This window comes from Parasteatoda tepidariorum, chromosome 2, assembly GCF_982258835.1.
Source record: "Parasteatoda tepidariorum strain Cologne lab strain chromosome 2, Ptep-v5.0, whole genome shotgun sequence".
NCBI lineage: Eukaryota > Metazoa > Arthropoda > Arachnida > Araneae > Theridiidae > Parasteatoda > Parasteatoda tepidariorum.
Window position 1 is genome coordinate 78,002,706 of NC_141756.1, and position 576,716 is coordinate 78,579,421.

Consider the following 576,716-nt stretch of genomic DNA (forward strand, 5'->3'; position numbering starts at 1 on the left):
TCCCTTTAATGAAACTCATATGATGTATAATATAGTAAAAACTAAAAGCATAATTTGTTATTAAGCTAGGATAATATTCATCGTTCCAGGTCTGATATGGAATATAGAAAGGATATAAGAAAAATTTATAACACAAAAGAAAAGTATTTAACAATCAAATATTGATTGGATTTGTTTATTTTAAAAACTATATACATTGGACAAAAATGTTTATGAATGCATATGAAGCAATAAATCTTTTACTGATTTTAAAGTTCTATCGCTATTACAAATTTAACAATGCTTTGGATAGTTGTTTGATTTACAAAACGATATGTTTATTGAAAATCACAAGTCAAAATTCTTTCTATCAAGTAAATCTTTCTATCAAATCTATCTAAAATTTCTATCAAATCTATCAAGTAAATCTAATCACCACACGTATCAAAATTCAGATGAATTCTTAGTCTTGAAAACAAAAACATGCTAATATCAGAAATAAAACGTTTATGAATGATATCCATTGCTATAAACAGCATCAAGGCGATTCATCTACAGAATACATTTCCAATAATAATTATTATATTTCACCTTAATACAAGTAAATTTATTTCAAATGATAAAACAAGTTTTTATAACAAATTTATATTAAAATCCATTCAAAAATACAGCAAAATTATGACGATCTCAACAGCAGTATAATAAAGTTTGTAAACAAATAAGGGTAATGACGTCATGCGAACTGACCAAACCGACCAGAAACCTGGTGCACTTCGTGCGTAACTGGTGACACTGGTTTGAATATTGGAACGATCGGTGCAGTGCACTGGTGTAACTGGTTTTAATATTGGAACGGTCGGTGCGGCAAACCAGTGTAACCGGTTACACCGGTGCGAATATTGGAACGTGCCCATGTTTTGTTTACAGATAAATTTAAAATTCACTTTAGGATTGATAGTGAATGGCAGTGTTTAATTGTATAAGTTAAATAATTATTTAGTGAATGTCGCTATGATGTGTGAAATGTATTCTTCCGATTTAAGATTCTTTTTCTGTATAGTTAGTTGTGTACTTCTATTTGCTCTGCCTCAATGTTTAGCCGATTGTGGACTTATGAAACCTTTAAAGCCAAACGAAACTGCAAAAGAATTTGAACTTTTGAAAAAAATTAAGCCATTGATTGGAAAATCGTAAGACATATAGTATTATCCTTTTATTTTCGTGAAAAATGCATCGCAGAATATTTTTAAGCTGAAATCGTTATTTTATATGATTTATTAATATTTCATTTTGTATTCCATTAATTAATTTTTCAACTGCTATGGATCACAATTTACCCTAGATATTAAAATTTCTGTTGTTTATTAGTTGAACGAGGAAAAGTGATAATTCTTGAGCAATTAGAATTATCTGTATTTATGTAAACTTAGTTTTTAAATAATCAGGTTGTAATAGAATATTTCTGACATAATGATCATAATTTGTGTTCGGACATTAAAAAAAAAAATTCCATTAAAGTGGATGAAACATGAAAATTAGGAATATTGATTTTATATTTAATTTCCTATTCTATATGCATTTTACTTATAACATAAATATTAGATTTTTTTTTAAGTTAGCTAGTTGAATGATTATAAATGAAAGTTGTTAATAAACATGTAGGAAATTTATGTTATCTACTATTTTATGTTTCATCAAGTTGTATCTGAATGTTCTTTACAAATTAAATAACTTACTTTATGTAGAGACTTAAAAAAAGAAGTATATGGATGAAATTGGAAGTAAATTTTATCATGAATTATTATCTTGTCTAAATTATAGTGAATTATTATCTTGCTGTAAATTATTATTGTGAATTGTATACTTTTCACCTCATGAAACATTGTTTAAAAAAATATTGTCTTAAATTTGCAGTTTAAGGAATACTCTTCTTTATTGTTTTTAAAATTCATTGTTTTAACTTTTTATTACTTTCTATCCATCTTTTTTTTTATGCATTACTATCCCATATTTGCCTTTGTGTTAATACCTTGCGAAGTAAGTACAGTGGAACCCAGGTTTTATGCTGTTCTATTCTTATGTTATTCCTCTTCCTATGTCATTTTCTGTTTTTCCGTTCAAGCAGCCTATACTCATAGTGTTACATTTCCAGATTTTATGTTTCCGTTCTTAAAAAACCTGCATTCTACATTTTCTTGTGGATCAAAATTATTTTTTCTCTACAAGATTCGCAGAAACTTTTTCAGAGTTTTTATTTTCTTCTTTTTGTTAAAAGATCTTTCTATTCTGTCTCAGTGCCCTTTTGTCTGTGAGAAAGGAATTCTACTTTGAGTAAAAATTGGAAGAGTGATGGGGAGGATTAAGCATGGGAAGGGTAGTAGAAAGAAGTATGCGTGCTTAAATTGCAAAATTTGGTAGTGGAATTTTTCCAGCAAACTTAAACCTTTGCATCATGGAATGATCAAATCATTTAAAATACATTGCCTTGAACCACTGGTTAAGTAATCATTTTTTTCTTGATTCCAATGATCTGCAAGGTGCTTTTAGAGTAAAAAGAAATGTTCCTGAAGCTCTGAATTTGATTTCTGCAATGTTGGACAAAGTGAACTAAAATGCATTACAAATGGGTTTAATAAATCTTCTCAGGGTTAATTTTGTTTCTGATAGGAAATTTAGCTATATTCCGTAAAAAATTACATTGGTGAAGATCTTAAAAAGTCAATGATGTGTGTATTGTATTGACTGCAACACACATCCTCTTACTTATCAATTCCTTCAATATCTGATTTAGTGCCAGTTCCTGTTGATAGTGATAAAACTGATGAAGATAAGTGAAAAATATTGAACGATACATCCACAACTGATCAAGAGTTTGAAAGGATTTAAAACTCTGAAACATTTGTGGATGTAAAAGCCTTTTAAGGCTTAATTCCACAATTACATTGGAATTCGGTTTAAAAAGCAAATTCACAAACAATAGTAAGTATTGAGGGGGCTATTGTTATAATTTTATCTAAAAACAAAAAAAAAAAAAAAAAAAAAAAAACATGTAAAGATTACACATTTCTCTAGTAGTTCATCTCGTAACTGTCACTTTTTGAAATATATAGTACTTAATTTTTTTTTTTTACCCTAATTTTACGCTACCCTGCTTTGCATGTTTTTTAACAATGGTCTGACCAAAAACATAAAACTGGGATTCTGTTGTATATTATGCTTTTTAGTTTGAAATAATGTTAACCTGATGGGCTTTAAAAGATTTAGATTTGCCTGGTACTTAATATCATTTACCAAGAGTAGAAATTAAGAAAATATATTTATTTGTCTTAAGGACCAGTACCTAACTGAAAGATTTAGCTTGTTAGTTTATTTTCACTAGTACGTGCACTACTCCTAGTTTCTTTAATGCTTGCTAATTTTGGAAACAAAAATTTTTTTTTAAATATAATGTTTAAATTTTTTTAAACTGATAAAAAAATTTTTTAAATTAAGTTTTATCTAAATCAAAAATCTCTTTAAGTTTTTGTGAATTGGTATTAGAAGGGAAATTTTTTTCTCTTTCTTTCTAATATCTTTTTTCATTATTCTTTTTCTATTAAAAGTAAATTAGATAAAAAGAAGTTGCTAACAAAACTCAATGTTTTTTTTTTTTTTTTTAAATGGATGAAAAAATTTTGACCAAAGACTTTGTGACAGGATCACAGACTAAAAGGGAAGAGAAAAAAAAAAAAAAAAAAATTCAACATGCGCCTGATTATTATTTTATGGTTTTATGATTATTATTTTATGGTTTTTCAAGTCAGACTTCAGTAGTTTCGAACCAGCATAAACTTCAAGCCTTGCCTTTATTTTTTCTTAAATTAGTTATGTTAATGTTTTGTAAATCTTAAATAGGTTTGAAGTGAATGATCCTGTAGATCCTACCAAGTATACTTACAAAGTTAGTATCTGCGGAAAGATAGATGGTGTTAAGAAACCAAATGTTGGAGCACTACAAATTGAGGCAAATTCGACACACATTTTGGGACTTTATAATCAAACTGATATTATGGGAGGAAGTGAGTATGATTGATAAAGGAGACTTTTCTTTTTGCAATTAAATGTTCGAATTTAATTAATTCTTTGATTTCATTTCCTTAAGGTCATTATTCTCCTTTTTTTTAAATGAAAAACAAAATATTTGGATATCAATAATTTTTAAGAATTTTTTAAGGAATTTTAAATTTTTACACAATTTATCTTATAGCACAATTTCATTAGCTTGAAGTGATATCAGAAGCTAAAAAAAATTGACTAATTAAAGATTTAATGAATTATGTTTTTTATTCGAGCATATGAAATAAGTAAAAATGCTTTAATGTTTTTAATAAAGTACCATTTTTCAAAATTTTTGGAAATTTTTTGAGCACACTTCAAGTAAATAAATCAAGAAAAAAGGACTAATTTTAATAAGTAAAAAATATGAAATTTATAAAGTTAAAATTTTTTCTTGTAAAGAGGCTTTCACATTTTTGTTTCATGTTGTAAAAGAATATTTTTATCTTAGGAATTCTCCAAAAACCTTCCATAGATTCCTAGTAGTTGTAGTTACTGTAGAAATAAAGGAACTGAATCCTTTTGTACTGCTATTACCAGAGTTAGTTTCTATCATTGGAGTGTGATTTTTATGTTGTTAAGATTATGTATTTTGATATTTTTTTTATTATTAGAAATGAAAAAATAAACTTAAAATTTAGATTTGATGTTTGTAATTTTAATTTGAATAATTAAAAGAAATTTGAATTATCACACTGAATGAGCAAAAAAAAAGAAGAAATATTAAAGCATGTTTCTTGTTCTTGAAGTATTAAAATTAGCATTTATTTTTTTAGAAAAGTGATAAATTTTTGAGGTATAAGTTTCATGTAATAACTGACATGCCATAAATTTTCATTATTGGATGGGGAAATTGTGTATTAGTGAGAAACATTCTTCCAATTTTGTCCCTTTGCTGTGAAACCTAGGGTTAAATCAGCTTTGTTTCTAATTTTTATGTTTTAATTTTATGTAGTAACCTTAAGAACCACTAGGGCTCAGTGAGTCCAGCCAGCCCAGTTTCTTATCAACGCGTACAAGCTTATCTGGGAAGTAAAGGAAATTGGTACATGGTGCTGACTACTTTGCCATTATTATTTTATTGGTTACAACAATTGGTTATAAAATTGGTAATCTCCATGTTCCTCTCCCTTACTAATGAACTGCTGCAAGAATGCTTTACTTTTTATAGTCTCTTCAGAGAATTTTTTTCTTTCTTTTTTTGTGTTGAATAGGAATGCAAAAAAGATAAAGAAATGCACCACAATATTTATTTAAAATATCGTTTTAAACACATTCTCTCCTAGAAAAAAAAACTTTTTTTTTGGAAGCAAATTCTAACACAAAAATATTGTGGACCATAATCTCATGTCCTCCCCTCCCCCAAAACAAAGAAAAGTACTGTGGGTAAAATTAATAAAAGTTGTATCTTCTGTATTTTGTTTTCATGGGTTTTGTACTAAAGCCTGTTTGTGGTTAAACCAAAACGCATGATATGATATTAAGATATAAACAGTTTTTTTTATTTTTTATTTACAGTGTTCATTGTGAGTTTGCAGTGTTTGTTATAGATAATTATGATCTCTTTTTTAAAAACAGTTTATGCTATTTTCAGCTGATTGGATGCAATTAACTTACTATGGTGGTGAAAATTATAGACATAACTGCAACAAAACCGGAAGAATCGCAAAAATAATGATTATATGTGATCCAGATACTGAAGTGGTAAAAAGTTTTTTCATTCAAAATTAAATCAATGTTTATATGTTAATAATTAGAATATTTGTTCTTGAAAAAAATATTTCAAAATTACAAAAATTCATTTTTGAATGTTTTTAGTTCAGTTAATTTTGTACATTTTAGTGAATAAATTATTACTTAGCATAGAAAAAAGAATGATATTTAGTTCCTACTGGTTCTTTTACAATGCTGGAAAAGTGTTTTTCATAGATTTTCAATTTTTAACCTGTTCCCATTTTGACGTAATTTAAGTATTCATAAATTTTTTGAAAATATTAACAATATCAAGTATTTATTTAAAATAACAGTTTTGATTGTTTTTTAAAAATATTTTTGAAGTATTTTAAGAATATCAAGTAATTATTTAAAATTATTGTTTTGCTGTTAAACTTAATAATTTTATTGAAATCAGTCGATATGCATGATTTAGTGTTTGTAGATTATATTTTATATATATTTTTTTCTGTTATAGTTCTTAACACATTATTAGTAATTAGAAGAATTATTATTAGGAGAAATGCCGTAGTTATGTAGTAAAAATCTAAATAAACTGCATATTAATTGTAGTCAAAGTAAAAATTTTGTTTCAACTAATATTTTTATTATTTAAAAAAAATATGTAAATTCAGTAACTTTTAAAAACAATCTTGTTTGGAAATTTTATGTGTGGTATTTTATTACTATGTTAATATATTATTTATTACTAAACTTCATTCAAATTTTTTTATGTGTTCTTTTTTTGAAGATTTTCTGAATTTCAAGTTTTTAAAATAGTTAAGTTCGATGTGGGAGAGATTTGAAAGTTCATGATAAAAGATTACCTAGCCAGCTTTATTTTTATCGAATAAAATTCTAACTTAAAATTTTTAAACAAGTTCATTTTTCAATATTGAGAGTTTTTTTTTTTTTTTTAAAGAGTTATTTGAAGCCTCCTTACTAGAAAAATACGGATCAAATAAGTGCTGTATCAATGTGTGAGACCACTAAGAGGATAGTATAATAATTTTGTGATAGCACATTTCAATAATACAGAAACATATTGTAAAATTATGCTACTTTGAAAAAATGTTAGCTTTAACACAAAATGAGGTATTTTATTGAAAGTTATAATATTTTTGAAATTAAATCTATATATATATATATATATATATATATATATATATATATATATATATATATATATATATATATATATATATATATATATATATGTATAAAATTATCAGATGAATTTTTCATTTAAATAATTTTTTTTTTAATATTTTGACACAGTTTTAGTTTGTTTTGGTTTTATTTTTTATTTTATTTGCTAAGTGATCCAAGATAAATAGTAACATAAGTAGGAATGGTAGTTTGTTGGAAAGAATTAATTTGATATTTTACTTGACTGATTGATTATTTTAAGTGCTTTAATTATTTTATAGGGAAAATTTGAAGTGTTGGAAGAAAGAACTCATATATCTGATGACTGTTTTTATCTTTTTGAATTTGGCAGCAGATTTGCTTGCACAATTAAACCGAAACCAGGTCTTAGTTCTGGAAGTGTATTTTGTATATTGTAAGTTTTCTTCAATTTATATTCTGAAACTAAATAATCCTTTCCTTGGTTTATCCTTTGGTTTAATGTTAAAACTTTAATATATGTTACCATATTCTTTAGGTTAATTGATACCATATATCAATTTAAATGTTGGAAATTAAGAAAATATATTTTTTAAAAAGCTTTATATGTCAAATTAAGCTGTGTAGAACTGTAGGTCAAGTTAATATTTAGCTTTGCTAAACAATAATGCTTTTTCTCTACTTTTTAGCCATTCAAGTTCAAAACTCAAGGAAAAAGTTCCTGTTTTAAGTTTTTGTTTTAGATTTTTTTTCAGATTTACTTTGGTTTAATGTTAAAACTTTAATATCTGTTACCATATTCTTTAGGTTAATTGATGTTGACATTTATTGGTTTAATATCAAAGCTCTTATCTATGTTATCATGTTCTTTAGGTTAATTGATATTGACATTTATGCTTAAATAGATATGTATTTTAATATATTGAAATGCATTTAGTTTTAAAAAAAGAAACAGCAGATAATGCTATTAATAGTAAAAAAATATTATTAATAAGTAACACTTTCTTGTTTCAGTTAGTTCTACAATTCATTTTTTATAGTGGGTAATCCTAAAACCTAATGCATTAAAAATAGTTTTCTGAATATTAAATACTTTGTATATTAAACACTTTTACAAAAATACTTTGCCAATAAAGAATGAAATACTTTACAAAAAAGTATTTAAAATTTTGAATATTAAATACTTTCTTGAAAAACTTGTTTCTTCATGCTGGTGAATCTTTTACTCTTTATATCCTAAATTGATTAGATGTTAATACTTTTTTAAATGGGATAAAAATGTAAATCTCATAGGAAATATTGATGACCAAAAAATATTAAGTGTGAAATTAGTTTCTTAAGTTTCCCTTGTTATTTTAAATTTCAGTCTTGTTTTCAAAATATGAGAGTTTGAGTTTCGAACAAAACTAAATCTCAACTTTAAAGTGTGTCACATCATTTTTAAAAATGATACTAATAGGAAGCAGCATTGACAAAAGTTTTTTTTTTTATAAAATAATATGAATTATATTTTTTTATTTGAATTGAATTTTATTTAATTAAATTAGTTTTTTTTAAATGTACCTATCAAAGCTCTAGTAAAATATATTAATAATTCTTAGTCTTATTTTTAAACAGTATTATAATTTAAGTACTTAATAATTTTAACTAAAAGGATTGAAATTATTTTATGATTATTACAAACCATTCACTGAAGAAACAAAGTTGTAGTTCTCATCTAAGTTCAATATTTTCATGAACTTGTTAAGACAGAAAATAAATATGTCAGTTAGATATGAAATAAAGAACAAATTAATTTATATTTAAAAAAATAATAATAATATTAATAGTCAACTATTCTAAATTTGCAGAACAAGTTTTTTTATTCATTATTTATACACACATGCTACATATTTATTAAGTTTCCAAAGCATTTTTATTCAAATAAACATAAAACTAAATTGGGATAGTTGAAATATGTTTATTTAATCATTTTTTTTTTTCATGCAGCTAATGGAAAGTTATTACATAAAAGTTTCACATTACTTTAATCCATTCCACATTAAGTCTTTTATTATTATTTTTTAGTCTATTTTGAGCATCAAATAATTTACATACAACATTCCCTCATTATTTTTTTAGATAAAGCCTCTAATATCCTTGCGATTAAACTTTAAAAAAATCACAACCTTAAGAATTTACAAATTAATATATTTTTTTAAAATTAACCAATGATTTTTTATGAAAAAAATTGATTTTTTATGAAAAAAATTGATTTTTTAAATTGAGGATTCAAGTGATTTAATTTATGCCAACCCTGATGGAGAATATTGATTTCTAAAAAATAGTATAGTTTTCGCTAATATAGTTTTTCTGCTAATTTGGGATATTAATTTCGAAAGTGTCCATTGTAACTTTGAAATTTAGTGAAATTTTCACTTGAAATTGAGATTTTACGACAAAATTGCTGCTGAACTTCAAAGTGTATGGAACTATTTTATCAATCAATTGTTGTGAAAATATGTATGTACAAAAAAAAAAGAAGAAGTTTTTTGGGTAAAATTGTATTAAAGATATAAAATCTGAAGTGTCCTTTTTGGCCATAAGAATTCAATCATATATTTCACTAAAAACATTAGATTTTATCTTCTCTGTTTAAAGTTAAAGGTCAAGTTCTAAGTGTGCGACACCATTTCAAAGAATGAGTAAAAATTAATGTTAAAAAATGTACCTATTACATTTTGAAGTTTATTAAGCAAATATCCCTAAGATGAAATTTTTTTTTTACTTTGAGTCAAAACTATATTTAAAATCTAATCTAGCACATTTTTTTGTTCTTTTGCCTTCTTTCGAAGACTCATGCTTATGTGTTGCACTTTTCATGTTATTCATATTATATGAAATAAATAATGATGGAACTTACAGTAATTCTTTATTATGCTGTAATTTTTTCTGAATTTTTAAAATATTCATTATTTTAAAATCCCAAAGCTTAAATTGAAATAAAAAAAAAGATTTTATATTTTATTAAATTTTAATTAATGTTCACTTTAAAAATTTATTTTTGATCACTAAGAGGCAGCTTTGAACCCTGGTCTCCTGATCAGGGTCCAAAGCTGCCTCTTTTTATTAGTAATGTTTAATACAAAATGAACGCAGGTATTCGCAGATTCTCTATTTTAGACCCTTCCTCCATCTAATGGTTCATTTTCACTTTCAAAATAGAATTATTAGGCTGTTAAAAATTCTGAATATGATTTCATATGGTTTAAGATATCAAATACTTCAGTTATTAATTTTTTCTTTTCCTGTTATTATCTTAATAAATAGTTGTACCTTAACCATTGCATGTTTTTCACCGTTTGGTAATTTTAATAAAAATAATGGATCGTGTTTGATTTTTATTTTAGACTTGATTATTCTGCTTGAAATTTGTATAATTTAAAAATTACTAATAAATTTTTTGTATTATAAATATTTGTAATTAGGTTGAATTTATATAACTTGTTTCATTTTCAGATTTTTTACTGCAATTCTGAGTTATCTAGTCCTTGGTGTGTTGTATAAGAGAATTGTTTTAGGTGCTCAAGGATTAGACCAAATACCAAATTATGCATTTTGGAGAGACTTTGGAAATTTACAAGCTGTGAGTAAATTTTTAGTTGATTTTAGTACCCTCTGTGCATACCTGTAGGTTTACATAGCTTTTAATTGTAGCAAATCTACAATCTGTTGTTTCTATTTTAATTCTTCAAGTATGGAGTCCATGGTTAAAATTATAATGAAATTTCCCTTTTTCGTACTAATTTTTCATTAGGAAGAAGTGCACAGCAAGGTCTATAAGAAAGTGGGACTAATACTCAGAGGATGCATTGGTTGTTTATGTGTATTTTAAAATTTTCTAGGAAATTTTCATTTTTATTTTGGAAATTTTATTCCAAAATAAAATATTTATTTCCATTTCATTTTGGAAGTTTTTAATGTTTATAGTGAATAAATGTTTTTAAACATTGATTAATTTTTTAACGTTTACGTAAAGGCAGGCCTTAATAGTTTTCTGTCTGTATGCTTCGAGGTCTTGCATCTTTGTATGAAAGTGTATTTAAAAAATTTAGCAGCTCTTGTCAAATATTTTTATTGCAAAAATCTCTGCGATACAAATGTGTTTAGTTCAATTATTAATTAATAAAAATTGGGCTATTAAGTAGAAGTCTATATATTTTTTATTTGTTTTGTGCAAAATGAAAGTAATAAAATAGGTTTTAAAATTCCTTATTTCAAATACAAATATAAATAATTTTTATTAAAGATACAAGAAAAAAAACTTTGCAGTTAAAATATCCATCTTTTAAAAGCTTGTTTCAATTAAAATAATCATCTTATATGAAGCTATTTTAAAAATAGCTGTCTCAGAAGTGGGTCTAACTTATTTTTCTTTAATCGTACTTTTAGGAATAATTTGTTTTTTATTTGTTTGATAATGTTAAGTTAAAAATGATTTTAAATTTTCTATGTGAAAAATGTTTATTTATTTATTTTTCTTCTTTGTTTTGTTATTGCACTTATTTTACTGGATTCCGGTACCCATTTTTATAAGCCGGCATGTTAAGAAATAGAAAGTTGCTTAACTTTTTATTTATTTATTGAATTTTACTAAAATATTAGACACCAGGTACAATTTCTTTAGATGCTGTGGGGACTAGAATCTGTAGATCACTGGTTTTTATACATAGAATACTTTCAGCATTAATATTTTAATAAACCCTTAAGCTACATTTGTTTAATCACATTAACATATTCTGGTTAAATGAAAATTATATATATATAAAAAAACTTGTAGTGTAGTATGGTTTAAATCTTTTTAGTACCTTGAATTAGTACTTCTTTATAGATACAGGGTATCTGCACACCTGGAAAGTCATGAGAAATCATGGAAAGTCATGAATTTTGGTACTGAGCAAAATTTGTCATGCAATGTCCTGATTTTAACTATTTTTTAAAAAAAATAATGGAAAGTCATGGATTTAGGTTGCCAAAAAATCTAATTTTTAAAATGTTTTCATCTTGTTCTTTAAAAATTATGATGTTCTTTCAAAAAATGAAAGAAATATCTTTATAGCTTCTGTGATTTCAGAATTTTTGTTATTATTTATTTATTTTTTATTTTATCAACTTAAAATTCTATCTGAAGCAAGCCAATAATTGGCTAATTTTTTATATTCTGATATGAGAACAGAAAAATCAGGAGTATTTCTTTTCAATGAACAAGAAAAGTATCTTTAGAATATTATTCTACAGAAAAAAAGGGAAGAAAATTATTTGCTTTTGTATTTTTTTCAGCCATTTTATTGCTTCAACTCTTTCATTACTCTTTTTTAATTTTAAAATCTATAAATATGAAATTGCAGAGAGAGAATTGCAGAAACAGTTTCGGTTATACCTATCAACTCAATTAATGTTATTATAATGCTTTTTTAAATTTATTGTTGTGTATTTGTCGGAGAAAATAGTAACTTTGTTAAGTCATGAAAATTTCTTGGAATTAGTCGTGAAATGTCATGAATTTGAAAATCTGAAATGTAGCAGATATCCTGTAAATATTTAAATTTTAACGTTAACATACTTTTTTTTTTTTTAAAGTTTATTGAAATTGGTTAGAAGAACAGTTGCAAACTTTTTATGCCAGTTATGTAAATTTCACACATCGACTATTGATCATGTGCTGCATTTTGTCGCAAAGTTTCAGATTGTGTGTCCTTAAACCCTTTTTTTTATGTCAGTATACTTTACAAGTAAGACTTTCATATTGTAACATCACAATTTGTGTAGAATACTTTTCTGAATATCAAATGAAAAAATTGATTATATATTTGAGAATTAAGTGTTACTCTAGCTTAGATATAATTAACTTCTTATGACTTTATTTTTAAAATCAGTTTTAAATTATAAATCAGTGTAAGAATAATTTGTAATGATGACAATATTTTCTAGGATGGCTGTGATTTTATCTGTCGGTTTGGTAGTCGCCAAGAGTCCCAGGCCTACAGAGGTATTGATGACCATTTGAAAGATGAAGAAGAGAGAGATGACCAGTTATTAAATATGTGATATTTTTCTAATATGATGTGTTCATTGTGAATATTGCTTAAAAGCTTGCAGTATAAATAATCTCATAAACTGTTTACATTTCCAAAGGGAATAAGATTTTGTGAATGCAAGTCACTTCGAAATCAGGCATACCTCTGGGCATTCTAAAACCTTATCTAGTCATTTTGAAATTGATAAACAAATTTTGTAGTATTACGAAGAAATTATCATTCTTTGCATATCTGTCTTTAAAGAAAATTTTTTATTAGCATTTAGGTTGTGAAATAAGAATAAAGTTTATGAATATTTAGTTAAGATTTGCTTGGTTTTTCAGTGACTATTAATAAAGTTTTATCTTGCCTTTTTTAAGTATTTAAAACTATGCAAATGTTCTGTAAATTTGTATGGGATATCCTTGTTAAGCTTAAATTTAATAATTATGTGTTTGTTTAAAAGTTTTAATATTAATAATATTTCTTTTTTAAGTATTTAAAACTATGCAAATGTTCTGTAAATTTGTATGGGATATCCTTGTTAAGCTTAAATTTAATAATTATGTGTTTGTTTAAATGTTTTAATATTAATAATATTCCTTTTTGTTTTTGCTACTACTTTATTTAGTCAGCTCTCAAGTGGAAATTATACCATATAACTTTATTCAACTATTTATAAAGGTCATACTTGAATAGCAGTCTAACTCTACTCTTTGAAATATGCCTTACTTCAAAGTTTGTACATGTAAATCTTATCTCAAAACAAGTACACATCCAGCTTATTTTCACTTTTAAAAATGAGACAAGATAGTAAAAACAATACATTTGTTAAACTTTGAACACGAACTTTCATAAAGTACACAGTAATTTAACAGAAATTACTGTATTTAAATTAGAAAAATTAAATCTGTTTTAATATATGATCATATTAAAAGGAAAAAGCTTTAATAATTTTTTTTGTTTATGTATTTTTTTATACAAGGCTTAAATTATTTCTTTCAATAACTTTGTATATTTAAACTGAATGCAATAAAATAAAATGCTATATTTTTCATTAAAATTAATTATTTTAAGAATGTTCTTACCATTAACTATACATTTTTCTTAAACAAATAAAGTTTCAAATTTACTATATTTTCCTTAGTTGAAATTGATGAAACATCTTTGATAATGTGAAGTCTGAATATTATAAAAAAAGTTTTTTGAACAATTTTCAACATATTTGAAAACTAATATAAGATGTAAATTTTCTATTATTGAACTCACATTTTAACCAGTCTTAATCACTTTGGTTAATCTGAGACTTTAAATATGTTCAGTCTCTTGTTGGTAGGAACAACCCGCCCTTAAAAAGAGGGAAATCTTAAGCAAGTTTTGTCATTTGTTTAGTACTTACATATTTTTACATTTTTCAAAAATTGTTGTGGCATTAATTTATTTAAAATGCTATGGCAAATGTGATAAACACAACTATGCAAAACCAAAACATGGATGCATATTGGTAAAAATGTTTATAAAAACCAATGTTTGCACAGTTCATATATTTTTTATAGTTAGTAAAGTATTTTTTTAAGTTTTCGTGTAATTATATTCTGTTTTACATATTAAATTATGTTAAATAAAGCATTGCATTTTCTTATTGAATTTTGTGTTCTGTTATTTAAGGTTTATAAACTAGAATATTATTTTTTTTAACAAATTAAATTGCTTATTTAGCAGAAATTTTTAAAACTGTGTATTATTTATGCTTTTTGAAGCAGTTTGTAAAGGACTTACATTCCATTTAGTATTATAAACATTTATTTGCATTTTTTGGTTTGAGTCATTGCACATTTTTATAAATTTTCATATTTGTAGTTTCGAAGTTTATTTTTTACTTATACTATTCTTTTCCTAGTTTTTGAAACTTCATGTATCTTTAACCCCACCTCGATAGAGTGACAATGCTTAACAATATGTACCTGACTGCTGTAGTACTTTTAAAGTGCTTAATAATAATATGTAATATAGTAGTGCACTTAACTTTTAAACTAAAGTTTTATCTTGGTGTTCTAAACATATTTTTTTAATTAATCTCTTTTTATTAAAAATAAAAAATTTGTGCATTTAAAATGAGGAAAAGCTTTAATTATTTTTCAGTTTGCATTATTTTTTTTTTAATAGTTGCAATTAATAATACTATGCATTTGATGTATATAAATAATTCTGTTTCTATACTTTAAAAAAATGTTAATTTTTTTCATTGTAGAAATAAAAAGCATTTGAATTTATATATATATATAAAAAAATACCTTATGTTTGGATATTTCAGTTCATTTTGTCTGTTTTCTTGCTTATATATTACACTAGCTGAATACCCGTTCTTCGTACAGGGTGAAAAAAAAGGCATCAATTAACTGAGAAACACTACAAAATCGTATACAAACTTTTCAGATAAATATCAACACAAAGAATGAAGTTAAAATGATTTCAATGTTTATTTATTATTATTATTTGTTTACTTTCTCGGTTGCTTTACATTATTAGATTGAGCAAAGCAAATTTTCTGTTGTTCATCCCATGAAAATGAAGGCAAACTATATTCAGCATCATCTGGCATAATGCACTTGCTCAAGGCAACTCATGTTATTTAAAATTTGCCACAATCAAGCTACTGTCTCCTGTACATATTGATCTATGTAATAAATCTCATAAAAATGCACAGTATTGTTGCAGCTGTAAACGGCACTAATTTTACTCTAAAGTACGTTGTACCTATATAAGAGTATATTCGTTATCTATCAAAACTTCACCTATTGATGTACTGGTACCAATTACCATAATGCCTATTATTACCATATTGCTAATAGTTCCCAATACCAATATTAAGCATCATTGGTGTCAATAATACAGAGTTAACGATACCATGGTACCTAGCTTTTTATGGTACCCCGTAATGAATAAGTACATAAGTAAGTTCTCCATAATTATTTTTTTAAGCCTGTAGCATATTTTTATGTCATTAAGTATTTATTATCAAAATGAATTAAGCGTTAACATCAATAATAGTTTGCTGATTTTTACGTTCTCTTAAATGAAATTAGTAACATTTCTCCATTATTTTTGCTTTTTGGTACATAGCTTATAATTGTACTTTAATTAGTAATTTGCTAAAAATTAATTATCCTTGGGCTCAATAATAACTTGTGTTTCGGTGTTTTTTATACTTATTGGTGTTTTTTAAGCTATTTCTCAGTGAAATAGTTCCATTTTTCCTATAATTTTGTTTTTCATTACAAAACTTTTGTTTTTATTTCAATTACGGTCAGTTTTAAATTGTTTAGTTTTGTAAAATCTCGATTTAAAAGTATAACTATAAACAAAATAAACACATGGTTTCAGATAAACTTTTTAAATTTTTTATTTTATTTCCAATGGCAGGGAATACAAACAATAACACAGAGGAACAATAAAAATAGAAAATAACAAAAGACCAAAGTCATCCCAAAAAGCTCTCTCGCACGCCAATATATTTTTTTGGCGTTGAGATAAACTTAAGAATAATAATTTAGTGTTGTAGTTTGCTTATGCTACTATGGTCACGTTGATCATTCAGATAAGCTGGCGTAACATAAGAATAACAGGAAGGACAGTAAATAGCTTTTACGATTAGAGCTATAAGTTATTGTTAAAATATTTGAAAAAACTGAATCGTTCATAGCTTATTTTAAAACACTGACTGTCTCGGAATTTACAATAATTTAAAAATAAAATAAAAAATCGGGCTTTGTAATTTGATTATAATTTTACTTATTTAGATTAATTTTTGAAGTTATACTTCTTATGCGACTTCCAACTAGGTTGCGTTAAACGTTTAATGCTACATTTTCATTGTTCGGGAAATCACGTGGTAGGATCCAGTTTTCCCTCATTCATTTCCATATTGTTTTGGTTTTCACTAGCATAAAAATAATAAAAATCAAAAGTATTGTTTTTCTATAAATATTTTTTGTTTGTTTTGATACACATATAATTTTATAGGGTAGTATTTTTTATTTTCAAATTTAGAGGATAACAATTGTAAAAAATGAGTGAAAACAATGCTACGGATTTAAGGTTATGTCAAGGTACGTCTCTTGTGAATATCAATTGATTGTTAGGTTTTCTCTTCTGAAATTACATTATGACGCATTCACATACATTATTAATACAAATACTTTTTCCATGGCGAGACGATGAGGCAGCCACAAGCACTTCCACTGGTTCAAGAGGTCCACGAGGGAAAAATGCACAATATTACAGTGATTACAGAGCACGGAAGCGAGCGGAGCAGGAAAAAGAGTCATTGAATAGAACTAGTGATCCTTCTACGACTGCTGATTCTTCTACAATTAACGTCGCAGTTTGCGAAGTTTAACTTCTTCCGCGCGGAGGGACTCCACGCACTATTTTTTTTTAATCTTGTATTTTTAGAGCTTACGATATATCCGCAAAAATTATATTTTTATTATTTTTATTTATAGATATTTGATACCCTTCTTGTTGGCTTCAGCATATTAGATTAAACGAAACACATTTTTAGTTAGTAGCTCATTCCACCAAAATAATGACCAACTGCATTCAGTCTCATCTGGAATAATGCTGTTCTTCAAGAGAAATCGTGACATTTAAAATTTATCACAGTCAAGCTGCATTCTCCAGTACTTGTCTATCTTTATGATAAATCTATATTTAAAAAGTTTTTTGACCTTCTCGATGGATTTACGTTTTTAGTTTAATTAAAACACACTTTTGGCAAAATAAAGGCAAATATTCTGTATTATCTGGCATAAAGCTGTTTCTCAATGCAACTCCTGATATTGAAAATTTACCACAGTCAAGCTGCTTTCTCCTGTACTTATAAATTCGAAAGGGTAGAAATCTATTATATAAATGCACAGTGTTAGTTTCCATAATATTATGGCGATTGTATCCCGTGACAAATAAATACATTTTCTCCATCAATTTTGCTTTTTAGTACATAGCTTATTATTAGTTTTTTAAAATTTAAATTAGAATCTATTACCAAAAATAATTAAGGATCAATGACATTAACTTATCGATTTTTAATGCTCTCTTAAACGAATTACAGTACAGAACCCGTTATCCGGAAATCAGAAAACCGGAACGAAATTCGATAAATTTTCTCGCCATTTTTAAAAGAAATTTTTTTTTTTTCCTCATAAGATTTTACGATTTTTTTTCTTTTTTTAAAGATGTTTACCTTACCATCATTTTGGAAATAATCATTAGTGTATTACTTCATCGTTTTTTCTTATTTTTAAGATTATTTCAAAAATTTTTTTTTTTTTAGTTGGGTTCAACAATAAAAAAAACGACTTTTTGTAGCGATTCAGAAAACCGGAAAAATCAGTTATCCGGAATAGCGATGGTCCCGACCGTTCTGGATAATTGGTTCCAAACTGTAGTATCATTTTTCGATTAAGTTTTCCTTTTTAGTATATGACTTATTTTTTACTTCAAATTGTAACTATTACCAAAATTATCACTGCCATCAGTAATAAGATCGGCGTTTTATTAATTTTTCTTCCACGAGTTTGTACTATCTTCCCCTTGATTTTGCTTTTCAGTTCAAAGCTTTTTTTTTTTTAATTTGAATTACATATATATATATCTATAATTAATTAATTTCAGATAACCTTTAAAATATTAATCAGATGACGTAGTCTGCTTATGCCCGATCACATTAATATTTCAGATAACCTGGCATAACGAATAAAAAATAACTATTGCAGAACGCATGCTTCCTTCATTTTAATACCTGGATAGATTAACAAGATGTTATCAGAGATTTTATATGAGAAAATAATAGTTTATATCAAAACACAAAAGCATTGTTTTTAAAATTTTGATTTTATTTTCCAAGCATGTATATAAATCATTGAGTACTTCTCCAGCTCTCAATACAAAATTGTTCACCAAAAAAATCCATTAAGAATTAACTTGATTGTTTCAACTAAACATGAAATTTTGTCAAACACAGACATCATTTACATTCATAAGCAGGATAAAATTAATATTTGAGCAGACCTTAATATTTTCATAATTCCGACATCTGAACAAACAGTCTTAATCCAATCTCTAAAGTTCCAACATCTTTTCTATACTAAACTGCAATGTTTCTTGACAATGGAGAAATATGCTGAGGGCAAACGAAGAAAATAATTCCCGGCGCGATATCTGTATTTCGAGGTAAATTACGCATTTCACAATAGAAATATGATAAGTTATCTTAACCCACACATAGATAGCGTTAGTTTGCTATAATTTTCTTAAAATTTTATATATTTTCAAATTTACGAGCGGCGCATCGCGGAATGGTATCTTTATTTAGTTATATTTCTTCTATATAACGACTGAACTTATTTCTCCTTCTTCCTCCGCCAACCGTGACGTCATTGTCAAGAAACTTTGCATTCTAGTATAATCATATTTCTTCCTCTAGCACCAACGTCATGTCATTCTTTAATCTTTCACTGAGTGTCACGAGGTGTTATAATTTAATTGTTTTTTGTGCTGGCTCAAATTCCGGTGGCAACGTTGTTCACGATGCCATGGTTACGAGCGATTCTGTAACTAGAGAGAGTAGTTGAAAAATAATAAACAAAGTTCTTTTTTATAAAGATGCCTCAAGATTCCTAACTTGTTATTTATATAAGGACACAACATTTGGTGACCCGTCGACGTGATCCGTAGTTGACACAGGTTAGTGAAATATTTTATAGTGAGAGGAAAAACATTGAATTTTTGTATAATGGAGGACATAATCAGAAAACGTAAACCACTTAGAATGACTTTTACCAAAACCATAGGAAGTTTATTTGACGAATTAGAAAAACAAACGCCTGACAGTAAAAACATCAAACAGCAGTGTTTTACTTTAGATAGAGTTTTTAATAAAATGAAAGAATGTGACGAATTAATTTTGAACGATATAAAAACAGACGTTGAATTTGAAGCTGAGTATAATAAGATTGAAGAATATGATCAAAAAATGGATTTGGCAAGAGCAGAAAGTGAAATATTTTTCAGTAAACAAATTGTGTTGAATGGAGCGGCGAGTTCCGTCACTTTATCGCCAAATACAAAACGAAGAATGCGTCTTCCGAAGATTGAATTGTTACGTTTTGGAGGAGACGAAGAACGTTTACAACTGGCGAGATATGGATTTGATGGTGCTCGGACAAGGTTGAGGTCTAAGAAAGAGCAACACATCGACGAAGTCATTCCCACCGCCAGCACTCTGGTTTCTAGTGACATATCCCAGAGGCATCCATTTTGTGTGTTCTGTGACAAGACTCATGAAAGTAGAGATTGCTTCATTGCACAAAGTTGGTCTTTGGATAAGAAGAAAGAAGTCTTAAGCAATAAGAAAGCGTGTTATATTTGTTTCAAGGCTAACCATAGGGCTAAAGAGTGCAAAGCAAAACTCAAATGTATGATGTGTTCCAAGCGGCATCACGTAATTATGTGTTTCGAGTTACCAGTAAACAAAAGGGAGTTGACAGCTAAGGAAAGGGTAGATTCAAGTAATGTGTTGGTCGCCAAAGAGGGTAACGAAGTTCTTCTGCAGACTCTCTTAGTAAATATTGAAGCCAATGGGAAAAGAAAACTGGTTCGAGCTCTTATTGACAGTGGCTCCCAGAATTCTCACATATTGAAGAGAACTGTTAAAGAAATGGGCCTTAAACCTACGACAAGAAGAAGTTTAGCCCAATCATTGTTTGGCGGCGTTACGACGCAAGTGAAAGATCATGGACTTTACCAAATCACTCTTAAACCACAAAATAGAAATTTTTCTCTAGACATAAAAGTTTTTGATCAGCAGTCTATTTGTGGTACAATTCCTAGACTTAAAAGAGGACCGTGGAATAAGGAATTATATAAGAAAAAGATATGGATTGCTGATTACGGAGAAGGTTCACCTGATATAGAACTGTTAATTGGTGCCGACTTTTGCGGACAGATATTCACCGGAAACATGGAACGTCTTCAATGTGGGTTGATTGCCTGTGAAACTCATTTAGGCTGGCTTGTTATGGGCAGAACCACCAATGATTCTTACGACCCATTACGCACTAATGCTTCTGTGAGTATCACCATGTTAATTCATAGTGATAAAATAGAACACTTTTGGGACATGGAAGTTTTAGGAATCAAAGATCCTGTAGAAAAGGCCCCAAAAGAAGAAGTGATGAAATTTTTCAACGATACCTTGTCAACTGATATTGATGGGCGCTATATGGTTAAATTACCCTGGACAGACAATACTGATCTTCCGGATAACCGAATCATTGCCGAAAAAGGACTTCTTTCCACCACATCCAAGTTAATTTCTTCAGGAAGATATTTAGCCTATGAGTCGGTTTTCCAAGAATGGGAAAGGGATCAAATAATAGAGGTGGTTCCTGATGAAGTTCCGAAGGGTAGGTGTCATTTTCTTCCTAGAGGAGTTTTTAAGGAACATTCGACAACTAGAGTAAGACCAGTATTTGACGCCGCAAGTAAAGAAAGGGGCAAATTTTCTCTCAACGACTGTTTAGACAAGGGTTTGAATGTATTGGATACCATTCCATCGATATTGATGAGATTTAGAGAAAAGAATCTTGGCGTGATTTCCGACATAAAGAAAGCTTTTTTACAGATATCTATAAATCCAGAAGATCGAGATTTTTTAAGATTTTTTTGGTGGAGTGATTATGAAAAAAAGAAGATGAAGACGTACAGACACAGACGGTTGGTCTTTGGACTGAATTGTAGCCCATTTATACTTGGCGCTGTAATCAACAACCTTTTACACAGTTGCCCTCAAAAATATCGTGACGTTGCTGAAATTTTGGAGAAAAGTTTTTATGTGGACAATTGCGTCACGTCAGTTGATACCGTTCGAGAACTTTCTCATTTCGTGACCGGAGCAACCGAATTAATGCAACTTGGAAACTTTGAACTTAGAGACTGGGAAAGTACGACAAGTGACGCTGAATTGGAGCCTTCCCAAGTACGTGGTCTTCTCTGGGACCGAAATGAGGACGCACTTTTTTGTGATTCTGATCAATTCAATAGCAGCTGTGAATCTTTTACCAGAAGAAATGTGTTGTCCTCCATTCAAAAGGTTTTTGATCCCATAGGGTTTACTTGCCCGGTGACAATCATTCCTAAATTGTTGCTGCAAGAAACTTGGAAGAAAAAATTGTCTTGGGATGAACGACTCCCTGAGGAAGCAGAGAAGAAAATTATCAAATGGCTGTCCGACTTGACTAAACTGAAAACCATACGAATACCCCGATGTGTGATTCCTTTAGGATACCGACAGTCTTTCAGCTTGCACACCTTTTGTGATGCTAGCGCGTCGAGCTACGCTTGCGTAATTTATTTGAGATCAGAAGGAAAAAAGGGTGTTAATGTACAGCTACTACAGGCCAAGTCACGAGTCGCGCCGATACGACTCACAACCATACCTCGATTAGAGCTACTGGCATGCAGTATTGGCGCTCGACTAGCACAATCAATGCAGAGAGCTATGAGTTTAGAAGATGTACCTGCATTCTTTTGGTCGGATTCCACAACTGTTCTCCATTGGATTAAGAACAACGAAAATTGGGCTACATTTGTGAACAGAGTAAAGGAAATAGTTCATCTCTCTTCAAGAGAAATGTGGAGACACGTTCCTGGGCACAGCAACCCAGCCGATCTCCCTTCAAGAGGATGCTCTGTTCAAACTCTTAAAGAGTCTAAGTGGTGGGAGGGCCCACAGTGGCTGAAAGGGTCAAAGGAGGAATGGCCCGACTCAGCAGAACAAACCGATGAAGATGAGGTCTCAAGAGAGAGAGAGAAACCCGTAGTTGTAACCAATCTTCATACTCATGAGACTACTTGGTATTTGAAGCGGTTTTCAAAATACTCAACTATAGTACGAATGGTAGCATGGATCCTTCGATTCTGCACAAATTGTAGAAACCCAGGTAGTATAAGAAGAGGAGAGTTATCTGTTGAAGATATAAACTCGGCTGAGCAGAAACTTCTAAAAATTGTGCAGAAGGAAAGTTTTGGTGACACTGCCACGAAGAATAAATTGAAAGGCTTCAACACTTTCCGCGATGCCGACGATCTGATAAGAATAAAGACAAAAATTTTCAGAAGGGAAGATGAAGAAAACTTCAAATGTCCCATAGTTTTACCGTCTGATCACCCACTTGTGGAAAAGTTAATTTATGAAAAGCATCTGGTTTCTTGCCACAGTGGAACTCAAGTTGTCCTGTCAAATCTTCGACAAACTTTTTGGGTTCTCAGAGGTCGGAAGACTGTTCAAAGGATCTTGAAACGATGCATTCGATGTAAGAGATATTCTTCCAAGAAATTAGAAACCATGCCTGCCTCCCTTCCTGAAGACAGGGTTCGAGACGCGTTGGTTTTCGAGGTGACAGGGGTTGACTTGGCAGGGCCACTCTATTTGAAGAATGGAGATAAAGTTTGGATATTATTGTTTACCTGCGCCGTGTATCGGGCTATCCATTTAGAGCTGATACAGAGCCTCTCAACTGATGGATTCTTGCTTGGACTAAGAAGATTTATAGCAAGACGTGGGAGACCACGAACTATATATAGCGACAACGGAACAAATTTCGTTGGAGCGGTCAATTTAATGGCTTCTATCGACTGGAGCAAAATAATTCAAGAGAGTTCAATTTTGAGAATTCAATGGGTCTTTAGCCCTCCTACAGCCGCCTGGTGGGGTGGGTTTTGGGAGCGTATGGTCCAAATGGTGAAGAACCTTCTGAGAAGAGTTTTAGGAAAAGCATCCATAAATTTTGAAGAGTTGAGTACCGTTCTATGTGATGCAGAAGCAGTTATCAACTCCAGGCCACTCAACTATTTATCTGAAGATCCAGAGGACTTAACACCACTAACCCCAGCTATGTTCCTTCAGGACGTTCAAACGGTGGGAGTGCCTGACTTAGACAATTTAGATAGCGTCAACCTGGCCAAAAGGTGCAGATATCAACAGAAATTGAGAGAGGATCTCCGGAAGAGATTTCGGGAAGAGTACCTCAGTATGCTTATTCATAGGCAGGAAAGTAAAAAACCTATCAAGCGAATACAAATTGGAGATGTGGTCCTTATCGAGTGTGACAAAAGGAGACTGGACTGGCCAATGGGACGAGTAGTTGAAGTTTTCCCTGGGAAGGACAACTCGGTTAGAGTCGTAAAATTGAAAACTGGAAAAGGCGAACTAATTCGTCCTGTGCAACGATTGCATCCTTTGGAACTCGATTTCACAGATGAAATATTTAACCGTAAACCATTTAAACACGTAAAGATCAATAACTTTAAAGATAAAACTAAAGTTGATAGCCTCAAAGGTGAAACTGAATTTGGAGAGATTAGAGATGATGAACGATGCACAGACTTAATGAAAACTAAATGTGGTAGGGCTGTACGAAAACCAACTCGTTACAGTCAATTTAAGTTTCGTTAGACGTCAACTGTTGTAGCTTCTTCTACCTTTGAATGTCTAAGAGATTTGTGTTTGATTATTAAGAACAATCAAAGGTGGGAGTGTGTCACGAGGTGTTATAATTTAATTGTTTTTTGTGCTGGCTCAAATTCCGGTGGCAACGTTGTTCACGATGCCATGGTTACGAGCGATTCTGTAACTAGAGAGAGTAGTTGAAAAATAATAAACAAAGTTCTTTTTTATAAAGATGCCTCAAGATTCCTAACTTGTTATTTATATAAGGACACAACACTGAGGCCAACATCTGAACAATCTTAAACCTTTCTCTTTTGACAAAAGGATGTTAATCACAATCTAAGAAAAAGCGACTCAAGGCAAATGTAGAACCTTTACCTGATACATTTTCATTCGTTGAATCTTAAGATTATACTAGGAGAACTTTAGCAATAAATTAAAATTTAATCAATCCTTTTTTGAAAAATTATTTATTGATGCTGTTTTGTTTCGTAATTTTGGTTATTATTTTAAATCTCTCATTCATACTTCCATTCATACTTACATAAAAAAAAATTATGTACCTTAACCAGCCAATTTTTGTTGTTGTAGTTGTTAATTTACGTCGCACTAGAGCTGCACAATGGGCTATTGGCGACGGTCTGGGAAACATCCCGGAGGATGATTCGAAGACACGCCATCACAATTTTGATCCTCTGCGGAGGGGGTGGCACCCCCGCTTCGGTAGCCCGACGACCTGCGCATGAAGTCGAGCACTTTACGGTAGAACAGTTTAAAGAGGACCAATACCGCACACCCTCGGTCCCTACTCAGACTGATCCAAGTGGTCACCCACCTGCACACTGACCGTAGCCAGTGATGCTTGACTTCGGTGATCTGCTGGGAACCGTGTCTTAACGATCAGTCCACTGCGGGACGCCAATTTTTTGAAATTATACTTCTTATCCGACTTCCAACAAGGTTGCGTTAAACGTTTAACGCTACATTTTTATTGGCCAGGAAATCACGTGGTACGATCCAGTTTTCCCTCATTCATTTCCATATTGTTTTGGTTCTCACTAGCATAAAAACAATAAAAGTATTGTTTTTCTATAAATATTTCAATTTGATCTGATACACATATAATTTAATAGGGTAGTATTTTCTATTTTCAAACTTAGTGGATAACAATTGTAAAAAATGAGTGAAAACAATCCCACGGACAATGCGACGGATTTAAGGTTATGTCAAGGTACGTCTCTTGTGAATATCAATTAATTGTTAGGTTTTCTCTTTTGAAATTACATTATGACGCATTCACATACATTATTTATACTAGAGCACCTGAATTAGGCAGGCCGACTCATCATCTATTTTTGGAGCAAAGAGCTAACATAAGCACAATACTAACATAACGTTAACTTGCGAACTTGTTTGCTCCAATATTGCTTGATAGGTCAGCTCTGATAGTATAGGAGCCTTAATTAATACAAATACTTTTTCCATGGCGAGACGATGAGGCAGCCACAAGCACTTCCACTGGTTCAAGAGGTCCACGAGAGAAAAATGCACAATATTACAGTGATTACAGAGCACGGAAGCGAGCGGAGCAGGAAAAAGAGTCATTGAATAGAACTAGTGATCCTTCTACGACTGCTGATTCTTCTACAATTAACGTCGCAGGTTACGAAGATTAACTTCTTCCGCGCGGAGGGACTCCACGCACTATTTTTTTTAAAATATAATTTACACATTTTACATATATTTTATATGTTATTTCATGCAAGCAGACTTAATCCACTATGTAATGTAAATCCACTATGTACTTTTATATAGTAGATTAAATTTAAATTCTTTAATATTTTTTGTTGTTGTAAATTTGAAGAAATAAGTTGATGAAAACTTAAATTACTGCGATAGCGTAGCAGTTGATTGAAATACTTTTAAGGTCAGGTGTGCTATTTAAGAGTGATTTGGAATAAAAATGTAGTATTACTATTTTAGCCTATATTTTTTTTAAAAGGAAAATCCACTTTAATACTATTGTCCAGTTAAACATCTATCTGTCTTGAGTGAGCTTTTCTCTTACTTTCAATTTACTGTGATTTGGCTGATTTTTAACCAAATCATCATTCGATTTCAGTTCCTTTTATATCAGACGTATCCTTTCTTTAAGATAAATCAAATAAGTTCTAAAGTTTACAAACATTCCATTTCTTCTATAAATTTTCGCTCGCAGGTCGTCGGGCCGTTAAAGTAGGGGAGCCATTCCCTTTGCAGAGGATCCTCAGCGTTGTTTCCCAGACCGTCACCAATAGCCGATTGTACAGCTCTAGTGCCAGATTAATAAAGTACCTACCTCAGTAGTAGAAGGATTATGGGTTAGAGTCCCCTTGCCGTCAGCATAACCGTGGGAGGTTTTCGTGGTTTTCCTCTAAATGAAACGTAAATACGGGTTAGTTTCGTCAAAAAGCTTTCCACGCACGCAAATTTCTCCCAATACTCACTTGATCGAGGAGTTCCCTTGTCTTCTAGATTGGGTTCAAAATTACAAGGCTAAGGATTTGAACATTAGCAGTCGTAAACCGGAAAAATTGGATCGGCTGTTTAACGACGGTTATATATATATATATATATATATATATATATATATATATATATATATATATATATATATATATATATATATATATATATATATATATATATATAAGAAGAGAGTGGAATGATAACACATAGGCCAATCACAGAAGACTTCTGGTTAGTAACGCACAAAACAGCCAATCAAAATTGAGAACGCATGTATGTGAAAAGGTGATAATTTTTAATAGCGCTGTCAAAAAATACAAACTGACCTCAATTAAAACTCAGAGGACTTCGAATCAAATAATTAAGAAAACTCTACTATTACTTTTATAAAAAGAAAGATTTATTAACTCAACAACAAAATTATAACATCGTCATTCCAAAAAAAAAAAAAAAAAAAAAAAAAAGTGCTCACACTTGTTATATAAAGCTATAAAAAGACCGACCGATTATTTATGCAAACGATTATATATGATTATTATGAACTAAACTTTGTGCAAACGATTGTTTATCGTTATTTTGAGTGGCAATGTAAAAAGATAGTTGTTCTAAAATTTTATAATGAAATGTTTGTTTTGATAGAACGCAGTTATTTATTTCAGAATTCCAATATATTTTAATAGCTATGATAAATCGGGTAGAGTTATTGGAAGCACGAATCAACACTCTCTCAAAAAACTATTTATATTCCAAATTATCAAAATATATTGAACAGAGTTTACTTTAAAATACTTATATCTTTTATAAAAAATGGATCTTAGGCTAATCAACAGCGGCATGATTTAGCTGCACAAAATTAACTGGAAAATAATCGTAGTGCTATCAATACGCGACGAAGAAACGTTGAAAAGTCAAGATGTTTAAATGAAAACGAATACCTTGGTGTTCTTGCAAATACTTCTGATTGAAACTAAAATATTTTATCCGTTGACAGTATTGAAGTTAATTGAGCAATTACTTGCAATGGTATTTGCTTTTGAAATATTACTTAGAATCAACTTATTAATACTACATGTTTTAATTTGTTTGTAAAGTTTTTTTCCGTCAGGTTTTAATTGTTTTTAGTTTATAATTTAAATTACTGGAGGGGGGAGATAAAGCACCATATAGGATGCATCCGGCATCCTATAAGATCAACAATGATTTGAGTTAGGCTCTACCACGAGTGCTTCGGATACGGAGATTAATCTCCGGCTAATGCCCTATAGTAATGTGTTAAATAATATTGCTTCCTCGCTTTATATAAGTTTATAATGTTGATAATAAGTTCCTATATATATATATATATATATATATATATATATATATATATATATATATATATATATATATATATATATATATATATATATATATATATATATATATATATATATATATATATATATATATATATATATATACATATATATATATACATATATATATATATATATATATATATATATATATATATATATACATATATATACATATATATATATATATATATATATATATATATATATATATATATATATATATATATATATATATATATATATATATATATATATATATATATATATAGAGAGAGAGAGAGAGAGAGAGAGAGAGAGAGAAACAGGATGGCCTTTTTAAATTTTTTCAGCTCCTAAATGAAATTTTTTTGAAAATCTTCAGATTTATAAAATAATTCGGTTCATGATTTATCAAAAATTTCAATTAATTTTCACTAAATAATTGGAATTATTGAAAAACAGAAAAAATGGTTAAAAGATAGAAAAAAGGATTTTTTTTAATAATAATATTCGAAAGCTTATAGGTTGTTAGTGGCTGTATAGGGATTCTTATTCTCTTTGTTAAAAGTATTATTGTAAATAATTTGAATTAATTAACATAAAGTTTTAGCAACACAATTTTTTTTTGTGTACAATTTTGATCGATTTTATCATGCTAATTTCATGTTATACGTATAAGATTAAGCCTAATTGTTACATCAGCAATCTTTGTCTGAATAAGTTAGGGTCGCCGATAAGTTTGAATTGATAATTTTTTTTAAAATCCTGAATAAATAAACTTTTTCTATATTTCAATTATACCACCCTGTTACCAGGAAACATCTAGACATTTTTATTAAGTGCTCTAGCTTTTGAATGGTCTGAATACCGTCACTGTTTAATACGTTTTAACTAAGAGTAATATATTTTTCCTTCCAATTTTAGAATTCCCTCAGACATGTTCAAACTTTGGCAATTTACTGTCTAACAATGGGCCTACGAAAAAAATTCCTTCCAAAAAATCGAATTAGAATGACAATGGTATTTAGAATTATCTCATCATCGTGGCAATAATTGAAAACGTAAAACTGAATTTCTAATGTCTTATCTATATATTGCAGAGTGCGATGGAATAAAAGAGAAATTTCTAGTCATGGTATGGAAATTAATAATGGAAATGCTTTTAAGAAAATTAAATTTAGATCTTCTGAAAGTTTTTGAAGCAGAAAGAAATAGTGAAAAGGAAAAAAAAAATATTAGCTCAAGAAATTTATTATGCTTTAGATTTCGGTTTTTATATAGATAGACTACTTTAAGCTTTGGCTCAAACCAAATTATTCCTTTATTCTAAGAAGTATAATATTTTATTAGTACTAATTTAAACATTTTATGTATTGCAGTTACATCTGAAACAAAAATTGATCTTGCTACGATATTTTTGTTGCAATTTATTTTTATTCCAAACAATGGTTGGCAAAATTTATGGAATATTATTATGATAGCCTCCTTCACACAGAAATGGTTTTTAGTAGTTGTATGAAAAATACGTACAAATCTTTAAAGAAAGGTATGTGTCATTCTAAGATTTGTGGGAATGCGAAGGAGAAAGTATCCTTTTACTGATGAATACATTTAAACTCAAAGGATTTTAGCATTTTTGTACCCTTTTTTGGAAAAAAATACCATGTGTAAGTACCAGGGCTCGAAAAACAGCCCGTCCGCCCGTCCTCGACTGTCAAAAATTCTCCGCGGACAACTAATTTCTCGAATCCGACGTCCGCGCGGACGGCCATTTTCCCGTTAATGCTCGTGATACATTTTCAATTTTTGTTATCTTACAAGAGTCTTGTATGTTACAAGGCAGCAAAATGACCCACAATACAGCAACATACTGCGCATATATTGATGTTTTCTCTGTCTGGGCGTACTGCAGCGGTTAAAAGGGGCTTTGCAGCAATAAACTTTCAAAAAAACACAATACGTACTGGTCTTAAACAAGAAGCTTTAAAAGCAATTATGAACATCTACCTAAATGGAAAACCCCTTTCAGATTTCTATTCAGAAACCTCTGTAAATCATTGGCTTGATTGTGGAACTGGCAAACGTCATATTTGATTCATTTAAAAAACGCAGTACCTTCGAATAACTTGACATTCCAGATAACTTGACCCTTGTCATTTAAATTATTTCATAAAAGAAATACTAGGTTACTATTAGTAACCTAGTATTTCTTTTATTAGTGTATAATGTAATCCTAGTAACGACTAATTCATTGTGCAATTTATATAAATGTTTGTAATAAATGGAAGAAAATTATATTTTTATTTATTTAAAAGCGACGGATTAGTTTCAGCGGAGGACGGGTGCATTGTTGAACAAGCCGTCCTCGGGGACGGGTAAAATTTCTGAGTTTTTTCGAGCCCTGGTAAGTACAGTATGTCCTACTTAAATAAAGGCACTTTTTGATCTTTTGTCATAATTGGAAAACCACTATTGAAATAACAGTGGTGTGAACTAAACATGCATATTAAGGATTTCGATATCCAAACACATATTTACGAGGAGTAACACACTCCATGCTTTACCTGGTCAAAAAATAAATATTTTTTTCCAGTTTTCTACCATTTATCGATACTTGGAGGGCAGTTGCATCAATATTATGTCAGATTTTAATAATGGTAGCCTTCGATTCTGCCCCTGACTTAAATTGCCCTTTTTTGGTATATACAGCCCTACTGAGGATAGCTCCCCCCGTTTTCTTGGGGTATGAATTGATGGGATAGAATAGTTTATTCGTGACAAGCCCCTTGCTATCCAAATATCACCACTGTGGTGTATTTCGATGTAAATTGAGGTATTATTCTGCTGGAAAAACGGACGTAGTCAACCGATTCTGTCCAGAAACGGCAATAAATGAGTTTTTAGCATTTGGTAATTGGTAGCTTTCACGGGGCTTATGGAAAAGCCACATTAAGTTTACCACCATAGCTGAAACCTTCCGACGTCCTGAAAGCAGGGTTAAAGAGAATAGAAGGGCTAGTTCAGGGCTAGTTCACTCCACTCTTAGAGCTTTAGCTACGATTTTCCTCCTCATGACGTCACTGTGTCCACAGATCCTGGAGATCGCAAGTAAAGATATTATGATAACTTTGCATCTTTCTCTTTGTAAAAATAAGTTAGACTTTTTCTGGTTATTAGTTTTCAAACTTTACGTAATTAACACATTATTTCCGTTTATAAACATAGTTCAAAAAAACTTTCTCAGCCATTATATTAAAAAAAATACCATTTTAAACTTATAAAAATGTTTTACTAGTTGGCGAAAATGACACTATAAATACTTTATTTTAAAAAGTTCAGTTTTAACTTTAATTATTAAGAAAAATGAAAGCACATATCGACACTTTTTTTACCTACATATTTTTTTGTAACAATAAGTTAAGTTAAATTTAGAATCCCTGATTTTAAAATATGTCGTTAATAGCAATTTGTTCATACTTAATCATTAGGAAACATAAACCTTAAACGCTAATTACTGAAACAAAATAATAATTTAGGTTCATAATGATATTAGAAATTTTACAACTGTTTATAGATATTTAAATTTACGATGATATAATTTATAGATATTTAAATTTAAGAGAATATAATTTTTAAAAAAAGTCATAAATATTTAGAATAACTACATTAAAAAATATGTTATGAAATTAGGAGAATTTCAACTATATACTATATATTTTATTTATACTTTTTATTTACATTTTAATTTTATTTGACTTTATCCATTTTTTAATTTTTTTTTCACCTGCCTTTCTTTATGAAGCAACGAGGCGGTTTCTATTTAGATAATGTATTTTTATAAAAGTTCTTAACGACAGAATAAACGTATTGCTGGATTATATTAACTGTGTCATTTCAGAATCTATTCTTTACATAGTTATTTATTTACTTTAGGGAACACGCGGAAAATTATATTTTTTCCTTTCGTTTTTCTATCAGAATTTTTGCAAGTTGCAATCGCGCAAACTGGTATTTCGATAATAGTTTTAAATTCCTGTAAATTCACTGCAAAAACTGAGGAAAGTCATTATAGAAAATAACAAATGTCTTAGAATATCTCGCAAAAAGAAATGCTCAAATATTAGTTAGAGCTAGTAAGGCCGAACGCTCCGTTCTTAAAGTATATGTTCGAGTTTTGCGCCAAAGTGACGTCACTAGAGAAAATCGGAGGATTGGCTCGGCGAGAGTTTCTTCAACGGAGTGAACCAGCCCTTCTATTCTCTTTAGCCCTGTCCTGAAAGAGCCTCCACCATGCTGGCCATGGTAGAAGATTTACCCCTTCTTTGTCCTCATCTGCTGATTAATTTTGTATACAAATAATACGTGATATAAAAGTATTAAGCACTATCTGAAGTTGAAAGCTCTCTTCAAGTGTTGAAGAGTTGAAAAGAAATTTAGAGGATCCAGATGGTTTTGTGTGCAATCGGTATGTTATGAGAAAAAAAGGATTTCTTCTCCATTTGTGGCGGATGTGAAGGCTACAGTTACTGAAACCTGGCTTAACACATTGCTGACCGGTCACGAGTTAACTCGTGTTTTCGTGGCCAAGCGTTGGTGACCGGTTACGAGTCACAGCAATCATGTTAGCAGCGATCTCGTGGCGACTATTTTAAAAAGTGGGCGTAATTTTCCTTACTTTTTAAGTTTTACTACTTAATTTTCTACCAATTTATTATAACTTTACGAAACCTGATATATTTGCAAAACTTGCGGTGTACCATTCCCTGCATCTACAGCTCATTGCCTAGTTTCACTTGTGAAAGAACTGCAGGAGCTCCTCAAAAGACAAGAAGTGACAAGCCTACTTCAATCTCTACTTAATGGGGCCTCCCCATCCCAATGATGATCTTCACACCACAAGTCATGTCCTATTCCAATGATGAATCCTTTCATTTAATTTAACTCTCATTCCATTTTCAACCTCAAGGAATTACCTCATCGACCCACATCACACGATGAAGGGGTAAAGGGTCGTTCCGGCCTCAGGCACCCCGAACCACCGAATAGACTAGACTAGACTAGGTGTACTATTACACGTAGGTTATTGTTATACTTTTTATCATACGAAAAATAAATATTAAGAGTTGAATAATAAATAAAAATTTTCAAAGTTTATTTATATTGTTTTACTTCTACATCCGTTCCACAGTAAAGCTGCCGGTCAGCAATGTGTTTTAATATTGATGCCACTGACCTCCAGTTTTTAGTAAATGGTAAGCAACATGGTATATTTCAAGTCCCATGTAAATGTGGCGGGTATTTTGGCTATAATAAGACGTGAATTCATTTCAATGGGACACTTTCATCCCTTGGAGCAGAGAGTGAATTGCTCTTTATAAATATGTGTTTGGATATCGACTTTCTTAATATACATGCTTGATTCCCCTTGTTTTTTTTTTTTTTTTTGCTTCCAATTGGGTACTTGCACTTCAAGAAGAAGAAAATCTCCCATACCCACACATGTGACCTATGACGTCAGCGCCAACAAATCTTTATCAGCAAAATGGATTGGCAAGTGGACACACGAATAGTCTCTCGTACTTTAAAGGAAGAAAGATTTATGCATTCTGCTCCAAATGTGAAGCCCAGCAGGCCTCAGCCGAACATATCCTCGACTGCTTGGGCCTTTCCAAGGAGGACTTATATGCTTCTCCACTTCTTCTAATCGACTTTTTGAGGGTCAACAACCTACTGGATTAGAGGATAAGAAACAACAACAACAACAAAATGGCGTATTAAAGTTGAGCGAAGTTTCTCTACATAAGTTAGAATAGTAATTAACGATAAATTAATCAAATACAGAACCGTATCGCACATAGAATTAGTTGAAATATAATTCTTCTTTGTCTACTTCTTTTACGTAACTTGGATTTATTATTTGTTTATGTATTTCATTACAACCATGATATATTTTTGTTTTGTCAACTTCGATGCATAATTAGTTTGTTTATGTTCTATATGGCTTCGTGCCTGTCTTTGTGTTAAGTTTCTGTGTAAATATATAGTGAAAGAATTGAAATCTTTGTGTAAGAATATCGAATGTATCATTTAAGATAATTGATGCTTGACAGGCTTGGCTTATTCGAAATAGAATGGAAAGAACAGCTGCTAACGTAAACAAATGCCACGTTTTAACAAAAGATCAGAATCGAGATACCCACTCTGCGTCATTTGCAGGTATCTCATTATGGCACAAAATCAAGGAGCCTTTATTTTAGTGGGACACACTGCATTGTGAAAACTTTTTCTCTAATTCTCTACACTATAAACTAAGTTTAACGTAAGGTTTGAACTATTCAATTTAATTAAAATTAACGGTTTAATATAATATTAAATAAAAACACTGCTCTTATATGACACAAATACCATACATATAGTCACGACCAGTGTTATGGTATATGACAAAATATATGAAAATATTTTGTATAATTGTTAATTATGGATATTTTGAAAACATTATTTCATTGTTTTCTCTCAGTAGTATCTTCAGTTAAGAAAATTTCTAACGTACTAGTGGGCTACGCCCCCTTCTCGCAAACGCTTATCAACCCCCGAAAATTGCTACGCAATCTTATATGGTTTGCTTCGCAAACCAAGCTCGCTTCGCTCGCTATTAACTTAGGTACATTGCGAATGCACAAAATTCTAAGAATTCAAAACAATCATTCAAATCCATATAAAACTTTTTTTTAAAAAAAAATTACATGTTTTTAGTAAATACTAAGTCATTAAAATAAATTTGAACTCAAATAAATGACATGTAATTCGTTAAACCTATTAGAAATGTGCTATAGTATAATTCGCGATATAAATTGAAAATCGTCAAATAAATTCGTAATACATAAATTCGTGGAAAAAAGCGCTTTCGACAAAATACTAAAATAGAGATCTATCGACAAAGACTGCTCACTTCTGCCTAGCTTAATAGTATGAGATTGCCGCAGCTGATGCTCCCTGGTTATTTCCGTTTCCGTTTTTAAAAGCGCTATATGTTGAGCTACCTCAGCTAGATTTGGCATGTGACATTCTTAGCGGCAATCATTGGTCGATTCGCCGTGTAAGAGAAATAGTAACGTAAGCAAAACAAAGCAAACGTTGCCACCAGCGGAAAAGAAATACAGTCAAAATTTGGGAGCCACGTAAGAGAATTATATATTGTATTACATATCGAAATATGGTGAGAAAAATACATTGGTTTCTTAAGCAGAGCACAGCAAATCGTGCATTTTTATCTCTTTCCGTTCTTTAGTGACTTTTTAAAGTATTGGTCATTATTGAGACACTTGAAAGAAAATTTTTAACCTATATAGTTCAACTCCACAACAAAAGAAATTAAATACTTACTACCCTTTTCTCTTTCGAACTAGTGCATTATCCTTTATTCCCAGCAAAAGTAAACGTGAGCATATTTTTTCATCTGTCAAATATACACTTATCAGCACAGAGCAAAATACAGGGCGTTTTCATTTCAACCCATTACATACAATATAATTGTCTGCCCTAGTGTTATACACTTGACACTACTGTCACGTAAAACGACGGTCTTGGCATCTTTCTTGGCTCGATATATCATCAGTTTTATTTAAAGTTTCATGCTTCAAGTAAGGTGAATGGGCCATCACTCAAAGAAGTTGTTGTAGGTCACGCGGCTCAAATCCTTTATTTTTTTTCTTTCCTGTTTCGCGTGATTTGAATTTAATTGCATTCCGTCAGGAATAACGGAACTGAAAGTTGAATTTATTCAACCAACGAAGTAGAATAATAAACATTGTTGCATAATGTGAAATTGAAAGGGATCTTTCTTTTGAGAAAGAAGGGTTTGTCTTTAAATAAATTTCAAATATCGATGTTTCAAATATTAGGTTGGAAATGCTGAAGTGGCATATGTTATTGTTTCTATGCTTTATTATAATAAGGGAAATTAGGATGATTTAAAAGTTCCAGATATTGATTTCTGACTAAGGAGATGCCTTTCTATAGGATATTCTTGTATTTTAAAAATTTAAATAGGAAAGGGGGGGGAATTGATCCTTTTCAGATTTTTATAATTTGCAATACATTTAATAACTTTTCATTATTTATTAGTGAATGACTCGTAGCAAACAACGAAAATAATGACGAAAATCTATCAAGGTAAACAATTTCGATCTTTATAACTTTTCATTATTTATTAGTGAATGACTCGTAACAAGCAACGAAAATAATGACGAAACTCTATGAAGGGAAACAATTTTGATTTTTATAACTTTTCATTATTTATTAGTGAATGACTCGTAACAAACAACGAAAATAATGACGAAACTCTATCAAGGTAAGCAATTTTGATTTTTATAACTTTTCATTATTTATTAGTGAATGACTCGTAACAAACAACGAAAATAATGACGAAAATCTATCAAGGTAAACAATTTTGATTTTTATAACTTTTCATTATTTATTAGTGAATGACTCGTAACAAACAACGAAAATAATGACGAAAATCTATCAAGGTAAACAATTTTGATTTTTATAACTTTTCATTATTTATTAGTGAATGACTCGTAACAAACAACGAAAATAATGACGAAACTCTATCAAGGTAAGCAATTTTGATTTTTATAACTTTTCATTATTTATTAGTGAATGACTCGTAACAAACAACGAAAATAATGACGAAAATCTATCAAGGTAAACAATTTTGATTTTTATAACTTTTCATTATTTATTAGTGAATGACTCGTAACAAACAACGAAAATAATGACGAAAATCTATCAAGGTAAACAATTTTGATTTTTATAACTTTTCATTATTTATTAGTGAATGACTCGTAACAAACAACGAAAATAATGACGAAACTCTATGAAGGTAAACAATTTTGATTTTTATAACTTTTCATTATTTATTAGTGAATGACTCGTAACAAACAACGAAAATAATGACGAAACTCTATCAAGGTAAGCAATTTTGATTTTTATAACTTTTCATTATTTATTAGTGAATGACTCGTAACAAACAACGAAAATAATGACGAAAATCTATGAAGGTAAACAATTTTGATTTTTATAACTTTTCATTATTTATTAGTGAATGACTCGTAACAAACAACGAAAATAATGACGAAAATCTATCAAGGTAAACAATTTTGATTTTTATAACTTTTCATTACTTATTAGTCGAGGTCTCGTAATAAACAATTAAAATGATGATGAGAATTTATTAAGTTAAACAATTTTGATAGATTTTGTGATTTTTCGTTATTAGAAGTAAGCTTTCGTGTTGAAAACTTTTGAAACAAACAGAGTTTCGAGAAAAACTGAAGAAATAGCGATTAAATGAATTGAAATTTTGTATGAAAAACATCAGAGTATGACAAGAACAATTATAACAAGCAGGTAGTGGCACGAACTTATAATTAGGCATTAATTAGCATTGCAGCCAGATAGTTCTAAAATCATGTAGCAAAATGGCATTTTGGCAAGGTTTAATATGATATCCCATGCATGTCTTACATTGGACTCTCATTCTGTTTACAAAGTTGGCAAATGTTTTGGAACGATAGATCTGAGGGACAATAAAACCATCTCATCGCTTTTAGACTTGGGTGGCTTCTAGAAGGGAGTGACGAACTGCAATTGCTCCATGAGCATTCTAGACGTGCTGCATGGGATTCAGGATTCAAGATCTGGTCAATCATTCGATTTTCTGAATATCTCAGGGTTCAAGACATTCTTTGATCACTCCAATCCTGTGTGGCCTCTATCATTTATAAAAAAGTTGTATCCATAAATAATCAACGGGGGATCGGCAGCGCTTGAGGACAATCTTACATGAGGCTTTAAGATCTCAGAGAAGTCATAGTGCCTGTCTGAAAGACGTGCAGATCTGAAAGGATGTCCAACATCAAAGCAGCCCAGACCGTAATTCCTCGATCTTCATAGTGGTGGTCAACTTTCATGATGCTGGAGGAATGGTACCGACTGTCTGGCTCGTTCCATACGTGGACACGTCGAAAATTATTATTCAGACGGAATCGGGACTCATTAGTGAAAATTACATACGCCCCCATCGCACCTGAGTCCAAAATTGATGTTATCTACATCAATTTAGGCAGATTCTCCTATTGCTTGGTGTGCCCGGAACGTCATTCGACGGCTCTTCAGACGAATTTAATGGGACTATGGAATTAAAAAAGGAGACTGTTTCGGTAAAAAGGTATATATATATTCAGAGGGAAAACATTTTATGTGCTATAAAAACTGTATGACTTAAATTATAGTCCACATTAATTAATTAGATTATCTGAAGCGTACTCTTTGAATTATAAAGTGTGCATATATCTTAGTTCTTGATAGTTTGATCATTAAGTTAAAAGTTTTTTGGAATATTTTACTTACTTTACGGACTGTGCGTAATTTGGCAGTTGTTTTATTTATTTTTTGTTGCTAAAATCGGTGAATCAGGTAATCTAAGGTCTAATTTTAAGTCCCCCTTCAATACAAAATTTACACCAAATCTAAGTTTTATTTAACATCATTCGCATAACTATAAGAAATGTTAGTATTAAAACTGGTATTATTTATTGTTAAAATTAAAACAAACAATACTTACATAATCACTGTACTAAAGTTACAGTGCCGGACAAAGTTACACTTTTTTATATATATATTTGTCAGAAACAATTTTAAGCTGAGATGAATTTCAGTTACTATTTCGCGTCTTGGAAAGTTTTGTAATCTTTATGCCAATTAACTTTAATAGTTAGTTAAGCATTGAAAATTTGGAAATTTTATCTTTGTTGGGGTTGAAGTGTCATGGCCAGGAGATGCGCCTTTCGCACTGCCATGGTTCCCGTAAGATTGATTCAACAAATCAGAGATAGATTTCAGTATGAAGATACCATTGAGAATATCTTAATTTCGTAAGCACTCATTTTCAAATAGGATGATTCGAAGTACCAGTATAAATTAAGCCAATACTGGTTTCCTTCACCTCCATTTATTCTCTCCAAATCTCTTTGAATGGCTGAGCCAATCCGCAGATCTGAACATTACAGGGAGTTAGTCAAACTATAGCGTAGTATTGTAAGAAAAAATGGTAAGACACTGTGATAGGACGATGGATATAATGGTAGGACGATGTAAAAAAGCTTGCTACCAAATGTAACGTGTTTGTTCATATTTTCACTCATCTCGGTGATTTACACACGTTCGACTATTTTTAACTTGAAATTGATTTTCTTACGTTTAGAACGAAATAATAAATTCGTTAGTTTCAATCTTTTTTTTTGTTGATCTTTTCAATCTTCATTTTTTCTTCAATCTCTTTGAATAATTATTGGTTTTTGCGCCAAACAAATGCCTAAAACTAATATTGTGTGACAATTTTAGTAAAGAAAGCCTGCTTTTGCCCAAAAGATCAACCAATTAAAGCTAAGAATTTCACATATAATTTTTTTTTTGGTTCGATACTGTATTTTAACCCTAATTAGTTCAAATTTGACAAGACAATTGGGTATAATATAGCCCACGTCACAGGTTGTGTTGCTCCTACTAAATTTAACCCATGAACGGCATTTTCTGCGAGCCTAACTTCAAGCCACAAATAAACAAACGAAGTGTTCGATCGTTTAAATAGCTGCTCGCCAGATTTTATTGCATTATAAAGAAAAGTTATTGAAACTAAATAAACAACAACAACTAAAACAAATAACAACAACTACTAATATCAATAACTAAATAAACAACAACTAAATTCCATTCGTTTAGCATTGCGTCATATGTTGTTCCTACTAAATCGAAGTAGTTGTGTTTTTTTCATATTATACCCAATTAATAGAATTTTTTTATTAAAGAAAAACTTTTTTTTTTATCCTAAAGTTTCAAAAGCTACAGTGAAAAACCAGTTGTTCAATTGATTCTAAATCTCTGTATACATTGTATCTCTGAGTTCCATTCATAAAAATTCTTTCACGTATTCCATGATTTTTATTTTATGCAATTTCACTTTAACATAATAAAGAAATACTACTTCAACTTTCACATTTATTCTTACTTTTTCAAATGATAAATACATTGAATCTCTTCTTGAATGAATAATAAATATTTCATATCGAATATTTTATGATCTTTTTTATTTCCAATGCATTGGGTAACGAAATTACTTTTTCACCCATCATTTTATATTTTTCTCAGACATATGGTGACATTTTTATAATGTTGCATCCAATGTATTCAATTTTTTTCCTTTTAAAAACCAGAAAATAATACTTGCATCGATCCAGAAGAGAGAAAGAGAGTGCCATCGCGTGCTTTTTCGTGAATACGAAAAAGAAATGAACGAGCTGCTACCAGTGCTTGAGAACAGTATTGATTCTCAAGTGCACTGCATGACGTCATTCTAAAAATTCGAAATGCTTTGTTCTGGCATGTCCGTTTATTCTAAATGAAACAAAACTTCGTTAAGGAGGTCACGAAATTTTGCGTAGAGCAGATATGTATCTGTGACGTCAAAAGAATTTTTATATTCATTCCAAAACGATCATTCCAAAAGTGCAGACGACAGTTGATACAGAATTAAAAAAGTAAATAAATTCTTTTGTAGTTTTGAAGGAAATTTCTTTCACCGCCTGATACATTCTCAAAATTAACAGCCCGAATATTCTTTCGAACTATTAAACTTTAATTTCTCAACAAGTGACAACGAATTCTTTCCAGAAATATTTTATTTTAAATGGAAGTATGTTGCTTTATGTGAATATATTTTATTATTTTTCTTATCGAAATCGAATTAATAACATATACAACATTTTTTAAAAAATGTACTTTTTTAACTAAAAAAAAGCATGAAATAAAAACTTATTTTTTTGCCATTGGGAAGACAAATAATTGCATTATTTTTTTCATCGCTAAAATAGCAGAGAAGTATATGAAGAGTTTCTATTTTTATGCTAGAGTATGTAAAAAAGCGACGCATTTCTTTTTCAAGCAGAATAGCAAACTTTTCCAACCAAATGTGCTCTGCGCAGGGACATAGTGGTATTAATTTCGTGGTAATTAACTAAACTACTAACTTTTATCGTTTTCTTTTATGGTTTTTAAATGAATTTAAGAAATTCTCTTCTATCGTTTGGTTTTATGTTTTTTTTTAAAAATTCTATAAAACACTTGGATGCAAATAATTTAATGGTTGTTGAACGGTAATAAATACAAAGTATGTACATATTTTCTTAGCCTTTAAAGTAAGTTGTGATTTGATTCCATTGTTTTATTTTTTCCCCATTTTCTGGTTCTTAAGTTCCTTTCTGTGCTAAATTTAACACATACGTGCTTGACAATCACTTATTCCTTGGAATTTATCAATAGAATTTATTTAAAGAATAAATATGGAGAAGTATTTTTAGCCTATAATTCCGGTAGCAGAATTTGCTGAGTCAAGTTGCAGCACAATCTTCATAAATTTAAATTTGTCTGCTACTCTAACACCGTCAAACAGAGACTATTATGATAAAAATTAGATTAAATCTAACATGTGTATAACAGCATACAGAAAAATGTGTTATTCACAAATTTCTGTGTGATGTTATATGCATTAAAATGTTTTGTACACTTTATGTGAATGGAATAAAAGTTTAAATGGAATAATAAATGGAATAAAAGTTTAAATGGAATAATAAATTGAATAAAAGTTTAAATGGAATAATAAATGGAATAAAAGTTTAAATGGAATAATAAATGGAATAAAAGTTTACAAATGAGACAAATGCCTGTACATTCTTTAACTATTAAAAATACTAATAAGCAACTGGAGTTTCCGGAAATAAAGAGCTCATTTATTATTTTAATTATTTATTTTTTAAAATTCCCTGCTAATTCGAGAACATTATTTAGAATGTTTGAAAGTCATTACTTATCTTTTGCTAATATATTTGCAGATTTGCAAAATTTTGTTAGGGACCTAAGACAAACAGCAAATAGTGTACGTTTAGGAATTAAAAAATGATCTTTTTGTATCCCCTCTCAGGAAGATTTTAAGCTTGTTTTCTAAATCTTAGAGGAAACATAATCTTCAAGTATAGGATATTTTTTTTTCCAATTCTGCTCATTAAAAAATATCTGCAATTACTCTAATAATCTGCAGCACCCGTTGCCGTGCTGGAGGATTTCTGCTATATGGCTTTTAATTAATACGCGAATTTCTTTCGATAAATTACCAATATAGATTTTTATTTTTTGCTAACAGTGAAATTTATCGTTGAACAGAATTTGAGGAAATAAACGAAAATATGACAGAGACCCATAATTAAAATTGTAGAGTGTTTACAGCTTAGACTTACAGCGCGAACTAACCGTTTTCTTTAAGTGTTGCTCGATAACTTTACTGAGTGGGGTTAAAAAAATCTGTGAAAATGCATGGTAAAGACGTAACAGAGGATTGTTCTAAAATATTACTCATTCATGAATAAAATAAAGATCTTTTTTTTTTTTTTAATTTTTGTGTCTTGGCCACCCTGAAAGAATTATAAAATGCGCCCTATCTAAAACTTAACCCAAATTTTTTTAAATTAAGAATATGAGACAAGAACACTATAAAGAGACATTCGGGATAGTTGGGATGCCAAAATTGTTCGGATTTTTTAAACTTTGGAAATTTGTAGTGATAACCACCGAAAAAAGCGATCAAAAAACTACATTGATTTAGATTTGGCAAGTTCAAAAACTTAAATGCGCGATTCAAAATTTCTGATTTAAAAAAAAAGTAAATAAATAAATAAATAAAAATTGCAAAAATAAAGAAAAAAAAGAAAAAAAAAGTTTTTTTTTATTATTATGTTTAAGTGCTATCGAGGGCCGCAGATTGTGCATACCTACCTAAGTGTATTATTTCTAGATAGTGTGCCCCCTCCCCACGCCACGGGGCTTGCGAGGGTCTAATTTACGCCACTGTTTACTGAATCATTTCCCAGTGAATTAATTTGAAATTTCGATACACTGTTTGTTAAAGATTGACTTCAACAGCAATTAAAAGTTAATCTTCAACTCAAAGTCAATCTTTCACATTAGATTGACCTTGAGTTGAAGATTAACTTTTAATTGCTGTTGAAGTCAATCTTTAACGCTATTATTCTTAAAATATTGAATATGTCCCATCGAAGTATCTTTATACCCCAGTTCTCCTTTTCGTATGGTCCCGCAGTGGACTGATTCTAAAGACACGGTTCCCAGTAGAACACCGAAATCAACCATCTCTGGCTGCGGTCAGTAAACGGGTGGGTGATCACTATAATCAACTTACGTAGGGACCAAGGGTGCGCGGTATTAGTCCTCGTTAAGCTGTTCTACCATAAAGTGCCGGGCTTCGAGCGCTGGTCGTTGGGCTACCAAAAGGAGTCATCCCGTCTGCAGAGGATCAAAATTGTGATAGCAATATCTTCTTACCATCCTCAAGGATATTTCTCAGACCGGATAGCCTGTTGTGCAGCTCTAGTGCGACGTAAATAAAGTACCTACTTACCTTTTCGTATGACACGTAAAAGTAATTTAATTCATTTGATTTTATTCAAAATATCTTCTAGAACAACACTAGATGTTGCTACTTAAAAAATTATCATAAATGACACAGCTGTAAAATGCGTTAAGTGCACTGCAGCTCGGGTATCTCAATTTCAATTCGTCAAATTTTTCTGAATTATCATTATAGTAGTAATTGGATGCCTGCGAAAGACGACATCGTAGGTAAATCGTGGCATTTTTCGATTTCTAAGCCAATCAGGTTCGACACTCATGTGCGACGTCATTTACAGGTATCCAACTAAATCTAAATTAAATTGCATGTTAGGTATAATCACTGCACTTCTTTTCGAGTTGCAAATACTCAATTGAGAAATAGTATTTTCGAGGAAAACCTGAAAATAAATAAAAAACAATGATATAAATACAAAAACCATAATGTCAAGATCTGGTTACATAAAGTTTTTTCCTTTTTGGCGTAGTTCAAATTCAGCGTTCAACAAGTTCAGGTTAAAGTAACTGTTTAAGAAAATGGACATAGCTTGGCTTATAATGGGTATTTGAAAAAAAAAAAAAAATGGAATAAACTCAAAATATGCATTTATGAACTAAACTTTAAATATGCATTTGAAAAAGTGAACCAAGCTTGAAAGTCGAAATTAATATTTTTTTTTACATTGAAGAGGCATATTTTATGCTATGTCTAGTTAGATTAAAGGGAATTCAAAGCCATGTCCAACTTTCAAACATGAATTTTAAGTTTTACCTACTTTTGTAATGAAAATTTTTAGCTATGTCCATTTTTCGAAACATGAATTTTAAGCTATTTTATTTTATTTTATAACCAGCGTTGAACAGCAGACCCAATTCTGAGTTTATCAAGGTGATTTTTCGTAGCCTTTAGCATTTGAACCCAATCCAGGGTCAAGGATTGGGACAAACTAGCCTTTGTGGGGCACTTTTTGAAGGAACTAACCTGCATTTCAGTTACATGGTGAGGAAAACGACGAAAACCTCAAAGGAGATTCTAACCCTTGATTCGTCTACCACTGAGTATATTTTATGCTAGCTCTGTGGTCAGTGCAGGGGATATAGCGCCCGCCTCCAAATGATGTGATCTGGGATATATATATATATATATATATATATATATATATATATATATATATATATATATATATATATATATATATATATATATACAGTGTTTTCATTACAGAAAAAAAATGGGTGAGAGTTTCTCACCCTTTCTCAAAAACAGGGTGAGATTTCAAATAATTCCTCGAGATTTCTAAAAATTTGCAAAAAAAAAAAAAAAAAAAAAAAAAAAAAAAAAAAAAGACTTGGAAAAAAAATATTTCTTTAATTATAAAACATTTTTAACATCTTCTAATTTTTAAAGCATTAAATATTTTTGTGGAATAATCATATGGAATATGCGGTGATACCTGATTGCGCTAATGGTTTTTTGAAACATGGTGGACTGTGCTGCTAACATCTTATCCCCCTTTGTTAAAGGTTGGTGGACTGCGCTTAAGGCAACCCTTATGACCATCCCCTCTACTTCATTCATGCAGTAAAACAATTTCTGATAAAAGCATCGTCTCGCCAATATTGTTCGCCAGAAGCTAGTGTGCTGAGGGGGGAGGGGGATTTGTCAATAAGTTTTCCTTCCTCTTTTAGTAATTTTTATTTAAAAGGAATTTTTGTATAGGTCTGCAAATTTTAATACTTCTGTAATTTTAAAATACAAACTATATTTAAACTAAGAAAAAAAATGTCTAGTTCATTTTAAGGTGACATATGGCTTTCAAAGTTTCGAAAATCGGTCAAAATTTTAATTAGACCTATGCAATTCTTTCAAGAATATTGGTTAAAAAGTTTAAAAAAATATACATTTGTTGCCCACTTGTCGTCTTAAGTTGGTTAAAAAATAAAAGTTCATGGCGCAGTATCAAGTTTTAATTAGGTTGAAAAAACCTTACTTTAATATTTAATAATTTGAATTTATTTAATAATTTAAAATTTAAATAATGTTTTGCATGCAATTTTTGGATATATTTAATAATTTGAATTTTAAACCAGTTTTAACCAATCTATCTTAACCAAACTTCTGCATATTATTTTTAAAAAAGTATATGAACATAAAATGTTTGAATTTTTACCGTTCTTGTACTAAAAAGTTTATGACTACAACTCTGACCAGAAGCCATGGTTGGCCAATTTGTCAACTAGACATCTAATGAAAAGTAAATTAGCTTAGATGAGAAAAAATTACTGAAAAAAAATGACATCATTCTGGTTTGAAGAAGTCTTGATACACTCCAACTCTATATTCAATAAGATATAAAAGCATTGCATTTTAATTTGCAAAAAACTAAATGGATATAATTGAAATATATGCTTTTTGAAAATTATTTTAAACATATATCAATGGAAAATTGCTATTTAAAGGTTTCATATCACCTTATTTAAGTGTAGTCTATTTTGAAACATAATAATTTACATGAATATCCCTTTCGATATTTCTTAGTAAAAAAATTTTTCAATTCAAATCAAATTTCTTAGTAAAAAAATATTTTAAATTATTTTTTTTTCAATTCATATTTTTTAATCATTTTATTGAAATTATTGATTTATTTTTATAAAAAAAATAATCACTATTGATTTACATCAATGCATTTTATAATGAAAGGGATAATATAGTGATTTCAATGCATATGCCTTTTATTATTGCGTGGTAAAAAAAAATCGCTTCCTTAATAAACATACATTATCAATTAAATCAGACTTTTAAAAATTCACACATTTAAGAATGTATTAATTAATTGTACTGCATGAAAGTATTTAAAACTTAAATTGAAAATTTTTTAAAAATTTAATTCATAATTAATGTTATACAAATTATGTTTAAGTTAATGTTTTTTTTTTAAAATTAAACTGATTTAAATTAATGATCTCTGTTTATCAAATTTAAATGATTTAATCAGGATTTAATTCATGACTACAATGAAGTGATTTATGCCAACCCTGACAGAAGCAATCTGAAATTTAAAAATCTAGTATATTTTTTTAAAATTAAAACCTAAAACTTTAAAGAAAACCCTTAAAATAAAGTTGAATTATTTCGCAAATTTTTTCTCATTCGAAATGATTTTTTTTTATATATATATATATATATATATATGTATATTTATATATATATAAATATATATTTTTATATATATATATATATATATATATATATATATATATATATATATATATATATATATATATATATATATATATATATATATATATATATATATATATATATATATATATATATATATATAAGTTCAAAATGAAGAATAAAATAAAGAAAAATTATAGACATATGAAAAAAAGGGGGGTGGGAAATAATAAGTAAAAAAATAACAAACAACATATTATTTAAAAAAAAAAAAAAAAAAAAAAAAAAAAAAAATATGTGAAATTTTAATTAAAAAACCGGGAAAAAAAGCCGGAAAAAAAAGATATAATCTTTTCTTCAGCCCACACGATTATATCCGCAAAACAGAGTGCTTTCTGATATTGTATCAATAAAGCCAAAGCAAAATATATTAATACAATAGTGTGAGGAGCACTCAAAAATTTTTTTATAAGACAACAACATAAAATTAGATCATAAAAAGTAAAAATAACATGTAAAAACAGATAATAAAATAAAAGAAAAAGAAAAAACATTAAAAAGGGGGGACTATAAAGCGAGTAGCAAAATCATAACAACTTACATGGACAGAAATTTTTCAAGAATGATTTAAAAATGTTTTCGCAGAAAGATTGCCAGATTACAAAATATGAAAACAAAAGATGAAAGCAAAAGCGCAAATCAAGTGTAACAAGAGGGTTTTAAAGTGTCGTTCTTACTGCACTGCTGAAGTGATTTGTTATTCTGAGTTTTGATTTGTTAGTTACCAAGGATGGTCCCGAAATGGATGTGCGCAAGGTAATATTATACTGGATAATTTCAAAAATTGATCATAAATAGTTTTAGAAGATAGATGTTTATTTAAGAAAAAATATAAAATAGAAAAGAGAAACATAAATTGCCTTGCAAATAATTTTAGCCGCGGATTTGCACGATATGGATTAGCACATAGAAAAATTATTTAAATTATCAAAGAAAGAATTTTAATAGATAATTTTAACACGGATTTGCCCGAAATGGATTTGCACATGGAAAAATTAACAAAGAAAAAATTTTAGCAGATAATTTTAACCACGGATTTGCCCGAAATGGATTTGCACATGGAAAATTGTATAAATTAATAAAGAAATTTTTAGCAAACAATTTTATCCACGGATTTGCCCGAAATGGATTTGCACATGGAAAAACTGTATAGATTAACAAGGGAAATTATTTAGCAAAGGAATTTTTAGTAAATAATTCTAACCACGGATTTGCCCGAAATGGATTTGCACATGGAAAGATTAACAAAGAAAAAAATTTTTTAGTACATAATTTTAGTCACGGATTTGCCCGAAATGGATTTGCACATGGAAAATTGTATAAATTAATAAAGAAATTTTTAGCAAACAATTTTATCCACGGATTTGCCCGAAATGGATTTGCACATGGAAAAACTTTATAGATTAACAAAGGAAATTATTTAGTAAAGGAATTTTTGGTAAATAATTCTAACCACGGATTTGCCCGAAATGGATTTGCACATGGAAAATTATATAAATTAACAAAGAAATTATTTAGTAAATAATTTTGGCAATGAATTTTGGCCTGAAATGGATTTGCACATGGGAAAATCATAAAAATTAACAAACAAAAAAATGTTTAGAAAATATATCCACCAAAATATACGATTAATTCAATGATTTTATATAAAATTTTATTACATTAGTTGGGTATCCATTGTTTTTTATCAGATTTTGAAAGAGTTTATCGATAACTTTCTTAGTGTTTTCTTGTATTTTTTTTATTTATTATATATATATATATATATATTTATATATATATATATATATATATATATATATATATATATATATATATATATATATATATATATATATATATATATATATATATATATATATATATATATATATATATATATATATATATATATATATATATATATATTATTTTTATCTACTAAGTTCATAACTGAGTCAATCAGCAATATAAGCTTTATTTTTTATTTAATCATTTTTTTAAATATAACTTTTATCATAAAAGGCGTTGCAAGAATTTCTTATAAAAAATTAAAAAAAAAAATTGGTGACATATTCGATATTTTTATATTATTCGACTTTTTTTCTTAATTTTTAGAGTAAATAAGAAAATTTTGCAACAAATTTTAAGATAAAATTTAATAAAATGCCATAATATCAGAAAAATTAATGAATTTGACTTTTCCAAAATTAGAAAGTTACACTTAATATTCTAATTTTTTCTTCATCGAATAAAACTATAAAAGAGTTGCTTTGTAAAATTTTTAAAAATTATTTCATTCTTACTCTTAAGCTATCTCGTGATTGAAACTGTTTCTTAATTTTAACTACAAAATACTGAGTACTATATTTAAACAATATAATGCGTTTAAATGTGTCCTAATAAAATTTTTTATTCATAATAAATCAAAAGTTGAAAAGAGAATAACACAACGTTCTCAAATGCATAAGTTCACCCGTTCTTTAATTACATTTGTAAATTCACTTACCCATAAAGATAATAAAATTGTAATGATAAATGCAATACTATCAGTAAATGTATTACATTCTAATTGTAAATCGAATCCTGTTTGCAATATCTCGAATTTAGTAACTTGGCCTAATATATTTTGATATATTTCTTGGCAAGTAGAAGCTTATCGCCAAGTTAGTGCTTGATTTTTATAAATTGAACCCCTCGCATGTCAATGAGGAGAGAGATCTACCTACAAACGTTATCAACTAGCAGCGCAATCAGCATACTGTTAGGGGTGGGGGTTATAATTGAGGCAATTACTGAGCGCAGTCCACCATTGCCCGGAATATGCTCTATATCTACTTTTTCATCAGCTATTCTCATTTGGTTGGTCAAATGCTCATCAGTCAACCTGTTACGATATTTTGTCTTAATCCGGTTTTGGGTGATAAATTACCTTGCAAGAGATGCTGAATTATTCGAAAACACTAATTAAATTTGTAGCATTGTGCACACACTTTCCTATCGTCTACATCAGCCAGCATAGGCTTTTAAATTATTTCTGATATAAAATCGCGAAGCACGTTGAAGTTATTTCCAAGTTCATACTTCATGCTAGTATTTGATCCAAATCCATTAAATATCCGTATTTGTTTCGTTTTTACCTTTTCTACATTTGTCTTAACAATGTATTTGTCCATCTTACATTCAGGCACAAAAAATTTAATCGTTTTACATGAAGAAACCTTACCTACAGTGAACACGTGGTTGCAGAAAAATGTGTTCTGAAAGGGGTTTGAGGAGAACACAAGGGGTCTGAAAGGGGAAAGTGGTTGTTCTGGTTCTGAACAATACTGGTAAATAGAGACGCTAGATAACAAGGACCCGTATTGAAAATAATGAAAGAAGAAAAACGAAGCGGATTTCATTAGAAATGCGGAAGACGAAATCTTTTCCAAAATTCGCGAGATTCACGCATTTTGAAATTCATTAATAGGGTGCGCGAACTTCTCGCGTTATATATATATATATATATATATATATATATATATATATATATATATATATATATATATATATATATATATATATATATATATATATATATATATATATATATATATATATATATATATATATATATATATATATATATAAAGTATTATTTTAATTGTTCTGGTTTCTTCTTCGCCTTTTGCTGAAGATTATGAAATACTTATTTTGAATCCCATGACTAAAATAAAACGTTTGCCTATTTTTATCTATTGATTGAATTGAAATAATTATAATTGATTGCTGATCATTTCAACATACTTACAAAAAAATTCTCTTTAGTTTCTACTTTAATTAATCTAAATACATTAAAACGTTTCAATGGTTTTTGGCTAAAAACTTTGAAATTCAAGAAGAATATAGACACTATTTATTTCCAGATTCGAATTCCTTGACCAAACATTTACTAGAACCATTTTATTTTAGTTAAATTTTTCTTACTCTGCACTTTGTTAGCCATTTATTAATATTATTTAGCGTTTCAAATTAAGAATAGTTTTTAAAAAAATCGTTGTTTCGTAAATTTCATCGCTGAAAATGGAAAACCTGTGGGAATGAAAAGCTGAAACTATTTCCTTCTATTGATGATTAAGTAACTCTGTGCATAAATGGATTTGCTTGAAATATTAAAGTATATTTTAAAAATTTATTTTCATATCTTTGTTAACTCAATTTATCATTTTATAACCACTAAGAAATAACCATCTTTGGGTAAAACTGAACTAATCTTTATAAAAGTTTGGTGAGGAATGGTATAAAGTATTTAATAGGTATGAAGGGAATAAAAAATATATATAAAAAAAAAGTCTTCGTCACGCGATTCGGTGCTTAGAAGATAGTGAAACTATTTTTGCATTCGACATGGATATAAGAAAGCGAAATATAGTTTATAATGTTCTGAATATCATTTGCGAAAAAGGACGAATGAGAACGGGAATTTCGATTACATGCATGAAATTCTCCATTTCCTGTAAAAATTTGACTTTAATAAGGATAATATTACATAACCAATTTAATATAGATTAAAAGGTAAGAAATAGTTCCGAATTTTGTCACATGTCACATGTTGAATTTTGTCTTTATGTCACATCCCACATTTTATTGATCAGAACTTACGGTTTAATTTTTTTTTATGAACTGTTTTTTGTGAAAATTAGAAACAGTAAAGATTTACTTCTATTACATGGGTTTAACTTAGAATATGTATTAACGTACATTTAAGGTGTATTTTTTACTGAAATTTAATGCAGAATTAAGAAGTCGTGAGCCGATGTTTAACTTCCGCCATAATTTTCTTTGTATTCACAGTTGCATGATCTAAAACTTCCGTAGAAACAAGATCTATAATCTCAGTTGCAGAGCCGATAACAAAAACAGCAGGTCATAGAACCTGAATTGCAGAAGCATTTTTTACAACACAGATAAATTTAAATGCATCTAAAAAGGGCTTATTTATATTGAAAGATCATGTAAGATTAAAAACCGTGCTTAGAATTCCTATTAAAAATTTTTAGTTTCTTCCTTTTTTTAAAAATACAGATGCAGAAAAAGTAATTCCTTTAAACTATAAACTATTATAGTTAAAAAATAGGATAGATATTATAGTTAAAAAATATGGAATGTCCCAAAATTGACGCAGCATTTGAATTTGCATCATTTGTATTATAAAATATTTCTAAAGAATAGGGAATAACAGTTAGTAATTTAGTGCTATTGAAAAAGGAGTGATAAACCAAAAAACGACACGTTTTCATCGTTGACCAATATTGTGAACACTGTCATGTTAATGTCTGGTCGTGCTATTTGCCGTATTGGAGAGCAGAGCTGGCACTCAGTAATGCATTTTAAATCTGTCAGGCTTTTTTTCTTTGCTGCTTTTGAAGTTTAAAGCTTATGCCTACGAGCACATGCTTTGGAATCGCAGTTGCTCAGGGATAGAACGTTCGCCTCCAGTTGAGGTGTCTTGGTTCGAATCCCAGTGGACTGATAGTTGGTATGAATTATGCTTTCAGTTGGCACCGACCATAGTGAGGATGTAAAATATCCTCAGTGGTAGACGACGGATCAGAAGAAGGAATCTACCTGTCTCTGGTTAGTCACTTTAGGTATTCGTGATTCTCCTCTCCATGTTACGCAAACGCGGGTTCCATCAAAAAGTCTACCAAGAAGGTTAGCTTTCCTCAGTGTTTGATTTAGGAGTATCTTTGTTTTCTTGGTTGGGTTCCAAATTACAAGGTTATGGAGTTGATAGCCGTAAACTCAGAATCGTGTCGGCTGTTCAACGCCAGTTATAAAATGAAATAACAAAACCCCACACACATGCTTTAAAGGCTGAAGTTGAGTGTTGAATCAATGAAATTCCTTAAAACATTCCCTTAAAATTTCGAAATTTCTTTTTATGTGATCTAGAAACTCTCCTCCAATATGCTCTTTCATATACAACCCTATACTGTATATTTTATTTATCAATAGAAAATTTACAATTCACAATAAAAACGTGTCTTTTTCATCGCAATTACATTTTGGTAAAAATTTCAGACCCCTTGTACAACCCGCATTTACTCTTTATTTTATAACTGGTTATGATCAGTTAAAATAACTGGTGCTGATCAGCCGATCCATTTTTGACTTAACGATTATCAATGTTCTGCTTCGTAACTTAGTAATTCTGAATCAAATTCAGAAGACAAGATAATTAATGGATCAAAAATTAGGACAAACTAGCCTTCGTGGATGACTTTTTTTATTGGAAATAAACAGCATTTGAGTTACGAGGAAAGGAAAACTACGAAAATCCCCCACCGTTAGCCTGATGCCCAGGGGATTCTATACCATAATCCGTTATCGCTAATACCATTACGTTATCGCAGTGGTTGGTGCGAATAGGGAGCAGAATTCGAACCGACCAGTTTGACCAGATTCATATAAAATTCGTTTGAAGAAGTCCATTCGAACGTAGTTTTTATCTGTATTAAATCGGAATTTATTTGTTATGAATAATAACAAATAGGAAAAATGGTGAGATAGTCAATAATCACACAAATATTTCAGTTAAAACTCAATCTGAGTTGACTCATCCATGCATGAAACCGCAAATGGAGTTGTGAATGGAAAAAAAAGCAAATATGATTTCAATTTCTTTGGATTAAATCTTCATTTAAAATTCAAAAAAGCATTTTAAATTGCAAAGAGGATGGTAACATTGATCTTTCATTTTGCTTGGACTTCTTATAGTTTGAATTTTATGCAATCGTTAAAATAATTCATGCATTAAATTGCCGTCATGAAATCTTTTTGCCATTTTTATATCTCAGCGCGTATCACTTAATATTCTCAAACGCAGCGAATGATTAATAATAATAATAAAAAAGATATCTGCCATAATTCAATAAAATAGTAAGGGTAAATTACAGGAAGGAAAAAAAATAATATATTGTTAGTGGCAAAGAGCAAAATGCTGGTATTGTCCACAATGCCTGGTGTTTTTAGGTATGATATAAAATATGAGAAATAATATATATTTAGCCTAGGAGTTGTATACAATGACTCACGTTTTTTAGGCAAAATAAAAAGTATAAATAACATTAGGGAAAGAAATTAACGTATTAATTTTTTTCTCATTATTGTTTAACCTCTTAATGGTCGTATATTTTTGAAAAAGAAAGAAAAAAAGGCCACAAAAGAGCCTATTTCTAATGTAAGAGAACTATCTAAAACTAAGTGTAGATTCAATTTAGGTATTAATATTTAATTTTCGGGTAAATTGTTAGCTTGAAAGAATTTTTAAAATTTTTTTTAAAAGGAAAATGCGATCATTAAGGGGTTAATACACAGTCCAGTCACATTAATGTGACCACCACCTACTTTCGACGTCAATGTGAAATAACCACTCACAGAGTGCAGGTGGCAGCACATTACAGTGTAGTGTATATATTGGATGTCCTAGGGCATCGAAAAGCATTTCAGTCGTTGGCGCAATGCAGAAATGTAGCGATTTATCCGACGTCTAAAAGGGCATAATTATTGGCTTTCGGGCCAAGGGTGGAAGCATTTCGGAAACGACTGATTTTGTGAACTGTTTGCGTGCCGCCGTGATAAAAGTATACCGTGCATGGCAAAATGGCACTATAAAAAACAAACGGCGTGGCACATGTGGTGCACCACGGGCCAAAGATGGCAGAGGCAAACGAAGGCTGCGGAAATGCGTTCAGACGAATAGACGTGCAACTGTTGAGCAACTGACCGTCCAGATAAACCAAGGGGCTACCAAAAGTGTATCCTCAACAACTGTTCAGCGTACGTTGCTGCGCATGGGCCTCCGCAGCAGACGCCTGGTTAATGCACCTATGCTGACTGCTGTTCATCGGTGACAAAGGCTGGAATTTGCACGCCAGTACCGCAACTAGACGTCCACAGAGTGGCAACAGGTGGCTTTTTCCGATGAATCACATTTTATGCTCCATGGGACAGATGGACGTTGGCGTATACGGCGTAAAACGTCTGAAAGCAAACACCCTGCAACAATTGCCGGAAGGCTGCAGGTTGGAAGAGGGAGCGTTATGGTTTGGGGAATGTTTTCCTGGCATTCACTGGGTGCACTCATCATTGTAGAAGGCACGATGGATCAGTATAAGTACATATCTGTCCTTGCGGACCATGTCCACCCCTACATGCAAATGATTTTTCCTCAGAATGATGGCATCTACCACCAGGACAAAGCGAGGTGTCATACAGCTCGCAGTACACGTGCGTGGTTCGAAGAGCACCAGGATGAATTTACCGTACTCCCCTGGCCAGCAAACTCACCGGATTTGAACCCAATAGAGAATCTGTGGGACCACCTCGATCGGGTTGTTCGGGCCATAGATCCTCAACCGCGTAATCTAGCGCAGCTGGCCACGGCACTGGAGTCGGCATGGCTCAACATCCCAGTGAACACTTTCAGAAACCTAATTGACTTTCTTCCTGCACGTTTCGTAGCGGTCCGCTCAGCCAAAGGTGGCTATTCTGGCTTTTGACAGGTGGTCACATTAATGTGACTGGACTGTGTATATATATTTTTTTTTCACAGAACGCAACCCACATGCATTCACAAAGAGCTTAACTAAGTAACTGAGTTAAGATTTCAAGAAACATATCGCAAATATACGAGTTTGATGATTCTAACATTTAGTTTAAAATAAATTTATTATCTATACAAACAAAATAAATAGTCTAGCTCTGCCCTCCGGTATGTAAATTGATAAATAAACATGATACCAGGCATAAGAAATAGATTGCTTTAATATTTTGGCGTGTTGCTTTTGAACACTCCAGTCCAGGAATATAACGGGCACGAGAAATAGAGGAAACTTGATCCCGTCATTTTGACGGAAGCGAGTTAACGAACTCACAGAGTTGACAACCGAAGAAAAATATCATCTTCTTTATTTAATGAAACAAATTTTTTATGAAACACAAATTTTTAAGAAACACAAATTTTACTTTAACTTGCTGCTTTGGTGATTAATAATACCTTGTTGGGGATAAAAACATCAATGTGTAGAATAATGGACAATGACCCTTAAACTTAAAAGAAAATCTCTGTAAAGAGTACCGGGAAATGGCACTTAAGCATTTAAAAAAACAACAAACATCAACAACAAGAAAAACATCTGTGGCGGGAATACCAGTAAGTGTAGAACAGAAAACGGCTGTTTAACATCAGTGTAATCATCAACGGCTTAATCAGCTGTGTAAGGAATACCGGGTAGAATGCATTGTGCAATGTCGCTTTTCCTTACCCAGTAGTTGCTCGTACATTTCCGTCGGTTTGATATCTGGGCTAATTCTTTATATTATATATAATTATATATTATATATTCGTAATTATACGTAACAATACGTAATTATATATTATATATTTTATCTGGTTTTATTTCTTTAGCTTTTGGTTTACTGGTTTTAATATTTGCTTTTAGTATTTTACCTCGGCACTTACCGTTTCCTTGATTTTGTTCTCCCCTTGAACTGACATCTTCATTATACATAGGACATTCGAAATGAAATCTTGATCTTGGTGAACCTCAGCACCCTCTGTCTTACCTGGTGTCATCTTTGAGTGTTTATCCTTTTTAGAGAAACTTTGGTTTACCTTAGAACATTTTAAATCTTAGAGGCACTTAGCCTTGAATGGGGGACACTTGAACTTTTAGTCGACTATTTTAATTATTCTATTCTTATTTTAGTCTTATTTGTATTTAATGTGATTTTTCATACTTTTACCATTTGATGTTTTACCTGATCTTACTTTTATATGTTTTTACCTGTATTTTTGACACTTTTACTGTTGGTTGATTTTATTCACTTAGATGCTTTAAGCACTTTTAACTTTTATTCTGTTTTATTTTTATCATCTTTTCGATTTTGGAATTTTTCCTATGTGTATCAATCTTCTTAGTTTTGGTTTTACTTTTCTGTAGTTTTGTTATGTTTAGTTCACGTGACGACGTCCTTCGGGGGTACGTCGGTTGCTATTAGTCTTATATTATATATAATAGATAGCAATTCCGAAATAATATGCTTTTTTTATAAAGGAAAACAAAATAAAATAAGATACCGAAATTTTCTTTAAACTAATTCTAATTGAATAATAATGTTAATAAAAATAATGAAATTATCATGTTTCTTACTTTGCTGGTTTCTTATTTGGCATTGCATACAGCACTGCTCCTCAAATCTTTTTATCACTGCGAACCGGTCAACGTCTGATAATTTTACCGCGGCCCACTGAGGGTGGTGGTGGTACGTTGATTGTTTATATTTCAGATTGTTTTGATTCGATAATTTCAATTTAACTGTATTTAAACGTGTAATTAGATGCGCGTTATTGTCGCAGCTTTAGGCGACGTTTCTCTGCATGTTCTCTATGGAAAGTCGAACAAACCTGAGAAAAATACTCCTCAGTAAAAAAAAAATGGAAATAATGTCACGTTCCTTGGGCGGCCTGGTATTATTTGATTCATGGATCGGAACCGGTCCGTGTCCTGGGGGTTGGAAACTGCTGATATACAGTGTTTATGCAAAATGAGAAGTTTTCAGCTTTGTACTACTTGCCAGGTAACATATGCAATGTACTATTAACAAGCTATGCTGTTGATTTTTAAAACTTTATAAGCAAAATAACTCAAATATTATTCGTTTTTTTATGAGTAACCAGTAATATACTTTTAAAGCTTTGAATAAATTTGAAATAATAACAACAGTTTTTAGCTTTGTTGATCTGATATGCTTCACAAGAAACTGTAACTTCAGCATAAAAAATACATTCAATTATTTTGTTTACCATGCATTTTCCTTAAAAGTTTTTGATCTCAAAAATCTTAAATAGTGCATAACTTGATAAAATGTAAAAGAATGTTTAATGGGTTCTGATTTCTACTGTTTGCTTAATGCAACGCATACTTTTAAAGGAAGAAAAATATTTGTCAAAAGATGTGATCCGCATTCCGAAAATAAAACAAGAATAAAAGGTAAAAGAAAGATAAAAAAGACTTTCGCAAAACTCTTGAAAAAGTACTTCAAGGGAATCCATTTACAAAAAGCATGACACTTCAAAAAATAAAACACTTCAGAAAAATATCTCTGTAGTATCTGGTATCTCTCAACATTTGTTAAAACTTGAAGGAAAACGGAAATACAGGGAAATCGAAACTATACCTTTTTAAATGAAAAATTTTTGTCTGGAGAATAAATTTCAATTTGTATTATATTTTGTATAATCTTTATAACTCCGGTTGTTAAAGGAAACTAGGAAAATTCCTTTTTTGTGTTCTTTAATTTGGAAAACTACAAATTTCTTTTTTGGATGTCTTATGTTTTTCCTACAAATTGTTCCTCTTTTCGTAACAGGTTGCTCTAAAAATGACAGATTGTTAGAGAAATCAATACAAGTTAAACGGAAAGAGGTAGAGAAGTATGGTTTGTTAGGAAACAAGTTTACTGTTTTTCCCCAAGTCTTAAAGTTGGTTATAAAATTTGCAGACAGATGGGACGTTGACGCTAGTTTAAGATAACTACCATCGTAAATACAAAGAAGTGCAGTCTTTGCCTAAAATTAAAAGACTTCCGAGTAAATATATTTTAGTTTAAATGGCAGATCACATGCAGAAGAAAACATTATTTTATAGTTTTAGCATCAGAAGCGTCATCTGTTGACGAGCTTTGTAACTATGCAAACTGTACATTTTTATCTCCTGTTTCTCTTTGATTTTTAAACTATCGTTCTTTTCCAATTTCTTATAATTTAATTCAATTATATGATACAAGTTCTTATGCAATGTTCTATTCACATTGATGAATTTACATTTTAAACTGTACTTTCACTTGTTTAAATAGTAATGTTGAATGCGTGAAGAGATTTTGAATTCAAAACTGAAAATTTATTTTTATCGGAAACTCGAAGTGTAATGCCATTGACTTGACTTTAATTTTATCTAATTTAATGTAAATGTATATTTTAAACAATACCTCACTTGCCTAGATAGCAATGTTTAAGTTCTTAACTCCTTTTATCTTCTCTATTCCTATCTTCCTCTCCAGTCACGGGGTTCCAGGGATCTACTTTCACGTTTCCTTTTTTTATAAAGAAAGAGAAAAGGAATGAAATTATTCACTAAGTACGCAATGGCCGAAGAATAATGAAGACCCAGAATATAAATTACCAGTATTTAAAAATGTGAAATAAATCCATGCTTAATTCGACGAAATACTCATTATGATTTGATTATTATGACTATTATGTGCACACTCGCTCTCTTAAGTGTTCAAACATTTATATTTTAATTACCATGACTTTTTCACAAACTTTCTGGTCATAACTTTCTTGTGTGCTTAAGTACACTTCAAAGAAGTTGTAAAAAAGCTTCTAACATTTTCTTTTCGCAGGGCCTTTCCTTAATAGCCTAACACTTCAGCATTTTATGATCTCTCAAAGGTGTGTTGAAAGTTGTGTGGTTCCGGAGTTTCCAGAATTAAATAAATTACTCGCAACTCGAGTACCACAAGAAAAAAGAATAATATCACTATCTTAGAAAAGCATCTAGGACTAAATGTCACCACAGGGAAAGGATATACATTCCAGAAAAGACATTGGAAAACACTCTTCTTTTCTAGAGCCTTCAAACTATTTTTATAATTCACGTAGAGTTATATTGGATACTTATCTTCCTGGTAATATTCCATTTCTGCTGCCAACTGGTCATGTGATTTAGGTTATAAAAAATACACCATCCAGTCATAGATAAGCACCTAACCTTTGTTTTAGGGGTGCATCTTTTAACCATAGAGTAATAAATAGGAGGAGACGGCATACCCGTAAACTCGTGAAGCCTTAACCGCAACCGCGGCGCCATATTGGTACAACCAAAACAAATCGAACTTCGTTGAACTAGAGCTGTACGTGTTTAAACATTCTTCAAACTGAGTAATAGATTTTATTTCAGCAATTAGTCCATTGTTGAAAATGATATTAAATCAAATAGAAATTTAAATAATACAGTCTGAAAAGATCAATTTTTCAAATATAGTTGCATGCTTTAGATATTAATAAACAGGTTATAATTATTAATTCATACGTTTAAAAAAATTGAAAAGTAACAGTTTTTTTTTACTAAGTGATACATTAGCAAATTTAAACAGTTTTATTTTCTGACTTTAAATAAGTAAGCTAAAACTTTTTATTAGAGAACTTTTTAAAATTATTTATCTAAAAATGAAATCATTTTCTTTATCATTTTCTCTCTTCATTTATTTGAAAAAAAATGGGACAAGTACCTGATACTCTTTATAATTATACGTAATTTTAATTTAACTTTCTATTAATCTTACTATGAAAACATGGAAGACCATTAAATATTTATTTCAGTTTTTATTAAAGTCAAAAGTCAGATGAAATTTTAGTTTTTACTGATTATAAATATTTACAGATTATAATTTTATAATATATATATATGTTTAATAAATATAGTAAATAAATGTGTGTAAAAACAAAAAGATTCATAAACTTGTTCCTTTTATATTACTGCATTTATATTTTACAATGCTTGAGTTAAAAATTGTGAGACATTATGTACTTAACACTAAAGAATATTCAAACATATATTAGTGATAATGCGCTATTTAAACTTAACATAAAATACATATAACAAAATTAAAATAACTTTTTGGATTTATTTCTATTTTTAAGCTTATACGACACTTCTTAATAAATAAAAATATTTACACAGAAAAAACCCAATTTCCCCCGGGTTTTTTTAATAAAACCCAGGCGGGTTGGTTTTTTTCAAACCCTGCTAAAAAGCAGCAAGTAATTATATATTTACTCATTGTATTTTCAAAGTGTTGACATTTAAATCTAGTACTTCCCAGGATTTCTATGTGCCTTAAAAAGGCTTTAGTATTCATTTTATCTTTTAAAGTTCATTAAAAGCCTTAAAATTTGTTTCATCTGAGCCTCCACATTTCTCTACTAACGTTTCAATTGCTGTGTCAAAGCTATAATTTATTATAGAGCATTCATTATAGATAATAATGCCTGGGCATTTATTATAGAGCATTTATTTGCTCACCACTTCATGTATTTTGTGAATGAGATAGAACATTTCATGAGTGGAGTTTAAACCTCAATGGGAAAATAAATATTCCTATATATTAAATACTCTGGGTATTTACCTCTAAAAATAAATACACACTTATTTTACGTTGCTATTTGTAAATTACAGTTTTGTACACTTCGTATGATCAAGTGCTTTGCAAAAAAAAAAAAAAAAAAAAAAAAAAAAAGACTTCTCTGCTTAGTAATAAAAAGTATGTTATGGACTAGTTTTATTACCCAAGTGTTTACTCAAATGGCTTAATGTTGATTATTGCTATTCTTTTAGCACAAACCAATATTTTTCCCTTTAAATATTCTAATTTTAAAGAAAAGTGCGTTTCATATTATTTTGTTTATATTCAAGATAGTGTGGTTTTAATGTGATATTCTTTGAATAAATTTTTAATTGGAAAGCTGCCCCCTTAAATAACAATAATATATTACTTTTAATGCCTACATAAAATATAAAGGAACCTAAGTTCCCGAAAACTGCTGTAAAGTTCTTTTTTTAATTCAGTTGTAAAATAGAGCTATCTTAAAACGTTATTTTTTGGGAAGAAGAAAAGAAATTAATGTTGAAAAATTGAATGAAAAAAGGTGTTGTATATTAACAACAAAACTATTTCAATCTCGTTTTCGAAATTTTCCAATCATAAGAGAAAATATCAAAAACAACCTAACTCTTCCTCTTGAAACCTGAGCGGCTCCGCCAATAGGGAAGGAGAGGAATGCCCACTCCTTCTTATTTATAACTCTATGCTTTTAACGGCCAGAGTAGCCACGTTATATCAGACGGTCAGACAGTGACTTTATTTACTATAGGGCAAAATGAGCAGTCACTACCGGCCACAGGATAACTAAATGTAACAAAGGGAGATTAAAAAATGTTTGCTAGTCGCCATTTTCACTTCGAACATACCTTGCAATTCAAAATTTTTTCGACTACGATTTAATAAAACAATAGAAAATATAAATATTTACTAATAGATATTTTTTGAGTGGAATTTTCTACGGACAAACGAATTTTATAATTGTGCCCAAAAAATTTTCAATTCGCTTAAAACGTTCTTGAGATATACACAAAAAGTAAAACAAGCAATAAAGGGTCTAAATTTTGAACAGCTCTTTTGACCAAACTATATCGGGACCATATTTCCTAGATTGCGGCTAACCCCTATATTATGGGGGTTAAAAATGCGAATATGTCGGTAAAAAAGATGTGTTCATTCAGTACGTTTTTGTGTCTGATTTCGTAACTTAAAATATCGTCTGCACTAATTAAGTCGCATATTTGAAGTTACTCCCTCGAATCATTAAGAGTGAGTCCTAGAACGTGATGATCTGATCATTAGATCAAAAGTCATTAAAGGTGGTTCGTTTTTTATTCTGCGCACTGAACATATAAGTAACAGTAGAATTCAAAATTGGATGTAGTAACCATTATTTTTCCTACCTTTTGACAAGTGAACTCATAGCCCTGTTTTTAATGCCCTATCTTTGACAGCCGAGGTAGGAATGTCATATATTTCCACCCCTCTCAGACGACGTGGAAAGCGCCTGAGTTGGTACCCCTCTCTCCAAACTTCCACACCAGAGTCAACGAGAGGACTTTCAGCAGATTTAAAGTTCACTTTGCTTCATTTACATGACGGTTATTTTGACTGCCAGGAGGATCAAACTCACGACCCCAGCTTCCCACCAGCTGTGTGAGCGATGGCTTAACCGACTGCACCATGATCTAGGTTGATAAACTTGGATTAATTCTAAACTAATTTCATATTCAAAATATGTTTTACTTATGTGCAATAAATCCTAAATAAAAAAAAAAACTAATTGTTAAAATATCAAGGAGATGATGGTTTACAAAAATTTTCAGTTTTAGGAAAAATTAAATACTTGTATATTAGATAAAATATATTAGATAAAATGTAAAAAATTTATCTAATTTTTACTAAGGCTGCGACCTTTCAAATAGAATAAAGCCAACTATTCTACACATTAATTCTATATTTCCTCTTTTTATCAACTAACGCAAAAAACTGTAAATGAAACAAAGAAAAAAAATTATTTTTGTGACATTTTCATCAAGATTCCTGAAAATATAGCCCTTAAATGAATTGATAATATGTCCCTCACCTTTTCACAAATTAATAACTAGGATAATTTTAATTGTGCTGAAATATTTTTAAAACTATGCAACAAAGGTGCGAAAATACTATTAAAATTAGGCGAACAGGTTGCGGATGACCTAGAAAATAGCTAAGACAGAAAACACCCTCCCCCCATTTTTTTTAAAATTACAATTTTTTAATCATTATTGTGATAGCATTATAGACATTGCATATTTGCTAGATTTTAAAATTTCTTTAACTTCATAAATTTAATTTTTTTAAACCATTCTTAATCTAATTGTAATTAAATTATATCAATTATTTAATTTTTATCACATTTTATAAAAATCAAATATAAATACTTTTATTATTTTCTTAACAAACAACGTAGCGGTTAACTGATTGATTCAATATACACGTGTAACTCGTTAATTCACTGTCTCGACTAAATGGAATATCAAAATCGTTTTTCAACTTTAAGCTGCTTTATTTCTCCAACCACAAAAATGTTTCGGTTACAGGGTTATATTAATTTCTCCCAATCTTTTTGGCGATCAAGCTGTCTCCTAATTATATAAAATTGAATATTAATAACTCGTGGTTGGCTTTGTTTTTGGCTATTTTATGTACCGAAAAATCGCCAATTAATAATTTATATATTTTGAATATGTCTATCCTGAAATGTTGCATAGTAAGATAATATTAGAGGATTACTTTATAATTAAAAACAATATTTTTAATTTTATGCCATTACTTTGGAATAATAGTGAAAAAAGGAGATTTTTTTCAGAGGTTAATACCAAAAAAAGACGATAAATAAAATTCCACCTGTAAGCCGTAATATGAATGATGAAGATGCATTTTACAGGTAAAATAATACCTTTATAACTTTAATTAATTTTATGCTGACAGCTACTGAAAAAAATAGAAATGTTCTTTGTTAATTAAAGATTATATTACGAGATTTTTTTTGACCAATAAGAATGCGTCGACAACAATAAGGGACAGTTTCAGGACATTATTTTTTCCTTCCATATAGAGATACTTCTAGTTTCATCTTCCTATCATTAAAAATTCATAAAATAAACAAAATAAACTCATGATGTGAACTAGTTATGCATTGTGGTATTTACTAAATCTCCAAACGGCTTAAAAATTGGAAAAAAATTATCGTTAAATAAGCTCTTTTATTTCAACGAAAACTTACATACTTATTGATAAAATATTAACAATGCTAATACTCTCTGAAAATTTTCGCCAATACTTTTTAATAAAAATACTTCCATTCTTGAAAAAAAAGTTCTTGTTTGAGATATTCCTTCATAAAAGGGAGCTTTTATTTAAATAATTTAGAACTCTATGCATACACGTGAAATTCTTGAGTTTTTAAGTTCCTTGTTATCAGTAAATAGATGAAGATTTAATGTTTCGAGAATTATTTGAGCTGTTAAAGAATTTTGAACGAAGCGTTAGTAAATAAGGAAACAGCTCCTCATGTAATTAAATGTTTAAAAAAAGTTGAAAAATTATAAATAACCTTAATTTAATATTAATGAAAATTGACTTATTTTTTTCATGCACTGTTCCCCTTAAAAAATCTTATTGACTCACGAGGTTTTCAGTTAATTAAAATTTAGTTTTTAATTAACGATGAGAAATTTGTGCGTTCAAATGATTTTCATAATAATGTCTTGAATATTTATCTTTACAATATTAAAGTCAACATTTTTAAAATTTGCGTTTGATTGGGCATCTTTTAATAGTGAAAATAAATTAAATTCAGCACTATAACATGTAATCAGGTTCATTTCTGCATTCTGGTTTTTTTGTAACTTTAGAGTTGATTTTAATTATTTAATTTCGATTAAAAAACTGCTGGTAAAACCTAATTAAAAACCATGAAGAGATCATTAAAAATACGAAAAAAAGAGAAAATGATTCTGAGTTTTCGTTAACAGATAAAAAGAAAGATAAACATAGTAATAAAAGTTAAGTTTAATTTTAGTTTTAGTACTCTTTCAAAATTAGAGACCAGATTTTGGTACAACTTTTAATCAAGTTAAAATAAATTGATTTTTTTAAAGTAACATTGTTAAATTTAAGACTTGAATTTCATTTTTCTTTATTTCTTCTAAACCAAGCATTATCTGCAAAAGCAATTATTAATTTTAGCTTCCTTTTTTGTTTGCTCATTAATTTTTTATTTATAATTTTGTTTCTCGAATTTACATTTGAATTCAAGATAAAAAAATTCAATGAGCTTTCATATCACTTTCTCGAGTATAAATAAAATATTTAATTAACTTAAAACCTTTTTTAAAGGTCACATTGCAGAATTTAAGATGATCAGTTTCAAATTTTCCTAATTTCTACTAAACCCAGTGTAAGGTTTGCCACCACTAGATGGCACTACAAAATATGAACAAAACTTAAGGATTAATTAAAAAAGAGAATCTTTCTTCTTTTAGTGTGGTGTAAAAAGGATTAGTATGTGGGAGGAAGGAGCGAAGCGCTTTTTGACGATGTGATTTGTAAATATTTCTATATACTTAATTTTATGTTTGTGATGTGGCATAGTAGGTGTTTAAATAAATTTGTTTTATGCCAAGAAAAGTTTAGTGTGAAAATCATTTCACATTATGAAAATTTGAAAAAGAACCTGCAAAGTTTTAGTGGCGTAGTCGTGCTAGGATGGAATTCTAGATGAAATTAGCTAATTAATTAGCAATTAGCTGAAACCGAAATATGGTTTCCAATCAAGGAAATGAAGGATTCCATTAGAAACCAGGTAAGAGGAGTCCACACTCACTAGTAAAATTTTAGTTAAATTTAAAATAATGGTAAGAGTGCATTATTATTAGCCTTGATTACTTTTGGAACTGTGAATAATTGGTATTAATTGTATGAAAATAATAAGTTACAGTTTAACTTATTGGGTTGATTCATCAGAATCGTATAGTTTTGATTCATCAGAATCGTATTAAATATTCGTTGTAGAAGGAATAATTTTGGTTTTCTGCCATAGAAAACATATTTTCATTTAGGTTTTCTGCCATAGAAAACATATTTCCATTTAGGTTTTCTGCCATAGAAAACGCATTTTTGTTTTGGTTTGAAGAAAGAACGCTTTGTTCTAAATATATCATTGTTTCCAAAAGTTTTCAAAGGAGTATTTATGTTTCATCGAAAATATAAAGAATTTAATATTTAGTTCATAGTTTCTTTGACATCAGTTCAATTTATGTGGTGGAACTTTTGTTTTCAAAACAAAACAAAAAGAATAGATGCGTCAATCCAAGACGATAAGTAGTTTTTATATTTAGTTTACTAAATATAAATTTGATCAATCCTGATCATAAATAAATATAGATTTTAACCATCCCGGTTAAAACGTTTAATATTATCGTTCGTTCAGAGACCGTCCTGGTCATTTCAAAACCTTTTGATCAACCTGATCACTTTATTGTGTTTTAATGTGTAAAGATTATCCTAATCTTAAGAAAACTTATTTTTTTATCAACGAAAATATATATTTACTGTGTTTATATCTGTATAAAAGCATAAAGTTGCAGTTTATTCTAAAATCTATTGCTTTTTAAAGATTTTAAAAAAAAGAAAGTTAAGCATACAAAGTGAAACTTATTTTCCGAAAGCGGAAGTAATGGATTAATTCGTTTCTTAGTTGAAGAAATGTTTATACTTTATAAGAGTTATTTATGACTTTGGAATTAGTAATTCTGAAATATTGTATAACTGCTTTTAATGATGGTAGATGTTTAAATGAAATCTTCTCCTTATGGTTTATTGAATATTAAATTATATATCAGTAAAGTTTATATGTTTTCTGATTTGATATCTGGCATTCTGTTTTATGATTAATGAAAAAAAAAGAAGTCTAGTAAGTGAAATGCTGTTTTGTTTTGGTGAATTCTTATTCATTCTTTAAAAAAAAAGGAAAGTGATGACTCTGAAAAAGAATAATAAATATACGATTGAATGTTTATATTTAAAGTGATAGATTTTATTAGTTTGTTTTGAAAAGTAATTTGATGTGGTGATTAAGAGAAATATTTTGTCAAAAGTATTCACTTCATTCTGTTATTGATATAAGATATACATTTATTCTGTTGTTAGAAATATTATCTAGTGATTTATTACTATTACTGTGTTCTTGAGGTCTAATGCTTTTTGATTTTTTTTTTATGTTCTCATCAGTGATTTTGAATTGATTTTAAGAAGTAGTTTGCTATTATTTTACAAAGTGCTATGGTATTATTTTAACTTAAGAAGGTTGCGTTTTAATAAAATTTTGATTTATGTTTCGAGAATTTTGTAGTTCTGTTTTTAGGATTGTATTTTAAGAAGTTGTTTATATAAGTAGAATTCTATTTTAAAAAGATTTTTTTTTAATTGCATTTTAAGAATTTTCTCTTGTGGTATTACGTGTATACATTACAATAGGATATTGCTTTATTTTTTTTTCATAATAGCATTTGGTTGAATTTAAATTTAATCAGTAATATATGTAAATGAAGTTTAAAATATTTTAATTTTCTTTGCATATCAAACTCTTTGATTTTTTTTTACTAAGGTGAAGTAATTAGTTTAAGTTAATTATAATAAGGTGCGAGATGGCGTTTTTAGGAAAAGGCTTAAAAATAGACTTGCAATTCATGGCAATAGAAATGGGGGTTGAAAATGTTACTAATCTAAGAGTGTTTGAGTTGAAAGAGCTCATCTTGAAGAATGAAAATTTCGATGAAGATTTTTGTAAAGAACTGTTGAACACTATTATAGACGATCGTAAAGGAAAAGAAGCACTCGAAGTAAATGAACGCATAAGAAAAGAAGAACTTGAAATTGAAGAACGTAAAAGAAAAGAAGAATTTGAAATGGCGGAACGAAAGAGGCAAGATGAAGTTGAAGAAAAGAAAAGGAAGGATGAAATGGAATTCGAGCTTCGGAAGAAACAAATCGAGATGAAAACAGGAGATGAAAATGAGGTGAAAGAATCTGGACAATTCAAGATTGATTTACATAAGTTAATTCCAAAATTTGATTCAAAAAATGATGATATCAGTTTATTCTTAGTTTCGTTCGAACGTCAAGCAAAAATCTTAAATTTACCGAAGGAATGCTGGGTGACGCATCTTATGAGTATTATACCGTCAGATATCGTATGCCTTATTGCTCGTGAACCAGAAAAAGATGCGGCTGATTATGAATATGTGAAAAAATTATTACTTCAAAGATTTAAAATGAGCCCTGAAAAATTTCGCCAAATGTTTGTCACACATCAAAAGAACCCCGAAGGAACCTGGAAAGATTTCTTTTATGAAATTAGAAATTTTTGCGAGGAATGGCTTAATGGGTTAAATATTCAAACCTTTGATGAACTTAAAGATCTTATCATAACGGACCAAATGAAAAAGAAGGTGCCCACCGAGATGCGTGAACATTTTATAGATGACTGGTCTAAAATAAAAACTCCAAAGGTGCTTGTTGAAAAACTTGATGAATATGAGGACAGTCATCGGAAAACCAAGAAACCAGCTGTGCCATTAAACAGTAAAGAGAAATCGTTTCACAGGACCTTTCCTTCGAATAAATGGAATCAACCACGCCATAAAGAAGAAATGAATATAGGAAATAAAGATAATGTGACAAGTCACAAATACAATAATTTTTATTCTAATAACAGCCATGAAACTCAATATAATCGATCACGTTTTGTACCTACGTGTTTTTCTTGCGGCAAAGAAGGTCATTATTCGCGAGAATGCAGGGATAGGAACATAAGTAAACAGAGTTCTCAAAGAAACAAACCTCTACCTGTCAAAGCCCAAAGTAATGCAGTGCAGGCTGGGGATAATGCGAAAAATATTATGACAGTACAGATGTCTACTCCCAAATCCACCTGTAACTTCTTGGCACAGAATATTGATGAATTGAAGACTGCAAAAGTCAAATGTGGTGATGTTGTCTTCAAAGGAACTGTAGACTCTGGAGCACAAATCTCTGTTGTGCGAGCGGACTTAGTAAAAGACATTGAAAGTGCTGGAGAAGGACAAATCCAATTAGTATCAGCCTTTGGTGATAGTGAAATTGTTCCCTTGAGAATATTCAATATAAAAATGGATGATGGATGGCATGATTCAGTACCAATTACATTTGCCGTTTCCAAAAAGCTAGTGAGTGATATGCTAATTTGTCAAACTGCATATGAGGCTCTCTTAGAAAATGTACAGTTATACAGTATTAACGCAAGGCAAGGCATTAATGATGAATCCCAAATAATCAAAGTCGCAAATGTCGAGGCCAATGAAGATCAAACACCTGAATCCTGTTCAGAAAGAGAGTTGTTTGCAGAACCGGTCAACTTAGAAAACAAAGTTGATTCTAATCTTGACAGTGAGACGAGAAAGGAATTTATCAAACTTCAGAAAGAGGACATAACATTACAAGATGCATGGGAAAAAGCAACTAAGAAAGAAAGATCGTTCGAAATAGAAGATTGTCTGCTGATGCATAATGATGTTGTTTGTGGGGAGAAGGTAAAACAAGTTGTTCTGCCTAGTTGCAAAAGAAAGGAAGTTTTACAGATGGCTCATGAAATTCCTTTAGCTGGACACTTGGGAGAACAGAAAACTAAGCAACGCATTAAATATTCATTTTTCTGGCCTTCAATAAAAAGTGACGTGAAAACATTTTGTGAAGCATGCAAGCCATGTCAGTTACGAAGAACTACAACATATAGAGATAGAATTCCTATACAGCCAATTGTAAGGCCTAATAATCCATTTGAGGTTTGGAGCGTGGATTGTATTGGACCTTTAGAGCCCCGATCTAAAAGAGGATTCTCGTACATCATATGCGCTATTGATTTGTGTTCAAGATGGGCGGAAGCCATACCGGTCAAACATATTACTGCAAAGACTACCTGCGATGTGCTGATGAAGATTTTTTTGTCAGACTGGTTTCCCCAAGACTATATGTACGGACCAAGGTACAAATTTTACAGCACAGTTAACTCAAGCTTTTCATGACATACTGGGAGTCTCTCCTAGATTTTCCACTCCGGGTCATCCTGAGAGTACGGGAGCAGTTGAAAGATGGAACAGAACTTTGAAAAACATGTTGAACAAAAACATCCAAGAACATGGGAATGAATGGGACGCTCACCTTCCTTATTTACTTTTTGCATATAGGGAAATACCTCATGCAATCACTGGAGTGTCACCATATCAATTGGTTTATGGAAGATTACCAACTGGACCATTAGCCATTTTGAAAGAATTTTGGACTGGTGAAAGAGGAATTCCAACTAATGCTGCTCGTCCTGTTGAAGATTACTTGAAACAATTGCAAAGGAAACTGCAAGATGCCCACTTAATAGCATCTGAAAATAGTTCTAAAAATCAGGAACGTATGATTTCACACTACAATATGAGATCCCGAGAAAAGAGTTTTTCTGTTGGCGATGAAGTGCTGATTCTTATGCCTTCCTCAACTCATAAATTGCTTAATACCTGGATAGGACCAGCCAAAGTAGTAAAGCTCACTAGACCCCACTCCTGTTTAGTAGAAATGGAGGATGGTAGTACAAGAGAATTACATGTAAATAAATTGAGACCTTATATAGCTAGAGTTGAACAAGTTGGAATTATATTTGATCAAGATAGTGATTTTGGGGAATTATATTATGCTCCAACGGACAAAGAAGCCACATGGAATAAAAATAATGACATTGAATTAAAACGAATGACTAATACCTTGAATGACCAACAGGAATACCAGTTGAAAAGTCTACTACAACGATATAAAGATATATTTTGTAAACGTCCTGGAAAAGCCAAAGTGAGAGGACACTCTGTTAAAGTTACTGCAGATTGTTCACCGAAGCGATTACAACCATATAGAGTGCCGATTGCCCTCCAGAAAGAAGTTGATCGTCAGATTAAAGAGTTATTGGAAATGGACTTGATAGAACCGAGTGATAGTGATTGGGCGCATCCTCTCGTGTGTGTTGCGAAGAAAAAGTTTGATTGTTGGATCTTTGGATCTCAGATACAGGTTGTCTCTGACCACAACCCACTAACATTTTTGACTAAAGGATTACCTCATGGCACAAAATTGGCTAGATGGGCTCTAGCCTTACAACGTTATGATATACGCATTATATATCGAAAGGGAGCTCACCATGGTAATGCAGACGCCCTCTCTCGCTTACCTTTTGAAGATTAGTTAATTTTTTTAGTACTTATTTTCATTTCATATTTTAGTACATTTATGCATATGTATAGTAAAACTTTCTAGTTATAATAAATGTAATCATTAATAATCGTATATCATGTATTTTATCTGATTTGTTGTATTTGTTTCAATTTTGTGTGTATATGCTAAAGATCTTGGTTAGTCATTTATATTTACTATATCAAATAGTGCACTCTTCAACTAGAGATTAGATATTCATTTCAGGAATAGGACTCCGGTGAGTGTGTGACTAACCTCTTTCTTTCAGCACCTGGTCATTGAAGATGACGCATGTGCTTCCCTTGGTGGGAGGTGTAAGGTTTGCCACCACTAGATGGCACTACAAAATATGAACAAAACTTAAGGATTAATTAAAAAAGAGAATCTCTCTTCTATTAGTGTGGTGTAAAAAGGATTAGTATGTGGGAGGAAGGAGCGAAGCGCTTTTTGACGATGTGATTTGTAAATATTTCTATATACTTAATTTTATGTTTGTGATGTGGCATAGTAGGTGTTTAAATAAATTTGTTTTATGCCAAGAAAAGTTTAGTGTGAAAATCATTTCACATTATGAAAATTTGAAAAAGAACCTGCAAGTTTAAGTCCCAGTAATTCCTGCAAAAACAATAATTTATTTTAGTTTTATTATTTTTTTCTATTATATATATTTTCTCACAAATTTATATTAGTGTATTGTGTACTGAGAAAAACGTATGGACTAAACTACCAGACTTACCAGTCAGTAACTAGTCTAAACTAGTAAAATATAAAGTGTTTCTGGCTGAATTGGAACACCAAAATCTCCTTATTTTTAAAGTGCATTACCTAAGTAATGATTTTGGTAAATTTGACTATAAAATGCTTTTCTTAATTCTCTCCTCATTTATAAATGTTCTTTTTTAAACCATTTGTTTGGTAGTAAATAAGGTAAAATTTGATAATTTTATCATGATACCTTAGATCATGTCATAAAAATAATTTATTTCGGTTAAATTTACTTTCTCAGTCTTTTTAATTATATTTAAATGTACAATGGTAATGTGTCGTGGTGGTGCCACCTGTAGGAAGAGTAACAGAAGTAACTAAATTTGAATTAGATTGATTGATACTGATTTCTTTTTCTTTTCCTTCAAGAATTTAAAATGAAAATACAGGGTTGTAAATAAATCAATTGAAGTATGCACGATATATATTACTTTTTCGCTTTCATGTATTCTTTTAAGGGAGTAAATTATTGGCCCTGAGGAAAATTCGGAACTATAACTTTTGGTGTCTTGGGATATTCATCCACTTTTAGATGCACCTGGATAATTTTTTTAAAAAATTTTTTCCCGCACATGCGCTGTATAAAACAACTACTTCAATTACTCTTATCTGGCGCAGTTATTATTATTATTTTTTTAATTTTGAAGCAATAATTTCGTTATCAGTTTAAAATTGATTCAAACGTTTTGTCTAATTTTTCTTAAATATTTAAGCTATAGCAAAAGTGGCACTAGTCCTAGTATATGTTTCAGACATTTACCAAAGGTCTAGTCATACTAGGTCCGGTTAAGTGCCATTGCCCAGTATACATTTGCCCGGTATATCCTACGCTGATGTTTTTTTTTAAGATCAAGTGCCATTGCCCGGTATGCAATTGTCCGGTATACCATACACTGATGTTTTTTTAAGGTCAAGTGCCACTGCCCGGTATACCCTACACTGATGTTTTTTTAGGGTCAAGTGCCACTGCCCGGTATACCCTACACTGATGTTTTTTTAAGGTCAAGTGCCACTGCAGGGTATACATTTGCCCGGTATACCCTACACTGATGTTTTTTTAAGGTCAAGTGCCACTGCCCGGTATACTTTTGCCCGGTATACCCTACACTGATGTTTTTTTAAGGTCAAGTGCCATTGCCCGGTGTATGTTTGCCCGATACTCCAAACACTGATGTTTGTTCTAATCTATCGTCAGTAAGTATTAAAATATCGAATAAATGTAATTATATCCACGAATAAATTAATATCAAATCGGATGTAATAAATATTTCGGACATTCATCAAAACGACTAATTTGATTGTCAACATTCACCGGTGAAAGTCAACAACCACCGATTTCGGTCATTCACAGTAACATGCACATCATTTACATAATAACCTCATCAGGACGATTATTTCACACTTTGTGTAAATAGCATCCGGCATTTCAAAAAATAGAAATAATTGGTTTTGTTGGCATCGAAAGAAAAGTGGCTGAATACCCCAAGGAACCATAATTTTTAAACTTAAAATTTTCGGTTAAATGCTGCCATATTAACGGAAAAAAAAATTAGAAAATGAATGGTTTAAGTACCACACATTTTAGTTTCTTATTTAAAATTATGTACATATTTCTCCCTCCCCCCAGAACTGTCAATACCAAACAGTAAGGTAATTTTACTAAAATATTTTTCTCAGTAAAGGGAGTTTCCTAACCATTTTCTCCAAATTTATAAAACTTATTAAAAATTTAAAATAAACCGTTTCTTTTTGTTGAAAGTATCATTGCTTAGATTTAAATTTTTCTTTATTTCAACTAAACTCAATGACGTCTCTCAAAAACTACATTAATTTCAATTTTATATTTTATTTGCAGATTTATACCTCATGTTTTTCAAATTCTTATCAAAACCAAGAAAAAAGAAATTCCGGAAGCTTTTTATTTCTGTATTGATAAGCTTTTTCCTTCTTTTACCTTAAATTTTTATTATAGTTGTTGACAAAATTGACATTAAATTATGGTAGGAAAATTCATCTAATGGTTAATTTATTACAGATTTCATGATTATTTTAATGAAATTTCGTCTACTGAAACAAAATTGTAAATATATTAAGTTTCATTATCAAAAAATATTAAGTTTAATGCAATAATAAAGTAAATAAATAATAAAACATTAAGTTTAATTAATAATCATTTAGAATTTAGATTTTTATATTTAAAAAGAATTTTCGTTTTGATGTGTCAATATTCCTTTGTCTACTTATTTCTAAGGTGTATTATGTCTTTAATTACATATATTTTTTATGCAATTAAAGATAATTAAGTTATATTTTTTATTAAACAATTAAAAGAGTATATTTTATGAAGCTTTGTACTTCTTTAAAAAAATTAATGGTAGTGCATTTGAAACTTAAGAAGAAAATGTATTGTCTTGCCAAGATAATTATCGAAAATACTTTTTTTTTGTAAAAGATTCTCTTCTGAAGGAGAGCGTTTACTTATTCATTTTTTTCTCTAAAGCACGACAATTAATACACTACTCGTTGCTGCTTGAAGGAATAATAAACACCGACCAAAGAAAATAATCACAAAAACTATGTGTTTAAAGGTAAGCAAAAAATTTTCATCCAAATATCGAGTTTTTATGCATGAATTTGAATCCTGGTCACAAATATTCCTAATTTCGAAAAGTAATGTGGGAAGACTGTAAATAAATAAATGTCATAAATAAAATAAATAAATAAATAAGTTAATAAATCAATAAATAAATAAATAAATAAATAAATAAATAAATAAATGAAATAAATAAATAAATAAATAAATAAATAAATAAATAAATAAATAAATAAGTAAATAAATAAATAAATAAATAAATAAATAAATAAATAAATAAATAAGGCACTATCACAAAAGCCAGTATTCCTACAACATTGTCAACATTGCGCACCGATCGCTTTTATTTCCCAGACAGGATAAAAACCCATCAATTTGAAGTTAGGTGGGATTTAAGCCACCACGGATTACATATTCCTAGTTCTTTACTTTGAGAACTCAGTGCCATATCCACTGTTGCCATTGTAGCTTTTGTCAAAAATGAAGTGACTTTTTTTTATAGTGGCCAGGAAGTTCTTCGATCCTTTTTCTCATAAATCTGAGAGCAATGTGTTTACAAAGACTGTTAAAAATAGATTTCAGAACGAAAAAAGCGTTATCTTTCATTAATACAAATATGGTGTAGGGTTGAAAAAAATTTCAAAAGCTTGTGTAAACTATGTCAAAACGGTTAGATCAGAGATCGAATAAAATGTTCAGTAAGAACAAAGGTATTACAAATCAATAGTCGTTATCAAAAATACGTGCTTGATGAAATTAATACTTACACTACTGTATTTTAAAAAGGGATAAGAAATTTCACTTGAAAGTTCTGAAACCAATATATATATATATTTTGTGGTCATTCATTTGTATTACGTACGTCATTAAAGATTATTCAGCCTAAAAAATAAAAAAAAGTAATAATATTTTCGAAAGCTCTAACGTAATTCATTTCGATTAAAAAGGAGGGGGAGGAGAAGGGTGAAAACATGGACTTCAAAAATCTGCAAAAATTATCAATTCTTTTACGCTTGTAAGCAGTTCCCATTGTAGTTGATTTACATTTAACATATTTTTTAAAATGTTTGTATTCATTTAATTTAATTTCGTTTCAAATTCAAATTTACGTTAGATTTAGTTTAATTAAATTTGATCTTTACTTATTTCCCTATGTTTTAAACTTCGATGATCCACTATTATTACTTTTTCATTCTATTCTGTGAAGCTTTTTCTATGGAGTTAACAATAACCATATTTGATATTAAAATTAGATTTTGGGGATAATTTTCTTCAACAGAATTTTTTTAAAATTAATCACATTAAATTTGAGTTCTTAAAAATCTTATAGTAAGTTATTTTGATTTCAAAATAGATAGCAAAGTTTGTTAAATACATAAAATCAGTATGAAAGGTTCATTAAAAAGTTTTGAAAAGATATACATAGAAATATACGATTTTAATATGAAAATATGTAGCAAATCTACCTTCTTAAACCAGAAAATGTGCTTTAATATTTTTAATTTTAAAGTGAAGTAGAGTCTTTTCAAGTATTAAATTAAAATATTGAAAACGGCATACGTGCTTATCTTGTTATTAAAGCTGAGATTTGCCGTATGTTTGGCACGTTTCGTATGTTTACTGATTACTATATACGATGTTTAAATTATTATCATGTTTTAATATTTTATGATTGTAATGGTTGACCGACATACATAAAGTTGTGTTGAAGAGTTTTAATAAAGTGTCATGAACTCTGAAAAGTATTACGAGTAATAAAATGTCATGAATATTTTTAAAAGGCATGGTATAGCATTAAAACTCTTTTTTTTTTTTCAAATTTTAAATTTTACCTTAATTCATTGGAATTTTTCATCCAAATTTAGAGCTTTTAATTTGAACTGCATGTTATTTTTTCAGCCCTGCTTAAAAAAATAATCGAAATTGGCATTAGAACTTCATATATTAATTAAAATTAGATGTATCAAACACATCATAATACATATAGAATGACATAGAACATAACAGACGGCATAGAATTAAAATTAGAAATCATGTCTAAAAGTTACCAAAGTCAGGAATTGGCTAAAGGAAAAAAGCTTTAAATGTAATTATATTTATTAAAATATTATCTGAATACCAATAATAAATTAATACAAATTTCAGTGAACTTAATACGTTTCTTTTAAACATTGCAAAAATGAAAAAAAATCGAAAAAGACTGTTATCAACTGAACACTTGATATGTGCCACCACTGATATATGCTGCTACTGATTAATTCTGCTCTCTTAGAAAAATCGGTTCTCCAATAACTAACAAATATCGAAACAGATGCTACCAAACCAAAACTATGTTATTTAAGAAAATAGTGACGAACTTCAAGTATAGTTGTAGTTGTGAGAAAAATAAATCACAATTTTTTTTTACTAAAAGGCAATGGTTGAAGAATGATAACCGAACTGTTGTATGTCCATTCATTTCATTTTTGAAAGTAACCCACAATGAATCTCAAAAAACTACTCCTTGCTGATTCACCTAAACGAAGCTCAGAAAAGCAATCAAATTGACTATCACTGATTTTTTAATGAAGTGAATTTTTTCACGATACCAACAGACCACACCGTGATGGTTTAATGGTTAAAGTACAGAGCTGTTATTGTAAAGAACAGGGGTTCGATCCCCGATGGGCTGCTTGATGCCTACCCATCTTAAGATCGATGGTTATTGGATTGTCTGGGAAGCTAAGGCAGTCGCTGCGCAACGCCAACCACATTACCACCATCATGCCGTTGATCACAAAATTGTGCAGTCTTAACCACAATGACCACTTGGACCTCTCAGGCTATTGCGGGAATGCTTTATTTCACTTTTACTAGACCACATACAGCCAAAGCAACAAAAGAACTTCTGCAGACATTCAAATGAGAAGATCTATGCTACCTACTTTATAGCTCAGTCACTATGTAGCTTCCTCAATGTGTTAAAAAAAAAAAAAAAACAATTTGGGAATATTGATTTTGAATGAAATCACGAAGTGTGTGCGCAACCGGTCCTAAGCAAAGTCATCCTAAGCTAAGCATCTATAGATCTATAGTACAAATGAGAAAAATGCTTAGAAGTGATTTATAATAAATATGAAATGAGTTAAAAGTTAAGACTAAATATATGAATTGTTTTTGAAATTTTTTAAGTTTTCCAACCTTGAATGAAAAAAAAAAATGTTGTAGTCGATACGAAATTAATTTATTTATATAGAGGGAATTTTCGAATAGGATTCAAATTCTTTTTTATTCAGCGATTTTACAATATTGCTTAAGAAATATTTTCTTTTATTAGTTTACTGCAATTTCTAAATTCCTTAGCAAATTCGAAACAACCAATATGAAACTACTTTATTTTACTTTTAATTAGTAATTTCCTTCAGCTTAAAGATATATATATTCAGGAATAGATTAAATCTCAAATTTAAAAGTCTTTTACTAGAACTAGAATAATTAAAAAATGTGTTGCTGCGTGAAAATATCAGGTGATTCGATTGTAAACAGGATGTCGTTTTTCAAGCAAAATGTCAAGATACCTTTCTTTTTTTTAAATACATACTTAATATCTAATTTAATTCTGTCTAATAATTTCTTTTTTTAAAATACATACTTTACTTAAATGATTTCGAAATTGATTGCTTTTTTTAAACTTTTAGAGATTTTAACTATTTTTTTTAAACGAGTCATGCTGTCAATCATGTACTTATAACTCTAGAAGATGTGAAGTGATTATACCTAATCATTTGATTTAATTCAGATTTAATTGGATACCTACGTGTGTGTGGCGAAACTGATTGGCTTCTGAATCCACAAATGCCACGACCCGTCGTTGTGGACGTTACTTGCAGGTATGCAATTTCACGTATTATTGATCGGTATTCACAAAGCTACACATTAAATACACTGTAATATATTACGCAAAAATGCACCCCAATCAAAATATTTTTACGTGTTGTTTATTGACTTTTTTAATTGAATTCAAAGATTTAACTTAGTTTCCCAAATACTTTTTTGTGTAGTAAAAAAATAGTTAAAGACATGGTGATTTACTGACATTAACAAACCTATAGTTATCACGTTTTTAAAGATTTTTTTACAATTATCCAAAAATGTATAGTCTAAAAAAATATTTAAAAACATGATAACTGTGGGTTTGTTAATGGCAGTCAATCACCATGCTTTGAACTATTTATTTCACCATGTTTTTAACCATTCACCATGTTATTCTGTGTTGGCACTAACTTTAAACTTTCGTGATCTGACAACTGCACAAAAAAGTTTCTGTTTAGTTTTCTGTAACAAAGAGATCGAATTTAGCTTTTGTGTTCTATGAGAGATAACGTCAGCGATCTTTATCTATAGTTGTGTTCCAATATTTCCACGAATGTTATTTACTTGTTAAATTTTATATTAAAGTTAAGTTTTTACTGTTCGTATTTCATTTACTTAAAGCATTTTAACCGAAAAAGTATTTTGAAAATTCCATTGTGCCATTGAATTCAGTTTCAAAAAGACAATAAACTAAGGACAAATTTCTTTAAAAGAGGCATATTTTTCGTAATATATTACATTATTATTGCTTTGCTTTGAACGCAACTTATGTGTATTCGGCCAACGAATTTTATCTGCCAAGTTACGTGAAATATTTAATTCCTGAAACAAATTATTTGTAAGCTTATTTTTACTCTGCTCCGATAAGAGCAACTTGGATTTTATTTAAACTTCATATTGCTTTGCAAATTTGTAAGTGCATTAGAAGATATATAAACCAATGTAGGGTATTCATTGTAGTACAAATGTAGCAGTTTTACTGATAACAGTTCTACATAAATGTCGAAAACAAGAAAATTAAGCAAAAAGAAACTAATTTACTTTTACTAATTTTATTTATTAAGATGCCTGAATAAAAAATATATAACAATGCAGAAACTTTTTTTGCACATTAAAAAATGAAACGATATTCAAATTCTATTTTTTACTTTTCAATCGATATATTCGTCTACCCAGGCTTGCTTCCATGATAAACGAAAAATATACTAAAATATGCGGCTGTCATCAGCATGAAACTAAGGCAAGCGATCTTTGAGAATTTCCTTTTGTAAAATGTCTTATGACTGCAAACGATTTAATCTTCATATCTGTTTCTTTATTTAATGAATATTTGCAGCAAGTTCAGAACTCATGAATATATACTTATAAAAACTTATGTATTGAGTAATATTTTCTAATGTATGAAAGGTGTTTTAATGGACCTTACTATTTAGTTTTGTGACTTTTGTTTAAATCTTTGAACTTTTAGAACTGACTGTTACATAATGCTCAAGAACGTAATTTCTAAAAGAACATTTTCTAGTTAAAAAGGAGATGAAGAATGGTAAGAATATTTGTATTTGATTAATTCTTTAATTATTAGAATGAATTAGGATATTTGCAATTTAAATGAAAACATTGATTGAAATATTACTTGATCTTAGGGAATAACTTAAAAGTTTTAAAAGACAAATTTCATTAATTAGATCGATTCATTATATAGATTTCAATGGCAATATTGCTTTTTGGGAACATAGTATGTGTTTTTATAAAGACATTTCGTCTTATATACAAACAATAAAGTCAGCACATTTTAAAATATTAAAGCTTATGAATTTTGATTATTGCCATTAATTTTGAGTGCAAAGATAAACAATCTAAAATAATATTAATGGTCATTAGTAAGACAATAGAATAATAACAAAGTAAAGACAATTTAGCTGTAGTTGGGCGATTAACTCACTAGTAACCGACTACGCTTTTATAGATAAAAAAAAGAAGTCTTTGATTTACTAAAAAAATTATTTAGACAAATATTTATAACTATGTTGACGAAAAATTGCTCGAATAAGTATTAAAACAATTATTAAATTATAGCATACTTTGAAATTAATTTTTACATCCATTAAGAAAATTAAATTACAGAATTAGTTAATTTATCACAAAATTAATTACGTCTTTTATTTTTGTTGTTTCTAATGACACTCGGACAATCCGAGCTCCCCGGTTATTGGTCTTTTGCGAATTAACTCAGGAAGGCGCACCTTTCGTTTGACAAGAGAGCACCGCGCAAGAGTGAAGAGTAAAGTTTCATTATGCTCTAACTCAATACTAGTTCTGTGTAATAAGTGAAAAGAAAGAAAATGCTCAATAAATCAATACTGAACAATTCTATCAAATAAAGCATGAAACTCCAATTTTTTTATTATTATATTTTGTACTTGGTGGCTTTATGTTATTAGATTAAGCAAAGCAAGTTTCTGTTTATTTCATCAAAATAACGATAAACTGTATTCAGTATTATTTGGCACGATGCTGTTGCTCGAGGTCAACTCATGTTTCAAAATTTACCACAATCAAGTGATTTTTCTAGTACTTATTTTTTTCGATGGGCCGTAAAAAACCTCTCTCCACAGTATCTATATTAAAACTGCACCTAACTACATATTTTAGGTGCATAATAAATTGTATCTATGATAGTATATTTGCTACTTATTAAATCTGTGTCAATTACCATAGCACCAGTCGTGCCTATTACCAAAACTAATTCAGCATCATTCGCGTCAATAATTTTAAATTTTAACCTCAAAAAATTAAAATATAAATAAATATTTACTTGAATTTATTTTTCTGTAGAAACTATCGAATAGCTTCTAATAGCAATAGTAATTTAAAAATAAACCATTGCATTAAAATTTATATAAAAATTGTCACTTTTTTTCTGCCAAGAAAATCAAGCAATCAATTTTATTAATTAATAATTTAACTCTTTTAAAATTTTAACTTAAATCTTTTCCTTAAAAAAAACATTTGTCAAAAATAGCTTTTCATAAGCAATTCAGTATTTAATTATTATCATATTCCAAGGTACATTTGGGTAAAAAAATTCAAACTCTACCATTTTAAGAATCTTAATGAATTTTCCCTTTTAACATTTTTAAATTCCGAATTTAAAATGACAATAGAAGATATTTAATTTATATATTAAAATAATTTTTCACGATGTGAACCGTTTCAAATTCTACTATTTTAAATAAAACATATTATTTAGAAAAAAATGTACTGTTTTAATTACGAAATACGGTTTTTCTTTGAATGCTTTATAAGAAGTTAAATTTAAGAAATATTAAATCTGGAAATTACTTTTGAGAGCTTGCAAATATTTACGTTAATATATATATTTTTTTAGTGAAGATCATTTCAATATTAAAAATAAAAAAGAGTTTTATCTTAAATTACAAAATAGAAAGTCTCATGGAATTCTTTTCATTTATATAATTAGTTGTGACAAATGAAGGTGAAATTAGAACAAAAATATTTGCTCTTGAGTATAATATTAATTAGTTGTGACTCATTTGCATCTTATATTTTGCTTCGACTTTCGAAAACTTCTGAAAGAAGTTGTAGACTTGCAACTTTTGTCATTATACTTTACATTTTCTATTATTGAAAAGGGAATTATTTTTCTAGTTGGTATAATTAACTCAGTAATTTTAATTTCGGGAATATATGATCTTTTAGTATTTTATACTTAATGATAAGCCATTTTATTTCAAGGGAAGAAATTATTATAATAAATGATGCTTTAAAAGCATACCAGGCTTCAAAGCTTTGCGTAGTTTTATTTCATATAACCAAAAAGTGTGTGATTAGGAAGGTCCATTATGTGTGTGCTGATTATAATAATATAACTTTCTTATTGTCTTGAATTTAAATATAATACCTGATATGATAAATATTTATATAATAAATCGTCTAATTTATCCAATCATCGAATTTATATTATACATCGCCTAATTTAACTAATTGATACACGAACGTAAGCAAGTGTAAACTGGTTTCAGTAGCGTGAAAACAATAAAGCTGTATAATATCACCTGATAGTTTAGATTTTAACTAAAATCGAATAGTGCGTCTAATAATTTGACCAGGGACTGTGTATTTGAGTCCTAATTAAGAGATAAAATATTCTGTAAAATATTTATAAGTTTTATAATGCTCTAACTGAATACTTGTTCTTTGTAAGAAGCGAAAAGAAAGAAAATGTTATATAAATATTCCATTGTTCATCAGAAAATTATGATAGCAAAAAATCAGCCCACCATTAGGCTGGGAAAAGCTCGTGCTGAATCAAAACTTAGTTTAAATTTTCTGAGTGAGTACTTGATTGACAACTTTAACTGTATTTTTAGAGCAAGATAAATTTTGAGTAAATGTTTTTTGAATTATTGTAACTAATAACTATTTTTTGTTTGACCAGTTTTACAGGTAGGTTGATGTCTATTTAATAGATCTAACATAAGCGTATCAGCAATTGAAAATGTTATTTTTGGGAATAATATTTTAAACCATTATAGTTGCTAATAAAATATTGTGATAAATTTTGTAATTTTAGTTAAAATAACTTCTAGTCTTAAAGAATAAAAATTGAAACTATTTCGAATCCGGAGTTGGTAGAATTTTCGTACTCCCAATTACGAATTGGAAAAAAACTATGATGCTATTACGAAGAAAAGTTTGAGAGAGAAGAATATTTTCTAGATCATTTGGCCAAAGACTTTTAAAAGTGGAGTTACTAATTAACAAGATGATTATATTATAATGTCTGGAAACCTTATTTAGCGAAATGATAATAGATTTATTTTGTAACTCGGTAGTTTGAACTAATTAATGATTATATCTTAATGAGTAGGAATCTTATGGTTTTAAAGAGGAGTTTGTTTATTAAGGAATATGCTATAAGAGTTTTGGATCACATTATGGTAAAAACCCCCGGATACTCTGGATGCAGCATCCGTAAAATCCATTTTACAGTAGAATCCATTTTCACAGTAAGCTCTTACACAGTAAGCTTCAGGATTCTGGAAGAAAAATAATCTGACGCCAGTGATGAAACTTTTGGAACTCTAACTAGAATTAGAAAGAAAAAAATAAATTTGAGGAAAATAAATAAAAACATTGCTTTTTTAAACCTTCTTAAGCCCCTCGAACTGTTTCTTTGACAAATGAATCTCCATCTGTAACCAATAGGATAGTTCGATCCGAATTCAGCTTGATCTTTTCACAAGATAACATTCATTTGTCTCCCAACTGCTAATTAAATCATCTTCATTTACTGAAGGAGAATCGGTTTTCACTCATTGGTATGATTCTGTGAGCTTTCTCCCTTTTTTGCAATCTGTTTCTGAGGTGGAGTTAATTATATTAGATTCTGTAATGGATTCCGAATTCTATTTTTATTTCTGAGAATCAATAGTGTTTATTTCTGTAATGCTAGTTGGTAAACTCTCTTTTATGTAGAAAGTTTATCGTCAATGCATTTTGCATTTTTAAATCCTAATGAAAAGCAATTAAGTTGTTAGATACTGTCCTACTTTTTATGAAGTTTGCACTTAGTTAATAGTTAATTTTAAACGAGGATATTCAACTGATATTCCATTAGTATTTTTTAAGATTTCTTTATAAATTCTTAATTTGTTTCGTAAAGATGAAATAAAATGCAGAACTAAATTTAAATTACACAAATTATTCTTTTTTAAATAGTTAACTCTGAATAAGCTATTTAAAAAAAATGAAATAATAAATGTATTCGCGATAAATCAGTGTGAGTTAATAAAAATGCTGCAATATTGTTTTAAATTTTTTTAACAATAAAGGCTAACTTAGACTGACATTTAATGCATTTTAAATTATGTTTTTAAATAGTATGATTATTTATAAAGCCTTGGTACAGATTGAACCAGTTTTTTAAAAAAAGTGCTTATGATTTATCGTTAGTAACTTTAAAATTCCTTGTTTCTCTATGATTAATAAATGTTTCCACTCTTTTCTTAAGAGATTGATAAATTTATGACGTTATTGTATTTATTTACATTACGGAAATACATAAATATTTAATTATTTCATGGAAACTAATAGGGTAAACTAACCAGTGAAGGAACACTTAAGCTTCGCTTGCCTCTCAAAAAATCATACTAATTTCAAAATTCGTAATTTTAGTTAAATGACAGTGTCAACATATTTGTTACTAATTGCAAATTATGTAAAAAAATTGTAGAAAACTTACATAATATTGTTTTAAAGTTTTGGAGGTTCAAATAAAAAATAGTAAGAAGGCCCAGTGAAGGAACAGCTCTTACCAGTGAAGGAACACAAAATTGCCCAGTAAAGGAACACTTAATTTTGGTTATAGTTTAATGCTCTTTATGAATTCATTAGCCATACAAATATATAAAAACAAGACTATTTATGAAATTATAACATACAAGTGCTTCTAAAATGCTAACTTTATTCTGTAATCATGAACTAGAAATTAAAGTGATGTTAAATACAAAATAAATTTTAAAAAATCATTCTTTCTTATAATTTGTCAGTCAAATCTGAATCATTGTGTCATCCGATGCTGTTTATTATCATTATTATTTTATCACCTTTTCGTTTACTCTTTTTCCTCTTATTTCTTGAAGCATTTTTTCTTTTGTAAGTATTTTTTCTTTCTTTTTCTTCTCCATATTCTCTTGTTTTAACTTTTTTTTAGATCTTACAGCCTCTTGAAATTTTTGCCATTTCTCTGAAGTTAGTGCAAAAGGTAATTTATTCATTTTTCTTCTTATTTGACCTTTCTTTTTATCATCAATATTTGGCCAATGTAAGTGGCTCTTCCAAACTTCTTCTGATTTTTCGGCAACATTTCTACAATGCCTTTCTCAAAAATAGACGGGGGAAAGGTGTCTTGAAGTTTGAGGAAAATCCATCTCTTGTTGTCTTGTATCTAGAGGATCTTTAAAAGTACTGATTTTACTTATAGAATCATTTCTTTTTTCAACTAAGAGAGGATCAGCATGAGGACTCATTTCAAATTCGATATCTAAGATGCATTCATTATCAATACTAGCTTCAGTTCCTAAGTTTGACTTAACCAAGTAGTCTTCTTTTAATACGTACTTCTTCCGTATTGAAAAAAGTACAGGCGCTTGGACATTTTTGATATTAGACTCTTCAGTCAATGCTGCGTTAAAAATTTGCAACATATCTTGAGGGATTCCCCTCTCAAGCTTCTGAAGAAATTGAGTATCGTTTCTGTTTAACTTTGTTTTTTGTTGAGGAGCTTTGCTTCTAAAATCTAAAATAGTAAAGTAGTTTTTATAAATTATATAATCACGTTGCTATCCTATAATGATAACTTATTATCAGTTCCTGGTGCAAAAGCCAGCGAAAAAATGTTCTATTCAAATTTTTATGATTATATTTAATTAGTTTTCGATTTGTAAACATAGTTTATTAAGTTGCCTAACATTTGTAAGGAACCCAGTAAACATAACCCAGTAAAGGAACATTTGTTCCTTCACTGGTTTTTCATCGTTTGGTGATCCAGTGAATAAACACCCCCTTATCTCAGTACTTGATTATGCTATGGTGATTTAAAAAAATAAAACGTAACTTCAATAACTATATTTTGAATTCTCTTTTTCACAGTGAGAAAAATAAGACTAATACATGCAATTAATTCCACTTCAAACATATAAATACAAACACTCACCTTATAATTTTTTCAACGAAACAAGGTGTTGCAGAGATAATAACAAATTCAAAAATTTTTCCAGAGAAGTATATTTGACCAGGTAATCCAAAACATTGCTAGATGACTTCCTATTGTTTGGCAGTAAGCTATTGTTACCAATCAATCTAAAGAAAAACTTTCAAATTCTTATTTTTAATCAATATATATGAAATGTTCCTTCACTGGGTAGTGTTCCTTCACTGGTTGGTTTACCCTATTCAATAATATATATATAAAATTCAATAAGTATTTCTGCGCTAAAATGATCGAAATTTAAGAATAAATATTTTTGTGCAATTTTTTTTTTCACTTCACTTTTTCCTTCGTTCTTTATTCATTTTCCCCCATCTTTTGTTTAGAGTTTTGTTTCACCATTGCAATCCAACATAAAATGTATTCTCTTCGCACCACACTTTGGTGAATTATGTTTCATTTTTTTCCCTCTATAAGTGTAATTACTTTTGTTACAAAATCATAATGAACTATATTATTTGTCTTATTATTGATTAAAATAATATTTTAAGTTTTGAAAGGAAAAAAATATTCTGTGAAATATTTTTAATTTAAATTTATTAAATTTAGAGGATATTCATAAAGTTTCTTGTACAGCTAGTTTTGTTTTTCTTTCTTTAACTGTACCAAAAAAATAAATTTTTCTATTTCAATTATATAAAAGTAAAATTTATAAAGAGGATATTTTTAAAGTGGAAATATTTACTACTTGGATATTGTCAGTATATTTTTAGAGCATTTACTTTACTTGTCAATGATGCATGTAGTGCACGGGCTAATATGTATTTTCGGAACTTTCAATGCCTTTTTTTTTCAAAACTCTTTTTTTAAATGGCTTCTACTTATTTTTTTCAGTTTATATAAATCAATAAATTTTTCAACGAAAAATATTAACCGAAACAATAAATTAAACTAGAAAGATAAAGTCGTTTTTTCTGATTTCTTTGCTTGGTCAAATTGAAAAAAAAGCAGTTTACAATGTTAAAAAGTTATAATAAATGAGCTAAAATGTATGTTTCCAGTATTAGTTAAAGAACATGTTAGAGAATTTTATTCATCTTTTTGTGCGATTGATTGAAAGAGATCATGTTTCAAAATGTAATATGCCATGCTTTATCATTTACCTTTGACACTCCAAACTGTTTTCTATATCCTTCATTAAATGATTTCAAAAAATTGCCGAAATCAAATAATTGTTATAAATCTTTAAAACAAACATCAAATATGCGAAAAATTTAAGCCTAAATCTTAGAAACCTACTGAGAAATTTTAGGTAGACATGCATATGCTATCTCTAGAGAGTAGAAGTAAGTTATTCTGCAAATTATCTAGTTATTGTGCAAATTAAAAGGCAAAAAATAAACTGCAAAAAAGTGTTTCATTTCTCAGATTACCTAGGTAATCTGCAAACCTCCTAAGTAATCTGTAGATTACTTACTAGGCACTAGTTATAGTGAAAACAAGATGTTTACTATAACAAAAGCTGCGTTCAGTCCGCTTGAATTTACATAATGTTATTAGCTTGATTAAAAACTTCATTCTCTTCAAAAATATGCAGATTGAAAATAAATATCGACAAATTTCAAGCGCTCAAAAACAGGCAAAAATTTTCAAGACTTGCCAGACGTGAATAAGAAGAAGCAAAAGTGATTTGAATTATAAAACGTACAGTTGTCAAAGAAAAATTTAAAAATAAAGCTGAGAAACAAAACTAGATAAACCACAGTAGCCAAAAGAAAAAAAAAGAAAAAGAAAAAAAAAACGAACAAGAAAAACCACAGTGGCCAAGAGAGGCAAATTAGGGTGAAATGCATTTTCACGGGCCTTTTAGGGGTGGTGAGAAGCTAATGTTGTAAAAAAGGGAATCAGCATTCATATGAATATAGCAAGATTTCAGGGTATCAAGATGAGCTGATGCGAGAGGGGTAGAAATAATTTAAGGTTTTTTTTATATCACGGAATGAAGTTTTTAATCATGTAATATCTAATCGCTTCAGTTTCTTGGGATTATTTATTTAATTGTATCATTTATTAACTTTTGCTATCTCATGAAGAAATCATTTTACTACAGTAAATAAATCAACATATTACTTCATAAAATCAATCTGAATCACTTTAAAAACTATAATACAAAAAATCGAGGGATTTAAAATATTATAGCAATTAAGGAAATTACACGTCAATTTTTTCATTATTTAAAATGGAAGTCAATAAATCTAATTAATCGATCAACAAATTAGTTGATGGAATGGGAGAAACGAAACCAAATTTTGAACTTAACCAATATGGAAACCGTTAATTTGCGCCTTACCTAGATAAATTGCGGAAAACTCTTTATTCCGCACTTCAACATATTGCACTAGTCAAGCTGCAGATTAGCAAGGTAATGTGCATATTAATGGCTTAGAGTTTAACAGTATCACGTATGCATTTTGTGTACTTCATTTTAAACATTATTTTTGAGTTAATGGTAGTAAAAAAAGATGGAAAAAGGGATTTCTATCACGCAGAGTAACTTGGTAAATATTTTTAATGATTTTTGACACCTTTTCAATTCTAACCACAATGATTTATCGAATAAAGTTTTTCCATTAAATGTGGCGTGAAGAAAAAAAAAAACGGTTTCTTACATTTCTGTATGTAATGCAATCTTCTGATACCAGTTATCTTGTCATGATTTACGATCTGCAAGGAAGACATGTTAATTCTCCTTGATGGAATAAATATATTTATTATTTAAAGCTATCGTTTTTTTTCCTCCCGAATATCTTCTCGTTTGGAAGAATTAATGTGCTCATACGAAAGGAAATATTTTTTCTGAAAGAAAGAGATACATCTTAGGAAGAATACAAAATGTCAGAAGTTCCCTACCACGAAAAAAAAAATTATTTATTTTTATATAATATAGATTGGAATTTATTGTGAGAAACTAAACTCTCTTTTTGATTAATAAAACTAAAATTAATTTGAAAAATATTTATTATTGAGTTCAAATTATGTTAAAGCATGATGCACATATATAATAGAATAATGGATTTAATTTATTCTAATACATTATTAGATTAATTCCTATTGCCAAAATTAATAAGTAGCATTTTAAAATTAATAAACTGTGGGGATAGTATTGCTACAGACCATGTCAACCTTCATCTATGTACAGTTACCACATCATAGAATCGAGTTAACATGTCTTATATATTAGTGAATTGTAATTTTGTAGTGGTAGATACCCAACAGTACTCCACCACCAGAATTATATCTGTGATAGAATTCAATGAACGGATACCACTAGTTGATTCATTGCTGGTTTGTGAGAAGCCGGGAGAGCTGTATTAAGATCACCGTAGTTTTTTGAGTGCTGAATGTGAGAGGTGTATTAACTATACGGTCGTAGTCACTCCTGTGTTGCCGTTAGCAGTCGAGTGTATGCAAGCCGACGTTGTGCGTGATCGAGACGAAACTGAGTAGCAACAGTGCGAGGAGGGGGATAATGTCGCAGTCACAAGTAGCAAGTCAACTGCTTAATGTGGACCATCCATCGAAGTAGGCGTTTCGAGATCGAAGTGGGCGTTACTGCCAAGCTAGGTGTGCTCACATCACGTCCGAAAGTCACCAATGTGGGGATAGTGTTGTTTCAGACCATGTCAACCTTCATCTATGAAAAGGTACCCCATCATAGACTTGTCTTGTTGGTTGGCCGGGGTGCCTGAGGCCGGAACGGCCCTTTACCCCTTCATCGTGAGATGAGTTCCTGGAGGTGTTTCCTTCTGGTACTGTAAATCTAAAATTGAAAGTGGAAAATTAGTAATGAGGAAGTTGCTCATGTAGTATCACATAAAGTGATGCCATTTGTAGTTACATACATAAAAATACAGTGAAAAATAATACATAAAATACAGTTCAAAAGTAAAAATTAAACTTCTAATGTGAAGTTTGTCTAATATTGTACGCCCCTAGTACAATTATTCTCAGTCATCTCATTCATAATTCTCTAACATCTCTTCCATTCACACTAACCATACTGGTTCTCTTTCTCATTCTATTATTGCAAATCATAATGATTTTGTCAACGCTTATCAATCTTTTCCTATATTAGGATTGTCCAGTGTATTATAGTGCCATTATACTAGGTATAGGTCCATTGAGTTCTATGCCATACCCCGTCATAGAATCGAGTTAACATGTCTTATATACTAGTGAATTCTAATTGTAATTTTGTAGTGGTAGATACCCTACAAAATTACAAACTATCCATGTAAAACTATGCTTAAATAGTTCTATATTTTCTATAGTTTTTATAGTTTTTTTAAAAATGGTTTCTATCTGTACTTTTCTTTTCAATAAGAAAACAACTTTGAAAAAAAAGTATTTTTACTTTTAACGTATTTTTATATTTATTGTCAATATTCTTAATTTGTGTTTAAGAATACATTAATAAGAATATATACTCATTAAGGATATATATTTATATCAGAATATATGCTCATTAATTATATACTGTATATATTGTTATTGATTTATTCTTATACTTACTCTAAAAAGTGTTTTGTTGGGAATAAACAAACATTATTTACAAAAAAAGCTTAATATTGTCCTCTCCACACTAATGTGGTGGATTTATTTGTTCGTTTAAGCTGATTATCGGATAACTGAAAGAAGAGAAGCAAAAGCTAACGTTTAGAATAACATAATATCTAGTAGTGTTAAAAACTATAAATCGTAATTAAGTAACAAATTAAAAAATAGTTGAAAAAAATTAAGAATTTAACTTTACACTGCAGTTTTTAAAAAAAATTTGCTACCTAATAATCCAGTGTGTTGTCATGTATTTGCACATGAAACTTATGAAAATGTAAATTCGTAATTATTCAAGTTCGGAATTTGTTCAGTGAAATTTTGATTGATTAATTACAAAAATATTCCAGCCATCTACATTAGCCTTTTCTCCATAATAATTCTCTCTACTATATAAAAGATGAATGCGTGTGAAATGAAGTGTAGTGAATGAAATATTGGGACTGGTTTTCAACCAACTCAAAGAATAAGAATGATGCACGAAATCTACAAATAAATATGGAAACGTGTAAGAGATAAATGTGTATAATCAAATGCGGTACATACATACACTGCACCATGAAATGTTGTTCGAGTTTAAGTCGCTGTATAAGAAATTTAAATGTCAAACCTGAAAATTTAGAAGCTTATCAATATTTTCTTATTTAAAACTTGTTCAAAAGAGGAGAAATTTAAATCCTCAATACGTTTTAACTGCTTTTAATCATAACTTATGTTTTGTTTGTTTTCCACGAATACCCAAATACATGAAAGATAAATGTGCATAATGAAATACCGTTCATACATATTTCAAAGGTATTGCACCATAAAATTTTGTCCCTGTTATTTAACTAGGATAAGTTGTTTACTGGTGCAGAGTGGGATGTTTTGACTGCCAAAGGCTATCAAAGATGGTTTTCAGATTTTAATTAGAAGTTGTAGTGTTTATTTTCGTCGGAACAGAGCTCGCGTGGCTCTTTGATTTATGCTTATAGTTTAGTTTTAGAGTAAGGATAAGTCAATAGATAAGTTTATTTCACGAATTTTAAATAATATTATCGTGAATAAATATTCCAAGTGTATTGATATTCGAATTATACAGTTTCTGAACGAAGTAATTTTGAGACTCTATCATTTTATCTTGGTGAAACTTATCATTCATTAGGTAGCAAACTGTTATCTATTTCTTTCTCATTTGCATCTTGCTTAATTCTCAAGTCTTTTTTGAATTGTTCATATAGAAAAGGGTAAAATGTGTTTTATGTATGAAATTAAATCTTAAGACTTTCGTCAGGAGTTTGCTGTTATTATTTTGAGTTGAATCGATTGAAATACCTTATTTTAACATTTAATTTTTTTTAAAGTTTCACACACTCGAATGAAAATGAAATATAAATTTTTAGAATAGATAATAATATTTTAAAGTATCATTTTCGTTTTGTGTATACATTAAAAATTATTAATTAACACTATGCTTACACTAAAGATTCTGAATCAACATTATGTTTACACTAGAAATTATTGAATAATGTATAAGTTGATTTGCTACTCTTTTCTTCAATATCATTTCTCTTTCTTGGGATAATCATCCCATGAAAATAATTTAATTTTTAGAGATAATCTTTCAGAAAAGTATCAGAAAGTGCCAGGCATTTAAGGAAGAAAACCATTTTTAAATCAATTTAATAAATCAACGTTTAAATTAAGTATACACATATTAGAGTTATATATAGCTAAAACATACAGCTGTGTTCTACCTCTGATTCTTATGCGAATGGTAAACTGACTTTAAAATTGAAAGGTTTTAAAATTATTATTTAAGCAGTTCAGTTAGTTAATTAGTTAGTTAGATAATAAGGTAAATATATAAATATGTAGATAAATAGATGGCTGTATATATATATATATATATATATATATATATATATATATATATATATATATATATATATATATATATATATATATATATATATATATATATATATATATATATATATATATATATATATATATATATATATATATATATATATATATATATATATATATATATATATATATATATATGTGTGTGTGTGTGTGTGTGTGTGTGTGTGTGTGCCTGTTATTATGAATGACCGAAGTTGGTTGTTGTTGACTTCCACCGGTGAATGTTGACAATCACATAGTCGTTTCGGTATATGTCCGAAATATATACTAGGTCTAGTTAAGTGCCACTGTTCGGACCTTTACATCAATATTTTTTGAAGGTTCAGTGCCACTGCCCGGTATACATTTGCCCGGTATTCTCTACATCAATGTTCTTTAAAGATCAAGTGCCACTGCCCAATATGCATTTAACCGGCACTCCGAACACTGATGTTTCTCCTAATCTACCCTCAGCAGATATTAAAATATCGAATAAATATAATAATATCAACGAATAAATTAATATCAAATCAGATATATGAAATATTTCGGACATTCACCAATGTGACTATGTGATTGTTGACATTCACCAGTGAAAGTCATTCTCTTGATTTCGATCATTCACGGTAACATATATATCTTACTATGTATTAAAATCTAATGATGGTCTAACGCAGTTTTTCATTGTTCTCTGAGCATTTTTATTGGATGGAAAATCGCGTGGTAGGATCCAGTTTTTCCTCATTCATTTCCATATTGTTTTGATTGTCATCAGCATAAAATTAATAAAAGTCATAAAGATATTGTCTTGCTTTTCCATAAATGTTTTCTTATCCCTAATTTAATGTTATTTTCCTGTACTGCCATTATTACGCATTTAATTAAAGAGTTTAAAACTAAGAGAATTGTTTTGTTTTAAATTAATATTATAGCGTAATTCTGGGCTGCATTTTAAGATAGAGTTATTTAGGAAGGCAGTCTATTATTAAAATTTTTATAATTATTAGTTTTGTGCAAATAAAATGAATGTACTGTTATAAATTAGAGTTAAGAAGATTTGTTAAATGATTAAGAACTTAACGATCAGTTTCATGCACAATGAGATGCAAGCAAAAATAATATTTAATATATCCACCAGTTTGGTAAGCGGAAGTATTAAATTACGGTTCTGAACTCATCAAATATGTTCGAACAATATAATGTTATATAATGTTATAACAATATAATGTTATTTCAAGAATGATTATTTAGAAAAATTACTTCTGTTCACCAATAGATTTAAATGTTTACAATACTAATAGATAATACTATTTGGACATGGGAAGTGGAGGCACAGGAGCAAACAAATAGAATTCCATTTAGAAGATACACTGAAGAGTCATTACATTATGACCACCCTGCTAATAACATGTAGGAGCACCTTTAGCCCTCAAAACTGCTAGTACCCGCCGTGGCATTGATTCCACAAGGTGCTGATAGGTAGTCTGAGGATTCTGGTACCAAGCGCTCACCAACTGGTCCTGCAATTCCCTTACATTGCGAGGGGGTATCGTGGCAGCACGAATTTGATTTTCCAAGTAGGACCACAAATGCTTTATTGGATTAAGGTCAGGTGAATTTGGGGCCAAGACCTGACTTGAAAGTCACTGGAATGTTCCTCGACGATTCGACCCTTATAACATGGTGCATTATCATGTTGGTAAACACCATCCCCGCAGGAAAAACTGTTGCCATGAATGGGTGAACCTGGTTTGCAACTATGTTCAAGTAGCTTACAGACGTCAGGGATTGTGGGTCCTAATGTGCCCCATGAAAGCATTGTTCCTGGGCGAGAAACCAAAAAAATCTGGGCGAATCCATTGTTACAGATGGAGGGTGGTCATAATCTAATGGCTCTTCGTTGTATATGTTTAGTGAATAAATTTAACATTAGTAGAAAAACTGTTTTTCTGCCAAGAGACGACAATTATTGCTAAGAAATCATTGGGTTGGTGAGCGGTAGCGAGCAGGAGATAGATCCAATCTTTTTTCTATGTATTTTTAGTTTTCTTTTATCCAAAATTGAAAACATAGTTTTTGCAACAATTAGTTTTTTACTAGCTATTAATTACAATAAATAAAGATAAAATGTAAGCAGAGCACGTTTAGGTTGGAATTCTATAAGTTCAAATCACCTTATAGAAAATGGTTGAAATGGACCCCAATGTATACATTTTTTTAGTCTATTTCATTATCCAATTAACCATTAGAAAAACTTTTTCTCTTGTTAATGGTTGTCCATAGTCAGTAAATGTTTTTCTTTTCTTTTCTCCTATTTTCTCATTAGTTTTTCAGCTATTATAAGACGAGTGGCCATTGAAGTAAAAGGTGATGCTTCCTTATTAAAAGTCTATAAGAACTTAATTTTTAGATTACATCTACTGGATTTAAGGCTTAGAAAAAAGAATAATACTAAGCTGCTTTACTTTTTCTCATCGCTACGTGAAGTTTATACCATACGCAACGCAGTTTCCTTTTACTTAAATATGTATAATGAAAGAATTATTTTTTCTAATGACATTCTTTTGAAGATCTTTCGAATATGACAATGAGCTTTTGAAGTTTGAGCACAGAGTATTTTTCACATCAGTGATCGAGATAATTAATAAGAGTTTCTTGGGTGATGCCTGAAAATTCATTAACTTCAAGAAGTTGATTATACTTCAGTTTAAGTATGACATAAAATTATCTTTTTTTCCCATAATCTCATTAAATTAATGAAAGGAGAAACAAAACAATTATTTAATTCAGGGGATCTGAATAAAATGCACTTATTTTTTAAAAATTTTAATACTTCTTTTGAAAATAGTTTTTATGTGTTGTATAATGTAAGATAAAGAATATATGGGAAGTGAGATTCATGAACTGTGCTATCTTTTGTTCAAGGCAATAGTTTTTTATGCTACCAGATAATAAAGATAATAAAGTTATTGACAAGTAATAAATATATAGTAAGTCTACGATAAAAAAATTTGTTATAGGTATTTCCATTTATGTATTTATTTTTTATATATACCATACAAAAATATCAAATTTAAAAGATTTTTCTGTTAGAAAAAAACTTTGATAAAAAAATGACTATTTATAAGAATACATAAAAAGAGATAAGAGATTATATTTAGGATTATACATAAAGATTGATTATACATAAGAGAAAAGAAATATGAATAGCTAGGAGTCCTAGATCGCTAGCCTATCCAGTCCAATTTATAGCCCAGTTTGTTTCATCTTTTCGTTGCTAATGCAAGAAAACTCATTAGTTTTTGTGACATCATCATGAACCGAAGGAAATTACTTCAAATATCTATTTTCTTTACATTTCACTTCTTTCATTCCCTTTTCCTTTCATTTTCAACTTTTCATTTTATAAACAAGAGGAAATCTCTTTTTTTACATTTTTAAAATTCCCAATTTATAGGCAAGCATCTTCAAAACTTTAATTTTGTAAGTATTTGTATATTCTAATTTGTTATTTTATTAACAAGCACATTTAAATTTTAAAAATTTTCAAATATCACGTAATAATAAAATGTTAAGTTTTTTATTGTAAGTTTCATTCTTTTAAGTTTTCACAGCATATGCTTTCAATAACACATTTAATTTATTCAAGCATATTCGTATTAAAATGAAAAATAATTAAATGAGTACAGTTGAAAATATATTAATAATGTGGAAAAATATTGAAATTAATTACAACGTCAGGGAAGGTTTCAATATTTCTCCACATCAAATTTTCCAATTTCATATTCCAATTTCATTTTTTTAACCTTCAGTAATTTTATCATTAAAAATTAATTTTCTTCTCTTAGAATTTTATAACGGGGTTATTCATTCATTCAATGGAAAGGAAACCGTATTTGGATTCGTTTTATTTTTCAGCCACAAATGTAATTCAAGGATTTTATTGGTCTTTCGTGTTTCATTTATATTCATTATTTTACCTTTTTCGACTTTTCGAATGATTCAATGAGGATTATGAGTTTACAATGTATTCATATCAGAATATCTTTTTTAAAATTTGTTATGTATCTTTTCATAAACTTTTTTTTAAAAACTTATTTATTCTTATTCGATTGTACCGTGGGCGGTGTTTATTTGTTTTTCGTGTTTAAATAATATATGCTTCTTATTTTTATATTCATTTATGCTTCTGATAATTTATGCTTTTATTTTCTTGCATTCTTATTGTTCCCTAAAATGTATATAATTCTGCTAGAAAATTTAAATCCCTATCTACATATTTCTATATAAAGGGATATAAGGGATTAGAAATTTTTATATCTTTTATTATTAAGAGAAAATTTTATATCAAAAGGAATATGAACAAGGCATAGACTTTAGCCTGGTTGAAATGAAGGATAGAACATTTTCTTTTCAGACAATATTAATTTAATTTCATGTATAGTGTTCTAGTGCGTCACTACGAAATGTGTTCATTTTTGTACTCATAGTTTGAAACAGAAGTTTTACCATTAATTTTCTTGAGTTGCAAATTTCACATTCATATTTTTGATAATTTAGTAATACTTCAGAACTTTTAAAGGACTAAGTGTGATATTTGCAAAAATTAAAAAATCAATCTATAATTACGTTTTTGTATATATTGATTAGAAACAATTTTTGTTTATTTTCTGCGCAAGAGATTTTTTTTTACAGATTTTAGATACTTTTGTTTTGCTAATTTCAAATCTACTATCGGTTTCTGCATCTAAGCTACCGTTTTTCTTTTGAAAAATATTTTACGTCTATTTTTCGTCGAAATATATAAGTTTAAAAATGTTGTATATAACAGAAGGTCACGTTAATGTTGCAAAAGACTTCGAAAGAAGTTAAAGTGCATCATCAGGATTAAAATTGAATAGGAATCCATGCCGGAAAATGTCGTCATACGCCCCCCCACCCCCATAAGTTTGTCTCCAACATTTACGTGACCTCCAGTTATATATAACGTTTTAAATTTATTTAATTATACTAATTTATTATATTACCGTCGTTGAACAGCCGACTAAATTTTTTTGGGTTTACGACTACTAATGTTCAATTACGTAGCCTCGTAATTTTAAACCCAATCCAGAAGGAACGGTGGGGGAATTTTTGATGGAACTAGCCTGCATTTGCATTACGTGGAGAGGAGGGCCGCGAGAACCTCCCACGGTTAGCCTGACGGCAACGGGACAATAACCCATGATCCATCTACCACTGAGGGTATTTCACGCCAGCACAGTGGTCGGTGCAAGCCGGATGCGGAATTCGTATCGACAAGCCATTGCTGGGATTTGAACCCTGTTCACATCATTGGAAGGCGAATGCTCTATCCCCTGAGCCTTCGCGGCTCAACGTTTTAAACTTGTAAAACATCTTTTTTTTTGTCAAAACGTTTTAAAATTGTACATTTTGACAAAAAATAGACTAAACATAATAGACTAAACATAATAAAAAAAAATAGACAAAAAATAAACTAAATGTTATTGATAAGGTATGCAAATTAAATAGGAGAAAAAAAATGAACTCATAAAAAAACCTTCTAACGTTTATATTCATAACATGTAAGAGTTGTAAATATTTCGATGAGGTTTAGAGAAAGAAACGACAATCAAACTGTTACCCCAAGATAGAATAATATTGTTTAAAGGTTACGCTTTCAAGTTTGATGTATACATATCAATTTATAATTACGCTACAAAAACTTTGTTTTCAATTAATCAAACTTCTTTATTGCAAAAGTACTAATTTCTAAAACAAGTTCATATTATGTTGAAGCAAATTTATCGCAAACGAAGGTTATTATGCAAACCATGGAAGATAACTACTGAAATCATTTAAGACGACGCTGATGGTGTTGATTTTAACACAGTGTCATTCTAATACATTATCAGTTTTGAAAGTGATAGCAGGTGTTAGGGTCTTAGAAAAGAGCTTTTATCCAGCTTACCCTTCGCGCCAAACTAAATTTTGTGAATAATTTAAGGATGGAGAGATAATTAATGAATAACGTACGGAGAAGTGTTGTCGTCAATTTGAATTTCCCAATTACGTGATTAACTGGATTATCTATAGAAAATTATGAATTCGATGAGAGGAAAAAATCTAACGGAAAATGTTTGATAACATAGGATAACGATTAACTTGGTGCCAATGATTTATGAATTGATTTTGAATTTATCCATAATGTTGTTGATTTAAAATGTGTAAACGCATTCCCTACATTAGCTTTACTTTGAGGGATATAACGTTGTGAAGTAGTGAATTGTGATTTTTAGTGTCCCTTAAAAAAATTTATGTTTGCTTCCTGAAAATTTAAGATTGATTTCGCCCGCATTTTGGTGTTCTGACCTCAAATAAGAAAATTATTTCTAGTTTGCAAGAATTGTTCCTAAAATTTAGTTAAAATTATAAATTTGACAAACTTTGCTGCCGGTTCGGCACTGAATTGCTAAGGAATCAGAATAATTTTTTTTAATTTAGAATAGAAAAGAAAACTTCCCCAGACACCAATATTCTCCCATACATCAGTGAGGGTGATATTTTAACACAAATGTTGTCAAAATAAGATTAAAGATATTAGGCAGTAGGCACTTTAGTAAAATTGATATGTTCACATATTTTCCAATTTAGCGTGGTGAAGTTTTAAAAGCACAATTGATAGGTAAGAAAAATTGGTATTGAAATTTCCGGCATCATTCACAAAAAAATGTAAGCCTATGTTGGATATAATGATAAAAGAAAATGTCATCAAAGAAATAAATAGGCTACTGAGAATTTTGTAGACTTCTTTTAGGTGAAATTATTGATAAACACGATTGTAGATAAATAGATGTCTATAAAAAGAGCTAGAAAAGAAAACTGATTTTATATTTAGATTAAGTGCTCCAAATCTTATACTATAATACGAGGAATGGTTGCCAAGTCGAAAATCGCCCCAGAATTAATAAACTCCGGTAAACTTGGGGGTCTGGGGTTTTTGGCCACGAGGAATCGATTGGCGCCGGTTTTGAAGCGCTACGGTCGAGCAAATCGGAGTTACAGATAGGATATTTTCAAACTTTATTAGTTCGCCATAATGGCTATAGATACTTTTCTCCACTCTTATAAATGTATGCTAATGCGAACCTTACAATTGAAATATTAATTTTCGACAACTTAAACCAATAATATACGAAGGAATTAATAATTTAATTGTAAGGTTCGCATTAGTTTACATTTATCAAAGTGGAGAAAAGTTTAACTTTTGTGTTAAAATCACCGTCAACAAAGTCCGACATTTCAACATTCGTCAGATTTCAAGCTACATTTTCAACATGCAGAACGCACTTCTACATGAAATTCTTCAAGGAGCCGGAATTTTGGAACAACAAGTGATCAACTCAATTCTACCCGCAAGTGGACAACTAGAAGATACCGTCATTGTCAGAATGCTTCTCCATTACGCCGAACAAGCTTACCCGACCGTCAAAGTTGCCGTACTTCACCTTGAATTTGTCGCACGCTTCTACGTTACAACAGCGGATGGCGCTTATGAAGGAATGGCTCTTCTCAACGATATCAGTGACCAGAACAAGGCTTCCAACTATCTATACGGCGTTCAACAAGGATTCGACGTGCTACTCATTCCCATTCACAAGAGAGCTCAAATGGATAGAGGCGAGCACTGGATGCTAGGAATTTACGAAGCAAGCTATGGAGAACGTCAACTATTAGTCTGCGATCCAGTCGACAACCCGCTGCCCATCGATGCTGTTTTGAGAAAAATACTGCGACACGTTTTGAATACGGTTGTTACGAATGAAAAGCTGAAAGGATGCATCGTGAAACCTCGCAACGCTTACAACCACCAAGATGACGCGTCTTCCTGCGGAGTTTACATCGTCTTTTATGCTCGACAATACCGCTCTCATCGACGCCTTTTCCTGGACAAGAATTTTCAAGAAGCGGATGAACGGAAGCAAATTTACGAATTCGTTGTGAACAGTGTCTTTAATTGTATAATTTTTTGTTATCAATTACATTTTATTTCCTATGACTTTTCAAACTTTACCTTTGTATAGAATAGTTCCCTTTCCAAACTCTAACTTTGTTTAGATAGCTTACAATGGTGCACTTTAACCGGTTATCTTTTCACCAATGGTTTCACAAATTTTCTTATGGCATGTATTGTTTTGATAAATCACAATTGAAAATTTAAATCTTCGAGTTAGCTTCGATACCTGTTTTCTCCGAGCGGAGCTGGTCACCCGCTGGTATAACAAAAATCAGTTCCATTCCAAAGAGAGCAAGAAAGCAACGAAAAATGTTTTTGAAGGTCTGTGTAGTAACTGAAATAACAATTGCATCATGGAAACAGTTTAGATGTTCAGATACTGATAGCTTTCCATGTTATCAGATTATGCTAGCATTTTATATATTCATTTCGCTTGTGTAATTTTTTTGTCTAATAAAAGTACTTTTAATTACTGCAAAATATTTGAAGATAAATTTTTTGCAGTCTGAATATCAATGTATGATTAGAGCTCAGTGGAACCAGGCTCCAAGTGACTTTTGATAAGTTGAGATTTCCCGGGAGAAGATCTTAGTTTTAGATCATGAATTTAAATTTCTCAGATCTCAAAGGAAATCAATTGATCAATCATTTGATCTCAGGATATGATTGATCTCAGGATCCACTGAGAAGTGACAATTGAGTGTTTTTGGAGTGGAAGTTGATTTGATTTATAAGATATAGATAGATTACGACAATGACAGGTAATGAAAGAAAAGAAAAGCATTATCTTTATTTACCATTGCCACCATAACTTTAAAGCTAATTTACAATTTACTCGAATTTGTCAAAATTTCACTTCGAATCGTCATCCAATTAACTCGTTACAAATATATTAAATATTTTACCTAAATGTCAGATATTTGGTCATGTGCTCTTATCAAGAACATGGAAATGAATTGTATATTCGCTTTAAATGTTGAAGAAAAAACGTTATAGATGAACTAAAAATAGAGCTTTCTTCAGTTTTAAGATTTGGTTCATGCAGATTCAGAGTGGCATTTTCATATAGTAGTGGTAAATAAGATTTACTTCATTACTATATTCACGAAACTGTATTTGCTAAATGGGACGTAAAAAAACGGTTTATAACAGGTTGAAGTAATGTGGTTAAGAAGTTGTAGTAAACGGGAAACAAGACGTTAAATCTGTTTTAAAGTTTGGTTTTCGCAGATTCAGAGTTACGCATTCTTGTAGTACTAGAAAATCAGATTTAATTTATTGCTTTATTCAGCTATAAAATGAAGGAAAATTACTAAATGGAAAATAAATTGATTTGCTAAATGGAACGTAAAAATATGAATTACAACAGATAATGAAGTAATGTGGTAAAGGAGGAGGTGTAGTAAACGGACATCAAGTCGACAAATCCTTTTTAAATTTAACTTATCCATTTATTATTAATTCTTTCTTCTTTTATTAAGGATAAATACTAGAGCTTACAAAATGAAAAGCTTGCAGTTCTTTTCAATAAGATTCACCTAATTTTTAATTTTATAAAAATTTTCTTATTAGCTATTTCTTTTATTTTTAAAGATTTATTTCTTTTTATTTCACTTAAATGGTCAAGTGAAATAAAACGAAACGACACTTGAGAAAATAAACACAATCGCACTTCCTTTCAAAAATTTCCGGTCTCTTTAACTTCCTCCGTTTTGCGAACCATGTTATATTATCATAAAAAATTTTCAAAATTTTTCTTATTGAAAACTATATTTAATATACATATGAATTTTTTGTAATTCAATTTCAGAAGTTTAACAAAATATCATTTTTAAGTGCAAAGTAAATAATATAAACAGCTTTAACAATGAACAATTTCTCTTAACGATTAAATTCGACGGAAACTCTTATAACTCAAAAAGCTTTCTCAATGAAAACAAACAGTAGGTTTTAGATAGGTAGCAAGAAGAAATAATAATAAATGCCTATTTTTTCGTATATGCCAGCTGCGGAAGTGACAGGTTGATAGTGTGCGCCCCTGGTGCGCGCATCTCCGGGGCGCCGCCGCTCATTCGGCAACAGTCATCCGTTCTGAGCGGATCTTTACCTGTAAGCCCCGCGTAGAACAATACTAAAATGTGCATGCTTTTGTGTTATTGCTGGCTACGGTGAAAAATTAAGTGTGTGTTAAACCATGGCTTTAGTGTTGCATGTTCATTCGGCTCAGGGTTTTAAAACTCGTTCAGAAAGGCTTGTTAAAGCTAGTTTTAGGGGTAAGTTAGTTAATTTTTAAATTTATTTAAACGATTTTATTGTATTAATATATTTTTAAAGTGTGCATATTTGTATTTGGAAAGTGAAATCACACATGTTTTGCTGTACCTGTTTTTGTTATTAGATTATTGATGTAATTTCTTTCTCATTTGCTTGAAGTATAAATATTGGTGTAACTATTTCAAACTCTTATAAAAATTATTTTGTTTTAAAACATTTCATTAATGGAATTGTTTTTGAGCATGAGGATTTGAAATAAAACCTTTTTTTCTCGTTTTTTTTTGTTACTGGAAGCTTTTAGTATTGATTAAAAAATTACGAAAGTTATGCAACAGGTGGTGACTCTCTAATTGAAGAAAAAGAAGTTTGTCATTTATAATTAGTGAGTTGTGGTAAATAAGCTTTCACAAAATAAATATGCAATATGTATTTATAATTGAATATATTGTTGAGATATATATTTATATTGGAATATATTACTGTGATTTAAAAACAAAAATGCAAGGGAAGTTATATAGTAAGTTTCGAAAAATACCTTTAAAGTTTTGATTGAACAGATCCTTTTGATGATTAAAAAAGTATTTGTTTTAATTTTGATACTGTGACAAAAAACTTATTTTTTAAATTTATTATGTAAATGCACTATACTACTTAAACTAATGAACTGGTTCTTTCAAAGGTCTTATGCATCATTATGTTATAAACAACTGGGATGTGCTTTTGTTTATACCAATTAATTATTTTTATGATCTTGCAATTGACTTTTTCAAAATACAACATTTTACAAGTATGGGGGAAAAGGTTCAGTTAGTTTTCTCCAAAAATGCACTAAAAATCTTATCTTTTGGTAAAATTGTTAAGAAAAAGTTTAGGTAAGGGAGTATTGTAAGTTTGATCTCATGAACTGGAGATTATTGAAATAACTGGCACAATCCAGTTGAGGAATTTCGCATTCAGCGTGTGTAGTTAATGTATATAAACAACAGGTACCATCTGCCGTATTTTTGACGATTTCAAGTTTTCCATGCATATGCTTGAGAACTTTTAACTGAAAATAAAACTCTAAAATAATTCTGGATAGGGGAAAAATGAGACGTTTCTAAGATAAAATACCATTTTTTAAGAAAAATAATTTATTTTCGTTAGGTCAAACAAAACAGAAAAAAAAAATGAATGTGTATTGTACCTTAGACCAGTGTCTGTGTATTGCACCTTACACCAGCGTCTTCGTATTGTACCTTGAACCAGGGTCTCTGTATTGCATCATGAACCAGTGTCTCCGTATTGTACATTGGACCAGCGGCTCTGTATTATAACTTAAACCTATCCAAGGTGTGTGCAACAGGTCCAGTAAGCGCAGATATATTTCTATGTGGATAAGGCAACTCACAATATGCAAAATGATGCTATGATCCTTTTAGGCCATGAATATTCCAATAATCTTTGAGATTACGTTTGCGATTGACTCGATTTATCTTTGCTTATGCAGGATACATGGAAAATAATTGCATGAATAAATAGTGTCTATCACCTAATGAGATTAAAAGAGAAAAAAAAGACCATTATTCAAGGAGTAACATCAAATGGTCCAAGGTACTTGGAGAGATTTCCATATCCTTAAAAAATATTTTTTTTCTGAAGAAAGTGGCAAAATTTGCATGTAAAAATTTTATTAATAGTCAGACTTATAATGTATCTTTCATTAAATCAAGCGTGGATGAAAACGTGAATCTTATTTAATCAAATGTGATGACCATGTATCAAGATTAGTTCAGATTAATCAGAACGTAAAAACAAATCAGAACATATTTATTTTATGAGATTTACATAATGAATATATTTAGTTACACTTTAGCAACATTTCAATAATAGTAAAATTCAAAATATTGAAAAATAAACATATATAATCAGTTATATGCATAATTAATAATTATAACATTAATATATTTAAGCTCATGATTTTCAATGAATAAAAAACTTATTGCACATTATGAAATTCCAGCAAAAATTTCGACTCGTGAAATTGAATTCTACAGTATACATTGAACGCTCGTTACCATGGTAATTAATGTTCCTTAATCATATTTTAGAATTTTACTCACGAAAAATGCAGAAAGGAGAAATATAATAGATTGCGTGTATAAATGCTTTTGAAGCTTTTGTGAATTAACTAAATGCTACATTCTAAAAGTTATTGGGATACGCACTCTAAAATTAAAAATTTAATCCTCTATTCATAATTCAACTGCATCTTTATTCACAAAAATATGCATTATACGCTGCGTATTTTTGTGATCATGATGTGATAAAATAAGATTTCTGTAATTTTCTTTAAGTCAGATATTTTTCACTTGGTCTTTATAATCCTGATAAAAACTTATAGACTCTTTTCATTTGTAAGATCTAAATAATTGGTTTATTTAAATTTGAAATTACATTTGAATTTATTGAAACTTGTTATTAAGTCTGTGCTTATTTAAACATTTCTAAGACATTTTCTAAAGTTATTTACTGCTTTTTGAACATTAGATTATCTTTTTATTTTTTAGTATTTTAAATTTTAAAAATATTAATAAAAATCAGTTGAATGAATTTATGTAATGGCATGTAACTCACATAATGAACAGATTATATTCAAGTGTACACATTTGACAGTCAAAATCTATTTGCATGCAATAATCAAAATGTGGTAATTTTCAAAAATAGAACAGTAATGAAGCTATTTTTGTTAAATCCTGTTAAATACACTAGACCAGAGGTTTGGACCAGAGGTTGGACCTTTTTTGAGGCTTCAGAACCCTAAACGATCAACTGTTTTTGCAGAATTTCTGCACGGAGAAAAAATTCTGGTAAAAACACCGTACTGTATGGTGGGAATGACATTTCTCGTAAAAAAAAAATTATAATTCTGGAATTAAAATCCGAAATATACAGTATTCAAACCATTCACTTTGTAATTCAAAATTATAGTTCTTATTATGACACATTTGGCGAAAAATACAAAACTGAAAATTCAATTTATCAAAGATTTTTAAACCATGATCTAGATTAGAATATAAATTATATCCAGGTTCAAATTCCAGTGATGGCTGGTTTATACAAATTCCGCACTCGGCTCTTATCGACCACAGTGTTGACGTAAAATATCCTCAGTGGTAGACAGATCATGGGTTAGATTCCCTTCGGTGCCAGGCTAACCATGGGAGGGTTTCCTTCTCCATATAATGCAAATGCGGGTTAGTTTCATTAAAAAGTTCTCCACGAAGGGGTATTTTACCTAATATTTGATCCAGGAGTTCCCATGACTTCTGGATTAGGTTTACAATTACAAAGCTACGGAGTAGAACATTGGTAATCGCAAACTCAAAAAATTGGATCGGCTGTTCAACGATGATTATAAAATAAAAAATTATACAAATATTATAAAACCAGATTTTGTTGCTAATTTTACCAAAATCACTGTCAAAGGGTTTCGATAAAAATTACCAAACTTTCCCACCTAATAGAGCAAAAAAAAAGAAAAAAAAAAAAGGAAAAAAGAACATATTTTAACATGTTCTTGAAGTTTTGACCATACTTTTTTTCTCATTGTAGATTTAAATATTGTAATTGTTTAGTTTAAATAAGACGTCACTGTAAACATCCAAATATACCATTTGTTAAACGAATACTTAATACGACTGAAATTTCTTTCATAACGAGTCTCAATTACTTAAATAAAACTATAATAGTTTTAAGCTATTCTATCAATTTAAAGCCATCAGATTTTCGCTAATATATTTGTAAAATTTAGAATACAGAAAAAACTCATTACTTCATGTGGTTGATTTCTTTTTCTTTATATAGCTTTGATTCTTAATAGATTACTTAAGGTTTTACCCTTATAAATTATTCATGGAATTAAAACATAAGAACTTTTCGCCTCATAGAATAAAATTAGCATATACTTGTCTTCGGTAAGGAAATATTCCGAGTAATTTTTATCGGTATACATTACTTTATCATTTACTTAAATTATAAATTACAAGTTTACCAAGGCTTTCCATACTTTTCCATTTTTCTTCCAGATCTAATCGAATATCAACAACTGATTGTGACAAATCTAACGGGAATTAAATGTATTTTATTGTCAAGTTTAAGTAAAGTAAACCTATTGTCAGGTTAAGTAAACCTAAATCAGCAAGTTATTGCTGATTTAGGTTTTTATGAATCGGCTAAGAGCTAATTTATTACTAAAACAGTTATAGCACCGTAATAAGTAGCTGTTTTTTTGTACTTAGAAGTTTTGAACACGTGCTAATGTAGTAGGTATTGTTATATTTACTGGGGGAAAGAAGATTGTCCAACAAGTTGTATTAATGGAGATTAAAGCGCTATGCATCTCTAACTAAAAAATTACAAGATGATAGTGTGCAATGTAAAGAAAACATTTAAGGTCAAGATAAAGTGGTATAATCAATGCAACTAAGATTTAAATATTATAATTGAAATTTATTTCAATAACATTTAAAATAAAACTGAAAACAATCTAACTTTTCTTTAAAAAACAAAAACTGTTTATTTTCCCAAAAGTGAAAGCATTTTATCAGCGTTATAAATAGCTATTTTATTACTAATTGCAAATAATGATTTTTGTTATTTATTATTGTTGATTAAATGATTATTATGTTTACAATTCTGAGCGTTTGTTTGAATAAAATTGGTTTAGGAGAACTAGCGCGAGCAATTTTTATAAAGTGGCAAAAATAAATAAGTAAATATAGAACTAATTGTAATTTTGTACACGTTTTTTGTTTTTCATTTTTTTAAAATTTAATTTTTTTAAATTTAATTTTTTTTAAAATTTATTTTATTTTAATGATAAGCATGCTTATTTGGATGCATGTTTTTCGAATATTTTTTTAAATATTTTTTTTAAATATTTTTGTCCCATAAAAAGCGTAAATGAGGACTAGTCAAAAAATTTATTATTCTATATTGAGTTAATTATGAAATGCAAGTGAAATTAAAATGAAATAAAGTTCCTCTTTAAAATACTGTCTTGAATAATTCATCTTAACTAGGTGCATTTTGATTAATTTCAAAATCTAATAAAACATTAATTTCTAATTAGCAATTGATTCCTAATTAATGCTTCAACTATGTTAAAAATATTGTTTTAAAGAAAAGCTTTAACATTAGAAGTCTAATTTTAATGATTATTTAGAACGAAAAATATAATTTTATTAATTAACTCACAGTAGGTTTTTATTTCACACAGTGTTTTGACAAATAAATGTTAGGTATTGCAAAAAAATCAACAAATTATTAATAAACGTCAGTACTAATAGAGGTTTTAGGAGCACAAAGTCCAACTGCTTTAAGCAATGAAAATAACTATATATGTATCAAATATTTTAATAAATAAAAATTTAAGATGTGTTAAAGCATTAGTTTCTTTTAATTTTACTTTTTGCAAAAATTAATCGATTTTTATAGATAATAATCAAGGAAGCTGTAGAAAGAAACAGGGATGGAACTAATTAAATTTTAATTAAAATTCGATAAAAGGTTGAAAATGACGCAAACGATATGATAATCGATGAAAAAAATACTAAATGATAATTATACTTAAAAATATGCAAACGATAGTTTTCTGATGCGATATTTTACTGAGCATATTCAGCAATATGTCTTCAATGTTTATAGATGTCTTTATAGCAATATATCTTTGATTAATAAAAATAAACTAAAATGGCAATTAAAAAAAGTCACTTTTCTACTGTAAAAACATTTTTTTTACTTTACTATCCAATAATCAAGTGTGTTGACCTGCTATCGCTTATGGAACTGCAATTAGTTTTACTAATCTGAAAAAATTTCAAAAACTTTTTTGAGTGATAAATAATAGGATGAAACGCATGTACGCATTAGATTCTTGCCCACTTAAACCCTCTCACTTTTACTTGCTTACAACAGTTTTTGAAAGTAGTTAAATTTAATTTTCTTATATTTACAGCAACAAGAGAACCTAACTTATCATTTCTTTTTATATTTCACTTTTTATTGTTTGAAAAGGAAGCCATGTATAACTATTTTTCCACAAACTTTTTAAGTGCTAAATCAAACACATAACTTTTTATGACGATTGATTGTAAACTTTATAAGTAAAACTAAAAAAAAAAAAAAAAAATAGTGCGTGGAGTCCCTCCGCGCGGAAGAAGTTAAACTTCGTAACCTGCGGCGTTAATTGTAGAAGAATCAGCAGTCGTAGAAGGATCATTAGTTCTATTCAACGACTCTTTTTTCTGCTCCGCTCTCTTCCGTGCTCTGTAATCACGGTAAATTTGTACATTTTTCCCTCTTGAACCAGTGGAAGTGCTTGTGGTTGCCTCACCGCCTCGCCATGGAAAATGTATTTGTATTAATAATGTATGTGAATGTGTCATAATGTAATTTCAAAAGAGAAAACCTAACAATCAATTGATATTCACAAGAGACGTACCTTGACATAACCTTAAATCCGTCGCATTGTCCGTGGGATTATTTTCACTCATTTTTTACAATTGTTATCAACTAAATTTAAAAATAAAAAATACTATCCTATTAAATTATATGTGTATCAAATCAAACTAAAAAAATATTTATAGAAAAACAATACTTTTATGACTTTTATTATTTTTATGCTAGTGAGAACCAAAACAGTATGGAAATGAATGAGGGAAAACTGGATCCTACCACGTGATTTCCCGGTCAATAAAAATGTAGCGTTAAACGTTTAACGCAACCTTGTTGGAAGTCACATAAGAAGTATAACTTCAATTAAAAAAAAAAAAAAAAATCATCAAATAAACAATAAAATTCTAATCAAATTTTGGCTCTGTCTGAATATCCTAACTTGAAATATACAGAGCATAGTTTTTTGATCTCAATAAAGACTCAGAAAGACTTTTTGGACGTCACCCAAATCGGTTCTCTCTATCGCCTGTCCGATTCAATGAAGAGAATACAATAGCTTGTTGACAAGAATCATTAATATTCATTGGCAACAGATTCGACCAATATTTTGGTGAAGTTTCTCCCATCGCTAAACCGCTTTCTTGGGGGGGGGGGGAATTAATAATTCACGAAAAAAAGCCTTGTTCACTTGAGCGTAAAAGTTGGCAAACTTTCCACCAATTGTTGATTGGTTGTCTGAAGGGGAGAGTATACATGTTATTCTAAAGGACAGCTTGTTAAATATTCAGAGCGATAATTGGCCAGGTATGGTAAAATAGGTAATGCTTTGCAATTTGCTGAGATTTATTTGGATACTAATGAGGTTGGCTAATTTTAGCAAAAATGAATATTTATAAAGTAATTCAACGAACGTTAAAATAGTATAACTTAGACGTGAGAGGAAGCTTTCTCAATTGGATGCGAAAGAGGATGTATTTTTATTTATTTTGTAATTATGTGCTAAATAGTTTGGAAATTCATGGTCATTTGCGAAAATGTTTGGGGTTTTACAAAGAACAACTGTAATATTTCACTATTGCTTGAGGCAATATAACATAGAAGAGAGTTAGAAAATTCCAGACACGGTATTATTGACTAAACTACTGCTCTCATTAATCAGAAATTGCATGATACTAACTGCAGTTGGTCGCCATTCTCCTTGTAGATTCGTGAAAAACAGTGTATATTAGTTGTTTATCGAAGCCAGTCTTCTTATAAAATCATTTAGATGAGTTTTGCTCCTCCAATTTGATTCTACAGTTTCTAAAGATTGGGTGATTTTAGGCAAGTTCAACAACCAATTACAAAAATTTTACGAACTTTTTTAGTTATTTTTTTCCATTGTTGAGACATGGAACATGAACAGACATGAATGATCGGGTAGTTATATTCTGCAATATTCCGTGTCAAAATTTCTGGAAGGTTGGATTTAGTGGTTCAACTGTAAACGATGGGCAGTCGATAGCATTGTAAAAGAAATTTCTTCATTTGAAATTTCTGTTTTTAAATTTGATGTGCGGACTTAAATTAGAATAAGTTCCAGATCTACTCTTTATGTCCCCTGATTTTAATATTCCAGTATATTTCTTAGTGTGGGAGAGTCATAACTTTAATTTTTTGATATTAATAATTATTTCTATATAAAAAAAAGTATTTTTTCATTCTTCCTATGGTTTCTGTGCATTTCCAAAAAATATTTAATTTTCTTTTTACATGAAATAATTTTAATTTCTGGAAAGGTTTATTTTATTAGTCAAATAAAAATTAAAACAATTTTACTTTATTAAGAAAAAAAAGAAAATAATAAAAAATAATAATTCTCGTAATTTTCAAAAGGAACCTGTTTATAGAAACATTATAATTATATTTTTCAAGCATTTACTTTAAATGGCACATTCAAGAAACGTATTTCCAATAAACAATAAATTAAAATCAACATTTCATCAAATTAAAATTTTTATGAGATTAAACTGTATTTAAGTAAATACTTATGATGCAATAGACATGAAACCCTTTTGCAGACAGTATGATAACGATTTTAAATAATTCCCCGGAGTTATTATTTTTTTTAATTCTGCTATGATTCAAATCTTACCTTTCAAAATCAAAATATAATTTTCACGTGAATTATCAGAACCTAAAAAATCTTATTAATTAATTTTTTTATCCCTTTTTCATCCTTTATCCCTTTTTATCCTTTAGATAACGCTTACGTGAGTGACAATATCAAATAATAATCTAGAAAATGCATTTCAATTACGACTGGACAGAAATTATTTTTTGCACGTTTACTTCCCACATAATCAACGATATGTTATTCAATTTCTTGGCGTGAAAGGGGAAAGTTTTCTTATTAAACATTTTTTCGGAAAAAGCTTATCGAAATTCCGTGGCCAAACAATAGAAGGTGAGGTGCTCTATTCCTACATAATTTCATCAAGTCTTTAATATAATCAGCACTACCTAACTTAATCTAATAATGATTATCTTATTTTGGTAAAACAACCCAGATTCTTTATTAGAATATGTTGTTTAGCAGAAGTTTCAGTGGTTTAGGGCTTTTAATAATGAAGGACGATTTATTTCGTTTTGTCTCTTAGCTTGTATGCATCTTTTTATAACTAAGCATGCTAAAACTAATATTACTGAAATGAGAAAATAAACGGGAAATAATTTTAATAGAAATAGAAACAATTTTGTCCAAACTAGAAAATAAAAATAGTTATTAAAAGTAGTTTCATATTTTATTTCTGATAAAATTTCAGATAACGCATTCTTATTGAATTATAAACTGAAATAAAGACCACTGAAATTTTCGAAAAAAAGTAAAGCTCACAAATTTATTTCAATAACAATGCAGTGGAAAGTAAATTAGCGGTTCTGCAAACCTTAGGATTCCCTGGAGCCCTGAGAAAAAATAATGATCAAAACTATTAGAATATGGTAAAATTTACCGTGTTTCTGCCTTTTATGGGAAGACCAAAAGGCTTAGTAATGTTTACCGAAGCACTTTGGTAATGATTTTGGTAAAATTAACATTAAAATATGGTTTTATAATTTGTGACAAATTTGGTAAAAATTGGTAATTTTATTATGATATCTTAAAGCATGGCATAAAAACCCTTTATTCAGTGACATTTACTTTTCAGTTTTGTATTTTATATTAAATGTGTGGTAATAAGAACTATAATTTTGAAAACCCTAATTTCTGGTAAGCCATTACCATATGAACTGAAAAACTGCCAAATAAATGGCTTAAATATTGTATACTTTGGTTTTATTAACCAGTATTATGTTTTTTTTAAAATTTTTTCAATTTTTTTTTTACCAGAAATTTTATTACCATATACAACGATGATCGTACCAAAAATTCTTTCTTGGTGCAATAATTCAGCAAAAAAAGTTGACCATTAAGGGTTCTGCAGCCGCAAAAAATTGGAAATCACTGGTCTAGTATATTTTACAGACTTTTACAGAAACAGCTGCTTTATTACCGTTCGGCTTTTTTAAAACTACTGCATTTTTATTATTACAAGCAAATTGGTTTTAATTGTCAAAGGTGTACATTTGCGTTATCTGTTCTTTATGTGGGTTATATACCATTACACAAATTCTAAAAAGTATAAGAATAATAATTCTAATAAGAGTAATAATTCTAATAAGTATAAGTATGGGTTATATATCATTACACAAATTCTCATAACTAATACGTCTTATAGACGTAATTTTTCTATAAATATATTTAAACTAAAAAGTTCCAAGAAATTAAAAAAAAGATAATCTAATGTTTAAAAAAGTAGTAAATAACTTTGGAAAATGTAATAGAAATTTTTAAATAAACACAAACTTAATAACAAGTTTAAGTAAATTCAAAAGTAATTTCAGTTTCAAATAAATAAAATATCAAGATCTCATCAATAAAAAGAGTCTATAAGTCTCTATGAGGTTATTATAAAATAATTAATTCAGTTTAAATAACCAATTTCAAAATATCCGATTAAAAATCAGTTATTTTGAAAACTTTTGGGAAAAAAATCTTTGAATAATTATGTAGACGTGTAAATTTCAGAGATTCTCTAAGAAGAAAAGAGAATTTTGTGTGCTATAAAAATCTTTAAAAATAAAGAGCTAACTTAAATACAAGAATACGGAATCAGAGCATACAAATTTCATTATAATCTCCCTTTGAACTTTAAAATATAGTACTTTAACTGAAAAGACATTTCAATTTTTTCTTAACTAATCGAGATTACTATGGGACGTTTTGTAATTTTTTTCTATGCTGAGAAAAATTCTAATGTTACCCAAGTCATCAAGTTGATTATTTTTTGGTGGGGTGTATTTTCTCAACTTAAAGCTTCTTCTGATCATCTAGATAGAAAGAGAATTGTGAAATATTATTGGCCTAATGCGATTCTATTATTTATTACGTCATTTTGAAAACAATCTTTCTTTTGAAGCTTTTCAGGTTTGAGCATAACGCGGAAAAAAAAAATGTCTGCAATTGAGCCATTTGGGGTTTATTTCTTTTAATTAGCGGTGTTTTCACTGATGTGGATTTTGTTATCGTCATCACTTTCTATGAATTTTACCGAAGTCTGAAAATTGTTTAAGAAGAAAAGTAGATTATTTAAATTAAAGTAATCCTGGAATAATTAATAGGCTTGGTATCAAAGACTAAGAAAAAAACAAAATTATTTCAAGGGGTTATTAGATTAATGTAACACGCCAAACACAAATTTGTTAAATCTTTAATCGACATTTACCTATGGAGGTAAACTGCATTAAAGGTTTGATTGAAGATCACAAGAACAAATACTATGTACTTAGAAGAAAAGAACGAAACATTCATTACAGTTTCTAAAGCAATTAACACTAATTTATGACAGAAATCTTGTAATGTAAAAATAAAGAGATGAGAGCATAATACTAGAGAGCGGAACTCCATTCTTCGCTAGGGAATGAAGTTGATTTAATTAGCAATTAGCTATTTAGGAAGAAGAGAAACGTTACTTTCATCAAAAAGATACTCCAAACCCCTGAAATGTTTTCTGAATTATTCTCATGGATTCATTTATAGATGAAATTATAGGTCTCGATTCATATCTCATAAGGAGACATGGTAACTAAGTTGATTTAGAAATATATCCATAAGATTATCAGGTTATCTTTATAGATAAGATTATCTTTATTTTCATTTAAATTATATTTATGATAGAGGTAGATAAAACCATTTAAAAAAATTATTAAAAAAAGAATTGTATATTAAAGAGCACAGAGTCTTCAAATTACCGCCCTGTATGGTATTGACATTTTGGTAAATAAAAATCTTATTCTGATTAATAAATCTAAAATATGTGGTATTTCAGTCATTCATTAGATAATTTTTCCATTCATATTTTAACTGTTTATCGGTTAATCTGGTTTTTAAAATTATAGGTCTTATTGCTACACATTTAGTAAAAAATACCAATCTGAAAATTAAACTTAATCGAATTAATGGCTTTTATGCCATACTTTCAGGTATCATGATAAACTTGACAAATTTTACTTCATTTATCAAATTTTATCACATATTATAAAACCACATTTTATTGTTAATTATTTATATAATTTTAATGGTATTAATTTAAATACCAAAGATCTTCGGTTGAAATTACTGTACTTTTTAGATGTTCCCATATACCCAGAAATACGGTAAATTTTACCATATTCTGTTAGTTTTGACCATACATTTTTCTTATGTGCGTTAGCTTGGCTACTACTTCAAATATAAAAAGCAGCTGTAATATTTGCAAAGGGAAACGATATTAATATATTAATGTTTCCATATCAAATAAAACTTATTGAAGTTTATATTTTAAAATTTATCTTAAGTATTAAAGTATAATTGAACTGACTAAAACAAGACTAACGTTCTCAATGCGTAAAATGTTACATTTACTAATGAAAACTATTTGCTTCCAAATTATTTCACATGAACTAAAAGTCAGTTATTTTTAAAACTTTTGGAAAAGAATCTAAGAATAATTATGCCGAAGTATAAATTTCTAAGATTCTGTAGAGAAAAGAGAGTTTTTGTGCATTTTAAAACCCTTTAAAATAACGAGGTAATTAAAATATTGAAATACGGAATCTAAGCATACAATTTTTTTACGTTCTCCTTTTTAACTTCAAGAAATGGTATTTTAACGGAAAATACATTTAATTTTTTTTTCTTATGTAATCGAAATTACTATGATACTTTTCGTAACTTTTTCAAATGCAGAAAAAAATTCAAATGATATCTAAGTTATCAAGTTGATTATTTGTAGGTGGGGTACATTTTCTCTGCCAGATGGATCTGCTGATTATCTTGATGGAGGAAAAATTGTGAAATATTACGGGCCTAATGCAATTCTATTATTTATTACAGGAAATGTCATTTCTAATACAATCTTTTCTTTGACGCGTTCCGAACTTAACGTAGAAATAACATGTCTGGCCTTCAGCCATTTGTGCTTCGTTACTTTCTATCAATTTTAGTAAATTCTGAAAACTGTTTGGAAAGAAAAGGGTTTCAATTTTAAATAAAATAATTCTGAAATGAGGAAATCGATTAGTATCTTGAATTTGTTTTATATCTAAGACTGAAAACAAATCACAATTAGTTTAAGGGATTATTAGTTAATGTAACACGCCAAAAGCAAATTGGTTAAAATTTTGATTGACATTTACCTATGATGACTATTACCCATCTTAAGATCATAAGAGCAAATAATATGGATTGGAAGAAGGGAAACAAGCATCCATTACAGTTTCAAAAGCAATTACTGCTAATTTCTGACAGAAATCTTGCAAGGTAAAAATAAAATGAAGAGCTGAAGGCATAATACTAGCGAGCGAAACTCCACTCTTTTTCAGGGAAGGAAGTTGATTTAATTAGGAAAGAGAAAAACGTTACCGTCCTCAAAAAGATACTCGAAAGCTCTAAAATGTTTTCTGAATTACTTGCATTGGTGGACTTTTCGATAAAATACTATTAATAGGTCTCGATTCATATCTCATTAGGAGACGTAGAAAACAAAACTGATAGGCATAATCAATGGTATTTAATGAATGTTAGCTTTTTTTTTAAAAATAATTCTGGAATTGGGTTTCATTTTCTTTCGTTTTTTATCGTATATAATATCGTGAACAAATGCTTTACGATTTATATTGTGAATGAGATGATTATCAACAATGATAAAATCTTGATGATTATAGACAGCGTTAAATATTAAATGCTATAATATTGTATAGGATTATTGACAGTGATAACATCGTGTTAACTATTAATTACGATAATTTTTAAGAATGATAGTATCATGAATGTTGATTCTAACCCACTGAACAAATTTATTATATTTTGAAATTTACCAATTCATTTTTAAAAGCTTTAAAGGAAAAAGGGATAGCTATTGTGTTATGTAAAATTGTTGACTGAAAAATATCGCTATATATTGTAAAATATTAACATTCTCCGATCATATATTGGGGATAAGTAACAATTATTAAAAGAAAGGGAAAAATCTATATTATATAAAACGCTAATACGTATGTATCAATAAAACCGATGATATTTCTTTTCTCGCGTTGGCAACAGTTTTCATTTTTAATTGATAGGCTTCGATGCGCAAGAGCACGTAGTGAGCATCATATGGGTAATCTATATTATGTAAAACGCTAATACGTTTTAATTGATAGGCTTCGACGTGCAAGAGCACGTAGTGAGCATCATATGTCTAATTAAGTGAATTCTCACCAAATTATCAAAAAAATTCTTACAAAATTATCTTCATCGAAGCCGATGCTTTACATCCGGCGTTCAGTACTATTTTATATTGTTCTACAACACATGGTTTTAGCCCTCGGGTGGGAAAGACTTTAAAACAAAACTTACAACAGTTACTTTTCTCAACAATTGAAATTTAGAATAGTGGGATTACGAAAAATATGTGAACTGTTTGCGATTTCAAATTAATATTGAAATGCACAGGTTTAGAATTTTCTACAGTGAAAAGTTTTCGGAACTTCAGTGTTCAAAAAAGTATACAAAAGCTAGACGTTAAGAACGTATCCAATGAGCGAACAAAGCGAGCATCGGATTGCGAAGCAATCCGAAATGAACTGCGAAAGCAGTTCTGGGGGTTGGAGAGCGACAGCGAGCAGGGGGTGAAGCCTCCTAGTATTAATATATTTGAGCTACCTGCAAAATGCGTGCTCTATTTTCACACGTGACCAAAGATAGAGACTCATCCTTTAAGCTCTTATTAATATTCCTCTTATTAATTAACTTTTATTAATATTTTCTGCATTAAAGATTCTAGTAAACAGAGAACAAAAGTTATAGATTTGGAATAGTGCAAACAAATACTCTGATCCAATGTTGTTTCTAAGTCATATTAGCGCTATTTTGAGACCACAATAACGCTTAATCACGTGATAAAAAAGAACAAAAAGTTGAAAGTGAAATACTTGATGATTAAAAAGAAATTATAATAGTTATAAAGTCTGCTTGAAAAATAAGTTATCGCAATTGACGTGGTGTGAAATGTGATTAATGTTTTTCCAGTCCATTTCTCTCTTGATAAATTTAAAAGCGCTACACCGAAATCTCAACAAACAGCACAAGCTATATTGACTGGAAGTTGTGGTCTCACTTTCTACTCCACACAAATATTTTCCTTTCTTTCTCTTCTTCCCCAAGGTTTATTTTGGAGGCGATTCTGTTAAATTTTTCAATTCATTTGTGGAAGGGTATTCTGTATCGAAGAATATCTTTTGTATCTTTCTCGGTTTCTATCATCAAGTTGTTGTCTTATTCACATAATCTCAGGACGGGTCAATCATTTAATTGAGTAGTTTTAATATTTATGTAGTTTGCATAAAGAAAGTACTTTTGAAAAATTTGCTTGCTTCAGCACTATCAATACATTTCGGAATATTCATTTTGATAAAACAACATTCACATATACACATTATGGAGATAACCAACATCATGTCAAAGACTATTTTTGCCATTTTATGGACTCGAAATTTGAAATGAATTTCTTTTCCTTGAAAAGTAGCGTATTTTTTCGGGTTCATTGACCACTCATTGTGCGTTCCTTAAAATATATTGCATTTCTAAATAAATTTACCGCTGTCTGGTATATACTTGTCCGGTATTCCCTGCACTATTTTTTTGCAGTTAAGTGCTATTACCCAGTATTACATGCACTGATTTTTTTCAAAGTTAAATAACATTGCTTGTTATGTCCAGTTCATGAAGAAATTACGTTCAGCTTTGCTCGGAATAGTGCCTGCAAGTTAAGAAACTTTCGTCATTTTCTGGGATTTTTTTTAGTTTACAAAGCAATTACGCAATTTCGTATAAAATTACAATATTAATTGCCTTTATTAATAGATCAACTTATTTAGTCTTGTAAGGTATTATAGTCAAGACAATGTAATTAGTTCGGCTTTTGAAAATAATTATTTCGATCAAACCTTTAATATTTCTATTCATTTCTTTAAACCACAATGTATTCTGTTCTTTCTGTGATTCCTTTCAAATTAGCAATTTTTACCTAAGAGTGAGACTTTTTAGGGATTTTCCAGACCATGAGAATAATTCATTCCTATATTTTAACGTCTTATACAAAAATAAGGTTATCTTATGAAATTAGAAAAGCTATGAATTCAAAGATGAAGAATACGATATAAAGCTGTATGCAGCAATTTGTAGAAAATTTCGGATCATAATATGGTATAAAGTACCTTTTCTTGGGTACATCATCCGCAAAATCTATTTATCGTGAAATCCATTTCTATTGCAATTATACTAACATATTTACAGCAATATTTATTGAATTAGAGTGATTCAGTGTTTTTACGGTAATTATAATCGTAAAAATTTACCGTACATCAGTTTTTTTGTTCCGTAACATGTTCCCATAAAAATAGATTTAACTCTAAAAAGTACCGTCACCTTGAGTAAATTGAAGTAATTTAAAAAGCAATTTTATGTAATTTAAGTAATTTAAAGTGTAATTTGATTCGAAATTTTTTGTAGTGAAATGTTTTTTTCCAATGGAAGCAACAGGGAAAGAAACTCTGGATAGTAATCAACAGAATTAAAATAAAAAACAAGCTAAATTAAATATTTTAATTATCTAAAAATACAAGTAAAATGTATATTTATTATATGAAGCAGAAACCACATTATTATCTATACGCTGTTTACAATTTTAACTGAATCAAATTAAAACTGAACAAGCTATCAATCTCGCGTGTAAGAAAAAAGCATCACTGAAATTAGTGAAGATCTATTCCGCTCATATGCGCATCCGTAACAAATGCACTGTATTTTGCCCATTCATAAAAGCATTGCTTATTCTATTTAGAAAATAAATATGAATGTGCAAACTATTGAGATGAAGAAAAAAAATTACTGTAACAAATGGATTTTTGTTGGTCAGTTGAGTTTCCTCTGAAAAAAAATTTGTACTCATTTAATAAGTTGAGTTTCTTTGAGTTAGTTTCTCAGCTCCCGAAGATGACAAGATGAAAACGCTTCATCCTATTAAAAATTAAATAAAATTTATTTCCTCTTCAACCATCCCATCTCGTTTCTTATTTTGGAGTTCAAGGAATAAGCTCCTTCGAAGTTGATACGAAAAGACACTGTGGAACTCAAAAGAAAATCCAATTAAATTTCAGGAAACTTTTAAAATGATATCTATGGTTAAAGTTATTTTATGGGTATAGCTAATCTAAATAAAGTACATTTGAAGCAGAAACTTGAAATGCATTAGCTATGCTTAATTTTCAACTGTGTTTTTTTATTTTTCGATTTTTTATTCTACGTTAAAGACTAAATTTGGCAATTACTTGCTCGCACATTTTTTCTTTTCATTATTATTATTATTATTATTACTATATTTTGATTGAATCGTTTTTGTGCCTGTGACTATGGAATCTTGAAATCGAACTTTGTACACTTTGCAGCTACAATGTCAGAAATTACGGATTAAATTTAGGCACAAAATATAGCCACTTCGGGTGCATCATCCATAAAATCTATTTTTACCACAAAACATTATGCCGTGAAATACACTGAAGAGCCAAAAAAACTGGTACAGGCATGAGTATGCAAATAAGCCAATATATGGAGCCAATCAAAGTACAGCGCTGCGATCGGCAACGCGTATATAAGACAACGAGTGTCTAGCACAGTTCTAAGATCGGTTACTGCTGCTAGAATGCCAGGTTATACAGATTTAAGTGAGTTTGAAGGTGGTGTAATAGTCGGCGCACGGGAGATGGGACATGGCATCTCCGAGATAGCAATGAAATTTGGATTTTCACGTACAACCATTTCACGAGTATACCGTGAGTATCGGAAATCCACCAGACATGAACATTATTGAACATATTTGGGATGCCTTGTAACGTGATGTTCAGAAGATATCCCCACCCCCTCTTACTCCCACTGGTTTATGGACAGCCCTGCAGGATTCATGGTGTCAATTATCTCCAGCACTACTTCACACATTTATCGAATCCATGCCACGTCGTGTTGCGGCACTTCTGTGTGATCGCGGCGGCCCTACACGATATTAGGCAGGTATACCAGTTTTTTTGGCTCTTCAGTGTATATTCTTATCATAAAATATTATTATACCGTAATTTTGCAGTAATATTTATTTAATTGGAGTGATTCAGTGATTTTATGGTAATTATTACAGTAAAAATAACGGTATATCAGGTGTTTCGTTTCGTAACATGTTCCGGTAAAATGAATTTTTGTGATTGAAAGTACCAGCACCTTGAGTGCCGATGCTTTTTACCGTAATTTTTTACAGTGTAGCTATAGAGCACTCTTGCATTTTTCAAATATCGTATGATATTATTTACGAGTGAGAGTTTTAATTAATGTTTGATCACTACAAGAGGAGTTCATCACGATATTGCTAAAAAGAACTTATCACCAATCGAAATTTCGATTTATTTTGTCACATCTAAAACAAAAAACGTAAAGCACATCAGCTACGTAACAAATTTTTCTAACAGCCCCATGACTTTTATGAAATAATGCCCCTCCCCGTGTTTCTTGCTGTGTCACGAAAGGAAAATTAATTTCTTCTTTTTAGACCATTTGAAAAATGTACGTTTAATGATTTACTTTGTTTTATTATTAGTGTATTTTTTTATGATATTGTATAGTATAGTATTTTGTATTTCAATAGTAACACATTTTGGATTATGTACTATTCAAATATACTGTATAGAGTGTTAACCATTCAAATATACTGCATAGAATGTCAACTGTTCAAATATATTACATAGAGTGTCAACTATTCATATATAGTGCATGAAGTGTCAACTATTCATATATAGTGCTTTAAGTGTCATGTATTCAAATATAGTGCAAGGAGTCTCAACTATTCAAGTATACTGCATTAGAATGTCAACTGTTCAAATGTACGCGAGAGAGCATTACGGACAGTTAGGAGAAAAGAGACTTCGCTATATTAGAATGAAACATCTTTTCTTTTTCTAACTAAACTTATGAACATGACGTTATCTTCATTTTGTAAAAAATCATTTCAATTGGCAAATTCATCTTAGGAATTAATTTAAAATTCAACTGGCATACTAGCTAAAAAATTTTAAGCAACCAATGACAGTCGTGAGTTATGAGTGAGTTTACTAGATGAAATATTTTAAACAACTGGCTATAAAAATAAAACAAGTGTTTTAGTTTCCTTCATTATTTATCTTTTGTTATTTTAAGATACAAGAATTGGTGTTATGTAGTATAACTACTTTACTAAAAGAATTTAACGAAACTTATTTCTAAAAAGTTCAAATTACTAAGTGTAAATTTACTCTTGTAACAAATAAAAAGGAAAAAATGAACGGTCAAAATGCTATTTTATATTGCCATCAAACAATATAAGTCAAAATTTTAAAAGTATACATGCTGTTTAAGAGGTGTTTTATAATCTTCTCTAATTAGTTTTCCCAAAACTATATATTTTATTTTTCTAATTTCGTTTGCCATCTCTGTTGATAAAAGACAAAAACACATTGTCATTAATTATTCTTTTCGTAAAATGTTTCCCTCCTAAGATTTGTAAATCATTCTTTCTCTTTTTGATAAAACCTTTATTTCTAAAAATTCTAACTCTAGAATCTATTAGCGCTTTCCTTTCTTATTTTTTATTATGAAGCAAATAACTTTCGTTAATAGCGCGTAATATTTGATGGCTCTAAAAAAATTATGATTAATATTTGATAGCGTTATACTTTGATTGCAGGATACTATCTGAAAATAAATGAGTTTTGTTTAAAGTTATGCAATTTTTTAAATTTAATACTGTAAAAATTGTCTTGTCTACATCTCTTTTAGATTTTGAATGTTTATTTAAATGGGTGAATTATTTTTTTACTTCCTTTTATTTTGAAATTGTAATAATGATTTTTAAATGCTGATCTTTTAAAAAAATTAATGAATGAATTCAAGAGGATTTATTCATGCTTGATTTTAATAATAAATGATATGAAATATTTTTCATGATAAAATTTCGTATTTAATTATAATTGGAATTTTTAATCTCAGATGGTGAATTCTATTTCCGCTATTTCGGAGGAAAGTAGAGTCATTTTTCCATTGTATGTAATTTAGCCGTGTTTATTTTAAATCGAATAAAAATTTCTAAAACTCGAAATTAAGATATTTAGATATTCTTCAAATATTGATCAACTTATTTATTTAATGATTACATGGGGGAACGTTCATTTTGTTTCCTATTGCATAAGATTTTATTAAAAAATTTTCACATTGCTGATTTGAAATTTGCACTTGTTTCTTTCTCTCCAAGGAACAGTTTTTTTAAACGAATTTTTATTTCTATTTTTGGTCCAAATGCACAATTTTAAAAACGTTACGACAAGCTTCTAAGAATTGCATCGAAACTCATGACGAGAAATATCATCATACGCCGCTAGGGATGCTTTCCTATTATGATTTATTTCTTTGTGTGCTTCTGTACAGGTCATAATAAGGAAACGCCCGTAATTGCGTACGAGGAAATTTCCGGGCATGGGTTAACATACAGTTTTAATCCTACTGATGCTCTCTAACTTCCCTAGAAGTTTGTTGCAGCATTTGCTTCAACTGGGGAGTGCTTAAATATTACGACAGACTTCTAGGGGAGTTAGGGAACATCATCAAGATTGAAATAACCTAGTAATCATACGCCACTGGAGACACTTCTCTATTATGAACTGTTTATTCGTGTGCATTTGAACGGGGAGGCGTACCTAGTCACATACGATTACATTTTCGGGTATGGATTTCCCTATAATTTTAATCCTAATGGTGTGTAATAACTCCTCCGGAAGTTTGTCGCAACATTTGCGCTACTCCCTGTTTTATATAAATCTTTTGAACTTATACATTTTGACAAAAAGTAGACTATAAATGTCTTTAAAGAAATTTGTAGCTTTAAGAGCAAAACTAACTTCAGATTTGAAATTCTCATTCCCGATTCAGTATTTGTATAATATAATATAAAGTATTTGTATAAATGCAAAAACAAAAATTGCTTTAATTAGACTAAAATTAGTTGACGATAACCCAATATTTCTTGGATTAAAACTTTTAGAAAATTAATCGATTTAGATGTTTCTCAGTTATTGAAATAAGAAAGAAATGGTTGTAAAGGGACATAATTAGTGAGAGTTATCCCATATGTCATGGAAACGTGTTTTATATAAAATTTAGCTTGTGAAACTCTCAAATAGGTAAATTGCAATTATATTATGATAACTGACTTAAAAAGCTTAAGTTAATTTTTAAATTTGTTTTTAATTATTTTTTCTTCCGCCGAAGATAAATGTGATTCTAAAGCGCATTCATACTGTGCTACTAACAGTCAAATTGTTATCTGTAAGCTAAACAGTGTAAGTGCCGCTATTTAATAAATATTATAATTTGAAATACTTTTGCACATTCTAAAAAAATTACATAATATTGCATAAAATAGTATTGCAATAACATAATACTTTCTAAGAAATGTTGTATAAAATATTATTAGAATGAGAGTCTACGAAGCAGATGTAAAAAGTAATATACGTGGATATTGTTATTCTTTAAATCCTTCAACGATAGAGAAAATAATAAAAAGAAAGTGAACAAAATTTTAATATGCTACCTGAATTTCACTAGCATTTTGTTTTGTGGAAACAAATAAGATTGTCTAACCAGATATTATTACTTTTATCATACGCTTGCCGTGATTCTTTCGAAACATTTTCAGCTGACCTAATCTTGAATAAAATTTCGATCACGGTGCTTCGCATAGGGGCACCTTTTTATCAACTGTTTTCTTGAAATCAGATGGAAGGAAACAAAGTAAAAATTGCTCTATATGTTTGAGATTTTGAATTTATTTCAGCATTTTTGTAATCAAATAAATTGAATTGCGTGATGTAGCGTTATGCGGAAACAAACAAGAAGGTACGAAAGTTTCTCTTTTCTAGCCTTACGTAGGCAAAAGAAAATTACTAATAGGATACTTTTTTTTTAAAGTTATAGATATATTTGAAATATAAGCGTTCTGAACTTAAAGATACTTAATATCGAACATTAAATATTGGTCCTCAATTTATGCGTTGATGAGAGTAAGCGTATAGATTATTTGCACAATATTAGGAAACTTTAAGTGAAAACAGCAAAATGATAAATGTTCCTTCGTTATTAATGCTACTGCTATTTATGAAAGAACATGTTTTGGTGTTAGCTTACTGAATACGTGATTCTTTTTTTTATTGAAAGAAAATGAAAACACCTTGCATTCTATAAAGTGTTCAGAGTTCTAATAAAATAAAATGTTAAGGATAAAAAAATCATTTTATTTCATATCATTCTTTACATATTCCATACTATTTTATTCACAAAAACAAAGTAATGAAAAAAAATATTCACGAAAAATTTAATAAAAATCATGAAATAAAGAAGTAATTTTACTCAATGAAACAAATGATCTCAAGAAAACTAATGCAAAAAATATACTTCTAAATAAAAAAAAATATATGTTTTTGCTCATAGCTGAAATGGAAAACCTTTTAACAAAACATCCTTTCATCCCTTTTAACTATGGAGCATAAGAAGTTTATTTTCTATTTTCAAACATATTATTTTCAATTACACTCTACACTTGATATTGTTTAACATTGATTTTTAAATGTTTAAAAGTCACTCTTGCATTTTTCTTCATAAAAATGGATTTAAACAAGTGGAAAAAGCTTAAGTTTGTAAAAAGGAAGTAAGATGTATATTGGTATTAAATAATCAAAGATAAAATTTTAAGAAAAAAGAAGGAAAAGTTGTTGAATAGTGTCTGATGTATAGTAATACTAGAGCTATTTAATGCTTCTAACGGGTTGCGAAGCCGTAGTCATACTTCTTAACACTTCGAATTTCTCGCAATTCCATTATCCAAAGGTAATTTTTGATTCAAAAAAGAATTTTGAGAACCATATTTTTGATTGAGATTTAATTTTGAGAATGTCCTTTAGAGCTTGCATTGATTTTTTTAGCAGATGAGTGGTGCAGTTTGTCCCCGAAAAAGAAACAAAAATGGATCTTTAAAATATTGTCAAATAATAAGCTGTCAAGTTTCGCAACATAACTAATTACAAATTTTATGCTTCATCCTTGAAAATTAGAATTGTTTTTAAGAAATATATTCTCTCATTTCTCATTTCAAAACTCTCATTCTTATATGTCTGTTTAGTTTTTCACTTGCTTTTTTTTCTCTATTAAGCTTTTATCTCATATAGTAGTATGACATGTAATATATTTTCATTTCGACTCTTGGGAACCGTTAGTGTAATAAAATTGTATTTGAATATTAATGTTAATTGTGCGTTTTTTTACTTTAACTATTTCTTTTTAAGAAAGCAAATTTACTTTTTATTCACAAAAATTGTTTATTATAAACTATCATAAACTTTCTATCATAAAAATAATATTGTATTTGAAACATTAGTGATACTGCATTTTTATGGTTTACGGTTACAGAGACATTTTTCTATGGTTTCTGTTTATGATTTTATTTGTAAGCATTTTATTTGCTGATGTCCGGTAAGTATACGTACAGTAAACTGCAACTGCCATCAGGACTATTACATTCTTTTACATAAGTTATAATAAAATACAACGATTTAACAAAAAAAAAAAATTGCATACACACAAAAAATTTTGATTAATAAAAGAGTTTAAAAATTATACTACTAAATTTGTAACCTACCATGAATAATTTTACTTATTTAAATATGTTAAGGAGGCTATGATAGCATTGTTTGTAGGGTTTTTGGCCCATGTCCAGGAGGTTATAAGTTCGATCCCCGCCGGCCGAAAACTTACAGTGTAGTAAATGGTGATTTGAGGGCATTAAATCTGCCGAGTCACAAAGTCTTCCATATTTCCATAACAAATCATACATCTGGGGTACTGAATTGGAGATTGATCGTTCTCCGGTTCGGTACGATCTGTGGATGAATGAATGGGTCCGCCTTATAAACTAGCTGTGACGCGTGTGTGTGGGCTAAAATCGTATTCTTAACCATGGATGGCGCCACTGAAAAGTATAAAACATATCCTTTACCTTAAATACGTTTGGTTTCCCCAAACAGACTAGCTGGATTGGGAAGTGGCATTAGAAACAACAACAGCAACAAATATGTTAGGAATTGTTTGGTCATTTATGCTGCTCAATTGTGAGACATTTAAAAACTGTAGTTTAAACACGTCTGAAGTAAAGAACTTTTAGGGTTTTCTTTAGTATTTTTATTTTTTTGTAACTGTTTTTAACAAAAATAAAAAATCTACTTGTATGAAAATATAATTCCATACATAATTCTACATGTATAACAGACATGAATATAATTTGACATAAAAGTTCCTTTTGACACACAAATATATTACTCAAGTATAAGAAATACTATAAATACATATATCTATTTCTTTACATAGTCTCTTTCATACTTCATTTTATGATTTAAGAATTTCGTTTGCATGCACAAATATTATTTATGACATTTTACTTTAATAGCAAATGGCAAAAGTAAAATTACTTTTACTTTTTATTTAACAATATATATTGCAGTACACTATTACCATAAAAATTTGTTTGGATGTCTGAAAGCTACTTTTCTTTAATAAAATATTTTTATCTTTTTCTTCTTTTAAACATTTTTTAAATAATCCTTAAACTGTTTTTGAAGTTTGTGTGATTATTCTAATTGCAACTGTCTGAATTTTTTTTAATATAAACAGCGCGGAAACTCATTAAATTAAAAGGAAATAATACTAGTATTTTTATGTTAATTAGGAAAAGAGAAAATGGCAATTATAATTAATTTCCTTTTCCGAAAAGAATTTTTACGGTGTCTCTAAAAATATTTATTCACTGTTCTTTTGTTTTTTTGTTGATATTTAATACAGTCAACATAAATAGGTCTAATAAATTTTGATTATCATTGTTATCAGGAAATTTGCTTGTTAATAAAGGCTTTAATTAACATTTGAAATTGTTTATCTTTTTCATAAACATTGTGCACGATATTAATTTTCATTTCGTGAGTATTATTATTTTTAGTCTTTTCTTTTAAAACTGGTTGTTTTAGTTTTTGAGCACTTAATTACACTTACTAATAAGCTATTAGTTAGGTTAATTTAAATTTTTTTATACATTTTATTACAAGTTTATTTGAAATATTTTCTCTGTTAGCAAGGAATAAATTGAGAATTTCAGAAATTAAAATAAATGTGAAAATGCTACCGTTTTTGCGAAGAAAAGTTTTAGAAAGAAATCTGTATTTTCAGAAATAGCTGATGAATCATGTGAAAAATAAGTTTATATTGACAGAATCATGCAGTGAGCACTGTAGGGGAAAGGTTCATAATACCAAATACACTTTTTTTTACAAAGAAAGGTTGAAATGCAATAATTATTTTGATATTTAGTATTGTTTTATTTGATTAGTGTAAATCATTTGAGATCGTTTCAAATATGCAAAACTCAAAAGCACTTCAATGTTTTCTCAAAACGTAAAAATGATAGAAGATTTGCAAACCTAAAGAAAGGTGTCTTTTTATGGCATCGTGACAAGATACTACCAAAACATATCGCATACGTAAGTTAGATTTGTTAAAACCATAAATATGGTGTCTTGGGATATTCATCCACTTTTAGATGCACGTGGATAATTTTTTTAAAATTTTTTTTCCGCACATGCGCTATATAAAGCAACTACTTCAATAACTCTTATCTGGAGCAGTTTTTTTTATTATTTTTTTAATTTTAAAGCAATAATTTCGTTATCAGTTTAAAATTGATTTAAACGCTTTGTTTAATTTTTTTTTAAATATTTAAGCTATAGCAAAAGTGGCACTAGACCTAGTATATATTTCGGACATTTACCAAAGGTCTAGTCATACTAGGTCTGGTTTAGTGCCATTGCCCGGTACACATTTGCCCGGTATATCCTACACTGATGTTTTTTTAAGGTCAAGTGCCACTGCCTGGTATACATTTGCCTGGTATACCCTACACTGATGTTTTTTTAAGGTCAAGGGCCACTGCCCGGTATGCCCTACACTGATGTTTTTTTAAAGTCAAGTGCCATTGCCCGGTATATATTTGCCCGATACTCCAAACACTGATGTTTGTTCTAATCTGTCGTCGTAAGTATTAAAATATCGAATAAATGTAATTATATCCACGAACAAATTAATATAAAATCGGATGTAATAAATATTTCGGACATTCACCAAGGCGACTAATTTGATTGTCAACATTCACCGGTGAAAGTCAACAACCACCGATATCGATCATTCACACTAACATGCACATCATTTACATAATAACCTCATCAGGACGATAATTTCATACTTTGCCTAAATAGCATCCGAATTTCAAAAAATAAAAGTAATTGGTTTTGTTGGCGATGATCTCGTAAGGCGATAAGGAATCATACATAGTACAGGTAAGGAAGATATTAACCTCGAAGGAAAAGTGGATGAATAACCCAAGGAACCCATAAATATTAATCAAAATTCTGAAGCACATGTGACTAGTTCTTGCTTCTTTCTCTTCTCTTCTTAGTTTTTTCATTCACAGATCAGAAAACGTTCTTTAACCCCACAATTTTCAGGCAGCCGGACTAGCAAACTGATTTGATTTATACTGCCTATTTATATTAGGTGTATCTTCTTTAGCAGCAAGGAATAATATTACATTATAAGAAGAATATTTTTTCTTAATATGAAATAGCATTTCATATTAACTGAAATGTTAACAAGAACAAAAGAACTGAAAAACTTAACAAAGAAAATTTTTTAAGCACTTTTGACGATCACACTTCAGATAAAAGACTTTTTTCGCATTGTCTTCACAAAATCTTAATAGGGGTTTTAGATAGTATTTGGTTTAATTCTCTCTCTCCTTCTGCTGTTATTGGATCGGTGCATAATAAAGAATTATTGCATATTGGGCACGTTTCCTCTAACTGTAGATTTTAAAATTCGTTTAAGTATTTAATATTAGAAAAGTATTTACTGAAGCGAATCATTGTTGTAACCAGACTCTATAATTACATTAATTACTCTTTAGTAAAAATTTTATGATTTAATGGATATACATTAATATGTTAAATTTTATTTATTCATGTAGTATGCTATGTTATGATTATACGTACAATATGTATTTTAATTTATATATACATTCTATGTTTAATTCTATGATTAGGGAAAAAGGGGACATCATTGAATAAATTTTTGAAAAATTTATGTTTTTCAAATTTAAAAACTATTAGGTGTAAATTAAACAGTGTACATTTCTTTTATTTATGATCTTACAACTGAACATTTTCTAAGTAAATAAAAATGATGCTTTTAGAAAACTGTTTATTTCTGTTCATCTGTGGCCAACGGTAGGCTTACCTTTGTACGAAGCTGAGGCCCTTTTGAATAAATGAATAAATATTGACAGTTATTAAGCAATAAAATGTAATTAACATGACTGAAAAAACAGCAATAAATAGTTAAATTTTTAAAAATATTCATTCATAAATTTGTTCACTACGCAAAATAATTAAATTTATAATAATTTAACTAAGATTTAAAGCACTTAATGGAGCAGCTTGTCGTGTTCTTCCAGCTATGCTTGATTGAGGTAGTTTTTTCAACTTCTTCCTCCTAATTGAAAGGTAAGTAGTATTTTTCAACAAAACTGAAAAAATATAAAATAATTGATACGGGGGGGGGGATAACCACATAAAGCTAAGCAAATGTGACTCTAAGAGTTGAAATTCATCGTATAAATTTCGAGTTACTACTTTCGATCACCTAGGATTGAAAATGTGCGCCAACAAATATTATTATACTTGTAATATTTACAATGTAACGCGTTCTTTCAATTTAATGTTCAGCAAAACAAACAAATGAATTCGGAAGACTCCGAAAGCACGCTATATTGTTACCCAAAAAATAACAGACGGTAATATTTTACACAAATATCGCCAAATGAAGGATAGAACTAAAAGCATGACAAACCTTACGCTTTATTTATGATGTGATATTAATTATGTACGGCTCACGACCTTTTTAGAGTTCCTTAATTTCAGAAAACTTGAATGAATGGTAAAATTATGAGTAAATTTTAAGACAAATCACAATAACTAGAATATCAAGCCTGTACACATATCGCGTCATAAACATATCATAAGCTTAGAGATACGCTGGAAGATTTTATATTTCTTCCTGTTTTGGGAAGCTTGTTATTGTTTACATTCAGAGACAACCATCGTATGAAAAAATCGTTTCTTCTTCTTTTTTCTCGCTAATTATGTTTTTGTTTTGGTCTGTCATGAGCTTGAGTTCTAACTCTTTCGTTATTATTTCATTGAAAAAACCCTTTCATCCATTCAACCCCCTCTTTTTTTGTGACCAGTTATTTAGAACAAAGCGTTCAGTTACCTAATTAAGACAAAATTATTTTTATTATTAACATTTGACTAATTAAAAATGCGTTTCTCAAACAAATCTCTTTGCTCTGTGATAAAAATTTGGCAAAAATAATTAATTTTGCTTCTGTTGCATTTTATTATTATCATCTTATTATCTGTTATTGCTATCTTCTATTGTAATTCATTATTGTAACGATTTTAAGTTTTTATCATCTGATATGATTATGAAGTAAATGTTATTGTTTTTCTCATATCGTCTTTGATTAAATAACCATCTTCTACTTTTTTTATATAAGTTTTTCATTTAATTTTAATAAAAATAAGTTATCGTCTTTAAAACTAAAAATTTGATTAAAAATTTTGAATGAATTATATTTAAACTAATTCTGAGGTATTCACTTCATGGTTAGTTTTATACTTTATTATAGTTTCGTAAGAAAATGATTTTTATTTTCAGTTTCAATCTTTGCTTTCTTTCTTCTATATTAAAATTATTTTTATTTATAGTATTTTTTTTTGCATTCTAATTGTTAGCTTTAATTATTGATTTATTGAAAGAAACATATTATATATTCAAATGATACACTGTAAAAACTATAATATATCTCTGATGTTGAGCAACCCAAAAATTTGCCTGAAGGAACACTTAATTCCGGGTTAACATTAAATCGAGTGCTCATATACGATTTAAAGGGTGTAATTTAAATTTAATTATTTAAAATTGAATAATCTTACTTTAAACATTCATGCTTTTTCATCATACGAGAATTATTTTCCTCTTTCAAAACACCAATATTGTGGCTCTTTGAATACAAGAAACTGAAGAAACACTAAGTAGACTGTCGCGAGTAGTTTGTTTACAATCTGGAATAGGTTAAATTGGTTGTTATTTTCAACGCTGATATTCATCAACAGAAACAAAATTTCGCCATTAACTATGCTATGTACATTTTTAGTTGTGTAATAAGGATTAGTATATTTTAATTTTTAAATCTATGAGAACTGTGTAGAGACTAATTTTATGTATAATTTTTTATCTGTTTCCATTCTGTTAAGCCTAGTTTGAATTCGCATTAAGATTTTGTCTGTGGCATTTGGATGTTTGATTAGCAAAATAATTTAATTTTAAAAATTATTGTATGTATGCGCTCTACATTCAGGATTCTTACTTTATATTCGATCGAAAAATATCCTTATTGACTCTTATGTGTTTTATTTTACTGTTATTATAAGTTTTAACGTAATTGGATAACGAAAATGGTGGCGACTACTTTACACCAAGTAGTGTAAAAGAGCATTGGTGTAGTGAAACACTAGATCCAAGAGTTATATATGACGCTTTACTACGACACTATGGTGTAAAGTAGTTGCTGCATTTTTTGGCGTTGAGGTACACTCAATTTTTTAACAGTGTAAGATTATGCCGGCTATTGTGCTAAGGAAATAAATCATAATAAAAACTCTTTTTCATAATGTAAAGAATAATGGATTAATAATTAAAGTAATTTTAATAAATTTGAGCAAACATTAATCATATACTTACTCTTATTATTCCAGCAATTAATGTATTAGTAAAAACTTTGAGTTTTAGTTACCAGACTCACATGAAAAATTCCATTTTAAACAAAAGGTGTCAGAAAACAAATATCCTTACCTGACTAGACACAGTAAAAACACTGTTTCTTCTATTGAATGCAAATAATAAATACTCAGTATATATATATATATTGAGATACTTTTCACGTGACTTGCAAGATTTCGAGAAAAATCTATTCGACAGACAATTTTAAATCAAAAATTCAGCTAGCGTTCGATTAATGCACTGGTTGCACAAAAGAACTATTTTTTTATCGCAGTTTCTTTGAGCACGAACAGAAGAACAAATGCATTGATGTATTATTAATAAATTGTTTTTTTATCTGTTTGCTTTTAAAATTTCGACAGAAAATAAGGTTGTTAACAGAGATAGTTAATAGCAAAAGTATTTATTTCTTTTCAAGCGTCTTTTTTAAGAGAGTAGAATTGCTTAAATTAATTTTTTTTACTCAATTTAGATTTGTTAGAATTATGTAAAATATGGGAGAAATTTAATACGATTTCCATTTTACGGCTTGACAGCTGTATAATCTGTTACTATTTTATTCTCTAAGTGAAGTGTGATATTCTATGATATATTGTAATACATTAGTTTATCAACATCTGCACTAAAAACTATTCTGTGAAGAGAAAAATGTAAAAATACCGGTAATCCAATTAATGGATAAAGCTTAATAAATATAAATATTTTAAAATAGATTTTAATTCATTTAGCAGAAATATTATAACTGGAAATAGAACTAGCATAAGGAATTATTGGTGAGCTTGGAGAGAACACGAATTCTTTGTTTTATTAGACATAAACTACAAGTGAAATAAAATTTTTACAGCTACAATGAAAACGTGCGAATTAAAAATAAATAGAATTTAAACGAATTTAAATTTTATAATACAAAACTTTAAGACGAAAAATACTTTACTCAAAAAACTGTAAAACATACTGAACTCAAAATGTTTAAATATAGCAATAGAGAAAACGAAGGAAATAAAAATTAAAATATGACTACAGAAGCCGACGTCTTTAGGGGGTACCGCCTCGGAAGCTGTGGTGTGGCTAAATCAAAAAAGGGGGGTGACTAACATTAAGTCAAATTAAGATTAAATAAAATTTAGATACTAATTATGTAAAGGCCGAAAAAGTATAAATGGTGTACAGAGGAAGTGGGTGCAAACATTAAGGTAAGCGCAACAAAGGAGCATGCTGAAAAAAAGGAAGAGAAAACAACTTATACTGTAAAATTACTCACCTGACTCATAGTTAATGATGCAGAAAATCATAGTTTATTTATAAAATAACATTTAAAAACAGGTAAAAATGCTTGGCAAACATGCCAACACCAGAAATCTCGGCCTAAGCCGCAAAAACTAAACAAAACTACAATTGAGAAAAAAAACAACTGCTACTGACTATTTCTTCATTATGAAGATAGGGGAGAAAACTCTCGCCAAAAAATTAAACTTTTGCGAATAACCATTCGGTTGGCTGGAGAAGGATCAGAGGGGCAAATCACAGAGTTGCAAATATTGGCCAACTGGCGAAATTAATTGTTAAGCTCCATGCCAAACATGAAGCGGGGTTGTCTAAAGTGGTGATACACCTGGTAAAGAATTTTGTGGAATGTTCTGGAACATTCTTGGCGCCATCATAAGATCAAAAGGGGCGCTTTGCAATTGATGCAAGCCGAAACGTGGGAAAGAGGACTTGCTGACATTCCTTCTCCATCCAACAATAGGGGTTTGCTGACTGGACATACATCTTGCTGTCAGCAAGTAACAAAAGGAGGAATCTTCTTTTAAAGGAAGAACATACATGCAGAGAAAGATTACTTTCCCAAGGTTACAAAACAAATTGAGGCTTAAAACTTAAATATTACATGAAATATATTGCAAAGAATTATTGAATACTGATAACTAAATAACATTAATTACAAGTGTAAAAAGAAGAAATTAAAAAACATACAATTAAAAGTTTATCACAAATTTAACAGTTACAATTATTTAAGCGTTTAATACATTATTAACAAAATAACAATTAACAAATGATTATTAAATTAGATGAATGATGATGATTACATAAATTAAGATGATTAGATAATTAAATTAGAATTAACAATGATTAGATAATGAAATTAGATAATTAAATTAAAATTAACAATTGATTTTATTTAATATGTAGTATACCATACTACATATATTCCCCCCAGATACAGAAAAAAAGGTGAAGCCTTTTTGTACAAAAACTAAATTCAGGACAGCAGGATCTGAAAATAAACAAATGCCAAAACAATTAATATATCCAATGCAATAATGGGAAGACAAAAATCAGAAGCTGGGAAAAAGGTAAAAATTTGCATCCAACAAAAATTAAAAAAAAAACTTGAATAAATACTTAATTGACAACACACAAATACACTACACTGAAAAAAAAAAACTTGGTGAGATGTTAAGTTGTTTTCAATGAATAATGGCAACACAAAGTCTAAAAAAAAATATATATACACAAAAAAGGAAAAAGGTTTACAAAATTCATCTGAAAAGCAAAAGTATTAGTGCTTGAGAATGAAATTCGTGAAAAGTCACAATTTGGGAGGGAGTCCATGTCAAGAAGAACTAATCAAGTAAGACAGATAAAAATATGTACTGCTCCTGTAGCTGTGCACCTTGATCTCAAACAACACATCCAACCATTTAGCTGCTATTAATTTGACGAAATACCACAGTTCAGTGAATCCAGAAGTCAACCATATATGATGCACGGTGAACTATGAAACACCGACATTGAGTTGCCACTAATTTGACGAAAACACAGAGTTCAATGAAACCAGTAGGAGCACGATATGAGACTATGTGAACGAAGAAACATTGTCATTAAATAAGAGGCCAAGATTACCTCAGTATAAGACGGCAGGATCATGCCTCAGGAGCCGATAGTAGACAATACACACATCAGACATCTCCAGATACGGGATATAGACATCAGGGACGAAGACAGTTCGAGGTAGCAGATACACTGACCACTTCCAGATAAGGTCTGGCAAAAGACAACTGGCAGAAGTCCAGATGAGGGATAGCAACATCAGGGATGAAGACAGTACAAGGTAGCAGATACACTGACCACTTTCAGATAAAGTCTGGCAAAAGTCCAGATGAGGGATAGCAACATCAGGGATGAAGACAGTACAAGGTAGCAGATACACTGACCACTTTCAGATAAAGTCTGGCAACGACAACTAGCAAAAGTCCAGATGAGGGGTACAGACATCAGGGATGAAGACAGTTCAAGGTAGCACCAGAAGACAGAGCCGAGCAGTACAGTTTGTGTTGTTGTAGTAAGTTCTGACTCATATGTTCATACAAATATTGAAAACAATTTATATTAGCTCAAACAAAGATATATGCATAAAAACAATACTTATAGACAAGTAAGTATAAACAAAAAATGAGAATAATGTACACTAAAAAATTTAGACTTTGTGTTAGACCAACAAGGTTTAGAACGTGTCTCCAAAAAAGGTTGCATGAAAATGCATATAAAAATGACACATAGAAGATTGGGATAAAACCATTACTTAAAATTAAATGCAGTATTAAAATTGCATTAAAGGTTATTTGTATAGTACCACATTCCAAAATAAACAAGGAAAACCTAATTGTATTAGGAAAAATCCAAAGTAATAATTAAAGTCACTTAAGTTACAAAATGTTTACATGAATAGTTGAGTAAAAACAAACTAAGAAAATAGGTAAAAAGTATTGCCCTGAGTTGATAAAAAATTTAACAAGAAAGTGATTAATTAATTAATGATTCTGAAACAAACGTTTCGATCACAACATTCCCAAAAAAAATCTTGTCAGGCCTGATAAGATGTCACATGTACGCCAGCGTAGCAGAGACATCCCAAAATTTTATGGGGGTTAGCAAGCAAAACATTAGCAAAATCACACAAACAGTTATTTGAATTAAACATGTGAACGAAGAAAATATCTAGTATTTTGTTGAGGTAATTTATTACTGGTAGCACACAGAGATGTTTTTCTATGCGGGGCTAACCTTAGACGGTTTGCATGAATTTTAAACACAGGAGCATTAGGATTAGATAAAAATTGGATACTAAAATTAACATCATTATGTTTTGTAATGATGGTGTATGGACCATTGAATTTGGGATTAAAAGAATCTTTGGATTTCAAATATACAATATCATTTACTTCGAATTTACGAAGTTTAGCTTTCCTTTCAAACTTACTGTTTTGATCAGTCTGATTCTGCCTTAAAGAAGTATAAGCATTACTATAATAATTATTTAGATCATTTAAAACCTGAGAAACATAAGAAGCTTGGTCTAAACTTATAAGTTTATTGTTAGAATTTTGGTATGTGTCAAAGAAAATACTCATTTCACGACCAAAATGAAGCATGTTAGGGCTATATCCTGTGGCAGGATGAATAGCACTATTATAGATTTGTTGGTGAATTAAGAGGGCAGATTGAATAGAAATTCCTTGTTCTCGCAAGGCAATCAATGAGGATTTTAAGGAAGTGTTTATTCTTTCTGAAACTGAGTTCAGTTGAGGGTGCCCTGAAGTGGTATGTATTACCTTAATACCTAGTTCAGAATTTATAGTATGAAACACTTCACAATTAAATTGAGTTCCAAGATCACTTAAAATCATGGTAACTCTACCAAACAATGACATATAATTTAACAAATGTTGGACCATAGTATTAGCAGTTAAGTTCCTTAAATGATATAATACAGTAAACTTACTGAAGTGATCAATAACAGTTAACACATGCCCAGTATCTTTAATAGGTCCAACAATATCAATACTAATAAAATCCCCAGGGCGAGTAGGTATGTACACATTTTTTAAGGGGGCTGGTTTGACAGAATAATGCTTGATGCGAATACATGCATCACAAGATAACACATAGTTTAACGTGTCAGCATAGTAGCCTTTCCAATAAAATCTTTTCGACAATAACTCAAAAGTTTTCTTGACACCTGTATGAGATACATGAGTAATTTCCAAAACCCTAGGTCTGAGAGACTTGGGCACAACTATTAAATCAGCATAATCATTCTTATTATATTCTTTATGAAACATGAGTAGCTTAGTATCAGGGGATATAAAATATTTATCAATAATTTTAGTGTTTAAGTTATTATCATTTAATTTAGTAATGATATCATTAAGTTCTTGATCTTTGGTTTGATTGTCCTTAAAGGTTTCATTAGATATTTCAAATTTAGGGTCAGTTTGAGTAACACACACTAACTCATTATTTTTAGGATCAGAAAAAGGTACAATTAGGGATTCAGTATTATCAAAACCATTAAAATTACAGTCTTCTCTTAAATCAGGATTTTGGCATCGACTAAAATAGTCAGCTAGAACATTACAAGAACCGGGTACATATTTAAAATCAAAGGTGTACTCACTTAATAAAAGAAGCCAACGCGTTATAATGTCAGCAGGTGAAGTAGATTTTTTGTAGTATTTAAGGGGTTTAGAATCAGATAAAACTGTGAATGATTTGTTGTATAAATAGTACTTGAATGCTGTTATACCCTTAACAATGGCGAGCAACTCCAACTTTATAGCAGGATAATTTTTCTCACCCTTATTTAATGATTTGCTAAAATAACCTACTGGATGAAAACCATCCTCATATTCTTGTAATAACACAGCAGAAACTGCCATTTTACTTGCATCAGTGTTTAAAAAGAATTTCTTAGAAAAGTCAGGTAATTTGACAAACGGCTTGTTAAAAAAAATATCCTGTAAGGATTTAAATGCATCTTGATGCTGTTGGGTCCATTTAAATGAAATATTCTTCTTCGTAAGATCAGTTAAAACACCAGTTAATTCTGCAAAGTTGGGTATCAATGAGCGATAAAATCCGCATAAACCTAGAAATCGTTTAACTTGTTTTACTGTTTTTGGAGCAGCAAAATTAGTGATTTTAGCAATATTAAATTCAACAGGTGAAATTATGTTTTTTGCAATACGAAAACCTAAATAATCTATTTCTTGTTCAAAAAATCTACATTTAGAGGGAGTAAGAGTTACATTATATTTACTTAAAATGTTTAACACAGCTTTAACTTTAACCATCATGTCATCAAATTCATTGGCACAGATGATAAAATCATCTTGGTAGGCATAAATATGCTCAATACCATGTGCTTTTAACTCATCAATAATTTTGTCAACAAAAGCTTGAAAGGTACTGGCACTAGTTTTGAGACCAAAAGGTAGTCGTTTGTTAGAATATGTACCAAAGGGTGTAGTAAATGTTAACACCTCCTGAAGTTCATCAGGGACCATTATTTGAATATAAGCACTTTTAAAATCTACTTTTGAATAATATTGAAATTGAGAAATATTGTTAATTAGAGTCGAAATCTTGGGAAGAGGGTACGTTGAATTTTCTATTATGGAATTAAGTAACCTAAAGTCTAAAGCAAGTCTATATTTGTTTTGATTAGAGGAGTCAGTATCTTTTTTCTTTACTAAAACCATGGGCGAAGCCCAGCTAGAAACATTTCTTTCAATAATATTAGCATTCATTAACTCAGTGAGTTCATTTTTTACAATATCCTGTAAAGCTTGTGGTATATCATAAGGTAAGGTTTTAATAGGGTTATTGGATTTTAACTTAATACTAGGTTCAACTAAATCGGTACAGCCAAGTGTGGCAACAGATTTTGAAAAACAAGCATAATTATTTAATAATATATCAGCAATAACATGTTTTTGAGATTCATTTAAATTATCAAGGTAAAAATCATTAATAGACAACTCTAATTTTCGTCTTTCAAGCATTTCAGGTGAAGCTTGAATCAAATTTACATACTCATTATTGACATTTTGGTTATCAAGATTATTTTTAACATCAAAATCACTAGAAATTGATCCAATTTTGCAAGACTTATTTAAATGAATTGGTGATGCACTTTTGTTATATATTAATACATGAAATGAACTTTGGGTTAAATTATGAACACTTGGATGCATCAATAAATCATTATGATTAATAAGGGGAGTAAACAAAATGTCATTATTTAAAAATTTGTCATTATCAGTAGAGACATTGATGAAAACACTTTCATTAGGATCAATAACAACCTTATTAGTTAAATGAACATGTGATATTAGAAAGGTAATTTAAAAGAGTCAAAAATCAATTCATTATTCTTAGAATCTATAATTATGTTATATTTGGATATTATATCATATCCAATGATACCTTGAAAATGAGAAGTATTAAATTTAGATACAAAAAAATGATGCTTAAACTGACTATTACTGATTTTAAAAGAAATTTGAGCACACGATAAAAAATTAAGTTCAGAGTTTAATGTAGAAATTTTTACGTTTCTAGATAAATATTTAACTTTAGTTACTAATTTAATTTGGTCAAAAATATCTTTAGGCATTAATGAAATAGAAGCACCAGAATCAATTAAAAATGTGAACTTTTTATCACCAAACATTATATCAATAAGTGGTAAATTACATTTGTTTTCACTAAAAAATTAAACAAGGTTGTCTCATTAGACATTGGATTTAAGAATTCAGATATTTTTGTTTTACCATCACCCATAGTGTGATTTAAATACTCAGAAGGTTGATCAGACTGATCAGAAACAGGGGTTCGTTTAGTTTGAAAAGGGACCACAGTTTGCCTACAATGTGGTCCCGACACTAGTTTAAATTAGTACGACCTTGATTTTGTGGTCTTCGGTTATTACTTGAACCAGTATTTCTATTAGGATTTTGCCTAGAACCCTGCAAGCTCAAATATTGGTAACATCGAGCCATAATATGTCCATTTCTCCCACAAAAATGACATATAACTCGTTGTCTAGCATTGTTATTTTGGGTTCTCACATTAGATGTTGATGTTGTGAATTGAGGGCAATTTTTTAGACAATGGTCAGGAGATTTACATAAAGGACATAAATTGACTGCCTCTTGAACAATTGTAGTCAATTGTTTAATTTGATCCTGAAGCATTTCGATTTCAGAGCATTGGTCCATATTTTGGGTTTTATTTAGAACATTAACTGCAGCATTAGTATGTGGTGCAGAGCAGGAAGATATTATTTCTGCCTTATTTACAATTGCCATGAAATCTGAAGGATCCTCAAAGGCTAGTTGAGTCTTTATGCTAGGAGATATAGCATTTAAGAATTGAATTGACTTAATTTTGTTTAATGCAGCTGCATCATTAATAAAAGCATATGCCTGATGGGCTGCTGACTCAAGTCTATGGGCAAAATTTCTTATCGTTTCATTATGAAACATGTTTAGATCATTAAATTCAGCAATAGCTGAGGCTTCATTTTTTGTTGCACAAAAAAAATTTTGAAGGATTTTTACTGCTTCCTCAAAAGAATTGAGGCTTAGGCAACTAGGAGAAGTTGCAAAAAAGGTAAGTGCAGAACCCTTTAATTTGGACTTAAGGAAAATAAGGGCTGCCTGATTATTCCATTTGTTAAGTGCCTTAAGTTCCCTTACTTGGGACAAAAACCAGTTTAAAGTACTGGGATCCCCATAAAATGGGTCAATATTAAAGTGATATTCTCTTGAAGTTGGAATAACCTCACTCTGAGGGTCTGCTTGCCTAGTCCTTGGCATAATTAAAATATTCAAATACCAAAAATTAAAAAAATGCTTAGATAAAAAAAATTTCAATTATCTACCCCTAAAATAAATTTATGAAAAACATGAAATAAAAAATAAAAAAACACCATCATAAAAGTGCACACTTAAAACATAAAAAAATGGAGACATATTCTAAACTATTCAAGAATTTCCTTTTCACCAATGATGCATCTCAAATAAAAACATTTAAAATAAATATAAAATAAACATAAGTACAATGATCGAATGAAAAGAGGTGCATCATTGAGTTTTCAGCATGTCAACTGTTGCAAACGCGGCACCAAATATTATGTGGTGTGGCTAAATCAAAAAAGGGGGGTGACTAACATTAAGTCAAATTAAGATTAAATAAAATTTAGATACTAATTATGTAAAGGCCGAAAAAGTATAAATGGTGTACAGAGGAAGTGGGTGCAAACATTAAGGTAAGCGCAACAAAGGAGCATGCTGAAAAAAAGGAAGAGAAAACAACTTATACTGTAAAATTACTCACCTGACTCATAGTTAATGATGCAGAAAATCATAGTTTATTTATAAAATAACATTTAAAAACAGGTAAAAATGCTTGGCAAACATGCCAACACCAGAAATCTCGGCCTAAGCCGCAAAAACTAAACAAAACTACAATTGAGAAAAAAAACAACTGCTACTGACTATTTCTTCATTATGAAGATAGGGGAGAAAACTCTCGCCAAAAAATTAAACTTTTGCGAATAACCATTCGGTTGGCTGGAGAAGGATCAGAGGGGCAAATCACAGAGCTGCAAATATTGGCCAACTGGCGAAATTAATTGTTAAGCTCCATGCCAAACATGAAGCGGGGTTGTCTAAAGTGGTGATACACCTGGTAAAGAATTTTGTGGAATGTTCTGGAACATTCTTGGCGCCATCATAAGATCAAAAGGGGCGCTTTGCAATTGATGCAAGCCGAAACGTGGGAAAGAGGACTTGCTGACATTCCTTCTCCATCCAACAATAGGGGTTTGCTGACTGGACATACATCTTGCTGTCAGCAAGTAACAAAAGGAGGAATCTTCTTTTAAAGGAAGAACATACATGCAGAGAAAGATTACTTTCCCAAGGTTACAAAACAAATTGAGGCTTAAAACTTAAATATTACATGAAATATATTGCAAAGAATTATTGAATACTGATAACTAAATAACATTAATTACAAGTGTAAAAAGAAGAAATTAAAAAACATACAATTAAAAGTTTATCACAAATTTAACAGTTACAATTATTTAAGCGTTTAATACATTATTAACAAAATAACAATTAACAAATGATTATTAAATTAGATGAATGATGATGATTACATAAATTAAGATGATTAGATAATTAAATTAGAATTAACAATGATTAGATAATGAAATTAGATAATTAAATTAAAATTAACAATTGATTTTATTTAATATGTAGTATACCATACTACAGAAGCCATAAAACAAAACCTTTTCTATTGAGAGAGACGCCAGATTAAATGCCAAAATTAACTCTATCAGTATCCCGAAGGTTTTATACAAGTCCAGGACAAAATACATGAAATAAATACATAAAATGCATAAAACCAATTCAGAAAAGAAATTCAAACAAAAATTTGAAAACTAAAAACTCACATTAAACCGGTCAAACAGCGATTTGAATCTTGATTTCCGGTACCCCCTGAAGACGTCGTCTTCGATGGTCACATTTTTATTTTTATTTCCTTCGTTTTCTTTATTGCTATATTTATTCTTTTTTTTGAAAATTCTGCTGCTTTTAAGCGCGATTCAAAGATAGTTTTGTCAATTTAGAATTAAATATTTTATATTCTTCTACTACTCAAAATTTTTAAGTAATAATAAATTTTTAAATTATAGAATTATAAATTAAAGAAGCGGGCATGGCTCTCTTTGATTCAGTATGGAAAAAAAACCGTAGCTGATTTAGATGAAATCATACTAATGTATAAATATATTAATGATGCATTTATTTTTAACGATGTGCCACTATACCTTATAAAAATAATTTTTAAATAATTTGAGAAAAATGCCATAAACAAATGAGTCGAAAACGACATATAACAATTTTAACACTAAGTGAAAAAAAAAAGCGAACAACTTGAATAACTTTTAATTTATTTATTTAATTTTCACGGACTGATTTTTATGGTTCGAGGTCTTAAACATGTTAAGTAATTTGTGCAAATGATAGTTTAAATTACGAATCAGGCATAAAAAATTACTTTTTCTGAATAAATTTACCTTTTCTGCCTGCATAAAGTAACTTTTTCTTTTCAATAGACTCGGATTCTTGGCCTTAAAAACAATATGAATCACTGCTTGTCGAAATCTGAGAATATGGTTCTAGTAGCTTAAGAGAATGTCCAAAAATTTGAATCCCTCAGTGTTTGTTTTTAGAGAACTACAGAAGTGAACCAAAATATTTTGAGCATGATTATAATGAGCATGATTATATGTTTGAGCTTGCTTGATTGCTATTGTTAATTACATTAAAAAATACTGTAAATAAAAGCAATGATTAAAATTTTTTAAATTATGATTACATTTATCATTACATTATGACCACCCTCCATCTATAACAATGGGCTCGCCCAGGTTTTCATGGTTTCCCGCTCAGGAACAATGTTTCCATGGGGCACATTAGAACCCATCATCCTCATAGAACAATTCCTGACGTCTGTAAGCTACTTGAACATAGTTGCAGACCAGGTTCACCCATTCATGGCAACAGTTTTTCCTGCGGGGGATGGTGTTTACCAACAGGATAATGCAGCTTGTCATAAGGGTCGAATCGTCGAGGAACATTCCAGTGATTTTCAAGTTATGTCTTGGCCCCCAAATTTACCTGACCTTAATCCAATAGAGCATTTGTGGTCTGTCAGGGTCACGTGATGTAATAACACGCATTTTCTGATGTTGCGAGCTAAAAGCTTGATATTATAGATATGATTTTTTTTTTCTTGTTTTGGTTTTTTGAAGAATGGATGAAAAAAGAATAATAAAATGGTGAATTAGTTTTTGTAGAATTTTGCGTTATTTCTTTTGTAAAAGGTTACGACTGACAAATGTGCGGGGAAACCCCAATGGATTTCGAAATAAAAGATTGGTAGTTGTTGGTTCTATGAATTTCAAGTTGTTTGATGGAAGATAGTGAGTTATTTAGATTGTCTTGAAATTGGTTTAGGAAGTGGCATTTTTTTTTGTAAGAAGGTGCAGTTTAGAAAGTAGTAGGTGAAAAATGGCATTTTTAGGAAGAGCTTTAAAAGTAGATTTGAAGTGTTTGGCGGAAGAGTTAGGAGAAACGGCAACGGAAGACATGAGAGTTACCGAATTAAAGAAGATTATATTGGCAAGTACGGAGTACGAAGAGGAGTTTGTGAAGGAATTATTAAAAAGAATAGTTAGTGGAAGAGAAGAAATAAAGCGCCAACAAAAAGAAGATGAAATTAGGCGACAAGAATATGAAATTAAGCAACAGGAAAGGGAAGACGAATTAAAGCGGCGAGAACAGGAAAGGGAAGATGAATTAAAGAGGCGAGAACAGGAAAGGGAAGGTGAATTAAAGCGGCGAGAACAGGAAAGGGAAGATGAATTAAAGCGGCAAGAAAAGGAATATGAATTGGAGAGGTTGAAGATAGAAGCTTCATTGGTACATACTGGTACTATAGGAGAGACGAGCAGCTCTCGAAATGAAGAAACAAGAGAACATGTACCTGGTGGATTGCAAAAATTAATGCGTACTTTTGATCCAAAAGAAGGTGATATAAGTTTTTATCTAATATTGTTTGAAAGACAAGCACGAAGAGTCCATATAAAAGAAGAAGATTGGGTAACGCATCTTGTTGGATTATTGCCTCTAGAAATGGCGAATTTAATTGCAAGGGAGCCTGAAGAAAAAGCAAATGATTATAAACATGTAAAATGTATGTTATTGAAAAGGTTTAAATTGAGCCCAGAAGCATTTAAAATAAAGTTTAAGAGACATTGTAAAGCGGCTGAGAGCACTTGGCGAGATTTTGGATTTGAATTGGCGAACTATTTTAACGAATGGGTTTCGGGACTAAAAATTAATGATTTCGACAGCCTGAAACAACTTGTCATTGTCGAACAGATAAAAGAACGAGTACCTGGAGACATACAAAATCATTTTATTGATGAGTGGAGTAGAATTTGCTCAGTTGACACACTTGCTGAGAAGTTAGATGAGTACGAGAATGCAAGGAAATATAACCAAACTACTAAATTCATTGCTTCTCAACCATATAGGAACTTATACCGGGAAAAACCAAACATGGTTAGTAGAAGATATCATACATTTGGTGAAGGATATAAACATGAGCATAACAACCATGGCAGAATTGATAAGCGGAGTTCTTCCCAAAATCCAGTCACATGTTTTAATTGTGGACGAGTAGGACACTTGGCACGATTTTGTCGAGATAATAAAGAGAGGAGAAGAAACATTGAAGGCAAAGTGGCCGAGGTTCAAGTATCGGAAGGGCAAGTATCCGAAGTTAAGGTACTCAGAAATGGAAATATCGAAAGCAAAGTAGTCACTGCAAGATTTAACGGTGAAGTCATGATAGGAAACAAAAAATGTAAAGGCGTTCAACCAAAAATAGCTGCCCTTAAGAAAGTTAGAATTTCATATAATGGAAATGAATACGAAGCTGTAGTAGATTCTGGTGCACAAATAAGTGTATTTAAAAACGATATAGTGGGTAAGGAAGTGGATTACAAAGGACATATAATACTACAACCTGCGTTTGGCGAAAGTCAAAAAGCTGAATTAAAAGAAGTGGAAATCGCTTTGGTAACGGAAGGATATATTACGCCTATAATTAAAACGATGATAGCAGCCGTCAATGGGTTAAATGCTGACATTTTGTTGGATGCTGAAACTTATGAGGCATTATTAGAACAAAAAAGAGTATACAATCCCAGTTTTACTGCTGCTATGAAGCTAAGATCAGATTCCCGAAAGGAGCAGTTATATATGAGTGCAAGTGACGGAGAAGAGCAGCAGGAGCCAACAGTAGGTGAATGCGGTGATAAAAAGAATGGAAATGAAACCGAACGATTCAAGATACAACAACAAAGTTGCGATACTCTCCAAGAAGCATGGAAATTGGGGAAGCAAAATAAAGGAGGGTATGTGATACAAAATAATATACTATGCCATGAAGAGCTGTTGGACGGGAATAGAATACAACAATTAGTAATTCCCGAAATTAGAAAAGGTAAAATACTAGAAATTGCCCACGAGTCAGTATTCGGAGCACATCTAGGAGCTCGTAAAACAATTCAAAGAATTAAATTTTCCTTTTATTGGCCAGGGATGGTCAAGGAATTTAAAGCTTATTGTAGCTCATGTCATGGGTGCCAAGGTAGAAGAGTTGTTCGTTCAGTAGACAAAATTCCGATAACACCTGTGTCACGTCCTGAACTTCCATTCCAAGTGGTGAACGTAGATCTAATTGGTCCTCTAGATCCAGTATCAGCACAAGGACATAAATATATCCTTTGTTTGATGGACCAACATTCAAGATGGCCTGAAGCAGTCCCGCTCAAATCGTTAACGGCAAGGAATACATGTGAAGCACTGCTCGAAATATTCTGTAGGACAGGAATTCCAGAAGTAATCGTGGTGGATAATGCGACAAATTTTACGGCAAGTTTAACGCAAGAGTTTTTGAAGGTTTTAGGAGCTTGTCCGCGATTTTCAACGCCATACCATCCGGAAGGGAACGGATTGATTGAAAGATGGAACCAAACTTTCAAAAATATGCTACATCACATTATTAGAGAAGTAGGAAGAAATTGGCATCGACATATACCATTTGTACTATGGGCTTATCGAGAAGTTCCAAATGCAACTACAGGAGTACCACCTTTTCTGCTAATGTACGGGAGAGAACCGAAAGGCCCGTTATCTATATTGAAGTCAATTTGGGCCGGAGATATGTTTTTACCTTTGAATATGAAAGGATCAGCGGAGGAATATTTAAAAGAGTTAAAAGGAAAATTAGAAATAGCAACCGAAAAGGCAAGGTTAACAAGTGATGTGCAACAAAGTAATTATGCCAAATATTACAATAGAAGGAAAAAATACCGGGAATTTGCGCCAGGAGATCAAGTACTTGTGCTAATGCATGATTCATCCAATTCATTATATGCCAGATGGATAGGTCCAGTAAAGGTAATTAGAAGAGTGAAACCGAATTCGTATTATTTGCAAATGCCTGAAGGAAATTTAAGATTATTGCATGTTAACAAAATGAGAGAATACAAAGCGAGAATTCAAACAGTTGGAGTTGTCTATGATATTGATGATGAATTTGGTGAAATATACGAAACACCAACTCTTCCTACAGATGTGGAAAGCTATGAAGCATTGAAAGGATTAAATTTGGATTACTTACCCAAAATGCAACAAAATCAATTGAAAGATCTTTTACATAGACGCAAAACGTTGTTTTCGGGGAAGATAAGGATAGCTAAAGTTGGGAAACATGCGATAAAGCTGAAAGCTGAGGAGGATACGATGAAACCAAAAACGTATAAGATACCAGAAAACTTAAAGGGGAAAGTGGATGCACAGATCAATGAATTGCTAGCGTTAGGACTGATTGAACCGGTGGTAAGTGAGATAGCACACCCGGTAGTATGTGTTCATAAGAAAGACGGAACAATCAGGTTATGCATTGATTTCAGAAGTTTGAATGCTCTTACCGTTCCGGATGCATATCCAATGCAAAATATGATGGAGTTGAATTTCTTAGTAGGAAAGAAGAAATTCATTACTGTGCTAGATATGTTGAAGAGATATTGGGCTATACCGATGGAGAACGGCAGCAAACACCTCACAGCATTCCGAACTCACCGAGGCCAGTACCAATGGAATGTATTACCCTTTGGATTAAGAAATGCTGCTGCAACCTACCAAAGAGCTATGTCTAAAGTGGTTCAGTCCATGTCTGATTTCACTTGTGCTTATATCGATGATTTAGCAGTATTTTCTGATACGTGGGAGGAACATTTGATTCATCTTGAAGAAGTTTTTAAGAGATTGGAATATTTTAATTTCTCCGTGAACTTGAGAAAGTGCGAATTTGCTAGACAAAAGGTTAAATACTTAGGACATATTATTGGTTCAGGTAAACATGCTCCTGACAAAGAACGAATAAGAGTAATACAGAAATTAGAGGCACCCAAAACCAAAAAACAACTGAGAAGTGCTTTGGGATTATGCAACTTTTACAGGCAGTATATTCCAAACTTCGCAAAGATTGCTCTTCCACTAACAGAGCTTACTAAAAAGAAAGTTCCTAATGAGATTCCTTGGAGCGAAGAAGCTGAGAAGGCATTCAAGGAATTGAAGACGTCGCTATGTAAGATCGCAGAGTTACAAGTCCCAGACATAGAGAAACCATACTACTTGCATACGGATGCATCTCAAAATGCGGTCGGATGTTGTTTAGGTCAGTTAGATGAAGAAGGAAATATTCGTCCCATAGCTTTCGGTAGCCAGAAGCTGAATTCAACTCAACAGAAATGGTCTACAATTGAAAGGGAAGCTTATGCTATTATTTGGGCTTTGCAGAGATTTGAAACCTTACTCTGTGGTGTTAAGATTATTTTATTAACTGATCATAATCCCCTAGTATTTCTGACGAGTGCGACACCCCAAAGCCCGAGGTTGCAGAGATGGGCGTTAGCCATTCAACGCCATGATATTGAGGCAAGTCACATCAAAGGATCGAAACTTAGTAATGCAGATGCATTGTCCAGACTGTAAATATAAACTAAAATAAGACTCTGAACATTTTTTCCTATTATTATTATTAGGTGATTAAAGTAAATACCTAGTGTTAAGTTAAACCTAAGATTCAGTGAATATTTGGGTGAATGTGAAACATAGTTTGTTTATGTGTAAAGTGTGACCCTTAAATTATTTGCCATATTCGATCTTTGGATCTAATATGACTCTGGGGGGAAGGTGTCAGGGTCACGTGATGTAATAACACGCATTTTCTGATGTTGCGAGCTAAAAGCTTGATATTATAGATATGATTTTTTTTTTCTTGTTTTGGTTTTTTGAAGAATGGATGAAAAAAGAATAATAAAATGGTGAATTAGTTTTTGTAGAATTTTGCGTTATTTCTTTTGTAAAAGGTTACGACTGACATGGTCCTTCTTGGAAAACCTAATTCATGCTGCCACGCTATCCCCTCGCAATGTGAGGGAATTGCAGGACCAGTTGGTGAGCGCTTGGTACCAGATACCTCAGATTACCTATCAGCACCTTGTGGAATCAATGCCACGGCGGGTGCTAGCAGTTTTGAGGGCTAAAGATGGTGCTACATGCTATTAGCAGGGTGGTCATAATGTAATGGCTCTTCAGTGTATATAATGACGCTAGAATGTCTGGATAAGGAATATATGAAATGCATTGATTTCTGCTAAGTATAAAACAAGCTTAAAATTGCTTAATTTTTGGAAATTTTGATTTGCATAGTTGAAATAAGTAATAAATTCATTTACTTATGTTCATATTAAAAGGATTAATTAATGTCTCTAAACTTTGAGTCATATAACAATTATTCAAGTAAAGAAAATATTAAATTTTTGGTATAGCTATACAGTAAAACGATGTTAAAAGAAGATCAAATAAAATCTCATAGAGTACTATAGTTTCAGTTTATGTTAAAAAATTTCTTTAGTGTTAAAACAAAGAATGTGAAATAGAAAAATACAGGGATTTAGAAAATATTTCAAACAAGTTAAATAAAGGAGAAAAAAAAGGGATCACCAATAGGATAAGAGAAACAAGATCAAACAAGAAAAGCAAAATTAACTACTAATTCTACTCAGAATTAATTTAGAGATATAATAAAACTCCCACAATACTCAAAAAATTTATTCTACACTAGTTTTTCTAAATGTATAAACTTATTATTATGCATATTCGAGTAGCACGAGCATTAAATCACTAATTCATAATACTAAGAATTTCACTTGGATTCATTGCACTAAAAATTTGTACTAACATAGAGGTATTTTACTAATTCATATTATTATGAATTAGTAATTTCGTACTCGAGCTACATTCCGAGGTAGAAATATTTAAAAATATACTTCACCATAATTAAACGCCTCAGTTTTTAAAGAAAATTTAATTAAAAACTCAAATTTTCGCTTCAAATAACCGAAGGTCAAAAATTTGTTTTAAAACATCAAGGCTTTAATTTAATTTGTCTTCGGAAACGCTATTACATTCCAGAAGCGTGAAACAAAATGTAAACATTGTCATGATCAAATTACCCTTAACTCAATTTGCCGAGGAACGGATAAAGCTTTTAAGAAATATTTTTGAATGGCGTTTATCAAAACATGATTGGCAATTAATTTGAGGGATCGTAGAAGATAAGGTGCTTGCATCTTTAGCAGTTACTTCTTGTTGCAAAAAATATTAACCACAATCTAATCTTTTTTTATTTTTTCACTTTATTTTGCTTTTACACTATTGTTCCATTTAAATATGTATAATTCCGCTTGATAATGCGAAGATGTTCTGTTTCGTTATTTAAGTATGATATATATTAATATATATATATATATATATATATATATATATATATATATATATATATATATATATATATATATATATATATATATATATATATATATATATATATATATATATATATATATATATATATATATAAGATATATATTATATAAGATATATATATATGATATATAAGATTTTCCTAAGACTTAAACTTTCTTGCATGTTCTTTAAAAATTCTTTTCCCATAATTTTTAGAAGAAAGTTTTAAATCGAATTTAGAGCTGCTATTTACTTTCTAAAGTTCTGAACATTTGAATATTTATTTTTTATCTAAAAAAAGGTTATTTTTCTGTTCTTTCCCGAAAATGTTTTTCTTTATCGACTCTCGAGGCGTTTTGTTTTCGTACTTGGTTCTCTATTTCTTATGAATATCTTTTACCACAGTGAATTTTAATGACGCTTTCACATTAAAGAGAAAAAGGCCGGCAGAACATGCATTTTATTTTATATTTTAAAAAAATGTTTTTTTTTAATAACTAATAGTAAGTTTTATCCTGAAAGAATATATGAATTGATAGTATATACATATACATAGCATTTTTACGAAAAAAAAGATACTTATATTATGCAATAGAGCAAACAATAAAATGTATGTCTTTCATAAGAAAATTTGTAATAAACTATAGCAAAAATTTAGTAAAATCGTTACTTAATTATTTCACATAACAATATATCAATATTTGTTAAGGTTCGATAATATTTGATACGGGAACTGGTCAAGTAAACTAAAAAAATATCATTAATATATTTTGTCTCAATGTTCAGATCTTCACGAATTAAATGCCAATCTACATAGTTAAAAAATGGATTTCAAAGAGGTAAATTAACTTTTGCTAAACAAGTTGCGAAACCTTAAACGAAAACGCACTTTCTCCGAAAAATATACACATTTTGTGACTCATAAATATTTTTGATAATCGGTATCGTATTTTAAAGCTAACAACTTTTTTCCCATGAAAGGAAAGAAAAGTATTAAAAAAATGCATTTATTCTTCTTGAGATTTTCCTTAAAAGTTATAAATCCAAATGTTTTGTTATGAATATTAAATTCATATTTTTATACACATTTTAATAGCAAGATGTTTTTATTGTTTTTGGAAAAATGAAATATTCTTAATAGGGCCTAAAGTTTTACTCAGAATGACTACGTTTGAACAAATGTTTTTCTATTGACTGTACTAGTATATATATATATATATATATATATATATATATATATATATATATATATATATATATATATATATATATATATATATATATATATATATATATATATATATATATATATATATATATATATATATATATATATATATATATATATATATATATATATATATATATATATATATATATATATATATATATTACTGGCAAAGTATAAAATCAAATCTTCTGTGGCCATGATGAAATGGATATTTTGTGCAATATTTGTTTCAAAACTGAAAATAATTGTGACTTAAATGAGAATTTTTTATGCGAAAATTTTGATTCCCTTAATAAGAAAAGCATAAATTATGTTTTGTACAACTTTCATTTTTCTTTACACATTTTGAATAAATTTTTTTTTAATGGCACTCTCATTATTTTTCAGAATAACAATTTTATTTTTGAGAAATGCGCATCATTTACATAATAACTTGATCAGGACGTTTTTTTCATACTTTTCCTAAATAGCATTTGTCATTCTATAGAATGTCTAGGTATTATATACAATGCCTAGGGAAAGTATCTAATACTTCTCATATTTCATATCTTGCCTAACATCCAGCATTCTAGGCATTTTATGGAATGCCGGCGATTCATACTTTGCCGGTAACATATATATATATTTAACTATTCTCCTGAAGACACACACAATGTAAAAATTAGCATATATTCACGAAACATGAAGACGGAATAAATCTTCGTAAGAATTTTATTTTAAAAATTAACCATTCGTTTCACGAGCATGTTATGTTCTTATCCTCAGGGATGTTGCTCTGAGCGATAAAATATGATAATGAGGGTGACTGATGAGGGCTATCTTGTGAGGGCAGTGAGAAATTTTCACTTACCCAGCAATTTAGTTTATTACATTTGTTGAAGAGGAGAGATTTCTGGAAATATTAGTTAACGGTGTGTTAAAGCAGTCTGCTGGGATTCTTTGCCTTTATTACGAAATGGCTATATTTAAAAACAATTATAAACCTGGCAATGATAAAGAGATCAAAACGTGATTTAAAATGGGGGTCTTGAATTAAAAGCCATTGTTTGTATGTTAAAGGATTTTCATGCTTCATAAACATTTGGAAGCATTTGGAAGCACTGGTGCTATGAGAAATGTTATGAGAATACCGGGTTAAGATATTTTTTTTAAAATTAAAATTTGTTATAAATATATTTTTCAAAATTTAAACTGTGTTTATTTAAATTGATAAAAGTTAAAAGGAATGGTCTAAGATTTAATATTGTTATAAAATTTTAAATACTGTGTCAAAAACAATTAACTTTTTTGAATAAAAAAACAATAACTTAAAAACTAGTAGCCTATTTAATTTTAAGGCTCCACAGGCAATATTTTGTTAATCATTTTCAAGTTAAAAAAATATACTCAATGGCTCTAAGGTTAATCTCAAGTATACAAATTAATTAGCGCTGACCATTAAGTAAGTTTAGTTAAACAGATTTTAAATGTCTATGCATATTGAAAAATCGCAAGCGGTGCCTATGATTTCGGTGTTCAACATAATGCTGCATTTTTTAACTTTGCGTAAAAAATGCAGGACTTAGAAACTTGAAATTATAAAGATATGTAGGAAAATATACAGCATGTATAATAACAAATATACAGTAAAAATGGAGAAAATATACAGTAAAGATGTGTTAGAAATATACAGAAAGAAGTACGATGGAATTAAACAAAATTAATATTCGATAATTAGTTTGAGAATGATATACTGTTAAACTTGTAAAATCGGCGAACCGGTTTGCATTCTACAGAGTTGAAATTTGACGTGCTGAAAGATGAACTTTGAGCTTAACAAGAGCCTTATTTGAAATTACAATTTGGTTGTTTTTTCCTGATTTTTCACACACATTTTCGTTTTAAATTGAATAATTTTTTTCTGAACATAAAGTTTAAGACTTATAAACTTGAAATTTCGAATTTGTGTTTAAAAATGTACAAGGAGTAAAAAGAAATAAAATGATTTAAGATTTAGTTATTAGTTATATTAAAAAATACCATGCGGGTTAAACTATCGCCTATCAACTACAGCATCAAAATTTGACTCACTGAAATTTTAGTTTACAAATTTTACACGAATTTATTTCGATAATGTAATTTGTTCGAAAGTTATTGCAAATTTATTCTAATTTTAAATATTTTTTCTTCTTTTAAGTACAGATCATTTCGAATCCAAGCAATCGTTCATTTCCATAATATATATTTTTATAATTCTTTTCAAAAAGGAGAAAAAAAAGCACGTTAGGCATCACAAATTGAATAATTAAGTCAAATAAAGACATCATGTAAATATGACAAATCTTTCTTTCAGAAAAACGGAATTATAAATACCAAAAGCAGTTTAAATTGCCCGATGAAACTTAACGGAACTCTTATATTTCACCTTTAACCTTCTCTCACTCATCATTATCTACTCTTCAAACAAGTTGTTTTCAATCTATCCCCTTTCTTAAATGACTTGACATGATTTGGTAAAGTTTTTCAATCTCTTAAATATTGATTTTTGACCTCCATTGTGTAATTTTTTTAGACTTTGTTTTTGATACCGAGTTTTATTATGGATAATTTTAAGTAGATATTTTTTTGGTATGCAATTAATCTTTTAAAGCAGAATATTAAATATATTTTTCACATGTTTTTTCATTATTTTGTATTAATTTAGGTCAAAATCAGTGAAAAATACTATATTTAGCATTTTAATTATTTGTGGTTAGGAAATACCGGTGTCTTTATATGGGTTAAAGGTTAAATCTTCCAAACACGGCACACTTCTAAACCATAATTTTTAAAATTTGCTTTTATTTACAGTATTTTAAATCTAAGAGAAACGGTTATTCATTATTGAAATTTCTTTAATTTATAAAATAAATTATTGATAGATTTTTGAATATGAATTTTTTTTTAAAGCTACATGTTTTGATTTTATATTTCAATGCAAATACAATTCCGATAATCTAGCACATTTCTTAGTAACTATTATAATGTTTTTTATAATTAAAAATACCATAGTTTTTTTGCTTGTAATTAGAATGTTTGAATGAAATATACCGATTGGACGCCGCTGTCAGAGTTGAGTCAAAGAATTAACAAATTTACTCATAATACAAAATCTTTCTCATGGCAATCTCATGCATGTAAGATCTTTGATTTCGTAAGTATAAAAGTTAAACTCCTGAGACATCATCTTTTCAAGAGCGTATAGCCTGGAAATAAGTTAACGGAAGTTGCGAATTAACATATTTAGAACTTTATGTACTTATGAGTATAATGGCGGAAACTCACTCAGAGTGATGCTTGTCAAATTAGTACAATTTATTAAGGCGCAGTTTTACACGGCGTGCTTTACTTAGATATAATTTAATCATGTCTTCAAAGATATCATTAATCATACCTTACTTATTGAATTATACTAAAGCATTTCATGTTTATCAAAGCTTTTAGCATTTGTTGTGTAGGAAGGTTACTGAAGAAGGTATTTTTTACGGATCTTTATCATTTTAATTTTTATTAAATTAGGACATTTTTGTAAGTTTTCCTTACAATAAATTATTAATGCTTTTACTAGATTTTTGCTTAAATAGTTTAGTTTCAACTCAAATGTTAACGGAAATGAAAATAAATGGTTTTTCTCAAGCTATGAGTTAGTTAATAGTTTTGATAGCTGGGATTTCGAAACACGAAATCAGACATGAAAATGCACTTTCTGTAAATAAACTTACTTTTTTATTTATTGGTACTCTGTTAAAAAGAGTTTCTCAAAATTGAGTAAACATATACCAATATATAAATCATCATCGAACTTGTAAACCCTATGTATTCAAACTTTTTTGAGCTAAACGCTTAGTCTTCAAAGTGATGTGGAGGAAAAAATGTGTGAGTTCTTTAGCTGTCAGGGGGATTCGAATTAAGGACCTCAGGGTTTGTTGTAGGATGCTGTAACCATCACCGTTGAACAGTGTGAGCAAAATGAAAAAAAGGAACACTCTGAATAACTTTTGATGTAATGATCGGATCTTTACGTTCTAGGACTCAATCTTAATGGATCGGAGGAGTGACCTCTAATAAGTGCAGACGATATTTTAAGTTATGAAAGTAGACACAAAAACATACTTTTTTTGATTAAACATACTCTTTTTTTTTTGACTGATTCGGATTTGTGATCTCCGAAATTTAGGGGGTAGCCTCATATGGTTTCAATAGTTTGGTCAGGAGAACGGTGCAAAGTTTGGATCCCTTAAGGTTAGTTTAACCTTTTGTGTATTTCACCATATTTCGAAAGCTTTTTAAGCGACTTAAACAATACTTGTACATAATTATAAATTCATGTATCTAAAGATAATTCCATGCAAAAATTAACTTTTAGTAAACACTTATTTTTTTATTGATTTTGAATTGCAAAGGTATATTGTATACCTTATAATTTAAAATTTTTAACCATTATTAAATAAAATAGTAAAATTTTTCTGAAATTTATATTTCGTATGGAATTATCTTTGAATAAACAAATTTCATAATTGTGTGCAAAGTATTTAATTTGCTTAAACAGTTCTAGAGATATAGTGAAATACGTAAAAAGTAAAATTAACATTTAGATGTTCTATATATAGACAGCTCTCCTGACCAAGCTATTGGAACTATATTTCTCATATTGCTGCTGTCTCCTTAAATTTGTTGGTAAGAAATCAGAATTCATCAAAAAAGGTATATTTATTTAGCGAAAATGCGTTTTTGTGTTTGATTTTGTACCTTAAAAAATCGTATGCACTAATTAAATAGCATATTTAAGGTCAGCATTCGAGCTATTAAGACAGGTCCTAAAAAATGCAAAGTTAAGACAGTTTGATCAAAAGTTATCTATGGCGATCCGTTTATTTTTTTTTTTGCTCATCCCATATTTGGGAGAGTTAGAAAGTTTTTATATGGCTGCCGCTGCAAGGACACATCTTGACGTTATTGTTTCAATGGCTAAGATTTGGAAAATTTGATATCAAAGCTTAGCCAGAAGATCAGAAGAATTTAAATTTCCCTTTCTGCTTATTTCGCTAGATCTTAAAAAATTTTTAAGCGAGCGGAATGTATGTCATGATGTGTCACTGCTGTAGCCACTATTTGAAGTTTCCTAACTCTCCATGGCAGAGGGTGTACCCAACCCCGTTCAGCCGGCCATGGGAAAGCCCTAAACAGCTTTTAGTATCTAGTGTACCCAGCTCTATGGAACTAAGTGCCTTCATAAGATGTTCACCACACACTTCTCATTATAAAACTATTGGGAATTCATTGTTGTGTTAGGCATCCGATGATGGACGATAAAAATAAGAATTTTTAATTCTGCTGTTGCGTTGACAATTATAATACCATCTTTTCTTATAGTTATTTGACTGTTTTGGTTGTAAATGTAAAATAACATTTAATTAAACTGTTATTTAATATATTTTCCCTAAAAATTTCTAAGATTGTAGGTGATCATCAAAACAAGTAACAAACCACAACAGAAAAATTTAAGTTAAAGAAAAACACGTGGACACTTAATATTACAGCTGTATTTCTTTCCTGTTTTAAATGGTTTTAATATTAAGTTACAAGTCACAGACTTTAAAAATCATAAATAAAAGTTTTAGTCCTGTGAAGCTAGAAACAAACAAGACCGGGCGCCTCGTTTCTGGAAGGGTCTTTTTTTCTTGATGAAAGTAGTCCTGTTAAGGCAATGGATTTGCGGTCGATCTTTCCATTAAAATAAAAGACATTTTCTGCATTCCTCTTATTGAAGTGGTTGTATTTTATGACTCACCAAAGTAGAGCCACACACCATGTGACAGTTTCAGTTGTAAATGTGAATACCTCTTTGCTTGATTGAAACTTCCGAATCATTTTATTTCTCTATTTTGAAGTTAAGTGATTTTCTCGAGGGAGTTGAAAATAAAGCGTTACTTTGATAAATGAGACTTATTGATGCACTACTCTAACGTTGTTTAACTTATTCTATAATTTCGAGCCATATTATGTTTTAGGAATGTTTAATTCTCATAATGCAATTTCTTAATTATGCTCTTGATATATGCTTTATAATTACGATTAGTTGAAGAAAAATACGAAAGCACTCTTAAAGAGTGCTTTCGTATTTTTTTGCTTGTTTTAAATATTTTTATCTAGATATATCTAGACATATTTTTATCTAGATATATATTATCTAAACAACAAAAACCTTTTTCAATAAGCGTATTTTATTTTATTTTATTTTATTTTATTTTATTTTATTTTATTTTATTTTATTTTATTTCATTTTATTTTATTTTATTTTATTTTATTTTATTTTATTTTATTTTATTTTATTTTACTTTATTTTATTTTATAACCATCGTTGAACAGTCGACCCAATTATGGGCTTAGGACTATTAAAGTTCAACTCAGTAGCCTTGCAATTTTGAAACTAATCCAGAAGACAAGGGAAAGCCTGGATCAAGTATTGGGAGAAATGTGCCTTCGTGGAGGACTTTCTGATGGAGCTAACCCGCATTTGCGGTACATGGAGAGGGAAACCGCAAAAACCATCCACGGTTAGCCTGGTGGCAAGGAGTCTCTAACCCATGATCCATCTTCCACTGAGGATGTTTCACCTCAGCACTGTGGTCGGTGAAAGCCGGATGCGGAATTCGTATCCACTGGGATTCGAACCAGGTTCATTAGTTTTTGTGTAATCAATTGTAAGCTATTGGGATATACCTCTATGCAATATTTTAATTAAATATAGATTTCTTGGTAACAAGACATGGTAGATGATGCATGCAATTAAAAAAAATTTTTTTCTCTGAAGAGTTAACAGTACAATCATACCTAATGTGATGAGATAAAATCCTCCTTTTTTTTGGAGAAATCCTAAATAAACCTAGTTAGATCAGCATGTTTGTTGTTATCTTCATTTCAGATAAAAGAAAACGATTGATTGAGGAGAGCGAATAAAAGATAAAGCTTGTAGTAAAGATCTTAATGTGGATAGTCGTGCTTTTAAAGATCAAGAGATCACAGGATAATGATGATACGAAGAATTTAAGGATTGCGTTAAAGAGACTTCTTTAGTCTTGTTTTAGGAAAAAAAGGTGGTTTCATTAACAATTCAAATGAAAGAGAATGTCTCAAGTTAAAGAAGTATTTCGAAGTCTTTAAATATAGATTCTTATTTATTGATGTGTATTATTTTATCAAAATTTTCATTGAAAGAGAAAGATGATAACTTAAAAAAAATTTTCAAAAGAAAATTTTTTTTGCATCAATTACCTATCAATTACCAATTTAGATTTTCTTTTACATCAATTTGGTATTGAAAACTGATTTCATGCAGGAAATCACCTTTGCATGGGATTTTTTACCATTCTATCAATTTGAAAATGGTTTTGAATTTGATTTTCCTTATTCGATGATACTGCCGACTGATTTAAGAAGAAGGTACTGTTTTTGGTTTCTTCCATTAGATCAATATAGTACTCTCAATAGCTGATTTAACTACAAAGATCAGTTTTTTTTTATCCATGGTTTCTTCGAAAATTAATTTTTATAGCCAATGCATTGTCTAAGAAAAAGAATTGTCTCTTGCTTGTGGGGTTTTTCAGTATAAATTATTTTTATAACCAGCTGACCCATTCCTTAGATTACGATTAACAATGCTAAACTTTTCAGCCTTGCTATTTTGAACCCAACCCAGAAGACATAGGAAGACTTGGAACAAACATTGGGAAGAGCTAGCCTTTGTGTAGAACTTTTAATGGAACTAACCTGTATTTTGCTTTGTATACAAAGAGGAACAATGAAAACTTTCTGCGATTAGCCCAATGCGAAAGAGATTCTAACCCTGATCTACCAATGAGGATATTTTTGCCTCAGCACTGTGGTCGATGCGAAACGGGAATCGAATTCTTAGGAACCAGTCACCACTGGGCTTCAGACAAGGGTCACCTCATCGGGAGACCAATCAGGGCTAAAGAGAATAGAAGGGCTGGTTCACTCCTTTGAAGTATCTCTTGCCGCACCGATCCTCCGACGTCACTCTAGTGACGTCACTTTGGCGCAAAGCTCGCACTTTTACTTCAAGAACGGAGCGTTTGGCCTTACTAGCTCTAACTAATATTGGATCACTTCTTTTTGCGAGATATTCTAAGACATTTGTTATTTTCTATAATGACTTTCCTCAGTTTTTGCAGTGAATTTACAAGAATTTAAAACTATTATCGAAATGCCAGTTTGCGCGATTGCAACTTGCAAAAATTCTGATATAAAAACAAAAGGAAAAAGTATAATTTTTCGCGTGTTCCCTAAAGTAAATGAACAACTATGTAAAGAATGGATTCCGAAATGACACACTTAATATAAAACAGCAATACGTTTATTCTGTCGCAAAGAACTTTTATAAAAATTCATTATCTAAATCGAAACCGCCTCGTTACTTAATACAGAAAGGCAGGTGAAAAGAATTAAAAAATAGATAAAGTCAAAGAAAATTAAAATGTAAGTAAAAAGTATAAATAAAATATATAGTATATAGTTGAAATTCTCCTAATTTCATAACATATTTTTTAATATAGTTATTCTAAATATTTATGATTTTTTTTAAAAATTACATTCTCTTCAATTTAAATATCTATAAATTATATCATCGTAAATTTAAATGTCTATAAACAATTGTAAAATCTCTAATGTCATTATGAAACTAAATTATTATTTTGTTTCAGTAATTAGCGTTTAAGGTTGATGTTTCCTAATGATTAAGTATGAACAAATTGCTATTAACGACATATTTTAAAATCAGGGATTCTAAATTTAACTTATCTTTATAAAAGAATATGTTGATAAAAAAAGTGTCGATATATGCCTTCATTTTTCTTAATAGTTAAAGTTAAAACTGAACTTTTTAAAATAAAGTATTTATCGTGTCATTTTCACCAACTAGCAAAACATTTTTATAAGTTTAAAATGGTATTTTTTTAATCTAATAACCAAGAAAGTTTTTTTTGAATTATGTTTATGAACGGAAATAATGTGTTAATTACGTAAAGTTTGAAGGCTAATAACCAGAAAAAGTCTAACTTATTTTTACAAAGAGAAAGATGCAAAGTTATCATAATATCTTTGCTTGCGCTCTCCGAGATCTGTGGACACAGGGACGTCATGAGGAGGGAAATCGTAGCTTCAGCTCTAAGAGCGGAGTGAACTAGCCCTTGTATTCTCTTTAGCCCTGGAGACCAATGCTCTATTCCTGGAGCTACCATGGCTTCGCTTTGTTTTTCATTTAGATCCATTTGGTATTTGTAACTGGTTTATGAACAAACGCAAGTGTCTTTGTATATAATTTTCAATTACATTAATTTGGAATCACCAACTGATTTAAGAGCAAAAAAATTTGTTTATGTATAAGTTTCCTAAATAAATCAATTTGGTTTTGCCAATTGATTTAAGTGTAAAAGAATCAGGATTTTTTGTTGAAATTATGACTATTTTTTTATCCATATTATCTTTGGATAAGTAATACTTTTCCTGTAAGATGCTAGTGTTTTAAATATAAATTACCTATAATAATTTAATGTATTATCTGCAATGCTATAATACATTATCATGCATATCTGGCGCAGACTTGCTATTAACTATTCTATATTTTCCTAAAAGCCGAAACAAAACTTCAATAGCTTAAAGAAAATGATACACTAAATTTCAACTTATACGAAAAAAAGTATTTTTTTTAATTCAGTCATTGCATTTTTAACTGATTTTATTTCTTTAAAATCCCAAGTGTGCTAATCCTTAATTTCAAAATATTTTTTTGCTTTTCGTTTTCTTTGCATGAGCATAATAAGTTTTTCTTGCATTTTTTTTGTTGGAAACAAGAGATCTCAAGCCTTTAGTTTTTCTCGATCTAATTAGAGAAATGTTCTCTCTTTTGGCTTTTCAGGAAGACTAAGCAGAACTGGTTACCAGACAGAGATCCTATTTCGGAGCTCTGGGAATAAGATTAAGTTCGTTGCCAGCTTAGAAAGCAGAACAATTTCAGAATTACATATAAAGAAACTGATTATTTGAATTTTTTTTTTTTTTTTTTACATTTCAATGCTTTTATTTTCTGAGTAAGCTTCATAAAATTTGGCATCAAAATTTTAATTAACGATTTAATGCAGAAATTATAGAAACTTCATGATGCATTGCATTCTTCCCCCCCCCCTTCACTTTAGATAATACTTTCAGAAAAACTAATCAAAAGATTAATCATTATAAATAATTATAATTTCAAGAAAAATAAGGAGTAATTTTAAAAAGATAAATACCAAGTTATTGCAGAGGGAGTTTGACTAGACACACACGATTGTATTGTTCTCAATAACTATATATATAATATATTAACTTATTAATAATTCTGAATCAATAATTATATTATAACTATATATATTATAACTATATATAAAATATATAATTTTATTAAATATTTCTCGTTTGTAATCGTTACCATGATATTATCGAATTCTATGAATATCGTTGTCAATAATGATCACGATATTTTGGCTTGCTATAATTATCGGTCGATAATGATTGCGAGATTATAGATGATAATTGATATTTATCGTAAAGCATGATAGTCACGATATGTCATGGAAATAAACTATAAAGCATTTTAATCAAAATAATTACAAATATTAATATTTAGCGATATATCACTTAGCTATACATAAAAACATTAGTCGTATTTTTTTCTCTAAAATATATTAAAATTTTTTAAGCATTTTAAATTTTTACTTTAAATAATGATAGTTAAACTTACTAAAATATTCAATAATAATTTTATATTGTTAACAAGTAGGGGAGAGTGGGGTAGATTGTAACATTTTTTACTTAACTATTTTTAACTAAAAAAAATCCAATATATTATTAGTATTAATTGACAGACGAGTAAAGTAGACTATCCTCTACTAGAAAAAAAATACCTTATTTTAAATGTTATTATATTAGTTATTAACAATTTTTGACAGTCGTGCACTTGTTACAATTGTCCCCACTTACGGGGTCAATTGTAACAGTTCATAAATTCAACTAAAACATGGTTAATTATACATATTATCATAGTTGTGATATATTTTTTTATTGATCAAAATAGTAGTGATATTTTAGGAGTAAAAATAATAATGAGCTGAGACCTAAAGGGTTAAACTTTTAACTTTAAGGGATTAAAAATTTTAATTTATGCTGTGAAAGGTGACAAATAAAATAATGCACATGCAACATAATATAAATGATATAGGAAACTATTGGTGGTTCTCAAAGAGTTAAGTAATGGTTTGTAAACATAAGATTATTTATTTTCAGCTGTTACAATCGTCCCTTTACTTATTGTTACAATCGTCCCCAAAACGCCATTTCAGCTTCATTTGTTAAAAACAATGCTAGTTAATTAACAAAACTAATATTTTTTTTTGGAAATGTTAATTAAGGTGTCCACATACATATTCGGTTAATAATTTTTATTTGTTTAAGCAAAATTACTTTGTTACAATATAATATTCTAATACCGAAAAAAAAAGTACTTACGTAGCGTGAAAATATCTTTTGTGATGTAATTCTTTCAAAAGTACATAAAAATGGTTGCCAGCAGGAGTGTACATGTAGATTTATTAAATACACCTTGTGAGCCACCTAGGAACTAAATCTAAAACCCGACACTCGAAACTTTTGCTCTGTTACAATCGTACCCTGTTACAATTGACCCCACTCTCCACTACAACTTTAACCGTTCAACATCTGATTTTTTATGAGGAAGAAACGTTATTTTTTTAATGAAATAATATCATAAAATATACATTGGAAATTTTTTTTATTGGATTTATGCTCCCTTGTTTTTTCACCGTAGTTAATTTTTTCATTATTTTTTTTAATTTTTTCATTAATTGGCAAATTATTTCTTTTGTTGGATCGTCTTTGCTCCCTTTTGTCTTTTTTTTCCTAATAAACGAAAGCAAAAATTAAAAATTATTGATGTTCAGCTTGGGTTGCTAATTTTATTCGAAATGACTACTTCTAAAAAACTTTTTGTTAATTTAGCAAATGAGGAGAAAATGGAAATGAAAGAAATAATTAACAGAAATGAAGCATTACCACTTTAGAAAAAAAAGAAACCCTTAAATGGAGAATTAAATTCCAGCAAATTTGTGTTGCTTGGAAATAACATTAAGTGGGGAAAGTTCAAATTTTTGTATCAATATGTATTAAAGTACTTTGAAAAAGTGAACTACATTCTTCTGGACAAAATCCCTCGTACACTGAGAAAAAAAAACCGGAATATGATAAAATTTGCCTTGTTTTTGGTTCTAGGAACACCAAACAACTTGGTAATTTTTACTGGAGAGTTTTAGTAACAATAACATTAAAATATTGTTTTCATTGTCTCAGTTTTATAGCGTTTACTAAACGTGTGGTAGTAAGAACTGTAATTTTTCAAACCTGAATTTCCGGCAAACCATTATCATATGAAAGAAATCATTATGAAATGAATGGTCTAAATACCGTATATTATAATTTTATTAACCAGAATCTTGTTTTTTTTTATTTATTTTTTTTACCAGAAATGTCATTATCAGAGAGTAAAGTAATTTTCCTAGAAATCGTTTTCTCCGTATAAGTAACACTACATTTAATTTGAGATAAAGTAAAGTATTATGGTACTTTGACGATGGAGTTTATTTTTTAATTGCCATTCATTAATTTACCAGTCGAGGGAAGAAAATGAAACAGACATACAAAAATGTTATTATAATGTTTAGTAAGAGAAAACTGAAAATCACCATGAACTACCATGCTCGTTTAAATCAAAAATGAGAAATGGCAACTTAGTAGACAATTTTCGATTTAGTGAAATTTAATTTATCAGCAGTGGTATGAGTTAAATTCTTATATTTTTCTGTGATTTTACCACTTAATGGTGACGTAGGTAAAACAGGATGCTTCTATCACTTCAGATATCTGGTGTTTGTATCGAATAAAATGGTTTTCCGACTAATTCCTGAGAAAGAATTAAGAATTAATTAGTTTAAGTGTTTATTTTTAAGTAAAGGAACTGTTTCAATTGTAATTTTCTAAACCAGCAATCAAAATAACATTCCCTAGCATGCATCAAAACATGTTCTGCTCCACAAGAAATTGAAATTCTCGGGAAATAGAATTATATGCCATCTGACGTTTCTGAAACAGTAATTACAACAGCATTATTTAAAAATACCTTTTAGGATCTGACGCAAAGGTTCATTTAATTCTAAACAAATAAAAATATATTGTTTTTAAATTTTCTTTTTCAATCTAAATTATTCACGGAGTCATTGTAGCCACCGAAAGAAAAGACTTTCCCATTTAGCAACTAATAATTGAACCACTATTACGATTTTAATGAGTTTTCTTTTCGGTTACTGCTTTTATAATTTTTTTTTCTTAAAGAAGCGGATAGTTTAAAAGGAATTTATTCTCCGTATTTCTCAGGGTATTCACAAGTTTTTCTGTTATTTAATTCAACAGCTACTTAAAGAATTTAGGGAAGCATCACCATTCTATGTCATTTGCTTTTTAAAAGACAGCTAATTAAAAATAGAAATAAAGGTAGCGTCAACTGAAAAGTTACGTAATCGCAAGGAGTGTGATTTCAGTTTTATTTGCTTCGTTACTTTTGATTTTGATTGCTTTTCATGAAAGGAGTTCATTAAATGGTTTAAATTTTTTAAAGTTCAGTAATGATGAGATTTCATTTCTTTTATGGCATCCATTTGTGGATTTTTAATAATTGTTTAGATCCCATTGTTAGAAATTGTCTTTTCTTTGTTATGAACGTTGCCTATATTTAACTTTTGATTCTTTATCTAATTTTTGACAGTTATTTTTATGTAAATATGTAATATTTATAAATATGCAGTATTTTATTTTCAAAACTTTAAAAGAATATAATGTTAACTCGTTACGTTTTAAAAAGTTCCAAGCTCAATAGTGTGAAATTCTTCTAAGGTCGTGTGTATGTTAAATAGAGGGTTAGTTCTTCCACGCTTAACTCGAACAACCGATGATTTTTAACTAACGAATTATCATGAATAAACGAAACGAAATTCATAACGAGAAACAAACATTTTTTTTGAAATTGCTGCATTAGTATCAGAATAAGTCTGAAGTAAAGAAATCCAATTTCTAGTGCTTCGGAAATTCTTAAAAACCTAATATTTAATTCATTTTCCATGAACAATTATACTAAATTTAACGGACATTGGCAATATAATAATTGCGCTGTTTAATTGTAAATCTCGCCATCTCCTCCAAAGCGATTTTTTTAAAATTCCATATAAATTTTCCATCAAATGAATACAAGAAACCATAGTGAAATCGATTAAATTAGTCTTATATATTGTGCGCTGAAAAACAATAAATAAATAAATAAATAAATGAATAAATAAATAAATAAATAAATAAATAAGTAAATAAATAAATAAATAAATAAATAAATAAATAAATAAATAAGTAAATAAATAAATAAACGGTCCACTCTGAATAACTTTTGATCAAATGATCGGATTTCCACGTTCTAAGGTTCTTTCGTAATGGTTTAAGTGGTGACCTCAAATATGCTAATTAACTAATGATGACGCTATTTTAAGTTACGAAATCAGACGCAAAAACTTAAAACAAAAACTAAACTTTGTCTAAATAAAACATACTTTTTTTTTCAACGGATTCAAATTTCTGACCCCCAAAATATAGGATGCTGCCAAAATCATGGAAATATGGTCCCCATAGTTTTGTCAAGAGAGCAATCTAAAGTTTGGACCCCTTAATGTTAATTTTTTTTGCGTCTAGTTTTAAATTGAAAGACAAACTTATACAATACCCGTTAAAAACAAAATGGATTTTCAGAAAACTATATTTGACTCTTTTTCTGACCATTTGAAAGACAATTTTGATTTACTCCCGCAATTTTTTAAAAATATTTTTACAGAAATATACAAATTCTATATCATTCATCATATATTTCTGTCACTAATAAAAATAGTTCCTAGTGCAAAATTAACTTTTTTTTATAAATAAAACTACCCAAACTAAAAAATTTAATCTATTGCTGCTAATGATTTGGTACTTTTTTCATTTTTAAAACATTATATTCTTTTTGTTTTAAAAATACTACAACCTAGCATTGCCTCGGGTTAAATAATTTGATGAAAAGTAATATCAAATTTTACAAATGGCGAGTTTATTTTTTTAGTTTCCTAAATTTTGTCTTTGAGGAATTTACTTTTTTTTTAAAGAAAATTCCCTAGGAAATAATAATCTTCGAATGATAATAATTTTTTCTTCGTATTGGCGTTTTTCAGTTTATTTTAGCTTTAAATTTGTTATTTGATGGCTAACAAAAACAAACTAGTTTATTAAGCAGAGGGTGTATCATTTTTTTTTGTTTATAAAATATAAATTTGAATATGCAGAATGAAGATAACTTTAAATTGGAAGGATTTGCTCACAGCAGTCTTTTTTCTTCATATATTTACATCTGTGTTTATTTACATAAATTGTTCAAAAAATGCATCGAAAAATGTTTGGAGGTGAAATAATAATTTTTTACTTACTGAAATAATTAAAAAAGAAACTTCTCATTCGCTAAGTATTGAAATTTTTACCTAATTAAAATATATACTAAGAAACTACAAAATATTTTGCACTTTCCTTAATTATTTTTAACTAACTAATTACTCGTTTTTAATGTTTTGTTTTGTGATCCAATGCTTTTTGGAAGACTGTTAGATAAATCGTAGCATCTCTTATTCGCGATCGCAACGAACTATAGGGGGCGTTGTTGTATGAGACTAATACCTGCGATTTCTATATGAACAGTCATTCAGTTACTCTAGAGACGTCGTTAATGTAGCACGTAGCATTGCAACGTTCCTTCTTTAGTGTGGCTAATTAAATTTAAAAAAGAAAAATGCTTGATATTCTTTCTTATGCAAACGAAAACAAAATGGTATCTCTTTTTATTAGAGAAGGAATATCCAAAACACATCGGAAAAATATTTGTACATTAACTGAAAAAAAATATGTATATTCTTATAAGAGTTAAAACCTAATGCCCGAGAAATAGTATTACTAAATTTAATGATATAACATGAAAGGCCCTTTTAAACTTTACATTCTATAGTTTTAAGAATCATATTGCTTCAAAAATTAAAATGAACAAAAAGTATACATAAGCCTCATAATTTTATGAAATTTAATTTTGCAAACAAAGTTTTTTGACAACAATTTTTATCAAAAAATTTCAAGTTTCAATAAAATTCATTATTTAGAAACTAAGAAACGTAAAATAAAGAATGCTGACGAAACAAAAGCAAAAAAAACAATTATTTTTTGTCGCCATTTTTCGTGCTACGAAAATTCGTCTTTGGGATTTGCCAAAAACAAAACAAGATGCAATTTTATTTTTTCAGGAGGGAAATATTTTAACGAAAAAACGAAAATGTACCAATTCCCACAACATGAAACTTTATCTTGGTAAACGTACGTTTTGGAAATGTTATTTCATTTGGAATCTTATTTATCAGAGTTCATATGGCGATATGATTGTTTTGAATCTATGCTAAACTCTATATTGGCTCATTTTCCACCGAAATCCGATCGACTATTTTGATTTTAAATAAAGTGTTTTATTTTATGAATTGTCGCAAAAATTTTAAGTGTAGATTGGCGGCACTTAAAAACCGCCAAATCTGTAGCGGCGGTGGCGTTAATACGTAAGTACCGAATTTTTATTCCATACTTTTCTGAATCATATTACTTCAAACATTGGAATATACAAGAAGTATACATAAACACATAATGTTATACCATTTAATTTTTCAAAAAAAGTATTTTGAGAACAATTTTTATCAAAAAATTATGAACTAAAAAACGGAAAATAAAGAATTCTTAGGATAAAAAAACGATTTTAAGAATTCTTTACATTGAAATAAAAACTTTCATATTGTTTCTTTTTTTATTATTCTTATAGTTCTAAATAAGACGTAAAAAACCATTCTGTAGAGAACCATCATCAAATGAAAAAAAAATATTTACAGGCAAATTTTTTTTTATTGTAAAAATCATTGCACTTACCTGATTTATAATTCCCGGAGAATTCCAAAATGATAAGCGCCTTGTTTGAAAACTTTATTCTCGAATAATAGATACATAGTTTATCCCTTCATTACTTTTAGATAACATACTACACAGCAAAATTTTATAATTGATATGAATTTGAATATGTAGCTAAAAACAGAATAGCTGAATTCTAGTTGAACTTATTCTTTCAAAACTAAAAAATACTTACCAAGAAAACGATTAAAATTAATTAAGAATCAGCACAAATGGCACTATTTCAAGTAACTTGGATAATTTTTTATTGTTGTTTTCCGACTTATATGGATGCAGAAATATATACTATTCTATAACGAAGAAGAATATGTTATAACTATTACAATTCTGTATGTTCTGAATTCATATTTATTCACTGGAATGACGAAAGCAATGTTGACTTCACTTTAATTCGTAATGAATTGAAGACAGAAGAAATGCATTTTACCTTAATACACATATCTGTAACAGTATCTGAAATCGGAAGTCATCAGTTACAAGTTTGTTGATAATAGAAATTAAAAATTATTGAGGAATTTTTCTTCAAATGTTTGGCGTGTTCTGTTCCTGAAAGATTTACTAATATTCTGGAGATTTTTTTCAAGTTCTACGGCCTTTTCCTTAGGGAAATTTTGTTTCTTATTTGCTGCTAAAAAATGGCGTCTGATTCTGTCAATGATTTCGATGGAACTAAATGAAAACGTGCTAAATTAATGTCTGATATTTACAGGCTCCCGCTAGACGGCGTACTCGAGCGTTGCGATCGCGAATTAAGTTTTAGTAACTCAACAGATTGTAAATTAAAGATAAAAGCACAAATATATGTTCTTAGGTTTTATAATTTTCGCTCTTAATTTCTGCAAAGCCGATCTATATCGCGGGTGAAGATGTTTGAACCATGTCTGGCGTTGCTTAGCCTTCCCTATAGCCATATTTTAAAATAAATAAATACTAAATGAAATGAAATTATATAAAAAGCGTTATTCTTTTTAGGAAGAAAAAAGTAGGATATACTTTGTGCTACATAGACTAAAGTGAAAAATAACGTGAATAAAGCCCAAATTGAGAACAGAAATGGTCATGATAGTTTCGGCTCTCTTGACCGAAACTTCGGTTCTCTCCGGCCTTTTTCAGAGTCTAAACACCAAAATAAGGCACGGTAGTTGGTGTTTAGCTTCGTGAATAAAGAACAATAGTTTGTGTTAAGACATTGAGAAAGGTTCTTGTCTAGCAAACCGAAATTGTAGTTATGCCTATTTCTGGACTTGATTTGTGCCTTATTCACGTTGTGTTTTACTATAGACTTTTCACGTTGTTTTATGATCAATACATGATATTGATATATGAATTGTTTTATGTTAAGTAGGCCAATATCTGACTCTAAAGGTAGCCTGTTTTTATAATTGGTCTCTTTTTCTTTTGTGTATATATTTAAAATCCCGAAAATATTTTGGTGCTACTTTTGACATTGATTCTCGGTATGAAATTATTTACTATGTACAGTCGGCAAAAAAAAAAAGATATCACCCTGAATAATTTTCGTTCTAATGATCGGATTTTCACGAACTAAGTGTTAATCTTAATGGTTCCTGGGGGTGACCTCAAATATGCTAATTAATTAGTGCTAACTATTAATTAAGTTACGAAATCAGACACAAAAATGTACTTTCTCTGAATAAACATATATTTTTTCTTACATATTTGGATTCTTAACCTTCAAAATATAGGGGGTAGCCGCAATCTGGGAAATATGGTCCCCATAGTTTGGTCAGGAGAGCGATTCAAAGTTCGTACCCCTTAATGTTAATTTCACTTTTTACGTTTTTAGTCATATTTTAAAAACTAATAAAGCAATTCGAAGAAAATTTCACCCAGTCATAAAACTCATTTACCCAAAGATAATTTCACGAAAAAAATAATTTTTAATAATTGTTAATTATTTTTTATTATTTAATTAAATTAAGGATGAAAAATTTTTGAATTATAAGGTATGAATTTTTTTATACCATATTAATCTACATATTTTTCAATTGAAAAATCTAAAGTTTCAACTGTTTTTATTTATTAGAAGCTGAGAAAAATTAAAATTAATTATTTTTAAAAAAATAATTTGGCGACAATGAAGAAATGATTAAATGGAGCGATAATATTAAAATGTGATAAACTTGCGAGGAACTTGACTTCGCGCGCTTAGCATAAAATTTCATTCATATTTTTTTCGCTAATAATCGTTTGCTTATCTTTTCATTTTTATTTTTTTAAGCTATAAAATACGATGTTTCTTCTTTAGTCGTCTAAAATTCTATTTGCAATTTAGTAAAGAAATTTGAATAAAACATTTTATTGAATAAAATACATTTTATTCAGAGAATGTGGAGTTTTATAAAAGCATGCTTCTGATAGAATATGATTATACAACAGATTGTGCTTCTTTAATGTGATTTTTTTATTTTTTTATTTTCTCAATAACTGATAAAATTTCAATAATATACATACGAATGAATAAATTTGGAATAAAATATTCATAAATTTCTTGAATATATATTTTATAAATATTAATAAAAATACGCAGTCACGCAAATACGCAGTATTTGTTATTAAATGCAAATTATGTAAAAAAAAATTAGATAACTTACATAATATTGTTTTAAGCTTTTGGTGGTTTAAATAATAAGTAGTAAGATAACCAAGTGAAGGAACAGTTCTTAACTTGAATAAACACTAAATTTTCCAGTGAATGAACACTTAATTTTGAGAATGTTTGATGCTCGTTAGGAATCCTTAGGCCACACAGATATCTGTCGCCTGTAGATGCCTGAATTGACTGATGTTAACACAGGCGGGCATTAGGAAAAAAAAAATCTTTTAAGTTTTCGTGCCCCCATTTCAGTATCTTAAGGGCCTTACGAGCTCTGTTTAAAAAGAGAGTATCATATCAGATATATATATATATATATATATATATATATATATATATGTATAAATATATCGTTTATACGACGCACAGAATCGGTTATACGTCGGTTTTTAGATTTTGTTCACGTTTATTTAATTTTTTTCTTTTTTCTTGTGTATTTATTTTTTCTTGTGTTGGCGTAATTTGCCAACATGAATGATACAGAAAAGGGTGCCAACAAGAATGCTTGGATGACGACCGTAATTTTTACTAGATGAATTAAAAAAACTAAACAATGTTATGAAGAGGCAAAAACGAAAAATTTTGCTATTCATCAACCAATGTCCAGCGCACCCATCGATACTAATTATTTTGGAAAAGGTTAAAGCTCCTTTTTTCCAGCAAATTGCACAAGTGCACTTCAGCCGTTAGATTTGGCCGTGATTAGAAATCTACAATTGCATCATACAAGTAGAAAGCAATAAGTTCAGCTCGCTATTCAAAGCATTGTAGAGACTAATAGCAAGAAAATATAATTAAAGCTAACATACATTCAAATTGCTCACTGCAATTTTTCTTCTTTGGTTATTTGTTTGTTTTGCTTTGTCTAATTTAGAAATTTATGTAAATCAACACGATAAACATTAAAATTAACTGAAAACAGAGTAAGTTTCAGTTTTAGAAGTAGAATTCGATTATACGACGTTATCGCTTATACGACGTTTTTCGGTGGTCCCTTCGGCGTCGTATAAACGATGTTCCACTGTATATATATATATATATATATATATATTTATATATATATATATATATATATATATATATATATATATATATATATATATATATATATATATATATATATATATATATATATATATATATATATATATATAATGTAACATAAAAAGCTTCAATTAATCTTTTTATGTTAGTTTCTTTGCTATAAAACTTCATCCTAATTAATTATTCTAAACGAAATACTTTCTCACACTTTTAAAAACCACATCCTGTTCTTAAATCTATTTTTGACTCAAGTATGCATTTAATTAAGAGCAGGACATTTTTCCCTTTGCTCTTGTGTGGGAAACGTTCGATCTATTTCATAAACCAATAGCAACTACTATGAGTTCCCTCTTTCCCTAAATTAAGACATATTACGGATTTTACTTTGCAAGATTTTCCCTAACATATAACCAAGGAGCGCAACTTTTCATGTGCACTTTCACTCATTCTCATGACTGCTCTTGTCTAATAATTAATAAATAAATTTTGTACCCTCCTTCCCGACCTATGACCTGTTTTAATCCTTCCACTCGGCAACGACGTTATATATATATATATATATAAGAAAACAAAAATAATCATAGTAGCAGTATTTGGTGGTAAATGTAGCTTATCGTAATTGAAGAATATGCTGTGCGACATTTTATGGTGAATTTGCGAACGTAAGTTTCAGAATGTATCGAAACATGTGGATGCTATTTGCTAATCATCTTTATCCAAAGAAAACCATGTAACGTAAATATCTAGCAAAATGAAGCAATTTTTTAAACAATGAATCATACAATATGCAACATATTATTTCTATATCTTATTCTTAAACATAACATATTTCAATGTTTTTAAAATGCCACTAAACATTCAGCAATTCATTGAGTTATAGAAAAAAGAAATCGTAAATTACAGAAAACCTTGTGAATGTGCATTAGAATTACTATACAATCTACATTTTATTTTTCATGCACTTTTTTTTCCTTCAAACTTTCATGCCTAGAAGACTCGATTAAAGCTGTAAAAATCATTATCCCTAAAATTTTGTATATAGCTATTATAAGTTATGTTAATTTGATTTTAGTATGAAATCCTCGAATAAACATAGCAAAAATAGCATAATCTAAATAATATCAGATAAAAAGTTCATGTATTTAAATTCTGAAAACTTATAAATCGATTCAAATTTTCTTTTCAAAAGAGATTAAAATAATTTTTTATTTTATTTATTTATTTATTTTTTTTGCTTTTTGGACATAAATGAACTTAAAAATTGTCTATTGCCTAGAAACTTCGAGGTGTTTTCTATTAACTATTAATTAAACCTCTCAGAGCAATCACAAAACATTATTTCAATTTTTTTACAGTCAGAAATTGGTTGCCTAGCAACCTAGTAAAATTAAGCGTTTCTCTTTTGAATCAGTCAAGGGTTATCTTAAAATATTTATTTGCGCAGGCGACTTTTTTTGGCGGTTTTCTGGACTATCGCCAAATATATAAACCTTTACTGCTACCCAATTTACGACCCAATTGTTTTAAAATTTTGTCTACCCCCCCTAATTCAAGTGTCTAGATTCCAAATATGTAAAAAAAAATATATGTTTATTCAGAGAAAGTACGTTTTTGTGTCTGATTTCGTAACTTAATTAATAGTTAGCACTAATTAATTAGCATATTTGAGGTCACCCCCAGGAACCATTAAGATTGACACTTAGTTCGTGAAAATCGGATCATTAGAACGAAAGTTATTCAGGGTGATATCTTTTTTTTTTAGGGGACTGTACAGGTTTTACAGTTACTTTTTGAAATGACTAGAGTTTCTTTGATTATATTATGCAAGTGACCATGAGTATCTTTTATGTGACAAATATTTATCTATTATTTTTTTTTAGATAGTTGTTTTAAATTGTTATAGATGTGTTCCATTTAACAAAAAAAGAAAGGATTTTCTCTTTTCGAATATTTCTAGGCTTAATATGCAAAAAAAAAAAAAAAAAAAAAAAAAAAAAAAGGAAAGAAAGAAAGTAAAATTATTTCGAGTAAGTTTATACAAGAAAAATAACGGAAACTTTTTCTCCTCTTTTTTGTTTTTTTCCAAAAAGTTTCTCTCCTTTTAAACTTTTCTTTCCTTTGGATGAAACTTTTTCTATTCTTTTTCTTTTTTTACAGGTTAATTCTATTAAACTTTTTTTTACTGATATAGATTAATACACTGCTTGAAAATTGCTAAGGAACAACTGATTTATACAAAGTAGTGTTCTTGACAGCCAACTAATAAATCAAAGTAGTAAATCAAAATAAAATCAAGTGTAGAGGGCGTGGTAGAGCAATACCTGTAATCCGTGCAAAAGGGGGTGCACAGATTCTTCTCCTTATTCATTCAAAAATTCATAATATTTGACCAAAATACAACATAGGTTGTTGAAATTATTTCTGTGGAATTCAATGTGGTATTGTAATAATTAAGAGCAAACATAAAGCATATTATCTGAGTTCTTACGATCGTGGACGAGCAGTTAGATGACTGAAACCAGGTCAAAACATTTATGAGGTCGTAGTAGCGGGAGTCTAAAAATGTGTCATCTCGCGAATAAAAAAGACCGTTGAAAGGGGGAGATGTTATGTGATAGCATACTGGGTGGTCGTTGTAGGAATTATGACCACCTCAAGGTGACTGTATGTATATCCAGTAGCGAAAGGGAACCGAAATGTCACTCGTAGGCCGATTGTTGCAGATTATGCAACCACTACCGGTACACATGTTTCTCCCACAACCACCTCACGGGGATAAAACTAAGTTGGTTTGCATGCACGGAAGCGTGTTCGATGCATCACACTCTAACGACATCATCGTCGAAAAAGATTACGTTGGTGCAAGGAATGTTTTGGTTAGGGTAACCAGTTAAGGTCCAGAGTGATGTTCTCCGACGAATCCCGATTCACTATGAAAAGTGATCCTGGCTACCAGTTAGCGTGGAGAGAGAGGGGAACACGGTGAGCACAACAATAGGCTCGCGAATGTGATCGGTATGGCCCAGCCGTGCCGGTATGGCCAGACATCAAGCTCAATGGCTGAACACCGTTTCACATCTTTGAGCGAGGTGACGTTACATCGTAGCGGTATTGCAAAGATATCGTTCTGGATCATGTTTGTCTTTTTAGAGGTATAGTTGGTTCAGACTTTCTGTTTTCGGACGGCAATGAGCGGTCACGCAGGTGCGCTGAGGTATCGGACACGCTGGAAAGTAAAGATATTGACCGTATGCACTGTGTACACCTCGGACCTAAATTCTATAGAGCAGTGATTCTCAACCACTGTGCCGCGGCACTTTTGTGTGCCGCCAAATTCTTAAAAATGTGCCGCCAAATATTAGAAATGATGCAATAAAAATTATAATGCTTTTTTTTATTATGAGTAAAGTTTAAAATAAAGAAATGTGTATATATATATATACTTTTTATAATTTTCCCACGCTTTAACAGCGTGATAGCATCTTCGTCGGCGATTGTATTGTCTCTGACAATCTTAAAATAAGATGGAAGTGTCTAACATACAATTTTAAAAAATGTTGTAAGAGCTGATCATTTAAGTAAGCTATGCAATTAGTAAGCAAACTAACAAAGGATAACTAAAAAAACAAATATATAAAAAACAAATTAACAAAGGATAATAAACAAAAATTAAGCTAACAATTAATAATTAGCAAAAAACTGGTTAACAAGAAATGAAAAAAAAAACAGTTAATAATTATAGAAAACAAGCTAACAATTTATGACTAGCAAAAAAATAACTGTTACTAACTAATAAAAAATTGGTCGAAAGAAATAATTAATCCCTTAATAAATGTGATTTTGCAGTGCATATTATTTTATTCCACATTCAAAATTATTATCACAAACTACTTAACACAGTGTAAAATAGGTAATTAAACAACTTCTAATCTAATTTTTTCATTGCGTGCCGTCAAATTTTGAAATCGTTAAAAGTGTGCCGCAACGAAAAAAAGGTTGAGAATCACTGCTATAGAGTATTCCTGGGTTGCCCTTAGCAGACGCGTCTCACAAAGAACACACCTTTTCCGAACCGTGCAAGAGCTGCTGAAAACCGTTTCGAGAGAGGAGTGAGACAATATCACACAGGGATTCTTCGATAGTAGCATAAATAACAGATGCCACATGTGCATCAGTGTTTGAGGTAATCATACTTCTTACTGAGGTACTCATTTCTATTTCATTCTGGAAAGAAGATAAATTTCTCAGGAATGTTCGAAAATCGTCCGATGGGCATATTTTTTATTTTTAATTTTATTACTTTTCGATATGTGGATATCTGAACTATTTTGCATACATATTGTCGCTACTAAATATGTACATAGTTTCATTTCATCAATCAATGTCTGTTAGTAACTATTCGAAAAAATGTAACTATTCCTTAGCAATTGTCCAACAGTGGAATTGTATAAAGATTGAAGACGATTATAAAAAAATGAGAATGCTGGGATTTTTTCCCATGATTATAAGCATGTTTTTTCTTCGTCAGAAATTTCTAAATTTGACTTTTAAAAATTCAGAGCATGCAAAAGTTTAATCTTTCAAACAATACAATGACAAATATGTTATTCAGAAAAATAAAAAAAAATAAAAGCATTAAAAAAAACTCACGAGTTTCTTCCAAAAATGCACAAATATAAGTTGCGAATTTTTCTTAAACGAATCCCAGTTTAAAATACAATTTTCATCATTCTAACGTTTAAAGAAGTTTAACTTTGTAGTTATTTCGGAACATGATTTCTGTTTACAAGGAAAATGCAGCTTGACTGAATACTTACAACCTTATTCCATGCCATGAAAGCTTATACTAAGCCTGAATAGAAATTCTCTTACACTGCTTCAAGAAATAAGAAACTATTTTTATTAGAACATTTCTTTGGATACACATGAAAGAGTAAAACAAAAATCACCCTGTAATATTAGCATAGTGAAGATATTCTTCTTTCTTTGGGCTGCTTTTTCTAATCGAATAAATTGAGTTTCTGGACGGCAGACAATGACTTTGTCGACAAGTCTTTTCCTATAATCAAAGTATTTCAAATTTCGTTTTAGTAGTATTTTTATTATTTAGCGAAAAAAAAAAACTTTTATATTATTATACATTTTTGTAGATAGTGATTATAAAATACGTATATTGATTTTTTTTAAACTATGCGAAATGAGGGTTTTAGCTTAGTACAGTCCGCAAAAAAAAAAAAGATATCACCCTGAATAACTTTCGTTCTAATGATCGGATTTTCACGAACTAAGTGTTAATCTTAATGGTTCTTGGGGGTGACCTCAAATATGCTAATTAATTAGTGCTAACTATTAAGTTACGAAATCAGACACAAAAACGTACTTTCTCTGAATAAACATATATTTTTTCTTACATATTTGGATTTTTAACCTTCAAAATATAGGGGGTAGCCGCAATCTGGGAAATATGGTCCCCATAGTTTGGTCAGGAGAGCGATCCAAAGTTCGTACCCCTTAATGTTAATTTCACTTTTTACGTTTTTAGTCATATTTTAAAAACTAATAAAGCAATTCGAAGAAAATTTCACCCAGTCATAAAACTCATTTACCCAAAGATAATTTCAAGAAAAAAATAATTTTTAATAATTGTTAATTATTTTTTATTATTTAATTAAATTAAGGATGAAAAATTTTTGAATTATAAGGTATGAATTTTTTTATACCATATTAATCTACATATTTTTCAATTGAAAAATCTAAAGTTTCAACTGTTTTTATTTATTAGAAGCTGAGAAAAATTAAAATTAATTATTTTCAAAAAAATAATTTGGCGACAATGAAGAAATGATTAAATGGGGCGATTAATATTAAAATGTGATAAACTTGCGAGGAACTTGACTTCGCGCGCTCAGCATAAAATTCCATTCATATTTTTTTCGCTAATAATCGTTTGCTTATCTTTTCATTTTTATTTTTTTAAGCTATAAAATACGATGTTTCTTTTTTAGTCGTCTAAAATTCTATTTGCAATTTAGTAAAGAAATTTGAATGAAACATTTTATTGAATAAAATACATTTTATTCAGAGAATGTGGAGTTTTATAAAAGCATGCTTCTGATAGAATATGATTATACAACAGATTGTGCTTCTTTAATGTGATTATTTTTTATTTTTTAGTTTTTTTTTCTCAATAACTGATAAAATTTCAATAATATACATACGAATGAATAAATTTGGAATAAAATATTCATCAATTTCTTGAATATATATTTTATAAATATTAATAAAAATACGTAGTCAACATTTTTAAGCATCTCTCACAACATCGCAAATTTCTCAAAATCTTATAGGGTAAACTAACCAGTGATGGAATACTTAAGCTTAGCTTGTCTTTAAAAAAAAATCATAAAAATTTCAAAATTTGTAATTTTAGCTAAATGACGTATTTGTTATTAAATGCATGTCGACATATTTGTTATTAAATGCAAATTATGTAAAAAAAATTTAGATAACTTACATAATATTGTTTTAAGCTTTTGGTGGTTTAAATAATAAGTAGTAAGATAACCAAGTGAAGGAACAGTTCTTAAATTGAATAAACACTAAATTTTCCAGTGAATGAACACTTAATTTTGAGAATGTTTGATGCTCGTTAGGAATTCTTAGGCCACACAGATATCTGTCGCCCTGTAGATGCCTGAATTGACGGATGTTAACACAGGCGGGCATTAGGAAAAAAAAATCTTTTAAGTTTTCGTGCCCCCATTTCAGTATCTTAAGGGCCTTACGAGCTCTGTTTAAAAATAGAGTATCATATCAGATATATATATATATATATATATATATATATATATATATATATATATATATATATATATATATATATATATATATATATATATATATATATATATATATATATATATATATATATATATATATATATATATATATATATATATAAGAAAACAAAAATAATCATAGTAGCAGTATTTGGTGGTAAATATAGCTTATCGTAATTTGAAGAATATGCTGTGCGACATTTTATGGTGAATTTGCGAACGTAAGTTTCAGAATGCATCGAAACATGTGGATGCTATTTGCTAATCATCTTTATCCAAAGAAAACCGTGTAACGTAAATATCTAGCAAAATGAAGCAATTTTTTAAGCAATGAATCATACAATATGCAACATATTATTTCAATATCTTATTCTTAAACATAAAATATTTCAATGTTTTTAAAATGTCACTAAACATTCAGCAATTCACTGAGTTATAGAAAAAAGAACTATCGTAAATTATAGAAAACCTTGTGAATGTGCATTAGAATTACTATACAATTTACATTTTATTTTTCAAGAACTTTTTTTTCCTTCAAACTTTCATGCCTAGAAGACTCGATTAAAGCTGTAAAAATCATTATCCCTAAAATTTTGTATATAGCTAATTTTGTATATAGCTAAAATTTTGTATAAGTTATGTTAATTTGATTTTAGTATGAAATCCTCGAATAAACATAGCAAAAGTAGCATAATCTAAATAATATCAGATAAAAAGTTCATTGATTTAAATTCTAAAAACTTATAAATCGATTCATATTTTCTTTTCAAAGGAGTATAAAATAAAATTTTGTTTCTTTTTTTTTTTTTTTTGCTTTTTGGACATAAATGAACTTAAAAATTGTCTATTGCCTAGAAACTTCGAGATGTTTTCTATTAACTATTAATTAAACCTCTCAGAGCAATCACAAAACATTATTTCAATTTTTTTACAGTCAGAAATTGGTTGCCTAGCAACCTAGTAAAATTAAGCGTTTCTCTTTTGAATCAGTTAATGGGTTATCTTAAAATATTTATTTGCGCAGGCGACTTTTTTTGGCGGTTTTCCGGACTATCGCCAAATATATAAACCTTTATTGCAACCCAATTTACGACCCAATTGTTTTAAAATTTTGTCTAATTCAAGTGTCTAGATTCCAAATATGTAAAAAAAATGTATGTTTATTCAGAGAAAGTACGTTTTTGTGTCTGATTTCGTAACTTAATTAATAGTTAGCACTAATTAATTAGCATATTTGAGGTCACCCCTAGGAACCATTAAGATTGACACTTAGTTCGTGAAAATCGGATCATTAGAACGAAAGTTATTCAGGGTGATATCTTTTTTTTTTTGCGGACTGTACATCGAAGAGTACTATAATTGAACAGGATTTATCTATTAACGATAACGTGAAGAAATGGTAATAGTTAAAAATGCTACCGAGTACATGTGAGTTTTCATGCTGTAATTTATTGATGTCATTTTTTTCCTTCAGGAACAAGTTAAAAGATTAAAATATCAAAGAGAGGAAATCAGTTATTGAAGCAAATGTTGATTAAATACTTCAATCAATGATAAATATAAATAAACAGGAGTGATTACTTCTATCTGTTATATGGATGGTTATACATTAAAAATATATAGATTAATAGTTGTACATTTAATCAAATGCATTTGTTTTGTGTTTATTAAATGTAATTTGATATATAATTTTTTATTCTAGTTGTTATTTTTTAAAACATGTGAATCTACTCAAATATTGATTTCTTCCGTCATATAGTTTTAAACTTATTTAGTAAGTTCATTATAATTCTCTTTCTTCTAAAAAAAGCGAGTGAATTTAAAACAAGAATTTATAACATTAAATTGAAAAAAAATTTGGAAAAAATAACTCATATTTTAAGTGATCTAAAGATAATACACGGAGGGAAAATTTGGTACATTTACCATACTGTATGTTAATGACTTTCCTGGTAAAAAAACCCCTATAATTCTGGTAATCGAAACCAAAGTATGTGGTAACTGAGCCGCTCATTTGATAAATTTTCTATTTACATAATAACGGTTTACCTGAAATTCTGGTTTTCAAAATTATAATTCTTATTACTACACATATAGTAAAAATACAATACTGAAATGTAAATTTAACCAAATTAATGGTTTAGATCCCATGCTGTAAAGTATCGTGATAAAATTACCAAATTTGTCACGTTTATCAAATTTTATCACACATTATTAAACCATATTTTATTGTTAATTTTGCCAAAATTAATTATTACCAAAGCCCTTCAGGAAAAATTACCGAGCTTTTTGACATTCTCATGGAGACAGAAAACGTGGTAAATTTTACCATACTCTGGTAGTTTTGACCACACTTTCATTCATTCTCAGTTATGAACAAAATAATAAGTGGTTCATTTTGGGCTATAGACATGATTGCTAATTTTATATACTCTGTACTAATTTTATGTTTATATTTTGTCCTTTTTTAAAAAATGAATATTATTTATCAATATTGAGAGCCAATATAAATATTTACTTACTAATTTAGGATTGCGTTTCGTTAAAATTACTTCAGATCGAAAAATAAAAAGGCTGAAATGGGACAATATAAATAGGATTTAAAATATATTGCTCAAAATATGCAGTGGCATCGAACTAAAAATATCGAAATTTTTTACTGGTTTCAGATAAAAGTAAGAGCATTTTTTCTTCATCTATATTGCTTTTCGGAAAACGTGTAGTGCTTTAGAATAACAAAATTTATTTTTAAAGCTTATTTTAAAAAGAGCTTTGAAAATATTTTTTCTAAGTTGGTTTGAAAAATGCTAATGCAAATTTAAACTTTGAAGACATCTAGATATTTTCAGGAAAATAATTCAGAGTAAAAATATGGAAATAGTCATGCACTAACCCGTTATTTTAGTATCATTTTAATTCATAAAAAAAAAAGGAAATTAGTGCTATTTTGAAAAATAATCGTAATTTATTTTGGTTACATAGTCTATTTAGTCCAAAATAAACTACGCTAAGAATATTTTTTCTCCATTTTATTCCTTTTTGTAAGACGTGCCGTGCTTTAAAATAGCAAAAAGTATTGTTTTAACTTATTCTTAAAAAGTTTAGACGCATATATTTTCTAAGTTGGTTTTGAAAATACTGTTATAGTTTTCAACTTTGGATATCTAGATGTTTATTAAAAAAGAGTATGGAGTAAAAATACAGAAATAGTCATGTGCTTGCCCGTTGTTTTACGATTATTATAATTGATGAAAAACGGGAATTGTTATTATTTGAAATATAATCGTTATGCTTTTTAGTTGAATAGTTAATTTTATCACTTATAACAAGTTAATAGTTAATTTTATCACAAATAACACTTTTCTACATCGCCTAAAGTAGGGGATAAAGATAGCACAGATGTGGGGAAAGAGCTTTCGACAATGTCATCCTTCATCCATAAAAAGGTATTTCAAAGCGGAATTGAGTTAACATGTATGATGTTAACATGTCTTAAATATTAGTGAATTGGTATATTAGTGAATTGTCTTAAATATTAGTGAATTAGTAGACATTCTACAATACTCCCACACCAGAATTTTATCGTTGATAGAATTCGATGAACGAATACTACGCTACTCTGTTGATTCATAGCTTTCTTTTATGAGAAGCTGGGAGTGCTGTATTAGGATCACGGTTGTGTGTGTGGTTGCTCCTGTGTTGCTATTAGCAGTCGAGTGTGGTCAGGCTTCGCTGAGTGTGATCGGGACTAATAAGCAACAGCGTGATTACAATGTAGACCATCCATCGAAGGAGGCGTGTTACTGTCGAGATAGAGGTGGTCAGATGACGCCCAAAAGTCACCAATGTGGGGAAAGAGTTTTCGACAATGTCAACCTTCATCTATCAAAAGATACCGCTAGATAGAATCGAGTTAATATGTTTTATATACTAGGGAATTGGTACTTAATAATTGTAGCGGTTGACGCTCTACAACATTTAAGCAGAAAAACTTGATTTCACCATAGTTACTGTTTAATTAAAACTGCCTCAAGTGATTTTGTCTAAAGTGATTTTGCGGTTTGGTGATTTCTATACATTGATGTAAATTAAATACTACATGGTTCTACTAATTAACTACATGTACTTACATGTTACGCAAAATACGTACTGCTCGTATTTTTATTATAAAACCTTTGGTCCAACTTATTGTAACTAAAACCGTATTTATAGTAGACTGCAGGTGATTGGGAAATAAAGAGTTCATTTTTTGCTTGTTTTACGGATCGTACACGTAATTTCTACTAAAAAACCGTATTGGATGTTTAGAGATGTATTAATAATATAGAGAATTGTGAAATATTAAGCCGCTTGGGTTCAGTGGTTAAATACAGGGAATTGTCATCGTGAAGGGCTGGAGCTCGATTGTTAGTGGCAACTTTAAGCAGGCCCACTCAGTTTTAGATCGATGGGTACTAGCTTGTCTGCGGAAAAAAGGGCACTCGTGTTCAATGTTGCCCACATTGCTACAATCATGCTTTTAGTCACAAAATTGTGGAGCCCTAACGTTTCTAATTATTGCGATAATGATTTGCTTTTAAAATTTGATTCAACATCTCACCCTTAAGTCAATTAAAGAAAAATCTTTAACTTAAATTCTTCATTTTAAAATTCGTACGCATTAAATCAAAACTTAATTCAATTCAACATCAAAAACTTTGTTAAAGTTTAATACAAACATTCACCTGAAGGTAGGTACAGTAAAATGTAACACTTAGTTCACCAACTTATGTAAAATTTAACCTTAACATCGTTTGAATTTTAAGAAAAACCTTATCATGGGTTTTCGAAATTTGTTTGTGTGGAAAATAAAAAAAGCCACAGTTGAAGTTCTTTGCACTTGAAACAAAACTATTACTTAAAACTATATACGTCATCTTGCTGTGAAAAAATATCTGAGCTTCAGACCAGACAAATAAGTAAAATATTTTAAAATTTATTAAACTTTTTTTAAAAATCGCCAATATGGCGACATTTTTTGACATAGATGAAAATTACCACAATCAATGCCTTATTTTCATATCCAGATCATGTAGCATTGGAGTAAGTTTTTAAATATTAAAAAACTATACCAGTAACGCTTTTCATGTTCTCAAAACTACGGCTTTTCTCTATACTGACATTTTGAGCTAATATTAGAATAAACATAGATGGGGCTGGCTAAAAATAAGCTATACTTGGCTTAAGAGTCATGAATAACTGTTGCAAACCCACAGGAGTTACGAAAATCTAATACTCGTAAAAAAGCATCTTTTCATGTGACAGCAGAGTTTTTGAATAACAGCCTTAAGCGCTACTCAGCTGAAAGTTATCTTAAAGTCTAAATTGGTAAACAAACTGAATTAAAGCTAACTTAGAGCTTGTTTAGTGCCTCACTGAAATATTTAACTCGATGAAAAACTTTGGATTTTGATAAACTTTTAGCAACAGCAATAATATTTTTCAAAGTTTCCTTATATTGGTACAACTTTCCACAATATTACTTACATTGATTGCAACTAAATTGCACCCATTATTTGGTTTACCAAATAATGGGTGCAATTTTTATTTGCTCTAATTTGCACTTCGTCTATGCACTTCGACTCAGGAAAAATATTGGAATGTCATTTCAAATGCTTGAAAGAATAAACATCATAACAAGGTAAAAATGTATCTCGACGATAAAAATTTGAAAAATTTAATAAGTTATAGTAGATAAAAACAATCTATAAATTCAAGTTTCTTTTTGAGGAAAAGGCACTTCATGCCTCAAAGCTTTTTATCCGTTACTTTCGCTGTTATCGAAAAGTTCTTCGAAAGTTTTCACGAACATTTTTTCCTCTCATGCTTCAGTAATAAAAAGAGAAAATTGGAAAATTCTTTTACGTCTGTTATTTTAGAAAGACAAACATGTGTTAAGCTTCATATTTGAAAACCTTGAATAAAATATTACTTCTGTTTTAAAAGAACATATATTTTTAAATTGCACTTTTGGTAAGATGGGAAAATGGTAGAGTTTTACGAAATATTCACAGAAACCTAGTCTTTTTTATTATTTTAAGCACTTGAAGATATTTATTAACATTCTTGAAAGAACATACTCTAAGTTTTTTCTGCTACCATTGATATTTGTATATATATTTTCTTTAAACTCTAAAACAAGTTGCCTTTCAATGAGCCAAGCGCTTAATTTAAGTGATTTGAGCTAGAATATTAAGATAGAATTGAATGTCTTGAGAAATTAGTATCTATATATATATTTCTCTTACACGGCGACAAAAAAAGCCTCATTACAACTCCCCGAATGGCAACGCTAGAAAATCGACCAATGATTGCCGCTAAAAATGTCACATGCCAAATCTAGTTGAGGTGGCTCAATATATAGCGCTTTTAAAAACGGAAACTGAAATAACAATTCAGCTGCGGCAATCTCATACTATTAAGCTAGGCAGAAGTGAGTAGTCTTTGTCGATAAATCTCTATTTTAGTATTTTGTCGAAAGCGCTTTTTTCACGAATTTATATATTACGAATTTATTTGACAATTTTTGATTTATATTACGAATTTGTCTGTTTTATTATTGTTAATAGTTATTCATTGAAAAATGAGTCTCAGTCAATGAGTCTTTATTTGAATTCAAATTTATTTTAATGACATGGTATCTACTAAAAAGATGTAATTTTTTTTTTAAAAAAAAGTTGCTATATGGATTTGAATGATTGTCTTGAATTCTTAGAATTTTGTGCATTTGAAATGTACCTAAGTTAGTAGCGAGCAAAAGGGAGCTTGGGTTGCGAAGCAAACCATATAAGATTGCGTAGCAATTTTCGGGGGTTGGCGAGCGTCAGCGAGCAGGGGGCACAGCCCACTAGTTTATAATAAAAACGTCAATTTTTTAAGGGTCAGTGCAAGAACAGTTTTCATTAGTATTTCTTTTTTTAATATTATCGAAATAGAAATCAAAGGAGCTTGATCATATCCATATGATCTATCATAAAATATAGAGACTTTTTTTTATTGTGATAACGATATCCTTTATGATTTATCATGTATATCATTTACAATAAGTATCGAGTAAATCTTCATCGATTGATAATTTTTTAATACGATGATATTGCGATCTTAATTATCAGTTAAATATATATAAAACAATAATATTGTTGTAAATATTGAAAGCGTTTATTATCTACTAAGGACATATTGTGATAATTATCCATAAAGTTTCAATCACAAGTTCAGAAACTCAATTAATTGGCCTCTCTGCTATTATAGTAATATAATAACTCATTTTTTTGAAGAAAAATTGATTAATCAAAAGGCTTAAGTTTTTACAGAAATTAGATAATTAATTATTATCCACTGTAAAATAAACTAACTTAAATTAGATAACTTGAAAGAAACATCGATACATCGTGAAACATCGATGTTTTCTGTGATATCGGTAATATATTGCAACGTCAAAATCCTGATATTGCCCAGCACTAGTAGTCAGACAGTGTGTTTAGAAAATCGTCAGATTTACTTTTTCCCCCCGGAAAAAGGGGGGGTTCCAAAATCACGAATTATATTTTCTTTTTTTTTTTGTTCCCAGCCAAATTTGGTTTTTTAGAATTTCAGTATTTATAACACTGAGGGAGTTTCACTGAACATACTGAATTATTTTATTCAAAATAGGCATGTTAACAGCTTGGTTTTAACTTTTATAATAAGATTGATTAATGCGCTTTGCTTGTTATATGGCCTGTAAATTTAGTATAATAAGTGATAAAGGCAGTAGAAAGTATGTTTTTGTGTACTTCTGCTACTTTCTATGTTGACGGTTTTTATCCCCTCTTTTATCTTTTTTAGAAGAAATTGTACTATCAATTTTCCATAAGTTTTCAAATCTACTTTAATCAATTAATTACGATTTTGTAAATGTATGAGTATTAAAGTAACGATATTTTTTTAAAGTCTATATATGCTAGCAAGCCTTTAATTGTAAGAAATCAGGTTTTGCATCGTTCAAATCTTTTAGTTTTAATTGAGTACGTGAGAATGCTAATAAAACTCGAAATTTGGTCGATGAAATATTAAAATTTTCATGAGATTTATAAATAAAAACAAAATTACATAATAAAAAACAATTTTCTTTATGAAAATGAACTTCTATCTTGTTTAAAAAAATAAAAATAAAAACTGAACCTTGCTTTAATAGAAACTAGATCGTTAATGATTAAAATTACTAGAAAAGAAGAATAAAATGATAACATATGTATGCATTCAAGTTGAGAAGTGCCCCACCTAAATTTTTTCAGTAAAGTAATTATTGTAACTATGATTAAAGAAATAAAACTGCCAAAGATTCTAGTTGCTTTCAGAAACGATAAAATACTTTTGATAAAATTATTAAAAAAAAAAAAAAAAAAAAAAAACACTGTACCATGTTTACATAAAGAAAAGTGAGGTTTTCAATATACGATGCAGATCTACATTGTCATTCATTATGCATTTAAGGGTAAAGTTTACATAAATACCATTATTCACTATGCAGAAAACAATAGTTTTTCTAAAAGAAGAAGATTGTTCGCGAAAAAGTAGTTTTCGAAAAACGTCATTACAAAGAAGCTTTAAATGTGAGATGTACGAAAAAAAAATTTTTTTTGTTGTCGTCGTAATGAACTCAATTGTATATTATCGTAAAATTATAACTGTAATTTTATATGTATGTTCTATGTATTATTTTTGATTAATATATTGGCAATTTAAAGTAATTTTTAAAGTTTATAAATATACTTTGCAATTGTAACAAAAACTACAATTAAACCTTTCTTATGTAAAATAAGTATTTATTGAAAAGTATGAAAAAATAGCACAGTAGCATTACATTTCGGAACTAAACTTTATCAATCTCGGTATTAAGATATCTTAGATGGTTATCAATATTTAAAATCTTTATTAAATTAGAAAACTTCAAAAATTCATATTTTCAAAACGTTATCGAAATATCAGTATTATCTATGCGTTGCCGATTTTTTTCAAATAAATAAATAAAATAGATACAAATAATAAAAACAAATTGTGTGGGAAGCAATATCTTCTTTTTCTTCTTCAAAGAGTGGGAAGAAGATTGCAGAGCCCAATATTGTGAGTAATTCATTGAAGAAGGGATAAATAATATTTGAACAGTTCTTAGCAGGAAATGGCTGAAATATGTATTCATTTTATTAGAAAAGCATTTTTAGAAGTATGTAGCAGTTTTTTTCAGCACATAAATTTAAGTAGGACTGTTGAACAGAGTTGGGCAAAAATGTAATCGATTACATTTTTCGATTCCAGTAATCAATTACTTGTAAACATGATTACAAGATAACACAATTTTTATTACAGCTGTAGTTATGATTACAACAAAGAATTACAGTAATCAATTACTTGTAATCGTGAATACAACTTTGATTACAGCTGTAATCGTGATTATAATAGTCGATTACAGTAATCAATTACTCGTAATCGTGGTTACAACTTTTAAAAATTCAGATAATCAGCTGTAATCGTGATTACAATAATTCATTACAGTGATCAATTACTTGTAATCTTGATTACAATTCACCAAAATTTTGATTTCAACTGTAATCATGATTACAAGTAATTGCGATTACAAGTAATTACAACAAAAACGATTACGCGTAATTATGATTACAAGTAATCAAAATATATGATTACATGTAATCGTGATTTCAAGTAATTGTGATTACTTGTAATCAAACTATACGATTACAAGTAGCTACGATAACATTCTATATGGAAATACATTATGTAAGTATGCATGGGGATACATATTTTTATGTACATAGAATGTACGCATGCATGTACACACAATTTATGATTCCGATATATACATATACAATATATGAACAAATATGTATACATATGCAATGCCTACAATGTATGTTTGTTCGGATAATATTCTTTATACGTTCAATATATAATTATATTGTCGATGCATAATACAATGCGTATATGCTTAGTACACATAATTATGCATTTATGATACATGCACGCATGCATGTTAGTTTGCACGCAAATGCTATGTTTTCTATGTTCCAAATTACCGTAAAAATTGCCGAGCTTCTTCGTGTTTCCAGAGAGCCAGAAGCAGGTTAAATTTTACTATACTATACTGTACTATATGGTAGTTTTGACAGTACTGTTTTCTTAGTGAAAATTGCTATAATCTAGCCCTATCTTTCTAGGTCCTCTCCGTTCTCATTCACATTGGAATTGATATTTAAAAATCTTTTTTTGTGAATTGGTTATAATCCATTCTTGTCTATTGAAATTTTTCATGCAAAAAAAAAACTCATACCGAAATTAATAATTTTATTGATAGAAATTTTTTTTTCTCTTTTAAGTATACAGAAATCTGCTTTGAATGCTTTGATGTATAATTCATATATTATGTCTAGACAGAAAAAAACAATCGAACAATTAAAAAAATAACGAAATTATTAAATATATTCAGCTGATTCTTCGGGATCAACAATTTTCTTAATGCTACGAAACGAAAAGCTACAAAATAGTTAAATTATACCTCTATATTCGAAAGCGTATAAATATTTACTAGTTTTTGAAATTATCTCTAAAGACTACACTAATTTATATCTGTATATCTTAATATATCTTTTGTTTAATTAATGTTTAAATACACTAACACGCTTAAACGCTTAAATATAATTACTATTCTTTTTGTTAAAAAATGAAGAAAACCTTGCCAAGTTAAGTTGTGGTGAAGTTAAAAATACCTACATAGCAATTAATTTAGTGCTAGTAAAAGCACGAAGTATTTAATTTTAAACAATTTTCGTAATAAATGGTTAGGGAATCTTTAATTTATTTATTACTTGATTTATGAAGTAATTGTTACTTACACACAACTTGAGATTATCACTCTGTATGCATTATGAATAATATAACGAGCACGAAGGGAAGACCCCGAAACGTGAATAAAGTCTTAAGTGTACTATTTTGTCGTCAAAGTACCTTGCAGATCACGCAATTTTTGAAAATTTTAACTGATTGTTTAATCAATATTTTTTTTATCCATTTTCATTGTCAGATTTTAAGAAAGAGTTTGAAAACGACACTGGTATTCTTTTAATTTATCTTGCATTTTATTTGAAACGGATGGAATAATCCAAATACATTGTAAATATGTCTTAGGACACAAATTTGTTTTAATAAAATTTTTATTTTAGATATAAGTTTGGTTAATATTTTTCATGGGTATCTCTTTTTAGTACATTTTACTTTGTAATTCATATTACTTACTAATTTTTGTTGCATTTTACTTTTTTAAATATGCACAAAGCATTCATAAGAATAATTATTTGGCACAGCTTTGAAATAAGTCATTTTTCATTAATATTTTATTTTAATATTTGTCAGTTATAGATAATGTAGATTTTTTTATTTTTAAGAGAAACTTGTTTATTTCAAAGTAAAAAAAAAACTAATAGCTTATTTAATTCTCAACTAGTAATTAGCAATTTGTTTGATTAGAACAGTAATTATGTTCATTAATTTATTTGCTGAGTGTTTTTTTTATTGAAATCCGACATATTTCTAAATTTTGGTTGTTTTTGGACATTTTCTATTTGAAATCGTTTAAAAATTTCTCTGTTCCTTAAATGTTTAAATTTTTAGAATTTTAGAATTGAATTTTTAAATTTTTAAAAAATTTAAGCAAGTGATTTTTTTCAACTTTCTAAGCTGATTTGACGCCATTTGTCTTATTATACAAAATATTGAAAAATAACAATGTAAGCATTAAATTAATGAAATATTTTCATTAACTGTTCGTGCATAATCATCTAACACAGGGCTGTCCAACTGAACAGGGCTGTCCCACGGGCCAAAATTCCGTTCACTGATCACCTGGCGGGTCACAGTTTGAAAAAGTTGAACAATAACCTCCTACCACTCATACAATAACAATAAATAGTTTAATTGATAATTATAAAGCATTGAAACAGAAGGATTATAAAACAATTTGCTTACAGTTTAATGAGAAAACTGAGGCCGATCAGCCTGAATAAGAAGTTGGCGGGCCGCACAATAAGTGTTGGCGGGCCGCATGTGGCCCAAGGCCCACTAGTTGGACAGCCCTGTTCTATAGAATGCCTAGATATTATATACAATGTCTAGGGAAAGTATCTAATACTTCTTATATTTCATACCTTGCCGCCAGTTGGACAGCCCTGATCTAGCATAAATATTTCATCATATGAACATATTAATTAACCTAAATTGCACTGTTAAATATAAATATTGCTTTAATTTATTCATATACTTAGCATCATAAAATATACTATGATACTATTCATATATTATAGTATCATACTAAATTCAGATGTAGATAATGGACATTTATGGAATGACAATTAAAAATTCATCTCATTATTGAGTACTGCGCCAATATTATGCACAACCTTGGTCCATAAATATTTACTCTATTCTATCTTTGTAAAAAATGAAACAAGAGCAGAAAGCATTTATCAGTTTATGACATAGTAGTATCATAAGAAATACTATGATACTATTAAAATACTATAGTTTCTACGAAATTCAGGTGTAGATAATGACAATTTATGGAATGATAATTAGTAATCGTCTCACTATTGTGCATAGTACTAATAATATAAACAATGTTCCATGAACAATGACTTTATGATATCTCAATCAAAAACGAAGTAAGAGTAGTAAAAATTTAAACTAGACATAAATTTTTTTAATAGATAAAACTTAATTACTATCGAAGTCAATCTCATTTTTACATAGATGAAATAAATACAAATTTAAGTTCTCCTCACAAATTTTAATAAATATAATCGGGAATACTTGAAAGTATTGAATGTATATTGCATAAGTCATTAGCCTTTTACTCATTTGAAATTCTAATCCTATGAAAAGTGTTAAAATTGCTACCATATCTAATGAGAATTCCATGCATTACAATTTGTATATATGTAAACATAGACTGGGTAATTGTGTTGGGTGCAAAGTTTACGATGATAATATTTGCTGTATTATAATGATTTCAACTAATTATTCCTCACTCTCATTACGAAGTTTTATTGGCGATAGGAGTTCACTGATTACATTTAACTTCGGTATCAGGAATAGCTGACGATCTAAATATCAGACATAATTTACCTTTCTTAGATGAGATCAATAATCTAAGGATTAAGAGCTCCTCACTGATCTGTAATGTTAACAAAGCAAAGGGATCAATAAACTTTAAGGAATGTAATTAAATCTTTGCGCAGATAGAAAAATACATAATAACTCTCTAATAATAATTTAAAAAGAAGTACATGTAATACTCCAATATTATATAGATTTACAAATGGTATAATTAAAATAGAGTATTCAAAAGGGCCTTTTATATTATTAAAAATTTTATTTTCTATGAGTCCTTATTTTATGGAAATAGACATCTGTTAAAGAAAAGCTCTTAGGCGGTATTAGAATGAGAATTTATTTGGTTTGGCAATCAATATTTAGATTCCTCTGCGCCTTATGATTTCAGTTTTAGGTCTGGTTTTTGGTCTAGAGCATCGAACATGGAAATTCCTGCGGTAGTCGAGGCAACTATTGTAAAAGAGATGAGCTCAATTGTATGCTTGCACAACTTTCTACGAGTAAAGGTCACTTTTCTATTTTTGTTAAATATTTCCAAATATGTTTGCATAGGTAAAATGCCTGACAGAAACGAAATGACTATTTCTATAAAAATTACACAGTGAAGTTAAATATAATCTAGTATAACATTAATCCTTTGACGCAGGTGGGATACCAGTGTATCTTTTATACAGTTTTTTCTGATGCTTTAATTACAAGCAAAAATATATTTTCATATTTTTTAATTGTTAAAAAAAACAGTCTAATAGCTACTAAAATATCTGTTAGATTATCGGAATTATATGAGGGTTGTAAATTAAATAGTGGCAACTTAGCCTTGAAACTCACAGAAGGGCGAACATGCGTAAATAGGGTATGGGAGCGGTGAGGTGGCACTGTTGTCGATGTGTAGAGTGCAAAAAAAAAGTCGATTTGCTTAGAAGGGTAGTTGTTGTGTGGCGTTAAAGTGAGGAGTTTCTTTTCCATCGCTCTAAAGCATGTTTTCAAAAGGTGATCAGCGGTCGTGGCTTACAATCGAGGTTGCCCGTGGAAAAATGCAACAGAATGCTATCGAGGATTAGTGGAAGCCCGTGGAGCAAATGTTTTACCGCATAGGACAGTGCACGATGGGTTCAAGCATCTCGTCTTTTTTCGTCAGTAAGCCTTTTCACAACATGCTTTAGAGCGATGGAAACGAAACTCCTCACTTTAACGCCACGCAACAACTACCCTTCCAAGCAAATCGGCTGTTTTTTGCACTCTACACATCGACAACAGCGCCACCTCCCCCCACCCATACCCTATTTACGCATGCCCGCCCTTCTGTGAGTTTCAAGGTTAAGTTGCCACTATTTAATTTACAACCCTCGTATGTTTATTATAATCTAAAATCCAAAAAAGTGAGATTTGAAATTTTTTTTTCCATTTATGTAAATTAAAGAAATTTCAATGATAAATATCTATTTCTCTCAGATCAAAATAATTGCAAATAAGGGCAAATTTGAAAAATTATTTGAGTCGCGTTTGGTAGATTTTACGTTTCACGTAGAAAGGACCCACAGTATTCATTTGCTGCATTCCATGACCATAAGTTATTGAAATGCTAAATATAATATTTTAAACTTATTTTAACCTTAATTAATAAAAAAATATAAAAAAGTACGAAAAATCTGTTTAATAAAAGTTCTGCATCATAGGCTTAATAACTGAAGAGAAATTCAATCAAGAATAAGATATTAAGTTTTAAATAATACTAGGAGGCTCCGCCCCCTGCTCGATAACGCTCGCCAACCCCCGAGAATTGCTACGCAATCCTATGTGGTTCACGCCGTGAACCATGGCTCGCTGCGCTCGCTCACCAATGAACACAATGTTCTAACACAAAGACATAATATATTATCATTAAGGATATAGTATTTTATCATCAAAGACATAGTATTGTACTTATGTAGATGAATTCCACCAATGTTCTTATTGACTTTTAAAAAAGTATATTAGCTATTTAGATTGTACATGGTGAAAAAATCAAAACATTAGCTAAATAAGAAACATATTAGCAAAATAAATTATCAAATATTGCTTCACTAATATTCTGCATTTTAAAGAGTGAAAATTCAACACATAAATAAACGCGAAATGTAAGAAAAAATTCAATGCATTCAATACAAACACTTAAACGTTTTTTAGACCTTTAGGTAGCTCCCAGTAGAAAAATATCAATTCAACAGCGGCCTTTTAAAGCATTCTCACTTCAATTAATTAATTAATTCCTAATTGAGTTTAAATCAAATATTGTCATGTTTTTAGTGCATGAATCTGAATTGAACAACCTGATAATGCTCACTCTGGCTATTGTTATCTGGTTGCTCACTACGTGCTCTTGCGCGCCGAATCCAATCAATTAAAAATAAAAACTGTTGCCAGCGCGAGAAAAGAAATATCATCGGTTTTATTGATACATACATACATACGTACGTATTAGCGTTTTATATAATATAGAAGATTATTTTGAATGAAAATTTTTTTTGTAACAAAACAAAAAAATAATTATCTTGTTAGAATTGCTTCAATTTCTAATTCTTTTTAAACAATATCATCACTTTATTTTTACAGTACTTCATTTTTTAATTTGCACAATTAGGCAAAAAAGTATTATCATAAATAAGAAAATACTTTATTTATGGCATGCTATTTAAATTTGTTTACATCTTTAAGATTAATAATATTTTTAAAAAAATTAAGTCACAATAAAATCAAACATCGCGATGTCTGATTTTGCGTCAAAAGAGTCTGAATTACTAGACGCAATTTGTTTTTAGATCTTTTACAGAGAAATAAAACCATGATAAATTGATAAAGATAAGAGAAACTTTGCAGTCAATAACTTTCACACTAGAGTCAATTCGTTCGTAAATCCAGAAGCATATTGTTCCCTAAGTCTATTATTAACTCCTGTTGCTCCATAAAGCCTAATAAAGACAGAAATAGAAATCAATTTAGAAAGCCGAACATAATTTAGGGAATGGTTTCGTTGCTCTCACTTATTTTTTATCAGACAGTAAATATTGTTTTCCTCCCCAGTGATTACATATTATTTATAGAAGAGGTAGGTTTTGCATTTCTATTTCGTCTGATGATAGTCTGAAATATTAAATAAATTCTATTGTGCTTTTCCTTTGGCTATTTTTTGGAAAAAAGCAACTAATAAAATCTAATCTCTCTATATTAAAAAATTGCTAGAGCTGCCATTGTTTTGGGGGCTTGGTTTCACGTTACATTTTGCTTTTTTGCTGAAAAATTCTAAGACTTAGAAACTAACATACATGCAGGTATGGAGAAAAAAGTACAGAGGGTGCAATGAACTGAAAATTTTCATTATTTGATGATTAGTTCAAGAATTAAAAACTCGCCGCATTAAAAAAAAAATAATAACTCCCTGGTAACTTTGCAGCCCACAGAATTGCAACTACAGAGTAGGAATTTGATGGGCTGAAAGAGTCTTCATTCGGGAACTAAACATAATTTTTTAAAAAATTCTACTTTGTTCAAAAGTTATTGAAATTTTGAGTAATTTCTTAGCGAGTTTTCTCTTTTTTATTGCTTTAAACGTTGACTGTTGTTGCAAAGATAAGTAGGAGAATTTAAGTATATTTATATAAGCTCGATCTTCTTTGTTTAAATTACAAGCAAGAAAAGAAATGGCTTACAATTAAATTTCTGAAATTTTACATAATTGTTATTTTTCAGCTCTTTTAACCAAATAAAAATGGTTTTGATAGCAATAGCCGTTTTCATAAGTTATATTCATTATAATCATAAGTTATATTCCGACTGATTTAAAATGTGTTGTTGAAAATGTTTCAAAGATCGGCTCGTTTTTTTTCTTTGCTTAAAAAATTAGACGTAAGCTAAGCTAGGGACTAACCAGTCAGTTTTTAATAAAAACAAATACACTGTAAAAATATTCAGTAAACTATTCGATTTAAAACCAGCAACTCAGTTGGTTATGCAAAACCGTAAAATTTATTAAGTAGTCTCAAGGCTTTTATCATGTAAGAACATGTTTTTCATTAAAATTTAATAAACAGTGAGAAGATTTTAGAATTTTTTTGGGCATGTTAATTAATAAAGTAAATAATAAACATAATTCGAATATTTCATTTATATTAATTTTATTTCATTTTATAACCGGCGTTGAGCAGCCGACCCAAATTTGGGTTTACGACTACTAATGTTGAACTCTGTAGCCTTGTAATTTTGAACTCAATCCAGAAGACAAGGGAACTCCTGGATCAAGTAATGGGATAAATTTGCCTTCGGGGAGGACTTTTTGGATGAAGCTAACCCACATTTGCGTTACATGGAGAGAAAAATCACGGAAACCTCTCACGGTTATCTTGAACCCCACATTATGACAGGTGAACAAGTGGTTAACGTGCCTGACTGTGAGGCCAATGGGTGCGGGTTCAAATCCCGCTCAGTGCATGGATGTTTCTCTCTGTGTGTTGTCCTCAGTTGCGTGTGATGTGTGAATGAGGCCCACACCATGAACGGGTATCTGTGGCAGTCTGGCGAGGGTCATCGTGACTTTGGTCACAAGATGCTCACCAGGTAACGCAAAATATGCAACACTTCCGGTACTTTCCATGGAAAAGAATGATAAGTTCAGTGACTGCTGTTAAGAGAAAATATTTTGGCTCAAAATTAAAATGATATATTTTGAGTTGTTTAGAATTTTCGATTTCATTTTATTGTAAATCATTTATGGTAAATGGTTTTTCCTATTTGCCCCCATATCATACAACTTAAATGTTTTTTATAATGAGCGTCATTATGAACAATTAAAAGTTTAATTTATAATATAATAACAAAATTCTCCAATGCTTAAAATAAATGCATATATATCACTTAAAAGCAATAATTTTGAATGATTAATTTCCATGCAGTTTGGTAGGCGAGAATTGTATTAATTAATAGGTTAGTCAAAATATTAATGAGCTTGTTGTTTCATATGTTAGAGCAAATTTGTTTAGTCAGTTCACTGAAGAAAAGGCAACTGTTTTTGTGATTAAGCTTAGAGAACAATTTTATTGTTACTGTGGCAACTAATGGTTCCACAACAGAACAACATTTGGCATCATTAACAAAAGTGAGCGACATTCACACTTGCGTGTTGAAAAATTAAAAAAAGTGTATATGGAAAGTTTAATTTTTAAAAAATTTTAATGCCAAAACGGCAAATGGAAAGCTGGAATATATATGTTGATATTAGCAAAATGGGATGTTTTGCTTTTCGTTATGCGATTCACTTCAGTTCTTTAACACGTGAAGAGTTAAAAAATCGTCTGCTGGGAAAATATTTTTTCGCATTAATATTACAAAAGGAAAACAATCTTAAGTGTTGTTTATTGAAAAGAGAAATTCTAGAAAGATGCTTGTGCTTTACTTACCTCCGACCTTTTAGGGAAAGGTAGATGACGTCACACTTCATCGACCTGGAATCCGTTTTACTCCAGCAACATACAAGGGAAGGCGTGACAAGTGAGAAACAATTGAAATAATTTGCTCAGGGGAATTGTTCTCAAAAATAACGATTGTTCTCTACTCAACAAGTGGACTTAAAAATGAAGGAAAAAGAATCGTGAAATAAATTTAGGAATTGTGTTTTAAAAATAAGGAGTATTTTTTACTTTATATCCATTTATAACACACTTATTAATTTAATATATTTCATAGATGATTGAAATTTTTAAGGTGCTAAGAGAAATTTTAGTGAAATTCATAAATAGTAGAATTAATAAAGTAGTTCAGTAAAAAAATTAGAGCAGCATCAGGAATTTATTTAAATATCTTTATTTCCGTTTAAAATCGTTTTATTCAAAGATATGAAGAAAACAAATATTTCACACTGACTGCTGATAACGAAAGTTAATTTGCATCTCGAAATAAATTTTTAAACTGTTTGAAGCTTATTAATTCAAATATCAAAAGATATGACGTTTGAAAAACAAATTTTTTTTAACACGACTGGCATAGAATTTTTTAAATTTTTATAATCTTTAATTGGAATTGAAAATTTATTTTTTAAATCAAAATAATTTTTATAACAGGGAATATTTTATGTAGAAGTTTTGAGAAAATTTACGATATTAACAAAATTACGAAAAAGGAAGTATTAAAAAATTGTAATCGATTGCTCAGTTTTAAATAAGCAGTTGAAAGACTGCTATGCGGATCTTTGGAATTATATAAGAAAATGGAAACATTAATACAAATGGAAAATAATACTAAAATATTTAAAAAAAATGTTTTGTTCAATTCAGTACATAAAGTTTGGGTCAGCTAAGATGATATCCCCTCCGGATCGTCTGGTTTAAGTATCTGGTAAAGGATGCGACAATTTTTTTCAAGTGATAAAATATAGAAATGGAAATGAGGTTAATGATGTATTGTTAAAAAACAAGAATCTATCATCGACATCATTAATAAAATTCTGTGTTAATGCGTGGTACTCAATTCGCTATTCTTTATAAATTACATATTTGAAAGTCATTAATTTTTCGAGCTCTGAAGACATTTTAAGGCTTAATTTTAGAAGTGCAACCAGTTCAATCCAAATCAATCAATCATCGACATCAATACAAATCACTAACAATGGCATGCATTAGTGTCAATGTGTGGTATTCGATTTGCTATTCTTTGTACACTATATATTTGAAACACATTGGTTTTTCTTGTCCTATCGAAATTTTAAGATTGAATTTTTTTGAATACAACCAGTAATACAAAATTTAATCTATCATTTGTCATCAATACAATCAGTGTCAATACGTCATCAGTGTCAATGGCACGTATTGGTGTTAATGTGTGGTACTCAATTCACTATTCTTTATGCACTACATATTTGAAACACACTGACTTCTCTTGTGCAACAGAAATTTGTGAGAGTTAATTTCTGGAAATGCAACTAATAACATAGAAACTATCTAACTTAATTATATTATTACGTAAATATTATTCATTAAAATAATGCGGTGGCTTTACTTAACTTAGATGGACTATTAAGTTTAAGTGCATTTACTTTTTTAAGTGTATTCTAATTTTTAAATTCAAAAGAAAAGAAGATATAAAATTTTAAAAGTCTGGAGGAAAGTAAGAAATGTTTGAAAGGATTGTCAAAGCTTCAAACACCAACGTGGAAATGCAAATCCTTTTTTTTTAAAAAAAAGATAACGCCATAAACAATTTGACAGTACGTGACATTTGTGGCGATTTTATCTTTACAACGCGTGTTTCCACTTTTTCAAATAATTTTATGTCTTTAAAATAACATTTTTTACATTTTTATTCTGCTTTGCGTTTGGAGAAAATAGCAAGCAAATTTTTTTTTTTAAATGGAAACCATGAGTGAAAATCTAAACTATTTAACTAATGTTTTAATTAAAACCTGCAAAAAAGATGTGACTTATTTATAAGTCACATCTTTTTTGAAATGAAATTCAGTAACTCTTTTGAAATAAAGGGGAGATACTTCTGAATATTATTTTTACACAGTATTCTAGAGTAGTCCCCGTCATTTTCTTTTACATTATTTGTTTGGTTTATCATTTCAAAAGTATACTTTCAGTTATAAGAAAGAATGTGATGATAGATAAAAGAGGAACAATATATTTTCCTTAAAATAAAAATGTTAGGAATGCTAAATGTAAAAAAGACGAGATAAGAGTAAGATGATTTCGCATCCATAATAAACGGAAGAATTCGTGTTTGTGTTTCTCTTACAACTTTAGAACTGTTTGTGTTAGAATCGCAAAACTTGAACAGTCGTTGTGATTTCAGTCTGCAATACTGAATATCTAAAAAAAATACTTAATTTGTCAGCCTGAAAGGAAATTGGGAAAAAGAATTTTGTTATAGGATTAGCATTGCACATTGTTACATTTTAGTTTTTCAATAATTTGAAGAAAAAAAATAACATCAGTGTTTGCAGGAGCAGTCGAAAGTTTGATTAATTTGGAATTTTAACTTTTTGCAGATTATACCATTTCTCGACTACTTTTTAAACGAATCAAATATTATATGCAAACATTCATAAAATTTGCTATATTAAATAATTAATAAAAATATAATTTGTAATAATTATTATTTTATTTAATGATAGTCAAAAAATATTCAAATTTTTGCAATCTTTTAAAGTGTGAAGTTTTAAATCGCATAAATTTAGCGTAGTAGTTTTAAATCACTTTGAACGAAATCTGTCGATTCCCTTACGAAACTGATCGTCGAAAATTAGATAATTCAGTAATTTTTCAGTCTATTTTATTTTGTCATTAATTACAAATTTACAGTTCATGTTTTATACTATAACAAAATGATAGCCTAATTCTACTTGCTTCATAATACTTAAAAAATTTCAATTAGGATAGAAAGACGTAAGTTTGTGCCTTAAACTTCCAATGAAGAATTACTGTGTAAGAAATAAATAGTTTGCAAATAAAAGAAGTTATTTTTAATCCTAATTTAAAAGTCAAATATTTGATAAAACTAATTGTTGAAATTGGACTTTATTTGAATTTCTAAGAAAATAATTGAATTCTCGAAGTGGTTCGATTCTTTATAACTTCATTTAAAATCACTAATAAATAATCAAATATTATATTAACAGAATTACATTTCTTTAAAAAGATGAAATATGAAATTAGAATATCATCTATTTACCTAACTATGAGTATTTCTATCATAATTATATGTTATATTTAAAAGCTGAGTAAGAGATACTTACAATTTTAAATATTTAATTTAAATATTCATTATTTAATTTCATTATTTAACTAATTACTTGAAGTTCTTTAATCAAGCAGTTGAGTAATTAATTAAATAGTAGAATAAATTTTTATAGTTTGAACAACTAGTTAATGTACTTCATTTAATTAAAGAATGAATCTTCAAAGTAACAAAAGTATTTTTGAAAATTGACTTTTTTTACAAACACTTAGAACTTGTTTTCGAATGTTTGTAAAAAAATTTAAGAAAGAATTTTTAACATTAAACCATTAAAAAGTAAATTTCTAATTTAAAACAACTTTCGAAGATAACCACTCTATGATAATTACTTTTAAAAGAAAAAAAATAGCAATGAGAAGAAAGTTTTAATTTCCTCCATATGCATAATTGTATTAATATTATTTTTATATTGTTTCATTTTAGAATTTTTTTGTCACTCAAATGCAGTTATAATGTAATAGTTAATGAATTTAGAAGTAAATTTTAAATAGGATTTGCTAATGCGATTAACGTAAAAAGAGTTTCGATCTCAAGACTAATAAAAAAAAAAGATTTAATTTTTAAATTAATATAAACAGTGTAATAAATAAGAACTTTTCTCATTTATAGTGATTTATGAAGATTGTTTAGAAATTTATTTTACTATTATTTAAAAAGTATATTGTAGTTTATATGTGAATCGAAAAATATACCAGAATGCCGAGATTAATTATGCTTGATGATTTAAAATTATTAAAATGGTAATAAAAGTTAACTTATTTCGAGGGTTAAGAAAATACTTCTCATTTTCAAGACTCGTCATACGCGAATGACGAAACAAAAGTGATTTGAAACAGAAAATTCTGAGTTGATACCGTAAAAAAGAAAAAAAAGAAGGAACACAAAACTAGAAAAAAGTATGGTAGTTGAGAGTGAAAAAAAAAGGTTAGAAAGCAAAACTCGAAAATCCACAGTAGTTGAGAGAGACAAATTACGGCAAAATGCATTTCCACACGCTGTTGGGGTTAAAATCACGTCTTTAACAAAGAAATTAGTATTCATATGAATGAAACAAGATTTCGGCGCATTAATAACAGCTCGAAATATTTAAACTTTTATATCAATCTTCATAATTTTTAAGCAAATGAATCTTTTAAATTGTTAAGTATTTCTTCCAAATTAAACCCTAGGATTAGATGGAAAGCCAATGTGAAACCACTGTTCTAAAACATAAAATATTTACTTCTGAACTTGAAGAAATATTTTTTTCAGTTTTAGTTTTAAAAGTGTATAAAAATCAATGAACAAATTCAAAAAATATCCATGTTAAAATGCGCATCAACATCAAGGTGAGCAAACAAAAGTGAATATTCGAAAAGAATTGAAATATAGATACTGAGAAAATGTAATTTTAAATAATGTAATTTTTAGATAAAAAATGGAATTTTTAGATGAACTGGGATAAACTGATATGTTATTTTTACATCAATTCCCTTTAAAATAAAACAAAAACGTATTTGAATTATTTATTTAAAATTAAATTAAAAATTGAACAAAAATATTTTTTATTGGACTGGATAATTGAAAAGTATGATTTTCGACAGAAATAATTGTAAAAAGTTTTTTATGCGATCCGATGAAAGAAAAAATGTCAGCTTGATTTTGACAGAAAATTCAAAACACGCACAATGAAATTTTAATATAATAAAAAGATTATGTATCAAAATATCAGCAATCATGATATCGAGCTAATTATAGCATTAAAAGAGAATTTTTGGGACTGATTTATGTAATGGTTGTAGCTCGTAAGGGGAAAAAAATTATTATTTCATACTTGTCTTACAGAGGTACGTTTGAAACAACACTAAGCAAATACTTTTAAAAATTTCAACAAAAATATGCTAAAACATATTGAAGAAACTCTCCAAACCAGTGCAGACCAGTTTTTATAAGACTCGTGTTGAAATTACAAATTTAAATTACGAAGTTAAATATTTTGCTTAACTATCTATATTACTAAGTTAATTATTTATATTAAGCTAAGTTGGTGAAAAATAATTATTTCTTATTTTATCTTTATGAACATAAGAACATTCAATATACGAGCGTTTTTTTGTGGTGTATAAATATCATATACCGATGAAGTAATTTTTAAAAAATAAACTTATTTCAACATCCACGTTCATAAAAAAAAATTGTTCGCTTACTTTCATTATTCCAACTTTTTAAAAGTCTTTTTTTAATAAAGGAAATAATCATTTAATATATAATTTATGGTATCATTAAAGTGATTTAGCATTTTTTTGTCGAATTCTGCCATTAACGAGGAACTGAAAATATATTGTTTGCAGCTAGATTCGCAAAGAATAAAAATTTGGTCAATATTTTCTAAGTTCTTAATTAGAGTTTTTAAAATATTTTGACATGTTTTCATGCGTAGTATTTTCCTATCGATTAAATGTTGTAAGCGACGATAATAATACCCAGAGTCTCTGCAAACTGCCGTGAAGATAAACTGCGTTCTTTAAATGAAAGAAAAACTACTTTGAAATTGCTATTTTAGCAATGATTAATTACTTTAATATTAAATTAGGGATTATAAAACGATTCTTTACTTCGAAAGCTATTCAAACTTTTGAAATTATAACGTGTATTATAAGTTTTGCTGAGGTTCACTCTAAAATTAAAATAGGTGATTTAAAACTACATTTATCATAAATATTAAAAATAAGTATTTTAAAATAATAATAATTAAAATATTACTCTTATTTCTCTACGTAATATTTTTACTAGCTTTGAACAATGAAAAATATTGCATTTGGCAGATATGGATGTCTGATATTAGCGTACATTTCCATTGCCTTTCAATTTTAAAACCAATTCAAATGGTAAGAGAATTTTGTTTTGAATTAACTTTACTTGAGTTAATGTGCATGAGGAATTAAACCAAACACCTTTCTTTGAGATAACTTTAAAACCCGTGAAACATAAAACAAAGCAGGAAATTAAACAACACGAACATAGATTAAATTTTAGGTTAAAAATCTTGTATGCAAAACACACATAAAATCGAGAGTTTTTTTTAAGAAATTCTTTTAACAATCTTTGTTGTTGCTTTACACAATGAAACTACAAATCATTAAATACGTATATTAAGCGTAAATCTATGAAAGAAGAGTCTATTAATAATTATGTACTTATGCATTCATGATTTTGGTATATTTAATCCTTAGATCACTTTTATTGCTAATGTAATATTTAAAAACATAAAATGCAAGAAAACAATAAAATTAAATTTGGAAGTTATACTTTCATGGTATTCAATTTAAGCTGAAAAATAACACTATTCAAAGTCAAAGAAAGCGAAACACCCCATTTTGTACTTATATATATTTAAAAACAGTAATGAAAGCAAATGCATTTTATGGGAAGGTTAATTTTTTGAATGAATAAATCAACATTTCTGTCACATGAAAATATCCTACACTTTTAAAATAGATTATAATTGCTAGATAATTGAAGCTTTACAAAATGACTTACGTAACTACTTTTTTTGAGTATTTAAGCTGATTAAATGCCAATGTAAAGAATTAGCGTCACAATAAAGTATTTAATGTCTTTAAACTTTGAAGACAAACATTTGATCTCTAAATAGTGCCAGCACACAATTTTAGGAATTAGAATATTGCTCAGATGCATAAACACAGCTAAGAGGTATGGATGTTTTTTTAAATTAATATAATAAAATTGATTAATTAATATGGGGAATTATTTTTATAAAAATAAAAGAAAATCAAGGTAACGTTAATTGTTATTCTTAGAAATAAAAAAATAAGTCATATTCTGAATTGTTCTTTTATGTCAATGAAAAAAATTTTTTTTTCTTGCATACACTTAGAAAATTCTAGCAAAATTTTCGCACTGTTTGGTGATGATATTTATGGTAAAAAAACAACATGACTCTGGTTAAAAAAACCAAAATATACGGTGTTTAAACAACACTTTATTTAATCGAATATTCTGGTTTTCAAACTTATAGTTCTGACTCTTTCTTAGGGTAACAGTTTACTATGGTAAAATATATTAAATAGGGAAATTAATAATTTGCATACTTCAGTATCCATATTTCCTGTCATTTTGTTTCATTTATTGGAAGAAAAAAAAGAAATTAGTATTTAATTAAAAAAAAAGTAATTTAATTCAAATTCAGTTACTTTTGCTACTCCTCCAACAGGTGGCATTACTAAGTCACATTACCACACATTTAGTAATAATTACAGAACTGAATTGAACTGAAACTGATTTACCAAATAAATGGTTTTTAGGTCAGGTTATTCGTTATCATGATAAAATTAACAAATGTTACCATATTTTAACTCATTTACTACCAAACTATTCATATGGTAAATGAAACCAATATGGTAGAGCAACATATTTTATTGTTAATTTTACCAAAATATTTATCAAAGCGCTTTGTTAAAAATTACCCAGATTTTGATTTTCTATTGAGCCAGAAACATGGTAAATTTTCAAATATTTTGGTGGCTTTGATCACAAACATTTTTTTTTCAGATTAACATTAGATATTTCAGTTCAAATAAGTTTATTCTTCTTGTTTTAAGAAAAAATTTAAGGAATATGAGAAAGTATAATTTTAAAGGGATGGAGGATAAAGATTTCTAGATAGCAGTTGTTAAGATTCCTAAATTTTAGACAGAGACAACGCGTCTAAAACTGATAGTTGTGTTCTAATGCTAGATAAAGTTTTGAGTGCAAATTATGGGATTTACCAGTATTGGTATTTTTTTTCTTCATGTTCCAACTGAAAGTAAAAGACAAACAAGACAATAAAAGTTTTATAAGACATATAATTTACTTTTGAAAGCACAAGTTTCAATTTTTTTATTTATAAAACCTAAGATTTTTAATCTATTAAAAACATTTGATGCAAAACTGAATATTTAAGACGTAGATGTTTATCTTTTGAGGAGAAGAAAAAATGTCGTTCTTAAAGTAATTTGCAAAATATTTCAGAATGAAAGGAAAAGAAAGAGAAAAGTAAATATCTGCAAGATAAAAGGACTAAAAAGATAGTAATGAAAATTTTCATTCTGATTTTTTAAAACATAAATAAATGAATTGCTAGATAAATTAATTGTTTTGTTGTGAATATTTTTTATGAAAGGAAAATTTAAATATCAATGATAGATAGAGGTTTAGCGAAATATAAGTGATGCGAGAGTATCGGAGCAATCAAAATGTTTCGGGGATTGGGGCTGCTTTAGTTATTCAAAATAATTTTGTTTCGATCGATGATTAGCTATAAAAGAAATAGTAAGATGTTAAACAACTCAAACACTTCGTAATTAAGTTTAAAATTTTTTGTATGCAATAGATAAATGAAAAAATCTGACATTTTATGTAAATTAACCACTTAAATCAAGGAGAAGTCCTTCAAATTAATTTGAATTTTTTATGCAAATTAGTCAAAAAGTTACTTAAGAATATTTTTTAATAAAATAAAAGAAATTGCCGTTTTAAATTAAGAGTTTTTTGCATCTTTGATTCAAGACGAAAAAAAATCAATCTTAATGATATTTTGTAAATGAGTTTTGCTTCTTTTTAATGACTATTTCTCTAATCTAAATATTTTTTTTCCATAAAAATCAATCAAAAAATTAATTAAACTTTTTATTTTTCCAACTGAACGTAAAGATTTAAAAAGAATATTTAATGCTAGGATATTAAATTATTTTTTATACCTTTTTCAAGTTCTTGTTCAAAACTGATTTTTTAAGTACAGTTTATTTTGCGGTAACTTAAATCATATAAAGTTAATTTGAATAAATTTCTTGAATATTTTAGGATTTAAGAATTTAAGTAATATATTTATATTTCAATCTTCTAGTTTCCTCAAATTTAACTAAATAATTACGAGAAGAATTCGATTTATTTTTTGCTATTTCTTAATGCTTCATATTAAACACTTATCTCAAAATTAATTGTCTAAACATAATTCATATAAATGACGCTAAACTATTTTTACTTAATAATTTTGTGAATTAAAAAGTATCTGATTATTTCTATTTTTTTTTGAAATTTTTGAAAGTAGCGTTTTGATAATTACATCTACAAACTAATTGGGACATTATGATCGTTTATTATAAACATATAGATAATCAGAAATAGTAATTGGACAGATTTTATCCAAAGTCGCTCTTGAATACAGGACTAGACTTTATAAAATTGAATCTAAATACTAGCTAGTATTAAAACCCAGACCTTAGGCAAGTCAAGTAAAAAATTTTCAGTTATATTCGGCTTGTTACATCTGCCATTATTAAAAGTCTAGTACTTGAAAAATAGTTGCTTTACACACAGAATTGTAAGGGAATATAGATCTATAATAAAAATTAATGGAAATGTTTCTAAATTTGTTTATTGTTGTATTAATTAATAAATAAAGCCATCATTCTTCTAACTTAACTTGCAACTCGTTTCTATATGAAACTAAAAAATTTTTTCATTCGTCTTTAAATAAAAAATAAATACGGCAGACCTATCTTACATTTTGTATATAGCAGACCAGGTAGCTGAGCGGTCGGTGAGACTGAATGAAGCCAACGATTGCTGGTTTAAATCCCGCTCGGGCCATGGGTGTTTCCTTCTTTCGGTGTTAGTCATTTGTTTTGTGATCTGTGAATGTTGCTTACCCCATGAGCGGTTATCTGTAGGGTGGATAGTTTTGCTCGCCTTCATAGCGTGAAGAACGTGGCAAGTATTAGTGGCATATATTAGATATCCTGTCTCGAAAAACTAAATTTAGCACTATATTTAAATCCAAGATGTAAATCTAGGATTTAAATATATTGTTAAACTTAGTTTTTCAAAAAAAGTTGTGCAAAAATTTTCTCTTTTCTAGAATTCAAAAAAAAACATAGGTTTTTTCATAAAAGAAAAAAAGGAATTAAAAAAAATTCTTTTCAGGAATTCTTCTTAAATTATTGTATAAGAAATATTTTTTCATATGTTGACACCTCAACAACAGTTCACTGTTTTCAGGGGTGGTAATCGAAGAGTTACTCTTGCCCTTTCATCTTTTACCTGTAAATAGTAATTTTGGTTCATGATGTTTGCAAATAAAGAAAATAACAATGAACGTAGAAGTCATTGCTTATGGTTAACTTTTATAACGTTGTTGTGAAAATATTTTCGTCTTCTTACAGTGTGAAAGAAACAAATATCAACTTTAACAACTGTTTTTCAAAATTTGAATAAAATTGGTCGAATAGTTTCTGAGTTATAAAAAAATCAGTCAATTTTGTTCAAATTTTGTATTATGTCATTAAAAATTATATATTTTAAAATGAAATAAAAATTTGTAAAACTTACCATACAAAAATTTTTCGACCATTATTACATAAAGCAGGGATGGGCAAACTTTTTTGGTCGAGGGCCAAAAATCGAGAAAAAAAAATGTTTGGTGGGACAAATAAAACTTTCAAAATTTAAAAAAAAAAGCGATATACAAGTATTAATTTAAATATTTAGTGAGATGAATGAAATTTTTAAAAGTTCCTTATATTAAGGTTCGAAGCGAGATGTGCCTATTTTACGGAACAAGGCTAAATGCTTTTCTGTTAGTCCACTTCTGAAATGATTCTTTCTAAGGTTCAAAGTTGAAAACTCTTGTTCACATATATAAAATTAAGCAAACATAGAGCTGATTTTCTGGGCATGAAATATTAAATTTTGGAAACTAGCTTTTGGTAATGATTTGTAAAACTTTGGCATATTTAGAAACAACTGCTTCAGATGATTGTTAGATTGTCCGCTCGTTGGATCTTAAAATGCGTAGTCTGCCAAATGTGAAGTACAATTTACCTATATTAGATTCCTCGAGAAAGAGAAACGCTAGTTAGAGCCAATCTAAGACTATTCTATGAAGAACTTCTGCTTTCAACATTTTACCAATTGAAGCTGTCTGTGCTAACTATTTCCATCAATTTATGTTTTGTAGAACAAAAATAGAGAAAGTAAAAAGGTCATCAGTACTTCGTTAAAAAAGGAAAAACAGAAATAATTTTAAATAGTTGACAAGAAAATGGATGTATATTGTTTATGTATATTGCCACTGATCGGCAAATTAAAATTATATCCGCGGGCCAGATAAACCCTTCCGGCGGGCCACATTTGGCCCACGGGCCGTAGTTTGCCCATCCCTGATATAAAGGAACAAGAAAATAAATAATAAAATTGCAAAAATTATTTATTGCATGAAATCAGCTTTGAATAAACAAAATTAAGCTTTTTGCAATTTATTTTGTTTTCGCTTTTAAACTTCTCGAGATATAGCAAAATACGAAGCAAGGGGAAGCACTAAGGGGCTGAAACTTTTGACCACTCTTCTGGCAAAAATTAGTTATCTTACAGTTTGCGGCTGGCAGCTTATTTTGATAGTAAAAATTGAAAATAATGGTAATGCTTATACGATGAAAGTGCATTTTTGTGTCTAATTTCACAACTTAATTAATAGTTAGCGTTTATCAACAAAACATTTTCATGATTAATATTGCATTTATTTTGTGAGCATCCGATCACAAGAACAAAAGTTATTCTGAGTGATAGATTTTTTTTAGCTCACTGTAGGTTATAGATTTTACGAGGGTTGCTATTTATATTTCTGGCCTTGGCAACAGTAAGTGTTGCTAGGCGACCGCAGACGATTTTAATCGAAAGTTTGATATTTTTAAACATAAATTCAGCAGACGATATGCCATTATAGCTTCATTTGTGTTGTTGACAGTAAATTGAAAAGTTCTTCTCTTTCAAAAAATGGAATTGAATCGTGAACATTTTCGTGCCATTATTTTTCATAACTTTCGACGTGGATAGTCAAGACAAGAGTGCTTCGATGAACTTAATTCTTTAATCAGCGATAAAGCGCCATCCTACAGCACTGTAAAAAATTGGTATAACAAATTTAATCGTGGTCGATGTTCGATCCAGGACGAATCCCGTGCAGGTCGTCCAAAATCCGTTGTTGTGCCAGAAAAGATCGATGCTGTGCGTGAACTGATAAAGCAAGATCGTTATGTGACATACCGTGAGATAGAGGCGTCTTTAGACATTAGTATGACTAGCATCAATAAAATATTGCATGAACATTTGAGCGTAAAAAAAATTTGTTCGCGTTGGATCCCGCATAAGCTGACAAGCGCTCAAAAAAAGGCTCGTGTTGATTGGTGCAAGGAAATGTTGGGAAAATACGTTCAAGGTACATCAAAGGCTGTGTATAACATCTACACATGTGACGAATCATGGATCTATGCATATGAGCCGGAAACAAAACAGCAATCAACTGTATGGGTCTTCCAAGTCGAGGCAAAACCAACAAAAGTTGTTCGAGGAAGAGACACATCGAAACAAATTATTGCCTGTTTCTTCGGCGTTAGCGGTCATGTGGTAACAGTTGCGTTAGAGCAACGCAGGACGGTCAATTCTGAATGATACACGACCATTTGTTTGCCAGAAGTCATCGGAGAAATTCGAAAAAGCAGAAGAACAGGCGAATCATTCTTCATCGGGACAATGCGAGCTCTCACACATCGACTCAAACAGAGGCATTTCTGACGGAGCGAAAATCGAACTGATGGGTCATCCACCGTACAGCCCTGATTTGGCACCCAATGACTTCTTCTTATTCCCACACATCAAAAATAAATTACGTGGACAACGATTTTCGACCCCCGAAGAAACGGTTGATGCATTCAAAACGCATGTTTTGGAGTTACCTCAATCGGACTGGAAAAAGTGCTTTGAAAATTGGTTCAAACGCATGCAAAAGTGTATTGATCATCATGGAGATTATTTTGAAAAACAATAAAACCATTTTCGATCCTACATATTTGTTTTTTCATTATTAGGCCAGAAATATAAATAGCAACCCTCGTATTATTTTACCTATTTTTTTATAATATTAAAAAAAAGTATTTACACGGTGATTGTTATAAAATACATGGTGTTTTTTCCCTTCTCTTCCTGGCAAGCATAAAATAACGGAGCCATTAATTTATTGCAATAGTTCTGTACTTCTTGTTCAACACATTATTTTATAACATTTACACAGGGTTGGAATAGTCTGGTTGGTAAGACGTTGAATTCGAATTCGTGACAAGAATTCCCGTTAAATTAAATGATGACTGGTGCAGGTTAAATCTGTCAGGATCACAAAGTCTTTCAAGTTTCTTCAACAAAGCAATACCTCTGGGGGTACTGATTTGGAGATTGATATTTCTCTGGTTTAGGTCAAAATTACGATCTGTGGATAAATGAATGAAGTATGACAGGGCCCTTTTTATAAAACGGGCTGTGACGTGTGCGTGGCTGTAGTCATATTTTGCTATATATTTCATGTTTGCTAATATTGGCAAGTGACATAAGTAACAGCAACTTAACATTTACACATTTAAACACTGTATATAATCACTTCAAATTTAAACTTTATATTTCTCAAATATTGTTAAATATATTTTTCCGCTAATACTAAAGCATTTCTTTCTTTTTTCTTTCAGGTAAGTAGATTTTGCTGACATCTTACATGCTGAATTAAATTGTGTTGTAAGTTTTCCTATTTTCAATGCTATATTTCATAGAGGAAAAAAATATGCCTAAACTTTATAAAATTTTAGTTATTTATTACAGGTTGTAATTAGTCAAAGAGAGTAATTGTCTTAGTTCGTGATTTTTTGGATTGTTTAAAAAAATACGATTTAATTGATTTAAATCATGCTTTTTTATTATAAAATTTTATTACAAATCATACTTTTTTTATTATATTTTTCATCACACTTTTTTTAATGTTTGACAAAAATCTCAATGCAGAATAACTTAACTTACACAATTATCACAATAAATTACTTGATTTATCTTTAAACATCTTTCTAATGTCAGATTAGGTCAATTTCCTTTTAATATTGGGCATACTTTAAGATTCAAAAATATTAAAATAGAATGTAATTTTGAAGATTGTGTTTTAAAACTATTGACAATAATAATTGTTTTTTGTAAATCAAGCAATATTCATACTTTTCTGTTATTGATGTTGAAATACGAATTTGAAAATTATAAAAACGTATTTAAAATTGATTACAGCTATAGTAAGTTAATGTGAAACAAATTATAAGCATCAATATCTTTCGAAGTATTTCATTTTCCCTCTCAAAAAGCTGTTTAAGATGTGATTTTAGATATCCCAAGTAACCGAACTTCGATTTTTATATGAAAGAAATCGCTCCCCTTTACGTAAACAATGTAGTCTGCAGTTAAGGAATAAGAATGAATTTTTATCGAACAGTTGGAAAACTCCCCAAATAAAATGAAAAAATAGTATGGCCCAGTAATCGAACTGTGTCATATTTACTTATCCCTTTAGTGATTACTACCCTTTTTCCTTTTCTTTTTTATCAGCTTTGGCGTGGAGGTAAAATTTTCTTCTAACAATAAAAGTTAGACATTGTTTGATTTAGTAAGAGTAAGTATTCTTTTTTTTTCAATGTATAAAATGTTCCTTCGAAAAAATAAAAGGGTCTGCATTTTCCTATTTTTTCACTTCGATATAGGCTGAGCATGAATAACTCAATAGCAGCGGTTTAAGTTTGCAAGTAGTAAGTTGGTCAACCTAAGACGGATTATTTTCTTCCTTTACTGTTTCTTTCTTTGCTGTTTTTCCAGATTTGATTTCATTCAATAGGAAACTATTTTTAAAGTTAGGTTTTTAATAGAAAATATTATTAATTGTTTGTTTTAAAAAACAAGAAGTTTTAATTGTTTTTTTTAACCCTGCGTGACTGTAGTAATACTTTATTCGCGTCCAACTAAAGATGCAGAATTGGCTATTGGTGACAGTCTGGGAAATATCCCTGACGAGGATCCGAAATCATCATAATTTTGATCCTCTGCAAAGAGGGTGGCTTCCTCTTTTTGGTATTTTCGACGAACTGCACGCAAAGTCGATTACTTCATAAGGTAGAAAGTTTTAATAGGGATCGATACCACGCACCCTCAGTTTCTTCACAGGTTTATCGAAGTGGTCATCTATATACTCACTAATCGCTGACAGTGATAGTTGTGTATTGGCAACCGTCCGTGTCTTACGGTCAGTCTATTGTGGGATAGAATATTATTATACAGGCTACATTAAAAATCAATAAGTTGTTATTTTTTAATACATCACGACAGAAAACCTTTTCTAAAATTTGTTTTCAATTAAATAATATAATAAGAGGAAAATATCAAATATTAAACATTACCTTTACTTTGTAACTATGTTTATATTCGTTGTGATAATTTAAAAAAAAATCAAACTGAACTTTTGTTTTAATTTTTATTCTTCTATCAATTACAAGATATAATAACTATTTACAATGATCTCCCAGATTGTTTATTAGACCTTAATACTACCTTAATTCGAATTTGTTTTTAGTTATTTTTTAACATTCATATTCAGTCTAGTAAGTGTACAATCTTATGCTTATTTGCCTTGTACATTTGCAAAAAAAAATACAGTTTCAGGTATTTATAAATATATAAGTTTTACTTAAAAAAACAACAAAGGAAGAAAATAAGGATTTTATTTTAACATTTAACACTTAAAAATCATCCTATTTAAATCTGATTGGTAATACATGAATGCCATTTTTCTCAATCAACTGAGCACCAACTCAGAAAAATGTACCAGGTCAGAGCAAAAATTTTCAACTTCCAAATATTAAACTGTAAGAGCTATTTCTTGACGCTTTACTTTCAGAAAACTTCTCGCACTTATTGTGATTCTAGGTTTTAAACCTACATTTATCTTGTTTTGTTTTTGTTTTATTTGATTCAAAACATTTTACACAATGTTTCTGCCGAACATTTTCATTTGATAAATGGTTACTAATTTTTAAAATCAATATTGTAACATGCCGACTGGCCTGTGTAGGGGTTAAGGAACTGCCCTTGCATCAGAAATATTCTGAGTTCGGATCCCGGGCAAGTTATGGATGCTCTTTCCTTCTCTGTACTATCTGTCTTTACTGTGGGAGCAACGTTGGCCCAACTAATATGGTGCCCCTGAAAGAGTAGCCAACAAATCTGCCCTTCAGATGCCTGTATGACTTAGGTCATTCTCCAGGTGGGCATTGGAAAAAAGTATTGTAAAATACTTTAGCAGATTGTAGGTGAAAGTGAGAAGGTTTTATTTCTTTATTATTATTTGGAAAGAGTGCTTATTATTGTTTGGAAAGAGTGCTAAGGAGAATATGTCTCCCTTCCTAGAAATTTTATCTCTAAGGTGATAATCATACTTAAAAAATGTAAATCAGGTGAAAATCTTGAACCAAACAGTTTTTTTAAAAGGGCATAATGCATTACTCAAGTAGAAATTAGTTTTTTTAATATCAATCGCGAAATCAGTTTTTTTTAAAATACTCACCTTTTTAAAATTTGATAACGAAGAAGCAATCCAACAGATTTCATTCAAATTTTGTATTTTGTCATGTAAAATTACATATTTTTTTTATGCCTTCCAATTCAAAATCATTTTGACTATTCATAAATAATATGAAAAAAGTAATAAATAGTTAATTTTTATATCGAATTAGCTTTGGATAGACGAATTTTATAACTGTGGGCAAAAACGTTTCTTTAAAAGTTCCAGAGATAACGTAAAAAGTTTAATTGACTTAAAGGGGCCCGAATTTTCCACGCTCTCTTGCTTCAGCTATTGGCGTCATATTTTTCATATTACGACTACCACCATTTTTTGGAGAAAGAAATCTAAAATTCGTCCAGAACAAGCCTCTTTATTCAAAAAGTATGGTTAAAACTAATAGAACATGACAAAATATACCCTTTTTTTGGCTTAATGAGGACACGAAAGAGCTCTGTATTTTTTTCCTGAAGCGCTTTGAAAATAATTTTGGTAAAATTAACAGTAAAATAATGTTTTTAAATAACAGTTAAAATTTAGTTAATGTGGTAAAGCTTAGTGATTGTATCATAACATATTAGAGCATGGTCTAAAAACCATTTACTCGGTTAAATTTACATTTCATTTTTGTATATTTTACTAAATGTTGGGCAATAAGAACTATAACTTTGGAAACAAGAATTTCCGGAACACCGTTACCATATCAGCGGAAAAATTACCAAATGAATGGTTTAAATACAGTGTATTTTGGTTTTATTTACCAGAATTATAGTCATAACCATATAGTACTGTAATTTTACCAGATTTCTCTGTGAAAGTTTTTGTTTTTCAATGTTACTTTTATCAGTGATCAAAACATTTTTGAACTATTAGAATAATTTGTATACATTGTGATTAAACACGTCATTCAAAATTTAAGTGAAGCAATTGAATAATTTTATAGAAATAACCTATTTTGAATATTTTTTAAAAAAATGAAATGAAAAAACTGTAACACTCAGAAACATTATTCCCAGTAACAAACAGTACTAATTTTTTATATACTTTCATCAATAATTACTATAAAATGCTGAAAAAATTATGTATGTATTATAAATATTCAATGACATTTACTTTGGAATAAAATACTTTACTCTTATTACAAATAAGATCAGATTTTTATTATTTATTTGTTTCCCAGACAACAGACATTAAAGTTCGGAAATAAATATTGAAAAATACCTTGCCCAAAACTTCACCGTATTTTGAGAAACTAGATGTAAGAAAATATTTGTTTTCGCTTCAAGAGCGATCAATCAAAATCAAAAGCTTTTACCATACATATTTGCCAACGGCATTTTCAAAGTACGTGACTGCTTTCAAAAATAAGGAGAACATTTTTTTTAGTTTTGCTTGTATTATTAAAGTATAAAAATATGAATGTGATAGAGTTTGTCTCATCTAAATATAGGTTTTAATACAACAGCAAAAATGCAGCTGAATTTCAGCCATTCGATTATGAAATTGAATTTTAATTATTTGATGTAACATAAAGATCGAAACTTAAAATTATTCTCCAATTAAATTGTAAGTCTGGCAAGTTCATGATTAGTCAACTGAAGAAAGGCTTTCTGTGTAATGAAAATGTTTAACTATAATTGTTTGGTTATAAAATCTAGTATTATAGGGCAATTCCAGAATTTACAGAAGTCATATTTGTTGGTTTTAGATGCATAAGTCTTAGTTTTAAAAAAATAAAATCTAATAAATTTTATTAAAATATCTCTTGGTGTCATTTATCAATATTTTAATTTTAAAAATTCTTTTAATTGTTAAAAGTTACTAGAATAATTGTTGTTTAAATTTGGGAATTTTATCATGATACTTCAGAGCATTGTATAAAAACTATTTATTCGGATAAATTTACTTTTCAGTTATGTATTTTTTTTATTATACATATATTATTTAATTTCTGGTAAACCGTTACCGTATGAACGGAAAAATTCTCAAATGAATGATTGAAATGTCGTATATTTTGTTTTTATTAAACAAAATGTTTTTATTTTTTTTTATTTTTATTTTTTTTACCAGAACGTCATTACCACTGAGTACAGTAATTTTACCAAAATCTTAAGTTTGCAATTTGTAGTGTTGGGTAGCAATTTGTAACGAATATTCATATAACAGATTCTTAACAAGCAAAGAATATTTTGTTTTTTAAATTGCAAAACCAGTCTTTTTTTTTTATTAAATACTGGTCCAGTGCTTTTTAAAAATTGGTAACATGAATATTTTGCAAAAGACGTCGATTATATATTGACACAAAAATACAAGAAGCAAAAGTGCAGCAAATATATATATATATATATATATATATATATATATATATATATATATATATATATATATATATATATATATATATATATATATATATATATATATATATATATATATATATATATATATATATATATATATATATATATATATATATATATATATATATATATATATATGTATGTATATATATATATATATATATATATATATATATATATATATATATATATATATATATATATATATATATATATATATATATATATGTATATATATATATATATATATATATATATATATATATATATATATATATATATATATATATATATATATATATATATATATATATATGCATAATATTTGCATTTTAACCATACATGTGTTGGTTACAGAATGTGCATGAAATAAATATAGCTTTTATTAAACAAATTTTGGACATCATTAAGTTTGGCGATATGTTTTATTGAATGGCAAAGGAGGTAGCATATCAAGTCAAAGGATCTGGATTACGTTTGAAATTTATTCAAAATGGTGAATTGCTTCAAAAATAAGTTATAAAAAAGAAGAACACTTGGTTAAATGCAAGAGAGCAAGTAGGAGTCATATAGTTGAAAACAATTTTTTGAGCTTGCTTAGCATGGAATAAAATTATTTTTCAATAAATTACACTTTTATACTAATATTTATTATATTATCAATACTTAATTTTGTGTAAAACAGTAACTAGCATAAAAAATCTACGTTTTTATGGTAAAAATATCATTCTTTTATTTATTACATTATTTATATAGCTATTATTAATATTTAATATCTAAGTATGAAAAAAATTGATTAATTAAGTAAAAGAGCTTAAAATAAATCTATACTTTATTTAAAAAAATTACATTTTTATTATCTTTCAGAACATGATAAAGAAAATAAGGGTTATAGTTTCAAGAAAAATATCAGAAATGCATGTCAAGATTTGAGAAAAAAAAGGCTGAATTCAAAGAAAAATAAGGCATATCTTCTTTTTACTTTCTCAACTTCAAATATAGAGCGGCTTAGAGAAGATCTTTTATTTTCACAAAAAGATTTCTTTCGCGCAAAATTTATTTGAGTTTTCACAATTCAAAGTTTTTCGTCCTTTCTTTACGATTAACTGTTGAGTTTTTTTTTTCTTCTTTTAAATTATGAAAGAATTTTCATTTCAGGAAGAAAACATTCCTCTTTGAAATTTTAGCAGTTTTTTTTCAAATGTCAAGCGTGAAAAATTGTTTATTTAGGGATTTTTTTACTTATTAAGGCATTAGTTGTAGCATCCAAATAGTAATAGATAAAAGTAAATAATTTTATTTTCAATAAAGGTAATAATTTTGAAGCAGTTTGAACTTATATATTCTCCAAACTGAATTTTTTTTTTAAATTTGAGATTTTTTTTATTTGAACTTTCGAAAGTTCTGAGAACAAATATTTACACGTTTTTCATCGATTCATTAATATTGGGAATGTTAAGAATGATATAAAAATTTTTATTTGTTAAAAGATGAAAAAAAATCTACATTTAGGATGCTTAGCTGAAAGTGCTTATTTTTGATTTGCGCATTTTGAAAGCCCGTAAAATTGCATTTTTCTAAAGATTTTTGTAAAAAGTGCTTAATTTTCGCTTTTTTAAAATGAGATATTTTCTTTGCCGCGCTGATCGTCGTCATAAATTACGAAAAAAGCATGATTTTCACTATTCCGCTTTCAATATTTATTAGAAGCTATTAATTATATAAAGTAATTCAAAATGTCTTTGAATTCTGTTGATTTTATGCATAATAAATAACTTTAAACAATAGAAAGAAAATCTTTTTATAACTGCGCATGTCCTAATTATGATATTTTTTCTTCAAAAAAAAGGATTAAAAAAGTTTATAGCGTAATTAAAAAGTGGCTTCAAAGATATTTATTTTTTGTTGAAAAATTTAGCAACGCACTTTAAATAAAACTTTTATCATTAAATAATAAAATTTACGACCAAAGTTTCTTTACAGTAACTTAAAAAAAGACATAAACATATAATTAGTAATAATATATAATAACATAAACATATAATTAGTAATTCAATATAAAATTTGAGTTTTGTTTCCCTTGAAATTAGTTTACTTGTTTTTGTCTCTGTCTAAACCTAATTTTATATTTTTTAGACTTCAAAACGAATAATTACACATACGTGAGCTTGAAGGCATGAATTAATTTAGATTAAATCGTTTTTAACTACGAAGGGGATAAGAAAAAGGTGTGAGGGGATTTTTTGGGGGAGCCCAGGGTGCAACAGACTAAATTAAAATAGACTCCCAAAAGTTGGAACAGTGGGATCCTCGAAAGATCATTAACTAAATTTTTATAATTTTTAAAATGTAGAATGATTCCCAAAAATCAAGATAAGTAAAGAGACAAACACGTGTTTGTTTCTTTACTTCCTTACCTCCGTTTGATTTTCAGGTAGGGACTCTGAGGAAGGGCAATGTTTATAGAACCGAAACTATAATATGTCAATTTATGTCCTTTCATTTGGGGTTTATTCAGGTTGTTTTTGTCTATAGTCTACATAGCACAAATCAGACCCCATCCTTAGTTGGATATTTTGTTATGAACAATCCTTAGTATTATCGCTCATATTATGTGATAGAATTACTCAATGCAAAAGATTTTTGTTTTGATTGCTCTTAACATATGTTTTTATATTTCTTGAAGTTTTGCCAAGTATATAGTAAAATAAAAATGCCCTAGAAGAGAAAATATAATATTTAAGTCAAAGTAGTAGCAAAAACGATATTCTGTCGGATCACTTGTAAGAAAGTTGGAAATGATAAATAGCAAAACCAGTTTGACTGTCTAGTGATACTTGAACGAATTTCTAATAATTGTTTCTTCCTTCTAATTTATAATGGTTGAATAAATGTTTTTCTGTTTCTTCCTTCAGACAAGCAGCTTTTGATTTGTGCTATAGTCTACATAGCACAAATCAGACCCCATCCTTAGTTGGATATTTTGTTATGAACAATCCTTAGTATTATCGCTCATATTATGTGATAGAATTACTCAATGCACAAGATTTTTGCTTTGATTGCTCTTAACATATGTTTTTACATTTCTTGAAGTTTTGCCAAGTATATAGTAAAATAAAAATGCCCTAGAAGAGAAAATATAATATTTAAGTCAAAGTAGTAACAAAAACGATATTCTGTCGGATCACTTGTAAGAAAGTTGGAAATGATAAATAGCAAAACCAGTTTGACTGTCTAGTGATACTTGAACGAATTTCTAATAATTGTTTCTTCCTTCTAATTTATAATGGTTGAATAAATGTTTTTCTGTTTCTTCCTTCAGACAAGCAGCTTTTGATTTGTGCTATAGTCTACATAGCACAAATCAGACCCCATCCTTAGTTGGATATTTTGTTATGAACAATCCTTAGTATTATCGCTCATATTATGTGATAGAATTACTCAATGCACAAGATTTTTGTTTTGATTGCTCTTAACATATGTTTTTATATTTCTTGAAGTTTTGCCAAGTATATAGTAAAATAAAAATGCCCTAGAAGAGAAAATATAATATTTAAGTCAAAGTAGTAACAAAAACGATATTCTGTCGGATCACTTGTAAGAAAGTTGGAAATGATAAATAGCAAAACCAGTTTGACTGTCTAGTGATACTTGAACGAATTTCTAATAATTGTTTCTTCCTTCTAATTTATAATGGTTGAATAAATGTTTTTCTGTTTCTTCCTTCAGACAAGCAGCTTTTGATTTGTGCTATAGTCTACATAGCACAAATCAGACCCCATCCTTAGTTGGATATTTTGTTATGAACAATCCTTAGTATTATCGCTCATATTATGTGATAGAATTACTCAATGCACAAGATTTTTGCTTTGATTGCTCTTAACATATGTTTTTACATTTCTTGAAGTTTTGCCAAGTATATAGTAAAATAAAAATGCCCTAGAAGAGAAAATATAATATTTAAGTCAAAGTAGTAACAAAAACGATATTCTGTCGGATCACTTGTAAGAAAGTTGGAAATGATAAATAGCAAAACCAGTTTGACTGTCTAGTGATACTTGAACGAATTTCTAATAATTGTTTCTTCCTTCTAATTTATAATGGTTGAATAAATGTTTTTCTGTTTCTTCCTTCAGACAAGCAGCTTTTGATTTGTGCTATAGTCTACATAGCACAAATCAGACCCCATCCTTAGTTGGATATTTTGTTATGAACAATCCTTAGTATTATCGCTCATATTATGTGATAGAATTACTCAATGCACAAGATTTTTGTTTTGATTGCTCTTAACATATGTTTTTATATTTCTTGAAGTTTTGCCAAGTATATAGTAAAATAAAAATGCCCTAGAAGAGAAAATATAATATTTAAGTCAAAGTAGTAACAAAAACGATATTCTGTCGGATCACTTGTAAGAAAGTTGGAAATGATAAATAGCAAAACCAGTTTGACTGTTTAGTGATACTTGAACGAATTTCTAATAATTGTTTCGTCCTTCTAATTTATAATGGTTGAATAAATGTTTTTCTGTTTCTTCCTTCAGACAAGCAGCTTTTGATTTGTGCTATAGTCTACATAGCACAAATCAGACCCCATCCTTAGTTGGATATTTTGTTATGAACAATCCTTAGTATTATCGCTCATATTATGTGATAGAATTACTCAATGCACAAGATTTTTGTTTTGATTGCTCTTAACATATGTTTTTATATTTCTTGAAGTTTTGCCAAGTATATAGTAAAATAAAAATGCCCTAGAAGAGAAAATATAATATTTAAGTCAAAGTAGTAACAAAAACGATATTCTGTCGGATCACTTGTAAGAAAGTTGGAAATGATAAATAGCAAAACCAGTTTGACTGTCTAGTGATACTTGAACGAATTTCTAATAATTGTTTCTTCCTTCAAATTTATAATGGTTGAATAAATGTTTTTCTGTTTCTTCCTTCAGACAAGCAGCTTTTGATTTGTGCTATAGTCTACATAGCACAAATCAGACCCCATCCTTAGTTGGATATTTTGTTATGAACAATCCTTAGTATTATCGCTCATATTATGTGATAGAATTACTCAATGCACAAGATTTTTGCTTTGATTGCTCTTAACATATGTTTTTATATTTCTTGAAGTTTTGCCAAGTATATAGTAAAATAAAAATGCCCTAGAAGAGAAAATATAATATTTAAGTCAAAGTAGTAACAAAAACGATATTCTGTCGGATCACTTGTAAGAAAGTTGGAAATGATAAATAGCAAAACCAGTTTGACTGTCTAGTGATACTTGAACGAATTTCTAATAATTGTTTCTTCCTTCTAATTTATAATGGTTGAATAAATGTTTTTCTGTTTCTTCCTTCAGACAAGCAGCTTTTGATTTGTGCTATAGTCTACTTAGCACAAATCAGACCCCATCCTTAGTTGGATATTTTGTTATGAACAATCCTTAGTATTATCGCTCATATTATGTGATAGAATTACTCAATGCACAAGATTTTTGCTTTGATTGCTCTTAACATATGTTTTTACATTTCTTGAAGTTTTGCCAAGTATATAGTAAAATAAAAATGCCCTAGAAGAGAAAATATAATATTTAAGTCAAAGTAGTAACAAAAACGATATTCTGTCGGATCACTTGTAAGAAAGTTGGAAATGATAAATAGCAAAACCAGTTTGACTGTCTAGTGATACTTGAACGAATTTCTAATAATTGTTTCTTCCTTCTAATTTATAATGGTTGAATAAATGTATTTCTGTTTCTTCCTTCAGACAAACAGCTTTTGATATTTTCAGATATGTGGTCCTCATTAGTGATTTCTTAGATTTCGAAAATATTTTTTTCTACGTTCATAAATTAATTTGGGATCCTATATTACATACTTTTTTTAAGGAATTCCTAAATTATCTTTTAAATGATGTCAATACTGAACACCTGCTATCTTTTTATCAATAGAGTTTTACTCCTACGATAAAACATGTCGGTTTCCCCACAAAACAGGACCTTTCCTATAAATTTGTGATGTGTGGTAGTTGGTAATGCAAGTGCTGTATTCTATAAAAAAGAAAAAGACAGTATATGACAGTGTGACGATATTTTCTCTGAACAAGGACAGAATACGAAATCAGAACAAAAAGATAAAAAAAAATAAACTTTAGGCCTAACAGAGACTAAAGAAATACTTACTTTTTTGACTTTTGACTTTAACTTCAGGGGAAAAAACGAAACAGTAATAATTTTCAAGAAAAATTGCTGTTGCAGTACTTACTTGCTGAAAATAATAAAAATGTCTCAGAAAAAAATTCATTTCTTTTAAAGACAAGATGTTTTAGAAAAAGTATCTTGTTGCAAGTTTTAATTTCACAGTACGTTCTTAAAAGAGAACCTTCTGTAGTTAAGATTATATCTTTCTAATTATCTCGATTTCAATTAAGTTTATCGAAAGAATATTTCAAGTTATATGTCAAAGGGCTTAGTGCATTGGTGATAAAATGCTTTCTTTTCAAACTGCAGATAGAGTTTAAAATGTCGTTTTCTTCTTTATATTTCTGAAAAGGAATAAATATGTAAAACTTTGTGTATCATTCTTTCGAGGAATTGAATATACATCCATTAAAATTTTTTTAATATTTTGAAAGTATGTTCATGGAATATTCTGAAACCATTCAAAGCTGTATTTTTATTAAAAAAAAGTATGGTTAGCTGAATAATACTTTAACTGTACTTTAAAGTACTGTACTTTAAAGGAAGATAAAATATTTTCATACAAATACGCTTTTCATACATTCTTTCATATTCGCATTATAACATATATTTTCTTTAAATTCTCGATATATATGAAACTTACATGTTTCAAGAATATTTTAGAGATGTTTGTATAAATCTTTTTTGAAGAATTCCACATCTTTAGAGTTTCAAAATATGCAAAAATATGCATAAAATTTCAAAATATGCACAAAAAAATGAATAGTTAATGAATGCATTGTGCAAATTTATTTGTGCTTAATGAAATTGAATATAAATTTAAGTAATAAACCGGATAATTGTCATATTAATAAATAACTCTTAAAACTATAAGGGTAGTTTAATGTTCGAAATTTTGGACCATACTGAATCATAATATCAACCAAATTCGATGCAACCTCAATATAGTGCTACGTTGAACTACATTATCGTATTTCTTAACTTGATTACACGATGCTATTATTCAACAGAAACATGATAAAATTCAAATCTTATTACGGTTGCAACAAGTTTACACCACAATATGGTTCAAGATCCGTAATTAGGGTTGGACGTTGAACTCATTGTTATAAGAGATATTATAGATTATTATAGATAATTATAGATGTTATAAAATTATCCGAAATTATGGTTGGATGTCGAACCCATTGTTATAAGAGCGATTATAGATTATTATAGATGATTATAGATGTTTTAAGATTATTTATTGACTAAATACTGTTTCGCTATTAAATGATAAATTTTCTAAGATACTTATAAAATATTTTATTTGTTTGATGTTAGTTAAGAGACAACTAAATGCTAAAAGAATATCAAAACGAACAATATAGGAGAAAACGGAAGTGGACTGAGTGACTACACTGCAAAATATTACAGATCAAATTACGATATAAAATACCGGAACTTTGGGTGAACCATACGTAATATCCATTTTTCCAGTAAGATATTACAACGTAATTTTTACAGCAATATTTATTTACTTAGAGTGAATCAGTGATTTTAAGGTAATAATAACTAAAAATTACCGTATACCAGATTTTTTTGTTCTGTAACATGTTTGGTAGAAATGGATTTTACGAGAAAATGTACAACACCCTGAGCTTCGGACTAATATCATCCGGAATTTTTTGCAGTGTAAGTGACAACGATTGAAATTATGCCTCCATATTTGTTTCCCCCTTACGTTATAACGTTGGAAATGAGCAAAACTCTCATTATGCTGCTAATTTCATAGATTCTTTAAAACTGATTTCCATTTTCAAACAATACTTTACGTGTTTTTGCAAGTCTGAGCCTAGGTAAGTCATACAAAATGCTTGTTTTTGGTCTTTAATGATTACTTAATGACTGTGCTCTGACAATTTAAATTATATGTGTTGAAAAAAGTTTAGATATTAATTCTCAGCACTTTTGATTGTGTTATTCTAGAAAAAAAATTGTCTTACACTATAGGAAGCTGCAAAGAGAAAAAAAATTTGTTAAAATTGCCGTACTATATAGCAATGACATTTCTAGCTTTTTTTTTAAAAAAAAAATCTAGTTAATAAAATCAAAACATGCGGTATTTAAACCACTCATTCGGTAATTTTTAGTTCCCATGGTAACGGTTTAACGGAAATTCTCGTTAAAAAATTAGTGTTCTTTCTACATTTAGTAAAAAATATTAAACTGGAAAAGTAAATTTAACCGAATAAATTAATTTTATGGCATGCTCTAAAGTATCATGATAAAATTAAAGAATTATACCACACTTACCTAATTTTATCATATATTATAAAATCGTGTTTCATTAAGTCGTTTTACTAAAGCCTTTCGTTAAAAATTTCCAAGCTTTCTGTTACTCCGAACGTGGTAAATTTTACCATATTTTTTATTAGTTTTGTTTCTACTTTTTTTTCTCAGGGTAGGAAAAAGGGCTATTAAGTATAGACTATGAATACAAACTCGTAAAAACTATAACTAATAAATGTATGTTTAAAATAAAAGAATTGAGTCCTAGTGAAACGAAAAGTATTAAAAAATTAGGTCTTGCATCTCATTTTTAAATGTCATATTATTGAATTAGAACTATTATTTACTATTATTAGTAAAAACTATTAGAACTTTTATTTATAAGATAATACTTAACGGCACATAATACTTTCACTTGATCTATATTAATTTAAATCGGGTTAAGAACGTAGCTACTTACGCACACAATTTGGGAACTTTAATTATTTATATGAGAAAAATAATTTATGTTTGGCCACTTGACGAACTCATAAATAAGAAAATTGACCAGTCAGTGAATATTTATTTTGAGAAAAAAAGAGCTACATATGAATTCTGATTACAAAGCAGTTCATAAAATAAGGCAGGAATTTGAATGTAACGTATTGGAATGTTTTACTTAATTTTTGACTGTACATTTTAACAATTAAGCTAATAGAACAGGTACAAAATGAAACAATGCATTAGGAGGTAATTTTACACGTTCTTGCTTTCCAAATGAATCGATAATCTAAAGATACATGATGTGAAAAACATTGAACATGTAGTAAAATTTGGTAAATTTGTCATGATACCTTAGAGTATGTCATTGGTTAAATTTACTTTTAAGTTTTGTATTTTTACGAAATATGTGATAATAAGAACTATAGCTTTGTAAATCCGAATCTCCGGTAAGTTGTTACATATGAATGGTTTAAATACCGTATATTTAGGTTTTTATTAGTAGAATTGAATGCTTTTTCCCAGAAATATCTTTACCGTAGAGAATGGCAGTTTTATCACAATTTTTTTAATTTTATCAAAACTTTTAATTACACAAAGAGAAAAAGTTTGGTTAAATTACAGTATTGTGTGACAATGACATTTGTGGATAAGAAAAAATCAAATCTCCGGTAGTAGAAACCAAAATATACGGTATTTAAATCGTTAATACGTTAAGTATTTAATGTTTAGTTACTCATTTATATAATAACAGTTTACCGGAAATTCCGGTTTTTAAATTTATAGATCTTATTACCTCATATTTAGTAAGAAATACCAAACTGAAACGAAAACTAAACCGGATAAATGTTGTATCTTTGCGTCAAGCTCTAAAGTATCATGATTAAATTAAAAGAATTTAACTACATTAACGAAACATTATCATACACTATAAAACGCTATTTTAGTGTTAATTTTACTAAAGTCTTTACCAAAATGTTTCGGTAAAAATTACCGAGCTGTTTGATGTTCTCATTGGGCCAGAATTTGGGAAATTTCACCTTATAATGATAATTTAAATAATACTTTTTCCCAGTGTATTATTAATGTATTTATTTATTTTTCATCAGAAAGGACGAGAGTTACAGAATAAATGAGACTGTTCAAAATACCCATTAAGTTTTGTAAGCTAATTTTCCTTATAAGATGTTAATACTGCTGTGCAATTGAAAAAACAACGTAATTGCTTCATGACTGATTCCGAGAAGAGTGGCTTGACAACTTTTCTCCTTCCATTGATAATGCTATTAACATTAAAATATATAATTTTAAAAAAATGATAAAACAAAATTTATTTTTTAATTTTTTTTCTAATATGTAGCTTACCATATAAAGATGCCAAACATATAAAATTCTCAATTTTGAATTTTTTGTCTCTCGCGTTGTTTTTTCAATTGTTGTTTTAACTTAACAGTTTACATTTTCTATTGGTTCATAAGCTATAATTAACAAACGTGTTTTATAATTAAGTAATTTTAATGAAAAATCTAAGCAAATGTCTATTCAAAATCTAAATATAATTTATTCTTCTGTTCAACCAGGTACATGCATTTTTTTAGCAGCCCAGTAACATTTTTACTTTCTTTATCGGCAATTTATTAATTTGTAACTAACACTTTATACCCTTAGACAAGCATTTATTTCAATTTTTTTTTAATTATTTGGACGAATTTTACATAATTTCATTATTCTCCCATTATATTTGCACTGACATAATTATTGATACTTTATTTTAACGGAAAATTTGATATTTTAGCTTTATATCAAAACAGAGTCATGGCATTGATTTATTTGACATTCATGCTAACAGAGATTAGTTAACTACATACATCCTCTGAAGATCTCGAATGACATATATGCGATTGTTATTAACATGCCAACTGTTAATTAACGTTATAGCTTGTTATTTGCATACTACACAGATATGACACAGAACTAATTAATTTCGATAGTAAGCAAACATTTAATTATGGAAAAAGTGTATGTATTTTACAAATAATTTGCATGAATAATTAAAAAATAATATTTGCACGAGAACGACAAACTTAAAGTTCTTTACCATTTATATTTTCTGTAATATAAGGGTGAATAACACTAAAGGATTGTAAAAAAGAATAATTTTCAAAGGAATTTTGAAGCGATTGTGATTAACTTAATTCAATTAATTAATTCATTGTGATTAGCTTCTTATTTTACGTATTTAAATCTTTCTTTAATCATGGTACAAATACAAAAATGCTAAAAATTAGCGCTTATGTAATACTATGCTTGTAACTTAATTTGTAAATTATCCATAATTTGTTGTACCCATAAGTAGAAAAAAATTGTCGAAATTTAATTCCATAGTGATTTTTTCAAACTACATGAATGCAATTTTTGTTGAGCGTGGGATTTTTAAAAGTATTTTTTTTTTTACAAAATGGCTGTGGTTTGAAAAAAATAAAAAACTCACCTAAAATAAGTTACAATTTCGTGGATTTACTCAAAACCAGTAAATTCAATAAGAAACGAAAACTATATTTATTGTGTACATTGTGTCAAAATAGGAAGTAAATTAGTTGAAAAGAGATTCAAGCTTAGTTATAGTTACTTACTAGTTAGAGATATAGCAAGTAAGAGAGAAACATAGTTTCGAGTAAATTTTTTTTTAATGTTTTGTGATAATTAATAAATAAGTATATAAAATTTTTCATAAATAAATGTATAAGCAATATAATAATTCCGTAAATAAATATATAAGATTTTATTACTAACTATAATGCATCAACTGTGTCGTTCTCCCTTAATATATTTGGTTTTAGTACATAGGTCTATTTTATCAAAAATATTTTATCTGTTTATTACCAGTGTTATTAATTTGCTGGCAGATTTTAAGATTAATTTTAAAATTTGATTAGGTGCTTTGATTAAAATCATTAGTTTACATAATTTTATTTTCAGTTAACCGATTGCATGCATGTTAGAAAATGCAATTTAATTTAAACACTAGTAAAATAAAACTCACTTTTTAATGCAAAAAACTTGCTATGACTTTTTAGTTTTTATTATTATTAATAGTTATAATGTAAAAAATGCTTTTAATAAATATTTTTAACACAAATGTTTAAATGCATTTGCGCATAATGCATAAATACATTGATCACAAAGCGAAAATTTGAGTAAAAAACAGTAATAATTTTAGTTGGTTATTGAGACTGAAAGTTTCCTTTACTGTAAAAATTTTTAGTGTATAACATCAAAAATGGTGGCTACTATACTGTACACCAAAGTGATACAGTGAGACATCATACATAACTCTTGGATCAAGGTATTTCCCAACAACAAGAATATTCTTTTACAATGTTTGGAGTATCCGCAATCATTTTTACTATTCCATAACATTAAAATTTATAATTACAGTTAGATAAGATACATACAAGTCAGTACAGTTATTTCTGCGAAACAATAAATACGCAATAACATTAATTTAGGACACATATCTATAATATTTCGTAAAATAAAATTAGTTTGTTAATGAAAGAACAGCCTATAAACAATATTAAATATTAACAAAATTAAAGCGAATATAAGTTAAATATTATAAAATTATTTAATACGATGGACAAGTTTATGTGAATCATCTAATGAATACATTAATTTTATAATTTTTTAACCTTCGTTGAGCAGTCGACCCAATTTTTTGGTTTTACGACTACTAAAGTTCAACTCCGTAGCCTTGTAATTTTGAACCCAATTCAGAAGACAAAGAAACTCCTGGATCGAGTATTGGGAGAAATTTGTCTTAGCGGAGGACTTTTTGATGAGACTACCCCACATTTGCGTTACATGGAGAGGAAGATCACGAGAACCTCCCACGGTTAGCTTGACGGCAAGGGGACTCTTACCCATGATCCGTCTACCACTGAGGATATTTCACATCAGCACTGTGGTGCAAGCCGGATGCGGAATTCGTATAGAACAGCCATCGGCGGGATCGAACCCCGGTTCACCTCTTTGAAAGGTGAACGCTCTATTCCCTGAGCCTTCGTGGCTCTGAATACAGTAATTATCATTATTCTACAACTAAAATCACACATTCCTTTTTATAACAGTCTACTTACTTTTATTTGTGAAATATACAGTATTGTTCAAGGCAAAATCAAGCTTTCACCTTACCTGCACAATTGTAAACAAAAAATAATATATCGATTGTTTGACTGTTTCTTTTCGTACGCCAACATTGGTGGAATTAATTCTTGAAAGGGGTAAATGCATGCTTTTTCTGTTATTGGTGTTGAGATTTAACTACATCCTTTAAGGTGTGCCTGAACACTCAATTCGGTATTAATTAAAATAATATATAATTTCTAGCGTTATTCAACACCGAATTGCGATAGGAATTCAACCACAGCTTTTACTGTGTAAGATATTTGTATTATTTGAAAATATCTGTCTAAATCGTGGCACGGAAAGACTACAGCGTTAAGCTCAAACAAAAATTATGTTTACCCCACTTCTATTAAAATGTGAAATATTTTAAAACTAAAATAAAATATAAAAAAAATCCTTTTTATTGACGTTTAAAGTGGATTGGTTTACATAGGTTTGCTTTATATAGAAACTTTTTATAATGGGGAACTAAAGCTCTAATAAAAGAATGCTAGGAAATGGTAAATTGTTATTTCCTTTTCAACAGTCTCATAAATAACCACAAATGTGTTTATTATTGTTAAGTATTATAACTCGGAATTGAAGATCATTTATGGCGAGTTATATTTCAAAGCAATTGGAATCCCAATAAAAACCGAGACTTTTATTATGCAATTCCTCCACCAAGTATCGCCATTATTTTCTTAATATACTCTGTATAGTAAATTCTTTTCATTGGTGGTTGCTATTACTTCTCAGTAATAAACTTAAGGTAAATAGATATTTCTTTAAACAGTATTTTTACGTTTTAATAATTGGGAGATATAATTTTTTTATATATTTACACGATTCCTTAGCGAAAATCTCGTTAAGAATATTTGAAAATAGAAAAAAAAAACCCCCAACAGAATCGATCCTGTTGATTCTTTTATACTTAATCCTATTAATGCTTTATTTAATTCAAAAACATTAACATCAATCTATTTAGTATTTGTACAATTTTAAATGAATGAAAAAAAGTATGTGTAATAAATTAAATATTTATGGAATAGAACTTCAATTACCGTTTTTTTATTTTTATTTATTTATTTATTTTGCTGCAGCATTTCGCAACCTGTATGGTTTATTTTTCAGATGAAAACAATACGAATGTTTTATTTTATTTTAAATTGAATATTTTATTGTTATTTTCCTTATATTTTATTTGCCTTTGCTGTGAATTTCAAACAAGCGAGACACTCACCGTAGTATTCATGTATAAAGAAAGAATTAAATTCAAAATAAGTTCATCTGTTGTAAACCTATTTCGAATTGTTCACAGTCTGGTGAAAACTATATTAACCTTTACCTATTTAAAAGCAGTTTAAGATTAAATTATTTAAACATACCATTTAAGTACAATACTTATGCAAAGCAAAGTATTCCCGCAACAGCCCGTTGTGGGCTTAGGGGGTCATGTGGGTTGAGACTACATAAATCCGTAATGAATGGCATGGTTATGTCAGCTTGATCAGCATTGCTCACAAGTAGCCTTTATTCCCCGGACAATACTTACTTAAAGCCGTCTAAATCAGTGGTTTTCAATAGGTGTTCCCTGGAACCATAGAGTTTTCTGGAAAAATCACAGAGGTTCCGAGAATTATTTATTTAATATTTCTATTATTTATTGGTTTTGAGCATTAACAAATTTCTAGTCAGTGTGGTCTATCGTACATTTTTATTTTATTTTATAAAAATCGTTGAACAGCTGGCCAAATTTTAAATATACGACTATCAATGTTTAACAACGACTAACAATGTCACGTAGTCTTGTAACTTTGAATCCAATCTGGAAGACAAGGGTACTCCTAATCAAGTATTTTTTTAAATTTTTTTTTTATAACCGTCGTTGAACTGCCGATCCAATTTTATGGGTTTACGACTACTAATGTTCAACTCCGTAGCCTTGTAATTTTGAACCCAATCCAGAAGACAAAGGAACTCCTGGATCGAGTATTGGGAGAAATTTGCCTTTGTGAAGGACTTTTCGATGGAGCTAACCTGCATTTGCGTTACATGGAGAGGAAGACCACGAGAACCTCCCACGGTTAGCTTGACGGCAAGGGTACTCTAACCCATGATCCGTCTACCACTGAGGATACTTCACGTCAGCACTGTGGTCGGCACAAGCCAGATGCGGAATTCGTATCGACTGGGATTCGAACTCGGTTCGCCGCATTGGAAGGCGAACGCTCTATCCCCTGAGCCATAGCGGTTCTGTATCGAGTATTGGGAGAAATTTGGTTCGTTATGGACTTTTAACCCACATTTTCGTTACGTAGAGCGAAAAAACTACGAATACCTCCCACAGTTAGCCTGACGGCAAAGGGACCAACACTGTGATCATTGTGAGCCGGGTGCGGGATTCGCTTGATCTGCCATCGCTGTGATTCGCTGGTATTCGTCCCCTTATTGAGAGACGAGTGTCCTTGAGCCTCTGCGGCTCTATATTGTATATTGGACAAACTGAGCATATCCTTAAATTCAATGATTCAAAGAACATGAAAGATATGTCAAAAATAAGGATATTAAATTATCTTCAATAGCCCTTCATTGTTAAAATTCAAATCATAAGTTTCAGTTTTCTAATACTAAAGTCCTTCAACACCGCTCCTCACTTACCGAACTTGATTTCTGGAAATCATTCCATACATCAAAAATTTTTAATAATTTGTTTAATCATTTTTGAAAGTATCTTACCCTTTTCCAATGAATCTATTCTAATTTAACCTTTTTGCCCCTTGAGCTCTGCCCTCTCAAACCGGTTTTGTATAACTTTTCATTTTTGATGTTTTTAGTTTTTTTTAAAATTTTTTGTGGTTAAATATTTGTATTCCAGTGTAAATCACTCAAAATTGTTTTAAATTGTCATATACCTTTAAAATTAAACTAAAGCTTTAAAAATGTACTTGGAAGATTCTTATAAGTTGAAATAAAAAAAACAATATGAAATGCTCAATTGTATCAAATTTATAAAAATGTCATCATGGACGTAATATTTCTTCTAATAGTTAAACTTTTAAACATTAAATGAGTCCAAAATAGTTGGAAAACCAAGTATAGTTTGAAATTGCTATTTAAATGTTTTACCTTCGACATTTAGAAATATATTACTTTGAATATATTTTCGTAAATTGAAATTAGAATAGAATATCGAAATTATTTGCGAATAAAATTCTGAATAAATCACGATAAAATTTAACTAACGAAGTTGAAACATACACATGCAATATATTAGCTTATGATAATTACTGACATTGTAGCCAAAGAAAAGACAAAGACTGAATTTATCTGAATATTTAAATGCGTAGAACTATGAATTATTTTCTCTATTATAATCTTAAATTATTACAGTTAATCTAATAATTCTTACAAATGTTAATAATAACTATACTAACACATTATATTTTCTATAAACAAAATAATAACTATACACAATTAATGTACTTTAAAAATTGAGGTTTTGAAATACATAGAAAAAAACCATAAATTTATTTTCTTATCTCAAATATTAAAGTAAGGTAATATTAGTAAGAAAAAGGAACTACAAAAATGAAAAGCATATAAAAATAACTATATTATTTTCTACGTAAAATTGATTAAAAACTAATTTAAAATTTAAAATTTGTAAATTTATGGTTGCTAAGGAGAATTTTAACTTTTTATACATGTGCGTTTTCAAACATTGATGAAGTTTAAAACTTTGACGCAGATGGGACACTGATTTTCCTCTTTTTCGGAATTTATTTCTGTACGTATTATAAAGAAATATAGGGAATATTACTCCCTGTAATTTTCTTTTCTGAATTTGTAATTACGAGTAAAAATCTATTATGGTATTTTTTATTTGTAGAAAACAGTCTAATAGTTACTAAAATATCTGTTAGATTATCAGAATTATATTTGTACAGAAAATATAAAATCCAAAAAAAGTGGATTGAATTTTTTTTTATTCATATTGAGAAATTTATCGATAATTTATTTTTTAAATTAAAGAAATTTCGATAATGAATGATAAACTAAATATCTGTGTCTCATGCGGTAATTAAATTATTAAAAACCATAATTAAAAGCCATAAATTATTAAACTGCTAAATGTAATATTTGACATAAATTAATAAACTTGTTTTGACTTCACTTAAATTACAAAAAAAAAAAATAATGCAAAAAGTTTGAAAAATATGTTTAACAAAAATTCTGTGTCAAAGGGTTGAAGTTACAGTTTTAAAATATTTCGTAAAACGGTAATAAAAATGCTTAAATGCAGTGATGGCGTAATTTTTGTTATGAATCACACACATTTATTTAAGAATAAACTTTTCAATTTTTGTTTGCTTTGTTATTGTGTATACGTTTGCAAGCAATATACGTAATAATTTAATGTTTTATTATATTAATTATTGCTAAATGAAACGTTTGCAAGTCTCAGAAAAATATTTTTTTTAATTTATCCAACAAAGTCTATGTTTAAAAATCATAATATTTTGAGATGTATGTGTGCTTTTAAATTTTTTTGTGTGCTTTTTAAATTGGTGTGCAATATTTATATAAAGGACTCTTCTTTTATTTTTTCTTAAGAATTTTCAAAAACAATTTTTTAGTGCAATATATTTTATACATTTTTGTAACATAAAAAATATTTTTAAACGTAAATAATATATTTCAATAAGAATAAAAAGGTTTCTTTAATATACATTTCAATTAACACAATTTATTATCATTAATTTTGATATTGAAAGAAGAAATGTTTGTTCTCCATTAATAAATACATTTTCCTTTTCCATTTCATTTCAGAGTTTCGGAAATATTTTGCGCAATTCGTTAATATTTAAGATATATTTACTTTATGAGTTAACGTTTTTAATTCATTGGAAAAGAACATTTATGTGTCTTAAGGCATTGGCTTCATATTTTTTTTAAACATAATACATTGTCGAAAAGTCTACTGTAATAATGTTTCGTAGATAAAAAAAAATGAAAGACTAATGAATGACTCAATTTGTGATCCATAAAAAGTGCGGTGAATATTAAATGATCGCAATCTCTTAAGTACCATAAAACACGTGCCATTTATGTATTTTTGAATGAACTACTCTTCGAGCGACTGGGTTTATTATCCCGATTACTTGGTTAAGGGAACTAACGTTTTTGTAACATCAAATAAAAAGCATCATTAACCCCGAAATTTATTTCTTGCATTATCTCACGAAAAGCTTTGTACTCTTTTTTTTCTTCTTCTCAAAAACCAAGCAACAATGATAATATTATCACGAGTTATTTACAGAATACGTGCATAGTGAGGAATTTTATACAAAGTTTTTTCTTGGCAAGTCTTTGGAAACAAAATTATCAAACCATAAAGGAACAGGTATAGAGAAAAGATCATAAAGGTGTATTTTTAAATAAAAAAATTTGAAAGAATTTAATGAACATATAGAAAAAAAAATCTAGTGAAATTACCTTACTGTATAAGGATGACATTTTTGATAGATAAAAAATCTCATAATATTGGCAATTAAAATAAAATATACGATATTCAATCGTATAATTTGTTTATTATATATTCATTTTATTTATTTATGTATTCATTTGGTAATTTTACCGTTCTGGTAGTAACGGTTTAGCGAAGAAATTCTGATTTCTAAAATTATAATTTATTACCACATATTTAGTAAACATTACAAAACTGAAAAGTAAACATAACAAAAAAATGGCTTCTATGCCATGTTCTAAGGTATCATTAAAAATTACTAGATTTTACCACATTTACCAATTTTCATAGCATGCTATTAAACCATATTTTATCGTTAATTTTACTAAAATCATTACCAATGAGCCTAGGCAAGAACTGCTGAGCTTTTCTATGTTCCCATAACAGTTAGAAGCACGTTACATTTTACCATATTCTGGTACTTTCGATCTTACGTTCTTTCTCAGTAAAGTAATTAATTTCTGGAGGTATTTTTTACCATTTATATTCGGGATAGTTAAGGTTTATTTAAATATTTTATGAAATAATAACGAGAATGGTCAATATTTAGAGAGTATGAATGTGATAATATAACAGCAATGTACGTTTTAACCTCCCTTTTCTTCCGCAAATTTTTAACGTGGTTTTGTGTTTGTTATACTGATCTCTCAATTTTTTTCCTTATTTAAAAATAGTTTTGTGAAATAATTTAACTTTTTATCAATAGGACTGTTCCATGCGTGGAATGTTTAGTTCAAACGTGAAATATGTATAACGTTAATTTTTATTTCTTTGTTGTTGAGAAATTGCTAGATAATGCGTAGAATTTGACTGCTAACTTTGAGGTTTCTGAATTGATGATTCTGAGATTTATGAATCTATAGTTAACTTTATTTATTTTTCAGTTTTTTTAAGAGCTAAATAACTTAAACATTAACATTAAGATTGTATGTAAGTATGTAAAATTCCGATCATTCGATTAGAAAATATTCTGGTATTTCATTTTATTTTTTATTAATATAATTCATTTTACTCATTGGACAATGCTTCCAGAAAGTAAATAAATAATTAAAATGTAAAAAGGAAGTAAATAAATAAATAAACAGATGTTCTTGAATAACTTTTTGACTTATGATCAGATTTTCGCTTTCTAAGACTCAATCATAGAAGTTTGAAAGGGTGATCTAAAATATGCTACTTAATTAGTTGAGACGATATTTTTAGTTGCAAAATCAGGCGCAAAGACGCACTTTCTCTGAATAAACCTATTCCTTTTTGAACAGATTCGGATTTTTTACCAGCAAAATTGCCACATTCTGCTCCCAATAGTTTGATTAGAACAGAGGTCCAAAGTTTGGACACTTTAATGTTAATTTTTCGTTTTGCGTATTTCACTATATCTCGAAAACTTTTTAAATGAATTGAAAACTTTTTACACAGAATTCAAAAATTCATTTACGCAAAGAAAATTCCATGCAAAATATAACTTTTAGTTAATATTTGCTATTTTTCATTTTTTTTATTTAATAATAATCAAAAAAATTTTGAATTGTAATGTATGCAATTTTTTGCTTCATTTTAAAGAATGTAAATTTTAATGAAAAATTACTAAATTTGAGCAAGATAAGTTGAATATTTCCAGAGAAAAAGTCATATTTTAAAAAAAGTAAAATTTTGTGGACCTAAAATCCGAATTCATCTAAAAAAAGAATATGTTTATTCAGAGAAAGTAGGTTTTTGTGTCTGATTTCGTAATTTTAAATATCGTCAGCATTAATTTATTAGCATATTTGAAGTCACCCACTTGAGCCTATAGAATTGAGTCCCAGAACGTGAAGAACCGGTCATTAGAACAAAAGAGGTAGGTTCGTTTATATTTTTGAGCACTGTACATAATGATGATGCATAAAACTACACGATTATTATTCTTGTTACAGTGCTGAACAGTCATCTATTTTTGTTTCTTTTTACTCGTTGCTTTCTCTTTTTCTTTATTGTGCAAAGATAAGCTTATATATTTTATAATAATAAAATCCATTTTTTAAATTTTCTTAAAACAAAACTTCAAAACTGTATGTTCGAAAAATAATTTGCGTTAAGTACAGATTTTTATTAACTGTTTCATTACTTCAAAGAAATACTCATTTACTTTAAAAAAATGTAAATCTGGAATAATTAAATAAAAATAGATCAATATTTTTGACAAAACTGAATTATTCTACCTCTTTCAAATTATCACGTAATTTTACAGAGGCACGAAACTCTGATAATATCTCCAAACATGAGGAACACTTAATAATTTAAGCAACGATTTCGTTTTCCAGAAGCCATATATGAATTATTAAGTGAAGCAAAATGTTCTAGGAAAAGAAATTCCGTTAATCTTAACGACATTTCTCGTTCGAAGTGTACGACAGAAATTTGGAAACGTGTGTTTACTTCTTGAGATGGGGAGTATGAATAGTGAGTGCACTTCAAAGATGGTGGATCGTTTCATGATCTTACTGAAAAATGAATGAGAAAGCTCTCTTCCTTTTATTACGTCTTATGCTGTCGGGTCACGCGATTGGTCAATCTAAAATAACTATCGAAGATGGGAAAGGAAAGTGATTGGATAGCTATGTCAAGAAGTAATTTCTGTAACTTTTCATGTCTTTTTTTTTTGTATCCAACTATAATAAAACAAAAGCAATGTTGTCCCGCAGTGGACTGGTCGTTAATACACGGTTCCCAGCAGATCACCGAAGTCAAGCATCACTGGCTGCGGTCAGTGTGCGGGTGGGTGACCACTTGGATCAGTCTGCGTAGGGTCCGAGGATGTGCGGTATTAGTCCCCGTTAAACTATTCTACCGTAAAGGGCTCGTCTTCGAGTGCATGTCGTCGGGCTACCAAAGCAGGGGTGCCATCCCCTCTTCAGAGGATCAAAATTGTGATGGCCGAACCGTCGCCAATAGCCCATTGTGCAGCTCTAGTGCGACGTAAATGAACTACTACAACAACAAAAGCAATGTTTTTTTTTCTTTTTTAACATTCAAACAGAATAGTAAAGTCTTAAGGTATGTTGTTAACATTTTTCCAAAGAGTATTGGCAGGAAATCACAGCTGTGCGAAGCGTAAATTGGGGGAAAAAAACGTTATTATTGCAGGTGTCTTTCGGGCAGATATTGTAGCTTAGACTTTAAGAACTTACCCTCTCGGAATTAACATTCTCACTTTCGACGATTCAGCAATCTTTGAGCTACATTTCGTTAATTTTGAGAACTATTTCGTCATGAAATTGCGTGATTTTTGACGAAACGGGAACTCTCGAATTCAGGTCGAAAATGTTTCCTCAACTCGAAACCTCATCGTAGTGCATTGCAGGAGATTTTTTTAACGAGAATGACGAAACTAGATTGAAGGCTAGATCATCGCGAGTGACGAAATAAACCAACCGGCCTGTATAGATGTCAAAGAGTTGACCTGGTACCATGAAGATCTCGGGTTCGAATCCTGCTTCGGGCATGAGTGTAATTTATTCCTTTGTTCGAGTTGTCTTTCTTGTGTTATTATGGTGCATTAACCCAGCTATTGAGTGATCACGATAAAATGATTAGTAGAGGAATTCGATACATTCGGCACTTCGAGTTTTTTTTCCTTGAAAAATATAGAATGACGAAATATTTCCTTACAATTGACGAAATTCCTTTCCTCCGAGAAGTTACGATAGTTATCTCGGTTCTTTGACGAAAATTTCACTCGAAGCATATACCAGTAAACGAAAAAAGTTTCGCCAAATTCGAGTATCTTTTTTATTGCAGTGCATTGTTGTTGTTAAACTTACGCTCTTTGAAAGCGTTTGTTTTGTTGCATTTAAACAGTAGAACCAAATCTAAAAAACTGTTAAAATTTTTCAAAGAAATTTTTTTAAACTAACTACGAAGTAACTTAGCACAATAATGAGTACTATATGTTTATCGTGCTATTAGTGCGGACAGATATTGCAGTTTTCACTTCGAAACATTTTTGGATCAAATTACGGTATAAAGTACAGTTACGGAGTGCAGCATCCGTAAACTCCTTATGATGAGCTTTAACTCTCCGAGAAGATTGTCTCAGGGTTTATTCGACCCTTTGTTATATATAAGGTTTTTAAACTTGTGCATTTTAACGAAAAAATAGATAAAAAATGTCATTTAAATAAAAATAACTCTAGCTTAGAGAGAGAAACCGATTGTAGATTTGAAATCAGTAAAAATGTCCTAGATCGGTTAAAAAACCTCCGGCAACAGAAAATAGTAATAAAATTTTATTCCCTAGTGTATTTTATTTCCTAGTACGATGTAAGTAAACAAAATTTATTTGCAAAGAAATAGTCTCCAATTCTTTTTTATTTGAATATGCGAATGTTAATCTCAAACGCACTTTCTTGTGTGCATTTGCTGTTTGTGAAAAGGAATTCTCTCCAGGAAAAATCTTTATCATTCTACCTATTGATTACATTTAATAAATACTTTGATGTTCTTATTTAACCTTTAAACGAGAAATCTTGAGAGCTATTTGTGACAGCTTGTTTCGCAAGATTTTTTTATTAAATAAAATAATAAAATAAAATTTTGCTATCAAAATCGGCCCATCACTTCATTTCTGAAAAAGTGGCAGTTAAAATACTCATGTTTTAATTTATGAAATAAGTTTATAAAACATATTTACGTAATATTTGTTATATTATATGTAATATTTGTAATAACATATTTATATAATATTTATAATAACATATTTATAAAATAATGTAAAAATAATGTATATTTTAATATTTGTTTTCATTAAGTTGAATTATTTATAGAAAATCAATTGGTTTGTTGCGGATAATCTAATGATTAACTGATGCTTATTATATGACGAAAACTTAACAAAAACTCATAAATGTCAATATAAAAAGGAAATGTTTCAATACCATTTAATATCTACCAAAGAAAAGAGGGGGAAAAAACAATCATTGATCGATTTATAGCGTTTTCAATCCCCAACAAATAAAAGAAATATGAAATCTTTGTTTTGAAAGAAGCATTAGCGAAAAATGGAGATAAGTAATGTAAGTAATAATACGGTATGCATTGGATTTCTGTTAAAAACTTTTCCATTCAGAATTGGAAAATTAGAACACTGCAAAACCAAAGACACGAATAATTCACTGATATACACCCTTTTTTATAGATCTATTTAAATATTTAGAGTTTGGGGAAAGTAATATTCGATGAGACCATCTAGTTTGCATGTTTGCAGCATATACCGGCTATTGAGCATTTAAACACAGTGATTACTTTTCTGCCTGAGTTAATGATAGTGATTTACAATGTAGCTAAAAAGAAAGTAACTGCAAGTATATATTTTTTTCCAGAAAATGTTGTATATATTGTATTTGAAGGCCTTATTCGAACAGTCCGCCTTTTGTTCTTTTTGAGATAACTAACCATAGTCTAATGAGTTCATGGTTTTTCCTGTCTTGTATGATTTGTGGTGTCCTTTGTTTGACAGAAGAAAGTAGCTAGAGGTGTTCTGGTTGTAAAATAAAATACAAATTAGATAGTAATGACTTTTATCTGAGCCGTGGTGGTTTCAGGGGTTAAAGCGCTCGTCTACCAAATAGGTGGTCCGGGTTCAAATCCCAGCGATAACTGGTTGATACGAACTCCGCACCCGGCTCGCACTGACCATAGTGCTGACGCAATATATTCTCAGTGGTACATGGATCATGGGTTAAAGTCTTCTTGCCGTCAGACTGTGGGAGGCTTAAGTGGTTTTAAAACGATGGGTACAGAATAAAATGACTTGCATGAATATAAAACTGAGGCTAACTCCTTTTTAATAAGTCGATCCGAATCATTGAATATGAATTTTAGTAGTTGAATGATTTGTGCATATTTTAATTTCTCTGAATCGATCAGATTTACTAAGGTTGCTATCATGCATTACAAAAATTATAACATTAGTAAAATAAACCGTATTGTTAGAAAATGAGCTTGATTGTTACATATACACATGGGTCAATCTTACCATCTCCAAAAAATCTAGAACTTTTTTCACCTGAAATTTATAATAAAAATTAACGTCTTTTAAACTATTAAAAATACGCTAAGAATTTTTACTTGCAAAATATATTGAATGTAAAGACTTAGTAAAAATTATTAAAACTAATGTTTGACAGCTGTCTACAGATATGATAAGTCACATCTGCAAACAGACACTCCTCCCTATTAGTTAGTTTAATAGACTTATACTTAATAAAAAAAGATAAAATTGGGGAATATTAAAACTGCTGTTAATTTAAACGTATGAAGAGTATTACAAAACATATTTTCAAAATAACCTGATTGAAAAACTTTTATAAAATACTTTTCAGTAACATTGATATTAAAAAACATGTTTATTTACGTTTCATTTCGTAAAAAAAAATATTTTTTTTAAAATAGGAACTCATCTTTTCCTACTAAATAAAAATAAAGTTTACTATTCATATTCATTGCTTTAAATAGATAAAACAAGCAATAAATACTAAATAAAAATAACACTAAATATGCATTTAAAGGAAAAAACAACAGAGTAAGGAAAAAAATTTCAATTTGACAGTTCCGATAATGGGAATCTCAGCCGGAAACAAGATTTCAGCTTGAAAATGTGAAGAAAATTGAAATAGGCAGTTTCACTAAAAATCAAATCAATTGAAGCAACATGGCTAGGTGACAACTTCGTGAGCCACAAAAACAATAAACATGTAAATTTAACTATAAAATATTCTTTTCTGGTTGTATGAGGTTTGAACAAGCTAGAAGGGCGTAGAATTTTAAATTTTTCTGATCTTAACAGATGTTCCGGTTTCTCATTTTTCAGGGCATCACCATGGATACCCAAGGGTAGACTTCAACCTTTACCTTGAAAATAAAACTCCAGATGCGAGAGGAGTCCCTTTTTAGTTTTCCTCGAAGCCGGAAACTGAGCCACCTCGGGAAATTTTCTATTTTTTTCCTGTCATCTCCTTAAAGCAATTTGCATAAAAAATTCCTTACTTAGTGTTTTTTTTTCCATTCTATGTTTTGTTAGAATACGCGTATTTTAGTTTATTAGTTTGATGGGATCTAAGCTCTTTTGTGGAGAATTTTCTTGGCATGCTTTCTTTTCATATTTTAAAGTTAAAAAGTTTGAAGAGCTTTGTAATCGACTGAAATGGTAAAATTATGAAAAACTAACAACAGTTAGGTTATTTAATTTTTATATTTTGAAGTATTATTAGATTATGTTATTTGAATTGGAAAGCTTCAAGTTTTGATTATTTTCTCCGTTTTATTATCAATATTTTTGACCTAAACTTTGTATAAATTAAATAATTGTTCATTATTGTATGTTTTAAAAATGTTGTCTTAGTAAGACCATTTGGTACTATAAAACATAAATAAAACATAAACCCTTTTCTTGTAACTGAACTTTTTCTCTCCAACCATTTGTTTTCATTTCATGAAATAATAATCATTTTATGTATCGTTCAAATATTTTAAGCAAGATTTTGTGTCAGATTTAAATAGTGTTACGAATTTGTACATATGTGAATATTTGTGAATATTCTTTTATTATGTGACTAAATATCTCAGACGGACTCTAAAAAAGCAGTTTAATTAGAAAATTCTCAAGTACGTAGGGTAATTTCAGGGTATTTCAGTGAGAAAATAACGCCTAATGCATTTCTTTTAAAAGTCTTGGTTTGGCGGCATTTTTGCCGACTTGGCGATAAGTTTAGCGACTTGATGACGTCCATTTTGATGACAAAGTGATAGTTCTGGAAAATCCGAGTTTCAAAGAGATAGGACTAATATTTATGGAGTTATACAGGAATTGTCTAGAATCTTGCAGAAAATTCCGGGGATTCGTCGCCAAGCCTATAATAATTGGAGTGTACCTCCAATTAAACTGAGAGGAGAGTTATTAGTCTGTTTGTGACTGCAATAGTGTTTAGATTTGTAAGTCTCTTGAGCAAGGAATATGTTTATTTTCTGAAGATTCTGCGAATAAATTTTAGCAGCCTTTAGGACTGTCTTATTCATCTCCAATTGACACGAACCCCTGTGCTCGATACAATAGTGATAAAGTCTAAACTAGCGCAACTTCGATTTATAATAATATAAATATGAGCATCAATTGAAGTTTTTTTTTAAATTGATTGAAAATTACTATAGATATATTTGATTGAAAACTTTTCTCGAATCCTCTTAGAATGTTCCAATTTTAGGCTTAGTTGTCGATAATACATTGCATAAAATTTTCGGATCTTACAACGGTATAATGTATCAGCACTTTGGGTGCATCAGCATTAAAATACATTTTTGCCATAAGTATTAAACCATAAGTTTTACAATAATATTTATTTAATTAGAGTTATTCAGTGATTTTACGGTAATTATTATGGTAAAAATTACGTTATGTCAGTCTTTTTGCTCCGTAATACGTCTTAGTACAAATGGATTTTACTGTAATTTGTAGATGTAGATAACAAATGGATTTTTAGGTAAGTTGATCCGACATTCTCTATAGAGAATTTATGTTTGCATAAACATAATATACAAGATAATAAAAAAATTTATTTTCTATAATACTTTCAAACATACTTTTCAGAACATTATCTTGAATTTTATGTTTCTCCAAAACCTATCGATTTATGCAAACATTATTATTCAATTACAATACCTTAAGATCTGAATACTTATTTCACAGTACTATAAGATCTGAATGATTCTTCGATATGTTGGCTAAAAGAAGACAAACGACTGGAATGTTGTTAAAAAGCCTTTGTGACAGAGATTAGTTTCTCATGGGAATACTCTTGAATTATTCACATGTCCTTAGCAGCCATTTCGTACAAAAGTCAATGCTGCCTTTCTTTCTGTGACACTTGTACCTTTAACATTGGAGACATCTAAAAACCTGAGAGCAATGTTAGCATTCTTTTTATTTTTAGTTATGAATTTAACTAATGGATGGCATTGCATCAGAAATTATAATCCAAAACATTAGATTAATGTTATAGTGAGAGAAAAAAATATCGACTTGAAAGTATTTTATTATTTTTTTTTCTTTTTTACCCATTGGTAAAATGTGTCTTGGCTTGGATTTGATGGCGATCTTACACTTTTCAACTACAATAATCAAGAGTAATAGTAAACAGTGCCCATGCGTCGTCATTGCATGCGTTGCTATGGCGAACGCTGCTGTTGATTTTTAGAATTCATTTTTTCACTTTTAATTTTGTTATGCATTAGGTTGGTGAGTTTATTTTTGAGATATGAGACCAGGGAGATCCCATAAATACTTCTTGAGTCGTGAATAAAGGAGATTTTCATCATTTGAACGATATTTTTGACTTTATTGTTTTAATTACGAATCAGAAATTCTAACCTACAGTTCAAACTGGATCGTTTTCAATACTAATTTAGGTGAATATGACAAATACAGAGGGTCCAATCTGATTGACATGGTCCTAAAAGTTAGAGTTTAAGGAAGAAAAAAACGATGGCAAGGCCTAAACTTACCGAGGCTGAGAAAGCCAAAGCCAAAGAACGTAGGCGGGAATACCTTAAACGTGACACTCAAACGGAAAAACGAAAGGATTCCATTCGCAAACGCAAGCAGGAAGCCTGTCCCTCACAAAAGTACCAAAGTGGTTGAGAGAACTGAACAATACCGAAGAGCGATTGGTGGCTCTCCGAACCCCTTTCATGCAAATGTGGGAACTAGTTGTTGATCACCAGTTAAGGATAAAAAGGATCCATTGTCAACGTACCCAATAACTTGCACAAGACCGTAGACTGTCTTCTACGCAATATAAATGATTAATTCACTATTTATGTGAAATTGAAAAAAAGCCTAGCTTTCAAATCATATTTTATGTATCAACTTGTGAATCCGAAACGGGTGTATGATACAGCTTACAATCACTTTCAAACACCATTGTACCAATCCGAAAATGTTAATATTTATCTCGATTGGCTGTTCAATGTCTATTCAGTCATCCAAAGAATTTACACAGAATGTGTCTGAGCTGCATTCAAATATGTCTGCGAAATTGTTCAGGATTAGTTCTGGAACTACTGAACTTACTTATCCTGAACTACTTACCGCGTAGTTCAGGATTAACAGTTAAAGATGAAAACACAAGATGAAAACACAATAAGGTTGATTTTCCAAAAAAATTAGATAACATCCATTTTGCTAATGGGCAGCTTGTGATCGCCTTGATGGCGATCAAGCTTTTTTTTTATTTTTAAATCTTGAATGATAAAAAAGTTAGAATTCACTTTTATAAATAACGTTTTTTGTTTTTTATTTTAATTTTTGGAACATTATTTAAAATAACATTTAGCTGAATTTTTAATAGTAAAAAAAAAAAGGATTTTTAAACGTTTTAGTCATGAGAAATTAAGCATAGTTCGATTATATTCTCCAAAACCCTGACTTGATTTAAACCATATGGTGGTGATTGGTATTTAGTGACAGAAAGAGCCTTGTACATTGAGAAATTTTTTGAAGCTAGAACATATGCGTAATATCTAATATTTCGATACATTTTGTTACAAGGAAATACGATTGTTCTAATTTTTTTTCATTACTTTAACTAAAATTTTATAAATAAAATAAGTTATGTTCTATAAGCATATTTTAGTTTTATATCTCATTATAATATTCAAGTTATTTATTTTAATTTACATACTTTGATTTTTAAAGAAGTTAACTTGTTCTGTATCTCAAAAATTTAGTGCGTGTATTTCGGTTAAACAAATAGCTTTCCCCTCATTTTTCCAAAGATAGTTTTTTTTTGTATCAAAACGAAAATAAAATTCTTAGCTTAAATTATTTTTAATTAATTTTCTAATTCGTTAAAAATTTGTAAAATATTTCAGCTTTTTTTTCCGCTCCACCATTTAAAAAAAATTTGAAATTTGAGATTTTGGTACAGAAATGTATAAAACATGATATGAACACTTTTCCGACCAATCGGGAAGATCTGCGTTGTTAACTCACGCACGTACGTTTTAAACTCACATTATACATGACCGATAAGGGAGATATCATCGTTTTGCAAGTTATTTGAGTTGTAGCAGTTGAAAAAGGCGAGGTGGTAAAGTGATGCTCAGACTCATTTGTTTGGTTGGCTATGTTAATATCCACCATTTTCAATGCAATAAACTTTATTAGAAAATGGGTATTCTACAGGCTCATGTTTGCTTTATTTCTCACAATCTGACATTAACTATTTTATTTATTGGGTTTGAACTGTAAAATTCTATTGAATGTGGAAAACATGTGCAGCATGTGTTTACTTAATTTCAGTTTTTAAAAAAATTAAATGCTTGTTAAAATTGGTTTTCATAAAATGGTCTCGAGGTGAAGTACCCTATAATCCCATAGAACAGCAAGATGATATATCTTGGGACAGTTTGTAATTTCCAGTTTACTTTTTTGACAAATTATTATTTTAAATTTTCTTTGAAAAAATGCATCATACAAGAAAACGCTTAGCTATGTCTTTAAATTGTAAATCTTAATAGGATTTTTGAAGCTAAAAATGCTGTTAAAAGTGTCCCTATGATTAATACTCTACCCTAGTGTATACATGGAAGATTTTTTCATGCATTACTTCATATGTGTTAAGCACTTACATAATTACATCCATTAATATGAATGCTTGTGATATCAGTTGAATACATAACATTATTAATTTGAAAAGGTAGTAAATTCAGAAAAAAAGTTTTAATTCTGGAAAAAATTGCTTAATTAACCTTCGTCCTCATGAGGAGTTGCATGAGTTCTGATGAAGGAGATAAACAATAATAATCTTTTATTTTTAAACATGCCATACGAATAAAATAAAGTAACAATAAAAAAGGTATGTACAGCTTTAATAATGTTTTTCCCCAAAATACGATAAATCAATGAGACAGCTAGCAGAAAACTTTATCCTAGATAGCAGTGTAAGGTTAATTTTAATGTCGACAACAACCTTAATCATAAAGCCCAACAAGGTTCGTAAATGATTAGCATATACACATGCAAGCTTGAAACAATGTTAAATTTATTTATGCTCGTTTACGCGATTTGAGGTTCGCATTAAGTTTGCATAAAATACCCTTTTATATCAAAAGAAAATCAGCCTTCACTAAAAAAATGCTAGAAGAAACTTCTAAAATCGAAGATGAATTATCAATCGCAAATCAGGAGTAGAAAATCGAGGATAAATTTCCATTCTCAAGGTTTATTGTAGATTTAATAACCATGACTGTAACAAGGTTTGTTTGCGTAGGCTGTACTTTCTTTAACGCTTTAAAAGTGAATATTGTTAGATCATTAAGTATTCGAAAATGTTAAATTTTAGGAGCCTGAACAAACTAGAATGAAGAAACAGGCAGAAACAAGGTTTACAAAAAAAGCTTAAAAAATATTTTTCTGATAAGTGTTTCACTTTATACGAAAGGAAACAACCTTGTCATAATAATATTTCTAATAAGTTTTAAAAAATAATTAATTAGTCAACCCTATTATGAAAACCAAAAAGAAATAAAAATGCAACGTTTGCTGTAAGTTGCCTATTATCTGTGATTTATTATGTACTTTGAGAATGCAATATGTTTTGACTTAATTACTTTTAACCCCGCACATAAATAATTTTACGTGTTTTAAACATCTGTTAGAGAAGATTGCACGCTCTACTCTTTACAAGTAAACACAATTGATAATTATTAATGTCTTTCCAAAGATATTTCATTATAAGGATTTAAGATTTTCTTATTAATTTGTTTACAGCTAATGCCAGATCAAAAAGACAAATTTTAATTTACTAAGTTTCCTTACGGAACATTTACGAGAGTAATAAATAGGGACGACCTTGCTCATAAAGCACAGATTTCCTGCATCCCATAAAGGAAAACAAGAGAAATCTCGTCTTACTTATTCCTCAAACCATAAATCGATTATAACCAGAAAAATGGCATCTGCTGTCTTTGACAATTTCGGGCGTTTTCTCATAATGCATCTGCAGAGAACCATTTTCAGATTTATTAAAGAATAACGAAATCTTTAAAAGACATCTTTGACAGGCTTGTCTCTTGATAAGTGGTGAGATAAAGTTTTACAACAACTTCTTTTTACTTGTCAATAAATTCCAAAACAAAGTTGCGTTTTTGGGCGAAAAGATTTTAAAACTTTAGAGCTTTATTTGCTTATAAACTTGCATAAAAATTGTATCAAGTTATGGAAAGTGTAAATGTATAGAGTGCCAATAAATGTGTCAATTTGAGCGTCTAATTTGTCAAATTTGTGACTGTAGCAGTATAATGTTACACTGACAGACTGAAGATAAAGTGATTAATTTAGTGTGTGTATAGTGTTATTAGAAAACATTGACAGTGCTAGACTTAAAGGCAGTTGTATGAACTTATTGAAAAAGTGATGTTCAGGGGATTTAAAAAATCTTTATTTTAATTTTTTTTCATTCCAATGCCGCCTCGGGAATAATCTTTCGTCCTAAAGGCATCTGAAGGGCAGATTTGTTGGCCACTTTTTCAGGGGCACCATATTGAGTGGGCCAACGTTGCTCCCACAGAAAGGACAGATAGTGCAGAGAATGAAAGAACATCCATGCCTCTCCCGGGATTCGAATCCTTTCTGATTCAAAGCCAGTTCCTTGACCCTTACACAAGCCGGTCGGAGTGGGGGGGGGAATAAAATTACTATGAATTAGACAAAAATGTCATTACCAAACAGTACAACAATTTACCTGAATTTATATTATAAATACAATTATAATCCTATGCAAGTTTATTCCTTAATATTCTTCAAAATAAAGCAGAGATTTAGCAGATCTGCGTAAATGCTCTAAATATTAATGACCTTTTATCTGTTCTAGCGAACCTGTACTTTTATTCCATGCTTTATTAAATTGCGTGTAATTTAAAACTGACTATACATGTATAACACGATTAGGTACTAAATAGTTATTTGTCATACATTCCTTATCTTGAATAACCATAACTGTCATAATAGTCCTAGAAGAAACAGGCATATTATATTAATACCCAAGTACTTAGCAAATCTTTTTGAACTCAGGAGATTGAATGCAACATTACACCGTTTTAACGTAAGTCTTTAGTCTTATATTTTTGAGAGGAAAAGAATAGGTTAATATGATATGAATGACGTAAAAATTATAATCGTTCAATGATATAGAATGCGTATATTTTGTTAAGTACAACTTTTAAATTATTATTTATAATTTACAGGAAATACAGTTTTTAGAAAGCTAATTAGTTTAAAAATACTTTTGTTGTGTACAAAAATAAATAAAAGCAAGACGTTAAAATTTTAAAAATTCTAATTTCCTTCATTATTATTATTTCTCTCTCTCGAAAAAGCGTATATTAATAATAATTTTCTTTCAAATGAAACACAGCTTTTAAAAGAAAATCTAAAGTAAATACCATGAATTATGTTCATTCCTCGACGCTGTTTTGCCAATAAAATTTAAATTTAAAATCACAATTTGAGTGACTAATCTAAATATAAAGTTTTAATTTTAATCTATTTATAATATCCTTATAAGTAGAATCGTCTAATTTAATGGAAAAAAAGACGGAGAAATAGATAAAATGCTTAAAGCAAAATTTAAAAATTAATTAAAAATAACACAAATTTAAAAATATTTTCCTACCTTTACGAAAATGAAAGTCATCGTCATCATTTCAATTTGTGCATTTATAAGCCCAAACAATACCCCATTGAATTGTTTGCATTGTTGTTGTTGCATTGTTAGGAGCCCCAACAATGAAGCAATGCAGGATTTAAAATGACGAAAAAATCATAATGCTTTTCATATACACAAAGCTATGAGTTTTTGTCTTTGAGTTCATATTTTGAGCCATTTTCAAAATAAACATTAAGAGCGCTGAGGTGAACAAATAGTCATGAATATTTTTTACAAATTCACTACAGTTATAAAAATAGCATTTTATAAGCTAAATTATATGCGTTTAACTATATTCAGAATTAAATATTATTAAATTATAATTATTAAATTATAATTATTAAATTATAATTATTAAATTATAATTATTAAATTATAATTATTAAATTATAATTATTAAATTATAATTATTAAATCATAATTATTATATCATAGTTATTATATTATAATTATTATATTATAATTATTATATTATAATTATTATATTATAATTATTATATTATAATTATTATATTATAATTATTATATTATAATTATTATATTATAATTATTATATTATAATTATTATATAATATTTATTATATGTTAGTAAAAATATGAAATAAACCTCAAATAAAGCTTTCGAATAAAGCTTTAAAAATAAAATATCTCTATAAGTTTATCTTTCTGCAACCAAATATTCCTTTTTGTCAAAGAAAATCTTTTACTTGGTAAGCAATAAATTTTTTCCCCAGATGAATACCCTTTTATTAATAACAAAATAGTATATGCATATATTTTTTTTTATCGTACAGTCTTGAAATATCAAAATAATCAAGGAGATCATTATATAGTCAGGAAAAAAAAGAGCTCAAGCAGAAAAAAATAAAAATGAAATGCTGAAAATTGCATTATTTTTTTAAAACAAATTTAATGAACTATACACACACACACACTGCTGTTTTATCAAACAATTCGCGATTAAATGAAAGAATGCAATGAAAACTCTCCCTCGGTGCTTGTAACTCATTAACTCTGACATTCTTTTGAATGCATTTTTCCAGTACTCTTATTCTGCGTATACCTGAAAAACACTAGGAAAAAATTCACAATGGTGCGGAATTTGCCAATTCACGAACCTGAATACTTTAAAAAGATAGAGACATACCATCATTAAGTGGAATGCTTTAAAAAAAGAGAAAGAAGTGCGATGCTTTTCAGCGAAATGCACTTACCAAGGTGTATTTGAAGTTAAGTAAAAGTTTACAAAAAAATCGATGTCTTCAAAATTTTCAGTTCTTTTGTTTTTCAATTTGCCACTCCAAGCAGAAAATTCTGCATTTTATTTAATAAATAGATCGTTTGAATTCGATAATATATTTGCGGTAGCCAAAAAATGTGGTTAAAAAGGCAAAAAATGTCAATAAATAAGTAAAGTGTCACGCTTAGATTTCTTAAGCTGTTATATTTTAGTGTGTTCTATTACTATAAATATTTGTCAATGTTATATTGTTTACAATTATTGTTATTAATGACATGAAAGGCAAGAAATGTTATATTAAAGACAAGAAATGTTATATTAAAATTTTTTTTAAAACATTGCATCACCCAGTTATGGCACTCAGAATTTCTAAACAGTGAGCAAAATATGAACTGTTTTCAAGAATGAAACACCTATAGGAGTGCAAAAGCCTATAAAGGTGGCAAAAAGACTGGAAATAAAACGTCTTTATTGCTCAATAATCTAGCTTTGGAGAAGCATTCACTCCACGGATTTTTGAAGATAATGCTAGTCTACGGCTACTTTTCCGCAAAAGCGAAATGCCCCATCTCTTCCTATCTAACTACCCTTGAAACTAACAGGGAAAACAGAGAAGGAATGTTACATTAAGTAAGAGGAAAATACTTTCTGGAGAGATACTAAACTCATTTAAGGATTTCTAGAGATATCTTGATGAAAAGACCATACCACGTAAATTTAGGTATCTAAGTTACTCGGTAATTCATTAACAAATATAATTTGTTTTAAAGTAATTTAACAATTATTCTAATTTCTAGGTCATTTTTTTAACAACTAGTACTAGAAGTAAATGCTTTTCATATGATAGAAAAAGCAGTATCCATAAACTTAAAGAAGTCAAGCGCAAAACAAAAAGATACTTTTCGAAATAATTAAAAAAAAGTAAAACAGCATCAGTTTCGTAATGCCTTTCCTGGTTACTTTGCGATACACTGTTTATTGTTTTGACACACTGATTGTTTTCCGATATGATTTTCCACTGACTGTTTTCCATTGGATAACTGTCAGAACTTTCATTCTAAAATTATGGTAAAGTAACCAGTAGTAACCTTTGATTCCTATTAACCGTAAAGTCGACGGAAAAGAACACTTTTTCTTGCTTTACAGTTTTGAAACCGTTCACAGCCAGCATGGTTAAAAACCATGATTACAGAACCTTACGGTTTTCTTAACCATTAGCAACTAGCATGGTTTCAAAGTCATAAAAAAGAAATTTGATTGGGCGTTGGAAATAGGCTTTTTGTTAGGTAATACGCATTGCAGTTAGGTTGTGGTTGAGTTGTGTTTTATCAAATGAACCGTGGAATATAGTTTAATTAGTTTATAAGGTTATTTCACCTATCGTAAGACATGGGAATTTCTCTTTGCGTTAAACAGTTTTATGGCGCATTGTCTATACCTGAATGAGAGTATCATATTTTTATAGTTCAGGGACTCAAATTAAGGAGTGCAGGACATTGGAGACTCTTCATGTGTTCTAGGGAACGAAGGAAATATTGTGGTGTCAACTCTGGGACATGAACCCTAGTTCTGTCGGTCATGAGACTGCCAGATTAGCCTTTTCGGCTATAATATGTTCCCACCGGCGAGAAACTAAGTGGCTTCAATACGTGGACCTAGTTGATGTGCTAGAATTCTGGTTGTTTAACCATATTTGGTGAACAGTTAACAGCTTGAATACAATCTTATTTACGGTTATTTGAATGCTTCGTGTGAATATGGTGAAATAACAATTGAATACATTGTTATTTAAAGATTTTTTATAAATTAAATACAATTAAATACATTGTTATTTAAAGATTTTGTGTAAGATTATGAAAAAATTATTTTTGAAAGCTCCAACTTCCTCATAATAAGCATAAACTATACTCAGTATCATTCGGCACCAAAATGTTGCTGGACAACACATTTCACTCGAAATATAAAATTTTTCAAAGAAGTGTCTTCACTCTATTTGTATGGCATGTAACTCAAATATTTACCATACAATTGTCATTGATTTCACATTGTTTTGCTTTATTGAAACACGCTTAAAAAGCAGAAACAAAGTAAACGTGTTATTTAAGCACTCACATGCCATACATGTTGTCTTTACTTAAGATCAGATGACGTAATGAATCAAAAATATATAACTAAAGAACGTGCAACAAACTCACGGTGAAACTCGTTTTTTACTTAAATAGAACTGTACGCTATCAAACACCCTTGTTTTTGCCTTTTAGTAATTGTTAAAAAAAAACAGAATCATCTTAAGTTTCATTTGCGATAGTGCATTATGCGATTCATGCGAGAAGAAATTAGTTTTGCACTGCCCTATCGCTACACTCACTAAAAATTTTTAGCGACATTTTGGATACGGGATACAAACCTTGCACCTTTTTTTCTCTCCAAATTTTAGGATTTAAATGGTTATACAATTATAAGAGAAATATGAAATAAACAAGTCATTTTATAACTTAATTTGTGATTAAAAATGCTTGAATTAATTAAATTTCGATCATTGACTTTAATCTATTAATGTTAAATCCATTTCAATGATTAGTGTTCTTTTTCTTTTCGTTTTTTCAAATACAAGATGAAAAATTATGTAATTTACTAAGTATTATTAATGAAAGGTTTTTAAAGTGTAACATTTTAAGCTAGAGTAAAATACACAGATAATTAAAAATTTGATTTATAAATTCTTTAATTAATTTATTCTATGTCTTTGCTGTACGAAAATGACGCATACTAATAAATTTTCGGTGGTTCATTCATAAATGAATATTCAAATAATCTAACAATTCACGAGATTCTTGATTAAAGCATATTTTATTTATTGCGATTTTGTGAAATTAAAGACCTTTCAAAGATTATAAAATGCTGCACCTATTATAAAGATTATTAAAAATCGAAGTTTTCTTGCAAATTTTCTCGACAGGAAAGAAAACTTTATCGCAATTTCCTTTCTGTTTAGTTATTATTTACATCACTTGATATATTTCGTTACTATAAAATCAATTAATGCCTTAGGTTGTGCAAAAATTACGCATCTTGCTTAAGGCACATGTCACTGTCATTGGTAATTGAAATTTTAAGCATATGCGATAAAAATAAATATTTTTTAAGAAAATAAGTATTTTATACGTAATTATAACTTAAACAAATGCTCTTTAAGCCTATATTTACTATGCAATTTTAATAAAATAATAAATAATAATAATAAAAGAATACATTGTCAATATAATATGATAATTAAATGTTTATTTATATTTTAAAACGAATTAAATATTTATACTTTAGTAAAATTCCAAAACTATTGTAATGTGATGATTTATTTAGTTTCTTGCGCGCAATTGAAAATTTGTCTCCAAAAATAATTGAAATAAATTGAACCAACAAAGGGAAAGCTTCCTCAACATTTAACCATTTTTTTGAACTTACTTTTAAATTGATATTAATACACTTTTATGGGCAAGTAGCATAAAAGAAAAACAAACAGAATCAGCACAGTGATCGAATCAATAAATCCAGCTAGAACAAAATCAAAAAGTTTTCACTGTCATTTCTTAGTGACAGTTACTTTATTTAAAATTTAAGTAGCTTTAGAATAACGCAATATGATTTAGATAGTTAGAATCTAGAAATTTAAAATTAATGGATGAAAGTTCACATTTTGCTTGAATATGTTTTTTTACTTTCTAGAAAGATGATATATATGTAATATGCGTATTTTAAGAATTGATTATTTTAGAAAATTACTTATATTTTATCAATATTGGCTCATTAGCGTAGGTTTAATTTAAATCTGCGTAAATTCTTGTATGATGAAAAATATTGATTTTTCAAGTAATTTTTATTTTTCTAGTTACTTTTTCCTCTGTACTTAATTTCTGTACTTAAATTTCTTAAAAACAGCGATAATGACACGTACTCTAAGCAAAATCTATAGGTATGTATGGTAACCATGCGTACAAAGCTGATGACTTTATGAAAAGTGTAGAATTAAAACCACAAAAAGATATTGAAAAAAAATCGTGCAAACTGTAAAAAAAATGGGAAATATACCCTACACATCTGTTGCTTAAAATAATCAATTCAGTTAGGTAACTAGATTGATGATATACTTATTTTCATACTTACAAAACATACTAGCTTATTGGAAAAAACGATTTTATATTGATAAAAAAAACTTATAATACCAAAAACATGGCAATCAGCAACAGCTGTTTCGTTACAATGGAACAGGGAAAAATCCTCAACGTGAAGACACAAAATGACATTTCGTGCCTAGTCATTGATGATTTTCTTTATAGTTTCAAAACATTTTTATATGATTTATGCTATTTTTAAATCTGTCCCCTATTTTGTTTACAGTGGTCTTATAAACGACCATGATTTTTTGAAATAACCATGATTTCTTTGAATACCATAAAAAGGGTTTCAAAACTTATAAATATACATTCATTTTCAAATAGGATTGTGTATTCTAATAAACTCACGATAAATTTCTCCGAGCTTAAGGCAAGCATAATGTATGAAATGGCAAAAATGTTTTATAGATATAAAATTGTATAAAAACTCACATTTTCATATTATGTAAATATGTCACTCTGACTACCATCTTTTTTCAAGAAGAGGAATTGGCAGAAAAGGCTATACGTATCTTAAATACATTGCATGAATCTTGTTATTATAATTCGTAATATAGCTATCTAACCCGTTTATCGAAAATCGGATAACATAATTATCCGATTGTAATAAAACAGACAGAGTAATCTTATTTTTATGCTATAGGTTACTGTGCACAGTAATCTAATTCACTAAAATATTATTTCTCCAAAATTACAATTATAGAATACGAGAACTAACTTAAAATGTTTCACACATATAAAAGTGTACATAATCTTTTATTCTTATATTATATAATAATTATTATCATATGTATAATACAATTCTTAAAATAGATCATTAACGTGGATTGGAAGAAAAAGACATGAAATTGTACATCGTTTTCAAATTCACTTAAGTCATAGTGCCATGTACATAATAATTCAACTATCGGGGAATGGACAGAATGATCATATTCTTATAACACATAATAACCTTAGTTTCATAATTATATTTATTGTAACATTGCATGCATTTACAATACGAGTCGTGAAAATTCACACTGGTTCTCCTAACTTAACAGAAATAGAAAGCAAGAATTAACAGAAGATGTTTTGAATATATGAAATCATTTTCAATACTTTTCCCGAGATTTAACATCTTACATTAGTATTCAAAGCAGTTTAATATAGAATTCAGAATGCTGCAAGACTTAAGATAAATCTATCAAACTGTCAAATGGAATCGGAAGGATCATGCTTTTGAAAATCAGAAAACGCTATCTTAGGAATTAAATACTAAATATTTGATGTTTAGTTGACATGAACTTTAAAGGTCTTATTAAAATCAGAGACTAATACTTAAAATACAGATGTGAATAGGCCTGGAGATTTTATAGATTAAGATAGATATAGATAATCTTTTTAATTAGTAATACTAAGATGTTCACCCGCATTCTGCTTGCTGACGCTCGCCAACCCCGTAAAAAATTTGAATTGTAAAAACTCACTTAAGAACAAAACTTAGTATAGAGATTCCTAAACTGACGTCAACTCTCTTACATGTTCACTCGAAATCCATTAATGATCAGTTTTATTTTCGAATCATCAATGACGGAAATTGACTGAATGATAGTAGAACACTGATGTAGTTTAGCCTCCAGACTTGGACATCTCTATAAACAACTTCATGTAAACTGACGGAGTTTGCTGTCGATTGCAGCTTAAAATGAGATTCTTATTTTCTAAATTCAGTGAGTGTGTTTTAGTATTTTTGCTGTAACTTTGACAGTTTTTGGTTAGAATAAAAAAAGATTACAACAAATATTTTTTCTCTTCAAAAAATCGAAAAATTTGTTTCAAAAAGATCTTTCAATCCCTGAAGACTTTTTCATTTAATAAACACTTTGGACGCAAAGTGCTATCGTTGGTACGAGTAGGTAAATGTTTTTTTAGTTTATGGAATTAAAGTCGAAATTTATTTATAAAAACGTTTAAAAATTGATTGAAAGAAGTAAGTTTTCTAAAATTAATTATCCAAGAATCAATAAACTTACAATGGGTTTTAAAATTTTAGATTTTTTTAGAAAAACTTAAGAAAAATATTTAAATAAAAAAGAGAGAAAAAAGGAACTGAGTTACATTTTCAAAGAATAAATGGGTATTTTTTCTCCTTTTTTTCAGAAGGCAAAGTTTTTCTTTAGAAACGTTTTCATTTTAATAGAGCGATAATAAGACCCACAATCAATAAGTTCAATAACTGCAGGTTTTCTTTCTACATTCAGTGAAACTTCGTTCCTTATGTATTAAGGTCGTTTATACAAACTTTGAAGAACGCTTCAAAAATAAAGCAAATGCGTTCCATAACGATTTCTTGTTTTTCCAAAACTACCGAGAAAATATTAGAAGTACTAATTTTCCAATAAACATATCGTAGACGTAGATTTCAAGCGAATGAATGTATCGAAAAAATTTTTTCAATGTGGTGTTTTCTTTTTTGTTGTTGTATCGAATTAGATTTTTATTAATTAAAAAAATACAGGGTGCTTCATAAATACTATACGGTTTCGATGTACTGCAAATGAAGAAGAATGCAAGACATTATATGTTACCTGCAGCAAAATTATCTGGGCTTATTTTGAGTTTTGTTAGAGACAGTCACACATGGAGCATGTGTGACACCTTAGTTACACGACACACATCTAGCGCACCTATTTTCTCCCAAACGCATGTTAAGGTATCTGAAATAAATCCATTAAAAATGGGTGTGAGACGTCATTTTAGTTTCTCTAGATAAAGGACTGGACGAATATTTTTGTCCTTTGCGTAACCCTGCAGAAAGAAGTCGCGAAGTGTTAGGGGTTAGGTGAGGTCTTTTGCGTGACCAATGATTAAGTTGTCTGTGAAGGTAATCTGTGAAGGTAATTCATCAAGGTAATCTTGTACGTAAAACCACCTGTGTGGTGGCGCACCATCTGATTGTAAAATGAAGTGATCAATGTAGTCCTGCAACTGTGGCATTCCTCTGTGCAACTGTGGCATGACCTTTCCTCTGTCGTGGAATGTTGCGCCATAGGTAAAAATTAAGCGGATCGACGGACTAGATTTAGATACCATACACGCGTTTGGGCTGAGATAGATTGCAGGCTAGATGCGAGTCTTGTAATTCAGGAATCTTGATTCATGAGAGAATTGAAATTGTATACATATTTATGAACAACCCTATATTTTAAAAAAAGCATATCAATACTAATATTGAAGAGAACTCCTACTGTTACACATGTATTATTTCATTAGTTTCTTTCTATGTAAATCGATGTCTATGAGCGGGAAATCTTGCATTGAAAATGTTAGCCACATTTTAAAAAAATGATGTACAAAGCTACCAGAATATGGTAATATTTACCGTTCTTCTGGCCCTATGGGAACACCAAATTGGAAATTTTATCACAGCTCTTTGGTTATGATTTTGATAAAATTATCAATAATATAAGGTTTTATAATATGTGATAAAATTTGGTTATTATAACATGATACTTTAGTGTAGGGCACAGTAATCATTTTTAAACTTTCCATTCAGTTTAGTATATTTTACTTAATGTTTGGACATAAGAACTGTAATTTTAAAACCAGTAAACGTTCCGAATGAACGGAAAAAATTCCAAAAGAATAGCATAAATACCATATATTTTAGTTTAATAATCAGAAATAACCAGAAATGTCCTTATCGTACGGTACGGTTATTTTATCAAAATTTAATTCTCTCTGCACTTTCATATTTAAATTTCAAGCTCTGCTCTTGATAGCAATAAAAGTTTCAATCATTTCCTTGTCCGCTGTTGGCAAGAGGGTTTGCTTTGCAATCTCGCCATTCTGAATCTGTTGTTAATCCGAATGAAGAGCTATATTTACGTCTAGCTAGATTGTTTCAATTTCAACTTCAACTCCATGCTTGATGACAAGATAGCTATCGTTACACTCATCTTCTAAATACTACTAGCAGAATTTATCGCTAAATAGGATCTTATTCACTTTTCGTTTTTAATGGTCTGAACAAAACTAAAAATAATAAAAATAATAAAATAAATTAGAAATTTCTAGTAATAGATTTCTTTTAAATAGGCTAACTGGAAAGTAGAAAATAAATTCTGACCTACACAATAATGCTATCCTGAAGACTAACTAATACCGTAGAACGCATAATTTTCATAATATTTTTCCCTGACCATTGAAAATTTTTCAGCCGCTTGTCGAACGAGACGCGCTTAAAAATTTTTTTTTTTGATTTGACCAAAAAAATTCTTTTACTTTATATGTTTAGTTTATAAATGTAATTCATGGTTCTAAAATTGCTTTTTAACATTAAACTGGGAGAGCAATTTTATTTATTTTAATGAAATTATTTATGAAGATGTGATTTAAATTCAGCAAATATTTCAATCTTTCAATTATTTAAAACCAGATAGGAGTGATACAGAATAACTTAAAACGTCTACATTAATTACATTTAAAACACGACAAACATTTAAAAGAAATATTGCTTTTAGAAATATTCTAATCAATCTATTTATACATTAAACCACAATCAGTTATTTAAATGGAAGGAAAAATGCAATGGGATTGGAATAGCGTTGTATTCGGTTTACAAAATATACGTGAAGAGGAGCAGAACGCAAATTATTAATTAGATTTGATGAATTAGCTATGAATTTTGAGTTTAATATTTAAAGATAATCATTATTTTCAAAAGCACTTAAGCTTAAGAGTGAAGGGAATTATGAATCAATAACATCATAAATGCTAATATTTTATATGCATTTAACTTTAGATGTATTTATAGTTAGTAATGTAATGCCATGATTAAATGAAATAAAATGTATAAAATCAAAATAAAAAGTAATACTTTTAAAAACCACGTTTTTGTGGTGGAGAATAATAGTTAAAACACAAAAATTTGAAAGACGAAAAACGTGGGGCGCATGAAATACATAACAGTAATGTTATATTAGTGTGTATGTGTGCTTATGAGAATACGTGTATGTATATCTGTAATAGTAATTGTATCTGAATGTGGATAGGTATGTGGAATATGTTTGTGTATATGCATGTGTATGAGGATGTATATGTGTATGTGTATGTGACTGTGCATGTGTATGAGTAAGAAAATGCGTATGTGTATATGTACTGTTATGTATTTCATGCGCGCCACGTTTTTCGTTTTTCAAATTTTTGTTTTTTAATTATTATTCTCCACCACAAAAACGTAGTTTTAAAAAATATTACTTTTTATTTTGATTTTTTTTGTACTCTCTTCCAAAATCTCTATTTTTTCACTCACTGTACGCAAAACATTTCAACTGACATGTGACGCTAATTTGAAATAATCGAATCGACAACAAAAGACAATGGCGAAAATATTAATTTTTCTTTAATTTTAATTTTATTTTACTTTGTATGTCTTTTTTCTCTTCATTTTCACGCATTGTCATTCAATTCTGAACTATGTGCCAAATTTGAAGTCTGTAGCTAGTCGGGAAGTTAGTTTAAAATCGATTACAAAATTCCTCCCGGACAGACATACACGAAGGCAAGTTGATATAGACGTGGTAAAAACTAGAAAACATAAATAAATAAAGTACGTGTTCTAAAATATGTTTCAGCATAATGTAGTATGTTTTAATACGTTATCAAACTAAAATAAGGAATAAAATAATACTAGTGGGTTTTGCCCCTTACTCGTAGACGCTCGCAAATATAAGTATTAATACTCAGTCTCATATGGTTTATCTTGTAATTTATCTCGCTTCGCTCCCTATCTAGCTGGTAAGTAGGACTCCTATACCAAAGCAGGAGATTGCTCTCCAGCGTTGGTAGCCCGAAGACCTGAACGCGAAGTCGAGCACTTTACGGTAGAACGGTTTGACGAGGACCAATGCTGCACAACTTCGGTCCCTACGCAGGATGACCAAAGTGGTCACCCAACCGGTTACTTTACAGCAGTCAGTGATGCTAGACTTCCGTGTTCTACTGAGAAGTGTGTCTTTGCGATTGATCCACTGCGGGACCCTACCTAGTTAGACCAGTCCTAGTATTCAGCATTATAAATAATTGCAGAAATTACTTCAGATGCAGAGTTACTCGCTAAATTATACAGCCAGCTTCCATCTTTAAGAAAAAAGCATTATGCCCATGACAATTTTGATTTTACTTATGATTAATTGTATCGAAGTCAATTCGAGAAAAGAATTGTATCATTTCAGAAGTATAATGCATGTTCAAACTATTCTTACACAATCATACATCTTATTAAATATCTCGCTAAAACATTTTATTTTATTTGAAACACTCCTTTAATTAAGTTACAACAGATTCATAAAAACTATATGTATGTATCCTATTTGCTAATAATTTTACAATTGATATTCTTAATATAACAAACAAACATAATATAGCAACAAACAACCATATTATAACAAACAATATATGCAAAAATAACTGCTTTTTGTGCAAAAAAAGCGCAATAAAATAGCTAGGAAAAACATCTAACTTTTAAAATTTTGAGCATAATTCAATATTTTATGACTGAAAGGCAAAATTGAATTTCGTCTCCGTATTATTTGTGGCCAAATATAGCATCGCAAGCAGTTATGTTTTAGAACTGACAAGAATCAAAATATTCCTTTTTGTGCAATAAAAAAACTGCCTTTTGGAGCAATAAAAAACTCCAATGAAGTAACTAGGAAAATCATCTAACTTACAAAATTTTGAGCATAAGTCGATATTTTATGACTGAAAGGCAAAACTGAATTTTGTGTCCGTATTATTTGTGACCAAAAATAGTATGCAAGCAGTTATGTTTTAAAACTGACAGGATAATAAATATTTTCTATTCTATTATATGCTTTGAAATCTTAATTATGTATTTCAATTAAGAGTAGTTCAGTTCTCTATTTTAAAGTCATTTTATGTAAATCATTAGGAGAAGAAATTTTTAATAATATATTTGAATATTTTCAATTTTCTAGATTATATCATTACTGTTTGCTTGTCTTATAACTTAAGCACAAACTACGTATCTTAAGCTCTACATTTAATTATTTGCTTGATTTATTTACAAAATTAGTTTTGAAAAATAATGTGCAAATCAATAATAACGTATATAATATATATTTAACATTATGACTGCATGTGGTAAATTCCTGAAGATTATATGAAATCTTTAAAAATAAATTTTAATGAATAAATGATTGAATAATTTATAAATATTTCGATTCTGTTTGGGTTTCTTCATATGAAAACAAATCTTAAAAAGCGCACATGTGCACAATTGATTCGAACTAATGAACTCAAAAAATTACATAATGTATTCACAAACGTATTCATCTTGTGACGTATTAAACATAGGGAGGATCTTAGAATTGCCCACTCAGAGGCAAGTGTTTGAAATCTCGCCGAAATAGGTTTCCGCAAGGTATTTTTGGGAGATTAATATGAACGCCTGATCACACCACCAAATATCTTAAAGCAGATTGGCTATTTGATATGTATACCTACGCGAAAGTTGGATTTCGTTAGAAAAAAGGTAAAAGGGTTAATTTTTTCCCCGTTTATACTTTTGATCTCTTGCAGTTAGAATCATCGTTATTATTCTTAAAATCAGCTTCATTATTATTAAATCATCGTTATTGTTATTAAACCATCGTTGTTATTATTAAATCATCGTAATAATTTAAATTGTTTCTTTTATTGTTTTTTCTTAAAGAAGGGCAACGTCGATCCCAGTAACAATCGTCAACTTAGCGAGATTTCAAAAAGTGGGCTATTCTAGAATTTTATCTTAAACATACCATTTCATTGAGCATAAAAAACGAAAGAGGAAACTGACATAAATGTCTTGGATCAAAATGTAAGTTAGAATTATTTTCTTACCAGTAGAAGTCGAGAAAAAAACTTTGAAAAAGCTTTAAAAATCATCTCCGAAGTTAGCACTTACGAAAGCTGCTTTAATTCCTTCGTTCAATTAATTGGAGAAAAATATTCTGCAATAAAAAATAAAGCTTGTAAGCAAACAAAGAATTACAATTTTCATCCTCTTCTTTCTTATTATTTAATCATAAATCACGCTAAATTTCTAATATTTGAATGATTTGAATTTCAAATTTATAACTTAGACAGTAATTTGTTTTGTTTGAGGCCTTTTTGATCCAGTTAAGATGAAATTTATTCATATGAGTAATATTGTTATTCAAGTAAGCAAAAGATTAAATTTGTGCTGCACATTACAGAAGTTAAACAACCTAAAAAAAACCACAACAAATACCATAAAAATGGATGTATTATAAATTTAGCTCAATAATCAAAAGACTTTTCAGGAACAGAATTTCAAAGAAAATAACAAAATAACACTGTCAAAAATTCAGAATCAAATTTCGGTAAAAAAAATACTGGCTATCAGGATGCCGATAATTTTCAACGTAAAATCCATTTTTACCGGAACATATTACGGAACAAAACATCGGATATACTGTAATTTTTACAGTAATAATTACCGTAAAATCATCGAATCACTAAAGTTAAATACATATTACAGTAAAAATTACGGGTATGATATTTTACGATGAAAATGTATTTTACGACAAAATGGATCTTACGCATGATGCACCGGGACTATAAGCAGTAATTTAATCCTGAATTTTTAACAATTAAGTTACTCCAAAAAAGGAAGTTAACCGATGGAAAATTAAAGGAAATTTTAATACGGAATAAAATAATGAGATTTCTCTAATAAGGGAACTACTGAGTTCTGAATTACTTTCAAAAGATCTCCTTAATAAGATGAAAAAGAATTTACATGCTAAAAATGCTAAAATTATTAATATCTTTTAAACTCTCTGTTCTAATATGCTTCTATTAAACAATTTTTTAAATGTAGCTTTTCTCAACTCTGAAATTATTCAGAAAACGCATTAATTATTTATTATGCTTGCATTATTTTTCATAACATTTAAAACCTCGTGATAGTTTAAATGCATAATTTTTTAAATTATGGATGCTTGAAAAATAATTACTCCAGTTTTAGTTTATCTTACGTCTTTTTTTATTTTATTTAAAACTCATATTACAGGTTTCCGTATTTGAAGACAAAAACATTTTTTAATCTTTCAAGAATAAAATTATATTTAAACAGAAAATTACAACTCTTAAAATGTGTCTTAATACCTATTAAACAGAGACACATTTTTTAAACGTATTATAATTAGTGTTGCATGACCGTATTTAAATGTTTTGTCATTATATAATTTTTTTATGAGTGTAATATGTAATTAATTATTCAAGAATTACTCTGCAATGCATCAAATGAATTGTAATTTTTTTTTAAAAAACTATGTTTTATGCTTCGTTTATTTTTTTAAAATATTAAGAGCTGAACGTTGCCTGATTATATTTCCTAGAATAAAATAGCCGATAAAGATGACAAGCTAAATTTAAAGCCTGTATATTTTTGGCAAGAAGTCCAATTCCATTTATTAACATCTTTCTATCGTTTTAAGTGATTTAGCCTGAAACACGAAGATCGATATTATAAATAATTTAGACAATTTTAAATATTCAAAACATGTAATGTTTTAACATAGATAAAACCTTGTTTTTATAGTATAAAACAAAATTTATACTTGTTTTATTTCAATTTGTTTGATTAAATTCCACCTCAATATTAATGGACTGTATCATACGATTTATTATCACTCTCATATAAAATATTAAATTTTGCTGTGATTTATAACTAGATTGCAACGCATGGAATTCTGCAATTTTTTGAATTTTTCAAACTAAACCGTACTTATGTTTGGAAGCAATTTTTTAATAATAATTCCCCAAACCGAAAAAAACCCTATAAAACAGACTTTAAGGAATTGTTGAAAAATGACTAAAATTTGTAAAAATTAATACTATTATATACTAACCAAATATTTAAATCCATCTCAGTCTAATTTTTAAAATAAATCTTTTTTATGATAAATGGTTATAAATTATAGAGTTGGCGATGAAACTTAAGAATTTAGGATGATTTATATTATTGCAATTTATGGCATATGCTAGTCAGCTAACAACATTATTTTAGATTCTGAATGTATTTTGGATGTATTAGTCTTTTTATATTATTAAGAAATCATAATATAAATAATTTAATACGAAGTACTTAGTTAAAATTTCGTCTTAAAGGATAATGTAAATATAGCCTCGTCTACGAGGAAGATTACATCTAATACACTAACGTGGAGAATTCCTCTTCACTAAATCTTATAATTGGAAATGAGTTAACTATAATAAATTACGGTTAAGATTGTGAAATTCTAGCAAGTCGTTATGTTTTAAATGATATATTATCAAATTTCAAAATTATTTCTTACATTTTCTGATTTGCGATTTATTTCCCACTTTAGGATGTCAAATATGGAACTCAAATTTCCTTTTTTTTTGGATCATTGTCATTTAATAAGATTTAAAACTTTTTTTTCAAGGAGTTTATTATGAAATATATAAGCTGATAGTGTTTTTTACTTTACTTTACTTTATATTAGGATATTTACTTTATATTAACTATTACTTTATATTAGGATTTTAAATCTTTTTAAAATACAAATGAATGGGAATTCATCTTTGAGAAGTGTAGAACAATTTTTTATTTATCTGTATTTATATATTTATTTACATTTGCCCTTGATCTGCTAAATTTAAAATCGATTTGAAACCTTTACGGGGATGTAACTAACGGATGTTGAATATGAAACGCAATTTATTTTAATCAACAAATTTCAAATACAAAAAATATAAAAAAAGCCCAACAATTTAAATTCATCATTTTTTTCGAAATTGTGAAATTCATTCTAAAATTCATTTGAAATTTTAAAATACATAAAATGCATAAAAGAAATATAATGAAACAGTTTAATACATCATTAACAATAATTTGAAACAAATTACTCGAACCGGAACTAAATAATTTATTACTCTAAATTAAGATTACACTATATTGTCTAGAGCTCTCTAATTTAGCATGGAAATTCTAAATAGAAATGCAAACATTTTTAACGCATAGATAACTTATGATAAATTGCTTATGAATATTTAATCATTATAGTTTTGAATTTACAATTTAATTTCCCATCACTAAATGATGTAGTTTCGTTACTCAAAAATTAAGATATTTTGGTTTGAATAAAATCCTTATTGAGAATTATTATGCTGTAACTTTCCCATCCTTTTAAAACTGACATATTTATTGGAGTTCCCTTGAATTTGTAAAATATTATCATCTATTTATTTTCGCTTCATTTACATCGCTGTAATTCATTTCAATCAGTTACACAAAATATAATCTTCATAAGATGATATAATAACAATTTTGAAAATTGTGATTAGGATGAAATTGATGGTAATTTCAATTATATAACGTGTTGTTATTTTTAAATTAAAGTATGAATAAATTAAGCTGAGTTTTAAATGTTGTAACAATATGTGAATTTTATAAAGAATTCGTAAAGGTTATATAAATAGTCTTAGGTTCATGAAATGCGAGAGTGCAACATGATAATTCTCAATTTAAACGTAAAAATGTAAATTACATCTCCGTTTTATTCAACAGTAGTTATTAAAATACTGCTTTTTCTCTAAAATGATTAAAAGTTATAAAGATTAAAATTTAAAGAAAATTACGATTCCTATTACTTATGTATTATTCCTTATTTCATGCATAACATTAAGTAGTAACAGATGAAATGTTCTTTTTTAACATTTCGTTGCTGACCTTTCAAATCTGGTCACAGCTCAAAATGTGCGTTTACGAAAATGAACTTATATCAAAATGCGTATTTACAAAAATTGATAAAGCTCAAAATGTGTATTTACAAAAATAGATAAAGCTCAAAATGCGTTTTAATGAAAATGGAAATAGAGTTTACGGAAATGGACACTGCTCAAAATGCGTTTTAATGAAAATGGAAATAGATATAAATGAGAGTTTACGGAAATGGACACTGCTCAAAATATATGTTTTCAAAAATGGACCAGTTCAAAGGCGTATTTGCAAAAATGGACATAGCTCAAAAAGTGTGTTTACAAAAATACACATACTCTAAAAAAGTATTTAAGAAAATGGACGTAGCTCAAACTGCGTGTTTACAGTGCAAAGCAATAAGCTCGGAATTCTGACGTCGTAACAAATCCGTAATGCAGTTAGGAAAATTTAGTGGGAGAGATTTTAAAATTTTGTTTTAAAATCCATAAATTGCCGCTACCTTAAATACTAAAACTTTTAAATGTTTTATTACTACAACTTTTAAACATAATTGTTGAATGACTTTAAAAAAATAATATTTATTATACAGTATGCAAAATAAAAATAAATCGAATGCCGTAATAACTTTTCATGTAATAATAGGATTTGTAGCGGCGGACAATGATAAAACCCTAATATTTAGAGGTACTAAAAACAGAGATTATCAAAAATGTGAAGGATTATATTAATTGATAACAGTAATAAACATACCCCTTTTTCGACGCATACGGACCCCAAAATATATGGGTTAGCCGCCATCTGGGAAATATGGGGCCCATGATTTGGCAATAGAGCAGCCCAAAGTTTGGACTCCTTTAAGTTTATTTTACTTTTTGTGCATTTCCTTATATCTCGGGAGCTTCTTAAGCGAATTGAAAAATTTTGCACAAAGTTATAAAAGTTAAAAGTCGTTTATCCAAAGATAATTCTATGCAAACTAATAACTTTCCGTAAATATTTATTTTTTTACTTATTTTATTTAATAATAGTTGAAAACTTTTAAATTGCCAGGTAAGCAATTTTTACATCATTTTAAAGATTGCAACTCTAAATGGCGAAATACAAAATTTGAGTGAAATTAGTTGAATATAGCTCCTGAGAAACTAAATTTAAAAAAAAATACGAATTTTTCAGAATTTTATTTCTTATGAACTATTGACTCAAACTTTGCATTTTGCCATTTAAAATAGCATTCTCTAAATTGATATAAAAAATTGTGTACTTTAAAATTCAAAATTTTCTCGTCTATTATTAAATAATTATTTAATAAAATAATAAAGTATAAAAATTTTTTTTTTGCGTCAAATTATTTTTGATTAAACGAATCGTATAATCATGCGCAAAAATTTTTGAAGCACTCAAAGAATTTCCGAAACCTGGTGAAATACGCAAAAAGTAAAATTATCATTAAGCGGTCTAAACTTTGGATCACTTTCCTGATTAAACCGATGGAGGCCACATTTCCCAGATTGCGACTACCTATTATATTTCGGTGGACAGAAATCCGAATTTATCAAAGAAAAAAGGCATGTCTATTAAGAGAAAGTACGTTTTTGTGTCTAATTTCTTAATCTCATTTCTCATTTCGTAATTTCATATCTATTCTTATATTGGGTGAGCAAATTACTTAACATATTTGAAGGTCACCCCTTCATATCCCATCTTCTTGTGAACTAAAACGGGGAGATCCGATCATTATATCAAAAGTAATTCACGGTGGTCCATTTATTTTTTTTCGCACTGTGAATTCATACGTTGAATACACATATATTGTACAGTGCGCAAAAAAATAAATAAATAAAAATCAACGAAACCTCCTGAGTAACTTTTAAGCTAACAATTGAAGCACGTTCTAAAGCTCCATCTTAATTGTTTGAGGGAGTGACCTCAAATATTAATTAGCTAAGAACCTATTTTAAAGTCAAGAAATCACACACAAAAACGTAATTTTTCTGAATGAACGTACCTTTTTTTCGACATATTCGGATTTGTGACCTTCAAAATATAGGAGCCAGCAGCAATCTGGCAAATTTGGTCGCAATAATTTAATCGGGAGAGCGGAAAGTTTGGTCCCCTAAATGTTAATTTTACCTTTTGCATATTTTGCCATATCTCGAAAATCTTTTGAGCAAATTGAAACATTTTGGCACTCATTTATAAAATTAGTTTAATTATATTAATGATAGTCAATGATAATTCCATGCAAAATATTAACTTTAATATTAACTTTACTATTAACAAAATATTAACTTCAAAATATTCAGTATTTTTCATTATTTTATTTAATAATAGTCGAAAAACATTTAAATTGTAAGGTATGTAATTTTTTTACGTCATTTTAAAGAATTGAATTTTACATGAAAAAATACAAATCTTGAGTGAAATCGGTCGAATAGTTTATAAGAAATCTAATTTTAAAAAATTTGTATTTTTAAGATGGCAAAAAAATCATAGGGCAGAATTGGAGAAGTTTATTTTTTAAATAGAAAAAAATTTGAATTTTATTTCATACTGAAACCCCGAAATTGCTTTCTTATCAATCCAATATTCACCCTTAAAGATATCATTAAAATAAAATAATAAAAACATAAATATAAATGAATTATTAATTATTAATTTAAAAATAATATTTCAAAAATGATCTATATCGTGTATTAAGTATCTAAACTACTAGTAAGTTTCAAACATAATATGGCGTAGCATGCGTCAAAGAAGGGGGGGGGGGAGTGCAAGCATATTAAAGTGTGATACTTAAATATGCTTGACACTTTTTGATTTAAAGGAGAGAGTGGGGTAAAAATCATTCAAAAAAAGTATGATTATCATTTATTAATTGTCTCTAAAGCAAATGTCAAACTGTGAAATCTTTATATCACGCTCTTTTATTTTAAATTGCTTAGTATAACATTAACGTGATATTAAACAACGTAAATACGTGTGTGTGACATTTGTCATTACTATTTGTAATAACAACATTTTGAGTGGAATTAATCGCTATCGCGTCAGCTTAGTTGATATTGAAAAACCCATTACGTTTTTGTAACTATGGAAACAGTAAATAATACAATTTACAAAAAATCGAAAAACCAAAGAAATTATGAATTATTTCCCCCCTTTTAACTTTTGTCAATAATTTAGTGATGATTTGAAGATTTTATTACTTTTGATGATTATATATTTTGAATCAAGTATTAATCATAAAAAGGAATCACCTAAAACATTAAAACTAAATTGAATCAATAGATCTAGTTTCCTCTAAAAGTAAGCGAAAGAAAATGTCTAGAAGTAAAGAATAAACTGTTTATATAGTTGAAAAAAACTACAATTGCGTAAAATAAAATTCGTAAGCTTTACTTACATATTACTGTAAGTTATATATCTTTTCTTGACTAAGCGCTTTGAGTTGAAACATAAAAATGAAACCATTATAGTTAACGATGTAATTATAGTTATATCGTTATATATTATTACATTATAGTTATTTTAAGCGATATAATTTTAAACGTTTTTCTTTCATTCATAAATATTAAATGTTGTAATTATTAGAAAATGAAAAACAACTAGTCGCACTTGTAAAAAATTTTGTATTATTTAAATAGTTTGAATAATTCGTAAAGTTAAGAGATCGTTACAAAACAATTAAATTCTTAGATCAGAAACATTTTTATGCTTTTGTGACATTACTTTTTAAAATAAATCGAAATATATATTTTAAAAATAAATTTTAAATAATATTAACATGTAAGTTGGTATAGTTTTCTAAGAACCTAATTACAGTAGTACTATAAATTAAGAGCTCATTCGAGGAAGATAATAAATACACTGAGAAAAAAGCATGGTCGAAATTATCAGAATATGGTATAATTTACTGTGTTTCTGGCTCTATGGGAACACCAAAAAGAACGGTAGTTTTTAACAAACTGCTTTGGTAATGATTTTGGTTAAATTTACAATAAAATATGGTTACATAATAAGTAATAAAATTTGGTAATTTTATCATGATACCTTAGGGAATAGCGTAAAAATAATTTATTCAATTAAATTTAATTTTCAGATTTGTATCTTTTACTAAATGTGTGGTAATATTATATTTGGTGATTTTATTAATCAGGATTACGTTTTTTAATACCAGAAATTTTTTTACCATACAGTATGGTAGTTTTACCAGAATTGTTTTTTCCGTGTACAAATTTAGTTAACATTATAAATTAGCTTTATCGTTTATACGTTGGCAAAAGGAAATAAAACTATGATTTACTTTTTGTTTGTTTGCAAGCTTTCAATTAGCTAAACCTATGCGACTTTAGCATTAAATTAATGCTAAAGGTGCATAGGTTTAGCTATTAACGATAAAGCTAATTTATTAAAAAGAATTGAAACGCCAACAATGAACAATATGACGCTAACAGTTTAAATTAAACTGTTAACATCATATTGTACACAGTTGGCGTTTTAATTTTTGTCAGACAAATCATAAGTTTGCCAAAGTTACTCGTAAACAGTTAGTTGCAAGCTCTCTTTGAAACTTTTTTTAATCCAGACGAAACTAAAAAATTTTGATTTAGTACTTTTATAGATTGAGATTTTCGAAATAAAGATTTGGCAAAATAATAATAGACTGAATAGTTAAATAAGATTAAAATGAGATTCTTCTCTGAGAAATTTCACATTTTTCCTCTTTACTGAGTTCTTAAATTAATAATAGTCTCAAATAAAACAACGGTTCCACCAATATACTAAAATATCCTGGATGAACTTACGATATAAAGTGGGGAGCATCATGGGAGCACTTTGGGAGCATCAGTCGTAAAATCTATTATGCCCTAAAATCTATTTTTACAGTAAAATAATATATAGAATTTTTTACAGTAATATTTATATAATTAGAGAGATTCAGTTATTTTACGGTAATTGTTAATGTAAGAATAACTGTGAGTCACATGTTATCTTCAGTAACATATTCCGATAAAAATGGATGTTATTCACCGTAATTCGATCTCAAATTTTTTACCGTATAGTTTGATTAAGTTTACTTGATTTGATATATTATATCTCAATTGACTGTAACAATTTATGAAAAAAATAAGAAAAACAAATTCCAGTAAAAATTTTTTATATGTCATAATACTATAATTCAATTTCTTTTCTATAATATTTTTAAGAAACACAAGACAGTTCATAGATTTTACATTAGAAGATAACAGGCTCAACTATTTTTTCCCCAGCTTTTATAGTAAAATAAAGAATTTCTTGAGCTCTCAACGTAAGCGAACAAAATATAAAAGCTTTTCCAGATAAATGGCGATATTTCCTATGCCTTAGTTGAACTATATCTCATACCCATCTCTCGGGGACTTGAAGGTATTTGAAGGTGTTAAAATCATCATCTTCCAGGCACTTTGAAAAATTACAAAATAGCGGTAAATCTATTCTGCATATAGACGCTCCAAGAGTTGTTTCCAAAAGAGCCTGAGGAATTCTTTGACAAAATGGCATCTTTGGTGAGGATTTGTCTGAGAATCTCCACCGAACTTAAGTGGATTATATTTGACATATGTCAAACACATTGAACAATGCCATAAGGTGGCGCCTTTTACAATGTCGGTGATATTGTTTTTGCTTTCAAACTTGACATGTTGTTCTGAATATTGTAAACTTTTCGGTCAAATATTTGAACTACGATTTCTAATATTCACACTCGTTGCTTGACAGAAATTAGTTGAACATTGTTTACTTTGCTATTCAGAGAGATAATTATATTAATGCATACATGAAAGTGTCCATTGGATTAGTATACTTTTTAACTTCTAAGGAAATGAAGAATATAGTTCAATTATAATTATAATTTTCAAATAATTTCAACAATTTCAATTAAAATAATGTGAAACATTTTTTTAAATAGAGGAATAAAAAATATTTTAAAAATTACTTCTAATACAATTTTAAAAAAAGCTATTGCACAATAAACTATTTAGTAGTAAACTTAGAAATTTTGAAATTACAATTTATACAATCTCATACATAATTTTTATTTTTATCTGAAATTTGAAATTAATTACCTTAGATTTTATTTTAAAATAACAAATTTTAAACACGTTATAATGAAAAAAATTCCAAAAAAATCAAAATGGAGTATAATTTTTTGCTTCCTAGATTTTAAAGCATCTTTAATGAGAATATTTCGAAACTATTTAAAACTATACAAATATTTTTTTAAAATTCGTTGCATCCTTCATAGGTAGAAAAATTTTTGATAATGCGTATTCTTTAAATGTTGATCTCTATATGTTTAAGCCGATTCGTTCCACTAAAAAAACTTAAAGGCTAAACTTTGATAAAATAGAAGCTAAATTTATTAAACCTTAAATTCTATGAACTACTTTAATATTTCAAATATTTTATTCATTTATTTGTAATTTTATTTCTAAAAACCCTTAAAAAATACTTTTAAATAGATTTTAGTATTTGAAAAAATAAGCAGAGTAAACGGGACATTAAACGGAAATAAAGCAATTAATCTCTCTTATAACGGGAAACATAATAAAAATTTATATTAGTTAAAGCAATTATTGACAACATTTGAATTTTATCTCGAAATAATTATTAAATATCAAGTGATATCAAAAGTATGTGTCAAGTTTTAAATTAAATGAACTACAATTTACTTTCTCATAGTTAGCAGCATATATTCATTAACAATGCATTTTCGATTATATCCTCTAATTGCATCTCAGCATTTTACACTTCCCAGAATCTTTATAAATTCAGGTGGTTTCTGCGAAGAAAACCATGGGAATGGCTTTAATTAATCTTTCTGTCATCTATATTAATTTGTGCATAATAGAAAAGGTAAAAAGATGATGTGACAAGATTAGAGGTAAATATGAAGAATTTATGTATATATTTTTACGTTACTAAATTTACATTGTTCTTGAGTGACTTGTTGAATGAAAGCGCCTTATCCAAGGACCAAATATGTACGGTTTGCTTAGAATATCACAACGTTAAGTTAAATCAATGGCTAACACTATTTCTTTACATTTATTTGTCAGTCAAAAATATGGTAAAGAGTACCCGCATTCAGGCTGCCAGAACTTTTTACCGTAAAATCCATTTAGAAGGAACAGAAAGCCAGATACATTGTAGGTTTTACAGCGTTATTTACTGTAAATTACTGTAATTAAATAAATATAACTGTAAAAATTACGGCATAAAATGTTTCGGTAAAAACGGTAAAATCATTATTACGGATGCTGCACTCAGAGTGCCCGTTATTTTCCCCATTTTTTAATTATTTTACCATTTAGCTTTATTTTTTACCTATTAGTTACAGTGTGCTTCCACAGTTTTAACGAGTAAGTTTGAGAACGTTTTTCGATGCGAAGCAGATGCAGCACAAACTTTTCCGACCATCTATTATATATAATTCTCTTACGTGGCTCCCAAATTTTGGCTGTATTTCTTTTCCGCCGGTGGCAACGTTTGCTTTGTTTTGAAAACACCGAAGCATTCTGCCTTTTAATGATGTGTTTCTGATCTAATATATATAATTCTCTTACGTGGCTCCCAAATTTTGGCTGAAGTACTTTGTACAACTAAATAAGATTCTTTTCACAACAGTTAAATATTTACTTTATTTTCTTCATTCACGGAGAAAACAGTCGGCAAAGAATTCTGTTAGGCTAAAAAACATTTCGCTAAAAAAATAACGAATTTTAAAAGAATTAAAAATAAACAACTTTAAAAATAAAAATGCTGTTGCCAGCCATGGAATTTTTCGAAAGTTAACTTAGCAACATAAATCAAAATGACATAGAAGCGCAACTAGATCAAAATTATGATACCCGAGCACTTGACGTAACAAATCCTTCAATTCTAAAAGTGTTGTATCGCCAAATGCCCAAATTAACAATTGTGTTCTTAAAGAAATTCTATAAAAATTTTTAAATAAACAACCTACTTCTACAACTGCTTCTTAAAGAACTTGGCTCATTGATTAAAAATATTGTTTTAATTTTACAGTACTAACTTTACTTCTACTTTCATTATTGCTATGACCCTCTTTCATTACATTTTACAACTTCATGCTAAATTTGAGGACTTTAAGTTGTTTTGTGGTTGAATACTGACATTTAGAAATGTGTACATAAAAAAAGGAGTATTTAGAGGTTAAGAGTTGCCTCAGAAAAATTTGAATTGTTGACATTGAACTTAACAATGGAAACAATCGTTTTTGTGAAAAATTGAATTGTATTGTTGACATCAAAACTAAAAATATTGTGTTTCAACTTAACAATACTACCTTAATTTATACTTTAGAATTGACTCGGAGAAATTTGAATTGTTAGCAATGACTTAGACAAAAAGTTTTATTTTAACTGACAAATACTACATTATAATTTTAACTTTTTCTATGACTATACTCATTTTCTTACTCTTTTCTTTGTTTTTTATACATTTTATTTTTTGTGATAAAATAAAAAACTTATAGTTGTTCTTCTTCTGAACACTGATGAAAACACAAAATGATGAGCTTCATCAACAATCAAAAATATATACATTTATTTTACAAATTCCATATTATTAAGGTGGCGCCCTTCAGAGAATTAAAAATACAAAATTATCTTCATCAAAGCCGATGCTTTACATCCGGCGTTCAGTGGCAGACTACTATTTCATATTGTTTTACAACACATGGCTTTAGCCCTCTGGTGGGAAAGACTTTAAAACAAAACTTACAACAGTTACTTTTCTCAACAACTGAAATTTAGAATAGTGTGATTAAGAAAAATATGTGAACTGTTTGCAATTTCAAATTAATATTGAAATGTACAGGTTTAGAATTTTCTACAGTGAAAAGTTTTCGGAACTTCAGTATTCAAAAAAGTATACAAAAACAAGACGTTAAGAACGTATCCAATGAGCGAGCAAAGCGAGCATTGGATTGCGAAGCAATCCGAAATGAACTGTGAAAGCAGTTCCGGGGGTTGGAGAGCGCCAGCGAGCAGGGGGCGAGGCCTCCTAGTTTGATAGAATTATAGCAAGTAGATGTCGTGAAATTAAATAGTTAAAATAGACATATAATATTTTTAGAAGCCTTTTCAATGTGTAACAAGTAGTTGCATATTCAAAATATAATTTTAAAAAAATCCAAAATACTAATGCACATAAATTCAGTCAAAATTTCTTGTTGTATGCTTAGCAAAACGAAACATTAAATTTCCAGGAAGAGATTTTGGGGGATAAAAGTATTAGCGAAGAAGTCCCTTAAGAAGATGCTTGAGAATTTCCTCGATTTTAAAAGCAAATATTTTCTCCCTATTAAAATCTCGTGATAATCGCATCCAAAAATTTGTTTACAAAATAAATATTTAACGAACACTAATATAATTATAAATGGAGTATTTTAAACAGCGTTATTAAAATGAGGGTTTATATATTTTGAACCATTAATAATTAAGTTAATTATATCTTAATTAAAATGATATTGAGAACACTTCTTTCCCAAATTACTTTAATGCTGAAATTAAATTAATTATTAAATAGAAAATTAATTTTATATCAATATTTAGTCGATTTTCATATCTCCAAGCTTATTTTATTTTTATTGAAAAGCTTTTATGAAATATTTCTTTCTCAAATATGCTAACTATAAAGTATCAACACACTCTCATGTTAATTGTCTTCATATTTTTATTTTGTGTCATCACACCGATGTAGATACTTATTCGAAATATCCACAAAACTGCATTTCTCTTTAAATTGTGTCATTACGCTGATTTTCTGCGTTATTTTTTTCAGCTCAATTATAAACCATCTTTTGTTTTATACTTTAGGGGACAATTTTTCATAAATAGTATATTTTTTCAAATATCATGTTATTCATAAAAGGTAGTAACAGTTCATTGCATTGTATTTCTACTTTATTTATTCTCGTACAACTGGAAATCTCATTTATTGCACTCCATAATCCCTTAAAAAAATAGTTCTTTACGAATATATAAATTGTAGTAGTAGTGTTTTATAGTACAAAAAAACATTCTTTGACAAAAAGCTTAACAAAAGAAATAGCTTAGCAAAAAAAATAGATCCGATTTGACTTAACAATAAAATAAATCTGATTTTCTATACGCTCTTTAATATTTTCTGAAATAATACTTTACGAATAGTATGATACTTTTAAAATGGTAGTTAAAGTATGAAATAATTTTTTGATACGAGTAAATATCGTTTTATTTTTCAAAAGAACTCTTATTTTTCAAGTTAAGAAATAAACAAAATTTAAAAATATCTTCTAAACTGAATAGATGTTCTGAATTTTACTGCAAATTAGTTATTAGCCAACTGCATATAAATTATTTTGGAGAAAAATGGGTTATTTTCTTTTAAACATTTAAAATTTTGGGATATGATGTATTAAGCTACTACAATAATTCAGTGTATACAAATCTGGTATGGATGAAAAATACACGATAAATAAATAGCATTTTTTAAAATTGTACTAATTTAAGTTACTTTTTATGCATAACATATTTTTAAATTGGTTTTTCCTCTATTATAAAAACTAAAATTTAACTAAATCTTTGAAAATTACTACAATATCGTTATTCAGTGATCCTAAAGCTTAATTCACCAATAAATAAAATAATTCCGGTAAAATGACCGTACCGTATGGTTATGACATTTCTGGTTAAAAAAAATACATACTTCGAATTTATTAAATCTAAATATACAGTTTTTATGCCATACATTTGGTAATTTTTCGATTCATAAAGCAACGGCTGATCGGATAATCTAGGTTTCAAACATATAGTTTTACTTACCACATATTTAGTAAATAATATAAAAATTAAAAGTTAATTTAACCGAATCAGTGGTTTTTATGTCATGTTCTTAGGGGCCATAATAACACTATCGAATTTTACCACAATTACCAAATTTTGTAACATATTATTAAGCAATATTTCATCCTATATTACCAAAATCGATAATAAAGCGCTTCAGTAAAAATTACAGACTTGTAAGGTATTTCCTTAAAGACGGAAAAATTATCCATGATCTGGTAGTTTTGACAATTGTTTTTTCGTAGTGCATCATTTCGTAATGATATTTCCCTTCTAAGAAATTCATTTTGCAACATAGTATTTAAAAATTTTAAAAATTTTAAAGAATATTAAACCTCAATATCATTCAAATATATTGCAATCCTTGATATTAGGAATAGTATGTACATGATGCAATTTCATAATTCGATTTGAGTGGAAACATAGCTTAAAAAGAATGCAGCTGCACCTTATTAAAAATGCTGCAAATTTACAATATGTTAAGGTTCAAGGTTTCAACATTTCAGGTTCAATAGCGAACATCAAAGTTCAACGCTGGATCGATTGTTTTTCATGAAGCCAGATTATCAGTAGTAAAAGAATACAAATTATTAAATTCTAAATTGACAAAACTATCTTCGAAAGAAACGCGCTTAAAAGCAGAAGAATTTTCAAAAGAAAGAATAATTGAAGCAATGAAGAAATCAATGGAAATAAAAATATGACCAGCGAAGCCGACGTCTTCAGGGGGTACCGACCTCGGTAGCCATAATACAAAGCCTTTTCTATTGAGAGAGAGGACAAATGCCAAAATTAAATCTCTCAGTACCCCGAACGTTTTGTAGAGAAGACTAAACTCAGCGGCGCGACAGCCCATAGAGAGCCAAGGCCTACTGTGCCCATCTCAGTTTTCTTGACCATGGACTCTGGGGTGTAGGAGCAGATGTTCTGGTCAGGTGGTCAGCCGAACGCGGAACCCCCAGTGTTTAGTTCCCAAGCATGGTTGGTACTCATTTATCGACCCACTGAAGGGATGAAAGGCTGAGTCAACCTTGCCCGGCAGAGGATCGAACTAGGGACCTGTGGCACGACAGCGCGAAGCACTACCGCTCAGCCACCGGGCGAAGGTTTTGTAGAAGTCCAAGAAAAAATACATGAAATGTATAAAATCAAATCAGAAAAAAAAATGTCAACGAAATCTTGAGAAAATAAACACTCACATTAAACCGGTAAAACAGCGATTTCACAAACAAACTAAATGCAAAGAAAACTCTAAAACAAAAGAAAACAACGCCCTCTATTAAAATGCGCAGAATGAAAAAAAGAATAATAGAATGAAAAAAAGAATAAGAATAGAATAAGAAGCCAGATTATCAGCTCACATCAGAAGATGTTAGAGTTAGAAATTAAACAAATTTCATGTCTTGAAAATAAAATATAGAACACTCACATAAGTAATGTGAGAAAAATTAAATAATAAAATTTTGTTAAACGAAAAATAAATATAATGATTTATTCACCTAGTATCCTTAAAAAAAAACTAGCAAATCAAACCAGAAGTCTTGCAGTCCTCCTATGACGTCATAACCACTAAGATTGGAGTAAATCAATGCATTCGTATCATCAAGAGGAAGAAATAAACGCTTCTTATTACTCTGCCATCTGCTGATGATTGAGAGAAAATCCGTCAGGAATAAGGAGAATATAAATTCATGTTCGACTTCTAAAACATTTCAGTGAACATCATCAAGAGTTCAGAAATTAATATATTCTCAATGTTTATGAAATTTATCTTGAGCCAAATTGTTATGCCAAATTGAGAGTAACAACCCTTCAGAGAATCGTGTATCAGCTTCGAATCTACTCAACAAGTTATTTGGAGAGATCTTCTAAATCACTTAAGTAAATATTTTCGTTCCCATCGGACGAGATGAGATTTTGCGCAGTTGTTCTCTAAGAATCTCAACTAAGCAGAAAGTGCACTTCTACAAGAATTTAGCTGTTGTTAACGAGATGGGAATCACTTGCGCAAAAATTGGAAATTGTGGAGAGAGAACAATCTCGTTTAAAATATTTTTTAAAAACTAACAAATGTAGCAAATATTAGTATTACATAGCAATATTTACTTATGTCTTTATAAAACCTTTTTTTCTCCTTGTACCGTTTTTTATTTGTTAGTGTATTTATTATGTGTTACTCATTTGTAAATATAATGCGTGTTATAAAACTTTTATTTTGTTAAAAATAATTTTACTCACGTAAATATAGTTTTCAGGTATCAAGAAAATTGTAAAAGGTTTTGAAATTTATTTCAAGCTTGAGAAAACTTCGCTAGAGGCTATAGAGTATTTTTATTTGTGTTAAAGCATTTTTTTCACTCATTAGTAGCGTTTTTATTTATGTTGAACTATCTTCACATGTTGGATAATATTTCACACAGTTGCATTTACTGTTTGCCCGTATTAGAAATTGTTGTAATACATTTGAAAAATTTAAATTATTAATTTTAAAAGTTGGTATACCCATTGAAAGACTCCTTTAAAGAAAAAGTAACTTTTTGTTCCATTAAAGTTGTTATTATATTAATTATGTTTATTATTTTGGGTTCGGAAATTTTTTCATTTATTAAAATTCTTTCATGAATTATTACTATTTTTTATGCTATATAAACTTTTTCCACTAATCAGATATTGTTTCCATGTCTCAGAAAAGTTTCTCATATGTCTAATTTTTTTTAAGATCATTAGAATTTTCGTGCACTATAAATAGTTTTACACGTCTGTATTTTTGATTGCATAATTAAGTTAAAACCTATGGCTGCATAAATATTTCCACGCGTCTTAAATTACATTTTTACTCTTGGCGATGTTAACAACAATTTTGCTCTTTTAGCTGAAAATTGATTTTTTTCTTGTAATGTTTAATAATTGTATAACTAGATGGGGGGCGAATTATTGTTGCAGTAATACTTATGAAGTTATACCTCATTCTGGGGGTACTGATTCAGGAGTTTCCTTGTCTTCTGAATAGGTTCAAAACGACAAGGCTACGGAATTGAACATTTGTAGTCGTAAATCAAAAATTGGGTCGGCTATTCAACCATGATTATTAAAAAAAGAAAATAAAAAATAAAAAAAAATACTAATAATAAACGAAAAAGGGTTCAACCTCATAAGTTTTTTTCCCAGCCTAATATTTGTCGGAACACTTAACTCAGCTTCACATTTTTCTAATATTTGTCTCTTCTAAAACAGTTGAAAACGAAGTCTTAAGTAAACTTTTCGCATAATTTTATCAGACAGTTTTTAATGTTTAAAATGTTGTTTTCGGGTTCATAATAATCCATTCTAATCGTACTTATTGAACTTAGTCTGGTCTCTGTATATATTAAAAATTTCTGTGTTCGAGGTGGCAACTTTTTAAGCATGATTAATCTTTTTTCCAATTTAGTACTGTTGCTCAATACAGGTTCAAAATTCTGAATAAGATCCCAAATTAATGCAAAATAATTTAGTTAACAATTGAATTAATCCCAGTTAACAATTAAAAGCTCATTAAAAATCGTATTTAGCAAAAAGATACAAAATTAAATAAAAGTTTTCACCATTTATCCTAAGAAAACCAAAAAATAAGAAGTCTTGTTGTCCTTCTTTGACTCCATATCGTAGTGTCTATTTCTTTTCTTTCTTTTCAGTCTTTCCTTTTTAATGCATTACTTCGTTGAGTGTCCCATTATGGGTCCTTTGGGGAAAAAAGCAGAACAACTGCAGCCACTTGCAAACCGATAGCAAACAACTATATTAAAAAACAAGTAAAAAAATGATGTAAAAGAAAAAATATAAATTAATACCGGCAAATCTTTTACCGGAAGTTGAAACAATCTCTTCAAATACTGCCTCTCATACCGTTGAGTACCCCAAGCATAGTCGAGAAATTTTTTTTTCTTGTTTACATTTCTTGGCAATTAGGAAAGGAAAGTTGGACTAAAGGAATGTTTCTTTTTCCAGTTTCTATCATGTAAAAAGCAATGAAAATAAATATATCATTAAATAATAAAATATTAGTGGTAATGAATTTCAAACAAAGTGCGTAATTAAATATTGTGTTTTTGAACTGGATAACTTTATTTATTTTTATTTATTGAGTTAGCATATATTTATTATTTATTCAGAAAGTAAATATTAGTTTGATAACTGATATTTACGAATAATTTTATTTCAAAAAATCAAGTTTTAAATGTGGTTTGTTATTTTGATTAAAATGAGTAAATTTGGTGTGAAACCTTTTATTGTATAAATAATTAATTCCAAAAGGATTTATTGTAAAACTAAAAACAAAAAAAAAGATTTTGACACTATTTCCTTTAAAATTATTGGATGAATCATGGTTAAATATTTTCATTTGATTTCAAAGGAACTATTTTAATAAGAGTTATAAAAAATTATTCTATTTTGAACTTTAATACTATTAGTAAAAATGCTGAAACTTTTTAATTAGATTCATTATTTTTGAAAAGAAATTCGTTTAATCAACGTGATTGCAAATACAGTTCCTTTCAACAAATTGGAGTTCGATTAATTTACGAGGAAATGCAATTAAGGATTTATTTAGTTACTTCTAAGCCAATTAAAAAGTCATTTTTATTTAAAGCTTATTTTAATGAGAGTCAACCTAAAGACAAGGAATAATTTGCTTGAATAAGATTTTATTGATTCTAGGATCATCAATGTATTTCAATATTTTATTGCATAGAAATTCGCAGATAGTGCATTTTTAAATCAAAACTCTGTAGGAAACTAATGCCACAGAAATGTACAAATCGAAAGCTAAAAACTTGTTTTAATATTTATAAACATTTTAATAGAGATTTGGTTCACTTTTAACATTTGGTTGCATTTTTACATTTTTAAAATTTGGTTACATTTTTAACATTTGAATACCAATGGAATATTTTTTGGGACGTTTAGAAAATATTTATAGGATAGTAGTTTAAAAATATTTCTTGGCCATTCAAACATTTTCGAAACGGTCTCTTTTATATATCGTGTAAGGATGTAACTTTTAAAATAATTATCGAACGTTTATCTTTAAAATATTTACTGAACGTTCATCTATAATATATTTACTGAGCATTTTCTAGAAAATATTTCTGATATTTTTAAACTATGTAAGAAATCCGAAAATAAATGTTTCAAACACAAAAGAAATATTTCATACGTCTAAAGAAAAAATAATTGCATGAAAACTGAAAGCCATATGCGTTAGGGTAGAACTAAAAACTTTAAGACTTTTTGATGCGTTTTTGAATTTGACTTTTTTAACACTTGAAACTTATTAGAAAAATAATTTCGACATTTTGTATTGAAAAAAAATAGTTCCGGCATTTATTTATAACTATTTATTACAAATAAAAAAAACAACAGCTAGCAATTGTTTGAACAGAAATTAATATTTTTTATTATTTTGAGGTCTATTTTTTTATTTTCATGAAAAGTAATACAATATATCAAAAATATTTAAATATTGCAAATTTCGTTTAAAACTATTTACCAAGTTAGCAAATATTAAAACAATTTGCGAAAAACGTAATTCTAAATAAAATTTGTAATACACATAACATGAAATTTTATGTTTACTGCTTTTGAGGAAAAAAAAACAGTAAATCTTAAAGAAATATTTCATTCACAATTTAATACAGGGTTTCTGTGAAACCTTAATATATAAACATAAACCTTTTTAAATATCGCTATGAAATTTTTTAAGCTGTTTTATTTAAAACGAAAAACAGATTTTATCTACTGCAATATTTATCACGTCTGTAAAACCACTTTTCTGAAGCATAAAATGCCGAGTAGTATTTTGTTTACTTCATTTTGGCTATCAAGCATCAGCTATAAAGGATTTGTATGAAAAACCATAGATACTCAAAAAGACTAAATCTGTTGGAGAAGATTTTATATTCGGTATTCGAATCAATCTTTCAATGTCCTATAGGAATTCAGGAGAGGACGTTTCGTTCGTTATTCAGTAAACACTGTTTAAAGATAGAAAAAGCATCATATTTTCCTAGTACCTAGACTTATCTAACATTTAATACTTTTTGTAGCAACAAAACTTTCCACTAAAATTGTTCATTGAAATTCGCTTAAAAACAAAAAAGAAATATTCAGCATATTACGAAGGTTGTTGTTTTTGAGCTATATCGGTTTCATTTTTAAGTTAAATATTAGAATAGTGACTTAAGACATAAAACAATTAAATATGCATTATAAATTCAATTATTAATCTGAAAGTATTCCCTAATATTCTACGTATGCATGTGATTAGTGCCACTTAACCCTAAAGAAAGGGTTGAATTTTATTGATCAGGTTGGCAACGATAACGCCTCAATTTCATAAAAAGCGAAAACATAGATAACTCATAAAATTAGAGTAATAGAATGTAACATTATTCTATAAAAAGTTCGAGATCAAATCACGGTAAAAAGTATCGGCAATCAGGGTGCCGGTACTTTTTACCGTAAAATCCATTCTTGCAAGAACATGTAACGGAACAAAAAACCTGATGATCCGTTATTTTTCACTGTAATAATTACCGTAAAGTCACGGAATCACTCTCGTTAAATATATATTACATCATTACTGTAAAATGTTTGGTAAAATAATTTACGGTCAAAATGGATTTTACGTAAAGCAGATTTTACGGATAATGCAGCCACAGTGCCAATACTTTATACTGTAATTTGATCCGGAATTTCTAACAGTGCACTAAGGTTTAAAAAAATTGTGTTTAGAGAACTGGTCATGATGCGACGAAATAATCCGCATTCGATTGCCTTTTCTTTGGATAGAAGTGATAGTATTTAGGTAATTTTTCCATCTTGAATGCGCTTATACAATTGTAATTGTTTTCTTTCATTTGAACGACAGCCAACTAAAATACAGATGTTTAAAAAAAAGTGCTCAGCTAGGAAAAAAATATGATGTCACATTTCTTATCACTTGCAAGATTCATTGTAAAATTTATGTTTTAAATTAAATCAAATTATTCAAATTATTAAATGTTTAAAAAAAACATAGAGAAAAAATCATTGTGCTAAGTAATTCAAAATCCACAAATTTCTCCGAATTCAAATCAATTTTTCCTCTTGAATTATTAAGTGATACCAAACATGAGTTCATATAACTATTGGTTCAGAAGTAGCAAAAGCTTTTATGTCTAAGTGGAACCATTTTATTCAATGCTATCCGCGTTAATCATGACATTGGTCATAAAAATGCAGTGCCTGATAGTGCTTAATTAAGTGCACTAATTAAAACTCTTGACAATGTTATCTTGCGAATATCTTGATAAGTGATGTTTTTCTTCTAGTTTATTGTTTTTTTTAAATCAAAACCATCACCTCACTTGTCTAGACAGCAATATTTAAAATTCTTTCGTATTTACTTCCTCATCTAGGAAGTCGTGCTAATTGCAATCATATACTAAGAAGAGGGTGCTTAACGTTTTTTTTTTTAATGAATAGAGCTTTTCTGCTGTAATATCGTGGTTTGGGCGATTTTCGAGCAATTTTTATTGCAACATAAGTAAAAATAATAAAAAGAAAACAAAATAAAATAAAAAAAGAAAAGAAAATCTTTGAATAAGGCATAAAAAAGTCATTAAGAAGAAAATTTCCCAAAAAGATTTTATATCGGCCTCTATATTTTACAAAATTCGTTATTTAAGATACTAATTAAATTTTTCATTAGTACTCTAGCCCTGTCAATGGTATGCAATAAGTAAAAAAATGATTGAATCGCTTGAGGGCATTATTATTTAATCAAAATTTACACTTTAGGTTTGATTTCATTGAGGCACGTAAAACACATATTTAGGATGAGCTTTTCAGAAGTGTGAAGTCATAGAACAAAAACAAATTCATTTTTAAAATTTCTTATTTAGTTTTTACTATAATCAATGTTTTACTGTAATTATTTTTATTGTAAAAGGCCTTTTGTCTGAATTTCAATTTCTGAACTATATTTTTATCTGATTGCCATTACCCACAAATTAAGGCACAGATTCACGTTGTCATGTTTTCGTTTTCAGAACCAAGTGCTTAATATATCAATTTCACTTGATCTTTTTATTCACATTCATGTAAATATGTTGTTAGAGAACAAAATTACAAAAAAGCTTGAGCAATAAAAAGATCAACATCCAGCTAGTTCTGAAAAATTTACATCATAGTAGTGGAAGTTAAGTAGTGCCTTTAAACTGTATAATTAGTACACTATTTTCCAAAAGTTAAAATTTTGATTCTCCACCCCCCTTAATCTTGTTCCAAAAACATAAATAAACAAGAATTAAATAAAAAAACAGGCAGTGCAAAATTTTACTTGAATCGTACAGTTGCAGAGTGATTACACTGATTGAAATACTTTAAATTATAATGTTTTTTTTTCAATGACACATTAATTTTTGAAACGGAACCAGAATTAACAATTTATATAGAGTCAAATAAATTGAACATTATTTTTTCCTGTTTATTATTGTTTTTTTATTTTCATGTTTTCAAGAAATGTTCTTGTATTTTCTCACATTCTGCATCATTCAGAACTGCTACCCAAGTTCTTCCATTTCACCTTTGTGGTCGGAAATATCTGCACAAATTATGAGGAAATATTTGGTGGCAGAAAATCTCTAAAGTATTTTTGCTGCGAGATTTAAACAAGACAGAGATTAATGATTTGTTAAAGAAAAAACCCCAATTCTTCGTTCCAATTCTTTAATTCTTTGACATCTGCGTCTGCTACCATTGTCACTTTAGCCATAATTGTCAGAGATTCGTGGCTTAATCATGCTTCAAAAGAAAAACATAAAAAATCAGAGAAAAAAAGTTTCAGTAAATGTAATAGAAGTTACGAATAAAAGTCACTGACAATAAAAATCTGTCCGAAAGTAAGATAACAAAAAAATAACAAAAAATCTAAACATGGCCTTCTGGGCTAAAGTTACAATATTATTACACCTCCATCTAATGCTATAGGCCTGGAAATGAATCAGTCTTGAAAAAAATCATATTTTCCAATATTTCATAGTTGATGCTGGTTGTCGATTAACCTAAAATTTTGCACAAAGAATAATTTATTTATCTATTTTCTTAATTGAAACAAGATAAGGTAGTAAGCAATAAACTATAAAAAAAAGTTTTAAAAGTTGAAGAATAAGGCTACCCTACTGATTATATTCCTAAATTCTTCGGCTTGGGACATTTCTATCAAATAATGTTGAAACTTTTTTCTGAAAATAAAACCTAACATGAGATTTAAAATAAATGACTAGTTACAATTCACAACGGTCTGACCAATCAATCTAAAGAAAATTATTTCCACCTGGCGGAATATTCCGGAATACATAATAGAACTTCTATTTTTGCTCCCAGAAAAGCAAATGAAAGAATAAATTGGTTATGTCGTTATTCGAGAACTCAACCCAAAACGTTAGAATAACTCAATTTAGCCTGATAAAAGACTTACTGAATACCGTTCAGTTGATCGACAGAGGGAACATGGAAAGGTTTTTATCCCAATTCTTGGATTTGCGTGACTTCCTGAATTCATTTCCGATGCATTGTGGGTCTTCGCCCGTAGTTTTGTTGAAGAAACAGTTTCTTTTCTGCCTTCATCGCAATTTCTTAAGGCCATATTCGATTCAAACTGTCTTTCTTTTCCGGATATTTTCAAAGTAGTTTTTATTCATAAGAATGTGTTCTGGGAATTGTTACTTATGTTAGGTTGTCGAATATTTTATAACACATATTTTTTCTGAAAACTGCATGCTTCAAGTTGTTCACTATTTCTTGCACGGAGATTCAAGAAACGAAGCACACCCTTCATATTTAAAATATCTAATACTACAAAAATGACTTTAGCATTGGATATTTTATTGCTTAGCGATTCAGGATTCCATTTCTTATCATTCAATATTAAGCATTGGTTTAAAAAAAACTGAAAATGAAGTTGAAATTTCACGTCACAAGCTTATGTTCAAAATCGAATTGGACTTTTTAGTGTATAAAATTTAAGTAGCTTGGTAGCTTTTTTACTTCATTTTTTTGTTTGGATTAAATTCACTGTTGAGATTGAATTCAATAAATTTAGAAAGGAATAGAATGATAAGAGAAATACTTTTTGTGTGTTAAAATAATGGTTTCTTTTCTCACATCTGGCTAGTCCATTAAAATACCACAAAGTGATATGCCAACATAAGAATTACATATTGCCTATATCCTCAAAAGTAACTTTGGCTTTCTAACCACTTAATAAATAGAATAGTCCACTTATTATTATTCAATGCAGTCTATATATTCTTTTTTACTTTAACTGCTAACACCATTAAAATACCACAAAAAGACATGCTAATATAAGCAATACATATTGTCTATATTCTCAAAAGCATCTTTGGCTCTCAAACCACTTAACAAATAGAACCGTCCACTTATTGTTGTTAAATGCAGTCTCAATGTCATATTCTATTTCTTAATATTCTTTTTTTCTTTAACTGCTAACACATTAGCATCAAAAGTCATTCCAAAATATTAATGCTGTAATTTTTGTAATGCCTCTTGGAGTTTTCATCTTTCTCCAAATTATTTGAACAGACAATCTGTTTTCAATGTGTTGATTCGATTAGGCTTAACATTTGAGGAAGCACATTTTCAATGATCTGCCAAATGACGAATCTCAATAGAGTGGCTACCGTTAACCTGTAATTTTTAATTAAATTTTAATCTATCAAGTTGTGGAAGTTCTTAACTCTTGTCACAAATCTCTTTTCGAGCAAAATTAGATTTAAAACTGAATCTAACAACTGAATTATAAAAACTGAAGATTATAAAAAAAACTGAATATATATGAATCCTATATTTGTAAGTTGCAGACCAGGTGGCCGAGTGGTTAGCGTGTCTGACTGTGGGTCTCTGACCTCGGGTTCGAATCCTGCTCTCTCTGGATCTCATGGATGTTTCTCTCTCTCTCTCTGTGTTCTATGTCCTTACTCCTTTGTGTGAATGTGCGAATGTGACCAGCCCTATAAACGGGTTTGTGGTTGTGTGACGTGGGCGACGCTGCTCCACCACCGTGGCTTCGCCACAGGTGCCCACTGGGTGACAAGAAGAGAGCAGCAGTTCTGACAGTTCTGTGGCCAATGGGACAAAACCCCAAGTGTAAAAAAAAAATGTAAAAAAATTTTTTTTGTAAGTTATCAAATAATTTGAAATGTAATTTTTATAGGTAATGCAGCATGCAAAAAAATTTGTAAAAAAACTAAAATTACGTTAGTTAAAGAAAATAAGTTTGTTTAAGCAAACAATATTCTGGTTTTAGGAGAAATTAAACGTGTGTAAAGTTAATAATTAAATTGCTTTCTAGTTAAATGTTAGAATCATTACCATTAAATATGGTTTTGAGATGATTCTGTAACTCTCTCATTATCTGTCGTCTCAATCACTGAGTGAAATAACGATTCAGAGAATTATTTCACAGTTTAATTAACTTAAATTTCAATCATTGTGGTGACAGAAATCCCATCAGTCTGATGTCTGAAAATTAAAGTCCTATTGAAGTCATTTGATAGCTATGAGTTTGCAATTACTCTGTTAGAAGGACAAAGTATAAATGAGTGTCACAAGTTTAAAGCTTTAATAATCAAAATTTAATTATGTATTTATTCAAAAAATAAGCGTTGTACAAGGCTAATACAAGAAAAAAACAAATAACGCAATAAACAAAATAGTTTTAAAGGTTTGGGATAATACGTTCATGAGCTATGTAACGAAGATAAACATAGATTAGACACGTATTAGCCCAACCTTACAGGCCATGAAACCCGGGTTTTATCTCATCAGTTATTATTAGCAGCGTTTGAAAGACTCTTATCAACGTACACACGATCCAATATGGTCACGAAATATTAAAAAGGGCAGCTGTACTTGCTAAATATGCATATTTAAGACCCAAGGTTTAGTTTTTTAGAAAATGTTTTATTTTTCCACTATTTTTCTATTTAATATATGATTTGAGTGAAATCAAATTTTTTTCCCTTTAATTTGATGTTTTTAGCACGACAAGAGCACAGAATTAAGATACAATTCGAAAATAACACAAACAAAGTAAAGTATAATTTTCTACTGAACTAATCAAAACGTGAAATATGTTAATGAATTGAACATTACTGGTTAATTATTTATTGCGCTGTTGAACAATTTGTTGCATTTATACAAACACTGGATCTTGCGTAATTCGTGTTTGGGAATTTCAAATCTGAAATTAGTTTTGCTCTTAAAGCTACAGACTTTTCTAAATGACAAATGTTTGTCTATTTTTGTCGTAATGTGCAAGTTTAAAATTATCACATGTGATAGTGGGTGGCATAAATGTTGCAACACACTTCTAGTTGAATTAGGATACATCATCAGGATTGAAACTGTTTAAGAACCCATTCTCGGAAATGTTGCCGTACGCGGCTAGGGGCACTTTCCCAATTATGACTCGTACGCAGAATCACGTGCAGAAACCATCCATAATAGAGAAATGCCCCTGCGGCGTATGATTCAGAGCATGGGTTCCTACACAGTTTTGCTCCTGATGATGTACGACAACTCCCATAGAAGTTTGACTCAACTTTTATGCGATCCCATATCACATAGAACGTTTTTAAAGTTAAACCTTTCGGCAAAAAATAGTCTGAAATGTCATTTAAAGAAAGTGTAGTTTGGAGTAAGAAACCTATTCTGGTTATGAAATCAGCGACATGAAAATATCCAAGATACATTTAAAAAAATCTCACGAAGCAAAAAAACGAAAAAAAAATTTTTTTTTTCAATTAATATCAATTCATAATCCTGCAAACACACTATATAATATAATTTAAGAAATATATGTATTTGTTTCACTATGTCTAATAAGAACATGTTTGACAACTAATGATATAATATTAGATCTAAGTCTACTTACTATACGCTACTCAATTCTAGGAAATAATTTATACGTAGAGAACCGTTTAGTAATAATCGGGGCTGAGGAAATAGAATTTCAATTTGAACTAATCTCACTTTACTGGGAAGGGTAAAGTTTGAACTTGATTCCTTGCTATTATTCCGCATTATCTGATTTCATTGTTACATAATTATTACCGCGGAGAAGATTAAACTACAAACTTTAGCCCCTAGTATTGATATTCCATCTGTTTTGTTAAACTTAATCTCTAGATTCATTTGAACATGCGAAAGCGTTAAAATAAAACGTATTTGAAACAACCATAATTTTTTGTAAAATAATATTCAGAAGCTTTAGAAACAACTCAACATAACATAAACATTAAAGCATTAACAACATTTAAGTCAAATATTAAAAATATTTTAGGCAAATATTTCTTAGTAAAACATTTAAGTCAAATATGTTTTCATAAAACATTTTCAGAGCAGTTTTGGTGTTTTTTTCTTCTTTGAATAGTGTATTATTACTGTACACATTAACCTATTTTCATAATGAAATTTCTTGAAATATTTTTTCATAGTGAATGTGAAATAAATTATTCTTAATTTTTCTTCTATTTCAAATTTAATTAATGAAAGTTCACATAAAGTGTATACATGATAATATATTCTTAATAGTTTCACCCTAAAGTAGTTTTTTGCAATGCTTAATTTTTAATTTATTCAATAATAAATAATAATCAAACAACCATTTAGTAAATTACAACACCAGCAACAATGAGCGTTTTCTCATAAATGGTATTTACTGAAATCATTATAGTTTCTAATGAGACGGACAAACAGAGCTCGAAAGCCCTTGCAAATTGAGTCACGAAAGAGTGTCTTTAGTTTGACAAGAGAGTACCACTAGGGTGAAAGTGAGACTTAGCTCAAGAACACTCGGATAGATGGCAGCACGACTCATTCGTGAAATCACTTCCTCAATTTTTACGCAGGTATAAAGGGAAAGGAAATTTTCTTCAGATCCAAGCACCCGGTACTGCTCAGCGACCACATGACATTCGAGTCCTCAAATTTAACAAGCAAGTAATATTGCACGTCATTAAGTCTTAGCAGTTTTGGGGATTGAACCTCGGCCCTTTTGCACCAAAATCAGATGCTGTAACCACTGGGCTACCATGGCCCACTTAAATATTCAAAGCTTTTAAGTAAATAAAATTGAAAATTAGTTACTGTATTGTGTATATTATAATATGAAAGGGTTATGTATGATAGAGTACAGAGCAATAGTGCGCAATAAGACCAGGCTTGCTAAACAAGCGCATCAACCCATTTGAAACTGCAACTGTTTACTTATAATAAAAAAAGAACAGATTTACTATAAATAGAAAATTTCCTTTTTTCAAATGTATTGAAGATTTAAAGATCAAGAAAACAAAAAAATTCGTAATATCTTGTTTTGATTTGTATAAGCACTTTAAATTTAGTAACTGAAATTACAACCAATAGCTAATATAAAAACCGATATGGTGCGTCGAAAAAAAGTATTGAACATATAAAAGTATTGACATACACATATTAATTAGAAACGAATAATTTATTATGATATATGCTATCTTTGCTAATTAAGCACTTCATTAAAATGCCTTTTACAATTTAAACTTGTTTATAAAATCATTATACTAAATCTATTTATCGAATTGTAATTATTTTGTTTCTGAATTCAACTATAAAAAAAATTAATGCTTTGTAGAAGATAAAATTAAATTAAAAAAAAATCTGTAATGACACTTAAGTAAAAAGTTCTTAAAGGCAACTTCATTTTTACATTTTACTTTTTATTTAACAGCTTATCAGAATGAAGATTGTCCCTGACTCAATTTTCCAGTGAAAAGATTCTCAGATTATTAACTTATAGGAAATCTGATTTTTTTTTTTATCTTCCTTTACTCTTTCTTTCAGAGTTGTCAGAAACAATTTGAGACTGCATTTCTTTTTGTTTTTTTTGTCCCTGTTCACATTCCCAAAATAGCATTACTGTAATGCTTTGTTATTTTTTTCTATGTATAAAGGGCAGTATATAATTGTGATCCATTGAATATTTTAGAAAATTCAATTAAAAATATCGTATCGTTTTTTTTATTAATAAAAGGAGTTTATTTAATACTTAATAAAAGTTTTCTTTAAAGGTGGGTTATAGTATTTTTTGAAATAGTCATATTATTGATGACAAAACGAGACCAATTATTGCTATATTTTTAGTATGCCTAATAACTTTTGATTTAATAAGCGGGTTTTCATGCACTAAAATGAATTTTCAAGAATTTAAAAGGAAACCTTAAATATATTTACACATTATAGTTTGAAATATATTAATTTATTATTTTTGTCATTGAATTACTGTTCTATCCTGTATGTAGAAACGATTCTGGTAAAATTACCGTACTGTATGGTAATGACATTCCTGTCAAAAGAAACCATAATTCTGGTTTAAAGAAAAATATATATATATACGGTATTTAAGCCATCTATTTGTAATTTTTCCTTTAATATATTAACAGTTTACCGGAAATTCTATTTTTTAAAATTATAGTTCTTATTTAGTAAAGAATACTAAAGTGAAAAAAAAAATAAACTTAAGAAATGATTTTTATGTCATGCTCTAAGGTATCATGATAAATTACCAAATTTCCTCATATTAACTAAATTTTATCACGCATTAAAAACCTATATTTTATTGTTAATTTTACCAAATCATAAACAAAGTACTTCGGTAAAAAATTACCGAGCATTTGAATGTTTCCATGGAACGGGACAAATGGAAAACTTTACCATATTCCGGTACTTTTGTTTCTCAATGTAGGATTTTACATCGACTCATGAATCGAGATTTTGACTTTCTCTATGATAGTTGTTGAATATAAGAGTTGGCGCAACATGAAAAGAAAAACCACGAAAATATTACGCATTAATCCGGTGGAGATAAAATTAGAGCCTATTTTCCATCTGCATAAAGCTATACTTTATAACAGCATTATGGTTGAGTGAAATTGGGAACAGTAAATATAAATTTCAACTATATTAAATTATTGAATACTAGGCATTCTTTCCCATGTTCATAGGTCTCTTTAATTTAAAACTAGTACATCTTTAAATTATTTTTGCTGCCAAACAAAGTACACTCCAAATCAGACAAGATTGGAAAAATAACGCACTCATTAGAATTTTACCCTTTCTGGAATAGCAAATTTCGGTTAAAATTTTTAGTCAGACGGGACATTAGCAACTACGAACTTAAACAGCACATTCCAACTGCACCGACATACTTAAGCTTTTAAGTTGCTAAAAATTTTGAAAGCAATTAGTTTTACATTTCTAGTGGTCAGGCTACACTGCACTGGAAAGCGTTAAGGTTATGTGTCTCAAAAGGAATAGACCTTCTAGGCTAGTAATACTTTTAATTATTTCTAAATATATAGAGTAAATCTTTAAGCATTCCTAAATGTCCTACAAATATGATATTTAATGTGACTAGTTTTATTTTTCAACAAAAAACAAATAAATCATAAAATATCGTGTATTGTATATAAAATGCGTGAAATAAAATAAAAGGAAATTTTTTTTTTGATTATTGTTTGCATTGTTTAGACTCAAAATATTAATATTTTTAGTGTTACTATTTTGAATGATTAAGACTGCTTTTTAATACGTCAATTATTAAAAAACAGTCTTAATCACTCAAGATAGAACCCTTAAAAATAATTAATATTTTGAGCAAATTAAGCAAAATGAACTTTCCCTTTATAAATATACCTTGCTATTCAACTGACTCAGATTTTTGACCTGCATAATTTAGGGAGTATCGAAAAAATATGGTCACAAAAATTTAATTTAACTTGTTTTTTTCTTTGATTTTTAGCCTCCATAAGTTTGGAACAGTATTAATTATTTTTCCACTCTTCGTATTTCATCATACCTCTTAATACACTATACTATATAATATACTGTATAAGATAATCATACTCTTTTGCACTCTATTTTCTTCAAAAGATAAATTTAAGAAAAAATACCTTATTTAATTTTTAATATCCAAACAGCTTTCAGATTGTAAGATTTACAGAATTTTTACAATCAAACAAACTATGAAAAGTTTTAAATGATAAACTCGAACATTTGACCTAAATCGGTTAAGTCGTTTCTGCGATATAAAATTTCACAGAATTCAGAAAGGTTATTTTTATTTCAAGAACTATTCAACCAAATATTTTCAAAGTTTAAAATTTGTTATTTAAAAATACATACTTTAAAAAATGGCAAAATTTTGCATTACAATTCAAAACTCTTTTGACAGTAAAAGAATTAAGTACTAAAAATACTAAATAAATTATTTTATTTTGGGAATATCGTAGACAAAACGAGTTTTATAACTGCGTGCAAAATTTTTTTAATTACTCGAATACTTTTAGAGGTATGAAAAAATATGTAGACAAAGTAAGAATGACATAAAAGTGTCCTGACTTTTGATTACACCCCTGATTAAACTATTGTGGAAATATTTTTCAATGTACGGAGCCCCTATGTCTAAAAAGTCTTGAATCTTAAATTTGAAAGAATAGAAGAACATTCTTTTTTCAGAAAAGATTTGTATCTGATTTCGTAACGTAAAATATCGTCTGCGCTTTTAGTTATTTTATGTGCATTTACAGTTAGCCCCTTAAATCATTAAAAAGTATATACCTAAGTTCGTGATAATTCGATCACTTGATCAAAAATTATTTAGGTGTCTTGTTTTTATTTTGAGCCTAGTGAATTATATTTGCAACCATTGAAAACTTGCAATTAAAAGAAGTGTTTATTAATTAGCTTTTTAACTACCTTTAGATTATCAATTCCAAAGAAAATATTTTTATTACATAAATTGTTCTTGCGTTTAAATATTTAAATGCTTACTTTTAATAGCAATGGTTTTTTATTTACCTAAATTAGACTAATTCCTCGCAATTCTTCTTGGGGGAGATTATGCATTGGGATACAAAGATGGAGTACAATAAATGAAGAAAAAAAGTCCGTTTCAGCCGAAGAGAACATATTTCGACAAAATATTTTAATCCAAATTTACATATTTTTTTAATAAGAAGAAAATTTTCAAGTTTTTAAATCCAATAGAGATTGAGGTATTTGAATCTAAATGGCTGAAACCGGAATCTGAATTTTGAAGAATAAATTCATTAGTAATGCAAAACAATAATAAAGGGAGTGATGCATTTTATTTCCTTTATTCTTTCTATGATTGGTAAAATTAATTTCGGAAAATTCAAATATTACGATCAAAAAACAGCATAAAAAAAGCCCAAAAGTAACTTCAAAAATAGAATTAAATATCATAAAAAAGGATAGCATTTAAGGAAATATGACATTAACAATTTTATTTTTTACACATAAAACTACTTATTAAACTAGACAAGTATACAAATGAAAAAAGATCACTATTAATGACTATTTCTCATATTCGAATCACTGTACAAAAATTAAGGATTTAATATACACATTCGACTGATGTAAAAGCACCTCAGAGAACAATATTTTATAGAATAACTATTTTGTCGAGATGTTTTGACAGTTATCACGTTCTTGCAAACATGACCATAAACCTAATTTATGGCATCGAGCGGTGCATTTATTCAGATGAAGCAAAGGTTTGACGATCTTACTTAAACATGCACGAAACACAAAATTATGACCCACAACGAAGCTATCACTCTAAACTTTACTACCGAATTTATGTAAGACATATTCTGTGGAAAGAACTATCATACTTTTGGATATAATGAAATCCTAAAGAAAATCAATGGGAACCACAAAGCTTTATCAACTATATTTTACTTGTAAATATTAGTAAAAAAAATTTATCAACTTAATTTATTTTGTTTCAGCGATACTCTTTGATCAAATTTTTAACAAATTCATTTTATGCTACCTAACAAATTTCAGAACTACTATACAATACGAAAAACTGCTGAATGTAAAAAATCTTATAATAGTGTTTTAACAAATATTTACTTACAGATTTATGCATGTATTCAAATATTTCCGATTTTTTTTAAAGTTTCTGAATGATAAGATTAACAAAAGGGGATTAAAAAACAAAGTGCCTGTTGAAAATACTAGTATAAATACTGAAAAAAAGGAAAATATATAAATGTTCTCATTCATAAATAATTATTCATTTAATGCTTAAACAAAATTTAAATCTAGCATTATGATTACACATTATTTGTTATTTATCACTAATTATAACTACCTAACTTAACTGAAGTTTAAAATCTATATGATTTACCAAAGCATGTTACAATTATAATATTTTCAAATCTATCTTTTACTCGTAAATATTGGTTCTGAAAAAAATTATTATCTTATTTTTTTTCGTTTGTTTGATACTTTTTTGTTAAGTTTTTAACAGCTCTTAATATGCTACTCAATCATTAATAAAAATACCACTAGCAAGTCGAAGAAAATACGATAAACAGAATTAATACGCCTAGCGAATTTTGATAAATAAGTAGACGAACTTGTTTCCCGTCTACCGAATCTTGAGAATGGGTGCTAATTTTTGTGTGCTTGAAAAATGAAGATTTTTACAACCTTTAAGCAAATAAATTTTATATGTTATTAAATGCACTACAGTTTTCATTCAGATTCTTTTCCTGAAATATAAAATAAAAGAAATAGGTAAAAAAACAAGAAATTATTCTTTTAAAAAAATAATCTAGCAATTCTTTTAAGCAGAAAAACGAATAATCACAATGGTTCAAAAACTTCTCTGTAAGTACCGCTGAGGAGCGTTATATAAAAATGTTGTTTAAAGTTTAGTTGATAATCTATTGTCTTAATATTGCTCTTGTAAAACAATTATTTTCAAATTTCCATAACAAATATGAAATTCTAAAATTTAAGGAATTATTAATGGAGTGGAAGATATCTAAAATCTTAAAAATTATCTCTGAAGCAAAACATGAAAGGTGAACACGCAAATTTAGTAAATCGCTGAAAGGGTCGTACGATCTGAGGAATAAATTATTTCAAGGAAGGAGTACCATTAATCTTTTTACCATCGCTAATGGTCTTTTGAAAAATAGAAAAGATGCACAAACTACACAGAAATTTGTGAATAATGGTTCGTAGTTGCATTTTCGAGTTATTTTGATAGTTTTATTCAAATAAAAAATTCTTATTGAATCAAGATTTATGTTTAGCAATTATATGGTAAGAATTTTTTTTTAAATTGATCTTTCCTCCTAAGTTACATAGGTGAGTTTGTTCTATCAATTAAAAAAGAAAAAGAAATTTACTTTATTTTTTTATCTATTACTTTATTATTTATATGAGGTAGCGTTTCTCAATTAATTACGTTATGTGCAACAAAATTTAGTTTTATTTTAAATTTTTTTAATGTTATTTCTAATTGAAAAACCATTTTTCATATTCATATTTTTATTAGAAATATGCTTACATTACTTTAACCAGATTTACAAAATTTAAAAAATATTTTTCTAAAATAATTCATAACATAAAATTTTACTTTTTTTACTCAAATTATATATTTTGCAAATAAAAGTTTCGCTTATTTGACTGTCAAATACCAATCTGCTTTCCTCACATCAAATTGAGCTTTTTTATACGAATTCTTTCTTTTTAATTTCTTCATTTTCAAATATCACTTGATAATGAAATAAAAACATCAATTTAAAATCACATTCCACACTTAGAACAAAAAGTGTGTTAAAAATTACCTGAATATGGTAAAATGTATCGTGTTTCTGGCTCTTCGAGGACACCAAAAGGCAGGGTAATTTTTACCGGTACTCTTTTGTAATGAATTTTGGTGAAATTAACCATAAGATTATGATTTTATTTTCATGATGTTTGGTAGTAAATAAAGAAAAATTAGTTTCTTTTATCGTGATAACTTAGAGCATGGCAGAAAAACTATTTATTCTGTTAAATTCTCTTTTCATTTTTGTACTTTTACTAAATGTGGAGTATTAGAAACTATAATTTTGAATACCAGAATTTCTGGTAAACCATTACCACATGAACGGAAAAATTACCCAATGAATCGTTTGAATTCCATATATTTTAGTTTTATAACCTGAATTATATTTTTTACCAAAAGTTTCATTACCATACAAGTTCAATATTTCAGAATATTTTTTTTCTTTGTGTATTGTGACTTTTTCATAGTACTTTTTTCCCAGAAAATATTTTGTTCATATTGAAATTTATCAATTTATTATAGTAATTAGTATAAAAAAGCTGTAAACACACAGTCATAAGTCAGTTACATACCAATTCATAAAATGGGTTTTTTTCCCTAAAAATTTTCAAAATAATTTTATTTTATTATATTTTTAGCAAAAATCTGAATGAAATGTTTTTATACTTTATAATTTTAGAAAAAAACAGTCTGCTTATGTTGACACTATTTATCTTACTATTTTAATAGTTGTTGGTTTTTTTTATTAAGATTGTGAAATGGGGTTATACATGAATATATGTTACCCAGTGTATTTCCTTAAATGAATTTATGTAATAGACCAAAAATCTATATTGATCAAATTTCTTCATTTGCCAAAAATTTATGTCTTACCTTTTCATAGAAACGTTTTCAGCCTTTTTTGGGCTTGAAATAAAGCAATAAAATAAATAAATGAAAAAAATATTTTCAGATTTTAATAATTTAATTTAGGTGAATAAATTTGACAATTTTGTTATTAAATAATAAAATATTTATCCGTTTTTAAAACCAGTTAATGTATAAAAATAAATCTTTGCACTCAAATCAGGGTTGTTTTTTTCTGTAAACAAAAGAATTTCTAAAACTAACTTAAAGCATGTCTGGCATCTCATCATTTTTCATCTAACCAGTATTCCCATATGTTATAATTCAAAGCTTCCGAAGCATGAAAACCCTTTAACATTCAGTGCAAACAATAATTTTTAATTCGAGCCTCATTTCAAATCGCGTTCTCTTTATCATTGTCACGTTTAAAATGTTTCTAAAGAAAAACGTCATTTCGTAACAAAGCCAAAAAAAATAAATCCCAGCGGACTTTGCTTTAACGCACCGTTAACTAACGTTTCCCGAAATCTCTTCTCTTCAACAACTCTAATAAACTAAATTGCTGACTAAGTGAAAATTTCTAATCTGCCAACCCCAAGAGATAACCCTCATCACAACCTCCCTCATTATCTTACTTTATCGCTGAAAGCAACACCCCCAAGGGTAAGTACATAAAATTTTCGTGTTTGGAATGGATAATTTTTGAAATGAAATTCTTACAGAAGATTTGCTTTGTCGCCTCGTTTCGTGAATTTATGCTAAGTTTTACAATGAGTGTACGCCTTCACGTGAATTACAGCTTCAAATCTTTTCTCTAAGATTGAAATGGATTGTAGTCGTTTAAACATACGGAGCGAAATTTTAATAGATATGATTTAAGAATATTAGTAACGGTAATTGTTAATGGATATGAGATTTGAGTTTTAAGTAAGGTTATTGCTTAGAATATGTTTAATTACTTTCAGAAACATTAAAAATTAATTAGAAAGGTAAAGAAGGAGAATAATTAAGGCTGTTTCTCGAAAGCTTCTGAAATACTGTTTCAGTTCGTATAATATGCTGTTTTCATAACTGATGAGAGCTAGCAACTGTTACTCATGACTGTTAGGTCAAATTTAAGTCTTCGTATAATATGCTATTTTCATACCTGATGAGAGTTAGCAACTGTTACTCATGACTGTTAGGTCAAATTTAGCTCTTCGTATAATATGGTGCTTTCATAACTGATGAGAGTTAGCAACTGTTACTCATGACTGTTAGGTCAAGTTTAGCTCTTTGTATAATATGCTGCTTTCATAACTGATGAGAGTTAGCAACTGTTACTCATGACTGTTAGGTCAAATTTAGCTCTTCGTATTATATGCTGTTTTCATAACTGATGAGAGTTAGTAACTGTTACTCATGACTGTTAGGTCAAATTTAGCTCTTCGTATAATATGCTGTTTTCATAACTGATGAGAGTTAGCAACTGTTACTCATGACTGTTAGGTCAAATTTAGCTAGCTCATCTACAGCCAAAGCTCTATGCTTATTCTGAAAATGATGGGGAAATGGGGAAAAGTGACGGTTTTGTGAAAATGAAAAGCTTGTGTGGTCTAAGCTTTTAATATTTAAAAATTTACTCCAATGCTGCACTATCTGGGTTCATAATAAGGCAGGTAGAAGTAGCAGAATAAGGCAGTGATTTTGATAATTTACATTTAGGTGGGAAAATGTCGCCAAATTGGCTACTTTTGAGAAAAGCTTAATAAATTTTAAAATATTTTAGTTATTTGTCTGCTCTAAAGCCCAGATATTTCTTCACGGCAAGATGGTATATATGGTTTAAAATTATAGTTTTGTTTTGACGGCAAGGCACTGAGACTGTGTCTTTCTTATTTTCCTTGGCGACAGAGATTCAGAAAACCACGTTAAGAAAAGCGTAACAATTAACTCGCAAGACTTACGCTTTGGAAACACCAGGGCAAATCGATGTGTCTTATTTTATGGCTGATTTTATCATTGTTTTAAATAGCTTTGAGTCATAAATTACTAAAAGAACAGTAGAGATTAACATAAAGCAGCTATTTTTTATTGTTTAAGTAAGCTTAAAAATTAAAAACAAGTAACAAAGAATAAAATATTTTTAGGCACCTGAAATTTTTTACAGCTAAACTTAAGCTCTCAATCAGTTATTTCCAAGTTTCTTTTATGTGACATAAATTAATCAAAATTAAAGTTTACATTCTTGAATGAATACTTTCAAAAAACTTATTAGCAAGTAAGAAACAACTCCTGTGTTTTAAATCTGTATTTTTTCACAGTTTTTATGTGTTTTCTTTTTTAAATAAAAACTGACGGGAATGTCAATCAAAAAGTTAAACCCTTAAAGAATTAAACATTTGAAGAGTTAAACGCTAATCAGTTGAGTTTGTAATTGAGGAGTGGCACTTTAGATCTTTACTGGATACTAGTTTGTATTGTTTTTACAGTACAAATATTCAAAATGTGGAGTTTTAAAAAAGTTTAGTTGGCGCAAAGAGGTGGAAAATCAATTCTCATTAATAAAACCCTCACTTTTGACGATTCAGTAACCCTTATACTATCTTAATTTTGAGAATTATTTCGTCACGTAATCACGTGATTGTGACGAAACTGGAAATCTCAAATCTATGACAAAAATGCTTCCGCAACTCTAAACCTTATCGAAGGGCAGTGTAGGAAATTATTAACTGGAATGACGAAACTAGAATGAAGACTAGACGATCAAAATTAAAATGACGAAACAAGGCGATCTGCTTCTATGTTGGTCAAAGAGTAGGCCTCGTACCAGGAATATCCTGAATTCAAAACCCGCTTCAGGAATAAATGTAATTTATCTCTCTGTACTACTATTTGTTTTCCATGCGTTATTAAGGTGGAATCGACCCGGTGCCCATGATAAAGTGATTATTAGGAAAATTAGGTACATTAGGCACTACGAGTTTTTTTTTTTTTTGAGAAATAAATAGAATGCCGAAATATTTTGTTACTATTGACGAAACTCGCTTTCTCGAAAAAGGGACAATAGCTATTTCGTTATTTTGACGGAATGTTCGCTCGGAACATATGCTAAGAAATGGTTTCGTCAAAAAACGAAGAAAGTCTCGTGAAATTTGAGTATCCATTTTTTACAATGTAGAGGTAAACAATAGTTACACTTATCTACGAAAGTAAATGAACACATATCTTTATAAATTATTGAATATATTTATAATGAATACAAATACGCGCTAAATAATGTGAACAGCACAACTAATAACACTTTGATTTTAATGCATGATTGATTAACAATTAAATGTTTGTAAATTAGTTTGTACGAATATGCGAATAATATATTATTCGGCATACAAAGAATAAACTTTTTCTATAGAGATCTTAACAATTATTTCCTTTAATTATATTTCATTATATGAGTGATAAAACGGTTTTCCCCCAACACTGCATTCAAATTTTATAAACCATGGTTTTAAAAAATAGAGATTTATAGGGATATTCAGTTTCGATAAGAACACGTTGGAAATAAAAGTATTTCCATTCATTTTAATAAACTTAAATAAGCATTGAAATGAACTAAATATCACAACGAGATATTAATCAACATGAGAATTTTAATCAATTTGTACTTAGACCACTTAACCCGATTATGCATCTTCGTTCCCATTAAAAGAATAACAACTGAATCTCGCACCTGGCAACAAATGAAAACAAATTCAATCCCATTGGAATGCAGAGAATAGTATGCTACAAATTGATTAAAATGTTTGTAAGGAATAAAATATATTATTTTCAGAGAATAAAGGCATGCATTCCGTTTGTAATGAATAAAGTTTTGTTATTTATCTTCTTTTGTGACACAAAGGTAACAAAGAATGTACATTGAATTCAATTATTTGCGTGGTGAAATGTTTTACAAATGGCATGAAATTGAATTACGAAAATAATTGATAGCTATCATTAACGAATAATATTAATGGTGCTTTCATAAATTTGATGGAAGTTGTTCCTGTTAGGTGGCGAAAAATTCATTGCGTTTTTATGAAGACATTGGCAGTAGTAGTAATGATTTGTGGTATATTGCGCTTCTTATGATATAAGGATTTATTCCAGAGAATTAAGCAAAATTGTTTTTTTAAAAAGGACTTGTTGCTTTATTTTTTTAGAAATACTACAAGATACATTATGGCCATTAGGATATCAAAATATAAAACAAAATAAAAAGATGCTCCCTTATAGGAATGAATAGATGTATATTTCTAACGTGAAGAAAAGTTTTGAAAAGTTTCACAAGAGGTCAGACCTAGGGGGGGGGGGGGAAATAGCTTAATTGCTAAACAGAAGAAGATTACGGGTTTGAACTTATTCTATGCAAATTATGAAGCGAATTTTATGTCCCGAAGACCTTTAGTACAAATGCAGCAAAAAAGACAACAATTTTAAAATTTGAACTAATCAAAATACATTGAATCGATCAAAATAAGAAGACTCCGAAACCATTACCTTATTACATATGTGGATCGAGAATTAAAGCTTCTGGGAACTAACCGATAGATGGCGATAGCAATAGATAGAGTCCAGTAGCTTGAAGAAACAAGTTCAGCCTGCAACAGGCTGTGAAACTTTCGAAGTACTCCCACAAATTCAAATTTTATGTTTGCCTTTATTGTTAGAATCAAGCAGTCATCTGCTATTCCTATGATTTAAAATTCATAAAAAAACACCAAAAAGCTGTATGAGTTGCCATTGTAGCGTTGCTTATTTCCTACCTTTTAGCGTTCCTACCTTTTAGAGTTCATAAATTTAAATTTTTTCATGATTCTTAATCCTGTTATGATTAAATTAAATCAATTATTAAATTTTTATCACTTTTTATAAAAAGTGAATATAAATACTTTTATTCCTTTCTTAATAACAAATGCAATGGCTAACTTTTTAATTCATTGAAAATGCATTAATTAACATTGAAAATGTATTAATTAAGTGTATTAATTAACTCATCAATGCACTGTCGCGACCAAATCGAATATCAAAATTATTTTTTTAACTTTACTTTTCTTTAAACTACTTTCTTTCTCTAACCACAGAAACGTTTCAGTTACATTATTAAATTAAATTCTAAAAGCCTTTTCTGTGATTTAGTTGCAGCCAGGTTACTTAAAATTTAATATTAATACCACGGGGTTGACTTTAGTTTTGACTATATTATATCTCGGTAGTTAGTCAAAATTTGAATCTCTACTCATACTTCCGATACCAACTATATATTTATTGGAAATTTGAACTTCTTGGATTTAAGACTGGAGTATTTTTACCCCTCAATCTGATCGTTAATAGTTCTGCAAAAATTGTTAAGTTAAAAGGAATACATAAGTAGAAACTGTCTTCATCTCTCAAAAAAAAGGTGCTTAATATTTTATTTTGTTTTTCAAGTTATAAAGTATGACCGCATTTTTTAATTTTTTAAAATGATCCATGATGCATTGTTAGAAATTTCGCGGAAAAAACGGTTAAATAACAATTTATTGAATGGTTATTTTATCATATGTAATCAAAACAGTCAAATAACCTATATATAAAATGGTAATCAAAGTGTTAAGTTTGAGAAAAATTGTTTATTAAATGCTTTCACCTAAAACAGTTAAGCAATCAGAATTTTATCGCACCAATTAGAACGACCTAATGAAGCTACTTAGTTCTTTGCAAATGTGTCCAGATAATAGCCAAGCGGGCTCATCTGTCAATCTCATAACTGGCAGAACAGGAGTTCAAGTCCTAGTGTTGACACTACAATATTTCCTTCACTCCTTTCAACACATGAAGAATTTCCAGTGTCCGACACTCTCCAATGCCCATTACCATGCGAAAAGCCGAGCTTCTATGTCTAGTAAAACAATTATTATTTTTTCTTACGTTTTTGAAAAATGCTAGTTGTAAATGATTAAAAAACCGTATAGTTTTGCATTTATTGTTTTATAATCATACCTCTTGTATATGGTTTTAAACCCATAAAAAATGTTCTTTACCGTAAACTTTACGGTTTATCAGATGGACAGACAGCTGCCAGTTATTTTACCATAATTTTAGAATAAAAATTTTATCAGTGTAAAGCAAGAGATTTTGCTTTGTTCTCTGCAGTATTCCTGTGTTGCGGTGCGATGACTATGCAAAAGAAATTTCCACTATTACCAAATCTTTCGCGATACTGTTTCTAAGTTATTACTTCTTCGTAGCTTTTTGTAAATCATTAATCTGTCAAATTTTTAAAAATATTCGCGTTATTCCTAAGGACCAGTGGCTGATCCAGCGGGGAGGTCATAGGGTCATGACCCCCCCCCCCAAAATAGAAAAAAATAATAATAATAATTTTCTTAATAGTTTACAAAAGAAATTAAATATTTTTAAAATTATTTAAGGGGACATATATACCTAGGTTGGTCGGAAAAAGCGATTTTTTTTCCTCCGTCTAATTATGTTCTTCACTATTTCAAGCCGAGCTTTCTTCAACAGGTTTAGCCAAAGATTGTATAAAGGTGAAGATGAGAAACTTGCGAAACTCGTAACTAAAATCGTATAGTATGGATTTTATATAAATGACAATGATTTAGATGATTTTAAAAAAGCTTCTTTACTCGAACGCCACTGGTCACCTCCTTCGGATTATAAGTTCCCTTGTTGTATTGTCAATAAAAAAGGAAAACCAAAAGAAGATCTTAGAGCCGTTCGTGAAACTGCAGAGCTTCATAAGAATCTCTTAAATGCTCCCGTAAAAGTTGTCGAAACAGAAATTCGTCTTTGGGTGGCAAGATGACAGCGTGAAACGGAAGCAGGACCCAACGATCCTTCAAGGATTATTAATGCTTGTGACATCGATTTGTACCCATCAATCAATATGTTGTTGAGAATTTTAGTAATTCTGCCAGTTACTGCAGGAAAAGCAGAAAGTTCCTTTTCAACTCTTCGACGTTTCAAAACTTGGCTTAGAGCAACTTAAAATCAAGAACGATTAAATGGACTCGCATTATTAAACATTCATTGAGAAATTTATTTGGATATTGAAAAAACCATTGACTGATTTGCCAAAGTTTCTAAAAAGCGCATTACATTTCATTATTTAAAGATTTAGAATACTTGAATTATTTATGAATTGTTCTATTGTTCATTATGAAAAAAATAAATGCTAGCATTAAAAACCCCAGTTTTTTTTTCAAAAAAAAATATCAAAAAGAAAATTTTTTATTAAAAAAATTAATTGTGTGGGGGGAATCTGAATCTATGACCCCCTACCAGGAAAAATTTCTGGATCCGCTCCTTTTAAAGACTTTAGAGAATAAACTTACATTTCATATTTACTGGGAACATAACATGTTCATAAACATGTATTTTGCTATGTCTTTCAACATGTTCTTTTATTGAAGCTCGTTAATTCGCTCCAAGAATTTAAATCATTCTATCATAGTTGTTACAATGGTGTATCATGAGCAATGTTGGTTATTCAAAAAATTGCAGTATTTCCTGAACAGTAATTTTACACGGACTAATTTAAGTGATTCAGTGCTAAAGTATTTATTTATGTGCCAATGCGAACACGTGATTTATGTATAATACATATTTTCGAAAAAATTTAATAATGCTGTACTTCTTTTCTATACAAACCATATTTCTTTTTAAAAAAACAAAATTTTTTTTTTTTATGTTTTTATTGCTCAATTTATAAAGCATTCCTTTTTTTCTAATGCTTTTTTAATTTTGCAGGTGTTCATCACTGTACAAAAATAATAGAAAATACCAATGGAAATGTTATTTTTGATGAGGTAAATATTTACATCATTATTATTAGTATTCTTAGTATTATTATTTAATTAGCATTACTATGGTTACATTATGCATAGATTTTTTCTCAAAAAGTCAACTGGGAAATTAACTTTTTTAATTCTTAAAATTACTGATCACATAACTATCAAAAGTTTTCTAATTAACTATCCAGTTATTTGCATTGCATGAAAGGTAAATGTTAAAAACTTAAGAAACTATTAGCTATTTATACGTGTTATTTCCTTACATGGAAAGCAGTAAAGATATTTTTTCTTATGCGAATATTTTTTATCGTTCAAAATTAGAAAAATATAAATAGTTTATATTATTCATTGATTTATTACTATGCATTATATTAATCTGTATTATTTTTCTAGAAAGACTTATATTTATTCTAGTTTATAGCTATATTTTTAATAATATATTTAAAATAAGAAAGTTAAAATTTTTAAAAGAAACTAGCACTTGTACACAAAGTGTTAAAGCCAATTATTGCATTCATTCTGGAAGTATCTTATTTTTTAAAAAAAAGTACATTTCTGCATTAAATCAAAGCATTTAAGTAATTCTAATAATGCCTTAAATAGCATAAAAGAATAAGAATCTATTTTTAAAAATTAATTTACTGGCATATTCTTTTAGAAATTAATTTTAATTTTTGATATTTTGTCAATTTTAATTATAAGCTCTAATAATAGTTTCATATTATCCGTATCAGGTTTTGTTGCTGTATCAAATTTCATGAGGCTCTTGTTTATAAAATTTGGTTTCTTCAAAAATAGTAACAATTTATTATTTCTTTTTTTTGTTGTTGTTGTCAAAATAAAAAAATAAATAATTGTATCTTATTCTCACCTCTAAATTTGTGTTTCAACTTTGTAATACCATAAACAAGTGTTACTGTACTTGATGCGATGTGATTATAAAATAGGCCTACCTTGGACAAATATCGCAGCCTTGTTGCATAAATGCTCCTAGTGAAAACCAAAAACTGTTGTAGAGTGAAAAATCATTGGCAACTGAAGGACCATTTTAAGAATCTTCATATCGCCACTCATGTAGTGAGAAGCGACTCACCAAAAACAAAACAACTGAGACTCCAACATATATAACTCCTTTCTTAATTGTTGACGAAGTCTACAAAATGAATTATTAATTGATCTATTCGGATTATACTAAACTACTATAATTAAAGAATCTCCATATCGCCACTCACGTGGTGAGAAGCGACTCACCAAAAACAAAACAACTGAGACTCCAACATATATAACTCCATTCTTAATTGTTGACGAAGTCTACAAAATGAATTATTAATTGATCTATTCGGATTATACTAAACTACTATAATTAAAGAATCTTCATATCGCCACTCATGTGGTGAGAAGCGACTCACCAAAAACAAAACAACTGAGACTCCAACATATATAACTCCATTCTTAATTGTTGACGAAGTCTACAAAATGAATTATTAATTGATCTATTCGGATTATACTAAACTACTATAATTAAAGAATCTTCATATCGCCACTCATGTGGTGAGAAGCGACTCACCAAGAACAAAACAACTGAGACTCCAACATATATAACTCCATTCTTAATTGTTGACGAAGTCTACAAAATGAATTATTAATTGATCTATTCGGATTATACTAAACTACTATAATTAAAGAATCTTCATATCGCCACTCATGTGGTGAGAAGCGACTCACCAAAAACAAAACAACTGAGACTCCAACATATATAACTCCTTTCTTAATTGTTGACGAAGTCTACAAAATGAATTATTAATTGATCTATTCGGATTATACTAAACTACTATAATTAAAGAATCTCCATATCGCCACTCACGTGGTGAGAAGCGACTCACCAAAAACAAAACAACTGAGACTCCAACATATATAACTCCATTCTTTTTTGTTGACGAAGTCTACAAAATGAATTATTAATTGATCTATTCAGATTATACTAAACTACTATAATTAAAGAATCTTCATATCGCCACTCATGTGGTGAGAAGCGACTCACCAAAAACAAAACAACTGAGACTCCAACATATATAACTCCATTCTTAATTGTTGACGAAGTCTACAAAATAAATTATTAATTCAGATTATACTAATTCTCATGTGTCTTCAGCACTATTGGCTTTCTTTATTTGCAAATTATAGTTTAAATTTGCTTTATATATTTTTTTAAATTGCAAAGCTACGTCATGTTTTAAATTCCAGAAGAAAGAATTAAAAAAAAGAAAAATTCCAAGAATTAAAAAAGTTTATTTTTCAGTAATTAAAAAAATATTATACTAAATCACTCTAAATCAAAAATATTGTTTTAAAAACTAATCTTTTTTCAAATTATTATTTTAGCAAAATATAAATATTTTCTCCCCCAGTTATCCATATACTCACTAACTTTAACATCCAACTTTTTAGATAAAAAATTGAAACTTAGACAAAGCTTAGACCAATTTTGTACAAATTTCAATTATCTTACGACCGTCTATAAATATCTTTACGCTTTTTTTTATTTAATATTATTCTCTATTTCTATTTTATGTGTATCCTTCTTTCTTTTTGCTGGTTGTATTATTTTTTTAAAATATGTACTCACTTATTGTTGTTGCTACTAAAAAGGAAAGAAAAAGAAATTTTAGATACAAAACTGGCTCGTGTAATCTATTTTTACTGTATTCTTCTCGTATTACCATTGACATTTTTTAATAAACAAATAAATGATTACAGGTAATACATGCATTTTATTTATGTGTTACTCATACTATTTTATGTATATAGACATCTTACTCCATTACATCATTATATGAAGAGAAGGTTTATATTTATGTCATATAAGATTCATTATTAAACATTAATTACAATATTAAACTGAAAATCTTTGTTTATAGTGGTTCGAATGGCCAGTGGGTAGTCCTGTTCAGAGCCATGAAGTTTTAGAAATTGTCCTTCTTAATTACAATAAATACTTTTCAAATAAGTAAGTATAAAAAAATTTCTAAAATTAACTAAAATAACATAGTTTTTTAAATGAATTCCTTATAATTCATATGTTAATTCACAAATTCATATGTTAATTCAACATGAATAATGTCGCACTCAAATTTTATATGTAGAAAATTATAAGGAAAGAAATTGTTTTACGCATTACGTTTTTATGAATTCTTCTATTTTTTTTTCAAAATAATCTTTTCAACTAGGAATGTTTTAAATAATTTTTTAGCTCATTTCACGAATGAGATATTAATATTTAAAATATTACAGGAAAATATAACCTGTACGTTAATTGATATTGCTTCACATTTTTAGTTCTTTTCCATTCTCATTGTCTTCACAACAAGCATCATAACGATTTCTTTGCTCAAGTCCCTTCAACTATAAATACCATTTACTCAATCCTTTGAATTTATGGAATAAAAGAGGTTGAGAGAACCAAACCAGATAAATACATTAGATAAATCCTTATTCAAATCTTTCTATCTACTCCCAAAACTTAAAGTGTTCATTTGAATCCCTTTTGACAATACAAATAAATTTGATCATGCATTTTAAAGCTTTACACGTAGCTTCAGCAAGTGTCGCTACCCACAGCTTTGAAAGCAAAGGTACTTAGTTTAGGTAAATAAATGCTGCAGAACAATATCTTATTATTTCTATCTAACTTCAAAGACTTGATATAAAAAAATAGCTCAATTTTGTAATTATTTATCTCAGAATGTAGTTTATCGTTTACAATTTATGTACTGCTCTAGTAAACAGTAAATATAAGAGTGATATATAGAGACTGATATACAGTTAAATTAATGCTATATCTTAAAAATATTTTTCCAAGACCATTTTGAAATAATTTTTCTGAAACGATAAATTCTCTGGTGCAGACGCTTATTTTCTTAAAGCAATTTTGAATAAACATTCATCATTTCTCTGCCATATTCATTTTCATATTTGCATTTGAGCCGTTCATTTTAAAAGTGGTACAAATCAATTTCCGAAGTGTTCTAGCTGCAAGTTTGATGTTTTTATTTAAGCGTTACTGTCTTTTTTCTTCTTTTTTTAAAATTCCTAGCAGATTGTGACTGACATAAAATAGAAGTGAAAATCATTACAAATTTTAATTCAAAACCTCATGTACATAACCTAAAGATTAGAGAAGTTTTATTAGTATAATTAATATAATATAATTAATGTAATAATTAATATAATATAATTAATGTAATAATTAATATATCAGTATAAATAATGTAGTAAGTAATAATCTTATTACCTCCCATAGCTCAACTGAAATTCGATGCATTTTTTACCAGAAACACTTTTGTGAACACTTATTCTTCAATTCTTCAATTATTCTTCAATTTAGAGAATTCAAGGGTAATTAACGACATAAATCAGGTTATAATTGATTAATTTCTTCTAATTGAAAAAAAGATCTTCGTTGCAATCTCAATAAAAATATTTTTCCTGTATTACGTTGTATACTCTCGCAAGGGACCGAGACTTATTTATTTGGAGAACTTAGGGTAATAAATTGTTGAACCTCATTTGCATTAAAGGTGACATTTTTCTTATCAAAGGTTCTTCACAAGTTTACAATGTCTTTCCAGTTACTACATTTACTTAGCAAGATCTCTGATATTTTATTAGTATAATTAATATAATATAATTAATGTAATAATTAATGTAATAATTAATATATCAGTATAAATAATGTAATAAGTAATATATCTTATTACCTCTCATAGCTCAATGAAATTCGGTGCATTTTTCACCAAAAACACTTTTTTGAACACTTATTCCTCAATTCTTACAAGTTTATTGACTTCCACTCAATTAATGTAAGAAGAAAAATGTAACGTAGACATAGAAAATAGGAAAGAAGTAATCCTTATTCTTGTATACTCTCACAAATCATGGTTCGGCATTAAAACCGTAATGTACTGTTGAGCCATAATACGGCGCTAAATTCGCTGTAATCTTAATAAAATTCTAAATTGAACCATGTTTCGGTTCAAGTTGAACTTCAGTTTTATGTAATCGAAATTAAGAAGTTCGATAATGTATAATGTTTATGCTTAAAGCTTTATCACAAGTGTAGCAAGTCTGAATTCCACAGCAACTTCCACTTTTCATTCAACATCAGCGGAAAAGATTGTCAGAAGTTTTTAAAAAGCTGATCCTCGATTTGCTAATGCTGTCTTTCTGCCAGTTAGATTAAAGACACGGTTTGGTTAAATTGCCTTTAAATAAAAATAAAGCTATATATAACGTCTTGCAATGAAAAATAATCTGGAATTTAGAACGGTTAAATAAGCTAAATATTCTAAATGTTAACATTTTAAAACGCTCGCCAACTTTAAACTTGCTGATTTTGGCAAGCTAAATATAATTTTAATTCACTTAACAAACCTCAACTCTTGTAAACATGAATATGGTGGAATTTCATTTCAAATATTAAAAATTTAGATTAAAAGAGCTTGTAATATTTATAAAAGACTGTATAAAATTGATATTGACATTTCGCTCCATTTTTCTTTGTTAGGATAAAAAAAATTTGAATGAAAATTAACGAAACTTAACACTCATAAAATTTTTTTACCAATTCACAACAGTTATAAAAGCAATATGATAATCGCTAAAAAATGGTATTTCCTGTAACGGCTAATTCTAAGAAAAACAATCTTAAGGTTGGTTAGAACTATAAGCTTCCTTTCCTTTATTAACTCTGATTTTAATATTTCTGTTAGCTTTTTTTCCAAATATTTTTTGATATTTAGCTTAACTAAACTACAAAATAGGTTAACGCACCAGTCTTCTTCACAACCGGCTTAACATCCTTTTGACACAGAATTTTCATTAAACATAGTTTCATTTTTTTTTTCATTATTATGTATTAATGTAAGTCAAAATAAGTGAAAAATATTATATTTAGTATTTTAATAAGTTATGGTTATGAAATACAGCATTGGGTCCCTTTCTGTGAAAAAGGCCAAATAATAAAGCCACAGACCAGATATTTTTTTTTCAAATTGGCCTTTCATTGCAATTATTTAGATCTAAGAGAAACAGTAATTCATCATTTAAATTCTTTTAATTTATAAAATTAGTTATTGATAAAATTTGGAATATGAATGAAAACAAAATTTCAGACTTTTTTTTATTTCAAAGTTTGGCACAATTGTAATTCTGATAATCTAATTTCTTTTTTTAGTAACTATTAGACAGTTTGTTGTAATTAAAAATACTAAAATATAATTTTGCCTGTAATCAGTGAGTCAAATATTTATATGCATATGCATGTTTCTACGTAATGATGAGGACAATAATTTTATATTGCTTTTTTTGCTTAGAAACGTAAAGAATAAACACGTAATCACACGTTTCAACACGTAAAAAACAAATCATTATACTACTTTGAGCCGTCACGAATTTTGTAAAATACCTATGCAATATTACTTTTTTTTGCATCACTCTTTTATGTTCTTCATAACTAAAGTAAGAGTATTCAGATAAATATTATGATCATCATAAACATTAAGAATAGCAAGTAATTGAGTTTGCACACGAAACAATGATACAAGGTGATTAAAAACAGCATCTTAATTTTAAAAGTGCGTGTTTCACTTATAAGCTGTATTTTTAAAAATAATTAATTTGCTTTAAATGCATTATAGCTAATGAATAAATCTAATAGCAATCATTTAGCAATTGTAAACTTTAAAAATTCTATTTAGCTGTTAATCATACGTTTTTCTTTTACCAAACAACAAACGTTATGGTTGAAAATGCCTCTTTTTGTTGTGCTTTTAAAAAGGTTATTTTCCTTTCATTGATTTTCAATGTTTATAAACAGCCAGCTCAAACAACTATTATATTTCATGCTTCTGTCACTATGAATTACTAAATTCTCTGTATTTGAATTTTTCCTGCATAATTAACAATAAAAAATTTTAAATAATTTTTTTCGATGGAAAAATTATTTAATTGTATTTAATTTATGTTTCAATTACGTAGTAGTAGACGTTACATTGTACACAAAATTTCACATAAATGCTACGATATAGTAATAACATTCCGACAATACTATTCTTGCAAGAAAGAAATCATAACAAAAATTATTTGTGCACATTTAATTAATTTGTAACTCAAGAACTTAGCATTTTAACTTTATTTCAATTGTTTTTTGATCGTATTTTAATTACTTCTAGTGTGCATATCACTTAATCAATTTGAAAACATTTTACCCTTTGATTCTTATGTAAATAGAAATATATTATACTGGCAAAATATCTTTGATAAAATTACCGTACAGTTTGGTAATAACAATTCTGGTAAATAAACACTATTATTCTGATTATTAAAATCAAAACATAAGGCATTTGAACTATTTGATGGTTTTTCTGCTCGTGGTAACGGTTAATAGGAAAATCTGCTTTTCAAGTAAATTCAACCGAAAAAATTTGTATGGCAGGCTCTTGAGGAATCATGATAAAACTATCAATTTTACCACCCTTAACCAAATTTTATGACTTACAACAGAACCATATTTTATTGATAATTTTACAGAAATTATTAACAAATCGAGTTGGTAGAAATTATCGATGTCTTTTGTGCTTCCATAGAGACAGAAGTTCAGAAAATTTTACCATAATCTGGTAGTTTTCCCCATACTTTTTTCTTAGCTTACCATTAATGCAATACCATTTTTAAAAGTAAACCACAATACAAAACATATTATATTGCTACCATTAATGCAATATCATTTTTAATGCAAAACACAACACAAAAAATCACTAATCTAATGAAATATATTTATTAAAATAATTAGAATTAGAATTCAAGTACGAGGATTTTATTATAACATTTTATTCAATGTTTCATTCAGTGTTTCAATTATGCAACATTAAACATTGTATCCATTAATTTTTACAATAATACAAACTAGTATTACGTACCCCATACCTAAAAAGACACTGATTCAAGGAAGTTATACTCAAAAGCAAAGAGAGAATTAAAAACATTACCACAAACATAATTGTTTTTGTATGATACTAATAAAACTGAAATTCATTTTTAACTAAAACAAGTTTTAAATCATTTATAATTCAACTGTTTAATCATGTTCAATTGGAAATTTCACGGTGATTATTTTACTCTCATGAATAAATGGAAGCACATCTATTACTATCTTAAAGAAAAATAATTATTCCACAATCGTTATTTATTTTAAATTACTTGAAAATATTTTTAAAATTCTATATTCGAACCAAGCAATTCTGTTTAGAAGATCCAGGTTTTTATCTTTCTAATACCCTTTCTTCTAGGGCACATTTTTTCCTATTATTTGCGCTCTTTTCTGTGTTATTTACAGAGAGGGTAAATAAAGGTAAAGGAAAATAAAGACTCTGTGTCGTAATTTTCTGGTATTAACGAGTCTTACCTTTTTTTCGCTGCGTCTTTTCTAACCGAGTTTAAAGAGAAAGGCCGAGAGGTTTTATTTTGCAGCGGAATTGTAATTACTTTTCTTACTTTAGGAGGAACACTAAGTTATTAAAGAAATGAACAGAGGTATTTCATTCATGAACGAACCTAAGCAAAACTTATTTTTTGCGTCTTTTTAATGCCGAGCTCATTTTTTTTTATTTAGGTATTTATTATTTATTTTTTACCAATTTCGTTAATTGCGAAAAACAAAACATATTTCAAATGAGAATAAGGAAAAATTTCGAAATAAATATTTCTTAGGTTAATTAATTAATTTATTTTTTGAAAAACTAAGTAATTAACCCATTTAATGACTTGGTTTCACGTATGAGAAGGTGGAATATTGTAATCGAAAATTTGACTACTTTCCGATTTGATTGAGCTCTCAAACCTGTAGTGATCCGTGTCTGGTAACAATACAAGCTTCTATCGTTTCGTGACCAGAAGCGAAATTTATTGCCACGCTGTAAAAAAATCTGGATCAAATCACTTATTATGATTTTTATCGGAACATGTTATGGAACAAAAAATCTGGTATGCTGTAATTTTTATAGTAATAATTACCGTAAAATCCCTAAATCACTCTACACTGTTAAAATTTTCGTTCTAAAATTATGGTAAAATAACTCGCAGCTGTCTGTCCATCCGATTAGCCGTAAAGTTTACGGTCAAGAAAATTTTTTTCCTTTATGGTTTTGAAACCATCTACAAAAAATATGGTTATAAAACCTTGAATACAAAACTGTACGGTTTTTTAAAAATTTACAACTAGCATATTTCAAAAACGTAAAAAAAGAAAATAATTACTTAACTAGACATAGGGGGTAAGAGGTCAGCTTTTCGAAAGGTAATGGGCATTGGAGAGTGCCGGACACTGGAAATTCTTCGTTTGTTGAAGGAAATATTGTGGTGTCAACACTAGGATTCGAACTCCTGTTCTGCCAGTCATGAGATCGACAGATAAGCCCACTCGGCTATAACATGTACGCAGTTGAGAAGAACTGAGCAGGATTCATTAGGTGGTTTTAGTTGGTGCTATAGAATTCTGGTTGTTTAACCGCATTAGGTGAAAGCAGTTAATAAACAGTTTTTTCACAAACTTAAAAGTTTGATTACCATTTTATTTATGGTTATTTGCCTGTTTTGATTAAATATGGTAAAATAACCATTCCATGAGTTGTTATTTAACCATTTTTCCGAGAAATTTCTAACAGTGTAATTAAATAAATATTACTGTAAAAATTACGGTATAATATTTTATGGTAGAATTTTACGGTGAAGTGGATTTTATGAAAAATACATCCAAAGAGCTGGTATTTTATACCACAATGTAATTTGGACATTTTTCCGGTGCATATTATTCCTAAGAGAATTTGTCATTAATCAAATTTTTACCGCTTCCCGACTACTTAACAAACTCAAATTTTAATTTGAACTTTGTGTTTGACGCAACTGAAAAAATTACTAAATGATGCAACCAAATAAAGTGCATTTTTTTATGTTTAATTGAAATTCCGATCATTTTTTGACATTAAAAATTAAGACATAAATAATATAGAAAAAGATCGTGAAATAAATTTAAAATTTTAGCAACTACACTTTCCATGAAGAATAAAAGAGAGATATTACGTTTACTTTTGTCAACGTTGAAACGAAAATCATTGGATGCATCTTTTTCGTACACTGTAAAAAATTCTGGAGTTACGGTAAAAAGTACTGGAAACCTGAGTGCAGCGTCCATAAAATCCATTCTACTATAAAATTACTTTTATAGTTGCATTTTATATAGTAATTTTTAAAGTAGAATTTGTTTCATTGCATCATTGATTCTACAGTAACTATTGTTGAAAATATAGCGGCATTTAATATTTTTTTTTATTTCGTTAAAATTTACGATAAAAATGGATTTTACAGTACTAGCACCCTGAGGGCCCGTATTTTTTACTGCAATTTGTCCGGAATCTTTTACAGAGTTATAAGCTTTTATCACCACCAAAAATTCTCCCCACGTTTTCGTAAATAATTCGTTCTACATTTTTAGTTATAAGTCCAATAAAAACAAGTCTATTTTGACTATTTTTTTAAAAGCAATTTTTAAAACATTTATTCAATTTTATTATTTAAAATAAATTTAAAAGTAAATTCAAGTATTATATAAATTTGAAGAGTCAATTACAATAATTTACCAAGGTCAGCACTAATGCCGGTTGTAAATTAAAAGAATAAATCTAAATTTTATATTTTTTATTTAAATTTGTGATAAAAATAACCGGTATTTAATTTTTTGGACAACTGCAATAATGTCTCTTCTAAAAAAGTAAATAATCTTCGAGGAAAAAGTGAGAGAAAAGTATTTACTTAATTAAGGAACATCTGATTAAAGTAGAGTTTTCTGAAAACTTTATTTTGCATTTCATGTAATTTTATCGTTATTAGTTGTGGAAGTTCCAAAGATATGTAACAAATTAGCAAGGGGATCTAAGAAAACTGCATACTTCATTCTGGAAGATGCGAATAGATAGTCAGCAGCGGGTAGAAACCTTTAGTTTAACAAATTTTACTTATTTAAATGTAACTTCTTAAAAAATAAAATAGTTTACTTCATTTTTAAATAATCGAAATATTAAAAGAATTATAACATTGTGAAAAAAAATGGTCAGAGCTATATAATTATAGTAAAGAATATGGTACGAGTTACCGTGTTTCTGGTTCTATAAGAAGACTGAAAAACCTCGATAATTTTTACCGAAGTGCTTTAGTAAATATTTTGGTAAAATTAACAATAAAATATGGTTCCAAAATATGAGATAAATTTTAGTAAATGTGGTAAAATTTTATAAACCTGAATTTTGTGAACCATAATTTTGAAATCTTGAATTTCCGATAAATCGTTACTATATCAATGAAAAAATTACCAAATGGATGATTTAAGTACCATATGTTAAGATTTTATTAACCGGAATTATGTAGATGTGTCAATACCATACAATGCGGTAATTTTACTAGAATTTATATCTGTGTGAAGAAATAATAAAACAAACTTCTGGAATTTATTACAAAAAATATTTCATTTCATTTTCACAATTGCTTCGACAAAAGGATTTTTAAATTTGACTTTGGATAAGTGTGGAAAATATTTCTACAGGGGGAATGGAGAATGTTATACTTTTGAGTACCTTACGTACCTCATAATAAAGCTTTAATTTTATCGATAAATGCAATCTCTCCGAAAAGAATTATTGGCCTTTAACTATTTAATTTTATAAAATTCAACAACTTAACAAGATGTTTCCAGCTTGATGAAAAGTATCAATAAATAGCTCTCAACTATTGCATGTTACTCTTTAACCAAATAATAAAAAGTTGCAGAAATTTTTTAAGCCGAGTTAAAAAAAAAAAAAAAACTTACCGTCATGTGGGGCTACTTGGTGCAGGATTTCGCAGTTTTTGAACTTTGACATGTAAAAAAACTACGTTAATTCAAACTTTAGTAGAATCTGTCGATATTATATTCATAACTGGACTCAGATGAGTGAATTTGATCCATACTGGCATTATTTGTATGTAATATTTACAAATAATAAGTCAAAACATGCCTTGCACAAAGTAGCCCCCAAATGGGGCTACTTTGTGCAGCTATAGGAATTCAGTTTAATAATCATGATTTTAGTAAAATACTGATATAAAATTGTTAAAAAAGTTAATTGTTGACATTTTTAATAACAAAAACATCAAGACATGTAGAGATATTAGTTTGAAAATAATTTTCAGGGTTAAAAGAACTTTTTTTAATAAAAAAAGTTTTCTTAAAAATATGTTTATTTCAAAACATTTGAGTTTAATCAAAAGGAAACCATATACATTTTTGAACATTGAAATGGATGAAATTTCAAAAATAATAATTAATACATATTCATTAACATTTATAATATTGATAAATTTGAACATACCATGCTTGAATGAACATGACAGAACTTGCTCTTCAGTTTCTGTAAATATCACCTGATGTCCTATAAACTATACTTTTATGTGTTAAATTGTTTGATTAATTCATTAGAAAAATCTTTGCAGAAGAAAAATAATAGTTTACCAGCACGTTTCACGTGTTTCTTGTGAATTTTATTAGAGATAGTATTTTTGTGGATTTTGTACTTCCGAGAAGCTTCTGCAATCGACATACCACCAGCAACTGCTTGCAAACATTGTTGCAGCTTTTCTAAACTGTAATCACGGTAGTTTCTCGCTCCAGGTATTTTTTTTATAACGTCTGACAATTTTTCTGTCGAAAAAAATAACGAATGAAACTTTGCACAAAGTAGCAATTTTTTTCATTTTCCGTTTATTTGTTATTAATTTTCAAATTTTTTTAAAGCTAACATGATATAATTGTTTATTAATGTACAAATAAAAAATGTTACACTTATGACAATTGTTTCATCAACGTCTTTGCATTTTTACAGCTAAAGTTTCCACGCACACTTTTCGACGTCCGATGTTCTCGGAAAGTTGTTGACATTGAATAAACAAAGCACACTCTGAGATTGTTTTAAAATTCGAAAAAGTGTTTGCAGTAATAGAAGAGACTTCTATCTTTAAATTCCGCACATTTTTAACGTGAAAAAACAAAATTACTCACTGTTCAGATAAAAAGGTATGTTTTATAAATAACACATTTTCTCGAAATGTGTAATAAACTTACTACTTTGTTAACCCAAAATTAAAGATTATATCAATTTGTAAAAGAAGAATTTATATTAGAAGACATCAGGTTTATTCTCTGATTTAATAAATACAAATAATAATCAAAAATATATATTTAAATGCATCTAATAAAAAGAAGAAACAGAAGAAACGAATTTGAATAATGATTCTAAAAATCTACCACGGAGAATTCTCACATACAAAAATTCCTACACAAATTAATAAATTCTTACAAAACGGATCTGAGACATTCCTATTACATTAATTCACCGCATTCTTAATTACAAATATTACCATTTTTAAAATAAGGCGGGCACAATTGAAAAATCCTGACAGCCCTATTTTGGAAGATATTTTATATGCTTATTACAATATTTAGCATGGGTATTTGTGAAATATATTTAAATCTATGCATTTTGTGTTTGTGTGTTTTTCCTTCATCTTAATATAATTACAGGGATAGCAAATATTGAAATTCTAAATTAGCATTCAGTTTTCCTTATAAGTAAAGAAATCTTATAATGAAGGTGCTCATGGTTTGGAATTTAAATATCTTATTTAAACTTCAAAAGACTTCGTTTTCCTCAGATAAATTCCGTTAATAATTAAATTGATTGCGCGGTCCTATGAAATATATTTAAATGTCGATTCCTTAGAATAATATTTTGATTCTGAATAAAGAAAATTAAAAAATTCTGTTTCAAAAATATTGTTATTAGTATTGAGCGCTTGATAAAACTAGTTTGTAAGAATTAAACAATTTCTATTTTCTAGTAAATTTGATTTAAAATATATTGAAATGTAAACTTAAATATGTAATTAATGAATTAGTTTGAAGTTTTAAGCAAATATCCAAATATTGTATGAGAATTTTAAAGAAACTATGAGTGATCATAGAGACATACAGTGATTATTAAAGTATCTCAAGAATGGGTGGAGGGGCTCTCTCTCCCTTCCTGTATATATATATATATATATATATATATATATATATATATATATATATATATATATATATATATATATATATATATATATATATATATATATATATATACAAAAAATGAAGAAAAGAATTAAGAAAAACAATAAGTTTTATTCATTGCGCATAAGCTGCAAGTAAGTAGAACTCGTAAAATAAGTTCAAAATGTAGAGAAAGCAACGGAAAAATTACAGAACAATGAAAAAAGGGGGAAAAAGAAAAGAAAAATAATAATAAAAATAACAAGAAACCTAGAAAAGAGGAAAAAAGGACAAAAATTTTAAAAAAATCCGGAAAACATCCGGATTTATTTTCCGGATTTTTTAAAAATTTTTGTCCTTTTTTTTTCTCGGTTTCTTGTTATTTTTATGTTTCTTGTTATTTTTTGTACACAATTAATACATGCAACAATTAAATAAGAATTTATCATGTCAAATTAGTACAATTAATGTAAAAAAATGTAAAATTAAAGTAACAGTACAAGCCTTTTTATTTAAATTTGCACTGAAAAAACAAGTATATTCAAAACTACCAGAATATGGTAATACTTAGCGAGTTTCGGGCTCTATAGGAACAATAAAAACTTACCGAAGCCCATTGCTAATGATTTTGGCAAAATTAACAATAAAATATGTTTTTATATTATGTAATGAAATTTGGTAACTGTGGTACCTTAGATACCTTAGGTCAAGGCCTAAAAACTTTATTATTTGATTAAATTTACTTTTCAGTTTATTTTTGTATTTTTTACTGGATGTGTGGTCCTAAGACCCATATTTGTGAAAAACAAAATTTCCTGTAAACCGTTACCATATAAACAGAAAAAAATCAAATAAAAGGTTCATAAACCATAAATTTTGTTTCTTTTAACTAGAACTATGTTTTTTTTAACCAGAAATATCATATCCATACTATGCAATAATTTTTTACTCTGTAAAGAATATTTTAAAAAGTAGATTCCTAATTAAATGCAATAATTTAGCATGATACTAACAATAATTTAGCATGATGGTTTAAAATATGAGTATGTATCTATAAATTTAAATTTGATAGAAGATTAAGCTTCTTTAAATAAACCAAAACTGCAAGTAATTCTGCTGATGCATGTCTATTCTTATTCCCAAAACAGCTTCCAAATTTTAAATTTTATTCTCTCAGCATTTTATTACGTGGGAAACCTCTTAACTCAGGTCATTAAATGAATAAACAGAAATTTTTTAACTATCTTATTGGCTTTGAAAATAATAAATAAAGCTTAGTGGTTTCATTTTCTTCTTTATCTATTCTTGAATATGCTTATAGCAATTTTTTGAAGAAATAATAATAGAAAGCGTCATTAACTCGCTGTTAATATTACGAGTCTAACAGCTCATTGCAGTTTGTTTTTTAAATAAAATGTCTTAGAACCTTAGAAGCATTTTTAAACTACATAGCTACAAGATATATTAGAAAAAATCTTAAGTCAACGCCTTTGAAAATTAAGTTAATTATCCAAAAATTAATTTTGTGAATTAAGTTTTTTTTAAATAAATCTTGGTAATTTGTTTGATTAAAAATAAAACATTGCTAATTTTAAAGAAAAATAGTATATTAAATTCTAACTAAACTATATTACAGTAAATTTTTCACTGTTTAATTAGCTAAAATTAGTGTTGCTTAGCTTAAAAGTTTCAATATTACTCGATTTTACAAATTTTTTTAACATTATATTCAATATAATTCCTGTAAAATAGTGAGGTCAGAAGCAACATATACCTGATACTACAATTAAAATTTATTACCTGATTCAAATATAAAAGTTTTATTTCCTAATCAAATTTAAATAGGTATGAATGTACCTATATAATAAGAAACAATAACTATAAGACAAATTATTTATGTTGTTTCCTTAAACTCTTGTAGCCGATCTTTTAATAATTTTACACATGAGTGTCATTCAAATAGTTTAAAGTTCAGAAATAAATTCCAGAATAGTAACATGCGTAATTTACAACAGATAAGGGTAAAATTTTATTTCTATTATGAGTCTAAAAGTATTTGTCTTCCCACGCAGACAGAGAAGGCTTTCAGATTAAAATGTGTATGAAGCTAAATCAGCGAAATAATTTAAAGAATGTTATTGCAAAATAACAAGGTAACTTATGTTGAGCTTTTTTTATTCACGAAATTCAATTAATAATCTTTTCAAACTAAACAAAATTGGTTTAAAAAAATACTTAACAAGTAATATAATAATGCTTCCAAAATATTATTTTTCTTTTGTTTTTAATAGAATTTGTTATTTTGAAAATAACGAAATTATTTTTTAAACTTTTATGTACCATAAAAAATTTATGTTTAATAATTTTTTTTCAGAATTGTGGGCTCTTATGGTTTGGTATTACAAAAACTTATCGAAGATGGACACCTACGAGTATCAGATTCACTCATCGATGTCAACAATATGCCGACAGAAGTAAGTTACACCATGTGAATTCTACCCTATTTATAATTTTATGTGGATTCTACCCTATTTATAATTTTATGTGAATTCTACCCTATTTATAATTTTATGTGAATTCTATCCTAACTAAGTAACTCAATCATGTGTTTCTTTCGTGTTAATTCATATTTTAATAAATAAATCAAACATAAGGGTAAGTACATAAGCGCAACATTAAATTAAGCAATGTACTCGCATGTTTTGGAGCATCGTTTCAGATGCATTCATCAGGAGTTAATAAGTCATTGAATAATAAAAAATAATCTGACTCAGTCTTTGGAAATTCTATGCAAGACTTTCATGTAGAATTTAAGTATCAGGACTTTCGAATTAGAATATTTTCTGTTTCTAACAATTACTTACTTGAGCCGCGACTACTCAGGGGATAGAACGTTCGCCTTCCAATGAGTCGAACCGGGTTCAAATCTCAGCGATAGATGGTCGATACGAATCCGCATCCGGTTTGCACCGACCACAGTTCTGACTTGAAATATCCTCAGTGCTTGACGGATCATGGGTTAGAGTCCCCTTGCCGTGAGGTTAACAGTGGGAGGTTTTTGTGGTTTTCCTCTCCTTGAAACGCAAATGCGGGTTAGTTCCATCAAAAAAGCCCGTCCAGAAGCCAAATTTCTTTCAATACTTGATCTAGGAGTTCCCTTGTCTTCTGGAGTGGGTTCAAAATTACAAGGTTACGGAGTTGAACATTAGTCGTCTTAAACCCAAAAATTGGGTCAGCTGTTCAACGACGGTTATAAAATAAAATATAAAATGTTTACTAATTCACATTTTCAGAAGATGATGTTAGCCCCTTTAAAGTCGCGTTAATGGATACCACTCGTGCTTTCAGACATCAATAATGAAAAGAACACTGAAAAGAACCAATATAACCATAATATCGAGCAATTTTCTGTAACTTTATGATGGGATTAATTTAGCAAAGTATTCTTTATTCTTGAACCATAATGTCGGATAAACCAATTTAAAAACAGTTACTTCTCTCAAGACATTTCGCCACATTAAATTTGCATCAAGCTCACTTGATGTTATGGTTCCATAATGACCATAATAATAATAACCATAACCTTAATGTTGCTGAACTAAATAAACAAAACAGACAGACTTCGATGTATTTTTATCTCTTCAATGAACAGTGCAGCTATCAATACTCATCTTCTTAAAGAAAAAAAACAATGTTATTTCTTTTCCTTTAATTTTTTTTATTTTATTGAAAATTGCTATCATGAGGAAAAAGTTTTCTGCTAGATATCGACTTATTTCTCAAACATTTTTCTTTTTAATTTAATTAAAACTCCTGCATATTAAGTGTTATAATTCTATTAAACTAAGTGAAATACTATAAGTGTTATAAATATGTTTTAGTGTTAAAATATGTGTGCGTTAAAATATATATGGTTTCAAATATCTTGCAACGTCTCTTGGGAAATACACATTTTTCTCTGTTTCTTTATTTTCTAGATTGTTCTGTTATTCGATGTCTCCTACAACGCACCGGATGGCTCTGTGTGCGAATGGAACACGGCTGCGATGCAAGGTGAAAACTTCGAGGATGATAGACAAGCTTTGATCGTCATTGAACACAATATTGCTAATCTAGAGCGATCGATTAACAACAGACAACAGCAACAGCAGCAAGTTGATACAGAAGTTGAATATATTCCGGGCAGAACAAGTGGGTCGGCACTAAGTCTCATATCACCGAGATCTCCCGAGAGGAAGAGGTGCGTCACCAACACCAGGCATGGATAAATATTTTTCATTATATGTATGCAGCACCCACCTATATCCCCATTCAATTTTAAATTCTCTTGCTATATGTCACGTAGTTAAAAAAAAAAACATTTTTGAACTTTCTTTCAATCATTTTTTTAACTTAATTTGTAGGAAGTACATCTATTATTCGATTGAGGACATGGAGTAACTAACGATATAAGTGCCATAAGTACAACGTGGATGTTTTTTTTTTAATTTTTTTCAATTTTATAACCATTGTTGAACAGCCTACCCAATTTTTAGGTTTATGACTACTAATGTTCAACCCCGTAGAATTGTAATTTTGTATCTAATTCGGAAGACAAGGAAACTCCTGGAACAAGTATTGGGAGAAATTTGTCTATGTGTAAGACTTTTTGATGGAACTAACCCGCATTTGCGTGACATGGAGAGGAAGACCACTAGAGCCCCCCACGGTTAGCCTGACGGCAAAGAGATTCTAACCCATGATCCGTCTACCCCTGAGGATATTTCCCAACCGGATGCGGGATTCGTATCGACTAGGATTCGAACCCGGTTCGTCTTATTGGAAGGCGAACTCTCTATTCCCGTAGCCATCGCGACTTAACATGGGTGATATTATAAATGTTTCCCAAAATATGTTAAATAATCATTCAAAGTAACATTTAGATCATTAGATCTAGAGCAATCGATTAATAACAACAACGGCAGCACAGTAAGCTTTTTTGGAGATTCAACATATTTCAGGCAGTGGGTCAGCAGTGGGTTATTATTTCCCAGATCAACTCTAGGCAAGAATTACTACTTTCCACATCTATGTCACATTCCCATAACATTTTAAAAATTCACGGTTATATTTCTCATTTTTTATGAAATCCATTTTTTTTAAACTTGTTTACTTATCTTCACCTATCTTTTTAAATTAATTTCTATAATATACATCCTTAACGCAGTTGAAAACGAGAAATGATGAACAATATAAGTGATAGACGATGCCCAAATGTATATAGACTGATCTCTATTTAAATGTTAAATGATAAATTCTGTAGAATAGATTAGGGGTAAGTGATAGACCTTTAAATAGATTGACAAGGTATATTAAGTATAGAGTGTCGGTGAATGCTCAATTAAGGAGCGATAAATGTTCTAAAGAATAAACACACCGGGTTTAGTAATGTTTCTCGTAATGGAGTGATGTTAACAATTGGAGAATAGAGGACGACAACATTCTTTGATTTTCTGGTTTTATTTGATCAGTAACAAAATTATCTTTGTACCTATTTTGACATGAGAAATATAAATCTGCGTTGGTTTCTTATTTTATGTATTTATATTAAATTATACTTTTGTAATAAGCTTGATAAATAGGCTAGCTTAAAAAAATCTATATATATATATATATATATATATATATATATATATATATATATATATATATATATATATATATATATATATATATATATTTCCAGCTTTCCACCCCTTTCTCCTTCCCCCCAAAAAAGAGCTTTATTATCCAAAGTTAAAATATTTTTACAGTATGTTCGAAAAGTATATTTTCCCATAAATGTGGACTGTGTTTTCCTCACTGAGGTGCAGTTACTCTTACAGCTAACTTTCACGCGCCATAAAAAGTAAAAACATGTATCGTCAATTGATACAAACTATACCCTTGAGACTAACAAATGTTTTCCTTTGAAGGTGATATAAAATTGTAAATATTGCAAAGGTGTAATAATGTTTTTATTATTATATATTATTTTTTTTGTTTTAAAAATTGCTGTTTTTATTATTTTAATTGTCAATAACTATTATTTACTTCTATTTATATCAATAATTGTCACAGGTTTTTTTTTTAAATTACGAACAATGTTCATATATAAGCAAGCTTTCGTCACTTTCTGTAGTCTACATTATAAGCATTTTTTTTAATACATCTGAAAACAGCGTTAATTTGCTTAATTTTTTTTAACCAGATTTACGTATTTTTCATAGCTTGGATACATTTGAAAGCTTTCTTTATATGACATGCGGCATGTTAAAGAAATCTATAAACACTATTTGAAAAATCTTAAACTGGCATTAGAACTAAAGCATTAAGTAAATACTCGTAGTTGGAAATCGGAATAATCATTGATTTCACCAATATAAAAAAGCACTGTTTTAAGAAAAAGAAAATTACAAGAATATTTTTGCATATTTAGAACTATGTAGAAAAGGCATGCCCAAATGAAAAATGCACGTGTGTGATAGCGTTAAAAATAAAGTTGTGATAATAGCACCAACATTCAGGTTCACAAAAGGTTCAGTTCGATTAATTATGTCACATGAGAGCATTTAAAGTAAATGCAAAGTAGCGTTAAGAATGCGTCTTGAACAGAACAATGAAATGTAGTATGATTTTTATGTAGCAGAAGGTGATTGCAAATTCTTTTACTCGTGTCTGATAAAACGCCTTTCTGATGTCAAGAGTTAAAAATTTTCGATTGCGTCTCAACATCTCATGAACATTAGAAATGGAATTATTAAAGATCATGGTGCTTGCTTGTTCTATGCATTAGCAGATCCGATATTGATAAATGCCCTTCACGAAATCTATTACCAGAAACGCGTTTATTCGACGATAGTTGTCTACATTATAACTAACTTCTACCATTAAATATAGTACTGCAGTGCATTGTTGTGATCAGAATCCATCTTAGGACAATTTTACATTCATATTAAATGCTCTAATACGAACTGATTAATAAGTTATACCTAATCTGTGTGGTGTGCTTTTCTTACCTTAATTTTTATTCCTGAAAAGTGGTGTAGCTATCTTTACTGATTTACTTTTCATTCGGGAAACCCTTATAACAATACATTTAAAGAAAATACAACAAAGTCATCTCTTACAAGATTGAAACATATTTTCATTTATGTTGAACCATATTGTTTCTTTTTAATATTTAAGGAGATATAATTTACATGCAAATATAGCTTAAGTTGACGCTTTAATAAGTTTGTAATCAATTTAAGATATATTAATGGTTCAGTATTATTCAAACATAACTAAATTTAATTGTAAAGCATTATGAATCATAGGAAAGTTTGAAAATGCCAAAGCTGTTGACAATTAGCTGACAAATTTTATTTTAAAAATGCAATTTACATAAAATTCTTAAGATTAAAAACTTTTAAACGTTTTAAAAGTTCTGGGGAAAATTTAAAAGGGAAAATTTACAACAAATGATGGGACAAAATATCCGACTATGACACAATTATATGGTCTTTTGTCTGAATAATTGAGCTAATTATGAATATCTTTAATATTATTAGTGCAAGCTTACGTTTATCCTACTTTTCTGCAAATTTCATTAATTATGCATACATAAGTTTATACTAAATTTGAATTTCTTGATATTAAAATATTAAAAAAACATTTTAAATCTGTCTTGCAAATCTGAAATTTCAGAAACTTTACGTATTTCAGTCTAATTTTTTACCATTATAATATTTAAAATCAAAATATATGTATTATAAGAAAAAAATATGTATCTGATAAGCATTTAAATTTATAATATTTACATGAAATTGTTTGTGCATTGTTTTCCTACCTGCGTAAAGTGTTATATGCGATAAGACCTTCTAAATCTGGCTATTACTTCGCCCGTTGGGAAGAAAGCTTTTAAAGGCAATTTAAACCCACTTAACATTATTAAATTATTTCGAAACACTTTACAATTCACTACTGCATTTTTGAAGCTCTTAAAAGCAACAAAATAATATTTCAAGAATCTATTTTTAATGCTGCGTATTTTCTGAAATGCATTTTAAAAGGAATAATTCTCCAGTATTGGTAGAAAAATTTAAAAATGGAGAAGCTTTTGTTCGAGTAAATTCAATTACAGAATAAAATAGCGAGGAAAAAAAAACTTTTTTTTGATCTAATGTGCGAAAAACTGGTTTTATTATAAAAACGTTATAAATTTCAAACTAACTATGACAGAATATCGTTAAACTACGAACTAAGTTTTTATTCTCAGTAAAATCCAACTTTCAGAACAGTTTGGATGCTAAAACACGTACAGTCAAAATTTGAACTGCATCATCCATTCTAATATCTTTTGCAGACCATTTCTCTTTATTACCTCAATTCTTCTTATGTTATATATTATCAAAATGGGATACTTATCAGAGCTTATTTCTAAAAATTTAATTTATCTATTGGAACAATATATTTTTCGAACGAGGATCCGAATATTTTTCTTAATAAATTAGCACGTTAAAATCTGTTTTATTAAAAGCAAGCAGAAAATGTTCTATTCAATAAATGTAAAGATTCAAATGTACCAAGAGCAGTGCACAGAAAAACTGACCAACCTGAATAACTTTTGATCTAATGATCGGATTTTCACATTCTAGGACTCGATCTTTATGGTTCGAAGTAGTGACCTCAAACATGTTACAGACGATATTTTAAGCTGCAAAATCAGACTCGAAAACGTACTTTCTCTTGATAAACAATCCTTTCCTTCGACTGATTCAGATTTCTAATCCCCAAACCACAGGGTGTAGCCGAAGTCTGGAAAATATGGTATTGGTAGTTTAGGTCAGGAGAGCGATTCAAAGCTTGGACCCCTTAATGTTAATCTTAATTTGTGAGTTTTTTTGCAGCGTCTGAATGACCATTTTAAGCGATTCGAAAAATTGTTGCACACAATTATAAAAATTTGTTTATCCAAAGATAATTCCATACAGAATATGACTTTTAGTAAATATTTATTATTCCTTATTATTTTATTTATTTATAATCGAAGTTGTTTTGAATTGTAAGGTACACAGTTTTTTTACATCGTTTTAAGGAATATAATTTTATTCTGCAAAATACAAAATTTGAACAAAATCTGTATAGTAGTTCCTGAGAAATCAAATTGTAAAAATACGGCTTCTTTAAAATTTGATTTCTCGGGAACTATTCCATCGGTTTCGCACAAATTTTGTATTTTACTAGGTAAAGTTTCATTGCTTAAAAAGAAGTTAAAAGCTGCGTAACTTACAATGCAAAATTCTTTCGACTATTATGAAATAAAATAATGAAAAATAATCAATATTTACTAAAAGTTATATTTTGCATGTAATTATCTTTAAGCTGTGTGAGAAAATTTTTCAATCCTCTTACAAAGTTCTCGAGATATGGTAATGCAAGCAAAAAGTAAAATTAACATTAAGGGGTCCAAATCCTGTCCTGCTCTCCTGACCAAACTTTTGGGACCTTATTTCCCAGATTGTGACTGCCCCCTATATTTTGAGGGTCAAAACTCCAAAGCTGTCGAATAAAGTTATATTTTTCCGAGTAAGTTTGTTTTCATGAGTGATTTCTTAACTTTAAGTATCTGCTGCACTACTTAATTAGCATATTTCAGGTTACCTACTCGAATCATTAAGATTGACTCCTAGGAGGTAAAGATCTGATCATTAGATCAAAAATTATTCAGGATGGCACGTGTTTCACTTTGCACACTGATCGTCAATGCCGAGGCTGCAAAAATTTAATGCGTAGTTAAAAAAAGAAGATTCCCGTGATACTGCGCATTAAAATCAATCGATTCTAATTTCATTTGAGGTATAATGGTTCATTTAATATACAGGGGTATTTAAAATTAAGAAAACAATTAAAATTTCGATTAAACAAAACTATTGAATCAAAAGTTGTCCAGTTAAAAATATTTAAAAAATCAGGAATTTAAAAAAAAGGATAAAATGTATGCAGAGGCAGAGGCAATGGTTTACTTTGTATTCAAGCACAAGACTGTTAGATTTAAGATAATTTCCAAAAAATTAAATTAATGAATAAATTTATTGATTAAAGCTGAAGGCATAATTAAATTCTTATAACAACGACGGAAAGTTTAGAAGTGATTGCTAATTGGGATAAGTTTGTAATATTTATAAAGCTTATACCGCTCTTTCTGATTACATCTAGTACAATTGCGTACGTACAGCAATACAATTGCGACATTTTCAGTCTGATACAAATAATATAACAGGTTTTGTATAAAATGACTTTAACCATGTACTTCATGAATTCTGCCATATACCAATATAGGGTGTAAAAAAATCTTCGGAAACTGTCAAATATAGAAATACATATAAATCGAAATACTCGAGAAATACATATTGGATCGAAAAATAAAAAAATAACCATTTTCAATATTTTTAAAAGCTATCCAATGATAAACTTTTTCAACCAAACTTGCTTAATGATACCAAACTTTTTCGGGGTAGGGGCAATTTTGTATTTTTAAATTTGCACCCCAATTTTATATTGCAGATTTGGATTCCCCAGCAAAAAGTAGCTAAAGTAAGCTGTAGGCTTATGCAATTTACTTCCCAGAAGAAGGTGTTGCAATCTAGAAAAATTAAATAGAGTACAAGCTGTTTAAATTGTGAATCTCGAGATTCAGCATGACGGTTTTCAAATGCAGGCTGAAATTGGTGCTTTCGCAGGTGAAAATAATTTATGACTGGTGTAATCATTCTTCATTTTTTGATGTTTAGATTTAAGCACACCTTTCAAAATATTCGTGAATGCATGATTCGGTATTAAGTGTTAGCTTGAAATAAGGTATTCGCTCAAACAATATTTGCAGTTTTTCAACACCAAATTTGGAAGGGATAAGAGACCACTAGGACTGGGTTATAAATCGATGTATCGCGACATATCGATTTAACGCATATATCGGCAAGACGATACAGCGACTTTCATTCAAGGCGATGCATCAGAAATCTGATTTAAGCCGTCGAGTAAAGACAACGAGCTCAAAACGATATAGCGATATAAGACGCGCAAGGATATAAGATAACGATATAGCGATATAAGAGTCTTCTCTTACGTTCCGATGTCGACTCGCGCTGTGGAGGACGATGTTTGATTCCTTATCTTGAAATGGCCTTGATTGGTGAGCTGTAGAATCAGAATCAGAGAGTTTTGAGAACACATATCGTTATATCGCATGTTCCTTTTCGCACCTCTTAGCTTTTTTTTTCTTTGTCGCGACTTTTCCTGTAGATTATTTTCAATGGGACTAACTTCGTGATCGCCGATGTTACCTTGTTCTGAAGGCAATCTATTATTGAAAAGAATATATAAAGAAGAGTTTCTTCATTAATTAGATAAGTGTTTTTTTTTTAAAAAAAACTTTTTATTTTTAAATGTGAAAATTATCGGCAATCTAATTTAGGCGCCCATAAAGATTTTAATTTGTTAGATTATTTTTTTACTTTCTTTTAATTTATTAAAAACTTTATGGATGAGTTTTTATTACTGATTTTAAATTTATAAATCTTGTTTTTATTTTTAGAAATAAAGTTAAAACAAAATTTATTTTTGTCATTTGGATTTGGACCTAAATCAATCAACTTTGTTTATACAAAAAAATTTGAAAGGTTTGCGTATTTTATTCATTTTTTTAAATCATTTAGCACTTTGTTTTATTAGAGAGTATAATAATTTCTTTTTAAAAATATTCTTTTTATATTATCTGTTAATTAGCTAATTATATTAACGAATATCACAATTTTTTTATTTTTAAGAAATTAAATCTTACTTTGTTTTTCGTTCATAATTCGGTTATTATTTAATTTAATTAAATTATTTATCTGAAATGATAAGGTTCCGCAGTGGCTGATCGTTAAGACACGGTTCCCTGCAGATCACCGAAGTCAAGCATCACTGGCTGCGGTCAGTGTGCGGATGAGTGACCACTTGTCTGCGTAGGGACCGAGGGTGTGCGATATTGGTCCTCGTTAAGATGTTCTACCGTAAAGTGCTCGACTTCGCGTGCAGGTCGTCGAGCTACCAAAGCGGGGGTGCCATCCCATCTGTAGAGGATCAAAATTGTGATGGCATGTCTCCGGATCATCCTCAGGGATGTTTCCCAGACCGTCGCCAATAGCCCATTGTGCAGCTCTAGTGTGACGTAAATGAACTATAATAGAACTATAATAACTGAAATGATAATAATAAAAAATAGTGTTTTAAAAGCGTTTTTTTTTTAAATTTATTTAGCACTTTGTTTTAAACATTCAAATAATTTTTAACGTTGCATTTAGAAATTGAACATTACGATAGAATTTAATATTTATGTAATTATTTATGCATAATAGTACAAGAAAATATTAATTTGTAATAAACGCTTTAAAAAAAGTATTAACTCTTTGTTTTACGCGTATTATGAATTTCTAAACAAACATTTCAATAAATATTTCAAGTAAGATTTGTACATTGTAGTCAATTTATTTATTATCTTTCTTAAACAAAACATATATATCTTCAAATTTAAAAATTGATTTAAATTAATCTGAGTATGAAGTTTTGATAGAAATCTGACTTTCTGTGCCTTACAAGTAAATGAAATTAAAAATAATACTATATCGCGATACATCGCTATATCGCGATGCAAAACTGACGATGCATCACGATATATAATTTCTAATATCGCCCAGTCCTAGAGACCACAGATTTTTCAGCGTTTTTAGATTTCCTTAAAAGTAAGTGCTTCATAATTTAATTATATAATAAAGACAGTGAGAAATGAGGAATTATTATGAACGAATAATAAAATTATATATCCTATAATTTTACTCGTCATTTTATATTAAACCAATTTTAAAATATTCGTGCACCAACAGAAAAGTTTAAAGAGATTAAAATTCGAACCGTATACAGATAGGAATTTATATTTAACTCAGAATACATTAGCCTAACGTTTATTCAAATGCTTAGAGATAACATCAAACATTTGACTTTGAAAATGTTAAGACAAATTGATGTATCAAACTTTTCAACCCAAATGAAGAAAATTGAATTAACTCGAACATACGTTTGTAGATTCTCCTCTGTGAAATGAAATTACATTTGAAAACTATTCAATTTATAGTGACTATGTAAATTTTGAATCCAAACTGAGTCAATTTTGTTAAAGTCATAATTTAAATTCCTGGTTTAATTCAAATTACTAAGCGAAAATTCTACAAAAGGCAATACAATTAAGTAAGCACAAATAATAGCATGTACCAAATGCTAAAAGCTCATTAAAAGTCAATTATTCATTAATGATAAAATTTAAGATGGATAACAGTACTTAAGGATTCTTTTAAAAATTTAGTTACATTTTTGAAAGTTTAAATTGCGACTTTTGAAATAATGTTAACAACTTAGATAGGAATTTTTCTGTGTTTTAATAGCACTAGCAATAGAGTTAGCATATTTGTACCAGCTAAATTTTAAGAGATGAATTTATGTAAATAACTGGAAAATGTAATTAAAAGTAGTTTTCCTATTTTATCCAAGTGACTTTTATAATTACACTTAATTTATTTTAGAAGTAATTTGCATAATTTTACATTTATAATTTAATTTTTCATAATTTTATTTAAAAGAGGAATTGTCATGATGAAAAGCAATATAGATTATGTGTTTGCAAAAGGCTTAATTTTAAATTAATATTTTTGCTTAAAACTTTATATATTTTCTGGAGAGCATCATGGATTTGACGGATTTCGAAAATCGATATCGATTATCGATAATTGAAAATCGATAATCCATATGACATTAAATCGATAATCGATTATTTAAAAAAATGATATTCATAGATATTTTTAAATTAAAAAAGTCTGTAGATATTTCTAAAGAGATTTTTTAAAGTATTTGATTTTTGATTTTTTGTTTCGTTAAAAAATAATTTACGTTATGAAATTGCAGAGAGAGTAGCTTTAAAAAAATTTATATGTTTTATATTTATAATATTGTTTTATATTCTCTTGCATTACTGTTTATGCAAAAATTTAAAACTTTTCAGTCATTTCTAACTTAGATTTCTAAATCCATGAATGCTTTTAAAATTTTTTACATTGCTGCGGGATACTGATATTTGGAAATCAATAACTCTTCAGATATTTCTAAAAAGATTTTTTAGAGTATATCTGAGACATTTTGAAAAATTTGAATATGCTTCTTTTACTTGTTGAATCTGTTGAAACATAAATCTAACTGTTATCTAAATTTCGTTCCACGATTCTATCCTCTTTCAAATACAATTTATGAGAGGAAATTTTAAAGGTGATAATTTCAAATAGATAAATATATAAAATAACTTGAACATTATCATGGTTACTGCCGATATGAAAATTTATCAGTTCAATTATTTTTAACGAGATTAATTTTAAAACATTTAAGCATTTATTAAACAACTATCAGGCTTTACTTTCATCTTTTGACATAGCACTGAAGAGCTTAAGCCATGTTATGGTTCAAATGTGCTGCTATCTTTAATGTGTCATGAAAATTTACGATATTAACATATTTCCGAAATTCGAACACATGTTACTAGGATTCAACTTGAATGAAAACATGGCTCAATGCACCCCTTAATTTAGATTGCAGTCAATTGAACAGTAATGAGGTTCAAAGTACGGATAATGTGGTTTGGTTTTGAGCCTCTCAAAGAGTGTATACATTCTTCTGGTTTATAGGATTTTATCTTTATTATTTTCAGATAATGGTTAAATCGTTAGGAATTAAAAAATGATGTAACTGAAAGGATATTTTCATGTTTTTAAATAAACCCCAAATATCACGAAATTTATGTTTGATTAATCGGCAAATGGATTCGTGCAACCCTTCATCATTCATTCTCGCCAAACTGGTTGTAATTGTAATGCTACGGCAACTGAGCCAAGAAAATGCAGTTACGAAACATTTTCTCCCACAATACCTGTATTACACTGGGAACAGAGACCATTAGGTTAATGGGTCTAGTGCGTTAATTTTGAATGCCTCTGTAGTTACAAGTTGTTCTAGCTACACTAATGGCTTCGTTAAGCGATTCCTTCTGCTATGTTTAGTTTCAATGTAGATTTATGAATGTCTTTGAAAAGAATTTAGTTTCGATAATGTATCGCATTTTATGAAATACATCTTTATTTCGACTGTTGGTCACCAATAAATATGAATCTTATATTAAAGTAACTCGATTTTGGAAGAAAAGGTTTTGAAAAAAATGTACAAGAACCAAATTTTAATTTAAATTTTCTTAATTCGTTTAATAATTTAAGTATGAGTTATTGTAGCCAGTTAATCCCTATGTGACTTTGCATAAAGGAAATTTATTAATTTTACTTTTATGTAAACTAAATTATTCTTTTAAACATGCAATAAAAACTAGCATGTTACCCATTATACTGTAAAGAATTATGGTTTAAATTACGGTAAAAAGTACCAGTACTCAGGTTGCCGGTTCTGATATACCATAGTTTTTACAGTGATAATTACCATAAAAACACTAAATCTCACTATAATTTAAGAATACAATAATTCTCATTTTATGCACTTTTTCTAAAATCTCCAGGCATTATAGCCAATGCCAGAATTTCTATCAAGCAGATATTATACAGCATTTGTCATTGTATGCAATCCCCATACGTTAAGCAATAATTTTCAAATTATGTATTTTTCCTAAAAGCGTCATGCCTTATATATAATTCCAGCATTTCTTACATTGCTTGTAACAGATATTATATCATTTCATATTGTATACAATACCCATAGGTTAAAGATGCAATAATTATTTTATTATGCATTTTTCCTAAAACTGACAGGAATTATTGACAATGCCAGAATTTTCAACACTGCTGGTAAGAGATATAAACAACATTTGGTATTGTAATTGTATGCAATATTCATAGGTCTTAAGCAGTATTTGTCAATGTATGCAATACAAATAGGTTAAAGATACAATAATTATTTTATTTTACATTTTTCCAAAAAATGACAGGAATTATTGACAATGCCAGCATTTTCTACACTGCTGGTAAGAGATATAAACTACATTTGCCATTGTATGCAATATCCATAGATTAAGGATACAATAATTCTCATATTATCTATACATTTCCTAAAAATACCGAGCATTAACCAACGCCAGAATTTGCTACATCGATATTTGCAGGTATTGAAACATAAATGTTCGGTCTTCTTTTATTTATTTTATTTTTATAAATAAAAGCTAAATGGAAACTATATTGAACTGCATTTCTTTCTATATTTAATTTAACATCTTCACCATGTTAGTTTGGTACTCGTATTGGTTTCAAATAGAATATCAATTTGTTTATTTAAAATCAATTTTTAGCAAGACCAATTTATTATAGATTGCGTGAGATCTTTTACTGCAATTTACGCAACTCCTTTTTTCATTTACAAAAAAAAAAATAATCGAAAGCTTTCCTAGTTATAGGGATAAATTATATACTCTCTGATTTCTTTAATGCGTTTGTCGTGTCCCTTATTGATTCGTGTTTCCTTCGTATTTTGATATCTTTTTTCTCAATGTTTGTTTAGATCGCTTCCGGCTACTATGAGGAGTTTGGCGAGCATGATGAAATTGGGAAAGCAAAGGCCGCCACCGGAAGAAGATGAGAGGAAATCACTCAAGGACTGCGACCAACTGGAATATGGTCAGTCGACCCTTCCTTAATTTGTTTTCTTTCAACTCGAAATGAAACAGCTCATTTAGAAGATGTTTGTTTCATCATTAGTTGGATAACAGCGGGAAAGAAGTTCTTTTTTTTCATACCACAAATAGAATAAATAATGTCAGTTTTCAAAAACCTTCACAAAAACTGAAAGAATTAGTGTAATAGAATAAATAAGATGATAAATAAACATCTTAATATTCGATTCTCCTCTTAAAAACTAAGAGTTGGAACAAGTTCTCAACTCTTATCGCGTTGATATCTAAACGACGATGTAATATTTTGCAATATTTAAATCTAACGTAACAAAAAGAATGATATCAAACATACAAGTTGAAACAAATTCTGGTAAAATTACTGTACTGTATCGTAATGATATTTCCGGTTAAGAAAAAACATATTCTGGTTAATAAAACATATGGTATTTAAACTGCTCCATTGGAAATTTTTCTGTTCTTATAGTAATAGTATACCAGAAATCCTGATTTTGAAAATTATAGTTCACCACGCATTTAGTAAATACAAAATTGAAAAGTAATTTTTAACCGAATAAATGGTTATGTCATGCATTGAGGTATCTTGATAAAATTATTAAATTTTACCGCATTTACCAAATTTTATCGGATAATATCAAACGATATTTTATTATTAATTTTAATTAAAATCATTACAAAAGCATTTCGGTAAAAATTACCCTCTTGTTCCTGTCTCAGTCAGACACCTGGTAAATTTTACCATATTCTGGCAGTTTTGACCGTACTTTTTTCTTCTCAGTGTAAGGTAGTTTTAAAATTCCTTTGTTCAACTAAAAGCAAAGTGACCTTAAAGCTTTTGAAAAATTGGGTAATTTTTGGAATTTTATATCCAATTTATTAAAAAAGTGCTCTTTTTTCATGCTTTATATTCTCAATAATGTAGCAAATAGCATATAAATTACACAGAATGGTAAAAGTCAAAAAAGGGTTGGAAAATATTACTATTCCACTTTGTATTGTTCCAACACAAATATGACTTCACTTTCTTTACATATGTTTTCCTTATTTCGCAATCAATTTATAATCTAAGGCTTTGTATCTATTCTATCATCTAAAAATTTTTAGTGCAATTTTAAGTTTAGTTCGTATTTTAACTATTACTTAACAATCCTATTTATCCTTTTCTATTGTTTATGAACTCAAAATAATTTTGAGCTCATTAAAAAAATGAATAATTATGCCTTTTCTGATTATTAACTATTAACATGAAAAATTTATAATAATAACAAAAAGTTTTGTCTCTGCAGTATATTTTTTTGCGATATACCCCTTTATTTTTTCCTTGCTTTTGTCTTACTTCTTTTTCCCTTTTTTTTCTTGCTTTTGTAATTAGTGTATAAACTGTGTATAGATAATATTTCTATACAAGGCATACATGCATTTTATATCTTCAAAAAAGAGAAAAAAAACTAATTTTCCCTCAACATTTTAAAAACAAAATAAAATGCAAGATAACAGACAGGAGCTGTTTAATTATCCGTTGTTTTGTTTATTTAGTCTCTTAAATCTGCGCATTATGACTTTGGAATTAAAAAAAAATCTCGTAAAAATAATTTTCGTATCTCAGATTCTATTTATTTTTTAAGTAATAAAAAAACCTGAAAAACTATCTCTAGAAGCTGCTATTAAAATAGTTAGATAGTCTCATTTCTGAGCAAAAAAAAAATTTAAAGCTAATTTATCCTTTTTTCCAACATCATACAGGATCCACTATGACTCTCAGTAGAGGAGGTGATAATATCTTTCTGACAGGATCTTCGGATGAAGAAGATAGAATGATGAGACCTTATGATGAATGCAGTACAGATACGGTAGCTCCTTACTCAATCAACACACCCGTAGTTCTCAAGAGATGGTCAGCCGCCGCAAGGTACAGTTTAAGAATATATAGATCAATCACTAAAGTTACGCTTTTCATACATTCAGTAACAGCTGCGATCAAAACAATGATGTTCATAGGGGTCACGGTTGCTCAGGGGATAGATCGTGTGCCTCACAATGAAGTGATCGATTCGAATCCCATCGGTGGTTGCTTGACGAATTCTGCTCCCGATTCGCAACGCCCACAGTGCTGACGTAAAATATCCACAGTGGTAGACGGATCAAGGGTTAGAATCCCCTTGTCGACAGGAAAACAATGGTTTTCCTGACGACAAGGAGGAAGATTTTCGTAGTTTTCTTCTCCGTGTAATGCAAATGTGGGTTAGTTTCATCAAAAAGTTCTCCATGACGAATAGTTCGTTCTAATGCTTGATCCAGGAGTTCCCTTGTTTTCTGGGTTGGGTTGCATATGCATAATTGCAAACTTTTTTTCACTAGAGGATGTATGCGCTATTTTTTGCCGATGATGCTGATTTGAAACAGGCTTTTCTAGCCCTAAGACAGGAGGCAAGTGAAAAGCATCGTACAGTCAACCAGGAAAAAGCTTAATACATTCAATGCACTAAAGGTCTACTACCCATGTGCAAATTGGTATATAAAAATTTGCAAAAAATTATCGCTTTACGTATGAATTTACATTGACAACAACGTCACATCTGAAATTTCAGAGACGAATCACTGTTGCCAGCAGATGCTTTTATGGATTAAAGAAGCATCTAAAACCAAGTTAATTAAAATGATGACTGAGCTATTAATTTATAAATGTCTAATCTTCTAAAAATCTATACTCATCATATACTCATCAGAAACTAGGACACTGACACAAAAAGATGAAAATTATCTTGGAGTCCTTGAGCGGTAGAACCTAAGGGTTATTTTTGGAAAATTACAAGCTTATGGCACAGATGCTCATATTTAGAACTTTAGCTTGCCTTCAAAGAAACCGAGGTCATCAAATACATAAAAATCCAACGAATAAAATGTGCGGGTCATGTTATTAGACTGAATAAAGAACGCCCAACAAAGAAAATATTCTTGGCCAGGCTCTCCGGAACAAGAGCTATAGACCAATCCAACCTCAGATGGTTTGACTACCTAGAAAGGAATCTCGCCATTTTAAGAGAGATTATTTGGAAGACCATGGCCAAAAATAGAGAGGCCTGATAAAAATTCTTGAGATGGCCAAGGCACACTCAGGGCTGTCGTGCCACTGAAGGAGAAGAAGATGCATTGTTACTAATTCTTAAAATAAAAATGTTTGTAAATTGAATATCAGAGCAGCAAAAAGAAAATATTAAGACGAATTCCAACTAGGCTTAATAGAACGGAAACAGGCATAATGTGCATTATATAAAAAAAAGTCAATATTGTTCTCAGAGATATAAAAATTAAAATATAATTATCCTAATTGCACAACTAAAAATATACATATTTAACAGGGAATTTTTGTTTCGGTTGATGAACACCAGCTTCAAAAATAAGAACTAACTATCACCAACTCATTACAGACTGTAAACAAACTATTTGCGACAGTTTACTTGTCATCGGAATTAAAAATAATTCTCGTATGGTGTGAAATCATGATAATTGAGTGTACGATTATTCAATTTTAAGCTTTTAGATTTAAATCGTTTATAAACTTTAGTTTTATTCTGAACACGAGCTAAAGTGTTCCTTCACTCAGTTGATCAACATTATAGCCGGAGAGATATTACACCACAGTTTTTACAAAGTATCGAAATTCCTAAGACAATCAAAAAGTCAATAGTATTTAGGATGGAATGATATGGCTCTTACTTGAGAGATCAAATATTTATTAACTTATACTGAAACTAGTTACGCTTGCTTACTTTAATATTTAATGTTTTGTAGCACAATGGAATGAAATATTTGTTCTTCGAAATTCTTCCTTAAGCGTTTGTGAGAAAATGGCTTCTTCTAAGGAGCGCATTTTAGAGAAAGTGTCACTAGCAATTATTTTCAAATATCGCTTAGCGTTTCATGTTTAGAAATATGATTAATAATGACAGCATTGCGTGGTGCTCAAAATATTTATGTTTTTCTCTCTCCACATCACCCTGTTTTTCCAGAAAAGAGGTAAAATATTGCCCCCTTTTTATGCACTCATATTCATAAAGAAGATTAAATGGAAGCATATTTACATAGACTGGAGAATAATTTCGCATTTTTAAAAATATTTAAAGAAACGCTACAAAAAAGAAATGAACGTTAATGACCAAAATAACGCACTTCTGGCTAAACGTTTAGGCTAAGAATATTAAATGAATTTGAAATTGAATGTTTTCAAATCTAAATAGTGAAATTAAACTTTTATGTTCTCAAAAATATGAAGATAAAATTATACTTTAAAGAATATCTTCGCTCATGCTTAAGCCTTTAACCCAAAAACTCCCGGATAAGTCTCTCAAACCTTCCTTTTGAACACGCATTATTTATAATGTAACGATTGTAAACAAAGCAGTATTCAAAAAATTGGTAAGACATTGAAAATTTTTGTTCAGTTTCATAATTTAATTTTACAGGAACAAAGTGACAAGCAACATTTTTTTTTTAAAAAGTTCATTGTTAAGTTATTTTTCTATTCATTTAACTGTACTAATGTATTGAAAGTTAAAATTCATTCAATAAGTATCAGAAATAATACTGAAATATAAGTGTGTACTTGCGGAAATGTGTACGTACCCTGGTGTACTTGCGCGACTTTACAGACATATGTCTCCTTTATATGGGGACCTGCAGTGGACTGGTTGGAAAGACACGGTTCACAGTAGAGTCCCGAAGTGAAGCATAACTGGTGGTCTGCGTGGTATCGCTCCTCGTTAAACTGTTGTACCGTAAACTGCTCAACTTCATGCAGGTTTTCAGACTACCAAAGCAGGGGAGCCATTCCCTCTGCAGAGGATCAAAATTGCGATGTCATGTCTTCGGATCATCCTCTGGGATGTTTCCCCAGACCGTCGCCAATGGCCCATTGTGCAGCTCTAGTGCATCCGTAAATAAAGTACAATAGTTACCTACCTTTATATAGGGTGGTGATGAATAGATGGTTGTATTGGCATTGTCTTAAAACATAATAAAATAAAAATAGAAGCAACCATTGAGCCTTGCTAAATAATGGTAGTCATATTTATCTTGAATGGAATGGAAGTTGTAGAAATTAAACTTATCCACTTCACACACAGATATAAATTTATTTCTAAAAGCCTTTAATATGCCGGTTTTATACAATAAGGAAAAAGAGTATGGTGTGTGTGGCGAAAATGGACATTTACGAAAGTTCTCACATAAGTCAAGACAAAAATACTCATGATTTGGTCCGATGCACGTAATTCATAGAATCAATAAATATCACACTTTTAGAAATTAATGCAATTTTTCTTCTTGCTGTCATTTAGATAGAAGTAAACTTTTTTCCTCATTGTCATAATCAGACAAATATTTAAGTAGCCATTTACTGTCGTTCAAATGATAGTGATGATTAGCACTTCATCGGGAATTTTTATGTTTGTTATCAAAATATGATGTACACCTGCCTCAATCTCTATCCACGCTGTTAGAATTTTCACTCTGATTTTACTGTAAAAAGACCGACAGCAGTTTATGCATCCAATTAATCATAAAGTTTATAGTTAGAAATTTTTTTTTAAAATTATGTAACCGTTATATTATAAACCATTTTTATATAACCATTTTATTATAAACTATTAAGCCTTCTCATAGTTAACAGTTTCAACATCATCTATTTGATCGTTATTTGACTACTTTGGTTGAATATGGTAAGATAACAGTAAAATGAATTGTCTTTTAACCACTTTATAAGGGAATATATATCTTTATATATAAGAAGAGAGTGGAATGGTAACACATAGCCAATCACAGAAGACTTCTGGTTAGTAACGCACAAAACAGCCAATCAAAATTGAGAACGCATGTATGTGAAAAGGTAATAATTTTTAATATTGCTGTCAAGAAATACAAAATACAAACTGACCTCAAATAAAACTCAGAGGACTTCGAATCAAAAAATTAAGAAAACTCTACTATTACGTTTATAAAAAGGAAGATTTATTAACTCAACAACAAAATTATAACATCGCCATTCAAAAAAAAAAAACAAAAAAAAAGAAAGAAAAAAAAATTCTCACACTTGTTACGTAAAGCTGTAAAAAGACCGAACGATTATTTATGCAAACGATTATATATGATTATTATGAACTAAACTTTATGCAAACGATTGTTTATAACTTCATTAGATGAAAGTGTCATTAACGCAATATTATCCAGTGTTTATTAATAATTTTGAGTGGCAATGTAAGAAGATAGTTGTTCTAAAGTTTTATAATAAAATGTTTGTTTTAATAGAACGCATTTATTTATTTCAGAATTCCAATATATTTTATTAGCTTTGATAAATCGGGTAGAGTTATTGGAAGCACGAATCAACACTCTCTCAAAAAACTATTTACATTCCAAATTATCAAAATATATTGAACAGAGTTTACTTTAAAATACTTATATCTTTTATAAAAAATGGATCGCCGTGAATATCGTAGGCGATATCAACAGCGGCATAGAGCTGAACATGATAATCGTAGTGCTATCAATACGCGACGGCGGAATGCGCGGCGAGGAAACGTTGAAAAGTCAAGACGTTTAAATGAAAACGAATACCTTGGTGTACTTACGAATACTTCTGATTGAAACTAAAATAATTTGTCAGTTGACAGTATTGAAGTTAACTGAGCAATTACTTGCAATGGTATTTGCTTTTGAAATATTACTTAGAATTAACTTATTAATTTTACATGTTTTAATTTTTTTTAATTTTTGTAAAGTTTTTTTTCATCAGGTTTTAATTGTTTTTATCTTAAAATTTAAACTGGGGGAGGAGATAAAGCACCATATAGGCAGCGTCCGGCATCCTATACAATCAACAATGATTTGAGTTAGGTTCTACCGCGTGTGCTTCGGATACGGAGATTAATCTCCGGCTAATGCCCTAAAGTAATGTGTTAAATAATACTGCTTCCCCTCTTTATATAAGTTTGTAATATTGTTTGTATTGAAATTGCTTTATATAAGTTTATAATGTTGATAATAAGTTCCTCTGACATTTTACAATCCTATCATATTCTCTCTATGTGATGTTGGTGCAGAAAAATTGCCAGATGATCTCCAGGAAAACGACTTTAAGTTTGTTCGCGAAACGAACGAAAATGTAATTGCATAGCAATTATCGGGGATTGGCGAGCGTTAGTGAGTAGGGGGCGGAGCGCTCTAGTATATATATATATATATATATATATATATATATTTATATACATATATATATACATATATATATATATATATATATATATATATATATATATATATATATATATATATATATATATATATATATATATATATATATATATATATATATATATATATATATATATATATATATATATATATATATATATATATATATATATATATATATATATATATATATATATATATATATATATAATAACATTGTTGAGAAAACGAAATAATCATTTTAAAAAATCACACTACTCGCACGCAGAATCTAAATTTGATTACGAAGTTTTCTTTTTCTTTTAAATCAAATAAAATCATTCTAAATCTTAACTTTTTCAGCATATTAAGAATACCTTTTGGATCAAGCTTGATTTGATACTTAAGTGGTATTAAAAACTCAGCTAATTTGTTAAAGTGGTATTAAAAACTGAACGAATTCTTCAGATTTTTTTGTTGAGTTGTAAAGGTTTCAAGAAAATAAAAATTTATATTCCAGGCGGATAAAAAGCTAAAAAATGCTCTTAGACACAAATTCTTTTTAATTGTGGTAAAATCAATCAAAATCTGGGTTTAAGTTAAAGCTCAGAGCAAAATAAAACGTTTAAAAAAATGAGCTAAGTATTTTTTTATTGAAATTGCTCAGGGAAATTAAAACGGTTATAATTGACTATGGAATATATTGGAACAAATAGTTTTGTAAAACAAAAGTGGATTGAATTCATTTATATATGAAAAGTTTCCCTTTATCTATATTTAATTTTTTTTTATATAAAAATCTTTTTTTTCTTCTTTTATTTAGGCGGAAATCAGACCAAGAATCGCCAGCAAAATTAAAAGCTCAAGACTTTCAGGTAATTTTTATTTCAAAATATAAACTATGCTAAAGACTGTGTTTTCTTATTTCAACTTCCAATACATGTTTTTTTAATGTAATCATAAAAACTCTTTGCTTTAAGTTCAAGCCATAATTGCTTTTTGCCTCAATTTGTATATTTTAAAAGATGATTTAAATTACAACATCTTCTCCCGTTTGCTTTTAACAAAAAATGAATAAATTATGTTTGTATAAATTTTAAAGGGTTCTAGCGTTTATCAAAACATCAATATCTATTTATTTTTAATTTAGATCTTGAAAAATATTTTCTGCAAAAAAATTGAAATTTATTTGTATCGTTAAATGTTTAATCAACTTATATGAGCGAAGAAGAAAAATTAATATAAGAGCTTATTAAAAGAACATTAAGTGCTATAGTGAAATATTACGTATACTTTCGGATTGTTTGCCTGTAAAGTTTGTTGTTCTTGTTGTTACTTATGCTACATGCCGATACCAGCAATTGTACTTAAAATCAAGCGAATTTTTAAAGCATGAATTCTTTGTTTTTTAAATTGCGTCATCAATGGTCACGAATATGACTTTAGTCACACACTGTTTTACATGGAGGACCCAATCAAGCTCCATTCATGCATTCATAGATCATAATTTTGACCTGAACCAGAGAACGATCAATCCCCTATTCAGTACTCCCAAAGGTATTGTTTTGTTCTGGGAACTATGAAAACTTTGTGACCCAGACAAATTTAACCTGTATTCGTCCCTATTTATTTAAAAAAGGATTTTTCGGCTTGCGGGAATCAAACTCACGTTCTCAGGAACAAGAGTCCAACGTCCTACCAACCAGGCTATCTGGACTCTGGTATGTAAAGTTTTGTGTTGTTTGGTTGCAGCGTAGATAGCAAAAATTTTTCTTAAATTCCTAATATATTTTAAAGCTCATTTTGTCAAATATCCTAAAAAAATCATTTTTATATATCCTACTAGTATTCTCAATTATTCAGAAGTTTACAAAAAAATTTAATTTATTTTTGATGTTTTTAGGTTTGCGTAACAATAATTGAAGCGAGACATTTGGCCGGGCTTAACATGGATCCTGTTGTTTGCGTTCAAGTTGGTGAACAGAAGAAATATACTAGTGTTAAAGAATCAACGAATTGCCCTTATTACAATGAGGTAACGAAATATAGCTTCATGGTTTAAAAATGCTGAATTTAAAAAAAATTTAAATATTGAATGTTTGCACGCAAAAAATTATTTACTGTACTATAAACTGACTCATTTAACGTGATAATTAAACGAGACGAGATTTTTTACTATCAAATTAAATTTACACGTCCTCAAATTCCAAAAGGTCATGAATAACATAAAACAAATCTAGATGATAATATTTTCACAAAACTTTGAATTAGTTTCGAAGTGTTGCGGCTTTTATAGGTCAGCTAAGGACACGAAATGTAAAAGTTCACTTTTAAAAAAATTTAAATCAAAATTGAACGATTTTCTCAAAAAGTTTGGTTGGAAACAATCAGTATTATTGAAACTTTATAGAAGATTATTCCATTTTAGAAACATTTAATATTCAATAAAATGAGCCATTTTTAAAACATGTTTTATCCTTAATATTAGATAACTAAACCCTTGTCCATTTTTAAAAGCCATGCTTATTGCAACTTTTGTTTAGAATGTTCAAAATCTAAAACTCAACCAATTTCAAACTCAACCAAAAAAATTTTCGTATGTTTATATTATACTAAACTTATTTGTAAAAATAATTGTTACATTTATCTATTTTTTCTAACATCGCTGATACAAGGGCAATTCATCGAAAAATTGGATTTAAAATTTATTGTATACTTCAAGTTATTTGTTTATATTATATAATTATATACTTAAAGACAAAATTTCTCAGTATAGCCTGGTAATTGTGTTTATTAATTTAGTATAAGAATGCTTTGTTCAAAGCCTTAAAACTATATATTGGGTTAAATATTTATAAAAATTACTTTTTCATTACAGTATTTTGTGTTTGATTTCCATATGGCTCCAATGATGTTCTTTGATAAGATCATTAGTCTTACGGTAAGTAACTGCCATTTTTTAAATATATGTAGTTAAATTATAATTTTTTTTCGTAACTTAATCATAACTCAAAGAGATTAAACTAAAATTTGAAACAGGAATGGGATAGAATAAATCATTCATTAACTGATAGATAAGAAAAAACGAATTATTTAAACCCGTTTATAATTTCTTTCTAATTAAAATTCTATTTCTAAGGAATAGTTATTGAGTATAAAAATTATTTGCTTATTGATATCTTGCGATTTATCAAACCGGACTCATTTCATGTCTTTAAAAGAAGTGTTTTAAATTTTTAAGTACTAATAACACAAATAACAAATAAAAATATGGACATTTTCCAAATGAAACAAAAATTTAAAATTATGAGAGAGTATTTTCAATTCATCAAAACTGGAAACATCAATCTTTTAAACTTTTCTTATTTCGAAAAAATATAAAAAAAGAAATTTTTCATAAGAACCAAAAATTTAAAATTGTAACAGAATATTTTCAATTAATCAAAACTGGAAGCATAAAACTTTTAAACTTTTCTTATTTTGAAAAAAAAGACATTTTCTAAATGAAGCAAAAATTTAAAATTATGAGAGAGTATTTTCAATTCATCAAAACTGGAAACATCAATCTTATACTTATATTTTAATAGTAATAAGTAATACTTATATTTTTAAAAAGTTTCAATAATGTGTCCTAGATCCCTTTAAACATAGACAATATTCATAGACGCAGAATTTATTTTCAGTAATTTGACGAATTTTATTTTAAAAAAATATAAACTGAAATATAAAAACCATTTTCTTCGTAGTGTTAATAATTATAAAACTACATTAAAGCTTTTAACTTAAACATAATTATCATCTCCGCACATAGCGCGATAAATTTAAATGCAGGCACGACTCTCCCATTATTCAGGCAATATCTTGCTTCTCCACAACATCTAATTAATGCTGCTTTTCAACGTCAGTTTAAAAGCACATTATTTTAACCGATTTTTCCAATTAACAGGTTCTGCACTCGAGAAACATTATACGCTCCGGAAAAGTGATTGGCACATTTAAGTTGGATGTTGGCACTGTCTTTGCACAAAGTGGTGAGTAATTTTTATTTTTATTTTTGTTAAGTAATTCTAAAAGTCGCATAAAATGTACTAAAATAAAATTAGATGCATGTTAGGCATTTTGAAAAATGCTTCCCTTAAATCAGTGAATAGATACTTTCTTAACTAATCGATTCTTAATTTATATTTGAAAATTGAACCAACACGGACGCGTCTAGGAGAGCGAGTCGGTGAGTTTCCAATGCAGAAATGATTTCGGGTAATTTATCATTAAAATGTTGTGATATAGATATAATTAAACATGAAGATGAAATTTTTTTTTACATATTTTTTTTTTATTTTTACTTGTAATAAGCTACTTGGACTAGGGCTAATAAAGACGCCCGGTGGCTGAGTGGTAGCTCTTCGCGCTGTCGTGCCATAGGTCCTGAGTTCGATCGTCGGGCCGGGCAAGCCTTTCATCCCTTCAGTGGGTCGATAAATGAGTACCAAGCATGCTTGGGAACTAAACACTGGGAGTTTCGCGTTTGGCTGACCACCTAACCGGAACATCTGCTCCTGCACCCCAGAGCCCAAGGTCAAGAAAACTGAGATGGGCTCAGTAGGCCTTGGCTCTCAATGGGCTGTTGCACCACTGAGTTTAGTTTAGTAGGGCTAATGAATAATATAATATGTAATAAAGTGCTTCCATTAAAAACAATCAAATTTCTCAATGTTTCCAATGCTGTTTTTAAATATGAAGGGAAAAAAACATTTTTAATCGCTGCTACAAGAACCAGAACATGATATAGATTCTAACATGCGTCGAAGAGTTGGATGAGCTGTCAGCGTGCGCGTCTGCGAAGCCGATGTTAGTGGGTTCGACTCCCGCTCAGCTTCTTTTTCTTTTTTTTTCTGTGTGTCGTCCTTTGATGTGTGAATGAGCCCACCCTATGAACAGGTATCTGTAGAACTGTGACGTGGGTAATATTGCTCGTCCATGTGACTCAGGTTCACAGATACCCACCGGGTACAATGCAAATAAGTACCGGGGGTTAAATGAGCAACGTTTCCAGCACTTTCCGAGACGAAAAACCAGAAGTAAGTGAATAAAAATATATCAAAATGAGAAGTTTTATTGAAATTTCAACAAATGTTATTGACATTTTTGAAGCTATCTGTACTTAATGATTGGATGAAGGACATCATAAATGGTATACTATGAAGAAATAAATATAAAAAAGCCGAAGTTTCAATAATATTAAAAAAAAAATTATTATTTATTATATGTGAAATAATACGATCGAATATTCTATACATTTCGTCCTTTACAGTCATGAAGCATTTACAAAACTTCCAATCCGTTTGCAAAAATACTAGTATATAGATGAGTGGTTTAGTTTTATTGGTTAATGTGATTGCACAACCTTAAAAAGCTGTGTTAATTAGGAGCAAATAACTGTTGAAAAGCGTCTTAGTTTTCTCAGTTGAAGTGAAAAGTTTTGAAAGTTGGTTCCATAACAGTATTTCAATATTTATTAGAAAAATTGCTTTTTTCTTTTTTTGGAAGCGAAAACTGGGGATTATTATAATGATTCCGATCCTCTTTTGAGAATTTCATTTCAATGAAAGTATTTGAATCTGTCACTCTGAATCTGTGTCTGAATCACAACTCTTTCATCAAACTCCAAATATTTCCCGACGACAATTTATCATTATATTTCTTACTCGAAATAAGTCCCCTTCCGTTTAGAAAATGTTTAATAATGTCCTCAAATAAAATTTCGATGACAGTAGGCAGTGATTATCTACCTTGGAGGAAGTAGTAGATATACCAAACTACAAGCTCGATTGAAAGCTGGAACGAATGGTAATTATTCAGGTAGCCATTACTGTTGTTAATGATGGTAATTATGTTTAAATCGTGCCACATCTGTCAAACAGTTTTAAACTGTAGAATTATTAACGATGTGGGATTAACTTTGAGAATATGAAAGATGTTGGACTTCATTTAAAATTTGCGTTGCTTCGTGAATTAAATAAAATTCAACTGATTTTGAAACAGCAATCATAAATATATTCAGAACTATACAAAATGACATTTTGACAGTTAAGTGGCAGTTTCTCTTGCTATGATTCGAATTCTAAGAAATTTAATCAGCATTGTCAGAAATAATTTCACGACCCACTTTCTAGGATCTATATTGTTGGAAAAAGAAAAATCAATGTCTTCTTTTCTTATACTTATTGTATCGTATTTTTCTTTAATTTATTATACAATGTATTGAGCTATAAATTTTTTTTTTTTTGGTTTTTTATTTTTTGCAAAGAATTGGTGATATTGAAATCGGAAGTAAATTACAGGAACTTTTTGACAGTTTTTTAAACAGTCTAAGAGTAATGAACAATTCAGAAAATTACCAGAATCCTTAAAAAACAAAAATTCTGGTAGAAAAGTCTCAAAAAGTATACTTAAGACTTTGATGCTTTATTTTTCTAAAATATATTTTTAAGAATTTCATTTGCTTTGTTCTATGAAAATAATATTAAATATTGAACATTTGATAAATAAATATTTAAAAAATGCTATAAAGATTTGAGAGTCTAATAAATAATTTATTTTCAGTTTCAATTTATTTCAATGTTTTTTTTTCAAAATGCATTACTTTTTCCTTATTTTACAGCTTGAAAAAAGAAAGTTACATCAAAGGAACAGTTTTATATAAGACATGCAATTTAAACGAATTTTCTGATTTTATTTTTTTTATCTGATATTAAATTAAAACTACTAAAAATATTGAAAATTAGATCAAAGTTGCTTATTTAGAAAATGTATTAATTTTATAAGCAATGTTTATTGTTATAATTACGCAGGTATCTAATACTAATTTGGAAAAATCATTACCAAAACGCTTCGGTAAAAATTATCGAGATTTTTGGTGCTTCAATAAAACCTGAAAAATACGGTAAATTTTACCATATTCTGGTAGTTGTGACCATATTTTTTTTCTAAGTGTAAACTCTAATAAATACCATGGAGGAATATTCAAATATATCTGAAAAGAAAATTTTCCTAATATATATGAAATGTCTCTTATAATTAAGTGTTTTTAAGATTAAAATGAAAATATCATTGCATTTAATGATGCAAAATCTGCTTAGGTAAATTTATAAATAAAAAAAGTAGTCTAAAGCTTAATAGAAGTGTTGATAAGGAAGTTTGCAAATGAACTAAACGAAAATAGTGCTTTTTCTAGTAGCATCCGTAACCGGATGCAATTTAGCCAGTGGCTATATATTAACATCCTGATTGAAGTTAAAATTTTCTAAATATATTAATCTCGCTTCTAAGCCTTGAGAAGGAAATAAAAGTCCATTTTCCTGTAAAAAGTTAAATGAGAAAAAAATTTATAGATAGTAATATCAATAGACGATAGGAAAATTTATTACTTCTTAACCACCGATAAACGAAAGTAATTACCTGCCGGGTATCCTGTTTTTGCAAACCACCGATGGTAATATTTTCCATCACCTAGCGTAACAATCCACTACATTTCAATAACTAAATGCCTATTAAAGATTCTTTTTCTTCTTCGTCACATTTTGAAAAATTTCCTGAAATTTGAAAGAAAAAATTTAATTCGATGCTAGGAAAAAAATCAGCCCTTTTCTGAAATATATATATAAAAAATATTAAGTAACGAAAGCGGCCAATCTACGCTGTAGCCAATTATTTTTACTTTTTTTTTCTTATTGAATTAAGTTCTAACGCTTTTCTGACTCCAGTGAAAAAGAGCTGCAAAACTGTTATTCAGTTTCTGACATTGAGAAAAATCAATGAAATGTCTGGAAGAAAGTTCTAATTAAAATCTTGTTAGTCACAGCGAAATTTCGTTGGAAAAATTTATTTAGTTTTAACCGGAATCATTCATATACCGTCTTGTTTGCAGTGTAACATCTGCAGTGTAAGTTTTTAATTTGTAGAAACGAGATATATTTCTCTCTCATTAAAAGGAATTATTCTAAAGTAATACAGAAAATTCTTCGAGTTTATTTCATTCCTAAACTTAATTAGCAAATTGATTGCAATTGATGCTTAGTTAGTCAATGAAGGATTTACAAGATTCATATTTTAAAAAGTGACTCAAAATTTTATTTAGAAGTATGCATATTTCAGTTTATTAATTTTTTTTAATCAAATGTAACATTTTCAAAGTTTTAATAGATAATTGTACATATTTCTTATTAAGCTGTTTTGCTTATTTATTTAATGAAGACAGTATTGAGAAAGTTCTAAATTAGGCTGGTAATTTTCAAAAATTTAATCTTGTTGCAACAAGCAGGACTTAAAAAATAAATGTTAAAAAATTCCTGGGGAAAATTTAAGGGACAGGCATTCATTTTTCTTGTCTGAGTACTTGGTTTATAGTTCAAACACATAGGACTATAAATCTTTTCTGAAAAAATTTTCATTACGTTTTAACACTAGAAAGACGGTTGGTGCCATTTTGGCCTCTCTCGTTTTTTATTGTTCTATAATTCAAAAAATAACCGACTGCAAGCGTTTTTGACTTTTCACAGTTTGATCCGATTCGAATGCCTGTTCTGTCGTTCATGCGTTAGCCTTATACACGGTCAGAAAAAGAATTCGCTTTTGTTTCTCGGAAAAATGGCTAAATAACAATTTATTTAATTGCTATATTACCATATCCAAACAAAACAGTCAAACAACCATAAATAAGACAGTATTCAAACTGTAGATGCGAGAAAAACCAATTATTAACTATTCTCATCTAATACGGTTAAACAACCAGAATTTTATCGCATCAACTAGGTCCACTAAATGAAACCACATAGTACCTTGCAGATGGGTACATATCATAGCCGAAATGACTAATCAGTCAATATCGTGACTGACAGAACGAGTGATCGAATCCCAGTGTTGACACCACAATATGTCCTCTATAACCTTCCATACATGAAGAGTTTCCAGTACTCCCCGATTTGTGACCCTGGACTATTGGAATACGATACTTTCATTCACGCATAGATGGTAGCACCATAAAGCTGCTAAACTATCTCCAATGTTCAGTCAAATTTATTTTTGTTAGTTTTTTTAACCCTACTAGATGTAAACGGTTTCAAAACATTCTTTACCGATAATCATAAGCATTGAGCAAACCAATATATAATTTGTAAAATTAACTTGTTAATTATGATTAGTTACTAATGATTAAAAATATAACTTGTAAAATAATCTAACTAGATATATTAATTAAGCTAACTTGTATTTTGCAAGTTTCAATTAAAAAACATATTTACACAAAAAGCGTAATTTTAAGAAATAGTTCAACACTGTTAGAAATTTCTGGGAAAAAATTGTTAAATAACAATTTATTTAATTATTATTTTACCATACTTCAACAAAAGAGTCAAATAACCGTGAATAAAATGGTATTCAAACTATAAGAAAAATGGTTTAGTACCTACTTTCACCTAATTCGGTTAAACAACCAGAAATCGATTCGCACCAACTAGACCCACACAATAAAACCACTTAGTTCCTTACAACTAGGTACATATTATAGTCCAGAGGGCTAATCTGTCAATCTCAAAAACCGGCAGAACAGGGGTTCGAGTCCCAGCGTTGGCACTACGATGTTTCCTCCATTTCCGTCAACATATAGAGTTTCCTATGTCCTGTACTCCCCAATTTGTAACCCTGGACTATTGTAATGTGATACTCTCATTCAAACATAGATGGCAGCACCATAAAGCTGCTTAACGCAAAAAGCCTAGTATTTTCATGCTAGTTGTAAATGGGTAAAAAGACATGTAGTTTTGTACTCATGGTTTTTTAACCATACTAATTGTTAACGGTTTCAAAACAGTAAAAAAATGTTTTTTACAGTTAACTTCAAATTTGATTGGATAAACACACTTGTTTTACTGTAATTTGAGAGTAGAAATTCTTGCAGAGAATATAAGAAAATGCATAAAACTGTCGTTTTAAATTTGAGAAATCCTTTTATTTTCGTAAGGAATTGTTTAAAAAGATTTAAGTGAGATTAAATTGCTGTATTTTTTATCAATATTTTTTGTTGCAATGAGAAAAACAAGGTTTTTTTCAACCCATTAAGAAATACTGCGAAGAAAAGCTATTAATACAAATCTCTTAATCTATTTAATCTCTTTTTATGTGTTCGGCACAAAAGATTTACTTCTTTAGCTACATTTGACAAACTTTTCATTAAATATAGAATTACCAGGACTTTTTAATTACGGTCTTGCCTAAGCCTTTGTTTAAAGTGTAAATCAATAAAATTGAAATTTTACAAACAAAAAAAGAAGAACACTTATACATAAAATAATTTGATGTATTTTAGTTACTTGAGCGAAAAGATTTTGTGTAGATTGATTATACAGTCATGAAAAGTTTCAATTACTCAGCAGGAACTCCAAATGGTGATGGTTCAAATATTTTTTAAATGGCTTCTACTTAGTCTTTATTCTCTTTGAATAAGTTGCAATTAGTTAAAGCACATTAAGTAGTAAACGTTGACTAAACAAACTTAATATAATTATTCGTAGTTAAAGCTAATAGAAATTGCGAGGAGTTTTGAAGAGTGCCTTAGCTTTAAGTTAACTTTATATATTTGCAAGCATTTTTAAGTAATTAGTTTTTCCTATTAAAAGCTTTAATTTTAAAGTCAAATAATATTCTATCCCTTATTTTATTAGAAAACTTATCTTCTGTGTTAATGATTTACTAAACAATTTGCTTTACATTTTAATGATATTATTTTCTGCGTTCCTTAATTAAATTATTTAACTTGTGTTTTGCAACGTGTTTAGATTTAAAATTTTTCTGTAAAAAACCATTTATGTTGTCTCCATGGTATATTTGAGAGATGGGAGACGATTACAGTAATCGATTAACAGCACAGTAAGTAATTAAAGTGCAGTAAGTAAAGTAATGGATTACAACTGTAATTGATGACATATAATTAGTGCTATGCAATCAATTGCTTGTTATCTTAGATACCAATAAGTGTGTTTTTTTATTTAGCAATGTCATTTATTTTGACTACAAGTAATCACAATTATTTGTAAAAACGATGACATGTAATCACATATTTTGATTACTTGTAAACATAATTACCCTTAATCGTTTCTTGTGATTGGTTGAAATCACAATAGCTCTTAATTACGATTACAGTTGTAATCAAAATTGTGATGAGTTGTAATCAAGATTGCAGTTAATTGATTATAATAATCAATTGTTGTAATCCCGATTACAGCTGTAATCAAAATTATGGTGAGTTGTAATCATGATTACAAGTAATTGACTACTGTAACCGATTATTTTAATCGCGATTACAGCTATAATCAAAGTTGTTATCACAATTACAAGTAATTGATTACTGTAATTAATTGTTGTAATCACGACTACAGACAGCTCTAATCGAAATTATAATATGTTGTAGCTATGATTAGGAGTAATTTATTACTGTAATTGAAAAATGAGATTGATTGCATTTTTGTCCTACTTTGCTGCATGTATATTGTATTATCTTACTTGTTCTAATTAATTTAACTTAACATTGCCAAGTTAAAAATTTTAATTTTTTAGCATTTTCTTAAGAGTAACGTAACTTAAGTAGTTTCAAAATCATTTTAGTTTTTAATCACAGAATTCTAAAACGATACATAAAATTTTTAAGGAATCAAAAATGCAAAAACAAGCCTTTTTATTGCATATCACGAAGTGCCATGCGGTAAAAAAGCATAGCATATCCATAAATTTAAAAATAGTAGATCGAAATATGAAAAGAGAAAAAAAAATTGTGCGTTATCAAAAAATTTTGTGTCAACTGTGTACTATTTTGACCTATTTATAACTCCTGTTAGGACAATTATCTTTTAAATCGGTGTTGGGCATCCCTCTCTTAGAGATGAACATTTTTTTGACATTTTTGCTTTATTTTTTATTCTTTTTTTGTACATTTATTCACCTAAGTTGTTATTATTGAAAACAAATTCTTGATTAATTAAGCAGATAAAAATTATTGACACAGCTCACCAATTTGAGCCAACCAACTGAATATTTCAATTCATCTTTCAATAGACAAAAATTTTCAAAGTTTTGTCCTTTTGTTTTTGTTTTCTTTCATTTAAGAATCGTTTGTCATTTCATACTCCCTGAGTTTAGAAATTTAGTTTTGACAATAATTCAGAATACACGCTACAATAATAACAGAAAGTAGGCTTTGAATTTTGCATTATACAATACAATGCGCTTCGATACCAAAATTCTAAAAGAATAATTTTTAGTTATTTTCAATACTAATTTTTTATCGAGGTTACCCATATACACATATATTATTGGTATAACTTCTTCTTTACAAACACTTCTCAATTTCAGATCATCAGTTTTATCATAAATGGGCTCTATTGACTGACACAGATGACATCACAGCTGGGCCAAAAGGATACTTAAAATGTGACATTTCTGTTGCTGGAAAAGGAGACAACATCAAGGTATTCACATAAAACATTATTTTTATTTACCTCTTGAATACTTAACTGAAATAAGTAGAAGCTTAAATATCTGTAAACTAATACAATCAATCTTTTATAAACATTTCAAAATGGCAATAGAATGTAGTATGAGAAAAAAAATTATACGTTAACTTCTTTTATTTCTCTTTTTTTATCTTCTTTTTTTTCGGTACTTCAGCCTAGAACAGACCAAGACTATCCTAGTCTGCTCCCGCCATCGCTATCTATCCAAGGCCATTGTTTTTTTAATTTCAGACACCTAACACACCGAGAATTTTTTCTACATTGTCCAATCACCTGATGCAACCTCTTTTCCTAGTTCCAGAGGTTTCGTCAAAAGTCAGTTTCTTAGCATTATTGGAGTCTTGTAATCATTGCAAGTGACCAAGTCATCTTAATGATTTGGACTATATTAGATGCTATGATGATGTTATGCTAAAAGATCTATATTAAATCAATGTATGTTATGCTTAAATAATTTGGACTAAGCTAGACTCTTTATTATAAAAATTACTCTTATTTACCTCTTAAAACCCAATTAAAATAAACAGAAACTGTATTATCTGTAAACTTATATAATAAATCTTTTAAAAATGTAAGTTTCATAAACATTTACAAAGGCGATAGGTAGTTACAGAAAAAATTAAAAGCGTTTAACTATTGTATTTGTTCTTCTTCCGTTTCTTCTTTCATTTCTTATTCTTTTTTCTCCTACATCTTCTGAGACACTACAACCTAAAACAGTCCAAATTCGTCCAAACCAGCTTCCATAATTGCTTTCCATCCAAGATCACTGTTCTCCAAATTCTGGCACCTAACTTTTCTACTAGCATTTGATAATTTAATTATTATTGTTTTAATGCATAATTAGAATATATTAATAGTATAAAAATATTTAATAACTATCGTACAACTTTTCTTTAAAGTATCTTTTAGTTCTAGCGTGATTACGCTTCCGATACTTTAAAAGTTTTATTACGTCGTTATATTGGCTTTTAAGCTTAATAAGTCTTGCAGTTTAATCCGAAATACGGGTATCTAAAGGGGTGGAGAGCGTTTTGAAATAAAAGAAAGTGGAGCCTTAAAAGTGGAAGCCTTATGGAAAATAGAGCAGTTTAAGAGAAGCTCATTGCTTGCCATTTAAGTTAACACGTTCCTTACACAAAAGCTGCCCTAAGGAGAGTCAGTAAGTTATTGGTGTAAATGCACTTGTATACTGTAAAAACCGCTTTATCAACAAAACAGCTTTAGAACGTCGAATATACAGAGAAAGTCAATAAAAGAACTAGAATTTTTTACAGTGTGGGAAGTGGTGTCCAGTCATTAGCATTGATGTTTGAAACAAATTTATAAGCTTTTTTTACCATCCTTACGGAAGTCAAGGTTTGAGAGAAAGTCATAATAGGAGAAATAATAGGGGATCATAATAAGGGAGCCATGCAATTTTAGGATATTTTGTCAAAAAGCACCTAGACCCTGTAATAAGTTATAATGATGAATGCTGTAAGAGATTTGGCGCAATACAGCGTGCCTTACGAGGAGGCCTGTTAATCGGTAACTCCTATTACCTCTTTCAAAATCAAATTATTTTGTCCTTTAAAAAAAACTTAAAAAACACAGTTTCTGAAAACTATAATTATTTTCATTACTTTATTTCAAGATTGTCATGGTAATTATTATCTCGTGAAAGATCTTAAATGAAATCTTTTTACCATAATACCTACTAAAATTATTATGGTATTCACTTTTCTTTCTGAAAATAATGATATATGGAACACTAATAGCTCATTCCAGCAAATTTTCATACTACCTAAGAAACTTTTATTGGGTGAAAAAACTCAATTAAATTTTTAAATAAGTTTAGGCCAAGAAATAGCTTGGAGTGATAATTGGATTTAATAAATATTAATAAATTTTCAAATAATCGGAATTTTGAAATGGAGCAGAATGTTTTAAGTTATTAGTGTTTTTTTTAAATCCTTTATAAAAAAAAATTACGCTAAATCTGTAGTGTGTGCCAAAAGATGTTGAATTAAAAATGGAAGAGCGGCAAAAAATATTTCACTTCTTTATGTGTAGTTAAAGTTACTGCCTAAACAAGCTTTTACTAACAATTTGGCTTATTTCCTCAAAAATGGCTGCCTGCTAAAGAAAAATTAAAGGAAAGAAACGATTTTATATTCTTTAAGAAATTTCTCTTTAGCTCACGTTTACAGCTTAATTATTTTTAGTTCAAAATGAAAAAATACCAAAAAAAATCCAAATTAGTAGACTTTTATCATTTACTGGCCTAATAAATAATGTTAAGCTGAAGTTTTATTTTCTATCTCATTTACACTTTTTTCATAAAAATGTTTTTTCAGACATACCTAATTATTCATCTTAAATGTTAGAGCAAAAAATGTTTCATTAAGAAAATTTTATCTTTTTCAGTAAATAATTTAATATTATGATCCAATACAAAAAAAATTAGAAATTAACGTAATAAAAAGTTTATAAAAAGAATTTCAGAAAATGAGAAATTAACTTATATTACCAATCTGATAAAATAATCTTGTAGGTACTTAATGGAAAAGGTTTTCAATAAAAAGAGTCTATGGTAAAATTAATCTTATGTAAAAAGAGTCAGATTTCAATTAATAGTTCATTTAAAGAAAAATTATAACCTCAACTAACCTAACCGAAATATTTTATGCAGTAAAAACTTTTTCTAAGAAAACGAATCATATTCAGCCCAACTTTAAATCAAACTTTTTAAATATACATGTAAAACTATTTTTAATTAGTTTCTACTAAATTTAAAAATATGGAATTTCTTTTTGACATTAAAAATATATTAATAAACATGTGCGCTAATGTTCCTATTACATTTTTCCACTGTCTAATTTTCGAAACTATCAAATTAAGAATTAGTTTTGAAACTAAAACATAAACAGTATTGGTAGTGTTCATATTCTACACTGTAAAAAATTCCGGATCAAATTACGATCAGCAGCATCCATAAAATCCATTTTACAGTTAAATCCATTTTGACATTAAATTATTGTACTGTAATTTTTACAGCAGTATTTATTTAATTAGAAAAATTCATTGATTTATCACTTTTCCCCCCTCCGTTAGCATGGTTTCAGCAAATCTTGTCTTGGTAGTTTGTGTACTGGAGTAGTTAGAAAAAGTGATATTTGCAGTAGCCATAGTAACGGTGAGGGTAAAAGTGTGGAGACTGGAGAAATCACGTAACCTTGAGACGACTATTCTATTTGCAAAGAATGTAATTAAATCTAAAAAAGCATGCACTTTTATTTTGAAATGAGTGATGCATCTTCTTAGGCAGCATTTAAAAACTCCTTCGGACTGCTGTTGTGTCCCATTTTTTACCCATATCGATCTATCAGCGAACCGTCTTAAAATATCGAATAACTTAGAACCAAAAAATAATAGTTATTAAAAAATATTTCTTCGCAGTATAAAGTAATTACTTATTCTATTGCTTATTATTATATAATTTTATTCTTCTTTGATAGTCTAGTTATTTCCATAACGAAAGCAAATCGTATAAAGTTTATTTTACATTATGCTGGAAAATACTTTTATGCAATTATTCATAATCTTTTTATGACCTTTAAATTATTTTCCTTGTCAGTAAAAATATGATACTTCCAGTTATTACTGAGAAGACATATTTAAAACATTTTAAGAATATTTATTTTTTATCGTAAAACTTCAGAAAAATAAGATATTTAAAGATGTTCCATTTTCTGCAATTGTTTCGAAAGATGCGATTGCTCAATATATTGAATAAATCAAAGATAATATCAACGCTCAAGGTTTCTTCCCTATCTATTCTTCTGATTTCAAAAAGAAACTTTTTTTTTCAAAGACTTAGCTTTAATATTTTTTTGCGCGGAGAAAGTATTTATAAATTTTCTTATTTTTATATATTACGATTCAAAACATTTGCATTCAGTTTTTTCTTATTTCAAATCTGCAATATCTAACCAGAATCCGTTTTTGCTTTCACTATTTTGATTATGTTTAACAAAAGGTAACTGAGATCCGCAAAACATCTACCTAATTATTAAAAGCAACATAAAGTTCGTTGAAATTAATACTTGGGTAAATTATTTTGAAAACCAAAACATTTTTTGTACATTTTTATGAATGTATTCTATACACAAGTTTCAATAGACATTTGAAATTGAACTGCATTCCGTAAGCTGAATTAAATTTTTGTGATATGTTTTAAAATTGTGGACTTGTTTTAAGTTTGGTTTCAACTTTTTTTTCTTCGCTACTGAAATATGTTAGTTTTCCGTAAAAAAAAGTTTTATAGAATCTGCTAAACTATCCTACTTATTTTTGTTTGGTATAAGTTCAATTTCAACTAAACTAACATTGAGATCAGGTATTCTCATAAGTGACCCATGATTTGAAAAACCAGTTAAATATAAAAGAAAAGAAACAGAATATACGATTTACCGAGAATCATTTAAGAAACAAAGATTATGAATTAAGACCAGGTTTCACAATTAGTTCGAAAGTTCGTCAACAGTTGATGCAACCGAATAGGAGAAGCTTTTATAAAACAATGTTTTCAAAATAACTACCAATTGCAAAAACAACACGGAGCAACAATAAAAAATTAACATATGCCCGTAATAACATTTTAAGTGGAAATGGTCTGAAATGTGTGGTTATAGTTTTTCCCATCCAACAGTGCCCACTCTTGACAAATTTCGTAAATAATTTTGAAATTTAAAATAAGTTATCTGGTTTACTAAACAAAATGCCAGTAAAAATATTTTTTTAGTTCGTTAGTCGTTTTGGAGTTAGTTAGTTCATTTAAAACGTTTTCGCTATAAGTGTTTCCAATTATGATGCAGCAAGAAGCAGTTGTTTATATTATACTGTCACGTAAAACAGAATTCTTTATTCCTCTTAGCTTTAAACATGACTTAATTACTAAATTAAAATAAAGTCTAGACAAATACATTCTTTCTTAAACAGTCAGGTATGGATTTTTACAAAGAATTCAACTGTATTCTTATACAAAGATATAGTTTGTATTGCGCCATTTATATACAAAATTTTAGAAAAACCCAACTAAACAATATGCATGCATAAAAGTTTGAAATTTCAAAATGTATTTTCCGTTTATGAATTATTTATTTCCCATGTCTGTCAACAACTTTTAAAACCTTCGAAATAAATTGGCAAGTGTAGGGCAACATTTCACAAGAAAAGATCTGAGTTTATTCTTCTGTTTTTAAGGAAAAAGTAAATTTATTGGAATCTATAGACAATTGAACGAGTAGTTGCAGTTGCCAATCAAAAAGGAAACTTTTTGGAAGAAATGTGTAACCAAACGTGAAAATCATAAAATATGCAACAACATCAAAAAGTGTATACATAAAGTAAGGATAATGCACGGGCAAATTCATATTTCTTGTTATTTTAAATCATGCTGGCGAAAATATTTTACAAAAAAAAATTTTTGCCCTTTTTTTCAAGCATTCATTCAAGCAGTTGGAATTTTTATTTATTCTGAAAAGAAACATGCACTTTTTGTACTTGAATTTTCAGGAAAACTATCGAGACTAAATCGAATCTTCATAATACTGAGTTGTTGTTTTTTTTCTTCGAAATCAATAGTGTTCTGTTGTCAATACTATTGTTGAAAATTAGGAAATACTTAGTTTTTCAAACTCAATCTTACAGGATAGAGTCATATATATTAATTGTATATAATTGCGTCGTATCGTATATACACTGTTAGAAATTTTTCAGAAAAAATGGTAAAATAAAAATAAAAATCATTTATTGTTATTTTACCATATGCAAACAAATCAGTCTAACAACCATGAATGAGATGATATTCAAAAACACAAAAAAGTCTAGTAATTCCCATCTCTTACGATAGGTGAGACAACTAGATAAACTAGTTAATTCACATTCAATGGTTCATCTGATAAAACCCAACTCAACTACAACCCAACTCCAATGCCCATTACCGAACGAAAACCTAATTCCATTGTCCAGTTAAATTGTTTTTTATGGTTTTAAGACCATGCTAGTTATAAATAGTTTAAAAAAAGCCGTATAGTTTTGTATTCATGGTTCTTTAACCATACTAGTAGTGAACGATTTCAAAACGGTAAAAGTAAATTAAATGGCCTTTACCGTTAACTTTAAGGTTAATTGGATGGACAGACTGCTGCCGCATATTTAACCGTAATTTCAAAATAAAAATTCTAAGAGTGTGTAATTTTGTCGTATTGTATATATATAATTGTGTTGTAAACATTACGAAACTATTTCAATTGATAATAAAATAAGGAAAGAAACACAGGAGAGGTTTTGTCACCATGATCATTAAAACTATTAACTTCAGCAATTTAAATATCATGTCTTTTTTCGAAAGGAGTAGTGTTTAGTTTTCAATAGTATAGTTGCGAATTAGGAAACACTTAGTTTCTTAAACTTAATTTTGCAGGATGTAGTCATATATTTTAATTCTATATAATTGTGTCGTATATACTATGAGCTATTTTAATTGATTGTAAGTCAAGTAAGGAAATCCAGGAGAGGTTCTGTCTCTATAATCTTCAAAATCTTTATTAATTTATTTGCTAATTGAGGATTTCTTACCAGATATAATATAATTAGGTATACAAATAAATAATTAAATTCATGTGAATGTGATTATTCATGTGATTCATATGATCATTCATAACTGTCTTCATGTGAATGTGGTTAAATAGTATGTTAGTAAAAATTTAAATTAATAATTAATCTCCATCACAGCTTCAAGAAATAGCTTTTAATGGAAAAAAGTAAGTCTGTAAGCTCTAAAAATCTTGGAGTTTGAAAATGTTGATGAATAACATTGTTAAAAATATGATGAAAGGCAGATAAACTGCTATAAAGTTTTTATATTACGAAAATAAAAATAGTTATCTGGACGCACAAGAAATCAATGAAAATACTAAAACAAAATAGAGATTGTTAATTATTACGGCACCAAATATAAATTGTTTTATTATTAGTAGTAATAATTGTAGCAGCAATAGTAGTAGTATGTGGAAATAGATTCCAGTTAATAATTATGATATTGTGGTATTTTTGTAATGACATCTATGGTTAAAAAAACATAATTCAGGCAATAAAACAAAAATATACGGTATTTAAACCATTCATTTGGTACTTTTTTCTTTCTTATGGTAACGGTCTAACGGATGTTCCGGTTTTCAAGCCTGTAGTAATTCATAATTAATTATAGTAATTCATAATTATTTATAGTAATTCACATATTTAGTAAAAATTCAAAACTGAAAATTAAATGTACTCGAATAATTAATTTTTACGCTATTCTCTAAGGTATCATCATAAAAAATCAAACTCATAACCAAAACACTTCTGTAAAAAATTACCATTGTTTTTGGTGTTGTCATAAAGCCAGGTATACGGTAATTTTTACCCTATTCTGATAGTTTTGACCAAACTTTTTCTCTCAATGTAGTGGTAGTAATATTATTGAACGATATTACTTAAATGATTTAGCCAATTGTTATGAAAATATTTTTATTCCTTTTTAAAAAGAAAAATGCCCTTATCAATTACATATACATTTATAAATAACATTAAAATCTGTAGTACTCTGTGACTTGCTTAAGATCTTTTGCTTTTTTAGCCCCCACCAAAAAGCGAAAAGGACGAAGATGACATTGAAGCGTAAGTATTTTATTTTAATTTATATATTTTTTCACTTTGCTAACTTAGTTTTAAGCGCCTTTTAAACCAGCATTTATGTTTAATTTCTTTTGAAAAAGTGTTATATTTTGTAAATTTTTTGAATAATTAGTAATTTAATGCGAGCATCACCAATTTCGTATTGAGTTCGAAAAATCAATACAAAAGGAACTTAAGGTAGTTACAAATTGTAAGACTTTTCAATTTTTACTACTTGCATAAAATTGGTTAAATAGTTAGGTCTTAAATTATTAGTGCATGGTGTTATTTCACCTTTATATCAAAAATCGTAAATTTTAAGTTCTACTTACATTAAAATACACATTCGCAATTTTTACTAAAAATTAAAATACATAAAACCATCATAATTCAAACAACCGAAATCTGCATTAACACATAATACATATAACTGTCTAAATTTTAGAAATGAATGCAATAAATATGGTGGCATAAATATTTGGCCTTCTTTATTATATGCTATGTATTTTAATTTTTCTTATGGTTGTGTTTTAAATCAATGTCAATGTGAAGTTATTCCATCTTTATATTGAAATCGTAAATTTTAAGTACAATTTACACATACATTACATACTCGATTTTTAATGAAAATTCATAAATATAAAACCTTTATAATTCAAATATCCGGAACCCCAGGCTATGTAAGTTTTCGAAATGTATCATATAAGATTTGAGGCATGAATCGAATTAATATTTATTGTAGGGACGAATAAAAGTTTTGAAAAATTAAAATTAATACCATTCACAAAATAAAGGACTAGTTAAAATTTATTGAAACTTTTTATAATAATTTCTACATTAAAACCTTATACTTAAAAAAATATATTTAGTACCAAACTACGTTAACTTTTTGAATAAGTTTTCAACTGTTAAAAAAACTGTTTTAATAAACAATTTTTTTTTAGAAATTTACTGAATGCAATAAATTTTGTAAACATTCATCCTCAATTACTGAAATGAAATGTGTGGTTCCGTGAACAAATTGATGTAACAATCGTAAATCTATAAATGTAAGAAAATAAAAAAAAATACATAGAAATATTGGTTTAGCTAAACTTAAAAGCATTGCAAATAAATGGAATGATTTTTCTCTCACATAATATGAAATGGAAATTCGAAATCGAAGTTAAAGTATTCCCATTCCGCATTTGAAATAAAGATAGTAAAATAAAAAAATAAACATTACCATAATCATAAAAGCTATCCACACGAATTCCATTCTGAATTTATTTCATGAATGTTCAAGAGATGTTGAAATGTGTGAGTGTTGAAAAATAAAGATTTCATGAAAAGGAAAGGTTATTATTTGATTTTAAATTTTATATATATATATATATATATATATATATATATATATATATATATATATATATATATATATATATATATATATATATATATATATATATATATATATATATATATATATATATATATATATATATATATATATATATATATATGTGTGTGTGTTCATGTACAGTGTAGTATTTATATATATTTTTTAGCGATATCGACACATTATAAAGATTAATTTCTATCTTAGAATAATTGTTCTGTATTCAGAAATATCGCATTAAATTATACCAAAAGCTGTGTCCTGAGGAAGACTTTTGGTTTTTTCCCACTAATGGTTTTCTATTTTCTATTATTTTATTATTATTATTTGTGTGTGTGTATATATATATATATATATAGTATATAATCCGATGAATTTTATTTTCAGTCTAAAATCAAGAATAATTTTTCTCTTTTTATTGTAAAATCACAAATAATTGTTGACTTAAATGTTTTCATGTTGTTAAAAATTAATATTCTTTAAAAGATCATGTTTTTGCTTATTATTTTAATGATTTCTCATTAGTCGTAACCAAAAAGGGAATTTACATGCATTCTCCGAGTTAATCTTTGGAAAATTATACGAATAAGTATCCTACATAGTGAAAAAAATTCTGATAAAATTGCCGAGTTGTATGTGCCGTGCCATGGTAATGACATTTCCTACTAAAAAAAAACACATAATTTTGTCATCAAAAACCAAAATGTTCGGCACTTCAACCATTCATTTGGTAACCAGATAAACGGTTTTATGCCAGGCTCTAAGATATCATAATAAAATTACCAAATTATATCATCATATATTATAAAGCCATTCTTTATTGTTAATTTTACCGAAATCTTTACCAAAGCACTACGGTAAAAATTACTAATTTGTTGTCCACATGGAGCCAGAATCGAGGTTCACCATATCGAGGTTTAAATTTTACCATATTCTGGTAATTTTGACCATACTATTTTCTCAGTGAGGAAGTAAAATTTTTGTTCCATCTGAAGAAGGCTCTTACTTTAAATCAACAAACTTAAAAACGCTTTTATTAGTTTGTTCCATTTTTTCCCTTAATTTTTAAAAGAGGCTTAGAAAGAAAGTGGTTACTCCAAAGTATTTTTTTTTTCAAATCAATTCATATTCTTTTTTTATGTTTAAAATCGTATGGTATCTCAAACAAGAGTCATTATAAGCTTTCGTAAGAAAATATTAACACAGCATCTCCATAAATCATATTTACGAACATATTGGTATTGAATTTTTTTTAACAATAATATCAAGATATTATCAGATACATGTAAAAATTTCCATGCGAGGCATTTTCTTAGGAATAATACTTATGTTGACGGTTCTTTATAAAAGTTTTTCAAAAAAAAGGTATGAATAGGCAAATTTTACCAGGCTAAAACCAGATACTGGACGAAATTGAATATAAAATTACCTTAATGCATACTTTTGCAAACTTTTTTTTACATTCTTTAAAAAAAAATAGCTTCGAAACATATTTCAGCAAAAATATTTCCTATGTAGTGTATTATGCTTAAAAGAGAAACATTATCTCTCTCTACAAAATATTTTGAAATCGTTATTTATATTTTTTGTTCGCCACGCCGAATTTTCTTTTTTATAATATAGAGGAGTAGGAAAATAAGTTTCTGCTTTTTATTTATTTTTCTGACTCATGTTACAATAATATTCATCCAATGACATTTGTGTCTATTTAACTGAAATTTGTTCACATTTCAAAAAATTAAATTTATGTTAACTAAAAAATGTTATGATCATCGACAGTATTTACCGCATTTACTACCAAGCCACATCACAGTCAAAATATTGTTTCATTGTTAATTTTATAAGTCAATACCAAAGCACTTCTGCAAAAATTATGAGTTTTGATGTTCCCATAAAACCAGAAGCACTGAACTTATGTTTAGTGCTTCTGGTCGTTATTCTGGTCGCCCCATTCTAGCCCTATTCTGGTCGTTTTGATTGATCTCAGCACAACTTACTTTAGAAAATTATGTTTTCCATCATATTTATAGATAATATCATTAAAAAAATATTGCAAGTTCATTATAGTTATCAATGAAACAAGCAATTGTTTTTTCATTAACGATGTAAGTCACGTAAAAATATAAAAATATATATTTAAAAAATTAGGCATTCGTTTTTCATAACACATATTTTAGTTAATTATAAACACTTAAAGCTTAATTTATTTCATCACTAGTTTTCTTACTGTTTTGTATAAAGCATGCATAAAAATAAAAATAGTTCATTCAGGATATATTACATTTTTCTGGGAGTCTTTTATTTCATCTAAAGCTCGTATGTTTTAATAGTTATAAATGACCACCGAAACAATTTATTCGAGAGCTTTCTCGTATATTAAGTAGATAAGCAAATAAAGTAAATGAGCGACCGTGCATAATTACATTAACCCCGAAGTATGCTAACTACCATTTAAAACAAAAACGTCATTAATTATAACATTATATGGTACTAAATAGCATTCAGTTGATTTTGGTGAATAAACTAAAACATAAGTTCAAACGAACGACGTGATTAAAACTTAAGTAATTTAGAATTTTAAAAAAAATTTTAAAAAAAAAACATTGGAGGAGAAAAAAAATTTTATTGCTCGAGATATTTTTTAGCTGATATTTTCGTATAGCTGATTTCAGATTGGCAGTCAGTTTCTTTCTCCAAACCACAGGGTTTTTTTAAATTTCATTTTTTGTCTACATTTGGGCGTAATGTACAAGTTTAAAAACGAAACATTATAACAGGGAGTCGCGTAAATGTTTGCGACAATCTTCTACGAGAATTAGGTCATTTTATGAGGATTAATATTGCATAGGAATCCAATACGTCACTAGGGGCTCTTCCCTTATTATGAACTGTTTCTTCGGGTACTTCTGAATATGTCGTAATAAAGAAGCGCATCCCAAGTCGCGTATGATGGCATTTCTGGACCTGGGTTCCTTTGCAACATTAATCCTGATGACATACCTTTTCTCCACTAGAAGTTCGCCGCAATATTTACGGCACCAGCTGATATACACCAAAGAGCCATTTCATTATGACCACCCTGCTAATAACATGTAGGACCACCTTCAGGCCCCAAAACTGCTAGCACCCGCCGTGGCATTGATTCCACAAGGTGCTGATAGGTTGTCTGAGGTATCTCGTACCAAGCGCTCACCAACTGGTCCTGCAATTCCCTCACATTGCGAGGGGGTAGCGTGGCAGCACGAATTTGGTTTTCCAAGTAGGACCACAAATGCTCTGTTGGATTAAGGTCAGGTGAATTTGGGGGCCAAGACATGACTTGAAAGTCACTGGAATGTTCCTCGAACCAATTCATGACGATTTGACCCTTATGAAATGGTGCATTATCCTGTTGGTAAACACCATCCCCCGCAGGAAAACTGTTGCCATGAATGGGTGAACCTGGTCTGCAACTATGTTCAAGTAGCTTACAGACGTCAGGGATTGTTCTATGAGGATTATGGTTCCTAATGTGCCCCATGAAAACATTGTTCCTGGGCGAGAAACCATGAAAACATGGGCAAGTCCATTGTTATAGATGGAGGGTGGTGATAATGTAATGGCTCTTCGGTGTATATAACGTTTTAAACTAGTAAATTTCAACAAAATATGAACTAAAAATGTCATTTAAAAAAACTGTAGCTTTAGGAGTAAGACTAATTCTCATATTTGTAATCCCTACATCCGAATTAAGTGAAATCAAGTAAAATGAAACAATAATGAATAATGATAAATGAAACAAAAAATTTATTCTCCATTATAGTAAACTTTCTTTATTCTCTCTTTACCATGCCATCTGTTTCATGAACACATTTTCAAGGAAAAAAGTATTTTCAGCATTTATGAATGAAGAACAAAATAGATTTTGAACGTTAGAAATATAACTGAATATATATTTATTAGACAGAAGCGTTGAAAAAAAGAAAAAGAAAAAAGAACAATTTTCGGTTATATTATAAATTCGGCTCTTAGATTAATTTTTACTTTGATTCAAACAATTTTGTTTTAGAAATTTGCTACTTCCTGAGGGTGTTCCTGCCGAACGCCAACATGCACGCTTCATCGTTAAAATCTACAGGGCTGATGGACTACCGCGGATGAACGCTGGAATTGTAGCTAATGTTAAAAAGGCTTTCACAGGAGAAATGAGAGATTTTGTTGATCCATACGTTCAAGTTTCTTTTGCTGGCTTAACGGTAAATGCATGTTCTTTTTCAAATGACAGTTACGAATACAGTGAAATATTCATTATCAGAGCTTCTAAAACTCTCTATAACCAAAAGTTATTTCGTGAACAATTTAAATTTTTCTTTTCATTAGTTGAAACAGCAAGAGGCAAAAACTGGCTCTGAGAGTGCCGGTATTTTTTATTACCGAAAAATGCATTTTTACCGAAGCATGCTACGGAGCAAATAAATCTAATACACTGTAATTTTTACGGTGATAATTACCGTAAAATTACGGAATTACTCTAAATAAATAAATATTATTGTAAAAATTACGGTATAATATTTTACAGTAAAAATGGTTCTTTTGCGGTAAAGAAATTTACGAAAGATGGAGTTAGTACTTCATACAGTAATATGATACTCAAATATTCTTGGAGATTCAACTACCCTTGCTCAGTATGGCTCAAAAATCAATTCCCAGTATTCACAGAGCTGAAATATTTATGCTTTTTCAAAATTCCTTTAATGACGATAAACCATTTTTAAAATGATTTTGAGGAAGGTAAGGGGTGAATAGAGCTATTTACTTTGGATAATCTAAGCTTCTGTTGTGCAAATAAAATAAAAAATTATATATTCTTTTGAAAATGTTGATAATTTCGAATTCAGATTTTACGCTTTCATGTAGCATCCCGCACTTCATAATATTTTTTAAAAACTGCAATTTTTGGTAAATGATAGCGTTAACATATTTGTTATAAATTACAAATTACGTAAAACAATTAGAGGGAATTTACAAAGTATTTTTTTAAGGTCTTGGAGATTCAAATATGAGGTTGTAAAATAACCAAGTGAATGAACAGCTTTTACCAGTAAATAAGCACATAATTTTTTAGTGAATGAACACTTGATATTCTGATTATATTACGACTTTTTAATAACTTTTGAGTAATACAAGTGCCTGAAAACCAGTTTTCTCCTTAAATTGAGGCATGCTATCCTAATAATTTTTAAAAATTTTACACTAGGTGACATAATATATACGTGTATCGAAAAGTTAAATATAATAGAAAAAAATATTTTTTTTATTTTCTCTCTTATGCTTTGTTATTTGACTTAGAATAGCAAAAAGCCCAGAAAAATTTCAGAAACACCAATTATACATTTTGCTTTAATTCAGTTATGAAAATATTAAATTTTGTCTTTATATAAAATCTGTTCTCAGGTAGACCTTATGGGCCACACTTTTCCTAACTTCATATTTTTTAAAAAGAATTTTACTAATATACATCTAAAGTTCTTGAAACTACTATCGTATATCAGCTTCTTCAAGATTTGTCTTTTATATTTACTCCATGTTAAACTGATTTATCACTGGGTTTCATCTTAAGCTTCCCCTACTTTTCATCTCAATAATTTTCTGATCTACTTCCTTCCAATTACTGATCATAACATTACATTCCAGACAGCATTTTTCACATTGCTCAAGAGCAAAGAAAATCACTTTCTGAATTCCCATCAATCAAATCTTCTAAGAAAGAAAATTTTCAGTTCTTCTTTAAAATATGCCAATTTTAGTAACGGTCCTCTCTGCCTGCCTTTCCAAGTCAAACTGCTTGATGATCCCATCAAAATATTTCGATGGTTTATAATGGTTTCAGAGTGGTTCATGATGGTAATAACAACATTTGATAGACACCTTCTTCAAATATTTACCATTTTGCGTTCATGGTTTTTGATATGCCAACAAACTTCTCTCATTCCAAGATGGAAAGTTTTACTTAAATACTACTATGGTAAACCATCAAGAGAAGTTTGATTCTCATGGACTAACATTCCATGATAGTCCATGATGGTTTCAATTATACATTTCCATGATGGTTTATGGGAATTCTTGTTGGTTCTCAGGAATATACTATCAAAACAATTTGGGTTTTTTTTTTATGTTGTGCTATCATAAATCAATCTGAATTCCTGCAGTGGGATGATGGTTGTTCATGATTGTTCCTACATTTGTCTAGAGCATTAGTTTCAAAGCAAATTTATCTATCTTAGAGCCATGTAACATCATATTTCACACACACAGTTCACTAACTTGGAATCTATTTCCAGTGAAGGAATATGTTTGTTCCTTCATTGGATATAAGATATTTTTTTGTATTTTCAATAGAATTTTGATACAGCATATGACTAAAGGTACATGAAAATTTATTTTTTTCCTTCTATTTGCACATAAACATGGAAAAGTCCCAGTTAATGAACACTTGTCCATTCAATGGTTTTTCATCCAGTTAATAAATATCCCGTAATCTCAGTATTTGCTTATGCTATGATGCTTTAAAAAATAAAACGAAACTTCAATAACAATATCTTGATTTCTTTTTTTTTGTGGTGAGAAAAATAAAAGTTACATCCAATTAATTCTGTTTTAAACAGATAACTACTGACACTCACTTTATAATTTTGTCAGCGAAACAAGGTGCTGCACATACACTAACAAATTCAAAAAATTTTCCAAAGAAAGAAGAAGAAGAAATTTTCATGTCACCTGGTAGTAATTCAATACAGTGTCAACTGTCTTCTTATTGTTGTGTAGTAAGCTACTGTTGCCAATCAATCTAAAGAAAACCTTCTAAAATCTTTTTTTCTTAAATCTATATGAAATGTTCAATCACTGGGGTATGTTACTTCACTGGTTGGCTTACCCTATACTACCTTAATGAAAGTCTAGAATTTAAAACGGACAAATATTTTCACAATTATTGAAATTTGCTCAAAAACTGCTCATTGATTTTTCAAGATCTTAAACTTGAGGAAAAGCTATAATTTTTAATTTTATGAACAGTAAAGAATTATCTGGGTTTTAGATAGGACAAGTAACTAAATATTGAACTTTTTTTTAAAAATGGCCAATTTGATGAGATTTTTTTCACCTCGATAAGAATAATCAAAATCAATGAATAATTGTCAATTTCCGCAAATTTATAATGTACAAATAATGCAGCGTTTGAAATAACTAGTTAAGTATTAAAAAAAATTAACTCATAAACATTTTTAATTCTACCAAAACTGTTCCTTTTCTTCATATTAACGTCATTTACAGAATTAATATAGAAGACGCTGACTAAAAGTAGGTTTAACTTGGCCTATGCGTCGTGAATAACTATTGAAAGCTCACAACAGTTATGAAAATAGCATATTATTTGCGAAAAAGCATTATTTCATGTAATTAGCCTGAACAATGTGTTAAGATAGCTTTTCAAGTACCAATGAATGGAAGACAAACGCCTTCTATTTACAAACCCTGATCGTCATTAAAAAAGAAGCGTCTTATTGTATTTTGCAAAGGCGATAAAAAGTAAAAATTTTTTTATTTTGAACGTGATAATTCTATTATTCCCCATGGATTAGTTATTCATTAGACTTTATTAAATCTTTCATAATTGAATAAAATAAAATACTATATTCATGAATTACATTATGCTACACTTTTTATCCGCATAGTTCTAACATTCATTACTGACAAACTCACAACAGTTACAGTTAATTTAACGAACATTATTTATGAAAAAAAGAGGTTTTTTACACATGTTCAGAAAAAACACTCGACGAAAAATAGTCGTAAGTGAAGAAAATTTCTCTGATGAATAGAATTTGTTTCCTTTTTCTATAGTTTGGTTATTTATAAGATTTTATCAAAATTTTCATCAATGAATAAATTTGAAAACTCTATCTATACCTTACATAATGCTACAATTTTATTCGTAACGGCTTAGAAATAAATCTTTTTTTTATATTATTATGAAACATATTTCCTTCAAATGAATTTGTTTATCTTCTCGATAATAAGAATAAAATATTTGTCAAGAAAAGCCTAAGAGTTGAGCATAAATAAAATGCATTCCTAGTAAAATATATTTCTAAATGGGAATTCTAGGAAAGGAAATTTATGGGAGAATTCCCATTAAAATACAGGAGCGAGTTTATTCATGCTTTGATTTCAACTTATCCTGAGGGTGTCTTATTTCGGCTTGAAGTTTGTTTTCACTTTTAGGCAAAAAGATCCATTCAGAAATAAATCAGTGTTTTTTTTATCTATGCAAAGAAATAAACTTTGAAAATAATGTCCGTCTAGCATAAAAATAAAGGAATTTATTAAAAGCAGTTTATTGTAATTGGTTAAAAAAAAAAAAAATAATCGAAACCATTTTCAACATTCGTGCATAATTAAATGTTATGAAAAGATAGCTGATTCAAAATATTTCTTTTCAGCCAATTATTTTTGTTAAGGGCTTAGTTTCAGCTTCTAAGCAGTAAATTAACTTATTAGGCGTCAGTAATTTAATGCTGCAGTCACTGGTGACTGACAGTGTAAACTAAAAAAATTTTCATAGTTTTATGTAAATACTAAGGATTTCCTTACATTTTTCTTAGTTTTTATTTATTACAAATCAAATTTTTATTTATTTCAATCAGTTAGAAGAGCGTTTCACATTGCTATACCACAACACGAGCCCTTTAAACTAACGCGCATGTCCTGATGGGTGTTTCCTAACAAATACAAGTGTTAAGTACCTGAAATCTAACTAATAGATGTAAAGACTGAAATCTAACGTAAGAGCCGCAATGGCTCACGGGATAGAGCGTTCGCCTTCCAATGAGGTGAACCGGGTTCGAATTCCAGCCATGGCTGGTCGACACGAATTCCGCATCCGGCTTGCACCAACCACACTGCTGACTTGAAATATTCTCAGTGGTAAACAGATCATGGGTTAGAGTCCCCTTGCCGTCGAGCTAACTGTGGGAGGTTCACCCAATACAGGATCCAGGAGTTTCCTTGTCTTCTGGTTTGGGTTCAAAATAACAAGGCTACGTAGTTCAACATTAGTCGTCATAAGCCCAAAAATTGGGTCAGCTGTTCAACGACGGTCATAAAATATAAAAATAAAATAGAAACGTGAAAGCCGCGGTGGCTCAGAGATTAAAGCACTCGCCTGGCAATGAGGGGAACCCAAGTTCAAACCCCAGCGGTGGCTGCTTAATATGAATACGGCTCCCGGATTCCACAGACAGCAGTGCTGAAATAAAATATCATCTGTTGTAGACGGATATAGGGTTAGAGCCCCCTTGCTATCGGTCTGGCCGGGGGAAGTTTTCGTGGTTTTCCTCTCTATGCAACACAAATGTCGCAATAAACAGGATATATTGTCCCAACATTGCATTTAGGAGTTTCCTTGTCTTTTGGATCGAGTTCAAAATTACAAGGCTACGGAGTTAAACATTGATTGTCGCAAAATTAGAATTAGATCACTTGTTCAACGCCGGTTATAAACTAAAATCGGAACATGAGAGACGCGGTGGCTCAAATGATAAAAATTCGCCTCCCAAGGAGGGGATCGATCCAGGTTCAAATCCCATTGGTTGCTGGTTGATACAGATTCTGCTCTCGACTCACACCGACCACAGTGTTGACGTAAAATACCCTCAGTAGTAGAAGGATCATGGGTATCCCCTGGCCATCGGGCTAACCATGTGAGGTTTTCGGGGTTTTTCCCTTTCCATGTAACGCAAATGTGTTTTAGTTCCATCAAAAAGTCCTCCACTAAGGCTAGTTTGTCCCAATGCTTGATCCATCCATTGCCTTCTGCTTTGGGCTCAAAATTACAAAGCTACAGAGTTGAACATTGATAGTTGTAAACTCAAAATTGGTTTGGCTGTTCAAAACCAGTTATACAAGAAAAACAAAATAAAAATGTGAGTTTTTAGAAAATAAAAAATCATTATAAATGAATTTATAATAATAAATAGAATATATGTGTGCTTTTATGTTTGCATTTCTATGGCGCATAGGGCTTAACATTATTTGCATTACATTACAATATTTATGATTTTCATCGTTGAAAATTTAAACATGCACTATTCGAAAAATCTAGCAATGGAGAAGAAACTCTTCTCTTATCTTTATAACCTTCTTCGTTGATTTTCAAAATGTGTTTAGCTATAAAATGATCATTTTCTACAATAATGAAAAGAATATCATATACCTAAATGTATTTCTTTTCCTCCCACAGGGAAAGACATCAGTGAGGAAAGGCACATGCTGTCCTGCGTGGAATGAGCAAATAGTATTCACAGAAATGTTTCCTCCGTTGTGCCAACGAATCAAGATCCAGCTGCGGGACAACGATCCAGTCAACGACGCCGTCATCGGCACACACTTCGTAGAACTCTCCAAAATATCCAACGAAGGAGAAAAAGGTGCACAATTACATCAAACCTGAAACAAGTCTAGATAAGTCTTTATATTGCACTGACAGTAATAAACCCGAAAGTTTTCGATAAAGATATTAGCAATCAGGTTTGCACTACTTGTACCGTAAATTATTGACATCCTCCTACTTTTTTTTCTTAAAATTTTCACTAAAAAATTACTTCAAAAATATCCTATATTTGTCACATTGTGGCTTTTAGTAGTTTTTTTGGAGATAACAAAAACATGTGATATGAAGAAAGAGGGAATTAGGTATTTTTCTAATAAAAGCTTTGTGAATCGCTTATGATATATAAGCCAACTACCGTGGTTCAGCTATTGGCTCTAATCTAGTTGATTTTTCATGTATAACTTCTGAAAGAATTGGATGCTAGTGTTGAAAAAATTTTATACTAATAGTATTTATCTCAAAAGTTTTTCAATCTTTCTTATTGCGTGAACTTTAGTAGCCTTTCGGACGATGTCTAAAATGCATGGTTAATATAGAAAGCAATTTTGTAATTTTATATTAAAAGCCTAGTAAATGGGGGGGAAGGTGTTCAATATTTATATCAGAGCGCTCACCTCCCAATGAGGTGCCACATGTTCGAATTCTAGTGGAGGCTGGTTTACGCGAATTTTGCTCGTACCAACCACATTACTGAAGTAAAATATCTTCAGTGGCAGACAGATCATTTTTAGAGACCCCTTGACGTCGGAATAACCATAGGTTTGTGTAGTTTTCTTCTCCATGTAACGCATATGAGAGTTGATTCCATCATGAAGTCCCCCATGCCACGAAGGCTAGTTTGTTGCAATGCTTGCTTGATCCAAGAGTTCCTTTATCTCCCTGGTTGGATTTCAAAATTACAAGACTACGAGGATACGGCAAATCGCAAACGCAAAAATTGGGTTGACTGCTCAATGCCTGTAATAAAATAAAATATATTTATCTATGTGTAAGCTAAAAAGTTCTTCTATTGACGCTAAACTAAAATAATTTTTTCGCAAAATATACCAAAAAAATTTATGTTTGTCTTGAGATTACATTTTGCACTAGAATTTACCTCAAAAACTACCCGAAATGCAACCTGATTTTGCTATCTAATTTATAGCGCTACCTGATTATCTATGTGTAACTCTAAAGTGAATATTAAATCTATATTAAAGTTTTTGTTTATACGTGAAGTCAAACTCGTTAGATAGTATTGTATATTATGTTATGTAGTTTAGTGTACATAGATTTGTTTTTCCTATCTTTCATAGGTTTTCTTCCTACTTTTGGCCCATCATATGTGTATTTATACGGATCCCCCCGAGATTATTCTTTATTTGACGAGCACACAACACTTAACGACGGCTTGGGAGAAGGAGTTATGTACCGGGGCAGGATCCTGATGGCTGTAAAAACAGAAATTCTAGATTCTTTAGATATTTCACCCTCCAACGTTGAAATTGAAATGGCGAACCCCATATCAGAGGTATTTATGTCTTCTCTGCTTTCTGAACACAGCTTTCTTCTCAATTGTGACATTAAAAAGATTCTCGCGTAAGAGAGAATGTTTTATATTACATTATTAAATTATTTCTTAGTCTAAAGAAAATTATAATCCTTAGCAATTTAATTCGAAACATCTCAAGTCTTAGATGGTTTTAAGTACAAAATAATATGGAAGAGGAAGAAGTATGTGAAAGGTGGGTTAAAAGAATTGTCAATCAATGAAAATACTTGACTGAATGCAATACAGAAAAGAAATCGTGATCCCTTTTTTACGATCACTGGTTACCTATTGGTCAAATGCTTTTTTTTTCGGTTTGACTCCGATAAATGCCAAAACATCTCAAATCATGGGTTGCAAAAACTATCTCCATTGATGTTTGTCGTCGGATTGGTTTTCAAATCCTGGCTATATACGTGTTTCAAGACGTCACCAAATACTTTTCATTTTTCAGTATTCATATTTATAATAAAATCACCATCAAGACAAAAATTATAAGTTAATAATAAGAAGAATATAAAAAATACTTGAAATTATTATTATGTAAATACATTAAGAATGACTGCTGGTGAAAATAAAAATAATTCTAAGAAAATTATCAAACAGCAGCTGTCGCCATAGCAACGCATGCAATGACGACGCATGCGCACTGTTTACTATTACTCTTGAACACGGTTAAAAAGTGTGATGAAGCCCAAATAAAGTGCGCACGCCATAAAATCCGAAGCAAGACCAATTTTGCCAATGGGTAAAAATGCCTATATTTTGCCCCGGTTCAATCTTAAATTCTTTTGAAATTCGAAATATAAAATGATAATGTAAATTCCAAACATTATTAAAACTGCTTATTGGTTTGCTTCTAATTTTTTTCAGGGGTCTTACGGGCGAAATGACGAGTTTTTTCTGTTTGGCTGTCTGCTCGAAGCAACTATGATTGACCGAAAAATCGGAGAAAAACCGATATATTTCGAAGTCACTTTAGGTAATATACGTGCTTTCCTCCAGGCTTGTGTTACACATGAAAAACGTATACATAACTTTATTTATTTCTCAATCTTTTAGGAAATGCTGGCAATATGTTGGATTCCAGCCGAATGATACGTGGCGATGAGGAGGAGTTGGACTCTGGATCTGATTCAGGTGATGGCTCTTCCTACGGCGAAGCTTCTTGTCCGATACAATCAACAACACCACCCCTAAAACCAATATCCAAAGACAGGTAAAAACTTGTTTGTTTAACTAAAAATATTCATTAGTCAAATTTGATTCAATTTGTTTATTCATATTGCAAGCCTAATCTTGAATATCATAGAACAACTTGGACAACTTCAGCGTCTTCGGAAAAATGCTTCCTGCAGTGGATTCCCGCCCATGTGAACCTAGAGTTCAATGAAATAGCTGATTCCTTGGCTAAAAATTCCAGAGATCTCATTCAAAATACAATCCCAACCACGTTGGCAGATGCAAATGCTTTTGCAAAGTCAAGACTATTCCACTTTAAAAATCAAAGCCCACGATCAAATAACTAATCTTGACATCGATAGGCATCGCCACTACTCTCATCAGACTAAGAACAAAACATCATAAAAACATGAAAATTTCTACAGATGGGACTAAAAAATATCAAAACTGTGGCAACTGTCTTAATGTGGAACTGACACCATATCATGTTTTTAACTGCCCTGCATCGCTGCAGGCCTTCACCTCTTAAACTACTCCACAGAAGAGGATTTTTATTCATTTAATGCCATAGAAATAACAAAAACTATTCAAGCACACCATGAAATATGATTCAATAGAGGATACGACATCAACCAACCAACTATAATTCAAATATTTTCGTTTCATTATATTTTTCTTTACGTTTGTTAGTAGTGGATATGCTTAATAATTATAGATATTATAGATAAGTTAAAAAGATTTCTGGCATGGACGTCTCAGATTTTGAGATGATAAAGTTGACTGAAGTCGCAAGACCTTGTAACAAGAAAATTTACATAGCCTCACATCTTGCACATGGCATCAACAAAGCAACAAGTTTTACTTAAAATTTAGAATAATTAACCTGCATGACAAAAAAAATTTACAGTATTTAGCGATCGAATTTAATCTCTATTCAGTGTGTACGAAGAAAATATGGCGAGAAAAATACGACCTTTAAAGAAAAGGCGCGTGTAAAATCCAGTAGAAGGATTAATCATATTAATTTGGCATGACATAAAAACAATCACGACTGTTAGAGACAATCTATATAGATAAAGTTAAGTGTTTATATATGTGCGTGTATGTGTATATGAATGAATGAACCTTATACAAATCTACACTAAATTTGATGTAGATAGGAAGAAGAAACTGTGAACCTAACTCTCTACATTGAAACTCCCTCTGACCACTGGCTCGCGTTCAACATCCCAAGGAAGGAGTTTTCCATAGAATTTGATAAATATTTTATTACATGAGTATTATTCTAGCTTACAGTTCTAAGCAATCAAGAATTAGTTTCATCGCACGGTTTTGTGAATTATTTTTCTTTGCTTTCTTATTTCAGGTTGTCAAAAGAAAATTTAACGTAAATATTTTCGTGACAAATGGTGATGAGGCCACCTAAATAATATCTTAACAGAGATATAAAATCACGCGATCATATTTAATCAATCATTCTCATATTTGATACTTACGCTTCTAAACCTCTATAAATTTAAATAATGGAAGCTCAACAAGAACTAATAACATAAAATTGAAATTATCTAATGAGACATGAGAAAATTAGAGTAATTTCAGAAAATCATAAGTTTCGTAATGTTGATTAATACTGATTAATTGCAATGTTTTCAACGATGTTTTCCTTTTGTAATTAGTTTATGTAATTTACTTTTGTATTTTTTTTTTTGTGTGTTTTGTATTTCTTTTGTCTTTTCCTGGACTTTTTACAAAACCTTTTGGGTACAGAGAGAGCAAATTTAGACATTTGTCGATAGAAAAGGTTTTGTGTTTTTTATAACTTCCGGAGCTGGTATCCCCTGGCGATGTCAACTTCGGTTGTCATTTTTATATTTTTCATTATTTTAATTTTTTTTTCTTTAAAAGTTTCAATTGGTTTCAATTTTCTAATAGAATTTCTGCTGTATTGCGCAAATTTCCTTTGGAATTGTAGTATTTAACTACTTTATACATGATTTCTGCTTTCTTTTTTTATTACCGATCAATTAATTATTTTATTTTTTCCCCTTGCAACGTACGATTATTCAGATAGTGTTAAATATAAGCATTACTAAACCTCAAAAATTGTCTCTGCAATATGAGTATAGTATATATTTTATGTGCACGCAAATTTATGTAGATAAAAAACTCACGTATATGTAATATTTTGCTCGAGATTTTTTTTTCGAAAGATTTTTCCGAAGTCAAAGTTTATTTCAAAAGAATATCTATGTTTCCTAACATGTTACACAATAAAGCAGATATAATAAAATCAAATTTCTACTATCACAAGATTTCCCTGTTAACTAAAATTATTATGAAAATTGAAACAAAGAAATGCAATTAAATGATACATAATTGCTTTAATATAATTATTTTTTGAATTTTGACACCATTTTTTTAAAACTTCATATAGATATGGAGAAGAAAGTACTGTATGGAAATGAAATTTGTGGTAAAAAATAAATAAATTAAAAATAAACATAATTCTGATTAATAAAACCAATATATACGGTATTTAAGCCATTCATTTGTTAATTTTTCTGTTTATATGGATTATATTCTGTTTTTCTGTTACGGTTCACCGGGAATTTCGGTTTTCAAAATTATAGTTCTGTCTACCCATACATATAGAAAAAAATACAAATTTAAGAAATGAATTCCATCAAATAAATGGTTTTTCTGCCATAGTTTAACATATGATAAAATTACCAAATGTTACACCATTTACCAAATTTATCGCACATTATAAAACCGAGTTTCTTGATTTTTCCATGGAGACAGAAACACAAGGAATTTTACCATATTTTTTTTCAATGCACTACAATAAAATTTCGTTATTCTGCTAATTTTTTGTTGTTTCCGGGTACTCAAAATGCTATGCACTTAAACTATGATATTCCTTATTTCTTTTGAAAATTTATACACCTCATCATCTTCGATTTCGGATTGAATGAATAAATTTGACTACAAGTACTAAAAATAATTACTTTTATGAATCTAAAATTAGTGAGTCATGTTTGAACTTTACACCCAAGCAATTCTAAGATAAAGAAGCTTAATTTCCCTAACTTATATTTTCCATTTGTATTAAACATGAAATTGCACTTTCTCGCCGACGAACTCTTTTATAATCGATTTACGAGCTCCAAGGCAAAAGCTGAAGAGTTTCGCTCACAATCACAGGATTTTGCGAACTCTGACAAGCTCCGAATTTTTAATTTCCTCCTGAAAATTGAGAAAGTAATTTCGATGTTTCTAAAACCTCATGCATGCTGAAAACTTAAAAGTTAAATTCAAGTCTTTGTAAATCTATCTTTCTTGTCTTTTAGGAAGAAATAACGTATAGCTTGATTTTAAACAAAAATTATAGAAGTACATTTTTCCCATATTTAACTGTTTCATTGCGTAAACAATTTAAATATCTTAAACTTAAAAAATGCAAATATTTGTATCATGGAAGCTACAAAATATTTTTACATCAGTTTGTATATAATAAGTCTACAATGGTATTGTAATCAGTATCAAATATAAGTATCAGTATATATAGGTACATAAATTCCCATATATCTAAGTATATAAGTATCAGTATAGATAAGTATATAAGTATCAGTATATATAAGTATGTAAGTATCAGCATATACAAGTGTCAGTGTATCAGTTTCACTTTAAAGTATAATTCTTGCACAAGATGTCCCGCAATTATCATTCCTAATGTATGTATAGATTCAGAATCCTATTAAAAAATGAAGCAAAAAAAGACGAAATATAATTTTTTTAAGTATACTATTTATAAAAAGAAGAAATAAAATGCTATACTAATCTTTCCAACCACTAGTGTAGAAGACGAAATGACAAATATCAAAGCCAGCTTGATTGTCGAATGACACTTTGATGTGTTTCTAATATTCGTCATGACAAATTTCTTATTTTTTTAAATATTGAATGATAACAAAATAAAAAAATTTATAGTTTCATTACATATCTTTATCAAATGTATTATTTCTTTTTCTTTTTATGTTTTTTAAGCATTTAACAAGAGGTTAATTTTTCTACCAAAATAGTTCTTTATAATCATTTTTATTATAATCTTATTTTAAAGTTTTTTACTAGAAGTGAATGTTCCTTTCCAGAAAGTTTTTTTATAATCATAAGTTCTTTATAATCGTATTATAATCATATTTATTATAATCATAAGTTCTTTATAACCGTATTATAGCTATGTTTATTATAATTATATTTTTTAAAGCTTTTTACAAGAACTTATTGTTTTTTTCTGAATAATTCTTTGCAATCATTTTATTATAATCCTAAATTTGAAGCTTTTTACAAGAAGTGATTATTTCTTTATAAATAGTTCTTCATAATCATAAGCTCTTTATAATCATATTATAATCATGTTTATAAGAATCATATTTTTTAAGATATTTTCAATTGAAGGGATTATTTCTTTCCAAATAGTTTTTTATAAAGACAAGTTTTATAATTATATTACAATCGTGCATTTTTAAACTTTTTACAAGAAGTTATTATCTTTTTCTAAATTAATCTTTATATTTATAAGCTTTATATTATTTGTACTGATAAAATTTTATGTTATAAAAAAAAATATACAATAAGCGTAAAATGTGTTGCAGGCAATATTACTACATTTCTTATGGAGATAACAAACCATGCGTGTGGGTTAGAAGCATATGGCAAGATCATCGACGAAGAATGTACAGTTCTAATGTGTTGTCAAAAATAGGAGATAAATTGGTAAGTAAAATCCATATTATATTAAGCGATTATACGTTGTACGCTTTGTTATTGATTACCAAAAATCTTTACTTAGCAAAAAAATGCCTCTTTTATGAAAATCACACTGGTATTCCCACTTAAGTTGAAATCGTATTCTTCTAGTGGATATGTAATAAAAATACTTACTATATCATTTGTGCAGTAAAAATGTTAACCCATTCATCTTGGAAAAATATTTACCATACCATTCATGTTGTAAGACTATTAAGGCACTTATGTAGCATTTTCACGTGTTATATTAATTTATTCTCGTAAAAATTTTTCGAATAGAAAATGAGGTATTTGTACATATTTCTCATTCTAAGACTTAGTTTCTCATATTTTCTAGAATATCACTTAACATGTTCTTCCAAAAATCTGCTTAATTGTCTGAAATAAAACATAGTAGTATTACAATTTTCCTTATACAATTTTTCTCAGACACAAAACATTATTTTTCATTACAAGTCTCTCGAAATATTTACAGTCAGAAACAAAACATTGGTACGGTCTTATTAAATATTTATTTTCAGAAATGAAACATTGCAATTTTAATTAAATTATTATTGTCAAAAATAAATCATTGCTAGTTTGATTGAATAATTATTGTCAGGAATGAAACATTGTAAGTTTAATTAAATATTTTTTGTCAGAAGAAAAACATAGCAATTTTAATTAAATGATTATTTTGAAAAATAAAACATTGCAAGCGTTATCAAATATTTGTTTTCAAAAATAAAACGTTGCAAGTTTGATTACTAACTTATTATCAAAAATAAAACATTGCAAGTGTAATCAAATACTTATTCTCAATAATGAAACGTTTCAAGTTTGATTACTAACTTATTATCAAAACTAAAACACTGTAAGTTCAGTTAAATAATTATTGTAAGAAAAAACATCACTGCTGAGTCTCAAGTTCTATTAAATTATTATTTTCAATCGAAAGTAATAAGTTGAATTGCTAATCAGGAGTTTTCCCAAAATACATATTAGTTGTTTTCATGTAAGCTACATTAACTTATAAAAATTTACATTAACTTATAAAACTTAACTGAATAAAAGCGAATTTCCAGTCTTGTTACATCACAATATCAATCCCAGTTAACTATCTATCCATATTTTAAATAAAATATCTACATAGATCTTTCATGTATTCCTTACAGATTAAATATCATCTGATAGACTGTGTTTCAATACGATCGTTACCTTAAATTACCCTCTTGAAATTTGTCAGAGCTTAAAAAAGGAAACTATTTAATTAAACAAAGCTTTGAAACTATTTTCTAGAGAAATAAATTATTGCGTGGGACACTAAATATAATCGATGGCATCAAAGAGAAATAAATAGTTTTCTGAAACGCGTCTAGAGTTGTTGATAGTTTCATCAGAATTCAGAGCAGATACTCACCGATTTCTAAAAGTTTCTTAGCCTGTTGACGTTCAACTTATTATTTTCAATTGAAATGTTTTCAGCAATTATTTTCAATCGAAAGAAATAACTGGAATTTTGAATCAGTAAATTTTCCAAAACGCATATCATTTTTTTTTAAGTAATCCAGATTAATTTTTAATGTGTACAAAAAAAATTCCAGTCTTATTGCCTTACAATATCAATCCCAGTTGACTATCTATATATATTTTAATTAAAATATCTACATAAATCTTTCATATAATCCTTGCAGATTAAATATCTTCTGATAGAATGTATTTTAATGCGATCGTAACCTTAAATTACTGTTTTGAAATTTGTCACAAGCAATTTAAAAAAGGTATCTATTTCATTAAACCAAACTTTGAAACTATTTATTCTCCAAATTAATTATTGTCTGTCACACTAGATATAATTCGATGTGCTCCTAGAGAAATAAATAGTTTTCCTTAACACGTCTAGACTTGTTGAAAGCTTCATCAGAATTCAGAGCAGATACTCTCTGATATCTAAAAGTTCCTTAGCTTGTTGACGTTTAACTTATTAATTCCTTTGTGTACAGGAGGAGGGATTGTCTGATGTACAAGAAATGATCCGCTTGGAGAAGCCACATGCCGATAAGAGATTACGGGGAGTTCTGGAGGAGTTGGGGACGGGTTGTAAGTAAGTAACTTCCTTCGTTCTGTTAGTATATTTGAATAAGAAAATAAGTAATCCCGGAAAAGATTGATGGAAGAATTTTGTAAAGGAACTATGGTAAATAGGATGTGTGTTATTTATGATTTAAAGAATAGAATCTTTTCCAGTTTAAAGATTATCTTTTAAACCATTCTTTTAAAGACTAAATGTTTTTGAAGTAAAAATTAAATAAAAATAAGGAGTACTTAATTCTTTGTTATGTATAATAAAATTTATAAAATGAAATATGAAAAAAATCTAAAATCTGTCATGAAACAGTGATGTACTTGTTTCCTTGCTGTAATGAAGCACCTTTGTTAGTGTCAAAACACGTGATGGAATATTGAAGCAGGAGAAGTTACAAGAAAGATAAGAGAAAATAATAAGAAATATTGACCAATGAAGTATACGGTATGAAATTCCGAATAAAACTACGATATGAAGTATAAGTTCATATGGTAACGGTTTACTGGAAATTCTGATTTTCAAAACTTTAGATCTTATTTCCACACATTTAGTAAAAAAATACACAACTGAAAAGTAAACTTTACGAAATAAATGGATTTTATGCCATGCTCTAAGGCACAATGATAAAATTATCAAATTTTTGCATATTTATCTAATTTTACCATATATTATAAAACCATACTTTAATGTTACTTTTACAAAAATTATTTCCAAAGGACATCGGAAAAAACTAACGAGCTTTTTAATTTTCCCATAGAGCAAGAAATACGGTAAATGGGACTATAGTTATAGTAGTTTTAGCCATACTTTTTAACGCAGCGTAGCACTATAAAGATAGTTCACTTCCCAACAATACATTTATGGCTACTTTGGAAACAAATATGGCATAAATGTACAACAACGATTTAACGATTTTATTTTTTACTCATGAAACTATTTATTAAACTAGAGAAATATAGAAATGTTAAAAGATCATTATTCATAATTATTCCTTGAATTCGAATCTCTATATAAAAATTGAAAAGTTAATAGACAATTCCGAATATTGCGAGCAAAAAAAAGTTCCTTCTAAGAGCAATATATTAAGTATAAGATAACTATTTTGTCAAGATGTTTTGACAGTTATCATATTCTTGCAAATATGACCATAAACCTAATTTACGGCATTGAACGTTGCCTTTATTCAGAAGACGATCGTAATTTAACATGCACGAAACACAAAATTATGATCCACAACAAAACGAACATTCCAAACTTTACTACAAAATTAATGCGCGACATATTCTATAGAAAAAATCCACCATACGTTTGGATGTGATGAAATCTAAAAATACAAATCAATAAGAATTACCAAGATTTTGCCATTATAACGTTTTCTAAACTATCTTTTATTAGTAAATATCAGTTTTCGAAATTTTTTTCAAATTAATTTATTTAGTTTAAGTGATACTTTTTAGTAAAGTTTTCAGCAGATACAATATATATTACTTAACAGAACTCAAAACAATACAATACACTGTAAAATTTTCCGGATCCGGATTTCCAGGTGAAAAATTCCGGAAAAAATCCCGATAGTATAAAGTCCCGGTACTTTGGGTACGTCAGCGTCATCCAGAAAAATGTTTTTCACAGTAAAATCTATATTTACTTTAGAATATTCTACCGTAATTTTTTTACAGTAATATTTATATATTTAGAGTGATTCCGTGATTTTGCGGTAATAGTTACAGCGAAAATTACGATATATCATATTTTTCTGTTCCGTAACTTGCTCCGGTAAAAATGGATTTTACGGTAAAAAGTACTGGTACTTCGAGTGCCGGTAATTTTTATTGTAATTTGATCCTGAATTTTTTTACATTGTAGAGGAGCAAAATCAAAGAGCTTAGGTCCGATTTTGTTCCCTTATCCCATTGGTTCTTCTCTTAATGCTACTTGTTTGCTTGTAGTTTATCCTGTTTGTTTGTAATTTATCGATCTTTTTCTCATATTCTTTGTTTCAGCACAGAAGAAAGTGCTTCATTATAGTACCAAAACGTTCATACGTCTTTTTTGAGAGAATATTTATGTTTTTTTAACGTTATTTTATGTACTTATGAAATTAAAGTCTTATAAAATCACAGAGTCCTAAAATAAGGGATTTAAAGCAGTTGTGATGTTAATCAAGGCTTAAAGAAACAATATGAATGGTTTTACAAACAGATTCCTTAATGAAAAACTTACGAAAGGTATATTTTTTTAACAAAAATTACGCTAAGTAAAAAAAATGACTGCTAGTACGGAAATTACTTTTCAAATAGGAAATGTTTTTGAAAAAAAAATAGTAAAGTCTGTTTTTTTTCCCCTAAGAAATAACTTACTGCTATAATAAAACTTGTAAGGAAAAAATAACTGTTGATAACATCTTCTATTTATTATGTATTTTACATGTCATTGTCAGGAAGAAGTTTAGAAGTTTAAATACACTGAATCATATAAATTTCAATTATTAATTTAATTATTAATAATTTATTTATAATATGTTTTAATTATTAATTTAATTATTATTAATTAAATTATAATATGTTTTAATTATTGAGATTATAAAATTTTATTATATAATTCTTGATTATATAACCTAATAGAGACCTGGTTGTTTTTTCATGTGTTTTTATCATTTCGCATCATGTTGACCGATGGTTACTGTTTTATTATGTCCCATTTTGATAAAACTTTATGAAAAAATGTAACAAATTAAGTTATAAAAACTTTCGTGTGGAAATATAAGCACTGCAATAGCAAGTAAATGCAAATTGACATAAATTTGCGATAAATAATAATTTTATCCTAAATTATTTTTCTCATTCTTCAATGGTAAAGAAAAGTATTTTCCAAAATTTTTTCATTAGTTAAATTGCAACTTAAAGGCTCGGAAATTTTATAAAAATTTAAAATTAGTACGTTCAGAACAAAATATTCAAACTATAAAAAGTGCATGGCGAAAAAATTCTGGAAAAATTATAGTATTGTATGGTAATAACATTAAAAATTCATTATTCTGGTTAATAAAATTAAAATATGCAAAATATCGTAATTTTGGTTAATAAAACCGAAATATACAGTATTTAAACTATTTAGTAATTTTCTCCGTTCACATGGCAACAGTTTAAAGGAAATTTTGGTTTTCAAAATTATAGTTCTTATTATCACGCATTTAGTAAAAAATACAAGACTGGAAAATAAATTTTACCGAATAAATGGTTTTTATATCATGCTCTAAGGTAACATGATAAAATTACCAAATTTTACGACATTTACCAAATTTTATCACATGTAATAAAGCTATATGATGGCTTTATTACACGTGATTATAATGAATTGGTAATGAATTCACCGAAATAATATTCAAGGTACTTCGATAAAAATTATCGAGATTTTTAGGGTTGCCACAGAGCCAGAGACCCGGTAAATTTTACCATATTCTGGTAGTTCAGTCTATAGTTTTTTCACAGTGTGGTAATTGTTTTTCGTTTTTTTTTTTACTACCGACCCTCACTATTTTTCAAAAAGTTTTTTTTTTCTTTTTTTTTAAAATTGTTTGAAATTTTTACAACACAAATGGAATCACCTGAGGCAACATATGAGTTTCGAACAAAATATTTATTTCAAGCAAAAGTTAATCCCAACTTTTCATTAGCTTGAACAGAATCCGAATGGGTCCATGAGCCACTTTTCTTGTAAACTTTGTATTACTTAATAATGGCAGCTCCAATACACTTGTGCGTTAAATTTTACTAAAACTGAAAATGGTACGATAAAAATGATTTTTAAAAACTTGTCGAAGTAATGTGAAAAGTTCAATATTTTAAAGTTTAGTTCTGGTGCTAATTTTCTTACTGATTCTTTTTGTTTTCTGCAGTCGTTTTCTGACGATTCTAAAAGGAGCTGGTGGTAGTGCATCGACTAAAACAAAGCTGGACAAAGAAAGAACCAAGCTTTGTCAAAGAGAGCTGGCAAGTAAACAATTCTCACTTTCATAATGATGCATCAATTGTCAACAAATTACACTGTACTTATACGCAAATGCTAACTCTCTATATATAAAAAATGCTAAGACCTAGCATATTATATATATGTTTATTTTATATGTTTTTTAAAAAAGAAAGAAATGAAAGAAACGTTTCTTTGAAATGGCAGCATACAAATCACATAAGTATTCTTTACAAAGGTATGTAGCGATCATAGCTTCGAAAAAAAGAATTTCTTGTTTGCCAGCCGTCATGGTAGAAATAAAGTACTTTATACGTAAGCAATTATAATTCTATAACCCGTACAATTTTATTTAACCCCTTAACGATCGGTTAATTTTCAGGAAAACGGTCATAAAAGTGCCTATTTTGCCAAATATACGTGTTTGATTAGTGCTGACATCTAGTTTAAAATTAACTAACTATCTACAATTATCTTTAAAAAATCCTGGTACTGCCATCTGGTGTGAAAAATGAGAAATAAAATGTTTTCCGGGCAAAAGAAATGAATTAGTTTTATTCTTATTTGAGCGTTACTACTGAACATTCCATCCCGGAAATTTCACGGGAGCGAAAAGGAATGGGTTAATCTGCATCCTATCACGTTATTCAACGATTAAATAAATATATGCGAGTACCATGACTATCCATTACAAATAAACTGGCAGCTTGAAATTTACAATATAAAATTAGCAGCAAGTAAAATTAACTGGTCGAAAATTCATACTATAATAACCACTTTTCCAAAACTCAATACAGGAAATACTGTAATACGAACACCACGCAAAATCCCACAGACATCTCATTTATCAAGAACTCCTTTACGAACAGGTATCACGAAAGTAATACAAATAACAAACTGAAGAAATCAATTTCTCTTAGAAGGATATTAATCTTGACGTCGGAGAATCAATGAAGAATCGTTATCGTGAACTAAGTTGACTGTACCAATTTACGATTATTCATTACCCTTAAACTGAAGATTAATTTTGAGTTTCGTAGTTTGTTCTCTATTTTAACATATTTCAAATCAAAATTGGTTGTTTTTATTTAAAATACAACTGATTTTACTTTTTCGTATAACATTTTTTCAAGCAATTTGATTTTTTTAAGTGTATTTTAAAACCTTGTTATTGTTATTTTTTTTTGTTCATATGTATTGTACATCAGTGATATTAGTTATATCGTAAATTTTTAAATTTGTATATAAGTGGAAAGATTAAGAGCAATCTCCGTGGTACCGGAGGTTTCTATGTATCATGAAAGTTTAAAAAAATTTGAGAAAAAAAGAAGAAAGGATTCTTTGCAATCAGTAAAAGAATTGCAGTAACTTTTAATATCAAATATTGTGCTTTCAAAGAAAACTACAATTTACAATAAACTATTTAGTTTTTAATTCTAAAATCTAAATAAACCAGTGCTATTGTGTGCGTTTTAACCCACGTGATTATACCTAAATGAAATGCCTGTAGTTAGATATCCACGTAGTGAGTTTGCAGTAATGAACTTAATACAGATTAACTTAGTTAAATAAATGTTTATCTTAGTAATCTTTAAATTTGAAACTTTACTCAGAAAAGAAAAGAAATCTGAAGTCAAGTGCAGAAACAAATATTTATCTGTTCGAGGAGTTAAGGTATTCTGTGCTCTCGTTACACTAGAAAAAAAAATTGAAACAGTTTGACAATGATATATATATATATATATATATATATATATATATATATATATATATATATATATATATATATATATATATATATATATATATATATATATATATATATATATATATATATATATATATATATATATATATATATATATATATATATATATATATATATATATATATATATATATATATATATATATATATATATATATATATATATATATATATATATATATATATATATATATATAAGATGCGGTGTATCCACACCGATATTTTTTTAGTTAAATGCGTGAAAGCAGCATGATTGAAGAGTCCAGATTGTGCATAATTTTCGTTTATTAAGTTGCGATGGTGAAAAAGCAGTTTAACCCCTCTCCAAAGCGGGAGAGGGGGAACAGATATCCCGTCTAAGCTGACGGATTTTATTTTAGCAAGATAAACAACAAAAAGCCACGCAAAGACTTGCGCTCTGCGTTTTATAGGATGATTAAACAGTGTAAAAAGGTTCCAGTCATATGTCTTTTTTGTATTCTTACGCCTCATCAAATTTATTTATTACTCAAAGCAAATCGTTTAATCTTTCCTTATATGGAAGTGAAAGATCTTAAAATAACTTCTCTTTTGAAGTATTAATCTAATTATTATTCATTGGCATGTTTTTAGCCTTGAAGTCCCAAAATAGAATTTCTACCCTTATCCTTTACTAAAGATATTTAATGAAAAGGAATGAAGTTTTAATGCTTTTATTAATACAAAAGTATTTAATTTTTGTATTACATCCCCCCAAAAAAAAATTTTTGGTAAGCCAAAATAAAACTTTAGAGTACTATGAATACATAAACTTAATGTTGGTATGACTGTCCTCTTTCCTACTATAAATAACCTTTTTCCAATATGTGAAAAAAATTATTTACAGCAACAACAATAAAAACATAATAATACAATTTATCTATTTAGTGAACTAAACAGAAAGAAAAATTTAAACATTTAATATAACTATTCTAAAATAACTTTTCAAAAATTTTCACACAAAAATATACAAAATTTTTATGCAAAACGACCTGGACAACATTTGTCATTTAATCAGAATTTACGATTCTGTATGGTTAAAAAAAATATTCACAATTTTTATGTGAACGAGGTGGACAACTAAGTGTCATTTAATCAGAATTTAAGATTCTGTATGGTTAATGGGGTTTTTTACTAGATGAAATTCTGTATTCCCCGTTAAAATGGAAGAAAATAGAATTTCATGAAGCACTGTGTAATTGAGTAATCCAGACTGGATAAAACAAAAATAGTTTAGTAAGTTTTTTCTCACTGTGTTGAGAAAAAAAAAGTTCATGTAACTTCGCCCTCACTCCTAACTGATGCTGAGGTAAACATCTCCACAAAACGCGATTCGGATCTCTCAAAAAAATAGGGATTACTTCTTCCCTTGAAGAAAGTAAAAAATTTTCTGTTGGCGACTATTCATGATTTAATTTTAACATTTGTGGGTTGTTATATTTCCTAAGATTTGAAACATGTACTATTTCAAAATTTTGTTTGCTTAAATTATTCTTTTTATTTATTTTGTAATTAACTTCTGAAATTTTTTGAAGAATTTTATACGGTCCACTGAAAGGAGGTGACAACTTCCTCGTATTAGGATAAGTAAATTCTTCAAACAGAACTAATTCATCATTTTTAAAGTCTATATCTAAAAATCTAGAATCATAATAAATTTTATTTCTTTCATGATATTCTCTAGTTCTTTGAATTACTATTTTTTTAGCTTCTTCAACAGGTGGATAGACTTTTTCATTTAAGGGATTTTCGTAGGGGAGTCTACCATGCATCAGGTATGCAGGTGGAAACTTTGTTACAGAATGGGGAGTTAAGTTATAAGTATTAACTATATCTTTTAACAACACAGGCCAGGGAGTTTTAGTAGGTTTTTCATTAATTTTACATTTTAAACGCGTAATTATTGTTTGACCAAGGCGTTCAACCTTGCCATTAGACTGCGGATGATGTGCAGTTGTCAATAATTGTTGAATTTTATTATGTTTCAAAAACTTTTTAAAATGAGAAGAAGTAAAGGCAGCGTTTCGATCACTCAACAAGGATTTAGGAATTTGATTTTGAAAAATTTGATGTAAAAAATTTGTGTAAGTTTCTGAGCTAATGGATTTTGATGCAAAAGCCCACATGTAGCGTGTAAGGTGGTCAATAATTAAAGTTAAATATTTTTTTGTTGAATTATAGTAATTCAATCCACCAACACTATCTATTGCTAGTAAGTCAAAAGACTGATTAACAGGGGGTAAGGATTGTAATAATCCAAATCTTTTTTGTCGCGGTTTTTTATTTAATTGGCACGTATGACAATGTTTACAAAATTTTGTTATATCTGAAGTTATGTTGTTCCAATAATAAACAGGGGTTATTAAGTTAATCATTTTCTGTACTCCTGGGTGATTAAATTTATCATGAGCACTTTGCAGAAGTTTTAATCTTAACGAAAATGGAACAACTATTTTAGTAAAATTTTTCTTACGTACACACAATACATTATTGATATCAATAAATTTACCTTGTAAGTTATCTTTCCTTTGAGCTACCACTATTTCACTCAAACTCAATATATGTGAAACATAAACATTATTATTTTTACTATTACTTTGGACAATTGAATGTGTTGCATCTCTCGAAAGCCAATCTGCTTCAAAATTAGCAGAGCCTTTTGTGTATTTAATATCATATTCATACATACTTAACAATAATGACCATCTAAATAATCTACCTTTTAAATTTTTAACATTTTTTAGCCAAACTAAAGCAGCATGGTCAGTATGTATGGTGAATTTTTGTCCAAAAAGGTAATGATGGAATTTATTTAGAGAATCGACAATAGCAAGACATTCAAGTTCTGTAATTGCATAGTTTTTTTTCATAGTCCCTTAATGAACGAGAATGAAAAGCTACAGGATGCAATACACCACATTCATCTGTCTGTTTCAGCACACATCCAATTCCAACTAATGATGCATCAACAAAAAGATGACATTCATGATTAGGGTTAAAAATTTTCAAAATTGGTTTACAAATAATAGCATTTTTTAAAAGTTCAAAAGATTGTTGACATTTTTCTGACCACACCCATTTTACATCTTTCTTTAACAAGTTATTTAAAGGATGTCGAATACTTGCATAACTATCAATAAATTTATTGTAAACATTTATTGATCCGAGAAATCTTTGTAATGATTTTACATTTTTAGGGGGCAATAATTTTTTAATCACTTCAATATTATGGTTATCGGGTGATACAATTCCATTTTTAATTTCATATCCTAAAAATTCTATTTGTTTTTGCAAAAATGAACATTTTGAAAGTTTTAATTTTAAGTTTTCTTGTTTACAAATATCAAAAATCTTTTTAAGATGAGTTAAATGTTCATCATAAGAATTAGAAAATATAATGATATCATCAAAGTAGTTTGTAGCAAATTTAATTTTATGTTTATTTTAAAATTCTACGAACTGTACGTTCAAAAATGCTCGGGGCATTCTTCCAGCCAAAAGGTAATCTTAAGTATTCAAATAGACCATTGTGAGTAGCGAATGCTAATTTCTCAGTGTCATCAGGATGAATACGAACATGATGATATCCTTGTGATAAATCTATTTTAGAATAATAACTACTATTAGACAATTTTTCTATTAAAGTTTGTATTAAAGGTAGAGGTTCAGAATCTGTTTTTGTAATTTGATTTAGTTTTCTATAGTCGATACATAAACGACTCTTTTTATTTTCATCTTTTTTAAAAACTAAAGTTACTGGGGCAGCATAAGGGGATGAACTTTCTTTTATAATGTTATTTTTTAACAATTCCTCTATTTGTAAATCAATTTCTTGTTGTTGTTTTGGGGATGTTTTGTACGGCCTTAGAGATATAGGTAAATCTGAGGTTAACCTGACTCTTTGCGGTTCCATTCTAATTTCTCCTACGTCGTGTTTGTGTTTCGCAAAAATATCATCATAACTTTTTAAAATTTCTTTTAAGTCTACATTTTCTATCTCGCTTTCATTTTTTATTTTTTCGTCGATATTAACCTGATAATGTATGCATCCATTACCTAGATCTATCTTCGAATCATTTGAAATTTTTGGACATTTTTTCTTTTTCCTATTTGTCCTTTTCCTTTTATTTTTGTTACCCTTTACATTATTTTTTTCAATGTTTACTTTAACTGAAACATCTTCAACTTTTATTTTTTCAACATTTTTAACCTTAACATTTTGAGAATTTTGCTGTCTAATGTGCAAAGATAAGTTGTCATTTTTAGAATTAGCAGAGGTGATCAATCTCTTACCAAATTGAGTAACAACTGGCCCGACACAATCAATAAACAAACAAAACTCTTTGCAAGCCTGCAACCCAAGTAAAGCATATGGTAAATCAGTATCAATTACAAAAAACTTAACTGACTTAACAATTTTGCCTAATTTAAGGGGAAACTCACAAATTTTGTTAAGTGTTAGTTGTCCTTTCGTCTGGGTAACCTTTAATTCCTCACATTTTTTAATAGGAATATTCAATTTTAACACCAAATCTTTTGGTATTACATTTAATGTTGACCCGGTATCAACATTCAATAATATCTCTTTTACTTTTTCATTTTTATTTTGTTTTGGACGTCCCTTTAAGTATTTATTTTTCACTTTACCTCCATTTAGGTATTCATTTTTAACTTTATATCCATTTTCCACTTTATATCCATTTAGGTACCTATTTTCTACGATATATCCGGATATTAGTAATTGCTATTGATTACTTGTCATATTTTGAACGTTCACATCAACCACATTACTAGGGTTGTTTACACACGTGGAGCCCATGTGAAATTGATTCAAAAGTCCTTTCTTTGAGCAATATTTACATTGATTCAATGGGTTCTCCTGTGTAGTATGATGTATTTTGGGTTTTGTCACATTCGGGGTTACATTTTTATTTTTAGGACAAGCTGGGGCTTTATGTCCTGGTGCATTACACTTAAAGCACTTAATGTCATATTTCGGGTTTTCTAACTTCCTAACATATGGTCCCTTATTAGCTTGAAATTTATTTTTATCTAAGTCACTTTTGATTTTTTCATAAAGTTTAAGTTTTTGTTTAAATTCATAAAGATTACTGGCTCCATAAAGAACTGTTTTATTATTTGTTTGGTCTGATATTCCTTGAATTATATAAGTGATTAGAGCTAAGTCATCAATATCACTTTGAGTAGCTATTTCTCTCATTTTTAGGAAATATTCTTGAAGTGTTTCATTATACCTTTGTTTTCTTTTTTGCAACATTGCATGTACTTCTGCACTATTGATTCTTAAATTATATTATTGATTGACCAAATTCTTCAAGCAAAAGATTTTTTAACTTTTCATATGAATTTAACTGAGTTTTACTTCTAATTAAAGTTAATGCGTTACCTTTCATGCATCTTTTTGCAAATAAAAATTTTTGCATATCAGACAATTTAAATAAATTAGCATGAGTTTCAAAATTTTCAAACCAAGAATTTATGTTATCAAAGCGGTTTCCATTAAACATAGGGGTAACTGCTTCAATATCTGAAAAACTAACTACTAATTTTGTTTCATTTTCCCTATTTATATAATTACTAGAACTTTGACTATAGGATACCATATCTTCATCAACACTATTTGTACATATAGAATTTAAATTTACTTGTGTAAATTGATTTACACAAGTTTTAGTTGGTAAATGTGGTTCAAAATCAGTTTGAGTTTGTTTACTTTTAAACTGAATAGCTTCCTCCTCATCTTCGGAGGGGTTTTCAATTACGATCGAATTTTTTAAGTGATTAAAATCACATAAACAATTTAAAATATGCTTGGCAATTTCCTCCTTATTTCCTTCACTGGAAATATTTAGAATATCTGAAATTTTGATTAAATCCGAAAAATTAAAAGTATCACAAATTTCTTTTAGTTTGTTTGCAAATTCATTAGAGTTAGTTTCAAAAGAAAATTCTGAAAAATTAAGAATTTTGTTACGGTTTAATCTAGACAAATCATTTGGAAACAAAAGTTTAAATAATAACTTAATTTTGTTTGCCTGCGTTACTTTAATTGACGTTTGAACCACATCTATTTCTTTTAAAAACATTTTAAAAGCAGTATAAATGCACTATATCATAAAAAAACTATATATCATAAAAATAAAAAAAAAAACAATATAAACACAAGAATGCACTTCATATTTCACTCTTCCAAAGATTCGTAATAAAATAAAAAAATTAGATTACTAAAATATGAAGTAAAACTTATTCATTATCGAGGAAAAAAAAATATACAGATGTTCACTGGATTCATTTTTGTTACTTAAAAAAAAAGCACTTCGAAGGAGAAAATAAATCTTTTCCTTTGAAAGAATTTTCTCTAAAGGAGCAGAAGCTCGTCTAATAAATATAAATCGCGCACATTTTTCTTTTCTTCTTTTTTTTTATTTTTTTTTTTTTTTCTCACAACATCTTGATTAGGACTTTCGCACACTTGATTAGGACTTTTTAAAACACTAATCGCACACTTCATTGTTTCTGAGGGCACTAACAGGCATTGTAGACACAAACGTTTTCATGGCTGTCACAGTCTTTCAACATTCAGGCAAAAGCGAACGGTCTGTCTCCAGTAGGTACCGGAACTGGTATCGTAAAATCACCGATGAAGCAATTTTCTCCCGGGTGGGTGAGGAATCCTTCAGGACCTTCAGGGCGGCGTTAGGCGATCTCTTCCGGTTGGGAAGTCTTTTCATTTTCCCCCACAATCGAGAACTTTTTAATCTCAGGAGTCCAATGAAGTTTTTTCTCTTCAAAACAAAGGGGGTGAAACAGGGATTTCCAAGGCGACGAAGTAGCATTCAGTTTAGCCATAGTTCACAATATTAGTATTGCACAAAAATTTTCTTTTAAGGGGTTTCCTGCACAAAGCAACATCCCTGCCGTCTTATAATATGCGGTGTATCCACACCGATATTTTTTTAGTTAAATGCGTGAAAGCAGCATGATTGAAGAGTCCAGATTGTGCATAATTTTCGTTTATTAAGTTGCGATGGTGAAAAAGCAGTTTAACCCCTCTCCAAAGCGGGAGAGGGGGAACAGATATCCCGTCTAAGCTGACGGATTTTATTTTAGCAAAATAAACAACAAAAAGCCACGCAAAGACTTGCGCTCTGCGTTTTATAGGATGATTAAACAGTGTAAAAAGGTTCCAGTCATATGTCTTTTTTGTATTCTTACGCCTCATCAAATTTATTTATTACTCAAAGCAAATCGTTTAATCTTTCCTTATATGGAAGTGAAAGATCTTAAAATAACTTCTCTTTTGAAGTATTAATCTAATTATTATTCATTGGCATGTTTTTAGCCTTGAAGTCCCAAAATAGAATTTCTACCCTTATCCTTTACTAAAGATATTTAATGAAAAGGAATGAAGTTTTAATGCTTTTATTAATACAAAAGTATTTAATTTTTGTATTACATATATATATATATATATATATATATATATATATATATATATATATATATATATATATATATATATATATATATATATATATATATATATATATATATATATATATATATATATATATATATATATATATATATATATATATATATATCATTGTCAAACTAATAATATAAAAATATAATCTCTTTTGCCAAATAAATTTTTTTTTTAAAAGCCACAGTTTACACACAGTTACGCTTGAAGCAAAGTTCAATCGTGCAGTGAAGAACTATCTGGACTTTAGAACGGTCCAATAACTTAAATATTTTAAAAGCTATTAAGCTTTTTTTTTAGAAAATCTCCAAAATGGTAACATTTTCTTGCTATATTAAAATTTTCAAAATAAATGCCTTATTTTTTTCATTTTTCGCCAATTTTTATCAGCGAAGATAAGATAGCATTGAAGTAAGTTTTTAAACATAAAAAATTAGACCACAAGCGCTTTTCAATCTCTCAAAATCGTGGCTTTTCTTCATATTACCTTTAGCGCCATTTTCAGTTAAAAAGGTATGTAACGAAAATGGAACAAGAACAAAGAAAAAATGGCAAGTTACAATAGAACTGTTCCTGACTAAAAATCGGGTAAACTTGACCAAACAGTAACGAGTAACTGTTGCTAACTTGCAGCAGGTATGGAAATAGCATATTTTAGGCAAAAAAACATAATTAGGCAAAACAATTTAGGCAAAAAACGTTAGTGCGATGACAGAGCTTTCAAAAAACTAACGGCAACCACATTTTTTCCCGAACTGTCAAAAGGCATATAACAATAAAAAAAGGAGATTTCGTTTTAAATTACTAATTCTTCATCTGTACACATGTGCAGAATCATTGACATTATTTCCCCTAAACTTGAATGCTTAAACTTCTCTATGAAAGAAAAAAAATAATCCCATTTTCTATCTGCAGCTATTTACATATGTCATTTCATTTTATTTCTGAGAATTTCTAAACATATTCTAAGCAACTCAAATGGCAATAATATTTTGAATGATCAACGTAACTCCGTGGACAGTATAATTAAGATTTAATAACGATTTAACAAAGGAGCCTTTTTCCAAATAATCTAAGATATGACATAAACTTTCAAATTGCAAAACATTTCCTTTTCATTTACATCTTTCCTTGTAATTTTGTATACAGAATGAAGGATTCTTACCTATTTTCACATCTTTAACATCTATCTTATAAATCAGCAAAGTCATTAGTTGTAAGACAGAACAAATGGAAATGCTTCCCCATTTGTAATCCATTGTGAATGAAAAATGCATACACTCCCCTCGTTCAGAATTCTGGCATTTCATGGAAATCGAAGCAGTTGCCTCGGTGTCTTATTCATTAGTGTATTTTGGAAATAATTCGAAGTCAAAGGCGTGACTGCATTCCAAAATTCTAGAATCGCTAACAAAGCCTTCATTGACTATTCATAGGGTGATAACGCAGGATAACTTTAAAGCACTTAAAGCTTTTCGATTAACTACTAATTTTGCACTAGTTGACTTTATCTGAACAATGAGTTTTATTTCGCACTCTGCTGACCCATATTGTAGAACTCATCGGGGCAACTTGAAACAATGATTACATAGTATTTATTTATATTATAATGTTTAAATCCAGTATTCAACGACGTGCTTTCAGAAACAATATAAAAATTCTTAAAATAATGTACATGTTTTTCAATTTAACAGTGTTACATTTAAATGAAAACTTCTGGTAAGGATCCATTAGTTAAATTAAAATGACAATGAATCTAAACTTTAGGAATCTTAACAATGAGTTTTATTCCGTAGTCTGTTGACCCATATTATAGAACTCTTCGGCGCAACTTGAAACAATGATTTCATAGCATTTGCTTATATTGTAATGTTTAAACCAAGACTTCTACAGTATTTAAAAACGCACCTTCAGAAACAATATAAAAAATCGTGAAATAATGTACATGTTTTTCAATTTAACAGTGTTGCATTTAAATGAAATCTTCTGGTGATGATCCATTAGTTAAATTAAAATGACAATGAATCTAATCTTCAGGAATGTTAACAATGAGTTTTATTTCGCACTTTGCTGACCCATATTGTACTCGTAGAACTCTTCGACGCAACTTGAAACAATGACTGCTTAGTATTTATTTATATTGGAATGTTTAAATCCAAACTTCTACAATATTCAACAACGAGCTTTCAGAAACAATATAAAAATTCTTAAAATAATGTATATGTTTTTCAATTTAACGGTGTTGCATTTGAATAAAAACTTCTGGTAATGATCCATTAGTTAAATTCAAATGAAAATGAAAATGAATCTAAACATTAGAAATCTGTACGATAAGTTTTATTTCTTAATCTGTTGACCCATATTGTAGAACTCTTCGGCGCAACTTGAAACAATGATTTCGTAGTATTTGTTTATATTGTAATGTTTAAATCCAGATTTCTACAGTATTCAACAACGTGCTTTCAGAAACAATAAAAAAAATCGTAAAATAATGTACATGTTTTTCAATTTAACAGTGTTACATTTAAATGAAAACTTCTGGTAAGGATCCATTAGTTAAATTAAAATGACAATGAATCTAAACTTTAGGTTATGTGTGCATTGATGATTAACTTCACAAATTCTTATGAGCGAGTAGAATATGATGAGATCGTATCGCGAAAGAGATGCTGAGTAATATTATTTGGACAGGTCTTGTTTAAGTCTTATTTAACTGCACATCAGTAATTCATTTACATCAGGTCTGCCCAACATATGACTTGCGAAACTAATGTAATCCGCCAGAATTCAGTTTTTGCCTTGCCAAATCTTCATATAAATCACACACAAAAAAAATTGCCGGTTAAGTACGAGCACCAATTTGGCCACGCTGTATCCATCTCCATAATAATTACTCACTTAAATGTTCGCTGTTTCTATAATTCTTGAATGATAGTATTGTTTCGTTTTGTTTTTAGTATGCTAACGTTATTTAATTTTTTTTCAATATTTTTGGCCTACATCAAACTTAGTTGGCATAATAGGGCTTGCACCAAATTTAATTTAGTTGTTCCTCCCGCAACAGGGTTAAAGCTATGTAGGCCAGGTTAAGATAGATTAAGTTCCCCAGATTACAAAAGATGAAGGCTTTTTTGTGAAAATTTTGAAGAGTTATTGATTGAAAAAAAATTTTAGTGCGTTTAGCAAAAACAATCGCCATTAGAAAACCTCTCATTGAGTAGCTTTTTATGACTTATTATAGATTTCAGAATCATCGTAAAAAGACCTGTATTTAAGAACAATACAGGATTCGGAACGAAAAATATAATACAATTAAGTCCCATTTCAGCGAAATATGAAATGGCTAAAATTTTGAAAATGCGAGCATTTTCCAAACCCCCAAATGAATTTCCATAGAAGCATTGCATTTGAAATACAATATTACAAAATGGATTATCCAATTTAACGAAGATGAAAATAACAACAATTCTTCTCTTCTCTCTTGATCAAGACTTTTTTTTACTTTTCTTCAAAAGTACAAAACGTGCTGAATAAAACGTATCGGTACCTATGCAGCTATTCAAACCTGTATCAACTTGGAGGCTGTAAAAAGATATTTATTGAAAAAAAATCCTTTCGGAAATTTTTTTTTAAAATGTACGTAATTTGGAGAAGTTTGTAGTACCTACTAGTATTAAATGATTTGTACAGAATTACGAAATACATATTTGTCTGATAGTAGAGTTAATAAATTCATTGTTTGTTTTAATTTAATAGCTTTTGTGAGCTTTTTAAATATTGCATTGTTTTTCTTTTCCTAAATGCAGAGTGCAAATAAGTCAAAACAGTGAAATATTTATTATTTTTTATGCCAAAAATTCCAATGTAACAAAATAATTTTGGTTAATGTTCAAATTCGTAATATCGATATAATAAAAATTATCGTTATTGCATAATGATTGTTTTTCGACCTCGGAATTTGATAAAATGGAATTCGACAATAGAACTTTTCTTTCTTCCACCAATTGTCTAATAAAACTATTACTCAAGCAAAAAAGTGATAAATAAGCAAAAAAATTTTGAAGTCATGAAAAAGAAAAGAGGAAATTAAATTCATGAACCTTGCAATTAGCATAACTTCATAATATGAAAAAAATCACTCTTTCCTCTTCCTGGGTTTCGTTGCTTTAAAACACTTAAGCCTTTTAGAAAAGAATTTTTAATTTATCTCATGAAAGAAATATTTTTATTAACTTTAAGAATTAAAAAAATAATGCATTGTCGTTTAAAATAAGTGCTAATCTCTTTATCCAATTAAAACAATAGTTATTTAAATTGTTTTTTTTTTCAGAAAAGAATACAATTTTTGAATATTTTTAAAATGAAGAAAAACTTTTTTCAAATAGTTTAAACAAGATATTACTTTTTCCAACGCATAATTAGAATCATAAGCATTAATTAGAAACTTGATAGTATTAATTAAATATGTACCTTTGTTGCAATACATTGCTGCAACGAAAAAAAGAGAAAAATATCATTTTTTAAAAGGGTAAAATGTTGCTTTATACTTTATTTTTAATTGTAGTTTTTATTATTTATGAAAATAGTATAAAAACGCTTTTTTGAATTTTTAATCCAAATTTTTATACCACATATAAAAGATCTTTTGAAAATATGAGTATATAAATTAGTTAAACAATGTACTTAGTAATGTATTAATTTATATTTAGATATTGATAACAAAATAATTCATTTATTTTTAAAAAATTAATTGCCTAACCAAAATCATAAAAAAAGTTTAAAAAAACTTTTTAATTTTTTTAAAGGGGGGTGGGTAAATATTAAAACAACTTTTGGTAAATTTAATAAAAACGGCTGTTACTATGTAGTTTCACTGTTTTTTTAACCTAAATATCGTAAGGAATGAAGAAAAAATTTTGCTTCATTAATATCACAAGTGCACAAAATCTCATGAGCATAAAATCTAAATAATTTGGATAAACCACGCAAGAAAATAAAATTAGCTCACGAAATATTGTTTCCCCGAGATATTTTGAGCTCGAAATTTTGTTTGCACAAATCATTTTTCGCGTGAGAGTTTAACAGAATTAAGAGAAAGAAATAATTATAAAAATAATAAAAACTGCATGGTTTTACTATTGGTTTTACTTATTAAAATGCTATCTTAAAATCTAAAAATGCAAATTATTTTTTGCATGACAATTATATTAAATATTTTTTACAAAACAGTTTTTTAAAAAAAGGTTAATCATTACCTTTATTTTTAAATAAATTTTATAATTATTAAAATGAATTATGAAAATCCCAATTTCTTGAACAATTTAGATCATTTCTTGCAAGATTCCGACTCCGAAAATTTGGCTGCTTAAAATCCGAATTATTACAAAGTAATAACAAAATTAAGATTTTTGTATCATTGAACTTTTTTTCTAAACTATAATATTTACTTGTTTCCAAATGATTCTGTGGCTTATGATGTAACAACTTGACAAAAAGCCTTTCGATATAACCCTTCTTATTTCCCTCGAATATTAATTTGTGATAAATTGAATAAACCTTGGATACTTAAGCCTACTTAATTTACATATGTTTACACGCCAATCCATATCGTTTATGCAAAAAAAATTGCAATTACTTATCGAGAGCCACGGTGGCTCTGGGGATAGAGCATTCACCTCCCAGTGAGGTCACCTAGGCTCCAATTCCAACGGTGGCTGGTACCGAGTGCAGTACTGACGTGAAAGATTCTTAGAGGTAGGCGAATCATAGGTTAGAATTCCCTGGCCGTCGAACCGTGGGATTTTTCTTGATTTTATTCATCATGTAACGCTAATGCTATCTTTCACGAATACTAAGTTGGTTCCACTGCTTGATCCAGTAGTTCCCTTCTCATCTGAGTTTTACATCAAAATTACAAGGCTATGGAGTTGATCATTGATAGTCCTCAACTCAGAATTGGATCGGCTGTTCAACGCCGGTTAAAAAGTAAAATAAAATTACATATAGAAACCACATTCTGGTTTATAACGTAATGAAAAGTGGAAAAAAAAAATTCCAAAACTGTTTTAGCTATTACAATCCCTATATTTGAATTTTTTCTTTTTTGTCCTTTGACTCTCTTGAAACTTTTCCTCATAGAAATAAAATGTAACTAAATTTCTCCCCATTATTTAGGATCACATCGCAACCATCTCCAGGACAATGAAACCACTCGTCACAAAGAATACCATCAAAGAGAAACTAAGAACTGCCCAGGGGTTTCTGAAGAAACTAAGGAACCTGACAGATGATGTAAGCAGAATGTTTTTATTCACTTAATAGCCCATTAGTGTACGTAAAATGTCTGTAACTAATGGATGGTCTTACTTGTAGCCGCAGCACGTATTGCCCGATGTGTTCGTATGGATGATAAGCGGTGGTAAAAGAGTTGCCTACCAAAGACTTTGCGCCAGGGAACTCATGTATTCTATTGTGGAAGAAGAGAGCGGGAAACACTGTGGCAGAGTGCAGACATTGTTTCTAAAAGTAATTGCTTTCCCATGATACTAGTTACGATAAAGAGGTGCTCCATTTGAAACAGCTGAGAGAAAATAAGGGTGGTTGGGGGGAAATTTTTCCGATAAAATTAGTTATTTATTTCAAGAAGAGCTCTGTGGTAAAAAGTGATTATCTTATAAAAATTTCATACAGTGCACAAAATAAAACAGACCACCTTAAGTTACTTAGTCTAATTATTCAATATTCAAGTTCTAGAACTCAATCTTAATGGTTTAAGAGGTTACCTCAGATATGTTATTTAATTGGTGCAAATGATATCTTAAGTTACGAAATTCGACACGAAAGCGTATTTTTTCTGATTAAATATTCTTTCTTTTATGATTTTTTTATGGAATTTCTGACTCACAAAATATAGAGGGTAGCCTCAATCTGGGAAATATGGTCCCAATAATTTGGTCAGGAGAACTGCCAAAAGTTTGAATCCCTTAATGTTAATTTTACTGCCTGTGTTTTTCGCAATATCTCGAGAACATTAGAAGCGAATTGCAAAATTTTAACACATTATTATAAAATTCGTTTATCCAAAAATAATTCCACGCAAAAAAAACTGTTTGTAAATGCTAATTATTATTTTATTTAATCATAGTCGAAACATTTTTGAATTTTAAAGTTCACAAATTTTTACATCATTGCAAAGAATCTAATTTTACTTGAAAATACAAAATTTGGGCGGAATGGATCAAATAGTTTTTAAGAAATCAAACTTTTAAAAAAATCATATTTTTTATATTTTGAGCATCAGATTTCGAATCCATCGAATTAAAGGGAAAGATGTTCATTCAGAAAAAGTACGTTAGTTCAGTAACAGTTATTTAAGGTGGTCCGTTTTTTTTCCATAATTATAACTGCACTGGGCATGGCTATAAGTTATAATCATTAAGAGTTCTCAACAGACAACAACTTTCAAATACAGACCGATATTCAGTACAAGATCAGTTTCTTAAGAAGTTTTACATTAGTTCTACGTTTCTTATTTTCTACATGCATTTTTACATCGTCTGTGACAGGAAAATCGGCAGTTAATAAAATCTAACTCAAAACTACAAAAGTGGGGGTACATTTCATTCCCGAAATCTTTATTTAAAAGCCTATGTTAGTCGGGCGAAAAAGTACTTTAACTCTCATTATTTTTTTTTTCATATATTCATTTACTTTAAAAAAAATATATCGTAGATAAGCACCCGTAGCTTTCAATTTTGATAAAGCCAGAGAATTAAAAGAAGAAATGACAAAAAAAAATTAAGTAAATTGATCTGTTAACCAATCCTCGATATAGACATGTGAAAACCATTGAATTGTCATATTAACTCTCTCAACATCATGATTACATATATTTAATCACACGAATCTCTCCTCACGGCCCACAATATCAATACTCCAGCTGCCCAAGATCATATGAACGTGATCTCAACACTTTCGTATTAAATCTCACATTAGAACGTGTAGGTACTCTTTAATACGCATAATTCCTGTCCTAAAAATATGGTTGCGGGTATTGGGAAAGCACTTTTTTCTCCATCTGCCGGTCCTGAAGGGATTAATGAATCAGTTAATCAATCCGTGAATCATTGAATAAGTGTTTTAGTGAATCAGTGAAAGAATTAACAGCTATAGATCAGCTTCACCTGAATTTCTATTTTTTTCGAAGCAGATATTTATTTCAAAAATTTTGAAATATATTTGTCGGACTATATTTTACTTTAAAGCAAAACGAAAAATACGCAATAAAAACTAGAATTTAATGGTTGCATAGTATAATTAACATATCAACATATAAATTTAAAAGATTATTTTATGGATTATGAAAGCTCTAATAATAAAATAATAACCTTTTTTTATTTGATTTTTCATATCTTGGATCATTCTTGTTTATGTTTTAATTCCATTAAAAGTTTGGATTGCTCACTAAGTATTACAAAAAAAAAATTTAAAAATAGTATTGGACAAAAAAAAATTTTCTGTGGCATGTGATCGTTTAACAGATCTTTGGTACATCTCTATCAAATCTGCAATTGGTTTCTCTCTCCTAGTTGTCATTAAATTCAATTTTTTCTCCTCCTGGTTTTTATTAAATAACATTTTTTAGATTATTTTTTTTTTGTTGCAATGCACAAGTTTAAAAATCCATGCCTAACTCTTAACTAAAAACTGTTTATTCGTGTGCTTTTGAAGAAGAGATCACAATAGGAGAAGCTCCCCTAGCCACGTATGACGACATTTCCGGGCAATTTTAAACCTGATAATGTGCCCTATTGCTGCAATATTTGTGCGATCCCTCAGTTACATGTAACGTTTTTAAACTTGCAAATTATGACAAAAAATAGACTAATAATGGTATTTGAAAAGTTTAGCATTAGGAGCAAAACTAATTTCAGATTTGAAATTTCCGCATTCAAAATAGGAAAGATCAAGTATTTGTATAAATGCAACACGAAATATGTTTCCCTGTGTAATTAAAGTTCTGGCAGTAAAATCTGGTATTAAAATTGAGTAAATAAAATATCAATAAATGAATTTTTATCATTCTGAAACTGTTTTATTTTAGCTTCCTGGCAAAAAAGGTTCTGGCCCAGCTGGATGGGCCATCCAGTCCAAAGTGCAAATGTACTTGTGGCTTGGTCTTACGAAACACAAGAAACATTTTTTGAAAGGGCTTCCAAAAGGATACGACTCTTCGATAGAAATAAGAAATGCAGAAAAGCTCCAGTCTGCTCCACCTTCCATCATTCGATATGCAGGTATTTTGACATTTTTATTCGAACTAAAAAAAGAGACATTTTAAGAACATTTTGACTTTAATAAACATTTTTTTTTTCCTTTTCAAATCTGAAAATCGATTAAGAGTTGAATCGAGAAAAAATTATGAAGTCCTTCGATAAATATTAATACACTTCACATTTTTATCACTGATATCTAGGGAGAAAAATGATGGAAAACTTTACCATTTTCGCCATTTTTTTCACTTATTTATTTTATTTCACGCATTTTTCGTTTGATGTTTGTGATATTGAAGATTTTTGACAGCTTTTAAAGAGTATATTAAGCATTTGATTTTTTATATTAGTAGGTGAACAAAAAATTTAGTTTCTATATGATTATTATTCAGAAAGAACTGATTTTAATTTTTATAATACTTAACAAGTATTAAACCTAATCCGCAAGCTATATTTTTAAATTTTTTAGACTTTGGGAAAATGGATTATAGAACTATTCTTAGTCTTTTTTTTGCATAAATCTCATTCCTTTGAAATTTGAAAGTATGCTAAATACGCTAGAGAGAAAAAATGTTAAGCGTCTTCAGTTAATATGAAAGTACGTCTTGAAACTTTTTTAATCCTCAGAGTTTTCTTCTCTGATTTCTAAAAATAAGGAAATGATTAAAATACATTGCATATTTTTAATGATATTTTGTTCTTTTTTTCATTATTTTTGAATTTCTATTTGCAATATTTAAGAAACTTAGCGATGAGGTCTTATATATCATATATGACGTAGTTTTATCTTTGGATTTTTAACAGTGGTGCGCAGAAAATTCAATTCCAGTCAAATATCTCTCTTGTAAGTGCCACAGCTGTTTAAGTGTACAAATGTACGTTACTTTCTGTTTTACTGCCTGGAAACATGTACACTTAAAAATGCGCAATTATGAAAAGGTATAAAAAAATTACAGCGAAAAGTATGGAATAAAAAGTTTAACACTCGAATTTAAGAAATCGTTGGCTGTTAAACTTGCAAAAAAACACTACAAGGACCATTCTACAACCCACGAAAATCGATTTAATAATTTTATCTGTATACACTTCAGTCTTGAAAGGTCTTCTTGTTTTTCCTCTTCCTGTTACTCAAATGCAGTTTAAATTCAATAAAAAATAATGTCTTAAAATTTTACTCTAGAGTTGAGTTATAGAGAGTTAGAGTAGAGTTGACACTTGAAGATACGTTCAGTTTAATATTGCTGTAATAGGAAGATGAAGGTTACTGTCTCAAGTTTTACTTATAAAATACACTGTTTGTCGACAGTAATAATACAAAATGAATTGAATAATACTCACTTTCAAAGGAAATGTTTGTATTGCTATGATATATGAAAATTGTTCAAGGCGAAGATATGATAGCGTATTGCTAAGCAGAAATAGATTAAGCCTTAAATATTGGGACAAGTATTAATGGTAAGTTTCGTATACAAATCACAAGACTGGAAAAAACCATCTCCAGTGATAATTGGATCAAAGGTTGATTATCTCTGGAGATCACGTTACCATTACGCTAATCTGAGAGTTTATAGTGTTCTATTTAGGTCAAAAAAAGTAGGACAGAAGTTCTTCACGAAGTATGATTTGCATTGTAACACATCAGCTATAAAGTAAATTTTAAAAATATTTTTTTATCTAGTACATAAAATTAAAATGTTTCATACAGTGTAATTGATAAAAAATACTATAATTATGCATTTAGACTTTTTTGAAAAACTCTTTGAGTATGAAACAGACAAAAGCAAACTTTTTAAAAGTTGACATTTAAAAATGCTTAAATTGATCTCGTTAAGTTCGATATCAGAGTTGCGATGAAACAGTTGTTAATGCACTAACGCTGGTCATTTTATAATGGAATAATAATATGCACCAAGCTGTCATAATGAAGAAGCGTGATTATGTATCGAATGGCGACTTGTAGCCTACCAAGCTTATCTAGGAAGCAAAAGCAACAGCCTCGCAAAGCTTACCACATTCCTGCCATCAAGCTGTTTGTCTTTTAATGGTAAAGCTTATAGCCTTTGAAGCCCTTGGTCGACATGTGACGAGTGCTTTACTTTTTTAAAAAATTAGATGCTGTTAATCAAACGAATTTCTTAAAGTACATAGGATTAAATACTCATTATGAATCTGAATTTATTTTTTACACAATAAGAAGGATGATAACACTCATCTTGAAGAGCAATAACTACTGCGGAACATAGGGTGCCATTCCACTCTGACAGGCAGAGAAAGAGTTTCATGATTGTACAGCAGTGTTAGGAAAGCAATTGAGCAATACTAAAACTGTGCGCTTTTATTTTATTGATCTGAGAAAAATTCACAAAAATTGCTCAAAGTGGTATTGGTCGCTACGAGATCTTCAGCAGGATTTACCGACTTAGCGACATTAGAGATTCCTTTATAAGAAAAACTCCAATAAGTAAGGGTGCAGAAACTGTGAATCTGTTACTTCCAGGTGCGAAATATGGTTTCGCAGAACGGAATGCAATGCTATGTTCCATTTTAAATATCGCTAGTCTATATCATGGATACTGTCGTCCCTCTAATTTTATAAATACAATTTAGACTCATCTGAATAAGGATTTTACACGTATTTTATAAGGATTATGTGAATTAGAGCTGCATTAGAGGAATTAGAAGTTTATCTTAATATTCTTAATGGGATTTCAAATAAGATTCATATGAAACAAAATTAGAGGAATTAGTTACAATTAAAAGATACATAACTCTTTTTTGTTTACTTATATTATTGTATTTTTGTCACTTTATTCTAATTATCGATGTAAATGTATTATAGCTATGCATTTAAGTAATATTAATTAATTTTGTTGTTGTTGTTTTTTTTTGTTTTTTCGCTTTTTTCTTCAAATAAACGAATGAAATCCGTGATTGAAGAAAACGAATGTCTTTATTTCTATTTATTACTTTTTTTAACGCCAATCAAAGTCTCTTTTCTCTTTCCCCATCAACTTTCGAGAAAGATAAGACATTTTTATCAGGACAGCAAACCAAATGTCTGCCAAATATTCTCTCGTTGGTTTGGCTCAATAAATCAACTTTTCATTCTTTATATTCCAAGGGGAAAAACCTTTAAAAATAAATCCCGTTAAGTAAATGGGCTATTCTTTTTATGACTGTCCTATCGATTTAATGGAAGATGAAGATGAAAAAACGAAGTGCTGAATATCGCTTTGAAATTATATGAAAACGTCTTACAGATAATGAAACAAATCCACTTATGTTATTTTATAGTAATCCGATAAATGGATGAGTTTCTACTTTTGTTATATAGGAATAACTCTTTTCTTCGATTTTGTTCTAATCATTAAATTTAAATTTTATTTCGAAGTCATTAAATTCTTAACGTAGGGGAAAGTACTGAAATTATATTTGAATGATTTGGGCAATAGATTGTTAAGCAACACTTTTTCCAAAAGGAACATTTGTGACATCAAAGTGTTACTTAGTCCTTTTTCCGATTAGGTACTTTACAAATTTCAGGAATATCCATTAGAAATGTCTATTGCCTATATGGCAGGTACGAGAAATCTTTTAGCACGTCAGCGTACGTTTCAGATTAACTCGTCATTCGAAGATTATTTTTCACCAGAGCAAAAGGGAAAAAATATCTTTTTTATACATTTCATAAAAAGTAGAAGGACAGTTTTTCTGATAAAAAGAAAATTAATTTTAGGACTTGCAAATCGAAACTATTTCCTTTGCATACGCAAAGTTTTTTCTGAACTGTCTGAAAAATTTAAAATCTGAAACTTAATAAGTATTCTACAAATATTTAAAAAGATAATCTATTTTCGAAAAGTTCAAAATTATTTTCTCTAACTGGAATGTAATAAAAAACTGGGAATAAAACAATAAAGAGAAAAGCATTTTGTTATTTGGTTTCATTCTGGGATATATTTAACGTTTTCAGCGAATTATTAAGTGAAATTCTAAATTCAAGAAACATAAATTTTTCATATGAAATCAACAACATTCATATAACATTCCAAGAAATATATTCGTAAATGAAAATCGTGTTGTTTTTCACAAAAGGCCTCTTAAAATTCGCTCTTTTGAATAATTTGAAAATGTAGCTTCAAAATTTTGCTTTCCTCTTAAAATTCCTTTTTGGGGCAGGAAGTGGCTGAAAAACCGAACTCAAATGAAATGTAGAGTGAGTTAATGCGGACAATTGGCTTAGAAATAACAACTTTGAAATTCTTTCTTGTCAAATATTTGTTCCCCATTCAATTACATTCCGCAGCTTTCTTACAAACCCAAATATTCCATTTGCTTTATAAAAAAAACCTTATCGTGATAACGTTGTTTTAACAATAAACATAACCTTTCACAAATTACTAAAAAGAAAAACACGATGTTTTGGATGTTCTTTTCTTTATGGCTTTCCGTTAGAGTTTAATATTCTAAAAAATATCTGTAAATTTTACCATCAAATTTGTAATAAAGTTACTAAACATTACTTCAAAAGGAAGTGTATTAAATAATATTTTTAACAAAGTAGACAAGTGTCAGAAACACATTCTGTTAGCATATGATATGCTTTCTTTTGAGTAAGATTAATGAGCTTTGGGAAATTAAAAAAAAGGGGGTAAGCTTTAAAGAGCTTAGTTACATTTTTAGCCTGTGTCATACTGAGGACAAGAAGAATGTAATTAATTTAAACTGTCATTTTCAGTGCCTAATTAGAAACATTTATTTGTTTTTATTTTCTTTTACGGTGATAACTATCTATTTAGTAGTATGAGGATTTACAAATTTTTTAAATATGTAATTTATAATGGAGTTTGAAAATTTTAGTTCAGAGGAAGGTTTCGAAATATATGTATTTTTTAAACTTTTTTAATTATTTTTTTATTCATTTGTATTTATATCAATAATTAAAAACCTTCCCTAGTTTGTGTATTTAATGTATCCTAATTATGATAATAACGTAGTTTTATTTAAAGGAAACGAAGGAAATAAAAATAAAAATATGACCACCGAAGCCGACGTCTTCAGGGGGTACCGGCCCCGGTAGCCATAAAACAAAACCATTTCTAATTGAGGGAGAAGCAAATTCCTAAATTAACTCCCTCAGTACCCCGATGCTTTCGTATAGAAGTCCAGGAAAAAACATCAAAGAAGTTTTATCTATTTAGATTAAAAATATTTGCGTTTTCTTTTAGTAGTTTTATTTATATATATAACATTTTATATGTTTTTAGAGTTATAAGTTGTGGATGAGCATAATTTCACTTTTCTTCTTTTTGCACAGAAAAACAAATCTTTGAGCTTCGATGTCACATGTATCAAGCAAGATCTTTGATTGGTTCAGATGCTTCTGGTCTCTCTGATCCATTTGCTCGAGTCCTCTTCTCGGATCAAAGTCAAACGACTCAGGTAAAAAAATTATAGCTTACTTAACTAGTTTTTGACAATTTTTTAGCACAATTCATTTTGTATGAGTTATCGAATTCTTGGATGTCATTATCACTAATTTTAAAAAATATAGTCTCAATTTTCGCTTCTTTAAGGATATTATTAATTATGTATTTAAATCTGTAACTATAAAAATATTTTAAAATTGCCATTTTTACCATATTGTTTACTACACAGTTAGAAATTTTTCGGGAAAAGAGGTTAAATAACAATTTATTTAATTTTTCCTTGCATAGAAAAACAAATATTAAACCAAAACAGTTGAAATACCATTAAAACGACGGCCTTCAGATTAGTAACTGCGGAAATATTTATCACTTCTTAATTGTTTTTACCTACACTGTTCCGGAAAAAATTATAAAAGAGCAAATTTATTTAATTGTTATTTAACCATATTCAAACAAAATGGTTGAACAAACAGAATTTTATCACACCCACCTAATGAAGCCACTTAGTTCCTTGCAACTGTGTACATATTATAGCCACGAAGACTAATCTGTCAATCTCATGACCGACGGAAAGGGGTTCAAGTCCCAGGGTTGACACCATAATGTTCTCCCATTCTCTTCAACATATGAAGATTTTCTAGTGTACTGCACTCCCTAAGTTATAATCCTGGGCTTTAAAAAACGATACTTTCATTCACGCACAGATGGCAGCACAATAAAGCTGCTTAAGACAAAAAAGTCTAATATTTCAAATCTCTTACAATAAGTGAAACAACCGGATAAACCAATTGAACCACATTCCACGGTTCATTTGCTGAAACACAACTCCATTGCCCATTACCTAATGAAAATCCTAGCTTCAATGCCCCGTTAAATTTATTTTTTATGGTTTTGGAACCATGCTAATTGTAAATGGTTAAAAAACAGTTTAGTTTTGTATTCATGTTTTTAATAACAATAGATGGCAAATAGCTATAAACGTTTCAAAACCGTGAAGGATAAAAAATGTTCTGTACCGTAATCTTTACGGTTAATTGGGTGAACAGACTGTAGCCAGTTGTTTTACCGTACTTTTTAGAATGAAAATTCTAACTGTGTAATATGATTAAACTACCTGAATTTTACCCGCGTTAGCTAGTATCACCTTATGAAACGGCATAGTTCCTACAGCTGGGTACATACTTTAGCTAAGAAAGCTTCTCTGATAATCTCATGCCAGTCTAATTGGTGATTCAAACCCCAGTGTTAACACGACAATCTTTCTTACATTCTTTCAACACATGATGCGTTTCTAGCCTCTTGCGCACTTCAATTAGTGACACTGAACTATTAAAATACGAAACTCGCATTTGCAAATAGATGGCAACACTACAGAACTGCTTACTAAAAAAGTGTAGTACTTCGCATCTGTCATGATAAATGGCACCACTAGAAAAACTAGTCAAGATAAACGGTTCATTTGATGAAACCACAGCCTAATTCCAATGCAAATTATCTAACTAAAAGACTAACTCGAATGTCCAAGTAAATTTAATTTTTATAAAATTGAGGCCATGCTGGTTGTAAATGGTTACAAAATCGTGCAGTTTTGTATTCGTGTTTTTTTTTTTTTTTTTTTTTTTTTGGTAACTAGGATCAATGGAGCATATTTCAATGAATAAATTGAAATTAGAAAAAATATTCAAATATATTTATCAGTTACTAAGCAAATAAGAAAGGGCTTTTCTATAATTCGCTGTAGTTTAAAATGAAAGAAATTGAATTTTTTTTAAACCTGAAATGAACCCTAAATATTCTTGTTTGAATATTTATAATAATCTAGTTATAAATCAAAGTTTAAGTTCTTTTAATTGTACATAATTAAGTACCTTCGAGTTTTAAGAGTCATCTAGATTCGTCTACCGATCAAATCCTTATCCTAACCCTAATAAAAACAAAATCAATGTTATAAATACCACCTTTATAAAACCTTCTGCCGCTACAAGAGCCATTTAAGCAGTTAAATGGGCCATATAAGGCTGAATGGAAGAAACGCGAAATGAAAATATATCGTAGAGAGACAAATAAAACGAGTTGTTACGTCTCTCTCGTAGGTGATCGACGAGACGTTGAGCCCAACTTGGGACGAGATGTTGCTCTTCAACGATGTCGTTGTCTACGGTAACAAGGAAGATATCAAAGAAGATCCCCCTGTGATTGTCGTAGAAATCTTCGATCAAGATAAAGTGGTAAGCATCCTCCCATTTATATTACTTTATTATCAGTACAGAACATTGGTATTCTTTCTTTTTTATCTTAATTATTTTAATATGCTTTGAGGCGTGTTAACGTGAATTGTCATGAACAGGTAGAATTGTCATTCTTAAAACATCTTTCAGTGCAGCTTAGATTGAACTGAATTGCTTATTCTAATATTTTTAAGACATTTTAACGCTTGTAAAAGTAAATAGTTCTGTTTATTATGACTTTATTCTCTTGATATAAGCATTTTCGATTTGTACTTTGAAGTTAAAATTTGTCCTACATTTGAAATATCATATACCACTTATATATTAAATATTATATCTCATTCTTGCATATTGAGTGCTCGTGCATTTAATCTTAAACTGACACTAAGCATAATTTCATTCTAAACTGTTGTTAGCATTTAATTATTCCTACTTTAATAAAATAGAAACTTGGCAAACATTTTACTATTTCCAATCATTTTATTTTTTTAATGAAATAGTCTAATTTAATTTTTTCTGCTTTTTTATTAATCTTGTAGTTTTCATCATCCAAATATTAATAAACTTTAAGCGATATATTACAGATTTAGATTATTAGAATTTACGCCTAAAAAGTAAATAGAACTTCAATAATTTCCCAAAGTCTAATGCATCTACAATTTTCTCAACTAAGCTTTGCACTTTCGGGTGTAAACAACTGTAAGTCGTAAATATGATTATAAAGCACAATAAATTGATAAGGAACAAATGTCAATCAGTGAAATATGATAATAAGTTGCTTCAATTCTGGCTAGTAGAATATGCGAAATAAAATAGCTAACTTTAAATTAATTTCATTTCGGCGTTTTCTCAGGTTTCACTGATAAAACATAGCACTTTTAGTTGTAAAGGACTGACACTTACCATTAGTGTTTCGAAGCCGCTTATCTTCAAGCCGATCGATATCAACTTGTCATCGAAGTAAAAGACCATCAATGACTTCTTAGCCAATAATGGGCTGTTTCTGGAAGCTTTACTTTTCGATTTTACTATTTTATGACTAGACGTCAATTTTCTGATCCTGTAGCCGCAGATTAGTTATAAAAATAATGTCTATGTTTAATAAAATAGCTGTAAGCATGCTCATGGAACCAGCTTGCATCGCCACACATAGAATGAATTAAATAACTCATAACATTTGCTAAATAAAGCAATGTATTCTAATATGAACTAAGAAAGCTAACTCCATAATTTTTATCATCAGTTAGTTTGTCAGTATTTTCATCCACTTTTGTGAATTAATTTGCGTCTTCGTATATATTCTTATTACTCATATCTACGAATATCTTACTTATCTCGTGGCAGGTCTGTATATCTTACTTTTATAACTCTAATACCTTTCTGAATGGAAGTTTCACTTATGTTTTTTAGCACCATCAATCACTCACGTACGAAAATATGACAGATTACACCATCTCTTACGTAAGTGGAGCCTAATTTCAGAAAAACTACTCACTCGTGCATGGCTGAATCTGCTTACCTTTTGGCAGCAATATCACTCGCCTTGGCTAAATACCTGCTTTTTAGTTGCTAAAAATGTGCCCTGAATTACGAATTAGTTCGAGTAGCTAAACCCAATCTAAATTTAAATGCACAAGGTCAAAACTTATACCAACTGTGAATGATTTTCATATTTTAAAGTGATATATGGTACTGTTAAGAACAAAAGTATTATATGTATTTTTTGAATCTGACATTGACATAGCAAGGCAAGAATTAGCATCTTTTTCTTGTTCTTGTTTTATAATTAATGCTTATATATTATCACATGTTATTCTGAAGACAGAAAGAGAAAGTGAGAGAGAATCACGTCACTTAATAGCAAATATAATTTAATAGCACAAATCCTTTATTACCTATTTTTGTTACAGTGTGCCCCAACTAAATGAAGTCCCCTTAACTTTTTTATCATAACTGGATGCAAAAAAAGACATTGAGAATTAAATATATATGTCTAAATGTTGTTGTTGTTGTTTTCGTGTCCATGGATTTTCAGATAACATCAAGGACTATTGCGGCTGCCAACTTCAATGCCCCTAGACTGTAGATAACTGCTCTTAGATTGTCCTCAATTGGTACCATTCCCATTTTCAAAACATGTGAAGTGAGTGCGGGGCACTCGAAAATGTGTCTTGGTGTTAATGTGACATACGGGCAGTTTCTGCAGGGAACGTATGTCCTGGTCTTGTCCGAGAGAATTTTCATTCCTCTGAAATGATTGGTTCTAAGTCTTGCTATAACCGATTTCAAGGTTCTAGGGCAGTTGAAGTCAGTAACAAGTGGCTTCTTGAAATGTGTCTAAATAAATTCTGTATCTAAACATATTACCCACCCACTTAATGCTTCACCCAGATAGAAATAAAAGATCAAATAAATAAAAGAGGAAGAAAAAGAGTACTTCAGCGAAATAATGCTACTTCTGATTATAGCTGATATATCCGATATGTTTACATTTTACTTAAAATATATGATGTTGTCTATCATTTATTAAACCCTATCGGACATTACATCAATATCATTCCAGGTTTCAATGACGGTGGTCTTCAATTCTGCCACAAACTGAAATTGCTATTTCTGAATATATACATTACAACTGAGGATAGCCCTTATGTTTTTTAGTGATATAGGTCAAGTAAAAGGACATGAAATTTATCGAATCTGCCCTATTATCTAAAAGCCCTGCACTATGAAGATTTTGCAACTTGTGCTGCCACTAATTTCTCCGAAAATCGCAATAAATGGATTTCTGGAATTTTTTGATGATCTTCAGCCTCCATTCAGCTGGAGAGAGAAGCTAGGCTATTTTGCTGAAAACTTCCCAAACAATTAAACAAGCCTCCGCCTTAGAAGAAACTCTCTTCTTCTCTCATGCAATGGTAAAAGCACACAAAACTGTCTGTATCTTCTAAATTCCTTGATATTTTACTCTCCTTCGCTTGTGGGTAGCTTTCAACAATGGCTACTGTTAGTACTTTTATATCGCAAATTTCTTGCATGATTTATAAAGTAAAACAGAAGATGAGAAGAAACGGAGAAAATCTTCCGCAATTGGTTAGAAATGTGGAGACGCATATATGCTGTGGAGAAGGCTTCGGTTATTTTGGTAAAAACGTAACCTTTCTCCCAAATTACATGAAGGCTATCGATTACCAGAAAAATATTAGAAGTTCATTGATTGGCATTGTCGATTCAAGTTATTGATTCAAGCAAATAATATCTTCATTTACTCTTCAAAGTCTTTAAAGTGTTAGCTTTTGGATAATAAGGTGCGTGTCATGAATAACCTGTCCTTTCTCGTGACTTCAATCCCCAAGAAAACATTAAAGGCTATCCTTAGTAAGGATGAATATATTTACAAAAAAGCAGTTTCAATAAATAGTCGAAGACTGTATAGACATTATATGGATGCTTTTGAACTCCTGGGATTGCACAATCACAGATTTTGAGTCAGATAAGAAATATGGTAGATATTTTAATTTTAATCAGAAGTGTCTTTATTTCATTGGACATTTTTTCAATTCTTTTTACCCTTTCGTTGTTTTTCCCCTGTTCACGTGAAGCATGGCGTGAGTTACTCCTGTAAGTATGTGTTTAGATATTGAATTTCATAATATATATGTTTGTTTCTTATTGGTTTTCTTTTCGTCCAGTTATGGCAAACACTCCAGGTGGCTTTATTTAGTTGAAACGCATTGTACAGTGACGATCATTCGATTTCTTTAATGTTTTTTATGCGAGATAATACTTAAGGCTTTTTTTTTTTCAAGAGTTTTAGTAGTTTATTTTGCACGTTATTTTTTAAAGATTGTTTACTTCCAATTGTCGAATTCACAATGCTCATATGCCATTACGGCAACCATTCCAATGAGTTATTCTTAATCTAGTTAGCGAATAAAAGAAAGCTAGCAGAGAAAACATGAACCAGCAAATATTGAGATTCGCTGAATCAACGAGTGTACTAATCAATGAATCAGTTAATCAATAAATCGAAAAATCATAGGATGATCGAATCAATGAATTAACGAAACTGTGAATGGGGGTATAATATATAAAAGATTATGAATAAATAGAAAAAGAGTTATGATCTGTGGTAAGTCAGTTGATGATGAACCACAAAAATAAACTAGATAAATTCGCAAGTTTTTATGTATGTTTATTAATATGAATATTTTTGTTGCATTGTATTACTAAAAAACTGAATTTTGATTTATGTATTTTTAAAAAGAAATAACATGATTCTATCATGTCCATTCAATGAAGTTGCAGTTTTAATATTATTTTTGTATTAATATTCAAGAAATACGGAGTAATCCAAATTAAATAGGAGGTGTTTCAGTGTTTCTTCGAAGAAAAACTATTTTTTTAAAAACATTCTTTTAAGTGTGAGGTTACTCTGCTTGAAATAGAAAAACATCATTAATGCTTTTCTTGACAAAGAGAAAGTGGGATATTTGAGGAAGTATAGTCCGATTTTTTAAAAATACTGTTCTTTCATTAGTAAGTTAGACTATTGCAAGAGAAAAGAAAAGCCCTTTAAGCTAGACATTAATTTTTTATATGTAGAATTACTTTGCACGTGACAGATTGGTAATGAAGTTTGAAGAGTTGTAATCGATCTGAAAGACGTCATTAAAATCTGTAATGATACTTAATTTTCTCTATGTAATTTAAGCATCCAAATTTTTTTTAAAAAAACGTTTATCTCTATGCAGATTTCTAGAATTTTAGAGACATTCTGCCCTTATTTTAAAAGTAAAAATCTGGCGTTTAAAATTAAGAAAATTTTTCACTTCGTGGATAGCTACAAAACTTTAAGACCGATTTATGAAACTTGATGTGACTATTGGTTGTATAATAGAAACAAAATTACCATTCAACTGTTATTAAGCATAAAACCATCGGAGTTGGAAATTAAAGAACTCTCTAAATAAATAAACCACGCATCGCAATATTGTAGTCAACTATTTCAAATAATGCAAAATCTCATCAATAAAGCAAATCTACAACTTTTTGAGATATCTATTTCGAAAATTCGCATCATTTTTTCAACATAAACAATATCGAGAAAAAAAAATTAAATAAGATAAAATGAGAAAGCATTTAAAAATTCATAATAGTGTGACTAGAAGTTTTAAAATAACAATCATTACATTACTCATTTAAAATCAAATTTTCGTTTAGCTTATGAAAATATCATTTACTTTTGCATAAATGCGTATCCTTGGAAGATAGCTTGAGCTAGTTTTGAGTAGTTTGACTAAAATTAAAATTTTTTAGAAAAGTTATGACATAACTTGTTTCGTTCCAGGGAAAATCAGAATTCATCGGTCGGACTATTGCAAGACCTCATGTTAAATTCAACGATGAGCCATATTGCAAACCTAATTTTCCTCCTACCCTCGAATGGTATGATATCTTCAGAGGATCGGAACAAGCTGGGGAACTCTTAGCTACATTTGAACTGCTGCAGGTGAGTTCACCCATAATGCAATACGAATGACAAAAAATTTCATTTCGGCAGATTAATTTTTTCCTTATTATCTAATTTTCATTCTAATCTCCTTACATATTAATCTAATTTCCTTATTATCTAATTATTATACTGAGTACAAAGTACTGAGTTGTCTTTGTAGTTGTTCTGAGTAGTCTCTGTGTTGGATAAAACTTTCTTATTGCTGCATGCAGAAGCCAAACTTTTCTATAATATAGTTTCTTTCTGGTTCAAGATATCTATTTAAATATAGATATCAGAGCTGACACTAGCAACTTAGGTTCGAAATAAAAGGAAAACTTATCTGAAACTGCATAAACATAAATAGCAGTATTAACATAGATAGTGCTTTATTTACGTAGTACTAGAGCTGCGGACTTATTGGTGACGGTCTGGAAAACATCCCTGAGGATGATCAGAAGACATGTTATCGCAATTTTGATCCTCTGCAGAGGGAATGGCTCCCCTATTTTAGTAGCTCGATGGCCTGCCTGCGAAGTCGAGCACTTTACGGTAGAACCTAAGGTTAACAAGGACTGCTAAAGCACACCCTCGGTCCCTACGCAGGCTTATCAAAGTGATCACCTACCCGCTAACTGTCGCAGCCAGTAATGCTTGACTTTGGTGTTCTAGAGGGAACCGTGTCTTTACGATCAGGCTGCTGCGAGACCAGTATTAACATAGAATATCTCCTCTATTAAACTAAAGGCCATTTTGGTAATGTTTCAGATAAATTGCTTCATCCAAAACACGGGTTACCATACGAGCTATTAACAAAGAAGTTCTCGTGGTCGCTTGAACTTAAATATTTTTAGCTTACACTTTAGGGAGCTCTCTTAGCTACATTTGAACTGTTGCAGGTGAGTATTGAGCTAGCAAAATTGAAAGTGAGTTAACCATATCGTTGATAGAATGTAAACCTGCGTTTTATTAGAAAAGATTTGAACATTTCATATTCTCACTAAATTCAGAAATTAACTATAATAAGTTGATTGAAGTACTATAATCAGTTGATTCTTCGATCTTATTTTTATTTTAGAGCCAATTGATTTTTTTTATATATTTCAGCTAGCTGATAGGAATGATTTGCTCCTCATTAAATTTTTTTTTAAAAAATGAAAATAAATTTTCTGAAGGTCTCATATTAAATAATTATTAAGTTGAATTTTCGTCTTTCAGCTATCAGAATCAGATGAAAAAGGAGTGATTCCTGAACTTCCTAGACCTAAAGAAAATGTATGGCGTTCAGATCGAGGGCCTATTTTGCCTGTTCCTTTATCTATCAGACCTACTTTATCAAAATACAGAATTGAAGTTAGTATAAAGTTTCAATTTAGAGTTCCCACTTTTTCATATCATCTCATTTAAAAGTATCACAAAAAAGCAGGATGTAATAAGTAACTTTGAACACATAAAAGATGTAGTTATTTTTTTAATTACTTTACTAGACTGTTGCGTGATTGTATGTTGAAAACAAAATTCAAAACTCTATGATACACCTTCTCTATCGGAAAAATATTAATGTACGCACGATTTTAGGTTATTGTTGATATTTTGGCCTCCGTCCAACACGATTTACTGATTAGTCTATAGGGCGAAAAAAATTTGGAAATGGTCAAATATCTCAAGAAATATACTCCGGATCGAAAAAGCAAAACTGGCTGTATTCAATATTTTTTAAAAGCTGTCCAGTGATACCAATTTCGGGGGTGGAGGAAATTTTGAAATCTTAAAGCTGTTTCGTTTTCAGGAAGAAAAATTTTTTCCTTTTTAAAAAAGATAAAGAAACTGCAGACTTTTCAAAATCTACGTTATGATGGGAAAGGGAAAAAAATTTTAAAAAAGTATTTCTGTAAGAAAAAAAAGTAACGCATTTTTAAAATTTGTGGCTTTTGAAAAATAATGAGCACCCAAAAAAGTAGCGGGTAGCCCAAATTCGATTTTTAGTTGCGGGGACTTTTAAAAGTAGCCCAATCCGCTACTCTTAGCCCAATCTGGCAACACTGTGTATAAGAATATGATTTTGATTTGTAACGATATTGCAATTTCCTTTAACAATAGAAAAATATTTTTAAGCTGGGAGCAGGTGTCAAAATGTGACTTACAAAGCTGAAATTGTATAGGTAATAATGTTTCAGTAATTGTAACAACTTAAGAGGTTTTGGAAAAGAAAGAAAAAAACAGGAAACGTCACGCCTTCAACGTTAGGAGAGTCAAACAGAATGTATTAAAAAAAATTGCTTACTAAATTATTTTTCTTCTAAACAAATCTCGAGCTTTTTCAACGAACTTATCGAAAATTGATTCCTTTCATGGTGAGAAAATTTCTGCATCGTAATTATTTTATTTCATTTATTTATTTTATGCAATATACTTATTTATAATTCCATATTCTTAGATTTTTTCATACTTACTTGTTACCTTAAAACTTTTCTAATTTCAATGTCATTTTCGCCCTTATTTTATTTATTATGCCTTTTTCTAGTATAATGGGAAACAAATATTATCACAAAATACTCAAAATTGTTCTAACACAACAAATATTATTCACATTTAAAAATAATATAAAATTTAGAATAGATTGCATACTTAGAGTAGATCATCTTTAGCCTATTACTGACAATTAATTTTGTCTCCATTAACACTTTCTCATTTCTAGAAATAAGTCTAGGAGATAAATAGAAAATAAATCTTCTTTACGGATGTACTTTATTTTCCACTTTAAAGTCCCAATATTTTTGAGCACGAACAAGATCTGAAATTTTGTTTGTATCAATCTGAAAAAAAGAAAAAATTACCGAATAATGCCATTGATGCTTTCTATGCAATATACTTATTTATAATTCCATATTCATGTATTTTTTATGCTTACTTGTTACTTTAAAACTTTTCAAGAAAACACGTAAAAGGAAAAAAAAAAACAATTGTCCCAAAATATTCAAAATTGTTCTATCACAACAAAAGTTCTTCACTATTAAAAATTATACAAAATTTAGAATCGTTTGCCCAATTAGAGTAAGACATCTTTAGCATATTACTCACTATTAATTTTGCCTCCACTAACACTTTCCCTTTTCTAGAAAATAAGTAGAAAATAAGACTACTTAATACGTGTACTCTAATTTCCAATTCAAAGTCCCAATATATTTCGGCACCAACAAGATCTGAAATCTTTATGGTATCTAACTGAAATGAAACAAACATAACGCAGTAATGCCACTCTCGCTTTTTAGCAATAATATTTTGTGTACGTATATTGAACGAGATAAAAGAAACTGGAAAACTATTTTGAAAATTCCTCTAGAAAAATCTTGCAGAATTACATTTAATAAAAAGTTTAAATGTCTCTAAAAATTTCACACGTAATATTTTGAGCTCGAAATTTTAGAGCATGTGTGGAATTCGAGTAAACTAATTAAAAATACATATTAAATATTTTTGACGCAGTAAAAATATATTTTTTAGGATGGCTTGCAAAAAAATGACTCTATTATCAATCAAACATTTGATACGTGCTGCCAATGATGAAATTTAGAGGGGAAAAAAATCAATTCTTGATTATAATTTATATCAAATTTATGTAGTCAAAAATAGTGAGACTAGGATATATTCCGAAGACTAACTTTTAAAAAGAAAGCTATACCTAAAACGTTAATAAGTGTATAAAGGGATTGGGGTAATTCATAGATAAGCCATAGCTCTAAATTTACTATTACATCGCTATCTCCATGTACTGTCCTTCCATGTGTTATACCTTTTTCTAGTCTAAATTGCCAGAACTTGAAAACTGACCTAACTGGAAACAATGCCAAATAAAATGTCACCTTTGAAAAAAATGTGCCTCGTCACTCTATTGTCCCAAGCCCTTTTTGGAACAAGTGTGCTAAAATATTCTATGTTTTTGTAAACTTAATCCATTTAAATCGTAGGTTTTGTTCTGGGGTCTTCGAGAGCTAAAGAGGGTCCACTTGATGACTGTTGATCGTCCAAGAGTGGACATTGAATGTGCTGGTCATATTCTGCAGTCTTCCATTATTCTCAACTACAAGAAAAATCCAAACTTTTCTACACCTGTAAAATACTTTGATGTAGTGAGTACCACATTTTATGAAATGATATAACTGCATGTATAAACTACATTTTTTGTAAATGGAATAGGCATCTCAAGGTGACTCAATTTCCCCACTCTCCACACTTTTCCACTCTTCATGGTATTCGCAAATCCCATATTTCCCTACCCCAGTACATTCTCACTTCTTTCTGAAGTATAATACCGTGGGGGGGAAGGCAAGATTTTCATAATAATGTTAAGGTGGAGGAGAAAAGTGTGGAGAGTAGGAAAATCGCGTGACCTTGGACGCATATTCTATTTTCAAAGAGTTAATTCGTAATTGCTTCCATGAAAATAGTTGCTTCTATGAAAATATATGATAGTAATTAATGAGAAATTAATTTAATGTTCTGATGAGTAACCATTATTATGTGATTCATTAGTTTTAATGGGATTCATTTTAATCCTGATCATGAAATAAAGTATTAATTCTCAACAGGGTTATCAATGTTTCAAAATCAATTGCAGAATTCACAGTGAATATCATAATTTTCTGATCAGAGCTATCTTAAACTGTCCAAAACTCTTCTTGGTAAGAGAATTCCTGGTAAGACCTCTAAATAATTCAGGTTCAGAAATTAGTTGTAAACTTTAATGCAAAGTTAAAAACTTATTAATGAAGCTTAAATTCAATGTGGGTCCAGGTCTTAAATATATATTTAATAAAAAGCAATTGAATTAAAAATAGGCGAGGTTTTAAACTTCCAAAACTAAATATCGTGGTGTAGTTTTATGGGAACATTGCGCTAAATGGCAAAAATTATAATCAATAAAAATATAAAAAATAAATACTAGTAATTTGAAATGTTTATTTGCAATTCTAATATTCGAAATATAATAAAGAGAAATAGTTGCTCTTGAATTAATTATTCAAAATATTATGAGAACCAAGTACAACATTTTACAAATATTAGTTGAATTTATGTAATATACCTTCTCATATATGCTAGATATATTTCGAAATTTATTGACATAACATTCAAAAATGCACTGAATTGGGATACTTCGATTGATATTAAAATAATATTTCAAATTAATATAAGCAAGAAATATAATTAGATGCTTATTTTTTCTACGCAATGAGTGTATATTGAATAAGTAAATTTATAAAAAAAAATTTAATTACATTCAGAATTTTAAGTTTTTCGACATTTTATTGCACTCATGAGCAGTTTCGGTCAATTTAAAGTTATGTAACAGTTGTATTAACAGTTATTTAAATTCATGACTGTGATTCAGAACCTTAACCCTGATTTTCATCAAATTTTTATCACTAATAAAATTACCTAAATTACGTCAATAAAATCTATATTTGACCCAAAAAAATTAATTTTTAAGTTTTATCAATGAGCAGATCAATTTTCAGTTTTGCATTCATAAACCAAAACATTTAGAAAATTTATAAATTTAAACGATCATTTTGCGCATAAATTTAATGTTTGAGTCATACAGGAAGAACCGAATAAGATAAAATAAATACAAATATAATGCGAGATATTTTACCTAGAAGAAAAATATGCATTTACTTATTGAATCATTTGATTTCAAGTAAATTATTTGAAATCCACAGGAATTACCAGATCAAGAAATGTATTGTCCACCATTGACCATTCGAGTAATGGACTGTCGAAGTTTTGGACGTTTCACGTTGGTGGGAACGCACGTCATCAATTCTCTGCAGAAATACGTTTTCAGACCACTCTCAAAGAAAGAAGCAAACCTATCACGTGAGTATCTCAAATCCATAACCATAACTCTATTTTCATTTTAAAGAATAGTTTCAAATTCTGAAACGGAAATATAAACTCTAGGAAACCATATTATTTTTATAAATTCTATAGATATTGTTTCGTGATTTATTTTGGACGAAATAGCTTTCTTTTAGTTGAAGATATAGTTAGGTGCTTCAGAAAAATGCTTTAAGTCTTTCTCTCGTTTTAAAATATTTTGTTTCGAGAATTTTTTCTTGCGTGTTTGTTTTCTTTTCAGAAGAGAATTGGTTTCATATAACTAACTAGATTCGCTTTGAGGAGTTTTGAGGTAACATTGATAAAAGCTTAAATTCAACATATAACTATACGATAAAAAACTACGCTTGTAAACTATACGATTTCTGATTATTTTTTAATTAATTTAAAAATTATTAATTTTTTTTTTGCATAGGGTTTGGAAAGGCGAAGGTTTCTAAAATGCCCTTTTATATGGAACTTATTTTTAGCTTTTATAATAAAATTGGTTTATTTATAAGAAATTAAACCAAAACACGTAATATATGCCACGAAAAAGTTTTTGAAAAACAAAGGCATAACGGTAAAGTAACGATGGCACAATGGTTAAGACACGGAAATGCCATGGTGAACGATGGGGTTTTTGTGTTTGATGACGTCTCTCAGCCCACCAAGGTTCAGTTCGATGGTGTGGGAAATAAATACGGTCTGCGCGCATCATGCCGTTGGTAACAAAATTCTCAACTCTCTCTCCTCCATGATCCTATTGGACCACAATAGTATGTTTCGGAAATGCTTTACTTTAACTTTGAGATTATGTAACTCATTGATAAATTGTATTTTGATTACACTGAAAAAAATATGATCAAAACTATCAAAATATGGTAAAATTTACAGTGTTTCTGACTCTATGGGAGGATCAAGAAACTTGGAAATTTTACTGAAATGCTTTGATGATGATTTAGTAAAATTCGCAATAAAATATAAACTAAACTCAGTGGCACGACAGCCCAACGAGGGCCAAAGCCTACTGTGCCCTTCTCAGTTTTCTTGACCTTGGGCTCTGGGGTGCAGGAGCAGATGTTCCGGTTAGGGGGTCAGTCGAACGCGAAACCCCCAGTGTTTAGTTCCCAAGCATGCTTGGTACTCATTTATCGACTGAAGAGATGAAAGACTGAGGGGATGAAAGATACCACTGAAGGGATGAAAGACTGAGTCAACCATGCCCGGCCCGAGAACCGAACCCAGAACCTGTGGCACGAGAGCGCGAAGCGCTGCCACTCTGCCACCGGGCGTCAACAATAAAATATGGTACTATAATATGTGATAAAATTTTGTAAAATTTAGTAATTTCATTATGATATACCTAAAAACACGGCATAGAAACCATTTATTCGATCAAATTTATTTTTTAGATTTGTATTCTTAATTAAATGTGTGATAATAAGAAATATAATTATGAAAACCATTATTTTCGATAAATCTTTACCATTTGAACTGAAAAATTGCCAAATGATCGGTTTAAATACCGTATATTTTGGTTTTCTTAACCAAAATTACGTTTTTTTTTTAATCAAAAGTATCGTTACCGTACAGTACGGTAATTTTACTAGAGCTTTTTTTCCGAGTAGTTACACAAGTTTTGGTCAAAAGTTTAATTGTAACTGGATACAAAACGAAATTATGGATATGTTCTTATTGCCAGATTCCGCCATTAGCATTCTCAAGTTCAAATCCTGTTTACTTCGATCTTCGAATTTCCGAAACTAAGTTATTTCGTAAACGACTCTCCTTCGAGACGCTGTTCGAGTTTCTTTTTTTTTTTTTTTAGAATCTTTTCATGGGAATTTGCTGAATCTTTCCAACGAGAAGGAAAATTTATATCTAAGAACTATAAAAAATAACAATTTGTTATCTCAAGCTCATCTTGTGACAGTTTGCCTTTATATGATATTGTTAGGTTTTAGCAGAATCTCCCAGCTACTGTGCGCCAGTGTGGGTTTATGTTCACAAATGGTGGTCAATTAAAATCGAGTTTTACATGGGGTAAAATACATCTGAATATTGTAAAGTTTTTCAAGAAACCTGAATCAGAAATACAGTAGGTTGTACGATAAGCCAAAGCAAATCGTGCAATCGTAATCCGATTTTTTAATGTGGCATCTTATCTTGCACTCTTTGCAAATAAAGTAGTTATCTCAAAGTTGTCGAAATCGTGGTAACGGAAAGGAAGAATGTGGGAAAGTGTGAAATCACGCAACCTTGAGAATCCTATTCTATTTACAAAGCAGTCTTTGTCACTGTCATCAACAACCAATATCTTGCCAATTGGACTTTTCATTATTCGGTAAAGGATAAGAAATATTGCTGATGGATTGTATTGAATTGGAAACAATTTTATTTGTAGATTAGTCAAAAGTCAAAAATATTTTTCTGTCTATGGGGTCACTACTTTATTTACAACCCTTGTATTTTGTTTAAACCTTAACTGATTATTTTTAGCTTTATAAACACCATTTCATGCCGTTTCTTACATCACAAATTGGTCACGATAGCCTGGTTAGTAGAACATTGTGCTCATGTTCGAGAGGTCGTGAGTTCGAATCACGCTGGATAAAGACTCCCTGTGTGTAAAATGGTTACTGTTGCGTGTTAAATCTGTGGGTGTTACAAAGTCCCCCGAGTTCCTATAACAAATCAATACTTCTGGGCGTTTTGGTTTGGAGATTGATCATTCTCTGATACAGGTCAAAATTACGATCCACGGATGGATGGTGTGTGAATGAGTCCTCCCTATAAAATGGACTGTGGCGTACCCGTGTGACAAACTTGTTGTCCTGGCCATAGATGGCGCCACTAAAAAACAAGAAGAGCCCTCCTTCTGCCTTAAATTCGCTTGGTTCTACCGAAGTAAAGCTTGTTGGTATTAGCAAGTAGCGTTTGTAGCACCAGCAATATTGCAAATTAATTAGCATATTGTACTGAATATAGAGTTATTATAAATTTACATATTTTCTGTAGGTTATGGAAGCAATCAGATGTTAATGGTACAAACTGATGAAGTCATCATTGATATAGATGGAACGAGCCCCTTAAGCCCAAAAGAGACTCTAATTATTTTAGATTTTGTAAGTATTACTCATTTATTAGACTGATTATACATTCTATGTCAATAACGTAGTAACAGGATAAAACATTTTTAGGGTGGCAATCAAAAGAAAGATCAAAAGGTAGAAGCTAATAAAAAGAAGAAAAGACAAACCGAAGATGAAAGCTATGATGACGATGAAGAAAATAAGGATTGGTGGACGAGATATTTTGCTTCCCATGAAGCTATGATCAAAGTAAGCTCCCTAGTACTTTCGTTTTTCATTAAGAACTATCTAATTGTCCAACCTATACAAATGCAACTTTTTTAAAACTACAATTGAGCTCAGTATGTATGCATATAGCAATTTTTGTAAGCATTTTTAAATAAAACGTTCATAGGTCCACTGTAAAAAGTTTCCTTTATCTTTACAGACTTCCTCTGTATATTTTACGATTTCAAATTGTTTAATAAACAAAACTATTTTTCATCGTAATCGTAAATGGATTAAAAACGGCAGTTCAAATTTTAGTTTTTGACTTGCCGTTTTGCCTATCTTACGATAACTCCGCCTTTTTACAAATCATTTAACAATTATTTTCTATATTTGTTTTTTGTTTTTCAGCAATTATTTATGGTTTTGAGCATCTTATAAATAAAACAGTGATTCCATTTTATTGTCGAATTGATATTCTCTCTACCTGATAATTATAATTCTCTAGATATAATTTTTTGAAAAGTCAAGTTGCCGGACATTTTTGTAAGAGTGAGCCACTACAGTTTCAAACGCTTTTACACATTTAAACATTTAAGTATTATTTCAACGAGTTAGACTTATAAGACAAAAACAGTTTAGAACGTTTTTGAGACACAAAGACAGAGGGCTCGTCTCCTAATGAGGTTTTAACGTACTATCAAAAAGCAGTTGTTAACTAATTACTCATAAAATAAAGTACGCTATCTAATTCAAAATATTGCTAGTGCTACTCACTTTATTTTAATCTCAGATTCTTCTTGATAAAGTAGATATTCTTAACTAAAAGAATCAAGCAATTATTTAAAAACTCCACAAAACAATTTATTTATTATTCAATGAACATCGACAAAGTTGCCACTCAAAAGTAAAGCTTAATAAGAACCTTACAATCACTTCATATCACTTCAGTTAATAAATTAAAAATGTAACAGAAGTGAAGCAAGTTTGAATCCCAGGGTCGACTGGTGATATGAATGCTGCTCTCGGCTAGCCCCGAAAACATAGCTGACTTAGCGATTTGATTGAAATTTTTGTTAAAATAACAGAGTTAACTTGGTAGAATAATGGAGTTTGTTTGTTGTAATAACAGTACTTGTCTACTTAATAACAGGTGTCTGCTTCAAATAACAATACTTTTCTACGAAATAAACCATTTTATACAGTCGCACTCGCTGACCAGTTTTTAGAGTAAATTTAACATATATTTTTACACTGTACTGCATTTACGTTCATATCTAAATATGCAGAGTATCTCAATATCTGAGTTTTAAACTTGAACAAAGCAAAACTACAATGCTTTATTAAAGTAAATACAGAAACACCTTTATTTTGCCAACAAACAATCCACAACATCCGAATTTCACAAAGACAACATTGTTTATTTTACAGTACTACAGTATTCTGAGTACAATATATATTAATTCATCAACTTTTGTAGGTACTTACGATTAAAACGTTTTATTGATACTACTTTGTATTCTTAATGAAAAGTATTTCGTGATCTGAATGTAAAACTTGATTAAAGTGAGAATCCCAGCACGATGATTTTGCCAGCAATCAGTCTTTAATCCTTTTTATTTTTCCAAACTGATTTATAAAGATAGCATTATTTAATTTGCTATTGAATACAGAATATTAGAAATAGAAGCAATTTATAAGAAAATATTTCTTATAAATTGCTTTTATTTTCTTACATCAATATGTGAGGTTTCTCTGCATCTAGCTTTTACATATATATTTCTGATGTGTTGCATTTTTGCATCTGTTCTAAAAGTATCATATTACTTCTCAAGACAAATTACAAAGTAACAGCTGAAACATAATATAGTTCGTTCACACACTTGGCTCACCTCCTCGGACAAAGAGTTCATTTCAGCGAGGAAGTAAGAGGAGAAACCTCTCCGCGCTTGAAATTGAGACAGCCCTTAATGCGCACCAAATGCAAACAGTGAATTCCTTTTCAGTTACTTACTTCGCTACTCTAGATAATGAAATATATTGCAACAAAATGTCTCAAAAAGGACAAACTATTCATTCAAAAGAGAGAAATATCAAATTTATGAAATATTTAATATTAAAAATAAAGATTGCGAAATAAATATCTTTGTCATACTATCGCCAAATAGCAACCTTGTTCAGGATTGTTCAGATTATTCTCTCAAAAATAGTGAAATAGAATCGTTGGATACCACGTGATGAAGGCGGAGCCAAGTGCCAACTTCTGGTGAACCAACTATAGTCAATCATGTTACAAATAATTTAACTTTTCTGGTTTTCGAATTCCTTCCCATAATCGTAAACACGGTGCAATAAAAATGCTTCATTCATCATAAGTATTATATAATCACGATCAAGTTTTGTTTTTCCCGCATACTACAATATGTAAATGCACATTGTTATTGAGAAATGTAAAATTATTTTCAAATAAAAAATTATAAAGTTTTCTTCAGAAAAGCTTTTTCCTTTAACTACTATAGCAGAGACACCACTAAATTTTAACTTCGGAGAAATGAAGTGGGCAGCACCTGAGCTGGTACATCCCTCTCAAAACTTTCACATTGCAACCAATGAGAAGACTCGACGCATTTAACGTGCACTTTTTTGCGCATACAGACCGGCACGCGCGAACTATCACTAGTCCCCCCCCCCAATTAACCCCTGTGGCTAATTTCCCTGCAACCTCCCAATTTTTCTTGGTTAGACTAATTATAACTAGCAATATTATAACTCTAAGTGTCTAAGTCATTCAATAATACTTAATGTCAACACTGCAATTGCCGGAACTCCACATACTGTGATTACGAGTGAAACATATCAGTGATAAGTTGAATCAGTAAGACTTCACAATCTTAAATTTCATAATTATTTTTTTTGTGTTTCGTTAATTAAGTTATATCAGTGAAGAATTTTTATCATCGTGTCACAAAATAGAATATTTTAATAAATCCGATTTGAATTTTAATGCCATTTTAAAGTCATGAAATTGCACATTGCTTTAGGATAGTTGAAATTAAATGTTTCCAATATTAATAATTCAGAATTCCGTAATTATAATTCAGGATAGTTGAAATTAAATGTTTCCAAATTCATTCCTAATGCTTTTCATCTAAAGAGTAATAAAAAAAATTAGATTATGTTCTGAAAACATTTCTATAATATAACCACAGACGTCAGTTTAGTTGGCAACTTTCCTAATAGTTTGTAATAGTTCCTCCATCTGTTAGTGAAAGGAATATTCTTGGAAATATGCCGATAAAGAAGTTTTTTCTTCATCTACAGTCGAACTTTTACTTACTTCGAAATGTTTTATGACTATGCATTATCCAATCCTTATGATAATTTAAGAAATGTATTTTTACGAAATAACATTTCGCAATACATACAAATAAAAGCTAAAAAAAAAATTAAGGGGAATAGAATGGAATAAAAAAACAACCAGATTCATTGAATCCCATTCATCCCTATACCATTCCTATTAAGACCGGGATAGCCTGGTTGGTAGGGCACTGGGCCCATGTCCAAGAGGTCGTGGGTTCGATCCTCGTCTGTCGAAGACTTCCCGTGTGACTGATGCACGTTAAATCTGTCGAGTTTCAAAGTCCTCCATGTTGGTACTGGTCCATGGGGGTAATGTTCTAGGAGTTTCCTTGTCTTCTGGCTTGGCTCAAAATTACAAGGCTACGGAGTTGAACATTAGAAGTCGTAAACCCAGAATTGGGTCGGCTGTTCAACAACGGTTATAAAATAAAATAAACCATTCCTATTAATTTATCTATTATATCTTTAAAAAATAGAATTAAAACGAGTAAAACTCAAAATTTTAAAAAAAAGCATAATTCCTTTTTTAGATTTTTAGGGCGTTTTTTCTCTTCAAAATACTTTTTTCTGGAAAATTATTTTAAAGGTAATGATTTTGCTGACGTGACAGTTTTTAAGACGCAAAGTCCTCCATGTTCCCATAACAAATCAATACCACTGAGGGTACTGATCGAGGAGTTTCCTTGTCTTCTGGATTGGTTCAAAATTACAAGGCGACGGAGTTGAACATTAGTAGTCATAAACCCGAAATTGGGTTGACTGTTCAACGACTGATATAAAATGAAATATAAAATTGAAGAGCTTTGTAGTGAACAAGGTTCGAATCTCGGTGATGACTGGTCGATACGAATTCCGCATCCGGCTTGCACTGACCACAGTGCTGAAGTAAAATATCCTCAGTGGTAGACGGATCATGGGTTAGTATCCCTTTGCCGTCAGGTTAAACATGGGAGGTTCTCGTGGTCTTCCTCTTCATGTAACGCAAATGCGGGTTAGTTCCATCAAAAAGTCCTCCACGAAGGCAAATTTCTCCCAATACTTGATCAAAAAGCTCCCTTGTCTTCTGAATCGGGTTCAAAATTACAAGACTACTTAGTTGAACATTAGTAGTCGTAAGCCCAAAACGTTCAACGACGGTTATATAAAATTGAAGAGATTGGATAATTATAATGATAAACCATGCAATGTCCAAAGATGACATTTTTACATTAAAACTCTTTCTTAATATTGTTTCCAGACAAATACTTTTTGAGTACATTTTTTTTTTAATTTTTCGAATTTCCTCTATAAAAATTACCAAATTAATCGTCTAAATACCGCATGTTTTAGTTTCATTACCAGAATTATGGTTTTTCTTAGCAGAAATAGCATTACTATACTGTGCAGTAAATTTACCAAATTTTTTTTTCTCTATATAAGTAATCTTGGCACGCAAATTATTTGCATTTTGATATTTTGAAAAAGAATTAGCATTTCAAACTTCATTGTTTAATCCAGGTTTACTAGAGTTCACTTTTTTTGTACTTAAAATTGTAAATTACTTTTGTAGGTTGGTGAAAATGAATATGCCATGAAGTATTCCTCCCGCGGTCCTTTTAAGCCTTTATTTACCCATCTTTGATTTATTTTTTTTAATTCCAAGGGGAAAAAACTTCTTTTAATATAAAAAAAAAATTGATAATACGCTTTTTTCCTTTAAAAAAAAACAGGAGAAAAATCAAGTGACCACAGACAGTGTGAACAGCCTAACTGGAGATGCAGGTTCTGATGTAGACGGGGAAGAATTGAGTCAGAAAGATGTTCGAAAAGTTGAGAAAGAAATACAGAGGCTTGAAAATCAACACCAACCACCTCAACCGCTAATGAAGAGAACACTCAAAGGCACTTCGACGGCCGTTCGTTTAGCCCAAAGATTATCACCCAAATCTCATCGCAAGCTTATGACAGAGGAATCCCTCATAAAAGTATTCATTCTAAGCATTTTATCACATTATATTGTTTCAAATTTGTTTTTTGTTAAATAAAATATGGTTAATTAAAAATTGCATTTAATATTAAATGTAATTTTCAAATTGTTAATTATTATATATAGTGTACAATATTTTAAATATGGTATTAACGTTTTAATATAATATTCTTTCCAGTTTTACGAACTATGTATCAAATTTCACTATAACGTAGATTAATGTTTCAATAATGTAGTATTGAAGATTAATATTTCAAAATGTAGATTAATGTTTCAGTATCAACTATACTGAAGTGATTTTACTTCTTCCATGTTGACCAACGGATTGTGGAATTCCATCATTTATTAACTAATTAATATTTTCGAATAATATTTATTTCCTTTTATTCTTTGATTATTAAAGTTTTATATAAAAGAATTCGTTCATTTATTAGGATTCATTTTATTATAATTACATGAGTTTACCTGGGAAACATTTCAATGCAATTAAAATGTTGCTACTAATTTATTTTTGTCTGCGTAATTTAGTTCATAAATGCTGAAAGTTAGAAAGAATCTTGCATCAATGGTTAAAATATTTTAAAAATCACTACTCTTGAATTTCCTTTGATACAAATCAAGCCTTAACCTTACCCATATCCATAACCTTACCCATATCATAACCTTACAAACTTTTAAAGAACCAATCAGCAGCAGCTTGCCAAATATCATGTCATGCCTTCAAAATTAACAAGCACCTTTAAATTTAACATCACTCTTTAAAGACTAACAACATGAAACAGCATGCCTTAAAGACTAACTTAATCAGAAAGTTTTTATAAGTTTGCCTTAAAGACAAATTATGTACGTATTTAAGTATAAAAAATATGTATTTAATAAAAAAAAATAATCACTCTCAGGGGTCTGTCCAGGCCGAATTTACTACCGTTTAGCGGTACCTTCACAAATTCAACTTTAGGAAAAAGGGTAGTTTCACAAATTCAATTTTAAGAAAAACGGTAGTTTCAGAAAATACTTTTTCTTAAAATTTTATTTTTGTATCCCTTAAGAAACGATAAATCCACATTTTTACCATATTTTTGTATTGATTTTTAAATATAATTTTTAATTTTTCACAAATTATGTCTAAATTTTCACAAATAAGGTACCTCTCAGAAAAACCTAGACAGACCCCTGACTCTTCATATAAATTCCTTTATAGGAGAAAATACATGAAGATTTACCAAGAAGTTTCAATAACCAATCTTTATTTTCTACTAGCTGCCGCATAGTAAGGAACAGATAAATACATTAATAAATAAAATTTTAGTTTGTACTGAAAACTGATAATAAATATTTTAATTATAACCATATAAAAATGCCTTCATTGTCTCCATCTAATATCTAAAACTGTAGTCACTGGTCAAAAGTGTTTTGACTTATTAATTCTGAATCCAATTTTTCTAAGTCGTCAGTCAAAGGTAACAATGTAAGTAGCAGTTAAGACTTAAAGGTAGCAATCTAATGTGTCTTTAATTATTAGTTACCAGTTTTTAATTAATTAACCAATTGTCAAAAGCATTTTAATTAGTTTTTCATTGATATGCCTTAAAAAATATCCATTTATGATACAATGTTATCATTTTATAGTAAAATTACAGTGAAACAACCGGCAGCAGTCTCTCCATCCAATTAGCCGCAAAGTTTGCGGTAAAGAACATTTTTTACATTTATGGATTCGAAACCGTTTACGACTAATGTGGTTTATATAAAAAAAAAGCATGAATACTAAACTATACGGTTAAAAGTTTAAAACTAGCATTTTCAAAACCATAAGAGAAATTTACTGAACATTAGAGCTAGACTTTTAGTTAAGTGAAGGGCATTTCAGGAATTATAGGTTAAAGTTGAGTTGTTTTTTATCAAATGAATCGATGCATGAATGAGAGTATCGTATTCTAATAGTCAAAGGTCACGAATTGGGAACTGCAGGACACTGGAAATTCTTCGTGTGTTGAAGGAGATGGAGGAAATATTGTGATGCCAACTCTGGGATTCGAACCCCCCCCCCCTTTATGTCGGTCTTGAGACTGACATATGTTACCAGTCTTAAGTAACACTTAAGGCTATAACACGTAAGCAGTTTAAGAAGACTAAGTGATTTCATTTGGTGGGTCTAGCTGGAGCGATTAAATTCTGGTTATTTAGCCGTATTAGGTAAACAGTTAATTAACGGTTAAACAGTTAATTAACGGTTAAAAACCGTTAATTAACGGTGTTTCTGACAATTAACTGTTTGAATACCCTTTTATTTACGGATATTTGACAGTTTTGTTTGAATATAGTAAAATGGCAATCAAATAAATTATGATTTAATCATTTTTTCTGAGAAATTTCTAACACTGTAGAAAGCTTGGGGTAGATGGCAGCAGAACATATATTGGTTTTCTGAAAGTTTATAGATTTTAATATTTAGTCAAATCCTTAGATTTTAAACTCATTCTTTTTAAAAAAAAATTAATTCTGTTATCGGAATTTTATCCTTTCGTGTGCTTTGGGAAGATTACTTCCCACCTACGTGATTTTACAAATTATTCCTGTGGAAAGCGCAAAATCTCTTATGATATATTGACCTTGCTATTATAACGATGGGAGGACTTATTCCAGCTTCAGATTTGTGCTGCTATGAGTTCAAACAATCAAATACGAATATATTAGAACATTTTAACACAATCCTATCCCAATCGCTTTCATTTTTGATTGAGCTTGGGATTGATTTGGGTAGTGCATTTCACTGCATGTGAGTAGAATGTGATGTACCCTTGTGCATGGCAAATTATCACCATTAAATTTATTTTTTTCTGGTTAATAGTTTACTGGGGAGTATACTTCCCACACCTGAAATTTGAATGCAAACATAAAATTCGGCGATTTAAAATATACTTCCCTAAATGCTATGTTTAATTTTTGAAACATAAAATGGAAGAAATTAAAAAAAATAGAACACGAAAGCGTTTAACTTACTTCTGGTAATATTTCAACATTTTTCAGTCATTAGATTTTAAACTCAAAATCATTTCGCGAGAATAAATTTTCAAAATTAGTTTTGCTAATACAATTCCTTTTCCAGTTTGAACCTTTGATTCATCTAAATATTGACTGTTAAATCATTAAGTGGAAAGCATTATAAATCAAACTTTTACCTTTGTTTATTTTTTCTGTTTCAGATCTACTCCTGCGAACTCGAGAACGTAATTGATTTCGGGGGATTTCGAGAATGGCTTTACTCTTTCGATTTATTCCGAGGAAAAAGAACAGGAGATGAGATGGAAGATCAAAACAGAATCGTAGGAGTTTTCAAAGTAAAAACAGAAAGAAAAAAAACACTTTAATCTTTTTAACTCAACGTTTTGGATTGAAAGAGTAATCAGATAGCTTTACGAGCTTAAACTTTTCGAATTAGAAGGGACAAAAGCAGTTATAAAATATTTCAATTTAGTTGCTGACATACGTTTTTTTTTTAATTTATAACAATAAATAATACTTTTTTATTGTTATAAAACATAAATGCATGAAGTAAACAAATCAGTAAAACACACGGAATTTTTTGCAATATATTTTGCTGATTACTATTATAATATATATATATATATATATATATATATATATATATATATATATATATATATATATATATATATATATATATATATATATATATATATATATATATATATATATATATATATTATAATAATAATAAGGGAAAAATTACAGAACAATGAAAGAAGGTGAAAAAAAGAAAATAATAATAAAAATAACAAAAAACCGGAAAAAAAGACAAAAAAATTTGAATATTTTTTTTTAAGATTTTTAAAAAAAAAAAAAAATCCGGTTTTTTGTTATTTTTATTATTATTTTTCTTTTTTTTCCCTTGTTTTCTCTACATTTTGAACTTATTTTATGAGTTCTATTTACTTGCAGCTTATGTGCAAAAATAAAACTTATTGTTTTTCTTAATTTTCTTCTTGTTTTTTTGTTTTTATTTATTATGCTATATATACATATGTATGCATGTATGTATGTATTCTTTTCCAAAATTAAATTCAATTAACTTAAAATGTTAACAAGTTATGCAATTTTCGTTCCACAAGGAATTTTTTAAACTAATTTGTTTCAGTAGAATGGTTGTAAATTAACTAAAACGTGCTCAACTATCAGAGTTCAATTCCATCCAAATATAATCAATCAAAAACTATTAAAGCTCAACGCAATGAGACCGGAAGACAAACAGAAATCATATTACGGATAAAATTGGAAATCAGACATTGTATACAATTCCAAAAATTAACCGACTGAGAATAAAAGGATTAAACACTTCGCACACTGACCAGGCAATGTATACAGTGGGAATTTAGAAGCCTGCAAATATATTTAACACTTTAAATTAGAATGATTGTTGGAAGTAATGTTATTAGTTGGAAGTAATTTCTTAATGCAACAAGTGAGCTCTTATTTTATTTTGTTTTCTTTAATAAGATAGGAATAATAACATTTTAACTAATCCCAATGTTTTATTTACAATATCCAGATTAATTGAAATGGATTACCTGGTCGAGACTTATAGGCTATTGGCTGATATTCCCTACACTTCTGTTATTTTTATTTAAATAATTCTTACCTGTCACGCGCAGACAAACATTCCCTACTCTGATGTTTTCTTAAATATAAGACCAATACTGGGTAATCACTACGTTGGTATTTTTCTTAATAAGATAATATTAATGATAATAAAATAAGCTGATGAAATTAAAATTTGAGTTTAATGAAAAAAAATTATGTATTGCATAAGGAAAATGTTATTTGTTTTGGTAGCCAACTTGGTATTATTTTTTAACCAAGAAAAAGCGAAGAAAAAATAAGGTACTGTTTTATTCTCTGTGATTTTCATCCACTAACCATATTTACGTATTTGGCCTCTAAAATAAAAACAAAAAAGGCCTTTCGTACTTTGCCACGTACAAACTAGTTAAAAATCTAATTTTGATAATGCTGTCTCTGCAATTGTTCAAACAAATAAATTTAACTTGGAATATAAATATTTCTAAACTGTACTAAAAATGTTTCCTGCTAAGTTATCAAAACCGTTTTTCTTAGAATCTTATTATTATTCATTTGGTCAATTAACTAAGTGCTGTTTTTTTATTGAAGGGTTCATTGAAAGTTTATAAGACACCGTTGCCAAAAGAAATTCAGGATCCTTACTTACACGTCACAGATTCTCAAGGAGGACTTTTCCAAGGTTTGCCCAGCAACGAACCCATACATGTACTCGTTCGAGTGTACGTCGTTAAGGTAATTACGTGATTTGTGCATGACTTTTACGTATTTTTCAATAATTCCAAAAGAAACATGTTTGATTAATGGGCAGTAATTAGCACAAAATTGAAAAGAGACTTTTCGTAGTTAGAAAAATATTTTAAGCTTTTTATTTATAAATGTTCCTTTTAAATAAAATGTGATTAACTCTGTTTACTTCAAATCATAAGTAGATTTAGATACATTTCACTTTAGAAATATAAGCTAACTATTAAAGAAAGCTCTTAAATGATGTTTTTGTGCTAGTTACTTTATTTCAGAAAAAAAAACTCATTTTGAATTTTATAAACAAACCGTAAAGAATGATTTATAAATAGGTAGTTTATTTTCTGAAAAAAACTCATTATAGATTTTTTAAACAATCCGAAATGAATAATAATACGTAGAGAATGATTTATGTTTAGTTACTTCATTTTCTGAAAAAAACTCATTTTGGATTTTTTAAACAAAAATGTTTGAAGACAATAGCGAAGAAAAAATTATAATTTTTGTAACACAATAGTTTATGTACATTTTTTTTAACTTTTCAACTTATTTTAATTAAATGCAATATGAACAATTATGTATCCAAATAGACGTGTATATAAGTATAGACGTGTATTCAAATCATATACCACTCATTTTAAAATCAAGTACTACGCCACGTTTCTGTGCGCCAAGTATTACAATTAGTTTATTAGTTTCTATATACTAGTTTTCAGGTATGTTATTTTCTCAATACCCATATTAATTTTAATCCACTTAAATTTTCATTTATTAACTAAAATATCTATTCTATGCAGGCTACAGACCTTCACCCAGCCGATCTGAATGGTAAAGCTGATCCATACATAGTCATCAATCTAGGCAGTAAAAAGACAAATGACAAAGAAAATTATATTTCAAAACAACTCAATCCAGTTTTTGGAAAGTAAGTTAGTTAAGCCTTACAACTTCAATATTTTTTCCCCCTTTCTAACTGAATCCTTAAATTTTTCTTTCATTCCAAATAAAACACAAACAAAAGTTCAGAAATAGACATACTATAGTTTCAGGTAGACAAAGAATCTTCCTCCGAGTCTAAACACCAAATGACAGGAGAATAGTGCAAAGTGATTTATACACAGTGGGAAAAGGGGAAATGTGATTGAAATGTATAATAAAAGAAAGGGGATAATAATGTATAATAAAAGTATAATAAAAATGTAATAAAGAAGTAATATTATATGTAAATGTATAATAAGAGAAGGGAGATTTGACGGAAGCACCAGTGTGCAAAATGAAAAAAATTTAGTTCGAGTCATTGTGGGAAACGATGGGATATTAGAATGATCATAAATAAATAATTAGAGTTTTCCAAAATATGGAAGGATTTTCAAATATCATGGTTCGTAGAGATGAATGGCCGGCATAGCCTGGTCGGTAGGGCACTGAGCCCATGGCCGAGAGCTCGTGGGTTCGAACCCCGCCGGCCGTACACTTCCCGTATAGTAAAGTGACTGATGCAAGTTAAATCTGTCGAGTCGCAAAAGTCCTCCATGTTCCCATAACAAATCAATACCTCTGGGGGTACTGGATTGGAGATCGATCGTTCTCTGATTTAGGTCAAAATTACGATCTGTGGATGAATGAATGGGTCCGCCCTATGAAACGGGTGTGACGTTTGGTTTGGCAGAAGTCGTGTTCTTGGCCATAGATGGCGCCACTGAAAAATAAGAAACGCGCACTCTGCCTTAAAATTTGCTCAGTTTCACCAAGCAGGCTTTCCCGTTTGGCAAGTGGCATAAGAACCAGCCAACCAGTGAAGAATAGCTGTATTAAATGATTTCAACGGAAAAAAGAAACATTAAGCGATTAGAATTCAAACTATATAGGATGATGGAAGATTGTTAAATATTTTTGATTTTTTAACACGTTTTTTATGTATATTCCTTAAGTTCAATTTAAAGTTCCGCTTAATTTGTCCCATATACGCAGAAAGGAACCTCGGTGGCTCAGGGGATAAAGCATTCACCTCTTAATGATGTGATCCAGGTTCAAGCCTCATCGTTGGTCGATGCAAATTCTGCTCCCGGCTCACACCAATCACAATACTGACATAAAATATCCTCAGTGGAAAACGAATTATTAGTTAAAGTCCCCTAATCATCAGGCTAACCATATGTATTTTTTGTGGTTTTTATCTGCATGTAACGTGAATACGGGTAAGTTCCATCAAAAAACCAGGAGTTCCCTTGTTTTCTGGTTTGGGTTCAAAATTACAAGACTGCGGAAAAGAACCCTGATAGTCGTAAACTCAAAATTGGGTTGCCTGTTCAAAATCAGTTTTAAAATAAAATATACGTAAGTGAGTCGGGAGATAGAGAGCTTTCCAAATAATGCGGTGACAAGAGTTTGCATGCCAGCGATAGCTGTCTGATACAGATTCTACTTCCGACTTGAAGAGTTCACTTTGTTGACTGTTCAAGTCTCGAACTTGAATTTGTTCCAATGCTTGAAGCGAAAATTCCCGTGTCTTCTGACTTGGTACTAAATTGGGAGGATGATTTTGAACCCAATATTGATTGATTTTGAATATTGATAGCTGTAAACTCAAAATTGGGTTATAAAATAAAAGAAAGTACAATATACGTCAGACTACCCAGGCAAGAAATTTGACAAGTACTTAAGATATTATTATCAGGAGCTTACAAATTGGTAAAATTTAGTTTGTTAACAGGTGAGAAACAACTCAAGTTTATTCAAAATCTTAGCAATTTGGGGACTGATACTTGGACAACAACGCATAACTATCAAGTTATTTAAATTCAAATTATAGAATTTGCTGGATAGTGAGATTAATTTTCTATAAATCGAATCAATGATATAGGAAAGAAATCTACAGTCTACCACAATAGCTTTAAGGTAAAAGAGCTCTTCATTGAGAAGATAATTATAATAAATTTTAAAAGCTCGGTAAACAAGTGTGCGCCATGTAGCTATCTTTGGGTTAGGGGGATTGGATGAAATGTTATGAGGGAGGAGTGTTGCTGCAAACGGTTTCGGATTCACAATAGTGAGAAATTTGTCACTAATACGCTTAATATGGCCGTCTAAGTAAGGTGAATGTTTATTATTTTCTTGTTTAAGCCTAAATTAAATGCAAGGTTCTTTAAATATCATAAGAAGGAGAACATGATCACTGTCAGAATTTTCTATCAATACAGAACAATCTTCAACACAAAGAAAACTTAAATAAATTAAAGTGTAACTTGCATACATAGGTCCTTTAAAAGAAGGGACTGAGATGATTACCCATAACTGAATCATCAATCATTCGATAAAATTTACCATTAAAATTGAAAGACTGCTTTAGACAAATACGGGTAAAGTGTAAAAGTTCGTCATTTTCAAAAGCAGATATCTTCTTATCTCATTTTAAAGCAATTAAGGGCACTATTAACCTCAATGTTAGTGAATAAAGGTTTTAGTTCATAAGAGATCATTATGTTTTTATTTGATTTGAACATACAATCCTCATCAACATACGAGTTTATACGAGTTTTTGGCAATAATTGACATTAAACGAATTCATACTAGAAGCGGGGATAAATATTAGATACTTAATTAATTTATAAGATACTTAATTAATTTATAAGGAGTGGTTCCAATATTCGAAACAATTGATCTAAAAGAAATAACAGCCTTAAACATTTTAGGTAAAACATAAAACCTAAAAGTGTGAATTATTAGGTGCAAGAGAATATTTCAGATGATTAAGAATAATTACACCAGTTTTGAAGGCAAATCTAATTTTATTCAACTCACTAAGAGACTTGGATCATTAAAGAATTTATATTTTCCTTTATCAATTAATTTTTGAGATTCCTCTAGGTAATTAGCTTAATCCAGAACTACAATTTGATCCACTTTATCAGCTTTAGTAATAACAATGTATGCATCTTAGCAAAATAATCTTAACTGAATGCTCTTCGAATTACGAATACATAAGTCATAAGTATCTGCCAATTGATTGTTCTGAAATATACAGCCATTTCTATCAGTCTATGTTCTACCAGTGTTTTTGAATTTAGAAATTTTGATTATCAAAAGATAAAAAATATAGTTATTCACCAATGGTTTATCTCTCGGATGATATAATTGCTTTACTTTTTTACTTTTACAGATGTTTTGAATTTGAAGCAACTTTTCCTCAAGATTCATTGCTCAATGTTCAGATCTACGACTGGGATCTTTTAGGATCGGATGATTTGATTGGTGAAACCAAAATAGATCTGGAGAACAGATTTTATAGTCGACACCGGCCAACTTGTGGCTTAGCTCAAAAATATGAAACGTAAAACTTTTTTTTAATGTTTCGTAAGGCTTAACCCTTATTGCTTAAAAATTCTTAGCTGCATAAAAGTTGTTGAAAATTAAAGTTTACGTTGCTTGGAAAGTTTATTTCTATTTTTATTAATTCTATATGTTTGCTTTATAAGATTTTTAACAACTCTTCATGTGAAAAATAAAAATCTTGAGATCACAATTTCTACCGCTTCCCGACTACTATCTAGAGCACTCCAATTTCTACTGAAACTTCATGGCCAGTGACAATGCAAATTTCATTCACTCCCTGGCGGATCTAAATGTTTATCACGATATTATTACAAAAGGGAATTTAGAATGTGTAAAATTTCCGATCTCTTTTAAGCTAACTATAGCGTTCAAATTTTACTCGGAGTATTGTCCTCGACGACAGTACAACTTTCAGTAATTTTTTTACCACTACTATTGAAAGTTATCGAGATATTAATACTAAAAGGAATTAATCGACAATCAAAATTTTGACCTCTTTAAAACTAACTCATGCATTAAAAACTAAATATAAGCTCTGTGCTGGGTGCCATCACAAGTTTCGATTATTTTAGGGGTAACGAACAAAATTTTTTGTTCAATTATCGAAAAGATATATAATATCGTGAACAAAAATTTCGGACACTTTCTAGCCAGCTTAAAGGATCAAATTTAAACTGGAGTTCTATATCTGATGATAATTTAAACGTGTGTTAATCGGGAGATCTCTATGTTAAACGCTTTTTGACCCCACCTCATTTGGCTATTGTGGCTCCATCTGTATGCTCAAATTTCAAACACTTCTAGATAAATTTGGATGATCAATTGCAAAAACCTCTATTCCAATTATCAATGCGTATTTCCCAAATTTGACTGCATTCCTACTTTTCGGACACACTCTATAGAATGAAATGAGAGAAAAATAGCTCAAATGAAAAGTTGTCTCATTAATTGCTGAAGACAACATAACTTCAAATAAAAGCATACATATTTGGCATATAGTATACTCAAAATAGGAAAAATTATGGTAAAAATTTATAAAGTTTTGAAAGTTTACAAAATACTCATTTGAAGTTTAGCATTGCAAAACAAAAAAGTTCCACTTCCTGAGGGTGCGCTACCTCATCTTTCCCTCTAAAACTATAATTTTAATCCATATTTTATTTTAATTTACTATCAATGAAATGCTGGAAAATAACACACACAGATTCTAGTAAAAAAATAACTGTCCATCTTCCCTGAGGAGGACAATTACCTTCCTCCGTACCTCTAAAACCATACGTATTAGGTACATTGCCAATAATATTTTTTAACACATTACTTTTTTTCAATTTTTAAGCAATTAAATTATGAAATATAACATGACTAGATCTTAGTAATGAATAAAAATAGTTCATATGCCTTGAGTATGACATTACCCCTTCCCTCTAAATTCATATTTAAATACCTCAAAAATAACATTTTAAAATTTTTTTATGTTTTTAAGCAATTAAATATTGGAATACAAACTATATGGATTCTAGTAGAGAATAAAAAATAATCCATAGTACTGTGGATGACATTACCCCCACCCCTCTCCGGAAAACATCCAAAAATTTTCTTTACATCCCAGGTAAAATTATTATGTTTTTTTTTTAATTTTGCTTTAGAGTTTTATTAATTAAATGGTGATAGTTAATTTATATATAGATCTAGTTAGTAATTTCTTTTTCTTTCTAGGATTGACATTTCCCATTCCTTCTTAAAACTGTAAATTCTAGAATGTTACCAATTAAATTTTTACGAAGACTTTTATGGAAAATTTTAAGTATATTGATTCTAATAAGGAAAAAAAACGAACATAATTTATATAGATTCTAATAATAAAAAATAAATGTTCCTTTCCCTTAAAGATGATATTCCCCTTCCTTCTGAAATCTTTGAACTTATAATAAAAAAATTTCTCTCTCCACGAAAAGCAAAGGCTTATATCATTATTGATAATTTACTACTGATAATTTTTACTTATTTTTTAATTTAAAATAAAAAAAAGTAAAAAATAAGTTTTATTTAGGTAAATTTGATGATGTCTCTCCTACACGAACTTTATTTTGACTTAGAATTTCACTGCGATTATTCACAATTGATTTTATTTTCTTATCTTAATTTCTTTACTTAATCCTTCACTTTGTTAGATTTTGACCAGAAATATTATTATATGCAATATTACTTTTACTGTAATTGTAACCATTGATACAAAGGGATGATCAGAAATATATTTATAAGATTTTTTAATACTTTCCTATCAGGTCTGGTCCAAACCAATGGAGAGATCCATTAAAACCAACACAGATTCTTGCAAAACTTTGCAAGGATTTGAAACTAGATGGACCTTACATGATGCCCAATAGAATAAGAATAGGAAACAAAGCATTCACTTTTCAAACTGATGGGGACACAGATGGTATGTTTTCAATCATCATTTGACCTCGGCCTATACCTCAAACTTAGGATACATTTATTTTTTGACCATTAAATTTCATCGTTCTTTCCAGCGGACAAACTACATGAAGAACACATGGCGTTAGCAGTTCTGCACCGGTGGCATGAGATTCCGAAAGCCGAGTACAAATTAGTACCTGAACATGTCGAAACTAGGCCTCTTTACCATCCAGATAAACCCGGCATCGAACAAGTAAGTTTTAAAAAAAACATGTAATAAAGTTGAATTTCACTTGAATACTTCTTCTCGTGTAAAAGAAAAAGAAAATAAAACGAAACACTTAAAATAACTTTTGATTTAGTGATCGAAATTTCTCGCTCTGAGAAAATTCTTCCTAAATCGAAAGGTAGATCTTAACTATGCTAATTAATTAAGAAGTAAATCATGACCGCAGCAGCCTGTTATGAGCCAGGAAGGGAAGGGTCATGGAGGTTGAGGATCCACAATTTCATGACCAAATGCATGATTTTTGCATTGTAAAGTTTGTTTTATCGAGTAAAATAATTTGTCAAAATCTAAATTGAATGTAACCATCTTAAAACTAATTAGATTCAGTAAGTAATAATAAATATTTCGTTATTCACGCACTGTCAGACTTTTTCTTTTCAATAACAATCATGAGGGCTACGGGTTAAGAGCACTTCATCTACCCAAATAAGTAAAACTAAAAAATAGAAATGAAGAAAGAAATTTAATTTTAGAAGCATTATGTAAAAAAATTTACGATTTGTTTATTTTCATTATTATTTACTGATGTGGCCCTGGCTAGATCTCGGAGAAAAGCTTAGTGCCAAATCTTATTATTAATAACAAATAGCACACGGACAAACATAAATTTGAATAATTACGAGAAGGAGGAAAAGGAAGGTCCATTCTGTCCAAAGTCTGAGAATCTACTGCCTGTTCAGATGGCGCTGTGGTTGCTTGGCGATGTGGTTGCTAGTTTGATAAATAATACCAAGAGATCACCAATGAATGATGTGCTAGAAGGGGGAAAGGGTTCTTGAAATCGCAACAGTTTATGACGAGGAGAGGAAGGGGGCAGAAAGTGCAACATCCCAAATTTTAGTTACAATAGAAATATTTAAAATCACCAGATTAAATATTTTAATATTATTATTTTTTTATATTTATTCATCTTTTTCATCAAAATTGATTTACATACAATCTTTATTGTAATGCTCACAAATTTCCTTAAAAAGTAGTTGAAGTATAAATATAAAATTTGAGACATTATCTATAACATGTGTATTGTTCCGAACCTGCTAGTATACGTTTATATAATATAGCGAGTCGTATGACGAGTGTGACACTTTTATGACAAAGAGGTGGAGGAGTCAAAAATATGGGGAAAAAAAGTTTGACATCCTTTATAGATGGTGCTGTTTATTGTTAATAAAAGTATTATCTATTACATTCGTATGTATTTTGAAATCGATCACACTATAAGATTCTCAAACATAACGGTACAGTGGGAGTTACATGGTTGAAATAGATTAAATACGTAATACCTTTATTTAATACTCAGTTCTTACATTTACTTTTTTTATCATTTAGGGCAAACTCGAAATGTGGGTGGATATGTTTGCAATGGATATGCCTTTGCCTAAACCGCCAACTGATATATCTCCACGAAAACCAAACAGGTAATTAAAATTCAAGTACGTCTAGCGTAACGTTTTTGACATCCAATTTTATGGTGATATTCGCCTTTATAACGAAGTGTATTCTTCATTTATTAATCCTTAAAGTTATTAATCACTCCATTTACCATTTTATTGTAAGTTTCTTTCCAGCATTTACTGATTCAAACACTAAATCTTTACATGCACTTTTGATAGTTTTTAAAGGCAATGAACAAAATGCTTCTAAATAGTTTGAGGAATTTAATGATATCTCAAAAAGCAACGTGAGTTAAAAAATTTACTTCATGTGAATGAACCACGTTCAGTTTGACAACTTACCAGATATTTCTAGATTGCTGAATCTGAACGGCCAAAATGAAAGCCGCTGAACAATGCTTCCTTACCGTGCGGTTAAGCTTAGCTATTGCTTTCAGCATTAATATCAATTTGTGTGATTGCTCTCTTAAAAAGTAATTTTAAAAATTACAATCGCAATGCTTTTTTGTAAAGTTTTCCTAATATTCAAAACATTAAACGAAGGTGTGGTTGACTTTTATATAAGAAATAAATTTTGGCTATTTTTCTGTAATCGTTATCTCAAGGAATCAAGGGGAGAACGTTTTTACGGAATTAGCGGCGGTGCTAGAATTTTGGGTACCTTTGCTAACTTTTAATTTCCGTTCTTCGCCGTAACGGACTTCAAACTTGAAGCAAATTTAGCAATCGGGATACCTTGGTTGAAATCAGTAGATTTAACACTCAAATGCTGATGCAAATGATGATAACAAGCGTGTCAGGAACGATACTGTTTCAACATCAACAATGGATGTCGAAGAGATAAGGACTTTACAATGGCAGATCATTCACAAATACTTAGGTTAGCTTAACATTTATTGCCAATTTGAACGACTCTCATTCAAGACACGTGACACATGTACTTCAATTGACCTCAAAATAAAAAACAAAAATTTAATTTTTTACAGATTCCTTTCACGTGCTTTAATGAATTGTTCATAAGTGTATTGGGACTAACTATCATTATCATAAATAAAGTTACATCCTTTTCTTACTTTGTTGTATGCTTACATTCTCTGGATGCACCTTGTATTTGACATTTAGTATAAAAGAAATGTATTTTAATTAATATACAGGATTATTCATAATTCTCATCCGAGTTACAGAAGGCCTTTTAAAAAAATTATATTAAAATAAATACATTTAAAACGAGTCTTATGCTAAATGTATTTTGTAAAAACAGTTGGCAATAGTTGGAAGCATACATCCGACTAATAAAGAAATCAAAATAGCGTCCAAGGGCGAACGAAGCTCTTTATTGTGTGTATCAGTGGTGTTGGTGGCATCGGGCTCAGAGAACGAGCCTTGAACCAGAAGACAAAGGCGCCTTATAATTCTGAAGAGGACTTAACTCTTTAACCTCGTCCATTGGACTTATATTACATGTTTCATTTTCTGTGGGTCTTGTTTTCTTACCTATTTTACCGTATGATATGTTGGAACTCCGTGAAACGATCTTAAACGCTGTAATATTGTTGGCAGTCGCATTTTGATTGTGGTGGAAATTGGACTATCGTCTTTATATATACCGTATCACCCAGGGTTCATGCAAAGAAAATCTATAAGGGCGATAAGCAAAAAAGCACTTTTTCTGTGTTTAACAGTAATGTAATTTTTTTGCAGTATTTGTCTGTTTTTTCACTATAGCCTTCTGAAGCCCCGAACAAATTAATGAATAGCCCTTATTGCTTGTTATACACTGATAATAATGTTCTACTTTTTATGCACCAGCTACGAGTTGCGAGTAATCATCTGGAACACAGACGATGTTGTTTTAGAAGATGATGCCTTCTTTACAGGCGAAAAGATGTCAGACATTTATGTAAAAGGGTGCGTGTTGTTGCTTTTCTTTGTATCCACATTACTCACATTAATTATTAATATAAATATATATTTCTAAATATGTCACATTTATCGTCAACAGATGGCTCAAAGGTCCGGAAGACACTCAGTGCACGGATATTCATTATCGGTGAGTTCTTTCTTTCTTTTTTTTTTTTTTTTTACTCATCTATTTTCGAAACAAATCGAGTAATTAACATGGTGAAAAAAATTTATGTTTCTATATGAACATAATAACTTTTATCAGCTAAAATAATGATTAAGGTAACAAACACTAACAACACTCGTTTGCACCATTGGGAGTTATTTCAAAAATTTTAAAACAATTATTTATGAATTTATTTTGCTTTTTAAACTAAATGTTGTTATATAAAGATCTTCCCTTAATTCACATAAGATTTGAATTTGGAGCCAAAAAAAGGGCAAAAAATCCTTACCAAAAAAAGTGACAGCTTGCAGTTTAGACTTATTAAATTTATAAATATACTACACGAAAGAGCAACGCGGTGTGATTGTAGAGCCATGTTTGGTCATTGCTATTTCCTGGTCATGTCATTTTGATGAATTTCCCATTTTGACGAAGAAACGTGCAGCCCAGTTTATGCAATTTAACATTCTTCGACATTTTATGAGGATTATGTTCAATAACCAACTGAATAGAAAAAAGTTTTAAGACGGACCACTCTTTAAAAAAAGAGATGATTTATTTTTATTTATTTTAATTATCGCTAAATGCGATTTCAGAGTATTATTTTTAATTAGACGGAGCTACATGAGAGCCGTCTGTCATTGTGGAAGTTACAAAATCTTCTGCCGGTTGGGGCGCTGACGCGCATGCGCGCCAACACCAACGATCATCTGTGCTTTCAAGGAGGAAAATGAATGTTATATCACAGTCGCATTTTTGCCAAAACAGGCTTTCAAATTTTCTAAAAAAAAATTTTACATGTTACAACAGTTCCCTTGCTTTATTCAATGTACCCTACCATACATGAGTTTTTCCTGCACTCTTGATGGATTAATAAGAAATTCCTAATTTTTTGTTTAAAACTTGTGTTTTAGTATCAAAATTGCTTCTTGTGTGATTTTCGGGATAACCTTTACATTTTAAAAGTACAATGCTAAAAATTTTAGACAGCGTTGAATCATTATACGCTAGTAATGAATCTTCTGAACAATATAATCAAATTAATACAGTGGAGCAAAGTTGAACCATGTAACGTACGTCTTAAGCCTGTTTATACGATACTATAGTTCAGTTTGAACGGAAACGTGATTCAATTACAAACCTCATTAAGGTAGAAGTAAAAACAGTTCAAAGTTTCTATTTTGTACCTATTTTATGATTCCACTCCGATTTTTCTTTTCGTGTGACAAATCATTATAGATATTTTCATTTGATAACTATCATAGTTATTTGGTAATGGTAAAATGGTTTGGTAATGGCTTTTTTTTCTTTCTTTCTTTTTTTTTTTCTTTCTTTTTTTTTTTTAAATTTCTATTTTAAATTTATTGTATTACTTTTCCTTGTCGCCTGGACAGGATTTTCCTCTTGACGACGAATATATATTCTTTGTATTTATGTGTTTTTGTTCTCAATAAAGTTATATTTGTTTGTTAAAGAAAAAGAAAAATTGATACTAAAAGATTCATTCAAAATTACATATAAAAACATCAGTACATTTTTGACAGAAGTCTAAAATATAGTCTAAAGTCTAAATGTTCTTTTTTTCAAAATATAACACAGTAAATTACAGTCAAATCAAACATGTTTCTCTGAGAATAAAATGTTTCTCTAACAATTAAAGCCCGAAAGCGTGTTTTTAAATTACGGTAATATTTTATATAAAAACAGACGTCGAATATACAGGGTAGGACGATGCAAGTTTCGAACTTTAATATTGAGTAAGTATAATCACTGACGGGGTAAAAATAAGAAGATAAAAAAAATTCGCATTGTATGGTCCTTAGACATGGAACATTTAAGGACTGAGCATCGTATCTCAATTCATAATTATATATTACGAAAGTTTGACGAAAGTGCAATTTTTATAATACGATATTAAAGATTGGTTGACATAGCATGGTTATGTCTACAATAAGATTTTTCTGATATTATTTCTGAAAAACCCTATGTTCAAGAAGCGTATTCAAAACATATCGAAACCTCAGCCCCTGTTGTCTATTCTTCCGCTTCTATTCTTTTCAGCACGGCTTTCAAGAAATAAACTCTTGAATGTTCGAAAACAAATTGTGTGTTTCAATGTAATTATAGACTTTCTTTTAATCCGCTTCCATTCGATTATATATTGCCGGTTGAAAGGTATCTGTCGGCTCTTCACCATGCTACACATGATATTGTTGAATTGATTAGTCTACATAATAACTGATTATCTAAATATAATGGCTTACATAATAAAAAATTACCTTTTTGTCGTAAATTAAATATTTAGACTAACATTTTTAATTTAAATAATTCATCAGTCAAATGATTAACTTTCATTCAGCTTATTTCATCAACTAGTTATTATCTTTATTACTATAATAATAATATTTTAATCACTATACGTGGTTAGAATAATTAATTTAGATTAAAAAACGAAAGTTAGAATAAGAAAACGAACATTTAGCCGATTAATTTGCTTTTACAAATAATTATCAACTAAATAAATTACATTTTGTAAACAACATTTTAGGCAATTATTAGCAAAGCTTATTTTAATAAAATTTTATTACATCAATCAGTTATTTTTATAAGCATATGTAACCAAACTTTATGTGCCATACCAAATTTATCACAACAACAGAAACACACATAAAATATAAAGGTGCATACCAAATAGGGCACATTTTCTTTTAATAATTATATTCACGTAATATTATTACAAGAATAATGGCTTTTTTGTTGTTAAATTATCTTAGCTAAATATTTATTTATTTTATTTTATTGCAGCTCACTGACCGGGGAAGGAAATTTCAATTGGCGTTTCGTTTATCCGTTTGACTACTTGCCGGCTGAAGAAAAAATCGTCATATCCAGAAAAGAATCCCTTTTCTCCTGGGACGAAACAGAATGTAAGATTCCAGCTAGGCTGGAACTTCAAGTGTGGGATGCGGATCACTTTTCCGCAGATGATTTCTTAGGTAACCCAAAAGATTTAAGCTTATCTCTTTTTTTTTCCCTCTTGAGTGAAATATATTACTCCCGAATTTAAACTTTCTTATGCTCGCACAAAAATGTTAGATGTTAAGTATTTATTTTATATCTGTTTATATAATTTCAGTTTTTTAATTTCTTGATTAATTTTTAAATGAAATATATAGTTCATCAAACAATAAAATCAAAACTAAAGTTTCACGTACAAATAATGCACAGTGCGCAGAAAAAAACAGACCATCCTAAATAACTTTTGATCTAATTATCGGATCTCCACGTTTTAGGACATAATTTTAATGGTTCGAGGGGGTGACTTCAAATATGCTTATTATTTAGTGTAGACGAAGTCTCAAGTTACGAAATCATACACAAAAATCTACTTTCTCTGAATAAACATACCTGTTTTTCGGCGAATTAGGAAACTTTACTAATTTAACTTTCTCTTTTTGAAAAAAGCCTTTTTTAAAAATGTTGTAATTTTTGAAATTTGATTTCACAGGAACTATTTGACCAGTTTTGCTCATATTTTACATTTTGAAATGCAAAACTATGTTCTTGGTTGACATGTAAAATTACTACGTTTAATTAGTCAACAGAATGGAAGTATTAGCATTCTCCAATTAAAAACATAAATTCTTCAAAAATTAATCTAAAAGAGGGATGGCCAAACGTGTTGCATGAACAAGTGACTCCTTACTTAGTACTAATGTTACCTGTAATCGTTATTCCTCATCTCGAAGAGTTATTTGCTTCTAATCAACAGTTGCCGTTATAGTTGCATGGTTTCGAAAAGAACGGAATTTTCTCGAATGGTCAATATTTTTTCTGACGACTTCTATAAAATAATTTTAAGAAAGTTCCAATAAAATTACTATTTTAATCTGAATTATGCTCATATTGACGAAGTTTTACATAGGTAGGCTCTTTAACATTAAATTAACTACGGAATAATAAATTTTTGTTAATAATGCAGTTTCGTTAAAACAGGCCTTGTAATAGACAAGTTGGTGTATTATTTATAATCTAAAGCTAGAAACTATGGATCTTGAGAGCTGTATTTTTATTTTCGATACAAGAAACTTTTATGTATACATTTTCTAGCTGTAAACATATACAGGGCACAAAATATGATTTTTTTATAAACTTCAGTATCTCCAGAACTATTCATTGATTTCACTCAAATTTTGAAATTTGCCATGTAAAATTATATGAATGATCTTTAAAATGATATAAAAAATTTTATACCTCACAATACAAAATTTTTTCGACTATTATTAAATAAAATAATAAATATTTACTAAACTCATATTTTGCATAGAATTATCTTTGGATATACGAATTTTATAATTGTGTGCAAAAAATTTTCAAATCGCTTAAAAAGTTCTCGAGATATGGCGAAATACGCAAAAAGTAAAATCAACGTAGAAGCGTTCCAAACCTTAAACCGCTCTCTGGACCAAACAATTAGGACCTTATTTCCCAGATTAGGGCTATACACTATATTTGGGGGGTCAGAAATCCGAAATAGTCGAAAAAGGTGTGTTTATTCAGAGTAAGTCTATTTTTGGGTCTGATTTCATAACTTTAAATATCGTTTGCCCTAATTAATTATCTTGTTGGAGGTCATCCCCTCGAACCATTAAGATTGAGTCCTAGAGCGTGAAAACTTGATCATTAGATCAAAAATAAATCAGGGTGATCCGATTTTTCTGTATTTTTTACTCGCTGTACTTTATAAAAATACTGAACAATTACGGAGGTTTTAATAAGATGCTTTTTAATTACAAGTAATTAAATATGTCTTCTGACATATTCAAAAAGATTAAATTAACACGTTGAATGCCACGTTAATTTTACATGGCTTGCCCGCCTGGCCAAAATGATTTTTGCTTGCTCTATATTGCATTAATTTCTTCAAACCATTTTAGTAACGATAATAATATAAAAATTTTAAAAGCATTAAAAATTTACTCGAATTATGTGTTTCTAATAATTTTGGCTTCGCCGGTCACCGGGGACCCCGTGACGCTACGAACAAACTCAGTGCCAGTCACAGGTAACCCCATGGCATTCAACGTGTCAAAAAGCATTTTACTTTAGCCTAAAAATTATACTATTAATGATTAATATTACATGTAATTTAATATTTTCTCTGACGTAAAATTGTTTTTAAATAATTTCAATATTTTAGAATTTTTATCGCCAATACTACGTAGAACATATGTTAGAAGAAATTATTTTAAAAATACACAATGTTTCCAGAAAATCTCGTCAAATTCTCTGACTGATTTAAATTCGAAGTGTCATCAATAATAATATGTGCTATATTCTTTTCAGGAGCTATAACGCTAGACCTCAATCGTTTTCCTCGCGGTGCCAAGTCCTCTAAACTGTGTACACTGGATATGCTCAAAACAGATGGCAGTGTACCTCAAGTGTCCCTCTTCAAGCAGAGAAGGATAAAAGGATGGTGGCCATTCTTTATCAAGAAAGACAATGACGAGATGGAACTTACGGTAGGTCATGTTTCTTATGACATATGACACAGGTTGTCCCAAAATTTGTGTAAGATGTGTCCCAAAATCAGTGAATATGACAAAAAAACAGATTTCCAATAGAAAACTGTGATTTTTTTTTATTAGATTTTTATAAAATAGTATTATGTATAAAATATCATACCAGGTTTGCAGGACCTCCCCAGGTTTACTAGGTTTACAGGAATGCAATCATTTTTTTTTTGTCAACGGGAGTTTTTAATGATAAGAAATGCTTCTAAATGTCAATAGTACAACACTAAATGTTCTCCTTTCAGACTTTGGGGTTTGCGAGCTTATTAAAATAAACCTTAGACTTAAAAAAAATAAAAGTGCAACGCTAAGTCACAAAATCTGTGCTACAAATTCTGGTCACCAAAATGAGAAAACACCATAAGTAGGAAAAGACTCTCAATATTGCTAAAAGAACACACGCAACTCTTTCACGGAGCAATCTATTTTTAATTTTTCGTAACCGACAATTGCTTTACTGTCTTTTTTTTTTTTCTTCAAAACATTTTATTATGCAAATAGTTATGAACGATATAAATCTTGCATAAATTTTAGTCACAATTCCGCATTGAGTGAAAAAAACGTACAACAAAATATACAAATTAGTACAATCCTTATGAAATCTATCCCTATTAAATACTCTCAGCTGATAATGATAAGAGCATTCTTTGAACTTAAGATACGAGACTTTTTATGGTAAGTCACTAATAAAACATCGCAATCGACACAACTATCTTATTATTCAAGTATTTATGTATAACCTTTATAACAAGGGCAACAACTTAATATAATCAGAATATCTTTTATTTGTTGCAATTAAACATCATAATCAATTTGGAACAATTATTCTACTTAGAAGAGACCAAGATTAGTTGCATTGATCGAATCTTTTCAGAGTCTGCTGAAAAAAAAGTAATGAATGAAATGTGTATTTTATAGTCTCACGCGATGAAAGTTAAACGTGTTCTTCCCTTTCTATTTATAGTCTAATAGTTTCCATATTGTCTAATAATTCCAATATATGCTATTTTATAGTCTAATACTTTTCTCCTAAAAAAAAATAAAAATTAAAATAATTTGTCCAATCACAAACTTGGTTTGACAAAAAATTTCGTTGAAAAGATAAACGATTTCGTTCAATAACGAATATTTTACTTTGGCAGCATTATTCACCTTATCAATGTAGAGTGTGGTGTTCGCCTTTGAGCAGCAAACGTGACAATTTTGGTAATTACGAAATTCGCTGAAGTTGATAAAAATAATAATCAAAACAAAGCCTATTTCCCTCCTAAAGAATCTGAAATTAGGTAATAGCACTTCGCATAAGCCAGAATTATTAGCCGAATATTTAATTATAAGGCATAATTAGGTTGAAACCATATTTACTTAAAGCTATGGGGGAAATACCAAAAGTTTTATTTATAATAACTGCAAGATTTAATTAGTTTCTAAACGTCATTTAAATTAACAAAGACGTAAATGAGTGGGATTTAAATAGTACTTTTAAGAGACATTGGAGTATCTATTAAATAAATATTTTCTCATGATTCACGTTTGTTATTCAGCTAATAAAAGAAAAGATTTAAAGAAGAGCCGTCGGAAGCAAGCAAGTCTTGGACAATCGAACAATCTTTCCAATCTCGCTGTTTAATCCCAAAATAAATACTTAAGCTACAAAAGCTTAATTATGTTGAAATTAAATTATACTTTCAAAAGATGTTTCAAAATGCCTATTGAATAAATATTTTCTTATCGATTTATGAATTTTATTTGAATCATTTGAATAATATCAGAATAAGGTCTCAAAGAAGAATTGTTGGAAGCGAACTTGAAAAAGTTATTTATGTGCCCTAAAATTTCGCCAAACTCGTAGTTTTTCCTCAAATAATTTTTTTTATTTTAAAAGCTTAAAGCTATAAAAGCTTTAATAAGTTGAAATTAAACTGTTCTTTTAAAATACGAGCTGAAATACACGTTAGATAAATACTGTTTTAGAGATTCTGCATTTTATTTGAATAGAAATTCAAAGAATAATAGTATCAGTCACTATGCACCGAAACTGTAATCAATTTCAACTTTTCTCTATAAAATGTAAATACATTAATGTGAAAAGAATCTTTAGTACTATGTTTTACTAAAACTTGTTATTTTGTGGTTAAGGGTAAAGTTGAAGCTGAGCTTCACCTTCTATCCAAAGAAGAAGCCGAGAAAAATCCTGCAGGATTAGGTCGAAATGAGCCGGACCCATTAGACAAGCCACAGTAAGTTTTAATGCATATTTCTTATTAAGACATGTAATTTAGTTTTTGTGTATAATAATTTGACTATATAATAATATGAATGTTTATGTATAATAATATCTATTAGAATTACAAAAACAGCTGATTTGAATTTTCGATTAAAATTATTTAATTTTATAAAAAAATTCATATTTTCATCTTACTAGCCAAAATAAACCCTTAAGATTGTAAATAAAACAATTTTCTTTTGCTTTCATCAAATTACGAGTTATAAACAAATTAAATAATTAATTGGATAAAGGATAACAAATTGGTTGCTTTGTTATTGTGACAAAGTTTATATAATTCAAAATAAAAGTCTTTCGTGATGCTAACTGTTATACAAAATAGCCAGCAAAAGTGATTGACGTATTATCGTAAACGTTGAAAACGTATTATCGTAACCAACCGTATTATAATGAAATTGGTGACCACGGAACCTTGATGGTAATTTGTGACCACTGAATCGGGCCGTATCGTCCATTTCATAATTTGGGAAATAAGGAGAAACTCCATCCGCGGTATTAAATCCTGTTAATCCGAGAGAGCTTACAAATCATCTATTTGTAAAAGTCAATAAATTACCAACAAATCTAGATATTTTTCCCGGTAGTGGTTACTTTCAAACTGAAAGAATAATTTTGAAAAAGGGAAAACCGCTAATGAAATGCTAGAGCGAGCAAAGTGAATGGTACAGAAAAAAATAATAATAGATTTCACTGCACATTGAAAAAAAATAGTTATGATTATGAGGTTACGAAATCCCGTAATTCTTTTTCAATGAAATTATATAATTCATGGGTATAGCGTTTTACAGTAATCAAGCATTATAGAAAACGCTTAGAAACATGGATACTTTGTATTTCGGGAAATGGTCGATCTTAAATTTTAAACATTTGGTTCGGTAACTTTATAATTACTGCATCCAAAATTTAATTTGTGCTTCATTTTCAAAAGGATATTTCAAATTTTTAATTGCATGAGCAGAATGCAATCGACTTTAAATTTATTAAAAGTATTGATACTTTTAGCATTAACGCTATGCGACTAGGCGCACTTATACTGGATGCATTGAAAATAAAATAGAATGTTGATTAAACCCTGATTTTATATCAATTAATTTTATCTTAAAAAAACGTCATTTTTTCATGTATTTTTAAAGCTACAAAGCTTAGTGATTTTAAAAAAAACTGTAGACTTTAATATTGTGCAAGAAAATAAGTATATCTATATTCTAACAGAAAGTTATAACTTATGTAATTTTTATAAAAGGATAGGTTCACAACGAGCCCCAACGCCAACGTCTGAGCATAATGCACCCTCTACTCAAGCTCTCTCACCTAAACTCTTAAAAATCTATATTCGGAGAATACGCAAAAGACGCCAAGACGTTGACGTCAGAGCTCATTGTCATCCAACTATATAACATATTCTTTGCACCAGACGCGGCCATTTTTTAATTTGTTTGGGCATATTTATTGATTTGAAGAAAATAAATTGCACAAATATTTCAATATTTTTATTTCTTATGTTTCAGTCGACCTGATTCGACATTTATTTGGTTCCTAAATCCTCTAAAGTCTATCCGTTACATCATCTGGCACAATTACAAATGGGTCATCCTAAAGTCTATACTTTTTGCAGCCCTAGTCCTCATCATTCTACTATTTGTGTATTCCTTCCCTGGCTACACCATGAAAAGGATTCTGGGTGCTTGATTGGCCCACTACACACTTTTAAAACATATTCCAGATAGTGTACAGACATATAATAAATACTGTATGAGCTTTTGTCAAGAGGCTGGACGAGAGAATTAGCCTCGATTCAACAATAGCTTGTTTTCATCATGTCAGGTTTATCTTTACTTCAATGGCAGTTTTAAAGATAAATCTGATATACTCCAACAAAAAATCAACATTCGTTTAAATTTATGATTTGTTCAATCTAAGAAAACAATTTGATTGCCAAATCTAACGCCAAAGGAGTAACGTATTCTGAATGTGTGATAATAAAAGTTCCAGATAAGAGAAGGGTATTCTTTCATTGGATTTGCTCAAATTCCCATACCAAAGAATTATATGAAACTTATTTGATGTATGTTGCTATACCAAAGAGTTATTTACAAATCTTATTTGAACTCATTGAAATATATTGCTGTACAAGAGTTTCATATATATATATACCCATTTTATTTAAGCTTATTGACATACATTGCCATATCATAATATGCAGATCTAATTTAAGGTCTTTCAAATTTATGTCTTATTTATGAGTTCTGAGAGTTAATCATCATTTAATAATTGTTTTAGTTTTACAAATGTGTGCTTCTTAGAATTACTCTATTGTGGATTGCAACTTCTTTGCAATAATATGTAGTATTTTCTGCAATAGTTTTTTATTGAATTAATATCAATGTGAACTGCGATCAGCCCATTTCTTTCCAACAGAAGCTGCGAGTTGAGCATTACTTTAACAGTTAAATTTTGGATAGCGATAAATAATTCTTTTTAATTGTTTATTATGCTCTGCTGCTGCTTCTGTTTGAAATAAAAGAAATGAAAATACCCCCTCAAAGTATACAACCCCTTGAACCACTACTGCATAGGGGTCCAATGTAGTTAGAATAATTAAAGTTTTCTATTTAGAACCGTTTCGTGCTCCAAATTCTAAAATTCATCTCATTCAATCGCAATAATACGCATCAAGTTACTTCTTTCCTTTTCTTGAACTTTATATATATTTATTTTGGTTCAAAAAATAAAACTCGAAAAAAATCCTTTTTATAAACTAAAAAATTGGAATACTAACTCTTAATTGTGGAATAGAATGTACAAAACATGTTAAGTAGTGATTCTCAAACATCTGACTTTCTTGGAGCCAGAAGAAAAAAAATCGAAATTTTTCACATTTTCACTAGTCATTTGTTCTGAAGATTTTCTAAGTGTTCAAACATTAAAGAATAAATGAAACTATTAAAACCCTCATATAGTTAAATAGTACAATAAGCTCGCGATAACCATGCGATTTGCATAAATCAAGACTTTCACATTACAAATTTTAATTCCCTTTGACACGACTTCTTAAGACCTCGTCAGAGATTCCGAATAGCAGAATGGATTATAAACACATTTTTTTTTTGTCAATTAGAATTCGATCTCATATTTTCGACAGACAATTTTTTGAAGTGAATTTAAAATTTTTAATTTTGCCCACCTTCAGCGAGGCAATAAGTCACATGGAATAAACTGAAGTTGATAATTACAAGAAGAAAAACATATCTTAATGCAGCTTAGTGAGTAAAAATTTCAGAAATGAAATGATCATACAAATACAATACATTACAGTTAATTGCAATGATATAACCTAATTTAACTTGAAATTAATTTGGATGAATTTGGAGCAACGAACATCCCATAATTCAAGAGCTATATAAATATATCTATATATGTTTTAATTCTGAGTAAAATGTTTTTTCTCATACATTGTTGAATGTTGCATATATTTTCAAATAATATATTGTATAAAAATATTTATGTACATCTATTTATGAATAGTTATACTATCTATTTGCAATCACGTTTCTCTATCTATGCACATACTTTCTTGTTCTTAAAGCAATACAACTTGTACAGAATGCTTATAAGAAGAGAACTGGCATTTGTCCGTGTTGGCGTCCGTCCGGACGTTTGCAAAAATATATATTTATCAAATAATATTTTTTAAAATACTATATATTAATGGAAAATATAATATTATTTACATATCAAAAATTGTTTTGTTACAAATTATATATGAATGTTATATACGAATGCTACTCAATTTTCAATTTAAGGGACGTCATGTATCAAAAATATAGTGTTTGCAGGACAATTAACGAAATAATTGCAATAAAACCATGCTTTATATTCGAAATCAACTTCTGCTCATTCAGTCGATTAAGTGAGAAACGATAGTTATTTTAATTTTATTTTTTTAAGGTTTGATAAGATTCATGAGCTATATATATATATATATATATATATATATATATATATATATATATACATAATATTGGCATCACGATGAAGCAATGAATCTGCCACTTCGGCGATTGACAGATACCAACAGTTTTTGGCGGGATACCAACTGCACTTTATCGCTTACTTTATCCCCACTGTTGTTAGTAAATATGTTTCATTGAATAAATTTTAAAATTTGTAAACAATCAGTGCTATTTTTATACGCTTCACAACAGTAGAATGAAGTAAAATATCTAGAAAAAACAAATAATATTTTCCCTGATTAAAAAAAAAAATTCCAATGTTTTTTAAATCAGAATTGTCGAATCAAAGCAAAAATAGCGTACAAAAGTATATTTCTTTGCTATGCGTTATGCTTTTTAATAAAAATAATTGCACTTTTCATCTACAAGAACAATGTAGATCGAACCAAAGAAAGGTTGCTCCATAAATGCGCGATATTGCACCATAGAGTTCTGTAAGTTGTTTTTTATTGTATAACAATCCATATACGAATTATGAAGCTCGAGATTTGATCGAAATATACTTAGCCCTTTGCTTACGGCTCTTAGTATGATGAAGTCCGCCATTCTGGTACTCCTGTAATACCAGCCGTAAGTAAAAGATTAATATTTACTGTATACAGGATGAGACTAAACAAGACGGCAAAACTTCGTAAGACAACTATCGTACTTATTCGGGAAACATCCCAGCTTTGTTCTAGGACAGCGATTCTTAGAAAGTGCTCCGTCAAACCTTAAAGTTCCACCGAGAGTTGGGATTTTTTTTAAAACCAGCAATAGTTTTTAAAACCTCTAGTTATATACATATCCAATAAATTCATTGTTTATTTAATATTTAGGTTATTTTTATGAGATTATTTAAGTAAAATACTCGTTAAGAGGAAAAAGATATCAAAATATTTTTTTCAAAAAAATATCGATACATTCTTATTGGAATTAGTTGAATACATTGCGTAAAATATATTCATTTCCAAATAAAATGCCATAGTATTTACAGTCTAACTTTTCAATTCAAAATAAAGTAACTAAATTCTACAGTTCAGCAATAAGTCTTTCTGATAACCATTCTCAAAAATTATTTAAAAACAAATTTCACTTTTCCAAAAACTGCGACTCAGTTTATTTTATTCCTTTACAGCTTAAGTATATACCATAATCAAATTCAGCATTAAACTGGATGCCGCTTCTGACCTCCGATTTCAGCTGTCTGATATTAAACCTAATTTTAAGACTATTATTTATAAAATGGTGAAAAAATTTCATACTTCACCTTAACACTAACTTCGCTTAACTTCACCTTAAAAAAATATTAAAAAATTTTTGGAATCGCCTATATGACGAGAAATTTTCCCTAAAAAAATTATTAAACTCAATAAATAATTTTCAATTCTTAAATGCTTTTTGAGTCCGAACAATGCAGGGCAGAATAAGTTTTCAAATTTAAAAAAATTAGATCACAAAAGCTAATTATTTTTATAAAGCTGTAATTTTATATGGACATTTTGCACCAGTTTCATAATTAGCATAGATGGCGCAGGATAAAGAAAGACAAAACTTACGAAAAAGTCTCCAAGTTTGTTTGTTTTTTTAAAGTGTTATTTTACATGATGACAGAACCTTTAAAGAACATCTTTTAGCTATAAGGGTACTTAAAACTTCGAATTTGCATCAGTTGATACAAGATTTCACCCCTAGACAACCGCATTATTTTAAGAAAGAACGCTACAGAATACCAGGAAGAATTATATTATAGGTCTTTTTTATTTCATTAAATTTTAAAAGACTCAAAAGGAATTTTTTTTAGAAATATCCGATTTAAAATAAACTTTTGTATGCTCTTTTTTTAACTTTCATCATAAAGAGTTAGTTTTAAGAAAAGAAATGGCAAAATATAATGAAGTACAAAACATGGAATATTTAATTGGTTTATATGGAATGACTCATGAAAAGCATATGTTAGAAAAGCTTAAATGTAAAATAAAAAATAGCGCAAGAAGACAAAAGTCAGTGACAGTATCAAAATTTGAACGAGCAACACTTGTTCTTTAAAATCTTACTAGCTACAAGTCTGAGACGAAGTCTCTGTGTGTGATATATATCCACAAAATTAACTTTTTGTGACAATATAACATCACGAATAATAGGATAAATAATGGAAAAATTGACGACTTCGTTTGCCATTTGTAAAATCGGCAATGATGAAAAGTCAAAAAAAAAGTCTTAAGTGATTGTTCACGACAATCCGCTGTGTCATTTAGTTAAAATTTGATAACATAGGGTAATAATTCGCTTTCCTGCATCGAGTAACATTGATGAGAATCTTACTTGTGTTGCAAAAGAGTGTGCAGGACCTATTTTTAAATGAATTCATGTAAGAAAACTAAATTGTTAATATCGTTACCATATTATTATATTTTGTGTCATTTTTTATTTTGTGGTTACTTACATTCAAATCCAATCTGCATCCTAAACTTTGATTTAATAAGTTATTATGCTTTCATTTCCAGAGCTATTCGCTGTTTTAAACATGAAGCATATTGTAAAAATCACTCTATTATATATTTCTCTACTCATGTAAAAATAAGAAATTGTGATATTTCGAACAAAAAAAATTTTACGCTTTTCCTCTGAATATTTTGATTGGCGTTAATATTTCATTCGCCAAGCACATATCAGATCCATGTAGCTGAGAAAGTTCTTTTGTAATCGCTGTTCCTCTTTGCTAAAATGTAATGTACCTGAAACTATTGCTTTGATCCTTTAAGATTTTTAATACACAGCAGATTAAATTTCATTCTAAAAACTAACTGAACACTCGTTATTAATACGGGTAAAATTAAGAATAAATCAGTTCTGAGTAGCACTACGAAATCAGGCACAAAACGAAAAGATAGATACCAATAGTTAAAATATTTTTTCATTATTAATTTTTGAGTTTCCCGGTAACTTTACGTTATTAGATTAAGCAAAACATATTTTTAGCAGTTCATCCTATCAAAATAAAGATTAACTGTATTCTGTATCGTTTGGCATGATGCTGCTTCTTGAGGCTAGCTAGAGATAGTCAAAATTTACTACAATCAAGCGATTTTCTCTAGTACTTATCCCGTACGAGGGGCTGTAAAAACCTCTTTCCACAGTATTTATATTAAAACTGCGCAGTATTGATGATTTTTTAATCGGTATCAAATATACTAATATAATACATTATATCTAAAACAATATACTTGCTACCTATTACTTGTTTTAATCGGTACTAAATATACTAATATAATACATTGTACCTAAAACAATATATTTCGTACCAATTAAAATTGCACTAATTACCAATAATGCTCGGTTCAAAAACTAATTATCCATCACTGACCTAAATTAATATGGGGATTTTCGACATCTCTCTTAAACTAATTAGTATCATTTCTCCATTAATTTTGTTTTTCAGTTCGCAGCTTATGTTTTTTTCTTTCAATTATTACCTATTATCACAATCAACTGAATATCATTGACATCAAAAACGGCATTAATTTATACCTCTTTTCCTAAACGAATTAGTGCCAATTTTCCATTAAGTTTGCTTTTTAGTACATATTTATTTAGTTCAATGAGTATCAGTTACTAAAATTAATTAATCATTTTTGGGGACAAAAATAGCTTATCGTTCTTTTACTTTTCTCCTAAACGAACTAATGACATTTCTCCATTAATTTTGCTTTTCAGTACATAGATGATTTTTTTTTTGTTGCTTCAATTAGTATCAGTTACCATAATTAAATAAATATCATTTGCGTTAATAATTGTTTGGCGATTGATTTTACAGTCGTTAGGATAATTGAAACAGGTTACATAATTCTCTCTTATATTATCGCCAATATAGTCGCCAATTGTCTAATACAGTCGCAATGTAAAAAACAGTAAATTCAACTTTCTTTTTATTTAAATATATAAAAAAAATAATAAAATAGCTGAATTTACTTTCGCAGGTGCGTAAGTTCCATCTTGCCATCTTGGGAAAAGGAGAAGTACCATTAAAAATATTTTAAAACCCTTTTATAATTTTTAAACAAAGCTGGATAACATTTTTAAACAAAAATCAATCACACTATTCCTAATTATATGACGGAAATCAAAATAGAGTACAAATTAATCAAATTGAAATCAGCAAATTCTTTTTTGCATTATTAGACAATCAACATTCCACAATTTTTATACAACCAACTTCATAATTAAACTTTAAAATTTTCTATCTAAATTTAACTGATCAGAATTTAAAAAATATATTGCGATAATACACAAAACAGAAAGGCAACACAATTCGCGATCGCAACGAACTATAGGGGGCGTTGTTGTATGAGACGCTTACCTGCGATTTCCATATGAACCGTCATTCAGTTACTCTGGAGACGTCGTTAATGTAGCGTGTAGCATTGCAACGTTCTTTCTTTAATGTGGCTTATTAAATTTAAAAAAGAAAAATGCTTGATCTTCTTTCTTGTACAACCGAAAACAAAATGGTATCTCTTTTTATTAGAGAAGGAATATCCAAAACACATCGGAAAAATATTTGTTCATTAACAGAAAAAAATATGTATATTCTTATAAGAGTTAAAACCTAATGCCCGAGAAATAGTATTACTAAATTTAATGATATAACATGAAAGGCCCATTTAAACTTTACATTCTATAGTTTTAAGAATCATATTAGTTCAAAAATTAAAATGAACAAAAAGTATACATAAGCCTCATAATTTTATGAAATTTAATTTTGTAAACAACGTTTTTTGACAACAATTTTTATCAAAAAATTTCAAGTTTCAATAAAAATCATTATTTAGAAACTAAGAAACGTAAAATAAAGAATGCTGACGAAACAAAAAAAAAAAAAAACAATTCTTTTTTGTCGCCATTTTTAGTGCTACGAATATTCGTCTTTGGGATTTGCCAAAAACAAAACAAGATGCAATTTTATTTTTTCAGGAGGGAAATATTTTACCGAAAAAACGAAAATGTACCAATTCCCACAACATAAAACTTTATCTTGGCAAACGTACGTTTTGGAAATGTTATTTCATTTGGAATCTTACTCATCAGAGTTCATATGGCGATATGATTGTTTTGAATCTATGCTAAACTCTATATCGGCTCATTTTCCACCGAAATCCAATTAACTATTTTGATTTTAAATAAAGTGTTTTATTTTATGAACTGTCGCAAAAATTTTAAGTGTAGATTGGCGGCACTTAAAAACCGCCAAATCTGTAGCGGAGGTGGCGTTAATACGTCGTAAGTACCGAATTTTTATTCCATACTTTTCTGAATCATATTATTTCAAACATTGGAATATACAAGAAGTATACATAAACACATAATGTTATACCATTTAATTTTTCAAAAGTATTTTGAGAACAATTTTTATCAAAAAATTATAAACTAAAAAACGGAAAATAAAGAATTCTTAGGATAAAAAAAACGATTTTAAGAATTATTAACATTGAAATAAAAACTTTCATATTGTTTCTTTTTTTTATTATTCTTATAGTTCTTAATCAGACGTAAAAAACCATTCTGTAGAGAACCATCATCAAATGAAAAAAAAATATTTACAAGCAAATTTTTTATTGTAAAAATCATTGCACTTACCTGATTTATGATTCCCGGAGAATTCCAAAATGATAAGTTCCTTGTTTGAAAACTTTATTCTCAAGTAATAGATACATAGTTTATACCTTCATTACTTTTAGATAACATACTACACAGCAAAATTTTATAATTGATATGAATTTGAATATGTAGCTAAAAACAGAATAGCTGAATTCTAGTTGAACTTATTCTTTCAAAATTAAAAAAAAACTTACCAAGAAAACGATTTAAATTAATTAAGAATCAGCACAAATGGCACTATTTCAAGTAACTTGGATAATTTTTTATTGTTGTTTTCCGAATTATATGGATACAGAAATATATACTATTCTATAACGAAGAAGAATATGCTATAACTATTACAATTCTGTATGTTCTGAATTCATATTTATTCACTGGAATGACGAAAGCAATGTTGACTTCACTTTAATTCGTAATGAATTGAAGACAGAAGAAATGCATTTTACCTTAATACACACATCTGTAACAGTATCCGAAATCGGAAGTCATCAGTTGCAAGTTTGTTGATAATAGAAATTAAAAATTAGTATTGAGGAATTTTTCTTCAAATGTTTGGCGTGTTCTGTTCCTGAAAGATTTACTAATATTCTGGAGATTTTTTTCAAGTTCTTCGGCCTTTTCCTTAGGGAAATTTTGTTTCTTATTTGCTGCTAAAAAATGGCGTCTGATTCAGTCAATGACTTTGATGGAACTAAATGAAAACGTGATAAATTAATGTCCGATATTTACAGGCTCCCGCTAGACGGCGTACTCGAGCGTTGCGATCGCGAATTAAAAAATGTAAAATATTAATAAGGAAAATAGTAGTAGGTACATTTTCTACGTACATTTTCTTTCTGAAATTCTCTGGTTCTTTTCAGTCAAATGTCTAAGAAATTGCTAAAATGAGGCCGTGATGTTAAAAAAAGTATTTTAATTAAACTCAAGGCACATTAATTTAACTCAATAAACAGAATAGGAAAAATTATTTGTTGTAATCCCAAAAAATATAATTCAACTAAACTATCTTTTCAGAAATGCCAAAAACAAAAATCGTTTGCAATTTTCAAAACAGCTAGAATCACTCAACCTCCAACAGTATAATATGAAAAAAGCACAACTACTTCCACTTACTAGGAATAACATTTACCTTTTAGTTTAATTAATAAACTGAGTTTTAAATATACTTACTAAATTCATAAACTTCGGTAAAACAACAATATAAATTATTTCCAAAGGAACTAGACTAATACAATTCCAACCTGGCGAGTAGCGACTTATAACAAGACACTTCGTTTGATGCTTTTACTTGTTGCTAGAAATCAGGTTCGCAAAAAATGCTGTTTACTAGTTAAATTTAGTATACCCAATTAAAGAACATGTAAAAAAATCTCTTTAATAATCGTTTTGAATCATTTAGAGCTGTAAGTTAGCAAACATCAATTATGCTGTCGTTTAAGTATTTAAAAAAAATAGAATCGTCTGTAGTTTTATTTATGCAATGGCTAGTTCTAAACCAATAAAAAATCTTCATTTTTCAAACGTCTCTCCTGAAGAATTTAATTGAAATATATGGAAGATTTTTAGGATCGGAGGCTAAAATTACTCCTTGCTGTCACGGTTCAAATTCAGGAAACTAAAGCAAACGGTTCTGGAGTTATAAGCGAGACACACCAACTCTTAGTTTTATTATTATGGATTATGACTATTTCAAATTTTAACAATTTTAGCAAAAGTTGCATGATAAATGAAATAGTTTAAGACATTGGTTGCCATGAACATCACCAGTGATACTCCTTATAAGTTAATTATGATACTTAGCAAAACTTGTGTTGCACTGAAGGAAATACTGCAATAATAGAGGCTACTGATAACACCAGTGATTTAATTTTAGTGTCTAGACGAGGAGAAATTATATTTCTTGGAGCTCATGAGCATCACTAGTGGCTTCAATTTCTTTCTAAAATTCAAAAATGGTTTTTGTTCTTTATTAAACTTTTTTTTTAAAAATTAAGTTTATTTATTTATTTTTATTTTGGCACACAAAGGACGTTATGATAATTTAAAGCAAATTACAAATAAAATTTTAAAACTAATAAAAAAGAAATTTTTAAGAATTCCTTTTTATCAGATTTCTATTAGATTCTATTTTACAAAGAATTCAGGTTGGGATCTTTAGATATGACAATCGAATCCTAACATATCTCTATATAATATGCATAACTATATAACAAACATAACAATCTCGATATAGCAAGCATAATGGTCTAACACAGTTTTCTATTGTTGTCGGTGCATTTTTATTGGCTGGAAAATCACGTGATGTGATCCAGTTTTGCCTCATTCATTTCCACATTGTCTTGGTTGTCATCAGCATACAATTAATAAAAGCTACAAAGGTATTGTTTTTCTATAAATACTTTGATATAAAATACAGAGCTGTAAGCGAAAGCAAATAGCTCGTCGCACTCAACAAATCTACTTTGATATAAGAATTTAAAACTAAGAGAATTTTTTTATTTTATTATTATAATAACGTATTTCTGCACTACATTTTAAAAAAAAGTTATTTAAAAAATATTCTAATCTTATTAACTATTTTACAATTATTATTTTTTGTGCAAATGACATTATGGTAATAAATTACAGATATAGAGATTCGTTAAATGATTTGGAACTTAACGATCAGCTTCATGTACAATGTGATGCGAGAAAAAACAGTGTTTAATATATCCACCCGTTTGGTAAGCAAAAATATTAAATCACGACTGTGAACTCACTAAATTTGTTATAACAATATAATGTTATAACAATTTAATGTAATAAATGTTGTTTAAGAAAATATTACTTTGAAAAATTACTTCTGTTCAGATAATAATATTTGGACCTGAGAAGTGGAGGCACAAGCGTATGCAAACAGAATTCCTTTTAGTACATATATGTTAAGTGAATAATTTCAACTGTTTTCTGCCCCGAAACAACAAGTATTGCGAAACAATCATCGGGATTGATGAGCGGCAGCGAACAGGGAGCTTATCCCTTAGTTATCAACTTAAATTTATATGTAATTGTAATCGGTAATAGGATTTTCCACAAAGACGAAACGAAATTATTTTTGTTTTTAATGGTTGCGGCATTTCTCAAAATTTATATGTAATTGTAGTCGGTAATAGGATTTTCCACAAAGACGAAACGAAATTATTTTTGTTTTTAATGGTTGCGGCATTTCTCAAAATTTATATGTAATTGTAGTCGGTAATAGGATTTTCCACAAAGACGAAACGAAATTATTTTTGTTTTTAATGGTTGCGGCGTTTCTCAACTGATTCGAATTCCACGTTTATGCACAAAATTTCACCGTAATTCAAGATTTAAGCTTAAGAATAAACTTACAAACTATGTCTTAAAATATTCGTAATTTTCTGAAGAAAGAATTAATTGTATCCATTTTACTAATTTCGAACACGAAAATTGCATGAATAAACTACGATGCCTTCATTAGAAATAATTTATTTATGTCCTCCGTAATGAAGCCAATTATTTTTGTGTGTTGGATTACAAAAGAACTTTCTCTCACTTTATATCATGCTGGCCTTTTTATCGTAAATGTGCTGGTCATGCCTCTTCATACAATGCATCTAAATGCGCGTGGACGTTTCTGTGAATTCGCTGCTTGTAAATTAATTATAAATAAAATGGTATATGAAGTTATATGCTTGTGTTTATTTTCCCTCATAGTTAATTCTTTGAACTTACGCATTTAAAGTGTTTATACCTTATTGGAAATTCACATCATAAGATAATTGGGATTCTAACAATCTTTAATTTATACAATTCAGAATAATAGATTAATATTAATTATGCATTTTATAGACCAACATTGGAAAGTCGAGTGTATGATCATGTATTTTGCAAGCATACGTTTTATTTTTGCTGTGAAAATTATGTAAGATATAAGAAAATATTCCTTTTATATATAATGTTTTTCTGTACTCTTACGAATATGAACATCATTTCATTATTATTTTTTTATTGATTTAATAATTCAATTATTTAAATGAAAATCCTTTAGATTATTTTGTTGACTGAATATGCTGGTGTTTTTTTTTTCAAGCGCTATGGCATATTAACTATAATTAACGTGTTTTGTAACAAGGTTTGCTAACAAATTTTCTCACGTTTGCCCTAATTTCGTTTAAAACGTTGTTAACAGAACCTTTGCATATGTAATACACCATTTGTGAACTCATTAAACCAATAATCTAAAACTCATTCATAATAGTTATATTTCTATCACTGAAATTTCTTTTATTTTTTACGAGTGTTTTATAGATCATTAGAGAAAGTTGCATGCGTCCTTTATACTATTAGATTATTTGCCTTATTATATTATTTATTTTATGACTAAACATTAAGTTAAACAATATGATTAGAATATTTGTTTTATGAGTTAAACATTAAAACACCAAACGATTCCAAAAAATAAATGAACGATAAAAAGCAAAAGTTTTATAAAAGTATTTTATTGTACCGTATTTCTTTGTTTGAGACCGACAATAAACTATGAAAGAAAACAAGTATTTCTAAACACCCTATGTTAGAAAATTAAATAATAAACTTGTAACTTGTATTATTTACTTTGGTTGTTATTTGTATTGCTAATTGCATAAAATTTCGTAAATCTGACTTAAATATTTATGGAAATATAATCATTCTTTTACTAGTTTTTTTGTCTTATGTTATTTTGCTTTATAACTTTAAGAATATTCAGTAAAATTAAACAAAATTTTGGAACAATTTAAATATTAGTTACAGAATTATTGTTTTAAAATTTTAAAAAAAAAATTTTAAGAATGAGCGGTTAAAGTAGTTCTTTGGTACTGCGCTTGTGCGGAAAAGATTTAAAATTATTTTTTTCATAATTTTATGGTGATTCATATTTGGCAACTAGTGGAAACACATTTATGTAAATATCCTAAAAGCGTGAAAAGTTTCAAGCAATTTTTCAAGTAGTTTTTGTACTTTTTAAAAGAAAGCTCAAAACGTTAAAATGTTTTTCACGAAGTTCATTACGTTAGTATTGCAAATTATACTAACTCATAATAACCGGACAACAAAAACAAAATTAAATATGTGAAAAAAACCTTACTTTTTAGAGATTTATCTTTTAAAAAGTACAGAAACTACTTAGAAAATTGCTTAAAATTTTTTACGCTCTTGAGATATTTTAATCAAATTTTTTCTATTAGTTGCCAAATATGATTCATTTAATTATGAAAAAATCATTTTAAATTTTTTCCGCCAGTACCCAGTACCTTAAATATTTATATCTTGCTGATTTTTTACCAATTTTTTTTTAAATTTTAAAACAATAATTTTTTAACTAATTTTAAATTTTTCCAAAAATTTTGTTTATTTTTTTCTAAATATTTTTAAAGTTGTAGTAAAATAATTTAAAAGAAGAAAAAAATAGATTCTTATAAAAATGATCATATCTCAATAAAATAGATGGATAATTAATTCAAGAAATGATCTAAAACTGTTAATAAATCTTCCTCAAAGCAAATATGTATTTCATAGAAACTACTTCCACAACAAATTACATTCGTTGCAAACTAAATCCTAAAATCGAAATATTCGTTCAAATGTTTACCAGCAATTATGCGAAATTCGGGATTGTGTGTTGACATTGATCATGTAGCGTTTGATTGAAAATTAAAAATGCATAAAATAATAATTGGTTTCCAAGTGAAGACAAGGTATATTTTGTTCTACGAATGAATAAAGCACAAAATGTACGTACCATAGTATAAATAAAAATTTTCCTCGGACTCGAAACACAAAATTAAATATTTCAAGTTTAAAAGAAAATTCAAAGGTTTAAAAAAGTAAAAAAAATTGCTTTTCAACATTGAGGAAGGGTCATTTTTTTAGAACCAAAACTGTTATGTCTATTTTTGTACCTTTATTTGTTCTTTATTCGCTTTGTTTAACTTTATTACTTATTGGTTATTCATTTCAAAGAGAATGAAGCGTTTCGATAATAAATCTTCGCACACAAGTCTTGGGCGGAGTTCATAATTTGGCGAGAAAATTCCAATTGCAGTTTTCACAGTTTCTACTTTTAGTTTTTAAACATTTCGTGGTGATAAGAATTTACAAAGTAAGTTATTTTTTGATGCCAAATAACTAATTTCTATTCGATTTTGAACAATCTGTAGAAAAAATTAAAGTTAACATTTTGTAACGAAGTCAACCATGTTTCAATCAATAAAAATAATTTATTGATATTTATTTTCGATATGTTTACATTTGTGTGCAATGTACTAAAATCCAGTTGATTCTGGCGAGTTTAATAACACAGTTAGAAAACATATTTTTCTTATTTTGTATTTTATCGGTGTGTGGTATAAAATAAATAACATACACAATCCATTTTGTTTTTTCGAGCATTAAATATAATCTGAAGGGAAGAATGCGGCGTTTTTTAATCTTGAATTTCTTAAAGGTGACTCTTACTAAAATTGAGACTATAGTTTAAAAGTATTTCAGGGCCCTATCAGGAAGTATCTATATCTACCTACAGTTCATAGTCAATAAATCTACCATTTTTCATTTAAATAAAAACACGTTTTAAAAAAATTCATTTTTTACTCTGTATAACTGTGATTCCCTATCAAATATGTATTATTTTTAGAATTATTTAACATTTGCTTATTTTTTTCTCCCGTCTATGATGTTTTGAATTGTGTATTTTGAAAATGACTGCTTTTTAATGTTTTTTTAATTTATTGTACTTTATTTTTTTTAGTTAGTTAGTTAAATCACTAAAAGTTGATTGGCAATCACTACAATTGTCTCAGGCTCAAAAAATTTTACGGATTAGGAGGATTATACTTCATTTATTATTTTAAAAAAGCAGGATTTCAAAGACATGAGACTTAAAAACAAAGTAGGAAAAAAAAAGCTAAAACTATTTATTATTCATTTTTTTTAACATTATTCTGTTGCAATTAAAAAGAATAAAAAGTTTGTCATTGATTAGACAAAATGAGTTACAAAAAAAGTAGGTTTTAAAAAAAATCAAATTTACATTTTTGCAAATATTTAAAAATTTACAATTTCAAAAACTAAGACTTTTTATGCTAAGTTCTGCTTTTAGCTTGTTGAAAAAGAATCATTTAATCATTTTTAAATTTTATTAGACATGAAAAGAATTAAAGAAGCATCAAACCGCTTCAATTTTTTTATAGTGAAAGAAATCTTCAATACTTTCTTTTTAAATTAATAAATAAAACAAAAAACCAGATATAAAGTTTAAAAAAATTAAAAAATAACAGCACAAATAACTCACAAAATTAAAAAATATCATAGAACATACAAAATATTAAAAATCAGAAAATTTATGGGACAAAAAATTTAAGTTAAGAAAAAAAATGTCTTTCCTAATAATTTTAAAGAATGAAAAATGAAGACAAAAAATAAATGTAAAATCTATATTTAATATACATAAATGATCGCTTACATACTTCAATTTTTCATTGAAGTAGCACACAATTGCTTCAAATTTTTGTATAATAAATAAAAACTACAAAACATTTTTTAAACTAAACTGAAAAAACAAACCCATTCGCAATTATTCTTGTACTATTAAAAAATATAATTACGTTACTGAATAATAAATTTTAAAAAAATAACATTAATATTATTATCTAAAAATTCAAAAGTTTCAGGGCTATTTTTCATAAAAATTTATAACTAAAATAATAATTTAAATGTATAACTAAATAAATTTAAAAATACAAAAAATCACAATTCCACTCAACGGTATTGTCCACATTATTATTCGAATAAAATACAAGAATCATTGAAAATATATCATTTTCCAACAACAAAGCAACCTTCCTTAACAGTATACTATTATGCTAACGAAACCCTCTTAATTTCATTAAAAAAAATAATAATATATTTTGAAAGGCTGAGCTTTTTGGTCAAGCTTATCAAAGTGGTGCTGCCATCTATGCGTTTTCTCTATTACCTTAATTTTAAACAGAATCGAAATATGAAAATAATGTGCATAGAATGTCATATTCACTATGTTTCCCTTTTCTATATTTTATGATGAACGTCACATTTAAATAGTTATAGTTGCTTAATGTTTACAGAAAAAAAATTAAGAAGTAATCAGAAGTTTCGGAAATGAATTGGAAAAAATATTTTATATTAAAATATTTGAGGGGACATTTTTGGTGCTGCCATCTACTATTATTCTTTTATGAAACCAGATTTTATTCCACATACCAATACAATTTGTACAAAAGCTTTCTATGTACTAAAAGTAATATATTACGCTGTACTTCAATATATATATCAATTAATCTTTTCTGAGACATGGTTATAACATTTAACTGAACACCATAAATTTTTTAATATCCATGGTAAACAATTTAACCTGTTTCAAATTGTGCTGCCATCTTTGAATAACTTTGGAAAATAAAAATAATAATGGAAGCCTTAATATTTATTAGAATTGTGTGCACAACTTGTGATGTGCTATTACGTGTTTCTTGATGTTTTCTGAAATTTCATGGTAAATAATTTTGTAATCTCAATTATATATGAAAATCCTTTTCAGTTTAAAGTATTAGGGCTGTTAATGTTTGTTATTTTGGTCATAATACTATCTTAAGTAATACAAATTTTTTATTTTTTTTTTAAATATTGCTGTAAAGTGCTAATATTTAGTTTTTGTTAATGTGAAAAGCTATATTTTGTGTACTGCACTCTATACTTTTTACAATAATTATTTGTTTGTTTACATATTGCATATGATTCCAGTCGAATAATGACTGAACTGCATTACTACGTTATGAATCTAACCCTATTACTATAGTAAATTGTACGGGAAATAAACAAAGTGTATGTCCTAATGACTAAAATTCGAATTATTATTTTATTAAATGAGAATTATTATTTTATTGCACTAAGCATGTTTTAAACTAGTACAAAGGCTACAAAAATGTTTTTTTTTTTTTTGTGCATACATAGGTACGAAAGTGAAAACTCAATATTTACAGAAATATAGCTGGCTTCTTTCGTCTAAAATAGAATTTTAATGATCTTTCTAAACTAGCAGAATACCCGTTCTTCATATGAGGTGCAAAAAGTAAATGATCAAAAAATCTGTATTAATCAACGCTGCGAGATTATACACAAAACTGAGAGATATCTACTAACACAATTTATTAAGAGCGGAGGAAGAGATTTCAACTATGCTAACCCTAATCTATCAAGAGGTAACTCAAAATAGAATCGAGTTAGCAGGCTTTACATATTAATGAATAGACATTTAATAATTGTAGTAGTAGCTATGCACCAATACTCCTCTACCAGAACTTTATCAGGGATAGAATTCGATGAACGGATCGAATTCCGTTCTTCGAATTCTACTTGCCATATTTGCGAAAGAACGGGAGAACTGTATTAAGCTCACCGGATTTTTGAGCGCTTGGAGTGAGAGCTGTAATGAGTTCGCCTGGCTTTGAGCGTTTGCCGTGACAGCTGTATTAAGTTAACGGTTGTGTGTGTGGTCTCTCCTGTGTTGCTATTAGCAGTCGAGTGTGTGTAGGATCCCGTTGTGTGAGTTGTGTGTAAATGAAACTGAGAAGCACAGTGCGAAGAGGACAATGACGCAGTCACAAATAGCAAGTAAACTGTTCTGTACAGAAAACCAGCGAAGTAGGCGTGTTCAAATCAAGATAGGCCTTACTTCTCGATTTTGGTTAGTTCATAGGCTATCTAGCCAAAAGCATTTAGACACCCGGTTGTTATAGTGATGAGAACATAATGGTGTAGGGGTGTTTCTCGTGGCCTGACCTGGGTCAGTTAAGTCCTGTGGCTGGAAACACGAACTCTGAGATGTACGAGGACATTTTGGACAATGCTGCACTCCCAACTCCATGGCAATATTTCGGTGATGGCCCATTTCTCTTCCAGCTGGATAACTACACCATTCACACATCGGGGCTTGCACAGATGTGGTTTGACGAAATGGGTGTTCAAGAGCCGCGATGACTCAGAGGACAGAGCGTTCGCCTTCCAATGAGGCGAACCGAGTTCGAATCCCAGTCGATACGAATTCCGCATCCGGCTTGCACCGACCACAGTGCTGACGTGAAATGCCCTCAGTGGTAGACGGATCATGGGTTAGAGTCCCTTTGTCATCGGGCTAACCGAGGGAGGTTCTCGTGTTCTTCTTCTCCATGTAACGCAAATACGGGTTAGCTCCATCAAAAAGTCCTCCACGAAGGCAAATTTCTCCCCCTACTTGACCCAGGAATTCCCCTGTCTTCCGTATTGGGTTCAAAATTGCAAGGCTACGGAGTTGAACATTAGTAGTAGTAAATCCATAAAACTGAGACGGCTGTTCAACGACGGTTATTATTAAATAGCTGTTCAAAAACTGAACTGGCCTTCTCAGAGCCTCTATCTAAATTCCATAGAGCACCTTTGGGACGAATTAGAGAGCATATTACGTAGACAGCTAAATCGACCATCCTCACAGCAAGCACTCACTTTAATTGTGATGGAAGCCTGGAAGTCAATTCCTATGGCCATCAATCAAAAACTGGTGGAAAATCTTTCCAGATGTGTGCAGGCTGTCATCGATGCAAAAGGGGGATCAACATCATATTAATATGTGCCTCATGACGCTCTAAGTCCATTCCACTGGGTGTCTGGACACTTTTGACCGGATAATATAGTTTGACCAGGAGATCGGTCCTAAGTGTGGACTTCGTAACATTAATTTTTGCGTATTTTGCCTTATCTCGAGAACTTTTAAACAAATTGAAAAATTTTTACACACAAACTTAAAATTTGTTCAGCCAAAGATAATTCTGTGCAAAAAATTACTTTTGGTAACTATTTATTATTTTTCATTAAATTTAATAATAGTCGAAAAAATTTTGAACTGTAAAGTATTTTTTACATCGCCTTAAAGAATGTAATTTTACTAGGCAAAAAAGTTTTTTTTTTTTCAAACGAAATCGGTAAATAGTCCCAGAGAGCTAGATCTTTTTTTTTAAAAAAAAAAAGTCATATATTTAAATTTGATTTCTCAGGAACTATTCGGCCAATTTTGCTCAAATTTTGTATTTTTCAATGTTCTTTAAAATGATGTAAAAAATTACATATTTTATAATTTGAAAATATTTTTGTTTATCATTGAAAAATAAAAAGTAATAAATATTAGCAAAAGTTATTACTTGCATAGAATTATCTTTACATAAACACTGACGAAGTATATTCAATATGAATTATTTCTAATTTAAAAAAGCAGACATATATAGGAATAAAAAGCGTTATTTGGTAAAGCCACAAGAAAATGATGTAAGCCGTCCATTGTAGCCTTGGTAATGATTAAAAGTTAGCTTTGCCGAGAGTATAGGTAACAGCAAGGATACAATTTACTGCCTGTTTCGTGGCACCGCGGAATAATTTTATTTTTCTGCTGCATGAAATTTTTTTAAATATCTTATATATTTACATACTTTCTTATCGCTGATTTCAAATATGTGCTCAGTTTCTCTCTACAAATTGCGGTTATTTTTTTCCTTTAAATGACATTTTTGGGCGATTTTTTTGTCAAAATGTGCAAGTTTAAAATCGTTGTATATAACTGGAAATCACATAAATATTGCGACGAACTTCTATAGGAGTTAGAACACATCATCAAGATTAAAATTGCATAACAATTCATTCCAGGGCGTGAGGTTATTAACAACAATTCCAGCAAAGATTGAATTCAAATCTTAATTAAAATTCGATTAATTTAGTATTATTATTTTACTGATTTAATTATTAGGAATGCTTCATACTCATTCGAAAAATAATATGTAGAATGTCTTGAAGCTTCTAACTAAACTTTGCTTTAATCGCCCACTTTGGTAATGCAATTAATTAGATCGATTTAATAATGAACTACTGAAATCAGACTCTGACAGGTATGTAATTTAAGACTACAGAAAGAAAATTACTACATGCTTCTATACAAAACAATTCTGCCGTATGCGCTAAACGATACCTTCCAACATACACAGATTAACTACAATAACTCATCAACTTATTCACTTTTTCATATTAAAGATAAGCGTATAAATTTTTTCTTAAATAAAAATCTATCTTCTAAAACTATTTATGATCAATTTTTTAAAATTATCCAGTATAATATTACCTTGCGCACATCCATTTCGGGCCCATCCTTGGTAACTAACAAATCAAAACTCAGAATAACAAATCACTTCAGCAGTGCAGTAAGAACGACACTTTAAAACCCTCTTGTACACTCAATTTGCGCTTTTGTTTTCATATTTTGTAATCTGGCAATCTTTCTGCGAAAACATTTTTAAATCATTCTTGAAAAATATCCGTCCATGTAAGTTGTTATGATTTTGCTACTCGCTTTATAGTCCCCCCTTTTCAATGTTTTTTCTTTTTATTTTATTTTATTATCTGTTTTTACATGTTATTTTTACTTTTTTTGATCTATTTTATTTGTAGTTATTTTATAAAAAAAAATTTTGAGTGCTCCTCACACTATTGTATTAATATATTTTGCTTTGGCTTTATTGATACAATATCAGAAAGCACTCTGTTTTGCGGATATAATCGTGTGGGCTGAAGAAAAGATTATATCTTTTTTTTTTCGGCTTCTTTTCCGGTTTTTTAATTAACATTTAATTTATTTTTTTTTAATAAAATGTTTTTTGTTATTTTTTTTACTTATTATTTCCCACCCCCCTTTTTCTCATATGTCTATAATTTTTCTTTGTTTTATTCTTCATTTTGAACTTATCTAATGAGTGCTGTTTACTTGCAGCTTAAGCGCAATAAATGAAACTTATTGTTTTTCTTAACTTTCTTAGTGTGTTCTTGTATTTATTTATTTATTATATATATATATATATATATATATATATTTTTTTTTTTTTTTTTTTTTGAGAGAGAGAGAGAGAGAGAGAGGGGGGGGGGGTAATTTCTGCTACAACATGACATATTAAGATTTAAAGCATCGATATAGCATTGTACGAAATCTATACGGTAATATGCCAATATGCAGTTACTTGAAAATTTAAAGAAATTCTGCAGAATACTGAAAATGGTGTGAATAAATTTATATTATTTAATAACCATCGTTGAACAGCCAAACCAACTGTGAGTTTGCGACTACCATTGTTCAACTCCGTGGCCTCGTAATTTTGAACTCAATCCAGAAGACAAGGAAACTCCTGGATCAAGTATTTCGAGAATTCAGCTTTCTCGGAGGACTTTTTGATGAAATCAACTCATATTTGCGTTACATGAAGAGGAAAACCTCCCACGGTTAGCCCGACAGCAAGGGGATTCTAACCCATGATCCGTATACCGCTGAGGATAATTTACGTCAGCACTGTGGTCAATTCAAGCCGGAAGCGGTATTCGTATCGACAAGTCATCGGTTGGATTCGAACCCGGTTCACTTCATTGGGAGGAATGCGCGCTATCCCCTGAACCACCACGGCTCTGGTAAAAACAATTGTAGCAAACAAGCTAAAACCGATTTTTTTTTTTTTTTTTTAACCACAGCCTTTTTTTCAAGGACAATTTCATTTTATTCATTTATTTTTTATTTTTTTTTAGTGGAGGATGGCACATTTTTCTAACCACTTGGACAAATGCAATTATTTAATGAATTTAGTTTTTAAAAATAATTTATTTTTTCTTGTCATTTAATTTACTAATGATAAACATTTTTAATTTCACAATATAATGAATCAACACAATTTAAAAGACTATTTAAGAGATCTTTTTAAATTTCCTAAACAAATATTAGCTTAATAATAATGATCTACTTAAATATCAGCTCAAAGTATACATACATAAGTATAAGCTCTTCATATATAAGTATTGCTTACACTCTGGTAAGACACTAGTAAGTTTTTTGGTTCTACTTTTTTATAAAAGGGGTGGATAGGACAACTATGATATTTTTAAGGACCGATTATCAAAAAATTTGACGACCCTTCGCTTAATCAATGAGTAAGCAAAGGAGCAATGCTAAATCAATGCTGCCGGTAGCAGCAGGGGTAATGTGAAACCGCGAAACTGTGATGGATCAACTGGGAAAATGAAGGAAACAAAGTGTCTTAAAAAGTAAAGATATCCAATTCCAATATTATCCGTTTTTTTTTTTTTTTTTTTTTTTTTTATTGTTCGATTTAAGGACCTTGACCCAGTGAAAGAAGCTAGGCTGGTGGAAAAACAAAAATAAAAATTTTTTGAGAGAAAAAAAATTCAAGCAACTCAGTTGTTAACCAATAACTTTATAGAGTTTCTGCAATTTTTATCATGAGTTAAGCCTAAATAAATTTTGAGATGTTTATGGAACTTTGTGGATTACTACTGTATTTAAATTATTATACCAAAATTATATATTTACTGTACCGCTTTAGGTTTTTTGCTTTTATCTTAATTCATAAATAAAAAATTTAAAATCAAAAGTCGTTTAAAATCTTTGAATTTCTCTTCGTTTATGCAAATTGCTTACATCTATTGTCTATTTCCTTATTCATTGGCCTCAAAGATTTTGCGAAAGAGCCCTCTAATTATTAGCGCTCTCTTTGCATTCTTTACCGTGTTCCAAAAAAGTTTTTAAAAAAATAATAAAAATGAAATAAATGAGTTTCATGAGCTGTGGGCAGTGCAATGACAGTGACATTTAAAAATTACAAAATAAAATAATGCATTACATTAGTTTATCTACACATCTAAAGGAAAACAGTCAATGCACATTTAACTGTGTTCTTTTTTCTTTTTAGTTTTCGTTTTCAAAAGTTTCAATCGTCTTAGTTTTGTAAATATGCTACTTTAATTCCACATTAACACACAACATATTAAATTTAATGAACATTGCAACGATGTTTTGCATTAGAATGAAGAATAAGTTATTGAATTCAAACTATTTTAAAAACCAAATTAATTTTAAACTTTATCATTAAATTTAAGAAGGCTGATTGCTAAAAATAACAAAGACTAGGGACCGTCCAGTGATTGACCTAATAACCGATGACCTTTGGAAGAGCTTGATGAAATAAACAACGAAACAAGAACGGCGTTCATGACGTCAGTGAAACCATTTTCCCGCGCATCTGACGTATCCAAGTCCTGGGGTTGCTATGCCTACCTTTCCTTCATTTGGCATTGTTTGAAGACGCCAAATCTTTGGACTTCTGCTGGCATTAGAATAGGGAAGCATCTTTCGATTTTACTGATACAATACATTTATTAAAATAAAATTATTATCAATTTTTGTTTAAGAAATTCGTACCAAAAGTAAAATAATTCTATGTTAGTAACGGGGAAGATGTGATTATAGGAAGGCGGTCTAGCAAGCCGCCGAAGACGGCAAGTATATTTATAAATATCAGTAAGAAAAATCAAGGATTAAAAAAGCCTATCGACAATGTGTTTCAATTATTAACAGCTGCTTACAAGCATGCACCGATAGTGTGAATTGTTATAAACAAAATGGCTATTGAATGAAGTTTGGGTTCTAAAATTGAACTTCAGTGCAATTGATTAACCTCAAATTAATTCAACTACTAAAGAAGGCGATGCTTTTTTTTATTAAAATTTTATAAAAAACGCCTATTAGTATAGAGAAGATAACTGGCATATCATAAGGCGGTTATTTGAATTCTTCTGACACATTCGAATTCCTGTTATGTATTTTAATCTTCAAATTAGATTTAATTTCATAAAATGAAAACTGCAATTGCATACCATTTAATGCAAAGGAAGAAAAAAAAAAGAGTAAAATCAAATATTGTGAACAATTTGCTAAAATATAAATTCTTTTCTCAGCAGTTTGATATGCAATATTTGTTAATATTGCATCTTTATTGCATAGTATCATGAATGACTACTAAAAGAAAAATTATCACTTTCAAACGAATATTTTTATAAATATTTAAATTAAGATGTTTTCTAAATACGCATTTTCTAGTTTTAGAGCAATAAAATGCTAATTTTATATTTTAGTTTAATTAAAACTAAATATAAAAATTTATTATTGGTTAAAATTTGCACGTAAACTATTCGCTAATCAGTAAAATGCCATGCATGCTTGAAAAGTCTTTTAATAATTTTTGCATATTTGATATTTTAAAAAACTTATATTCCAAACTTGTTAAGGAAATCAAAATTTCTAAAGGATCTCATCAGCATTGATGATGACTGGGGCATTAACCATACATGCAGATTTGGGTTTAATGGGCAAACCAGGTATACTTTGAAATTACGACATAGGATTACGACTGATTTATCTGTTACCAAGCGATCGATAAATCCCCGCACGTTGTTGGCACACTTCATTTTACCACTGGCACATCAAAATACGTTGTTGTACTTAATGCATTGACTTACTTATATTTTTTCAGAGGCATTAAACCATGGAATAGACTGATTATTCAGCTTTCCATGTCATACTATCTATTGACAGAAAGGAAGAAGCACTTAATACAGCTGCTAAGTCGGTAATGTACTAACAGACTTGAAAGCTGTAGCTTGCTGTATAAGCCAGTGAATTAACTTAACGCATCAACTTTCTTGATTCTCTTGCAAATGATCTCATCTTCACCTTACGTTTGCACTGCGCATGGAAAAGCATTTTGCCCTGATTTGTATTTTTCCACCGCAGGTGGATCCTCGGCTTCCACGGTTTCTCTTGTCTCTCTTCTCATTAACTGTTTTCATTGGCAACTGTGCCTTTTTTTGTTTCTAAATTTTCGCTATTCGCATGTTGTTGTTTTGATGAGGAATTTCATATTTTAGGTTTGCAAATCTGACGACTTTTCTTCTTTGCAACTATGCAAAAGAAGTTTTTAATTTTCAAGTACATTTTTTTTCTTCGATTTTCTTGGAATCATTCGCTTTCATAAAAGTTTGCCGTGCGAGGTCTAATTGGGTTTTTTTAACATACAATAGCTTGAATTGGACTCATAAAAGTTAATTGAAAAATTAATAAAAGTGTAAGATCTTAATGCTAAAAATTTGATGTAATGCTTGTATTTTTATAGAATTGAGTAGCTAAAATTCAAATTATACGTTTGTGTTGGAACGATTCCATCACTTTTGTCACGCGCTTGATGCATAAAAAAGCACAAATATATTTCTAAAAAATATATATGTATGTATATATACAGGTTGGCCCGTAAATGTTGCGAAAAACTTCTAGGGAAAGTAGGACGCATCATAAGGATTAAGAATTACTTAGGAAACCATGACCGGAAATGTTATCTTATGTTTGCCACTAAGGGCGCTTTCCTATTATGAACTATTACATATCGTGCCTGTGAAATTTCCTCAGTGGTAGAGGGATCATGGGTTAGAGTCCCCTTGCCGTCGGGCTAACCGTGAGAAGTTCTTGTGGTATTCCTCTCCATGCAACGCAAATGCTGGTTAGTTCCATCAAAAGTCCTCCACAGAGACAAATTTCTCCTAATACTTGATCCAGGAGTTCCCTTGTCTTCTGGATTGGGCTCAAAATTACAAAGCTACTGAGTTGAACATTAGTAGTCGTCAATCTCTGCCCCTATGTGATTCCTCATTTTGAAAATTTTAATCACTTGTGTTCCTAATTGGGTGGGCTATTTGTTGAAGAAAAAAAAATCCTGGAATTTGATACCTTTAGTGCTGTTCTGCCAGATGTAATTATATTCTGAGTTACAAGCATCCTATATTTTCCTTGTGAAATTGTTTCCTTTTATTAACTTTGCACCTCTACTGAAGATGCGACATCAATATCTCTTCTGATTATTACTGTTTATTTTCTTTGTAATGTTTGTTTGCATTTAGTTTATTTCTAAGTAACACTGGATTTCATATTTAATATTCTACCTATTTGTTAAAACTCTAATTTGAAAATTTTGTATATGTTTGCTTATGTAACTGAACTGTTACGCTCACTTCGGACTTTCGGAGTGCCCCTGGATGACCCCTTCCGGGGGCGGGACGGGGTTAATCTTGTTATTAGTAGTCGTAAACCCAAAAATTTGGTCGACTGTTCAACGACGGTTATAAAATAAAATAATAGTAACATAAAAGCCGTGGTGGCTAATGGGATAGAGCGCTCGCCTTCTAAAGAGGTCACCCGGGTTCGAATCCCAACGATGGCTGGTCGATACGAATTCAGCACCACAGTGCTGACGTAAAATTACCTCAGTGGTAGAAGGATCAAGGGTTAGAGTTCCCTTGCTCTCAGGCTAACCGTGGAAGGTTTTGGTGATTTTCCACTTCATGGAATGCAAATACGGGTTAGTTCCCTCAATAAGTCCTCCACTATGGCAAATTTCTCCTAATACTTGATCCAAGAGTTCCCTTGTCTTCTGAATTGGGTTCCAAATTACAAGGCTAGGGAGTTGAACATTGGTAGTCGTAAATACAAAATTGGGTGGGCTGTTCAACAACGGTTACAAAATAAAATAATAGGAATATAAAATTATCATTAAATTAAAATATTTTAGAAAAATGAAAGTGCAAGTTCAAAAGCACACGAACGTGTTCATAATAGGAAGGCGCCCCTAGCAGCGTACGATGACATTTCCGGTCATGGTTTCCTAGGTAATTCTTAATCCTTGTATTGTGTCCTATCCCTCGTCCAACAGTGCCATGTCGCAACATTTATAGGACACCCTGTATATTGTAATTAAATATCAATGGCTGAAATGTCTTAATACTAAAAACAAATTGATAAAAATAATTAGTATATGCACAGGTTTCGTTATTCATAACAAAACTTGTGTAAACTTATAATATTTAATTAGTTGCTCCACCATAGAATCGACCATCAAATTCATGGTTACAGATAAAGTTCAGCTAATACTTCTATCGAAATAGAAAGTAATTTGAATGACGGTAAAAATAACAAAAAAAAATTAGTTTAAGATGGTAGTCGGATGAATAATAGCACTGCAGGTGCTATTTAAGTTCGATTCCAGATGCTATCAAAACATGACTTTGATAGAAATGACACGTAAAAATGATTAATTTGTGGAATATAGGCTTAAATAACAGAAAAATAGGAATCGACCATAGAAAAACCCGAAATTCAAAAAACCCGACGTACTCAACGTACCGAAAACAAATGGTGTTATGAGTTAAAACTAACACAAAAACAAAGGAAAAAACAATTAAAATAAAAAGGGAAAACGGTACCATACATGACCCAAACATAAAAATTCTAAAATATATATAGTTAGAAATCAAAAATTCGAAAAAAAGTCTGATTATTTTAACACATATCCCTCTGGCATTATTTGCACCATCATTAACCAAATGACAGCATTTTTTAAAAAAAACTTTCAGTTACGTATTTTTATTGAGAAATAAATAAACCACCTGTATCTGCCGCTATTTATAAATAATCATTGACGTTTCACAAATAGGTATGAAAAATGAAGGGAAAAAATGGTTGCCGCAGACGATTTATTTCTTCTGAATAAAAGGAAGAATTGAAATGTTCTTTACAATCAATGCTTAATAAAACTTAACAAATAACGAATTTTCGTCTTTTGTCTACTCGTGATTGACTGTGAAAAGTATCATTTTCGTCATGATAGATAAGTTAGATTATATCCAATCCAGTTATAATCCAGAAAAAAAAAATTTATAAGTGTACCAAGCATAATTTTGGATGGATTCTAGGAGCCAACAGAGTTTCTTGTAAAAAGTTTATGTTATTTTTTATTTTATTTATTTACTTATTATCGCAGGTCTTAATGTTTAAGTGATTCAGTTATCGATTCGCTGTATCTGTTAATAATACAATTAGTGGTTCATTGATTAACTTATTGTTTCTCTTATTGATTTATTGATTATTAATTGATTCTGTAAGTGATTCATTGGACAAGTTGGGGATTCATTGATCAATTTATTAATTAAATTATAAGTTCAATAGTTAAGGAATTATTAACCATTGATTTATATCAGGCCTGCTGTTATAAATCAATTATTCGACCATTCTAGAAAGAAAGAAATTTTTTATTATTATTTTTAATGTTCCATATTATTATTATATTATTAGTATTATTGTTGTTATTATTTTAGTAATATATTATAGTCAATTATTTTTAAAAAATTTTATTATAATTTTTAATTTGTTTATTTTTGCACCAACAAATAAAATTTATAATAGTATAATCCATATTTTTCTTCGCATGCATCAAAATGCAATTTCATGAAATTATTTCGATAGTATTTTGAAATTATTTTGATACTTTTGATTCTCTAAAAATTTCAGTGATAAATTGCATCGGAATGGCTCCCTATACCTAAATTTATTAACAAATTTTATGTGTGACGTCATTCTGACGCAGCTAATTGCTAAGCATTTCTTATTACCTGATTACAGTGTAAGCCTTTTGGTAACCATAGAAAAACAAATAAAAAATAATAACTCATAAAATGCAACAATTCTAAGTTTTTCTTCAGAAAAGCTGTGAGTTATGCAAAAATAAGCAGTTGAATATGTTTCGCTAAAATACGTTAAACTATTGCTCAAAATTTCGAGGTAAACTTAACATTAAAAAGTAGCCGATACAAAAAAATTTGAATTACTGTCATTGTAATCTGTTATAAAACTGTGCAAATTGCCATTTCCATGATATATTTTCAGATGTCCTTAATTTTTGGTGCAAGCAGTTAGATTTTTTCTAAAATATAAAAACAACAATTAACTTCCTTCCCCCTTCCCCAATTAAATTTTACGTCATCTAAATCGCTGGGGAATTGCGTGTCCCGGTTCATCCGGGCACCAGATCAAATATTGCATAAGAGTCAGGAAAATTTCTCTGCCTCTCCACCTTTTAAGATTCGCTCTTACGAAACCGAAGAAAAGGTTATATGTCAAGTGCCCTTATTTTGTCTCTTTAATAAAGAATATCTCGCCAAATGTGGCGGTCCTTATCTACAAGATTGGCGGGAAAACGACGTACTGTGAACGGAGCGGATTATAGGAGGTGAGAACTTCTAAAAATAGAAACTCCGGATTCTCCCGTTTCCACATTTAGAATTCCGCCCTAGAGATGGGTGAGTAGGGGGAATCGATAGAATCCTGGGTAGGGGCAATCGACTGACCCCGTGACGTCAGAGTTTCATCGCAGCTGATTTCGGGAGCAGCCCGTTTCGGTTTCTCTAAAGCGCAATTTCCGGATGCGGGATTAAAAATGTTAGAAAAGTTTTTCGGTAATGTGCTTGTTAGGGAAAGTTAGTTAACTTTCGTACGTGAACTCGTTTAATATTGTAACGTAAATTCAAGCTAAATAAAACTTTATGATAGTATTGATAATTATGTTAAATTATAACGTTTATTGAACCATTAGGGAACTTTTTATTTGTTTATCAACTTGATTATTTTAATAGAAAAAACGTTATAATGAGCTACTCTAAATCAAAATTCTTCCATGAAAAATTTCGTTATTTGATTTTAAAAATAAATAAATAAAATAGCTTTGAGGCCAATGATGATGTCACGCTTGCGGGGGAGGAGGGAGTTCGTGGAATTGTGACAAGGGAAAGGTTACAGTTTGTGGATGAGTGAGTGACAAGAAGTGTGACAACACATTTCGGTAAAAATAAAAACATTTAAAAAAAGCAGACTAATTATTTTTAAAATTTTTTTATGAAAATAAGTGCAAGTATAATCATTATTATTATTATGCACGCAAATGTCATTTAAGTGTGAATTAAGTGCTTTATTTGTGAAGTACAATTATATTTTTATGTTATATAGCGCGTGTAACATGTGACAAAGGGAAGGAGGAGGGCAACGCTTTGTGTGACAAAGGAAGTGACGAATTTTAAAAATAAATAAATAAATAAAATGAAATAAAAATTGAAAAAAAGTTAGCTTTTATGAGTGCCGTTTTCAAGATTAATTGTAGCAAAAAATAAAATTGTTTACAAATGCTGCGTTCAATGAGAAAATAGATAAAGAAAAGACTAACAATTCTAAACAATTTTGAAGATATTTTGCGTTTAATTACGTTTTGGTTAATACAAATTCGGTCAGGCCGAGATAGCCTGAGTTTCCTTGTCTTCTAGATTGGTTCAAAATTACAAGGCTACGGAGTTGAACATTAGTAGTCGTAAACCCAAAAATTGGGTCAGCTGTTCAACGACGGATATGAAAAATAAAATTAAATACAAATTCGGTTACTAAACATATCCAAATAAATACCACCCAGGCAGAAGCAATAGGAAAAAAAAAATTTTTAAGTGAAATGGGTTTTGTCGAAGTGTAAATATTCGCTTCGCTCTGAAGAATGAAAAATACAACGTGTTCCGTTATTGAAACATGTTTTTTAAACTCCACCTCAAAAATAAAGTTTAAAAAAGTATGCATATTGGGTGTCAAAAATTAATATTTGAAGGGGGAAATAGCAAAAATTGTTATCAAAATCTTTTGCATCACTCGTGAGGAGGGTGGGATGACAATAATCAAAAACAGTTTGATTGCCTGGTGAAACTTGGAAGTGTTTCTAATAACACCTTTCAACCTCTTTTCGTTTTCCCTAACAAGCACCTATCAAACAGCATTTGTTGCAGTGGTGATTCATTTAGTTTTGAAAAATTTTTGTTTTTTCTTATAATTAATTAGTGAAACGTAATACTTAAAACTCTTTAATGCGTTGTTCTTTATTTCATTTTAAACAAAGATTCTAAGAGTTAGGAAGTGCATAAAGGCTATGAAATACCCTGCGTTTAGAATGAATTTCAACCTTTGCCATAGCAATTCACCGTGGAGCCATCTATGGCCAAGAATTCGACTTCTGCCACATCCATACGTCACACCCGTTTATATGGCGGACCCATACATATATCCATTCCTTCGTCCACAGATTGTAATTTTGACCAGAACCAAAGAACGATCAATCTCTAATTCAGTACCCTCAGAGGTATTGATTTGTTATACTGACATGGAGGACTTTGTGACCAGACAAATTTAACTTGCACCAGTCAGCATTAACTGCACGGAAAGTCCTCGGCCGGCTGTATTCGAACTCCCGTTCTTACAAACGTGAGTCCAACGCCCTGCCAACTTGGCTATGTCGGCCATAATTACGAATTGAAAGTAAGAATTAAATTACAAGGATGCGATAGGTTCACCATTATAACTTTGGAAATTTTAGTTTTACCAAACAGCAAGAAACTAATTGATTTAAGCTTCATGAGAAATACGCCTATATGGCAATACTTTGAGCGTTGTGAAATATGCAGCAATATTTACGATCACCACCGGCCACAGGTCAACTATACATGACAAATGGTGTTTAAAGAATTATCTGCCAATCCTCACTCGATCACCACTTTTTCGTTGGTAATGTACGTACCCCATGTGCTTTTTAATTATTTTTTTTAAATAAATTTGGAATTAATATGAATATTTTATAATATTCTGAAAATTGCTTAATATCAGGCCTGTTATTAAAAATTTGCCTTTCTTTAGGAGAAAAAAAACTTAATAATATTTACTATATTTTGAGAAATGATTTCAAAGAAATGTCTTACCTTATTGATATCAAAATTTTTTATGCTTAAAATTTTATATTTTTGAAAAAATAATTACATGTTTTAAAAACTGGCCACTGGCCGGATGCAAAATTTCCTAATTTTGTCCTATAATTTGAAATAATTAACATCTTATACTGAAAACAAATCGTTGAGATCATTTCTTTTATTCGCCTCAATTCTTCTGAGCTTTTAGGAGAGGCTATGATCTCTCCATCAAGAGAGGAACACTGGGTAAGCTGCCAGATTTACTGTCGGAAGTTCATTTCGCTATGGGCTGACAATGGACACAACTGAAATCTATGAAGAAGTTTTCTCTCGTATTAGATCAGTGGTTTTCAACTCAAACTCAAACCACTTTCAATTTTTTTTCTCCAAAGATCATCTTCATTTCATTTTAAAACCGGGGTTTAAAATTAAGGAAATCATTTGGATTAATAATATACAATAATTTGGATTTTCGGTGTTAATTTGAATAGCATTGTAATTTTGAACCCAACCAAGAAGACAAGGGAATTCCAGAATCAAGCATTCGGAAATGTTCGTCTTTGGGAGTACTTTTTGATGGAACTAACTTGCATTTACGCTGCGTGGATAAGAAAACCGCGAAAATCTCTCATAGTTAACCCTATGGCAAGGGGTTACTAACCTTTTATTCGTCAACCTGAGGGGAAATTTTTCATCAATTGAATTCGAATCGACTAGTCATTGCTGGGATCCGAACCTGGGTTGCATCATGGGAAGGTAAGTGCTTTGATCCCCTGAGTCAATGCGGCACTTGATTCTTTGATTGTCGATGATTCATTGATTCCTCCTGATAACTCACTTGCTTAACTTTCCATACTTAGAGTCAGGGGAAGCCCTCAGCAAAGAGGACTTTAACCCATGACCCGTCAACTATTAAAGATATTTTGTGTCAGATCTTTGGTTTGGTGCAAACCTGAAGTAGTATTTGAATCAACCAAATGTCGCCAGGGTTTGAGCTTGGGTTGGTTGATTCTGATCGGAGGTGAGGACTCTGAGCTCTCTCAGCTTCTGTTACCCCTTCAAAATATTTTCATGACTTACAACCAAAAGCGTGAAAAAGATTCTTTCTAATACTTTTCTAGATTAGCCTCCTCAATAGTTCGAGAGTATGTGATGAATATTATGTACCCTATTACATTACAATTTATCTCAAACATAGATTTCACAACGCTTTTGCCCTATTTTTAAACGTTGCTTCGAACTTTTCTCACCAGCTTCATTTTTCCAAATATGTCAGAATTTTTCTTTAATTCCAAGTAAGTTTTTCTAAAAAAAAGTATTTCCAGTAGTTTTTAGTTTCTGACTTTAAAAATAAAATAAAAAGTGAATTTTACTTGAAAGTAACACAATACAAGGCCCAAATGATCCAAAATGGGCACCCATAATGAAATTTTTTCTGTGGTAAATATTATGAAGTAAAAAAAAGGTACATATTAGGTCTCACAAATCAATATGAAGCTGGAAAAAAAATAAACTTGATATCAATATACTTCTTACTTAAATTTCGACCCATTTTATTTTAATTGCCGAAATCCAGTTTTGATATGTACATTTTCGCGTTAATCAGTATAGTTTCGTTAATTTTAAAAGCGTTTTTATTTTGTCTCGCTTCGATATTAATCGCGCTTTTGGTTGTAAGTCATGAAAATATTTTGAAGGGGTAACAGAAGCTGAGAGAGCTCAGAGTCCTCACCTCCGATCAGAATCAACCAACCCAAGCTCAAACCCTGGCGACATTCGGTTGATTCAAATACTACTTCAGGTTTGCACCGAACCAAAGTGCTGACATGAAATATTTTTAAAAGTTGACGGGTCATGGATTAAAGTCCTCTTTGCAGAGGGCTTCCCCTGACTCTAAGTATGGAAAGTTAAACAAGTGAGTTATTAGGAGGAATCAATGAAGTATCGACAATCGAAGAATCAAGTGCCGCATTGACTCAGGAAATTAGAGTACTTGCCATCCAATGATGCAACCCAGGTTCGAATTCCAGCAATGACTAGTCGATTCGAATTCAATTGATGAAAAATTTCCCCTGTGGTTGACGAATAAAAGGTTAGTAACCCCTTGACATAGGGTTAACCATGAGAGATTCTAGCGGTTTTCTTATCTAAGTTAGTTCTAAGTTAGTTCCATCAAGTACTCCAAGTCGACGAGGATTTCCCAATGTTCGATTCAGCAATTCCCTTGTTTTCATTGCTGGGTTCAAAATTACAATGCTATTGAAATTAACACCGAAAAACCAAGTTATCGTATATTATTATTCCATTTGATTTCCTTAATTTAAAACCTGGTTTTAAAATAAAATGAAAATGATCTTCGGAGAAAAAAATTGAAAGTGGTTTAAGTTGAGTTGAAAACCAGTTGATCTAATACGAGAGAAAACTTCTTCATAGATTTCGGTTGTGTCAATAGTCAGCCTATAATGTTTTTAAATGAAATACCGACTGTATAACAGTATTTTATTTTGTCTTGCTTTGATATTAATTAACGACTTCGACTGTTCTTACTATTTTTATACATCATTATTGGTAATTAAGTAACACCTTATTTAAACAGAATTTTTTTTGAGGATATCAAACCGGTTTACTTACTGTAAGCATTTAATAAATGTAACAAAATTGTACAACAAAAAAAAATTTTTGATTAAAAATGTTGAATTCCATTTCATTGAAAAAAATTTTGGCAAAATTAGGAATTATTCACATTTTCTTTCTAGTTTGAAAAAAATATACCTTTTCCAATTTAAGCCTTAACGATTGCATTGAGTTCATAGCTGTTGTATTGGTCGGAATTAATTTGTGTTGGACAAATATGATATGCGGGTTTATAAAGAAAAAAATACCTTTTCTTAAGATGGAAAAACGATGTTTCCTTGAAACACAATGTGCAAAATATTATTTTTAATTGTATTCATCTCCAAAGCCTATATCAACTTAAGAGGTAGCTATATAAATTCTGCTTATCAAAACTTTTTCAACTACACTATAGTGTAGTTGAAATTTAAATAATCAGATAGTCCAAAAGTAAACTATGACGAAATGCTGTTTTTTTTTTTTTTTTTTTTTTTTTTTTTTTTTTTTTTTTTTTCAAAATATCAAGTTGCAAACAAATTATGGCGGAATTGGTTATTGCTGTGGAGAGAAAAAGTTGGGAAAAAAATTTCTAAAAAATTTTTTCAGAGCACTTCTTATTCCCTAACCAGAACAACACATAAACATTTTTACTCCAGGCAGTGAAAGAAATTTCATATTTCCTAGATAGATCATCGAATTGAGGCTTTTAAAGATTAGCCTTTCAGGTTTGATGGATAATATAATATTTGAATGCTATTCCAAACAGCTTCTTCCTACGCAAATTCCTACGCATTCCTACTGTATTTTCTCCAAAGATTTTTAGCTTGTGAGTTCGAAGAAAACGCAGAGAATCTAAAGGTTCGAATCCTAGTTTTGACTAATTATTTTTTCCTGACAGATAATAAGGATAGCATAGATATCCTTAGTAATAAACGGATTAAAGGTCAAATTCTATATAATGTCCAGTTGACCATAAAATATGAGATTTCCGCGATATTTCTTTCCATATGGTATTCCAAACAAATTAGTGTTTAAACATTGAAGCTACATTTTACTAGTTACATTGTAGATAGATACTAGTTACATTTAAACGCCAAGATGATTCTGCGACTGGATGAGATTCTAAACTGGATTCAATAATACAAGAGCAGCGAGATGAACTTTCAATAATGCACTACGTGGAAAGTTTGATGATCAACTGTGGCCAAAGTTTAAAATTAAATCGTATCATTGACTTGATTGTATGCAGCCATGGTCCTCATCTCTAGCAAAAAGATTGCTTGTCCAATTCTGAGCATGGCAGATATACATACAGGCGGTTGATAAACATTGAATCTTCTTTGCTGATTATCTTCTTGTTCCCAAGATGGCCCAGGATGGACGAATCCCAGGATGGCTGGTCAATTCGCACTTTGCTCCCGGTTTTTTCCGTCGGGCTAATCGTGGAAGGGTGAGTTGGTACCATCAAAAAGGTCTCCATAAATGTGAGTTCATTCTGATGCTTTATTCAGGAGTTACCTTATTTTCTTAGTAGGTTCAGAATCGCAAAGCTACATAGTTAAACACTGATTGAGCCCCGCTGTGGACTAGACTGTTAAGACACGATTCGAAGCAGATCACCGATGTCAAGCATTATTGTCTGCGTTCAGTGTGCGGGTGGATGACCACTTGGATCAGTCTGTGAAGTGTCCAGGGATGTGCGGTATTGGTGGTCGTTAAACTGTTCTACCGTAAAGTGCTCGACTTCGCGTGCCTGTCATTGAGCTACCGAAGCGAGGGTGCAATCCTCTCTGCAGAGGATCAAAATAATGATGGCATGGTTTATGTTCATCCTCAGGGATGTTCCCCAGACCGTCACCAATAGTCCATTGTGCAGCTCTAGTGTGACGTAAATGAACTACAACAACAACAAACATCGATAGTCGTAAATCTGAAAGCCATCAGCTGTTCAAAACTGAATATAAAATATATAAGTCTGAAGGAGTAATCATCAGCTAAGAAAAGATCACACCAGGATTTCAATTAGGTACGTTGTAGAAATTTCCGGAGACCTTCAACAAGGCAGAAATAAGAGACCGGAAGCATACACTACAACAAACAAATCCATTTAAAAAACGAATATGACTTGATTTCAACAAAATATACTCAAAATAAGATTTTATTTTTATTTGTCTATGCATATTAATTACCTGGTCCTGCGGTGCTGTTGACTGTTGACTGTTGACTGTTGATGATGATGTGGGGGGGATCTCTGCTACTCGCTTTTATCCCCCTTGCTGTAAGGTGTATTTTTGTGAGTTGAGTTGTTGATGCTGAAGATGATGACGATGAGGTGATGAGAGTGCACGCTGTTCTTGAAGAAGCGAAACAAGTTTACAGTAGAGATCAAAATTAAATATTTTCCAAAACACTTTTGGAGGGGAAGATTAGAAAAAATTAAAAACTAGCATTTGGTGGTTCCAATACTTTTGGAGAAACACGTTCATCAAAACAAAAAATAAGAAAAACATACTCTTTTTCCCAGGCGCTCAGAGAGGCTTAAACTAAAACTTAAAAATTAGTAACTGCATTTAATTATGGATTTGAAAACTGGAGGCTAGAAACGCTTAGTTGAAATTAAAAAATCCACTAAATTTTTGAGAAGATTATCGTATTGGTTATAACTAAGAAGACGGTGAAGGGAGAGTGGAAAAACTCCGATTGAGGCGCGCAGTGTTTGTCTCTGATGCTCGAACTTTTTGCATTCAAAGAGGAGGTGGATAGCAGATTCTGGAAGTTGACAATGATGGCACAAAGGGGAGTCTACGAGCCCTATTTTTGCATAAATTTCGTTAAGTTGGATTGTGTTGCTTCGGAGACGCGAGATTAAGATATCGTATTTTCGGTTTGGGAGTTGATTGAGGGAAGTTTTATTAACAGGGTGATCAAAGGGGAAACGCTTGTGGTATTTTGAATTAGTCCGGAGGTTACTGAGTTCGCGGTTTGAGTCTAAAACTGCTGAATATGACAAGTCTTCAGGTGAGATAAAAGAGATGGCTCGAGGGGCATTGGTGGCGTGTTTGGCCAGCTTATCAGCGGTTTCATTGGGGGGGATGCCAACGTGTTGCGGTGCTCAAGCACTAAACGAAAGTCGCACTGCTTATCTCGTCAAACCTAACGTCACATCCGAATTCTAATTGTTTTTATTTTTCCCTTCAAATGTGTGGCATTAAACTACAAATACGTAATGTTTAGCAGCAAATGTTAAAATGCGTTGCACATCTAGCTTGTTTGTTGAACCGAAGTAACGCATGCGCAATTGACTCGAATTTTATAATGACTACAGAAGACTTCATTCAGTTTTGAAATTCTCATTCTTCTAACAAGCTTTTAAAATCATTTTTCTTAAAGGCAACTAAGTCGTTGTCGAACAGGTAATGATTTAAATTTAATTCTTGTTGCACTTCTCTGTTTAAACGATTATGAGTAAATATTAAATTCCTACCTTCAGAGAATATTTTTTTTTGTTTTTTGGACTACGTAGATATTTAATCTGATAGACATTAAAATAATTTAATAATCTATTTTTTAAGCATAAAATATTTACTATTTTTGTTTCAAAATACTGTTATTGAATAATTGCTATTTATTTGTGTTTTCAATTGTTAAAAGAGAGTTTCATCAATGTTCTAAACACATTGAAAGTTTGCTGGAGGGGGGGGGAAGGAATTTGTAAGTTTTGTCCTAGATAGTTGCTACGAATTGCGAAGATAATTTTTCCTTTAAATTTTCTACTTATTTAAGATCGGTTGGGAAATTTTGATATTCGAAACATTATGCACCTCCGAAAGATCGAAATTTGATGCAATCTACTAATGTTTATGTTATTTAATGTTATTTAGTGTTTGGTTAAGTGTTATGATTCTATTTACTATCGCAAAGTTTGGTAATATTTAAACGCTTTTAAACGAAAAACCGCTTACGTCTATGTGGCATAGATATAGATTTTATGTATTTATTCTTTATTTCTTAATATTAAAAGCATTCTTAGAGGTAAACGGCTTCTTTGTTTATAACTATTAATTTAGAATTAATAGTTATAAACAAATATTGTTCTATAGATCACATTAAATTCTTACCAAACTCGTACACAGTAATCACTGAAACTCAAATATCCGATTTAGCACGACAAATTGGGAATTTTTCTTCAAAAATCGATTAATTGCCTCAATAAATATTTCATATAACTATAGGATATAAAGTTTTCTAACAAAGAAATTGTACTTCAGAATACGCTAATAAAATATTCTCAGTTGGTTAAAACGTATGCTTTTCTAGTGTCTAAAAGGAATAGAAAGTGATACTGTACATCATTATCCGTTTTATGATTAACTTAATGTGTTATTCAAACCAGTAAGAATTTAAGTCTTCGAAACTTAAACCAAATGTTTTAACTAGAGTTAACAACTTTTGTATTTCAAAACTATTTTCTCGTTTTCGCAATAGCAAATATCTATTTTATAAAAATTACATAAATGCGATGGTTTGTTTTTTATTCGGCAGTTACTATGTTTTTATGGTTGATTATTAAAACAGAATAGTTTAGTTTGAACTAAACTATCTTATGCATACTAAATTCATTTTATACCTAATCTGTGCCAATAAAAGTAATTATTGATTACTGGTTTATAACAATAAATATTTTTAAACTGGATTTTTGTCTCATAATTCGGTGGAAATTTTTTTTATACAAAATGAATAAATTAAATAATATTAAAATAATAAATTATGGGAATGGAAACCATCAACAGCTGAACAAAATCTGGAAAACTTTTATTAGAATGCCAACAGAACTTTCTTTTTTTTTTTTTCTATCTCAGCTTCTTCCCAACTAAAAACTTATATTTAACTTCCCTAATAAAATGAATGAATGTGTAACTTGTTGTTTCTATCTTCTCACCCTTCGAATGAAATAAAAGTAGAAGTTTCTAATTTTGAAAAAATTAGTTTAAAATGTACAGTGCGCAAAAGAGAGTTCTTGAATAACTTTTGATCGAAATAATCGAAATTTTATAAGTTACAATACAATCTTAAATGTGCTAATTTATTTGTGAAGAATATTTTTTAAATTACGAAATTAGACGTTTTTTTATTTAGACTGGTTTAGTAACGTAACTGATTTCATTACTCAAAATATCGTCTACAACAAAATATCTACCGCTAATCGTTTAAATATCGTCTACAACAAAATATCTACCGCTAATCGTTTAAATATCGTCTACAACAAAATATCTACCGCTAATCGTTTAAATATCGTCTGCAACAAAATATCTACCGCTAATCGTTTAAATATCGTCTGCAACAAAATATCTACCGCTAATCGTTTAAATATCGTCTGCAACAAAATATCTACCGCTAATCGTTTAAATATCGTCTGCAACAAAATATCTACCGCTAATCGTTTAAATATCGTCTGCAACAAAATATCTACCGCTAATCGTTTAAATATCGTCTGCAGCAAAATATCTACCGCTAATCGTTTAAATATCGTCTGCAGCAAAATATCTACTGCTAATCGTTTAAATATCGTCTGCAACAAAATATCTACTGCTAATCGTTTAAATATCGTCTGCTACCCATCTAAAAAATTAACACTTTACGGAAGAGTTTAGTAACGTTATTAATTTCGTTACTTAACATCATCTGCAAATAAAATTAGCATGTTTAATCTCGAACCATTAAGATTGCATCTTTTTGAAATTCCGATCACTAAATCATAAATAATTCAACTGTTCCATTTTTTATTTTATGCTCTCTACTTAAATATACTAAAACTGTTATATCTTTTGCCATTTAAAACCGTATTAATTAACTATAACTGAAGAGAATGAATAAATGCTCAATTTTTACATCTGATCATGAAACATTCTTAAACTCAGAAATTCAAATATTTCAATGAATTATTCAAATATATTTTTTTTTCTAAATTTTTCAAATCTAATATTTTCTTAAAATGCAATATAAAGATGTACTTTATTCGAATTCTTCAGTTACTAGCTAGTTTCCTTTGTAAAAGTCTACTTTTTGCATCCCAAATTTCAAGGAAATCCTCATGGTAACACATTATGATAAAAATAATTATTTTCCGAAATCAGACTATTTTTAAAAGAATAACCAAACAATTTTGAATAATATAATAGGTATAATTTTAAGCTTTTTGAGTGCCCTCGAAATTTTTTAAAATTAGTCTGAATTATTATAAACTGAAATGTCTTCCATATATAAACATGAAATTAAAGATATTTTTTTCATTTAGTTTTGAAATAGATGTGTTATTTTTTATGGTATTTTGAAAGTTAAGACTAATAAAAATGTTACTCGTAGAATTTCCCCTTGATTTTCCAGTTTTTTGAAGGTATTACAATAAATCATTACTTGCAGTTATTTTCTAAATATGGTATAAGTTTTTTTGGAAATATCTAATACATCAAAACAATTAAGAAAGATTTTTAGAGATAAAAATTCTCTCATCAAAATGTGCTTTACATTTAAATTGATTTGAATTTTTCTTCTAATTTTTACAAGTTGATAGTATAATATTTTTATGAATTTTTTTTTAAAATTGAAACTAGATCAAAACACTGAGATATGCAAAATTTGCTTACGGATGACTATATATCGCTTCCAAGGGTTCTCATAACTTATCTTATTTAGAAAAAAATAAGAACGCAAAACATTCAGATTCCGATATCTTTATTAATCAAATAAAATACGAAGATTAAAAACAATTTTAATGACAGCGTGCTCTGTTTATTAACTCCAGTATTATATAAAAGCTTTGGTTATTTTATATTTTATCAAAATCAAATATTTAATAATAGCGCAGAAAAAGACTATGATAGGATGATAAAGAACTCTAAGGAACAATTTTTTTTCTGTTGCATGATACTTTTTGACAGATCTCAAATAGTTTCGTATCGCTAATTTCAAATCTGCGATCAGTATCTCTTCCCAAAGCTGAAGTTTTAAGACAATTTTTGTCTAATTTTCGTCGAAATGAGTAAAATTAAAAACGTTACATATAACAGGGGGTCGATAAATGTTGCGAAGAACTCTTAGGGGAGTCTGGGAGCAACATTAGGATTAAAATTGTATTTATTTGTCGTTGTACGCGGCTAGGAGCGCTCTCCCATTGACTGTTTCTTCATGCGCTTCTGAGCAGGTCATAGTAGGGAAGCGCCACTAACCCCGTACTATGACAATTCAGGGCATGGGTTCCTATACAATTTTAATCCTGATGATGTGCCCTAACTCCTAGAAATTTGCAGTGACATTTATGAGATCGCTTGTTGTATACAACTTTTTTAAACCTGTACAGTTTGACAAAAAAATAGAAAAAAATGTTATTTTAAACAAATTTGTATTATTAGGAGTAACAATTAATTTTAGATTTGAAATTTCCACACCCGATTTCGCAAGTTTTATTATTCGTAATAAAGGCACCAAAATATTTGTTCCATAGGGTAATTACAGGCAAATATTGATAAGTAAAGAATATTTTACTGCTAAAAAGTACTTTTATAAATTTTATTAATTTTTTGCTGATGGCAATCAAGGAAACCTAGTTGTTTATTAAGAATCCTATAATACGATTTTTCTGGCCACTAATAATGGAAAATGACAGAAATGAGAAACTGTTTTTGACCATTTTCTTTTTATTTTGTACAGAGATGCATTTAATTCTAACATAATTACGTTTTCGTAAATTACGCGTTTTTTCCCCCAAGAACAATTTGGGGGGGATCAATATTTGATAAGTTCTACTCAGATAAAACATTAAATCTCACTTTAGCGATGTATGCACTTTTGCGAGAGACATAAAAAAAAATTATGTCTCCAGTACAATTTAACATACACTAAAACTTCCACAACATAATATTACAGTAAGCCCACTCCTGAGCAGTCTTGGCTCAGGGAATAGTGTTCGCCTTCCAATGAGGTGTACCTGGTTCGAATTCCAGCAATGGTTGTTCTATACGAATTCTGCATCCGCCTTGCGCTGACCACAGTGCTGCCATGAAATATCCTCAGTGCCGTCAAGCTAACCGTGGGAGGTTCTCGTGGTCTTCCTCTCCATGTAACGCAAATGCAGGTTAGTTCCATCAAAAAGTCCTCCACTAAGGCAAATTTCTCCAAATACCAAATCCAGGAGTTCTCGTGTCTTCTGGATTGGATTCAAAATTACAAGGCTGCGTAGTTGAACATTAGTAGTCGTAAACCCAAAAATTGGGTCGGTTGTTCAACGACTGTTATAAAATATGAAAAAGTAAGCCTACTACTAACTGAAATTGGCATATAAATAGCAATACTACCTAGTAAGTTGATGACAAACGCAATGGGGAACGAAGTCGTTTTATTATAATGTTGTCTTATCTTTTGCCAAAATCTGCTTCAATTGTTATGATTCTTACCAAAGTATCAAATTTATTTGAACACGATGTAGAATGAGGAATTATCTCGAAATGTGAACTCTGGTAAAACTGGGTAAATATGTTCAGAACCTTCATTTGAGCATACAAGTAGTGTGCAAAAATTACCCAGAATTACTTAGAAAATACTGATCAAACATAACAAAGGTTTAAATCTTCTATTGTCTGTATAACCATCTCAAAACACCAGAAACTAAATCTGGTAGAGGACATTCTCTGTTAAAAAGGTATGGTTATTCCGAGAAAGTACGTTTTTGTGTCCGATTTCGTAATTTAAAATATCGTCTGCACATATTAATTAGCATATTTGAGGTCTCCCCCCCCCCGAACCAATAAGATTAAGTCCTCAAATGTGAAGATCCGACCATTAGATCAAAATTTATTAACAGAAGTCCGTTTTTTTTTTTTTTTTTTTTTGCGCACTTGTACAATACTATGTTTTAAAAAAATTTGTCTTTGGTGGGGAACGTGATAACAAGATCAGCGGTTGTGTTGCTGTTGTCGGAGTGGGAGCTGGGTGGGGTCTGGTGCGGGAAGCAGCAGTCTTCAAATTTTGAGAACAATTCTCGAAGTTCTCTAGAAGTGCCAAAAAACTTTCAAATTCTTTCAGGATATAAATGTCCTCATCTTAATATAATGAAGTACTTGATTTTTTCCAAAAATATCAAATAATTTTTTATATGCTGTGTAATATCAGAAATCAGAAACGCGAATGTATTTTTAAACAAGATTATTTTCACTCCCGGAAAATGAGAGCGAAAAGTAAAAGAGTACCATTCTAAAACGGAAATTTCTATGGGAAGTCCATACTGAAAATTTAACCGAAATAAAAAAAACTAATGTACTCTATTTTGCAAGGAATATATGCATCTCAAAATCGCTTAGTAATGAAACAAAGTTTGATTATGGTTTTGCATCTGATATTAGTTATTTTTTAAAGAAAGCTTTGTTGCACATGTAAATTTTTTCCATAAACAAATTGGCATCCTCGAATCGTAAAATGTTTCAAGGAGGCTCCTTAAATCATGGTTTAAAAATCTGGTTATCTTAGCTAAACGGAGTTCCTATCTGCCTCTCCAGTATCTGTTCCTATCTGTATCCAGTATCTGTACCTATCTGTCTCATAACAGTAATCATATCAGATCAATAGATGCCCCCACTGGTTAGTGGTATATGTGCGGAACTGAGTGATAGCGCTGCTGTTATTCTGAGATGAAAAATAACTTCTCTTCCAGCTCGTGTAACGACCATGGAGAAGAACTCAAAACATGTATGCTATGGGTAATCTCAATCTATAGGAATTAAGTCTGAAGATTTGACAGGTCAATCCATCCGGCAAAAATATTCCGCGACGCCATGTGCTACAATCCATTCACATGAAATCAGAACCATTTGAATCTCTAAAAATAAGCAAACATAAGAACTTGCTCAGTGGCCCCCATCCCCCTGAAGCTCTTGGGCGCATGTACTTAAAAAAATTCTCTCGTCTAAATTCCCCCCCAAACTATTCGTTTTATTTAGTGTAAAAATCCCCCCCCCCCAAGTTTTAAGTGGGCGCATCGTGCTCCCACCTTCCCCCCTGATTGGGGCCCCTGAACTTGCTGATATTCATACAGGTAACATTGCTTCTTTCAAAGTCTGGGGGAGCGTTCATTCAACATACCTCCTAAACGTTACTTTCTAGACATCGGAAGGCAGGTAGCATGTCACTGATTTATATTTTTATATGATGAGAGACATTGATCTTTTGCCAATCCTCTAATGTCCAAAAACATATTATTGCAAAAGCGAAAGTTTGATATTTTGGGAAAGTATATCAGATGGTTGCACGATGGTTGCCTTTGAAGGAGGCAATATTCGCATATGAGTATCGAGGTGTGTTCTTGGAGTACTATGTTCATTCTTTTCATTCTGTTGGTTCTCGTTTCATTTTAATGGACGACAGTGCGGCAGAATAGACTCCCTCATTTCGACGATTTTCTTAAAGTATGAAAATTGTTGCAAAATGGATTAGTCGGCTTGGTCTCCAGACCTAAATGCAATAGTGTTTCGGGCTACTTTAACAACAAGTTGCTGATTTGAATCTTTATTGTCGTTACACTGAGAACAAGGATAGCACCGTATCTAGTCATCGCTTCCCGTTGCAGTTGCCGACAGCTTATTTGGCATCATTAAAACTTGATTTCACTATTGCATTGCATCTGTACTAACTGATTAGTATATTTGAAATCCCCCTCCCCGAACCAACTATTGACTCCTAGTACATGAAAATCCAATCACTTGACCAAAATATATTTAGTATAGGTTTTTCCCCACACTAACTATTGTAGGGTTTGTGTCTTTAGTTTAACAATTTTTTTACCACATGAACAGCTTGTTAACACCTAAATAAATACCAGTAAATACCTAAATTGCCCAAAAGCAGTCAGAATCACTGGAATGTGAAAGAATAATGTGTAAAGAAATTTGTTTAAAATTAATTTTGAATATTTTTTTATTATTTACATTTATATAACAAGTTATTAATAAATATTAACAATAAAAAATTTGTTGTACAAAAAGTCACAAAATTCGCAGAAATTGTGTCATTATTGAGAATTGAGTCATTGTTTTTCCTAATTGAAATTTAAAAACAGTCAAAATGACTTCCTTGGGCAATCTAGTGTTAAGTACTAGGATTGTTCGGAAGCTTTTTGGATCCATACCCTTGACTTCTGTGAGCAGCAATCCAGCCGTCCTTAATCTCGGTTAACTCAGGCTTTCCTTGTAGCTTGCATTAAAGAAACATGAAATAAGCATCAAAATAAGGTATTCGTAAACCTATAATTTTTCTTTAATAAGTTGGCAACAAAATGAAGTTAATATTTCATGTCCAACCACTGTATATTGTTAAATGCGCATGCGTTGATATTCAGTATTCTTGTCATAGAAGAATTAGTTGTTGAATTTGTGAAATCGAGCGATAGAGTAGGTGGTTGAAACCTTGAGTTGCTCTGAATTAGCGAATCTTTGTTGAGCAAAGATCTTGATGAGCGGCTCAATTTCAAAAGGAGGCCTGAAAATCAAGGATGACAAGGCTTCCTTCTTTCCCTGGTTAAATTCAAATAAAAAAGTGTCCGTACTTTATATACCTGGACTGCTTTGGGAACACGAAAGTTTTTTGTGCGATAGTTCTTTGTTTTCTGCTCTCAGTAAGTTAATTTTCGACCCATTTGTGTTCTGTATTTGCGATTAGCATTTATGTATAAAATATTTTCATAATTTCTTAGGGATTTTCATTTACTTTTATTATTAGTGTATAAAATTTCAATGCAAGATATAAATTTAAATTCTCAGACTGCCACTTAGAGAACTAAAAAGTCGGAGAACTGGATTACTTAAGAAATAAGCATTCTAACAGATGTAAAAATTTGACTAAGGCAGGTTCTTGAAAATTTAATATTTAGGTCACAGACTTAAAAGTTTCAAAATGCATTTATAGTTTATTTGAACAATTTATCACAAACTGGAAGAAAAAAAATTTTGCATTATAAAATTTACAATTTAAATATACATTTCAAAAAAAGTTAAATTTGCAATTTAAATGTACATTTTAAAATTGTGAAATCTGATTATACTGGTTTTTTCTTTTAATTTCTCAACAAAAATTAAACATAATAAATCTGCTAAATTCTGATAGTATCTTATGTTTGAAAACAATTTCGCACCATTTTGATTCAAAAGAAGCAAATTAAAATTGCTGTTCATAAATACGTGTACAATAATCTTGAAAATTTAAATTATCAGTTTAAAAAGTTTAGAGTATTTATTTATTCACGCATATAATATTTGCTCCATTGGGATTTATTTCCTTTGATTCGGAAAATTGAAATTGCTTGAAAATTTTGCTTTCTTTTGAACTGACTATAATTCATGACGCGGAAATTGAAATTTAAACACTAATGATTAAATGCAAATTTACTATATAGTGTAAGTTATTCTTTGCGCATGAAATCAAAGATTTGCACTAAAAAATCAATTTTATTTTAGAAGGTTTTAAAATGCGTCTGTTTAGTAAAAGTATCCTATCTAACATTAACCTTGTGAGCATAGATAGTTGATCAGTTCAGTTCAAAAATTATTGAACAAAAGCATAAATAATTTTAAATGAGTGGTTTAGAAAAAAGCTAATAAAGATGATATAAGTAAAGAATTTATTTTTGCGATTAATATAAACTTCCGTATTTTTTAATTTTATAGTGTAATATTACTTTCTAATTGGACAAGAACTAAACCATTGCGATAACTAAATTTTAAAGCAAGACTAAAATAAACTATTGAAAGGTGTTGAAATTAAAGTTTTTCAAGCCTTTAAACAAAATTATATCCAGAACGATGTTTCAGTCTAAGCTAGATTTGTTTCTTGAAATTTTGAAATCTATTCACTTTTTACAGAATAATTTAGTTTATGTTGCTCTATAGTCAGAAAATAATCCCTAAAAAAAAACCATTAATAATTTCCTGAAAAGATTGATTTTACGTTTAATAAAAATTTTATAAATGCAGGATTTTTCGAATCTTTTTAACTAAATTCTAAATTTTTGCTTCCAGATAAAATGATGACTTTTTGAACACATTTTTTCAAGCAAAAATTCGGAATATTTAGCACAGTTCAAAAAGAAAAATTTAAGCTTATATTATAATTTCCTTTTAAACTTTCCTGTAAACTATAAAATAAGTCTAGTTTTAACCTATCTCTTAATATAACATACATGATGTTTTTCTAGTTTAAAAAATGTAACACAATCACAATCTGTCATTTCGTAAAAGTAAACAAATTTTGCTATATCTCAGATACAAAGATATATAAATGCCTAATTTTTCTATACATCAACATTAGACTGCTGCCTTAAAATGAAAATAAAATCTGTTGCAGAATTACATTTTTAATCAAATAATCACAATTTTAGATCTAAATCAGTGATAAAGATCTTTATTAGCCTGTAAACTTTTTACTTTCACATTAATATTTCGAATCTCTCAGATCTAACAGTGACTAATTTTTTCGTAAGTTACGATGTCGCTATGTGCAAATTTACTTGGTCTTTAATTCTGGTTTTTGACATGTCTAAATTGTTTTCATGTCTTAGTGACTCCCCGCCCTTTTTTGCTTCTATTTTTTAAACTGAGTTTCTAGCGTTTATTTTAGTGTGTAAAATAGTATGGTGGTTTATAATAACCGGCTTTTATATAATTAAGGGAAATTAGCTTTGGATATTACTGTGGTTTCTTTAATACCACTCTTTTCCTTTTAAAATATTCCTTATGCAGAGCTGTTAACTTAAGCTTTCAGCTGAGCCTTTTCCACAAGTAATTAAATTCGTTATTATATTTGCTTTATCATTTTATTGATTCAATAAATTTCATTTAAAATTATTTTGGTCATCTTTCCCATTCCACATTTCCATTCATCAACAGGACATGCTTCCTGAAAGGGCGATATTAGCTTAGCACTGGTGCACTTCAATTTAAGAAACCGAATTTCTTAGTTTATATTATTTATGATTAGATCTTAAAAGCTTACATTTAAATGCTCATGAAAAAAGCATATATATTTTCTGAAATATGAAATAAAAATGCATTTAATTAGGTCTTTAGCTTTTGAATCTTTCTTTTTTTAAAGTAGTTATTGAATTTTCTAGTATTTTATCCTTTTTTTATATATACGGAATGATTTTATGCTGGAAGGAAAGCTTATAAGTAAAGTGTAATAAATTTCTCAGTTCTCATTTTTGCGCAAATTCACTTCTCTTAGGAAATAAATTCCTACTTGAAAAAGCAAAATTCCTCAACATAAAGAATTAATTTGTAAGTGGTCCAATTTCTTTTATTTAATAAACTTTTTAAGCAGTCTAATATTCTATTTTAATTATCAGTATCATTTATTTTGTTTTAGAATAAAGCATCGGCAAATGCAAATAAACGTACTTTGAAAAAGATACATTCATTTGCTTTGACTCAGAGCTTGGATGGAGGGCCCTTAGGCTATTTAACTTGGGACCCCATTCTTGTTAGTCTGGCCCTGCCTTAATATTGTATATGAATATTCTTAACTATGCATATTATGCATGTGCATGCATGATATTCACTATTAGCTTCATTGCGCTTAAACTAATTATTAATGAATTGAAAATGACTATAATATCTACTAAACTTCAGTCCACTGCTGTACTGATCTATTTAAACTCTTGAAAGGTAAAATAAAAATAATTAATCCCTTTACAAATATTTAGCATATTTAAAAATTATTTTTTGTTATGAGGGAAATTTAGAGTGAAAGTGTGACTGTATATTTTAATTTCGTCCTCCTCAAAAATTGGATACCTGCGACGCCCATCCGAAATCTCAACTGGTTGGCTGTGTAAATTGAACTTGCAGCTACATGTCAGTAAAGTAACACATGAAACTATCTACTCTTACATTTTTTAATCACTGGGCATAAACTCAGAAGCTTATCTCCATATGAACATTGTTTCAGTGCTTTATTGTCGATCCAGTTTTACCTTAAAATAGCTTGCGGAACTGCGTTACTTTCTTCACGATATTCCTCTATAAATTTGTCAAAATAAAGAAATTTGCCATTTGTAGATTGTTCAAGGGTTGCAAAGGGTGCAATAATTCAGTACAAATATTAGAGAACAAATTGTAGAGTACAAATACAAGATTTCTTTTTTGAATTTGTTTCAAATGTTCTGTCTTAAAATACAATGCAAACAGCAAATTGTAATTATTTTATATAAATGAAACTGACATAAAATCAGTGTTGTTACTTTTAATTTAAATGTAATTTTTCCATTAAGTTTACAAAGTTTAAAATCAATGCGATTTTTTTTATTTATTTATTATTATTTCCTTTTTAAAGGAATGGTGACATTAAGCCGGCTCAGCGGAAGTCACGTGATTGACGTTGAACACGTGGGAAAAATATAGCGTGTCGGTCGGACGAGTTGGGCGTTTGTCCTTTTCCTTTTAAAGTCCTTTTTTGTTTACATTTGTTTTTGTTCTTTTAAAGTATATTTAAGTTTTTAAATCCACCATCTTTAGTTTAATATGACTAACAACAGCAGAATATACGTAGGAAACTTACCATCAGAAGCGCATGAAGAAGTTTTGAAAGATGTTTTCCAGCAACAAACGGGCGTTCCGCCTAAAAATATGTTTCTAAACAAAAATTATGCCTTAATTGACTTACCAGAATCCATACCTGTAGAAAAAGCTATCGAAGTTTTGAACGGTAAATAAATATATGTTTTCAATTTTGATTCCTGATTGACTACTCTGATAAGTATTCATATGTTTTCTTCCTGATATCATAAATCGTGTGAACTGCGATAAAAGCTAATCCTTACAATTTTGTTTCAATTCTGTTTTCCTATAAAAGTTTCCGATCCAAAATTATACCTTGACTTACCACACTCCGTACCTCTAGAGAAAGCGATAGAAGCGGTAAATAAAAATATATATTTTAATTTCTGATGCTAGATTGAATAAATTGATAAATATTCACCACATGTGCTTGTACTTGATATCGTAACTCATGTGAACTGTGATAAGAAATGTTCCTAAGTTTTTTTTGTTTTCAATCTCTTAATTTTAATTCTGATTACCTAGAAATGTTTCTAAACATCAGAATAATTGTATTCTTTAATTGACTTACCAGATATTGGTTGAGTTATATCTAAAAAAAAGCTTTGGTTTTAAACGATAAACAAATAAAAATTTATTTTTCAGTTCTGATGCGTAACTGAATATTATAAACATTGATCATATGCTTACAACTGAGGAGCTATGATGAAAACTGTTCTTACAATTTTGTTTTAAATCTGTTCTTGATTTCTAACTTTTGTTTCATTACTTACATTAATGTCAGGGTTATATCTATTGTGGTAAATAAGGGACTGAATTTCAGTTTCCTTAATTATGTAGATATCTGCAACATTCCAAGACTGGTTTATACCTACAGTTTTGCTTAGATATTTCCGTATTATGTTATGTGGCAGAATAATTGTCATATATCTTAACTGGAATGAAATCTTAAACTATAAATAGCAGTTTCTAAGACTGAAACTTAATTTTACCTTCTAGTCAAATAGCTACTGTTAGTTTATTATTACTATTAAATTTTTTAAATAGTTTCTGTTATCAAAAATATGCATATAAAAATTTTTGCTCATCTTTATTTACTTTAAAAAAAATAAAGCGTATATTTTCTCATTCTGGTTGCTTAGTCTGTGTTATTGCCAAGGTTATGACAATTATTACTTGGTTGGCTGGCAATCAATATGAAAAAAAATGACTGGCTCAGCAAGGAACTGGTAGAGGGTTTTCTGTGATGCAAAAAAATCAAAACCCGGATATTTTCTTCTGTTTTAATTTTTTGTTGAACCGAGTATATGGTAAGGTTTCTATATTCGATAGTTACGCCAAAATAATCGCTAAGTTTTGGGGATATCTGGGCAGAAAAAAACTAACTATAAGAGTATAATTAGTAAATATACCCCGAGCAAACCGCTAGGTTTTTAAAATTTTTTCAAGTTGAAAATTTGTTTACTGCTTTTGCAATTGTAATTAACTGAAGCAGTTAGTTATTAATAAGGAAATATCCTAGAACAGGGATAGCGAACCAATGGCACGCGACACAATATTTTGGGCACTCCACTGATCACAATTGTTACACTATGAATTGTTATTACACAAATGTTATTACGCTATGAAGCATGTGTAACAATTAAATTAAAATTCACAAACAAACAAAATAATAAACAATTATTAATGAAAAAATTAATACTAAAAAACGATAACATTTAAAAAACAAGCTAACAATAAATAACTCGCAAAAAAATCAACACTCCTGCTTAAACTAACATCTTACAACCTAATATAAGTCATTGGTCATCTAATCTGCAACAACAGAAGTCACACTGATGTTACTTTAAGTTGAATTACTTGTATAACTGAGACATTGCAAAATGTATTTTTTTTTATGTAAATAGTTTTGAGTTGATAGTATTTAGTATTATTATTTTCCCAATAATCAAGAAGTCAAAATTATTTGTTGGCACGTCTATGACCTCATTAAGCAATTTTTTAGAGAAAATGGCACATTGGTGTATAAAGGTTCGCCACCCCTGTCCTAGAATATAGTTGAATTTGATAAGTTTTATTTATAATCTTTGACTCTGCCCTGTTAATTCTAAACAATATGGCAGAACTGTTTCTTTTGTCATTGCCTATTTACGACCTCATAATTTTTTATGTGCAACATTACTATTTAAATGCTGTGTTTTATTTTGAACTTTATGAATTTATAGTCAATTCCTATTGATAGCTTTTAATTTTAAATCAAAAACAGTTAAGAACTGTGATTTGTGGTAAAACAAGTATTTAGAGTTTTAACTATTTTTGTATAGTTACTTATTTTTGTTTTCGTTTCATACGTTATTATATTTACTAATTAAAGTTTCCAATTTTTGTTAAATTTATTTAAGGAATTTACCTAATGAGATTTTTTTTTAATGGTACAGAGCATTCGTAAATGCGAATTATTGCATTTATATACTTTTGCTCCTTGGACTTTTATGTTATAAGTAGTAAGTATATTAAAGTGCACCATTTTGGGAGAAGACTGGTTCCGTGTTTTGACCCTCCTTTCTTTTCGTCTACTCAGTTTTATGGGAATGTAGTAACTAAAATATTTTCCCTTCCATAATATTTTTTTTATTGTGAGAAATATTTTTTAAAATTTGTTCACTCTTTTTTAAAGAACTATGCTTAATCCGATTTTGAGTTTCCTATAATTTCCAAAATTATGTTCTTTGCGTTTTTGTCAATGTGTTTTTTTTTTTTTTTTCCTTCATACAAGTAATTTACTTCATGCAAAGTACAGAAAATAAAATCAATAAATACACAGTAATACTTAATTATTTGTCACCCTTCTCAGTGATTTTAGATATTAATTGAAAGCGTTTTTGGATGTTTTATTTATCAAACTAAAAATGCTAGGCACTAAGAATTAGTAATGTAACTGATTTTGGCGGAATGCTGAATGTTCGGCCAAATATCAATGGAAATAATCATTATCGAAGAATAATCAAAATTTAGCTGTATTATTGGTATGGAGTAAAGGGAAAAAGAACTTTAATATAAAAATGTTTAAGAAGATAACTGGATATTAAGATAATTAGAAATATTTCAGGTTAAAAAAAAAGTAACAGATGTAAAAGAAAAAACTAAAGTTGAAAAAATATTCTTTTAATTCTTAAAACAAAGCTTGAATGTTAAAAATATTTTCTGGGGGGGGGGGGAAATTATCCCAGAAGGACTTTTAAAAATGCAAAATTATGATAAGACCTTTATATTACAAAAATTACATACAAAAGCAAAAAAAATTTTTTAGAAAGAAAATTTTAAAGCTAAGCGTTTCAGTTTTCTAATTACCGTATTTTCAGGAACCGTATTTCAGACCTATTAGCATCATAATAAAGTCTATAAAATCATTTTTAATTTTTAAATGATAGCATAAGGCTAAAAATCTCACTTTTCTTAAAATCTAACTTTTTCACATTGCTGTATTTTTTGAAAAGAATGATCATAAAGGAATAATGTTCACTAGAAACTTTCTTAACTCATAAAAAAAAGGTTTTTGTAAAAAGCTAAAATGAGAAACAAAAAGTGTTCTTAACATTGAGAATCGCAATATTCTATGTTGTATCACACAGGAAAATAGTGACAATATGTGACAATAGCAAATATGTGTAAAAAGTATTTCTTATTATGTATAGTAAAAAAAAAAAAAATTTGATTTCAGATTATTCTTTATTAAATCTATTAAAAATTCTCCCAAAAAATCTTAGTCTAAAGATAATTTTCCAAATAATATTTTGCCGAACATTCGGCAAAATATTCGGCCTACCCGATATCTAGCCAAATGGCTGATTAGTGGCCATATATCCCTTACATCCCTGCTAAGAATTATGCTAATGCAGAGTTCTCACTAGGAGTAAAGTGCAGGGTGCTTCACAAAAAAGGGCACTTATTTAACATAGTAAAAATTTATAAAATGTGTAATATTATATAATAACTGAATTTGATCCTCAACCATTTTTAAATTACCCTCTTACACTGTTTTGTGTTTCAAGATGAGATTGTGAGATCAAAATAAGATAATATTGTTGCTTTTAATGTACGGACATCACTGTGGCGAAGATTTTTAAAAAAAAAGTAAACTGAGGAAATTGATAGACTATAATTTAACGGAAATTTTTACGACATTTTAAATGTGCATTTTTTTAAAAACTAAATTTATTTAAAAAAAAATTTAAGATCACTCAAATTCATTACTCTCTCCCCAGAAAAAGAAATTTGTACAAATTTAACCTGTTGAGAATTAACTAACAAAATTAATATTTGCAATAGTAATCAGAATTGAACCCTATGGCTCAGATTTTACCATAGTGTAATTATTTAAATAGTCATTTTTTTTAAAAGAAGAATGCGACTAAATAGAATGGTGGCTATTTTTACAAAAAGGACATAGAGGGTTCTGTAAAGGGCAGGAAAGGCGGTCTGCCATTCGAAAAACTTTTAGGGAAAACACTGGCTTATGTTCAGTAAAGCTGCCAAGTTATGGTTTAGATCAGTGGTTATCAACTGGCGGCCCGCAGACCTCATCCAGTTCGCGAAGCCTTTTTTGTGGCCCGCGAACCAAAATATAATAGTTGTCTTTTTTTTTTGGTCAATTTTCGTTGAAAATCTATGTGGGTTTTAAATACTTTTTTTTTATAAGTTTTATATTTTAACAATTATTTCATCCAAGCAATATTTATAATTTTCATAAAAATTATTAATTGTCAATTTAAATTTTCAACACCAAAAATATTTAATTTTCATGGTCCCCTTTAAATTGCAATAAGTATTTTCCTTATGGCTGGTTTAAATATAGTATTTGGTTAAAAAGGCTTAAAAAATATACTGCGGTTAAAAAAAAAAGACTAAAGTATCTAATAGAAATTTTTAGATTTCTGGGGAGCTGTAAAACGTTTTCTTAGAATTAATTTCTTGCTCTACTAATAGTATGTTGATATTTATATTTACTTTTTATTTTCTAGGTTTTGAGATAATGGGTTCCCAGTTATTGGTTGAGCCTTCATTAAATCAGAATCGGAGGTATGTTTTATACATTTATTTTTTTTCATTTAAAAGTGTTTAAAAAAATATGTAGAAGCATAATAATTTTCCTATTAGCACGTTGAATGCCATGGGGGTCACCTGTGACCGGCACTGAGTTTGTTCGTGGCGCCACGGGGGTCAACTGCGGCTGGCGAAGCCAAGATTATTAGAAATATATAATTCGAATAAATTTTTAATGCTTTTAATTTTTTTATATTGTTACTAAAATGGTTTGACGAAATTTATGCAATGCATACTGAGAAAATCATTTTGGCCTCACGGGCAAGCCATGTAAAATTAGCGTGGCATTCAGCGTGTTTAGGGATTTTCAAAATTTATTTTTTACTGTCAAATTTAAAACTAAATTTTGTGTTTAATACATTTGCAAAAGAGAAAATGTAATCAAAATTAACTAATTCTCAAGTTGTTACTCATAATTGAAAAATTAAATGCAGATCTTACTTTTTTAAAATTAAAATAGCTAATTAGAATTAACTGAAAAAAATTTTGTATTTTGAAATTGTAAGAATGCAATAACGGTGTAATTTTATAAATGCGGCTAGACTACTTGCTTAATGTTAATTTGTGTGTATATAGAATTCAGAATATTTATTTTAGATGATACAAGTTAATCAAATTGGGTAAATACCTAATTTTTACTAATTCTACCTAATCAAAAAAAAAAATTTTCCCCAACAGATTCTCTAACTTTTTATTTATTTTCAAGCATAAAAATAAATTTAAATCAAGCATCCACACCTTATTTTCTGTAGTCTAGCACATGTTAGAGATAGTATGTATTTTAAGCACCATGGTGTTTGGATTTTAAACACAAAGCTTCTAAAATCCAAACTTTAATATAGTCTCTATCTAGCATATTGAACATCTCCTTTGGCTTTCACTACTATGAAATTTTATCGGCTATTGTTACAGTGGAAAACATCAATCTTTTCCTTGATTGGAAAAATGTCACTAATTTTTTATTTATTTATTTATTTATTTATTTTTAATCCCTTAAAGTAGTTTTTTGAAGACTACTGCTTAGAAGAAACGTAAACTCTGGTACAAATTATACTATACTGGAATTGCTTCTCGTTGTTGAAAACATTTTTGATCTAATGATTTAATTTTTATGTATGTGCAATTTTAATGGTTCAAGGAAATGACCTAAAACATACTGTTTATAAATGTACCTATTTTTTTTAACACATTGAAATTGTCTGTAAAAACTAGGTATCTGTCATCTGTTCAGAAGAGGAGCTAATTCAATCTTAATTTCTCTTATTGTGGAATATATCAGCAATTTTTTAAGCTGATCTAAAAGTCTTTTGCTGTATTTATGAAACTGCATGTACTGCAGATTAATCTGCATGTAAAATAATTTCATTTTAAAGACTGAAAATTTTTGAATTCTAAGATATGCATTTTTGCATCTCTTATGTTATGTAAATTCTACAATTTAGATAACTTAAATTTTTAAAAAAATTGCCAATATGTGGGTAATGAAAATCTCAAAATTAAGGCTATTTTGTGATGGATTTTTTTTTTCTTTTAATTTTGAAGAATCCAATTAGAATTTACATTTTTGAATTCTAATTTCACAACTATAATCTATTACAAACCAAGTAATTTCTAAGATTACTTTTTGAAACTTCTTAACCCAGAAATGTATTTAACAGGAATTTTGTATAACTATAAAAATCAATGAAAACTTGAAACAATCTCATTAAATGAATTATAAATTAAATTCAGTATTTTTTTTGTCTTTGTGATTTAGTAAAATTAACTGCTAACCATTGGTAGGTTTTGACGTCAAAAACTCATTTTTGTCACGACGTTTCAAAACCTGTCAGTGTCAAACTTGGGGAGGAGTTTATTATTGGTTATTGGGGACATTTTATTAGAGGTCACGCTTCATAATAGTTTAAATCATACACAATATTTTCATTATAATTAATAAATATCATTAAAAATGTAGCCAAAATTGTAACTGTTAACTGCTTTTTCAAAAAAACAAAAATGGGACTATTTATCTTTTAAGTGTATTCTTTGGAATAATATAACTATTCAGTTAATTGTTATCAATCTAAATACTGATCTTAATTATTTTATGCCGCGATTTAAGCAGATTTTTTAATTAAAAGTAAAACTTAAGTGGTCAGTGATATTCTTTTTGATTTCAATATTTGTAGTTAATGTTTTTATTTACAGTGAGTTCATGAGGCATCTGCAGTCTGTATTTTAAGCTACGAAATCAAGCAAAAACTTACTTTCTCTGAATTAACATAACTTTTTTTTCTCTGCGAATTTGGATTCCTATGATATCAGTGTTTTCACTACAGCGCTAGAATCTCGCATATTTTTTTCTTTTCTCGCATTAAAAAATAATTACCGCGAGAAATTTGCGCATTTTATAAACCAATTTCAAAATTAGCGAATTTCTCGCATTTTGAAAAAAATTTCTCATTGCGTTGCGCCATTTAGAATAAAATCCGTTTCACTTTTCTTAATGGATCTCTCATTATTTTCAACATCTGCCCCATTATCTAGCTTCCCTATTTACCAGTATTGTTCAGAACCTTTAAGAACAACAGAACACCATCCCTCCGAAACACGGAACCTCTTTCAGAAATCATTTCTCTGCAAAAACGAGCTTACCGTAGTTAAGGTTTCTTCATGTAAGACGTTCAAATTTTTTGCGCATTAATGTAAGATGGACAAATTCTTTGTAAGGGCAATATCTTCTACTCCGAAGCGGACACATGAAAATAAAACAAATGTGGGTAGAAACGATCAAAACGAAACAAATACGCATTTCAGCAACCTAATGAGAATAGCTGATGAAAAAGTAGATGTAGAACATTTTCCATATGATGATGCAGCAAAAATATTCAATGCTTTAAAAATTAGAAGATGTTAAAAATGCATTATAATTAAAGAATTAAAGAAATGATTTTTTTTCAAGTCTGTTTTTTTTTTTTTTTTTTTTTTTTTTTTTTTTTTTTTTTTTTTAGAAATTTCACCCTGTTTTTGAGAAAGGGTGAGAAATTCTCACCCATTTTTTTTCTACGATGAAAACACTGTATAGGAAGTAGCCGCAATCTGTGCAATATGATTGTCCCCACTCCTCGGTTGGTTTAATCAGGAGAGCAACCCAAAGTTGGACTAAGTTAATTTTACTTTTTTCGTATTTCGCTCTCAAGGGAATTTGAAGAAAAAAAAATTTATGCAATTATAAAATTCGTTTATGCAAAGATGATTCGATGAGAAAAATAATAATTTTTTATGTAATTTGATTATAGGGAAAAAAAATTTTAATTTGTAAGCTATGCAAATTAAATAAATTTAAAAAATTTAAATTTATATGGCAAAATACAAAATTTGAACGAAATATATTTGGTCAAACAGTTCCTAAGAAATCTAATTTTAATATCTGACTTTTTTAAAATTTAATTTCTCAAGAATTATTCAACCTATTTTGTTCAAATTTTGAATTCAATATCATAGACGTCTAGAATAGATTGCTTTTTCTTAAACAGAATAGTACCATTTCTCTTTTTGGTTCACAGCTCATTGCAATTTGTATAATATACCAAAATTTGTATATTTTTACCCCATTAGTCTATCATAGTATGGTGATTCACCACAGTTACCTTATAAGAATGAGTAAATTTTCTCCAATATTTCTTATTTTAGTTAAATCATTACCGAATGTAATTGAGCATCATTGTCGTCAATAATAGTAAGGGAATTTTTTTACGTTTCTCTTATACGAATTCGAATTAGTACAGTTTCTCTGTTAATTTTTATTTTTAAATTTATTGAATAACGTGAATTCTTGTAAATTCACGTTTTAAAAGTATAACTATGAATAAAATGAACGTGATTTCAAACAACTATAGAAATACTTAGCATATGTACTTAATTTCAAAATGAATATTTTCGTTTTGATAATTTAAAATTGTTATACTCATGTCAATCTCCAATGTACTATTATGAAAACGCAATTCAATAAAAATTTCGACAAATACCCCATTGTACTTGCATATAATTCCGTCGACTATTATCGCCAAATCTGGAAATTTTAGAAATGATTATTTTTATTTCTTTGTATGTAATAAGTTATATTTATATTTTGTCTATTTCTTTATAATCAATTACTACGTAAAAATAAATTTGGAAGATATCAAAATGACCTAAACGCAGTGTTGGCTGTCTTCGACAAATTAAGACATTTCAAGTTCTGTGCACAGTTTACTAATTTTATAAAAGTTATGTGTAGACAGGGGTCTGTCCAGACATTTTGTGAAAGATTCGTTGTTGGAAAATTGTGGAAAAATAACTAATTTGTGAATATAAAATAAGCGTTAAGTCACCTTCTTTCAACCAGGGTCCTGCTTTTGTGAATTTGTGCAAATAGGGTCCTGTCATTGCAAAAACTTTTTTCAATGAGTTTTTAAATTGCAAATTGATACAAGATTATGCTCAACACTGTAAAATTATTATTAAAATAAATTTTAAATTTTCAAAAATGAACAGTAATTGCCGCTACTAAATTAGATGCAACATACAAATATTTGGTTTTTAGTCTGTACTGCTGAAGGCAGAATATTCATTTCGGACGAATAACGGAAGAAGCGTCTGCCGAAGTCAAAACTTGTTCGTTTACATCAGTCTTTCTTTTTTTTTCCCCTGGGAAGCGTTTATTCGATTAACAAAACAATAATAAAGATAAACAAATTTGTGAAGGGTCCGTTAACGGACCCAAATTTCTTCTAAGCAGACCACTGTTCTGTTTCACATACAGATCTGAATATGCACCGATGGACTAATAGTGTCTAGATTTTCTAATATTGATCCTTTATAGGGCCAATATCGACCAACATAGGGCCTATAGTGGTTGAATAATGAATATAAAATATCGGGTGAATCTGACAATTCTATATATGACCCATGTCGGAAGATAACTACCCTTTTAAACATTTTGGAGCCAATATTCGTGAATATTGGTCCTGTGTTTGCTGCTAGGGATATACGCGATAAATGCGAACTTTTCGACAACCACATACCAGCAGAGACCGAAAGATGAATGAGAAAGCTAAAAAGGAAGGTTGGAGAGGGCAAAGGTCCTAGTTTGTGTAGTTTTGGAAACGGAGGGGGGTTTATGCCCATAATTCCGGTACATTTCCAAAAACTAAGGAGTGTGAAGGATGGGGTGTCATATGGCAAGAGGCAGTGGCGAATGATAGTAATTTTTTTTTTGGGGGGGGGGGGCACATTATTTTTTAATCACCAAGGAGCTATGATTTTTTTTTTGCTTTTAGCATGACAGTAACACTGAATATAAAGCCGTCAAAAACTTGGCAACCCTGCTGCTAACCAACTTTTTAATATATTAAGCATACTCTTAAAGCCAAAATGTAAATGCTCTCATTCAACAGAAAAAAAGCCACTTTCTGTATTCGTATAAGGGAGATTTTTTCCTCACACTGGGAAAAGTAAAACTCTTTCTGAAATAGAACCGTTCGAGCATTCTTCCTGCCTAAGATAAAAACATCAAAAGTGAAAGATTAATTCGTCTTATTACCATGGTGCGTAGCATTTTTAAAAAGTGCTTAAAGGTGCTTCTTTTCGATTTTTGTTTTGTAAAAGACCTTAAAGGTGCTTTTTTTCATTTGGTGCTTTTAGAAAGTACTTAATTTTCCTTTTTTTAAAATGAGATTTTTCCTTTACAATGTTTATTTTCGTTACAAATTATGCAAAAAGACAGTTCACATTGTTCTAACGTTTTCACAATTAATTCAACCCCAATCTATTTCGGTGTATTGTCAGTCCGTAGCACGTGAAAACGGCGTTAGTTTTACATGTTTCTAAATATCATGATTTTTGACAATTGTCAAAAACAATGCCAAAAGGTTTTTTTTTTTTTTTTTTGACATGACGGTTAAAACAAGATAAAACCATCAATTGTCAAAAACCTTCCAATCCTGCCTGATTATGATATTTTTTTAAAGTGCTTAAAAATATTTTGGAGTGCTTGGAAAGTGCTTATTTTTTGTTGAATAATTTGGCTACGTACCCTGATTACGCTTCATCTATAGATATTCCTGAAATTTGTCTAAATAGTAATTTTAGTTATTTCCTCCCAATTTGCCCCCTGATTTTAATCAAAATAACAACCAAACTGGCATGTCAAACTTTTAAATATTTATCGTTAGTTAGATTATTTCCAAGTATTTCCGTTTCCCTTTTAATTATTTTACTCTAAAACTGACCTGTTAGTTATAATTGCCCTTTGTTTTCCACATAATTTTTAAGATTCGCCCTTAATTTCGGCGTGACCTTTCCTCACCGCGTTTTTTCTTCCAGGACCCTCTGCTGACATTTACTCAGTTTCTTCGGCATTTCTTCAGCGCAACTTTACTCTTTGTTTGGGGTAAGAAGTGTGGAGGGCGAAACCAACTTTCCAGGCAGTTAGAGAAGTAAAAACTGAACCGCGCGCGCTTCTACGTCCCTGTTGCGTCGATTGCTGACGTCACGTTGTCATGGTAATGACTGGGCCACCTCCAAAATGCCAAACGTCACCGAACCCCGCCGCTGAGGCTCAGATGGCGGACCGACTTGCGCTCGGTAGATCCAACTGTGCCGGATTGATGTGCCGCGGCACCGTGCAAACTATTTAAAAAGTTTGTTTTTAAATTCTAATTGCATATTTGATTTGCATTATCCATAGTTCGGTGCTTTTTTTTAATTCGTGTGTGAATTGTTATCTTCCACAGTGGACACTTCAGATTTAAGGCAGTCACCGTAAGTTGTTTATTTTTTAATTTAAAATAATTTCTTTTAAGCACCATAAAACTTTTAGTAAGATAATTTTGCTAGCAAATATTTCGATTGATTTTTCCATCGATGTGTTTGGTTATTTGCATCGTTTTGTATTAAAAACTAAAACTTTTTCGCCTTTTTTTTAAGTTTGCTTTTATGTGGCATTTAATTAGTTTATTTGCAAGTATCAAATCGCATTGTTAAATGTGCTTTTTATTTAATACTTAAGTTATGTTTTGTCGGAGTTTCCTTTGGTTCTATTTTTTAAACATGTAAGCAGTTGAGGGTAGGGAACACTTTTTTTTCAAAGCTTATCAAAATGTAAGTTTATGGAATAATTAAACTTCTTTAGGCTAGTTTCTAATTGTGTTTTATTAATTTTAATAGCTAATTTCACTTTACGATTGGGTGAGGTTTTTCCTGGTAATGACATCCTTTATGTATAATAGTCACAAGTGCGGAAGTTAAGTATGAAAATAATCAAATCGGTTAGATTGCTTGATGTAACTTTGAGGTGTTTCTGATAATGCTCAACTTTTTTTTTCCGGTAGCAAAGTCTTTGTTCTCAGTCTCCCCTTCCTCAGTAGTGGTGACTTGTATTTTCCCCACTTAAATAAAAAATTGAAACTCCTTGTCGGGTGTACTTTTTTGACAAATGCTCTGACGTATTAGATGGTCACTACGGAACATCTTGCATAAAGTTTTTTTTTTTTTTTTTTTAATAAAACAACTAACAGCGCTTTCAGAAATAATTTAGTCGACACCCATCTGATCTGTTTACGCTGTGTACGTGTATCTAAGAATCCATAAGCATGCTTTTGACAATTTTGTACTAATTTGCAAAGTTACGAAAATCGTGCTGCTACCTACTTATGTGCAACTTTTGCTACTTGGGGGAAAGAAAAAAAAATTTATTAATTAGCTGGAGAAAATAATGAATTTGACTGAGTTATTTTGACTCTTCGTGATCATAATTGTCAGCTTAAACCTGTTAAAGATTGCAGTTTATTCTTAAATATGCTAAGGTTTTCTATAATCACTGCAAAGTGAATACGCTGAATTATTTTTAATTTAATGATCGGATTTTCAGTATTTAATCTCAATCTGGTTCGAGAGCTTAACTCTTTGCTAATTACCGACGTTATTCTAAATTACGAGATAGGACACAAAGCGTATTTTCTCTGAATACGCATACCTTTTTCTCCCGACGTATTTTGATTCTTGACCAATCGTGTGGAGTAGCTGCAATTTGAAGAATATGGGCCACTTAAGTCAAAAGACCCCTTTATGTTTAATTGCTTTTTGCTTAGTTCGCTATAACACTAAACCTTTGTAAGCAAATCGAAAAAATTTTGAAAACTATTATGAAATTCGATAAATCTAAGTTAGTTCAATTTTAATTTTATTTTGAATTGTAAAGTATACCATAATTTTTAAGTATGTAATTTTAAATGGCAGTGCAAAATTAGAGCAAAGATAGTTTGAGTTTCCAAAAAAAATTTTATAAAAAGAATAAAAAATGATTTAAGAATTTGTACTAACTTAGTAAAACAATAGCAAATAATTATTAAATTTTATAATTTTGTGAGAATATTTTTCGATTAGGGCACAACTTTTCAAGTTCAAACGAAGTACGCAAAAAAGTGAAAATTAACATTAAAGGATCCTAACTTTCGTCTACTCGTATTACTACTCCATTGGGACAATAGTGGGCCCTCGTACTATTTATTATAATTGAGCACGTGGAAACCCGATAAAAGTTACGCTTTTTTGCGCACTTAACGCTAGTACAACTTTTCTATTGTTTGTTCTCTAAACTTTTTTGCTTCTGGAAAAAAAATTACATTTGTCTTATGCTCTCCCTAATAAATAAGAAAAATAATTATTTTTTGGAAACGTTGATGCTATCCGGTACTTTGTATCACGTTGTATTTGTAACTCTAAACTTTGAGTTTAGCGCAGTGTAGCTGCACCTGTATTTTGTAATTTTATACTCTTTTACTTTATTTCTTGCTCTGTGAAATGTAACTTGGTGTATTTTGAATGGCTAGTTTTAGTAAAAATGTTTGACATTTTTACTTCTTTTTTTTTTTAAATATGGCCCAGCGGGAGATTCTGCCCACGACTGTTTACTAGGACGATTGCATAAATGAAGTAAAATTCATTGTCTTTTTCTCTCGCAAAATTTATGCTGCTATATCATTGCTTCATGTATTTGCTGATTTGTCTACTTGATTGTCATGAAAAAATTTCGTTGCATTCAACATTTTGGTAAACAATTTGATAAAAGATGATAGTTGAGAAAGACTGAAGTTTTAGGCCTTAGAATAGCAATAAGAAGACTTTATTGTAATAGTGTGCAACGACTTTTGACACTCATGGTTGATTTCAATAATCTGTCAAGAAGAGAAATGAAGGAAGGGACTTAGTAGATATGTTGTCGAAAAAAAACTCATTAAAAAAAATGGCTGATTTTATTTTTAAGGATTAAGATATTTTAGCCGGTGGTCGTCCTCGTGTTCGCATTTGCAACATAAAAGAAGGAAATAAAGTTAAATTATGTTCGTTTTTCACTTTTCTGCATTGATACCAGATCTGTTGTTGTTGCTAATTCCCATCTGGTCTGACGGGGTCAGACCAGATCAATGAATCCGTTGACATTCAGAAAATCCGAAACCAGAATGGGAGAGGAATGAATGTCATTCCAGTCCAGCCCTAAACAGTTCAAGATGTGCTCAGGTGATGCCTGGTTTTGTTGGCATTTAGGGCAAAGAGGAAAGACTTTTTGATTTGCAGAAAATGTGAGACATTTCAGGTGTCCACTGGCCAGTCGGGATAAGCAGGTGTTGGTTCGCCTGTCACCAGGGAGAGATAAAGAGAGTTCTGGTCTTTTTGCTTTATACCAGTAGTGAATAGGTGGAAGCAGCCACTTTTGTTTGTTCTGGGACTTTTGCCTTGCAAACAGTTCAAGGTATGTAAGCTCTGAGGTGGAGGGGACTGGATGGTCTAGTCCCTTCTTTGCAAGAGTGTCAGCCAACTCGTTGCCGTGGATATCGACGTGGGACGGGATCCATTGAAAGTGGACCTCATGCTGTTGGGAAATGAGCTTTACTTTTTGTAAGATCGAAAAACTGGTTTTATCTCCAATGAGGGCCCAATTTTTGAGGTGTTGAATTGAACTACGGCTGTCAGATAGTATCCAAGTATTTCCAAGGTGCCCTTCACTCAAGATTTTCTCTAGTCCCCTGTCGATTGCAATTAGTTCGCTTCGAAAGACGGAGCAGAAATCGGGGTTTCGTTGATGAAGAGTGTAGTTCTCTCGAGGTGTTTCAATAAATACCCCACTGCCAGTCTGTCTATCTATTTTACTGCCATCAGAGAATATTTTGATGTCGTTTGGAGGGATTTTATTGATGATTTCCAGGGACAATTGTCTGAGGAAGTCAGGCACAGTCTTTCTTGTCAAGCATGGTAGGGAGGCTTTCATGGAAACTAACATTGGAAAGATCCAAGCAAGTACTAAGATTGCTATGAAGATAACCTCCCGATGGTGTTCCTGCCTTGACGGGGCGGTGAGGCTTGAGCGCACCAATGACCCGGAGGGCTATGCCGGAGGCAGCTTGCTACTGGTAGGGTCTCCCAAGCCGGACAGGCCGAAGGGTAGGTGCCAGACTAAAAAGAACACCACCAGGAGCCAAGACAGTCTTCTACCTCACGGTGCTCCGGTCTTTGGACAACAGAAGCTGCATACCCCCTCCCATGAATCAGTTGACAAATGATACCAGATCTAAATAAATGTAGCATTTTTCTCTTTTTCCTGTAATTTTGCTTGCTTTTAATCAGCAGATAAATAGATTTCCTTCAAAATTGTAACGATAACGGATAAGGCTACAATTTTTAACTTCCAATAAACAAAATTTTTGTTTTGTTTATGTATTAGTATTTGGCGGGGACTTGGAAATTTTGTCGTTATAGCGGACTTCACGCACTATACCGTACTCGTTACACCGAGCTTTTACTGTACCATTATTTGCTTGTTATTATACTTTTGCCGGTGACGCCCATGACATTCAACGTATTAAAAAAAAATAGTTTAAGACGTCTTTAATTTGTAATTTTAAACTAAAACCCTTTTTAACTCCTTGTCCTGAGACGCCCAAACTCGGTTCAGGCAACGTTAATGTGCCAATTTTGGAATGCTAGACCGGAGCTCTTGTAAGAGAAAAATAGGTGCTTCAATTCCGTAAAGCCCGGGGTCCGTTCGTCTAATTTGTGATATGTAATTTACCATTTTCCCAATAAATGGCAATAACTTGTTTTTAAATTTTCCCGCAAAAAGTTCGGTAGTTTCGCTCTATTTTTCGGATTTTTGGAATTAGTCGGAAAATTAAAAGATTAGTGAAACATAGAATTCATGGCACTTAATATAAGTAATATTGTATTAGTTTAGTTTATTTATCTTAAACTCGATCATTTCATTTATTTTGCTATAATTCGAGCAAAAATCACTCTAATCCACCCGTTAACATTTCTCATGTATGTGAAAACATTAAATATTGTTTCGTTTTAATTTTTTTTTTAAATCTGTTTCTAACATTTTTAATAACGGATAAAGTTAGAGAAAATAAATAACATTTTGCTACATTTTTCTGAAATATATTCCACTGGCAAAGGTTATTTTTGAAGAGAAAAACTCTACTTTTGCCCTGTTTCTTAAAACATTCTTTTTACTACGTTTTCATTTTAACTTTGCTTATGTTTTTGTAAGGGTGATATTTTATGCAAATTTTAATTAACAAGCAATGATTTATCCATATTTCGAATTGCTAGTGTTAACTATTCTAAAACTGCTGGATGACAATAAGTTTAAATAATCCAAATTCACTTTCTTAAAATATTAAAATTAATTTCAAACATTTCCTCCTATAGATCATGATGCGTAGCGTTTTTAAAAAGTGCTTTAAATTTGTTTATTTTCGATACATTTTTTTCCTTTAAAAAGCCCTAAAGGTGCTTTTTTTTGGGGGGGGGGGAGTTTTTAAAAAGTGCTTAATTTTCACTTTTCAAAAATGAGATTTCTTTCTTTACAGTGTCTTTTTTCGCCACGTATTATGCAAAGGCGTGGTTTTCACATTCTATGAAATGTCTTTACAATTCGTTCAAACATTATGCACCGTCGGTCCGTAGCGTATGAAAGTGCCAATCATTGTACATGTTTGATGAAACACTTGCGGGTTCGCATGTGCGTCTACTGAGCTGGGTTTGGTGGGATTCTTGCACTCTCATGTGCAACTCTGCTGCAGTTAGCAAGATATTCTCAATTTCAGGCTTCATTTTTCACCCTCTGAAATTTAACTGAAAATCTCGATCTTTTTAGGGTGGCTACTATAATCAAGAAAAAAGTTCTTTGTCAAAAACTAGTTATTTTGTCATTTTCATGTAAAGTCTAAAAATTATTTTGCAGTTTGTTAATGTATGTAGTCCTTTAAAATATTTTTAATGCTTAAGAAGTGTTTATTTTTTGTTGAAAGATTTTGCTACGCAACCTGTAGATATTTTATTTTTAGCTTCGAAATATTAGACTACTTTTTCAAGCTACCTATACATTTCATTAAAGCTGATTTTCAATATATGAACTAATTTGATTCTAACTAAGTGATTTAAACTATAATATAGTTTAAATCACTATTTGCTAAAAATGCAAAATTGACTTACGAGATATAATCAACATTCGAGTGTTTGTAATGGCGATTTGACTAATAAAAATCTATACCTTTGCAATTGAATTTTTGTGTATTTGATTGATTTCAATGAGAAACTATGCGTTCATAATGAACAAAAACGTTTCTCTACTAATTGAAGGCATATTTGTTTTCAAAACATACTGAATGCTTTAATGTATTTATCAAATTAATTTAGTTCTAAAATATATAACAATTGATAATGAATTATCATAATTCGTTTCATTTATATAATTTTGTTCCAATTTATTCAATTCTAATTTTGTTTAAATGACCAGAAAAAATCTAAGACTACTGACAGACCTATCACTTTTTTTTTTAAAGTTATTTTTTTGTTAAAACAGGTCATTCTTAAATTCTTTTTAAAAAGCGAAATCGAAAATGATAAACATTTTAAAAAATATTTGAAGTTTTACGAGATGTCCTTAATCTAGATATCAAAACAAATATTTTTGAAAAGTTTCATAGTCTGAAAAGAGATATGCTCTCTTTTTTCAGTTATAAAATTAAAATGTATTGCTTGCAGTTAAAATTTAATTATCAACAAAACGTTAATTGCTAACAAACATTCATTTACATTGTTGTGCTTCCTTTTAGTCTTTCAAAACCGCTTAATTTATTAGTGTTAAATTTCGATAATTTTTAGCGTAATTGACGATGTAGTAAGTGTTATGTGGTAGGTGAGCTATTCGCGTAAGCGGAATATATTAATATTTAAGCGAAAATATGAAGTGGAAATACCATTCATCGCTAAAGATGAGTTCGGACTCGCTTTTGGAGGTCCGAGCCTAAACAATTTGAATCTAAGTCCACCAGAGTCCGAGATAAGTGTCGGATGAAGTCCGAATTTCGCTGTCTCGCTGGGAAGCCTTTTTATAATTTAATAAGTTATAAATTTTTATTCTTAATTATACTATACGTTCGTATGAAAGTAGGTGTTCCGCTGCATTCGTTTAATCTTAATGTGGTAGATGAGCTTGTTGCTTATTACACTATTTTTTAAATCTGGTCTCTATATAGCACAATTATAAAAATAAAGCTTTATTTAGCTACACGAATGTTTTTACTTTTTATCGTGGCATTTGTTATGCAGAACAATTAACTGCTGAAAAACCAGCTTTGCACTGGTATGAAGTAGTGAAGAGAATGAGAACCCTTAACTTTTCATCTAGTGCAAAATGCTATTTTTAAGTTCAATTAGTAAACTGAGACAACTAAATATATGAAGAGGCGATTAAAAATTTTAATTTAAATATTTAATTTTTGGAAAAAGAGGCCACTGTTAAAAATGCTATAACTAGCCAGTAACAAAATATTCTAATTTTGCCCTGCACTGACTCTAGACACAAAACTATTGGAAGAATAATTGTGGACTCATTTTCACTTAGTGATGCACACTTAAGGCACAGTTATCCATTACTATTAACATAATTCTTATTTTAACCCAATTCTAAATTATTTTATTTGACATAAAGCCTAGGGCCAGTTTAAATTTTACCCCTGTTTTGTTGTTAGAGTGACCTTATATTTTGAAATATTTTTAAAATAAAAGTTGGGAATCATATGCATATTAAAAATTTTTAGAAGAAGAAATCAAATCTTGTATAATAGAAATCAGTTGCTTAAAATATTTTCATATATCTTTGTACAATTTATTTAAAAGGATTTTGATTCAATTATTCATTGCCAAATATTTTCCAATCTGACAATATTTTTTCTCATTACAATTTTTTTAACCGCATTACAATTTTAAACGAGCCTGTTTTAAAAAATTCTCTCGTTATTTTAAAGTTGCTTGATTTGCGAATGGCAGGTGCATGTCTGCCAACTGGACTGGATTTTACAGTATACTGCTGGATTATGCCGGTTTTTTCTGGTTTGGTTTAATAAAAATCCCGACTTTTGTACATTTTAGAAAATTCCCTAAAATTGAGTTTCCTTAAAGTAAATTCCTATTAAAGTAGAATTTTTGTACAGATTATTGCATGCTTGAATATTTAAATAAGTGTCACTAATGCATACTATAGTAAGCCTCATTTATTATTCAGTTAATTGTCTTTGATGAATTTAATGCATAATATCTTAAGATCATTCAATGTGAAATCATAACTGGAAAATATTTAGTATATATTTTGAAACAATTATCATGAAATTGAGATTTCATAAAATCTACTGGATTTTTTCCTTTCCTTGTTTTTAGCTATGTAGGGTATCCCTTTCTATGGGACCTTTTTGTAGGTATGTTTATATATAATTGTTTCTTTGTTTTTTGCAGAAACAGAAGTAATGCAATTCATATAAGTAATATACCAGAACAATATCAATGGGATGAATTTGTCGGTTTTTTATCTAATTTGTGTGATTTTCAAGAATGTGAAAAAGGTAAACAACTTGAACACTCTTATTGAATATCTAAGTGACTGGGTGATGCTTTATTAAGTTTTTTAATTTTGCTATCAGGTGGATCCAAACAAAATACTTACAATGCAATAGTTACTTATGAAAACCAAGAAGAAGCTCAACAGTAAGTTTAGTTTTTTTTTAAATATATACATATACATTTCTGAAATCTATTTGATGTATTTCTTGTTATGTAGTAAAGTAGCAGGTGTAATCAAATAAGTAAACTGAAGCATAATTAAATAAGTAAACAAGAATTTCTGAGGTTGACTTTATCATTTTCTTACTTTTGTATGTGGGGGGGGGGGTAACTTTTAAATATTAAGAACTTATCACGCTTTCTAAGGAACCCCCTGATTTTTTTATTTTTTTTATCAATTTTTACTTGAATCCTTTCCTGGCACATTGTGCCTTGTCTGCGATAGTCTGTTTAAAAAAAATTATGAATCATTTAAAAATATAAATATTTGCTTCTAAACATGTGCTTATTAGTGTTTTAGCTACATAATTTTAAGTGAATTTAATTAGAATCTATTATTTTTATATGTTGTAGTTAATGTGATATTTGATTAAAATTTTAAATATCCGGAGCTGATAACTAATCATATCAGCAATTTCTGTTATACTTGAAAAAAGTATCCTGTGATTCCATTAGGAAGTCACTTGAGTTACTAGAGCCATACTGTTTTAAGTATTTGTTTTTGAAACTTTTAACAATAATTAATATTACATTAATTATCTATCATTTAATATATTGGTTATTTTTATTAAATTTCAGTGAAAAAAATAAAAATTTAAAAAAATTTATAAGAACGTAGCTATGCTAATTACATTATATTAAAATTGGTTTGAATAGTTCCTGTATTTTAACATTGTGTAAGAAATGTCTCTTGTGTGTGAAAATTTCTAACAGTTACATTTCTTTGTTTACATTTGAACAAAAACCGTAATTCAGCTTACTTTATTGATTTTTTTTTCCTTCTATATTTACATATCAAATACTAGTCTGGAAAATGCTCCAGACTTGCAAATTTAACTGTCCAACTTAAATAAATAGTAATTTTCTTTAGTGAAATTCACAAAGGCGAATACATTTTATTTATGTAGTTGGGGCTTCCACGTAATTTCTCATTAAGACTTAACTGTAGGGCCTTATCTAAGAAAAGCATGATATCAGTTTTTTGCTTTACCATTAGTATGCTACTATCTATGTCTGTGCGCTTGTCTCCAAGGGAACATTACTGCTTTTTACTGATATGTATTATGTTATTACGGCAGGGAGATAGTTTGTTCCCCTTAACTATTTTAGTTAAACTACAGTACCTCAAATTATTTCACTCTATAAAGAAATTCCACTTAATAGCAAGTTTCTTGTTTGTGGACTCTTAACTCGTTGGGCAGAATTTCCTTCAAATGTGCCACGCTACAATGTTAAACATAGACATTTAAAATTCTCAGCCTCCATAATTGAGTCCCTCTCTTAAAGTTAAGATTCTCAGTCTCCATAATGCATGTTTCTGAAATTTATATGTATTATATAAAAAATAAAAAAAATTGCTCTACACCTTTGCTTAACATGTTAATATCCAACTGGCACCATATACTTTGTTAAACATTTTCTCAGTTTATTTTATTCAGAAATTATCAGATTAAAAAGCAAATTTTGTAAAATGCTCAGTGAATTAATGAGTTGTGATCCTTAAACACTAAATAAGGACAAATTTACGTTCATTAAGAATAATTATTTTATCTTTCAATCTTGAAATTGATCCCTTTGTGTAGATGTTTCTAGTTTTTTTTAATTGTAAAATAAAATGTAAATTTTTTCTTGTTTATATAATTTCTTTTAGAGGGGGTAGAAACAAATTTGGCATTGTGTCAATGCAATTGGCAGTCTTTTAGAACTTGTCATACAACTTGCTTTTGGCAAAGGTGTTTAATTTCCTTTTGTTCAGAAGAATACGAAGATTACTTAACTGTTAATAAGATTACTTTTATCTGTTACAAGTTATTTAAATTATTTTGCAGTAATTTTTCCTTCATTCTCATATTTGATCAACTCATTGGAAACTTTTCTTTAACTAAATCATATTCTCTATTAGAGAAGGCTTTTGAAGTAAATCAGATTTACCTCTCCATTATTTTTCATTATATATCCTTATATTTTTTACATCAATTAAAGTTGGATTAGTGCTGCCATTTAGGATTTTCTTCATTACTCTTAATTAAAAATTATTTTGCTAAAATATGTTGAGACCAAATACTACTTGAAAATTACAAAAAAATCAAAGCATCTATGGATCCGTAATGAAAGAGACTGGCGAATCTACATTTTCACAAATAAAAATAACTTTTGTCAATTTTTTGCATTTTAATTTTTGAGTCTAGTTTTGTTTGCTGGACTTGCTTTTTTTGATCTTATAAAACCTAAAATTGTGTTTGTGTTTAATATTTCAAGTGGTTTTATGTGTTGGATAAATTTTGTGGTCCCTAAAGCTGTCTGGATCAATTCACTTTTAATCCTATAATAAATTGAGTGATTGAAAGCATCTTGCTTCTAACGTTGGCATGCTGTTATATTTAACATAAAAGGATGTAGAAAAAGTTTTTAAAAATAATTTTTGATACTATTTGCTAACATAAATTGATCTGATTTGGGCTTGGGAAATAGCATGTCTTTCTCTGTTTGTTGTCAACAAAAATCATAGTTGAAATTATTGAAACAAATTTTATCTTTTTTTTTTCTACAAATGAACAACCCAGACTGCTGGTCTCAAAACCGCTCAGGGGATAGTGTTCGCCTTCCAACGAGGCGAACCGGGTTCGCACCTCCGTCAATACGAATTCCGCATCCAGGCTTGCACCAACCACAGTGCTGACTTGAAATATCCTCAGTGGTAGACGAATCATGGGTTAGTCTCCTTGCTGTCAGGCTAACCGTGGGAGGTTCTCGTGGTTTTCCTCTCCATGTTGCGCAAATACGCGTTAGCTCCATCAAAAAGTCCTCCACGACGGCAAATTTCTCCCAATAGTCGATCCAGGAGTTCCCTTGTCTTCTGGATTGGGTTCAAAATTACAAGGCTACGGAGTTGAACATTAGTAGTCGTAAACTCATAAAACTGAATAGGCTGTTCAGCGACGGTTATTAAAATTTTAGAAAATTAACAACTCATTACCAATTAAAAGTTTTAAAATTGACCAGAAAAAAAAAAGTTTTTAAAATTTCCTGATTACAACAATAGTCTCAGCAGTTTAAATAAAATTTATATAGTAATTATTATTTTCTTATCTGAATTATTTCTTATTAATTCCATAAATCTTTAAATCAGGGCTTTACAGCAGCTCAACAATTACCAACTGCAACCTGGTACATTTCTTAAAGCTGAATACCTGATGGATGCAGGTAGAGGAAGGGGTGGACCTAGAGGAAGAGCTGGCTCACGTCCTTTCAACAATTCTGGAATGTATAGATCAAACGACTTTCCTCTTAGGTATCATCAATTTTTATATACTTACTTTGGATCTAAGTATTTGTCAGTGAAACTTTATCTTAAACTAAAATCAGTGTTATATTGTATTTTTCACACATTTATGTTTAAATCTATATTAAAGTTTGAATCCTTTTTAATGTTTATTTTTATTTATTTATTTATTTTATTTTATTTTTTTTATTCTTGTTTCTAAATTTCTATTGCATGAGTTTTTTTATTTTCAACATATTTGTACGATACTTATTTCACTAAATTTAGTTCTTGTTTTAATGTTATATTGGTATTTACCTTTTTTCTGTTTATTTGTAGAATTCTTGTTTTGAGTGATATGGTTGGTGCTATCATTGGTCGAGCAGGAGGAACCATTAGACAAATAACTCAGCAATCTAGAGCGAGGTAAAATGAATTTTGCTTGAATTCCATGTGTTTTTTAATCCATTTTTCTGATACTAATTTTAGTTTTTAATAATATGAAATAATTAAGTTTTAACATTGTGGTATAAAAGATATATTAAAATTTGAGTTTCATTTTTCTATTAAATTAAAACTAAGCATGTTATAATTTCCCTAATTATGGCAAAATATTGAATGTTTATTTCAAATACTTAGATTGTAAATGCAAGTACGGGAAGGATATTTTTATATCTGCAATGCTCACAAAGCTTATAATCTTGAATGAATTGCCTTTAAAATTGAAATATATATTTGCCACCCAGAAGGCTGAGTGGTCAGTGTGCCAGACTACAAAGCCTGCTCCTTTATGTAAAGAACAATCTGACATTTCAGCCAGTTATTCAGTGTTTTAATAACTACAGTGTATTTTTCCATCTTTTTGGGATATTAATGTAAAAAACATAACATTATTTTACAAAATATTATTTTTATTGCAGGGTAGATGTGCATCGTAAGGAAAATGCTGGTTCTCCTGAAAAGGTTGGTTGTCAATATCGTTTTCTGTATTTTTGTTTATGCACATTTTTTATCAGTACATCGGGGTGGCAACAAAACAGGAAAATCAGATTACAAGAATGGTCACAATAATAAAGGAAAAGTCTACCCATAGAGTTTATGCTGCTTTTTTTGTTTTTCCCTTAAATTTATCAGTCCTTGATTTTACATTTAACTGGACTAAAATTTTTATTCCTTAAACTGGGTGATTCATTATATCAGGAACTGAAGAATTCCAGCTTTTTCCTTTATAAGCAAATGTACAAAAATACATATTTCAAATTTTTTTTTTCCTTTGAAATTTTAAAGCTTGCACTGAGAAACTGTCATGATTTCCTTGATTTTAGACTCAAAAAAAGTTCTTTCTCTAATTTATAATAAAAAGAAAATGCTTTGTTGTTAATATTCTGGGGTATTTCTTTCATAGTTTCGAAAGAAAGCAAAACATTAGAAGTAGTAAGTTTTAATGGAAATTTTATCTATTTCTGAAACTTGAGTTCTACGAAGTTCAGTTCTTTAGTTCTACTGTCTGTCATCTCATATTTGAAGTTGATCTTTATCTGGTTACTATAGTCAGTAAGATGGTTATTGTAGTCATTTGAAAAATCCAATGTTTTCATCTAATATATTCAGTCAAAAAATTATTTGCCTGTTAATAGTGTTTGTCTGTAAAATCTTAGTTAATTAAAAAGGATTGCCAATTTATTATTTTTTACAGGTAATCACCATTTATGGTACTCCAGATAATTGTTCCACAGCTTGCCAAAAAATAATGGAAATTATGCAACAAGAAGCTAACACTACAAATAGGGGGTAATTATACTATTCTTATTGAATTCATTTGATTAAACTGTTTCTTCACCTGCATTAATGTGGACTGTTTTTAGTAATTTTATGTTTCATGAGGTTTTTTTTTTATCATAGCCTTTAACTTTAGCTTGTGTTGATCTAAATTTCAATTACTACATTCAAATTCATTACAATTAGAAACTCAACAAAAATATAACAAAAAAAGTTGTAGTCTTTTCATGGCTAGATACTCTGCGCCAAATCCCAACATCCCTGCTATGGAAATCTAACCAATGTAATCTATGCAAAACTCCAGCGAACAATGTTTTCAATACTTCGTATAACTTAATATAGTTCTTATTCACAAACTTGTTTTGCATTGTTGGCTTAAAAGAAATAGACTTTAGTCATAGCCATAAAAGTATTGTGTGTTTACTTTTTAAAGCAGAATGTGAACTATGAATTTTCTGAAAACTTAAAGGTTCCAATTTAACTTTTTTTTTTCCCAACGATTTCTTATTTTCTGTAATGAATCAATCTATAGATAAAAGTTTTCCAGTTTTAAACAATTTTTTATCAACTGATTATTTTTCTTGATATATTTGAATAAGTTTATTGATTAATAAATATAATTTATGGTATCTCAGCTAAATTCATGTTAATATTACAATAGGAAATGTATGAAATTATATAGATTACTGTGAAGGGGGATGTTGCTAAAAACATTGCTACAGTATCTGATATAAAATGGTTCAACATGTTCACATTACAGCTTAAAGCTGTTAATAAAGTAAATCTGGAACTAATAAACAAGGTTTTACTGTACGAATATGTGAAATTTATTAGTTTCCAGTGAATATCATCTAAATTCAAGCTATATTTTAAAACAAATGATAGTAAAAAGTATTATTGGAACAATAATTAGCAAAAAAATTCTCTATTTATTTGCTATATTTATCAGGGGTCTGTCCAAGCCAAATTTACTACCGCTTAGGGGTACCTTCACAAATTCAACTTTAGGAAAAACTGTAGTTTCACAAAATACTTTTTCCTAAAATTTTATTTTTGTGTCTCGCAAGAAGCAATAAATCCATATTTTTGTGTTGATTTTTTAAGATAATTTTTAATTTCCACAAGATAGGTACCTCTCAGAAAAACCTAGACTGACCCCTGTTTATTTAAAGTTAGAGAAAAATTCTTTCTAGTATAGCTGACAAAGGAGAAGCAGTAAATTAGATTAAATGCTTGTCTTTCATCTGATATGTGAATTTAATTTTTTTAATGTTCTAATGGTTATTATTAAAAAATTCTTCACTGATACATTTGTGGGGAACTATTAGAGATAACTCTTTAAGTATGCATGCATTTTTCAGTTAAATTTTATTGGGTTCCTTTTCTAGCATAATATCTTTCATTGAATGTAAACATTCAAATCCTTAAGGAAACACTGGCTTGCCAATAGAAACACAGATTAAAGATCTAATTACAATTAAATTTTAAGAAAGATTCTAAAAACATTTCAAAGGTTTAACTTCTTGGATTGATTGTGAATATATAACATTAATTGCTGCTAATTTAATACTGCTATAACACTGCTAATTTAAATTATGTTTGTCCAATAAACTCTTTAATTCTCCTGTTAACACGTTGACTGCCACTCGCATTTACAGTGAAATCTAATTCAGGCCACAAGTACTGCTATATGAAGCATATTCTACTAAGTACTCCCAATCTTTTAAAAATGAGTCTCAAGTGGTCACAAGAATAATATCTCGCTCCATTTGTTTCCATGGTATCATGTCTGTTTATTTGTGTTCGTTGTTTTGCATCTGTTTCTCATCTCACCACTTTACACGAACTTTACTGAATCTTTGAGTAAGGAGGAGTAAAACTTAAAAATCTTTACCCTAGTTCGTTGAAATTTTGAAAAGAAAAATGGAAATCTTATTTCTTAGTGAGTCAAATAGTAGTGAACAAGAGAGCTTTTACAAGGTTCGCAATTTTTTTTAATAAATAATTGTTGTATTACGTTTATAACAATTCAATAGTTTTGTCACTTCCTGTGAAATCTTTTTTCAAATGCATACAAATATCTTTCGCCAGTATTCAAATAAGCGTCATCCAAATTTGGGTGACGCGTCTCGGTTAGAAACTTTGCTGTCACACGAATATGCATGACGCAGCAGTCAACGTGTTAAACAAAATTGTCTTATTTGGATTTTTTTTTTAAAGTTTGAAGTTCCTCTTTTCCTTTTATAAATGAAGTATTTATTTTAGGGAAATACCATTAAAGATCTTAGCCCATAATAATCTTATTGGAAGGATAATTGGCAAGAATGGCAGCACCATTAAAAGAATCATGGAACAGACAGAAACAAAAGTTGCTGTATCTAGGTAAATTTACAGCTTTACTTTAATAATCAATATATTTCTATAATATTTAATATTTTATCTTTGTCTACAAACTGGAGATTCAAATTTATATTTCTTTTTCTATTATGCTACATATTTAGTTAACTTATTCTAGTGCCATAAATGTAAGCAAATTTGTTCTTCACTGTATTATTCAATATCTAAATATTGTGTAATATTAAAACTTCATCAATTTGTACCATTATAAGTTGCCTTTGTCAATGTAGAAATGGAACTTAGTCTAGTTTGCCAATAGAATTGTTAAAAAGTTATTGCATTTAACATTTATTTTAAATTGCCGGGCTCACACGGATCAGGGAGAACAGGGAAATCCTGTAATTGTCAGGGAAAGTTGCAATTTTCTTACAAAAACCTGGAAAATTCCTTCATTATTACTGGAAAAAACCAGTCTTAAAATTGTCAGTTATTGAGGTTCGAATTAAATAATTCTAACATCTAATACAATTATTTATTGTAAAAATTTTACATTTTAGACATACTGAAATGCTTCCATTCTCATATAATATTTATTTTACACAAAAGGTCTGATACTTGGCATAACAAATAAAAGAATCCAAATTTTCTGATGAAAAATTTCGTAGTATAGATAAAATGTGGTATGGATTTTCATTGAAATTTACCTGGAAAATTCGGGGAATTTTTTTCTGAAATTGAGTGAATCCTTTTTCACTTTTACAATAGTGTATCTTCTAAAATTTCCAATAAAATTATTTAAATTGCCTATTTTTTGTGGGGAGGGACTCGTTAACTTATCGGTCAATGCTTAACCTGCCATAACATCATGAATTTTCTTTTTAGTAACATACATGACGTAAGCAGCTTTAACCTGGAACGTGTCATCACAGTTAAAGGAAAACTTGAGAACATGAGTAAATCCGAGCGGATGATAAGTTCGAAACTACGACAAAGTTACGAAAATGATCTTGCAGCTATGGCTTCCCAAACGTACATGTATCCTGGTGTTCATCCAATGGCTATGATGTCTACTACGTGTGCTCCAGGGATTGTGCCACCTCCTAGGGGAAGTCCTCCTGGTGGCTCCTATGGAATGTACGGACCTCCACCCTGTATGCCATTAGGGTATAATCAGAGTTCCTTGCCACCTTCATTTGATTTACAGAAAGAAACAGTCTATATATACGTACCCAGCACTGCTGTTGGAGCAATAATTGGAACTGGCGGAAGTACTATTAGAGACATGATTAGCTCTTCAGGAGCTAGCATAAAGGTACTATTATGAAACTAAAAATCTTTATTTAAGCACATCTTAAAACATATAGTAACTTAGTATTTGCACCAGTTTAATTTTCTTTTTTTCTTTAAAAGGAATGTACCAGATTTTTTTCCCATTAGTACGATCTTGAGGCTTAATTCCATAAATTTTATCAATTAATTTTATTTCCATTAATTTTCAAGTACAATTTATTGAACAAGAGTTAATTATTTTCATAATTTCTATATTTATCTACTAGTGATCTTCGTAACTAAACTAGAGCTAAGTTACAAAGAAATTTAGAATGGGCTTTTAATTGGCGGTTTGTATAATTCAAACTAGTTTTATAGCAAAAGTATTTTCAGCTATCTCCTAAGTATTGCTATCACCTGTTAACTTGTATCAAGACTAGTCAACTTATTTTAATTTCTCTCTACCGCAAATATCGAAGCTTTGTTTTTTTTTATAACTGATATAGTGGAATACTAATTAAACATTGCAATCTTTATTCAGAGCAGCGTACTCGGAAACTCTAGCTCCTCGTGTTATTTAAAGTGGAACTTAAATAATTTAATTAAAAAAAATCTTAGTTTCGTCATCAAATACTATACTTCTTGCTTTTCCAACATTTTGCGTAGGTGTTTTAAGTTTTCATATAGTGTGGTGGTCCAATCTTTTTAAATATTGTGTACGAATTTCCAGCTAAATGCCAGACGTTAATTACAGTGCCCTTTCAATGGGCAACTTAAATTGCTCTAGTGTGTTGGCAATTCATGTAATTGTGAGGTGTCTGTGATGGTATTTAAGTCATTATTTTTCTTATTTTACTTGTTCCATGTTGGGAGCCTTGGACATCATATTACATTGCAAACACTCAGTCTTTTAACTAATATGAATCGTAAAATAAATTAAACTAGGTCAGCTAATATTAAAAAATCTTACTAATTTCGTCTTTTGCTGTCCTAATTTTTGCTCTTAAGATTCTTTTAAATATAAGTTTAAATTGCACAAAAAAAGAATATAGTTGAATAGTTTTAACACTTGGTCACTTCCAAAAAATATCTATTTTTAAAACTGCATAAATTTTTATTAGGGAAATTATTGATTTATACATTTTTAAATTGATAAGGGTGATATGATAATTACATTCTGTTTGTTTTGTAAATATTTATTCTCTTAGGTGATCCAACCAGGAAAGGATGAACCTTTAGAAAAACAGTCTGAAAGAAAAGTCTGTATAATTGGAACATCAGATTCTCAATGGAAGGTAATACTTGATATATTACGACCAATAATTGATTTTGTTTATGTCTAAGTTCGAAACAATTGAAAACATGTTGAAAAGTGAAGAAAATTAAATTCTGTTAAGTTGGAATTAAAATATGAAATGTACTTTTCTTTTTTGTACAGTAAAAAAAAAAAAAAATAGTGCAAAATATTATTATTGAAATAAGCAGTTTAAAGTATTTGAACTAAAGTAAATTTCCTGAATTAAATGTTGTGTATGATTGACAAAAACTAGGTTTAATTCTATTTTTCAACTTTTTTCTTACTATTGTACCATTGTTTAAATAGTGTAATATGATTTTCTTCAAACTTTCCTTTTTCCATTTTTTTCCCCTGCTGTGTTGCTTTTAATGCAGATCATTGACTAGTTAGTAACTGTAAATTTATTAATGCAAGGGCTGCATTATGTGCATCAATGTAAGGTTCAAATTATTTATATTTAACCAAACAGCTGTTTTAAAATCAGTTTTCAAAGAGTTTTGCAAATTGTTGATCATATGTGAGCACAAGATTAAACTAGAATTATTAAGGCTGAATGGAAATACCTAGTGTGTAAGAATTTTACTTACCATATTTTCCAGTGTTATGGGGCAATCTTATAAATATGTTACCAGTTTTTTTTATTCAAATTGGTATAGTTTGTGTCTTAACTAACAATTGCTGTTCTGGTCTTGTTCTAATTCTAATAAATTCTTGTATGTTCTATCTGTTTGAAGAATTCAACTTAAGAATTAATTTTACTTTTTTTAATGGTACCTTACAGCGGGCATGAGGTTTGTCTAACAATTTGGCAATGGAATTTGGCTAATTGTCCAATCCAATTTGGATTGGACAATTAGCCAAATTTAACAGAATATAACAAATTGAATACTTTTTTTTTTTTTTTTTTTTTGCAATTTCACGATCTCCAATTGTGAAAATCTAAAAAAAAGTGAGGGTTTTTTTTTAAATTTTATTTAAAGAAAAAATTTACAGTGAATTATTACATTGGAGAACAATTACATTGAAGAATATACAATCAATTTATCTTCCCTCATCCCTTTAAGGCTGTTTTTGAAAGGATTTTTTCCAACATGAAGCAAAAATAGTTTTGTCAAAATAAAAATCATAGTTGGCTTTTTCATCTGGTGAAAAAAATTTGCAAAAATATTTCTACTTTTTTTTTATATATATGTATTATTCTCTTTAATCACGATTTGTGTATACAATTAAAGTTTTTTGAACTATGTACACTGAAAATTTTTTTTAATAATCTTAATGTTTTCTTTTTGGGCAAAATAGTTTTGTGGGCTTTTATTTTTCTATGATTCAAGTTGATAAGTATTTTCAGACTTTTTATTCCCACTTTTGTGTTTCATAAAGAATTTTTTTTTTCTTCTACTCAGCATCAGATTTTGAGAGAAAATTTGTCCAAATGTTTTGTTGGTGTGAAGTAAATTGACCAGAAAAAATTTCCTTTCCATTTAAAAAAATTTTAAACTTGCAACCAGAAACATTATTTTTAATTGCATTATTGACAACAACAAAAAATTGAGTTTTAACATTTATTTTAGGCCCAATTTATGATCTTCAAGAAAGTTGGCTTTGAAGGTTATCCTGGACCCCAAGAAGCTACTTTAAAAGTAGAAATGTTTGTACCCACAAATCAAGTTGGACGCATCATTGGCAAAGGTGGTCAAACTGTAAGTTTTTCTTTCTTTTTTTCCATTTATTTTAACTTAACTACAAATCTTAATGTTTTAAAATGTTAGTAAATAATGTAAACCTTTAAAACTAAATTCTAAATTGCCAATAAAATATTTTGTTCTAATAAGTTTAATTTTGTTTTAACTTATGTAAACCACTTACCTATTTAAACCTGATGTCAAAATTTAAATCTGTGGCTAATATTTTAAGAAGTCTGAATAAAAAAAAAATATAAATTTATGTATTAAATTAAAAATATTTTGCTTTGAGTTATTGATAAATTCCAAAAGTTCTGTTTCTTATTTCTGTCCTTTTCTAACTTCCCATATCTAGTAATCCTTAAATTGTGATTGGTTAAGAATATGTGATACACTAATTTAATAAACATCATGGTTTATAATTTGCCCACTGAAACTTCTTCGAACCTATAGTCTGTTCAACGAGAACTGATAGTGGAAGTAAACATAAGGGTTGCTGTTAGATCGCCAACGTTTGCCACTTCAACGGTTTCTTCGCTGAATTGGCGATTTCGTTTGAATCAACAGAGCTTTCGCTTTCATAGAAAAACGAAAGCGATATTCAGTTTTTGATACCTTAAAATTAGGTAAGAAAGTGCAAAATTAAAATATTTGCATGAATATATGTTTCTAATTATTTCAGCAAACACATAATTTTATTTTGAAAATAGTTAAAAGTATTCTTTTTAAAGTTAAAATTAAATTAGCTTTAATATATTTTGCATAAATATCTATGCAAAATATAACTTTTATAATTCCATCGTAAAAGTCGTATAGAATTGAAAGAATATGTTTAAAAAAATAATTTTTATTTTCATTATTACAATTTTTTTTTTAAATTTATTAAAAGTTGAATAATATTTAAAATAGTTTTATGTTTCACCGATTGATTTAAAAATACTCGTATATTTGAAGGAACTGCATTTATTTCTATTTTTAAACTGTTATCTTTATTTTTCTAAGGGAAGTATTACGAAAATAATTACACTAAAAGAAACTTGGAACTTTCTTATATGTCTCACAAAATCTTTAGTTAAGAAAAATATACCCACTTATAAAAAAAAAAGCAGTTTGTTAGCTTCGATTCAATAGGTTTTTGAAAATGGAATGAAGTATCAAAATTATTTAATTTTAAGTAGCATTTGAATTTTTGTAATTAATTAATAACTGTACTGAAAACAAAAATAATTATATTAAACTACGCAGAAAAGAACAAAATTTTAAGAATTACTGTATTAAGAATGAAATCAATTATGGATAATAACGAATCATTATATCATTAAAAAGTAAAAATAAAATTAGGTAGATTTTTGATGTTTGAAGCCTAATTTTTTTAACAGGGAATAAAATGTTGTTCTTTTAAAGTTTGGTAATTCAGAATTATTATTCACAGCTTTGAGAACTTTGTTTTTTGTCGGAATTCCGTTACGGCGGAAAAAATCATGAACTTTTCTTCTTACAGCATTTTTGTAGAAATCGTCAATGTCATCCAAAAAAGTTTTACGAAATTTAGTCGTCTTCAGTGAATGTAATATACCATCCCTTTTATATTCTTTAATAATTCTGAAAACAGAAGCTGTGCTAACTCCCGATGCAGAAGCCGCATCATGATTGGAACATCTGGTTTTTAATGCACTTCTGTTTTATAAATGTTCAATATTATTTCCATCTCAGTTTCCTGCCGTTTTATAGGAGGACTTAAAAGCATCACTTTATTTTCCATATTGCTCATGAAACACCTGCAAAAAGACCACAGCGAAACAAACAACCCTTTAAGATAGTGTTTCCCAAAGTGTGGTACGCGTACCCCCATGGGTACGGGAGCAGTTTAGTGGGGGTATGCGTTCTTATGAGAAATATCTTGTAACAAACAAAAATTTCAAAAAAGTTTATTTAAAAGCAAAGCTAGCCATGAAAATTTACGATTACGTATTTTTCTGTTGAATATTTTTTGCAGAGTTAACAGTTAAAAATTAGTAGTGTCAACAGCTAGTTGTGATTTTTAACTTTTGTTTATAGTAAAAAATACATTCATTTTTTTATTAATGGTACACAGCGATACAGAAAATTTAGAAAGGGGTACACAAAAGACACAAGTTTGGGAAACACTGCTCTAAGAAATAAAAGTTTTTGCTGACTGATAGGCGCTATTTGTCATTATTCCGGCACCAAATAGCACTCCGCTTTGTTTACTTTCACTATCAGTTCTCGTTGAACAGACTATAGTTAACCATTCTTCAGTTGTGCTATTGTAAAGTAATTGCTATTTAAAGGTTTATTGTGTTTTGTAGGTAAGAGATTTGCAGCGAGTAACACATGCTCTTATAAAATTCCCTGAAGATGCTAGAACCCAAGAATCTGATGAGACATCCGTCCACATTATTGGTGATTTTTATTGCACACAAGTGAGTCTTTAATTATATTTGATGCATATTGATTGAATTACAGAGTAAAGTTACAAGGGATGTCTACACATTTTTTGGATCTTTAGTTTGGTTTCTTAAACTGTATGGGGGGGGGACTTTTAACTACTTGAAGAGGTTCAATAGAAACTTAGCTGGGCATTATGGGATTTTTTTTTTAAATTATTTATTAGAGCATGCATTTTTACTGAAAAAGAACAGAATAGTGTTTGAGTCTAAATCAATCAGAGCAAATTTGTCATTGCTCCCCTAATTTTTTTAAGGCAATATTGTTATGGATTCTTGTGCCACCGCACAGAAATTGATGGCAAGCCTGTTGATCAAGTCATAAACTAAATGCAAATATCTAGTCATTTTTATTATTGAATATTTTTTTCAATTAGGTCTAAAGTTGTCACTGTGTATGTTGCTGTAGTGTAATAACAAATGTGTATGTAGGCTTATTTAAAGTATCGTATAACCCTGTGTAGAAGTCTGCTTCCTGAAATCCTGCTTCATTGAAATGTCGCAAATAGCCTTCATCCACCAATTTTTTTATTATAAAGAATCTTAAAATACGGTAGAATATTACCCAAACCTTTTTTATACAAACATTTCTGTTAGCCTAAGTAGATTTCAGTTTTTTTTCTCCTTTACATAAGCCTTAAATAAGTTTTCTCAATTTAATTTGAACAACATTGTCATAATTCAGCTGTACAAAATAAGCAGTGTATACTAAACTTCCTAAAAATGTTCATTTTATGTGAGCAACAAGCTTTTTGTTGTTTGAAAAAGTTGGTTGGGATTTTGCTAAAGAATGCTCTTAGATTTCATTGCCGAAAATTTAATTGTTACTAGTTTGTTTAGTTATGTGCAAGAAAATTTAACATTATGGTGCAAATAGAATCAGGAAGGGGGAATCCTACAGTATTTGCAAAGGAGTATAATTCTAATCAACTTTTCAAAGTTAAGTGCTGCTTTGTACAAACAAATGATTCCTTCAAAAAAAGGAGCATGTAAGTATTGTCTACGGCAATAGTTCAAAATATCTTCATATTTTATAAGTCATTGTTTTAATTTTAATTTATATCTAATGTAGATTTGTTACTAATTACTACAAATAATAAAGATTCTGTTTTAAAATTGTCTGGTCACTAAGACTTGTCTTGATTCTGAAAAGGAAAGATGGGCATACATTTAAGAGACAGCTGTAGTTCGTTCACCAGGAGTTGGCACTTGACTCCGCCTTCATCCCATAGTACCTACTATACGATTTCGCTATTTTTTGGGAGAAGGATATGAACAATGTTGGGTTTTCTTTTTTCAATCGTATGACAAAAATATTTATTTCGCAATCTTTATGCACATTTTTTACATAAATTTGATATTTCTCTTTTGAGTGAATAGTTTATCCTTTTTGAGACATTTTGCTGAGGTAACAGCAGTTTTTAAATTTAAAATATATTTAATTAGCTAGAGTAACATAAAGTATAATAGCAGAGGATAAAGCGAAGTAAGTGACTGAAAAATAAATCACTGTTTGCGTTTGGCTCGCATTAATGGTTGTCTCAATTTGAAGCTCGGAGACGTTCCTCCACTTACTCCCACGGTGATATGAACTCTTCGGCCAAGGAGGTGGACAAGGCTGATTGTGCTCCAGAAAAAATTCGGGCTTCCAGATTTTTCGCTAACAGTGATCCGGAAGTTTCCGGAGATCGAAGGTCCAGATGTTTCAAACAAATCATTGGTCGCAGAAATTTCCGAAAATCACATTTTCAAAGGTGGAACTTAAAAACACAATTTATTTTATTTGTTTGTAAGGGAGAGCCAGATAATTTACAAACTTATATTCATGGTTAATATTCATTTTTTTTCCATCAGCAAATAGTTATTATGATTGTTAACTCAAGAAAGAAAGATATATTTGTAAACTTTAATTACTTCTCCAGGTCATCATAGGTATGTGTAAATGGTATAGGAATGTGTAAAATTTGAAATATATTTTAAGTAAACCAAGAAATATTTAGAAAAAGGAAGAAAAAAACTTGCTTAAATTTATTTCTAATTTTTCAATTCAAACTGTTTTTTTTTTAATCCCAAAAATGTTCCGGAATTTTGAATTGGGCTCACAATCACCCCTGGGTGGAGCAAAGTGCCAACTCTTGGAGAGCGAACTATATGCCACTTATTAGAATTTTTTCTTTCTTTTGTTGTAATTCTTGCTTTCTTTTTTTCTTAGGCTGCCCAGCGGCAGATAAGAGCTCTTGTATACAAGAGCAATGGTTTTCAACCACAACAGCAACCACGACGACGAATGTCTCAACCTACACTACAAACTGTAACTAAATAAATTTAAAAAACTGTACAAAACCTCTGTACCTATCTCTGTGATGCTTACAATGTTGTATTATACATTTAAATTGACTTTCCAAAAATGACAGAAAAATTAACATAATGATTATTCTATTTATCACAAATAATTTTTAAAAAAAAAAATCTGCAGAGTTTAATTGTGCAGAGGTATTTGTAGGAGTTTTGCGAACAAATCAACTGAGATGTTATTAAAAGTTATATAAATGCCAATATTTAGTTAGTACAAAACTTTTAAGAAAAAAAAGACCACTGTTTCTGTGGCTGCTTGTTTCCTTTCTTTATTTGTAAATGAAATATATTTATGAAAAGTTTATTTTTGATAACTTGTTGGAGGAACACTTCCGTTAAATTTTATTGTGGATTTTTTTATGCATGTGATAAAGGCGGTCCAAAGAATTTAAAAAATTAGTTTCTCCTTCAAGAATAACGATCTATCTCTATGGTCAGTGCAATTGTTATAAAACTATGCAATATTGGACATAAAATGAAAAAGTAATTTTGAGCTTGGTGCTCTATTTGGAATCCTATTCTAGTCTGTGCTACATTTTGCTAGCTGGTGCTGGATTCCAATATTTTTATTTATAAATTTTCGAGCGTTAAGTTTATTTTCTACCTCATTGAACATAAAACGTGCTAGTCGCTGTATTTCTTTTGCCCTTCTTGAATTTGTTGTAATATGTATTGTTATGACACAAAATTGTTTGGAAAAATGGCCAGAAAAATTGTGCAATGTTGAGTTTCAGTTTATAGCATTATGTCATTGTATACTCTGGAATTTTTAATTATGGTTTTGAGACTAAAAATAAAGATGTGGCTCATCTGTTTTGTTTAATTACCTTGAAATTGTCTAAATTTCTTCTAAAGATATCGCAATAAACATATACAAATAAAATGCTTCTCAATGGATATGTGAAACTTCTAAAGGTTTATTGTATTCAAGTACAAATAAATGCATTTTCAAATCAAATATTTTTGCCAAACTGCCATTTAACAAAAAATAAACTTTTTTCAATTCTTATATGTGTGATTTCTTTGTGTAAATTTTTATAATTTCTAAGTATAGAAAGATAGAATTGGTGGCTTTTTTTAATTATTTAGAAAATGGTAGTTATATTTTAAACTAAGGGATTTACATTGTTTGTTGAGCTTGCAAAACCTAACTTTATATGGATTACTGATTGTTCTCTCTTTAACATAAAATTCAAAAGTTATACAATTTGTAAAAGGATTAATTCTTGTAAATTTTGGGAGCATATAAAAATTAAAAATAAATTTACCACAGTATCAATATTAGTATGCATATAATATTACCTAATATACAGTACTAAATGTTACCACAATTAAGCATCTAAAGTAGTATTTTACAGATTTATTTTTAGAACTCTCGAAACAGTACCAGCATTACATTTTTTTTTTTTTAATTTAAAAAAAATGCAGGTACTGTTTAAAGTTAATTTGCATGCATTAGTTAAGAAAAATGTAAACAAAAGTTTTAATTAGAATGTAAGCAGTGTCATTCAATTCAACTAACATGAAAGCAATTCTTCCCTTGAATTCCCTTGAAAATGCAAGTTTAAGGATAAAACAGGATTTAATCAAAAAACTAATCAATCACACACTAGAAAGAGATACTTAAAAACTGATTCATCTAATTTTGTCCCAGTGTCATTTAAGATCACAAAGGCAGATGATTTCAATTATTTCGAACTTTTCAAATTAGATGTTTTTTCTTCATTGTGTGTATTTTTCTAAAACTAGGCTTTTTGTCAAAATGAAAGAAACAGTGGAACGTAGATAAACTGGTGCATTCGAATTAGTTTTTAGTATGCCAAAAATACTTTGCAAGCGAAGTTTCAATAAAGATAGGAAGATCTAGATGTGTACAATTTTTCACTTTATTGATTGAAAAGTTCAGTGGTAGATTTTGAATCTTATTTGGGGACCACAATGTGCACTACTTGGTGCAAAATGTCGTCGAGTCTAGTTTCCAGTCTCGATGTTCCTGGATCAAAATCTAGAATGTAGCTGTGGGATTATAGTTCAGAAAGTATTGTTCTTTCAGGTTTGCTCCAAACTCACTATTCCTATGCAAGCTTTTGTGCTCAATGCATAAAACGACATAAATCAAATTGAGGAACAGATCTAATAAATTTCAAAAAAGCACAAAGATGCAAACTTCTGAAAGTTTTAAAGAAAGGACAATACCCTCGCCCACTAATATCCTTGAAATTTCGCCAAATAATTCACTGTTAAGGGGAAATTTTCATCTACTCCTTTTTGCTTGGCTACTTAGAAGAATATTTTTTGATTTTTCCTTGTTTATATAATATCACCCATGGTTTCTAAAGCCATGAACTGTGTGAAAAGAATATTTCACAGAACGGTCTTTAACTTTTCTCGTTGAAACTTATTCTCTAATTTTATCAGGGTTGAATACACGAAAAAATGTTCTTTGAATTTGTCAATACTGTCAGTGAGATTTGGAAGATGAAGAAAAAGGTTATTACTTAAGATGTCAACTAATAGAACCGAGCTCTTTCATATATTCAATGTAATACTGTATATAAATTAAATGTAATGTTCTGTATGCAGTACAATAAATACTGCTGGGCTAAGGGGACGAAAAGGTTTCGCCGAATGGTCTGTAGCGAGTTTTAAATCCAGCCATTACAATGCATGAAGTGCTTAAAGGTACTTATTTTCGTTTTTTAAAAGCCCTTAAAGGTGTTTTTTTTAAAAGTGCCTAATTTTCCTGTTGCGAAAATGAGATTTTTTTGCTTTACCTTGTCGATTTTCGCTGCGTGTTCTATTAAACGTTTTCACCATTCAACCGCAATCCATTTCGGCGTGCCGTCGGTCCGTATCGTATGATAGCGCCAATCATGTTACGTGTTTGATGAAATACTTAGCAGTGACTACTGAGCTCAGTCCGGTGAGATTCTTGCACTTTCATATGCAGCTCTGCTACATTTAGCAAGATATTCTCAATTTCCGCCTTCATTTTTCTTCCCTCTGAAATCGAACCAAATTCAGAGAGTTCGAAGAAATCCCCATTTTTTTTTATGGTGTCTATAATATAATCAAGAAAAAGAGTTCCTTTGTATGGAACTAAATATTTTTAGTGCTTAAAAAGTTCCTACCCAGAAGACGTAGGAATTTGTTCCAAGCGTTTGGTCAAACTAACCTATGCGGAGAATTTTTGATTGAACTGACCTGCGCTTGCGTTTCGGGGAAAGGAAATACTTCCTAGGTTGACCTGACAGCAATGTTACTCTAACACGTGATCTGTTTACCACTGAGGATGTTTTACCTCGGCATTGTGATTGTTGCAAGCCACGTGCGGAATTCGTATCGACCAACCATTACTGGTACTCGAACCTGGCTGACGTCATTGGAAGGCGAACGCTCTATCCTCTGAGCCGCCACTGTTGATTACGAATTTAGCCCTGCATGTATGTGCGTAACAATAATTAAAATAACCCCAATGAAGCGTCAAATTTGTCTAGTTTTTTGTTATTGTAGAATATAGACAAGCTTTTTTCGTTAACATGTGTTTCCATTGATGAGGTTTGAGAAAGAGAATATTCAGTGGTGCCATTTAAGGCCACGAATACGACATATTGTCACATCCCGTTTTACAGGAAGGACACATTCGCGCACCATTCATTCGCATATCCTAATCTTGACCTCAACCACAGAACAATCAATTACCGATCTAGAGTCCCGATCGTTAAGACACGGTTCCCAGCAGATCACCGAAGTCAAGCATCACTGGCTACGGTCAGTGTGCGGGTGGGTGACCACTTGGATCAGCCTGCGTGTGGACCGAGGGTGCGCGGTATTGGTCCTCGTTAAACTGTTCTACCGTAAAGTGCTCGACTTCACGCGCAGGTCGTCGGCTGATCGTTAAGACACGGTTCCCAGCAGATCGTCGGGCTACCGAAGCGGCTGATCGTTAAGACACGGTTCCCAGCAGATCGTCGGGCTACCGAAGCGGAGGTGCCATCCCCTCCGCAGAGGATCAAAATTGTGATGGCATGTCTTCGGATCTTCCTCCGGGATGTTTCCCAGACCGTCGCTAATAGCCCATTGTGCAGCTCTAGTGCGACGTAAATTAACAACAACAACAACCGATCTAGTACCCCCAGAGGTATTGATTAGTTTTGAAAACTTGGATGACTTAATGTCATATTTAGCGTTCACCAGTAATCATTTTGTACAAGAGAAGTCGAACTCCTTAACAGCCAGGCTATCCCTTTCTTTTATTTATTGTTTCTTATGCTAAATATGACATTAAGTCATCCAAGTTTCCAAAACTAATCAATACCTCTGGGAGATTGCATGCTTCTGTGCTCACTTCAAATACGGCTTATAAGCCCTTGTTAATGTGAAGAACAAATAGTACAAGTTAAAGTAAGCTGACCTCGGAAAATTTATCAGCTGGTGGTGAAATTTCTAAACGAACTCGCAGTGGGCTGATCGTTAAGACACGGTTCCCAGCAGATCACCGAAGTCAAGCATCACTGGCTACGGTCAGTGTGCGGGTGGGGGACCACTTGGATCAGCCTGCGTGTGGACCGAGGGTGCGCGGTATTGGTCCTCGTTAAACTGTTCTACCGTAAAGTGCTCGACTTCGCATGCAGGTCGTCGGGCTACCGAAGCGGGGGTGCCATACCTTCTGCAGAGGATCAAAATTGTGATGGCATGTCTTCAGATCATCTTCAGGGTTGTTTCCCGGACCATCGCCAATAGCCCATTGTGCAGCTCTAGTGCGACGTAAATGAACAACAACTCTTAGAGAATTATTTAATAATTGTAAAAGCAAATGCGTGAGTTTTTCGAATGTTGTTTTAGTCTTTTTGTTTTTTGAGGACACTGGTCATCTTAAGTTAGAGAAAGACAACACAGATACATCCAGAGTTAAAACAATATTCGTATCCGCTATCTCCAATCTACGGAGCGTTTAGCAGAACGAGAAAATCGCTCTGTGAGGGAGTCTGATCAACACCTACTAGAAGGTGTTGGTCAGGTGGTTATGATCTGACTGACTTAGACTAACTCTGACCTCGACAGTCACGAAGATTCGCAAATTGACCGAATAAACTCAATGTGGAGGTGGCAGGTTCGAATCCCACCGTAACTCTGGACTTATTCTTTGTTATGCCCCTATCTAAATTGTTCTATCTTTCTTCTACTTGACAAAGGCTTATAAGCCTAAATTGAGCAAACAAACCTGCTAATGTATGTTATTGCAATTAAGCAATAAACAAACTCAATTAGCCCAACGGTGTTTACGTTTCATCCAGGCTGGTTTCGCTTGAAATGGTGTTGAAAACATTCTGCAAAAGATTGTAGCAAGGAAATTTTCTGGTTGCATCTGGTAATTTCTAATTTTTTTAATATTTATAAATTAACTTTTTGATTTTTTCTTAAATATTTTGAGTGTTGTTAAATGGCGTTTGTGATGTTCAAATCTCGATCATTGTTTTTGAGTTTTTAAAAGAATACTATAATATTAAAAAAATAGCAATAAAATTGCCTTATTGAAAAAAATTTTACCTTTAGTAAATGAGACTATTTAATTTAAACATTTTAAATGTGAAGCTTTGCTCTTCAAATTTGACTTTTAGGTGTGTTATTGTGAACATGCTGATAATAATTTCAAATCTTTCTGAAATAAGTTTCTTGCGAAAATATAAATATTAATTTGTGTAAATCAGTTTCATTTTTTGATTAGATATTAATTTAAATACTCAGTTTTATTTTACATTTATATCATTTTGCACTTTTATTATTTTGTTCTTTAAAAATATTTAGTTTTTGATCTTAATCTCCGTTCCGTTACTTTTAATTGAATTCAGAAAACTTGCAATTCAGTAAAATTTTTATTGAAAATAAATTACTACATATTTGTTTAAGAGGGTACTATACAGTGGGGCATGACAAATTCTGTTCAACCTCTGCAGGTAATTAAAAATTTACAGTACAGAAAACCGTGATTTCAGGTAATATCAGAGAAAGCCTAAGTGTCAAATGCTAAAAATTGTTTTTTAAAATGCAAACAAATTATGGCAGTATTACTTCCTTACTGTGTAACCCGCCATAATTTGTTTGCATTTTGATATTTTGAAGGGGGGGGGGAGGAAATTTCAGCAACTTCATGGTTTACTTTTTTCTAAACTTTAAGTTTTAAATCACGTTATTCAGAATTTTCCGTAAATCATTTAGACCGCGGTATAGAGTCTTATCATGTAAGCGGTATTAGATGTTTTATGTAGCACGCATTGCATGGCAATATATAATTTATTCTATTTATTTTATTACAAATTATAATCAGAGAGGAGCTATGGGTCATGAGATAGAGCGTTTTCTTCCCAACTACATGGCACAGGTTCGAATTCCTGAGGTGACTGGTTAATACGAATTCTGCTGCCGGTTTGCATCGACCACAGTTCTGACGTAAAGTACCCTCGGTGTTAAAAAGGATCATGGGTTAGAATCCCTTGTCGTTGTGATAACTATAAAAGTTTTTCATGGTTTTCCTTTCTGTATAACGCAAATTGAGTTCGTTTCATCAAAAATTCCTCGGCGAAGGCTAGCTTGTCCCAATATAGTAGAGCGCGATTATCCGAACTGCTCGGGAGCGAACGTGGTTCAGTTAATGAAAAGTTCGAATAATTGGAAAGTTGTTTTAAATCTAGTTTAAATGATTATTATTTATGTACTAGCTTCCCTTCACTCTTTTTCCAGGTTTAGGACTGGGAGTACTATTTAGAATAGCTCTGTTTAAAAGTTTTTTTTTTTTTTTTCAATTTTTAAATATTTTTTACTTATTTGTTTTTTACTTGTCTTCATATTGAATTTTTTTTTATCATATTTCAGCATTTTATAATTTTTTTTGTCAATTACTGATTTTACCACATTTTTCCTTATTTTCTATTGCAAAAGAAATCCAGCAAAGACTTTTGTTTCAAAGAAGATGCTCTTTTTTGAGCAATCATATTCCTTATTCTTTTTTTAATAAATCCGCTGAACTGAATCAACTTCATTTTGACGTTCTAGCCAATTCATTACAATATCTAATGAATTGCATTTTTCTATATGAGAAGGTCCAGTATCTTGAACTTGATCACCTACTTCGTCTGCTTTGTCTGTGGAGTTCCAATTTTCATTCAAAATTTCAGCAACAATTTTATAATCATTTAAAGTTTGAGATCCTGGGACTTTTCAGTGTCTCGACACCAATCTTCTATTTCTTCTGCTGCATGACCTGGCATATTTTCAGTCGGGAGGTCTACTGGCTCAGAAATTTAGAAAAATTTTTGATAAGTTAAAAAGTATTCTAAACTTTAAAAAAAAATGAATTCAGACATAGTTCGAATAATAAGGGTTCGGATACTCGGCGCTCTACTGTACTTGATTCAACAGTTCCCTTGTCTTGTGGATTGGGTATGAAATTAAGTGGCTACGGAGTTGATCATTGATGGTCATTAACGTAGAATGGGGTCTGCTATTCAACACTGGTTATGAAATAAAATACAATCAGAACTGTAAATTATTCGCTAATGAATATAAATAAGAGTGATCACTATTATTATTTTTATTACACGAGCTTGCAGTCAAACAAGTAAGAAATCATTAACTGATTCCAATAGATTTTGGAAGCTGATTTCAGGAAAATTATTGAAAATTTATTACCACTTACTATTTTTTTCACAAATTGAAAATTTCGATTTTTTTGCAGTCTAATTCATTGTATAGTAACAAAGAAAGGTATAAGCATTTAGTACAATAAGTCGCCTGTAGATATTAAGCCTACTTTGTGGTTCGAATAAATAAAGAACAAACTTTTAAATAATAACATGTATCGTGCGTAAAAATGTCGTGTATTTAAAATTCGATTTCTTTGGAATTATTCAACGATATAACCTCTAGTGCGACGTAAATTAACTGCAACAACACAACAAAACAGAAAAATGTTTATTTTTTAACTCCTTTTCAAAAACTACTGATTTCAAAACTGAATCGGTATAATTTTGTTAGAAGAAATTAAAAAAGAATCAAAATGACAGCACGCTTTATACCTGAAGTCCTGAATAGGTGGCAGCCTTGTATTTTACACGTATCGAAGAATACTGCCGGATGTAGAAAATATTTAACTATTTGTGAAAATTAAATGGGGAAAATTAAATATATATTTAGAGAATTCCCCCACCCCACCCCACCATTTCGACATTGTGCTTATTTCTTACGTGCTTTTTTTTTTTTATACTGAGTCCAATAATATCAAAATAAAGTAAATAGAACTAATATTTCAGAAGAATTGTTTTTATGAATGAAAATTATAATTTTGATTCAATACCAGTCTACTCATAAAAGCTGTATAGTTTCGAAAATATAAGTTTTATTAATTTAATTTTCATGTTTCGAATTTTGCATGAAGCAATGCAGCATATACCATACCCCATGTAGCGATTTTAGAAGTGTAAATATATATAAATATGGAATTGTTTTTTTAATGCATAGAAACTGCTATAATTTTTAAACTTTGTCCCATCGACTTTCGATATTTTCCAGTTCCAATGAAAATCCCATTTAAGAATTTATATCCAAGGAGAGAAAAGTGGTTTCTTAATCCCTTATAGGCCCTCTTTTACATTATTATGTTAAAATATTTTTGGAATTAAGATAGATTTATAAAAAGAAATTCATTTAACTTGTCTAAAATTAGATTTTTGCGATTTTTTTTTCTTTTCTTGAATGGTCAAAATTCAACTTCTACGCTTATATAAATTTTTTGTTTACAAATACAAATAAACTCAATCTGAATCGAATTCTAGAGAAAATAGTTCCCCAGTGTTGCGCTCTTTTCTTTGACCCCATGCAAAACTTTACTGTTACTCACATCCCCTCCTCCTCTAAAGTTATCAGCATATGGTCGTACAAATCATAAATGGGAAAGTAGCTTCCCATCAATGTATCAAAATTAAAAAATTGATGGGAAGTATACTTCCCCCCGGCCTTACACTGTGGTTATTTTCTGCTGATTCTGTTATAGTTGGAAATGATAGCTCAATTATTCGTATTGCGTTTTCTAACGATTTTGGCCATTCACAAACGTTCTGTTGTTAAAAAAATAAAAGAATATGTTGTTAACTTGAAAAAAAAATCTGTTGTTTGAAAATGAACCACGTTTGAAAAAGAATAAATTAACCCATGCCCTCGTATGCAGAATTTTCGTAGTTTTAAAAAATATTTTTCCTAGTTTTAGCAAAGGTGTTGTATCTACACTGCTCAAAATTTTTGGGGAAAGCATGGATTTAACGAAATTACGCAAATATTTCTTAAATTTTCTATCTAATAAATAAAGTAAAGGGTTCCATTGCAAAAAAAAGTGTAAAGCAAAGTAAAAACTAATGCATTAAAGCAAAACGAAAATTGGTAAAGAAAAGTTTGAATTATAGAGTAATGAGTAAATTAAGAAGTTATGTTAAAAATGAAGTAAAGAGTAAAATCAAGTGCAGCTTTAATGAATGCAAAGCGTAATTTTATGTATCGCATAAAGTAGATATTATATATATATATATATATATATATATATATATATATATATATATATATATATATATATATATATATATATATATATATATATATATATATATATATATATATATATATATATATATATATATATATATATATATATATATATATATATATATATATATATATATATATATATATATATATATATATATATATATATATATATATATATATATATATATATATATATATATATATATATATATATATATAGTTCCTAATTAATACGATATTGTTCATCTTTAACAATAAGAGAAAACGAAACAATTAAAATTTTAAAAGTTATTGTTCAAAATTTTTTTTTATAAATTTAAAGAAGAAAACTCATCTAAGTACTTTGTTCCAATCTATTGTTGAGATATAATTGATATAAAATATAATAGGTTTGTTGGCTTAAGTTCTTTCGTAATTTGACATCCTAAAGTTTGCGTTCGATTAGATTTGAGAAACAACTATCCAACGTCACCCATAAAATGGTTAAACATTTCCTGGAAATCCCAGTTTTATTTGCAATAGCATGTTGCTTAGTCCTCGCATCTTCTTCAGATAATTTGAAATGGCACGGATTCTCACTCGCGATTGTCTCCTATTTGGTATTAGTCTTGTGGAAAGAAGAGTTTAAAAAAAGCTGGAAAGGAGAGAATATCATCGAGACACGCAGTGAGAGTTCCAACAATTTGAGTTGCCAGTCTTCCAAATTCAATGATGAGTCAACTTTTGATGCAGGAATTAAAAGTTTTAATTTTACTAAGTATGATGGGGAGACAAGATTGGAAATCGAAGAATGTGGTCTACCAGAGACTTTGATGCCAATTACAATATGCTGTCAATGGATGCAAAATAGGGACCATTTCACGCCAGATGCTGAAGAGATTGTCAACGAAACAGAAGATCCAGTCTATGCTGAAGAAAATTTGCCGCACCATCAAGCAAACTATTTTGTTCTCAAAAATGTAACATCAAGCATGACTGAAACTGCGCCTGAGTCTGATATCCCTTCACAATTACATCTAGATGAAGGTGTTGCAGACAATTTCGAGGTAGATGATTATTCAGCAGAGGAGTCAATATCGTTGGAATGGAGCAACAGCAGAACGGCTTTAGTGCAGAAGCGGAAAAAATCACCACGTTTTAGACGCTTGAGACGAGCGTTCCGAGCTGTTGGCAGTTCTATTTTGCGTTCCATGATGTGCGGTGGAAATTGCAATGGGGCTTAAACCTTCTGTTTTCACCTTGTACATATTTGTTGTTATTTTAAAAGAAAAGCAGGAAAGTGTATATAATTGCAAAATTTATGGATGAACTAGAATGTGTGCAGAACTGATTTGGTTTGGGTTTAAGAAAGGATATGTCTGATGCAAATGGAACTGAAATCGAATGATGGCTTGGTTAAAACTGAGCCAAATGACAGTGATTTGAAGGTAAGAGAAAAGTGTACTTAAGGCAACAAAACAATAGAAACTAAATTTTCCTTAAAAAACATTGGCTTAAATAGTAATACTGAACTTTTATTCTAAATTACCGTTAAGTACCACACCTGGCATCAAAAATATTTTTAATTAACTACTTAACTATTGCAATAATTTAAATTTTCGTCAATTTATTTCTTCTGACATCGAATTTACTATGTCAAAGTACATAGTATATTTGCATTTAATTTTAAGTCTGCTTGCATGAAAATACATATAAAATATATGTAAAAAGAGTAAATGATATAAAAATTGGCATGTAAGGGTACATAAAATTTTATTTATGTAAGTATGAATGGAAGTATGAATGATTTAAGATAATGAACAAAGTTACAAACCTTAACAACATCACTAAATAATTTTTCGAAAATGGTGTCAAAATTCATTTTAAGATTGATGAAATTTTAATTTGTTGTTAAAGTTCTGCTATTATAATCTTAAAATTCAATGAATGTAAATGAGTCAGGTAAGGGTATTACATTTGCCTTAAGTCGCTTTTCTCTTAGAGTGTTGTTAACATCCTTGTGTCAAAAGAGAAAGGTATAAGAATGTTCAGATGTTGGTTTTGTTGAAAGATTAAAGAATGATATGATGTTGGTGCTGGAGAAGGAAATATGATTGGAAAAGATGTCGGAACTTAAGAGACTGGATTAGGGTTGTTGAGATGTCGGAATCATGAAAGTATTATGAACTGGTCAAATCTTGTTTTTATCCTGCTTTTCATCTTGCTTTAGAATCTTATTATTTATGGTGTTTTTGGAGAAAAATTTTGAATTGAGAGCTGGAGTTCAAGTACTCAATGATTTATATAAATGTTTGGCAAATAAAATCAAAATTTTTAAAAACAGTGCTTTTTTGTTTTGATATATACTATTAATTTCCTCACATAAAATCTCTGATAACTTATTTTTAATTTTAAACAAAATCACATCACTTATTTAAGGCGATTTCTCTCAATGTTATAAAAAGTAAGACCGCTGTTTCGAAAGTGCAACTTAATGTTACATTTTATTTTGTTACGCGAAAACTATAAGACTTAAAAACTTGAAATTACAAAGGTGTTTAGGAAAATGTTACAAGAAAAGTGGTAAAATAAAAAAAAAAAAACTTTAATAGGTAGTGACTGTTAAATGAGAAGTAAAAAAAATACCACGTGAACTGCTCTGTAATCCATAGAAATGCAATTACTGAGTTGAAATTGGACGTTGTGAAAGGGTATTTTATATTAATGAACTTAACGCGCTTTTGTCATTTCGTCTCAAAATTATAATTCAAATGTAACTTCTTACGGTAAAATATCAAACTGAAGCAAAATCGGTCGAATTAAAGTTTTAAAGAAGTTCTATGCATATAATTCAATTTTTTCAGGAACTATTTGACCGAATACATTCACATTGTGTATTTTACCTTATATCTATTTTGCATTTTGCCTTTAATTCATTGGAATGATGCTAAAATTTGCGTGCCTTATAATTGACTATTATTATACAAAATAATAAAAGATTATAATTAATAATTAAGAATAGTTTCTTGCATCGGAATTCTCTTTGAATAAACGAATTTTATATTCGTGTACAAAAATTTTTCAATTCGCTTAAAAAATTCCCAAAATATGGTAAAATACACAAAAAGTAAAGTAAACAAGGACCCCAAACTGGACCGCTTACCTCACCAAACTATTGAGACCACGTTTAAGTAGCAACGAAACCCTTTTATTTTGAGGTTCACAATTCCAAAGGGGAAAAAAAAGGGGATTATTATTCAGAAAAAGTACGTTTTTTGTGTCAGATTTGTGCCTACTCGTACTAATTAACTTACTTGAAGTCACCCCCTCGAACTATAAATAATTAATCCTAGTTTGCGAAAATTCAATCATTATATCAAAAGTAATACAGGGTAGTTCGTTTTCTTGTTTTAATTTTTTTTCCGCACTGTACTGTAGACAAAAAAAAAAAAAAAAAAAAAAACAATATTACACCGAATAACTTTTGTTCTACTGATCGGATTTTTGCGTACTAAGTGTCAATCTTAATGGTTCCTGGGGGTGACCTCAATTATACAAATTATTTAGTGCTAACTATTAACTAAGTTACGAAATCGGACACAAAAACGTACATTCTTTAAATAAACATATATATATGGGAATGGAATCTTAACCTTCAAAATAAAGGGGGGTAGCCGCAGTCTGGGTCCCAATAATTTGGTCAGGAAAGCGAGCCAAATTTTGGACCCTCTAATGTTAATTCTAATTATTGTGCTATCGAAAAAAAAGTATGTTTATTCAGAGTAAGTGCCTTTTTGTGTCTGATTCCATAATTTAAAATATCGTCTGCACTAATTAATTAACAAAATTGAGGTCACCCTCTTAAGTCATTAAAATTGAGTCCAAGAACGTGGAAATCCGATCACTAGATCAAAAGTTATTCGGTGTCGTTCCCTTATTTTTTATTTATTTATCATATCTTTTTTTCATTATTATTATTTTTTTTTGTGCTGTGTACACTGCCGTCATCGTATATATGTACATCATGCTTTCTTCAACTGTAGCTTTTTTTTCCCTTTCATAGTTGAAGTATAAGTGTCTGCTAGTTCGTTGTAAGCCTTTGAAGAGGCACTAACCAGGGTCATGACCTAACTGGAAACCAAATGACCAGCTTAACCTGATTACGATCTTAACCTGATGACATCTGTTTCCATCAGTACGTCTCTGCTGACCATAAGAGACAAATCAATGAAGTAAGTCCAGAAATTTTAAAAATATTTTACTCTTTCAACGTAGAATTAATATTCTATTTGATCTTTTATAAGTAAGTGTTACTTGACGCTATAATTTTAAGATGATGCGTTATACTAGGACAATAACAGGTCTTATCTCGGATCAAATGATAAAAACTAAATGATTAAGTTGCATCAGAATAACGTAACACACATAAAATTAATCCAAATTACTACACTTGTTATTCTATTGAGACAAAATTTGCATTGAAAATATTCATCGTCTATAATTAATTTAATTATTAAACGTGCTTTTTTAATATCTTAATTAAAAGTTGCACACAAGACATTAAAGTAAAAAAATTAGAAAATTTTTTTTTGAAGTACTGTCTCTTACATAAACATCCTTATAAATATAATTAAAGAAATTATTTTATCTAATATTTCACTGATAGATATTTTGACTTACCCGTTGCAACGTTTAAAATTAAGACAGGTTTTCATTAAAATATATAACATAAATAAAAAAAAAACTCTGATTTTATTGACAATTTTGAAAAGAAAAAAAAATTTGTTGAATGCAAAGTGCATGACACCATTTTACAAATGGACACTCCTAAAAATTTAAGTTCCTAGGTGCAAATTTTTTAAGCTAATTTCTAAATTATTATTATTATTATTTTCTTATGTTAAGGTTATTTATGGTCTCCATAAACTCTATTTTTAACTTCCACCATTTTTAGAGTTTACTCGAGAAAACCTTTCATTTTCTACTTTACATGTGAGTTTCTTGTTGTAAATTTGTGAATTAATTTATCCGGTAAACTAAAATGTAAGACGCGTTGTCATAATAAAATGCTAATTTTGACTGTCAAATTTTCAAAATAAAAACTTTCAGCTTTAAGATAACATGCATGGCAACATTTAAAAAAAAAGGATACCCTGTTTTTCATGTCTTAAACAGATGGAATTTGTAGTGCAACTTAGAGAAATTATTTCTTAAGTTGTCCCTTGTAACCTAAAATCTGACACTTTGTCCTAATGAAACTTAATGAAAAAAAGTAACAACTATAACGTTAAACGTATAAAATCACTTTTAAAATTAATATTATAAGACAATTTTTATGTCCTTAAATTATAGGTTCTGAAGAGGTTAATTTCTTAACAGTTTCTTAATAGGCTTAATTTCTAAAATAACCATTGTAACGACGTGCAAACTTAAAATTCGTTTCCATTTAAAATTTGGAGAAAAAATAAATTTATTTCCATTTTCTGAAATCCCAGAGTGTAGAACACCAATTACAATCAACTACAAAATATGTAACGTCATTTTAAAGATGGATGTCTTAAAAAAAGGTTTTGTTCTCTAACACCACACCCTATATACATAAAGACTGAAAAAGAGGTTTCTGAAAGCAATCTTCTGACGTGACAAATCTGAAAAGAGCCTGTTAAAATTTACACTGTTCCTGATGTTAAAAATCCCACTTTGCAAGGATTGGCGTAAAATAGCCACTTGGCGCGAAGAGCCAATCATTCCGCACCTGAACTCTGGTTTGACTCAAACTTGTTTTTAACCGTCAGTGTTTGCTTGAAAACAGGCTAGAAGAATAGGAGGTGATAATTTCGTTTTCTTTTTTTTTTTTTTTTTTTTTTTTTTAATGAAATAGGAAGGTAATTTTCTTACAATGAATAAATATTTTATTAAATCACGTTTTGTCCATACTGGTCCAATACCTATTACCAGCAGTAGAATGATTCCAGGTACATACAATTTTGTACTTTGCTGGCAGAAAACGGAGCCGGGTCGTTTTTAACCTCCTCATTTAAAATAAAGGTTTTACCTTCTGAAACATTTTGCAGAAACTGGAACATTATTGTAAACAATCTCCAGTGATAATGGGTTTCAAAAATGGATGATTTTTGTTGACGTTTGAGAAGCAAATCAGAGAAGTCTACGCAATGACGTAATTTTTTTTTCTGTAAGGAGACAGAGGAGCCCATATGTCGAGCTTTGAAATTAAACATTAGGCTCTTCAAATAATCATGAACTGAATAATGAACCCAGGGTCGGGATAGCCTGGTTGGTAGGTCGTTGGGCCCAAAGTTCGTGGATCGATCCCCGCCGGTGCACATTAAATCGGCCGGGTTATAAAGTTCATTAAGTTCCCATAACAAATCAATACGCTCTAGAAGCTTATTTTATCACCAGCGTTGAACAACCGACCCAATTCTGAGTTTACAACTATTCCCTTGTCTTCTAATTTGGATTCAAAATTATGAGTTGAACATTAATAGTCCTAAACTCAAAAATGTGTTAGCTGTTCAACTACGGTTATTAAAGTTATTTATACAATAAATTTTAATCCGATTATGAAAGCTTTCTATTACGTTACTTTTATTCATTTGACACTTTTTGTCTCAGGTATTGATAGCACAGCTAAAAATCATTTATGTATAGATTGTAAGGGAATTGTTACTTTGTCCCATTTCTCTCGGGACTTCCCTGTTCGAGTAGTATCGCCCGCCAAACACTGTGCAAAACTGGGAGGTAGCGGGTTCGAATCCCGCTGTTACCCTGGATGTATCTTTGTGTCTGTGGCGGTGACTATGGTAACGAGGTATGACTATTTCAAGTAGGTATGACTCTTTCTTCGGTCTATTGTTTTAGTCCTAGAGTGAAGCTACCCTCCCTAAAATGAGCCATTCTTGTTCCCATAGCAGCAAACGGCCTCAGACATAGTGTCGGGAGGAGTTCTTAGCTTAGACAAACAATACTGTTTCCGCCGGGGCTCTCCAGATCTTTAAATTCTATACTATCTTGTTTCACCGCCCTTAATATCTCACCTCTCACGGCTGTGCTAACCATTTATAATTTATATCATTGACTGTGTTGTATGCGTTTTTCGAGCACTCGGACGAGATATAACTGTTGCCGAATTTGATACATTTTAATAGTTTAGTGGAAAAGTATTGTAGCGGACTCAATCTAAACATCTAGTGGTGAACAGTCTGACATTTGACAAATCAATACTCGCTGAAAACAAAAATTGTTTATAGATCCCCAACTCTGTTGTTCCCAATTCTGCCAATGATGCACATCAATCTGTTAATTCTGAACATTTTACACCCAAAACTACGCCAAGGCAACCCGAATTACTGTCAATGGTGAGGTGAGTGAACCCAAAAATAAATTTGCTGCCAACTCAGTTGCTCAGAGTAATTCACCAGTTGATTACCAACGAAATGACTTGGAAGTTAGATCAAATTCAAATGAAAATAAAAGCAAGCCAAGTCCTTAACAGTAGCAAGTTTTCAATAAAAAGACTGCGAAATCCCGCTGGTATGTATAAATCCATTCCAAATTCCTTCAAAGCAAAAGAATTTAAACTTAAAAAGTTGGGTTGGTCGAGAAGATTCAAATCGTGACAGTCCCATACATACTAACGAACTTCAACAATCGCATGGGAACTATATCACTATCAGTCAATCACGTCCAGGTCACCTACTGTCCCTGACCAAATTATTAGACGCACTATAAGATTCCATGCAAAATCTTAATAAACAGGTGATACTATAAAGCTTTATTGTTTTTATGTAACTGAAACTGGTTTGCACTTACTTACGTTAGTGTATCAATTGGTTAAATTAGACGATAGGATATATTATATGAATATTTATTATATCAAGCATTATATTAGTTATTATAATGATTAGATCAAATTACTTTTATATTTGAACATACGTGTAACGGGTTTTTATTCAGATTTTTTATATACTTTCTATTTGCATTTATTTTTAACATGTTGCATTACAATGTTAACCAATTGATACAGGAGTGTAAACAAATGCAAACCGGTTTCATCCGAGTAGAAACAATACAGCTGTATAAGTATCACCTGATAATTATAATTTAACATAGAATCTTATAGTGCGTCTAATAATATGGGCCATATGTGGAGGATTTTGTTTATCAACCTCGGGACCTCTAAATGGTTAACCACCATGGAAAGTAATGTAAACCCCTGATCAGGTTGAGTTAGTCAGTTTTATATTTTTGCCGTCGCATGCTTGAAGTTGAGGACGAATGTCCATCAGTTGGAACTTCTTCGTCAACAAAAATTAATACTTTAATGTAACAAATATTTTAAATTAATTTGTTTGAGCCCCCCTGTCGGGCAAAGTCTGGTGCCATCCTTGTCTTACAACGCCGCGATTTGTGGGGAAATTTTAACGCATGTGCTGTTGAGAATGCTTAGTAAAATCTTTCAATTATCTTGGACGACTTACCCTTATATTTCGATGGTTGTATTTTAATAAATAGTAATAGTTTACATGAGCAGAAACACTTACTTCCTGTTAAGAAAACTCCATTTTAAAAGATAAAACAATTTTATTATTCATGAAACATTACAAAATATGTGAATGTAGTTATTCATCATTTTCCATGCAATTTCATGGGCAAATTTTTTTTAAACATCAAAACTGGAGACTACATAAAATTTAGCTAAGCTTAAAGAATAATAAAAGTTCTGTTGAGAAAAAGGCAGCAGGAAACAGCCACACTTTATAACAACAAATGATGTGATAAGAGTTCGTAGTTCACCCCCGAAATCGTAGACCTAAACCACGAATGCGCAGATGGCTACGTTAAGACCTTTTAAAAATGTTTTCAAACTCATTTTATTCCCAAAACTATAAAGCTAATTTCAAAACTGATATGTCTTTAATCTGTATGTAGTTATTTACATATTTCATAAACTCGTTTTCAATGCTATTAGTATTTAAGGTTCGGGTATGAGATTATTACTTTTATGTATAATTTTTTCTTTTGTGAATAACTGTAAAATTGAAATGTAAAAAACTAGGGAAACTAAACAGTTCCTCGTGATTAGCCAAAGATTTATCTTTTTTGTCTATTAACTGATACGGTAAGGAAAAAAATTGAACACTGTCATAATTACAATAAACACGTAGATTTTGAAAGCTTCAAATGAGCTATTTATAAACATTAATAACAAATACTAACGTTTTTTTCCAATCGGATGAAAATTTTCACCTAAAAAGAGCTCGGGAATTTTGTTGCCTTTTTCGCAAAAAAATATTTCTTTACATAATTTTTTTTAAAAAGAAAATATGCAATTGATTAAAGACGGTACTTAATGAAAATACAATAGACTTCTAAAATTTGATCGGAGCGTCTCCTCAAAATGGTCAATACCTTTGGAAATCTGTTACTATAATAATAGTGACAAATCAGTTCTTGCTAGATTACTTTCCTTCAAAACTTGCAATTTTCATACAAAAGTTTTTAAAGTAAAGATATTCTTTAAACGTGAATTGAACATTAATTTATTTGACTAATTAAATACCATTGTTATTACTAAAAGCACTGATTCCGAGAGGGTTATTTACAGAATTTAATGTATCTGCAACCTGTGCACTGTCAAACTCAGGGAAAAAATGTGTGTTCAATCACTAGATTTGTTTTTCATAAAAGTAGTGAAACTAATGTTATGTACATTTGTTGACTATATATAAATTATTTAACGATTGTTATGTAAGTTTATAAATATATCTTCAGGAATGATTTCAGTTCATGACCTGCTATTTCCAATGTCCTTGTCCTGCTGCCTTTTTCTGCATTTTTCCATTTTTGATTTTCAGAACATTAACAACATGATTTATTACAGAAGAGAGTTGGAACTATAAGATGGAAGCTCATTTAGAAAAAGGGAAATTAATTATTGGTAACATGTAAATCTTATTTGCTGAAATCGTTATAAAAGATAATTATTACTTTTTTTTTACATAAATAATCAAACGTTAGAGGGATGGGATTTAAGATTTGATTATAATCACAATTATAATCAAATCACTGTGTGTTAAGAATTTTGTTACAACTCTAACAAATTTTACCAGCAGTTAAACTAGCGCTGTGCAATTTTAGTCTATCTAGAAAACTCGTTATATGTGACCGCCAATGTACATTGTGGCTAGTTTAGTTGACAGTCACAATCTATATTGTGACCGCCAATTCTTGCTAATAAACTCGTAGAGTGTATTAAATCAGCATTTAGAATCATTATATACATTTAGGTTTAATACCATATGAATCACATCTTTTTTGTTTGTACAATCTTGATCAATTTCCACCAGCATGAACATTTTGGTTATTGGGCGAGTTCTATAACAGGGATCCAGTGGAAAGCGCTCCGAATTGTTGAAACCGTTGCAGTACGTAAAGAGTTGAGAAAGTTTTAACGGTCCAATGACGTCCATGGGTTCTGTGTCACAGAACTCGCCCACTAAAGAAACCATAGTGGTAAACGTTTTTTCAACACTATTACTTTTGTTACTGTCTGAGGATCGACAGAATGCTTTTTGATCTGAGCATTATAGTAAATTACTTTTATATCAAATTTTCAGGTTGCAAAATTGGCCTCAATTTCAGCAAATAAGATACATTTGTTAAGGATGCTGCTTTCGTACTAAGTTTCAACAAATGATTCGTTCTATTTCTTCAAAATTATTGCGTACACCCGTTCATTAATTTATCACTAACGCTTGAAAGATGCTACATATCTTAACAAATGCTGAAAAGGTACGATTTAAAAATGTTTAGATGACATAAATATATGCATTGTATGAGCAAGATAGTGCAAAACATTTAAAGTGCAGTGTAACAGTCAAGTCTTACTATGTTTACAAGAATAAATTTTGCATTTATTAAATAAAAATACCCATCTACTCAATTCTTGAACCATACAATAAAATCAGACAGTGCCAAAATGACGTCATACACTGGTTAATTCGTCTATGTATATGACGTCATTCTTCAGTGACGAAACTTAACCGTTTGATACGAGAATTAGCCTGTTAGAATTCTTTATTGGCAAACAATAACTAACAGCTTTAGACATCAGTGCATCTGCACAAAAAAAAGAGGAGGAAAAAAAAAACGTTTAGATAATATAAATTGTTTTGGAAAATGTACTTGATGAAAATTTAACGTAATTTTTTAAAATATCAATTAAAAAAAGTCATTTTTGTTCTAAACTGTTAAAACCAGCCCCTCAACAAAGAGATTCCTAAAATTGTGTGTAAAAGGAAAAAATAACACTGTTTTAAAATAACAAGTTAAAAATGTAACTTCGAAAACTAGAAAAAACATAACTTCGTAATAAAAAAAAATTTCGTTATACAGTAGCGCTAAATGAAAATCTTGAATGATCAAGTTTTTTTTTGAAAAATTTCTAGGATTTGCAAATTATCATTCTTAATGAGCATGCTGTAATTGTTGTTGGTTTACGTCGCACAACAGCTGCACAATGGGCTATTGGCGACGGTCTCTGAAACAACTCTGAAGACATGCCATCACAATGTTGATCCTCTGCAGAGGGGATGCCCCCTTCGCTTCAATAGCCGACGAGCAAAGTTGACCTTTTAACGGTTGAACAGTTTAACGAGAACCGATACTGCGTAGGCTGATGAATTTTTTTATGATTTAATAATTTAATTCTGAATACTTACTCATAGTTTCTATTTACTTAATCAGTTTTTAAAATATTGGTAAGTTGATATCCTCCAAGGTTTTCTAAGCGCTACCGTACATTTCTGCAATTTTATAATAATAAAAACACATGGATAAACATTTGCTCCAAATCCAACAAATGACATATCCTGGTTAATTTTGCATCTGCTTTGCCACGAGATTGCACAGTTTAAAACCAAACAAAAATAAATATATATAGTCCAATAAATATGAACAAAATAAGTAATCAAATAAGTGATCTAATAGTTGAGTATTTTTATTAAAAATTTCAAAGTGTTTTCTATCTTACAAAATTTTAATCATTAAATTCTATTTTGTTATACATTCTTTCAGATGTTAATAAAATAACAATTCATTTTTTAATCTTACAAAAATTACCTGCTGTTATTTAATGTTCCTCACCTTTTTTAGATTAATCAATAAAATATTCTGCAATCGTATCGGCTCACATTCAACAAATTTGTATTTATTGCAACAGATAAAATCTCCAAGACTTAACAGCGTTACAGATTTTAAGCGTCTTTTAAGGGTAATCAATCAAAAACAAGAAAGGCACGTTGCAGGGTATCTAACTTTTAATTTTTCGCACTATTTTTATTTTAAAAAATTGTGTTGTTAAAAATTAAATAAATACTCACACTCTGAAGTTTAAAATAAATAAAATAGTTGATCAGTAAACTAAGGCCTAAATCTTCATTATGATACCTTATTTAAACATTTACGCAGACAACTTCGGCAGATCACTGGATTACGAATAATCACCGAGTTAACCCTAACAACTTACCGTAGTAACTGAATGATCTAGAACCGGATGCTTCTGTTAATAAATTTATTGGACTATTTTCAGTTAACCTGAGCTTTAAAATTGTTAGAAATTTAAAACCTTATACAGCTTTCAAATTCAATTTTGGTCTTTCAACGTAACGGAAATATTCCAAAGAGTTAATATTTAACATTAATTACAAATACTATAATGATTAAAAATAAGTGATTTTTTTCAATTAAATAAACTATTTTAATTTGCACCATATTTTAATTTGCTTCAAGCTTAAAATTGGAACCACCTCAACGTGAAAACAGCTTTAAGAAGGTAGAATTTTTCACAAAAATTTATGGATTAACTCTTCACTTTACTTTTTTAGCCAAAGTACGGATAAATGACTACAAAATTTTAGTGAATTTAGAACAATATTTTTTTTTCCTGCTTCGTTGACATGCTTGATAATTAATCCTAAATTGATAACTAATCCTAAAAGTTCGTTTAGTTACGAGATTATTCAACAACTCATTAAATTTTAAAAAGCTACATTTTATTTTTTTCATATTGTTTATTCTATCACGCCGTTTCTATAAATAAATAATTTGATCCCATAAGAGGAAACATAACAAAATTAATTTCAATGACACTTCTAACAAAAGTATTAATTTTTTTAAATCGCAGGACTCAAAAGTATTTAAATAAGGCTATTTCAAAGATGCAATGAAAAAATCGTACATTTTTTTAAAATTTGAGTAAATAAAATTCATACTAAGGGAAAATAATTTTTGACATTTAAGACAGCACCTGATAAATAAAAATCGAGCTTCCACATTTTAATTTTAAACACTGATACACTTAACAAAATTTCATAAGGCATGTATTAGTTCCACTCAAAATATGTAGTTAGACACAATATGTACAAATTTATTTTGTAAAAATGTATTTTTTTTTTTTTAACAAATTGCATAGGTAGTGCTTCTATGTGAGTACAAAAATTGCATATAGGACATATCAGTCCCATAATTTCATAATATATATATTTATATAAATATACCACATTTGAAATTTAAACACGCTGTTCCAACATAACAATTAATAAATTAGAAGTTAGATTCCAACTAAGTGTAGCTAGTATTTAAAATTAATGCTATTCTACAAATATGTGAATAGATAAAAGAAAAATTATTTTGGTTTACAAAAAAGTAAAGACATTTAAAGTTAAACTGGTTTTGAATATTAAAATGGAAATTAATCATACGAAATTTTACATTTGGTCCTTCAATCACTTTTTTATTGAAGTATTTAGGTAATTTTATATTTTTTTGGTTGAGTAAAAAATAGAGCTGGACATCATGAAATTTCAAGCTTTTTGAGCGATTTTTTAAATATATTTTAATGATAAACCGTAATTATTTCTTACGATAATTATCGTCAACGGAAAATATCGTATATAATAATGTAAGCAACGTTAAATATCGAATATACAATACCGTGATCGCTAAAGACACAAGATAAATATCGAATACAATAGTATCACGATTATCGGTAATTGCTGAGTTAGTTGATAAATTTAATTTGGCTAACGACAATATTGACCGAGATAGATAAACATACATATAGATATCTTACGTCCCTGAATAACCATGGCTCTTTTATTGCAATAAATTTAAACGTACTTACACGAACACCGTTTTACGGTTTACTAATTCATAAAGTAAGGATGGTGATTTCAACTTAAAAAAAATAAACACGAAACTGATCAAGAATATTTCCGGTAGAAGGCCAATATTTTTGAACATTTTATTTTAATCGAAATATTAAACTAATTAGAAAATAAACTCAAATTTCTTGCGAATCATAAAATATCGATTCTATCATTTGTTCTTTGAGCATATAACGCAATATTGTTTACAATAATTCAGATATTTTTTTAAAAAAAGACCAAGTTTTCAAAGAAATCGGTAATTTGGCAGCCTCACGCATGTTGTTTTGGCGAACGAATGTTTTTTTAGTCATAATTTTTTAGCTCAAACAATAAGCAACAAATCAACATAAGTGAACACACATGCTAGAATGGCGAGAGAGTAGACCGGATAGTTTTGCTTCTCGCTCCCATGAAATTTCAGTAGTAACGGGCCAATAAGAATAAAACTAATTCGTTTCTTCTGTCCGGAAAACATTTTATTTCTCATTTTACACACCAGATGGCAGTGCCAGGATATTTTTAAGGTAATTGTAGATAGTTAGTTTATTTTAAACTAGATGTCAGCACTAATCAAATACGTGTATTTGGCAAAATAGGTACTTTTATGACCGTTTTCTTGAAAATTAACCGATCGTTAAGTGGTAAAGGTAAGGGTATAGCTCCCTTTGCTGTAGAAATCACCATCCATAGAGGAAGCTTCACATTTCTAAAAATGACTTATTTGCTATCCTATTAATATTGCATCAAATTTGATTGTTTCATTCGATTCAACAGTGATTATTATTTCCCATTATTCTATTCGTATTTAATTTAAAATGTAAACTTCTTACAATTAAAATTTATTATGTGTTGCATTTTTCTTTCGCAACAGCAAAACGCCTTCAATTTTGCGTATGCTTTACCAACAAAACTCGCGCTCTAAATTGAATAAACCAAACATCAATACACTCTAAATTAGATATTATAATGAAAACTTTAAAAATAATTTTTTTTAAAAAAAGGCTTCTTTAATGGTGGATCTTGCATAAAAAGCTAAGTGGCATTTGCTCGGAAGTGACGTCACTAACCATCCAACTACAAATCTGAATCCTATTTATTACAGTGATCCTAAGCGTTAATTATTCATAAAAAAGAAATTAAGTATCATTCAAATTAATTAATACAATCTACACCTCAAAGAATATTTCTAGTTATGTTACCGTCTTTTTGACATGGAAGCACCGCAAGCGCTTACATTCAAATGCATTAAAATTTTAAAACAAAAATGAATTTCGTATTTGTACTCTTCGTTTTAATCAAATTACCATATTTCAATAAGATGGATAAAATAAGAAACGAGTACTATTGGGTGAGTTATGAGTCGATACCTACCAACTGACACGGAATAGAAACTTCAGAGTTTCCGTAACAACTAGGAAAGATTTTTCCCATTGGTAGAAGAAGTTCTGCTTTAACCTTCCAGCAGGCGCACCCTTCTTTCAAGTGGAAGCATCTAGGAAATGCGCGTGTATTTCCTAGATTTCCTATGTGAATTTTTAAGATTACAAATGTTAAACTCATCTAAGGAGAAAAAAAAACACAAGATAGACTAAATAAAGTACAAATGAAAGTACATAAATCGATATGCTATAGTTTCAGTTTTATAAACTATTAGGCGACACTATTTCTGACACCTTCCTCGGTGTCGGAACGTCAAATGAAGGTGGAGAAATAAAGATACAAACTCGTGTAAAATGTTTTAACCAATAGGGACAGAGGAACAAGTTTGAACAAGGAAATAACAATGGAATAAGAAAATGT

General features: G+C 29.4%; 4 protein-coding genes and 1 long non-coding RNA gene across 9 annotated transcripts; 4 read left to right on the forward strand and 1 right to left on the reverse strand.

Annotated features, from left to right (window-relative positions):
- Positions 1 to 882: 882 nt before the first annotated feature.
- Positions 883 to 15,277, forward strand: LOC107442642 (cation-dependent mannose-6-phosphate receptor). The gene is made up of 6 exons (XM_043041763.3): positions 883 to 1,169; positions 3,874 to 4,037; positions 5,669 to 5,778; positions 7,218 to 7,351; positions 10,414 to 10,540; positions 12,886 to 15,277. Exons 1-6 carry the CDS (start codon positions 991 to 993, stop codon positions 13,000 to 13,002), a joined length of 831 nt encoding a protein of 276 aa, XP_042897697.2. The 5' UTR covers positions 883 to 990; the 3' UTR covers positions 13,003 to 15,277.
- Positions 15,278 to 19,767: 4,490 nt separating this feature from the next.
- Positions 19,768 to 24,489, forward strand: LOC147815869 (uncharacterized). Its single transcript, XM_087156643.1, has 2 exons — positions 19,768 to 21,701; positions 21,816 to 24,489. The coding sequence occupies exons 1-2, from the start codon at positions 19,768 to 19,770 to the stop codon at positions 24,487 to 24,489; spliced, it is 4,608 nt and encodes a 1,535-aa protein (XP_087012769.1).
- Positions 24,490 to 103,123: 78,634 nt separating this feature from the next.
- LOC107436426 (otoferlin) lies at positions 103,124 to 465,470 on the forward strand. 2 transcript variants are annotated; one of them, XM_087157560.1, is made up of 46 exons: positions 103,124 to 103,328; positions 309,230 to 309,288; positions 312,192 to 312,280; positions 325,818 to 325,917; positions 327,421 to 327,701; positions 340,079 to 340,194; positions 341,952 to 342,117; positions 348,259 to 348,310; positions 349,339 to 349,470; positions 350,314 to 350,376; positions 351,382 to 351,466; positions 359,838 to 359,953; positions 367,665 to 367,705; positions 373,129 to 373,315; positions 379,360 to 379,546; positions 380,805 to 381,019; positions 381,911 to 382,019; positions 382,100 to 382,256; positions 386,875 to 386,995; positions 389,011 to 389,111; positions 392,992 to 393,085; positions 408,529 to 408,645; positions 408,727 to 408,879; positions 411,458 to 411,650; positions 416,944 to 417,068; positions 419,149 to 419,283; positions 424,631 to 424,792; positions 425,993 to 426,127; positions 428,743 to 428,904; positions 430,495 to 430,651; positions 433,673 to 433,779; positions 433,855 to 433,995; positions 439,023 to 439,277; positions 442,486 to 442,620; positions 444,470 to 444,613; positions 445,420 to 445,547; positions 448,782 to 448,952; positions 451,240 to 451,394; positions 451,486 to 451,625; positions 452,991 to 453,079; positions 454,865 to 454,963; positions 455,058 to 455,105; positions 457,929 to 458,119; positions 460,470 to 460,648; positions 462,839 to 462,939; positions 464,495 to 465,470. In XM_087157560.1, exons 1-46 carry the CDS (start codon positions 103,250 to 103,252, stop codon positions 464,673 to 464,675), a joined length of 6,153 nt encoding a protein of 2,050 aa, XP_087013686.1. In that variant the 5' UTR covers positions 103,124 to 103,249; the 3' UTR covers positions 464,676 to 465,470. The 2 variants fall into 2 exon arrangements, with proteins under 2 accessions (XP_087013686.1, XP_087013687.1); XM_087157561.1 differs by having other exon boundaries at positions 103,126 to 103,328; positions 327,421 to 327,683.
- On the reverse strand, positions 178,712 to 265,236 carry LOC107438946 (uncharacterized). Its single transcript, XR_001583463.4, has 2 exons — positions 265,126 to 265,236; positions 178,712 to 178,893 (listed from the first exon to the last, which is right to left on the reverse strand). It is a non-coding gene; the product is annotated as an uncharacterized LOC107438946 (long non-coding RNA).
- Positions 465,471 to 502,035: 36,565 nt separating the features above from the next.
- Imp (IGF-II mRNA-binding protein) lies at positions 502,036 to 552,121 on the forward strand. 4 transcript variants are annotated; one of them, XM_016048154.4, is made up of 14 exons: positions 502,036 to 502,236; positions 519,438 to 519,495; positions 534,340 to 534,446; positions 534,525 to 534,588; positions 537,794 to 537,955; positions 538,265 to 538,351; positions 538,846 to 538,888; positions 539,622 to 539,716; positions 541,970 to 542,086; positions 542,924 to 543,353; positions 544,519 to 544,605; positions 546,179 to 546,307; positions 548,620 to 548,733; positions 550,970 to 552,121. In XM_016048154.4, exons 2-14 carry the CDS (start codon positions 519,449 to 519,451, stop codon positions 551,078 to 551,080), a joined length of 1,593 nt encoding a protein of 530 aa, XP_015903640.1. In that variant the 5' UTR covers positions 502,036 to 502,236; positions 519,438 to 519,448; the 3' UTR covers positions 551,081 to 552,121. The 4 variants fall into 4 exon arrangements, with proteins under 4 accessions (XP_015903640.1, XP_015903639.1, XP_015903638.1 ...); XM_016048153.3 differs by lacking the exon at positions 502,036 to 502,236 and adding an exon at positions 510,188 to 510,482; XM_016048152.4 differs by lacking the exon at positions 502,036 to 502,236 and adding an exon at positions 514,178 to 514,564.
- The last annotated feature ends 24,595 nt before the right edge of the window (positions 552,122 to 576,716 follow it).

Excerpts from the sequence above, each read along its gene's own strand:
- LOC107442642 (XM_043041763.3), top strand. The coding sequence starts at position 991 with ATGATGTGTGAAATGTATTCTTCCGATTTAAGATTCTTTTTCTGTATA. Across the intron at positions 4,038-5,668 it reads AACTGATATTATGGGAGGAA|CTGATTGGATGCAATTAACT; the intron begins GTGAGTATGATT and ends TGCTATTTTCAG. Across the intron at positions 7,352-10,413 it reads GGAAGTGTATTTTGTATATT|ATTTTTTACTGCAATTCTGA; the intron begins GTAAGTTTTCTT and ends TTTCATTTTCAG.
- LOC147815869 (XM_087156643.1), top strand. The coding sequence starts at position 19,768 with ATGGAGGACATAATCAGAAAACGTAAACCACTTAGAATGACTTTTACC. Across the intron at positions 21,702-21,815 it reads GATTTTTTAAGATTTTTTTG|TTGCCCTCAAAAATATCGTG; the intron begins GTGGAGTGATTA and ends CCTTTTACACAG.
- LOC107436426 (XM_087157560.1), top strand. The coding sequence starts at position 103,250 with ATGGCTTTAGTGTTGCATGTTCATTCGGCTCAGGGTTTTAAAACTCGT. Across the intron at positions 349,471-350,313 it reads ATTGCCCTTATTACAATGAG|TATTTTGTGTTTGATTTCCA; the intron begins GTAACGAAATAT and ends TTTTCATTACAG. Across the intron at positions 419,284-424,630 it reads TCTTCGATCAAGATAAAGTG|GGAAAATCAGAATTCATCGG; the intron begins GTAAGCATCCTC and ends GTTTCGTTCCAG.
- Imp (XM_016048152.4), top strand. The coding sequence starts at position 514,381 with ATGACTAACAACAGCAGAATATACGTAGGAAACTTACCATCAGAAGCG. Across the intron at positions 519,496-534,339 it reads TCATTAAATCAGAATCGGAG|AAACAGAAGTAATGCAATTC; the intron begins GTATGTTTTATA and ends TGTTTTTTGCAG. Across the intron at positions 548,734-550,969 it reads GTGATTTTTATTGCACACAA|GCTGCCCAGCGGCAGATAAG; the intron begins GTGAGTCTTTAA and ends TTTTTTTCTTAG.